Source organism: Panthera pardus, unplaced genomic scaffold (genome assembly GCF_024362965.1).
Source record: "Panthera pardus isolate Hobbes unplaced genomic scaffold, ASM2436296v1 HiC_scaffold_10, whole genome shotgun sequence".
NCBI lineage: Eukaryota > Metazoa > Chordata > Mammalia > Carnivora > Felidae > Panthera > Panthera pardus.
Genome location: NW_026526655.1, coordinates 59,908,889 through 60,485,604, shown reverse-complemented (window position 1 = coordinate 60,485,604; position 576,716 = coordinate 59,908,889). Strand labels below are relative to the sequence as shown.

Sequence of the window (576,716 nt, the reverse complement as noted above, 5' to 3'; positions counted from 1 at the left end):
TGAAAGGCAGTCTTTAAAATTAATCTACGGCATCTCTGAATAAAAAAGAAAGGCACTCATCCAACTCATTTCCTTGGGCCAGAGCAGTGAGCAAGCAGAACAAAAATGCCAAAATTCTGCTGCTCCAAAACCAGAGTTTAACATGGCACCAGCACAGCAGATTAGCAACCAGATTTTCGCTTCTGACCTGTCACTGTTTGGAAATATGAAACAGTGTGTTATTATTCAGGGTTATCACTAAATTCAAAGTCAACGTAAGGCATCTGACTAAACGGTGGCGAACCTGTTACTTTGCTGTTTTATAACAAAATGTTTTGCGAGAGATAGATATTTAAAAGGACATAAGTACTCCTTATGTAAATATTGAAGGACTGTCCAAACCAAGGGAAGCAACAGAAAAACAAATTCTGTTCGTTACTTTGGAATAAATGTACTGGGAATGATCTATCACACATCATCCTTGACAATCAGTTTTATTAATAAAATCGTATCTCCAAATGCATTTCTATCACAAGTACTGTAGTAAGGAATCAAATGCAAATACCGGCAAAGCACGGGATTTAAAGACTGAGTTAGGGACGCCTGGGTGGCTCTGTCGGTTAAGCGTCCGACTTCAGCTCAGGTCATGATCTCACAGTCTGTGGGTTCAAGCCTTGCGTCGGGCTCTGTGCTGACAGCTCAGAGCCTGGAGCCTGCTTCGGATTCTGTGTCCCCCTCTCCCTCTGACCTTTCTCTGCTCATGCTCTCTCTCTCTCTCTCTCTCCCAAAAATAAATAAATATTTTAAAAAAATACTGAGTTAATAACATTAGTTAAAATGGTATCTGCCATGGGGAGCATTCAGGTAAAAAGAATTGAAAGTACTCAGTTCTCAGAAAGAATAAGCATTTAGGGGGATTAGTTACAAGATAATTGTGCAGATCAAGACTGCTCCCCTATTGAGAGCCAAAGCATAAGAGACTCTTAAAAACTGAGAACAAACTGAAGGTTGATGGGGGGTGGGAGGGAGGGGAGGGTGGGTGATGGGTATTGAGGAGGGCACCTTTTGGGATGAGCACTGGGTGTTGTATGGAAACCAATTTGACAATAAATTTCAAATATTGAAAAAAAAAAGACTGCTCCCCTATGCAAGCAATACATAGGAATATAAGAAAAATACAGATCCCGTTCATACTAAGATGTTGATACACACAAAACATCAACAACATAGGAATATACCTATCTGTAGAAAAAAAAACCCCAGTTTCCTTTTGAGACATGTAAGAGGAGGTTTGAATTCTATTTTTCTCCTGGCAAAGACGTAATAATAATATCCATTAGTAAATCAATCCCCTCTAATTAAGCTTTGATTTTTAACAAATTTCTAATGAGAATGCCAATAGGATTTTAGGGAGAACTTGACAAAAATGTTCTAATGTTCGTCTGAAGAAAAAAATCCATGATAAAAGTATCTAGGAAAATCCTGAAAAAGTAGAATAATGATGTAGGATTTGCCCACATTTAAAAATGTATCATAATTATTTTGATCAAAACAATATGGCATTATGGGGCGCCTGGGTGGCTCAGTCAGTTAAGCATCCAACTTCAACTCAGGTCATGATCTCATGGTTTGTGAGTTCGAGTCCCCCATCAGGCTCTGTGCTGATAGCTCAGAGTCTAGAACCTGCTTCGTATTCTGTGTCTCCTCCTCTCTCTGTCCCTCCCATGCTCATGCTCTCTCAATAAATAAACATTAAAAAATTAAAAAAAAAACCAATATGGCATTATCACAGGAATAGGTAAATAGGACAGGAATCAGTAACATATTTGGTCACTCCACCAGTTGTCTGGACATGGTAGTGAACACATATAGTTGGGGTTTCTTTCCCCAAAGAGGCTTCTTACCTCCCAGATAAGTACATTTCTACTGGGCATTCTTTCAATTTATTAACAGTGCCTAGAGGTATTCAATGTTTGATGCATAAGTGACTATATTAATAAATGTGCATTGGAAAGAAAACTTTGAATAATGTTAGGATGGTCCACCAGCTTTAAATCTCCGCTTGAGAGTTGCTGACAAAATTCCTTTTCAACGGCTGGCATTAGAATGAGATTTCCTATTTAACAAACCAAACTGCAGCTAATACCTTAGTTAGGTATTTCTCAAATTAAATTAATTTATAGACTGCTTTTCATGGAAAAAAAGCCCAAGTGATGACTTAATTTTTTTTTTAAAGTAACATTACTTAGAGGCGCCTGGGTGGCTCAGTCAGTCGAACATCTGACTGTTGATTTGGGATCAGGTCATGATCCCAGGGTGGTGGGATCGAGCTACATGTCTGGCTCCACGCTGAGCGTTAAGCCTTCTTAAAATTCTCTCCTCTCCTCTGCCCCTCTCCCCCACTCACACTCTCACTCTAAAATAAAAAAAATAATAATAAAGTAACGGTACTTAAATATAAATATAAGTAAAACTAGGTATATCCTTTCTAGGTTTATGAATATTAGGCAAGCATAATACCAAAATGCATTTATCAGTTAAACATCCATCTTATAAAACCAGTAAAATCCAAATAAGCAATAGATGGTATTTAATGAAAACTAAATTGCTGGTGTTGGGTTTAATAATAGAAAGATGTGTTTAGCTGTTGTACATTTCACTAGTTGACTTGATTCTTTCAATCTTCAATATGAAGGACCATTGTCTGAGGCTTCCTCGGTGTTAACTGCTGTTATTTTTAGTTTCTGCAGTTCTATCCATTGATCCTCTATAGTGGTTGTCCATTGAATTTAGTACATTGCCTAGCATATAATTCGTGTACAATGTTGTGTACAACACTGTAGGTTTGGAATCAGGTCTCATGGAAACACAAATGCATATGCTGAACTCAAGATAGTGTTTGGTCATAAGTGGTCATCCCAATGGTCCAGAACACTCTTGTATTACTTTTCTTAGATTATAATCTAAAAGAAAACTCTGAATTAAAAAATTCTTTCAGAGCTTATAAATCTTAGTTTGAGAAATATTGCCCTAGCCTATTTCAAATAGTAATTGATTTTTTTTTTAAATTCCAGAATAAGAGAGCAAATGGGGCAACATTTTGTGATTGTTGTAAATAGATTTTTGAACGTTGATCTATATTTTCAACACCATCTGTGGCATGAACCAACCAATCCTCCTTTGGAGACAGGCACCACTAACCCTACTTTCCAGAACAAGAAATTGAGGCGGTGAACAGCACTCGGGAGCACAGAGAAAATTGTGGTGAAATTTAGATTAGAGGTCGAAGTCGTTTGTATCTCATTGATAGGGAAAGTGAGTGGTAATCACACAAATTGCTAAGCCTTTGGCTTGCTCTGACAATCATTTAGGCTTTACCTCTTTTCTTCTTCTGGCTAAACAGGACTCCTTGATATCTCAGACCACAAGGTACAGAGCCTTGTTGAGCACTTGTGCTAAATACACACTCCCTGTACCTTACCCCCATGTGTCCTATTCAGCTACAAGGGACTCAATGAAAGCTAATAGCTTGTCTGAGACCATGAGAGCCAGCACTCAGCTTAAAGGTGTTATCCACTTCTAATTACAGACCTGTAAGGGTGAATGCTTACCATGGGGAGCTACTATTCTTTCCCAAGTACAGGTGTCCCTTCTCCTTGAGCAGCCGCCAGGTGCTCAGCAGCTTGGGAGCCCTCACGTAAATAGTACCTCAGGTTACATTGCCTCAACTGCGGCATGTGCAGGCACAGCCCTCAGGTATTTGGGCATGGACCTGCCTTAGTCATAGTAAGACTAGAGAGAATATTCCTTCAAATCAGACGAAGTCATAACCGCTTCCCTAAATATCAGGGGAACATCACCTAGCCATAGTGACTACTATAACCAAAAGAAATCACCAGCAAACATAGAATTCCAAACTGTGCCAAGTCAATTCCTAATTAATGTGAAATAAGATACCATTTATTATTAAATATAACTTTCCTATGTTTGAAACCTTTCTGCAACTCAGCAGAAGAGCACTGAGAAATAATTTCAGTTCCATAATTCTTATTATTAACTCTAGTAAGAGCTGGCATCCTATTTTTAAATTACCAAATTTGACCTATTTGCATGTTTGGAGTAACCTGCCCAAACTAGTAAGCCAGGTTGCCCTGTTCCATACCTATATTATTATCATTTTCAGGGTCCCCAAAGTAGGGCCTAATACACTCTTAAGAGGGAGTTTGACCTATGATCTTTAATAAGGAGCTTCTTAAATCGTGCAAGGTTTGGAAGGCAAATATTTATAAACATGTTCCTACATGCGTAAAAGGGAGGATGTAAACCTCACTGTTAACAATGATTATCTCAGGGGAGTGGCATTAGACAGGGAGGAAAATGTCACTTTCTGTTTTATACACTTCTATTGTCTCAGTTGCTTTAATAGTGAGCATGTGAGTCATATTCTAACTTTTTAAAAACACTGTTTTTATTTAGAATAATTTCATTCCCTTATGTAAAATGAAACTAGATTCACACTCAACCCAGAGCAAGTATGATTTAAGGCACATTAGAATAAGTTCATTTGAATTGATTGACTTCAGGATGAACTTGTGAACATAGACACAATCTGGGGTAGAACCTCTAGAAGAGGGGGAAGGGATGATTTCTCTCCATTTCTGGATTAGAAGTAGTATGAAGTCAGAGAGACTGCAAGCCCTTGTGTGGAACCTGAGTGGCAGTGACTGGCGACCCTATTAAAGCAGACAAGATCCAGCCTCAGTAGAATGTGATGGCAAAACACAGTCATGAAATCACCTCAAACTCTGCCAGGTGTTTGCTCACAACTTTAGCATCTCTGGGCAAATATAACTTCCATGGATATGTTCCAATGCAAAGCCCTAGGAATTCTAGTGTAGGGGGTTGTGCTTGAAAAAAAGAGCATGTCACCTCTGTGTTGATCTGGCCTGCTAGGGAAAATACTTGGTGAGATTAGGGAGACTCATGATCTAATCCTGATTCTGCCTCTAACCCTTTATGGGTTTTGGTTTCCTCAACTCTGTATACCTGAGACGATTGAATTATACATGATCCCTCAAGTTTCTTTTCATACAAAAGCTTTATGACCTCTAAAGCGGTCCATAAAGCAAGAATTTTGAGTAGTGAGTACCATACCGTTTCTTTCTCATTAGTAAGAGCACAACTTAAAAAAAAAGCCCAACTTTAATTAAACACAGCAACTCAGTCACATATGTATACGTCATATGTAACATGATATATCGTCAAAGAAAAGTCAGCCTCCCCTGTAGCCTCCCCTGTATTATAGGAATGGAATTGGAGAACCAAGAGAAGTGGTATGCTTCAGGTTTCTCATAAAATAAGCATGGACTTGGAATTAGGATTTAGTCCTCCATGCTCCAACATGGAGACAAAGCTGCCTTCACATCTCTCTTCATCAGCACAGTACCTTAGGAATAAGGACCGAGTCACCCATTTTCCTTCAAGTGACACCTTTGCCCAGGGGCAGAGCTCTGCATAGAATGGGGACTCCAAGTTGACACCATGATTGATATTGTGGTCAAGGCATTCCCACTCTGGTAGGGTCCACTCTCAGTTGGGTTCCTGAAGGTAGTTGATGAGTCAGTCTTAGACTGACTCTCAGGTGTCTCCCCCAGGAAGGTCTTGTGAAGACCAGGAAGGACGACTACACATGAAGTGCCTGAACTCTTGGCCACTCTATTTGTCATGCTCAACTCGGGTTACTTCTAAACCGGGATGTGATTTGATGACAGCTACCCCGTTGCATAGTATATTGTACAAAATAAGAGAGCAAAGAGTGACCTTTGGACATCATTTGAAAGGTGAAAGCTAACATGACCACTTCCTCTGACACATGTCCCTATCTGTTTATTTCTTCTTCCTCTCTTTTTCTTCTATACTCTATTTATTTATTCCTTCTCATCTGACTCATGGCTCCCCATGGCACTTCTGGATTGGCTTTGGGTGTTTTTGTTGGCAGCCTCAGATCCAAAGATGCTACTGAGTTCTGTTTGTCAACCATGCGAGACTTCCATGTGTTTTCTAAATTTCTTCTTGAACATGTCTCCAGGGCTAGGCAGTCCTTGGCCTTGTGTAACCTGTGAACAGACTCCTCCTCCTATTTGACAGAAGAGATTTGACCAAAGCTCATTCCTACTTCTATGAATACAAGACATAATTGTGATTAAAAACCTTCCATACCTTTGAAGACAATAAAAAGTTACTCAACTTTCTTCTCTCTAGACCAAAGAGCCCCAATTCCTTACAGTTTCACTTATAAGTCATACTTTAATAATTTAAAATTTCTTGAAACACTTGCCAGGAGATCTATATCTTTGTATCTTTTTTTAATTTATTATTATTTTTTTAAGTTTATTTTGGGAGAGACAGAGAGTGCGAGTTGGGGAGGCGCAGAGAGGGAGGCAGAGAATCCCAAGCAGGCTCCGTGCTGCCAGCGCAGAGCCCCATGCTGAGCTTGAACTCATGAAACCATGAGATCATGACCTGAGCCTAAACCGAGAGTTGGATGCTTAACCAAGGCACCATCCAGGCACCCCTATATCTTTTTTATTTTAAAGGATGGCAAAAATGACACTGTGCTAAGTAAGATTTGATTAAAAGAGAGCAGAAAGTTTTTTGAAACCTCTTAAAAAATCATGATTTATATAATACATTCCTTTTCATATAGGTCAGTATTGTATTGTTTCTTTGAAAAATGGTTTCACATAGGTAAAATTATTCTTTAAGTCATTTTTCTTTTTCTCTTCGTGCATCAACATTTCCCTAACCTATTTTGGAGTAGAGAGATTTTGTCCAAAAGTGAATTGCTTTTCGCTCATCTGATTTTCAGGTTAGGTTTTTCTGTTTGCAAGGAACAGAGCCCCTCTTGAGTTCTAATGCCATGGGGCTTGTAAGAGTTCCTGTGGACCACAGTGGAACATGAGCACCGCCAGAATCTGGAGACGCACAAAGCAAGGCCGTGCTCTGATTTCTCATGTTTGTCTCTCTCCCTTTCTCTTTCACTCTGTATCTCTTCTTCATCCTTCTCTCCCAATGGGCCATCTTGCTCTGCTCACTCAAAGCTTCTGCTCCCCCGTAGCTTTGGCTTGCATGTGTACATGGCCACAATGGCCTCTCATTTCCTTTCCTTACATCATAACTTTTCAACCTGAGTTGCTGTAGCCCACTGGGACACTCTGTTTTCTAGAGAATTGCCAAGAGCAAAGATCTGATAGGCCCACTCCAGCCTATGGACAGACTGTGACCCAAGGGCAGTCCAACACCCCTGGGTCAAGTGTTGGTCCACATCCAATCACCTATGCCGGGCACGAGAGCACATGTAGCGTGGAGTGGCTGATTTGGCACTGTATTTAATAAACATCTCTGGCACATCTAAAGTGAATTGAATAATTTTTATAGAATTATTCCCCCCCTTTTCTGAGAGTTAGTTGGAATTTCCATCGTCTTCCAAGATATTAACAATTTCACTTAAGTCATTAGCATACTATTAACAATTTCACTGAAGTCATTAGCATACAGAAATTGAGGAAACACAGTCTCTTTTTATCTACCTAATAAATACTGATGCTGAATGAGATAGATTCTAAGAATGAACCCCGTGGGACTCTCTTCAGAACATCACAGGTGGACACTATCCCTATTGACCACTTTTAACTTGTGATTTAAGTCTAGAAGCCATAACTCCAACTCTTACCAAAATAAAATCAAAAGATAATACTTGTTCTTGATTGATAACTTTAAAAAGTCACATATTCTGGGAATTGGTTGGGGGTTGGAGTCATGTATACAGGCTCTGGAGCTGGCCTACTTAGAATCAAAATCTGGCCTTGACACTTCTGATCTGTGTAACCTGGGGGACTTATGTGACCCTGCTGTTCGTACATATGTAAAATGGGACCACTAAGAATATTTTTTATTAAAAAATTTTTTTAAGTTTATTCATTTATTTTTGAGAGAGAGAGAGAGAGAGAGAGAGAGAGCAAGGGAGAGGCAGACAGAGAGGGAAAGAGAGAAAATCCCAAGCAGCCTCTGCACTGTCCAAGCAGAGCCTGACACAGGGCTCGAACCCACGAACCACGAGATCATGACCTAAGCTGAAACCAAGAATCGATGCTTAATCAACTGAGCCACCCAGGTGCCCCAGAATATATATTTTTTAAATAACTTCTTTTTAAGTTTATTTAATTATCTTGAGGAAGAGAGAGAGAGAGCAGGAAAGGGACAGAGAGAGAGAGAGAATCCCAAGCAGGCTCCATGCTGTCAGGGCAGAGTTCGACTCAGGGCTCGAACTCAGGAACTGTAAGATCATGACCTGAGCCAAAATCAAGAGTCCCACTCTTAACCGACTGAGCCACTCGGGCGCACCCCACCCCCTCCAGAATATTTCTGATACAGGTTCTCGTGAAGATTAAATAAACGAATCAATGTTAAATGTTCGCTGGGAGCTACCTATGACACGGTAAATAAGCCATAATTGTTATTGTTGTGATAAGTAGTGCCACAACTTTTGTTGAATACCGATTGTATAGCTCAAGCTGGTTTGAGGTGGGATTCTGTGATTTTTAAACCATGGTGGTCTTTTTCAAGAAAATGCGGGTGGATCTCTTGTCACTTTCTCCAAATCAATGTGGCCATGATTTTACTATAGAAAGACTGGAGGCTGGTTTGTTTTGCCAAGCCCCTTACAGAATCACATTGGCAATCTCCTGTCATCTTCATATATATTATTTCATTAGTTTCCTGTTATGAATATTTTCATCTGCCTGGGATCAAATTGAGAGCAGTTGCACAGTTTTTGTTGTTTTCCAGAATATTAGATATTTAATTTCATTTATTCCAATTAAAGCGTCCTTCATTTAATATAAAATATTTTTGCAAAGCTGATTCTTTGAATCTTGTAGTGACATTGTTTTTGTTTTGTTTTCCTCTCTATTTCTTCTGGCTATGGTGATTTGAAGCTGTGAGTATGTCGGTGTGGGAGTCTATAGTAAAATAGACACAAGAGACGCTCTTGAATCCAAGTTCACGAAGTGTGAAAAGCCTAATAAAGAAATGTGGTTTTGCTAGTTGTCATCTGAACTAAGCTGCGCAAGTTCTGCTCCAAGGTTCTGTCACACTAAATACACTCATCTTGCTAAGGATACATATCAGGTTCAATGCCTCTAAACAGGCAGCCTCTTCTAACCCAGTGGTAAACATTTTGATTAGTGAGAAGTGTTTCCACATCTGCTTATTTCAAGCTTAAGTGCTTTTCTCCTTCTCACAGAAAAATTGAGATAAGGCAAATATCATCATCTCCATTCACTGCCATTTGCAGTTTCAGCTAGAATGTAAATACAAGGCTCAGAGGACCAGAAAATGCCTTAAATTAACACAGTATTATAACTGCGTTGCCCAATGCTAGGGAGTGATGGGAAATTGGTATTCCTAACGGAGCCGTGGTGAATATTCATTTTTTCCATCTGGAAACTAAACATATGCTATTTAAGAGATTGAAAATTGGTGTGACTTCAGCACTGTAACTATATAAACTTTACAGTCTTGAGGGTGTATTTCACATTAAAAAAATGAACGTGTTGCTGTAAAAGTATACAAATGAGAAATCGAACTGAATTAGCTGCCGGAGCTAATTAAGTCTGTTTTTCAGAGGTGATCTGGGGCACAACCATGTTAAGAAAAAATCATGGGTGGGGACTCAGGACCATACTTTGATCACTATTACGAGGGGCTATAGGAACTTGGAGACGTTCTCTGCCCATTTCTCCACAGGATCTCAGTTTCAATGAGAATTGCCAGAATCTCCCTAGAAATGCAGAATATTGAGGAAATGGAAAGAAACTGAGTAACTCAAAGACACACCTTATACCTTGAATAAAATCCTGGAGTTAGACCTTGGATTGAAAGCCTCCTGGGGATTGACAGCTCGTTCCTCTGTTACAACTGCTCTCTGGAAATTAATGGGCTTGGCTTTGTATCTCCAACTGTTCTGCACAAATGAACCAAACTGGGAATCAGTTGGAGTCAGTGAGGCTTAACACAACTCCAGCTATTGTTTACACGGCTCCCATGAAACCCCTGCGCCAAACTGATTAGATTTACAGTTCATTCGATAAGCTTGTCTGCTCATGGCACATAAGGCAGTGAACCTTCTCACAGAATGAAACTAGAGCTGGAGAGAGGGGGAGAAAGGCCTTTCATGAAGAGGGAGGCTGACAGACATTGGTGGGGGATCTTTTGAGTTTTAGGCAGCCTCCCTTCGGCTGGGATTCTTCCGCTCCGTGTTGGAATGACACTTTGGGATTTGCCTTCCTGCTTACCTGACACTCTGCAGCGCCATTTTCAATTTGTTGTCATAATGGATGTATGTAACACTACTGGCCCTAGGCACTAGAAAAGACTCTTAAAGGTAAAATTGGGTCAGGGAGCACCAAGTGGCTCAGCAGAAGCTCTTACAAACCGCACAACACCAGACAGAGCCGCTTTTTGTTCCTCCCCTATCCCCCATGCTAGAGGCTGGGAGAAACCATACAAAGCCTACCCTATTTGCACATGCTTTGGATCTATTATTGAGTGATTGAAAATTAGTCATGGAGCCATGAAATCATCACCCTCAAAACTCTGCCTAGTCACCTTTAAGCAAGTATAACTGCCCTCATTTCTCGAAGATCATGACCCCAAAATTTTGCCAACCACGGCCTAGCACTGTGGATTTGCTCCCACTGAGAAAGATGTCAGAGGACGGACCAGCTGAATAGAAGGTGATGCTCACCATCAGAAGGGTCCCACGTGAGAACTTTATACCTCATCTGTTATGGTTAGCTGTTGCTGCATCACAAACTACCCTAAAACTTAGTGTCTCAAAACAATAACCGCTGTATGAACATCTTACAATTCTGTGGGTTTGGATTCCAGGCAGGGATTGGCTGAACCCTGCTTTTTCTTCACATGGTCTCCGCTGGGAGTTCTTGGCAGTATTCGGCTGGTGGCTGGGCAGGTTTGTAGGGCCCAAGATAGCTTCACTCCCATAGCTGGCACTTTGCCATGGACAGCTGAAGGCTGGGCTCTGTTGGACCTCTCCCCCTCCATGTGGTCTCGTGGTTCTTGTGCCATAGAAGTTGAACTTCTTGCATAGCTTAGGGCCCAAGAATGAGTGTTCCAAGAGTCCCAGGAATGAGCTGTAAGGCTCCTTACGCTTTAGCCTGGGAAGTCTCAGAACATCACATCTGCTCATTTTTATTAGTCAAGAAAATCTCTAAGGCCAGTTCAGATTTAAGATGAGGGAGTTAGACCCCATCTCTCAATGAGATGAATGTCAAAAAACGTGTGGCCATCTTGAGTCTTCCTCAAACACTTTTTGTGACCTTAGAACTCTAAGAATGAATTCAGTATTACAAGTCATTTCTCAAATCTCTTACCCAATGATGGAAAAAAAAATGGAAGAAAACTCTCAAGAAACCTTTATGCATACACTGAGCATGCACTGAGTGTTTAATAATATTGAGTAAACCTTGGTATGTGCTGAATTCTTAATATTTAGTAACAATTGAGAGATCTATTAAATGGAATATATGATTGAGAGTAATTGCACAGGCTCTAAACAGATAACTCTTGGCTGACAATTTTACTATCAACCTTGAACAAATCCCAGAGAAAATTGATGTTTATATAAAGCAATTTAGTCTGTAAGTATTAAACTCTGGGACTCACACATTGGATGCCTTTTCCCGCTGTTTACCTCATGGTTTGTCATTTATTGCCGTAACCATATGCCCTCACACACACTAACCGTGTCTCCAGAATTCTATGTAAACTATAGTTGTGGCTCTTAACCATAATATATCATCCTTGTAGTGGCAAACAGAAGCCTATTTTCTCAGGTCTTTTGATTTTTTTTGTAATAAAAAGTTACATCTGTAGTATTGCTTCAAGCTTGTGAGCCTCAGCTGGTCTGCCACGTATACTCAATGCATGCTCTCTCCCAGAAATCCTTTTCTGAGAAGGCCTAGCTGGCATTAAGCTTTCTCCCAGTTCGGCAAGGACAGCTGGGATTGGGAGAAGGCCAGGTGCAGAGACTGTCCCAGTCACACACTGTTGGGTGGACTGGGTGGGGGAGACGGGGGAGATTAGGAAGCATGTCACCTGGACCCTTCCTACTTCAGGTCACTACGTCTTCTTTTTATTTGGGGACTAAAGGACGAGGCACACTGACGGTGGCAGCATTGTGAGCACGCTGGGACAGCAGACCAAGGAGTGAAACCATGGATTTTCCAATTTAGGGGATCTAGCCCTCCAAGGACACTGCTACTTTCTTTGTTCAAAAGGCTTCTGGATTTTCAGCTTTCACTCCCCCCTCTTCCATCCAGCCACCTCTTCACTCTCCCTCTAACCTCCCCCAAATCCTTTGCTAAGAATTTCCGCTCCAGATTATGCAGTCCACTTTCACTTTTTCCTAGCTGTCTTTGAATTGTTGGCGGGATTAGCGCTTTGGAGACCTTGAGTCCAGAATGGTGCCTTGTTAATTGGCTGACTGGAGGAAGGCGTTTTGCATTTCCATGAGAATTCCTGATCTTTAGAGGAATCTGGGGAGGGAGGATGTGCCCTTTGAATAAAGTATACTGTTGGGTATGCTCCATTTTCAGCATATAATACAAGGGTGACACATTTTCTTTAAAAAAAAAAAAAATGCTTAGGTACCATAGTCAGTCATTTTTTCTAGCTTCCGTGTTCCAGGACTAGTTATTGGTACCAGGGATACAAAGATGAATAAAGCTTGAATAAAGCGACCTCCACACTGAAGGAATTAAGTTTAGTAGCAGGCAGTTTAAAACCAAATTCATTTTAGGGGCGCCTGGGTGGCTCAGTCGGTTAAGCGTCCGACTTCGGCTTAGGTCACGATCTCGCGGTCGGTGGGTTCAAGCCCCGCACTGGGCCCCATAAACGTATTTTTGAGACAGAGAGAGACAGAGTGTGAACAGGGGAGGGACAGAGAGAGAGGGAGACACAGCATCGGAAGCAGGCTCCAGGCTCAGAGCCGTCAGCATGGAGCCCAGTGCGGGGCTTGAACCCACCGACCGCGAGATCGTGACCTAAGCTGAAGTCAACCAACTGAGCCACCCAGGCACCCCTGTAGCAGACAGTTTTGTAAGCAGATGAAACACAGTATCACAAATATGAAGTGGGAGAGAGATGTATGCATACTGTTGATGGAATCTGAACAGATGGACAGGGTGTCTACTTAATGCTACTCTCTTTTTTGAGTATTTATTGTAAGTGGCTAATGGCTAGCATATATATATAGAATATATATATATATATATATATATATATATATATATATATATATTCTATATACATCTATATCCTTTTAATTAACATTTGAAAAGATTTCAACTAAGGAATATATTTTAAAAATACACATAACACTAAAACTGTTTTTCCTGCATTTGAACTATTTACAAAATACAGCTAGAAATTATTTATAACCACTAAAGACATTGCTAGATGACTGTAGCCAGCACATAAAGAAAGCTCAGAGAAATAAAATATTTTGGTTATTTACAGAGTGTAAATTAGGATATTCTAATAGCCCTTCAAAATCAAAGAGCTGACTGTCTCCCACACCCTCTTACCTTCCTTTCAACCAGTGTGGCATTTACCCAAACTTTTTTGTAACCAATAGCAACTGGGGGTGGATTGGCTACTCTGGGAAAGTAAACTTCTGGAGCAATGGCGTGGAGACTCTATTTACTAGTAGGGTCCAAGGCTGAAAAAAAATTCACCCTGGTTCATGGGACTGGGTAGAGAGTGAATCCCCCTGGTTAGCCTTGCTACACTTTCCACCCTTCTGTAAGCAGGAAGAACGTGCACATGTGTTTATGTCTGAACACCCCAACCTAACTGACACAATGTTGCTGGTGGTGGTTTCCTGCCGGAGAACACCTTGGAGGGAGATTACTCTTTTTTTTTTTTTAAATGTTTATTTATTTTTGACAGAGAGAGAGAGAGACAGAGTATGAGCGGGGAAGGGGCAGCGAGAGGGGGAGACACAGAATCAGAAACAGGCTCCGGGCTCTGAGCTGTTAGCACAGACCAACGCAGGGCTCCAACTCACAGACGGCGAGATCATGACCTGAGCCGAAGTCAGAGGCTCAACCGACTGAGCCCCCCAGGCGCCCCAGGAGATTACTCTTGGTGACCTGCTACAGTTCCTGGTTTGGGAGGCAGGAAATTTGGTCTTTGTCCACCAAAGCTGAAGGAGACTCTAAAGGTGTGGTGTTGGTTACCAAATCAGAAGTCGAGATATCCTGAGTCTTAATTTGTTCAGAGACCCTGGCATTCTCTGTTAGGAAAAGTCCCTGCTTCAATGTCTCCAGATATAAAATTAGGACAGTGGCTTTGCCTTTTGGAAATGCACTTTCTAAAGATTTTTGAAAGATGAAATGTGATATAAGTGCCAGTGAGCCCATTTTTCTCCTTTTTCACCAGGACTGCCCAGAAATACCTTGTATAAAGCAGAATCATTAGGCCCCTCACTTTTCATCATGTGATCTGGGACAGCAAAGCCATTGTTATAGGAACATTCTCAACTATTAGGTGGTCCAAATTTCTGCATTCTTTTCCTTCTTTGTTATTTGTTCTATACAGTGGTACGTTCACAGGGCAGAATTTATTACCTTGACTTCAAACGTCTTGCTAATGTGCTAACAGAAGCGACTTATTGAATAGTGAGTTCTTAATTATTCATGTGCAAATGGATTGCTTTCCAGATTCAACTGTGAAGAAATTTTGACGTTCAGGGTCTGATTTCTCTGTTAAGCAGCAGGTTCTCTTAACTACCTCGCCAATTGATTTTTCAGTAGTATAAGCTGCTTTAACATTAGCAGCAAGATGTATTCAATAAGCTAAAGTTTCAAACAGAGTAGCAGTGATTTGTTAAGTCGGCCACGGTTTTGGAGGATATTTATCACTAACGTTTCCCCTGGTTGGACAGACTGTGAAAGGAAGGAGATAAGAATGTGTTTGGAAATGTCCTTCTACTTTTTCTTTTTTAATTTTTTTAATGTTTTATTTTTAAGAGAGAGAGAGAGACAGAGTGTGAGCAGGGGAGGGGCAGAGAGAGAAAGACACAGAATCTGAAGAGGCTCCAGGCTCTGAGCTGTCAGCGCACAGCCGGATGCGGGGTTCCAGCTCAGGAACCACAAGATCATGACCTGAGCGGAAGTCGGATGCTTAACTGACTGAGCCACCCAGGCGCCCCTGTCCTTCCACTTTCACCTCATTCTCCTGCCCGGCCTCCTCGCCGGCTGGTCCTCTGAGCTGTTTTTCCCTTTCCAGCTTCTGGTGTGGAGTTTGGGGCCCATCGTTGCTTCCGCAAACACTGTAGGAGGTGCAAGTGGCCCAGAGCTAGTGTGAAGCGTGGACGTACTTGCGCCCAAACGCCAGGCACTGAGAAAGTGCAATGACAGGGACTATTGGCCAAGCTCAAAGGGAAGGAACGGTTTATCTGGACCATTTACATGAAGTGAATGTGGGGTGCAGGTGACCTCATGTACATAGCCTCTCCCCTGTGTTTAATACCCATTGCCTGAAGCCTGCTCTTGTTTTATTTTCTAGAATATTTTCTCCTTCATTTTCATAGCTACTATTTTACTCACTGTGTATTTAATAGTAGGCATTGTGCTCCATACCTCACGTCCATAGTTCATTTAATTCATGTAACAACCCAGGGAGACAAGAATGCTGGACATTTTGTGGATTAGAAAACCGAGTCCTTGAGAAGCAGAGGAAATCGTTCCATCCCCTCAGCGGGGAAATAGGTGAGGCTAAGCTGCCACTCTTGAGTGCTTGCCTTGATCTGAACTGACACACTCCAGACATCACTGGTTTAAGTCCTGACTCGGAATCAGCTTGCTGTTGTTTTTCATTGAAGTTCTTTTTGTAGAAAGCAAAATTTTTTTCTTTACTTTTTTTTTAATGTTTATTATTTATTTTTGAGAGAGGGAGAGAGAGAGCACGAGTGGGGGAGGGGTAGAGAGAGAGGGAGACACCGAATCCCAAGCAGGCTCCAGGCTCCACGCTGACAACAGAGAGCTTGATGAGGGCCTTGAACCCAATAACTGTGAAATCATGACCTGGGCCGAAATCAGACGCTTAACCAACTGAGGCACCCAGGCTCCCCTAGAAAGCAAAACAATTTTTTCTTTAAAGAAATCAATTTTAAAAATGTCTCCTCAGGGTGCCTGGGTGGCTCAGTCGGTTAAGCGTCTGACTTTGGCTCAGGTCATGATCTCCTGGTTCACTAGTTCGAGTCCCACGTCGGGCTCTGTGTTGACAGCTCAGAGCCTGGACCCTGATTCAGATTCTGTGTCTCCCTCTCTCTCTGCCCCTCCCCCACTCATGCTCTGTCTCTCTCTCTCTCAAATAATAAACATTAAAAAAAAATTTTTTTTTAAATGTCTCCTCTAAGTTTGGCCTTTCAGTATATAGAAAATCAATATACAGAAATCCATTGCATTTCTATACACTAATGATGAAGTAGCAGAAAGAGAAATTAAGAAAAGAGTCCCTTTTATTTTTATTAAATATTTTTGAAACATTTTTTTTTTGTTTGTTTATTTTTTGAGAGACAGAGAGAGACAGAGCACAGGGGAGGGACAGAGAGGGACACACAAAACCCGAAGCAGGCTCCAGGCTCTGAGCTGTCAACACCAGAGCCCCATGCGGGGCTTGAACCCACCAACTGTGAGATCATGACCTGAGCCGAAGTCATATGCTTAACTGACTAAGCCACCCAGGTGCCCCAAAACAGTCCCATTTATAATTGCACCAAAAATAAGAAAATACCTAGGAATAAACTTAACCAAGGAGGTGAAAAACTGGTACTCTGAAAACTATAACACATTGTTGAAAGAGATTGAAGATGACACATACACATGGAAAGACATTCTATGTTTATGGATTGGGAGAACAAATATCGTTAAAATGTCCATATACACAAAGCAATCTATAGATGCAATATAATCCCGATCAAAATACCAACAGCATTTTTCACAGAACTAGAACAAACACCCCCAAAACTTTGTATGGAACCACAAAAGATCCCAAATAGTCAAAGCAATCTTGAAAAAAGAAGAACAAAACTGGAGACAGCACAATCCCAGATTTCAAGATACACTACAAAGCAGTAGTAATCAAAACGGTATGGTACTGGCACAAAAATCGACACATAGATCAATGGAACAGAGTACAGAGCCCAGAAATAAGCCCACGATTATATGGTCAATTATCTTCAGTAAAGGAGGCAAGCATATGCAGTGGGAAAAAGACAGTCTCTTCCACAAATGGTGTTGGGAAACCTGGACATCTCCATGCAAAAGAATGAAACTGGGCCACTTTCTTACACCACACATAAAAATGAACTCAAATTGGACTGAAGACCTAAATGTGAGACCTGAAACCATATAATTCCCAGAAGAGAGCATAGGCAGTAATCTGTTTGACATCAGCTGTAGAAAAATTTTTCTGGATATGTCTCTTCAGGCAAGGGAAACAAAGGGAAAATTAAATTATTGGGACTAAATCAAAAGAAAAACTTTTACACAGTGAAGGAAACCATCAGCAAAACAAAAAGATAGCCCACCGAATGGAAGAATATATTTGCAAATGATATATCCAATAAGGGGTTAATATCCAAAATAGATAAAGGACTTATACAACTCAACACCAAAAAAATAAATAATCCAGTTAATAGCGGGCAGAAGACATGAACAGACATTTCTCCGAAGAAGACAGACGATGGCCAACACACACATGAAAAGATGTTCAGTGTCACTTACCATTAAGGAAATACAAATCAAAACTACAACGAGATATCACCTCACACCTGTCATAATGGCTAAAATAAAAAACACAAGAAATATTGCCCAAGAGGATGTGGAGAAAAAGGAACCCTTGTGCACTGTGGGTGGGAATGCATATTGGTACAGCCACTGTGGAAAACAGTATAAATGTTCCTTAAAAAGTTAAAAATAGAAATACCATATGATCCAGTAATTTCACTACTGGGTATTCGCCCAAAGAATATGAAAACACTAACACTACATTTCCAAAGATATTTGCACCCCTACATTTATTGCAGCATTATTTACAATAGCCACGTTAAAAGCCAAATGTCCATCAGCAGATGAATGGATAAAGAAGATGTGGTATATTTATACAATGGAATATTACTTAGCCATATAAAAGAATAAAATCTTGCCATTTGCAACAACATAGATAGATCTAGAGGGTATAATCCTAAGTGAAATAAGTCAGAGAAAGACAAATACCATATGATTTCAGTCGTATGTGGAATTTAAGAAAGAAAACAAAAGAACAAAGAAAGGAGACAAACTAAAAACAGACTGTTAAATATAGAAGACAAACCGATGGTTACCAGAGGAGAGATTAGGGGCAGATGGGTGAAATGGGTGAGGGGGGTTACAAGTACACTTATCATGGGGTGCTGGGTGGCTCAGTTTGTTAAGCATCCGACTTCCACTCAGGTCACGATTTTGCAGTTCGTGAGTTCCATCCCTGCATCAGGCCCTGTGCTGACAGCTTAGAGCCTGGAGCCTACTTCAGATTCTATGTCTTCTCTCTCTGCCCCTCCCCTGCTTGTGTTCTGTTTCTCTCTGTGTCTCTAAAAAAATAAATAAACATTAGGAAAGATTAAAAAAAGAGTGATGTATAGAATTGTTGATTCATTATAGTATACACCTGAAACTAATCTAACACTGTATATTAATTACAACTGAATTAAAAGAAAAAAGACTACATTGCATATGGCATGAGCTACACATAACTTCATGTTTGTTTCTGATGATGGTGGGATGGAAAACCAAATTTTCCAAGTGGTGGTTTCGCCTCAGCCTTGGGAGCTCAGTTTTATATTTCACTTGATTCTTTTAAAATTTAGTTTATTTTTGGCTGTCTAGCAAAATGTGGCTTCTTGGCTTAGAAAAATTCCCTCAAAACAAACAGTAAGAAAAGAATCCCACCTAAAGTGACCATTTTAACAAGTTCATTGTAAGTGAATTGAAATACTCAAGTGAAATTTATTTTAAAATAGATCTGGGTGAACAACCTTAATACCCACTGATGGATTAATGGATAAAGAAAACATGGTGTGAGTATGTATATATATATATATATATATATATATATATATATATATATGTATATATATATATATCATATAATATATATATGTATAGCAGAATATCATTCAGCCATAAAAGAAGGAAATCCTGCCATATATGAGAACATGGATGAAACTTGAGGACATTATGCTAAGTAAGATAAATCAGAGAGAGAAGGACAAATACTGTATCATCTCACTTATATGTGAAATCTAAAAAAAAGAAAACAAAAACCCAAACTCATAGAAACAGAACAGATTGGTGGTTAGCACAAGTTGGGGGGGGTGGGGAGTGGTGTTCAAAAGGTACAAATTAACTTCCAGTTAATAATATACATATGTTCTGGGGATTTAATGCACAACATGGTGACTCTAGTTAATAATATTGTATTTTATATTTAAAGGTGACTAAGACAGTAAATCTTAAAAGTTCTCATCACCAGGGGAAAAAAAAATCGAACTGTGAAGTGACAGGTGTTAACTAAACTTATTGTGGTGATTATTTCACTAAAAATGTACATAATCTCTGGAAAAATAAATAAAATAGATCTGGGTTTTAAACTAAGGTATAGCTGGAAATTTGGTTTCTCCTGATTCCAGCCAGAGGTAGGTTTGCCCCTATAAAATGTGCTGTGACTTAGAGCAAATAAAACGTCAAACAAAAAACATTTTTAGTGTGGAAGGAAAATCTCTGACCGCTTACATAAAGAGACAAAAAAGCAACATGGAAAACTCTTTTTCATTTTCTAAAACATCAAATCTGCCATTGAATAGTAGAATCCCTATTTGAAAAGTTTACTGTATGTATCTAGCTCACAAAACTGTATGTGTATCATGGGTCAACGCATAACTTGTAAAGGCCAGATTTTGAAAGCTTGTACACAGGTGAAAGTTTTTATTTTAATACAACATTTTAAGTGCTTCAGATTCCATCAACCTTACTAATCCTTAAGGCAAGGCAACTCTTTGGGAGTAGATGCTATCATTATCTCAGAGCTGGGGAAACTGAGGCATAGAGAGATTAAAAGACATGAGGTCATGTGGCCAGTCTGGACACAGAGGCACAATTTGAAGCACGGGGTCCACAGACCATGTGCTCCAGGAAACATGTAAAACCATTAGTGTAATGCAACTACGAAAGGAGAATAAAGAGATGTTTTCAATAGTTAGTTTCCATGTTGCCTAAAAGCAGCAAACATGATGTTCTCTGCAGTTGGTGACGATGAAGTCAGTACAACTGTGAACCTGATAGCAAAATGATTACAGTATTACAGTAGGTCCTAGGAAATGGAAAATATTTCAGGCATGATGGGAGTTTCTCAGAGTTCTCCACAGGTGAACCACAGTTTAAAATTACTTGAAAGCTCCCCTACCAAAGGTAGGATATAGAACAAATAATTTTCTTTTGAAAAGTGTATTGGTAAAACATAATTCAAAAGCTCTCATCTGAGCAAATGTCTGTTCATAGCTTTCATTGCCTTTTTGTTTAAAATTTCCGGTTTGTAGAAGTATCTTCTATGATCTTATAGTCATATTCTTAGGTATTCCTGTTTTCGAATCAGCCTTTTTTGGAACATGACCCGAGTTTGTCATTACTGGATTTGTCGAGCAATTCTTGCAATATGTGTATGCACACACCTCATGCCCTATACGGTCAGCACATCTTTATCATCGAGCTAACTTCCTCCCTTTGCTTCCAGACAAGTGTCTTCTTGTCCCAGATTTATTTTTTCATTAAAACTATGTACCTCTTTCCCCAGGTCTTTACCTCATAATTTTTAGCTTTCTTGGTTCCTTCATTTCTTTTGGTCCTGAAACTGACAATGTCCTCAGCAGATTGTGAAGGTCGTCTACATCTCCCTTTTGAGACTTCTCTTACATTAGCCTAACTCTATTTATCACGGAAATGACAACTGATTCACACAACTTGTTACAGTTAATCAGGAAAAGCTGACAGCCTTCAAAGAGACTATTGTGAAGAGTCTTTGAGTTTGACTCAACTTCAGGTATGTTTGGCATCCTAGGCAGGAGGTAGGTGGAAGGTAGGAGTGTGGTTCAAAGTTTTCCATCTGTCTTGGGCACTCGGCACACTCCAGAACAAGTCACTTATCCTTGTTTTTCCTTATCCCTTCGTTTTCCCACACATCATTCAATTCCATAGCACTCTATAGGTAGTTGCTATTTTAAGTTTAACATTATTTAAAATGTCAATTTGAGCACAATCAATATTTGGGATCAAGTAGATAACTGGCCATTCAAACATCATCTACTAAAACATATCTTGGGATGGAGGCAGCAAACGGTGCACAGAATTACCCTTGGAAGCAAGGAGTGATATTCCAGTGTGGTGAACAGCTGCTATGACACAGGCACACCCCACCAGATGCCCTTGCAATACAAGGGCTTAAGGGTTTAAACCTTTAGTTGCTGTATTGTGGGGGTGGGTCCTAGGAAAGTGGCCAGGGTAGGGGCAGTTGAACTTGGGGAGCTCAGGGCAGAGTTTTTATCAACCAGTTCAGAAGTATTTCAGCAGGCAAACCATAAGAGATTCTTAAATACAGAGGACAACCTGAGGGTTGATGGGGGTTGAGGTAGTAGGGAAAATGGGTGATGGGCATTGAAGAGGGCACTTGTCGGGATGAGCACTGGGTGATATATGTAAGAGATGAGTCACTGGAATCTACTCCTGAAGCCGAGACTACATGGTATGTTAGCTAACTTGAGAATAAATAAAATAAAAAAAATAAATGAAACAATTTACTATCAGGAAAAAAAAACTTACTTAAATGTTTTTGAGAATGAGTTAGTACATTAAAGAGAATCAGCATTTATTATGCCTCTACTACAAGCCCTGTATTAGTTTAGAAGATTAAAAATTATAATGTGTTTGCCCTTTTCAAGTTCTTGACTTTAATCATTACCCAAGATTTAAAAATGAAACCACTAGAGAATAAAATAATACCACATTTAACCGTGTAAATATTAAATTTCTAAAATAGAAGACAAAGAGGATGGAAATTCAGTGGAGTGGGAGGAAGATACACAAGGCAGAGGTGGGGCCTTAACTGGACCTTGAACACGGTAGTGGAATATGTATTAAAGATGATACAAGGCGGTGGGGAGGACTGCATGAGCAATGGCTTAGAGAAGGAAGGAAGCGTTGTTACGCTGGACAGTGTCAGGTGTCAAATCGAGTCGCATTTCAAAATTAAAAAAACAAAGTGTTACTTAAAAAAAAACAAGGGCAACAGTACAGCTGCATCAGTGGCTCTCCCTGAATACCAGCTTGCAGTGAGGCTCACTATACTCTCACTGTAATAGCTCGGATCTGTTTCTCTGGAATAGTAGGTGTTCAACATGAAGAAGAAAGGCTATCTTGCATGAAACATCATAATACAGATGTTTTCCTTAGCTTTCTCAATTAGTTTCCAACAGTTTCTCAATCTCACCACGGTTATTACGCATTCGTTAAAACAGTGTGATCTTCAGCATTGCCCACTGAATTTGAATTCACTGCACCCCACTTTTTTTTGAGATGCTCAAATCACATGGTTTACTCACTCAATTCAAAACACCATGAAAAGCAACAAGAATTTGATGGGGTAATGAATGCACCTGGGATGTGGTACCTGCCAGATGGAAGGACCATACTTCCAGGATTCTAGAATCCTGGGCTATGTTTTGACCCTCCATCTGCGGCATCATCCTTCCTTGCCAATGACGTGGTTACAAGCACTGGAGTTCAAGTTACACAAGGGGCTCAGTAGACGCAAGGTGCTGTAACCAGCACATGCTTGGATATCTATTGGGAAGATATCTGCCCAGTAGCTTGTTGGTCACGGACTAACCAGCTGAGTGGCTATTTTTGGCAGAATACTGGCCCCCAAAGATGCCCTCGTCTTAGTCCATAGAACTGTGACCATGTAACTTCACATGGCAAAGGGAACTTTGTAGATGTCATAAAGAAGCTTGAGATGGGGAGATTATCTTGCATTATCTGGTGGGCCTGGTGTTAATGACAGGAGGCCTTTTGGGAAAGTGGGAGGCAGGGGAGTCAGAGTTAGAGAAGATGTGATAATGGAAGCAGAGTCAGAGAGATAGACTCTGTTTGAAGGTGCTACACTGCTGGCTCTGAAGGTGGAGGAAGGAGCCATAAGCCAAGGAAAAGCAGGTGACCTCTAGAATTTGGAAAAACCAAGTGTTAATAGACCGAATTGTGTCCCTCCCCTCTGTGGAATTCCTGTTGAAGTCCTCTGCACCCCACTTTTGACAATACTTGACTGGAGTTATTGATTGGAAGAGAAGTAGGACACGCCCCTCTTACCTGAGGGACACACTCTGGCAGTTGTTACCACCCGTGGACCCTTGATGGTGTTCAGGCAGTTTTGTGTGGTGTGGGCTGCTCCCTTGGTACAAATACTCCTTGAGGTGAAGGGGCATCCCTACCCCATCCCCACGTGCACACACAGTGCTCCAGCTCTTCCCTGGGGCTGTGCTCTGCTTCCCTTTCCAATGCAGGGACATCAGATTCCAAGACAGCCTCCCCAAGGCATTCCAAGAGCCTCAGGCTAGCACTTCTGAAACCTTTTCATGCCATGGGACCCCTTTGGCAGGCTGCCAAAGACCACGAATCCCTTTTCAGAACAAGGTTTTTAAATGCATAAAATAAAATACATGGGATTACAAAGGAAACCAATTATATTGAGATACAATTAACAAAATGTTAAGAAACTTACGTTGTAGCAGTACATATACTTAAAAAAATTTTTAATATGAAATTTATTGTCACATTGGTTTCCATACAACACCCAGTGCTCATCCCAACAGGTGCCCTCCTCAATACCCATCACCCACCCTGCCCTCCCTCCCACTCCCCATCAACCCTCAGTTTGTTCTCAGTTTTTAAGAGTCTCTTATGTTTTGGCTCCCTCCCTCTCTAACCTCTTTTTTTTTTTTTTCCTCCTTCCCCTCCCCCATGGTCTTCTGTTAAGTTTCTCAGGATCCACATAAGAGTGAAAACATATGGTATCTGTCTTTCTCTGTATGACTTATTTCACTTAGCATCACACTCTCCAGTTCCATCCACGCTGCTACAAAAGGCCAGATTTCGTTCTTTCTCATTGCCACGTAGTATTCCATTGTGTATATAAACCACAATTTCTTTATCCATTCATCAGTTGATGGACATTTAGGCTCTTTCCACAGTTTGGCTATTGTTGAAAGTGCTGCTATAAACATCGGGGTACAAGTGCCCCTATGCATCAGCACTCCTGTATCCCTTGGGTAAATTCCTAGCAGTGCTATTGCTGGGTCATAGGGTAGATCTTTTTTTAATTTTTTGAGGAACCTCCACACTGTTTTCCAGAGCGGCTGCACCAGTTTGGATTCCCACCAACAGTGCAAGAGGGTTCCCATTTCTCCACATCCTCTCCAGCATCTATAGTCTCCTGATGTGTTCATAAAAAATTTTTAATGTTTATTTATTTTTGAGAGAGAGAGCGTGAGAGCAAGAGTGGGGGAGGGGCAAAGGGAGAGGGAGACATAAAATCTGAAGCCGGCTCCAGGCTCTAGGCTCTGAGCTGTCAGCACAGAGCCAGGCGGGGCTGGAACTCACAAACCATGTGATCATGACCTGAGAGAAGTCAGAAGCTTAACCGACTGAGCCACTCAGGCGCCCCTATATACTTTTTAATTGACCTATTGCACAACAAGATCTAGTGGAGGGTCTATCTAATGACTGTAATTGAAGATATTGTAACTATGATGTGATGTAAAAAAATCTATGGGTTCTACTGGAGACTAAAGCATAAGTACTTATCCTACTGCCCCTGTGGTGCGTTGCCTACCTTCATAAAGGAAGGAAATGCTAAATGCCAATTAGAGGTTAGTGAAAATAAAAATGTAAAAATTTTTTTTGTCATCCAAATTTCACAGTAACTCTGAATTCTCTCTTCCCTGGATAAGAATCCCTGGGGATAAAGTTGCCCCAGAGATCAACACCTCACTCACTGGAGGCCCCACCCATGCTCTGGAGGCAGGAGCCTTAGGCCACCCACACAGAGCTCAGAGCTGACTCTGGGTGGGGACCTAGTCCCGGCAATTTGGGGGGCAGGAGAGAAGGGCTCCTGAGCCCTTGTCGGTACCACCTTAAATACCCATCCTTTACTGTTGAGGGGCTTCTTCTCAGCTTCAGAGCGCCTACAAACCAAGTTTCAAATTGCTGATAACAGTGTGACTTCTCCCAAAAGCTCTTCTTTTCACCTGGTCAGATCCCTCCCTGGGTGCTCTGGGTCCAGGCTGAGCTTGAGTTTTTCTCATCTGCAAAAGAAATACCTATCTCATAGGAGTGTTCGGAGGGTTAAATGAGATAATAGCTGTGAGCTGTAAATTGTATAGCACCATCAAAGTTTGGGCTATGATCATTTTTGACGGTTAGTTCTTTGAGGGCTGAAAACAATCCATGCAGCTCCCTTCCCCGAGTATCTGGCACGCGTTAAGCGCTCCATAAACACTTGTGAACTGAATGAAGTGCGCATTTGCACGTGGGCTTGGGTCGGCGAGAATCCGCTGCTTAAGGCGATCAGTGCCGGCGCAACACCAGCACGTCTCCTTGCTAACAGATAGTAAACGCCTTTCTGGCTCGGCGCCGAATTGCAACCACAATTCCCAGTGCTTCTTTCCCGAAGGACCCCCCAGACGGGGCTGCTGGGCCGAGAGCTCAAGGCCCACCCCCCAACTCCAGTCTCCCACTCCGGCTTCCGGGCCAGGTAGGCGGCTACCGGAGCGGCCAGGGGCCGGGCGGGGAGGGGCAGCGCGGGGACGCAGCGCAGCCGGGCCGGCCGGGAAGGTGCCGGCTGCGGGCCGGGTGGCGGGCGCGCGAGGAGGGGCCAGAGGGGTGGGGAGGGGCGGGGCCGGCGTCCTCGTCACTTGATAAAACGCCTGCGAGTCTCCAGAGAACAACGGGCTCATTCAGCCACCGGGAGCTGCCCGCGAGGGGGAGCGGCCAGGCGGAGTGCGCAGCTCGTCCCGGGGGTGGGGCCGGGCGCGGTGGCCGGAGGAGACTAAGGTGGCCGCGGCGGCGGCGGCGGCAGCAGCAGCAGCAGCAGCAGCAGCGCGGCAGCCTCGAACCCGGCCCCGAGCGCAGGGCGGCCGCCGCGGCTCCGGCTCCTCTCCACTTGCGCCCGCCCATGGCGGCCGCCGGGCAGCTGTGGCTGCTCTACCTGTCCGCGGGTCTCCTGCCCCGGCTCGGCGCCGCCTTCAACTTGGACACCCGCGAGGACAATGTGATCCGGAAAACTGGGGACCCCGGGAGCCTCTTTGGCTTCTCGCTGGCCATGCACTGGCAGCAAAAGCCCGAGGACAGGCGGCTGTAAGTTCCCTGACTTCCCACCCCCGCCAGGGCGCCGGCCTGCGCGCGAGCAGGGGCGAGGGCGCGCCGCGTTCCCGCCAGCCAGCCCTACCCGTGCGTCTGCCCCGCCCGGGATTCTGCCGGCCCCCGGGGGAGCGCGGCCCGCTGCTCGCCGCCCCGCCCGTCGCGGCGCCTCCCCCCATTTGGCCTTGGAAGCTGGAGGACCCGAGGGCCGAGCCCCGCGGACCCCGGCCCCGGTGCCAGGCGGGGCTGTCCTCGGCCCCGGGAGAGTTTACTTTTTTTTTTTTTTTTTTTTTTTCTTTTTAAACAAAAGTGCTTTCCGGAGGTCCTTCCCTCCGGGCATGTTTGCTGGGAACCCGGCAGGTGGCACGCTTTGCTGAGCTTCACGTGTATGTTTGGGGCGAGGGTGACCCGGGGTGTAGGGTCGCTGCATCGCTGCTGTGGGCTTGCTGGGAGCGTTGTTCCGAAAGATCCAGGCCTTTCCCAACCGCACACACTACCTGGTTTCCTTGAAGACTCGCGAGCCCGGCAGAAGTTGGAAAGCCACTTTTTATTCTGTCTTGCGTGGCTTTCTCTGAACGGCGGGCGCTCCTCTGGGAGCTATTCTACACCCCAACTTTTTTTTCCAAAAAAAAAAAAAAGATGAAATTGACCAAGCACCTGTTCTCATGACTAAGATCAGCTGAGAAAACAAGCCCCTATGAGTGGTGTTCCCGGTCCCCCGCCCAGGCCCCCAAGCGCCCGGCGTGGGGGGGTGGGTACCTCAAGACACTTTGGGCCCCTGCACTGGGCAGGCCCAAGCTGAAGAGTTAAAGCAAAATGTCCGATCTGGACTGGGGCTTTGCAAACAAGGTTTGGAAATGACCCCCCTCCCCCACCATAGCATAGCGGTGTTCCTCCCGGGAGAAAGTGGAGACTGGCACTGCTTAGCTTCTCCTTTTCTTTCTTAGACGGTGTTGGTTCCCACATGATCAAACTATTTAGGCTGGAGAGGGTTTGGGAGCTTAGTCCGCCCTAATCGCTGTGGGCCTTCATTCTTGATCTGTACTACCGAAAAATAAACTCACAGAAGGTCCTTCCTCCCTCAAGGCTTTTAGTGGAACCGAGGCCCTTCCAGGACCAACAGACCGGAGAAAGCAAAGTGCAGCCCCAGTAAAGAGAAGACTGTGTTTATGAGAGACGAATGGGATTCTAGAGCTGGAGGAAACCTTTTGATTTCTGAGTTAAGAACTTCAGAATTGGTGAATCTTAAAGTCAGGATTTTCTGATAACACCTGCTAGTGAAGCAAAGAAACTAGTAGGGGGTGGGGAGGCCCAGGGCTGGTGGTCTGAGGGCTGGCCAGCTGCTTATACTCTGCCTTCTTTTAGTAGAAATAATTGTCAAGCTGTAAATCTGAAATGAAAGGTGGTTTCTGTTACCTCAGTTAATGGATGACGTTTAGTGTTTCTGAATACTTAGTGTGTAAATGTGCTTCCACCCATATGGAGAGTTTGAATTGGTTAGTGCAGCAATGATTGTGGGCCAGCGGAGGGAATACATTCTGCTTGGTATTCTCTTGACCTGACGCCTACTGAAGGTGATGGCTTCCTTGGAATACTTGTTCCAGCAAACATTGTGAAGGGGAAGTATTGGGGCAAGGAAATATCTGGGATGGAGACTTGCAAAATGTGACTTTAGCCAGGAATCTCTGTCACTACGCAGCATGCCTGCTAAAACTTGTTACTGCTGTTAGAGTCCCCTCCCCTTCTTTTGGTAAAGTATTCCAGCTTCAGGAGCAGCTTTGGTCCTCCCGGGAAAACTACACACACAGGCCATAATCACATCAGTTGTCACCTTTGACTGTAACAGTTGTGGGTGTAAATAACAGCCAGTGAGATTGAGACCCCACAACTTCTGGTCCAGTGTCCTAAACTCTGCACTCAATAGAAAAGCTCAGTAGGAGTATTTCAGGGAACCGGTGAGAGAGGCCTGAGCCCATATTCCTTCTGGGCCATGTAGCAGCTGTTAATTTATTTTGAACCTTAGTTTCTTTATCTGTAAAATGGAGCTATTACTGCTTAATAAGGTTATTGTAAGGATTAAGAGATAGCACGTACAGTGCTCAATTCCTGCCTGGCATGGATGGGTACTTGCTGACTAAGTGGCTGTTAGTGCTGATAAATTTAGAAGCACTAATTCAGTTCCTACTATGTGCCAGCTATTGGACTGGTGTTAACCATTCTGATTGTGACTGCCAAAGAGCAAAGCCAAAGTTTATTGTACATGGCGTGATGGATATCGTAAACTCTTAAGTTACATTTATGAAACCTGTGTTCAAAGCAGTTTAACTTTAATTGGTCATAATTAGACTGATAACAAAAAGTGGATTTGCTGACCAAGGGACTTCATTGAGGCAGGAGAAGTAAAGATGTGTGGGAATATCAGATGAATGCACTGTTACCGAAACTCATAGATTTTTGTGACTTAAATTTTCTACAGTCCTATTTAAATATTTAACACCAATTTGAACTCAAGTTTAGATTTTATAACAGAATAATGTATCTGAGAGCCTTGGAACATGTTGGGTGTTCCCAGGACTTTGGGGACTATAAAACTGACCTAGAGACTATAAAACTTCAGTCACAGTTTTAGACTGTGCATTAAGGAAGTTTGAGACTCCAAACGATGATGAGATAGTCGTCTGAGTTACCGAGGTCAGGGTCTGCACTCCTTGGGATCTTTCGTTTCTCTTAGATATTTAAGGTTGAGTTACCACCCCTGCCAGGTAGACGGTGCAGGATGACACCTGTGGGTATGTCCGTTCTATGAATCATCACCCTTAGCTCTTCTTGGAAGAGACGGGTCTATGTTTGACTATAAAGCAGAAACTAGAAGGAAGAAATCTGTAAGTGCAATTCTTGTAGAGCAGTTCTGGGTTTTTCCTCGTCCGTTATCTTCTTTTGGGGAACTTTTTGATCCTCGTCATCTTCCAGAGGCTCTCCAGGCCCCTTGTCCCTTCTGACTCTGTGATGTTTGCTTTTGATTTTTCTCAGACTAGTGATGCTCCTGCTTTAAAAATCATTAACTAGAGGTCATCTAGTCCAACTGACTCCCTTTATAGATGAAGAAACTGAAGCTGAAAGTTAAGAAATGTCTGAAGTCTCACAACTGGTTCAGAATCTGAATAGAATCTGGATTTGAACTTGGTGTTTCTGACTTGTGCTCATGCCATCTCCTAAAGGAAAAGTCAGAAATGTCCTTCAGACCTGGAGGAATTGGCCGGCATCTGAGTTTTGGAAATGCACTGTGTTATGTTGATTTATTAAACTGCTTCCCATGTGAATCGGGGCTTATCCCTTATCCCTTATCCCTTATCCTGGATAAGGGACAGGATACTTAAGCTGGGACAGGAATCCTTGAAAATTCAAAAACCAAGAATGAAGGTCTTGGATGCCTATTATGCCTATTATGCTTCCCTTTCCTTGGGGGTAGCAGAGTCCAAGGGCTACTTTGAGCAGGGAATGGCAAGGGGTTAAATAAAGGGATTTCTTTCTCTCTCTACTCTGAGCTGAAAGAGTGGATTTCACAAGTTACATTGACTGTATGATAGGACTACATGGTATTTTCAAGGCATATGCTAGGTGCTATCAGGCAAAGAAATGAACATAAAACCCCTGCCCTCACATTACCTACAATCCAGCTGGGGAGACTGGTTCATCCTTTGAAAATGGTAGATAACAGTTAAACACAAAACCATCAGAACTGTCAGACACATGATACTAAGTGCTACAGATATTCAAAGGAAGAAGAAATTGCTATAGTGTAGGTTGGACTCAAAAGGCTTTCATGGAGAAATTTAAACTGGCTCCTGAGATAGGATTATGTTCTTTCTTACGATGGGCTGCCTGAGAACCAATCAGTGTTCCACATAAAACTGACCTGGTCAGCTAAACATACAATAGTATTTTCTATTATGTCTCCATTATCCCTCTTGAAAGTGCCAAATAATTCACCGGCCAATTCTGTCCACAGTAGTATGTGGAGCCCAGGTCCCAGGGTAACCATGTGCCATAGCTCGAGTTCCATTTGGTTACCAAAGCTTAAACTAAATCTTAATGTTATTGTTATGCTAAAACAGAGTACAATACAACTAAGAACACACAGTAACTGCTTCTTTACAAATGTGGAGAGTCTTACAAGAACATTTAACCTGACTCTTAACAAATTATTCATACCATGGGTACTCTGATCTGTTTTTCAAACCCTAAGTCATTACCTGGTTGGTCTCACACCAACCTGTGTTAAAATTAAACTGGTCTATTTATCTTTCTTGCGGAGTCCTAAGATCTCTAAGTCTCCCTGCCCATTTTGGAGCTTTCTCTAATCTCAGGACTCAAGGTGACCGAGCACAGTCCCTGGATGCTGGCCCTGGGCCACATGGCACTGTGAATGCACTCAAGAAAGCAAGCGCTAAGGCACACATCTTGGATGCAACTCTGATCCCTGGCTGGCTCCAGTCACCCCTCACTGGGCTTTTTTCAGAAGGGGAGGGAATAAGAGGCAAAGAAAGAAGAACCTGGAAGCTGATCCAAGGCCAGCTGGATAAGGGTCAATTAGAAGAGAGTCCAGGCACAGATACTTAAACTGTGGGTATCCCTTATCCTATCCCAGCTAAGGGATTTTCAGGAGTGATTTTAAATTACATTTGATTTTTGCCTTAAAGGTGGCTGACCCACACTGCAGTGGGTTCTTAGGATTTGTTGGTTGTTATAATGAGACTAGATAGAGATGATGGCTGTAGAACAAGATCCTGAAAGCACTTGGCAAGGATGTGCATGGGTCAAATGGGAGTAAGCATGTGAGGGTACTAGTGAATTGATGGCTAAAGCTTTAGTTATTCATGGCTAGTAAGGGAATCTTGGCTGTGTGTAACTCTAGGGGCCGTGGTGGGGAAGCTGTTGGCTTCCTCCAGTGGGAGCTATAGTCTAGATCCCAGTTGTGATTTGGTTGGGACCTTGTGTCAGAAACAGAATTCGGACGGCTTCTTGGGAGGGTGGTCAAGACTCAGCTGCGGTAATGGGCACCAGGGGCAAGGCCAGCCCCCGTTCTTTCTTACCCTTCTGTGTTTGTGTACAACTTGAAAATCAAATAACTTTATATTTGCAAGGAACCTTAGGGATTTTTTTTTAAAGTTTATTTGGGAGAAAGAGTGTGCATGTGTGTGTGCACAAGCAGGGGAAGGGCAGAGAGAGAGCGTCCACGCATGCATGCAGGAAAGAGAATCAATCCTAAGCAGGCTCTACGCTCAGCATGGAGCCTGATGAAGGGCTCAATCTCAAGATCATGCGATCATGACCTGAGCCGAAATCAAGAGTCGGTCACTTAACTGAGCTACCCAGGTGCCCCAGAATATTAGGGATTCTTAAACCTGTTGGCCATCAGGGTAACTTATATAAACATATACTTCTAGGCTCATCCCAGGTCTACTGTATGTGGATGTGATCCAAGAATCTGGTCTTAATGTTTTCTAGGTTTGAGCCAGATGAGCTTTCCTTTTTTTACACAGAAGATAGCATAATATAGTGGGTAAGAACAAATCCTAGAGCTATAGTCTAGTTCCCAGCTGGAGCCTAGAGTCAGCTGGGATGAAATTCTGCTCTGCCATTTATTAGCTATGACATTGTGCAAGACAGCTATAATTCTGCACCCGGTTCCAATGTATGGGCTTTTTTCCCCACACACCACCAGTTGGGTAATCCTACAGTATCCAGTTGTGACACCATCTACCTGGAGATAGCATCAAATCCCACAGATTAAGGACTCAGTCCTATAAGACTGCCTTCTCCCACTTCAGATGCCAGTCCCAAGTCCAGGTTGTCACTTGTGCTTATGATGGATGAGCTGTAGATTGGAGGTTGCTATGACCTCTCTCCTTGGGTTCAATTAATTTGCTGGAATGGCTCACAGAACTCAGAAACATTTTGCTTGCTAGATTACCGGTGTATTATAAAAAAAGTACAGCTCAAGAACAGCCAGATGGAAGGGGTGCGTAGGACAGGGACGAGCTTCCATGCCCTCTCCAGGTGTGCCACCCTCCCTTAAATTTTTACATGTTCACTAAGCAGAGGTTCTCCAAACTCCATCCTTTTGCATTTTTAAGGAGGCTTCATTACATAGGCATGAATGATTAAGTCATTGGCTATTGGTGATTGACCTCAGCCTCCAGCCCCTTTCCTTAACTGGAGGTCAGGAGAGTAGGACTAGGAAGTTCCAACCCTCTAATCAAGCAGTTGGTTCTCATGGCAGTCAGCCCCCATCCTTAAAGTGTGGTCCAAAAGGAACCATGGACAAAGACCAAATATATGTATTTCTTTTTTAAGTGTTTTTTTTTTTTTTTAACGTTTTATTTCTGAGACAGAGACAGAGCATGAATGGGGGAGGGTCAGAGAGAGGGAGACACAGAATCCGAAACAGGCTCCAGGCTCTGAGCTGTCAGCACAGAGCCCGATGCGGGACTTGAACTCACGGACCACGAGATCATGACCTGAGCCGAAGTCGGCCGCCCAACCGACTGAGCCACCCAGGCGCCCCTTAAATGTTTATTTTTGAGAGAGAGCGTGAGTGCCCAGGCAGGGGAGGGGCAGAAAGGGAGGGGGACAGAGGATCTGAAGCCAGCTCCATGCTGACAGCAGCAAGCCCCATGCAGGGCTCGAACTCACGAACTGCAAGATCATGACTTGAGCTGAAGTCAGACGCTCAACCAACTCAGCCACCCAGGCACCCCCAAACATATGTATTTCTTACTTTAAATCACAATATCTAATCTGTCTATGCTCTCCTTACACAATTGTAAAGGAGGATAATTGTACCTTAGACTAGTCCTGGCCCAGAATAAGCACTTGGTGTTTGTTAAATAAATGTGGAAACCAAGGCTGTAAGGAGGTGAAGTGACCATGGCACGTTGTTGGGCAGGTTGGTTCTCAGTCTACATCTTGCATCCTTCTTGGCCTGTGCAGCATGTGGTTTCTCCTTTTGGGTTTGAGTTTGATCATGGTTAAGTGTACATCCTCCCTTTAATTCCATTCTGTAGTTACCGTGTTTGGAAAGTACATCTCCGAGGAGCTGTGCCTCGTAGTCTTTTGGTAGCTGCCAAGCAGTAGATGAATACCAGTGTGGTTTCACTATGTGGAGGAGATCAGGAGGCAGACTGGTGCAGGGACAGTGAGGTGCTGGGCGGGCAGTGACTTTGTGCACAGGATACCCTTGGAGCGTGGATTGTGACGTTGCAGGATGCAGTTAATAAGGAACACCAACTGCTCGGTTTCCAGATCTCCTCAGACCTCTGACTTTGGAAGTACCCCCTCACCCTTATCCTTGGGAGACTGGGTAATTTGCACTTGCCCCAGGGCAGGGTTGATGATGATTTCTTTTCCTGGTCCTTTGGCATTAATGTATGGTAGGAAAGCTGGATCTGTTTGTGCAAAGCTGGGTCTGATTGTTCACAGTGAAGCTGCTGAACAGTTGAAGGTGCACGGACAAAGTGTGGAAGTAATGTTCTAGCAGATTTCTGTTTCTTAAGCTGGCACTTGGAATTGGAAATGAGTGATCCCTTGGAACTAAATTAAGAGACTAATTGTTAATTAGCCCTGAACTAGGACAGGTAGATTGGCTCTTCACAAGTGTCTGTGCCTATTAGCCTAATAACAGGGTGGAATGATCACCATCTAATCTGCTGCTGTCTGGCTTTTCTGGTTACAGGTAAAGAAAGCAAGACAATCCCAAGTCAGTTTACTCCATAGTTGGTGTGCGTGTAGAATGACTTCTTTCACAGGCCACAGGGTAGCCCAGTCAGACCCCAATTTGCTCTCTCGCTGTGTGTCTGTGTCTTTCTCTCTCTCTCTCCCACACACATGCTGGATGCTAGGGTCAGTTACTGTTGTCACTTTGCCTAATCCCAAATTAGGAGAAAGACTTTAGAAAACATTTAAGACTCTGAATCCAATGAAATTGCACAGAAGGCTGTTCTGAATTGGGGGGGTGGGGCGAGCGTTACTGAAGCAAGCGTGGAAGGCGAAAGCAAGTACCATGAAGCCACAGATGTCCGCTCGCATGTTTATTTGCTAACCAGCAACATATATTTTGCGTGTCGTACAATCCGAAGATTACTTTTTTTTGAAGAACCACTTCAGATATAGTATAGGAAAACCTTTTAGCAAAATATGCTTTCTAAGCCTGGAAGCATAGAAATAAAAATAAACTTTGGAATAATGTGAAAGGGGCACGCTGGTTAATGATATGAAGAATAAACGGAGCACAGAGTAATGCCTGTTTACCCGAGGTCTCTGTTTGCTTTGTTTGGTGATATCAATGTCACTGTAGTTTCTTCATTTTGTAAAGGACATCGATTTGTACTGAGGTTATTTTAAGCGTGGGTGTGGGGGAAAGTGTACAAATGATGGTAAACATTTCAGGCCCATAAGGGTAGGATGTCACTGAACTAGAAGTCTCTTGAGCCAAATAGCCTCTTGTCTTCGCAGAATTAGAGCCCTTCTCTTTAGGATATACTGCCATTGATAAAGCAGCATGATCTAAAGTTAGCAAGAGGATCCTCATCAAGGTGAATCACAGCCAGGGGTGTGGGATGGTTATTCCTGGTGTGAATGGACCACTTGATTGATAGCAGTGGGATTTTGAAGTCCTGTTTTTCTTTCTATTTGCTGAGGAGGGTAAGCAGCCCTTCCTGGGTCCCTTTCCCACTGATCCATCTGTCAGATGATGGTCTGAGCCCCCTCCAACTGGCAGTGTAGGACCCTCTCATGAGAACAAGGGTTGTTTTTTTTTTTTAACTTTTTGTTTTTCTTTTTAGTGTTTATTTATTTTCGAGAGAGACAGAGACAGAATGCGAGTGGGTTAGGGGCAGAGAGAGAGGGAGACACAGAATCCGAAGCAGGCTCCAGGCTCCGAGCTGTCAGCACAGAGCCCGACGCGGGGCTCGAACTCACGAGCTGTGAGATCATGACCTGAGCCGCAGTCAGACGCTTAACCGACTGAGCCACCCAGGCGCCCCGAGAACGAGGGTGTTTTGAAGTGAAATGGACATGTTCAGAATTCTGCAAGGCTCTGGTGAGATTGGAGATCAGTAGGAAAAGGTATTTAAAATATGTGGGGTGAAGAGAAGTGTTGAAAACCAATTGACTGGGGCTTAAGGAATCCAGCTTTGCTGTGACACAAATAAACCTAAGAGTTTTCAAACAAGGAGAAGCTTAAAGAGACTCAGATGTGATCACGTGGATACGTAAAGACATAATTCTAGGAAAATGGCACTTGCCCTTGAGGCCTTCTGGCTGCTCGTGGGACCTGGCCTAGGTGCCAACACTTAGGACAATATTCAGAAAAAGTTGAGAGGTGACTTAAAGAGCTGGGTAATGAAGAGGTCTCACGTGACCCCACAAATGCAAGAGGTAGGCCTGGACACTGTTGGGCCTTTTAGAGGCTCAAGGACAGAGGACCTGGAGAAGGAGGGTACTGATTTAGATGATCCAAAGCCCAAGGGAGGGCTTTGGGGGCCAGCTGGAAAAGAGTTTTAATGCTTAGGATATGGTAAAGCCAATTCAGATACCATATCCTATCAGCCAGTTCAGAAAGAAATGTGTCTTCTAAGCCTTATATTTAGAAAGGGCCCAGGGCTGCTATAGAGATTATTAGCTGAGGGTGGAGACGTGGAGACGCCTCCTCACTCAGGATGATCCCAGGAGGTGAGGGCTGCAAGATGAGAATCCCCCAAGTTCGGCAGCACCATGATCCAGAAGCCGTCTGAGAAGGTTTTTCACTGTTGTAGGGTAAGAAATTGATCTTTTGTAAGCTCATTTATTTCTATGTGTGCACATTTATGTATAAATGTATAGTTTATGTTTCAACTTAAAGGGATTTTTTTTTTCTCACTTTACCATGACGAACAAGTAAAAACTTAGAGGGGAACGTGCTCTGGACGTCTAGGAGAAACCATAATCAACTTTTTTGGGGTTTTGCTATAGAAGTTGTAAGTTCAACAGATACTCAGTGAGCGTTTACTATGTATTAGGCACTGTTCTAGTGCAGGAGCTATGGCAGCAAATTAAATAGATAAAATCCCTGCTTAGTTCTGTTGGGGGAGACAGACAAATAGGGGTATTATGTTAGAAGGTAGTAAGCAATACAGAGGAAAAGAAAGTGGAGAAAGGAACTGGGGGGTTGTTTGGCAGTAGGTCAGCCGGGGAGGACTTCACTGAGAAGGCAAAACTGCAAGCCATGACAGTATTGGGGGGAAAGAGTGTTTTGGGCAGCAAGAACACCAAGTGCAAAGGTACTGGGGCAGAAGCATGCCTAGCAAATTAAGAACAGCAAGGAAGCCTGTATTTTCCTTGAAGGCAAATTGTGCAGAACCTCATAGATCATTGAAAGACTTTGGCTTTACTCTTGACTGAGGTGGGAATCCATTGCAGGGTTCTGAGAAGAATATGACATGTTCTGACTTAGATTTTAAATGGTTTTCTCTAGCTGCTGGATTGAGCATAGACTCTATGAGGGCAAGGATAGATGTGATACTAATTAAGAGGCTCCTGTAATAATAGATAAGAGATGATGGTAGTTTGGACCAACGTGGTTGCAAATGATTGGATTCTGGATCTATTTTCAAAATGGAGTCAATAGGATGAAGCAAGAGAGAGAAGAAAACAGTATCTTCAGCGTTTTTGGGCTGAGCACCTGGAAGGATAAAGTTGTCCTATGATGGTTTAGGACAGAGCATAAGAGGAATGGATTTTGGGGGAAGAGCAGGAGTTTGATTTTAGACACGTTAGGTTTGAGAGGTTGAGACACCCCAGTGGAGGTGTTGCGTTGGCTGTTGAAGTTGGGGAGGTTTGGGTGGGAGATACGAACAGTACAGTCCTGGGCCTCCTGGTGGACTGAATGATGAATGAGGTCAAGGGAGTGGGAGTAGAGTCTAAGGGCAGAGCTTTAGGGTACTCCTGTGCAGGGGTTAGGGAGAAGGGGGGCATGGCTAGTAAGCAGGAGTAGATGTGCGCTCCTGGAAGTCACGTGATGAAGGCATGTTGGAGAGGGGATGATCCATCAGTTGTGTCAATGACACTGCGAGCTGATTACTGGGATAGCAATGTGGAGGCCATCTGCAACCTGATCAGAGCACTTGTGGAGGTCTGGGAGCCATGCCTGGCTGGAGTGGGTTAGTGAGAATAGAAGAGGAGTTGGAGACAAAAAGTAGGAAGTCAAAATTTTGTTGAAGAGGGGAACAGAGCAAGAATGGAGGAGAAAATGGGGTCAAGAAGGAATTTTATTATTTTTACTGTGGGAGCAATTGATAGTGAGCTGGGCCATTGATGAGGATGATTGAGTAGAAAAGGCAAAGTGAGCGTAGGAGACGGGAGGGTTGTCAGTGTGCTAGCTGGGACCACAGCACAGGTGGCTCATCACACCACAGAGTAAGGGCGTACAGATGCAGGCCGGTGGGTTCTTGTCCTGGTGGGAGGCGGCGAGAGGTTTTTTTCTGGTCGCTTCTCATTTCTCATCAATAACAGTAGCTCATTAGCCCAACGTTACTCAATACCTGCGTAGAAGTTTGCCTTGCAGGGGTAAGAACTCCATTCTAGAGATAGAGGAATGTGGGATTGGAATCCCCGCTTCTTCACATTCTGTGGATTTGACCTTGGGCGGGTTGCTTGTCCTCCTCAGGAAGGTGGAGGTACTAACGGTACCTACCCCATAGGGTTGTGAAGAGGGAATGCAGTGAGGATAAAGCTCTTGGCATAGTGCCTGGCACATCCAGTCAACATCATCTTTTACTGTTGTGGGCCCCTTAGCAGTAAACGCTGCTGTAGCGATCTTGTCTCGACAGTCTGGCAGGCAGCAGATGCTCCTCTGGGGGGTTAGGTCAAAGGTGAAGTTGCCCCACGGGCAGGGCTGTCACTGGAGTTGGGAGCTGTCCGTAGCCAGACAGGAACTATAGTCTCGCCTTGAGGAGAAGAAAGGGAAACATGGGACTTGGAAGAAGGAAGAGAAAATGGCAACACATCAAAATCCTTTAGCCATCTCTAGTTCCTTGTGCTATATTTGAGCTGCAGAAAACTGCAGCTTTTTATTTTGTTCAATTCTTACAAGGCTCATATTAGGTGTTGAGTGAACATCACCCATACGGGAGTATATGCAGCTCCAGGATCTGGAACGGTCTAGGATGGCGTAGTGCCCATGTGTCCATCATCCTCCTGCCGTAGGCATCAGGGCATCGGCAGGCAGGGATGTGCTGTGCAGGGTGGCAGTGAGCCAGGAACACAGCAGGAGTGCTGTCGCCTTGCTTCCTGCTCCTGGGGCCTGGTTGATTGTCTTTGTAATCCTGGTTAACGTATCTAGTGTACCACGGTGTGTATCCAGTCAGAGTGACTTAGGGCCTCGTTGAATTGTCAAGAAGGTAGAAAACTAGACTAAATAACCCTTTGGGGTCTAAAATACTGCCAATTTTCAGCCTCTTCTCACAAGACAAGTGGTATAGGCTAACTGGGTAGCTTGACGTAAATCTGAATCTAAAAGGATATAATAGACTGTCTCTGAAATTATGCAAGAGGGTGACTCATCAGGACCTTATCCTCTATTGCCCTGGGGTGTGCCACAAATTAATTACAGAACATCTCCCTGAGGCAGCATGGTGGTGAGTTATTAAAAAAAAAAAAAAAAAAAAGTTATCTCTTTCTAGTGCAGAATGAAATATATGTAAGTTTTTAATCTAAAACATGAGGCTTTAAAGACAGTTTAAGCTTTTAGGCATTTTGGGCTATGCCCCTGTGCATGTTCACCTTCTCCCTGGTCATTCACTGCTTTCGTGGAAGTGGTTGAGAAGCACCCACCAGCCTCCTCTCTATAGAGAGACAGCTGAGACCTAGAATAGTGACAGCTAGATAATGGCAGTGAGGGCCTTGGCACACAGCTGCCTGATGCCTAGTCCCTCTAATGCTGTGCCCTACACTTCTACCTTTTGGTAAAGCAGGCTGTTCTTGAAATTAATCATGGGCCACATAATCTTGCCCTTAATAGAGCAGTGTCCTATGTTTTTAAGTGTCTCTCTGGAATAAGGATAGCAAGTATATAGCCACTGTTGCCCTTTTACCCTGCTAATTGTGGGCACTCCAAGTGAGCATGGCACTTCTTTCAGCCGAGTCTTAGAATTCTCCAGGTCAGCATAAGTTAGCCTCCGCTGGTGAATGGTTGTCTGCACATAAGACAACACCTGTCTGCCTACTTGGTCTGGCCAGATCCCCTGCTATGGAAGGCACTCTCTGTATAAATGTCTGCCTGATGGATATTATCCCTACTGGTTTGAGAGCTTCTTAAGAGCAAGGCTGATAGCTTGTCCATTTTTGGCTCAGATTTCATGGAAATGGGTACCCGGTGGTACTGGTTGAGCTCTTGGAGTTGATTTAATTTCCCAAATACATTAAGGACTTCTAGAGAACAGGAAGTGGGATGACCATTTTTTTAAGAATGATTCTTTGGGGCGCCTGGGTGGCTCAGTCGGTTAGGCTGCCGACTTTGGCTCAGGTCACGATCTCGCGGTCTGTGAGTTCGAGCCCCGCGTCAGGCTCTGTGCTGACAGCTCAGAGCCTGGAGCCTGTTTCAGATTCTGTGTCTCCTTCTCTCTGACCCTCCCCTTTCATGCTCTATCTCTCTCTGTCTCAAAAATAAATAAACGTTAAAAAATTTTTTTTAAAAAAAAGAATGATTCTTTCTTCTTGGTACTGTTCTTTTGTTTACCGTCTTAACGATTTTTAGGTGTACATTTCGGCAGTGTTAAATATAGTCACATGGTTGTGAATACTTTGGTACTTCTTTTAAAAAAATTTTTTTTCAATGTTTATTTATTTTTGAGAGACAGAGACAGAGTGCGAGCAAGGGGAGGGGCAGAGAGAGAGGAGGAGACACAGAATCCGAAGCAGGCTCCAGGCTCTGAGCTGTCAGCACAGAGCCCGACACGGGGCTTGAACCCCCAAACCATGAGATTGTGACCTGAGCCGAAGTTGGCTGCCCAACTGACTGAGCCACCCAGATGCCCCTGGTACTTCTTAAACTTGTTTTGGAGCCACCAGAAATCAGCTTGTCCATGTTATGAGGCCAGAAAATATTGACCCGCTAAACTTAAAATAACTAAGTAGAGACTTGTGCTACACCCTGTCATCTGATAGAATATTCTAATGTAGATTAGTGGCAACGGAATTAAAAGTTTAACAAATTTATGGTAGAAGTTAAAAACCCCCTTGCGTAGCTTAGTGTGTGTTTTCCAGTTTCGGAAGGGCTGCTCCGGTTGGACCCACAGCTGTGCTCCCAGCTCCACGTGTGGAATGCCCAGGCTCCTCAACACCTGCCCTTTGAAAAATCAAAGTAATTGGTTTTCAGTTTCTAACTGAGTGAAAGAGAAAATCGCAGCAAATACCAAGCCTGGCCGTATTCGTTTGTTTGTCACTTACGTCTTGCTGCTCTTCCTAACTCAGCAGCTTTAGAATGAAACCTCCATTTCAGTGGCACCCTGAGGTCAGGTCAGAGTTGAGGTTTGGTCTGACAGTGGCACATTTGCCGGTTGAAGTTTGAAAGGAAGTGTGTGTGTGTGTGTGTGTGTGTGTGTGTGTGTGTGTGTGTTCAGGGAACATCAGATTAGACTAACAGCTGTCCCTAGCAGTATGGTCATCATTAGCTTGTCTTGCACATTCTTTCCTTGTTCCTACCTCCCCACCCCCAGCTTCCTTTAGAGCCATGTTCATCTGTTACCTGGGAGCAGCTTTATTTTCTTTCTCTGTTCCTCATCTCTTTGATTTTTCTAGTGACTAATTTCTCTATTCTGTTTAGCTTAATAAACTCTTTTTATTCTTACTGATGTGTGTATCATGGAATTTCTAGTAAGCTATTTGGGAGCCGTCAGAATAGAAACTCACTGATGGTTCTGAATTGTGGGCCCTCAGAAGGCAGAGAATTGCGTCTGATTTACCTGTGCCTTCCTGGGGCTTTAATGTGGAGCCTGGCACACGTCATTCCTCAAAATAAAACAGAAAAGTGCTTTAAAAGAAATCTAGGCCTATGCACAAGCCATAGATGTTTTCATCTGCACACAAAGAGTGGGCGTATTCTAGTAATATCACCCAATAATGCTTTTGTGGATTTCTTTATCACTGGAATTATTTATCACCTGCAGAAGTTGGCAAGGAACCCAATAAATGACCTAGAAAGGTAGACCATCTCCCTTGTTTTATGGATCAAGGAATGGAGGCCTAGAATTTGTTGTAGGTCATGTAGCCAGCCACTGGTGAAGCTGCCCCTGTGTCCCTCCTCCATCCAGAAGTCTTTGTACACTTGAACCCCCGTCCTCTACCTCCACCCCCAAGCAGGGGTCTGTGTAGTCCATGCTTCTGTTTTTATAAGAGAAGCTTAAGCAGATGTGTTCAAGTCCTACCAAGCCTCTCTGAAAATCTTTTCTCATCAAAAAGAGCTGCCATCTTGAGTCCCTGAGCTAAGCGTTTCTTGATGAGGAGCTGGGCCTGGATTTGCCTTTGACCACAAATCCAGAAGCAGTTATATGTTCTCTGTATGGATCCCCACACCCTCTGGTATGTTCCTGGACCAGGAGTCCTGGTCGCCTACACTCCTCTCATTCATGCTGTAGATTAGATGAAAGGTGAGGTGCCTGACTCAGGCCATGACTCATTCCTGCTCCTCCCTTTAGCAGGTGGTTACTGCAGAGAGGGTTGGGTAGTGTCCATAGCATGGAAGACTAAGGCATTTAAACCCAGCAGCTATTTATAAATAGCTCTGTATATTGGGATGCCTCTGAACTCGGTAGATTCATCCCCTTCTAAAGGAGGATATGAGGAGTGAGAATTGTGTCGATGTTCTTCTGTAGCTGACATGTTCCCCTGAATGCTATTAGCAGTGTGGACTTTTATGATGAGTGTGCAGCTTCCTCTCTGGTGTCCATGCATTTTACTCTCTAGCTCACTTGACCATGGTGGGAAGCTTGTCCACCTTCTCAGTTGTTTGGATTTCCTCTCCTCAGTGTCTTTCAACTTCTGCCCTCCATGTGGACTTGATTGTAATGCCCAGATGGCCAGCACAGTACGGGTTATATGCTTCTTTATTGCTGTGTCCTCATGCCTCTGGAATGGGCTGTAAAAATCAGCTTTTGACTTTTGCCTGCCTGCAGCTGCCTACATAAAGATAGCATGTGTGAGCTTGTCTTCTGCAGTTCTGAGCTTTGCTTTCTTCATGACTTCCAGGCACGGATTTTAACCTCCGTGACCATCTCTGTCCTTTACTCTGCAGGATTTTCAGTGACCCAGTGTTCATTGGCTGACATTATTTTTAAAAGCACATTTAAGTTTATTTTTGAATAGGTAATATAGTCACAGGTACAAATACAAAAGCTACAAAAAGATGTGAAGTGAAAATCACCCTCCCACCCTTGGTCTCCAGTTACCCTGTACTTCTCAGAGTCAACCGTTGTTTAACCAGCTTGTTGTGAATCCTTGCACAGGTACTTAAACATTTATAAGCAAATACATGCATTTTGTTTTTACACTTATGGTAACATGCTGTATATATTCTTTTTCACCTTGCTTTTTTTCTCTTGACATGTTTTAGAGCTTGTGTGATGTAAATAAAGAGCTTCTTTGGTATTTAAAAAAAATTTTTTTTTAACGTTTATTTATTATTGAGAGAGAGAGACAGAGCATGAGCATGGGAGGGGCAGAGAGAGAGGGAGACACAGAATCTGAGGCAGGCTCCAGGTTCTGAGCTATCAGCACAGAGCCCGCCGCAGGGCTCGAACTCACAGACCGTGAGATCATGACCTGAGCTAAAGTCGGCCGCTCAACTGACTGAGCCACCCAGGCACCCCTCCTTGATATTTTTAAAGTCTGCATACTGTTCGGTTTTAAGAGGGAGCCATGATTAATTTAACCAGTCTGGATGTTCAAGTAATTTCTAATCTTTTGCTGTTAAAAGCAGTGCTGTAGTGAAGAACTTTATACCCTCCTTTGCTTTACCTTAAGTCAAGGGTCAATTCCCAGCATGGTGGTTTGCCCAGCATTGTTTTAATGAACACAGTTGATTCTTGAGGAGTGACTGGCTGCTCTTCGTGACTGCCTATCACGAATGATGTCCTACCATCTGATACTGTCACAGACTACTACCCTGCCATTGGGGTTACTGGAATCTTCTCAACAACTATAATTAACAGTCTTTTAAAAAAATTGTTTTTAATGTTTATTAATTTTGAGAGAAAGAGAGAGACAGTGACAGAGAGTGAGTGACGGAGGGACAGAGAGAGGAAGACCCTGAATCTGAAGAAGAGCCTGGAGCCTCCAGGCTCTGAGCTGTCAGCACAGACTCCCATGGGGCTCTCAAACCCATGAACCGTGAGATCATGACCTGAGTGAGGGTCCGGTGCCTAACCAACTAAGCCACCCAAGTGCCCCTACAATCGACAGTCTTACATTCAAACTGTTGGATTCCTAATGGCTTCAGCATTTGTGCTCCCCCTGTACTTAGACTTGTTAAAAACTATTTGCAAGTCAGAGTGGCATGTTGGAATGTGTGTTAACTGAATACTGATAAGAGCATCACTGCATCAGAGTTTACAAGGTTATTTGATGTTATTTTGTTTGATCCTTGCAACACCCTATGAGAAAATTTAGAACCATTTCACAGATGATACCCAGCTGTACATACATCCAGGCGGTACAGCCAGGATTTGAACCCATCAGGTCTTCTGGTTAACTCCCTCAGTGTTTCCGATTATGGTTTTTGCCTTGGCAGTCTGCTCTGGGACAGGTTAGAAGGTGTGAGCCGTCCCTAGGCGGTAACTGCTACAAGCATGTGCCCTATTGTTCTGACCGCAGCAGGTCCAAGCAGAACTGTTGCTCAGCCAGGGTATGCCGGTGAAGCAGTACTTGTTGTTCGGCTATTGAAATGCTTCTAGTTGGCAAATAGTTATGTCCCAAACCCCCTGAGTGTCCCTTGACAACTGCGCTGGCCGCTCTGCCCGGATGCTCCCGCCATGTTTCCCCACAATCCAGCCACTAAAGGGGAGGTGTCCTAACACAACAGGGGGCTTCTGGGTGCATCTCCAATACTTTGCCACCATCTGTGCTAATTGGTCACTAAATACTTCTAAATATCTTTAAATGCAGGCGTGGAGTGGTAAACAGCATAAATGTTTAGCAGTGTACCTTCTATAAATCTTGTATACACTTCTGAAATGGTATTTTTTTGTTCACAGTATCCTTATTTCTAAATCTTTTTTTTTTTTTTTTTTTACCTGAAAGACCTCTTTTGGCTTTGCTTTTTTGTGTTGTTTTTGGTGTTGATTGTTCTGCCATAGCGTATAAAAATCAGGGTAGCTGGTTTGAGGTGTCTGGGAACCGGAACTCCTTCTCCCTGCTACTGCACCATGCATAGCCTCAACCTCGTAATCCAGGAGGGCGGCGTCTGAGTTCTAGGGGGACAAACGAGGGGACAAAGAATAGAGCCAAAGGCACACGGGCACCATCTCTTAAAGGAGATTCCTGGAAGCAACAATGTGATACCTTGTCTTGCATCCCCTTTAGCAGGACGGGGTTCTGTGGCACGTCCAGCTGGAAAGGGAGGCTGGCATGAGCTGCCTTTTTTCAGGGTGGCCTGGTGCCTCGGTAATCCTTTCACTGTGGGAAGAGCGGAGAACTGGTCGGTACTGGGCCACAGCCGGCAGCCTCTGGCCCAGCTAAGCCTGTCGTTTCAGTTAGCTCATTTAGAAAATAAACTATGTGATATTAATTTCCTTTTCTAAACATTGAAACATTTGGATTTCCTGAGATATTGGAATAGCAAAATGGATATGGTGACTAACCAGGTGTGTGTTTTTTAAATATACCTTTTGTCTCCCTGGTTTTTATTAATATTTTACTGAAGAATGATGGAAATTGAAAGTCACTTTTTCCTTTGCAAGTAACTATTTGGTACCAGCTTTTAAGAATGACTTTTTTCCCCCCCAAGAGTTAGCACTGATACGATTGATGCATAGTACATTGGGCATATAAAAACCTGCTTGGTAACAACATACTCAAGTCTAGAATTATTACATGTAATAAATTATTTCTAAAATAAACTTCATTCATTTAACTGAGCTTACTGTGTACCTACGGTGTGCCAAGCAGTGTGTGAAGATTGGGGATGGGAGGCTGGGCTCACTGCCCAGCTCGTACAGGTTCTCAGACTTGGATCCTTGAAAGGTCAAGTCACCAGAAGGACACATGTGACTCGATTTGGCAGCCGGGAAGTCAGGTATCTGAAAATTCAGAAGCACAGGAAGTGATCAAATGGCACGTTTGACAAGGTCAGGCAGCTGCTTTGTAAAACTAAAGGAATAGTTTTGCTCGGAGACCTTTCATTTTCCCTTTTCTTACTGCAGTGGATAATAGCGTTTTTATTACAGTTCTTTGAGTGATGACATACCAGTAATGATTTGCTTGATCTGCTGAAAAGCTCTTTTCGCTAATGGTATTATTTTTTAAATGAGCTGGTTATGTATTAATACCTATACTTTCTCAATTTTTGTTGATGTGGAATTCTTGGACATTTTAAATAGAGTCTTTTATGATTTTACCTTATTGGGTGCTAATTATATTTTTCCTTCAGATTATTTAAATCCTTATTCCTGGGAGATTAGAAGCCAGTGTTGCACCAAAGGCACTCCAAAAATTGATGCCAGGGATGGAACCAGAAATCCTTCCCCACCCCGTCTCCCTCTTGCTGATCGGACCACTCTCAGTGGCATTCCATTTAAATCATTGAAATCGGTGCCGTGACTTCCCTCTTATTCCCCCGGTAGATGGTCGAGGTTTCTGAGCTGGAAGATGAGGTGAATGCTGGGGATAATAAAAACCCTTTGTGCTTTGTGTGTTTCTTTATTGCATGAGCTCCTTGTTCTTGGTCAGAGACATACCTATTGGAAAGTGTACCCAGTCAGGTAGGAACTAGAACCTTCAGGTTCCCACATCACGGGAGCTTCGTAGTCGCTGGAAACTGGATTTAGTTCCGGCATGTGTCTCCAAGGAGCCAGGAAAAAAGTCTCTTGTAAGAGTTTTGGATGGCCAGGATGAGATTATTGGTTTTGTGGCCCACAGAAAGGCAACAGGTATTCTTTGGGCCTCTGTGGCATGGCTCTCAAAGCGCTGTTTTATAGACCTTAGTTATATAACTGGCCATCCTTTTAGAATGTACTTTTTTGTAAAGGTAAATAAATGAAAGTGCTTTGGTGATGTTATCCAGTCAAGCAGAAAGGAGATCTAGGGCGTAGTGGTTTAGAGCAAGATTAGGGAGTATGGGGCACAACTCCTGTTTTACCACTTACCAGCTGTGTGACACTGGACAAGTTACTTGCCCTCTCTGAACCTGCATCCACATTTGTAACATGGGTGGTGATAATGGTATCTGCTTCTTCATGAACTCAGAGTGCCTCGTATATAATAAGAGATGATGGCTGCCAGTGTGTTCTTAATAATAGCTTGTTTGCCCTAATTTGCAGGTCAGGTGTGTATTTATGTGATTTCTTGGAAGGTTATTAGAAATCCAGTCTTTTGAAAGTGAGATTGTAGTTCAAAAGGGAGCCTCAGCCTTTTAATCACCTTTCTGTGTAAACGGGAAAACCTGAAGCAAGGAGGTGAGCAGATTTGTTGCACTTTGAATTTTAACTCATACTTGCCCAACTGGATCAGCCAGTTAGTACAGTTAAATAGCGTTTTGGTTTTTCTTAGCCAAACACTCTTGAGGTCACACACACACAAAATGGGACCAAATTCCTGCCCTTGAGGAGTTTATAGCCTGATTAAAGTGAGGTTGGGAGAAAGCTTACTGTGGGGAGGGTGACACGTGAGGGCAGAATCTTGAAGGCACATTTCTATGTACAGCCTGGAGCTGGAGTCTGGAAGTAGTTGGAGTGGGGCAGGATGGCAGGGAAGTCATGAGGGAAGGCACCGAGGCCTTTGTGTGCTCAGAGAGCAGGGGCAACTTGTGCCCAATGGCTAGGGGCTGGCTGGGTGCAGGGGGTGGCTCTCAGCTGTCACAGGCAGGGGAGGCATGGAGGAAGGTATTAATCAGGCAGTGTCCCAGCCTCGGTTTCTTCACCTCTAGGATGCAGATACCTATCTGGAACATTCGAATAAAAGCATATGTGAATAACTTTAATAAATTACAGTGTCCCACACATGCAAGTGGTTTCCCCCTACTCAGGTTTGCTGCCTCCCTTGCTAAGAAAAGCATTGGGATGCATGAACAGTGTCTACATAGGGTTACAGTCAACCCATGTATTGAAGGCCAAGGCTGTGCCAGGTACTGCTCCAGGTTTTGTATTCAGGGAGCAAGAGAAGACCCCCTGCACCTGTGGACTGGTAGCATTCTGGAGAAAAGGTGGGAAGTTGACACATAAAATGAATATAATTTCAAGCACTGGTAAGGACTGTGGAGGTTATTAGGGTGAATGTAGGGAGTGACTGAGGGAGAGCTCTAGCTAGATAATCAAGGTAGGGTCTCTCTGAGGTGGTGACTGGAGCTGAGCTCCGAGAGATGCAAAGATCCAGGGCAAGAATGTTCTGAGCCCAAGGAAGCAACGGCAGAGACCCTGAGATGGAAACGAGGTTGATGTGTTCAAAGGACAGAAGTCAGGCCAGTGTAGGGGTGGGGAGTGAGAAGGGGCAGATGAAGGGCAGTTCTCATAGTACCTTGCAGAGCATGGCGGCATTTGAATTTTATGTGAGTGGCCATGGGGACCGATGGGAGGGTGATAAGTGGAGGACTGATGTGATGTGCCTTAAGATGTAGAAAGAACAGTGGTTGGGGCACCCGGGTGGTTCAGTTGGTTGAGCGTCCGACCTCGGCTCAGGTCATGATCTCACGGTTTCTGAGTTCGAGCCCTGCATTGGGCTTGCTGCTGTCAGTGCAGAGCCTGCTTCGGATCCTCTGTCCCCCCTCTTTCTCTGCCCCTCTGCCACTTGTGCTGTCTCTCTCAAAAGTAAATGTTTAAAAAAAAAAAAAAAGAAGAAGAAAACAGTGGCTGCTCTGTGGAGGATGCACTGGGTGTATAAGAGTAGAAACAGACCAGGTGGAATGATACTGCACTTGTCCAGCTGTGACCAGAGGGTGGCTCCTATAGCAGAGGGGCCCCCGAGAAGTGGGTCAGAGTGAGATGAGGAGGCAGAGCTAAGAGAATGGATGGATGCGTCAGACGTGGGTTTGGAGGGAAAGTGAGCCCTTTCTTCATCCAGGCATGTCCAGTTCCTGCTTGGACAAGATTTGAGGGTCAGACGTGAACTAGACAGGGGAAGTCACAGGCACACTCCTGTCCCTCGCCTCCTAAATAAGGAAAGTGAGCCCACAGTTCAGAGCTCTTGCGGGGCAAGACAGGACTGGTCAGAGTGGACACAGTTCCCAAAGTGAAGAATATATAGGTAACGGACACTTCCCATTAAATTGGGGGGAAAGCGGTTAGAAGGGGCCCTCTCTGCATGGTATCCTCCTAGAATTATTGTTTAAATCTCTAACAATGAAGAGGAGCCCCCTGGTGCTTAATCTCACTAAGATTCTGCAGGAGTTTGACATTCTGGGGCTTCCTCTCAAACGAGGTAAAGAAATGTGGTTTAGAATTGGACTCAGAAAGAGGTAGTCTGTTTCCTTGGCCTGCTACCCTTGACCTTCTAGTTCCTCTCTCCTTGTGGTTAATTGTTTTCACCATTCCGTTCTTGAATGCAGGGCTGTATATAACTGACCATGGCACCTGGGCAGGTCCTCTGTGAACCTTTATCCTTGTTGCCCTAAAATTAGGAAATCAAATGAGATCAAGCTGGGCTTCTTGAGCTCCTCCAGGAAACCAGGGACTGGTGGGGGTTGGTGGGCAGTGGCTATGCCCAGGGGGTACCAGGGCTCAGAGAGAGTATGCATGGCAGCCAGCACTGGAGGAAGCAGAAAGGGCTTTCTTCACTCGTGAGGGGATGCTCAAGTTCAGTGAAGATATAGGGCAGACGTTCTGCGGGAATGGATGGCATTTGCAGAGCGCAGAGGCACCAGCCTGGTGGAAAGAATGCACCCAGAGGGTTTATCTGGTTGGAGTCTAGGTGGGTGTGGTTGGAGTCTAGGTGGGTGTGGAGGGGGAAGTGACGAATGTACAGGACCAGCTCCAGATGGTGACTTCATATACCACAGTGCCGCCTTATTCAAGGGGGATACGTTCCAAGACCCCCAGCGGATGCCTGGAACCACGGATAGTACCAAACCCTATACATACTATGTGTTTTCCTATTCCCACTTACCTATGAAGAATTGTCACTTATAAATTAGGCACAGGAAGAGATTAATAACTGATAAAATAGAACAATTATAGCAATATACTGAGATAAAAGTTATGTGAATGTGGTCTCTCTTAAGATATTGTACTCCCCGCCCCCCCTTTGTGTAATGAGGTGAGCTAACGTGTCTGCGTGATAAGATGAAGTGAGGTGAATGATGTAGGCACTGTGATGCTGTTGAGACTGTGTTAGGCTACTCTTGACCTTCTGATTGTAGTTGGAAGGAGGGTAACCTGCTTGCAGACCGCGATTGACCACAGGTAACTGAGGCTGCAGGAAGAGAAACTGCGGATAAGGGGGACTGTTATATAGGAATAGGTGATTCTCCTGTATTTTCTCATCTGTACAAGCAGCCATGTGGAGAATCCAAAGTGGGTTGAGTTAAAGGCATTCAAAAACATTAGGGCTATGAGTTCTGCATGTTTAAAACCAGAAACAGAGTTCAGATTTCATTTGACAAGTAGAAGTTTCTAAAGCTTTCTCTCAAAACCCATCCAGTGGACTTATTTTGGTGTTTGTCCTTTTGGGTGAGTTGTAGTTGAAGGCATTTATGTTACTTAAAGCTATGTTTTGATACCTTGTAGACCCTCTTTTGACTTTCCAAATGTGTGGGCATTGGGAAAAACGGCTCACTGTGCAAGGTGTTGCTATGGGTCCCGTTTTGAAAGACTCGTTTCCTCTGCAAATGCATTAGTCAGTAGGAATCACTGGACGGGACCACTGACTCCTCTAATAGGTCCAGTTGAGGTGGGGAAGTGGGTCAGTCACCGCGTAGGACAGAGCACTCATTCAGTGAGGAGCTCAGGAAATATTTGCTGAATGAATGAAGGAGCGAACAGAGGATTGAAACTGGCAGCCAGCATTTCCATGTCATTTCACTCAAAGGTTTACAGACAAAACTTTTTTGCTTAAAACAGTGTCCCATTAATACAGTCTAACTTTAACATTAGGAAAAAATTTTTTAATGTTTGTTTATTTTTGAGAGAGAAACAGAGTGCGAGTGGGGGAGGGGCAGAGAGAGAGGGAGACCCGGAATCTGAGCTGTCAGCATAGAGCATGACGCTGGGCCTGAACCCACGAGCTGTGAGATCATGACCTGAGCTGAAGTCATACACTTAACTAACTGACTGAGCCACCCGGGCACCCCTCCCTTTTTTTTTCTTTCTTTTTCTTTTTTTTTTTTTTTTTTTAGTTTTTAATCATATATATATATATATTTTTTTTTTTTTTTAATTTTAAATGTTTATTAGTCTAACTTTTATATTTAAAAATTCACAGTGCAAATGCTTTTTTCAGAAATAAACTAGAGCCCTCAAAGGAGTGTTTGGCTTTCTGGTATTAGGATCTCCCCCATTGTCGGGGTGGCTGGGTGGCTCAGTTGGTCAAGCATCCGACTCTTGGTTTTGGCTCAGGTCATGATCTCATCATGGTTCTTGAGATCGAGCCTTGCATCGGGCTCTGTGCAGACAGTGCAGAGCCTGCTTGGGATTCTCTCTCTTCTCTCTCTCTGCCCCTCCCCTGCTTGTGCTCTCTCTCTCTCTCTCAAAATAAATAAATAAACTTTAAAAAAAAAAAAAAAAAAAGGATCTCCCCATTGTCCCCTGCCTTTAGAAGGCTGCTTGTAGAAATGGTTGAAGGTTGAAGGTTTCTCAGATTTTAGATCTGCTGTGTTGAAATTGTTAACAGTGAACTTTTAATTGTGTAAATTACTGTATGAACATGGCTTATGTACATATGTATGTATGTATGTATTTATTTTGAGATAGAAAGCACGAGTGAGGGAGGGGCAGAGAGAGAGGGAGCAAGAGAGAATCCCAAGCAGGCTCTGCACTGTCAGCCCGCAGCCCGATGCCAGGCTCAAACCTACAAACTGTGAGTTTGTGACCTGAGCCAAAGTCAGATGCTTAACCAACTGAGCCACCCAGGCACCCCTTGTTTATTTATTTTTAAGACTTTTTAAGAAAAATTATTTATTTATTTTTTTGAGGGAGAGAGAATCCCCCGATGTGGGGCTTAAACCTCACAAACTATGAGATCTTGACCTGAGACTAAATCAAGAGTCAGATGCTTACCCACCTGAGCCATCCAGGTGCCCCAAACGTGGCTCATTTATTAAAAATACTTGTTGAGTGTCCTTTAAGGGGTAGGCACTGAGCTGGATGCTGGGGGGTGGATGTAGCAGTGAACAGACAAAATGTGGCCCCTGTCCGCATAGATCTGACCGGGAGGTAAGGGAGGTGAACAGTATGCAAGTGGTCACATTACTAAGCATGGTGATTGCTGTGAAGGAGAGGTAAATGGGAACTTACAAGAGGTGACACCTGGCCTCCTCTGGAAGGTATAGGGAGATTTTTAAGCAGAGACCTCAAGTCTGAGTAGGAGGATTCCAGGGAGAGAGAGGAACATGTGCAAAGGTCCCCAGCCAGGAGACAGCATGTGCTGGAGGGGTTTGAAAGAAGCCCCATCTAGTTAAAGGGTCCAGAGTGAGGGAAGAGTTTAACTCAGACTGTGCTCTTGAGACATACTTAACCTCTGCAAAAATGTTTTGGGTTATCACCAAAATTCAAGTTCTTGGTGAAGATGAATAGGGAAGAGGCTGTTTAGCTTTCTTGCCATGGTAGAGAACATAATGCTTATGAAGAAGTCTGTGTCCTAACCCCTCCACTTCCAAACCTGTGAATGTATTAGGTTAAGTGGCAAAGGGGACTAAAAGTTGCAGATTAAGGTTGCTAATCAAATGACTTTACGATTCAGGAGATGATCCTGGATTATCCAGGTGGGCCCAGTGTAATCAGAGGGCTCCTCTTAATGTGGAAGAGGGAGGCAGAAGAGAGATTGGGAGCTGCACATCTCACTTAACTGCCAGCCTCGCAGAAGGAAGGGACCATGAGTGCAGGAATGCGGGCAGCATAAGATGCTGACTGGAGTGATGAGACAGATTCTCCCCTAGAACCTTCGGAAAGCAACTGCCGACACTTCGATTTTCACCTCTGAACTGTGCAACTGTAAGATGCTACATTTGTGTCGTCTTAAGCCACCAAGTTGGTGGTAATTTGTTACAGCAGCCATAGAAAACTAGTACACCTGCCCAACTCCAGGTCTCATTGCACAGATGGCTGTTGCCACCAAGTCACTTGGTGGTAACGACCTCTGACAATTTGTTTGCTCTTCTCAGAGCAGTGGAGAGTGGCTCTTATGCATCCTGTCTTGCGGCAGTTAGCCATGATGCTTCTTCAATAAATATTGATGGTGCACTGCCATGAGCCAGAGCCTGCCCTAGGAGCTTGGGATGAGTCCGAGGGTTCAGAACAGAAGGATCTGTGCTTTTCTAGAGCTTCAATCCATGTGCCTCACAGCCCGACTTACACAGAGGGCTGGTGGGGCAGAGATTTCTAGCTCATGACTGCTGGATAGAACTTTTTGTGAATGCAGAGTTCTCAGATGTATTTTTAAATCTCCAAATGACCAGTCACCAAAATAAGGAAAATTGCTTAAGGTTTCATAACTTTAATAATACATACATACATTTTGGTTGAAAAGCCTAACAGGAGGTATTAGTCTGGTGATTGATTTTTTTCTAGTTGCAAAGGAGAGAGAAGCAGGCTCTCTCTCCCCTGAAGGAATCTAACTCAGGCAGAGTTGCAGGGTTTAGATAAAAGCTTTAATGCCTTTGCTTCTCTTTACCAGATGGAGAAGAGAGAGGAGGAGGAGGGTCTTTAAAGAGAGGGAAGAACCATTAAAAAAAAATGGGGGGGAAGCACCTGGGTGGCTCAGTTGGTTAAGGGTCTGATATGGTCATGATCTCACAGCTTGTGGATTTGAGCCCCGTGTTGGGATCTGTGGGTAGCTCAGAGCCTAGAGCCTGCTTTGGATTCTGTGTCTCCCTTTCTCTTCTCTGCTCCTCACCCCTCCCCACTCAGAAATAAGCATTAAAAAAAAATTAAAAAAAAAAAAAAAAAAAAGAAGAAGGATGAGACGCCTCAGCAATCTGGGCAGGCTACCTGGGTTGCGAGTGGTGGTGCAGGGGTATGGACGTTCCCTGTTGACCACTAGTCCTTGGAAAGCAAGTACCTACCTCTCCCTCCAGCCAGAGGCAGGACAGTGCTTCTATCAGTGGACACCTGGAGAGTCAACCTGGTCGGGGGAGAGAAGCTCTCCTAAGGCCAGTGGAGCTTTGGGGACCAGACAAGCTGTCCCCAGGTAGCCCAGATATATGGGAATTGAACATAGGGCCTCCCAGGCCAGAACATCTCACCAAGTGCTTGTGAAGCCATGGTCAGATCCAACCACACAGCTGGAGTTTTAAGCACAGCATTTTTAAATTCAAGCTGCTGCATCAGTCCAGTTCTATTGCTAGCACTCTCTCTGAGGCTGGGGTGACTGTATAATTGGTCTACCAAGCTGGGATATTTGTGGGAGTAAGGGGGGGGGGTTCGGGACAACAGGTGTGAATCAGGACTGTCCTGGGAAAACCTGGGGATATGGTCAGCCGAGCTAAGTGCTGAAAGCTTTAACCACACTGTGGATAGTCTGCTGACCAAAAATAACTCCATACAACACGGCTTTTGTGTAGACGGGACTACCCCTTCCAGGAGAGAATGTGTGACCCAGAGGTCTTTCCTGAGATGCCTGTCCACAGCACAGGGAGCTCTCCGTCTGGGGGGGTCTTGAAGATTTGTTTTCTGTGCACCCTTGAATGTAATGAAAGATCTATTTTTTCACCTCCAAATGATTCCACCTTATATGTGAACCCTTATAAAGATGTTCTGTGAGAACTGCCCTCTTGATTACTTTATTTTGAACAACAAAGTTCTGTTTGTTATAAACACATTAGCCTGAAAGGACCTCAATCAGTTATAATTGTGGATGCGGATAGAGGTTAAATTGGTTTTAAAATATTTTAAATAAAATAAATTGCTTTTAAAAAGGAGGCAAAGAAATTTAGCTCCCATTTAGTAATAATTTCTCAGGATTTGACACCATAATTGCAAGTCTTGGATGCTGTTATAAACTTTAAAATGTCCTGGGAATGCTCCTGAAAACTGGGTTAGACCTGGCTTTCAGAAAGTAATGTCAAAGAAGCATAAGGAGTTTGAATAAAATCACTTCATGAAATACAAGTAAAACTATTTTTAGGTGTTTAATGTGTTATTTAAAATGTATAAATGATCAGATGTGGTCAATTGATTATCTTCTATATTCATAAAAGCTTACATATACAAATTGGCTAGAAAACCTGTTTTGGATTTTTTTTTTTTTCCATGCAGGGAGTCTTCTAAGTAGGTATACACAGTATATGAGAGAAGGTAGTAATGATAAAGAGGTGTTATGGGAACAGTTGGGAGAAAGACTTCTGCAGACGGCCAGGAAACAAGGCTGGAATGAAGACCTGATTCCTTCAAGAAACTATTGGATTTTGAGTTAAGGTTGCAGATGGTGGGCTGGGTATACAGGGTTTCCCTCCAGGCTCCTCAAGTCTCCATAATGGGTAAGATTAGGTTACTGAGAGACAGGAAGCAGATGGGCTCTGGCTTATGACTGTGACAAAGGGAGGAACCACAGTCTGGAGCATGTCACGTGGGAACTGGGGGGGTGGGGGGGGTGGTCCACCTGTGACGGACCACCCTTGGAATCCTCAGGTAAGGCGGGGACTGGGGAATGAGGTATATATCTGGAAGGGAAGGTCTGTGTGCAGGACCACAGATGCCAGATAGCATCATCATTCCCCACCTCTGTGCAGAGTATATAGGCTGTTGGCATTTAACACTGTGGCCAGAACCAAAACCAAACCCCATAGCACTCTTTTGGGGGCAGCGGGATGGTCTTAAGAGCTTAACTTGATTGCAACTCAAAAATAAAGAACAGATTCTTGTAGACAAGGAAGCTATGTGTTATTAAAAACCAAAAACAAAAACAACCCAAAGCTAGGTCTTCTGGTGTGAATGCTGGCACCCCAAGAATTCAAGGCTTCCTCCTCTAGCATTTATTTGAAGAGTGGTTTGTAGTCTGACAGCAGCTCCCCACCCACTCAGCCAATAGTGAATCCTGCAGGCCCCACCCGGGACTCCCTTCAGAATTCCTTCTCAGGGTGGGACCAAGCCAAAAATGGACCTTTGAAGACAACACCAACACATGAGAACCAAGAATCATGAGGCATGTGGTGAGAACATAAAAGGGAATGGCTGCAGTAAACCCAGGAAAACACTGGGAAACAGATAATCCAGGAACAGAATGAGACCTGAGGGGGGAAAAACCCAGGTAAAATGCTCAGAGTTTTGAGAACATGCTGATCCACAAGTTAATAATAGAGTGCATTGTTATGTAAAAAGCACGATCAGAACCAAGTAAGAGCTTTTGGAGATTACAAACATAACTGCTGAAATTCAGGGTTTTCAATAGAACTATTGGAAAATCAAGTTGAAAAGCCTTAGAGAAGGAAGAAAATGAGAGAAAAGATAGATTAATCCAGGAGGCCTAACACCTGACTAGTTAGGAAGTTCCAGAAAGAGCACAGAAAATAGAACCTGTAAAGTGATAAATGTACCGTACGAGTTTCTTAGAAATTTTTTTTTTAATGTTTATTTATTTTTGAGACAGAGACAGAGTATGAATAGGGGAGGGGCAAAAAGAGAGGGGGACGCAGAACGTGAAGCAGGCTCCAGGCTCTGAGCTGTCAGCACAGAGCCCGACGCGGGGATCGAACTCACGGACGGTGAGATCATGACCTGAGCTGAAGTCGGACGCTTAACCGACAGAGCCACCCAGGCATCCCACGAGTTTCTTAGAAATTAGTGTTCTAATTCCATTGGTCGAGGCCATGCAGTCAGGGCACAGGAAATGAATAAAGGCTCACGTGCAGATACATGGTGGTGGTTGTGTGTTTTGCTGTTGAGAAGGCCCAGGGTAAGTGAAGAACCTAAAAGTTCAAAGAAGTCAAAACTGGACTTCCCTCAGAATTTTCATTGGGTGCTAGAATAACAGCAGTAACATTGAAGTTCTGAAGAAAATGTTTTTCAGCCTAGAAAAACCAACCAAACTATCAATCAAGGGTAAGAGCAGAATAATGACATTTTTGTATATGGAGGAACTAAGTTTACTTGTCATATACTGTCCTGTAGGATGATTTTTAAGAAAATAATTAGAGGGAAATCTGTTTTCCAAAGCAGATCAGCCCAGGAGGGCAGTCCTAGGGTGACCCAGTACAACAGCCCTGGAATAATCCATGTAGTGATGGGAGGTCTGAGGCCTCTGAGGAGGAAACCTGAGCAGAGAAGCAATCCTGATTTAATACAAGGTATGACTGGGGGCTTAGAAACGATGGAGGCTAGAAAAAAGCAAACAAGGTAAGGAAAAGGGCAATGAGAAATGCCAAGAAAAGCAAAAGTCATGGTTCAAATGTGAAGTACACTAAGCCATTGGTAGAATGTAAGAAGTCTATTTGACCTTGGTGCTGGGGACAGTTTCCTTTGAGGCCAAGGACTCTGACCCAGGTCCCAGATAGAAGAAAGAGGATAATTTCAGTGTGGTTTGATTCAACGCTGAATATTTACCTGGTTATGTAAAAGAACGGGTGACCGAATTATGGTTACACAAGACAAAATGTAAGTGGTAATATAGTCTTATAATAGTGTAAAAGTTTAGCTAATGGGTGGTAGGACTTGGAAGGGAAAGTTTGGGGGAAAGGGTCAGAATGCTGAAGCCTTCGTCTCCCCAATTCGGGAATGGAGACAGATGTTGTTGAAAGTTGGTGAAGGGAAAATAGAGGGTAAGTATATTGTGAAACTGTTAAGGGTAACAAATACAAGAACTAAGGTAATATAGTTACTAAACATAGGAGGGAAAGTGCAGTCGTAGTGTAAGTTCTTCCCTTTTCATGTTGCGGGGTCAACAGTTATTGTCCAAAGCTGATAAATCAAGAGATAAAAATATAGGCAGAAGTAATGGAATTATGGAGAAGTAAATACAGACTTTTTTTTTTTTTAAAGAGGTATACCTAGAGACTGGGGCTTGGGATGAGTTTGGAATCTGTTGCTTTCCATCATAAGTTCTTTCTGTTTGGTTTCTTGTCATTTGTATTTAACGAAAATTAAAAATTGAGTTTGAGGATGGGTTAAATGCAGAGGTGACACAAATCCACGGTAAGGCTGTCTTCTAATTTTCTAATGCTTAATTTGAACAAACTAAGAAGGCTGTGTTTTAAATTAAGCAATAATAGTGTCCTTGTTCTAATGAAGCAATATTTCATGTTTCCTGGGACAGAGTTGCATAGCTAGAGGCAGAATCTTTAATCCTCGAGGAAATGAGTTATTGCCAAAAGCAATGAAGCAAAGCTGCTATTGTGCTTAGAGTTTTAAAAGTGTTCCAGTGTTTAGATCTTTTGGTTGAAGTAGTTATACAAAAGTATACCTGCTCTGTTTGGGGGAGAACTTGCGTATCTGAAATAGGAGTACTTGAAGTTTGAAATAACCTTGTGGTTAATGGCATGACAGTGGGTCCCGAATCTTTGTGCTAAGACTTCTGATCTGGATTCCAAAAGGACCTTGAATTTTAATACCATACCCTCAGTTTTATGTCATACTTGTGTCATTATTAGCCTTTCATATTGTATTTTACTATTTCAGATTTTATTTCTCATCTTTAAAGATAATGATGATGTGGTTTTGCAGGTTGTGAATTTTGTGGGTTTTTAAAAAAGTTTTAGTTATGTAAGTAATCTCTGTACCCAATGTGGGGCTCATACTCATGACCCAGAGATCAAGAGTCCTACGCTCTATTGGCTGAGCCAGCCAAGTGCCCTGAGTAGTGTATTTAAAATTTTTTAAAAATGTTTATTCATTTTTGAGAGGGGGGGAGGGGCAGAGAGAGAGGGAGACACGGAATCTGAAGCAGGCTCCAGACTCTGAGCTGTCATCACAGAACCTGAAGCGGGGCTTGAACCCCTGAACATGAGATCATGACCTGAGCCGAAGTTGGACGACGCTTAACTGACGGAGCCACCCAGGCGCCTCTGAGTTTTATATTTTAAACGTGGCTTTCCAATATGTTGGAATCCCAGGGCAGTTTTTATGTGATTGCAGCTTCAAAATAGTAAAGGTGATGTTTCACTAGCCCTGTGGAAAGCAATCTGGGAAGTATTTTTTTCCTGTTCCTTTTGGCGCCTAAAACAATCTTAGTTTAAAACTTAGATTCTTGCCCTTCCTTGACAGTTTTTCTTTTGACCTGATATGGAAATAAGCTTCTTAGACCCAGTTCTGTTAATTTCCACCACTTCCCTTTGAAGGCCATAACTTCTATCCGCTGGCCCCTGCCACTTTGAATATGAATTGTTGCTGCTGTTTTGAATTCCTCCATACATGTGGCTTAGTAATAACAGCAGCTGCTATCACTGCTTCTTAAGAGGAAATGAACTCAACAGACCAGCAGCTACTACCTGAGTCCTAGGAGTCGCTGTGGGTGTCCTGGCCGTGCCCAGAGAATGTGTGCTGCCTACACCGAAGCAGCCTCTAGGGGCATTGGGGGCAAAGTGAAGAAAACTGGGCTTTGAGCAGAAACTGTGGACTCTGGTGTGACCTCAGGGTTCCTCTACATGAACACTACCCTTTTTGGAGCTGTACCAGTCGACTAGCTCAGGAGGCTGCTTGTATTTGAATGGCTTATAGACCAGTGCCCATCCTACAGGACTTAGACGGGACTTTCACCGGGGATGGTATCGTTTGACTGGACACAGCTCTTTTTGAGTATTTGTTCCTGCCAGACATAGCCTCCACTTAGGGGCTGTGACCTCCTGATAAAGGCTGGTTTCGAGCAGAATTAAGAGTTTGCTTATTTCCTGATCCAGAGAAGACCGCTTTCACCTTGAGGATTGAGACGCCTGCCAGTTGTTGAATTTGGTTGGGGTTAGTTACTGTGTTTTTCCATCAAGGTGCTTCCTTGCATTTTCTGTGCTTCTCATTTTATCCAACTTAATTCCACCTGTCCTTCCCTCCCCCACCCCAGTCATTGTTTTCCCGAATTTCCGATTAAGTGTGGGCCCAGGGAACCAGGTGCAGCCAGAGCAGGGGCACGCTTCCGCCCCAGTACTTGCTTGCTGTCTGCTCTTCCTCTGACTGGCTGGGGCCCGAGGCTGGAGGGGGTCTGCTGGGGGGCCCAGAGCACTCAGCCTCCCTCCATCCAGGGTGGGATGGGTTCTGAAGTGGGCTCACTGTGCCAGCTGTCCGGGGACCTGGGAGGAAGGACTGTGGTGGGAACGCGTGCAGGCAAAGCCCACCAGGGGGCGACGTGACCCTTAACGTTGTTCTCCAGGAGTCCATTTCTCGTGTTTGCCAACTTCTCTTCTGTGTTTCCTGCCCCTCCCCACACCCTCAGACCTTCTTGCTATTTCCATTCTTCTGTATGTCGGCTTTCATCTGCGGCAGTTGCCATGAGCGACATGGGTGGACTCCTCCTGCGAGAGGTTGGTGTCTTTAGCACACATGAAATTTTGCTGTCACAGTTGGCAAACTGGAGTGAAAGCCCTCCCATTTCCCACATGCCTGCTAAAGGCTTGTCTTGGCCACTCTGGATAAGGGGGACAAGTGGAAGGTGGAGGTACTGAGGAGGGAGAGGCCCTACCGTTCTGCCAGGAGAAAGGGGGCTGGGGGAGGTGGCAGGCTTACTCTGGACTGTCCTTGTACGTGGAACAGGAAGTCCGCAAGTGCCTATCCTCTGCAGGGCACGGCAGCCTGGGGCTCTGAGGGGCACCGCGGGTGCGTGTGCCTCTGGCCCTTCACCCCAGAACCCCCAACTCCACTGACCAGCTTGCGCCTCCCCAGCCCCGTCTTGTGGCATCACCGATTCTCACCCCTCCGTTTCCTCTGGCTCCTTCCCCCTGCCCGCGGTCAGCCTCTGCAGGTGACAAGCCCCTCATCTGCACCCCCAGCTCTGCTGTGGTCTGGGTGACCCCCTTCCCCGCAGGCAGGTTTTGCCCCCCCCCCCCCCCAAGACCGTGCGCAGGATTACCGGTCCCACCCTCGCATGGCCTCTGCCTCCCTCTGGTTTAGTACCTGCTTATGAATCTGCCTCCCTCAGGGCCAGAGTTTTTGGGGGGGAGGGTGCGAGGGCAACCCGTACTCATTCTAGAAGGTTTTTAAATGTTTGTGGAATGAATAAGTGAATGAGTGAACATGAAATAACAAGCCCAGCACCTGCCTTAGCCTCGGGTGTGGATGAGGAGGAGAGGAAGTGGTCAGAGAAGACGCTGTAATAACCTTGGAACTCCCCGGCTGCTCTTTATAGCCTTCCCGTTGCAGTTGGTTACCTTTACAGATAACCTCTTCCCAATCTTCACCCCACCCAATTCCAGCAACACTTTCACTCCGCCTTCCTTCAACCTTTCCATGTTTTGCTTACATCTGTCAGTTACCAGAGCAATTCTTGTTTCAGTGTTTCATTTGTGTAGGTTTTGCCCTTTCAGCAAAGTTGTAAATGCCTGAAAATCCTGGGTTTTATTTCCTAGGAAGCATCTAACAGGAATGGGAAAAAACATTGCTTCAAAGTAATTTTTTTGTCCTGTCTATATCTGTGTATCTATATAGATATATGCTTATACCTATATCTAGCTGTGAGATCTTAGGGGCAGACTGCTTAACCTCCTTGCAAAGGCGTCTGTTTTCTGTACTGTAAAATTAGGGAGCTAGATGCTTTCTGGTGCCTCCAGTGCTCACATCCTGTGATTCAGCGCTGTTGACCCCAGCGCCTTGCTAGTCCCACCCAGTCCCTGGGTCAGGGTTCCATCCCCATCCTGCCAGGTAATTGAGCTTGCTCACTAACGGTCGAGGCCAGCTCACCTCTCAGTTATTTGTCAGAGCTCCTGGGATCTGGGACAACATTCATGGAATACATGTGCGTGGCAGTCCCTGTGGCCATTGGTCTTGCCTCGACTCTCTGCCAGAAACTTCCAGGCACTAAGGACCCTGCCTTTGTCCTGCTAAGTCTCATTCCAGTTCTGTGTTTTGGTGTATGCTGTTCATCCCTTCAAATGTAGGACGGGGTTCGAGGTGGAAGCTCACTGTGCCTGCTGTCCAAGGTTCCGGGAGGAAGGACAGCGGTAGGGGCGTGTGTTCCTGCATGAGCCAGCTCTCATTCTGTGACACCTGGCTGCACTCGCCCTCCCTGGACAAAGTCTGGCCCCTCCATTTTTGAGTGCATTTCCTTCTGTTGCACCTGCTGCATTGTATTGGTTTAAATTTTTTGTTGTTGTTTTTGTTAAATCCTTTATTGGGATCATAGAGACAGGTGGTAGAGACTTTTGTTTGTAGGTGGGTTTTTTTTCATTTTTCATTTTTATTTTATTTATTTATTTATTATTATTTTTATTTTGCATCTGAGTTTTGTGGGTTTCTTAAAGGCCAGGAGTGGCCTATTTTCTGCTTGGGGGTTGTTTGTTCACTTTTGTGCGTCTAGCCCTCTCCCCCAGCTCCAGCCTTGCTTCTCTCTGTCCAGTCAGGTGTGTTCCTTCTCTTTGTCTCTTTTCCTAGCTGTTCCATGAGTCAGTCAGACCCAAAGATGGTGAGTAAAGAGCATTAGCAACAGAAACCCTGTAGAAAGACAGTAGGACTCTAGAGATCCCTCCTGGCTGTGACACTGAGACTTTAAGGATTGTGGGTTGGGGATAAGGCCCCTTCTTACAGGAGCTAACAACACTGGGGTGGGAGGGAAGAAGAAGGAACATTAAAATACCTAGTATGTAGGTGGCACTGCCCAGACCCTGCCTGTGGTCTCTGTGCCAGGCTGATAGGATGAATGTGGAGGGCCCTGTCTGATTCAAGAGCGCTAAAAGTAAGAAGTGATGCAGAAAGGCAGAGAAGGGGACAGAGGGAAATAAATTCAGGCCGGTTGTAACTTGGGCGAGCTTAGGATCTAAATCAGTATTGTTCAAAGATAAGCTGAAGCCTATTTTAAAAACTTGGAGTTTATTTGAGCAAAAATCAATGGGAATCTGGCAGCAGCAAGTTGGAAGTGGTTAGGAGTGCTCTGCCAACAGGAACCAGGGGAAAGACCTACTTACAGGGAGTAAAGAATCAAAGAAAAATTATTTAATCAGCTGTAGCTTAAAGCCTGACTGGCTGTTTGTGATCGGTTGTCCTTGGGTTTGATTTTATAACCTTGAGGCATTTATAGGCTTAGATATTTTTTGCTTACATAGGCTGCCACGTCATTAGAGCCACATCAGCCTAATGGCCTCCTTGTTTCATTAATTTAGCCAGTATGTATACTGAAGATTTAGGGTACCGTTAAAATTACCTTTGAAAAATACCTCAGGAAGGCACAGTGTTAGAAATTGACACATTATTGCTTGTTAAGTTTAACGGGACCATTTTCCCCCCCCTCCCGTGTGGGAGCATTTGTCTGTTAAGTTCCATATGTCCTTGGTTTAGGTTTAGGGGTCATGTTCTATCTATGAAAAGTGTGTCTTTTAAAATACCAGAATCCTACTCAGCAGAGAGGTGCTGATACTATGACAAATGGCTGATACTTTTCGCCTTGTTTGAACAACCCCTCTTCTGAGGCTTGACTTGGCTAGCTGTGCATGTGTGTGTTGCATGAGCCGGTCATGGGACTTGACCTTCATTCTCCCCAGCGTCCAAGCCAGCAGGGCATCTGGGAACTCTTGCCAAAGAATGATTTCCCACATCTCTTGGTTCTGACTGATTGAAATGTTAAGTGTGTTTTAAACTCCAATCCCCCAATTCTCTCTTTTGTCAACAGGTTGCTCGTAGGGGCCCCGCGGGCCGTGGCCCTTCCACTGCAGAGGGCCAACAGAACAGGAGGCTTGTACAGCTGCGACATCACCTCCCGGGGGCCTTGCACACGGATTGAATTTGATAATGATGGTGTGTTCTGTACTGTGTCCACTTGGCCAGCTCGCCCGTATCCCACTTGCCCTTTCCATGAGGGGGGAGGGAGGTCCAAGTATTCTCGGAGAGAGGGCCTGTTTTCATTACATGTCTTGAATTGTTTGGTGGGATGCTTGAAATTGCTGCCCTTCCTAATCCTGCTCTCTAAACTGATATGGTGTATTGAGGTCGCCACCTAGTGATGTGTTGAGGTTCTACAGGAGGCTGTTAAAACTGAATTCACAGCGGCAAGAAAATTGGGCATCGCTCGTACTCAGCTGCCAAAAGTTCTCGCTTGCTGTTAAACTATGTGGGAGAAAGTCTGTTTTAAGTATCAGCTCTCTCTGAAATGAAAACTGACCATCGTGGATAATTTTTCCCTGCTGGCTCAGACAGGCTTGTTTTGTGAGGCCTCCATGCTGAGCAGAGCAGGTAGTGTACTAAGAAGGCTCGAGCGAGCTGGATTTGACATACTTGGTCTAAGTTGATTTGCAGATTCACGTTTATGTGCTTCTCTTGATTTTACATATTTTAGAAATAACATTGGTTTTTTTGTTTTTGTTTTTTTGCTGATTAGCAAATAATACATGTTAATTGTGGGAAACTTGTAAAAAAGACACCAGCCTGTATAAAGAATAAACCAAAAACCCATGGGTAATTTAGACTTAATCACCCTTTAACATTTTGGCTTCTGTCTACTTAAAGTTACTTAGTGCTTGCATTTTTGTAATGATTCAAGATTAAAAATCATACCTGCCTCCTCATTGAGGAAGGCAGAAATTTGGAGACAGGGTCACACAGTAGATTTAGATTGATACCGAAGTGAACATACATGATGGTGTTTGTGATATCTCTCTTTCCTCGGGGGAGGGACTAAAAATATATCTATTTTCCTTTTTGACATTGGTAGATAATAAAGTGAATCTGAGGCCTTGCTTCCTATCTCTAATAAAGGAGAGAATGATTCATGCTGTTATGTAACAAATTTGATACTATGTAGAGAACTGCCCATTTTGTGTTAGTTTGGATGATAGCTGGAGTTTGGAAACTGGATTTCTGCATCACTGCTTTTTTAAATATATCTTTGCTTTAAGTGGCATATGGGGGAGGGCTACTTCTTAGCCTTATAATTTTCAAATGCCTTTCTGTACTCAGGACCCTAGGTGTCAGAGAGGATGTAGGGCTACCAAATAGAGCTATATATTTTATTTAAGAATTTTACAGAAGGTTCTTACCAATAACCACTTACCCATTTTCTTAAAATGAGAAATAATTTTTGTGAATTGAGTACATGAATTTACTGAGTAGCAAGACTCAGAATCTGGGCAATTTAGAAACCGTCTTGTATTGTGTTCATCTCTTGTTTATTGGCTGCTCCAGCCACTTTGAAGGTCCTAACTGTGTTATCTCACCTGCTCTGCTTTCCACAGCTGACCCTTCATCAGAAAGCAAGGAAGATCAATGGATGGGGGTCACCGTCCAGAGCCAAGGTCCAGGGGGCAAAGTTGTGGTAAGTGTAGAGAAGCGTGTTCATTCCACAATGTCTGAGTGCCTGTTACGTGCCAGCATGAGACATACAGTAGTGAACAAGACTGGCAGAGCCCCTGCCCACACAGAGTTGTACCTTCTAGAAGATTGACTGCTTTAAAGCAGGCATTGTGTCAAGAAGAAATCAAGGCATTATTTTTCCTGTGATTTCTGATGGTCCTTAAAACGCAAAACTAGACATGGTTTCTGTCTCAGGAACTATGTGTCTTTTTCAGAGGAGTTGTTAAAAATGTGGGAATGGTCATGGAAAGTAAGATCAGATAATTTAAAACTTCCTGGGGCGCCTGGGTGGCGCAGTCGGTTAAGCGTCCGACTTCAGCCAGGTCACGATCTCGCGGTCCGTGAGTTCGAGCCCCGCGTCAGGCTCTGGGCTGATGGCTCGGAGCCTGGAGCCTGTTTCCAATTCTGTGTCTCCCTCTCTCTCTGCCCCTCCCCCGTTCATGCTCTGTCTCTCTCTGTCCCAAAAATAAATAAAAAACGTTGGGAAAAAAAATTAAAAAAAAAAAAAAAAAAAAAAAAAAAAACTTCCTGGTTGTTTATTCTGACAAGTCAAATACAAGTGTAGTGAAGAAAAGAGGTTTGTTAGGTGGCTGTGTGAGATGGCCTTGGTGGTGCCTTCCAGGCTGGCTCATGATCATCCTTGCGTGTCTGTTTCAAAATCTGGTTGCTGTAACAAATTTATACAGGGTTTTGAAAAAAAATGAGAATTTTACTGAACACTAAGTTTTGATATCTAAGGGATCCTTACAGGAAATCAACTTGGGTATTGTAAAGTCTATTCATCCTCTGTTACATGGAGGGTAGCCATGAATATCTTGTAAAATTATAGGGATTATTTCATCTTTTCTGGCAGTATAATTCTCTCTGCCTTTTAAAATAAACTTAATCTCAGAGTTTAGAGTATAAGTTAGGAGTGATTATAAGGAAATAGTGTGGGTAAAAGGGAAATGTTTTTGTCTTAGCTGTCCCCTTAGCTGTGTTTGCCTGATCCCTATGAAAATACGTCTGATTTCTCTCCTCTGGAATGTAATTACATATTTTCACAAACACACTGATGTGAAATTTCATACGGCCATTAAAGCCAATTAAATTAAGAAAATGAAATAAGATATTTCCCATTGTTTATGTGACAGGTAAATTTACAAATAAATTGCCTGTGGATTACAGATTGGCATTCAGTATTTGGACTGGAGCATTATTCTCCAGGTGAGAAGAAGACAGGAGTCCTAGTTCCTATATACTAGATAACGGTCTTCTTAGTGCCACTTGGGGGAACAATTGCTGGTTTAGGATCCAGGCCCAGGATGAGGACATGTTTCACATCCCATTTAGAATTAATCCCTCTTTATTATAAATTGATAAAATTGTCCATAATAAACCTAAGTTTTGTGGAAATGAATGGGCAGCTTCATTCCATCTGTTTGCAGACATGTGCTCACCGATATGAAAAAAGGCAACACGTCAATACAAAGCAGGAATCCCGCGACATCTTTGGAAGGTGTTACGTCCTGAGTCAGAATCTCAGGATTGAGGATGATATGGATGGAGGAGACTGGAGTTTCTGCGATGGCCGATTGAGAGGCCATGAAAAATTTGGTTCTTGCCAGCAAGGAGTTGCAGCTACTTTCACGAAAGACTTTCATTACATTGTGTTTGGAGCCCCAGGCACTTATAACTGGAAAGGTAGGACATGTACTTATAGCAATAGAGATTAGACTGACTACGTAAATTCTCCTATATGCACCATGATTGAGAACATTTTAAATTGAAACCAAATGTGTTACAAGACACTTGTGTATTATAGAAGTAAGGTAGGATCTTATGATCTCTCAATTATATGATTTCAGAAACAGTGGTGGAAATGTTTGAAGATATTTTTTTCCTTCTCTCAGCAATTTATATTAATACAAGTAGTTAGCCTTTTTCTGTAAGAATATAATAACATTAGTGGGTTTTTTTCTGTTTGTGTTTTCCTGTTTCTTGAAGGTGAAAGTTTTATGTTTTAATGTTAGTAAACATTGCATTTTAAGGTTGTGATCTGAAAACAAAATAATTGGTGTCCTATATAAGTAACAGTGTATTAATACAGATATATCTTTCATTATATATTATCTTAAAAGGCTGTGTTTTACTAATAAAGCAGAAGAGTTAGAAGGGTAGATGAACTAGGGGAATTTTGAGATGATAATTTTAGATAATTTACAGGAAAGTTGTTTAGTGGTATCGTTTAATGATGATTGTGATATAGGTAAAAGGAGACGGAGGGAGGGAAGGGAGAACGGTCCTCAGTTTTGACTGGATGAACCTGGTCAGCTCCTATATAAAGTTTAACTTTTCTGAAGAAATTAGGCAGGCATAGAAAACCAGTATGTTATAAAGGACAATTAACTCTAATGCATAATGAAGAAAAATGTATATGATTTAGACATAAGACTTCTTTTTATTAAAATAAATCCTATGTTATAACATTTTCACTAAGTTAGGAAACACTTAGGAGATGCATTTTAAAAACCTCCCAAGTTTGAATTCCTTTTTAAAAAAATTTTTTGGATGTTTTTATTTATTTTTGAGAGAGAGACAATGTGTGAGCTGGGGAGAGGCAGAGAGAGAGGAAGACACAGAATCTGAAGCAGGCTCCAGGCTCTGAGCTGTCAACACAGAACCTGATGCAGGACTCATATCATGAACCTCGAGATCATGACCTGAGCGAAAGTCAGATGCTTAACTGATTGAACCACCCAGATGCCACCCCCCCTCCCCCTGCTCCCTGCTCAAGTTTGAATTCCTATTAGAAATAATCCTCGAGGGCACCTTCCTCTTTATATCATCCATGTTAACCTTTGGGAGTAATCTCCTTTGGCCTCCCCACCCCCAACATGATGGTATTTGTAAGTTTATACTGACCTAATGAAAGTAACACATTGAATTTAGAAATAGTTCTATTGTAGCAAGAAGAGATGCCATACATAGTAAAATAACAAAAACACCCACCAATTATGTATATATATGTATTTATGGGAAACATGTCTTATATGCTTTATAAACCCTGACTTAAAACGTTATTTATTTATTTATTTATTTAATTTTAGAGTACATGCGAGCAGGGGAGGGGCAGAGGGAGAGAGGGAGAATCTCAAGGAGCCTCTACGCTCAGCACAGAGCCTGATGAGGGGCTCGATTCTACGACCCTGGGATCATGACCCGAGCCAAAATCAAGAGTCAGATGCTCAATTGACTGAGCCATCCAGGTGGCCTGAAATGTTACCATTTTTAAAAAGTCATGTAATAGGTTTACTGTATGAAATTTTCTTAATTCTTAATTGTTAATTGTGAAAATTTTAGAAAGATGAAATCCAGTCTCCTCCATCACATTAAAATGATTTGGAGAAAGGATCAAAACATTTCACTTTTACACTATAGTAAAGTAGGTAAATTGGTATAGGATTGCTACATCAGGCTCCTATAGCTTTTAAAAAGTTATTTTCTGTAGGTTTAGTTAAGTAAACATTCCATTTTCCATCTAGTTGGTGGCATTGTAAAGATAATTCCTAAAAATGCATGGTGCATTTTTTTTAATAACTAGAACAAATTTCTTTGTAAAAATTCACATGAACATGATTTTTTAAACTTTAATGACTTCAAAAGCCCCCTTTCCTTTGCCTTTTCTTCCTCTAGACTTTTCTTCCTATACTACAGTGATAACACGAGGCATGTTTATTAGGAACCATCTCTTTGATTTTGTTTTCATCTTCATTGTTTTTTGTTGTTGTTGTTTTTTTTGTTTTTTTTTTTTTGTTTTTGCCATTTCATTCCTGTAGGCATTGTTCGCGTAGAGCAAAAGAATAACACTTTTTTTGACATGAACATCTTTGAAGATGGGCCTTACGAAGTTGGTGGAGAGACTGACCATGACGAAAGTCTAGTTCCTGTTCCTGCTAACAGTTACTTAGGTAGGAACAAGCGTAGCTTGGCGTGCCTGTCTTTTCAGATGCCTCAGTGTGACAGCGCCCTCCCTGGACCTGGACTTGGAGGCTGAGGACGGGCCAGGCGGGACCAGGGGCCTGTGGCTGCTTTGATGGGCAGTCGGGTTTAAGCTTTGGTGATCCTGAGGTAACCTGACTGGTGCCTGGGACCCTTCCCTTCTGACCTGGGCTCCCTCAAGATGGGAAACCTCTTGCATTCAAGCCCATCTCTTGGGCTAGCATCGGCCTCTGTAACCTGAAACAGGCTGTTCATGCAGCGGGGAAAAAAAATGCATGGATGTTATCAGTCAGCTGCGCCATATCCTCTTTCTAGAGATACTCTTGAGAGCTCCGTTTATGAAGTTACTCTGCAGTGGCGGGTCAAAACCTCCGCGTCCTTCCTTTGTGACTGTCGATCTTCCAGGGTTGGCCCGGCTTCTGGATCGGGGCCCCCATGTCACGGGACCCCTGGCGGGTGGCACGGCAGCTTTCCAGCGGAAGCTGGGCAGGACTGCTGGAGGACACCCAGATCGTGTCTAAGTGCCAGTTCCCTAACTCCTCAGGCTTGTCTGCATTACTAATGGGCGTCCTAAATCATTCGTGTGCATTATGGTAATTACACAAAGGCTTTTAAAAGCTTTAATTCTTGGTATGAGTTGACATAAAGAATAATTACTGCACATTTCTTGAAAAAAATGTAAAAAAATCTCCTAAACCTAAATAGTAACCTATTTTTTTTTTAAAGTCCCCCTGTGCTAGAGATGTTACTGGAACAATGGAAGATAAGTAAACACAAAGAATAGTTGTTATCAATGTGTTAGTAAACAGATTCTTAAGATGGCCTAATTATGTACATATACATGAATGATCCTGTTAATTTAGGGGAAAAAAACAACTTTACAGACATTCCTTCCTGCCCCAAAATTAAAAATTTGATGTGAAAGCATACAAGAGAGCAGAGCAAAATTAAATTTACCACTTGTTAAGTGTGGATCGTGTGCTCTAAGTCATGTGCTATATTTACTACCTTACAGGTCTTACGTGACCTTCCCAAAAACATTATAAAATAAGTATGATTATCCCTCTTTTGATGATGAAAAAAGTCTATCTTAGGAAGATTAATTTCTTAGTCTAAGGCCACACAGTTACTGATCCCTCAGCCTAGGAGAGAAAGTTTCATGGGAGTGACAGGGTCAGGGTGGGAAGCGGCTGGATTGCATGAGTGCCACCACGTCCATGGCTTCGCAGGACAGGAAAGGATGCCGGTATATATGTGCTGTCCAATCAAGCGTGTTACTTAGGGGTTATTTGTGACGAGATGTACTTAATTTTAATTTTTTAATGTTTATTTTTGAGAGAGAGAGAAGTATTTAATTGTAAATGAAAATTTGACTTCACGGTCAAGAAACCAGTGGTCTAGTCTTTAAGATAGATGCCCATGGATTTTTGTAAACATAGATGCTATTGGAGCATCTGAAAGGATTCAGCACTTTTTATTAAGCACATTTGCCACTTTGATGAATGGATTTCCTCCAATGTGGGTGTCTCGCGGGGGAAACAGTCAAGTTTGTGTCCTTACATGTTTTGTTGTCCGTGCTGTCTGTGCCTCTGTCATTTCAACGAGTCCGTGGTTTTAAGGAATAAAATGATCAGCTTGGGGTTCGGGAAGCTGGCAAAGAGGGTGTCTTGCTAGATGCGGTGGTGGCCTGGTGGCCTCATCGTCCGGCTGGAGCGGCCGAAGCTCTCGTGCCTCTTACAGAGCGTAATTGCTTTTCCCTTCAATCTCTTCCGTTCCGTGCACGTGTCCAGGCCTGCTGTTTTTGACCAGCGTTTCCTACGCAGATCCTGATCAGTTTGTTTACAAAACACAGCCTCCCAGGGAGCGGTCCAACGTGTCCCCTGATGTGATGATGAATAGCTACCTAGGTTTGTGACCTCTGAGATGACAAATAAATTGTCTTAGTCATGGTCATTTGAGAAATTTTTTTTGGTCCATACAGAGCATCCATCTTTTTATTTTTTATTTCCTTTAAGTGGAGCACACACATGAGATCATGCCACTGTTGAGGCTCTGCTCCTGGATGGTTTTCAGAGCTGGATTCAGTTGCATCACCGTTTTCTAAACTTGGAGCTCATCGTATTTTGCCACTCAAACTTCACAATTTGAGAACTACAACAGTAGTGGTGAAGCTTTTTATAAATCCCACTAAAAAGGGGGAGCTTACACCATTCTGCATCCGCCTCACCTTTACATAGCAAGATTTGCTTAATGCGAGTGATTTTGATGGAGGCGTTTACACTCACTTGCTACCAGATCTCAGTCTGTTATCTGACATCCTACCTGATGCTTTATAATCAGGTGTCTCACACGTTCTGCCCTCCGAACAAGTATGTAATTGTCATCAATGACAGCTTGCTCACCTCTATTGTTTATACTGGGTTCTCAAATACTATATCTCACCAGTCATGGTCTTGTTTGCATGTTTGTGTCCAAGAATCAAGTTGGTTCAAAACACTGAAATGTTGCCTGTGGTATACGAATGATGTTAGCATTTGTTCTTGCCTGATTACCAAGGAGATTACTAATCATTACATTATAGCAGAGCCCTGTAACATGCACTCAGGTATGCTGTGTCTGGTTGTATCTCTGTGTATCCTTTCCCGTGATAATTTAGTATCTAGCTTGACCTCCTTTGGCCCACAGTTCCAGTATTAAAATGGGGTTTGAGCAGCTTCTTCAGATGCATGAATGCTTCATGATTCAAGTTACACAGATGTTAAATAGCATAGGTGGTTTCCTTTAAAAGTCTTAATATATTTCCTGAGAGAGCAATGAAGTAGCCTACTTCTTTGTACTTGAGTCAGACCTCTTACCTCTGTAACTCTTTCGTGTTGTAAATGTGATGAGCTGGTAGAGAGGCTCAGAAGGAGCGGGTTGGAAGCCAGAGGAAAAGGTAGTGATGGAGTTACCAATGGTAGATACCTCCTGAAATACGGGGTGATGTGAACTGTTATTTTGTGTTTCTAGGCTTTTCTCTGGACTCAGGAAAGGGCATTGTTTCTAAAGATGAGCTCACTTTCGTGTCCGGTGCTCCAAGAGCCAACCACAGCGGAGCTGTGGTTTTGCTGAAAAGAGACATGAAGTCTGCACATCTTCTCCCTGAGCACATTTTCGACGGGGAGGGTCTGGCATCTTCATTCGGCTATGACGTGGCAGTGGTGGACCTTAACAAAGATGGGTAAGAGGGTCTTAGGTTATTTTACGCTTGCCAAGAAATCGTTGGTTGTTTGGCTTCTTTAGGTCTTGAGAAGAGCCATCCTTTCAGGTTAGTGGATTCCAAAGAGTGTTTTTGCTACCAGGTTTTTACTATCCTGTCACATCTTCGTCACTTGTATTTTGGCAGCAGACCTTCATTGCCCTCCCCATGGTGTAGGATTACATTTCAGTTTTCAGTTTTCAGATCAAAACTCACGTTTTGGGTCTGTGAGAATTAAAATTTGGGGGGAAAAAAGTTAACTTGAAAAATGACACCTACATCGTTCTTCTGTGATTTCTTCAGGGGCTGTCAGAGCATCTAGGATGTCCTTTTGAAAGTAGGGATTGGATTGGGGACAGAGTAATAGTTATGGCTGGTGGTGCCATTCTGGGTGGTGGGTGGAGGGGAGTCTGTGCACTCTCGTTCTAACTTGGGGACTGTCTTCAGGTTCTTTGATATTTTTCTTTGGGCATTTATTATGGGCTACCATGTAAAATGTTTTACCTAAGCATAAACATTTACATGCCTAAGCAGTATGTTACCTAAACATTACATAAAAATACCTTAAAATGTTTTAATTGATGAGAAATGAATTCCAGATTTGAGACCCTTGCCACATCCTATCTCTGTGTCCCTAATACCTGGGCTGGAGGTATTCTCCGTGAGCTTGCTGGTATTTTAGCTGATGGTTGTTTTATCCCTCGTTGTATTTTTAGGTGGCAAGATATAGTTATTGGAGCCCCACAGTATTTTGATAGAGATGGAGAGGTCGGAGGTGCGGTGTATGTTTACATTAACCAGCAAGGCAGGTGGAATAATGTGAAGCCAATTCGTCTCAATGGAACCAAAGATTCCATGTTTGGTATTGCAGTAAAAAATATTGGTGACATTAATCAAGATGGCTACCAAGGTAGGTAACAGATTGTGAAACAGTTATGCTGCTCCTAGGTAGATTGATTGTCTAAGATGGTGAGTGCTTATGGCATCATATTTTGAAATGTTGTATTGGGACGTTTTTAAAATGTAGCGTTTGTTGAAATGTGATGTCCTCAACAGATATTGCCGTTGGAGCTCCCTATGATGATCTGGGAAAGGTTTTTATCTATCACGGATCCCCAAATGGAATAAACACCAAGCCAACACAGGTAACCAGACAGCCTGGATTTCTACAATAAGGGTCTTAGCTTTTTGCCTTGTAATAGGGCATTTGGGTTTATGTGCATTTTCGTGCTACTCATGTTTTATTTACAAATCTATAATAGTGTGAATTTTGTAGTTAAAAAATGTACCGTTAGAAGATAGCTTGGAAATAGATACAAATGCAATGATGTAGATGTGCTTATTTAAATTGTAAAATTTCTTAGATAAATTACGAGTTGAAGTAATACAAAGGAAAAGATGATTTTGCCGGGACAGCACAAATAGATGGAAATATGATATCTTTCCTTTAGTAGCATACTAAATGGAGGTAAAAATGGGGCAAGTGAAATAGATGATTGTGATTACATGGAGAATTGAGACTCCAAAAATTAAAAATTGCTTTTGAGAAGAATAAGACATTTGGAGAGCAGGCAGAGAGGTTTGTTTGGTATATAGTAAAGAAGCTCATCAAAACTTGTCTCAAAACCTTTGAGATACAATGTAAATCAGATGACTTTTATGAAATAAAATATATAAAGTGTTGGATAACATGTAGACTTAGTTATAACTCATTTATAATTTAGTATCATTTATAAGCGAACTCTTGAACTTCAGTTTAAAAGAAACCATGTGGCTTTTTGAAAGCACAGAGAAGCTCGTTTTGGTGGGCCAGTCGTTCATCCTGATGCCTTGTTCATTTCAGATTCTCGAGGGTAAAACACCTTATTTTGGATATTCAATTGCTGGAAATATGGACCTTGATAGAAATTCCTACCCTGATGTTGCTGTTGGTTCACTCTCAGACTCAGTAACTGTGTTCAGGTATGCGATCTCTGACTTCAGTGAAGCATGTTCAGTAATCTGGTTACACTCAGATTTTGACCCTTTTAATTGAAAATTGTAATACCTGAATTTCAAAGTCAAAAGCTTGTATGAATTTTGAAGATTTTTCTTTTGACAGTGGTATAACAATGTGACAAGACATGTTTTGTAAAATCTTGCTAATTTTGAATTGAGGAAAAAGTCAGAATTGGTGAAAATTCTACTTCATAAATATTTTTAAAACCTTATATTTTGGTAAAAACTGAAACATAAAATTTGACAGGACAAAGCTTATAAGGGAGGAAATAAGCATCCCCTGTATTTAATATCCATTAGTAAGCTCTAAAATCTTGGTTTACATCCTTTTAGTCCTTTGTTTGCTATGAACAGACATGTATATTTTACAAAACCGAGATCATAATGTACATATTGTTTTTAACCTGCTTTTGTCAGTTTGTAATGCATTAGTGGACTTCTTCCATGTAAGCGAGTTTATAATGTACAGGTGTTTTTTCCCCTTTCGTTGAGCACTTTTCTGAAATGAAGTTTATGGCTGCCTATAAGGCATCACATGGCTGGGTCCTAATTTAGTTAAGAACCGCCATACTGTCATTGGATATTTATGTTGCTTTCCAGGTTTGTTTTTGATGATACACAAAGCTGGTAAAATCTTGACTTTTGTTCATGTCCTGCATTATTTCCTTATGATAAATTCCTAAAAGTGAATTTCAAAAGTCAAAGGGCATATGTGTTTTCAGACTTTGGATTCAGATTCACCAAAATGACCTCCAGAAGGGCTACAGTAGTTTGCCCATCACCTTTGCTTGAGTCCCCCTTTTCACTGCTGGGAATCAGCATTAAAAATCATTTATTTCGGGTCACCTGGGTGGCTCGGTTGAGCATCTGACTTTGGCTCAGGTCATGATCTTGCAATCTGTGAGTTCGAGCCTCGGGTCGGGCTCTGGGCTGACAGCTCGGAGCCTGGAGCCTGCTTCCGATTCTGTGTCTCCCTCTCTCTCTGCCCTTCCCCTGCTCATGCTCTTTCTCTCTCTCTCAAAAATAAATAATAAACATTACAAAATAAATAAATAAACTTTAACAAATAAAAATGTTTTAGGCAGAAGGTATGTTAAAATATATCCTTCTGATATTTATGTCACATTAAAGCTTTAATACTATTCTACATGAAATACTCTTGCATCTGTAGCAATTGGTTATAAGATTTTGTGGATTTTTGTCTCTTAAATATGCTCTCAAAACTTTAATTAGAAATATATCTAGAATTTAATTAGAAATATATCTAGCATCTTAGAAACCAGCACTGTCTGAAATAACAATAGAAAGGTAAATAATTGAGATAAAAGGAAATCTACAAATGAGAATGTGGGCAGCATTTGTTCTTTTATATAGGCTTCCACCTTGCCCACGAATGTTCTCATGCCTTTTCTAGCCTACCGATAGATGGAGTCCAGAAGTTCCAGCTACCTGTAAGGGATTTGGAATGCTTATCAAACATCTTACCCAAGACGGCTAGGTTACCAGAAGACTGCTGAAGTCAGTCTAACTGGATCCATGTGGTAATAAAACCATGGAACCCATTCTGAGTTCTGGCTGAGGAGTGATGGAGATGCGAGGAGTCTGTCTCCCCATCCACTTACACTCCCAGCCACCGTCTAGTTGGATTTCTTGTACCTGCGGCAGAGCTCAGGATGTGGGCTGGGGGTGACCCCACTGGCTGTGGGGAGTAGGGGAGAAGATGGAAGGGAGAGCAAGGATGTTCTCATATGGTGAGAAGGACCAAAGGTGTGAGATTACAGCTTCTTGAGCATTTGCGAGGTTGGGGTTAAGGCAGGGCAGAAAAAAGGCAAAGGGCTTGAAGTTTCTGCTTACAGAGATACTGTTGGGGCAGAAAAGTTGTGATCCATTCTGGTGGCAAGAGGACAAAGGCTTGAGTCTGGGGATGGGAGCAAGGAAGGGCAAGTGTTTTACGATGGATATCCGAGAGCTAAGGATTGCCTGTAATAATACAATTCATGTATGTAGAAACCCTGATTGCATCCCAGGGGTTGGGTGTGTATGGGGTTTTAACCTTTTTGAACGTATTTTGGCAAATTTAAAACATGTCCATATTCTTTGACTCAGAAGTTCCACTAGGAGTTTATCCTACAGGTAAATTCAAACATGTGCCGAGAAGCAGGTACAAGGATGTTTGTCAGAGCCGGAAGCCTAAAAACAGCATCAAATGTCTACCCATTAGGGACTGGTTAAATAAATGATGTTGTGTGGGGACAGAGCAACACCACCAGCTGTGAGAAACCGTAAACTAGATCTATGGATAGATAGGAGAAGGCCTCTAAAATGTTAGAAAAAGCAACATTCAGAACAAGAAGCAAGTAAAGCTCCCATTGAAGAAAAGCATATGTATGTTTCTATATTTAACTTTAGGTAATATTTTTAACAGAAACACAAAGACCAAATAGGTTTCTGGAAGGACATACATACCAGGCCACTTGGGGGTTTGGATGGGGACAGAGACCTAACACTTACCTGAAAATTCTAGAACTTTTACATATCACACATATTACTTACCATTTAAAAACTCTGCTAAAACTATAAAACATTTTATAATTATAAAATGTTATGTTTAAAACTTAAAAAAAATTTTGTCATCAGGTTTTCAGTGGTATCTGTTATTTTCTTTGGCAGTGGGGAACATTTTTTTCCCCTTCTGGTTTTTAAGATGTTGTAGGCAGCTGATAGCATGTAAATTCATCTCCCACTCAAGGTAGCAAAAGGCTAAGCCTGTGTTTTTTTATTCCTTTGTTTTCAGGTCCCGGCCTGTGATTAATATTCAGAAAACCCTCACCGTAACACCGAACACGATTGATCTCCGCCAGAAAATGTTCTGTGGGGCACCTAGTGGGATATGGTGAGAGCTTTGGCTTTGTGTATGTAACCTCCTTAGTGTTGTGTTTTTGTTTTTTGTTTTTTTAAGTTTCTTAATTTTAAGAGTGAGCATGAGCAGGGGAGAGGCAGAGAGGGAGAGAAACAATCCCAAGCTGAACCTGATGTGGGGCTTGATCTCACGAACTGTGAGATATGACCTCAGCCAAAATTAAGAGTCGGACGCTTAACCGACTGAGCCACCCAGGTACCCATGACCTCCTCAGTTTCACAGCCCTGCTTTATGATGACCCGACTGCCCTGGGGAGCCATAGGCAAGGGTAGACAGAAATGGGCAAAGGGGACAGGGATTCTCAAGTGAATATATAACATTTTACTCATCAATGGGCAGTGGGGTATTTGAGAGTTGGGGAACATGGGTTTTTTTTCTGCTGTAGTAATGGATCTTTTAAGGAATATGTGTTTGATTTTATACAGCCTCCAGGTGAAGGCCTGTTTTGAATATACTGCCAAACCCACAGGTTACAATCCTTCGATATGTGAGTACCCAGTACATTTAAAAATTCTGTATTTTCTATCTGCCAGGGTGAAAGTTCTGCATAAATAACGGAAAAATAAAAACTGCAGTGGCCAAGCTGGGTTCATAAATTCGTGTTTACGGAGTTCAGTGTATCTGTTGTCTTCTCTTTAATCAGGAGGGAATAACACTCCATTTGGTCCTCATTTGGATTTTCCAGAGCAGATGGTTTAGGACAGGATGCCTTGGGAGAGCAGTCATTTGCTACCACAACTGTTTCCTCCATTTCTGCCTTTGAAGAGCCATGTGGAAAATTGGTTTTGTGGCTGTGAGGTGGTGGGGGGTGGTTAGAGAAGAGTGAGAGCCACAGCCTGAGCATTGCACAGAATTGCCGCCTTAGCTCCTTTTCACTCCCTTGTCCCCTCCCAGAGGCCTCCATGGCCTGGAACACCCACGCTGTGTCCCTGAGTGCAGATTCCTGCAAGGCTGGAAGGCCGGTCTTGAGAATTCAGAGCCCTGGGCTCTGTTCCTGGTTCCAGCTCCAAGGCTGGCCGACCCTGCCGCACAGAGCAAGTCTCTTAACATTTGAGTTTGCATTTTCCTGTCAGTAAGAAAAATGCCTGTAATAGAATTACTACAGAGGATTGTGGTGAGAGCAAAGGAGATGCTGTGGTGAAAGCTGTTTGTCATTTACAAGGTATTATTGTGCTCCCTTTCCCTACAATCCAAACAGGATTTCTGCCCCAGGATTAGACAAGGCTAATGGTACTCTAACAGGAGTTAGAGTTCTGTGCTATGTTTTAGTAACAGCCATGAGTTTTCAGGTGTAAGCCACCTGCTGCAGCTCCAGAGGCAAGACGGGGGCACGGGAATTGAAAGAAAACCATTTCCCAAAGAGCAGGTACAAAGAGTGATGGTGACCTCCATCCTGGGTCAGGCGGTAGTCCCAGAGGCCTGTGGTGAGGGCGTAGTATGCCACCAGGGGCAGCTTTCTGAAGGGACAGGGTGGCGTTCAGTTTTTACTGGAGCTAATGAGCTTTCTTAAGTTTCCTCCTTGTTACCTAAAGTATTACTCCGTTTCTTTATTAACGGTATATCCCTTATGATGTCCCAGGATTTGGCAAACATGTCTGTCTCCACCCAGCTCACAGTGTCATAGGCCCCCTTTTTGTATGTTAAGCCTCCGTCTTTCCATATTTTGAGCCATCCTCAGGCAGTTTCTTTACCTCCCTGATCTCTTTAGGCCCCTCTTCTGGGCTGTCTGCCGCCATAGCCTCTCTCGCTGGGATCTGCAGACCTTGCCTGAAGTGTGCTTGCTGTGGCTGTGCCCTTTGCCTTTTGACGTGGCTGGTATTTTAGTCAGTACTGGAAACGATTCTTTGCGTAGCGCCCACTGAGAAGAAAACATCTTCTATGGTCTCTCACACCCCCTCATCCTTTCAGTATCTTTTGTGTTATTTTTACCCAAATGCAGTACCTCACACTTGTCTGTTTGGATAACGGGCGTTTTACCTCTGGGTTTGGAGTAGACTAGAGAGACCAGGAGAAATTGCAATTCTCTGACTAGAGGAGGAGAGGAAATGGGGAGACATCTTTCTCAGTCAGTCAGTCATTTTCCCATACATCTCTGACCACAGACGTGAAACCTCCTCAAGAACTCCCCGTCTCCTCCCACATCAAACATTTCTATACAGTCACGAACTTCATTCTAGCTCTCGTGCAGCAGTTGATGCCCTGTGTATGCAATTCATATTCAGTAACTACTCCATTAACCAAGTGTTTATGAACAACTCCATTAGCCAGGTGTTTACCGATGGCCTAATATGGATAGAACTTTTTTCTGTGAAGACATTTAGAGGGACCCTGTTTTTCATTTCCTGTACTTCCTGTAATTCTAAATCAAATAGAACTTCCACAAAGCTATAGGAGTTGATATATCTCAGATCTGTTCCCAGTGTCTGAGAATGCGAGCTTATTGTTTGATCAGGCTATTTTAACTCCATAGTCCTCAGATGCGGTGTTCCATACATACAGATATTTATAATTGAGCCTTAATGAGTATTCTACTTGGCTTGCCCCTCAAAAGGGCAGCAAAGGTGGCCTGCAAGGATTTTAAGATGATGTGAACTGTCTGGAGGGTTGGGGAAGGTTAGAGTGGGCCTGGTAGATAAACGGTTTTAATGCACCCACACCCTCCCCTACTTTTGCTGTGAGGGGCACTCAGCATGTGAGCCTTCATCTGGTTCATTGTGAAGTTAACAGGTCATTGATAAATGGATGATGTCAAGGCTACAAGGCTAAAATGGAGGCGCATTCCATTTGGCAGAAATTATTATTGAAAGTGTCAGTGTTTCTAAATTTTGGTCTCACACATCCGACTGGCTATTGTTTCGGCATAAGAATAACGTCACGTTGTTTGTGCACATGCCTGTGTGTGCATCGGTGTGCATGTTGGTGTTGTACCAGTCACTCCCGCTTCCGTTCGTCTGTTCTAAAAATCATACTTACATCAGGTGTTGTCCTGTTGCTGGGGAACACAGTGGCGGGCAGACCGATGTGGTCCCTGTGTACGCTTTTGCCTGGGGAAGACGGTTGGGCGATCACAGCACAGTAGCTAAGTGCACTGGCTGGGGAAATAGAATACTGTCGGATCCCCCTGGAGAGGCCGGGAAAGTCTTCCTGGAGGAACTGATGTCCACGCTGAGATCTGAAGGAGGAGTCGAGTTAGCCAGGCAGTCAGGGGGAAGTGGAGAGGGAAGGGGGCCCAGCTGGCAGAAGAAGAGAGTGACTGAAGCAGAGGCCTAGAGGAAGTGGGAACCTGGACATCTAAGAGGCCTTCATGAAGCAGTTGTCTTGTGTGTTTGTGACAGAGACTTAGAAGCTGGAGCTGCCTCTGTCCCTCACTGTATGATCCTGGGCCAGTCTCCTACCTCTCTGGGTGTCCCATTTCTTCATCTGCAAGAAAAGGGTATTAAAATAGATGCTCTTTGAGGCCTCTTCTGAACTCCAGCATGAATATTAGAACATGGGTGGTTCATTTTCTACATTTTCTGGAGAAGTTTTGTTTTGTTTTGTTTTGTTTTGTTTCTTGAGGCTGCCTTCTGTGGCCCTGTACACACTTTGGTTTTCTTCTCCGCCTGATGGTTAGTGAGTGATTAATGAATGAATGTAAGCTATTTAAATATTGTCCCATAAAGAAACACAGTAGCTACATCAAGCAAACCAGCAGAGAATGCATTCTGAGGTCAAGAAATGAGATTTTGATCGTCCAAATCCTGGCTTGCCCTCTGAGCTCCATTGGTACAGATAATCAGGAACAGAATGTGCCTTCGAGGAGGTTGGAAACTTTGGTTGTGGGAGATACAGTACCTGGGCCCTCTAGCTTCTAAAAGGAATATGTTTTATCTTTTAATTCTTTTAAGTGAAAAGTCTCCTATTAAAAGACTTCTCTAATATCGATTATTCCCATTTGGACAACATTTTATCAGTGCATCTTAAACTTTAACATGTGTAGGAACCACCTGATGGTCCTGTTAAAATGCAGATTCTGGTTAACTAGGTCTGGCTGGGGCTTGAGGTTCTGAATTCCCAACAGACCTGAGGAGACCTGGTTCAGAGACCTTTTGTTAATATGCAGACATGGAACCACATAAGCAACAGACAGCTGAATGGGAATCAGTGTCTGCCTTTAAGGAGTGTTGGATCCCCCATTATATTTAGTTCTCTAGGAGTTGTTGAAATTTAGCCGGAAATCCTTGGATGCTGCTCAGAGGTTTTGACTTATTCTCGAGCTCCCCCAGGTGGCTCAATGGAAATTTAACTTCAAATAAACTGTTAACAGCAGTGGGCAGGAAAGGACAGCTTGATTTGAAACACCATAAATCAGTCAAAATGTACGTTATCAGGAAATATGAGGAGCAACAAGGGCAATGGGAAAAGTATTCTTCTGCAAGGAACTAAACGCAAAAGGGAACTCCCCATACTTCTGGCTGAACTGTACGTGGATGCATTTAAAGTTCATATGATTTTGTTCATTTTATCTAGCCATTTTGGGTACACTTGAGGCGGAAAAGGAGAGAAGAAAATCTGGGCTGTCATCAAGAGTTCAGTTTCGAAACCAAGGCTCTGAGCCCAAGTATACTCAAGAGCTAACTCTGAACAGGCAGAAGCAGAGTGCGTGCATGGAGGAGACCCTCTGGCTGCAGGTGAGGCCCACAGACAGTCACGTCTGCTGTTAGCACAGAAATTGGGTTTTATGGTGGCATATGTAGATTTCTGAAATTTATGCGAGCGGCTTATTATTCAGTACGAAAGAAAGCATTGCGGGTGCTTAGGGCTCAGCTGGTGAAGTGTCCGACTTCAGCTCAGGTAGAGACCTCATGATTCAGGGGTTCGACTCTGCATTGGGCTCTGTGCTGACAGCTCAGAGCCTGGAGCCTGCTTCGGATTCTGTGTCTTCCTCTCTCTCTGCCCCTTCCCCACTTGTGTTCTCTCTGTCTTTAAAAAATAATAACAAAATAAAAAATAATAAAAAAGGAAATCATTGTTTGCCCAGGAACATTGACACCATGCTTAACTCTGCATACTTTTCAGGAAAATATCAGAGATAAACTACGCCCCATTCCCATAACTGCTTCAGTAGAGATCCAGGAGCCAACCACACGGAGGAGAGTGAATTCACTTCCAGAAATTCTTCCGATTCTGAATTCAAACGAACCCAAGACAGTTCATAGAGATGTAAGTCTTCCTGATTTTTGTATGGCCAAAGCTTTTGCCGTGTTATTATGTTACATCACATGTCTTTGAAGGCAGTATGACTAGTGATTTGCTTTAAAATCTATTCCTTTGTATTAAGTAAAGCTTTTTAATATATGCAAAGTTTGGTTGAGATTTGTTTCCAAAATTAATAGTGAGAATAGAAACATATGGAATACAATTTGGAACCAGAGTATTGTTCTGAATAATTTTTGGCCACTGGAACTTACTGAGACTATAACTGGCAGAACTTACTCTCGCTTCAAGTTTCTCTTGTAGCCGTATGTACAAAGAAAAATACATTGCGTTTTACCATTGAGAACATTAAAATGTAGAAAACAAACTTGCTAGTCTGAACATTAAAATCAAGCACCACAGGGGCACCTGGGTGGCTCAGTTGGTTAAGCGTCTCTTGGTTTCCACTCCAGTCATTGATCTCACGGTTCATGGGTTCGAGCCCTGTTGAGCCTGCTTGGGATTCTCCGCCCCTCCCCCTGAGCTTGCTCGCACATGCACGTGCTCTCTCTCTCTCTCTCTCTCAAAAAATAAATACATAAATAAACTCAAAAAAAGTCAAGGCATATAACAATTCAGCAAGGCAGAAAAAGATTAGCCATAAAATAGTCATCTAGTGGCTAATGTAGCCTAGCCTATGTAATCTTGGGAAGAAAAATTAACGTGGCTTGCCATATGCCTCATATGAGGTGGGGTCTATTTGTTAGGGCTTAGAGTGGTGGCCATACAGGGTTAGGCTGGAGAGCTGTGGGATCTTGGTCTGTCATTGTGCACTTGCTGTCGTACTCCAGTTGGTGCTGGAGCATCCACTCTGAGGCTCTTGGTTCTGGTGGCCCACGGGTGAAGCCTTTCAGCAGGGAGACCTGCTTCAGTCTACACGTTGCCAGTCTTCATTGTCACAAAGTGTGGTTCCTTACACTACCGTACACTTTTTCGTAGACTTTGGATGTTATCATCACGTGAATATTTCTTGTGTCTATTCCTAGCTCTGTAGTCCAGTTAAACATAACAGGCAGGGAGACTGTTTTCCTGTTTATCAGTGTGATTCTTGAGCACTCGTTAGCACTGTACATTTGCTTTCCTGATCTTAAACTCTGTTTCCTCATTTGTACAGTGGAGCCCATAACAATATCCTCCTAAGTCTGTTGTGAGGATTGAGTTAAAATATGTAGTCGTGTGTTAGCATCATCATTATCGTTGGTAATTCTTACAGTATCCCTAGCAAGTAGGGTGGTGGTATCCCCATATTACCTAAGGTGAAACTTAGCCTCTGAAAGGTTAAGTGACTTCCCCCAAGCCACATGGCTAAGTGAGTGGCAGAGCCAGGATTGAACATGGACCTGTGTGGCTGCAGGGCTCACGCTCTTTACTACACCTCAATGCCATGGCCAAAGTGTTCTTAAAGCGTGGTTCTGTTAAAGCCCAGAGTGGGCGTTGGATGCATGGCAAAGTACCTTTGAAGCTTGTGCTGTGGTAACTGTCACACAGGGAAAGGACTGTGCGGAAACAGCCAGTCACTGTTGAGGGTCCTAAATGGCATAAATTACAATGGTTTTGTTTTCCTACAGGTGCACTTCTTAAAAGAGGGATGTGGAGCCGACAATGTATGTAACAGCAACCTTAAACTAGAATATAAATTTTGTACCCGGGAAGGAAATCAAGACAAATTTTCTTATTTACCAATGTAAGAATCGCTCTGTCATCCTAGCAAAAATGACTGCTTTGCAGTGGGTTACTGAAAATGTACTGAGGGCTCTGTCATTTTTCTTGTTTTTTGTGTTTGTTTTTTGCATTGTTTTTTTAATAGTCAAAAAGGTGTCCCAGAACTAGTTCTAAAAGACCAGAAGGACATTGCTTTAGAAATCACAGTGACAAACAGCCCTTCCAATCCAAGGAACCCCACAAAAGACGGCGATGACGCTCATGAAGCTAAACTCATTGCAACTTTTCCGGACACTCTGACTTACTCGGCCTACAGAGAATTGAGGGCTTTCCCTGTAAGTGTTTTTGGAGAGCTGTGAGGAGGAAACACCCAGAGCTGTGCGGCAAGTGAATGCATTGTGATCTCGTGTTTTTTTGTTACAGGAGAAACAGTTGAGTTGTGTTGCCAATCAGAACGGCTCACAAGCAGACTGTGAACTTGGAAATCCTTTTAAAAGAAATTCCAGTGTAGGTGATGCCTTTACATACTGTATTGTACTATTTTATGTGCCATTACAGTGTTGACATGCTTGATCTCTGGTAACATGTCTTTCTATTTGTTTAGGTGACTTTTTATTTGATTTTAAGTACAACTGAGGTTACCTTTGACACGACAGATCTGGATATTAATCTGAAGCTGGAAACGTAAGCGTTTCTTCAACCTTTCCATTCAGAATTATTTCATGAAAGCACAGCCAAAGAACCAGCTCTGCTCGAACTCCTAAAAGAAGTGTAATTGTAATGAGAAAACTGACGGTTAAAATGAAACCCTATTGTTTCCTTTTCATTTTCAGAACAAGCAATCAAGATAATTTGGCTTCAATTACAGCTACAGCAAAAGTGGTTATTGAACTGCTTTTATCGGTCTCTGGGTAAGTGTTTGTGTTTAGCATAACAAATCAGTGTTTAAAAGAACCGTTTACAATCCTGCTAAAACTGGTGTTTTTTAATTTAACAGAGTTGCTAAACCTTCCCAGGTGTATTTTGGAGGAACAGTTGTTGGTGAGCAAGCTATGAAATCTGAAGATGAGGTGGGAAGTTTAATAGAGTATGAGTTCAGGGTGAGTTGAAGCAGTTGGTCTTCCGTATTATATATACTAAAAGCTAACATATACTATATATGGTGATATGTGATGTAATTTTAATAAATGTGGATATGGATTTTAGTATGTAATATCAATATTAAGCAATATTAATAAATAAGCATGATAAATGCTCTGTTAAAAGTGAGTTCACCAATTTTTAAGCAACAGACTGGCTTACGGTAAAAGTTTTATCCTCCACAATGAAGAACACAACCGTCTATTCAACATAGGACTTTGAAAATCCAGTTCAGTTTGGCCATTTTCCTATTAGAGAGTTTTAATGTGTAAGTGGTGTAGAGACCAAGGAACGCCTCGCCCCTCCCCAGAGTCTGTCTGTAAAACAAAAATCTCAAAGTACTTCATATCTGGCTTTAGATTGTGTTATGACTCATTTCTTCCTCCACCATAAGGACATCTTTCTTACTGTGTGTGGCTAATGTTCCCTAACATTTCACAAGCCCAGTGCCAGTAAGGAAGACTACTGATTGCTCTGAAGCATTTCAAAATAGGAGTCACACAGTGCCTCTAAGTCTGGTTGGATGAACAGAAACGCGTAGGACAGAGGTGGCTCATACCTCATCCGTGGATTTGGGTCTGAGATGGCAAGAATGTGCCCACCCCTGGCCCCAGCAGGATGAAGGGGTTGAATTCTGTTGTGTGTGTGTGTGTGTCTCAGCATCATAGACACAGCTGCGACAGGTGATGGCGGTGGCCGTGATGATGCCTGCGCAGGGGTGGCTGAGAGCCACGTCTCTGGGCTCCGCAGCTGTCCCCGCGCACAGACAGAGAACTCGTGCCTATTTCGGCTTCTGCTGCGGGAAGTTACTGTGTCCCCAGCTTGGACTCCTGATTCACGGCTGTCATAATGGTTTTTACTCAGACTCTGCATTGTTACCCAAGCCTCCCCTGGGTAGTAGAGGACAGAGGCTGCTTCATGTTTACAGTGGGAGGGGCTTCCCAGAAGCAGGTTATTGGTGACTTCCCCTGAGTGTGTTGAGGGTGTGGCGTATCTGCACCACAGATGCTGTTGTACACGCTAGTTCCTGGGTGGGAATGAGCAATCATTTCTCTTTACCTTTTCTAGGCATCAATCTCTGTTTTGGACCCCATATCGGTAGTCTCAATTTTTGGAGCCTATACTTTCACTGTAGGATTATGCCAGATATTTTGGGGTTTTTTTTTTTCCCCTTGGCAACAGGAGCTGCTACTTAATTTTATGTTGAGAGAATTACACTGAGATATATAATACGTATTATTTTCTAACAGGTTATTAACTTGGGTAAACCTCTTAAAAACCTCGGCACAGCAACCTTGAATATCCAGTGGCCAAAAGAAATTAGCAATGGCAAATGGTTGCTTTATTTGGTGAAAGTAGAATCTAAAGGCTTGGAAAAGATAGCTTGTGAGCCGCAAAGTGAAATAAACTCCCTGAAACTAAAGGTATGTTGATGGATTTATCTCCTGTCTCCATCGCTGTAAATAGGGAAGCTAACCTTTGAGGGGAAAATCATCTTTTTCCTTAGGAAACTGACATAGTGGCATGTTGACTTTTTCTCTGGTGTCAGTTTCTCTGTTACAGTTGAGTATCCAAGTCAGGCTGAGGGTTGCTGCTGATTAGTGATCGTTATGGCAGGGTCATTCAGCACTTGTTGAAGGAAATGATGCTTCCTGGAGTTTTGCAGCCCAGTATGACCTATAAAGAGGACTAGGATATGCTTCTGGGGGTTGGCCAGCCAGTGTTAACTCCCGGGAGAACCAAACTCATTACAAAGGATATTAGCACCTTAGCAAGTGACCTTCAGAGCTTTCATTCTTATTTTTTAAAATAGTAAATACTTAATCGAGTCTTTATTGTGTCTCAGACACTGTGCTAAGCATTTTATTTGCTTTTTCTCATTTCATTCCCTTCCTTTAAGGAATTTTTTTTTATCCCTACCACTTCATAGATGAGGAAACTGAGGTTCAGAGAGATTAACGTTTTAAGAATCAGCTCGGCAGCTAAGAGGCAGATTCTGCATTCAAGCTCAGCTCCGCCTGTTTTCAGAGCCTATGTTCTTAACTGCTCAGTACTGGTGCACATAACGGGTTTATCATCTATGCTCCAGTTGGAGGATCTGCTTTGTTATTGCATGTCTATTTCTTTTAAGTTGTAAAGTGACTCGGGTATGACTAGTGTGAACAGTTGGTGGCTTATAGAAGTATCCTCTGTTCATCAACTTTGAAAAACAAGATGGTCCAGGGGTGCCTGGGTGGTTCAGTTAGTTGAGCGTCTCTTGATTATGGCTCAGGTCATGATCCCAGGGTTGTGAGATCGAGCCTCATGTTGGGCTGTGCGCTGAGAGTGGAGCCTGCTTAAGATTCTGTCTCTCTCCCTCTGTGTCCCTCTCCCCAGATCACTCTCTCTCTAAAATAAAATTAAAAAAAAAAAAAGAAACCCAAGATGGCCCATTACTCTTAATCCTGTCTTAAGGAAAATGCTATTTTGAAACAGAATTCTTACATGGCTTACTTTTCAGTACTCTACTTTGAATAAGTCACTGACTAGTTCTTTTGCTTTTTTCCTTGTTCTTCAGTGTCATTTATTTATTCAAGATGTGCTGATTTTGTACCATACATTAGTTACTGAGCTGGGTGCTAAAGATAAAGCAATGAAATCTGATGCCTGAACTCAGGGTACTCAGTCTGGTGAGGAGACAGAAGAACATAGAAAGCCTCTTTTTCTTTGCCTGAGTTTTGAAGTCAGAGTGGGAATAAATGACCTTAGTCAATAAACTCGCAATGAGATCGGAACATTTGTGGATTTTACACTTAAATTATTTCTGTGCCTTTGATGACAGGAGACGGGCAGATGTTAATTGCTGATTACGTGAATTTGGCGTTATTTGGGAGGGAGGGCTCAAGGGTTTGTATGCTAGGGACAAAGAATTACATTAAGTAGAACTAGTTTGGATATAATTTCTTTTCAGGAGTCTCACAACTCAAGAAGGAAACGGGAAATTGCTGAAAAACAGACAGATGATGGCAGAAAATTTTCTTTATTTGCTGAAAGAAAATATCAGACCCTTGTAAGTATTTTTTCAAGAGCTGGGACTGTTTGACAGATGGTGGCGGGAAGGTCTTCCCTGTACTGTTGGATTTTAACTGCCCCTCTTGTGTCCTGTCCAGAATTGCAGCATGAACGTGAACTGTGTGAACATAAGCTGTCCGCTGCGAGGGCTGGACAGCAAGGCCTCTGTTGTCCTTCGCTCGAGGTTATGGAACAGCACATTTCTAGAGGTTTGGTCCTGCCGTGAGGCTGTCCCCTGCAAGTCATTTGCTGTTTCTTAGGACATCTCTCACTTCCTTAATGCATTTGCTAACTTTGTCTCCAAACAGGAATATTCCAAAATGAACTACCTGGACATTCTCGTCCGGGCTTCCATTGATGTCGCTGCCGCTGCTGAGAATATCAAACTGCCACACGCAGGCACTCAGGTGAGAGGTCCCCCTGTCTTGCCTGAACTCGGAGAAAATCACTCTGTCTCTGCCCTGTGCCCCAGCCTGAGGACATGCTACTGTGGCACTCATTTCGCTTACAGCACCGTGACCCCTCCTTTAGGAGAAGTCAGATGATGCTTTAAGGTGCTGCCACCCCAAGCTGTATTTTAATAGAATCATTGGAAAAAGAAGTACCTCTGGGGTCATCTAGTTCTGCAGTGCACGTGGCAGATTGGAGAGCTATTAGCCCCGTGAAAGAATGGGTGCACCTCCCACCTCTGTAGAAACCCCAAGTCTTAGACCATCCCTGATGCCGTAGTCATCGCTGGGAGTGTCCCTGCTGATGGGTCACCACCACTTTATGGAGCAGCTCATGGCACGTGTGGCCAGCTGCAGTTATTGGAAAAGATCTCTTTACATGTGAATCCAGAGGTGAATCTTATAAAATCGGTCCCTGGTTATGCACCTTGGCACAAGTCCCAAATGAGCCCTCTCTCTTAGCCACGTAGCAGCCTTTGGAATAACTGAAGGAAACGGAGATGCCCCTTGGACATGCCTTTCCTTCCGTTCAGAGCGAAGCATCCACCTCTTCAGTTACCCGTCATGCCAGGCCCTCTCCTCCTGGGCTGGCGCTGGTCCGGCAGTGTGACTCCCACATGGGCAGAGTGTGGACCTGCTGTCTGCCTGGTTCGCCTCACCCTGAGGCCCCGAACTCCAGACACCTCGGCCCCACGCTTCTGTCAGCCTAAAACTTGGTCTTGTGGTGAACATGGGAGACTGTTTGCATTTCTAGTGGCTACGGTTTATGTTCTGCTGAAACTTCCCGGTGTTTTCAAAAGAATGTGCCGTCAAGCTATAGCTCCCATATCCTGTCCTTGAGCAATTTTTAAAAATCTAAATGTATTCCTTTTAATATTTTTTAACGTTTATTTATTTTTGAGAGACAGAGACAGAGTGCAAGTGGGTTAGGGGCAGAGAGAGAGGGAGACACAGAGTCTAAAGCCGGCTGCAGGCTCTGAGCTGTTAGCACAGAGCCTGACGCGGGGCTCAAACCTACCAAGTGCGAGATCGTGACCTGAGCCGAAGTCAGAAGCTTAACTGGCGGAGCCCCCCAGATGCCCCTAAATGCATGCCTTTAAATGTGTCCTTACGTTTTATGTGATTTGCTTGTGGTCTGTCATTTCAGTTCACAGAGTAGTTCTGAGTCTTGATCATTTGCCCTGGTAGTGTTCTATGCCTGCAAGGTTTTATCTTTTTCAAAGCTGAGAGGCATGCCTTCTCTGGCCTCAGGCAATTGAGAAAAATGCTTCACGGGACTGGGAGCAGTGGCTTCAGGGGCACAGTGGAAAGGGTTCCTTGTGGGGGTCTGTAGCCCACAGGGGCTTCTGTCATGCTCTCAAGATACAGTGACTGCATGTCATAGACCAGGATGTTTTACAAGAGACTGAGAAAAAGATTGTGACTTACCATTCTTAAACTGATCTACTGATGTGCCTATAGAAGTGTTTTGGCTTCAGTCCTTTGAGCCAGCAGTGAGCTCTCCTGAGCACTCGTTTCTGAATACATTGATTTTTAGCTGTTAAAACCTATCATCCAAACTAGAACACATTTGTCTTTTTGTCTGGGGCAAATGCTAAACTGGGCAGGATGCTGGGACAAGGGATATAAATTAGGACTGTCCTAGGCTCACCAGGACATACGTCACCCTGGCCTTAGATTATCTTTGCATGTTATTCCAGCCCACCTTTCTACCTCTTATCAATAAGGCATCATAGAGGACGGTCAGTGGAGCCATAACCTTCCTGAGAAGCCCTTCTCTATCCTGACTGGAGGCAGCTGCGATAGCTTGCTAGAACTTTAAATCAGTAAGCCTGAGGGGCACCTCAGGGTGGCTCAGTTGGTAAGCGTCTGCCTTTTGGTTTCGGCTCAGGTCATGAACTGCTGGTTTGGGAGTTCGAGCACTGCAGTGGTCTCTGTGCTGACAGTGCAGAGACTGCTTGGGAATCTCGCTCCTCTCTCTCCCACTCCTGCTTGTGTGCACTCTCTCTCAAAATAAAATAAACACTTAAAAAAAAAACAACCAGTAACCCTGAGAATCACTGAGTTTTCAGAGCTGGAAAAAGAAACAACACTTTAGAGGGGATGGATAAACATCATAAAACATTAATAAAATGTCTACAATTTACTAGACATTTTACCTATGTACAGTCATTTAAACCTCAGAAGAATGACAAGGTAGATTTACCCATTTTACCAAAAAAGGAAGCAGGCACAGTTGGGATCCTGAGTTGAAACCTATAAGTCTCTGGTTTCAGGGCTCCTATTCTCTTTGACTCTGTAACGCCTGCTTCCCAGTAAGTCTCCAGATGTCAGATTCCCATGAGAAAACAATCCAAGGAAGGTTGTCTCTCCCTCAGGTCACAGGACCGCCATGTGACGTGAGACCAGACCTTGGGCTCACAGGCCCCCATCAAGTGCTCTTGTTTTCTGGAAGATGATGGGACTAGGGTGCTGGTACCCAGTCTAGTGGCTGGGTCACAAATGAAAGTGAGGTTCTCTGGGGCATTTCATGTAAGGGCTTGGAGAACTCGTGCATGCTAATGGGAAGTGGAGTCTGCTGTGACCCTCCTTGGTTATTTAATAATGGGTGGATTTGTGAATGTATTACTGTTTTGTATCTAGAGTGCATTTCTTTTGAAAATGAAGACATTTTCTTATCTCTAGTCTTCTGGTACGTCTTCTGTTGACTCTGATTTCTGAGATACAGCAGCTCAGATATCCATCTACATGTTTCTTTAGTATTTTCTTTAGTATTTAGGTGTACTTTTCCTGGGCCTAAAGATGTGAGCTTAATTCAAGTGTCAGGATGCCTTTCTCTTTATTCCCTCACTTATTGTGGGTTTCCGTTTCATCTTTATCTTAGTCCATCTGTCCTTTCTAGCCTGAAGATCATTTTTCTTTGGAGATAGAAGCAAAGGAGGTTGAGTAATTCAGTCTTGTCTTTTGGTCTTCATATTAAAACTTCTCCTTGCTTACACTCTAGTCCTGGCTAGAAGAAAAGAAAAGGAAGAAAAACAAAAGAACAAAAAACACCTTTTAGTTTCCTTATAACCCAACCAATTTTAAGAGTGTTCTGATTGCTTCTTAGTACATTTTAGCACATTGTTATAATAAAGTCAGAGAGCTGGTCACCTAATTGAACCAGATAAAATGGTTACATTTTAGCATCAATTAAATCCATCCAGTTAACAAGTACTTATTGTGCACACACAGTGCCTTCCCTGCACAAATGCTAGAGAAGCAAAGTTGAATAAGATACAGTGTTGACTGTTAAGAATTTCATGGTCTAGGGGAATGTGAACCAGGAGATAATTGTTGAATTAAGTCAAGGAAGGAAGAGATTGTTTATTGGTTGTATTTATATATCCCCCACTTCATTCCTAAGGAAATGGAAAAGAGTATCTGCTTCCTCTTTGCCAAAAATAGGTAAAAGGCATATTCTTCAGGGGAATGTGATTTTCTTCTTTTGGCTTTAAATTCAGAGAATATGAGATCTGGATCCTTTTACAAGATGGGTTTCTGATATGAGGAATGCGCATGAAAGGTGATGATGTCTTTAATAGAGAGTTTTGTGAAAGATACGAAAATCCCTTCATGTGATTTCTTAGATTGATGTTCTAAGAATAGAGAGTACTATGTCAGAGAGTGATTCAGGGGAACCATTCTGGCAGTGAGCAGGCAAATGGGGTCTAAGCACTGCTCACTCATGATGGAATTTAATGCGTCAGCAGAGCTCAAGCCTCATCTTCACATGCATATGTGAAATGTGCAAACGCCTAGATTTTAAAGAACAACCTCCCCCAAATGTTTTTGGAGTTGGAGTAATTTCCACTCCCCTTAACCTGTCACTTTCCATCAATAATAGCTGCTGTGGCAAGATCTGACCAGGCTTTCCAGAGCTCTGGAGGTCACAGCTCACGTCTGGTCTCCCCTTCCCAGTTCTGAGGTCAGCTCCCCCTTGATTCCCAGTCCCAGCTGGAGAATGACTGTCTTAAAAACAAAAGAAAATTTAGGTGAAAGTTTATGGAAAAAACAAAGTCTTGCTGACTCTCCTCTTTCACCTTCCTGGACTGCAATGTGGCCTTACACACAGCCTGGGTTTGCAGAGCACATCTGCCCTTTACAAGTGTAGCCCTGCCCCTGGCTTCAGTCTTCAGTCTTTGACGCTGAGTTGTTTCACAGTTTCTGAAAGGCTCCAAAATCTGGTTTGAATGGTAGTCAGACTCGGGGCTAGACCTCTCAGCAGGATGTACACTCCACCCCCACCAAATCAAAAATTACCTTGTTCAGCTCTTACACTGTTGGATTGCTGCCATTTATAGGAGTGGTTTCCCCTATTATCAGCCATTTAAAAGGCACTCTGATAACACAGTGCGATTGTGGGGCTGGGTCCCCTGCCACGGACCAGTCTCCACTCTCCACTTCCAGATTTATCAGAACTTATTCTTAAAAATGAGGATGGTCCTTCCAGGTTGTCATCTGGCCCCCAAGTAAATGAGATCAGCATAGGCTAATTTTTTTTGTTTGTTTTGGTTTAGAGTAGGCAGGCTTACCAGTCACATCGAGTACGCTATTTCATCACTGGTCTCTCACCATTCTTTCTTCCCACTAAGTGGATATGCCTGTGTTAGACCCAGTAATCAGGGGTGGTTTTAGCTTACAGCTGGGATGTCTTTCCGAAGGGGGATGGAAGGTAGGGAGGATTGAACAAAGGCCCCCCCCCCCCCCCCCCCCCCCCCCCCCGCACAGTTGTCTGGCAGTTTGAGAGAAACCTCACTGAGAGCATAACAGGAAACACAGTAGCTGGGAGAGGTGTCAGAGTTGGTGTAACAGGCTGAAAACAGACTTCTTTCCTCTTAAATGTTCAAAGAAAAGCAATTCTTTTGCTTTAAAGTATATTCTGTAAATGAGGCTGAGAAGCTACTTTCTATTATAAGTAGAAAGAGAAGTATTTTAGTGAAGAGGTTTTCTTTTAAAAAGAGAATCACGTAAGTATGGAAGCACAATGTAGACAGACATAGAAGCACTTTTAGGCAGCATCAGGAATTCGATACTAATACAGAGTACTTGACTGAAAACACTTCTCGGAAGCCAAGTACTCATACTTTTTCTTTACCCCTCACCTTACATTCTTGTAATTCAGAAATATCAGAAACCCAACTGGAAGCTCTCTAATCTGTTTACAAAATCCTGTTTGTAGCTATCACCAGGTCTTTTACGTGCTTGGAAAAATAGTCTCCTGGTTTCACAGAAATCCACCTGAATCCTAAACGCACATAACTGAGTTGTTGCAAATTGCTGTAAGCAACTTCTTAGGTTTCTGAATAGACACTATTTCTGTTTAATCGGTATTTGCCAACTATCAAATGGTTAGAGTTTAGGCTTCTCGCCAGCTGCAGCTTACAGCTCTAAGCCCTCTAAGAACAAATCCAGGGCTTACTTTGTCCAAATATATTATTGTAGAACACACGTACAAGGCCATTGCAGGAAACCTTACTGTGTATTAGGGTCCTTAGTTGGACATCCTAACGAAAAGTTAAAATGGTATCAGCAATGCAGCTCCATCCCTATTTCCATATTTCACATCATCTTTAAAATCTGAGTGAGGAATGGGGTACCTGGATGGCTCAGTCACTTAAGTGTCCAACTCTTGATTTTGGCTCAGGTCATAATCTCAAGGTTCATGAGCTCAAGCCCCGCATCAGGCTCCGTGCTGACGGTGTGGAGCCTGCTTGGGGTTCTCTCTCTTCGTCTCTCTCTGTCCCTCCCCTGCTCATTCTCTCAAAATAAATATATAAACATTTTTTTAATCTGAGGAATATAGGCTAATTATGGCCTATATTAGCCATTTTGGGCCCTTCTATTTCCATTACTGAAAATGAAAAGAGAAGGTGATCATTCTCAAAAAGATACCAGATTATACAGATGAAACAAGATTGGCTGTGTATTGATGAGTGTTGAAACTTGGTGATGAATAAATGGTTTATTATACAATTTTCTCTACTTTAATTCAATATAAAGGTTTTAAAAAGAGGGGTTAACAGAAAAAAAAAAAAAAAACTTTGTCAAAACACAGTCCAGCATTTTCCAGGTTCTGAGACAAGATCTCGTATCAATTAGATCAAAGGCATCTAATTAGGCTGTATTGTTCAAAATGTGTCTGGAACAGAATTAGAACTATGAACCCCACTTACAGTGGTGCTTGCTTTTGTGCCCTGTAGGTTCGTGTGACTGTGTTTCCCTCAAAGACCGTAGCTCAATATTCAGGAGTACCCTGGTGGATCATCCTAGTGGCTATACTTGCTGGGATTTTGATGCTTGCTCTCTTAGTGTTTTTACTCTGGAAGGTAAGTCCTGGCTGGCATTTGAGTTTTAATGTTTTTTGAAAAAAGTGAATTTACACTGATAGTCTGTACATTTCTTTGTAATGCTTCCCCTTCCCCAACATTTTATTATAAAGCTTTGCCAACATAGAGCAAACTTGAGAATTTTACAGTGAAACCTGTATATCTACCAAGCACCTTAGATTTAAAGGTATGTCATTTGTACATTATGAGGAGCTTCCTAAATAAAAAAAATCTTGGTGCTTTTCACATAATTTAGCTGTTCGGAAAGTAACAATTTAAAAATTTTACTACTTCAGCGTTTTCTTCATCTTAAATTAGGAATCTAAGCCAAATTGTTGGATATCCCATTAACCTGAACGTGTATCCTTGTTAATTTCAACTTCTGTGAATAAACGGGGTTTACTTACAGTTGCAGCCAGATTAGAAATAGAAAAGCATGAAATTGGGGTACCTGGGTGGCTCAGTTAGTTAAGCATCCGACACTGGATTTCAGCTCAGGTCATGATCTCGCAGTTCGTGAGACCGAGCCCCGTGTCAGGCTCAGCACTGACAGCACAGAGCCTGCTTGGGATTCTCTCTCTCCCTCTCTCTCTCTCTCAAAATAAATAAATAAACATTAAAAACATGACATTAATAACTCCATTGCAAGGGAGTCCTCATAGCCTCTATCAAACATGAGGAAGATCTGGGTTTAATTTGATGTTCTTCATGAAATATTTGGTCCCGCAAATAAAGTTTAGTATCTTCCCCTTGATTTCTGCCAGTAAATAGTCTACATTACAAAAATATGTGTGTGGGATGGATGCATACTTTTGTTGCCAAAGATTATGACCTATAGATTTTGGACGATTCTAAGTGAGTAAAGGAGGCTCATAGTCCCTTATCGACAATTACAAATTGCAAAAAAACTCTGAAAATTTGTAACGACTTATTTGGGAACAAGACGACACGTGAAGAGAGACAGTATATACCCTTTACCCTTTATTTAGCAGTTCTGTGAAACTAATGTCTAGATTACAGTGGCATTATGTATGCAGCATGTTACTTTTCTAAGATGCCAAAATTTCTGGATTTCCAGAAAAATTCTGGTCCACAGGATTTTGGGCAAATGATTATGAACCTCTACCAACAATCTCCAGGACCAAACCATCTATATCCTTCCCTTGGATCCAAGTATAATTGACAAGGATTCAGGATATTGTCACTTTCAAATATTGGACATTTCTTTTTTGTTTTATTTTTCCAAGTAACTTCCTTTTCCTAGTGTGAGATAACTTTCTGGTGTCCTCCAAATGTGTGATTGAAGCTTCGTAATTGTTCATGCCAAGACTCCTCCTTGAATTGGACATTAGCCAATCCTACCTCTGATGTTCACTTTAGGCAGTAGGTTTCTCTGGTCAGCACAGCCAGCCATAGGAGATGCTCTGGAAGCTATTTTGGTATCAAAAACTGAATTTGAGGTTTGATATCTGAGGATGGCCTTCGTGTACTCTTGGGAGGAGGTCACAAAGACAGTCTTTTTCAGAGCAGGTCTTATTGGCAGTCTTTAATGAGGGTGAGACAAGCAGTGGGTTGAGAGTTAAGAAGCCCAAGCTATATAATTTTAGGCAAATCATTTCATCTCCCCAGGGCACTGGTTTGTTTTAGCTCTTTAGTACGTACATTGGACTGTGTGATCTCATGGGTTGTTTGTAGCTCTAAAGTATCCAGAACTCAAAAGTGCAACTCAGACAACCTCTATGTCCCCTCCATGAAGATCATTTTTATTACTTTACGGATACTCTTCTTTCTGAAAGTGAACTATTTGTTTTTATGTGTTAAAATCCTAGAACTGGAGGGCCAGAGAGGACTGTGGTTCAGTGGCCTTTAAAGTGAGTTTTGCACATCCACATAGGTGCCAAGATGAAGTGAGGCAGGGGAGTTAGTGCAAATATCCCCACTTCAACCAGAGTAGTTCTGATATCTGCTTTAAATTCCAGGGTATTACACAGGGTTTTGTTGGAAGGTAAAGACAAAAAGTCCTTGAGGCTGGTCCAGTCGCTTTAATTGTGCCAACAAAGATGCTCATGCCTGTGGATATTAAGAATGTTGCCAAACTGCAGGCGGGACCAGGACTTTGGGTTCCTGGCTCATTCCTTCTCCCCACCCTGTTGCCTGGCATGTGTGACTGAAAGTTGGCTGGGTGTGTTCACTGTGTATTAAATGGAGAGAGTCACAAGTAAACCCCAGGATAGAGAGTTTAGATCCGATGCTGCCCATAAAACGCCCTGTGATGATGGAAGTGTTCTGCAGCTGCACTATGCAATGTGTAGTCATGAGACACAGGTGACTACTGAGCACTTGGAATGTGGCTGGTGCAACGGAGGTATTTTTCATTTAAATTTGAATACTCTCATGTACTTAGTAGTTAGCACGCTATACAAAACAGACCTAGATTTTTACTTTCATGAGTTGCCAGGCCAGGAAGCACAGTTTTCCAGGAGGGCAGGTTTATTTGACCAAGCTATGTTTCAAAGGGCAGTTCCATAGCCTTATGAACAAGTAGACCAAAAAATTTCTCCATCGTTGAATGAAGGAAATTAGAGTAGAAAGTGGAATTACACTTCTGTGTTCATTTAGAGTGACTTAACCTGAAGAACATAGGTTCCTACCACTTAAGGGTTTCATAGTGGTTCAGAATTTGGGAAAATGACAGCAATCATTCTTTCATGATGGTAAATTCAAATTTATATTGTGATTTACCCACAAATCCAAAGGCCTCAAGTGGATGGCATTTGTTCCATACAAGTTACTGTGAAAGTCAGAAAAATGCAGCATCTTTTTTTATTTGGATTTGTGCTAAATTTTAGAGAACTTCCTTAACCTTTGTCTAAGTAAAACGCAAAAGTCAATCTTTTGCCTGTTTTAGAGTTCATATTCATAATCGTTACAATGATTTTTGTCCTCAGGATTTCTCTTACAAATACAAAAATCAGCTGAGTAATGTCATCTAAGTATTTGACCAGAGACCCATGAGAATTGAGTTGGTTTGGTCGCTGTCCGTGTAACATAGTGCGGTGGCTGTCCAGTTTTGGCTGATCCATCATGGTCTCTTTGTAAATAAACAAGCTATAAATAGAAAACAGGTTAACATCTGAGATTTGCTTTTGTTTGGCTCTTATATACAAAACTGTAAAACTGACTAAATACCTTGCTTCCTTATAGTGTGGTTTCTTCAAGAGAAATAAGAAAGATCATTATGATGCCACATATCACAAGGCTGAGATCCATGCTCAGCCATCTGATAAAGAGAGGCTTACTTCTGATGCATAGTATTGATCTACTTCTGTAATTGGTAATTGATCAATGTTTTTTAATTGCTAGCTGTGGGACGTGCTATGGTTGTGGTGGCTAACTTTAAGAGCAACAGCTTGCTGTGTGTGTCCCATTAACAGATGTTTCCAAATGTCCACACTGGCTTGCCTTGCTTGGATTTATTTTATTTCACTTGAAAGCTCAGGGTCTTTTTATTTTTTAGAAATGCACAAAGAATCTTTTGTTGCAGGTGAGTTATTCTGTGTTGTTGTCAAACATCACCCACAGCAATGAAGAAGATTGTAATCTATGTACACACAAAAGGAGGCATTAGCCCTCCACAGTAGCCCAGTTTGCCATGTGTTGTCAATCTAGTACCTAGCATCCCACTTGGAATTTCAAAGATGAATAAGAAATCGTGACAGGTTTCTTGTCCATTTTGGAATTTCCCACAGATAGAAGCTTGTGTTGACTGCCTAATTAACCTGTTGCATGTTGGAAACATTGTGTTTCTCCTGAAGAGAAGGCTTTCTCACTGTCTTTTTTGATCTTGCTATAAAGTGATGGGGGAAGGCTTGGAATGCTTTTATTGTTGCTCAGAAATTGTTTTATGCTAGCTAAGCATGCAACTTCCTTTTCCTGCTTATTTACTACAGGTCAAAGACCATTACAACAAACTATGACTGTTGTTGACATGGTGGACATGATGGCCAATTTCAGAAGATGGTTCTATACTAAAGTGACCTTCATTATGCAAAATTCTAATATAAAAATGATCTGGACAGTTACTATTTCAATGTTGTTGTAATGGAGTTTGACCTTGTTTCATGTTCCTAGAGATTTTATTCAACTTTGGTTCTTGGTTGATTTTAAGTTCATGTATTTTGCTTCTCTTGTGTGTAGATCCATGGAAACAGGAATTGGTGATAATTCCTTTTTCCATTTCTCTGGGCATGAGAGGATAGAATTACTCCATAATCCCTTTCCATGGCATTGTCATGATGAACCCCAGCATTTCCATTTCAGTTTTACATACCACCCTTGATTTCCTCCTTTGTCTAAATGAAGCAAGAGCCACATTTTGTAATTGATAGGTATTTTGGCTTTTTGCACAGAATTACTATGGAGTCCAATGTAGAAATGGCCTTAGAACAAAATGTCTTGGTCAGTTTTTCCTATTGATTTAGTGATGCCTGGATATAATTTTACTTTGCCCTGTGACACTTTTATAACATCTAAATGTTCCATTCCTGTTACGTGATACAAATTGACCCTTCCAACTGTCTTCATCTTCCCTCTATCTGCATTTTTAAATTGAAAACACATCTGTTTCATTAAACGTTTATTTTATTCATTTTAAAAATTCAGTTTCAGTAAAAAACTTCCTAATATGTTCTCAATAAAAATCTACTTTTGATCAGATTGAATATTTTTTAAAAAATGAATAAAATATATATTCATTAATAATTTAAGTGTAAATTTCTTTTGCCAAAAAAAGAAATCAGTGGTGCTCGAAAATTCAATGTAGTGCTACTGTCCTCAAGTTCTTTGTGGTACACGATTGATTTTATTACAGGACACAGTTACTACATGATTTATTAATGAAACAGCTTAATTTATAAGCACAACAGGAAATCCAGGCAGTGTAAATTGCCTGGTAGCTAATGAGAGATATGTGCTGAGCCTTGGAGGAGAGAAGATTCTTAAAGTGGCCCATTTGAACACTGGCATATTTAAATAGTAATTTGTAAAATATTTGTGATCTGATTCCATTTTGTTAGTGGGAAAGGGGTATGAATAATCTTTGGTTTATGGCCTTTACTAGAATATCATTTTTAAAGACCAATCTTTTAAACCTGAAAATTAGATCTTTAACATATAATATTGTGATTATAAAAAATGGAAGCATTTTTCCATAACTCTTAAGTTAGTAGAGACACAGTGGAAAAACGGACTTTTCTTCCAATGTTACAGCTGTCTTCTCTTCTGTTCATCCCCACTGCTGGTATGTCTTTTGGACCTACTAGTTCCTTCTTAAAAGAAACCATGTTTATTTTTTCCCCCTTCATCCAAAGGTAGGCGTAGCTGAACAGAAAGCTTAGACATTCCCATTTTGTGCATTTGCTTTTCTTGAGATACTTAGTTTGTTTCTGTTTCTCTTTCCCCTTCGTCAGTGCGGATTCTTTAAACGCTCTAGGTACGATGATAGCGTTCCCCGATACCATGCTGTGAGGATCCGGAAGGAAGAGCGGGAGATCAAAGATGAAAAATATAATGATAACCTTGAAAAAAAACAATGGATCACAAGGTGGAATGAAAATGAAAGCTACTCTTAAAGGGGGCCAGAAAAAGCTTCACAGTTCCCAAACTGCATCCTCCCCCTCCCAACTCAAATCAAAACGGACTTAAAAGGCTGCTCCATCCCTGGAATATTAACTTCAGACAGACTACACACAGTACGAACTGAGCAGTTTCAACTGTGGACGTGGTCATGTAGCCTGAGGCTCCGGTTTTGCACAGCCAAATTTAAGACTGTTGGAATGGATTTTTCTTTCACTGCCTTAATTTAACTTTCCGGGTTGCCTTTGTTGTTTTGGTGTGGCTGACTTACACGTGCCGGGAAAGGGACCGCCGGGTGGCGCTCACGTGACATCTTCCCGCTTAGCCTAGCTGAAGAGGGCTCCCGGTCTCTGTGCTAACAGAGTGGCCGTCCTAACCTGGCGCTGCCTCTGCACACGTTGTTCCCGTAGGACTCGAGAACTCGCAAGTTAACTGTCCCTCATCACAAGACTATGCCGTCGGGGGAGTTGTATTTCGATTTAAAGTGCTATTCTTAAATGTGCAATAGGTGATGTTGCCATCCTGCCATCTTTTCCCATTTCCTAGATGTGTGAATACTCACACTAGATAACATACAGGTTTCATGCTTCCTTTTCACTAAAACACACAGGTGCAACAGACTTGAATGCTAGTTATACTTACTTGTATATGGTATTTATTTTTTCTTCTTTATAAACCATTTTGTTATTGACAGGCCAAAGATTCTCTTCCAGTTGGATTAAACCATCAGAATTAGAACCTGGATTGTCACTGGTTTGGATTTACTGCAAAAAAAAAAAAAAAAATTCCTTATAAAGTTCCTACTGCATCTCCCTTCATGACAGCCCTCACGCCTTCCTCCAGACCCAAAATGTTTAAGAAATAGAAATTAACCATAGAGGTTTAATCCTTACCACACAGTGGATATTTCTGAGTTTGGAGCCCTGTGTGATGTGTCCTGCATTTTGTGCTGTAACTTTCAGGAACCCTTGGAAATAATGTGTTCGTTTGCTGAACTTCAGTGCAGTTTAGTCCTTACTGCAAGTATTGTATAATCAGGACTTGAAAGAAATGGTGGGTGCCTCTGGCAGATCCAGACTGATCCAGCGTGAGACTACTGAGTATCTGATACCGGAAGTCAGAACATCATGGCTTTTAAGTTTTTAAATGTTGGAAACAGTGAGTCAATGTTCTGTCTTTAACTTCGTTTCTTCCCCTAATCTGTATTCCCCCAAATTACTTTGGGACTGCACTAACCACAATTTTAAATGGCTTAATTATAAGAATGAAGTGGCATTTTTATACATTCAACAGAGATTGAATAGATAGTAAAGCTGAATTTAAAAAAATTTCAAAATGTCATATGGGGAATAATAGCAAGCAGGTGCTAATTTGTTTGCATATAGTATAAGCAGTGTCTCAATCTTTCAGAAGAACAAAATACAGCTATATGTGCCATTTTTGCTGTGGAGCTTTTTTTTTTTTCTTTTCAGAAATCGTATGCCCTTAAGATACTCTTGTTGTACTTTGGGATTTTCATTCACAAAGACAGTTTTACAAATGATACTTTGTTTACAAAAATTTCTCTAAAATCGGTCATACCAGTGTTTGAAATCTCAATTTCTTCCTTAGGTAACTTGTAACCTAATGCACTGTCTTTCTAGGTTGCTAAGAAGCTGGTATTCTGAGTGTTACAGACCTTTGTTATAAAAAAAAATGAATAAAAGGGAGGGAGGAGGTGGAAGGGCGGTTCAACAACAATGAAACAAGAATGTAGTGGTGTTTATTGTTAAAAATGTCATCTCAAGTCAAGTCACTGGTCTGTTTGCATTTGATACATTTTAATACTAACTAGCACTGTAAAATTATTTCATGATTAGAAAATACCTGTGGATATTTGTATAAAAGTGTGAAATAAATTTTTTATGAAAGTGTTCATTGCTTAGTAACACCACATTATATATGTGAAACAAACTCTAAAATTATAACCTGAATTGTTTTATTCCATGGAGCCAAACTAAAGTATTTGAGGTTTTTATTTTATATGATTGAGGGTTTTCTTTTTTTCCTTTGGGCTCTACTGTTCAGTTGATGTCAAAAGAAAATGATCTTAAAGATGGTTTATTCAAGATGCCTACAAATTGAGAGATGTCGTTTAGCAATGATACCATGGAACAAAGAGTAAAAGTTCTTAGGGCAAAGTTGCTTTCTTCTTAGAAGGTATTTTGGATATGACATGTGTCATTACTGATCACCAAGGACTGATCTGGCAGAATTGACCAGTCTGAAAATATTTTCTTCACCAAAGGATTTTGTTTAGATTTAAGCAATTTTATGAACCTTTTCTAGCTGGTTTATCACAATCTAATAAATAAAAATAAGGCATGTATGTAGTGCTCAGATAACACAGCATGCACTGGCCTGAATAATTTTCCAATGCAAAATATACTGTCTAGTAAATTAATAGTTTTCTATTTGGTATTATATAGTGAATTGTAGTCTTAGTTCTCTGAAGATCAGACAGGTATTACCACCCAAAGAAATGTGATTGGTAGTTTTTAATGACAGACCAGTGGCTGTGAACCTCTTATTCACAGTCCCAAGGATCCGCCCAGATTAATTACTACAGTGTGTAATCACTCAGAGTGTCAGTAGCTGTGGCCTGGCTAGGGTGATGGCATAAGTGACTTGCACTGGACATCATGCCAATGCTTTATAGGACGCCAGGGATTCTACCCCTTTCTCTCCCTCTTACAAAATCGTACAGGAATGCCTAGAAATGACAGTTGTAGAGTAATGGGATCCATTTACAAACACTGACGTTTTGTTGTTGGTTACAGATTACTTGCCACAACCACACCCTGGGTCCTGCCCTTGGGGTTGAGACTATTTTGGAATATGGGGCAGATGTAAGTGGGAATGCTTTAAATTGTCCAGACCAGGGGAGTAAGGATAAGACCAAGCCTTCTACTCTAAATGAAAATATCTTATTGAGAACTGATCTCCAGTACACTAACCTATGAAAGGACAATGTGGGAAGACAGACTGGGATTAACAGATTGTTTTGTTTTGAAGAAAAGAGTGAAATGCTATAGGTGGCTGGGTTCCACATGAATACAACCTGAGGGCTAAGAAAACAGGAACGTATGAAAGTTGTGATCAGGTGGGGTAGCATAAAGTAAATGATTACAGGCAATTCTATAACACCTAAGGGTAGGGTCCAGTCATGGCTCAACCACCAAGGAGAAGGCAAGGTTCAAAGAGATGAAGAAAATGAACTTCAGAATGATTTCAAAACCGTAGCTATCGCAAAAAAAAGCTAGTAGGCCTCTGTTCTTCTAGTAGTTCCTGCTTCTGGTCAAATGGCAAGTGTTTTCTTTCTCTTTCTTTCTCTTAAAAAAAAAAAAAAGGTTTTGCTGACTCTGAAAGGCCCAGCTGTTAGAATGGGGAGCACTGAGTGCTGAGTACCAGGGCTGAGGCCAGGTGTGCAAAGGCGATAACAACAGACCTATCTAGAGGGACAGTTGTGAAAGGATTCATGGTTAAATCCTCCAAGAATAAGTGAATTATAAAACACAAATCAGAGTGAGAAAACTGGTCTAGCACAGTGTGAGGGTGGAGAAGGTGCCACAAAGTATATAACCAGCCAGGGAATGGTTAACGAGGACCCTGGAGTAAAGGAGTCAAGTGCAAATTTTATAAGTCAGTGGAGCTCATGGGCATCAGTCTCTGCCCTTCTGATGCCATCTCTCAGGCTGTCTGTTGCATGGAAATGGGCAGCAACAGACCCATGTTAGCAGAGATCAGATAAAATTTCCTACTATTCATTCTTCTAGAACATTCACAAAAAAGTCTCAAACTATAGGGATGACATTACTTCTTTTGTTATCCAGAGCTTAGCAGATAAGCATTCAATTCACCAATAACCAGTAGATAGATTTAAGTGAATATTCTGCTAACACCCTGTCATTGTGAAATGGAGATAGATGTAGTTTAACTGTTTCTTCCAGTTGGAAGTAAAACTTCTAAGGATGGTAATAGACTCTGGGGATACACATACAAATGAGACCTCTTATAGGAAGCTTACCTAAAACAACAGATGGCAAACCAAAGCAATCTTGAGAAAGAACAGAGCTAAAGGGATGTATCCCAGATATACTACGAATCTATAATAATCATAACACTACGGTACAAGCACAAAAAAAAGACCTATATCTATGAAACAAAAGAGAGAGCCTAGAAATAAATCCAAACTTACCAGTTTATGACAAAGGAAGCAGAAATATACAACAGGGAAAAGACAGTCTTAATAAATGGTGCTGGGAAAACTAGTTTCTTACACCATACACAAAAACTCAAAATGGATTAAAGACCTAAATGGGAGACATGAAATCCTAACTCCTAGAAGAAAACCTACATAGTAATCTCTCTGACATCAGCCTTAGTTAGCAACATTCTTCTGGCCAGGTTTTCTCAGGCAAGGGAAACAAAAGCAAAAATAATCTATTGGGACTATGCCAAGATCAAAAGCATTTGCACAGTGAAGGAACCGACAAAAGGAAAAGGCAACCTGTTGAATGGGAGAAGATATTTGCAAATGAAACATCCAATAAGGGGATTATATACAAAATATATAAAGAATTCTACAACTTGACACCAAAAATAGAAATAATCCAATTAAAAATGAGCAGAGGACCTAAATAGACACTTTTCCAAACAAGACACACGTGGCTAACAGATACATGAAAAGATGCTTAACATCACTAAATATCAGGGAAATCCAAATCAAATCATAATCAGATATCACCTCACACCTATCACACCTGTCAGAATGGCTAGTATCAAAAACACAAGAAACAAGTAAGTGTTGGTAGGGATGTGGAGAAAAGGGAACCCTCATGTGCTATTGGTGGGAATGTGACTTGGTGCAGCCACTGTGGAAAATAGTACGGAGGTTCCTCAAATTAGAAATACCGTATGATTCAGTAATTCCATTACTGGATATTTACTCAAAGAAAAAAATACTAATTTAAAAAGACACAGACACCCCTATGTTTACTTCAGCATTGTTTACAATAGCCAAGATATGGAAGCAACCTCAGTGTCCACTGATAGACGAATGGATAAAGAAGATGCGGTATTTACGTTCTGTGGAATATTAGTCATAAAAAAATGAGATCTTGCCATTTGTGACAACATGGGTGGACCTAGAGCACATTATGCTAAGTGAAGTAAGTCAGAGAAAGACAGATGCCATATAATTTCACTTATATGTGGAATATAAGAAACAAAGCAAAGCAGAGACAGATGACCACAGAGAATTGGTGGTTGCCAGAGGGAAAGGGGGTGTGGGGAGGAAACAAGAAAATGGGTGAAGGGGAGTGGGAGATGGAGGCTTTCAGTTATGGAATGTGTAAGTCACAGGGATGAAAGGTACAGCAGAGGTAATACAGTCATTAATACTGTCATAGCATTTTATGGTGACAGATGGCATCTATACTTGTGATGAGCACAGCATAATGTATAGACTTGTCTACTATGTTGTATACCTGTAACTAACACCATGTGTTAACTATACCTTGATTTAAAAAAAAAATCACACACACACACAAATTCTCTATCATTACCACACTCCTCCCCATACCTTTTATCTGACCTCTAAGAATGGGAGAGGATCTTAACAAAAGTATGATTTATTTTCTTTTATGGTCATTTTTGGGTAGAAGTATGCAATAGTTTGGGTTTCTTCGTTATGTGAAGCTATTGTAATTCACTTATTTTGACATTCAATAGTCATAACCTGTTAAAGTACCTATTACAGGCCAACGTCTATGGAAGGCGATAGAGATACAGAAGTAACACAGACTTGATTCTTGTTCTTGTGGAACTTACCATATGATAACTAATACTTAATCAAAAAAGTGGTTGGATGGCATGATAGCTAATTTATACTTTTAAATACAAAATCCACTGCATTTTGTCTACATAATGATAATACTTACCAGATCTTGTATAGAATGAACCAAAAATCATAATCAGCATTTGTGAAAAAGTTATTCCCAAAGAGTAAAATAATGTAATGGATGCTTTCAGTAGGAATCAATTTGTGTTCTTTCCCTTTCTTTTAACTCTTACCAGTAGTGTAATAAAATACTGCAATACTTAAAAGACTCTAAGAAAGAAAAATGTTTAGATAAAACAACAGATGGTGTTGTCAAACACAGATGAACTCACTTTATAGAAGTAACAGAATTTAAAATCTTGGATTAAGATATCAATGGTTGACGTAAGAGGAGTACCTGATCCTATGTAGGTAGAACTTGCCTTCAGAACCAACCCCGTTCCCGGAAAATTTGGAATAGTCATTCTCAACCTGGGCTGCACATTTGAATTTCTAAGGAACATAAAATTTTAAAAAATCCCAATGCTTAGACACGCCAGATAGACTCTGTTAGAATCTCAGGATGGGACCCATGCATCAGTGCTGTTCAAGGCTCCCCACATGACTCAAAGTGCAGCTGATGTTGACAGCTGCTTTAGAAGTCACTGGGTGGCCTGGATATTTATGGAAAGGGCTCTTCACTCAAGGGAAATGCCTCGTTTCTGCTTATGGTGCTTCCACCGCACCAGCAACAAAAGCTGAGAAGCCAGAGGCATATTTGCCATAGAGAGGAAGCGAGTGGTCAGGGTGTGTAAGAGCAAGGCTCGAGCCACACTGCTGAGTGTGAATTGGCTTCTGCTCCTAGAATATAACCTGGTGAGTGACTGACATGTTTGTGCCCCAGGTTCCTCATCTATAAAACAGGACTGATAGTAGGAACCTCACAGGTTCTTTAAAAAATATATATTTTTAATTATATAGAGAGAGCATGAGCAAGGGGAGAGGGACAGAGGGAGAAAGAATCTGAAGCACGTTCCACGCTGAGCATGGAGCCCAATGCAGGGCTCAATCCCACGACCCTGGGATCATGACCTGAGCCAAAATCAAGAGTCGGACGCTCAACCCACTGAGCCACTCAAATGCCCCTCTCATAGGTTCTGGTAAAGAGTAAATGAGATGATTCGGAAGTGCTTGTTAAATGTTTTTGTAATTACACTTGTTTGTTATGTAGAATCATAACACATTAAATAAAGTAGGAAGGAAGTACAGAAATCTAGTTTTACTTCCTCATTTCACAGATGGGGAGGCATAGTTTCTTTTGATTCTCACTGACCTTCTGTCTCACTCTTCAATGTCTATCATACCCCATGATTTACTAGTGGGTGTTATAGCTACAACCTACAAACTTAAGTACCTTTAACTACAAAGTACTGTGAACTGAAGTCTTGAATTTGAACTGCTTATCAACACAGGTTACTTTGTACAATAAGACTGACCTTATTTCTGTGTCTTACCCCTTAATACAATAACTGTAATGCAGGCTGGGGTTGGGGCATTCACACAAAGTCAGTGTGTAGGCATCTTGAAACTGCTTTGTACTGATTTTGGATTTTTTTTTTCTGAAATGGAAGAATGTAAAAAAAGCAGATTCTTTTTTAAAATGCTTTCTCAGTTCTTTATACACACTATCAATTCTTTGGTTTCCTTTAGTGGGAGGGTGCCCTACCGTTTTGTTGCTTATTACCTTTATTGCTATGCAGAAGAGGAAATGCTCACATTTGTGCTTGACTTACATCATGAACATTAAAGATTAGAGTTTACTATTGGAAGAACAGCTTGAAAACTCCCATTTCTCCCTCTGACATGTCATAATGCACAGACTGAAAGACTTATTAAAGGCAAAAATGAAAAAATGAGCACTTTCCCCTAGGAAGACAGGTTCTGCTTCATCAAATTACTGACAGAACCCAAGTTCTAGGGCACCTGCCTCACAGAGAAAGCTACTCCTGGTTAGGAAGTCTCAATCAGCAGAGTGGCTATGAGCAGACTCCTCATACTTTAACAAGCCAAGAATCACCTGGAGATCTTGTGAAGATGAAGGTTCTGATTCAGGCAGTCTGCAACAGAGCCTAAGAATCAACATTTCTAACAAGCTCCAGGTGCTGCAAACCTGCTGGTCCATGGATTACACTTTGGGTAGCAATGGTTTCAGGGATAAGTCTTTGTCTAAGTTACTTCTCTGCCACTTCCTACTTGTGTGACCTTGGACAAATATGCTAACCCCTGACTTCTGGGGAAGAAGGCAGAGTAGGAGGATCCTAGCCTCATTTTGTTCCATAGATACAACTAGATAACACCCACATCAGTGTAAATAACCCAGAAGAACAAACAAAACCCAAAACCAGGAGAAGAAAACAATAAAGATTAGAGCAGAAATAAATGATATAGAAACTAAAAAAACAATACAGCAGATCAATGATAACAGGAGCTGGTCCTTTGAAAAGGTCAACAAAATTGATAAACCTCTAGCAGATTCGGGGGGAGAGGAGGTAGAGAACTCAAAATCACAAATGAAAGAGTAGAGATAACAACAAACACCAAATAAATACAAAGGATTCTAAGAGAACTATGAAAAACTATATGCCAACAAATTGGACAACCTAGAAGAAATGAATAAATTCCTAGAAACATGTAGCCTACAAAAACTGAAGCAGGAGAAGATAGAAAATTTGAACAGACTGATTACCAACAATGAAATGGAGGCAATAATCAAAAACTCCCAACAAACAAAAGTCCAGAACTAGACAGCTTCACAGGCAAATTCTACATAACATTTAAAGAAGAGCTAATACCTATTATTTTCAAACCATTCCCATAAGGAAAAATTCCAAAATCATTCTATGAAGTCAGCATTTACCCTGATACCAAAACCAAAGACACCACCAAAAAAGGGAACTATAGGCCAGTATCTCTGATGAACATAGATGCAAAAATTCTCAACAATTAGCAACCTGAATCCAACAATACATTTAAAAATCATTCAACATAATCAACTGCAATTTATTCCCAGGATGCAAGGGTGGCTCAATATTTGCAAATCAATCAGTGTGATACATCACATCAATAAGAGAAAGGATAAAAACCATAGGATCATTTCAATAGATGCAGAAAAAGCATTTGACAAAGTACAATATCCATTCATGATAAAAACCCTCAACAAAGTTTTACAGGGAACATAAAATAGGCATTATATGAAAACATAAAAAAAGCGTTATATGAAAAACCACAGTGAACATCACACTCAGTGGGGAAATGCTCTCAGGAGAGGTCAGGAACAAGACAAAGATGTCCACTCTCACCACTTTTATTCAACATAATACTAGAAGTCCTAGCCACAGCAATCCGACAACAAAAAGGAAATAAAAGGCATCCAAATTGGTAAGAAATAAGTAAAACTTTCATTATTTGAAGCTAACATGATACTATATATAGAAAACTAAAAAGACTCCACCAAAAAACTTCTAGAACTGATAAATGAATTCAGTAAAGTCACAGTATATAAAATCGATGTACAGAAACCCATTGCATTTCTATACACTAATAATGAAGCAGAAAGAGAAATTAAGAAAACAATCCCATTTACCAAAAATAATAAAATACTTAGGAATAAACTTAACTAAAGAGGTGAAAGACTTGTACTCTGAAAACTGTAAAATATTGATGAAAGAAATTGAAGATGGCACAAAGAAATGGAAAGACCCTCCATGCTCATAGATTGGAAGAACAAATATTGTTCAAGTGTCTATACTACTCAAAGAAGTCTATGGATTTAATACAATCCATATCAGAATACCAACAGCATTTTTCACAGAACTAAAGCAAACAATCCTAAAGTTTGTATGGAACCACAGAAGACTCCGAACAGCCAAAGCAATTTTTAAAAAGAACAAAACTGGAGGTATCCCAATCCCAGATTTCAAGATATACTACAAAGCTGTAGTAATCCAAACAGTATGGTACTGGCACAAAAACAGACACAGAGATCAAAAGAACAAAGAGCCCATAAATAAACCCATGATTATATGGTCAGTTAATCTTCAACAAAGGAGGCAAGAATATGCAATGGTAAAAAAGACAGTCTTTTCAACAAATGGTGCTGGGAAATCTGGAACAGCTACATGCAAAAAAAATGAAACTGGAACACTTTCTTACACTATACACAAAGATAAAGTAAATGGATTAGGGACCTAAATGTGAGACTTGAAACCATAGAAATCCTAGAAGAGAACACAGGAAGTAATTTTTCTGGTATCAGACATAGCAACATTTTCCTAAATAGGTCTCCTGAAGCAAGAGAACATAAACAAAAATAAACTTTTGGGACTACATCAAAGTAAAAAGCTCCTGCACAAAAAAGGACACCACCAACAAAACTAAAAGACAACCTACTGAATGGGAGAAGATATCTGCAAATGATACACCTGCCTGATAAGGGGTTAATATCCAAAAAATATAAAGATCTTATACAACCCAACACCAAACAAATAATCCAATTAAAAATGGGCAGAAGAGGGGCCTCTGGGTAGCTCAGTTGGTTAAGCGTCTGACTCTTAGTTTTGGTTCAGGTCATGATCTCACAGTTCATGAGATTGAGCCCTGTGTTGGGCTCTATGCTAACAGCACAGAACCTGCTTGGGATCCTCTCTTCCTCTCTCTCTCTGCCCCTCCCTTGCTTGCATGCACTCTCTCTCTCTCAAGATATATAAACTTTAAAAAAATGGGCAGAAGATATGAACAGACATTTCTCCAAAGAAGACATACATGTGGCCAACAGACACATGAAAAGATGCTCAACATCTCCCATCAACAGGGAAATGCAAATCAAAACCACAATGAGATATCACCTCACACCTGTCAGAATGGCTAAAACCAACAATACAAGAAAAAAATAGGTGTTGGCAAGGATGTAGAGAAAAAGGAACCCTCATGCACTGTTGGTGGGAATGCAAACTGGTGCAGCCAACTGGTACAGTATGAAGTTTCCTCAAAAAGTTGAAAATAGAACTACTCTATGATCCAGTAATCACACTACTGGGTGTTTACCCAAAGAATATGAAAACACTAACTCAAGGGGATATAACTATGGAAGCAGCCCAAGTATCCATCAACAGATGAATGGATAAAGAAGACATACTGGAAATTGAAATTAAAAAAAAAAATTGCTAACCCCTAATAACTTAATTTCTTCATCTGTAAAATGGCATATGGAATAACCAGGCCCCTAGGAAACAGACTCTATCCTACTCACCTCTATACAACCTCCAACCCCCTAACATCCTCAAACATGTAGATAAAGAGCATTGGGGGCACATTTTAATCTTTCTTATATCTGAGTGCATAGTATTCACTATATTGACAGAATAATGACATTGGCCTTTGTGGCCCATGCCTTCAGGATACATGCCCTGCTAGAAGCAAAATTCCATTACAATGAACACCATTAGAACTGAATGAGGAACAATATGCCAGTTCTTGTCGATGACCCACAGAAACACTGATATATCGGTCTGGTTATAGTGACTTCTCTAAGTCTGTAAGGAAACAGAAAGATTGAAATAAGGCTCAGGATGACTCCAAGAGTTAAGCTTTTGCAATTCGACATTTCCTTTTTCAAGCAGCAACTGTTCTTCAGTTTTCCTCTGCCTATTCCCACCACAAACAATCCAACTACTCCTGCCAGAAAACATAAAAACAAAGAAAATGCCTCAGCCATTGTGATAATTAACTGTGGATTGGCTTGTTCAACCTCTATTCCACCCTTCTGGTTGGAAAAGCTAAGTAGACATTTCCAGACTCCCTTGTAGCAAGGGTTTTGCATGTGAGTTAGAGACTATGAATGCATACCTTCATTTGAGATCTGAAAGGTAAACTCACAGTGGGTATTTCTACTAATGAGCATGGCTGTGGAGATCAAAATTTCAGTGTTGGGAGCCTTCTAGCTTTCTGAGTATCAGAGCAGGGTTAACTGGTGGTGGTGTCTTCATTCATTTTCCTCGCCTTGGACTGCAGCTACAAGTATATGTCTTCATCTGAACTTCCAGCAACTTCCCCAAAGCTTCTCAGGTAGATCATTATTCTAGAAATTATCCTCAGAGGCCCAGCCTAGAACTCACCTTAGTCTATTTTGTATACATGTAATTTCCTGAATTAAATCCCTTCATGTCAATAATAGTTAGAGTGACTTCTGTTTTATTCACTGAACTCTGACTAATATGGCCACTCACCCAAAGAAAATGCTAAAGAGCTAAGAAACTGAAAGAGAACATAGGTACTAAGGATGTGGCTGCCTTTTTCCAGCTACTTGCCAGATTCAGAATACTTTTGCTGTTTTTAAGATCAACTTGATTTTCTAAGATTTATGTCCAATAAACTCATATTCAGGTGAATCTTATTTCTTTTTTCTAAATCTCCTCTAAGAGAAGGTGGAAATGTATACATGCATTACCTGACTTAGAAAAGAAACATCACCAAATAAGAGGAATAAAAAAGAGAAAAATGTGAATAATCATTATTCTTTAAATTTCAGAATGTCACATTTCATGGACTGGATGTGTTCATTATATCCCAGTAAGGAATTCTAGCAATAATGAAAAAATATTCAGTAAGAAATTTGTAAGTACAAATACACTATAAGAAAACATGTTTCCAGTCTGCAGAACATGGAAACAGATAATCAGTGTGTGTTGTTTTCCCCTGCCCAGCATCCTTTCTTTGAGTGAAAGGATCTGCTGTGTTCTTTGGGGATCCTTCCCGCTCCTAAATCAGTGGGAGAGATTGTGTGTGTGTGTTGGGGGGGGGGGGGGGTGTACATCACCAAACCTATTCCCAATTTCTAGGAGTGGAAACATGCCCCATGCTTGGCCAATCAGAGTCAATCTTGGTGCTTCTCTAGAGCAATTAAGGAGAGAGGTGCTCATTAGGGAGATTTTGCCAATCTAGGACTGCTGTAGGCTGGTGCTACTTTGTCCATCTCTGTCATTACAAGGATACAGTCAGTCTTGTGAAGCCAACACCAAAGAAAACAGAGATGAAATATGGGGAGGAAGACAGGGGAGAAGAAGGAGGGCAGGATACACTCTGACACTCTGGTTCCACCTGACGATTTTTCAGTGACTTGAGACAAAATAGTCTCTTTTTATTTAAGGAAGTTTGAGTTGGCTTTTCCATACCGGACTCTCCAAGAGTCCTGCCTAATACAAAGTAAAACCTGTCAACTCCATGACATCACTGACAGGATTATCTAAAGTAGATAAATATTTGGTTATTCTGAATTTCCTTTCTTTACATGGTTTATACAGTGGGCTTATCCCACCTTTCCCTTTAGCTTCAGCTGTATTCTGTTTCCTGCTTCACACACACAAAAAAGTAAATTATCATAGAAGGATTTTCTCAATTTCCTGCTTAGATTTGGGCGGTGGTCTAAGTTACTTTAACAAACATGTTCTCTCCACTAGGCTATATAGCCTTAGCATTCTCCAATGTAAAAACAAAACAAAACAAAACAAAACAAAACAAAAATCCAACACACACAAAAAACCCACAAAATGATTTCATTAGTTAGTGCCTGTAGCATAAAGAGTGCTCAATAAGAGAAACAGCCATAATCACTTAAGACAATGAGCAGCTCAGCCAAGGTTACAGAGTTAGAAAGTGGAGATGCCTTGATTCCAACCTATGTCTGCCCACATCAATTCCACACATTTCTCAAACACACTGTAATGCATCCCAATCAGAGACAGGTTCCTCAGGCAAACCTCCAGTCCTCTAGGACTCTATTCAGTTACTTAACTTCTCCCTCTTTATATACAGTTTGGCTCACTGGTCCCTCAGCTCCAGCATTTAGACATACTCAAAACCTTCCCTTTGTAAAATACATGAATAAACCAATTCAACTCCATGGTACTTCCCAATGACTGTATTTATTTACAGTTATCTTTACTTCCCCACTCCTATTCTCATAAAACCACTCATTCCAAAGCCATCAACATTTTGGTTAAGTCTAAAGCATACTTCTCAGTTCTCATCTTACCTGACTGCTGAGGAGTATCTAAAGCAGTGTTGAATGCCCCCTCATTTTTGAAAGCACTCTTCCTTCAGTTTCTACTAGTGATCATCACTTAAACGCTGTTGCATTGGAGAATTGTCTCTGGCTTCCTACCTTCCCTAGGTGATCTCAATAATTCCAATTATCATTTTCATTAGAGACAGTGAGTTATCTCTGTAAGGGCCAATGTCAGACCTTCCCAAGATGGACCACTTTGGCATGGACTATCTGGTCAAGGTCCTCTCTATGTCCCATTGTTTCTGAATGGCCCAGAAAACATTTGTTTACCAAACATTTACTCCTTTTCATCCTCCTGTGAATGGTATTCCTTCCCTTTGAAGTCCCAGACCCCTACCATTCTCCTTAGTTCAGGATGAGATATATACCTCATTTTGCCTGACTTTGGAATCTCATGTCTATGTGGATTCTCTGTAGATATAAAATGAAATTTCATTTTCAGCTCTGTCTCACGCCTATTTAATTCTTAGTTCAGTTAGAAGAACCTTGAAGGGCACAGTAAAATTTCTTCCTCCCCAACAGCTAGCAAAGTCAGCAGGATACTTCAACTTTGTGGACAACTTTGTGGAAGCTTGCCCCAGTACTGCTTCAATTGATATTCTTAGGCATTTGACATACATACAGCAGAAGGTAAGTTTTCTTACTGTGTCAGCCTCCCAGAATTTCTGTCTGCAGGGTCCAATGGAACAAGATTTCTCTTTCTAAATTTATTTATTTTTTTTAAATTTTTTTCTTCTTTTAATTTTATTCATTTTTGAGAAAAAGTGAGGGAGAGCAAGCAGGGGAGGGACAGAGAGAGAGAGGGAGACACAGAATGCAAGTAGGCTCCAGGTTGTGAACTGTCAGCACAGAGCCCAATGCAGGGCTCAAACCCACGAACTGTGAGATCATGACCTAAGCCAAAGTTGGGACACTCCACCAACTGAGCCACCTGAGCCACCCAGGCGCCCCTCTTTCTAAATTAGATTAGCAGGAGAAAATATTTGTGAAAACTAGTTCCTTGGACTTAGCAACTCTTGCTAAATTTGGTAGAGTACTCTTGGTTTGATTAATCCATTTCCTCCCAGAGATGGTCTTTGTTCTCATCTTTGTCTGTTATGCTGTTTTTCATTAAAAGGAAAAACCATAGGGCAAGAATGCAGGCATAGGCCCTATTATAAGTCTGCTGTTCAACCTGGCCTCACAGATTGTTGAGTTCATGGTTCTTACCAGACTGGCATCTGTTTAGATAAACTTTGCTGTTAATGTACATACACATGAGGAAAAGGGTGTTGCTAAGGGACATCTTGGAAACCAAAGCCACAAAATAGTTGGGTATGGGTTGCACACTCAAAAGCTGTTAGAGTGCCTGCCACCTAACTCAAAGACTCCTGTGTTAGGATATGTTGGTCATATCGTATCCATCAACTCACAGAATGGGTTAGATGGAGACTAGGTCACCTGTCCACTTCAAGCAAACTTCCATGCAACATGGTACACTGTAAAACACCACACAATCTCTAACTCCATGGCACATCCCTCAATATGTTGGGCTCCAAGAGACCCGTGGCTTAGCTAAAGCTGTTAAATGTGCACATAAGAAAAATTAGATGAGGTTTTCCTTTCATCTTGTATGTCCTGAGAGCTTGGCATAAGCTCTGAAGGATGTATGGACCAGTGTACATCTGGGGGATAGCTGAATAGGCTGTGGACTCAAACTTAGGGAATTAAAAATTTGGGTGAAGTTTTGGCTTGGTAAGTCATCCTATTCTGTTCAAAGTAGGGAAAACACGTGATTCCCTGTGTTTTGACACAGCTGTTTAAAAACAGAGTCCCTCATAGTTCTTATCTGACTGCACCAGCTCTCAGGGAAGTTTGTCATAAAGAGGTCCCGGACTATAAGAAATCTTTGTTGTCTCGACCTTCGTTGCTTGTTAATGCTGCAAAGTCCCTTTCCGGTGGCACCTGCCTGGTGTCACAGATCGGCAAATCTGTGACTGGAGGCATCTCACGTTCTGGGGGAAGACCAGGGACACTGTTTTACTAAACACCATCCTTACTGCCTATACAGTGAAGGCCTTTGTTTTCTTAGGAACTTTTGGATCATGAAGCTGCATCATTCATCTATTCCCTAAGAACGCCCCTTGTATCTTTGGTTAAGCCATTAAAAGGCTTATTGGTTTGAGACACTACTAATAGATCCTACTTGCCAATGGCCAGATGATGGATCCTTTAAGTTGGCTACATTTGAAAGAAAAAAAATCTTTATGGAGAGCTCTCAATTGTCTTATTAGTATAATAGCTAGCATTAGGGGCTCCTTTGACAAGATAAAAGAACAGAAATTACACTTAAGATAAAAATTAATGGCCATGACTATGAATTTTAGTAAAGCACTTTACTAAACTGGATTTGGGAGGCTAGAAGGAGAAGCTGGAAGGGGTAGCAGTACTACTCAATGCCAATTACAGGAAGACTTGTCAATTGCAGATCATGACAGAACCATCAACAGAAAAGAGTCATCCATGACAGATTCCAACAGGGAAAGACATTGCATTTCCTAGAAGAAATCAACTACCTCAGCAGCTCAGCCAATGAGAAACTGTCATCACCCTAAACTCTTGCTTTTCTCCAATGGACTTTCCTTCAGAACAACTCCTCTAAAATTCCTCCCTCTTCTGGATAAAAGAAGATTCTTCTCCTTTGTTTGTTAGACTTCCTTATGGTTCTGCCATAGCTTGTTTGTCCCAAATAGCAATTCTCTGTTATTCTTGAATAAACCCACTTTGCTGGTAAAATAACTGACAGTTTTATTTTGAAGGTTAACATTACTTGGTAATCAGAGGTGGGATCCTCAGAAGACCCCCCAACAACCTTAAGGTTGATGAGCAAACAGGTGCTCATCAGAGCCCACAGAGCCAACTGGACTACTCACTGCTTTTTTGCTGACCTTGGAGTTTGAGGGTAATTTTCTCCCAGATTTCAAGTTCCACTCTTTGTGTTTGAGCTCTCCAAGCTTTATTTGGGTTCTATTAAAGACTTGGTTCTTTCTGAGAGTATTCCTTTGGCCTTCAGTTAACCCCTTTTTGGAAGCAGACTGCTCCTGTTGGAACTGTGCCAGTTTTTGGTCTGGCTTCCATTTTTGTGAGTGGCCTATACTTGTTGGAACTGTGCCTGTTGGGATTGCACTAGCCTTTGATCCAATCCCTTTTTGTAACCAGACTGTCCCTAATGAAAAATGTGCTGACCTTTGTTCCAGCTCCTGATTGGAACCAAACTGTTCCTATTGTAACTGTGCTAGCCTGTGGTCATTTCTTTTTGGAACTGGACTGTTCCTAGTGGAACTGTGCTTGCCTTTGGTCTGACTTCTTTTTGGAACTGGACTGTTCTATTGGAACTGTGCTAGTCTTTGGTCCGATTCCTTCTGGAATGATGCTGTGACTGTTGAAACTGTGCTGTTTAGGAATTTTTCTTCCTACTCTAGAGAAAAACCTCTAAGAAATGGGATCCCAGCTACCAAAATGCTTTGAGGGCATCCTGCCTTACTGGATCCCAATTTTATGTTTAAAGACTATGATCCCTCCTCCTGTGCATTTCTAACTAAATGGATGGACTTAACCAAAAGTAATTTAGAACGTCAATGGCCATTATGGGGAACTTTCAATTTCCCAAACTTGTTTTTCTCCAAATTAAGTTAGAGAGCCACAGCTTCTAAAACAAACTAAACTAAATGGGAATGCATACTTTAATTGGTACCTTAGGCTTCCAAATGTTTTCAGGATTCTCCTTGCAAAATACTATTTCTACAGAAAGAAGTCGAAATGTCTTCCAAGGCCTCTTTTTCACCTCCCTCATCTTCTTTGCAGACCTGTGGCACCCACCTTGTGCTCAAGGCCTGCCTCCAGCACTATTTTCTTTTTGCTGGACTTCCCTTTTCCTCCAAACTTCTCCCCATTTTCTCCTTTCCTGAACCTTTTAAAACCTGTTACTTTAAAGTTAAGTCTTCTGAGGAACTAAGGAAACCCCAAGATTCTTACATTCTCTGGACTAAGCTGAATTGGGAGCCACAGTTAAAGAGTTCTCTAAAGTAACTAAAGGGCCCCCATAAGTTTACTGAAGAATTTAACATAGTTATTCAAACCTACCAACCTGATTTTTCTCAGATTTACGTCAATTAGTCCACATGCTTAGTGAAGTGTAGGCCACACACTGGATGAAAATAGCCCACTGGGAACCTCCTGAAGGGGACCTAGAGATGCAAACCCCTAACTTTTGGTAAGATGCTAGAATACTCACTAGACACATCCACCAAACAAATATAGTAGTTTTTCCTAAGCTGCCGACTGGAACAAAATTCAGGCTTGCACACAAAAATCCTGATGAACCTGTTTGTGACTATTACAATCAACTCCAAATTGTCTTTAAAGAAAATTCTGGTCTTCCTTTAGATACTGAATCCACCTGGGAAGCGTTCAAATCTATGTATACTACTGGGTTGAACTGGGATCTTTCTCTTTCAGTTAAAAGGACCAGGATGGAAGGAGAACCTGCCTACTTCAGATTTAGTTAATATGGCAAACCAGCTCGTTCACCCCCTAGATGAGTCATCTAAAAGAAAGATTGCTTAAAATTCTTACTTTTCAACTCCAGCAATTAAGGCCTGTAAACAAAACCAAAAGCCCCCTAATTTCTGCTATTATTGCAGAGAGCATGGGCACTGGAAAAAAGATTGTTATAAACTTAAGCATTCCAGGCACCTCCAGCTGTCTTATCATTCTTTCCAATGTCCTCCTAATTCCCAATGATGGGGCTCCAAGGAACCACAGAGTCTTCTCTCAGCCCTCCTTCTTACTAGGCTTGGAGAAACCACTCTCCAGATTGGGAATGAATATCTCTCTGTCCATACTGACACACTCTTTGTACACAACCCCACAGCTATAAAGCAGCCCCTGCCTTGGAGTACCAAAACCAGTTCAAATAGCAGTGGTCTCTAATAAACCTCAATAGGTTCTTGCATCTGAACCTATTCTCTTCTAAGGTCCTCTGAGAGATACACATGCTTTTGTCTTTAGTTCTTCTGTCCCTATTTATTTACTGGGCCTGAAATTTCTTAGAAAAGAAGTATCATGCTAGAATTTCTTTCTGCCAAACGGGGGAAATAATTCTAGAAATTGACAGTAGTAATCAAAATAGCCAGTCAGGGGAATTAAATGACCCTTTGACATCTTTTATTTGTTCTGTCTCTGACAGCACTATAGCTGACTCTGGAGACACTGATTATTCTTATTGGATCAGCTACCATCTTCTTTATGGGAAAAATCTTAAACTGATATTGGTAGAATCTATAGTGTACCTCCCACCAAGATTCAAATAGATCCTGGGGGCGCCTGGGTGGCTCAGTCATCTAAGCATCCGCCTCTTGATTTCGGCTCAAGTCATGGTCTCACAGCTCGTGAGCTAGAGCCCCGCATCAGGCTCTGCATTACAGTGCAAAGCCTGTTTGGAAATCTCTCTCTCCCTCTCTCTCTGCCTCTCCCTTGCTTGTGGTCTCTCCCCTAAAATAAATGAATAAACCCTAAAAAATAAAAGATTCAATCCTTCAAATCATTTCCCTGGAATTAATCAATACCCTATTAAAAAAAAAAAAGAGGCCCTTCAAGGCATCAAGCCCATAATAGAAGGTAACAAGGCTCAGTGCCTCATTATTTCCTCTACTAGTCCATGAAATACCCCTACTTTACCTGTGAAAAAATCCAATGGCTAAGGGTGCAGGTTTGTGCAGAACCTCTAAGCAGTAAGTAACACTGTTATCCCTTGGCATGCAGTTGTTCCTACCCCCATATGGTACAGACATCCACTCCCACTGGAAGAAAAATTTTCACTGTAACTGACCTATTCAGTGCATTTTTAGTATTCCAGTTGATAAAGACAGAAAATATCTTTTGCTTTCACTTGGGAAGAATGGAAATATACCTGCACAGTTATATCCCAGGGTTTGATAGAGCGTCCTTACTTTTCACAAATACTAAAAACTGATTTAGATGAGGGGCTCCTGGATGGCTCAGTTGGTAAAGCATGCGACTCTTGATCTTGGGGTCATTCGGGCCCCAAGTTGGGGGTAGTGTTTACTTAAAAATTTTTTATAAAGCTGATTTGGATGATAGAAAGTTTTCTGCAGGCTCTACTTTGTTATACATAGATGATTTGCTTCTCTGTTCCCCTTCTAAAACCTCTTCACAGGAAGATAACACCCACCTATTAAAACTTCCGGCCCTAAAGGAATGTAAAGTCTGAAGAAAACTGAAGTGGCTCAAATTCAGGTTTGACACTTAGGGCACCTCACTCATCTTGGGGAAAGAACTACATTTAGATCCAGGTAGACCTCAAGGAATCCTGAACTTCCCCAAACCTAAAACTAAGCACCAATTATGAGGTTTTCTTGGACTGGTCAGCTACTGTTGAAACTAGATTCCAAGATTCTCTCTTATGGCTCAATCTCTATATGCTTTACTAAAAAATGACTAACCTCATCCCATTATTTGGTAAGATCAGGAAAATATAGCTTTTGAGACTTTAAAGAAAAGCCTAATACAGCCCCTTGCCCTCAGACATCCTAATTATCAACTTCCCTTTTTCCTCTTTATATATGAGAGGGAAGGAAATGCCCTTGGAGTGCTCACCCCAAAACACACACCATTACTGACCACAGAGTAATTATAGCCAGCAGCTTGACCGTGTGGCATGGGGATATCATCCCTCCCTCACAGCCATTCCTGCCACTGCCCTTTTAGTTAAGGTCACTGAAGAAATAATCATGGGATCCTCTTTACCCATCCTTGTACTTTAGCCCAGAGTAAAACTGTAAACATTTATACTGATAGTATGCTATTCAGGTAGCTCTTGAATTTGGAATAGTATGTAAACAATGAGGATTTTGTTTTTTTTACCTCCAATGGGGATAAAGTTAAAAATGGCTCCTACGTTCAAAATGTATTAAATGCCATACTTTTGCTGGCTGCTCTGGCTATTATTAAAGTCTCTGGGCATTCCAGACTACACTCTCTGGAGGCACAGTGAACCACTTCACTGATATCATACCACCAAAAACACTGCTTTCAAGGAAACCAACAGCTAAATCTCTGGCATGGTCAATTTGGATATTCTCCCAAATGATAATTTGGAAAAACTGGCAAGAGATATCCAACAATCGTTCCCAGAGAGGGAAAAACAATATGAAATCTAGTAACAATTGGTTCAAAAATAAAGAACTCTGATTTGCACCAAATAACAATCTGACCCTATCAGAAATTCTAAAATCCCCACTATTTCCTGTATAATTATTTTATATTTTGTATTTTGTTGCCTATACATGCATTAAGCCATTGGTCTACTGATAAAATGATAGCATTCATGAACCAGTATCGGTAGAGAAATATTAATAAGGCTACAAAAACTGTCTATCTCACTTGTCCCACCTGTCCAAAGTATAATCCAGGGAAACCTGTTCACAAAGTGGATTTCACACAGCTTCCCTGTCTCATGGATGTAAACATGTTTTAGTCATGGTGTATGTTTCTCACTGAACTGAAGCTTTCTTATTCACAGGCCAGTGCTGCTTTTGTAGGTAAAATTTGGTTAGAAAAGATTATCCCTACCAGGGGAACCCCTCTTGAACTTCATTATGATGAGGAAGCCCATTTTAGCAGTCAGATACTTCAATAATTCTCTGCTCTTTGGCTGGTTTTACAATACTTTCATTGTGCACACCAGCCTCAATCATCAGGGTTAGTCAAACACACCAATAGCATTAAGACTCAACTGCCAAAATCTGTAGAGACCCTCGAAATACCATAGCCCAAAGCAGTGCCATTTGTCCTTCTAAATCTATCAACTCCCTATGGAACTCGTAGGCTCTCATCCTTTGAGATAGTCGCAGATGTCCAATGTACTTTGGCCCCTGCCTCCTTTGACCCACAGTAGGTAAAGGAGATATACTTTACAATATTGTAAAGGCCTAACTGCTTCTATTAAAATAATCATGCTATGGTAGACCAATCTTTTCACAATCCACTCAGGGAGACAAAGATCTTAAGCATAATACCTTGCAACCTATTGGAAGACACTTCCAGAAAGACTCTCTTCAAACTCACTGGAAGGGCCCTTATCAGGTATTGCTAATCAATGATTGTGCTGTCAAACTCCAAGGAATAGACTCCTAGATTCATGTGACATACCTAACCAACATACCAAACCCTGACTGGACCTGCACACCATCTGGTGACCTGAAAGTAAATATTTCTCAGAATTGAAGCAGAAGACATCTGATGAGACAGCTTCCCCAAGATGTCTGGATCAGACCTATCTATCTTTCTCTCACTGTTTGCTTCTACTATCTCTTTTGTGGAAACAGTGCCAATGTCTGCATTTCCCAAACCCTTGCCAAAGGGACAATACCTCTTCTCTTGACCACAGCCTTTTGGAAATAACCTTGTCATGATCTCATGACAAATATTTTCACTTGCTCCTTCTGAAGGATTAGAAGGTTCAAGATTCACAAAAGTCTTTTTTCATCTAGACTATTAACTGACTCTGGATTCTTATCCATATTCATGGTTTCCAGATTCATAACTTTTCAGACTATATTATTGATAACATTTAGTTCCAAATAATGCTTTTGAAATAACAAACATTTTTGTTTTTTTTAATTTTTTTTAACGTTTATTTATTTTTGAGACAGAGCGAGACAGAGCATGAGTGGGGGAGGGGAAGATAGAGGGAGACACAGAATCTGAAACAGGCTCCAGGCTCTGAGCTGTCAGCACAGAGCCTGACGCGGGGCTTGAACTCACGGACCGCGAGATCATGACCTGAGCCGAAGCCGGCCACTCAGCCGACTGAGCCACCCAGGCGCCCCATTGAAATAACAAACATTTAATACATCCTTGAAGCTTTGCTATTTTCATTGCAAAAAGCTCATTATATTGCTTCATAATTATACCTGCATCGTATTTTCCCAAATGCACTAGGTTAACTCTTTCAGTATGTTCCTGCAGTATTACTATTCTGCTTTCATGGCCCCTTTAAGCAAAGACTTTCAGGAGGCGTACATCATTTGCCTTGATGGGAAAAACCCCTAAGTCTGAATAAATTCCAATAGATGTTTAAATTGGTACTTTCAGACCTAGTGTCCTGGTGTAGAGCTATCATACAATTTGGAATTATTATGTTACTTCTTCTGTTCTATATAATTATTTTATATTTTATATTTTTTTGCCTGTGAAACTTTTACAATAATGATGTACCCAATAAAGAGATGGTTTCCAATGCTTATGATCTTGATACATATGAACTATTGATGATAAGTGCCTGAGAATTCTCTCTCCTAACTTACCCTGTTATTCAAATGTGGCCTTGTTTCCAACTGCTCTGCTCTTTCCCTCTGACACAGGGAAAGGTCTTTCTTGGCACAGAGGGGCAAAACCACTAAATACAAAAAAACAAACAACTGATTTTTGATCAGTCATGCTTTCAGAAAAAAATCTTGATCAAAAGGGGGGACATGTGAAAATTAATAAAGGGAAACCACTAAAATGGACTTGGGATGTTAGAAGGGGAGGCAGAAAGGGGGAGCAGTACCACTCAATGAAAATTTCAGGAAGACTTTTCAGTTACAGACCTCAACAAAAGAACCATCAACAAGAAAGAATCATCCATGACTGATCCTAACAGAGAAAGACATACACCACATTTCCTACAAGAAATTGGCTAGTCCAGCAACTCAGCCAATGAGAAATTGTCATCACTCTGAACTGATTTTCTCCAATCGACTTTCATCCAAAACAACCCCTTCCAATTTCCTCCCTCTTTTCCATAAAATATTCATCTCCTTTGTTTGTTGGACTTCCCTGCAGTTTTGACATATTTGCTTGTCCCGAACTGCAATTCTCTGTTATGCCCAAATAAACTCATTTTGCTGGTAAAAAAACCAACAGTTTTATTTTTAAGGTTAAAACAACAACATAAATCCCCCTTCTTAAAATCCAGCCACATTAGCCTGCTTTAAATTCCCTCTTCCGTACAGGCTTTAGAGAGAGCACTCTGGCTGAATCTCTAGGTCCGAAGGGTACAGGTTACTCATATAAATGCTGAAAGCCAAAAAGTGAATTTAACAAAAGTGCCTAGGACTGGTAGTCTCACTTTGCTTCTACTTTCCAGGGCTCTGTAATCAGGTTCTGCCAGCTTCAGGCATTCCAACGCAATGTCCTTTGCAGGTGTACCCTAGACCTCCCACCACAAAGAATTCATGTTCCCTGGACAGCAACAGATCTTTGAAATGATAAAGCCCTTTACCTCCACTTTCAAAAGATCCTACCAAATTTAGAGAGGAATTAGAAAGGTTGGTGGCCATTCACAAGCGTCCCCTACCCCATCTCACTGGAGGAAACAGATGACTCTTCTACAAATTATCTCCAAAAGGCCAATATTCAGGAGCTAATAGCAGCCAAGGTTGAACTGTGTACTTAGGAAAAAGGCTTTATTAAAATGCTTTATACAGACTTTATAAAGCATAAATCTTTAAGTTCCCATTTTAATTAAAAATCTTCCTGAAATAAAGAAGCAAGTTTAATTAAAAAGGTAGGTCAAGCCCTTAATATTCAGGCTGCAATCCAGTTCTCTGGGGGAATTAAAAACAAATTGCTTTGTTGTAAGAATCTCTACAAAACCAGAAATACAACTGTAAAAACAAGTCAAAGCCCATCTATCTTTACAAATCCCCCAAACCTCACCTATTCCTCTCAAAATGCTTATTGATACAAAAGATCAGGATAGTGGAACAAAACTGTCCTGTACTTAAGAAAGGTAAATTTTAAATGGCAATTACTCGGGAACTCTTAGGAAAAAAGAATTTTTTTTTTGCATTCTTTTTCTATTCCTTAAAATTATAAATCTTGTTATGTCTTTGAACTATAAATATAGCTCATACCACCTAAGATTGATGAACAGAAAGGGGGGAAAGAGGGCTTTTAAAATACAAACTGCTAGGGCACCTCGCTGATTCAGTCAGTAGAGAAGGGTCCTGAGTTCGAGCCTCACGTTGGGGATAGATTTTACAAAAAATAAAAAAGGCAAATTGCTGAAAGTGTTCCAGCATCTCTGATAATAGGCATATATGCCCCAAGTCTTAACCTTGAAAAAAGCTTTGATACTTTCTCTGTGCCTTTGTGATGTCAATTTTCTATCCCTATTTTCCCTAGGACTGAAGAGCCATTTTTTGAAATGTAAACTTTAGGGAGAAATTTTTCATGAGAAATTACAAAAAAAAAGAGAGAAAGAGACAGAAAGACAGAAGATAGATACGTATTTGGAAATTGGGCCTATAATGCCATATCCACGAAAATTAGTAAAAACAAAAGCTATTAGATTTTTGTTTGCATCTGTGTGTTTATATGTGTGTCCATAAATATGGTGCAAACGTCAGATATTTTCTCTACCTCCAAATGGCATTGTGAAAATGAATCTGTAACAGAGCTATGTTTACTTGGTTCTAATGCAAGTGCTTGTAAGGATTGCTCATTCTAAGACTCTCAGAAAGATAGAAACTGACCCAAATGGTTTTAGAGGTCATGTGATCTGGGAACATATCTAGTATTAAAACTAATTTAGAGTTGTTGGTTTAATTAAGATAGAGATGTCTTTAGAGTTATCAGCATTGAATATAAAACTTTGTTGTGCCTGTGTTTCCTGAAAGTTGAATAAGTTTGTTATCTCTGTTGCAAAATTTGTCAGAAAGAAAAAAAACTTAGCACAACTTTGATGCCTCATAAAGCTTTGTGGGTAATCTAAACATAATTGTTAAGAACAAGTAAATTAAATAGGTATAAATAAGATAAGAAAGTTTATAGGTAAACTTTTGAACAGCTTCCAAAATATTTTTGGTAATCTTAAAGTTTTGCTAAGTTAAATGATAAGTTAAATTCACTATCTAGAGCATTTCCAAATAAAGTAAAATAATGAACATTAAGTACAGAACGTAGGTTTATCTATTTTTCTCTTATTACAGAGAAACAAAAGATAAATTTGGGTCTGTTGGTAAACATATTTTGTGCTTAATTAAAAGATTATACTGTGAAGATGCACATGTTTCTAGAAACCATGAAACGAATTCATAAATTTGCCAATATAAAGAATACCGGTGAAACAGTTCACAATTGCTTACTACTTAGATTTCACTAGAAATTAAGGTTTTGTCACCAGTAAGACCAAAAAACCTGACCTTACTGCCCACCTGCATGTATGTACTCACCTTTATCCCACATTTTTCCTTAACTACTTCTTTCCAGCTTATCTTTCTTTTAACTTGGGCAAAAGACCCAATGGGCATAGCATCCTGTGATGGAAACCGAAACTACCCCTCAAGCAATAATGACTGCCCTGATGAAGAGCTCCAGCCAGCCCAGACCACCCTGACCAGTTTGAGCTCATACCCTGACTCATACCTGCGCAAATGGACCACAGAGTGACCAAAAATTACCTTTATTTCATTTTAATGCTAAAATCTCTGCTCTTCTCTGCCTGAGGAACACAAGCCTCATTAACATAACATACAATGCACATATAGGCATGTTTCTGTAAGGTACATGTAGGAACCTTATACCTGACTCTACATAGGATGACAAGGCTTCCCTTTCTAAATATTCATCCTAACCCTAAATAAAGGGAACCCATTCATCCTTGCTCAGGTAGTCATAGTTTCGGAAGTTATTCCTTGTGACCTTGTTTGCTGCAAATAAAGATTCCTTTGCGTGACAACTCTACCTGGTTGGTCCCTACCTGTAACTCAGCAAGAAGCAAATTCATGTTAGTTCAAATATAGTTTCTAAGAGTTAAGAATTCTAGTAAGTGTAATTAAAACTACTGGCAATGTGAGGAGTTAAGATGGTGGAGCAGTAGGGGAGTCTACGCTTGCCTCATCCCTCAAGTACGGCTAGATAAAAATCAAATCATTCTGAACACCCAGGAAATCAATCTGAGAACTGAGAGAACACAGTGCACAACTAGAAGAAGCAAAGAGGCCACATGTCATGGAAGGCAGGAGGTACAGAGACATGATTTGGGGGAGAAAAAAATTATGGTGCTGCTGAGGGAAGGGAACCCTGACCACAGGGAGAGAGAGAGAGAGAGAGTGAGAGCACACAGTGTGCAGGGGACTACAAAAGAAAAATACTTCCCAAAGCCTTTGATGGGGAAAATGAGAGGGCCTGATTATTGCAAGCTTTTATAAGCAGTGGAGCTCAAAGTCTCAAGTTTTGGAAGTCCACACCGTCTCCAGGGTGGAGCCCGGCAGGCGTAGTGGTGCTCCTGTCAAGAAGGAGAGCAGAGGTCCAGGAGCAGACAGCATGCTCTGAGGATCCCCTGGGTGGCACTGGGAGAGACATTTCCTCTTCTTGGAGTGCGTTTGGGAGAGGTGGCACTGTCTCTCAGGGGACAAAAGAGTGGGGAGGCACTATTGCGCTGCCCTGTTCATTAGCATAGGAACAGAGACACCTGCTGAGGGCAGCTAACCTGGACGATGGCTTTCTGCTGCACTTTACCATAAACTTCAAGCCCCTGTGTGTTTGTGCAACTGCCCTTCTGGGACAAACTAGCACCAGGCACAGCACAGTGAGACCCTCCCCCAGAGGATCAGCACAAGACTGTGCTGTGCCTAGTCACTAAAATTTGGAGTTTTGAAACCCAGCCAGTACATCTGAGATTAAACAGGAGCACTACACCACCAGGTGGGCAGATGGCTCGGACACAGAATGAAGACAAGGATCAGAGGGATACCTGGGACACACGAGGGGAGATTGTTTGCCTTTCTGTGAGGGCTTCCTGGAGGTGGGTGTGAACTCGCCTCTCCGGTGATGAGAGAGTGGGCTGATACAATTTTTACCCCCACCAGTCAGCACAGATAGACTTTAGTGACCAGCACAGCCCCCACAATGGAGGCTTGAACCACTGACACGAAGCCTCACCTCCCTGTGCTCTATAGATGTTTTACTTGGGCAAGTGTGCCTAAGAGTCAGAGCAGCAGCAGGCCTCTCCCTCAAAAGACCAGCAGAAACCTCCTACACACACAGGGTCTACTGACCAAAAAGTGCTGTAAATCTTCAGTTCAAGTGGAAATAGGACATAGCCTCTTTTAACAAACAGACCAAAACACACCTCGTTAAAACTTGCCACACACTGGACAAGGTCCAAGCACTCTCCACTACAGGCAAGGAGAAATTCTGCAGAGGACTGACCTGAGGGAAAGAGCAGCCAAAACACAACAGCAGAATCCACATAGCATATACCAGAAACACTTCCTGAAGTGCCAGGCCCTGGAGAGTATATGACCTTTTCTTAATATAGCCATTACTCTCAGGAGCAGGAAACATAACAGACTTTCCTAACACATAGAAGCCAGAGATCTAGATAAAATGCCAAGATGGAGGAATTCATCCCAAAAGAAAGAACAAGAAAAGGTCACAGCCAGGGATCTAATCAAAATGGATATAAGCAATATGCCTGAACCAGAATTTAAAACAAGAATCAGGACACTTGGGTAGCTCAGTCGGTTAAGCATCTGACTCTTGCTTTAAGCTCAGATCACGATCTCATGGTTCATGAGATCCAGCCCATGCTATCAGCACGGAGCCTGCTCAGAATTCTCACTCTCTTCTCTCTCTGCCTCCCCCCTCACTTGTGCTCTCTCTCTCTCTCTTTCTCTCTAAAAATAAATAAATATTTTAAAAAATAAATAAAACAACAATCATGAAGATACTAACTGGGCTTGAGAAAAGCATGGAAAACATCAGGGAGTTCCTTACTGCAGAGATAAAAATCTAAAACCAAGTCAGGACAAAATTAAAAAAAAAAAAAAAACACTATAACCGAGATATGAAACCCACTGGATGCAATGACAAGGATGGAAGAATCAGAGGAACGAATAAGTCATATAGAAGATAAAATTATGGAAAATAATGAAGCTGAAAAGAAGAGGAAAAGAAAAATATTGGATCATGAATGTAGATTTAAGAAACTCAATGACTCCATAAAGCATAATAGCATTCGTATCATAGGAGTCCCAGAAGAAGAAGAGAGGGAAAAGGGGGCAGAAGGTTTATTTGAGCAAATTATACCTGAAAATGTCCTTAATATGAAGAAGGAAACAGATATCCAAATCCAGGATGGCACAGAGAATTTCCATCAAAATCAACAAAAGCAGGACAACACCAAGACATATCCTAGTAAAATTCGCAGAATACAAAGATAAAAAAAATCTTGAAAGCAGCAAGGGAAAAGAAATCCCTAACCTACAAGGGAAGACAAATAAGATTAACATCAGTTCTCTCCACAGAAACTTGGCCAGAAAGGAGATGCATGACACACTCAATGTGCTAAATGGGGAAACTATGCAGCCAAGAATCCTTTATCCAGTAAGGCTGTTATTCAGAATAGAAAGAGGGATAAACAGTTTCCCAGACAAACAAAATGTAAAGGAGGTCATGACCGCTAAACCAGCCCTGCAAAAAATATTAAAGGTGACTCTTTGAGTGGGAAATAAAGACCAAAAGGAACACAGACTAGAAAGGAACAGAGACAATCTCCGGAAACAATGACTTTATGGGTAATACAATGGCACTAAATTCATGTCTGTCAGTAATCACTTTGCATGTAAAAGGATGAAATGTTCTAATCAAAATACACAGGTTATCAGAATGGATAAAAAAAAAAAAGACCCTTCAGTATGCTGCTTACAAGAGACTCATTTTAGACCCAAAGACACCTCCAGACTGAAAGTGAGGGGATGGAGAACCATTTATCATGCTAACAGACACCAAAAGAAACCTAGAGTAGCCATACTTATATCAGACAAACTAGATTTTATAATATTTTTAATGTTTATTTATTTTTGAGACAGAGATAGACAGAGCAAAAACAGGGGAGGGGCAGAGAGAGAGGGAGACACAGAATCCAAAGCAGGCTCCAGGCTCTGCCAACACAGAACCCAATGCAGGGCTCAAACCCACAAACTGCAAGATCCACAACCTGAGCCAAAGTTGGACGCTCAACCGACGAGCCATCCAAGCGCCCAAGACAAACTAGATTTTAAACCAAAGATTGTGGGGCGCCTGGGTGGCTCGGTCGGTTAAGCGTCCGACTTCGGCTCAGGTCATGATCTCACAGTCTGTGGGTTCGAGCCCCGCGTCAGGCTCTGAGCTGACAGCTCAGAGCCTGGAGCCCGTTTCAGATTCTGTGTCTCCCTCTCTCTGTGACCCTCCCCCGTTCATGCTCTGTCTCTCTCTGTCTCAAAAATAAATAAACGTTAAAAAAAAATTATAAAAAAAATTATAAAAAAAAAAATAAACCAAAGATTGTAACATGAAATGAAGGATACTATATCATAATAAAGGGGTCTATCCAACAAGGAGATCTAACAATTTTAAATATTTAAATATCTGTCCACTTACAGCAATGGACAGATCATCTAAGCAGAAGACCAACAAAGAAACAAGGACTTTGAATGAAACACTGGGCCAGATGGATTTAATAGATATATTTAGAGCATTTTATCCTAAAGCTATATTTAGAGCATTTTATCCTAAAGCTGAGCACCATACACATTCAAGTGCACATGGAACATTCTCCACAATAGATCACATACTGTGTCTCAAATCAGGCCTCAACAATACAAAAATCCTGAGATATATCATGCATATTTTCCAACCACAATGCTATGAAACTTGTTGAATTCAACCACAAGAAAAAAATTTGGAAAGACCACAAATACATGGAGGTTAAAGAACATCCTACTAAAGAATGAATGGGTTAACTAGGAGATAAAAGAAAAAATAAAAATACATGGAATAAGTGAAAATTAAAACATGACATGGGCCCCTGGGTGGCTCAGTCTAACCTCAGCTCAGGTCATGGTCTCACAGTTCAGGAGTTCAAGCTCCACATTGGGCTCTCTGCTGTCAGCACAGAGCCTGCTTCTGATCCTCTGTTTCCCTCTCTCTCTGCCTCACCCCTGCTCACACTCTCTCCCAAAAATAAATAAACATTTTTTTAAAAAAGAAAACACAATAGTCCACAACCTTTGAGATGCAGCAAAGGGAGTCATAGAGGGAAGTATATAACTATACAGTCTACCTCAAGAAGCAAGAAAAGTCTCAAGTGTACAACTTAACCTTATGCCTAAAGGAGCTGGAAAAAGGAAAGAAAATAAAGCCTAAACCACCAGAAGAAGGTAAATAATAAAAATTAGAGCAGCAATAAATGATACAGAAATTTTTTTAAAAAAGTAGAAAAACCAATGAAACTAGGAGCTGGTTCTTTGAAAGAATTAACAACATTGATAAACCCCTAGCCAAACTTATCAAAAAGAAAACAGGAAGGACCCAAATAAATAAAATCATTAATGAAAGAGGAGAGATCACAACCAACACTGCAGAAATACAAGCGATTTTAAAAGAACATCATGACCAATTATATACCAACAAATTAGGCAATCTGAGAGAAATGGATAAATTCCTAGTAATATATAAACTATCAAAACTGAAACAGGAAGAAAGAGAAAATCTGAACAGACCCATAACCAGCAAAGGAATATAATCAGTAATCAAAAATCTCCCAATAAACAAGAGTCCAAGGCTGGATGGCTTCCCATGAGAATTCTACCAAACATTTAAAGAGTTAATATCTATTCTTCTCAAACTGTTCCAAAAAATGGAAACAGAAGGAAAACTTCAAAACTCAGTCTATGAGGCCAATTTTACCTTGTTTCCGAAACCAGACAAAGACCCCACTAAAAAGGAACACAGGCCAATATCTCTGATAAACATGGATGCAAAAATTCTCAACAAAATACTAGAAAATGGAATCCAAAAGTACACCATGATCAAGTGGGATTTATTCCTGGACTACAGGGCTGGTTCACTATTCACAAATCAATCAGTGTGATACACCACATTAATAAAAGAAAGGATAAGAACCATATCATCCTGTCAATAGATGGAAAAAAAGCATTTGACAAAGTACAGCATCCATTCTTGATTAAAACCCTCAGCAAAGTAGGGATAGGGAATCCACGTCAACATCATAAAGATCATATATGAAACACTCACAGCTAATATCATCCTCAGTGGGGAAAAACTGAGAGCTTTCCCACTAAGATCAGGAACGTAACAGGGATGTCCACTCTCACCATTGTTATTTAACGTAGTACTGGAAATTCTAGCTTCAGCAATCAGACAACACAAAGAAATAAAAGGCATCCAAATTAGCAAGGAAGAAGTCAAACTTTCACTACTCACAGACAACATAACACTATGTAGAAAACCCGAAAGATTCCACTAAATAATTGGTAGAACTGGTACATGAATTCATCAAAGTCACAGGATACAAAATCAATGCACAGAAATCTCCTGCATTTCTCCACAACAATAATGAAGCAGCAGAAAGAGAAATCAAGGAATTGATCCCATTTACAATTGCACCAAAACCCACAATATACCTAGGAATAAACCTAACCAAAGAGGTTAAAGATCTGTACTCTGAAAACTATGGACTTGTGAAAGAAATTGAAGATAACACAAAGAAATGGAAAAACATTCCATGCTCATAAGAACAAATATTGTAAAATGTGTACTTCCCAAAGAAATAAACACATTTAATGTAATCCATATCAAGATATCATCAGCATTTTTCACAGAGCTAGAACAAACAATCCTAAAATTTGTATGGAACCAGAAAAGACCCCAAATAGCCAAAGCAATCCTGAAAAAGAAACCCAAAGCTGGAGGCATCATAATCCTGGACTTCAAGCTGTATTACAAAGCTGTAATCATCAAGACAGTACGGTACTGCACAGAAACAGACATATAGATCAATGGAACAGAATAGAAAACCCAGAAATGGACCCACAACTATATGGTTAACTAATCTTCAACAAAGCAGGAAAGAATATCCAATGGAAACAAGACAGTCTCTTCAACAAATGGTGTTGGGAAAACTGGACAGCAACATGCAGAAGAATTAAACTGGACCACTTTCTTACACCATACACAAAAATCAATTCAAAATGGATGAAACACCTAAATGGAAGACAGGAAACCATCAAAATCCCAGAAGAGAACACAAAAACCTTTTTGACATTGGCTGCAGCAACTTCTTACTAGTCACGTCTCCAGAGGCAAGGGAAACAAGAGCAAAAATGAACTATTGATACTTCATCAAGATGTAAAGCATCTGCTTAGCAAAGGAAACAATCAACAAAACTAAAAGGCAATCAACAGAATGGGAGAAGATATTTGCAAACAACATCTCATAAAGAGTTAGTATCCAAAATGTAAAAGAACTTAAACTCAACACCCAAAAAACAAATAATGCAGTGAAGAAATGGGCAAAAGGCATGAATGGACAATTTTCCGTAGAAAACATCCAAATGGCTAACAGACCCATGAAAAAATACTGAACATCAATCATCATCAGGGAAATACCAATCAAAACCATAATAAGATACCACATCATACCTTTTGGCTTGTTATTACATAAAACTGAGGATACTGAGTCTAATGGTAAATGTGCTTTATGTTTTATTGCAAGTTGTACTATGAAAAGAAAAAAACATGTTTCTAAAAATTATAAAATGTCCTCATAAATTTTAGATCTAAAGAATTCTGGTTTAACAGTTCACAATTGCTTACTACTTAATTTTCACCGGGGTCTAAGGTTTCTAAGTTTCTAAAAGTTCTATTTACATTCTGCTAAATGTAACTAAGACTGATAGAAATGACAAAGAAAGCATGTAGGAAGGTAGGAGATATGCTAAAAAATATGAAAAAAAATACATTTTTATCAAAGCAAAAGGAAATAATTTTGTTCTAAAATGAGACTGGTTATTCAGAGAAGGCTTAGGACAAAATTTCAATGAAAAACAAAGTTGTAGAAGGTTTGTGAAGGGAAAGCTTTGGAAAAGAATTTTATATGTAGTTAGAACTAAGACTGAAATGAATGAATTAAAAGTACACTGGTAGGGGCACCTGGGTGGCTCAGTCAGTTAAGCATCTGACTTCGCCTCAGGTCATGATCTTGCAGTTCATGAGTTTGAGCCTTGTGTCAGGCTCTGTGCTGACAGCTCAGAGCCTGGAGCCTGCTTCAGATTCTGTGTCTCCCAATCTCTCTCTACCCCTCCCCCACTTGCACTCTCTCTCAAAAATAAATAAACATTAAAAAAATAAATAAATAGAAGTACACTGGTATAAGATTGAAATTCAATTGGTGTGCTCCTGATAGAAATTGTAAACAAAGTTTTTTTCTTTTTCCTTTATCTTCCCAGAAAACCAAAGTGTCTATGTTTTATCTTTACCAGGTCTTTGATTACTTAGGAAAACTGAAACTTCTCAATGTTTAAGGAGCTAAGTTTGACTAGCACTTATATAAACTTCTATAGAATCTCTTATTACCACCTTGGTTAAATAATTAAATATTAAGTTGTGTAATAATCTGTAATCATATTTAGGTATGTGCTTTAAAACTTTCTGAGGTTTTTGACAAAATTCCCAAGATTCAAATTCTAAATGGAAGTCTTTCTTACTTTTATTTAGTCTCATTTGTTTGGTATGTTTAAGTTACATGGGAAGCACCATCAAACAAACAATGAAAAGACCTTTCTAGATTATATTGTATAGGTAAAGGCTAGAACTGTTTTAGAAATTATTTGAAATTCCTAAAGTTTTAATATGTTCTGGTATAAGGTCATCATTTGACATTCTAATTATTGAAATGTTATATATCATAGAAACAACCAGATTTCCTTGTTAACTGTATTATAATGAACTCTCATCAGATTTTTAACCATGGCCACTTTTATTTATAGTTATTGTCCTTATGCTCTTGAGAAATGTGTTTCATGTTCAAGATTCATAAAAAGAATTTTCTAACAAACATAGGTTTTTGATATCTTTAAGATCATAAAACTTAACTGGGTAAGAATCCCTGGAACTGGGGCACCTGGGTGGCTCAGTCGGTTAAGCTGCCGACTTTGGCTCAGGTCATGATCTCACGGTCCGTGAGTTCGAGCCCCGCGTCGGGCTCTGTGCTGACAGCTTGGAGCCTGGCGCCTGCTTTGGATTCTGTGTCTCCCTCTCTCTGACCCTCCCCCGTTCATGCTCTGTCTCTGTCTCAAAAATAAATAAACGTTAAAAAAATAAAAAATAAAAAAAAAAAGAATCCCTGGAACTATTAAGGATACTGCCTTCAAACAATAAAAATTAATAACATTGGACTAAATGAACTGAGGAAGATGACTATAGTTTTTATGACTCTTATTTCAAACATTGCTGGTTCTATTATGTTTGCTCTTCCAGATTTAAGGAAGTTTTCTCTTACCTATGACTTATACAAATATGATAAAGTATTCCTTTGTGTACAAATTGAGACATTTATCTTTTCTCCTTCGAGGATTCAGCAACTCTCTGTGAGTATTCTTTCATGGCAGTTATAATTATTTGCATAAGTTCAGTGAGAATCTGCTCTCCTTGCAACAAGACACCACTGGAAACATTGGTTATATTACCAAGGCCTTGACTGGAATGTCATATTTGACAAAAACATGCATAGACTCATACGACCAGATAGCTTTAAGGACCTAAGGTTGACTTTATGGAGCCAACAGAGTCCCCTTGGAAATGTTAACTGTTCATCACAGGGTTCCCAGCAGCTTTACCAGGTGAGTAAAGAATGTCACTTCCTCACAGGTACAGGAAACCTCAGGATATTTGGGGGACCTCAAGAGGAAGAATTTACCCAAATCTATAGGTATTGCAGGCAAATCTGATGGCAAGTCTTTGGCTTGGCTTCTGGCCTTGAGAGGCTGTTAAAGGCTCAATCTGAAATTCCTTATAAAAGTTCCAGCAAAGCAGATTAAAATAAAACTTATATGGTCAATCATTATTCTTACTGAGTTTATTGAAATAATTAGGCCAAGTTTATTAAAACTGGAGTTATTTCACAAACAAACTAGTCTTGATTTGGCTATCTTTGATGGAAAATAGGGTGGCTTTAGAGAAAAATTATGTTTTAATAACACATCTTTGTCAATGTTAGATTCTAGTTCTGATTGTCCTTTAGTTTTTGCTGTTTGCCTATAAAACTGGGTTAGATTCTAAATTCTGATGTCCTTGAATATCTGGTTATGACTCTCCAAACTAAGATTTCCAATCTTCTCCCATTCTATTGACTTAAAATCATTAAAAACTAAAACTGCTCTTTTTCCTACAGCCCTGCAAACTGAAGCTGGATAACTCGATGAAAACTTCAGAGAAGTTGCCACAAAACACATATAGATAGTCAACAGTGCCTATTGCTCTATGGGCCACTCAAAAGTATCACCAGAAACATTTAAACTATAATCCAAAAGGACCCATCAGACTGCCACTGCCTGCTCCCACTCCATTTCAGGATGCTTAGAGCCTGACATCTAGAAATCTTCTCACTGGCAACACTCAGGACTCAGACACTGGGTTTGTAAGTTGCTCCACTCACTAACCTGTTTTCCTTTTGTTTCCATAGACATGCCTCTTATGTATTACCCGACTGCTTGCTAAATAAGGCAGAGTGTATATGTGATGGCTAACACAGCACCTACCTGTATTAGTCCTGGGCAGTAAGAATCCATATACATAAAATCAGGCAACAAGTCACTTGGCTACGAGATGCCCTTGACTACATTCTTACAAAAATCTGGAAGTCTTCACAATGACTAACACACTGTGCTGTGTATGAATCAATTCATCTGGAGAAGTTAAAGAAGCCTACAGGTCACCAGGGCAGTAGCTAACCAGACCACGATTCTCCATAAATCCACCCCTACCTCCTCCTTCCTGGTGGGATTCCTTATTCTCCTAGTTTCCAGGCCTTTCATGGTTATACCCTCTTCTTGGACCCTTAATAACCACACTTCTTATTCTGATGTATAGACCTTGTATCCTAAATTACTAACAAAATTTATTTCCTCTTGACTCATCCAGGTGAATCTCCAGATGGTGGTCCACAACTACCCTGAAAGGAATCCAGAAACAAATGACTATCAACACCCACTACACCAAGCCACAACTTCCTTCTATTCCCTACTGCCCATCCAGGTTTCCTACAATTTAGATAGCAAGGAATTCTGGAGCCCTCAGGCAGGGTCAACATCCCATACCAGCATGAGGTAGTTACAGAAGATAGACCATCACCCAATTTTCCCTTAAAAGGTATTAGGGCCCAGAGTCCTTGATGGGGGAATGTTAAAGTAGGCAGTTAGGTTCCAACAGGAAAGAAGTCTTGGCCAGCTACTGGGAAATCAGAGGCCCATCCTGGCAGCACTCCACAAGAAGCCAGATCAAACCAGACAGGCCCAAGATGGTAGATGCCATGACAGGAAACCCCTGTCCAAATAAGCAAGAAAAGGCACGAAACCTTGCTTCCAAGAAATCCCTGCCCTTAGTAATGAATATTCCACCCCCTCGTTAACAACTGTCAATAAAAGATAGAAATCCAACCCCCAGGATGTGCAGTTCTCTCTCTCTTAAGCTCACCCACTTTAAAAAACTTGCCCATTTGTGTTGCTCATTTGCTGTCTCATGTTTGTTCTTGAATTTTTTCTTGTGACAAGACCAAGAACCTTTAGCAACATCTCTGGGACAGGCTGAGTTGAGGCCCCAGTTCACCCAGCAACACCATGAAATCAGTGTTCCCCAATCACTGCCCACCTAAGCTCCAGCCATTTTACCAAAGCTCCAGCCATCCCCCCAAAGTGGCCCCGGTGTGATGCACAGAGGGATACCGAGGAACAGTGAGGACTGTAACTCCAGCCATGTCACCAAGGCAACATAGGCAGAAAGCACACCAGGGCACACCAGGGCCACACCTGTTTTAGCCCCTGACAATGTGTGGAACAGCCCCTTGTGTGGAACACCTAGGACCCCCCAGCCTGCACCCACTTTACCTCCAGCTGTCCTGCCATAGACGTCCTGCATGGAGCACCTTGAGACCTCCCAGCCTACAGTGCATCAACTCCAGGTCTGCTGCTAGAGAGAGTGGCCTCCACTCCACACAGGGAGTGGCCCAGGATCACTTGGCCTGCACCTGCTTCAGCTCCTGCTATCTCGTTAGGCAGTCTCCTGCATGCGACACCCTGGGACCCTCCTGGACTGTGCTGACTTCAGCTTCAACTATCCTTCCAGGGTGCCCCTGGCCCACACCTACTTCAGCTCCAACAGAAAACCAAAGCTACCAGGCACATTCTGGTAGGGAAAGTTCCTTTCAAAGCTAAGGGAAGTAGCTATTTGTCTAATTCATTGAAACAAACACAGAAAGTCAAACAAAATAGAGGAATATGTTCCAAATAAAAGAATAAGACAAGACTTCAGAAAAAGAACTAAACAAAACAAAGACATGCAATCTACCTGATAAAGAGTTCAAAATAATGACCATAAAGATGCTTTCTGGAGTGAAGAGTGGATGAACTGTGTTAGAATTTCAACAAAGAGGCAGAAAATATAAAAATGAACCAATCAGAATTGAAGAATACAATAACTGAAGTGAAAAAAAATACCTAGAGGGAATCAACAGCAGGTGAGGGGATGCAGAAGAATGAGTGATCTGAAAAACAGGATAATGGAAAGTACCCAAGCTGAACAGAAAAAAAAAAAAAAAAGAATTAAAAAAATGAGGATAGGTTAAGGAATTTCTGGGATAAATCAGATATACAAACTTTGCATTATAGAGATACCAGAAGAAGAGGTGGGGGTGGGGGTGGCAGAAAACATATTTGAAAAAATAATAGCTGAAAACTTCCCTAACTTGGGGAGGGAAACAGACATCTAGATGGAAGCAGAGACAGCCCCAAACAAGATGAATTCAAGGAGGTTCATACCAAGACAAATAATAATTAAAATGCCAAAGGTTAAAGATATAAGTGAATCTTAAAATAGCAAGAGAAAAACAACAAGTAATGTACAAGGGATCTCCCATATGGCTATCAGCTCATTTTTCAGCAGAAACGTAGACCAGAAAGGTGTGGCATGATATATTCAAAGTGCTAAAAGGGGAAAAAAACCCTACAACCAAGAACACTCTATCAATAAAATTATCACTCAGAATTAAAGGAGAGATAAAGAGTTTCCCAGACAAAAGTTAAAAGGTCATCACTAATAAACTAAACTGGCATTACAAGAAATATAAAAGGGACTTAAGTGGAAAAGAAAAATATGAAAGGAAAAACATGAAAGAAAAAAGCAAACATACAATAAGAGTAAAAGCAAACATACAATAAGAGTAGTAGATCGATCATTAATACAGCTACTGTAAAGGCTGAAAGTAGTAAAATTGATTATATCTAAAAAATGTTACAGGAGTCACACACAAAAAAAAAGATGTACAATATTACATCGTGTACATAAAACATGGAGAAGGTTGGAAAAATGTAACGCTAGAATGTGTTCAAACTTAAGCGACCATCAACTTAATATAGACTGCTATATATTTAGGATGTTATATATGAACATATGGGAACCACAAACCAAAAACCTATCATAGACACACAAAAATTAAAGAGAAAGAACCAAAGCATAAAAATAAATAAAGTCAGACAGCAACATGCAGAAGAATGAAACTAGACCACTTTCTTACACCATTCACAAAAATAAACTCAAAATGGATAAAGGACCTGAATGTGAGACAGGAAACCATCAAAACCCTAGAGGACAAAGCAGGAAAAAACCTCTCTGACCTCAGCCGCAGTAATTTCTTACTTGACACATCTCCAAAGGCAAGGGAATTAAAAGCAAAAATGAACTATTGGGACCTCATGAAGATAAAAAGCTTCTGCAAAGGAAACAATCAACAAAACTAAAAGGCAACAGAGGGAATGGGAAAAGATATTTGCAAATGACATATCAGACAAAGGGCTAGTATCCAAAATCTATAAAGAACTTACCAAACTCCATACCCGAAAAACAAATAATCCAGTGAAGAAATGGGCAGAAGACATGAATAGACACTTCTCTAAAGAAGACATCCAAATGGCCAACAGGCACATGAAAAGATGCTCAACGTTGCTCCTCATCAGGGAAATACAAATCAAAACCACACTGAGATATCACCTCAAGCCAGTCAGAGTGGCCAAAATGAACAAATCAGGAGACTATAGATACTGGAGAGGATGTGGAGAAATGGGAACCCTCTTGCACTGTTGGTGGGAATGCAAACTGGTGCAGCCATTCTGGAAAACAGTGTGGAGGTTCCCCCCAAAATTAAAAAAAGATCTACCCTATGACCCAGCAATAGCACTGCTAGGAATTTACCCAAGGGATACAGGAGTGCTGATGCATAGGGGCACTTGTACCCCAATGTTTATAGCAGCACTCTCAACAATAGCCAAATTATGGAAAGAGCCTAAATGTCCATCAACTGACGAATGGATAAAGAAATTGTGGTTTATATACACAATGGAATACGACTTGGCAATGAAAAGAGAATGAAATATGGCCTTTTGTAGCAACGTGGATGGAACTGGAGAGTGTTATGCCAAGTGAAATAAGTCATACAGAGAAAGACAGATACCATATGTTTTCACTCTTTTGTGGATCCTGAGAAACTTAACAGAAGACCATGGGGGAGGGGAAGGAGGAAAAAAAAAAAGTTAGAGAGGGAGGAAGCCAAACCATAAGAGACTTTTAAAAACTGAGAACTGAGGGTTGATGGGGGGTGGGAGGGAGGAGTGGGTGGGTGATGGGTATTAAGGAGGGCACCTGTTGGAATGAGCACTGGGTGTTGTATGGAAACCAATTTGACAATAAATTTCATATTAAAAATAAATAAATAAATAAATAAATAAATGAAAAAATAAAGTCATCAATCACAAGGGAAGAGAGCCAAGAAGAGAAAAAAATGAAACTCCAAAAACAACCAGAAAGCCATTAACTAAATGGCAATAAGTACATCAAGAATTACTTTATTTATTTATTTATTTATCTATCTATCTATCTATCTATCTTGACAGAGAGACAGAGCACATGAGCAACAGAAGGCCAGAGAGAGAAGGAAAGACAGAATCCCAAGCAGGCTCTGCACTTCCAGCGCAGAGCCCAACCTGGAGCTTGAACCCACAAACTGTGAGATTATGATTTAAGTCAAGAGCCAGATGCTTAACTGACTGAGCCACTCAGGCTCCCCATCATCAATAATTACTTTAAATATAAATTATCTAAATGTTCTAATCAAAAGACATAGATGACTGGATTAAAAAACAAGACCCATCTATTTGCTGCCTAAAAGAGACTCACTTCAGACCTAAAGACATATATACAGACTGAAAATGAAGGGACATAAAAAGATATTTTATTCAAACGTAAGTAAAAAAGAAAGCTGGAGAGCAATACTTATAACAGACAAAATAGACTTTAAAATGAAGACTGTACAGAGAGACAAAGGCATTACATAATGATAAAGGAATCCATCAAGAGAATATAACAATTGTAAATATCTATGTACCCAACACAGAAGCATCTAAATACATGAAGCAATTAACAACTGACATAAAGGGATAATACAATAATAGTAGGAGACTTGAGCATCCCACTTACATCAATGGATAGATCATCCAGCCAAAAAAATCAGTAAGAAAATAGTGGCTTTAAATGACACATTAGACCAAATCGACTTAACAGATAGATACAGAACAATTCATCCCCAAACATCAGAATACACGTTCTTTTCAAGTGCCCAAGGAACATTGTCCAGGAGAGATCACATGTTAGACCATGAAACAAGCCTCAAAACATTTATGAACACCAAAATCAGGCACCTGGTGGCTCAGACAGTGAAGCATCCGACTTCAGCTCAGGTCATGATCTTGCAGTTCATGAGTTTGAGCCCTGCATCAGGCTGTCTGCTGTCAGCACAGAACCCACTTTGGATCATCTGTCTCTCTCTCTCTTTGCCCCTCTCTGCTCACATGCTCTCTCTCTCTCTCAAATATAAAACATTTGGGCGGGGGGGGGGGGGAAGCTTGTCACTTTAAGAACACCAAAATCATATCAAGCATCTTTTCCAACCATGATGGTATGAAACTAGAAATCAATTTAAAAGAAAACTGGAAAGGGGTGCTTGGGTGGCTCAGTCGGTTAAGCCTCTGACTTCAGCTCAGGTCATGATCTCATGGTTCATAGGTTAGAGCTCCGCGTCAGGCTCTGTGCTGACAGCTCAGAGCCTAGAGCCTGCTTCCGATTCTGTGTCTCCCTCTCTGTCCCTCCCCTGCTCATGCTCTGTCTCTCAAAAATAAATAAACATTAAAAAAAATTTTTTTTTAACTGGAAAAAGCACAAACACATGGAGGCTAAACAACATGTTACTAAGTAACCAATGGTTCAATGAAGAAATCAAAGAAGAAATTAAAAAAATGCATGTAGACAAATGAAAATGGAAACACAATGGTCCAAAATCTTAGGGACATAGTAAGAGCAGTTCTAAAAGGGAGGTTTATAACACCACAGGCCTCCCTCAAGAAACCAGAAAAATCTCAAACAATCCAACTTTCCACTTGAAGGAAGTAGAAAAAGAAGAACAAAGCCCAAAGTTAGTAGGAGGAAGAAAATAACAAAGATTAGACCAGAAATGAATGAAATAGAGATTAAAAAACAATAGAAAATATTAATGAAGGGTGTCTGCGTGGCTCAGTCGGTTGAGTGCCTGACTTTGGCTCAGGTCATGATATTATGGTTCGTGAGTTTAAGGCCCACATTGGGCACACGGCTGTCAGTGCAGAGCACACTTTGGATCCTCTGTTTCCCTCTCTCTGCCACACCCCCCTGCCCACTCACACTCTTTCAAAAATAAATAAAATAAAAAAAATTAAAAAAAATCAATGAAACCAAGAACTGGCTCTTTCAAAAGATAACAAAATTGATAAACCTTTAGCCAGCCTCACAAGGAAAAAAAGTAGAGGACCTAAGTAAATTAAATCAGAAACAGAAGAACAGATGGGGCCCCTGGGTGGCTCAGTCGGTTAAGCATCTGACTTTGGCTCAGGTGGTGATCTCATGCGTCATGATTTCAAGCACCACATCAGGCTCTGTACTGACAGCTCAGAGCCTGGAGCCTGCTTCAGATTCTGTGTCTCCCTCTCTCTCAAAGAATGAGTAAACATTAAAAAAAATTTTTTTTAAAAAGAAAAAGAAACAGAAGAACAGAAATAACAACTGACATCACAGGAATACAAAGCATTCTAAGAGACTAGCAAAAAAAAAAATTATATGACAACAAATTGGGCAACTTAGAAGAAATGGATAAATTCCTAGAAACATATAATCTTCCAGGACTGAATCAGGAAAAAGTAGAAAATCTGAACAGACTGATTACTAGTAACAAAGTTGAATCAATAATCAAAAAACTCCCAACAAACAATAGCCCTGGATCAGATGGTTTCACAGGTGAATTTTATCAAATATTTAAAGAAAAATTAATACCAATTCTTCTCAAATTATTTCAAAAAATAGAAGAGGAAGGAAAATTTCCAAATTCATTCCAAGAGGCCGGCATTACTCTGATACAGAACCAAAGACACTAAAAAATAAGAAAACTACAGACCAAGATCTTTGATGAACACAGGTGCAAAAGATCCTCAACAAAATTCTAGCAAACCAAATTCAACAATACATCAAAAGGACCATTCACCAAAATCAGGTGGGATTTATTCCAAGGATGAAAAGATGATTCAATATCCGCAAATCGATCAACATAATATATCACATTCAAAAACGAAGGATAAAAGCCATATGATCACCTCAATAAATGCACCAAAAGCATTTGACAAAATACAACATTCATAAAAAAAGCTCTTAACAAAGTGGACACAGAAAAAACATACCTCAAAATAATAAACACCATATAGGACCAAGCCAATGCTAACATTTTACACAATGGTGAAAATTGAAAGCTTTTCCCCTAATATGAGGAACAAGACAGGATATCCATTTTCACTACTTTTATTCAACATAGTACTGGAAGTTTTAGCCATAGCAATCAAACAAGAAAAAGAAATAAAAGGTATCCAAATTGGTAAGGAAGAAGTGAAACTGTCACTATTTGCAGATGACATGATACTATATATCCCTAAAGACTCCACCAAAAAAATATTAAACTAATAAATTAATTCAATAAAGTTTCAGGATACAAAATTAATATATGGAAATCTGTTGCATTTCTATACAGTAATAATGAAGTAGGAAAAAAAAGAAATTAACAAAACAGTCCCATTTACCATTGTACCAAAAAAATAAAATACCTAGGGATAAATTTAACAAAGGAGATGAACTATCTATACTCTGAAAACTATAAGACACTGATGAAAGAAATTGAAGATAACATAAACAAATGGAAAGATATAACATGCTCATGGACTAGAAGAATTAATATTGTAAAAATGTCCATATATTGAAGCAATCTACAGATTCAGGAGAATTCCTATCAAAATACCAATAATATTTTTCACAAAACTAGAACAAATTTGTATGGAACTTTAAAGATCCCAAATAGCCAAAGCAATCTTGAGAAAGAACAACAGTGGAGGTATCACAATCCCAAATTTCAAGCTATCCTACAAAGCTATAGTAATCAAAACAGTATAGTGCTGGCATAAAAACAGACCCATAGATCAACAGAACAGGATGGGGAGCCCAAATATAAACCCATGCTTATATGGCCAATTAATCTATGACAAAGGTGACAAGAATATACAGTGGGGAAAAGACAGTCTCTTCAATAAAAGGTGTTGGAAGAACTGGACAGGTATGTGCAAAAGAATAAAACTGGACTACTTTCCCAGAACACATAAAAATAAACTCAAAATGAATTAAAGACCTCAATGTGTGACCTGGAACCATAAAGCCCTGAGGACAAAATAGGCAGTAATCTCCCAGACATCAGCCTTAGCAACATATTTATGGCTATGTCTCCTCAGCCAAAAGAAACAAAAAGCAAAATTAAACTACTGGGACTACAACAAAATTAAAAGGTTTTATAAGTAAAAAAAAAAAAAAAAAAAAAATCAACAAAATGAAAGGCAACCTATTGAATGGGATAAGATATCTGCAAATGACATATCTAATAAGGGGTTAATATCCAAAATATATAAAGAACTTACACAATTCAACACCAAAAATACAAATAATCCAATTTAAAACATAGGCAGAAGACCTGAACAGATATTTTTCCAAAGAAAATATACAGATGATCAGTAGACACATAAAAAGATGCTCAATATGACAAATCATCAGGGAAATGCAAATCAAACCACAAGGGATCACCTCAGACCAGTCAGAATAGCTAGTATCAAAAGACAAGCAATAACAAGTCTTGGTGAGGATATGGAATATAGAGAACCCTCACACACTGTTGGTGGGTATATTGGTGCAACTACTGTGGAAACAGAATGGAGATGCCTCAAAAAATTTAAAATATAAATATCATATGATTCAGTAATTTCACTACTGAATATTTACTCAAAGAAAACAAAAACACAAATTCAGAAAGATATATGTATCTCTATGCTTACTGTAACATTATTTACAATAGCCAAGATATGAAAGCAGCTCAAGTGTCCATCAATAGATGATTAGATAAAGAAAATATGGTATACATATATAATGGAATATTATTCAGCCATAAAGAGAATGAGATCTTGCCTTTGTGACATCGATGGACCTAGATGGCATTATGCTAAGTGAAATAGGATAGAGAAAGACAAATACCGTATGATTTCACTTATATGTGGAATATAAAAAAAAAAAAAATAAGCAAACAAAAACAGAATAGAAACTATTCATAAATACAGAGAACAAACTCTTGATTACCATATGGGGGGACGCGGGTTGCAGGATGGACAAAATAGGCAAAGAGGATTGAGAGGTACAAACTTCTGGGTATAAAACAAATAAGTCACTGAGATGAAAGTACAGCATAGGGAATATAGTCGATGATACTGTAATTACATTGTATGGTGACATATTGTAACTACACTCATTGTGGCGAGCATTGCATAAGTATGGAACTGCTGATTTGCTATGTTGCATACCTGAAACTAATATAACATATAACTATACTTCAATAATAGAAAAAAATTTTAATTTTACTCAGTTGAATTTTTCTTCAAATTTTGTTCGAGAAGGCAAATGTATATAAGAAAATATCATGCTCCAGTGGAATATAAAGCATTGCTTAGAGCATAACTTTCTAAAGGGTCTGATTCTGATTCATCATTCTCTTGGAGCTATTTCTAACTCTGCAAATTGTAGATAAGTGATAATGCAAAATTATGCTTGCCTATATCCATGAAAATAAATTGTCAGATGGAGGGTTTCTGATTCCTAAAAGGAAAAAAGCCAATTTTGATGCCCTTTGCAAATTCACTTCTGTTTTCCTTTTTTTTGAGTTCTCCTTTGAACTGGTTGTAACATCTTTTCTGGTTGCCTCATTTAATTAATGTCTTAAATTTTTGGCATGTTCATTTTATTATTATTATTTTTTAGCTTTGCTGAAGTAAAACTGACAAAATTGTAAGATTTAAAGTATACATGGGGTGCCTGGGTGGCTCAGCCGAGCGTCTGACTTCAGCTCAGGTCATGATCTCATGATTCATGGGTTCAGGGCCTGCGTCAGGCTCTGTGCTGACACCTCAGAGCCTGAAGCCTGCTTTGGATTCTGTCTGCCTCTCTCTCTGCCCCTCACCCACTCATGCTCTCTCTCTCTCAAAAATAAATAAACATTAAAAAAATATTTTTTAAGTATACAATGTGATAATGACATGTTCATTTTATAACTACTTTCAAAGCCTTGATTTTACCTTTTTCACCTTTCTGTAAGTAAGTAAGTAAATAAATAAATAAATATTTTTTAAAAAGGTGTCCAATTTGCCTTTGGGCTACACATGCAAATGAAGTTGAAATATTATGAAGTGCAGAGCCTGTGTGCATTTCTTGGAAAAGGAATAAACCATTTCAATCAGTAGCTCAAACCATCTCTCCAGAAATCAGAACAAAGAATTAACCTTGCAAGAGACCCTCTCTTAAAACAAGACGTTCTTGTCTTTACTACCTTACCCTACACAACAACCCAATCTTGCCATAAAGAAAGAAGGCAAGTTTGACTCAGAGGGAAACCAAATTTATTGATTTGTACAGGACCTAAGGCACAGAAACTCTTCTGTAATTCCTTGGCACCCTAGAGTCCCAAATCCAAATTCAGCTATTATTCTTAGCTGGATTCCTGCTGATGCAACCTGGGTTACAGTAACTGACCCTTCCTCAGCTTTCTTTTCAATCCCACCCAGACTCACAATTCCTTTTTGCATTTCCATTTAAAGGGAGACAATTGCCATGGACTCACATACCATAAGGCTACTACGAGTCCTCCTCAATATTTCCCCAAGTCCTTAAAGCCACCCTAGACCCCATAACCTCTACCCAAGCTTCCACACTAGTGCAGTATGTTGATGACCTTTTACTCTGTAATTAAACTAACTCGGGAGCTCTTATAACTTCTTCATTCTCTTAAAGGCAATAGCTGAACAAGGCCATAAAACCTTTAAATCTAAATATCAGTGGGTACATGCAACTGTTATCTCTTCAGTATATGCGATACGTCAGGGCATTCAAAACCTCACTCCATGGGGCATCTGGGTTGCTCAGTAGGTGAAGCGTCTGACTTAGGCTCAGGTCATTATCTCACTGCTTGTGAGTTCAAGCCCTGCATCGGACTCTGTGCAGACGGCTGGGAGCCTGGAGCCTGCTTCAGATTCTGTCTCCTTCTCTCTGCCCCTCCCCTGCTCATGCTTTGTCTCTCTCTCTCTCTCTCTCTCTCTCTCTCTCTCCCTGAAATATAAAATAAAAACATAAAAAATATATATATTCCAAAATGCCTTGAGTCATTTTGCCCAGCCCTCTCCCCAAAACAGTTAAATGAATTTTTAGGGGCAGAGGGCTACTGCCACCAACAGATTCCTAATTTTGCAGTTTTTGTTAAACCTTTGTATGCTCTTGTCTCAGATATCACCCCAGAGCCCATTTTCTGGCTTTCAGAGGCATTAACCTCTTTTGAAGACATAAAATCAGCTCTGTCCACACTTCTGACATACCTAATTTTGACACACCTTTCCATTCATACAGCCATGAAAACAATGGCTTTGCTGCAGGCACTCTTGGACAACCTTTTGCCTCTCCTGAATGGCCAACAGCATATTTCTCACGCCAATTAGACCCTGTGGCATCAGGTATGCCTCCATGCTTACATGCAATGGCTACAGCTTCCACCTTGATGGGCAAACCCCCTACTCTTACATTAGGCTTCCCCATTCACCTATGTGTTCCCCATGCTGTGTTTGCTCTCTTACAAGTTCTTAAGTCACAGCATCTCTCTACCCAATGACAGACCACTTATGAATGATTAAGCTCTCTTGACTAACCCATTAACTTACGTCACTGAAGAACTTTAAATCCAGTTACCTTACTAACCTCTCTGATAATGGAGAGCCCCACTCTATTCCCCACGATTGTCTTACAACTGTAAGTATGATCTCAAAACCACAAGAGTGTCTCTCAAACATCCCTCTAGATAATCCAGACTTACTTCCGTTTTGTGATGGCTCCTGTAAACAAAATTTCCAGGGAAACATAATCATTGGTTGTGCCATAATTTCCCCCCATAAAACACTTGGAGGCATATTTTTTGCTCACAGTAAAATAGCCCAAGTGGCTGAACTCCTAGCTCTTACTAGAGCTTATATACTGGTGGAAGGGGAAAACTGCTACTATTTACACGGATTCTGGAATCTGCCATGCTGTTGGCATAATCTGGAAATTTCATGGATTCTTAACTTTGGTGGATACTCCCATTGTTAATGGGCTCATAACTGCTGACCTATTATGAGCTATACACCTCCCTTCTAAAATTACCATTATTCACTACTGAGTTCATACTAAGGAAACTGATAGTGTATCTTTAGGAAACCACAGAGCTAACAGGGCTGCTAAATATGCAGCCCAAAACATACCACTCCCCCATCCTCAATCCACCCAGTTTTTAACCCTACCTTTATCCCTGACTCATATTATTATCATACAAATGCCCTCCAATTTTAAAAGACAATTACATACAAAAGGGTGGAAATAATTATCAGATGGATTATATATATTGGGTCAAATGGACTCCTTGTAGCCCCTTTTCTTATAACCTTTTGGCTAGCACTTATCTCCCACCAAATGGGACACAAGTGCGTGAAAGTCAATGAAGGGAAACCTCACTAAAAGGAAGTTGGGAGGTTTGGCTGGGGGAGCTCTCACACTCTATCTCTCATTTTCAATTACAGAACCAACAGGAAGTCTGCAACTCAAAGCCACTTTCCTTGGTAGCAGCTCAGCTACCAAGAGACAGTCACAAATCAGCCAATGAAAAGCCACTATATACTTCAAACTCCCAGTTTACTCTAACGGGCTTTTCGCTTATAACAGCCCTCCCAACTTCCCCCCTCCCCTCTATAAAAGAGCACCCCTCTTCTTGTTCTGCAGACTTGCCTATGGTTTTGCCACAAACTGCTTGTCCCAAACTGCAATTCCCTGCTTTTCCCACATAAACCCATTTGCTCTGATAAAACAACTGGCAGCTTATTTTTAAAGTTAACCTGTGCAAACAGATTAATTAAGGAACTAAAAAAAACAATTGGTTCTGCCGTGGCATCCGTAAAATTTCTGACCAAATTATCTCCCAGAGTACTACTCATACATCTTACCAAATCAGCATGCCCCTAAGAAGTCCTCTTAGGCCCACAATGCCCTTTATGGCATTTTAAATGGATTTTATAGACTCACCCCCCACCTTGAGCTATTCTCCCTATTTGGCTATTATCTGCCTATTTAGTGAAGGGTCTGAATGCTACCTGACTGTGTAGACTGTATGCTACACTGATGTGCTCACGCCACAACAGTGGTAAAGAAATTAGTAGCTGAGATTATTCCTCATTTGACATTCCTTTATGGACTGAGTTAGACGAAGGAACTCATTTTATAGCAGAGATAAACCGCCTGCTTGCAAAAACTCTGGGGCACTCATTAAAATTTCACATCCCCTATTAACCTCAATCATCAGAGCAAATGGAACATAAAAATCTAGATCTAAAAAGAACCTTAGAAAAGATGTGTCAAGAAACTGACTTAAATGGCCAGAAGAACCAAACTTGGTCTTTATTAAAATCCAGAATACTCCATATAGGAGACATGGATTGATCTCTTTTAAAACAATGTTTGGGGGGCGCCTGGGTGGCTTGGTCGGTTAGGCGTCCGACTTCGGCTCAGGTCATGATCTCACGGTCCGTGAGTTCGAGCCCCGCGTCGGGCTCTGTGCTGACAGCTCAGAGCCTGGAGCCTGTTTCAGATTCTGTGTCTCCCTCTCTCTCTGCCCCTCCCCTGTTCATGCTCTGTCCCTCTCTGTCTCAAAAATAAATAAATGTTTAAAAAAAAAATAAAATAAAACAGTGTTTGGTCGGGGCGCCTGAGTGGCTCAGTTGGTTAAGCTTTGGACTCCTGATCTTGGCTCAGGTCATGATCTCAGGGTTCATGAGATGGAGCCCTGCATAGGGCTCTGCACTGCCAGTGCAGAGCCTGCTTGGAATTCTCTCTCTCTCCCTCTCTCTCTGCCCCTCCCCTGCTCACATACTCTGTCTCTCTCAAAATAAAACATTAAAAAAAAAAAAAAAAGCCCAAACTGGTCTTTGTTCCTGCTAATGTAAACATCTGATGGACTGAGCAAGGGAGACAGGTAAATAATAAGGTGTGATATCCATGATCAGAAGAAAGTTACTCTGCCTTTTTCCCTGGTGAGTTACATGGGCCGCAGAAAATCTCTACAGAAGCTCAAAGACTATCCCTTGTCAGGGTGAAAACAATAGCTGAAGATTTTTCCTGTTACATTGAAAACAGACCTGCCACTGGACTTCTCCTGGATGACGTACCAAGCTAGTATTACAACCAAACTCTGTGTTTGATGCTGAAAATGGCATTTTCTTTTCTTTTTTTTTTTTTTTTTTTCGAAAATGGCATTTTTAAACTTGGCAAGGAGATTAAAAATAACTCTAGCATAAAAGTTTGCCAAATCACCAAACGGGTTTACATATCAGCTGCCCCTCTTGTTAGACTGCCCAATACCACACACTATATTTGGGTGGATCAGAATTGCAGATTTCTTTGGCTCGATGACAGCAGTAAGCTTTATAGCTGCCAGAACCAAACTATAGACCTCCTACATCACTATTTCACAACCTGTTCTGCTCTCATAGACTGACAGGAAAAATAGAGATGTATGGATATTAACATTATCAATGGCAAAGGTCATGGAATACTCCAGACTTTAAAAATTACAGGTTTCAGGGTGCCTGGGTGGCTCAGTGGGTTGAGCATCCGACTTCAGCTCAGGTCATGATCTCATGGTTCATGGGTTCAAGCCTCGCATCGGGCTCTGCGCTGACAGCTTAGAACCTGGAGCCTGCTTCAGATTCTGTGTCTCCCTCTCTCTCTGCCCCTCCCCCTCTCAAAAATAAATAAACATTAAAAAAAGAAACTACAGGTTTCAAGGGTGCCTGGGTAGGTTGAGTGTCCCACTCTTGATTTGGGCTTAGGTCATGATCCCAGGGTCATGGGATCAAGTTCCGGGTCAGGCTCTGCACTGAGTGTGGAGCCTGCTTAAAATTCTCTCTCCTTCTCCTCCGGCCCCTCTCCCCTGCTTGCACTCGTTAGCTTTCTATTTCAAAAAAAAAAAAAAAAAAAAAAAAAAAATGACAGGTTCCAACCTAACCTTGTCTGTAAATCATACCCCTCTTTTTTATTTTTAAGTTTATTTATTTATTTTGAGAGAGAGAAAGAACATAAGCAGGGAAGGGGCAGAGAGAGAGGGAGAGAGAGAATCCCAAGCAGGCCCCACCCAAACTGTCACCATGGAGCCAGAAGCGGGGCTTAATCCTATAAACCCTGAGTGTTGACCTGAGTGGAAATCAAGAGTCTGATGCTGAACTGACTGAGCCATCCAGGTGCCCCAATCATAACCCCTTTTTATCTTATGTAGCAACAAAGTACATAAAGGGTTCCCACCTAAGTTTTCAGGACAATGTGGGTTCAGAACTGCCTCCTTCTGTCACTAAATACTCCACCTTACATGCCAAATTATAAACTTGGGTTCCTTTGTTCATAAAATTATGTCACACAAACACGCCTCTCAAAAAAATCATAGAAATTCTGCTTGTATATCTCAAGCCCACCTTCTTTTCAGCTTTAAGGGTTTTCATTCCCAAATCTTGGAGATTATGAATTAGAAAAGGCAATCCTAAATCTCTCTCTGTAGTAGAATAGTTCAATACCACTATGCAAACTTTGAAAACTCCAGTCAGAAGTTAACAGCTTAGCCTCTTTGGTACTGCAAAATCGTCATGCCCTACACACACTGGCAGCTCAGCAAGGAGGAGCTCCCTGGTGAAAAATGTTGCATCCGTGTAAACCAAAGGGGACAAATAATACCTAACTTAAATCTGTCATAATAAAGGATTAATATTTGTCATCAGATAAATGAAACAGTAATATTTACTATTTCTGGGGTTGGGAGGCTGGCTTAATGGGATGTGGGGAAATGCGCTCTGATTTGTTCTTCTGTTTGCTTCCTCATTCTAATCTACGTGCTTTTTTTTCCTCTTTGCAGATCTCCTACCGCTCACTAGCTCAGTTTCTCTCTCCACAGTCACCAGCTCAGCTTTTCATATTGAAACTCCCAGGGAAGTTTCAGAGGGAACTGGAGAGGCCCAGGGCAGGCTGCCCCCAAAATGTGCCACATGGCATATTGGTTATTTTGAATTGAAGCTACTTGGAAAAAGCACAAACACATGGAGGCTAAACAACATGTTACTAAGCACAACATGTTACTAAGTAACCAATGGTTACATGAGGCTACTTGGGAAATAGCCAGTGTAAGGACACAGACCTTCCTCTGTCCCCCACCCCCACCACCGCCTAGGCAGAAAATAAACCTTCCTTATGAAAGTTACCTTCCCTGTACTAAGAAGTAAAAAGACAACCTTATCACCAGAGATAGAGATTTTAAAGCTGAGAAAGTTGTAGAAACAAACCTTGTCACTTTTATTTTAAGTTTATTTAGACAGGGTGGAGGGGCAGATAGAGAGGGAGAGAGAAAATCCCAAGCAGGTTCCCCACTGCCAGGGCAGAGCCTAATGTGGGGCTCAAACCCACGAACTGTGAAATTACGACCTGAGCCAATATCAAGAATCAGAAGTTTAACCAACTGAGCCACCCAGGCAAACCTTGTTACTTTTTACTAATCTAAAACCTCAGCCCAAATTCTTAGAATTCTTAATTAAAACTCTCAAACATTTATTTTCTTTATCCTGTTAATTCCTCACAAATTTATTGTCTTTTTGTCTAAAATGTATAAAAACTGCGAGTCTTGGTCATTTCTTTGGATCTTGATTTCATTATTGGGTCTCCATATGCGCCTAATGAATTGGGTTTTTCTCCTGTTAATCTGTCTCATGTCAATTTAATTCCTAAACCAGCTGGAAAAACCTGGCAGGGAAGGACATTTTTTTCCTTCCCTAAAACTGCTTCCCCTAAGATATTTTTACCAATCGTCGGGTTAATAGATCCCTGAAAAACTCTAATGTTCTCTCCAGCTTCTGGACAGTAAGCCTTTGACCAAAAAGTAAAATGTTGATACCATTTTTAATGTGTTTTCATAGAATCACTCTCTGGATATTGAGCAGAAGTTTGGTGGTGAAGATACTTTGGAGAAAAAAAAATATTTTAATAAACAGCTGAGTTAGTTTCTGGGAGAACAAAGTTGCTAAAATAAATCTCAAGATTCTTGCTGGGCCTTTGTACTTCCACACGAGTCAGTGTTCAGCTGAATCCCTCCACCTGCTCAGGTGGAAAGCAGCAGAGTTGCAAACAGTGGTTGAAGGAGCTGAATAATACTATGCATAACCTTTAAGATTTTGGAGCTTCTATCCCAGTGATTGCTGGAGCTATACATGCATTCATATTTTACTGATAAACTACCCAGGAAAAAGTAATTTTGTTTCATCTAAGACATACCTAAGTACTGGGGATGGATAGAGGGGGAAGTCGCAGTGGAGAGGAGGGACAGCAGTGGTGATTTTCAGCACAGATTGCAACTTTTGTAGCTCTAGGGCATTAACCAATGTAAGAAATTGTCTAGTCTTATATTCACTACAGGCAGTTCCTGACTTTCAACAGTTCAACTTATGATTTTTCTACTTTACAATGCAGCAAAAGCGATATCCATTCAGTGGAAATCATACCTTGAATGTTGATGTTTTCCCAAGCAAGACGCAACGTGGTACAATCTTCTTTCGTGATGCTGTGTATCAGCAGCTCCAACTCCAAGTCTGCCACATAATCACCAGGGTAAACAACCGATGTACTTACAACCATCCTGTTTTTCACTTTCAGTACAGTATTCAATAAGGTGCATGTTCTTATAAAATAGGCTTTGTGTTAAGAGGATTTTGCCCGACTGTAGGCTAATGGAAGTGTTCTGAGCACATTCAAGGTCCACTAGGCTAGGTTACGACGCTGGATAAGTTAACCGTATTAAATGCGTTTTCAACTAACCATATCCAGAGGTGCCCCATCGTCTAAGTCGAGGAAGACGGAGCAGAAGAGGAAAGGATGGAGCAGCCAAACTGTGAGGCTGAGAAGACAGTTAAAGTCAGTCAGTCAAGGAGAGGGACCCTTTAAGTACTTTGCTGACCGTGCCCGAAGACTTGTCACCTAAGACTTGAAGTTGGGTTGCCAATCATCTTCTGGGTCTGCAGTCGCTGACAACATTTAGGGCCACATTCCCCCTTGTTCATCCGTATTTTTGTACCACTGCTTGGCAAGGGTCAGATCCTGAAGCTCTCCGGGTCTTGGCTCCTTCACCTGTAAAATGTGGGGTTTGTATCACAGAGGAGAGTTTCTGGAAAGCGCTCGGACAGCCAGCACACAGGTGTGGGAAGCGAAGCGCGGCCCAGTCCTTCAGCCTTTTGGCTGAGGCCGGAGAGGCACAGATAGCAGGAAGGTGGGGTGTGCTCGGAGAGAGCGTGGGAAGGGGGCATACCAGTAAGCGAGGGCGCCTTAGGGGCTCGGGCGCCACGGCCACCTACGGGCTTCCTAGCTGCAGGGCGGGCCGGGGACTGAAGAAGCCTAGGCTCCTCCCGCACCCACGGCTTCCCGCCGGCAGACCTGCGCACGCTCTCCCCGCCCCACTGCTCGCCGGCACCGCCCCGGCGCACGGAGGCTGGACTTTAGCACAGGGGCGGACCCCACTCCCGCTCCCGCCTCTCTCCCCGCCTCCCTCTCTGGGTCCCGCCCCGCGGCGCAGGGGGCCGGGCTCCGGCGAGGGGGGCGGTGGCCGCGGCGGTGACAGCCGCTCCCCGCCCCCGAGGGTCGCCACGTCCCTCACGTACCGCCCGGCCGAGGCGCTGAGCGGCGACCTGGCTACCCCAGCTCCGGCTCCTCCGGCGGGGCTCGGCATGAGGCTGGCGCGGCTGCTTCGCGGAGCCGCCTCGGCCGGCCCGGGCTCCGGGCTGCGCGCGGCCAGCCCCGGCGCCAGCCGCAGCCTCACCTCGGACTCGGCCTCCGGGCCGGCGCCCGAAAGCGGCGTTCCGGGCCAGGTGGACTTCTACGCGCGCTTCTCGCCGTCCCCGCTCTCTATGAAGCAGTTCCTGGACTTCGGTGAGTGCGGCCCGGGCCTAGGGCCTTTGTGCGCGGCCCTGCTCGGGGAAATGCGGCCCCTGACCCGGGACGGGCCCGGCCCTCGCTGGCCCCCTCTCACCTCTGGCGCACCCCTCCTTCTTAACGTCTCCCCCCCCCCCCCCCAACGCTGTAGGTGTTTCCTTCCTCCCTTGCGGACAGATCCCCAAGCTCAGGTGCACGCGCTGGCGGGCGGGATAAATAACCGGGGGCGTGTGCCTTTTTATTGTGTATTGTTGAAAAACAAACCTGGAGGGCCGCGGGCGGAATGACCTCCCGCCTTTCAGCGCACGTGCGGAGCCGCGCTCTCTGCCAGGCGCCTTCCGAAGAGTAGAGCTCCGGCTGGAGGCAAGTGTGCTGCACACTCCCGGGAGTCGTGTTCGGATTCTGCACAGTGATGATAAATGCTCAGTTTTGTAGACGATGATTGCATAAAATTGGCGCGATGATAGGGGAAGCAGGTTATAACTGGCCCAATTGTTTCATAGAATGTTTTCCTTGCCACTTGCTTAATAGTGTTTCCACCAACAGCACATTCATTTCATCATCAGCAAGTAAGTGTTGAGCACACGTAAAGTGCGTGAGCACTAGACGTGGGGATTGCCACATTTCACCCTGTAGAGGCGACTGTCCACTTTCCTCGTCTTCCGGTGGGCCCTTCCTGGTTTTCTCTAGAAAGGATGCAACAGATTGCAGAGAAATTGCAAAGTTAGACTTATAACTTTGACTTCTCATATGGAGGCGTGGGGGGGGGAGGGAAAACTAATAAACTCGAATAAAGTCATAACATTTCAGTAGAAAAAGTTATCTTCTGCATTGTGAGTACTGTTAAGTCAGTAATGGATCTCTGGTGGGCTCAAAAGATATCAGCTTAGCTGGCAGCTTTATCTTAAAATTGTGGTGTACAGAGGCGAACTCTTTTTGGCGCAAAGCCCTCGGTTTTCTTTGTTGTTACTTTAAAATGACTGTAGTGTGATTAAGGGGTGAATTTGGCCTTGTTCACAGTATGCCATTAAACTTTCACAAGAAAGTGTTTTCCTTTAATTCGGTAATTACTGCTAGGAACGATCTAGTTTTGGCTAAGGCTGCCTTTCTAAAACAGCAAGATGACATTCGTGAGTTCAAAATGCATTGCTGAAATAACATGATTTTTTAGTTTAACTTTCAATAGAACTGCTTGTCAAAGGACATTCTACAACTGTTCTGCTTAGTAGCTTGGTACAGGAGTGGAGGAAGAGCAGGATGCTTACCAGGAATCAGACTATTGAATAAGACCTGGGGGTGGGGGTGAGGGGAGGGGGAGCTTGAAGATGGTTGCTGAACAGGTATTGGTATTCTTTGCTTTCTGTTGCCTGAAATCCCTCCTGTACATCAGCTCTTTGCTTATCGTGGTTCCCACGCACATGACCAAATTTCTCTGTTTATATTGGACAGGTATTCATTTCTTACAAACCTGGAGTTAGGAAACAGATTTTCTAAATAATAGCATCCAGTTAATAGGCTTTGGCAGGTCCTCCTGTAAATTAGACTCTGCACCTTGTTCAGACTTGCTCAGGTTACCTTGGTGCTAAGATAATCACAGGAAGGATGCAAGTGATGGAGAGGGGAGAGTATCTTCACTGCTCTACAAAGCGATTGGAATGTCACGACTTAGGTCATTTAGGATGCCTCACAACCCTGCTGACTGGGTTATCTCATCCCTTTCGTCCTCATTCCCTGTCATGAAGGTGATGCTACTACCACTCTGACGTTGCCAAGTAACTCCCTCTGCGTTTCTCCCTGCCTCTTGGCTTCTACTGCCTTATGGGCTCTACTTACTGCTGTTCCCACCTTGTTTCGTTTTAGGATCTATGAATGCTTGTGAAAAGACCTCATTTATGTTTCTGCGGCAAGAGCTGCCTGTTAGATTGGCAAATATAATGAAGGAAATAAGTCTACTCCCAGATAATCTTCTCAGGACTCCATCAGTTCAGTTAGTCCAAAGCTGGTAAGATTCCCATCTTGTGTTTGCAATTTCAATGGACTTACGGACTTTACTCAAGGTGAAAGCAAATACTCTTTTACTCTTCAGTGGATTCTTACGGTAGTAACAGCATTCCTCCACCTCTTTTTGGGTGTGTCTGGGCTTGTCCCCTGAATCCTGGACTCTACCACTCCTTGACTTTGAGAAAACAAACAAACAACCAATCAGAACTGCATAGAAATACACACACTAAATTTAAGATTTCTAATATTAAATCTGTAGGGATGTTATGTTATAATAAAAAATATCTACAAAAAATATATGTCTACCATTTGTTGATGGCTAGGGATTTATAGGCATTACCTTTAATCCCTTTGACAACTCTGCCCATTAGGCATTATTATCATCATTTACAGATGAGGAAATTGAAGCACCTACTGGCCTTTTGCCAAAGGTAGTACCATTCATAGTGGAGGTAGGATTCAAGCCCAGATTTGTTTCTTTCTACTATACCATGCTCTAGTCAGAATGATAAAATGTATTAAAGTGTGTATATATTTTTGAATAAACTGAATTTATTTTACTGTAGTATATCTTTGTCAAACACAAAAGTTAAAATCTTTATTCTCCCATTTTAAAGTAATTAGAAATTAGTGGAATCATATAAGAAACTATGCTGTCTTCCAAAATATGACAGTAGAGGTATTAAGGGTATGAACATATACGTGGCCATTTAAATACAGCCTTTCTTGAAAAATAAGATAAAAACAGAGAGGGAGGCAAACCATAAGAGAGTCTTAAATATGGGGAACAAACTGGGGGTTGCTGTTGGGTGGGGGGGGATGGGCTAAATGGATGAGGGACATTAAGGAGGGCACTTGTTGGGATGAGCACTGGGTGTTATATGTAAGTGATGAATCACTGAATTCTACTCCTGACACCATTATTACACTGTATGTTAACTAACTTGGATTTAAATTAAAAAATAAATAAATACGGCCTTTCTTGTTAATGTTATTAATTTAAAAGTGTAATTCTTTTAAGCACTATACATTTCAAACAAAAGAGTTTGCCAGAGTTCAGTCTTAAATGGAAAATAAAAATTAGCTGCAAGATTTTTCCCAGTTCTGATTCATGGAGATCTTAGCACTTTTTTGTAGCCATTATAGTTTGTAGGAGAAGCTGATCTAACTTCAACTTTAAAAACCAAGCAAAAGAAGTATGACTGCTATAATATGTGATAATGAGATGCTATCTGGTTCAAGTATGGAACAATTATGAGTGTGGTTTAAAGAAGAGGCATTTGTTTTAGGAACTCTGATGGAATCTAAAGGAGAACATATAATTTTCTATGGAAGCTTATTTCTGTTTTTTAAAATTCTTCACTGAAAATAGAATATGCTGCATCTTGAAATCTGTTCTGTGCCTAACATGTTGTCAGTGCTCAACCGTCTCTTGAATTAAGAGCGTAGTTTTTCTTGCCAGGGAAGAGAAAAGTAAGGGGTAAAGCAAACGTCAGAATCACTTGACTTTGGAATGTTTTGGACTGAAGAGAGGCACACACTGCTTGTCAAGAACAGCTTTCCAAATCAACATATGGATTTACAGATCTTACAAACACTTTCATTGCTCCTGGATGCCTACTAAAGACAGTTGTAGATAACAGTGCCCACAGACCAGCCAAAGCAGAGCCTATATAATTGAAAGTCATTGAATAGTAGTGAGGTGTTTTCAGCTCCGGCCCTGTACTGCCATTATGCTTGGCCGCATGACCTTGACAAAGTCATTTGGCTTTCCTCATTTTGTTCCTTCCTTAACGGGTGATTTGCTACCGTGAATTGTTAGATAAATTAAAAACCTACATTTGTATGACTTCTGTTTTTGTTCAGCTCTGTTGAAAAGAACTATGTGGTAAGTTATAGGCTTTTAACAAATACTTGTTGATGGTACACAAACTATTAACCTGGAGAGTGCTTGCTTCTGAAGGACAGACAGCCACCTTCAGCTCCAGCTGGTCATTGCCACTGCGGAAGTACCATCCACATCATCTGGTTTTTGTTTGTTTAAAGAAAAGCCACAAGTCTAGATTTTTAATGTAGAATCTCCCAATTTTGAAAGATTGCAACTAATTAAAAATTTTGTAAAGCACCAAAGCCCTAGAAGGTCTGTAGGGTTTTAAAACACAGGTTTTAAGCTAGACTCATAGACTGAGGTAGGTGTTCCTCCACATTTCGCTGAGACTAAGACAAATTAAGTCATTTCCCTCAGATCACATAGTTACTGGTAACAGACTCGATTCTTATGACAATCAGCATTTCTACTGTATAGTGGTAAATTTAAGAAATTGAAAAGCTATTTTATTTTATTTTTTTATTTATTTATTTTTTTATTTTATTTTATTTTTTTTAATGGTTATTTATTTTTGAGACAGAGAGAGACAGAGCATGAATGGGGGAGGGGCAGAGAGAGAGGGAGACACAGAATCTGAAACAGGCTCCAGGCTCTGAGCTGTCAGCACAGAGCCCGACGCGGGGCTCAAACCCACGGACCGTGAGATCATGACCTGAGCCAAAGTCAGACGCTTAACTGACCAAGCCACCCAGGCACCCCGAAAAGCTATTTTAGAGTATAGAACTTAAGAATAAAAGAAGTAGGAAATCTGAAAACTCTAAAATGTAACCTATGTTCTTAGGAGAAAATGTGCACCTTCTATTACTTTATGCCAGGCACTTTGCTCAAAGGTGGATGGGTATAAAAATCCTACTTCAACCATAATTCATAGCACTATTCTAAATTAAAAATTAAGAGATGGGTAAAAATACCTTTTGAGTATTTTCATAATATTGAAATTTCAAAATGTGAAAAAACAAATTTACCCTACTGATTTGCATTTTAGGTATATTCAGAGTCTTCAGGAGCTTCTTGAATTTAAAGACAAAAGTGCTGAAGATGCTAAAACTATTTATGAGTAAGTACATGATTTTGACCCTATTCGGAACACAATTTTTTTTAAATTTTTTTTTTTAACATTTATTCATTTTTGAGAGTGAGAGAGAGCATGAGCTGGGGAGGGGCAGAGAGAGAGAGAGGGAGACACAGAATCCAAAGCAGGCTCCCGGCTCTGAGCTGTCAGCACAGAGCCCAACCCGGGGCTCAAACTCACGGACAGTGAGATCATGACCTGAGCTGAAGTCGGACGCTCTTAAACATCATGTAAAAAATATAAATGTATTGAACTTAAACTTGCTATTGGGTCACTTTAGGGAAATTAACTTTTAGTTTCTCACCACTTGAGAACATACAGTAGTACATGTGTCTATAGCAGCTCATACAAGTAAGACAAATATTGTAAAACAGTGAATATAAGAAAAGACAGTTCAAGTCTGATGATTAGGGAAAATCCAGAAATGGCCTTGGTGCCATTTGGATGATAGGGGACTGGTGAGAGGACTCTATCTGGAGAGCTCAGGTGAACATTCAGCTGCAGCCAGTCATTACCAATGCAGAGACATTATTCAGATTGTCTGATTTTTTTTGTGTGTTAAAAGCAGTAAGTTTAGATTTTTAATGTAAAATCTCCCCCAGTTTTAAAGATTGCAACTAATTTTAAAAAGTTGTTTTAACACCGAAGGCCTACAACACACCTCTGTGGTCTCACTTTCTGACCTCTGTAAGATGATGAAAATAATATGACAAATGTAATAACCAGTGTACCAGAATTGATAAACCCAGGTAGTCCCCTCAGGCAGTTATCTGCTTATTCTGATGAATGTTGCTCAGAACTTAAAGCCCACCTCTTTTGTTGTCCCCAGAGTCTATTGCACATTTTTTTTTTAACTGTCTTTAAACATGATGGCAACATTTCACCTTTTAAACATAATTGGGTCTGAAAATAACATCAAGGATTCACTCTCTGCCTAGCTTTGAAGCACACTGTATATTTAATCTTTAAAACAGTGCTCTTGAGTTAATGCTATCTGTGCACAAAGAAGTTAAGTAACTTAAGGTAGCATTAAAATCACATAGCCAACTAGTGTGATGGGATCAGGATTTGAACCTAAGCACCTGCACTTAAAAATAAACGTACACTATAGAACCTTCTGAAAATAGCTAGTCAGAGCTGAATCTAAAAAATAAGGTGAGCAATCAAGCAGAATAATCCTGTTTTGGGTTTTAAAAGAGAGAGGTGAAATAAAGGGGTGATTAGGAATGCTGAGTGTTTGTTGTTTTTGAGGAGTTTTGTTGTTTGTATTTTGGATTAACAGTTTGGTTTTGAAGCAGATTACAAACTAGGAATTCCAAAAATATTTTGAGCGATGAGAGCATCACTGGAATAAGTTGATAGTACTCAAGATGATGACTTTGAATGGGAAAGCACTCATTCAGAAGTGTAAATTCTGATGGGTATGTTACAAGATGGATTTTATTTCGTAATTAAGACTTCTTTTCTCTTTTATCTAGATCTTTAAATTAACCATGCAATAAATGTCTTCTAAATGACAGAAGTGGGAAGGCTGGATGACTTGAAAATTTTTCTTTTAACACAACAGTTGACTTTTTCTCTCCCATTTTTAAACTTCTAGGATCAGCGACATTAAAATTCCTTTTACTTTTCTGTTCTCAGTAGTGCTTTCTCTCTTGGAACCATAGGGAATAGTTCCAAAACAGACGGGCTTTATTGGCTTATTCATCTTCATTCCTCACAGAGCTGTGTTCACTAGAAGCAAGCACTCTCTGTCTTCTCTTATGCTGAACGTCCGTGGAATACTGTCCTCGTAGGGAATGCTCAAACGATCTTAGTTGATGATGGTTAAAGCAAACCCTTAACATTTTTAGGATTGTGTTTTGTGGCAGCCTTACTTTTAGGAGTTCCAAGAAAATAATTAAGTTTCAAAAGTTTTATTTTGGAGGTCTTTATATTCTATATTCTATATATTGATGATCTGAAATAAAGTTAAATAAGCAGAAGAAAACATGCACTGATGCGTTTTTACTGAAGTGGGGATTTCTTGCCTAGAAAAGGTTGGTTAAACGTCGATTTTAGTATTAAATTCACTTGTCAAAATATTTGGCTGTTTTGACGGACAGGTTTGTTTAGCTTTACAGATACTGTGATTCGGATCAGGAACCGACACAATGATGTTATTCCTACGATGGCCCAGGGAGTGATTGAATACAAGGAGAGCTTCGGGGTGGATCCCGTCACCAGCCAGAATGTTCAGTACTTTTTGGATCGCTTCTACATGAGTCGCATTTCAATTAGAATGTTACTCAATCAGCACTGTAAGTATCTAGAAGTCAGGAGAAGAAGCAAAATAAAATGAATGTGTTGGTATATTTTAAGTTTATTTAGAAAACTTCCCTTTAATAAACATTTAATTTGGCTTTTTTGTGTGTATTAAGTAAATAGGCTGTCATGCAAAGGAGGTATTCTTATTGAATGTAAAATACTATGTTTAAAAAAAGTGTCTCTTCTACTGTTTGGCACCATTCAGAGACACAGTATTCAAATCAGGAAAAGGGCATTAGAGAGTTTAGCTTATTTTGTTTGTTTGTTTGATAGCTTTATTGTTTGGTGGAAAAAGCAAAGGAAGCCCGTCTCATCGAAAACACATTGGAAGCATAAATCCAAACTGCAATGTAGTTGAAGTTATTAAAGGTAAATGCTTACATTTCTCCTTTCATGAAGGATGCAAAAATCAAAGTTATTGAGTGTTAATTCATGCCAATAAAACAATTACTTATATCTTGAGATAAAACATTAGGAACAAATGCAAGGATTTGAGAATAATTTTATGATGTTAATTGTATATTATGTATAGGATGAATATTATGTTGATCCAATGCTTTGTTAGGCAAAGTATGGTGATACTGTGAGGGCACCTGTTTCACTTCAAAAAGATTCAAGCTCCACCTCCCCCTGCTTTCTAATTCCCTGTACTAGGAGCCATAATCTGTAATAGTTTGGTTTGCATCTTTCCACACTTTTTTCTGTTTATACCACATATACTCATATATGTACATATGTATATATGTAATTGTTGTTCTTACATTGTTTGCTTTGGGAAAATGGATGCTGTATGTATATTTTTCTATAAGCTTAGAGCCATCACACCACGTTCAGTACATATGGAAATACCTTAGGTTTTTGGGTGGCTTAATGGGTATTTCAGAATGTATTAATCCATCCTTCTATTGATGCATATTTAGGTTTTAATTTTTTTTTAACCAGTATTACTGAAGTGAACATCTTTAGACATGTGCTGACTTTACTAGTATTTTAGAAGGCAAGATTCTTAGAATTTAAGACATTTAAAATGCATTTAGGGGCACCTGGGTGGCTCAGTCAGTTAAACGTCTGGCTCTTGATTTTGGCTCAGGTCGTGATCTCACGGTTCATGAGATTGAGCCCCATTTCGGGCTTTGGACTAATGGTGCAGAACCTGCTTGAGATTCTCTCTCCCTCTCTCTGCCCCTCCTCCCCTCCCTCAAAATAAATAAACTTAAAAAAAATTTTTTTAAAGCTAAAATGCATTTAAAATTTTGATACCTCCAAAAAGGTATCAAACAATGAATTCCTAAACTTTTACCAACTCTATATGTTATGTGTATTGTAAATATTTTCTTCACCCTGCTGTTTTTACTTTGTTCACGGTGTCTTTTTCTTTATGAATGTTTTTATTTTCTTAGAATCATATCTGTCATTTTTCCTTTATGGCTGTTAGGTTTTATCATGTCATACCTTCTCCAAACTAAGACTGGTAAATTATATTTTCTTCCATAAATGGTTTTAAAATTTCGTTTATCAATAGTATTGCCATCTTAATGCATGATATAGAAATACATTTATTTTAATGCTTTTTTTTTTTGTTTTGATTTACACTAGATGGCTATGAAAATGCTAGGCGTCTATGTGATTTGTATTATATTAATTCTCCTGAACTAGAACTTGAAGAACTAAATGGTAAGCCTGATGATATCTTTTTCTGAATGATTAGTGTTGTGATTATCTGAGAAGGAATGATAAGAAGAATTTAGATTTGTTTTAATATAAAAGGACTTTTCATAAACTCTTTCACTGAATATGAAAGCTGAGGGAGAACAATCATGTTAAAAATATGTGTGTGTGTGTGTGTGTGTGCGCGCGCGTGTGCATGTGTGCGTGTATGTGTGTAATTAGTTGAATTCTGTCTGAAAAGCATTTTGGCTTCTTCCTCGTTTTGTTTATGTTCAATTGATAATGTTGATTCTTTCCTTATTTTTGTGGGTTTTCTTTTTGGTTAGTTTGGTTAGAAAAAAATGATGCCAAGAAAATTATATTTGACTTTTATATGCACTTCAATAATGTAGAATTGAAGAATTTAAGAATTCCACTTACTGAGTGGTGAATCATTTTTATTATTGAGGAAGTAAAAAGACTGGGGGTGTAAAGAGGAAAGAAAGATGCTGATCTGTTTGAGAATCTGTTAATCTCTGATGGTCTTTTCACCCTGACTAGTAGTGTGCCTTTTGGACAAAACAATTTCAGATATCTTGGAAGGAGATTGATAAGTTTCTCTGTGTTTCTGAGGGGTAGTGTAGTTTTGTAGAGGGAAAAACAGTTACTAAGTGAAGATGACCCTTTAAGAAGAATAAAATTAAGTAGGGTTTTCCTAAACTGTATTCTGGAACATATAGTGGGAGAGCAATAAAGAAGTTACTCAATTTAAAATAGAACTGCTTGGTGTTTTTCTAAAGCCATATTAACTTTTGTTTCATAACAATACCATTCAGTAAATGAGAATCACAATGCAGAGATGATATTTATACCTGAACTGCTGTGAGCATGTTCTAGGTGTCCCATCCATGTTTCCGTGGGGTGGTTTATTCAGAGGAGAGTCCAATTTATTGGGTCAGTTGGAATTCTAAGGTAGGGTGAGGCTTATTGCTTTGCTCTACTTTAAGTTCTGTTTTACATACAACCTGCCCCCCTCACCACATCCCCAACTGGCCTTCTAAATTTAATAAAATGTTTGAATGTAGAATTTGTATCCCTTGATAAATTGATGCTAACTTAATTTTTTTTTTAATTCAAATCTATATACATAGAAATGCCTGAAATAAAACAGAAAACATTCCACATGGGAGAAACATTCAAAAAAATGACTTTAAAAAAAAAAAAGTTTTTTGTTTTTTTTTTATGTTTATGTGAGTTGGACCATGGAACTTATAGACTTTAATACTTGTTTTGGTACTCTGTATTTAAGAGTCTCTTATGGTTTGCCTTCCAATGGGGGCTGGGGGAGAAGGGAAAATGGGTGATGGGAATTGAGGAGGGCACTTGTTAGGATGAGCACTGGGTGTTGTATGTAAGTGATGAACCCCGGGAATCTATCCCCAAAACCAAGAGCACACCTTACACACTGTATGTTAGCCAATTTGACAATAAATTACATTGAAAAAATTCTTGCTTTGGAAAGTAAAATTCTGGCCTAAAGGCTGAGTGTCCTTTAAAAAGACTCACCATCATAGAGGAAATAGGAAGCTGGGTTGGCTAGATTGTCATTCAGGGTCGCAAGAATGACTGCAAACTCATGTTGTCACTGTCATATGTGAATGTGGGGTCAAACACTAATATACTGAAGAACTGGGGTGACAGTTCTCTCCCGAATAATAGTGTCCTCCATAGTAAATGTTTTCTTTTCATCACTACACAATATATACTTTAAAATGCTTGAAGCACATCTCTCTGTACTTTTATATTTTTCTCTTCTGCTCTGTAGCAAAATCACCAGGACAGCCAATACAAGTGGTTTATGTACCATCCCATCTCTATCACATGGTGTTTGAACTTTTCAAGGTTTGTAAAATAGTATTGCATAACCTTTATCAGTCCTTTTCTGAGGTTAGGGATCTGCTCTGAAAATTAAGTACTCTACCAGGTTTTCCTCAGTTTCATTAAAAGATGTCATTTCATGCTCAGTGTCGTGTCACGTTGCTGGAGATCAGCCTTTTGTCAACACTGATGGACATCTCAGTGTAGCAGTCAGCTCATACTGGGAAGTCAGAAAGACCTGGGCTTGAATTCCAGGTCTTGATACATACGTGACCATGGGAAAATCAGTCAACCTTTTTGAGCCTTAGTTTCCTCTTCTGTGAAATGAGGATAATACTATCCAGGTTATGATGATTGGGAATAGCATACTAAATGTCCAGTACAATGACAACTCATTATAGGTGCTCAATAAGCTATATTAATATTTTTTAAAAATGGAATATTTAGAAGAGTAATTTTCAATTTTCCACCCTTAAAAAACCAGAGTCCCACTATTATATTTTTTTTCTTTGAAAAAGTCATTTATATTGACTTATAGGGCTTCTGCTATCATATTTGCTCCTTACAACAAATTTCAAAAGCTAAATAAAATGAGTCTAGTAATGTTGAGAGTACTCTTTTCCCAAATAACGCACCAATGACAACTGGCTAATGGATAGAAAAGTGAGTGAGGAGAAGTGGTACAGGTCCCTGTGGCTAAAAATGACTGCCCTAAATCAAGCTGATAGTCTCTCTGACTTTAGTTAACATGTCTTCAGCCAGCAGCAAACGGCTAGAAGAGGTGGCTTTCAGCCTGACGATGAAAAAGAAAAATACACTGAAACACAGAAAATCTAACAATATCATAGAACAGCAGGAGTGCAAGAATGCTCTTTTGTTCTAGGACATCAAGAACGTATCTAATACCTTACAAAAATCTTTCTCAAAGTGGGAAAATAAATAAGCAATTGGCACTTAAAGGATTAAGATTAATTTTTTTTCTTAAAATTTCAGTTACATAAAGGTCTTATTCCCCATGATGCTTAATAAAATAAATAACCATATTATAAAACAGATTTTATATAATGTCAATAATAATGTCAATAATCTTAAGTAGCCTTTGGTAGAGATTATAGCATCCCCAGGGATACTTAATCCTAATGTGTATGTCAGGGCCACACACTCTGAATTTTTAGGAGTGTTTTTAAAAAATTTAGTTTAAAAAATTTTTTAAATTCGGTCCCATCTTTTGCCTTTTTAACTGTATCTAGTTTTATCAATTTCTCCTCCATTGCTACATGTCATGTTATCTTTTAGCGCTCATAATATATTGGCATTGTGTACTGTGTATCCTTTAGGAACTGATCAAAACTAGGGATATTTACAATGTAAATCAAACTAGTGATGAATTGGATTAGTTTCTACATCATAAAACCATTGCTGTGAATACTACATGAAAAATTTTTTCCTTAATTTATGGCAATTAAAATGATTCCTAAAAATAGAGACAAAACTCTTTTCAAAAAATAAGTTATTATCTACTAAACTATAAAAATATTTGGATAGAATTTTCAGCTTTAATGTAAACTATTTAAGTGTTGAGATGCCTGGTTTTGGAAAATATGCAACCTGGATTTGGTTGAAATCTTTAAGTCAAAGTATTTCACCAGTCGTCCAAAATGGACAATAATTTTTTTAAAGTAATTCTTTAAATATAATTATAAGAATTATACTTTGGCATATTTCCAGCAAATTAAAAATTTTTTAATTTCAAATGGTGCCTATGTGTTTGAAAATCAGAATTAGTTTCTTCTTTTTTAGAGTTGTGTTTTGAACGGAACCCTAATGTATTTCAGAACGCGATGCGAGCGACGATGGAGCACCATGCTGACAAAGGTGTTTACCCTCCTGTTCAAGTCCACGTCACACTGGGTAACGAGGATTTGACTGTGAAGGTAAATGCTCCCCGGCATTGTTTTGTTTGTTTCGTTGATGTACAGGCATGCACATAATTTCTTGAAGACCTAATTTATTCTTAGAAAGAGATCTTATCTCTAATAGCTAATAAGCACGTTGCTTCATTTATCTGGCAGATTATGGAATTATCCCTTGAGTCTCTTTCTATTCTGGTCTGTAATCCAGATGATGCAAGTAAAAATAAATCCTGAAAACACAGTTTAGCAGTCATCATGAATATCTACTTTGATAAAATATATATATATATTTTTAGAATTTAACATTTATTTATTTTTAAGACAGAGAGAGAGAGAGAGAGAGAGAGCATGAACAGGGGAGGGTCAGAAAAAGAGGGAGACACAGAATCTGAAACAGGCTCCAGGCTCTGAGCTGTCAGCACAGAGCCCGACGCGGGGCTCAAACCCACAGACTGCGAGATCATGACCTGAGCTGAAGTCGGACGCTTAACCGACTGAGCCACCCAGGTGCCCCTACTTTGATAAAATATTTGAGTGTTTGCAGTGTTACATAGATAGCGTATAACTTTTCATTTTTAAGTAATGTTTTTCAATCTACTTTTATATCATTTCATTTGATTCTCATAATGGCTCTTTAACAAAGGAGCACAGGTAATTTTATTGTCAATTTTACAGGTGAGGAAACTAAGACACAGTGATGAGCTCATAATTAATTACCCAACTAATAAATGTAACAGGACATGAAGTCAGGCTCTCTGACCCCAGAGAGCCTTCTTTAGATAGTTTAGTTTCTTAGAGTATGAATATGCTCTTTTTTAAATAATCCTTTTAAATTTTGTTTTAAAGTAATAAATGCAAAGAGTATAAAAATCAAATATATTAGTTCCTGGCCATTTGTAGGCCACTACTCAGAGATAATCTTTTAGTTATTTTTTCTGGGATTTATTGATGTATTTTTAGTAGTATTCTGATATCGCTATTTCTGAAATTTGAAAATTTTCAACAGCAAATACTAGCTTTCTGTTATGATAGCTTAGAAATTAGCTCTTGTAGAGCACCTCCCCTCCCCAACACAGCCTTAGTTGCTATTTTCCCAGTTTTAAGTTCATACATGAAATTCTGGATTGAAAATAATCATCTTGATGAATTTTGAAGGCATCTACTGTTACTTTTTTAAAAAGTGTATAATTCAGTGGTTTTTAGAATACAAAGTTGTGCTACCATACCACTAATTTCAGAACATTTTCATCACTCCCAAGAAAAACCTCAATACCCATTAGCAGTCACTCCCCAACTTCTCCTACTCCCCAGTCTTTGGCAGCCACTAATCTACTTTCTGTATATGGATTTCCCCATTTTGGACATTTCATAAAAATGGAATTATACAATATGTGATCTTTAGTGACTGACTTCTGCCACTTACTATAATGTTATAGCATGTATTAGTTCTTCATTCCTTTTTGTGGTTGAATAATACTGTTAGTATTTTGTTTATCCATTCATCAAGTTGATGGACATCTGGGTTTGTGTTGTGAGAAGACTTTGATAACTCGTTCAATCTCTTCATTTATTATCAGTCTATTCAGATTCTGTATTTCTTCCCGAGGTAGTTTCGATACTTTAGGCCTTTCTAAGAATTTGTCCATTTCACCTAGGTTGTTTAATTTGTTGGCATAGAATTATTCATAGTATTTCCTCATAATCCTTTTTATTTTTGTAGGATTGGTAGTAATGTCCCCACTTTCATTCTTGACTTCATCAATTTGAGTTCTCCCTTTTTTCTTGGTCAGTCTTGCTAAAAGCTTGTCAATTTTGTTAATCTTTCCAAAAAAACAAAACTTTTGTTGAGTTTTTGCCATTGTTTTTCTAGTCTTTATTTCATTAATTTCTACTCTCATGTTTGTTCTTTCTTTCTTTTCCTTGCTTTTGAGTTATTTTGCTTTTTTTTAGTTTTTTTTTTTGTTTTGTTTTGTTTTTTTGCTTTTTTTTAATTTCTTAAGGTGGATTTTAGGTTATTGATTTGAGACCTTTTATAGCTATACATTTTCCTCTAAGTACTGCTTTCTTTCTATCCCATAAGTTTTTTGTTTTATTTTATTTTTTTAACATTTATTCATTTTTGAAAGGCAGAGAGAGAGAGCACAAGCAGGGGAGGGGTGCAGAGAGAAAGGGAGACACAGGATCTGAAGCAGGCTCCAGGCTCTGAGCTGTCAGCACAGAGCCTGACATGGGGCTCAAACTTACAAACTGTGAGATCATGACCTGAGCTGAAGTCAGATGGCTTAACCAACTAGCCACCCAGGTGCCCCGTATCCCATAAGTTTTTTTATGGTGTGTTTTCATTTTTATTCATCTCAAAGTATTTTCTAATTTCTCTTGTGATTTCTTCTTTGACCCATTGTTTCTTTAGGAGTATGTTGTTTAATTTATATATATTTGTTAATTCCCACATTTTGTTCTGTTATTGACATCTAATTTCATTCCATTGTGGTTAGAAATACAGTTTGTATGATTTCAGTCCTTTAACATTTATTGAGACTTGTTTTATGGCTAACATATTGTCTATCCTGGGAAGTGTTCATGTGTACTTTTGAGAAAATGTGTATTCTGCTATTGTTGGATAGAGTGTTCTATAGATAGTTGTTGGGCCTAATTGGTTTATAATGTTACTCAAATCTTCTATTTTCTTGTTGATCCGCTATCTAGTTGTCATATCTGTTATTGAAAGTGGGGTATTAAAGTCTCCAACTACTATGGTTGACTTGTCTATTTCTCCTTTCAATTCTGTCAGTTTTTGCTTTATGCATTTTGGAGCTCTGAGGTTAAGTGTATATATGTTTATGATTTTATATCTTCTTGATGTATTCATCTTTTATCATTGTAAAATGTCCATCTTGGTCTCTGATAATAATTTTTGTCTTAAAGTGTATTTTTATCTGATATTAGTATAACCACTCCAGCTTTGTTTTGGTTTCTGTTTCCGTAGCGTATCTTTTTCCAAGATTTTTCTTTTAGCCTATTTGTGTCTTTGAATCTAAAGTGTGTCTCTTCTAGACAACATATGGTTAGATTATGCTTTTTTTTAATCCAGCCAGCCAGTGTCCATCTTTTAATTGGAGTGTTCAAGTCAGTTACATTTAACATAATTATTGTTAATATAGAATTTATGTTTGCCATTTTGTCATTTGTTTTGTATATATTTTATGTCTCTTTGATTTTTTATTTCTGTATTACTGATGCCTTTTTTTGTTCAAATGATACTTTCTGGTGTACCATTTTAATTTCCTCCTTGTTTCTTTTTATATTTCTTTGAGTTATTTTCTTGGTGTTGTCCCAGGATTACAATTAATATAGTGATTTATTTATAACAATTCAGAGTCAATTCAGATTAATACCAACTAAATTTCAATAGTATAGACATACTTTGTTCCTGTATAGGTCCATTCCTTCCCCCTCCCCATCCTCTGTACTGTTATTGTCATAAAACACATTTTTATACACTGTGTGTTCATCTACACAGATTTATAATTATTCCTTTCTGAAATTATCTTTTAAATAAGGTAGGAGAAAACAGTTACACGCAAAAAATACACACATACTATCTTTTATATTTACCTATGTAATTCTTTTTCCTGGTGCTCTTTATTTCTTCATATGGATTTTAGTTATTGTCTAATGTTCTTTCATTTCAGGCTAAAGGAATCTCTTTAGTATTTCTTTATAGAGCAGGTCTACCAGTGATGAACTCTCTCAGTTTTTGCTTACTTGAGAATGTCTTAATTTCTCTTTCATTTTTGAAGAACAGTTTAGCTAAATATAGGATTTTTTGGTTAATACTTTTTTTTCAGCACTTTAAATATGTTAATCCTACTGCCTCTGGTCTCCCCAGTTTCTGATGAGAAATCAGTTGTTAATCTTTTTAGGATCTTTTGTATGTGATGAATCACTTGCTGCTTTTAAGATTCTTCTTGGTTTTTGACAGTTTTATTATGATTTGTCCAGGTATGGATCTATTTGAGTTCATTATACTTGGCATTTGATGAACATCATCTTTTTTTTTTCTTAAGTTTATTTACTTTCACAGAGTGAGAGAGCAAAAGCGTGAGTGGGTAGGGACAGAGAGAGAAGGAGAGAGAGAATCCCAAGCAAGCTCCATGTTGACAGTGCAGAGCCTGGTGTGGGGCTCGATCCCACAAACCATGAGACCATGACCTGAGCCAAAATCAAGAGTTGGACGCTCAACCGACTGAGCCACCCAGGCACCTTGATGAAAATCATCATTTTAATCAAAATTGGGAAGTATTTTGCCTTCATTTCTTAAGATGTTCTTTCTGCCCCCTCTTCCATCTCCTCTTCTGGGATTTCCGGTACATCTTGGTACACTTGATAGGGTCACACAGGTCTCTGGTCTCTGACACATTTTTTTTTTCTTCTTCTTTTTTTTTTTTTTTTTTCATTTTTCTTTATTTTTTTTTTTCTTTCTGTCTCAGACTGGATAATTTCAATTGAGTTATCTTCACTGTCACTGATTCTTTTTTCCACATGTTCAAATCTGCTATTGAGCTCTTGTGAATTTTTCATTTCAGTTATAATATACTTCTCAACTCTTGAATTTCAGTTTGGTTCTCTTATATAATTTATATATATATTTTATTGCTGTTCTCTATTTGGGGAGATATCATCCTCTAACTTCAGTACTTTTAAAATGGTTTCCTTTAGTTCTTTCAAAATATTTAAAATAGCTGACTTAAAGTCATTAGTTTCCTCAGATATAGTGTCTCTTGATTCCATTTTTTCCCCTGTGCATGGGCCATACATTTTTCTTTGCATCTCTTGTAATTTCTATTGAAAATTAGACATTCAAAATAACATAATGTGACAACTCTGAAGATCACATACTTACCCTCTCCCAAAGATTGGTTGTTTTGTTTGTTTAGTGACTGTTTAAACTATTTCTGTAAAGTCTTTATTCTGTAATGTGTATGGCCACATATACTTGGTTAGCTTAGTGATCAACTTATGTTTGGACTGAGAGTTCCTTAAATACCTGCTGTCTTCCAGTCTTTGTAAAGGGGCTCCGTGTATATATTGGGGCACACTTTCAACACTCAACCCAGCAGTTAACAACTTCAAATTAACTTTGAGGTCCTTTACAGAACCTCAAGGTCAGTCAGAAATGAAACCTTTCCTGAACGTGAACATAGCCCTGCACATAAGCATGACCTTCTAGATTCCCAGGATATCCCTGAGCTTTTGTAAGCCCCTAAAGACATCTCATTCCCTCGCTTTTCCTATTAAGGTTTTTAGTTAATTTATTGTTTGCCTTAACTGTTGTACACTGCTTTAGGCAAACTTCAGGTTAATCAATTATCTCTAATTGTTTTTGACATATTTCTGAGGATCAGGGGTGGGTGTATACAAGACATTTTGCACTGGGGAGCTCAAAATCAGGCCAAAGAAAGATAGCCTTCCCAGCGGCTGCCAGGATGCCAGTTTCACTCTGATTGCATGTTATTGATGGGAGTGGAGATGGGGGTGGGAATAAGCCAAGTTAAAACACCACAGAGTCCACTGGTTTTGTTTTGCCTAAGTGTTCCCTAAATTGCTGCAAACCTTTGGTTAATTTTGGAGTTCTGAACAAATTTGATTCTGACAGTATTTGCCTTTTTCTTGGTGCTTTCATGGATGAGAGACTCCTTTTTCTACAATTTTTGCTGATGTCCCTCTTGCTATTCTTTTTGAGAAGACTTTTGCTTATTCCATTTCCTGTTCCTTCATACAGGCCCAGTTTTAGATGTCAGGCTTTAGTGTTTTGTTTGTTTTAACTGAAGCTTTTAAGATCTTTTCTTCAGCTCTGTTCTGAAATTTCATAATGGTGTGACTTGGTGTGGGTTTTTTCTTACTCATTGGTCCAGGCCCTTAGAATTTCCGTTGTGTCCTTGGCACTTTCTTCCCTACTGCTTCACTTTTTGATAGTCTTATTTGGAGGATGCTGGTCTTCATGAATTGATCGCTGATTTTCCTTATCCTTTTCTCCTGCTTTTTATCTCTTTAAACTTTTCATTCTACTCTGTGAGATGTCCTTGACTTTGAATTTCCAACTCTTCTATTGAATTTTCATTTCCATGATCTTATTGTAAATTTCCAGGAACTCTTTGTTTTTTATTATTCCTTTTTTAGAGCATTCTGTTTCAGTTTTATCTTCTATTATCACTCTGAGGGTAGTAATAATAGCTGTATTTTTTTAAAAAATTAGTATGCCGGGCGCCTGGGTGGCTCAGTCGCTTGAGTGTCCAACTTCGGCTCAGGTCATGATCTCGCTATTCATGGGTTTGAGCCCTGCATCAGGCTCTATGCTGACAGCTCAGAGCCTGGAGCCTGATTTGGTGTCTCCCTCTTTCTCTGCTCCTACCCCACTCGTGCTCTGTCTCTGTCTCTCTTTCAAAAATAAATAAACGTTAAAAAAAATTTTTTTGATTAGTATACCTTAACTCTCTACACTTTTCCCTCTGAATTTCTTTTTTCTGTTTAACTCTCTTGGCTGTTCATTTAAAAAGAGTGAGACACAAATAAATATATGGCAGATACCATCTGTGTGCTAAAAATGTAATGGGAATGCATCACTTTTTTTCAGCCCAGATGCTAAAGTATGTCTATTTTTTAGTTGTGTGTCAGCTATTTGCTCATTAAGGTTTACTTGATTCAAAGTAAGTCCCACATGTCTTCTGCTTTGGGGCCTCAGTTGTGCTACAGTAGTGTCTTTCTCATACCTTTTTCTGTTTCTCTTTCATGTGTTTTTACATGTTGGTCTGTAGCTGTTTTCTTTCACTTGTGGTCATCCATCACAGCATAGATCAAGATTCACTGAGGTCTTAGACACTTAGCAGAGATTTGTCCTGTGCTGGTGGACAGGCTCTGTTTGGGGAATCTGTCTCTTTGGTGTAAAGAAAGCTTTATAATGACGTGGCAGTTCCATTCCTAAGTGTATACACCAAAGGACTGAGAACAGATATTCAAGCTAAAACTTATACAAGAAGGTTCATAGCAGCATTATTCATAATAGCCAAAAACTGGAAATGGCCCAGATGTCCATCAACTAAAAAACAGATCAACAAAATGTGATATAGCCACATAATGGAATATTATTGGGCCATAAAAGGAATGAAGTATTGGTATCTGCTACAACGTGGCTGCTACAACACTGGAAAGATGACACTAAGTAAAAGAAACCAATCACAAAAAACACATACAATTCTATATATGTGAAATGTCCAAAGTGGGCAAATGTATAAAGACAAGAAAAGGACTAGTGTTTTCTTAGGAGTGTGATCAGTAAAGAGTCCAGGATTTCTTTTTGAAGTAATGAAAATAATCTAAAATTTGTGGTGATGGTTGTACATATCTGTGACTGTATTAAAAACCATTCAGCTTTTACATTTTACATAGGTGAATTTTATGGCATGTGAATTATTTCAATAAACTTGTTTTTTAAAAAAAGAAAGAAAGGCTCATAAGGGTCTTGAACAGACTGTTCTAGAGGTCTCTAAAAACTCTACCCATATTAGGCATAGTCACTTGACTGCACCTCCTCCTGTTATCTCTACTCCTATTAAATGCTTGCTTTAATTTTCTTCAGTAGAGTTTTCATCCCTATCACTAATACTAGATTTTCAGGCTCAAGGTCTGCTTTTAACATATTTATACAGATATGTAGAGAGAAAAATAATGCTGAATGATATGTATTAAAAAGTCAACAGGATGGCTTAAAGTTGAGTTTTTATGTAGTCTTTTTTTTTTTTTAATGTTTATTTATTTATTTTGAGAGAGAGAGAGAGCAGGGGAGGGGCAGAGAGAGAGAGAGAATCCCAGGCAGGCTCTGCGTTGTCATTGCAGAGGCCAGTGTGTGACTCAGTCTCATGAACTGAGCCAAAATTAAGAGGCGGGTTCCTGAGTGAGCCCCCCAGGTACCCCTATATAGTCTTTATCCCATTCTTTTAGCTTATTCAAATTTTTGACATTTTTCACCTTTTTTCTCCTCTGCTAAGAATCCTGTGAGACAATTGTTTTTTTCCAGCATTCGAATGGAGCTGCTCTTTCAGATTTGATGTATTTACTGTATTCAGTAAATAACATAAATGTTACAGCCACATCTTTTAAATTAAAATGTAAATGTCTTGGTTCATACCCTGTTGGTGATTTTACAAACTTGACATTGATAAACTCTTGAGTAAGAAACCTCAGGAGCTCTGGGTGAGTTTAGGGTTAATAAATCTCTTTCCTTTAGAGCTGTCATCAAGTTAGTAGTGGTTCATTTCCCTTGGACCTGAAATTCACGTGAATTAGCCCAGGGAGGCCAGTGTTATTGGGAACAGGAAGTTAGGGATAGTAACTCTTGGTTAGATGACATTGAGATGTGGTGATTTCACACACTAAAGAGAAAACTTTGAACATAATTGCCAGACTTCTCTTTCTAAGGCTTTTTGTTGACGTTACTCTACACCATGATCTCTTTCATAATCTCTTGATATTTCCTTTATGTAGGTTTGTTCCCGTGATTCTAGATTTTTTTTCTTCAAATTATCTTAATCAGAAAATTTTTAATTTTCACATCTTTCTCAATATATTTGTTGTCAGTCTTCCATTCTTAAATATGTACTGACCAACCGTCTGTCCTTCTCTACTATTAATCCCTCCTTCCCTTTTTCCACAGAACTCAAATACTCTGGTGTAATATCATTTGGTACAATTCTCTTGGAAACTCTTTTGACCACTTTAAAAATCTGCTGGTTCCAGTTTATTATGTTTTTGGCTGCAAAACAAAAAGGGGTTACCTTTCTCAGTTTTCAACTACATTCCTATGGCTTAATTTACCCCCTTCACCTCTAATAAGATGACACTTCTCAAAGTCACCTCTGTCCTTTATGCTCAGCTCTCTGCTTTTCTAATACTGGCTTCTGGCTAGAAATCACTTCTTGTTTCCTACAAGATTGCTATAATCTGTCTGGCCAAAGGTTAAGGAAAACCAGGAAGTACTTATTGAAGTCTACCTTTTAATCGTAATATCTATTCTAATATATTTAGTTAATATTTATGGAACACCCACGCTTCTTATTCATGTTACCAGCAAACGTGCAGCAGAGCATTAAAGAATGAATAATTAACAAATTGATGGATCTCAGAAAATACTCAGCTCTTTATTAATCTTACTAAAATAAATCTCATCACTGGGCTTTGAATTCAAAGCCAAGAACAATTTCAAGCACGTGTACATACAGGTTCTGATTAAAGTCTTTATATATTTTTGCCTTATATTGTAATTTTCTAATTGTAGATATATCAAAGGCAAGCCATCAAATGGTATTTCAAAGCAGATTTTTATTTTAAAAATTAAAATATCTATGTAACTTTTATTATGAAAGTAGTATATATACATACTGTAAAGATATTTAAAGATCATATAAAAACTCAACTATAATCCGTCTAGCCTATTGACTTTTTTTTTTAATAACATGCTTTTAAACTTATTTGTGACCAAGTCTTTACTTTTATTTTTTTTACTTTTTTTAAGTATCTCTGCACCCAGCATGGGGCTCCAACTCACGACCCTGAGATCAAGAGTCAGGATGCTTTACCAACTAAGCCAGCCAGACATCCCTAGCCTAGTGACTTTTTAACCATTCAGCGCTATCTATCTGTCTATCTATTCATTTGTTCATTCATTCATATACACACATATGTTAAAGCAGATTTGTTTATGACAACTGTATAATGTCATAGATAGTAAAATCAATTTAGATTTTGTGACAAAAGAAAATAACTGTAATAGATGAGAATGTAAACTATAAATAGGAAATAAGACCATATTAACTATGAAGGAAACAGAATGAAATAGTCTGTAAATAAATTACTAAATTCCACCTACCGTATGATTTGAGAAATGACATTAGAACAATATAAAGACCAGTGTACTTTAAAAACTCACCAGAAAGCTGTCTGGGGTTCTGTGCAGCTGAACAATGTCTTGTGGACCTCTTTCATGCCAGTATATACAGTTCAACATTATATGTAATGGCTCAATAGTATTCTATTTTAGAATGTGCATTAGTTTACTTAAATAGTCCTCCATTAAGATTGTAATCCACTTAGCGGAGCCTTCGATAGCTCAGTTGGTAGAGCGGAGGACTGTAGATTGTAATCCACTTTTAGCTATTCTACATAGTGCTGTGATGGATATCCTCATACATACTTTGCATACTTCTAGGGAAAGCACTGTTGGGTCAAAGTGTACATGCATTTTGAATCTGATTGTCAAACCACCCACCAGAAAGGATTAACAAATTTATTGTTACATCCAAGATAGACTTAGTTTATGCCCCATTCTGTTCCCACCGTACTATTTGTGTGTGACTTGAGTAAATATACAGAGCCACAGCATTGACTCTGTATTGTGATGCAGTTTGTTATGTGTTAGAATTGTCCATACTGGAGGAGTTGTATGAAGTCTACCAGTGAGGAAACTGCTTACACTCGTAACTTGGATTGCATGGTACTCGTTTTTGAAAAGCAGTATTCTCCAGCCAGCAGTTGTGTGTTGGTGTTTTGCTGTTTATGGGACTTGGTCATAGGGCATGATCCTTTCTCACCGTAGATGAGTGACCGAGGAGGTGGTGTTCCTTTGAGGAAAATTGACAGACTCTTCAACTACATGTACTCAACTGCACCCCGGCCTCGTGTTGAGACATCTCGAGCAGTTCCCCTGGTATGTGATCAAGAAATAGTGAAGTACAAAAAAGAAAAAGAAAAGAAAAGAAAGAATGAAGTGTGTTTTTGTGAATTGCCAAAAAAATAAATAAGTACCAAATAAATTACCAAATAAATCAGGTAAGCACTTGTGTAGGGTACCCCTAAGGAAGAAAGGAAGCTAATAGAAAAACACTTTCCTCTAAATTTAAACAGCCTTTGGCTGGTTTCTTCTTTTGATTGAAAAGAGCACAAGACATGGGGCGCCTGGGTGGTTTGGTCTGTTGAGCGTCTGACTTCGGCTCAGGTCATGATCTCACAGTTCGTGAGTTCGAGCCCAACGTCAGGCTTGTGCTGACAGCTCAGAGCCTGGAGACTGCTTCGGATTCTGTGTCTCCCTCTCTCTGTCTGCCCCTCCCCTGCTCACTCTGTGTCTCTTTCTCTCAAAAGTAAATTTTAAAACATTAAAAATTTTTTTTAATTTTTTATTTATTAAAAAAAATTTTTTTAATGTTTATTTATTATTGAGAGACAGAGAGAGACAGAGCATGAACATGGGAGGGGCAGAGAGAGGAGGAGACAGAATCCAAAGCAGGCTTCAGGCTCTGAGCTGTCAGCACAAGCCCAACATGGGGCTCGAACTCACAAACCGCAAGATCATGACCTGAGCTGATTGGACGCTCAGCCAACTGAGCCACCCAGGCGCCCCCAAAAAAATGTTTTTAAAAGAAAAGAGCACAAGACAAAGTATTGTTTTACAGTTCTCGTTGCCTCACTTGATAGTGATGTGTCAGTAGTGTTCATGTGGTTAACCATGTTTTGATACACCATCTCTAACGTGAAGACTAAATTACCGGTTTTACTAGCATTTGGCCAACACTGATTTAATCTTCAGTGTTGGTTTCTTTTTCCTCAAGTACTGATAATTAGAAAGAACTCATATTCTAGACTCAGAAAAAAGACTAGAGTGCTGATCATCTAATCACCAGCCTGGAAAAGGCTCAAATTATTTTTGTTGTGATGGTGGTTTTTATTGATCTCAGCTACCTATTTTCAGATATAATGTGATCAGCTTTTGAACTGGTTCCATCCTTGTCCTCTAACCCCTAGAAAAGCACTTTGCCAAATCTCTGAACTGTAACTCTGGAAGAGCTGTTCTTCTGGGCTTTAAAACTTCTCTGACATATGCATTGGGGTTATGCAGTAACATGATGACATACAGTACCAGATGGGTCTATTTTAGGTTCTTTCTAAGAAGTTCCTAGAAGGACTTTATTCTAACAGTTTTACTTGTTACACAGCACAGATTCTGTCATTACAACTGTAATATAGTTCATGTTCTTACCATACTTTTAAAATGATTACTCCAGGGATGTGCTTCTCAAATTGAGATACATGTGCATCCATGTGCCAACAGGCAGACATGGTCAAATAATAAACAGGAGCATCTTCTTAGATTCTTAGCTATACCGCTTCATAATAACTATTGTAGAATTTTTATGAAGAGTGGCATAGAATACCAGTCCAGACTCTGGATCAAAACTGTCTGATTCCCTTCCCCACTCCACTCTATCCTGGCTGTATAGCTTTGAGAAAATTATTGAACTTTTAATGCTGTAGTTTTCCTAACTTTAAAAATCAAGTTATTGTGAGGATTGAGTTAATATACGTAGAATTACTTTTTATGGTGCCTGGCACGTAGTAAATGCCGTATAAGTGTTTGTTATTTAGGATGCAACACTTATGTGAATTTTTAAGAAAACAAGAGGTATGGCATGGCACAGGCTTCTCTGTACATTGACACAGACTTACCAAGGCTAAGACCACCATTAGGCTCTTACAGAGGTTCCCTCCTCGTGTCACAGCCACTTTGTAAGTAGACCCAGTAAGCCAGCACTGGGACAGCTGGAGAAGTGCTGCTTGACATCCACGGGTGTGACCATCTCGTCTGCCTGGTTACTGAGTGCTTCCTCCATGTGGACACCTCCTGGTGGGCATCTGCATGGACAGAATATCTTCACAGTGGAAGCCTGTTCAGAGACAACCATCCACATTTCTCTCTTCTAGACCTTCTTCTCATTAGTTACCCAGTTTTGTTCTAAGTCCCTGACCGGCCAGCCAGCTTCCTTGCCACTGCCTGTGAGTCCCTGTAGTTGCAGAACTCCCAGCTCTGCCCGCTGGTAGGATTCACTTCACGCCCACCTTTCAGGCCTGCCTCTGAGAAGGGTCGTAGCAAAAGGGCAGTCCACTTTGGCTGGTGCTGGCAAACATGTAGGTTGTGGGTGCACCAGGCCCATGGTGTTCTCTTTCCCTGTTAACTGTTTATAGGGGAAGCCCTGTGAGTCCCTGTGTGTGGTTGAGGTAGAGGCAGGTGATCAAGTAGATCAGGTACCACGGGATCCTGAGCCACATGGCTTGTGCAGTTTCCTAGAGGCTATTTCTGGGACCATTTAATGCATCAGTCAGGGTCCCAACCAAGGAACGAAATAGCTCATTCAAATTATAATGCAAGGAAGGCATATTGACAAACAAATTACAGAGCTACGGGCATGGGTAGTATAGGGATCCAGGGCTGGCAGCATAGAGCTGTTCCCACCCTGAATCAAAGGGAGAAGGAGAAGTTGGCAGAACCCAGAAGAAGAGATAGTAACAGAGCAGCTGCTTACACTCAGTGGTCCAGCCCCAAGGGAAGCAACTCAGCAGGAAGGAAGCAGAGGAATAAATATCCTGACTTGACTCCCCCTGAACTCCTACAGACTTCCCCATTGGCTGGACCCACTGGAAGCAGAGGGCAGGGGGATCCACTGATATAATCCTCCCGGGGCAAGAAGTAATGTGGAGAATGGGTTGTTGATTTGGAGGGATAAACAGAAACTCTGGTTGGAAAAGTCAAGTAATAAATGGTAGAGGTAGGTAAAGCCAGAGCCTGCATTTGTTAATAGCATTCTGATTCCCGAATCCACATAAACTCTTAACTGAAGTGTTAACATGGAATATCACCGAACATCTGACTTGGTGATAAAAACTGTTTTTACATTTGTCCAAATGTTTTGCTTTGCATTAAAGAATCTGTAGGATTTATTCAGGTAAAGAAGGCCATTCCAGATACTGGGAACAGGATGAACAAAGACACAGAAGTGAAAACTAACATTTGTTTGAGGAACTTAAGAGCAGGAGATTTGGTTCAGCTGGACTGGAAGGTGGGAGGCAGAGACCTGGTCTGATCAGGTCTTGAAAGCTCTTTTTAGAAGCTTGAATTTTATCTCAAGGCAGTGGGTTGGGGATGGCGGGTGGGTAGGGCGTGGTGTTAGCGGTGATGTGCTTTGTAGGTTTTTAAGCAGGGAAGTGACTTGTCAGTGAGTAGGAAAGTGGACCTATTATTGATCTATCCAGGTTCAGAACACAGGCTGGAAATTCATGGTATGAAGTCAAAAGATGTATGTATCTCTGAGGCTGCAACAAAGCTTTTTCTACTCTTGCTCCTAAGAGAAAGAACATGTTTTATGTGATATTGCCCAAAGCAATACTGGGATACTGTAGAGCATGGCAGCGAAGAAAAGCAATGTGCTGTTCTAGATCTACAGGAGTCATTCTACAGAAAAAAGAATGAGTTTTAAATGACCAGCGGGGAGTCATCTAATGTAGTACCCAACTAGGCTTCCGTCTGATCAGTATTAGTAGTTAGGTATTAATGATCTCTTACATGCAGGCTCTGATAGCCATGGGATACTCAGAAGCATTTATTTTAACTAGAAAAGTATTTTACTGTGTGGCTTTCTGAATAGAATTTCATGTTTCTCATCAAACAGGCTGGTTTTGGTTATGGATTGCCCATATCACGTCTTTATGCCCAGTACTTCCAAGGAGACCTAAAGCTATATTCTCTAGAGGGTTATGGGACAGATGCAGTTATCTACATTAAGGTAATAACATAGTCTTTTTGATTTAATAATACTTCTTTTGGTTATGAGAAAAGATGCCAATATGTAGCTTTAATGAAATTTTCTTTTACCTCATTGCTATTAAAATATAAGAATGTGGTTTTTATGTAGGATCTCATCTATATTCACAAATGATCTCTTTGACTATGGGAAAAGACACACTCTAATCTGAAATGATCAGGACTATGGTTGTTAGAAAAAAAGTCAGGTTGAAGTGGGGAATCATATACCACCTCATGCTAGTCAGAGTGGCTAAAATGAACAAATCAGGAGACTATAGATGCTGGAGAGGATGTGGAGAAACAGGAACCCTCTTGCACTGTTGGTGGGAATGCAAACTGATGCAGCCATTCTGGAAAACAGTGTGGAGGTTCCTCAAATAATTAAAAATAGATCTACCCTATGACCCAGCAACAGCACTGCTAGGAATTTACCTAAGGGATACAGGAGTGCTGATGCATAGAGGCACTTGTACCCCAATGTTTATAGCAGCACTTTCAACAATAACCAAATTATGGAAACAGCCTAAATGTCCATCAGCTGATGAACAGATAAAGAAATTGTGGTTTATATACACAATGGAATATGACTTGGCAATGAAAAAAGAATGAAATATGGCCTTTTGTAGCAACGTGGATGGAACTGGAGAGTGTTATGCTAAGTGAAATAAGTCATACAGAGAAAGACAGATACCATATGTTTTCAGTCTTATGTGGATCCTGAGAAACTTAACAGAAGGCCATGGGGGAGGGGAAGGGGAAAAAAAAAAGTTAGAGAGGGAGAGAGCCAAACCATAAGAGACTCTTAAAAACTGAGAATAAACTGAGGGTTGATTGGGGGTGGGAGGGAGGGGAAAGTGGGTAATGGGCATTGAGGAGGGCACCTGTTGGGATGAGCGCTGGGTGTTGTATGGAAATCAATTTGACAATAAATTTCATATTAAAAAAATGAAGTGGGGAATCATAAAAAGTTATATATCATAGAAGTTTAATTTTAATATAAAACACATGAATGGACATTGATCCACCAATCTTTTTTTGATGTACTGCCATGGTCTTTTCTTTGAATAGGAGTCTGCAGATTCAAGTTTCAGTAGTCTTTCTTGCAGAAGCTATACTTATAATGCATTGTTTTGATTTCTTTAAACAAAGAAACAATCAAGTGCATAATCCTTTCTTATTTATATGTAGTCCCTTACAGATGTCTTCTGACTCGGATTTTATGGCAATTTTTATGTGACTTTCTTTCATAAGTCTTTCCAAAGCATTCATCTTAATTTTCAAAGAACCTGCCCCCACCCTTGTTTTTCATTTTGTTTAAGCAGTACTTGTTTAGTACTTGATTACATTATGTAATTACAATGATAGAAGTGCCTAACAGATTTGGGAACAAGACAGGTGATTCTTGGTAAGCATATAGCTCACCTTGTGGGAGCACAAGCAGTTAGCCTACTGGCCTGTGATGTTCCATGTGTTTATGCAAAGATCAGCATATTTTACAGGGTTAGAGAGTACTGAGCCCCATCAGCCCACTGGTACCTCACAGAGTGACTCAAGTTTCTTGGTCTGGCCACTAGATGGCACCTATTTTATAGGAAATGCTGAAGACTGTATATTGGAAAAACTAAATTTATCTGAAAAGGTTAAATTCTTCCAAGATAATAATTTTTTTTTAAACCAGCTCAATTGTGAGTAACTTTAAAAGGGCGACATGAAGGTAACATTTTTATTAGCAAATGTAACATTTTTGATCTAGCCTACAGAAGAATAAGGAGTTCTGGCAGTTCTGGCATATTTAAAGAGAATATATAGGTGAAAGGTTTTTTAATTCCACTTTGGAAAAAAATAGAAGACAGGAATCTTATAAAATCATTAAAATCAGTGTCAAAGACCTTCCTTACCATTATCGGAAAGAGATTTCCTATTTAATATTTGCTGCATCTTAATACCTGTGGCTTAACGTTGAATTCCTGCTAAAATAACTTGAAGAAGATCAGGAAAAACATAGTCTATCTCAGATTCCACTGATTTACAGGAAACTGAAATAGAACAGTGAATTAATGGTGATGGTATGTTGGAAACATGGAATTATGCACAATGCAGAAATCCCATATGCCATAACAAATTGGTGGCTTTAATGGTAGGAGAAGAAACACAGGATCAAACCCAAGGCCAAGAATTTTTCAAGCAAAAGCCAAGATGCCTTAGACATAGTTTTGTATTTATCGAGAATCTTTTTAGGATGGCTGCTGAAAAAAATAGTATTTCTTCTAACAAATAATTGAAATAGAGTTCATTAAATGATTGTATAATTATATGTTAAGGTACATATGTCAATTTTTATGCTTTTACGCTTAACTGATTTTTTCAGTTAACCAAGGTCTCGGTCGTGTTTTTATAAGAGGCATCTCCTTTCCCTGTGTAAAATTTCAATCCAGCAGCTTCCAGGCTGGCTGGACAATTACTGCAAACAAAACAGTAAAGCAATATGCACACCCAGCAGCGCAATAGACTTAGTAAATAACGCGTTTCAAATATGTACACTGTTTCATAATGTACGTACATGCTATTAATGATTAGTAAAATACGAATCCAATAAAGTACTGTTTAATTCGTAATGACCTTTTTGCCATTGTATATTTTCTCAAATAGTGGATTCTAAAAAAAAAGCGCCAGACTTTTAAGTCTTGCTCTTTCTTTCAGGCTCTGTCAACAGACTCGATAGAAAGACTCCCGGTGTATAACAAAGCTGCCTGGAAGCACTACAACACCAACCACGAGGCTGATGACTGGTGTGTCCCTAGCAGAGAACCAAAAGACATGACAACATTTCGCAGTGCCTAGATCCGTTCGGGACACCTGGAAAATCCAAATGTGGCTTCTGTATTAAATTTGGAAGGGATGATGTTCAGAACCACATTATACCAAATACGTCATGTGTTATTTTCAGAATTAACTATTTGGGTAGAATAGATGGAAAGTGAATTCCATTTATGTCCGTCAAGGCTACTAAAGGATGAAATCGTACCTATTTTACACTTATATTTTCACAGTTAATTGAGCATATTTTTAAACACCTGTAGTTTTGGTCAACTTTTCTCTTTATGGTAGACTTCAGAAGCACGGAAGTCTTTGGGTTTCTACGGAAAGCTGTGTGTGTGTGTGTGTGTTTCAAAGAACTTTTCGTTCATGTCTGCTAGAAACATTTTCTTCATAATACTGATTAGCTAGTTAGCCATCCTTCTGTTTTTTGGAGTTGTGCCATCCTTCATTAGTGTGCAATGACAGCTGTAATAAGACAGGCTTCAGATGTACTGACTCTAAGTGAAGCAGAAAACAGTTGCCGTGTTAGTGAAGCAGCAGCCACCTTTCAGCCTCTACCTGCACTGTCTTCACTCTGAAGGTGATTTATCATTTTTTAGTTTCATTGCAAGGGATTGTAATAAGTTCCCTGTGAAGCTAAACCAAGATTGTAGGCAGTCTCCCCTGAATGTGCTTCTTGTGATTAATGCAGGGGGAAATTTTTATACTAAAAACAAACTAGCAGCTGCTGAAATTCTAGAAAAGAAATTGAGGGCAAAGCAGTGAGTCCCCAAAATTGAACTATAGATTATCGAGATTATCTGGGGGAACTTTTGAGACAGAGAGCTTTTCTGGGTTCTACTCCAGACATACAGAATCAGACTGTCTGTGGCTAGAGCCCAGGAATCTCAATCTTTAAAACGCTTCCCAGATGAGTCTGATGCCTCGCCCAGTTAGGAAACCACTCTTTTAAAGTGAGTGACCATACCACATTTCCTAAAGTAACAGAGATCTTTAGGTTTTGATTCTCACTTACTGAAAGGTCAGACTTCTAGACTCCAGGAAAAGACCAGCACTCTCAGGCCTGGTGCAATTAAAAGCATAATTAAAAGCTGGAGACAAATTGACTGTGTGAGAACAGTCAAGTAACCAAAGGATCAGAACCATAAATGGACAAGTATTGACAAAGAACATATATTTTATAAGAAATGTTTAGATTCTGTTGTCAGGAAAACTTCAGCTAGGGCTTAGTAACAATTCTTTGCATTCATATGGTAATTTGCAGTTTACCAGTACTTTGGTATATTATGATAACTCTGTTGGGCCTTAAAACAGTTACAGAGCTGGTGGTATCATCCTTGATTGGAGACTCAGGGTGGTCCAAAGTTGCACAGAATGGGAGGCAGGGCCTGAGCTCTACCCGCTGATCACTGTCAGCCGCCAAGTCTGGGAGACCATGAAGTTAGAGGACCTTGTGAGTCATACCTCATCATTTAAGGTGACAGGGAAATATAGTGAAAATAAATTTAAGGTAAGATTTTAAATGTTTAAAGAACAGCTTTACTACTTAAACGTGGGGAACTTACATTGGGTCAAAACACCTCACTTTCAAAAGGATTAAATTAGTTTAACAATTCTATACACATTTGTAAACTGGAAGGGATGTAATAGGGCAGTTAGTCCGGGATCCTCACTTGAGAGGTGATAGTCCTGAGACTTGGGGTGTGTGGTTTGCCCAGGGGTTCTTAGCTAATTCGACCAAATGTTGGAAAAAGAGATCTTTTACCTAATCTATTGTTCCTTAATTATGGATTTTGTGAAAAGTAATAGGATATGCTAGTGGATGATTTATATTAGTTAACAGTGTTATAACTTTTTAGCTTTAAATTACACCTTTTTTGTAATGATGAAATATTTTAGAATTCTTTGAATCAAAATACTCTTTCCTAAATAAGACATTTGTATAACTGACATAAACTTGATGTTTTACTTACAAAACACTTTCTCTCCCCCCACCCAAAATTAAAGGAAAAGTGAAATGTTTTCCTTTAGCTTCTTTTTAAGGTATAACAACTTTTTTACCTTGTTATGTGGTAATGGACAAAAGATTACATACAAAAATATTTGGGGGGTAGCATTCGCCTCGATGGTTTCAAATCATTGTGCTCCTTGAAAAGTTTTTAGATTCTTAGGCTGTTTCGTCCACCAGCATTTAATGCGATGCCATGTAGCTATAAAAATATACTGAAGGATAAGCAGTGGATACTAAGTGATTTTTATAATCTGGGCATTTAATGAATGTGCCAGCATTTTTTAGGAAGAATCGCAAAAATATCCTCCCTATACTTAAATTACTGGCTGGCTTTAGATGTCTTCATACTTAATAGTGATCACTTCCTTGCACTGAAGTTTTTACATGAAGATGTTTAAGTGGAAGTCTACCATATTATTTTATAAAATGTTTTGTGTGTGACAATAAACTGAAAACATGAATTAACTCTTATTTTGAAAATTAATTGGGTCAATTTAGGTTTTCAAAATATACTTTTTAAATTAGAATCTCTTCCATCATCAGGTGTTGATGTTCTATAAGCGTTCACAACGTGGCTAGGTGGCTTACACCCAAGTCTCACTATCTTCAGTAGAGGAGATTTTTGGAACTTGATCTCCAATGTGTATATTCTAATGGAGAAAGCAAAAGGTGGAATTTGTATGGTTTGAGTTATCCTAGATTTTCACTGTCCAAACATCCACAGAAGACTGACTACATTAGTGAAGATCTTCTGTTGTGTGATTTTTGAAAGGTTATATTAATGTGCCCTTTGAATAAGTTTTCACAATGTAAGTAACTGTAGGAAAGGTCTTAATTTAACCAGTATTACCCTCTGTACCAGTTGAAAATTCAGAACTAAATCTAGTCAAAGACAGATTCCTATCTTATTCCTGAATAATGGGATATGACCACAACTTCCCTTTGTTGTTAAATCCAGCAAATTCTTTTCTTTTTTAATTTGTTTAATGCTTATTTATTTTTGAGACACAGGGCGTGAGCAGGGGAGGGGCAGAGAGAGAGGGAGACACAGAATCCGAAACAGGCTCCAGGCTCTGAGCTGTCAGCACAGAGCCGGACGCAGGGTCGAACTCACGAACCGCGAGATCATGATCTGAGCTGAAGTCGTACGCTCGACTGACTGAGCCACCCAGGTGCCCTAATCCAGCAAGTTCTATAACAAACTCTGCAGGTAAATAACAGGAAACAAACTACTAATTACTGTCCCTTTGTGGCCTGTGAATGGCTAATCAGAGAGGAGGCCAAAAATCAGCCAACCAGTTTCAGTTATGTCTTCAACTGCTGTGTCATAAATGCGAACTTTTAACAGATGGGTAATCAGGGTTGAGTTAGCTCGTTTGCAATCTTGGCTTTTCCTGAGGGAACTTTTCATCATGTGTGATTAACTTCTGGCCCCAGTGGTTAATTTTCTTACAGGCAAGCTCAGTGCTTAAAACAAATTCTATAATGAGGTGTGAAGGATTTTATCTATGTTAAAAAAAACACACCACTGGTTTGCCTAGTTCTGGCATTTTGAAATTACTGCCCTTTTGTTCTGTTTACATTTTTGGAAAGAATTAGACATACTGCACACTTTTTTCTGGAGCCTTCACAGTTCTTTAGCAATTGCTAGCCATAGGATTTTAACAGGAAAAGACAAGATTGTCAGTTTTGTTTTGTTTTGTTTTTAATTTATAACATGAAATTAACTTGTTTACATACATAAGAACAGTGCTTGTCACTTAGTAAACACAGTATAGGTGTATATTATTATCATTAATCTTAATACTCCTTCCTCCCTGGGGCCAATATTTTACATAGTTATACACAGTCCAACTGTAATTTTTAAAAGTTTTTCAGCAGTGAGTTTGCATTTTAGTGGAGCTTGGAATGCGTTTCTAGGTTTCTTTATTCTCGTACAAGATTGCCAGTTTTTCCTGCAAAACGTTAGGCCTTTTTTCTCATCTTGCAAAAGCTGTTATGTTTACTGGGGAATGGTGACAGCTGTCTTTTAATCCATTAGAGATTTTTGAGCAAAAGTATACAATTTTCATTCCAGGAAGATAAACCCAAGAAACTTCCATTTGACTGTTACATTCACTTAGGAAGTCACCTTTTGAAAGTCAAGAAGTGCACTTCCTGCAGTTGTTACATAGGATACTGTCGGAAATTTTGTAGTTTCGAATGGAAATGTGGACATCTGTTTATGATAAATTTAAAAAGGTGAAAATTTCCTCGAAGAAACCATTTATGAGGCCAGGACATTTTAAAGTTGAACTCAAATATAAAGGGCCATAGTATTCTTGCCATAGGTTTATACTTTCATGTTCTCCATTATGGGATTCAAAATAGTTATGGAATTACAGTACTATACAAAAATATCTAATTATTTGTCCAAAAACTTTTAAAAAGCCCATCTGGTTACATAACTGAAATAGAATTAGAGAGAGAAACGGAATGTCATTTATTTTACTATATTACAGTATAAAAATCATCTGATTTGATATGAACTATTTCTTTTCCTTATTTACTCCCAGTATTTCCAATGCTGCCCAGTACATACTAGGTACTTATAACTGTGTATTCTGTAAATGCATAATGAATAACAAATTTAACAGGTGCCCTTTCTCAAAATGATGCCTCACACAGAAATGAGTCTGTACAATAAAACTATAGGTAGTAATCGACACAAGAAATTTGGCAAAAGGAGAAAATACAGAAGAAAAGGAGAAAGTAAAGGAGTAGCAAAACTGCACTACTAAAGTTATGGGTTTAATAGCTTTAGTATAAAGCTAAATATAAAGAAATAAATACACAAACATTGTTCTGGTAGGTGAAGCCTTCCTATTTGTAACAGCAAATAGCTGAAGGCTGTACCTCAAGGGAGCCTCTGTAGGCTGATCAAAAGAGATACGTCCAGAGAAACCACTAGCAAGGACTAAAGAGGGGAAAAAAGGCCCAAATGAATAGTATTTAGATAAAAACAAGAAGACCTAACTACATATAGAGATGAAAAATGATTGTTAAGAATACCATTAACTTTATGACAAAAATTTTGAGTCTAGAAGAAAGATGATCCATCTAAGAGATTTTGGCAATTTAAATCAACCAGTAACTACTAAGGAAATGGAATTAGTAATCCTAACTGCACCTCACCAAAAGACAAGGTTTACAAGGTGAGTTTTATCAAAATATCAAGAACCTGATAATTCCTATCTTAAAGAAACTTTCAGAGAATAGAAAAGAAAGCAAGCCACCTAATCCATTTCATAGAGTTTATAAAATCTCAAAGCTGAACCTGGCCATGCATAGCATGAAAAATTAATGTATACGCTAATCTTACTCATGAACATAGAGGAAAATTTTTTCAGTAAAATATGGGCAAAGTGACACAATAGTGTATACAAAATTATATACCATGAACCAAGTGGGGCACCTCCTAGGAATCCAAAGATGTTTCAACATCTGAAAAACCTGTGTCATTTATACTACAAATTAAAGGATAAAAACCATATGATTACCTCACTGGAGACAGAAAGTTCAATATTATTTTGTTATTTTGAAGTAGAGGTTAGTCGTAGTTAAGATTGCTTCCCTCACCATATAGGTCACTGTTGGATGTTACAATAAACCTTGAATGGTGGTAGCCAGGTGTAAGGCATATCCTGGAATTGTCTGCTGAGTTGAGACCGTGCTAGCCCTGCCATGGAAAATGCAATTGGTACTGTGTCCAGAGGTTCACTATTTGCTCGGTAAAAGCTCTGGCATGGGGATTCCTCCCAACTCTGATCCAATACTTTGAAACATGGAGGAAAAGAAACATCCAACGTCTCTGTGTTTGGACAAACATAAAGTCTATAAAAGGGCCTGGCGTTTTTGACAAGCGTATTTGTTTGCTAAAGCCTAGCCTTTCTCATTGTGGAGTAGCAAATTCACTTCGTTTTGGAGAAAAATCTCCCTTTCATCTCAAAATCAACCTTCAATTACCAACAAAAGCAAGTAATAGGAACAATCACCAATTGGGAATCATCAGGCAATTCTGTGGCAATTTTATTCTGTGGTGCGCAGCTGACCTTGATTTTTGCCGTTGGGTCAGAATGTTTTCACAAAGACTGAGTTAACAAATGGAAAGTATAGATACGTCCTAGGAAGCAATGCTTCTCAAACATTAATGTGCACAAGAGTCACCTGGGATTTTGATAAAACACAGACTGTGATTCAGCAACTTTGAAGTGGGGTTTGAGATTCTTCATTTCTAACAAGTCTCCAGGTGATATTGATGCTGCTGGTCCATGGACCACACTTCAAACAGCAGAGGTTTAGAGACTGTGGGATAAACTGCCATCAGTATCCAAAAAGACTAACTGAAGAGACTAAATGAGTTGCAGTATGAGTGGGGAGCCAGATAGATCTGGTAATCTGATTCTAAGAATATTAAGACAGGCTAGGAGGGATCCATTCCTAATATCCAGAGTACTTGGTGGGTGTACCCATGACCTTGAGATCAAATCTCATTAGTTAACTCCGGTGAAATTTGAGTTTTAAGGATCTTACCCAGCAGAACATATAACTAGTAGAAGTCCTGGTTAACGCAAGGAGGTGATGCCATTTGTAATGTTCATCTTTGTATTCATGCTGCTAGAATACAGACGGTAACTTGTGTGTTGACAGAAACATCTGCAACATGAAGATGATGTTCTGTGACGTTTCCCATATTGCTGGCATGACCTGGGGCATATCTACCTTGCTTTCAGAGAGGGCATCATGGTTGCAAGGTCAATATCCTGAATCAGAAATGACATCAGTCCTGGTGTTGGCATATGTTGCAGTAAATTTGAGTTTCCGGGTTTTAGTGCTCATTGATGGCAGAGATTTTTTTTCTCCCCCCTCCCTTTTTTTTTTTTTTTTTTTTTTTTTTAACTCTTTCTTATAGAGGTGAAATTCACACAACCTAAAACTAACACCTTCAGTGCAGGTCATTGGCACTCAATGCATTCACAAGGCTGTGCAACCACTACCTCTATCTAATTCTAAAACATTCTCATCACCCCAAAAGGAAACCCTGCATCCATTAAGCAGTGGTAGTTTCTTTCTCATGTTAGTTTTATAGCATGGCTTGGAATATTATTCTTGGGAACTTATCTTGGAGTTCTTTTCTACAGTAGTATAATTATGCAAGAGTGAATATATACAAGGGTAAACCTATAGAAACAACTTGTGCCTAAATTAGCTCCTGGACATACTGTCTTCAAAGGAATGTTTCAAAACAGCCAAAGCATCAACATGCTTACATTTGAGTCTATTTTAAATTAAAAAGCCAAAATAGTAAGTGCACTGGCTTTTTATGAGTTTGGAGATAGAATCAAACAATTGTGAAAATATAATTGGGTAAGTTGTGTCTAGAATTCTTTCCAAGCCACTGCAGGTCGTACTTCTCTCTAAGATGCAGACTGAACCGGTCAAGGATTATGACTTCAGCATGCCTCCAGTTGTCTTGCCACCCCGATGCCTGCCTCACATCAAAACGAGATGTGCTGTTGCCCCAGGCCGAGTGAGCTCTCTCTGCCTGGAGGGTACCATCACTGCAGCTGCAGGCTGTCACACAGTGCCAAGCTCCCTGTTCTTTCTGACTATAGGGATGAAGTGAGATGGGAAGGGCTGGCCTGTGATAGGAAACCTAAAATTATGGTACTAGGAATGAGGTTGGCCAAACTCCAAGTAGAGGCCGATCCTAAGTCTGACTATAGCAGGGCCAGTGCTAGGGGAGCAGTTTCGGTGGTAGCCAACCTCAAAGACCAGCAGGCGGCAGGGGAAGGAAGCAGCGGGTACAGGAGGAGCAGTGAGTGAGTGAACTCCCAAGGGGGGAATAATAACTGGTAACTGACTTTTGCAGATTCCAGATTCCCTCATATCCAGTGTATACTTCTCCAACATGTTTCTTGGGCAATTATCTAGAAAAGAGTATTTCTGCCAAGAGCTATGTTCAGTGTTCAACTGTAATTATTTAAGCAGTATCATATGGTTTGCAGTGTTTGTAGTATAAAGCAAAAGTCTGAATTAAGGGTCATTAATAGCCTTCTCAATACTTGACTCAACTGAGGGTGAGGCTCCAGATGCAAAATGGTAAAAAAAAAAAAAAAAAAAAAAGGTAAATTTAAAAGTCCCATCATGCTAGATTGTACAAGTCTTTATGATTTGTTGTGCTTTTGGTCTGTCCATGTGAAACCCAGTCCATAGATTTACCAATGGCTGTTTTAGCACCCCCCAGACTTATTTTTTATTCTAATGAGTTTTATCTCTTCACTTACTCCATTTTCTTTTGTTTGATTGAAATCTCTACTGTTCTCCTCTATTATATATTATTCATTGTTGTTTGAGGCACCTAGACCCTTTTAAAAAAATTAAAGTCTATTTAACTGATGATCGTTTATCTATTGAAATATAACTTTGAGTGCCTACTGTATACCAGGTGTTAAGAAAGGCCCTGGGACTAAAAAGACAAAAGGGTGGATTTCCAGGCCATGGAATTAAATTTCTCTTTCTCCAAATCATTTAACAGCCACTCAGTTGATTGGTTCCATTTTCGGTGAGAAAATTTGGAGGCTCATAGGTACTTGGATATTTTCATAAATAATATTCAATTGCATAATAATTTCTATAATGAAAAATCACATAAGTCCCAAACCATGGAAGGTTATTATGTCTTACTACAGTAGGCAAAACGAAAAATATTCTTGCCTTGGAATCTGTTTTCTACAGGATTGAGTTACTAACGGGTGTTTTTGAGATATAGTAAATGCACTTTTAATTTCCAATCAGCAGATAGCAGCACTTGATTTCAATTCAAGAGAAAGTTACAGTGGTGTTCTGTGTAATGTAAAGTACACTCAGAGCTTCCAGAAGATGATTCTTAAGATGAAAACTGAACACATTCAAATTGAAGATTCTCTCTCTATTTTGTCTTAGAAGGGGGAACACTTGGTAATTTGGTCAAGTACCTTTAATTTAACAAGGTAAAAGACACCTTTTACTACTCTTCAGTGTAAACAACTGCCCTTTTTCCTGTTAAGTAGCATATAAAGCACAATATGAATTTTTTTTTTACTATAATGGGAAGAAAATTTTATATTTTTCCCTGATTAACTTTTCTCAAGAGCATTCTAAGTGACATGAATTTGATTTACTACAATTTGCAATATCACTGCTGCAGGCACTAAATTATCCACTGCATTCTTTAAAATAAAGACCACACAAAGGAGTTGCTTCCAAACAACCCAAAGAAGTAAAAGGACACATTCCTGTGTACTAGGTTTATAAAATGAGCATATGCATTTTCTTAAATGCTCACTGTCATTGGAAGGCATGACTATCCTGCTGTTCATGTTTGTGGTATTGTCCCCAAAGGAAACTGAATTATCCATCCAACAAATGTGGTAGGCCCTGTGCTACATTCATAGCTTCCTGATGTTCAGTACGAGTTGCCATAGTCATTCACTTTCAGTTTCCAGCTGAATGATCTCTTGTCTAACTATACCTTTATTGTGATTTCTGTAAACCTTATTTCAGGCATAGATCCATTAAATAGTGGCTTTTCTTGATTGGTCTTCCCTGAAATGGGTCTACTATGTCACTGATTAGTTGCCCCTCTTGTTCTATAGTTATCACTCGACAGACAAATAGGTGTCCAGTGTGTTTAGGCATCTTGCCCCTCTGAGGCTCCCCTCAGAACCCTGAGCACCAGCTACATGTGCTCCTTCTTGCACCAAGGGTTTCATAGCATCACGTCTTCCCTTTTGTTCTCCAGCCCCAGATGGGACTGAAAAATTCTTGCAGGTATTAATCTTTGGGCTACCTCACAATGGCCTTTTTGTTCTTTTAGTTTTCTGTCATTTGTGCAATCAATTCCTCACATTAAGTCTCTTCGATTTGAAATACTTAAAAAAAATTTTTTTAACGTTTATTTATTTTTGAGAGACAGAGTGTGAGTGGGGGAGGGGCGGAGAGAGAAGGAGACACAGAATCTGAAGCAGCTCCAGGCTCTGAGCTGTCAGCACAGAGCCCAATCGGGGCTCGAACTCATGGAACCATGAGATCATGACCTGAGCTAAAGTCGGACACTTAACCGACTGAGCCACCCAGGCACCCCCTATTTGAAATACTTACTTTCTGTCTTCAAAATGGTATCATTTACTTTCAATAATTTAAAACACGGCCCAGAAAATCAGAGATTTAGGGTGGAAGAAAGAAAAGCAAACAAACAAAGCCCTCAACATTGCACTCAGCACTTGTTTAGATTCACGATTAACAAGTCCATTTAACAGGTTAATTCCTGGGCACCCGGGTGGTTCAGTTGGTTGAGCGTCCAACTCTTGATCTTGGATCAGGTCATGATCTCCCGGTTTGTGAGATCAAGCCCTTCATCAGGCTCTGTGCTGACAGTGTGGAGGCCACTTGGAATTCTCTCTCCCTCTCTCTCTGCCCCTATCCCACTCGTGCTCGCTCTCTCTCTCAAAATAAATGAATAAACTTAAAAAAATTTTAACAAGTTGAATCCTGAGCATCAAATACTTTACATTCTATAAATGTAAATATAAAATCAAATTACTACCCAGATCTTCACATTATATGTGACCCCCTTACTGAGTGTTTTCCTCTCTCCCTTTAAAAAAAAAAAAAACAGGGGCGCCTGGGTGGCTCAGTCGGTTAAGCGTCTGACTTCAGCTCAGGTCATGATCTTGCGGTCCGTGAGTTCGAGCCCCGCGTCGGGCCCTGTGCTGACAGCTCAGAGCCTGGAGCCTGTTTCAGATTCTGTGTCTCCCTCTCTCTGACCCTCCCCCGTTCATGCTCTGCCTCTCTCTGTCTCAAAAATAAGTAAACGTTAAAAAAAAAAAAAAAAAAAAAAAAGAGGGGAGTGGGAGACACAAGTTTCCAGTTTTAGAATGAATAAGTCACGGGGATAAAAGGCACAGCATGAAGAATATAGTCAATGATATTGTAATAGCAATGTAATGGGACAAAAACTTGTGAATACAGCATAATCTACAAACTTGGCAAATCACTAAGTTGTACACCTGAAACATTATGTGTCAACTATACTAAAAAAAAAAAAAAAATAGCTGAAAGGAGAACCATAAAATACCAGAACTCAACCAGGATGAACTAGATAATCTGCATCATCCTTTACCCACTATAGAAATGGAATGTGTAATTTAAAAGTTTACAAAATAGAGGGGCGCCTGGGTGGTTCAGTCAATTAAGCATCCTACTCTTGATTTCTACTTAGGTCATGATCTTGCGGGTTTGTGAGTTTGAGCTCTGCATCCAGCTCTGTGCTGGCAGCGTGGAGCCTGCTTGGGATCCTCTCTCTTTCTCCCTCTCCCTGCCCCTCCCCCACCTGCACTGTCTCTGTCTCTCTCAAAATAAATAAACTTAAAAAAAAAAATCAAAAGAGTTTACAAAAAAGAATCTCCAGGCCCAGATTGTTTCACTGGAGAATTCAACCAAACATTTTTAAAAGGTCAACATCAGTTTTATACAAGCTCTTCAAAAAAATAGAGGAGCAGGGAATACTTCCCAACTCATTTTATAAGGCCAGTATTACTTTGATACCAAAACCAGACAAACAGTACTAAAAAAAAAACAAAAAAAAACAAAAAAAAAAAACAACTACAGACCAATACCTCTCATGAACTTAGATACAAAAGTTCAACATGATATTAACAAATCTAATCCAACAATGTATATAAAGAAGAACATACTATGAAGTATACACCGTATCAAGTGGGATTTATTCTAATATGTGAGGCTGGTTCAACATCAAGCAGGCTAAAGAAGAAAAATCATATGATAGTATCAACTGACACAGAAAAACCATTTGACGAAATCCAAACACATTCAAAATAGTCAGGGTCCCTAGTTGGGATCTGATAGTGTTAACTCCACTCTTAGGCAACTTTACCCAACCTTGATATTCCCCTATGTAAAAACAATGCTTTTATACCTCATTTTGTGAAGTAAGAGGTCAGATTTTAAAAGAAATACATGGGTGGAAATGGTGTAAATCAAACACAAATTTACCGTATCATAATTTTCCAAGCTACAATTTAAAAATGTCTTTAGAAACAGTACTTTTCTAAATAAATAATGTAGTTGAAAAGTTCATAATTACTCCTCTGGTGTACATTTTACTGGATTAAGCTAATAAGTACTTATATAAGTAATAATATTTCTGTTCCCAAGATCCACCATTATACATTAACATTTGAATGAATACATTCATTATATAGCCAGGATAGCAATTTCCAGTTCAAGTGCTAATGTACTTTCTGGCTAAAGCTGAAACTCTTAAGAGCAAATTAACTAACTCATGAATTAATATTGTTTAGACATCAGCCTGTAGAACTAAATGAGATGATGTATGTAAAATGCTTAGCACATTTCCTGCCATATAGTAAGTACTCAACAAATGACAGCCATTAGTTTCAGTACTGTAAACTAATGATGTCATGAGGTTTTCTACATTGAATACTGCCACAGGTAAATTTTTTCTTTAAAAAATATAAACCATGTTCAAGCTATGGATAAGTTTCTCAAATGCAAGGTCCTATGTGCTGGGAATGCTTTTATGCTCTTGTAAATCCAATCAAATCTGTCAATCAAAAGTTTGATTAGAAAGTTTACCTATGGGGCACCTGAGTGGCTCAGTCGGTTAAGCATCCGACTTCAGCTCAGGTAGCAAATTAAAGCCTTTGCTACTGAAAAGTTGTGTCATTTGGGTAATGTGCAACACAGACGCTGAGACAGAGTTAGGATGGCAAAGGTTTAGTGAGGGTTAACTAGAACAAAATTTAGAGATGAATTGGGGAGCAAACAGTATGGATCAGGAAGAGCCCCAGACCGTGATGATGCAGGTCTCACAGTCTTGGCTAAGATAATGAGTTGGCCAGGAGCAAAGACTGACCAGGAGGACACCCACTCAGGGAAGAAATGGCTGGCACCCTCTTCATGCTCATTCACTTGGGGGGCTACCCTGTAAAGGAGGCCTTATAAGTGAAGCAGAGCAGAACTTAAAGAGTGAAGCAGATGGAGCACATTGGCTAATTGTGCCCTTTCCAGCTGACTGGTAAGTCCCTCAGGCAGATCTGAGCAGCACACCTCCATGACTTCCTCAGAAGACATGCTAGAGAAACACATAGAAGTACAATTCCTGTATGACCTTTCTTGCTGCCTTTCTAGCACTCATTAATTTCTGTTTTAAGTCTCCATGTTAGCATGACTTTCACCACTTCCATGCTACTCTCAGGCTCAGGGGAAATCATTCTGCCACTCCCCAAGTTGCACTGGGGAGAGTAGGGATTTGTGAGGTTGTCCTTGGTCACCTGGATATATCATTCAGACACTTCACTCCTTCTTCTCCTTCCAGGCATAAGAAGAGACTCACGCCTGCCTCTTTCCCAGGGGTGCCCACATTCTCCTCTGTTCTTGGATTTCCAAACTTATTTGTGTGTTTCTCCTCTCGCTTTCTCCAGTCTGAACAAAATTATGTAGTTCAATAAATCACAGGTGGAGAGGAAGGGAAGCAGGGGGTGTGTCAGGATTGAGAAAAGCAGACCTTGACTACAGATAACATAATTTTTCCTCACCTAATTTTTATGGCCTGAGTTCCCTCTGGGCCTAGAATTTTTTTTATGTCCAAAGCCACAGCTTTAGAAATTTAAAAAGGCTTTTCTTTGCTTTTCTGCTGTAATAACCTTTCCCTGAGGCAATGAATGCACTGACTAAATGCATAAAGAGCAAAGAGTAAAAGAAACTCAGAAAGGAAAATCTTAGGTAACATCTCAAAATATTATCCTGCCACAATTACATCCAAGGATCCTAACAGAACCTGTGGATGAGATCAATGAAACTTTGTTATAGTCTTTGATGGTTTAGGGAGAAGGGAAAAAGACCAGATGATCAAATGATCAAAGCCAGGAAAAGTCTCAACTTTTTTTTTTAAGTCAGAAGAAAGAGGATGCTGCAAATCATAGATTGGTAACCAAGTGTTCCCATTTGTCTGGGAAAATTCCAGATAAAAATCATCTCATCTTTTTCCTTTTTCCTTTTCTTTTTTTCTTCTTTCTTTCTTTCTTTCTTTCTTTCTTTCTTTCTTTCTTTCTTTCTTTCTTTCTATAGTTTGTCTTAGTCAGGCAAATGCCTTGAAATAAGGTTTCTGGGCTGCAGGAAATAATTTAACAGTCTCTGGTGATACTGCGATGAATAAGTTGTATAAATGAGGACCAGAAAGCAGAGGGGCTAGTAGATTTGTGATATGATGAACAACTACCCCCGGTAACAACTGGAATAGGGCCAAAGTCAAGTGGTCAAGATAGAGGTGGCTATGGAAACTATGCCACATAAAGAAAGTTGGACAGAACTGAGGATATGAAGCCTTAAGAAGCCCCAGGGAACCCACACTAATCTAAAAATGAGGAATTAAGCACCTATCATGTATACACTAGTTCTGTGCAGCTGAAAGGAAAACAAACAAACGAACTAGGAGAAATTTCTGATAATTAGAATTTGTCTCAAAAGCAAACAAAAACAAACAACAAAAATAACCACTAGGATGTTGTGAGGTAATGTGTTTATCAGCAGCATTTCGTTATAGAGTAGATTCCTTCATTCTATTCAATGTACAGATTGCCTACATTCCATTCATAGAAAAACACAGAGTGAAACCAAATGACTTCCAAGAGGTCCCACAATTCTGAGCAGCTATGATTCTATTCTTAAAAAAATGTGAGTGCTAAACCAAAACCAAGAGAATTTCCACATTTTTACCAAAATGTTTTACATGATTTACAGAAAAACTAGTGACTCAGAAAGAGCTTTATAAAAGTCCATGGATACACCCAGAGTTGATTTTATGACTCATGACTGGCAATATTAATGGAAGCACTAATAAAAGTTATGATATATAGTAATAAAACACTGAAGCATGGAGTCATAAATCATATTCCAACAGGATAAGGAAGGTAGTTTTTCCTTTATGATTTAATACAGCTTTCCACAGGAGACCTATAAACCCCCAGGATAGGCTAAAGACTGAGGTTAAACCACTCCATTTCAAAGATAAAATAGCAATGAACATATAGATATGAAAAAAGTGACATTCTAGATTTACAAAGTGGAAATTTTTTAGTCATCCCACTTGATAGCATAAGAACACAGGAGGTTGGTTATTTGGTTCTCCCAACTTAAGATTTAGCAGGTTGATTTTTCCCATTCAACTCTACTAAAATTCTAGACTAATGTTTGAGGAGACATTAAACATACTACCTTTGGTCACAGCTGTTTTTGCAGCTCAACTACTTACCCCTGCCATCTGGTATCACAGCCATTCTATTCTGCTCAGGAACCACTCCTCTGACACCTGATGGGCCTATCATAAGACCTCCCCTCAACTTTCACTGGGGTATGATTCCAGCTGGCCAAGTTTTCCCATCCACTCATGATGGTTAATTTTATGTGCCAATTTGACTGGGCTAAGGGATGCCAGATAATTGATAAAACATTATTTCTGGGTATGTCTGTGAAGATGTCTCTGGACTGGATTAGCATTTAAATTGGAAGATCAAGTAAAGAAGATCATCTTCACCAATTTGGGTGGGCCTCATCCAGTCCATCAAGGGCCCAAATCAAAAAGGCAAGTTCTCTGTTTCTCTCTGCTTAAGCTGAGACATTCATCTTCTCCTGCCCATGGACATCAGAGCTCCAGGTTTTTGGGATTTTGGACTCAGACAGGGACTTATATCATTAGCCCCCCATTTCTCAGGCCTTTGTACTTACACTGAATTACACCATCAGCTTTCCTGGTTCTTCAGTTTGTGGATGGCAATACATGGGACTTCTTGACCTCCATACCTATTGGTTCTGTTTGTCTTGAGAATCCTGACTAAAACACACCAGAAGAGTGATTTGTCCAGTGGTTTCCCCCATCTGACCCAAACAGGTCCAAAATCTTTCTCAGAGATTATTAGGAATGCTAAGAGGAGGCTTAAGGGAAGCTTATCTCCTGATATCACAAGAACTAGAGACTGAGTCTGACGATACTGGGAACTTATCTTTGTCATCACAAGAAAGAAGCCTCCGTGGGAGTAAACCAGTGCAGAGAAAAGAGTGGGAAGAGACAAAGGCCTTATAACATCCTTTGAGTTCCTGAATCCAGCTATTATTGAATCCATATGAAGCCCTGGACTTTTCAGATTCATGAGACAATGAATTCTTGTCTACTTAAACTAGTTTAAGTTCATTTCTGTCACTTGCAACCCAAAGAGTCCTAATTAATTAGCCATAACAGTTACATTTATGTTGTTGGTTTATCTCTGTTTCATTTTCTGGTAATTACCTTCAAAGAGCTAGTAACCTTGAGTAAGAAGAGATCTTTTCATTGAAAACTTAGAGAGAACTGAAGATTTAGTCATTCATTTCATTTACTTATTTTTGAAGAGTGACCCATGCAAGCACACTAGTTAAGAAAGAATGTTGAGCACCAAACCTGTCTGGGGATTTGAGCTTCCTTTCCAAGTTAAAATGAGTCGATCTTTGTGATGCGATAATAAAATGTATTTAGCCTATCTCCCATATTCTTTGAGAGATGTAGCTAACACTCCTCCCCACAAGAGATGGAATCTAGACACTCTTTCCTTGAGTCCAGAAGGGATTGTATAGCCCTGATCAGTGGGGCGTGATGGCAGAGATAACATTTGGCATCTGAAACTGGGCCATAAAAAGGATACAGCTTCTGTCTGGCTCTCTCAGGACACTTGCCCTTGGAACCCAGATTCTCTGCTGTGTAGAAACTGAAACCAGCCCACATGAAGGGGCTCATGAAAGGGGAACTGAGAGTTCCAGCTGACAGTCAACATCAACTTCCAGACATGTGAGCAAACAAGCCTTCAGATTGACTCTACTCCTAAGACTTGTAGTCTTCCAGCTGAGGTCCCATATACAACCATCATGCTTCCCACTGTGCCCCGTCTGAATTCCTGACCCTCTTGAACCATGAGAGACAACAAAAGATTGTTTTTATTTTAAGCCACTAAGTTTTGACGTGATTATTAAATAGTATTAGGTAATAATGTGGTCATCTTAGTTGAGATGATAGATATTTTGCTGAAAGAAAAAACATGGAGTTATATATGTACAGTCAAAATCTATTTTCCCAGAAAATTAAAGTGGTGGCAGAATTATTTGGGGGGTTTAACACTGGTGATTGCATAGCCTTTACAGTGGGACTAGACTTTCTTAGATGTAAGTGAAAACACACAATTGTGTAAACATGGAATCTCCAAATGATTGCTCAACCTTTGGATGTTCTTCAACCTAGAAAAATGGTGAACATAAATGTCTCAGTATTAGATTTGCATCTACCAATATGGAGCTCAGATTCTGGAAATTAAGTCAGTTTTGGTTGGCAACTATAGCACAGATGGCTCAGTGTGTTCCTCAAGCCTGTTTCATTTTACTCATGGGCACATAGCCTATCCTCATTTCCCAACCTCCCCCACAGTTAGATGGGGGTGATTGAGTTCTGTGCAGTGAGCCGTGAGTGGACCCAAAGTGTTCTGTTTGGCCTGAGGCAGGTGAGGGCAAACATGCTTTCTTTGCAATCTGTCATCCCTTGTCTGGACTCGAGAGCAACCAGGAATTGAAGATAGTAGAGCTTCTGTCAGCCTAGATCCCTGAAAGACCGTGTGGAGCAGAACCTGTCAGCTTTGGACTGTGAGATGAGAGAGAAATAAATGCTTATTGTGCTTAGTCACTGAGATTTGGAATTGTAACAGCAACTAGTATCAGTGAATCTGACTAATATAGTAGTCCCTCATAGAACTGCTCACCATGAATAAAATTCAAGTAAGGGGCTGGTGTCCGCTGCTCTCCTCAACCCCCACTCGCATATCTCCCAACAGCTACTCAACCAGCTATCTTGTGAAGTTACCTCTTACATAAATCCTCTTTTTCTATTCTTACTGCATTACTGTAGTTCATCTTTTGTTGGGATACCCGACAGATTTAGTTCTCCATGCTCATTCTGCAGGCAGAATGATGTTTCTGAAATGTTCATCTCATCATATCAAAACTATGTGCTTGAGGACATGAATGAATCAATGACAAAAAAAAGAACTAAACAAAGATATAAAAAAATATATATATATATATATATATACATATATATATATATATATATATATATATATAAACCCCACAAAGATCCTCCTTCCATGCAAGCTGTAGTAACTTATATTTAAACTAAAATTAGCAAGGCTGTAGCAGCAAAAACATTTTTTTAGAAATATTTCAAAGCTCAGTGATATTGGATTCTGTGCAACAATTTGTTTTCTTTCCCTGGCTCGGGAGATGCGAACTAATGTTGACATTTAAGAAACTGTATTTGTTTGGGGCGCCTGGGTGGCTCAGTCGGTTGAGCGTCCAACTTCAGCTCAGGTCATGATCTCATGGTTCGTGAGTTTGAGCCCCGCGTCAGGCTCTGTGCTGACAGCTCAGAGCCTGGAGCGTGCTTCGGATTCTGTGTCCCTCTCTCTCCACCCACCCCTGGTTGTGCTCTGTCTCTCTGTGTCTTTCAAAAATGAATAAACGTTAAATTTAAAAAATTAAAAAAAAAATAAAAAAAAAGAAAATGTATCTGTGTTTTTGTTTTTAATTTTTAAATTGATTAATTGCTGAGGCTCTATCCTTAATAGCCTAAGTCAGATATGTGCTAAATTTCACTGGATTTTTTTGGAAATGGGGTAATAATTGGTATTAATGGGAGTTCGTGAAAATAAATTTGCATACCTAAAACTTCTGCCAACGTATCATTTACCAGTATTCAAGAGGCATACTTATTTTGCAGAAGGGGAAAGTTTTATAAACATTGATGAAGAAACTGCTTTTCTGGCTACAGTTTGGAAATCCATATAAACATTAATTTCCATTATTTTAATGATATACTTTGAAGTTGAAGTGTGACATGTTATTTTGGGGGAGGTCACTAATTTATTTAAGAAATCAGTAAAATAAAAACAAGAAGGTAAACCAATTTACAAAGAGGTCATGATAATGCCCTAGGGAATGTGCAGTAAAACACAATAGCATGCAATTATTTTCTTTTGCAGCTCTGAACACTTTTCAATTTGTGGCAGATTTACAAGATCATCTTCTGCATAAAGAAAAAAAATCCTACAAATCGTTTCCTGAAAAATTCTAAAAGAGAGAGAAAAAGAATGAAAGGAAGGAAGAGAAAGAAAGAAAAAGAAAGACAAGAGAATCTGAAAAAGCTTTGAAGTTGCCATAGGAATCAAATCCCAGGTCCAGCCACATGATTATGTAAATCATTTCAGGTTCAGAGGATTATCTAATACACTCGGCTGAGAACCTTGTCTGAAAGAATAGTATCTAAACCTGCACTTAGAGCAGCCACCGCAAGTGCCTGTGAATTGTCACCTGCTCTGTTCTTCTGGACCCTTTAGCTCTTCAGTTCTTATAGTTTGAATTCAGTATTTACATATTTTCAGCAATAGAGGTTTCACAAAGCATTATGTTCTTTAGGGAAATACTGGAGTGAAACATAAAATATTCTGTTGTACAAAAGCAACAGCAGCTGGTGGAATTCACATAAACCAGTAGAGCCCAATATAATGAATTATAAGCATGCTTGTGTTTAAAGCAAGCACTGACATAAAAGAGGCAATAGAACACAAAGTATGCTTCTATTTAGCTCATAAAATATGCACAGTATGAAGAAAGCCATTGATAATAATTAGATCCAGGAAATTCAGGTACCAGGTTATATTTTGCTCCCCTCTCCTTTGGGTGCAGAGTTAAGTTAATCATATTCTCTCATTTACGGCACACTATTATCAGTCTTTTTTGCAGCAGCCCTCTCTCTTTTTACTCCTTCATTCCTGCTCTCTGCTATCCTTCCACCCTTCCCCTTCATAGCTACCAAGAGTAATATGCGGGGAATGTGTCCTTGGATATCTGAGCATCTTGAAAAATGCAATGCTGCTTCTGTGTCAGGTGATGTTGGAAACATACATTAATAGGATTACACTACACATTTCAATTTGTTGCTTGCCTTTTCCACCAAACACTAGGTTTTTAAGCCCTGTCTGTTGGTGTATGTAGTTCTGGTTCATTATTTCTGACTATAGCAGAGTATTCCATAGTATATCTCCCCTGCATTCTAATTCTTCATTTCCACCATCATGAACTTATACAGCCTCTAAATCTCTACCGCCATAAACAACATCACGATGGATGTCTCTGATCATGCAACTTCTTATGTTTTTTTCTTTTTCCTTTTTTTTTTTTTTATTTGAGAGAGAGAGAGCACCAAGTAGGGGAAAGGGGAAGAGGGATATAGAGAGAGAATCTTAAGCAGGCTCCATGGTCAGCATGGAGCTGGACACAGGGCTCAATCCCATGACCCTGGGATCATGACTTGAGTTGAAATCAAGAGTTGAATGCTTAAACGACTGAATCACCCAGGTGTCCCAATCATGCACCTTCTTGATGACAGTGTGAGCTGTTCTACAGAAAATGAGAAGAATTGATTGGTTATTTGATATATGCATCCTTAATTTCACCAGACTGTTTTCCAAAATGGCCATCAGTCTACCCCCAACATTCAGCAGTAAATGAGGGTTGCTTTTCCCCACATCCTCACCAACCCTTGGTATTCTGTGACTTTCTACCTTTTTAGTAATACTATGTTATGATGTTAGTTTGCATTTTTCCAATTATTTGTGATTTTGGATCTTTTCATGTAATTGCTATCTGTTTGGGCTTCGCATTCTATCAACTTATTTATATTTTCCTATTGGACAATCTTATATTTCTCTTGTTGATTTGCTAGAGTTCTTTGAACATTCTAGGTCTAGCACTGTCCAATTAGGTAGCCACTAGCCACATGTGGCTATTTAAATTTAAATTAATTAAAACTTCAAAATTAAGGGGTGCCTCGGTGGCTTAGTCGGTTAAGTGTCTGACTTCAGCTCAGGTGATCATCTCACAGTTCATGAGTTCGAGCCCCACAACAACAGCTCAGAGTCTGGAGCCTGCTTCAGAGTCTATGTCTCCCTCTTTCTCTCTGCCCCTCCCCTGCTCACTCTCTGTCTCTCTCCCTCTCAAAAAATAAACATTAAAAAAAAATTTTATTTAAAAATTAAAAACTCAGTTCTCAGTTACGTTATCCCCATTTCAAGTGTCCAGTAGCTCAATGTGGGTAGTGTCAACCTTACTGGAGAGCACAGACACTGAACATTTCCTTGATTACAGAAAGTTCTAAGGGACAGCACTGTTAAATATTAATCCCTTGTCACTTTTTAACATTGCAAATATATTCTCCCAAATGATCAACCAACTATAAATCTTACCTATTTTGTCCTTCATTGAATAAAAATCCTTAATATTCACATACCCATATCTATTTTTCGTAGTCTCATGGGATCTTAAGGAGTCCTTCCCCACTTCTACATATTCTTCTATTCACTTTGTAGCTTTACCTTTTACACATAGGTCTTTCATCTATTTGGAAGTCATCTTTGTATATGGGGTGACCTAAAGTTCCAACTTCATTTTTCTCTGTACAGTGAACCAGTTTTCCAAATACCATATATTAAACAATCCATTTTTTTCCTGCTGGTTTGTGGGGCCACCTCTATCAAATAATAAGTCCCCATATATACATGGGTCTATTTTGAGTATTGTATTGTATTGTATTGTATTGTATTGTATTGTATTCTATTCTATTCTATTCTATTCTATTCTATTCTACTCTATTCTATTCTGTTCTATTCCATCCCATCCCATTCCATCTCATACTACCCTTTCTTATCCTGTTCTATCTCATGTGCCAGAAGTACACTGATGGTTTAGTTGTTTGTTTATTACCAGAAGAGCAAGTCATCCGTCAAAGCAGACCCTCCTAATTAGCTATCCAATATCCATTCTGCATTTCCTTTTTACAAACAGAACTCCAATTTTGTTTGGAATAGCAGCATTTCTAGCCAAAAATATTTGTTTTCTCAGCCTTTCTTGCAGCAAGGATTGGGCATGTGGTACAGGTATGAATAATGAGATGGAACAAAATTTCCTAAGGACAGTATCCTTTCCCAAGTAGAAAGGAGTACCATGAGAAAGCCATTCATCTCATTTCCCTCTTTTCTTGCCTAGAATGTAGATATGAGGCCTAGAGGAACAAAGGTCTGAGGTGACAAGTGTGGGGACAAAGGTCTACATATTAAGAATGGCAGGACAGAAAAACTGAAAGAGCCTGGTCCCTTAGCTGTTTAGCTGTCAGTATTAATCCCAGACTCCCTCTGGGCTTGACACATAAGTCAAATCGTTCTGTCTGTGTAATCCCTGATAGTAGAGTTTTCTGATATTTGTGTCTGAATATATCAGGCTTCCTATCCCTTCTTTTCCATATTTGTCTTACTTAGACTTTATTGTTCCATATACATTTTAGAATAAGTTTTTCAAGATCCTTAAAAACCTTCTCTGGAATTTTGATCGTAATTGCATTAAATTTATAGGTTAATATGAGCAGTAGTGGAGTCTTTAAAATATTAAGTCATCCCAATCACAAAAATAGTGTATCTCTCCATTTATTTAGGTCTTCTTTCATTAAAGAGTTTAAACTAGCTTTAATAAATTTTTTCCAGTAAAAACCCCATGCATTCTTTGTTGGGTAATTTGAGATACAAGATCTAGAACACCAGTTTATTGAATTTTACCAATTCTAAGATACACTTTGTTTTTGTTTTATTTTGATTTACATTTGAACATCTTTGGAATCTGGATTCATCTTTGGATTGATGACATCTAACAGCCATATTCACCTCCACCTTGTCCCCTTAGTGGTATATAAAATAATGATACATTGAACCATATATGGTTTCATTTAAAAAAATACAGTATATATTTTTATTTAATATTTTTTACTTGTTGCTTTTATTTGTCTTTGGTTTCTTCTGTTTATTCCCTTGAAACTTCCAGCTGATCAAAATAAAACCTGAACATTGTTTAGGGGCACCTGGGTTGCTCAGTTGGTTAAGCATCTGACTGTTGGTTTTGGCTCAGGTCATGATCTCACCATTCATGGGATTAAGCCCCACAGGGGGCTCTGCACTGACAGCGTGTAGCCTGCTTTTGATTCTTTGTCTCTCTCTCTCTCTCTCTGTCCCTCTCCCAATCGTGTATGCTGTCTCTCAAAATAAATAAATAAACTTTAAAAAAACCCAAAACACTGACCACTGTTTAGAAATACTCAAATTATTACATTCACTATTTGTTCTAATAATTGATAATAGTAAGGGTGCATTTCTACAATTTTTGTAGATAGAGCAAATCTATTTTTTGTTTTGCTTGTAGTTTTTTTCATGAAACGTTTTTGAAAAGTACAATAGATAATATAACAAAGTCTCATAAGCCAACCTCCCAAATGAACAAATACTGGCGTTTTATATTTGCTTCCATTCTATTTCTTTTTTTTTTAATATTAAAAAATCAATAATGAAATTTCAATTTTATCGATTTAATTTATTTAAAAACAAATTATTATTACAGACAAAGTTAAAGTTCCCTGTTTTTCCCTTTCTACCCTCCTTTCTCAAACCTCTCCTGAGGCAACCACTTTCTTGACTTTGGAGCGTCACCAATCCATATTTTGCCTATTTTTATTACATATCACTGAATTCATAACTAACATATAGTATTGTGTTGTCAATTTTAACATTTTACCTGGGGGTGTCTGGGTGGCTCAGTCAGTTAAGCATCTGCCTCTTGATCTCAGCTCACATCTTGATCTCAGGGTCATGAGTTCAAGCCCCGCTTTGGGCTCCATGCTATAAATAAATAAATAAATAAATAAATAACTTTTTACCTATATGACAGTGAGGCCATGAATTTTGAACATACTTCCTTGCTCGTGTTCAGGTATAAAAATTTCTTAACCACCTCTTGTTCTTCAATAAAGGCAATCTTTTTCTTTAGGAGAAAAAAATAGACAAGTTCTCTTATTCTTTTCAAGAAGAAAATATAATTGGTAAAAGCTCTAAGAACGTCTTTTCTCCTCTTTGTGTGAAATAACTACAGTGTGTTAGTGCATTATAATGAGGATGGTCGTTGTAATTACATTCCATGAAAAAGCTCCTATCTGAAATGTCAACTTTATTCAACTGGAAATGATTTTTTAGAAAACTCCCTGTGTCCTTTTTTTCCCCCAAAAGCGAGCACAGCCTTATCATTTTCCTTATGGTTCCTTTGGCAAATATAGATTTGCGTAACCATTTCATCAGAAATATTGAAATTTTGTTATTTGTGCTTAAGTCTACAATATCACTGCATTGTTCAATAGGTAAATCTAGTATGCATCTGAGCATTTATATTACACCCATTTCTACAGCAACGAGGTAGATTTAACAAATTGTGCACATATTACATATTAATATTTAATTGTACAAATTTTGTTACATTTCTATCATCCACAGGAGGTATACTGCAGGGTCCTCCATCCATATTCTTCCTTTTTAAAAATGTGTATTTATTTAGAGAGAGTGAGAGAGAAACAGCAGAAGAAGGCGGCGAGAGACCAAGCAGGCTCTGTGCTCATAGCAGAGCCTGACACAGGGCTTGATCCCACAACCATGAGATCATAAAGAGTCAGCGCTTAACTTACTGAGCCACCCAGGTGCCCCTCTTCCTTTTTTTAAATTTAAAAATAAAAATGTACATAAGATAAAAATCAAAGTATGTCAAAGGGCAAACAGTAAAAAGTAAGTCTCCTTCCTACTCCAGACTTTTAAGTTCCCAGAATCTATCTCAATATATAACATATTAGTTCTTTATATGATAGTTTATGATATTCAATAACAAGATTTAAATAATGGTTATGAGAAAGAACAGTCTAGGAAAGTTGAATGAATCTGAAAATACACCTGACTGTAATGATTTCTATGCAAGGCAACCTTATAGATGACTTCAAGAAATGGTTGGTGTTTCCAAATATTTCTTGGTCCCCACTTGGGCCAATGCCAGAGTAGCTTCTTATCAGCAGTTTGGCACCTGTTTTGGAGCACACTGTGTAACGAAGGGTTCCCCTCCACCATGCTGGAACATACCACACTCTCACCTTAATTTTATATATCTAAGTTCAATCAGTTAATGTAATTTAATTAATTTTAATTAAGTAAATACGTCAGTTGGTATTTTATTTTTTTAAATGTTTATTCATTTTGGGGACAGAGAGGGAGAGGGAGAGACAGAGAGAGAGACAGAGCATGAGTGGGGGGCCGGGGGAGGTGCAGAGAGAGAAAGAGACACAATCTGAAGCAGGATCCAGGATCTGACCTGTCAGCACAGAGCCTGACCTGGGGCTCGAAGCCATGAACTGCAAACTATGAGATTATGACCTGAGCTGAAGTTGGAGGCTCAACCAACTGAGCCACCAGGTGCCCCCATAAGCTAGTATTTTTCATTCTGCTCTGTTCCATTTTCTATTTCTATATCAACAGACTGCATTTATGTTTTTAAAATGTGGTGGGGGAGAAGGCAGATAAAATCAACATTACAGTGAAGATAAGAATTCCATAGTATTGGGTTTATTTTCATAATTGTTAATTGGATAGAAATAGTCATGCAAGGAACTGACTGACAGTCAACCAACATTCCCAAGCATGGTCCCAAAAAAGAAACACTATGGACTTCTGCCATGGTCAGACATGGTATTTGTATTAAGAAATGAATTCACAAAGAAAATAGCATTGCATAATCATGCATAGATTGCCTTGAATGACGTTATCCATTACTGCAAACCAAAAATAAAAATAAACAAATAATAAAACAAAACCAATGCTTAGTTGCCATTTTGCATTTTTGCTCCTACACATTTCTGAAGACAGAACTTCTTGCCTCCTGAAGTCAGTGGGAGGAAAAAACTCTGAAAATTATTAATTGAACCCAGCAGAAATATTAACATGCAGATAATATTATTTCTTTAGTAAAATTAATCATATGGGCAAAATCTATATAGTGGGTTTTATCCATAACAACAACAACAAAAAAAACCCCATGGTATTCTATGTATCATGAAACTAGAAAATACGCACACAAATCTTTTTAATAAATCTTTGAACAACCATTGGATTTTTAGCTGTAATGTGTTTATGAAACTGTATTTCTCTTTTCAATTACCCATTGTCATTTCAGTTTTCTGTAGTCATTCACTTAGGGATGGAAAAGTCATTATCTGAGGACAAAGGAAATAATTTCAGTTTCCTGAACTCAACTCAAGGGCCTTCATTTCTCTCCTCTTCCCCTCCCCACTTCCACCTCTCCTACCCCAACCCCTCTGCCCCATCCAGAAAAGGACTATCTGAGTGTCTCTCTTTCAGTAGTTTAGGTGGCAATGTGGAGAGAATGGGTCAGTTGGCATCAGGAGAAGAAGTTAGAAGAAATACAGAGAAGGAGCCATGAAAGCCTACAAATAAGTTGAAGTTGGAACTATGTGAAAGACACAAATAGAGGGTGAGGTAGTTGGTGGCAGCAACAAGAGAAGTAGGAGCAGACACGGCTAGACCACATGGTGAACAAGAGCCACCATGTTTCCCACTAGTGAGGGGACCAGAGCCAGCTTCATGAATATGAGACCATGAACACAGCCCAGCACCTGATTTAATCTTCTGCTGTCTCTGTCTTGAAATTTTTATTAATTTGAGATAGCCGTAATAGGCATGTCTGCCACTCTTCTGGCCCCATTATATATAATGTTCATAGTGTCCTTGGAGCACAGAATCCTATGGAACTGTGATGTGAGTGAGTGCAGAGACTCAGAGCAAGTAAAAGGGAAGGCAGTGTGTTTAAGGTGAGTAAGCAGGGCACTTATACCCCCAAAGGGCCACACTTTGCATCAGAACCAGAACCTGTTCTGAAAAGGCAAAACATGCAATGTGTTTTAAAAAACACAAGTGACCAGGGAACCCTATCATATTCCTTCTTATTCATATTACTTCCCCGTAGTTGGTCAACCACTTCCACTGAAAATGAAGGTGTGAAAGGAAAGGAAATCTAGGGCAACCCAGTCATTTGTCTTTGATTCCTTCCCTGCTCTTCAGGAAGCTGAAGGTAGAAGGTGTTGGTAGAATGTGCACAAATGAGGAAATAAAATAAAATCAGCTGAGTTAGTTTTGTGCAGCATTTTCATTGTTCTGGTAAGAATGCAATACATATGCCCTTACAATAGGTATTGTACCATTTTGAGGGTTCCACTATGAGTTAAATACTCTTGTTTTTGTAATTAAAACGGACATCACAGCATATAAAGATGAACAGTAAAAACCATGCTGATAATCTAAAATGTTAACTTTACTTAGAATGATGTTAAATAACAATTTTTTTTAAAATCATAACAAGTTGAGAGAGAGACAGCAAAAGACAGTAAAAAGCTTTATATCTTAGGACTTATAATAGCACTTTTTACCTGCTTTCTGATCTAAAGACTCCACATTTTCAGTTTGCTGCTGCAAATTATGTAGCCAGCTGTGGAGAGGGCCACACAATTATATGGATCCAGGAGCCACCTGTATACTAAATGGCCTGCGTGTCCAGTCCCATAAGGGCTGGCTGATATCTTGTTCTTCTGTGTGTTTCCAGAACTTGATTTTTCTGGATCCCCATGTGTCCTACCTGTGTTTCTGAGATACTTGTTTCCTTATTTGGACAAGAAGATTTATAATAGACTTCCCTGATCTGAGACAATAAGAGTTCTCTATTATTTGCAATTAAAAGCACACAAAAAGAATAAAATATGGTATGATTTTTAGTTAGTAAATCATATATATTTTCATTCACAAAGTAAGTGATGCTTAAACATGCTGCATTGGAAAGAAATGGATTTTTGTTAAAAATGATTTAGCTTGAAAACTGTAGGATTAAAACTGTGCACGTGAAATATTTCTGGACCAAAATCTGTGAAAATATCAGCAAAATGAATGAGTCAAATTGGATCAAACTGCATTAACTTTCACATTGGTCTTGTTGACATCAGGGGCTGGTAATACGAATTTAGTTCATAGTGATGGCAATTTCATCAGATTTGTGTCCTGAGGGACTCCAACTTTTATGTGTGTTTTAGGGAAGACCTGTCAGGTGTTATATGATCACTGTGGCTTTGGTCTGTGTAAACAAGGCATGGCCATCAATGCAGGCTGAATCAGTGAGGACATTTGCCTCAGCACAAGCAATAACAGAAGGAGAACAAATGTGCAGGATATGATCAAGGAGGCCTGCAGTGCATTGTGGAAACCAGGGAGCAAACCAGAAAGCTTGAGAAATACTGCAAAATACACAATCTGATAGTGGACAATGGTCCACTACCAGAAAATGTGGTTTATCTTTAAAATTATCCTTTTAGGGGTTTTCCCCCCTTGAAAAGGGGCAGAAAGGTACTTAGTGGAGAATTTAAACATTTTAGTAAAGTTACAGTTGTGGATAGTATCTAACTAGTGTATGGTGTCCAGAAAATGAGTAGCTGGAAAAGATGTCTTAAATTTATTTATAAGTGTCTATTTAGGGTGGATGTGACACTATGTCCCATTTTGGGTCTTGCCTCCCTGTCCTGCAGAGTCATCCCAACCGACTGCCTGAGTAACTCAGCCTGCTCATTGGCAGATGTGGCCAAGAAGGCAAAGAAAGGGCTACAAAGAAGGAATACAGACATAGACTGAAGGGAGAAAAAACCAATACATATGGTTTAAATGATAGACAGTGTTGTTCCAAACCTTAACGATCCTTTAGAAATTAAACAGGTGTCAGGTCTCAGCTTCCCTGTTTGTTGAGGGTGCTTTGCTTAAATGCCATGGGTCTGTGCTTATAGCATGTGGCTTTCTGCTCAAAGCCAATCACATAGGTGCTGGTTTTTTACACGGAGAGGTAACTGTTCTTGTTAGAGATTATAATATGCTGAAAATAGAAGCAGCAAGGGTTTAGGTCACATTACAAGGAACAAATCTGGAAGAAAGTTAGAGGTATTTGGGTTATTTAGGCTAATTACGAAAGTCACTATTTTCGGACATTAGTTCGCATAAACCATCTCCCAGATATGCTGATGTCTAGGAAGAATACAGGGCTGAACAGAGCATCCAAGGTTTTGTCTGGAGCAAAAAAAAAAAAGAAAAAGAAGAAGAAGAAGAAGAAGGAGGAGGAGGAGGAGGAGGAGGAGGAGGAGGAGGAGGAGGAGGATGTTATTATCATTAAGACTTTTGAAATTTACCATTAACTTGAAAAACTCTATGTGATTGCAGCTATTGCTTTTTTTGGTGTGCAAATAGCTTACATAGTTTATTTTAATCTCCTTTATGGTTACTTGGTATGAAGATGGGCTATCGATTATGTAACTAAGTAGGTGGGAGGAGAGGCAGTGATAGACGGAAGTCATGCTATGAATACAGTACATGACTATCTGTAAGAAAACCTTAGAGCAGTGGTTCTCAAAGTGGGGTCCCCAGACAAAGAGCATCAGTGCACCTCTGGAAACTTGTTAGAAATGCAGACTCTATGGGGCGCCTGGGTGGCTCAGTCAGTTGAGCATCCGACTTCGGCTTAGGTCATGATCTCGCAGTCTATGAGTTTGAGCCCCACTTCAAGCTCTGTGCTGACAGCTCAGAGCCTGGAGCCAGCTTTGGATTCTGTGTGTGTGTGTGTGCCTCTCTCTATCCCTCCCTCATTCTCTCTCTCTCTCTCAAAAATAATAAATAAACATAAAAAAAAAAGAAATACAGACTCTAGGGCACCTGGGTGGCTCAGTCGGTTGAGCATCCAACTCCTGATTTCAGCTCAGGTCATGATCTCATGGTTGGAGTATTTTTGCCATGGAGATCAGCAAAGGCTATAAATCAGGCCCTTTTCTTCCCCGAGAGGCATTTTCCGGTATAACACTGATTACATGCAATAAATATTTAAAAGGCTTAGCACTGTACACATCACAAAATAAGATCTAAAATTAAGTTCAATATTTTTAATTGTTTACTGAGTTATTAATGTGTTTTTAAACCTATTTTAGGTTCTGTATAATGTACTACTAGAAGAGGGTGGGCTGTGCACCGAAGGTACGAGAGGGCAGCTTTGACTGTGTCAGAGGACAGAGCAAGGAGAGCATTTGTCATTGTAGTCACCGAGTGGCAGGTACTACAAACTTCTCCATTCTTTCGGACCCTTTCTTCAGCTTTATTTCCCCTGGCTTTTGCACAATACCTGGCAGAATGGATGGATGTTTATTGGCTATGCAATTGAATAAATCAGTTTGGTCATGCAGTAGTAAACTAATGTGTATGATTGTTTCTATAACACATTTAAAAAGTGATTGTTAAGGGGTTTAACGGACCAGTTGATTGAATCAGGCTATTGTGGATAAACTTGGCCAAAATACCCAGTATTATCCTTTCCTTTTTCTCTGCACGTGTATCTATGATAATGAAGCAAATAACACCTAATTTTAAAATACAAAATAAAATAGCATAATTGTACAGTGTATACTGGCTCCACTGGATTATTATAATTTGCTGCAGGGTTTGTCATGGATATGTAATAATGTACACAATTGATAAATTGAGACATACCAGGAAAGACAACTTCTTATATATGTCTGTCAGAGAGTGATTTTCATTGTACAAAAAGAGTTTAAATTATATGACAACTTAATTCCCATACAGACTACATTTTTGTGGGGTTTTTTTTTTTTTTTGGCATTGTTTCTTCTGTGAGAAAGACACTGGAACTCCACAGAAAAAGGAAGTGGTTCTGTGTGTCAGAATGTCTGTATCACTGTTTGCAAACAAGAATCCACTTTTTCCTCTCTAACTTGATAGCTTTATAGAAGCACCTAGGCATATGTTTGGTACAATTTGGATGATACCCAAGAAAAATATAGCACTGGATTATGAGAATCTTTATGTAAACACGTTCCAGGAAGAAACAAACAAACAAACAAACAAATAACAACAACAAAAAAGTCAGTAGTAGTTGCTTCAAGTAGGATTTAGGCTGGAAGGATGAATTTTGTTTGCCTGTCTGTGATTTTTACCAGCTACAACACAGTATATTTGCAGTACTTCTCCCATTTCAGTGTGCATAAGAATTTCCTGAAGAGGTCATTAAAATGCTGATGCCTAGGCCCCACCCCCAGAGATTCTGCTTCTTTAAGCCTGAGAGGAGCCCAAACACTTTCATTTTTAATAGGCTCCCAGGTGATGCCAAAGCTGCTGGTCTGCAGACCACACTTTGAGTAGCACAGCTAGAGACCAATAAGAAATATACTCCCATGGGGCGCCTGGGTGGCTCAGTCGGTTGAGCATCTGACTTCGGCTCAGGTCATGATCTCACAGCTTGTGAGTTCGAGTCCTGCATTGGGCTTTGTGCTGACAGCTCGGAGCCTGGAGCCTGCTTCAGATTCTGTGCCTCCCTCTTTCTCTGCCCCAACCCACTCGCATTCTGTCTCTGTCTCTCTCAAAAATAAATAAACACTAAAAAAATTTTTTTTAAAAAGAGAAAAGAAATATACTCCCATAATCTATGAAACAGTGACTTCCAAACATGGCTACCTTTAGAATTATCAGTTAATGAATGTTTCACAAAATCCAGATAGAATCCCAACATGAGACCTGCTAAATCAGACTCTTAAGAGGTGGGCCCAAACAATATAATGAATCTGAGATAATGTGAAGTTGAGGGGCTCCTGTCTATTTATTCTTGGGAACCCAGTTTGTTCATCAGGACAGATGAGACTTAATGGCTACCACATTTTGAAACACATGCTGAAAAGAGACAAACCATAAAATTTAAGCAAGAAACTGCTCAAGATGGAGGCATGTCAAAAGGACACAGGAGCCAATCAATGACCAAAGGAATACTAATTTGAGCAATAAGATAAATGACAATATTTCATTATAACCCTTAGAAAAAAGTTAAATATCTATGAATCCATACATACACAAATAAATTATTGAATGAATAAATATGAGATAACTTTAGAGAAGAATCCCAATTAATAAACATAAAACAGATGAAGGAAAGAGAAAATCATGTTTTCTATGTTGTAGCGTTATACAAACACTACAGTAATAATTGTTACAAAAATTCCCTGATGGATGTTAAAATTAGTGGATAAAAATTTGATGAGAAACAAGATGTTTGCATAGTCTCAAAGTATTTCTCCACAAGATATGTATTAGTTTCTAAGGAAATACAGTAACTTTATGGTGGACAAACCCAATAGACCCCTCCCTAACCAAGTATCAAGGTGAATATCACCAGTAATAACACATCATCATGTACCTCTTGATATGATGCACTGAAGAGGACACAACACTTCCCTAGTATTTGTGCCAAATCTGCCTACTTCAATCTGATTGTCAGAAAATGTCAGACAATTCCAAAATGCGGTCAGTTATTTTATAATAACTTCAAAAGTGTCGAAACCATGAAAGACAAATAAAGACTTAGGAACTATCACAGACCGGAGAAGACTAAGAAGAAATGAAAACCACACACAATGTAGGATGCTGGATTGGATCCTGGACCAAAAAAAGAACATTTTGAAAACCTGCTAAAATTCAAGTAACAGTCTATAGTTTAGTACTATAACATAGTACTGTAACAATGTTAACCTCCCGGTTTTGATTATCATACCATGGTTACATAAGATGTTAACATTAGGGCAAAGTTGGTTAAGGTATATATGGTAATTCTCTGCACTATTATTATAACTTTTTGTCAGTGTAAAATTATTTTGAAATAGAATTTGAAAATTCCAATGCCTCTACCTTGTAAAAAATCCCCGTTCCCTAAGCAACTTTACTGTTTGCCTCACCAATCTATGGATAAACTATAGAACTAGTTTCACTTGGGAGGTGACCTAATAAGCAGAGAAGGCTTTACAAACAAGAATCCAGTGGCCTTCCAGGGATGAGGGTTTTATCACTGCACTCGGGCAGCCCCTCCCCATGAGTTGCTAAACAAAAGTGGGAGCCCGAGTCTCCTGGCGGATTTCTTGGACTTTGAACCCTATGTGGAACTTCTGTGGCCCCTGACCCGCACTTTGAGACACCATTGCCACTCAGCCTCAGCCCCACCCTGCCATGGTAGCAGAAGCCAGCAGATTTCCACAGCCTGGGGCTCTCTGCTTTCAGGAGATAACCTGTCCCCAGTAGCAGCTTTGATATTCTGTAAAGCTCCTTAGGCAGCCATGTGCACATTTTCCCCATGTCGATATTTTGTCACACATCCAATCATTCAAAGCCAAGCTGATTCACTTCCACTGGTTTCCTTTTGGTTGCTGTTTGCTATTCTTACTAACAGGAAAAGCTCATTTCACTCCATTATATTTCTCATTTGCACAACCACGCTTATATTTTGTTTTACTTAACTTGTGCTTCACACAAGAAGGTGCAAAGATGCTAATCTGTGTTGCCCTGGTCCTTGTGGGAAGTGGCATGATGGAGAAGGTAGCAGAAGTGGTGGAGACGGATTTCTGGCTGTGACATTCACGGTCTGACCTCACACAGGTCTCTTCATGCTTCTGTCTTCAATGACAAAAAAAAAAAAAAAAAGGCAAATAATACGTGTAAACTTTCTGAATTATTATGAGAATTACATGAAATAACGTATGTGTAGAATTGAAAATGTGTCTCTCATTTACTACATATCATAAAAACAATCTATGTTTCTTTTTTGCCCAAACGTAAGGAAGAAGGGAACATCTAAAGATAAGGACTCTTGCAGAGTGAAAGCTGTCTCTGGACCCATTGTATTTTATTTGTACAAACGATCTCTCAGTGGCCTTACTTGAGCCAAAAGGGAAACAAAACCAAAAGCCAGGTTTCAATGAAACTAAATTTAATCATGCCTTGTTTTACATTCCGACTGACCAACTTCCTCTTGTTGTCAGTTTGTTTTACTAAGACTGTCTTTAAATTTCTGTTGGGGAACCTTTAACCTCTAACTTGAGAGAATTGCTGAAAATCATTAAATACATCTTTGGTAGGAAATGGTGGCGCTTCTGGGTTTTATGTCTGATTCTTCCCTTAAGTTGTAAATTCTATCACAAAATTAAAATTAGGGGGTGGCTTTTGTTTGCACTTTTTTGTTTGTTTGTGTTCCTTGGATGTTGAAAAGCTATGAGTGGGAAGAAAAAAGCATTGAATCTGTTTTTCTTCCAGCGGCTATAGTGGTTGGAGTAAAGAATTAATTCTAGCTTGTTTTTGACACAAATTCAGCATGAAGCTTGGTTTCTTTATGATACCCAAACACTTTAAACATGGTGGGTATTCAATAAATGAATAAATATTAGTTTTCCTTCTCTGTACCTTTATAGTTTGTGCCTAAACATCGCCTTGTTTTTATGAGAAACTTTATTGTCCACATTAAATCCACTCCAGATCATTTCTATCCTTCTCTCTTCGGGGCTTGACATTGTCCTTAGGCAGCTTATTTTAGAAAAGGGCTTTCAGAATTTCTAAGTAATTTTTTTAAACTAAACCATTTTATTGAAGCTCCATGTGATAGGGGTAGAACCACACATTAAGAAAATACCTAACAAGCCCTCTTCTAGCCCTGCCTAGATGACGTAAGATGCCTACATAATCAATCTGTTTGGAGTAAGTTATTGAAGGCATTTTGTTAAAGAGCAACTCTTTTTCAGGGAAGGGGGTATTTTCAAGCTATCAGCAACCATAAACACTTCAGTAGAATTAGCCAGTTAGATTATTGGTGAGTCCAATAACTGAGGTTTTCATCCAGCAGGAATGTGGAGGGATGAGACACAGGATGTTGATGTTTTGAAGCTGCATGCAAACTCTGCTTATTATGGATTTGGGTAATCATTCTGGGCAACTAAAGAAAATAATGGAACCTGAAGGCAGAGGTTCCATGGGCTTGAGAGAGGCCAGAATTGCTTAGTAGTGCTTTAACAGATTGATGGGAATTAAGAGAAGTGATCTGTGATTGATGTGTCAATGTCCTCATCTAATTTGGCTCATAACAGTTGAGTAGATGGCCGTACAGGCTGGTAATAGGTTAGGGCCAAAATGAATGGTTGTTTTTCGAGACTAAACTATTAGATCACTAAAGAAAGGTGATGATGATGGGTTGGTGAGAGTGTTGGTTGGTGCAGAAAGAGAATAGGTATACTTTTATTCTGAGTGAAGAATTAATTTCTCAAGTCTGGGTGTAGTTTAAGTAAAAAGAAAAAAAGCTCCAACAAGAAACCCAGTCTTGTGCTTACAAGGTCTAGGTTTGACCCTGGCTCTACTGTTAATTTGTCATGTTTCTAAGGGCAAAGAATATGCTTTACTTTTATATAATTTTCCTCAACTCTAGAATAGAGACTGTAATGCCTGCCCCATTTCTCTCATAGGGCTTCTGTAAGTCACAATGAAATAATTAATGTGAAAATGATTTATAAAATGCCATAAAGTTCCACAGTTCTACAGATTTTTATAAATTCTGCATTTATTCCTAACATGCGTTTTTTTCTTTAAATTTTTTAATGTTTATTTATTTTTGAGAGAGAGAGCACGCACTAGGGGAGAGGGACAGAGAGAGAAAAAGACACAAAATCTGAAGCAGGCTCCAGGTTCTGAGGTGTCAGCACAGAGCCTGAAGTGGGGCTCAAGGCCACAAACCATGAGATCATGACCTAAGCCAAAGTTGGATACTTAACTGACTGAGCCACCCAGGCTCCCCAAGTTTTTTCTTTAAAAGCAAAAGCTAAATAAAAACAACACCCATGCAACATAGAATTATCCGTGCTAGAAAGCTCCTTACTATGATTCTTTATTTAATTTTTGTATAGTTTATTTGAGAGAGGAGAGTGAGGGAGGGGCAGAAAGAAAAGAAGAGAGAGAAGCCCAAGTAGTCTTCTCACTGTCATAAGGGAGCTGGTCGTGTGACTCTACCTCAAAAACCAGGAGATCAGACCTGAACTGAAACCAAGAGTCAGATGCTTAACCAACTGAGCCACCCAGGTGCCCGTCTTCTTAAAAAAAAAAAAAAAAAAAAAAAAAAAAAGATGGGCCATGTACCATTAACACCCATTTTATGCATGTTTTTCTTGATATTATATTTAAAGAAATAAATCCAATAATTTTGATTATTCTAGTTACACATAGTTAAATGGCTCATAAGTGGAATGGTGTTTTATAACTTAAGTAATGGGGAAAGTCTATCTGTATTGAGAAAATGATAAACCAAGAGTTCTGCTATGATTAAAGTAGTGATTTAAAATAAAATCTCTTCATTCTCCTGGAAATACAAATGATATTAGCCTGACTGGTTGCCAGTCAATGAAACAATCTTCGCCAGGGTTGGTTGACATCTGCCTGCAGCCTACACAGCAACCATCCAATGAAGCCACAATTTCCTATGAGATGAGATTAAGATGAGAGACCAACATTTTAGATACACTAATATCCAAGATTTTGTCCGTAGCTAAGCAGCAAGAGTAGGCCACTTGAGTTCAATTAAATTATGAATTCATTAAATTGTGACGTTTATTTAGTTGGAGAAAAATAATAATCGCAGAACTGAATCACAAGGCTGATGACTCACAGATAACTACTGCCTTGTTGTTCTAGGAAGTACAGGTATAAGTGGCATGTTTGGGAACGAATAAGGATACGACCTTGAAGAGTTTTTTAGGTCTCTTAAACTTTACTTATGCCAAGAAGTGGAGAGACCATCAGCTTAGGGTATTGGGATTTTGCTAATTGCTCTAGCAGCAGTTGGCTTGTGGTTATTATTGATGCTTAGAAGACTAACAAGTGTCTAGATTTCAATCAGGCTTGCCATGATTCATCTTTGGGAAGTAATTCAATAGGACATTGCAAGTCCATAAGGCAGAAATGGAGAAAATTCTTCTTGGAATGTCCCTTGATCTTCCCAGAGTCAGTTGTTTTGAATAGGCTCCTGATTTCTGACCACAAGGGAGATGAGTTTTGCCTAAAGTTTACTATTTGTATATTCTCTAGAGCAGCTGCATAGACTTTGGCTCTGATCAAAGCATGACCTTATTGGATAACACAATGCATGAGGAAGCAGGAAGCCTAAGGTCAATTCCTGGTTTCACCACTGGTTCCCTGTGCTGTCATTGGTTGCATTTAATATTTTATTGAAAGTCTGTATAGCATGCATTAAACTTTATTTACTAAGAGCTCACAAGGCAGATAGCTCAACACCAGAAACTGTATTAGTATCTGATGGTGTGTAGATTTTAGTATACATACTTAGTAGAGAGCACTACAGAATATAAAATTACCTTCTGGGATAGCTTATATCTACCAATAATAGGAAATTGAGGTAACTACAAAAATGTAATAATAACCATGTTTTATAGTGTTTGTATTTGCATCTTTACATCTGGGGCCTTGCTGACCCTGAAGGGACTGCCCCTTCCAGGGTTCACTAACTCCTAGAGATAGCAAACAACTCCCCTTTCATAGGCAACCACCCAATGCAGAGCCCTTACCTCCAGTCTTTTTCAGACTCTTACACTCCAGGCCACTATTTCCTTAATCACTGTTGTGCTAATCACTCTAGGGCCAGTTATCAGACAACTTGGGACAGCCCCCTATGCCCCAGAACCTGCTGAAATTATTCAGACTAGCCAATCTTTAATATGCTTACCCTTTCTCTTCCATTACGTCTCATAGAAACCCCAATAAAGGCTCTTGCCTGTATTTTCCCCCTGCTTCCTCTGCCTCCTGACCAACCCTGATACTTCCTCATATGGCCCTGCATGGTGTGCTGTGCCTCCTGTTTTTATGTGGGTACAAAAACATGATAGTCTGTATGTCTTACCATACCTGATTAAGACAAATCCTGGGTATACTTTTATAACAATATATTATTAAAAAATGGAGAAATCAAGCATAAAATATTTAGATAGTTCAAGATTACATAGTCTGTTTGAAAACTATTCTCCACCTCAAAGTTTGATTCAATCCTTCACTCAAAAATCATGATTGAGCACTCCCTATGTGTAAGGAATTCCTTCAAGGAATGTAAAACCACCTGGTCATAACAGAAACAAAAGAGACAAAGCATTATATATCTCAAGCATTTTTCTATTTTATTTTCAATTTCAATTTGACATTTTTTCTGCATTTACCTATCTGGAGCCCTATTTACCTGCTGTAACTTTCTTTCTGCTCTCCTGCCCCCTGTTTTCCCAAATTAGCACTTCTCTGCTTATCTTCCCCCTCCCCCTAGCAGGTGTATATCACACCTTGATGCACCTGCTCCTATACCTGTCATGCTCATGCCACACTCACACACCCCTCATGGGTACATCATAACCCACCTGATACCTGGCTAAGCAAGCTTTGTATTTCACATAATTAACTATGAATAAATAAGTTAATAAGAAACTTGGCTAGTTACTTGTTTTATGGGCATTTAAGCCTTATTTGTAACTGATAGGAGGGATTATTATCAAAGGGAAATACAGAAGAAAAGTTCACAAACTATTGAAGAAAGGTTAACTGTGGGAATGTTTGTTATTTTTCTGCACTCTTCCAGTGGTGTAAATCTTGAGTCACTTAACATATAACTGATGCACAAAGAACAGCATATGCAACAGGTGAGTGTGGTCCTTGACACAATGAGCTAGGAAAGTGATCATTTCTGCAGCCCTCCTAAAAAGGAGGAAATGTCTCAATAAATCCAGGTATTGTTCAAGATATTTAGCTCTGAACAGAGACTTGACAGAATAGTACTTTAACTGAGAAAGGGGCTTAAATTTCTTACATAACCAGAAATCTGGGGATAGGCAATCCAGGACTGATATAGCTCCTCCAATACTCAGGCTTTTTCTATTTTTCTATTCTATCACTCTTAGCTTTTGGCTTTTACCCCTGTGGTCATAAGATATCTGCTACTACTCCAGACATCATGTATGAGTTCCAGGAAGAAAAAAAGAGGAAAGGGAAAAGGGCAAGAAGGCATTTCCAGCTGAGTCTAACCATTTCTATTGAGGCTCAGACTTCCCTGCAAAATCCACCCTTGCATTTTCTGCTTGTATCTCTTTGACTAAATTGTCACTTGGCCATAGGAGCCTAAAAATTGAATAAAACACACAAACACTCAACAACAACATCAACAAAACAACTATGTATTTACTTCCTCCACTGCAAATCAAGTTTTTGTTAGCAGGGAAGAACGAGAGAAAAATGGAAACTGATAGGCAACTCCCAGCGTCTGCCACACTTTTTAACAAAAATGCAATTAATGGACCTCCTGGTAGGTTCAGACAATGGTAGCAGCATCCCACAAGCCTCCTCACATTCCTCCCCAGACAGTACAGATAGCAGAAAGAAAAGGTAAACTTATATGCAAACCACATTTCAGCACAACCTGGAGACAGAAAATGTCCAAATGTCGAAACAACTATGAATTTAAAAAAAATAATCGAATCCCAGAATGCAGCTTCTCACACTCCCACCACAATCTTGTTGCTGTAAGGCTCTTGGGTGAGCAAAAGCAGACCCAGAACTGCAGGGATGGCAAAAGAGGGGAGTAGTAAAGGATCCTAATTTGAAATTATTCTACCACCAGAAAGACTAAGGCCATTCTGAGCCTGGCATCCAGGCATTAGCATAGGTATAAAAAGCTTCATCCTTCATGACAGTCATTTCTGCATCTGTGTGTCTTACCACCATACCTAATTAAAGCAAATCCCTGGTACCTTTCTGTAGCAATACACTATTCAAAAAGGAGAAATCAGGGAAGGAACGTTGGAAGTATGGCGATTTAAAGGGACAGGCAGGATTTAAAATGGCACTCTTTGAAACTCAAAACTCTGGGGAAAAGAATAAATATGAAAAAGGAAGGAAAAAATGCCCTTTGTCAAGTAGAAGAGGGAAGAGGGAAAAAAGAAAAGGAGAAAATAAGAAAAAAGGGAAGTCTTTTGTTCCTACAAGATAAAGGAGAAACATAAAAGCAAAGGACTCAAACCTTTCTTATTCCATAAAAACACCCCGTCCCCAAAATAGCCAAAGTACCTGGACTTTGCTATACCAGTATGAAATGATGCCATTAAATCAAGAATCTCAAAAATACCCCAACTATAATATCAAACGGAAAGTAAAGTCTATACAGAGATACAGTGAAAACAAGGAAATGAAATTTCACACCTATCGACTGTGGCAAATTCTCCTCTGATAAAACAACCAAGAATAAGAAGGAAACTGTAAAGAAGAAAACCGTAAAGAAAACTGTAAGTTCACACATCAAGCAGAATTAAGAATTCTCATACAAGCATTTGAAAATATGAAAACTGTTTTAAATCAGAAATACTAAAAACTAGGGGTGCCTGGGTGGCTCAGTCAGTTTAAGCATCTGACTGTTGATTTCAGCTCCGGTCATGATCTTGAGGTTTGGAAGATAGAGCTCCACATTGAGCTCTGCACCAACAATGTGGGCCTTGCTTGGGATTCTGTCTCTCCTCTCTCTGCCCCTCCCCTGCTGGTGTTCTCTCTCTCTTTTGCAAAAGAAATTTTAAAAAAACCTAAAAATAAAATGGACAAAACAGGAATAAATGAAAAGAGTTGATTGCATACAGAAAAAAAATAAATAAATAAAACGGCATAATTATCTCAAAAATAAAGAATAAACTACAAGCTGCCCAAGTGAGAATAGATTCAAACAAAAATTTAATAAAGGGTAAAGAAAGAGGGTGAGAAAACAATGGGAAGAATGAAAATGGCTTGAATAAAGCAGTTAAAAGGGCCAGAGGGAGAGCAGCAGACATAAAAGACAGGCAAAAAGGGAATAATTTTTGTGTTAACAGATCCCCTGAAGAAGAAAAACAAAACAAAACAATAAAGCAGAGCTAATATTTTAAACTATAATCCAAGGTAAATTTATAGAGTGAAAAAAATACTTACATCTATATGTTCAGAGAGCTCACTGAGTACTAGGAAAAATTAATCCAGAATGACTAAACTCTTAAGACATATGCTAGTAAGACTCATTAGATTTTAAGGACAAATAAAATCCTCAAGGTCTCCAGGCAGAAATATCAAATAACTTACAGAGACAAAAGAATTAGACTAGCATCAGATATTTGAAAACCAACATATAAAACAAGGCAACAGGAGCACCTGAGTGGCTCAGTTGGTTGGGCATTGGACTTTGGCTCAGGCCATGATCTCATGGTCCATGGGTTCCAGCCCCACATCAGGCTCTATGCTGACAGCTCAGAGCCTGGAGGCTGCTTCGGATTCTGTGTCTGCCTCTCTCTCTGCCCCTTCCTCACTCATGTTCTGTCTCTCTCTCTCTCAAAAATAAATAAACATTAAATTTTTTAAAGTATTTCTAAAAAAGTACCTATCTATCTATCATCTATCTATCTATCTATCTATCTATCTATCTATCTATCTATCTATTAAATGTATATGTAAGACTCAAACAACTGTGGGGGTAAGGGTAGAGAACAAACATGCAAATGTTACATGTAGTCAGTCACAAAATAGAAATATTGTTTCAAAATGAAAAAGTTATAAAGTAAAATTCATGACTGCTTTAGATCTGATATTAGTGAAAATGAAATTATTTCTTACAGAAGACAGGCAATAGTAATTTTTCAGAATGTAATGCTGTGGGCTCTGGATATGAAAAACCAGAAACACAGAAGCATAGGCAATATGACCAGAAGAACTGCTCTAAAGATGAATCTGATAACAATGACAGAGTGGAATAGACGCCATAGGAGTTGGCCCTGAATGTAATCTCCTAGAGTGACGCTGGCCACCTAGTGCATGAGTCAGGTTTATCTGCCACATGTTGGTCATTGGAGCCTCATCAGAGCTGGTCCTGGGGCAATGCTGGTCATCCTAAGTACAGTGTATGTCTCAATTTCTCCACCACCTGCTCATGCTCTGTCTCTCTCAAAAATAAATAAACATTAAAAAACAAAAGTTAAACGTTTAAAACAACAACAAAGCTATACTCAATACAGATAAGCTAAGACTAGTATAATCTAGGACTGATCAAAAGGAACATTTGTACAACATGGAATACCCGCAAAAATAATGGCAATTATGATTGAGAATGTAAAACTCCCTGTCACCTCTTCAATGTAAAGGTTCAATGTGGATACATTACTCTCCCTTGGGAAATTGATTTTTAGATGTTCTATGTCATATCTGTACATTTCAGTGATTGAAGTAAGTGCCTTAAGTTTTTTGGCTAGTGAGACACTTATGAGATAGGCAGATGTGGAAATCAGTTTGAGGTCTCTCACTTTGCAACATTTCATCACTGTTAACAACTTCTTTAATGCCCAAAGGACTCCTGTGTGAAGCTCACCATTTGTACTTTGTCTAAAGTCCAATCTATAAACTTTTAGACAATTAATATGGCTCCAAATATTCACACACTAGTAAAACAACTTATAAATTAAAATTTCATATATTTAACAAACTAAATTTCTGTATGTATATATTGATGCTAAATTTAACATTTTTCATTCAAGTCTAATATATTAAATTTTCTTAAATGTTCTAAACATATTGGAAAATAGAAAAACAAGTAATTGTTACAATAATTGCAACACTGACCAGCACACTTTGTTACAAAAGTGTTTGTACAGTGTATTTAGATATATTTCTTAACTGTCGTTATTTAATTCTTATTCTTTTTCAGGTTTACCTCTCAAAATCTCTAATGTTATGGAAAAGGTTAATAATCTATGATTCAGGGCTTGAGATAAAAGACGAGTATGCATGTCAAGGTGACTTACTTGAGTCCATCATCCAATTGGATAAGCTTTTTTTTAAAAAAATAGTTAGACTTTATCCATTGTCTCAGGAACTACAGATTGCTGAAATTATTGACTTTGATCCATCAGATAAGTTTTAAATTTTTTGTGATCTAATCTATCCCCTCAAGTGGCTCATCTTCATAGTACAAATGATAAAAAATATACTTTCCCAATCTGTTTGGGTGTCTTTAAAAAAAAATACAGCTTTATATGCATGTTTTGCAGTTGTTATTCTGAGTATCTTTTCTTTATCATACAGTGTAGGAGAAGTCTATTTTGGGACTACTCATTTCGAATCATCCTGAGCTTCCTTAGGTAAATCATTCGCCTTTGGGTAACTTTGTTTTCTTTCTCACCAACCATTGAGGAACTTAAGATTTTTTTTTCATCTTTATATACAAATATTAGATATAACTATAACAAAATTATGGTTATAAACAGTTGATATTTGAGTTATATGAATATACAGTTGAGAAATAATTGCAATGATAAAGTTCCTGCTCTTTAGGAATTTTCAAACTAAAACAGCTCAAATAGATTGGAATATATCTACGAGACAATTCCTTTGCTTTTTTCAAGCTCACATTTTTAGACCCCCATTGCTTTCCTCAGAGAATTATAATGTTCCACCTATTTGGGGGGACACCATAAAAATAACTTGAATTCATGGCTATAACACCCTTTTTTAGACTACTGTCTACATTATAATATTTGATATAAGGGCTATTCTTGATATAGTGCATACTGATAATGTAATTAAACCAACCAATCTTGACACAAAGGAATAGTAAGGGGGTATTACCTTCCTCTGTGTCTGTATGTCTTTGGTGAAACATGATTGCAGAAGAAAAAGATAAAAGTCAATGTTTCTGTCTTAGAAGAAAATTCTATTATCACCCTCAGGATATCCCCAGAAAGGATACAAAGAAAGTGAAGACAAGTAACACAGTAAAAATTTAGATGCATTTAAGAGGAGGAAAAAAAAGTTAAGTGTAAACTTTGAGAAATATGGATTCTCAGTGGATGATTATTCCATGAATCAACAAATTAGGGTAACAGAAAGTCAGCAACTTTTTTCTTTTAACATTTCTACAGAAAACCTTAGGAATAGGATAACCACAATGAGTTGGTTGAGATGGGCGTATTGATTGAAAAAAAAAAAAAAGCTTACTGGCTTTTGATAGAGATGCAAATTATTCTTGGACTGCAAGTAGGTCTGCAGACAGGAAGACTAATGTGGCTCCTTCCCAGAACTACTGATTTTATATTCTTTATCTCTGAATCAGCTGAGATTTTCATTCCATCTCCCTTTTCAAGCTGCTTAAAGTTTAAAATTAGCATCATTACATCAGAACAAAATCTCTTGCTAAGTCATAGCTCAACTTTATGTGTTCAGTGAATTTTTTTAAATCCATGAATCACCAAACAGTTTTGATAGATAACATACCTTCTTTCCTACACTCCTTGCCAAGTAAATTTCATTTTGGTTTAAATGTTCTTGTTACAGTCTAAATTTCAAACATATTTCCACAACTAATAAGGATTTGGAGTTTTAGATCACGACCAAAAAAGACAGAACTCCCTATATTTTTATTTTTGTTTCATTGTGCTAAATTGTGTCATTTTTGGAGAGCGTAGCAAGTAGCATATATACTTCCGTGGGAAGACACAAATATTTGAGATCTTATTAATTAGGGTACCAATATGCTATGCTTCCTTCCTTCTTCATATATTTTATTTCCTGAGCTCATTCCTCCAGCAGGTTGCAGAGCATATTTGTTGATTCCTTGAATGTATTTATTCTGCCTTTCTCTTTTAGTTGTTTGTCTGGGTTTTGAATTCTAAGGAAAAAAAATACATTTTTTTTTTAGAATTTGAAGAGAAGTCCCAGGACAACAGCTGTTCAACAGGTTCAGAGAGCAAATGGGTCTGGATTGGAGCAGAAAGAGAGCTATCAAGGGAAAAATCATCTGAAGTATTTGAGCATATGGAAAAATTGTTGCCTATGCATTTCACAGCTTTGTTAAAGCATCTGGGGAAAAATAAAGGTGCACAAGAATTAAATTTTAAAAAGAGGCAATTATTAACTCCAGAAAAAACAAACAAACAAAAAGTTATATGACAAGGAAAACATCACAGTGAAGTATTTGGTTTAGCAGTGAATAATACTTAGCCAAAATAGGATAAATATTGATTATAGGATTTGACCCCAAATTATATAGCTCCATTGGGAGAATGAATTCAAGGAAAAGTGGAGGGTATAAGAGGGCTGAACTACCATAATGAAAGTTTATAGATCCTAATCTTGTGTTTTAACAATAAATCATGATGATTCGTGGTAAGTATGGCAGTCATAACTAGTGAAGAAACCAGTAGTAATAATTATGCCAAGACAATAGGTATAAACTGGAACTGATAAACAAACCTTGGTATATGGTCACCCTAATTATAGGCATATTATTTTAAATGTAGAGGTAAATGCCAATGAGACAGCTAATTAAGTTGAAAGTGTCTCTAGGGAGTGTAATTGGTGGGGAGAGAGCAGAACAGGAGACTGCTGATTTTTAACATAAGTCTTTTAATACTATTTGATTTAAAACAATGATTATACATTGTATTGATCAACTTAAAAATAAAAATGTAGAGATTTAGTATTGCCTAATTCTTGCTGGTATGAACCAGAATGTTCTTTACTGTAGCAAGGGGCCATATCTGAGCTCTCCTATAATACTTATTTATACTATTCATTTGATGCTTCTCCCTCAAGGAAGGGTGCAACTGGATAGTAAATACTAGGTTCATTTTGTCTCTGAAATAGGGCCTTGGCACAAAGTAGATGCATATTAAATACTTGTTAATGAATAAAAGAAAGATTTGCTAATATTTTCAAAGGCAGAAGAATCTTCTAGAAGCCAGGTTTATGAGACAATATTTTCAAGTACAGGGGTAATGGCCAGCCAGACTTATCCTGAGTGAGATTCACTAGATGGGGATTCTGTAGGCAACTTGGAAGAGGGAGATCTCTTTACAAAATGTAAACTCTTTAAAAAATTTAACAAAATTTAGAGAGAATTCTGACACTCTTGCGTGGATCCCTTTCGGACAATTGTACCTAAAATGATAATAACTAAACTTTTAGAAATCATAGACTGTAATGCATGCCTTTAGGGATGATGGGTTTTTTGTTTTTGTTTTTGGTATGTTTTTACTGCCAAATTGATGCCTGTTAATTTGTAACCTTCCCAAATTTTCATACTCAAAGAGTCTCTTCTTTCTTGTTATTTGAACAATAAGATTAAATCTTGGAGAAAGAGGGACTGAAAACATTTTCTTTCGGGAAGCATTTTCATAACCTAATGTGCTATACTAGGAGCGCTTGGATAGGTGATGAGCACCAGAGAGCAAACAATCAGTTCAGAGTTATTTGCAGTAGAAATAGGCCCAATAGGTCATGAAATTGCACCTCATTGTTTCTCAGCATATTTGTCCTCTAAATTGAAATTATTATGGAAAAAATGGGGAGAGAAAGAAAAAAATGGGACTGGAAGCAAAACAGAAACAAGAAAGAAATAAGGGCAGTAACACAGATGTATCTACTGCAAATCAAGTTGAACTCAGCATACCTGACCTGATCTTATTAATCTTTTTAAGGAGAACACAAACACAAAAAATAAAATAATAAAATCACTCTTCTTAATCTGAAACCATGCTTTCTCAATGCTTAAGAAAGTATTTATATCAGGTCTATTCTTTGTAGTAGAGTTATTTTGTGACACCTTCCTTGATCCCCAAAGTCTATCTCGTACATAACAAATTCCAGCTAATGTTTCTCTTATGCATAGCACCTTTGGTCACAGCCTTTATCACTCATATGTAATTGTTTTCTTGTCAGTATCTTTCACTAAATTGCAAGCTCTGGGAAGATGCCATTCTATTTTGCTCATCATTGAATGCCCTATGCTCAGTGCTTGGCACATAGTGGGTGCTCAATCAATATTTGCTGAATAAATGAATAAATTAATTATGTTATTCTTTTTTTTTTTTTTTTTACTTTATATCTACAGGAGCCACTGTCTCTGAAAACAACATGTGCTCACTGAAGACTTGATTCAGACAATAAATTTGTGAATTTGGCAACCGTCAAAGCTCTCCAGCCAGACAGAACAAGACAGTGAGTATTGTCACAGCTTGTAGGCATTTCTCCCAGCTTAGGGGAGCTTAGGCAGGTCTCAGGAGCAACTACAGAGGGCCTGGGGCCAATTAGACAAAGAAAAAACCTAGGATTAACTTCAGGCATCAACACTTCACATTCTTTTCAGTGACTGTTAGCTCATTGTCTAAGCTATGAAGCAACTCAGGGGAAATATAAATTACAGCAAGAAAGTGCACTATATCCTTCACCTGGCAACAGGCTTAGTAAATCTGGCTTATTTCTGAGCTGGTATGTGCTGCCTGGATATTGTGATCTCTATTGTTTCAGACTGTAATAACCATGAGGGTTTTTCATTCTCTTTGGTAAGAATTCAGTAGCATCATTTAGGTTAGCCACAGTATTTAATTTATTGAGGGAGGAGGTGGTGGTCACAGGAGATAAGAGTCAAAAGAAGGGTAAGTGATGCTCTGAACCAGGGACAATATCCCTATTTATTACATAATGTGCTCCAATCTCAATGAAGGTGACACTTCTGGTCACTAGTAGCCAGCATGTGCATTATTTAATTTTGATTATTTTTGTTGTTGCAATGGGGATAGAATTGTACCAGTCCTATTAGTGTTTCCTTTCCTGATTCCCTTTGTGAGAGTTGGTACACATCTGAGAAGTAGTAGTTCCTAACCACAGGATGGAATTTGAGTTCTTACCACCCATAAGGATTGGGCCTCACTCTTGGCTTCTGTCATTCAACAAATATTTACTGAACACCTATTATGGGGCCAGGTATTATTCTATGTGCTGGGAGAATAACAGTAAATAAAGGAGAGATTGTATTTATCAAGCAAGATAGACAATAAACATTAAATAAGTAAATTGGGTAGAATATTTGAAGGTCATAAGTGATAGAAAATAAAGATCAGGATAAAGGGTACAGGAGTGTCTGTAGGCAGAGTGGGGAGTCACAATTTTAAATGGGGAAGTCAGTGTAGGTCTTAATGGAAGATGGCATTTGAGATTTGAAGGTGGTGAGGGAGTGAGTTCAGAAGGCATTTGGAAGAAGAGATTCTAGCTACACAGAGTCCCTGCAATGGGCACTTGGCTAGCATGTTTGAGAAACAGCAAGGTGTTGTGCTTCAAGAGGAGAGGGTGAGGGAGGAAGGTAGAACAGATGAGGTATGGAGAGTCCCTAAAAGTCCTCTGTGAGCAGAGCAATGATTTATCTGAGTTTTGTTCAAAAGTCTGGCTGCTTTTTCAAGAATGATGTCTAAGGGGTATGGCAGAGATGACTGGCAGGTGACCCAAATCCATTCTCCTTCTTCCACAGTGTAGAGTTGTCAGTGAAAGCAGCTGGCCAGCCAGGGACCATATTTCTTACCCCTCTTGGCATGCAGGTGTAGACATCTGACTAGGAGAGAACAGAGCCGCCATTGGCCAGAGAACTGAATGACTATTCTTTGCAGACCTGAACCCAGCCCTTGACTATTGCATAAGAAAGAAATCAAGGTGTTGTTCTGTAAGCCACTGAGATTTCAGGGTCCATTTGTTATGGAAACCCAACCTACCCTAACTAAGACAAAAGTCAAGGGCAAAACCAGGAAGACCTATTAGGTTTTATGCAAAGACTAGTCTTTGCACTAGTCTAGGTGAGAGATTATGGTGGCTTGGACCAAGGTGGTAGCAGTAAAGGTAGCACAAAATGAAATCCTACAAATATTTTGAATTTAGAGTCCATAAAATTTATGACAGATTGGATGTGGGGTATAAGAAAAAAAGGGGAGGCAAGTTTGCTGTTATGGCTTTGGGGCTGATACATTGTAAGGTTGGGAAGACAGCAGATGAAACAGACTTGAGGGGGTAAATTGGAGTTGAATTACGGATGTGTACATTTGAGATGATTTTTAGTCTCCAAGTGAAGATGTTGAATAGATATGTAGATGTGTAAGTTTGAAGTTCAGGGGAAATGTCTGGCCAGGGATACTGATTTGGAGTCATCAGTATGTAGATTTGTGAGGTCACTATGGGAGTGAAGACAGTTATAAGAAGTATCAAAGGGCTGAATTTTGGACCCCTTCATATTTACAAGGTTGGGCAAATGGGGAAAAATAAGCAAAAGTGACTGAGTAGGAGAAACAGGAGAGTGTGATATGCTGGAAGACACTGACTTATACATTTAGATGTGTAGAGCTCCATGCTAAAGATCAGGACCCACAAGATGTGTCCTTGCCTCTCGGGAGCACGAGAAAGACATGTCAACCAGTGAGACTGTGGTCCATACGTCATATCAACCAGTGGGCCTGGGGCCCAACAGGAAAGGGCTGAGAGGGCAGAGAATGCCCTGGAGGCAACAGTGGTAGGCTGGGAAATTTTTGGATTCTGTTCCCCCAAAGGGAAGAGGGAGATAAAAATACTTTTTGAGCAACAGTGATAATCAGTTCCATGTTTTAAAGAGAACTGGTGGGACAGAGAAGGGTGTATTTTGGAAAAGATGAAAAATTAGTAGGTGTTTCTGAGACTAATAAACTAAGCTGGAGGTGAGTCAATCATCTTGAGTGGCCTTAAGATGAATACCCCAGTGACTTTAATCAAGCTCGGATTAAGAGGTGAACTAAGTGCAATCATCCCCTCCACATCTAGTCCTTCACCTGTGCCCTTGATCTCAGGCAAGTGGCATCATTATCTACTCAGTTGCTCATGTCAGAAATTGTTAATTATTTTTAATACCCCTATCTCCTTGCCCTGTCTCCAACCAATCACCAATTGCTGAAGATTCTGGTCTTCTAAATACTAAGTATCTCTCAGGTTTGTCTGATCCCCTCCATCCACTATGCCACCCTCTCATCTGAACCACTGAAACCATTCCTGACTGGTCTCTTTAAAACAGATAACTCCCACGCTGCCCACTGTTCCTTCTGTTCACTGACCACACTGGAGGCAGTGGGAGGCTTTTAAAAACAAATATTTTGGGGCACCTGGGTGGTTCAGTTGGTTACGTGTCTGACTCTTGATTTTGGCTCAGGTCATGATCTCATGGTTTGTGAGATCAAGCCCATGTTGGGCTCTGCGTTGATAGCACAGAGTCTGCTTGAGAGTCTCTCTTTCCCTCTCTCTCCACCCCTCCCCCATTCATATGTGCACTCTCTCTCAAAAATAAATAAACATTAAAATAAAATCTTACATCACTTCCCTACTTCTCTTCCTCCTGGGTTAAAATCCTAAGGCTCGACTTGGGCTCTATATGATCTGATTTCTGCCTCCCTCATCAGCTCTGCACACACAAAAAAAACATTTTGCTGAATAAATGAATGAGTAAATAAATGAATGAATGAAGGCTAAGATACAACCTCACTTTGGGTAAGTTATTTACATATTTTAAGTCCCAGCTTCCTCATTTGTAAAATGAGAACCATAATACTTCCCTCACTGGAATGTTGCTAAGTTAAACAGTAAGATACCATTGCATGATACTTTTGATCATTGTAAATGAACCAACTCAGCACTTAGCACAGAACCTGCTGCATACATCCAATACATACTTGTCATTCATGATAAAACAGTAGTTTGGGGATGTAATTATCTTGGGTGACTATTTCTATAAAATTACCTACAAAACCCCATACCACCTCATTTGATGCTGAACAGACAGTTATGCACGGCTACTGATAGCATCACACTACTGCTCAAAAACACTTCATTGTCTCCAAAGACTGAAATCAAGTTCAAATTTTCCAGCCTGGCACTCACATTTCCAGTCTCTTCGGGATATATACTATGCTCCTGAGAAATTAATCTCAAACAAAATTTATTGGATTTCTACAGTATCCCAGATCTGTGTTACATGGTAGATATTTAAATTTAACCATTGAAGCCTTGTATGATGTAGTTTCAGTAGCAAAATCCAAATGGTCAAAATATTATTAAAAAAAAGAATGTAATTCTTTACACAGTCTCTGAAAGGGTGTTAACAAGAATCATGACCCTGGAAATACGTCCCATTGTCTGTGGCAGTCATGGAGGTACACTGTTCTGATCTCCTTTCAAACATGCCGTGGGGAGCACAGTTGACTGGTAGCCTCTAGCTGCCACAGTTTTGATTCTGCACCGTGTTCACACTGAGGCCACACTTTTGCTGGGCTGTACTTGGTCAGTAAATGACCAGGAAGGGGTATGAGAACAGTGCACTGATCTTCCTTCCTTTTTCAGGTGTCGGATCTGCATCATGGTCTAAAGGTGCCCCTCTGCCTCCTTCTGTGCTCTCCTCTTTTATCCTTAACAGGTGTTTTCTGCAATAATTCTTTTACATATCTAATTCCATTTTAGCATCTGCTTCTTAGAGAACCCAAACTAACACAGGTAGTACCAAGAGTGGTCCAAAATAATTGGTCAGATGGGGCTTTTAAATCAGGGACCTGCATACCACTGTGTCCTCAAAGGGATAAAATATGTGTTTCTGGAAACAAAGAGCAAAAGAAAAGTAGCCCCACTTACCATCATTCTTAATGACCCACGGTGAGATTATGTACTTTTCATCCCCACAATTCCAGACTCTGCAGGGTTGGAGGTTCTAATTCCATAGAAAGTGAATGTGCAAGCTATGACTGCTGCCAAGGAACTTTGAACTCTGTTTTCCGGGGGCTGCCTAACCACAATAAAAGCCAAAGCCGGTCTCCCTTTCTTGCTCTCAAGCCATTTTCAGTCTTTCTCGGGAGGCTGTCCTGCTTTCTCTGAAAGGACACGACATGTGAGAAATAAACCTATTCATATCCTCTTGGTGCATGTGCCTCATCACTAGTCCGGACACCTGACCCAGTTTTGAGTGAGGGGTCTGTTCCATCTCTGGGGGTGACCACAGCAGAGAGATATGAAGGCAGGAGACAAGGGAGGGCAGAGGGATCTAGCCAGCTACTCTTGGTCCATCCTTAACTCTCTTTATCCTCAATTATAGGAAGTGAATTTCCCAGTCTCCAGAGTTAAAACCCAGAGTAAAAACCGTTCCTGATTCATAGCAGTGAATTAAGAAAATTATATTCTGTACTACCTTTAAGTAAATATCCTTTGCTAACCTAAGGCAATATTCTCAAAGTTGTAAGACTAGAAGAGACCTCTCAAGAATTTAAGAGTTTAGCATCCTGATTTTGTTTTATGACAGAAGCCATTAGGATCCTGTTCCTTCAAGGTACTTAAAAAAAAAAAAAAAAGGAATGGGAAGATAGGAAATAAAAGAAATACTCTTTTATTCTGTGTGTTGAGGGTCTACTATTTTTCCAAGCCCTGCTTTTGCTCCATTTAAATACACACAACAATTTCTTCAACAAATGGCTTTTTTTTGGAAAATCCAACATCTACGTGCAAAAGAATGAAACTGTACTACTTTCTTACACCATACACAAAATTAAATTCAAAATGGATTAAGGGCCTGAGTGTGAGCCTTGAAACCATAAAAATCCTAGAAGAGAGCATAGGCAGTAATGTCTCTGACATTAGCTGTAACAACATTTTTCTAGATATGTTTCCTGAGGCAAGGGAAACAAAAGCAAAAATAAACTATTGGGACTCCATAAAAATAAAAAGTGCATAGCAAAGGAAACAACCAACAAAAATAAAAGACAACCTACTGAATGGGAGAAGATATTCGCAAATGACACAGGTGATAAAATATATAAATATATAAAGAACTTCTACAACTCGACATCAAAAAACCAAATAATCCAATTAAAAAATGGGCAGAAGACATGAACAGACATTTCTCCAAAGAAGACATACAGATGGCCAACACACACATGAAAAGATGCTCAAAATCACTCATTGTCAGGGAAATGTAAATCAAAACCACAATGAGGGGCACGTGGGTGGCTCAGTTGGTGAAGTGTGCAACTTCAGCTCAGGTTATGATCTCACTGTTCATGAGTTGGAGCCCCACATCAGGCTCTGTGCTGACAGCTCAGAGCCTGGAGCCTGTTTCAAGCCCTGTGTCTCCCTCTCTCTCTTATCTTAGAGTATTATACACCTTCAAACAAATATAATGTATAAAAAAGAAGAAAGTGGTGACATTTGTATCAATCTACCAAATATTCACAAGTTATATATTCGTTTTTTTTTTAAGTGGGCTTCATGTCCAGCCCAGAGCCCAACATGGGGCCTGAACTCATGATCTTGAGGTCAAGACCTGAGCTAAGATTAAGAGTCGGATACTCAATCGACTGAGCCACCCAGGCACCCCTCACAAGTTATATATTCTAACTTATTTCTAGACCTTTACCACAATTAGTATTTTTCTAAGTTTCTTTACTAAATGAATTTGTTTATTAACATAAATCCATTTATTCTATGCTTGAATAATTGGCAAATTATTGTAAAGGATACTTAAGAGATAAATAAAAAGATATTTGCCAATTTGTCCTTGCAATGACATTACCCTGACTAGAGAGGACTTCTTTATATTAATGCTACTCATTTTCTGCCCTAAGGAAATCTAATTCTCTCATTTGTCAACTTTACCTGGGAAAACCCATTGGGCCAAAATCATTTGGCCAACAAATAATTCTGTGGCCAGTTCTCCAAGATCTGTGGTTGGCTCTATCTGTAGAGTGTCAGAGAAAAACCACAGGAAGAAGTAAAGATTAAATACTGCATTTAGTTTTAAATTTGCTGGCAATCTATCCAGGTAGGTTCCTGCCATTATTTTTTCTTATAAAAATTCAGCTTGAACGAGCCTCTGACATTTCAAGAAGAGTATTTCTTCTGTAGATTTTGATTATATGGAGTACAGCACTCATCATATTAATCAGGATGGATTGAGCAACTGTCCTCCTTATCTTTAGAATGTGCTGAGCACTGATGCTTTAGGTTCCAAACTCAACTCCAAATGTCTGCTGTTTAAAATAGTTTTCTGAGATCATGTGAGATGTTAATTACCCACAACAATTAAGTAGATTCTCCCAAGATTGGGAATTTATTTAAAAACAGTAAGTGTCACCTTAATAATTCAATAAATATAGGTAATCCTTGTCTTGAGGCCACATGGTGGAAGAAACCTCCCCATTTCCAAGCTACTGGCTCCACTCACTAGGAGTTGAACTGCCTGCCTATCATTCATACCGCATGTTGCCATAGATATTATTTTAGCAAAAACTGCACAGTGGAGCCTCACCATCTGCTACTTGCTAATAAAGGGAATTTAAAATATTGTCCAAAGGGACTCACCATGCATGCCACAATGGAATGCTGGAAATTCTATAAAATGATCAGAATGTCAGCATTTGCTCATTCTGAAGTATAGTCCAGGTATGAAATGAATGATCCTATTTTGCCACAAGGGACTTCCCGTCTACTGTGTAACTTTTATGATAAAGATAAAAGGATCACGGTGTCATTTAGAGAGGTGGATGAAATTATCTCCTAAAACCAGCCAATTTAATTTTTCATTCTGTTTCTGCGCATCTACACGCAGGTGTGCAGCCTCACTTCTCCCCCACTATGTTCTACATTTAGAGCCCCTGATTTCCACGCTTCCCAGATTTCCAGTATTTTCCTTCTCCTTCCTCTTCTATCCCCAAAGAATCTAGCTCATCTCATACAAAAATATGTAAGATAGGCTTGGGCTAGTTTGTTAGCGTGACTCACTTCACCGAAGTGTGATGAATCCCGGGTAAATTTATTATATAAAAAGAATCGTCATCAGCAAGGCCTGCTCCTGCACCCAGACTATGACAGAGCTTCCTACACCTCAGGAAGACAGCCCATCTGGCTTCATTCTCCCTGATTCCATAACACCATTCGTCTGACAATTCCTGTTTTCATATTCTTTTGGTCTAACGGCTTGAACTTTAGTGAGCATCAGAATCACCTCGAGAGCTAGTTAAAATACAGGTTCCTGGGCTCCTCCCCCAGAATTTGGATTTAGTGGGGTGGGTGGGCCTATGGATTTGCATGGGCAACAAGTTCCTGGGTGATGCTGGTGCTGCTAGTCTGAGGACCACACTTTGAGAAACACTATTTTAGGTAATGGTTCTCAACCCTGACTGCATTTATGGATATCTTAAACATCACACATGACTAAGCTCCTCCTGTGACCTAGGAAATCAGAATTTCTTAGGAGTGGGCCCTAAGGGGCTGGACCCTAGGGACTGCTCTTTGTCTTTTTTTTTTTTTTTTTTTTTTTTTTTTTTTTTTTTTTAGAAGCTCCCAGGAGATTCTAATATGTGACCAAGGTTAAGAACTTCTGCCATAGGAGGAGGAGTTGGTGATTAACAGAGATGTAATTTGGGGTGAGATTTAAAAAGAATGTCTTGACTAAAAACTTTCTTTAGAGATTTCATCTTTTTAGTAAGGAATGCATATCTTAATATTTTAGGGACATTAAAAATATTTCAGAAGCTAGGGGCACCTGGCTAGCTCAGTCAGTGGGGCATGCGACTCTTCATCTCGGGATGGTGAGTTCAAGCCCCATGTTGGCTGTGGAGCTTAATTAAAAAAGAATATTTCAAAAGCTATTATGCATTAGAGTATGTCTCATTTCCCTGGAACTTGTGGTATTCAAGAAACAAAAAATTACAGGAGTCATAATAACAGAAATCTTTCATTTCTGGTTGCTGCAATTGGGTCACTAGAAATTTAATTATGGCAATTTCTGTGGCAAGATGAGTGTACCATTTTCTATGAAAGAATAAAAATTTGCAAGATATGAACACAGCAAGAACTTAATAAATGGCATGGAAAACTTACTATCAAAAGAGTAATTATCAGAAGACCTCAACTGAATAAAACCAGAACTTCTCAGCGAATCTTAACTATAAATAAATGTAGACTTGGGAACAACACTCAATTCCCTCAAACACACCATAGAATCTTTCATATTTTTTCTAAGATACCTGATTTCAAATACAGACCCTGTCTGAATTTTAAAAAATTTTGTTCAATGTTTACTTAATTTTGAGAGTGAAACAGAGCAGGAGCTGGGGAAGGGCAGAGAGAGACGGAGTCAGAATCCGAAGCAGGCTTCAGGCTCTGAGCTGTCAGCACAGAGCCTGACGCGGGGCTCGAACTCACAAACCACGAATCATGACCTGAGCCAAAGTCGGCCGCTTAACCAACTAAGCTACCCAGGCGCCCCATAAATTTTTTAATACTCTAATTGTGAAAGTTAAATGCAGTGTACTGGGTTCTCATTCCACAAGGCCATTCAAGTTCTGTTCGAGGAATTCAGGTGACTGTGACCTGTTTGACCTGTTTGCAGGTCAGGTTTGTTTCCCTGCAGCCTGGCATTACACTGGGCATGTAATAGATGTTCCATAAACATTCACCAAATTTAACTGAATATTGTTGCACTATTTCAGAAGAAATAAATGTGCTTTTAAAGAATTTTCCTTTTTAATTTTTATTTGTAACCATGTAATAGATGCACATGGTGTAAAAAGTCATGGCTTATAACAAAAATAGTCACCTGTTCCATTCGCCCTCACCCTCTAATTTCTCCTTCCCAGATACAAGCATTTTCTGGTTTGCCAGCCATTTCTTCTGATGTTTCTATCCATATTTGTGTGTCAAAGTCCCTGCAAAACATTGTCTTGATAGAAAACTGGTAATATATTTTGAGTAAAAAAATTTTTAAAGCTGTGTTTAATAGAAACTTGTCTGGTAGGTGGCAATTGTCCAAATAAATTTAATCAAATGAGTTCCTTAAGGGCTTGAGTACTTGGGTTGCACAAGGTCAGTTGCAGAGGAGTTAATCAAGGGGTGGTTTAGATAGAGGTTAGCAGGGGGTCTGGGCAGGGATTGGCAGAGATTCGTAAATTCTCCATATCCAGGTCATTGGTTTGGTACCTGAGGCAAGACTAGTTATTGAAACAGTGTGTGATGTATCCTTCCAGAGCACTAGTCCCAAAGAGCTACTGTTAAAGATCTTGAAGATGTTGACATTGAAAGTCTGAAGGATAACATGTTAGAAGCTGACCCAAATTTAGAAATTAGGGAAGGCACAGAAAAGATACTTGTTTCCTAAGTTCAACAACAGTTAGGCAAGCACTCTTCAAAATACTCTTGATAGCAAAGAAATAAAACACTTTAACTCAATGCTCCTAATGTTTTAAATCATAATGTACTAAATAGATACTAATTTTACTATTTCCCCATATATCTATAACTAACAGTAAGAGAGTTTTAATGTCTTGACAAAAAATTTTAAAGATCATAGAACAAGCATAATTTTCCCACCACCTATTAAGTTTGCTTTGCAGTTTCAGCTTGCACGGCCATTTTTATGATGGTGCACTGTGGTGCAAAGCAAGGACTGCCTGTAAATGAAATTGAGAAATCTCTCTTTTCCCTATACCTGCCTGCCCTCTGCTGGAGGTGTCAAAATTAGTGACCTTGTCCAAGGACTCAAACTACACACAGGTGGCTCTCAGTCTTTTATTCAACCCTGCCCTACCCTTCACCCTTGAGGGGTGCAAAGCCTTCCCATTAGAAGCAAGGATGTTCTAATTGTCAGTTGGATTAGCTATTATACCCACATTGTGGTGAAGACTGATGCCATTAAGCAATCACAACCACATAACTAAACTCTTTTAATTTAATTCTGGGCTTGGAGTATAACCTGATACAAGTCTATTGTTGGAAGAGATGTGCAAAGTTATTTGTTCATCTATTTTTACTTTTACTGCATATCTGAAATTTTTTCCTGTGTTGTAAAGGTAAGCTCAGAAATAATCATCTTTTTTAAAAAATTCTTTTAATGTTTTATTTATTTTTGAGAGAGAGAGACAGAGACAGAGAGCATGAACGGGGGAGGGGCAGAGAGAGAGAGAGAGAGAGAGAGAGAGAGAGAGAGAGAGAATCCAAAACAGGCTCCAGGCTCTTAGCTGTCAGCACAGAGCCCGACATGGGGCTCGAACCTGCGTACCACAAGATCGTGACCTGAGCCGAAGGCAAATGCTTAACGGACTGAGCCACCCAGGCACCCCTGGAGATAATCATCTTTAAGCCTAGACTGAATTTTTGACTTATGCCAAATTTCACTTGACATTTTCTTCTCTCCTTCGATTTCTGTAATTGTCCTCATGACAATGTTGAATATTAAAGATACCTTTTGTGACTGAGATTAAGAACTGTATAATCTTTCAGTTTCTTTCCAGACCTTGCAGATCCACTTCCAGACTCTGAGCACCAACATATTGCATTAATCACTTTTATCCCCAATTGTACATACCCCTCCCCTCCAGTTTACACTCCCACATAAGGTAATACCACTTCTCTGCCTAGCAATTTAGCACAGGCTAGGTCCACAGGAAATGCTGACTACTTTTTTGTTGTTGTTAAATGTGTGAATAAAATAATATATTTCATTTCCTTAATGAAGAAACTATAGTTAGTACCACTTGGTGATGAAAATAGGAATTGTGGTCCAGGCAATTTATGTATCTACAAATTTCAAGAAGGCTGTTAAAAACTGTTGGCTCAAAAGGAGGGGCAGAGATTATAGAAGATTTAAAAATATGAAATTTTAAAATTCTTAATCTGCCTTTCTCATATTTTGTTAAAAGAATACATGTGTGTTTATGTAAAATATCATCATAGTAAGATGGTAAAAGGAAAAGGTTTAAACGCTATAGTTAGAAGATCCTGTCTTAAAGCTTTGAGATTCTGAATTATCTCTTTTGTTAAAACCCTTGGACAATGGTCGTTCATCTATTTTCAGATTCTTCTGTAATAAATTCTAGCAAATATAAAAAGAACAAGGTAAGTGAATTTTTTTTAAATTTTTTTTTAACGTTTATTTATTTTTGAGACAGAGAGAGACACAGCATGAACGGGGGAGGGGCAGAGAGAGAGGGAGACACAGAATGGGAAGCAAGCTCCAGGCTCTGAGCCATCAGCCCAGAGCCCGATGCGGGGCTCGAACTCGCGGACCGCGAGATTGTGACCTGAGCTGAAGTCGGACGCTTAACCGACTGATCCACCCAGGAGCCCCAGTAAGTGAATTTTTTTAATTCCAACCTGTCAGTAGTTCACATGTTAACTTAGCATACAATGTGGTTTACTATCCTATAGGTTTTTTTCATATAGGAATTCCACTCATATCTCTTACCACAAGGAAAATTATTATCATGCCTATTTTCTGTTTGGCTAAATGAAGACAAATGGAGAAATGAAAAGAAATGCCTGATTTTACAATAGATCTGGGAACAGAATACTGGAACCACTGATTTAGAACAAAAGAATTTTGTTCTTTATATTAAAAGTTAAAAAAATTAATCATCTCATCATACTTTTCTGCAGTAAAAAATATGTATATGTTGCTATTTAAAATACATGCTTCCTGTATTGATAAAGCTGAGTGTTAAATTTTTCTCCTGGATTTAAGTTATCATCACAGTTATTAGACACAATTAAACATAATAACATAAATGCACTATTAAATTTAATAATTGCTAAGCATAATAAGTAGAGTGTTACTAGAAGTATAACTCTTAATGAGGTGGATCTCTTTTTCCTTTTTAAATTAGTGCATGTATCAACAGATATATATTGCTAGAATGTGACTGGACTCTGTGGAAATTGGTGGCAAAAATAAGTTATTAGGTATTTTTACACACAGTATTTTCAAAAGTTGTATTAATGACTGTTTACAGTAGAATCCACAAAAACATTCTTGTTAAGCTAACATACATCTGATAACCACATCACAGGATAACAATAAACTGGTAGGAAGTTGTTGACCAATAAGAACAAGTAGGAACTGTATCCAAGTAAAAAACAAATATAGATTTTCCTTAATTATCTTCGTGAAATAGTTAATTACAAATTTTCTCTTATGAGTCCTAATGAATATACAAGAAAACATAAAATACTAACCCAGTTGCAATATGTCTGGAATTCTTGAAAATGTAATATTTATCAGCAGCAATACTTGTGGGAATTTTTATTTCCTCTTTCTTGAAATTATCCAGCTGAGACACAAATCACTGCTTTGATCAAAGTAGCTTCCCTGGAGGCCCTTGTACCCTGGGGATTCCGAATGAGTGAGGAGTCTGCCCTTATTTTATGCAGTAGGGTAAAGGTCACCGGGAATGAGAAGCTGGGAAGGAGACTGGCACAGTGCCTTTGATCAAGCACATGTTCTCAGACATATCAGATTTAAGCATGAATAATATAGAATTTGAAGACCCAGAAATTAATCCCCTTTAAACTCACACAGCTCCTATATCAACCACTAATTTGAAGAACACAATGGAGACCTCTCAGACCCACAGTGTATTTTATCTAAACTTTTTAGACAGCCCAGGAACACAAAACCTGGCTGGGCCTTTTTGTGAGAAACCTTCACATAAGCTTGAAGCATTATTTGACAACTGCCTCCCTCACAGAACTAGAACCTTTGTGCCTGGATACTGAATCAGTAGGGTAGGACACAGAGAAAACAAAACATGGTGGAAGATTATTCGGTGCTTTTAATACCTTTCCACCTTTGAGTGAAAGTTTATTTCTATAAGGAAAAAATGAAAGCTGTTTTACGTGAACTGGCTGGCCAAAAAGTAGTATAATAAAAACCAGAATGTAACGGCAACATCCAGACAAAATCATAATCATCTCAAAAATGTATGTTTTAAGAAGCTTTGAAGGGCTGGACTTCAATGGTTAAATACGTATTCTTTGTATAGTGATCTATAGATGAAATAAATAAAACTATCATGCTATTTTTCTAAGGCATTTAATAAATGTGTATATTACAATCTAGAATATCATAATTATGATTAATAATTTTAAGGTGCCAGGAGACATTTCATTATATTTTAATTTTAGCCTTTATTTTAAAGTTGCCACAAATTTATAAAGCATTTATAATTTTAAAAAATTCAATCCAGTAGCAGAAATGAATAAAATTGAAAACCTGCCCTTGAGATTTAGGAAATGCAGATGTGTAGATGGCATGCTCATTAATAAAAAGATGGTGGAACTATGATAAAAATAGGGCTCTGAGGAGCACCTCGGTGGCTCAGTCGGTTAAGCATCCAACATCAGCTCAGGTCATGATCTTGCAGTTAGTGAGTTCAAGGCCGGAGCTGGGCTCTGTGCTGACAGCTCAGAGCCTGGAGCCTCCTTTGGATTCTGTGTCTCCCTCTCTGTCTCTCTGACCCTCACCCACTCACACTCACACTCTATCTCTCTGTCTCTCAAAGATAAATAAACATTTTTAAACAAAATTTTTAAAAAGAAATGGGGCTTTGATTTTTTTAAATGTTTACTTGGCCCACACATTCACCTTCACTTTTCTCAGCCTATACTGTTTCTGCAGGTGTGGCTAAAATAGACACTCATTAGTAAACTATCTGATTAGGTTGGCTTAATCTTCTAACTTAATAAACGATTTTCTTATTACTGGAATTACTATATGTGTGAGCTCAAAAAGTGTGTTTTTCAGATTTACTCATATACCTGTGATAATGTTAAATGGGCCTTTCTTCACATTCAGCAGCTGAATAAATCTAAAATACAGAGATAAAAATAGACATTGAATGAACTGTGATTCCGAGTCTAGATAACTAAACCAATATTTTCATGTTGCTAAGGAGTTTCTCCTTGGTTGGAATAACACTTTATCAATGTTTTCTGTTCCTCTATGTCCTATGAAAGAATCCTTTACAACTCAATAAAATTACAACTTGTATTTATTTATAACTGCAGAGATCCCTACCTATGATAGCCAGCCTCCAAGATGGCATCAATAATCCCTACCTCCTGATATTTACAACCTGTGGAGTTCCCTCCTACCTTATACTGGGGTTGGCCAATAGAATATGGCAAAAATGGTGGTATGTTATTTCTGAGACTATATTATAAAAGATACTGCTTGAGCTCTCTCTCATCACTTGAACTAGGGGAAGCTCTGTTGTGAGGTGCCTGTGTATTGGTGAATTAATGCTGTGCTCCCATGAGTGAGTTTGGAGATGGATCCTCAAGCTCAAGTAGGGTCTTGTGATGGCTGCAGCCTGGCTTGACTGCACCCTTGAGCCAGACACCCCTGGTATTTTTTTCAAGCGAGTATACTAGAGGATTGAAAAAAAAATTGTATGGCAGAGTTCCTGTCTCATTTATTGTATTTTTTAATGCAATTGCTTATTTTTTTAGTGTAACAGTTTGATGTTTTTTAGTGTACATTTCTAGGAATTTGGACAAAAGCATGAAGTTGTACACTACCACTACACCCAAGGTATAGAATGGGTCCATCATCTAGACAGTTTCTTTTGTAGTCAAGACCTCCATGTACCTCCAGCTCTAGCACCCTCTGATTTGTTTCTGGCTTTATACCTTGGCCTTTTCCAGAATGCCCTATAAATGGAATCATACGGTATACAGCTCTTTCAGCTTTTCTCCTTTTACTTAGCATAATGCAGTTGAGATTTATCCAACTTGCTGGGTTGTACCAGTGGTTTTTTCTTTTACTGCAGAGTAGTATTCTATTGTATGGATATGCCACACTTTGTTTACCCACATACCAACTGAAAGATAATGGGCTGTCTCCAGCCTTTGGTAATTATGAATAAAGTCAGTATAAATATTCACATACAGGTTTTTGGGTCAATGTTGCAAGTATATATTTAACTTTATTTTTAAAAATATTACTTAAGTGGCGTGCCTGGGTGGCTCAGTTGGTTATGTGTCCGACTTCAGCTCAGGTCATGATCTCGCGGTTCTTGAGTTCGAGCCTCACATTGGGCTCTGTGCTGACACCTCAGAGCCTGGAGCCTTCTTTTGATTCTGTGTCTCCCTCTTTCTCTGCCCAATGCCCCTCCGCTCCAACCCCCTTCCCCCCACTCATGCTCTATCTCTCTCTCAAAAATAAACGTTAAAAAAATAAATTAAAAAATATTATTATATAAATATATGTAACTTGCTTATCTATATAAATATATGTAAGTAATATACAAAGTATTCTAAAGTAGCTGTATCATTTTGTATCATCAGCAATGTATGAGAGTTCCAGTTGCTTTACATCCTGGCCAGCATATGGTATAGTCAGGTCTTTTTAATTTTAAAAATTCTGATAGGTATGTAGTAGCATCTCAGTGGGTTTTAACTTAGTGTCAGATGTAAGAAATATTTATTTCTGTTTCCAGCTTGTTTTGTTTCCTCAATTCCCTTTAGATGTTTTCTTACTGTTTCCATCTTTCCTCTGAAATTCCATATCAGTTCATACATATTATCTGCCTTTTCCACTAGAACATTCTGCATATTAACAATAGTTTAAATTACCTGTCTGTTAATTCCAACATCTGAGTCATCTCTGGGTCTAGCTCTGTTGATTGCTTTATCTCACGACAGTAGACTGTTTTCCCTCATCTTCTTATTTGTCTCATCATTTTTGATTGAACACCAGACATTGTATGTAGGATACTAGTGACAGAGATAAGTGGATTTTTTTTGCCTGGAAATGGACACCCCTTTTCCTCTGCTAGACTCTGTGTGTGGGGTTGAATTATTAGCAGTTGAACTGGTTTTGTTGCAGTGGTTAGCTTCTGCGGACAACTGGCTTTGAAGTCCTCTAGTAGTAGCTTGTATTTAGGTTAGGGCTTGGGTACCAGAGGACTTTTCTCAATGTTGCTGCTCTACCCTCAGATTTTAGCCTTCCTGTGTACCTGCACCACAAAGGTGACTTTCTCTCCACCATTGCCTATCCCCAAGGAGTAGACTGCCATTGCTTATTACTTAGTGTTGCTGGGTGTTAACTCTGTTCCAACCTCAGTCTTCTTGTATTTCTGAGAAGGGTGGGATTTCTAAGTGATTCTGCCTCTCCTTTCCATGGCAGTCAAACTATCTTTGCAGTGAGTCTTTATTTCTGCCCCTCCCCCAGTGGCTTGAGGCATTTTTTTCCTTAGAAAAGCATCTAAGTGGGGCTTTGTGACTTCCCCACAGCAACTGTACTCCCCTTCTCCAGCCTGTACCAAAGAGAAATACTCATTCTGGTTCCCTGCCCTGACTCCAATCTTTCTCATGAGCACCGATGGAGGTCTGTGGAGAAAAGCTTGTGAGTAAGTGTGAATTCCTCTTCTGTCTCTGTCTCCCAGAGGTTCCATACTGTCCGTTAGACTAAAGTCAGATTTCTGCAATTTGTTAGGAATTTTAGCTTAATTCTTATGTATTTGTCTGACAATCAACATCTCTTCTTCCTATACTCTGCCAAAGGTGAGCCGGAGTTTGTATCCTATATTCTTAGGATTCTAGGCTGTCTGGTTGCCCAATGGCTTCAGCTATCTGATGGGTTCAAGAAAAATGATGATTTTGTATTTTATCTATAGTTTTTGTTATTTCTAGGATGGGAATAATGTTCTTGTTTGTTTTCTATATTGCAGGTAGAAATGGAATTCTTACTCTATGCATCTTAAAGATATCCTAGAAGACTAAAATTCCACAAAACTTTCAGTAATGCAGTGTAGGGTTAATAATTTTCACTATCATCAATTTCTTCACATTTGGCTGAGCCATATGGGCTGGAGACATGAAAAGGCTCAAATATTAAGCTGTGGCATACTGCTAGGCATGCTCCATCCTAGAATCCATGGAGTTTCAAGGAAAAGTTCATCTTTGCAGGCAGAGATGGCTGGCTGACCACCAAACGTTTATGCTCCCTTTTATAATATTGTGCCATTGGGAAGAATTTGCCCTATCACGTGCTATACTTTCCTGCCCGACTTAGTTAAGTACAGCCATGTAACTGTGTCTTAGCCAACAGAATATTGCAGAATTGCTGTGAGCTACTTTCAGGCTGACCATTCAAAGCTCCTCCATGCTCTTTCTCCTAGATCAGTTAGATGTAAATGCCCACAGCGATCTGGTGCTTAAGATGGCAGAAGCTCCATCAGCCTGGATCCCTAATGGTGAATGGAGTGTAGAATGGAGCTCACACACTTCCATCCCCACAATCTGGAATGAATTGAATTATTTAATATCAAGAAATGAACTTCTATTTTGTTTCAGCTATTACATAGATTGAAGTCAATTTACCACAGCAGATAGCTAACCCTAACTCTCTCTTTTCCTTCCCTTGTCCTATTACCTAATTAACATGCTCTGATTATGAGATTGTTTTTTTAAACCAGGTTAACCAGTTGTCCATAGGTCATTCATAAGAAACACTGTCCTAGGCCCTTGTCATTCATGTGCAGGTAAAGGTGAGAAGCTAAAACCTAGAAGAGATTTAGAAAATACTCTTATTTCTATTCAGTGTTATAAGGATCTTGTGTGATGTACTGACTCAAAATTATTATCAGTGGTTGCCTATAGTGCTGTGTTGGAAAATTTTCTGAGGCAGTGTCCAGGCTAATAGAAAAGAACACTGTGATTAATTGGCAATAACTGTCATGGGCAAGTGAGGTAAGAGTGATGGCCCGGGTTCAAAAAACTTCGTCATCCCTGGGGTTAAGCCAATGTCTGTGGGTGCATTTACTAGGCTGTTCCTAGAAATATAACCCAGATTTTTTAAGTCTCAAGTAAGAGACACTTACTATTCAGGCAACATTGTTGTCATAGCTTTCATTTATACAAATTGTGTGATTTATTGGCAGCTTTGACAGGCAAAGATATAAATGTAATTCAGACTTCCCTTTGTCTAGATTCTGCTTGTTTAGTTCAGAAATCAGGTATTTTCAGGGATCAAAAGTTCTAGTAAGACAGTTTTGAAGGCACGCATACTCCCCCCAGCTGAGCAGTGGCTAAGCAAATGGTTTTATTTTCTAGGATTGTGACCACATATCTTTAATTTGATGACCAAGGAACTCCCAGTTTGGTTTTTAGACTGGCCTAAAATACAAGGAAACAAAGAATAGGAAACATTCCCTGGTTAAGCTGTGAGTGGTTAAAAAGCAGACACAACTCTATAATTTCTGCTGTGGAAATTAGAGTTTACTTACAGTGGCTCTCAAGTGCTTGGATTTCTTAAGCTAAGTGTTCTTTTTTTTTTTTTAATTTTTTAATGTTTATCTTATTTTTTGAGAGAGAGAGACAGAGTGTGAGTGAGGGAAGGGCAGAGAGAGAGGGAGACACAGAATCTGAAGCAGGCTCCAGGCTCTGAGCTGTCAGCACAGAGCCCGATGTGAGGCTTGAACCTGCGAAGAATGAGATCATGACCTGAGCTGAAGTCAGTTGCTTACCCGACTGAGCCATCCAGGTGCCCCAAGCTACATGTTCTTGGTTACTATTTTCTAGATGACAAAATGATAAAGTTCAGATGCACATATCTGAGTCCAACTAATAGTGCACCCACCAAAAATATCAGCTTAATCTGTAAAGAAACACGTTAAAGATTTCCTATGTTCATAGGACATGAAAATACTGGCCACCTGGGAAAGAATAATACTTTCAACACAAAATAAGATTGATAAGTTAGCCAAGAAATTCAGGTAGTTTCTAATCACGAGGAAACAGACACATCTAAATTGAAGGATTTTCTCCAAAATAACTGGCCTAGAATCTTCTTAAAATGTCAGTGTCATGAAGGAATTGAAAAAAAAGAAAGAAAAAACACTGGGAAGGGGTTGTTTTAGATCAAAAGAGACTAAAAAGGTATAATACAATGTGTGATCTTTGACTCTTAGATAAAGCTGAACAAAGACATAAAAGAGATTTATTGGAGAAATATGAACATGAACTTTATATTACATAATAGAATTGTATCAATGTTAAGTTTCTTGAGTGTGATAATCATAGAAGGTAGAAGAATGTCCTTTTTCTTAGAAGATACGTGCTGTAGTATTTAAGACCATGGTGTCAAAATGTCTGTCACTTACTCTCAAATGTTCAGAAAACAAAATATGTGTGTGTATTATACATGGAGACATAAAACAGATGTGGTAATAGCCAGTGAATCTAGGTGAAAGATACATAGGCACTTATCATTCTAGTTTTACAACTTTTCTGTAGGTTTGAAAATTTCACATGAAAAGATTGAGGAAAATAAATGAATTGGGAAAAAATTCAGATAATTTATACTTAGCTTTTATCAAATTTAATGTCTGACGGCAATTGGTAACTTTAGACATTTTAACTTATAAAAATATATAGAAAATTTGGGAAGTAGGGAGATAATTTACCTATTACCCTGTCATTTCTAATACAAATATTATACTTTTCTCTTGCTTCTCAATTTTTTTCTATGTGCATTTATAAATAACATCACATTGCTACAATTTTCATCTGTTTTTCCACCAAATATTATGTCCTAAGAATTTTCTTTTTTTTTCTTATTTTAAATTGTATTTATTTATTTTGAGAGAGAGAGAGAGACAGAGTGTGAGCAGGAAAGGGGCAGAGAGCGGGAGACAGAATCCTAAGCAGGCTCCAGGCTCTGAGCTGTCAGCACAGAGCTGGACCTGGGGCTTGAACCCACAAGCCGTGAGTGAGATCATGACGAGTCAAAGTTGGATGCTCAACTGACTGAACCACCCAGGCACCTCCTAAGTATTTTCTATAATATTATATCTTCAGCAGTCACAACAACCACTTTTAATAATTTCTTGGTATTCTTTTGAGGAAATATGTATTTTCTTCAACAATTCCACAATTTAGTTTTCTAATAAGTAATCTTCAATGAATGTTTTCTCATGTGGCTTTTTCCACATAGTGGATTCTAATATTGGCGTAGGTTTCCACAGGTCAGGTTGCTTGATCTAATGACCGTTTATGGAGGACTATAAACACTCTGCCATGATTTATTCTTTTAAACTCTGAGATAGTGGGAGCTTAATGAAAGTGAGCTATTTTAAACAGTTACACTTCTTTGGGTCTGAATATTTTTAGATTTCTAATGCTCCTTCCTTGCCCCGTCCCTGTCAACTGCTTGCAGGACCCTGGGTCTTTCTTTGCCACCATCTATTCCTTTAGATGAATTCTTTCAAACTGAGATCCTGGGCACCAAGAGGTGGGGGTCTTTCATCTTTTCAACATTTCACTGGCCTAACAGAAATCATACGTTTATTTACAATTAAGCACGTGTGAGCGAGCTTAGAAGTGCAGTCTCTGGCCCTAGTTGAGCCTTGCTATGACTGAAACCCTGGCCAATAGCTCACCTGCAACCTGAGTCTCTGAGCCAGAATCCAACCACCCTGCTCTCAGGTTCCTGATCCTCAGAGATCTGTGAGACAATAAAGGTTTGTTGCCTTCAGCTGTCAAGGTATAGAGTAATTTGATACATAGCTACAGATTAACTAATACAGAATTTGGAAATGGGATGTGGTCTAAAAAAAACATAAAATGTGGACAGAAGACTTGAATAAACACTTCATAAAAGAAGATGTCTGAATGATTAACGAGCATATGAAAAGGAGCTCATCATTAGGCATTGGGAAAATGCATATTAAAACCACAATGAAATATCATTTCATACACACCTGAAGGGCTTAAATCAAACAGACTGATAACTTCAAGTGTTGATGAGGATGTAAAGTAATCGGGACTCTCATACATTGCAGGTGGGAGTATAAAACAGTGCAATCACTTTGAAAAACTAATAAAATTAATATAAACCTACCCCTATTGACCCAGAAAGTACAGTCCTGGGTTTATACCAAAATAAATGATTGCATATATCCAAAAAGAAAAGAGTACATAAATGTTCTTAGCAGCTTCCTTCAGTATATGCCTAAGCTGCAAATAACCAGGAGAACAGGAAACAAATTGTGATCCAGGCAGTGGAATACTATGCAGCAATACACATAAGTGAAGCTTCTATGCAGCAACTTGGATGAATCTCAAAAGCACCATTTCGAGCAAAAGCAATATATACCATATGATTCCATTTACGTCATCTTCAAAATCAGGTAAAACCAATCTGTGGTGATAAAAGTGAGAGTAGTGGTTACCCCAGGATTGATAAATTGTATTGACTGGAAGATAGGAGGGAATTCTCGGGCGTGATAGAAGTGTTCCATATTTTGATCTGGATGGTGGTCACACTGGGCTATACATATGTGTCTTAGCCTATTCGGGTCTCTATGACAACATACCAGAGATGGATAGCTTGTAAACAATGGAAATTTATTTCTCACAGTTGTGGAGGCTGGAAGTCTGAGGTCAGGGTACCAGCATGGTGATGGCCTTCTTCCAAATGGCAGACTTCCTGTGTCTTCACATGGCAGAAGGAGGCAAGGGAGCTCTTTTGGGTTTCTTTTACAATATATCTGCCCTCGTGACTTAATCACCTCCCAGAGGCCCAACCTCAATACCATCACCTGGGGGGTTAGGTTTTAACACATGCATTTTGGGGGACATATTCAAACCAGAGCAATATGTAAAAAAATTCACAAAACCATACCCTTAAGATTTGTTCATTTTACTCCTAAGTGCAAATTACATTTCAATAATACATTGTTTAAAAAAATCCAAAGTCCTTTCTATGGTCCATAAGGCCCTAGGGATGGTGTCTTCTTTGGCTCCCTCTTTGACTTCATTTCTTGACATTCTTCCCCTTATTAATTTTCCAAACACACTACCTTTCTTCCTGGTCCTCTAACACATCAAGCATGCTGCCACCTTTGCATTGACTCTTCCCTCTGTCTGTAATCTCTGTCTTCAAATATCACCTTTCATTTTATTCAGGTCTTTGGTTCCAGTTACAGTCACAGCTCTCTGGAGAACAGAGCTCCAGGCACGGACTTAAGCACTGTTAGTGCTCTATTTGGGAGGTAAATCCCACACAGCTGGTCACTCAGTATATTTGTTTCCTAGGGCTGTTGTAACAAAGTACCACAAACAGGGTCACCTAAAACAACAGAAATTTGTTGTCTTGCAGCTCTGGAGGCTAGAAATTCAAAATCAAGATGTTGGTAGGGCCATATGCCCTCTGAAACCTGTAGGGGATCCTTCCTCGTTTCTTCTAGCTTCTGGTGTTTGCTGACAATCCTTGGTGTTCCTTGGCTGGTAGATGCATCATTCCAACCTTGGTCTCTGTCATCACATGGCCGTCTTCTCCCTCTGTGTCTCTGTCTTTTCTTCTTATAAAGACATCAATCATATTGGGTTAGGACCTGCCCTGATGACCTCATCTTAACTCAATTACATCTGCAAAGACCCTCTCTCCAATAAGGTACTGGGTTCAAGACTTCAACATATCTTTTGGGGAACACAATCCAAACTACAGCAGTCAGGAAGTACATAGGCTTGGTCACACAGGTCGACTTCCGACAGGCTGTATGGAGAAATCATATATTGGAACAGTTCATCAGAGGGAAAAAGGGAGAGGATGTTTATCTGCCCAGTATCCTCCAATCTCTTGTCTCCCACTGGTCACAATTCACTCAGGGGGAATTACATCCTCTGCATTTCCGTATTTCATCCTTTAGCCCCATCGGCAGTTGCTCAGGAGACAAAGCCCTGCAGTTTGGCGTTTCAGCTGGGTTTGGAGAGGAATGGGGAGAGGATTCAGACATTCTAGACCTGCGGCTAGTGATCCTCAGGCAGGGAAACCACAGTGGTCTGCACGGAGTCTGCAAGACTTCGCTGTGGCAACCAAAGAGGAGCGAGTGGCTGGGGATGAGACAGGTGGTGTACAGACAGGTCCCACACTCTGCTCAGATGTCACCTTCTCAGGGAGGTCTTTTCTGACTACTTTGTATCAAATAGAAGCCCCTTCTCCATCTCTGTACTACCTTATTTTGCTTAATTGTCCTTCATAGCCTGTCCCCACTAGACATATATTTGTGTTAATTTGCTTATATTTATTTTACCCACTACAATATTCCATGCAAGTAGGACATTTGTCTGTTCTCTTCCCTAAGTGCCTAGAATAGTGCCTGGCACATTTGTAGGAGCTTAGTAAATATTTACTGACTTGAATGACTAGATGAATTAATGGTGTAAAGAAACGAACCTCCTGTTGGGAGGTAACTGAGTGGGTGGCAGTGGGGTTATCTTAGACACGGACACACCTATCATAAACTGGTCAGGGCCTAGCTTCACCTGAGGGGAAGGCTCCATTTCCAGGGTTTAAACTGTGCGGCTCCCAGAGTTGGTGAGGAGCTGCCAGAATCACAGCTGCAAAGCCTCAGGGCCATCAGGAAGAGGAAAGAACTGACAGAATTGGAGTCTCCCTGTTGTGAACTTGGAGAGCTGAAAGTGTGTGGTCCCCCTTGCCCTGCAGAGTCATAGCAGGTAAAGAATCCTGTCTTTGCCTCTTGACTTCTTCTAAGCCTCCTGAGTTATTTTCTGCCTCTGAAACTAAACTAGTACTTCTAATCCAGAAATGCCAGTAAATGTATCTTCTTTAGTAGCACAGCACTACCATATTTTTTTTATGTGAAAATTGGGACACCTAAGCAAAAGAGCTCAACTCGTTACTTCATTGTCCAGTCAAAATTTTATGTGTCACTTTAAATGACAATTCTCTGTTTACTTCCTTCAAGTTCTGCATGCTTTGGGTTTAATATAATCAATATGGTTTTTAGTCATAAACTCATTTCTGTGCTTATTTTCTCTACGGAATCCACTATATAAAGCAATCTATTTTTGAAATATGTTGGAGCCCATATTGGATTACAGATGAAAAGGAGATTGTAACAAATGTTGGGTGGCTGTAATTCACTTGAAATTGTTTTCATGATAATTTTCTCTATTAGTGTGAAAAATGTGTATAATAACAAAGACAGATTTTCTGACTTGAATAATATACTATGCTCCTCTTGCATAATATCAAAAAGCAACAGTAGCTTGTTATTTCACCAAAATAGATATACTCCACTAGAAAATTGGCCTAAGACTAATGCTGTGACATGGTGACATTTTCCTCACCCCAAACTATTTAACCAAGTTCATTACTGCCTCTCTAACCAACTCAACCTGAACAAGTAGCATATAGTACACGTCTACACACAGAGGGACATTTGTTTAGGTAAGGAAGGTTTCGGCTCTGGTGGTGATGAGGGAGCATGGGGCAAGCTGAGGGCAAGGTACAGGCTAACAGCACGCACCCCCGCTGCCCCAGGTGGGATATGTGTGATATTCCTCAGACACTCCTGGATGCCCAAGAACAAGGGAAAGGAAAGAAAGCAAATGGTTGGCTGACAGAGATCACAGTCATGCAGGACAGGAGTCTCCTATCCATAAGTTTATGGATAACTTAGTAAACTGCAAGAAAAAGGCAGTATTATCCATAGCCTGATCTCTGGAAACCTATCGACTCTGTTTCCAGGAGCCCTAATATCACCCTCATCAAGATGGAAAGGGGTTTAAGTGCTTGCCATGGTGGCATGGGAAACTAAGGCAAGTGAAAAATTAAATTCCCTTATTGCCAACAGCCCGTTGATGAGTCCTTGAAACAGGCAGAGAGACCTCCTCTAGGAGTGCAGTTGCCTCGATGGTGACACTTTACTAGGGGCAAAAGGGACTCTTGGCTTAACATTATCCTGGACCCCCACTCCCACCCCAGGATCCTGTAAGTTGACTTTAACATATAAAAATTCCTTTAGAAACTTCCTTTATCTCAACTCCCCCAAGATGTATGCTGGTAATCATACTCTAAGCTTATGGCTCCCTGATGTACATCTGAAGGGGTCTCATGACTGAGGTTTTACTAAATGGTAATAAATGGCATTTTCCTAACAGCAGCTAGCCACTCAAGGTCCTGGAAACCTTGTTTCCAAAGTGCCTTAGAGACTTACTCTATCCCTAACCCCCTCCCAACCTGAAGGTATATAATTAGTTACCTGTCACAACCCCAATGCAGCTCTTTCTTCCCATGAGTCCTGGCCCCATGCTTTAATAAAATCACCTTTTTGCACCAAAGATGTCTTCAAGAATTCTTTCTTGGCTGTCAACCCTGAAACCCCCATCACCCCAAAACCCCATCAGTGGGGTGTTGAACCTGCACCTTATTTAGACCAGAGTGATTTGCCTATCAGTGATTTTCACAGTTCTTGATTACAGAGGAACTGTCCCTTCTGAAAACATGGCCAGGTGGAGCATTCAAACTCTTTCATAACCAATTCCCCTTAGGCAGGGGGTTCATATATGAACTAATGCAAATAACTACCAGTTTTCTTTACAGAGGTCAGTATCTTTCTCTATAATACAATTTTACTTCTGGAGCAAAAGACTTTTCTTCTCTTTTAGGACGTGCTTCCATAACTAAGTCATACATTTTAGCTCTGAGTAATATTTTTTTTGAGAAGGTTCATTTTAACTATGTCTCCTGACTATACAATTTACCTTTCTGCAGAAGACTATTACCACACATAGCCTCTTTTTAGGGACTATAAAAACTGACAACTTAAAATTTTACATTAGTTCATCATGAATCTGGAAATTGGAAGGCAGTCACTAGATAATCCCAAGACTATTTTTCCTTGTTTTTCGTAATATTTCAGTGTTTACTTTAATTCCAGTGCCCCCAAATTGGATATATCTAAAGTGCAATTAAAACTGCATAGCTAATTCTGCTCTAATTGGCTCTTACATGCCATAATGATACAAATACCAAAAACAAACAATTCTACTTTTAAGACTCACAAGAAGCCTAATATGAGGTTCTAAAAATGGGTCATTGTGACTTTGCCTTATCGATAAAATTTTTATATTATCATCACCAAATTGTTAGCCACTTTCCTATCCCTGCCTATTGTTTTAAGATTTTAATCCAAATACACTCCCCCAAATTGACAAATCTTCCAAGTTTTAAATCAAGACCACAACGCTTGTTTATTATAAAGCACAAATTGGGCCTCTCCTGATCAGACAGTTTTAATTATGCTTTTCTTCTTTAGAAAGCTTATGAGACCACGTGAGCTACACTCTCCTAATGAGTGTGGTATTCCTGTGGTAGTCCTTACAACTCCCAGATGAATAGCCTTGCCTGGGAAAGGCAATTGTCTTGGTTGAGTAGGCATTAATGTTGAAGGTATGGAAAAGGAAGTTGGCTTGATTCCGTTTTCACTAGCCTATCACAGATGCTAAATTCAAGTTTCACCTGAGGCACCAAACTAGGATAGATATGAAATCCCAAAGTGAGGTGCCAAGATGCAGGCCTTCAATCAAAATACCAAAGAAGACAAAGATCAGCTCCATGAGTCTAAAACTTCTCATCGCAGGAGGAAATAACAGTGTCCAGGAAGTGGAAACTCAAGGAGGATTTCCTAAGGAGTATTTTCTTGGTGAGAGCTGTGCTATGATTCCTACCACCAAGGGTGGGGGGTAGGGAAGGCTCCACTGGGCCACTCAGAGAACAGTTCCCTAAAGTCAAGAGCAAGGGGAATTCATGTCTGACTCCAACCCTGGAATCTACAGATCAGGGGAGAGGATTTGTGAATTTCTTGGCAATGGGGTAAGTGCTGTTGTTAGGACTAGTCTGTGCCTTCAGAGTTTATCGGGGGTGGGGGGAATAGGCACAAATATTTCTATGGACCAGATGTGAGACACATAGGAGAGAACAATCCCGCAGTCCCTATAAGTCCTGCTCAAGAAGACAGCTGGGTATGGGTGGAGGGTAAATTCAGATGCGTACAGAAGGAGGCAGTTTGGAGGGGACCTCAGGGAAGCCAGGTCCGAAGGGGGAGCAGGTAGCCAAAACAGTGGCACCTGCCTACACTGAAGGTCCAGCAGGAAGGCTGACCAAGAATATGTGAAATACCCACGAGAGAAAGAGCTGACCTGATACCTTTGTCAGGCCTGGAAAATGTGATGCCAACTGTCCCAGCCAAGGGAGAACTTTCCTTCCCTCCTCTCCTTTTCTCTCCTCCCTTCCCTAATTCTTTGATTCTAGAAGGGTAAAAACTAGCAGGCATTAAGTACAGGCAGAAAGAGCAAGGAAAAAAGAAGCTGACCATATCTTCTTTCCTAAAGGCTGGAACCAGCCTGTACCAGCTCTAAATGGGGGAGGAAGAGAGAATTCTCCATGAATAAAGATAGAAGTATTTAGTAATATATTGGTTTGGACACTTTAACAGAAAAACTGTAGTACTTTCTATCATCTATAAGTGACCAAAAAGGGCCTGAGTGGCTCAGTCAGCTAAGCAAAGTTTTCCAAAATGTATTCCAAGGACTACTAATTCCTAAAGATTTTAATAGGGACTCCATAGGGGCACCTGGGTGACTCAGTCACTTAAGCATCAGACTCTTGGTTTTGGCTCAGGTCATGATCTCATGGTTCACGGGTTCGAGCCCGTGTTGGGCTCTGTGCTGACAGTGTGGAGCCTGCCTGGGATTCTCTCTGTCCTCCTTTCTCTGCCCCTTTCCACCTCCCTGACTTGTGCACTCTCACTTGCATGTGCACACAATCTCTCTCTCAAAATAAACTTAAAAAAAAAAATAAGTGACCAAAAAAGCTATATATCCAGTGGCAGAGTAGAATTACCCTACTGAGCAAGTCTAAAGCAGAGAGAAAAAAAACACTAAAATTGCTTTTATTTATTTTTTTAAAGTTGAGGTACATTTGACATATAATATTATATTAGTTTCAAATGTACAACATAATTAGATATTATTATGATCACCATAATAAGTGAAATGATCACCACAATAAGTCTAGTTAACATCTATTACCACATATGGTTACAAAAATTTTTTCTTATAATGAATAAAGTTGCTTTCATAATTTCACCCAGAAGTCCTGCTTCTTCAATAAATTGGTTGTATTACCAGCAAGAGTGATGGATATATTTTTATAACCCACCTTCCAGTTAGGTAGCTAAAACAGGGTGAATCAGATTCTCCCTATACACAAATATGGGGATGTCTAATGAATGTCTAATCTATAATAGAATTCCCAGGACTGGGAAAATGTGAGGCCTTATTGTGCTTCTGTCACTGTGCTATTGATCTCTATATTATAATATGAAGAATGACAGAGCCAGGTAAGCATAGAGTGAATGGAGAAAAGATTGTGAGACCAAGTCTAAAATAGTCTTCAGGAAACTTTAGTGTTTCTCATTGAGGCAGACGCATCCTTTATATCTCACACAGCCAAAATGCATAATTAACAGATGCCAAGGCCCTTTAGTATAACAGATCTCAATTGATTGTCACCAGGTTCCCATGAAATGCAGAGGGCATTTCAGATAATAGCAGATGCTATTTATCTGCATTATACAGAAAGTAATAACTGTAATACAATATAGATAATATTATATAATACAACAATAACAACAACAACAACAACAATAATGGCTAGCGGTTATTGAGGATGCATTATGTACCTGGAACTTATGCTAAATTTCCTATAACCATCATATTCATGTATAATTCCATTAATGTCTCCACTTTACTGATGATGAAACAAGGTCTTAGGCTAAGTAATTCACTTAAGGTCAAACTGTAGAGGATGGAACTGCAACTTAATCTCAACCGTTTCTCAAATTCCTAACCCTGAACCTCTGCTCAGATGAACAAAATGGAACTTGGACATTAAGTAACTCATTCAAAGTTCTACAATTAGTAGTCACTGGCATTAATGAACTTGGGTCTTGTAACCTATCCTTATCTCATTGGAGATCTTCAATGAAGATCTCAGCTCTCTCATAGAGAAAGAATTCACTAACCTATAGGAAGGAGATTAAACAAATATTTTTTGCCAATGAAAAAACAGGCCTCAAAGGAAGATACTTTAGGTAAATTATATCCATACATTAGAATATTTTGTAGCTATTATTTTAATGAGGATTATTTTAAACATGTAAAGCACTCTTCCATTCCAAATAGAAAAAGTAACATAAAATACTAATGCTTTCAAGTTTGTATGAATGCATGTATCTATATACATATGCAGTTAACCCTTGCATACCTTGGGTTTGAACTGCAGGGGGTCCACTTACATGTGGATTTATTTTGATCAATATGGACAGTACAGTAAATGTACTTTCTCTTCCTTATGATCTTCTTAGTAATATTTTATTTCCTGAAGCTTACTTTATTGTAAGAATACAGTGCACAATACATATACATAATGAGGATTAGCTGACTGATGTTGATAAGGCTTCTGGTCAACAGTAGATTATTAGTAGTAAAGTTTTGGGGGAGTCAAAATTATATGCAGATTTGACTGCATGGAGGTGGTAATGGTGGGGAGGCAGTGGTGGGAGGCTGAAGGTGTGTGTGGTGTGTATATCAGCGCCCCTAATCCTGAAGCGATTCAAGGGTCAACTGTACACGTAATTGAATGTAAGTAGCTAGTTATATGCATGTTTTTATGGGTGTATATATGATTGTATCTTTTTCAAATGGGAAATTAAGAATAAAATGCACTAAAGTATTAGAGATAAATTATTATCTCTAGGTGGTGGAATTATGGGTAGCTTTTACTTTTTCTCCTGTACTTTCCTTTATTTTCCTCCAAAAATGTTCTTTTTTATTTCTCCTATCAGATGGGTTTATTATTTGTTATTATTATTATTTGCTTTTCCAGTTTTATCTGAGATATAATTTGCATACCATAAAATTCGCTCATTAAAAATTTTTTTTTTTTTACATTCATTTATTTTTGATAGAGAGAGACAGAGCACAAGCGGGGAAGGTGCAGAGAGAGAAGGAGACACAGAATCCGAAGCAGGCTCCAGGCTCTGAGCTGTCAGCAAAGAGCCTGACCCGGGGCTCAAACTCATAGACTGTGAGATCATGATCTGAGCTGAAGTCGGACGCTTAACTGACTGAGCCACCCAGGTGCCCCAAAATTCGCTCATTTTAAATACACCAATGATATTGTTAAATTTATAGAGTTGTGCATTCATCACAACAAGCCAATTTTAGCACATTTCCAACACTCCAAGATTTCTTGGGCCCATTTGCAGTCACTCCCCATTCCCACTCTCCAGACCTAGGCAATCCCTAATCTACTTTGTTTCTATAGACTTGCCTTTTCTGCACATTTTATCTAAATGGAATCATACCATATGTGGTCTTTTTAGTCTGGCTTGATTTACATTCTTTTAAAGAAAGAAAAAGAATAAATATTCTCTGGTTCTTTGCCTTTCGCATCAAAACCAAAGAAAATCCCTTACTTTCTTCCTCTTCATAATAGCATAATCATGTTACAACATCTTCTTTACCTCCATAGTTCTTGACTCAAATCCCTTTTAGACCATAAGAGTAAGTTGTAGAACAGTGAACTTATTCCAGATATTTCAGGGGTCTCTCCTATCCTTGTTTCTCACAAGTTTCCTTATTTCTTTATATTAAAAAAATATATAACTATTTTATTCTTATCACCTGGGCAGTCATTTTTTACTTGCCTTCTACTCTTGATTCTTTTGACCAAACCAGTGACTCCATCTCTGAAGTGCAAGGGTTTTGGAATCAGACCTGGGTCTGGTTCAGGAACCCCCAGTCCTGAGAGGCCAGTAGCCGGGCTCTCAAGAGCAAGTTATCAATCTTTCCTGAGGCTCAGTGTCCTTGTCCTGGTGAGTACATTAGAGTAACTGGTACCTACGACCACAGCTAAATGGGAACATAAGAGGGCTCTGGGTAAGCCAATGATTGCTGGTACTCCTTTGAAAGAATTTTTTTTTTAAACGTTTATTTATTTTTGAGACAGAGAGAGACAGAGCATGAATGGGGGAGGGTCAGAGAGAGGGAGACACAGAATCTGAAACAGGCTCCAGGCTCTGAGCTGTCAGCACAGAGCCCGACGCGGGGCTCGAACTCACAGACCGCGAGATCATGACCTGAGCCAAAGTCGGCCGCTTAACCGACTGAGCCACCCAGCAGCCCCGAAAGAATATTTTTTAAATAATTCTTCAACTTCTATTTTGAGGAAAGACAGGGTTTCCATAGAGCAAAACAGATGCCTTGCAGTTCATTAGACCTATGCTCCTTAGAATGCACATCTGACTTCTTGGGCTCTTATTGCCATGTCAAGTAGCTCATCAAGGCTCTTTTAACCCAAACAACACTCTCCCTCAAAGGACTGATAAATATAATTTTCTATGTTTCATTTTCCAAGATTTTTGTCCCTTCTTGTGGAGTAGTGGCCTGGGCAGCTTTCCTTCTGACTTGGCTTCATAGAATGTTCTGAAGATTAAATGGGGTAACACTTGTGGAGATCTCTGCATAGCTTGTGACACCAACGGATATTCAATAAATGGTGACTCTTGAGATTCTGGTAATGAAACATCATATGCAGTCATTTTTTCCTCTAGCTCCTTATATTTATTCTTGAGTAAAGGCATTTTGAGAGAGCATTTGGTAACCTTGAAATGTTCTCAAGAGCTCTTCATAAACAAATCTTAATAAATATGAGACCCATTTCCTCCCTCATACCTCTATCAGAAAGAAAAGCAGCAACAGAAATGCTTTTGGTACTCTTTGTATAGCGTAACATTTTAAATAGTACTTACCTAAAACATGACAGAAATGGATGGAGGTCAGCTGGGGACAAGCACCAAGCAGGGAGGTGTTGCTGAGAGAATGGGGTGGCAGGTCTGAAACCAGATCCTGGCTATCGAGCAGAGGGAAAACAGCAAAGTCTTTGGAGGAGTTTTATTAGGATAAAAGCATCCCAGAATGCACCTGCTGTTTCATTCTCCAGTCTCCTTGAACCTCCTCTGAGCAGGGGAGTAAGGGCAGGGCAGGAGAGAAAAACACCGAAGTGAGATTAGCAGTACTATGTCTCTTTTCCCATGATCTATTCCTAAAGGTACAGCATAAATATCAAAACAGGGTTTGGTAGTAGTCCGAAAGATTTAACTTGTCCCCAAATTCCTAAATAACGATTAGAGCTTAGTTTGATTTTTGGCTGAACGTAACCAAACAACTTCTAGGCATAACATTTGTTGTGCACGCCTACCAGGGACAGGATGAAGTGACCACCTACCCATTCCACACTCCAGCCAAGGAAAGGGCCGGCACGTGGGGCCAACCATGCAAGTTTGCCCATGTGCCTTGGGATCTTGGCTCCCAGACCCCAAACCTCAGTTCTGCTTGTGGCTCCACTACTCCCCACTCTTAACTGTGTTTCTTCTCTCCATGCAGGTGATGGAGGCCCAAGCAGGTCCCAGGTTCAAGGCCAGAGACTTTGGCTAGGCATCCCCTCAGTCACCGCTGGTGACCCTTCTGGCCCACTGGTTGCCCCCCGCCCCCCCTCCTGCTTCCAACATGCCTTCACTGCCCCTCCATTCCATCCCAGCTCTTCCTCAGCCTTCAGGACAAACTGTCCCCTGGACTCCACACTTGGTGACTACCGTGGGTGCTCCGGCCCTAAGCCATGATAACCTTCCTCTTCTTCCCTTTTGAAAGGGGAAACGGGAAAGGTGAGCAAGAAACCGCCAGCAAGTTTCGACCACCGCCGAGGAAGACTAATGGGTTTCTAAGGAAACAGGGAGGCAGCAGCCATTTTAGTGGCATTCGCTGTATGAAAAATATATACACTGACATTCACCCCCGCCCCCTCCCCCCTCCCCCCTCCCCCCCCGTGGCGCCTTCGCTCCGTCCGCGCTTCCGAGGCCCAGGTCTCCCCGAGACGTGCGGCCACCTGTCGCAGGTGGCCGGCCACGCTGGGTCGCCCCGAGCCGCCCTCCCCGCAGCGGGCGGGACCGCGGGACTGCCCACCCCCAGCGCCGCAGTGCAGCTGCGGGCGGGCGGCTCGGGCCCTCCCGGTTCCCGCGTCCCGCCCCTCGAGTCCCCTCCCCCGCCGGCCCCCCGCCCCACAGGCCGCGGGAGCCCGCTGGGAGGGCGGGCCCGTCGCCGGCGCGCTGGTCGCGAGACGGGCCGGGAGGAGCGGGTCGGCGCCGCGGGCTGGGCGGAGGCGGAGGCAGAGCGAGCGCGGGAGGTCGCCGCAGCCGGGGACACCGCGCGCCGCTGCCCAACATGGTCGCTGCGCACGCCGCCCATTCTTCCTCCTCAGCCGAGTGGATCGCCTGCCTGGATAAAAGGTAGCTCGGGTCCCCCCACCCCCCCAAACCCGGCTGGGGCTCGGCGGCGCCGCCCCTGCCCCTCACCTGGGCGCAGCGCGGGGGAGGGAGCTGAGAGGGGCCGCGTCCCGGCCGGGGGAGGGGGGCTCACCCAGACCCACCCCCCCGCCTCCCGTGGGCGCGCGCCACCCGCACGAGATTCTTCCACGTGGTGGAGACAAGGCAGCGCAGTGGGGTGCGGGGGCAGCGCCAGCCGCTCCGGGCCCCCCTCGCCCGGCCCTCCTTCACCTTCTCCTCGGCCGCCCCCCACCCCCCCGCGCGCGCCCACCCGCGCCCACCCGCCGGCCCGCCGCTGCAGGCTGCGCTCTTGGGTGGGGGGCGATTTCCCCTCGGCCTCACGGGACGGCAGGATAGCTCCGTACCTTTCTTCTTGCTGTTCAGACCGTAGGGGTACATGTAATTTAAGTTTTAAGGAGGGGTGAGGGGAAGGGCAGGTGCGGAGTAACGTTCCTTTTTTGTCCCCGAAAGCAAAGTGTGAGGGACCCAGCGGAGCTGTCAAGCAAGTGCCTCGCTGAAATTCTCAGCTCCTGCCCCCGCAGTCGCTTGCTCAAGGTCTGTGTTAGGAAGGTCACGCGGGAGACCGCTTTCCCCGGAGTGCCTGCGTCTCGGGGGGGAAAGACCCTGACTCTGAAAAATTAAAAATCACAAAGCATCCTTAACTCCTGACGACAGCTCTACAGAAGGAGGGTGTCCCCGTGTAACAACTGCGGACTGCAATTGTTTCCAGGCTCTGACAGCATAATTCTCTGTTTGTCCAGATTGTGGGTTTAGCAGTAAACAGTACGCAGTATGTTAGCAATTATTCTTTATTACCCTGATTAAAAGGTGATGCCTCTGAACTTTTAAGAACTGAGCAGAGAGATCTTGCAGAGTGAACTGCCTCTGAATTTTCGGGTTTGATGCGGCAGGGCAGTGATTCATGTCTTGCAGCTATCTGCATGACATCTCTATTTGCATTTGTGTGAAATATTTTGGGCTCTGCCATATTGAAATTTTTTACAATTAGCAGATTCCTAACCAGATCAAACTTGAAAATCTTAAATGTGACATGCTCTGAATACTTTACTATTACAGGCCTTTGTTGAAAAAAATTAAGTAATTTGAGAAAAGCTAAATGTGGCTCATTTGAAAAATTAATATATCTGAGAAATAATCTTTACTTTCAATTACCACACAGTAGCAAGATTTTTTGGCAGACAGTGCCCTATTTACTCAAAAATGATATGTACTAATATTAGAAGAATTGCTTGCAATAAATAGTAAGAGAATTGAAGTGATGGTTAAATCATACAGAATTATGTAGAGGAACTGAGAGCATATTTAAGTGAAGAGGCTGCTAATGTGATAAGTAATCTAAATTTAATAGTTTAGGAAAGATGAATTATAAAAGAAGAGAAAATCAAGCTCTTGTACTTGACCTATAAATAGTAGTGCTTCCTCACCAGTGAATTTTTTTAGATAATAGATTACATATTTCTATTTTCAGAAATGCGTGGCATGCCTTTTCTGAACAGTCCGCAATTCACTGGAAATCCTTTAGTCAATAAGTACTTATGGCAGAATCATAGAGCAATACTAACACAAGTGGGGTGTATTTGACTCTGTCTTTTCATAATGTGGATCTGCCCAAATGATTTTGTTTAGAATATATTTTTAGAACATAGAGCCACAATCTAATGCCACCACCATTCACAGTATGGGAAAAAACCTACCAAAGGTGGGGGAAAAAAATAAACCTCCACAAATACTGAGCCTAGCATTCATGGAGTATGGGAGAGTGGATAGATCAATAAATAAGTTAAGGGTTTTAGGCCCAGACTGTCACCAGCTCTGATCTTGGAGATGTCACTTTTACTTCCCTGAGTGTCTGAAAAATGAGGATAGAACTGTCTTACCAGGGATTAGTGGATCAAATAACAATAACAAATGGTGAAAGTAGTACTTTGAAAACTGGGAAGTGCCATGTAAATATTTTATTTTGTGGTGTCAAGATAACCTTGCATTTTTCTGTAGTGTTGATGCTAGAATTCCTTTAAAGAGCAGATAGGAGTGGCAATCTCATTCCAAGAGGGCCTTGGGGTACTTGTTCTGAAGTTGCATTTTTACTTAGATTGTTAATTTTGTGGGGGAGGAGGAAGATTAAGGGTGCTGATGGAAGTTGGGAAACTGCCCTCAGTATTTCTGAGAAATGCAATCATGATACCTTATTCCAGGTACTGTGGGGCTGTGTGGGAGGGTGGTGGGGGCAGGGGGTAAAAAAAAAAAAAAAAAAAAAAAAAAAAAAAGATGAGTTGCCATTGACTTGGGGGATGGGTGGCCAGAATGGGATAGCTACATAAACAACTAACCACAATGCAATGGTAAGTGCTTTAAGGGAGATGTATGAAATGCTTTAGGAATGCCAAGGAGACAGTTATCAGCTCTGCTTGGCAGGGATGCTTCCTACATGTTCTTGCCTGGACCTTGGAGGTTGAGGGAAATTTTATCAGGCAGAGAATTTGGGGAGGGCATGCCAAGTAGAGGGAGCAGTGTGAACAAAGACACACAGGTGTGGCATATAGTTAATTTCTTCCCAGGCACAAATTCCTTTTGGAACCAAATCGAGAGCATAGGAATGTGTGCTCTATTTTTCTAAAACTTGCAATCACAGACATTTTTAAACATAAAACACACACAAAAAAGAAGGAATGGTACAATGAACCCCTATGTACTATTTGGGGATATGATGCTGGGGGACCTTTCCCATAGCTGCAAAATGTAGTTTGGGTACATACATCATGCAAGTGACACCTGTTGTAGACAGCTAGAAAAAGAGGGACCCAGGGGTTGGAAATAAAAAAGAGGAGCTAAAGGAAAAAGTGCCTGAGTAAAGAAGTACACAATACAAGTTGAAACAAACAAAACAAGGAAAATAAAGCCTTAGAAGTGTTTTTAGACACACCTAGAAAGTTGTCATAGGCAGGCAATGCTATAATAACTTGCATGTGGGGAGGGGGTTGAAAAATATATAGATACATGCATTAGATTAAAGAAGAAAATCCAAAGCTTTTAATGTATCAACTGTCCAAGTTCTTGGACTATGGTGGGACCGAGGAGATGGGATTGTACAAATACTAATCTGACAATGAGAAAGACATTTGAACATTTGGATGGATAAGAGCCATTGAAAAAAGTCTCAGCAGACATACCGTTAAGCAAAACAAATTTATTATTTCATTGATCTTACATTATTGATCTTACATTATTTTTCATTGATCTTACATTATTTCATTGATCTTACAATTTTTTTCTAAGCAGGGAAGGTAATTAGAAATGTATTACATAAAAAAACAAAGAAATGTATTACATACTACCCCCTATTTGGGATTTAGGATATGTAAAGTATCTGTGTGTGTTTGTGTGTGTGTGTATGTGTGTGTGCATGCATACATGTGCGTGCTCTGTGTGCTGACCATTGTTTAATTTTACTGAAAATATTTTTCCCATAAGAATCTAAGTTTGCCACCTATGAACTTAAGACCCATTTATAGGTCATAATTCTTATGGTTGGTAAGGCAGTATTTCAAAGATACCACACGTAACTCACAGATATATAGTGAATCACTGCCGGTATTCATTGCTATGGAGCAGGGGACAGATCTACCAGCTGTCAGTGTGTCTCCTGAGCTAAGAATGGGTTTTACATTTCTGAATGGTTGGAAATAAACCAAAAAAAGATTACTGTTTTGTGACCCATTAAATGTATATGAAATTCAAATTTCAATGTCCATGAACAAAGTTTTATTGGAACACAGCCACACTCATTTGGTTAACATGTTGTCCACGGCTGCTTTCACGCTACAGTGGCAGATTTGAGTAGCTGCCGCGGAGACTGTGTGACCACACGCGGAGACTGTGTGACCACAGAGTTTAAAGTATTTACTGTGTGGATCTTTGAAGAAAAAGTTTGCCGTGTCCTGTTACAGATGAAAGAATCTGGCTGATTGACCGAGAAATCACTGGAGATGAGAGAAATTGTCTCCCTCTGGGAAGGAGTTCGTAATATTCTGGTTTCTCATTCTTCAGCTAGAAGTGTAGCTTGGAGGGACATCCTCAGTTGATGGGCTTATTTGAGGACTGCCGGTGATCACAGGCCAAAGTAGGAAATGAAGTCAACATAGTAAAATCATTGATGTTTCATTTTAAAAACTGCTTCCTATACAGTGTCTATTGCATCTGACTTAATCCCCAAATAGATGTTAAGTATTTTGATGTGATTGAATGAAAGGGAAAGAAATCAAGGAACAAATCTGTTAAAAAACCAAAATGCTTTGAGGCCTGCATGGTGAAAGAGGATGACTCAGAATCAAAGAAGCAGCAGACATGGTCCCACCCCTAAGGAATACTGAAGATCAAAGAAGCACACAGAGAAAAAGGCTATCACTGGGGAAGGCTGGTGTCGACCCAGACCCAGGCACACCCTAAAGCAGATGACATTACCCTGATGAATTCTCAGGGATTGGGCTGGTTTTGCAATCTCAGATTCTTAATTTGTCAGCACATCAAAAATTAGTACATTTTGGGGCGCCCTGGGTGGCTCAGTCGGTTAAGCGTCCGACTTCGGCTCAGGTCACGATCTCGCGGTCCGTGAGTTCGAGCCCCGCGTCGGGCTCTGTGCTGACAGCTCAGAGCCTGGAGCCTGTTTCAGATTCTGTGTCTCCCTCTCTCTGACCCTCCCCCGTTCATGCTCTGTCTCTCTCCATCTCAAAAATAAATAAACGTTAAAAAAAAAAAATTAAAAAAAAAAAATTAGTACATTTTTTTCAGGGACATATACAAAGGTACGAAAATCTCAGGTACTGTAAGAATCAGAGAGACAGTTCATTAATTTGAAAATAAGATCAAAGAGGTGGGCACTCACCCCCTGTGGCTGATGTACTCCTTCTGTAGGCAAGCTGTGTGGGAGATCCACTTGTTCCAGAAGCCCATGTTGTACCTTTATAGAGAGAAGCGAAGCTGCCAGGAGATCAGGACACTTACAACTTCTGGCCAGCTCATTCTCTTCCTAGAGTGACAGAGCCTGGGAATTGAATTATAATCAGAAGACAGTTCTGGGAATCCTTCAGGACAGCTTGGCTGTCACCTCTTCCAGTTAGATGACCATTACGTGTGCTCCCATAGCACACTTTGTCCAACACTGTAATATCGTAAGTCAGACTCCATCACAATTTCCTATTTACTTCACTTATGCATCCCTTGATATCAGTTTCTGTATTTCACTCATCGTTTTATCTTCAGTTTCACTGCAACACCGTGACTGTAGAAGGTGCTTATGGGATGAAGGTGAGATTGCTAAATGCATCCTCCTCCTCAGGGATGGAGTAGACTCTGCAACCTTGCAAACAAGTCCTTGCACCAGCTCCCTTTGCCTTAGAAAAGGCTTGGGTGGGCACCATGGGCATCTGTCTCTGCCGTAACTTCTGTGTTTTCTTGGCAGATGTGACTACTTAAAAAAAAAATTGACATTGTGTAGCTCTATTCTGATCTATTATTGGGAAAGGTTATTATGGAAAATTTCAAAATATACAAAAAGAAGAGAGAATAGTATGTTTCTCTTATATAGCCCCTTCCCCCTCTGATAATTATCAACACACAGCCAACCTTGTTTTAGTTATACCCCCATTCATCCCCCAATACCCCCAGAATTATTTTTGTTCAAGTACCAGAACAAGTATTATTTTATCTGTAATTATTTTAGTGTGTATCTAAAAGGTAAGAACTCCTTATGAAGCAAACAATACCATTATCACACATTAAAATATTTGACATTAGTTCCCTAAGATAATCAATATCCAGTCAGTGTTCAAATTTCCCCATTCATCATGTAACTTTTTCTTTCTTGCAATTTGTTTTTATTAGGATCCATGTAGATTCTGTATAGTTGATAATGTCTCTAAGTCTTTTTTATCATTATTGTTATTTTAGAGAAGGAAAGAGAGAGTGAGTGGGGGAGAGGGGCAGAGGGGGAGAGAGAGAGAGAGAGAGAGAGCGCAAATCCTAAGCAGGCTTCTGTGCTTGGCATGGAGCCCCATGTGGGGCTCGATCCCACAACCCTGGGCTCATGACCTGAGTTGAAATCAAGAGCTGGATGCTCAACCGACTGAGCCATCCAGGTGCCTCTCTAAGTCTTTCTTAATCTCTGGATTCTCTATCTTCCTTTTTTTTTTAATGTTTATTTTTGAGAGAGAGAAAGAGACAGGATGTGAGTGGGGGAGGGCAGAGAGAGAGGGAGACACAGAATGAGAAGCAGGCTCCAGGCTCCAAGCTGTCAGCACAGCCTGACGCAGGGCTCCAGCTCCTGGGCCACATGATCATGACCTGAGCCTAAGGCCGATGCTCAACTGACTGATCCACCCAAGGTGCCCCTCTCTCTATCTGCCTTATAATAAGTTTGAAGAAACATTTTTTTTAAGTCTGAATTTTAATTATGCCTTCCATGTTGTCTTCTAATATGTCCCTTTATCCCCTGTATATCCCATAAATTGGTATTTGGATCTAGAACTTGATTGAATTTAGATACGATTCTCTGGCAACGATACTTCACAGAAGTGTTACCTACTTGCAACACGATTGCTTTTCATGATGTTAGTGATATATCATTTTTTAAAGTTTAATGCTTGCTAACTGTCTTATCTGCAACTTCTTGGAGGACATCTCATTGTAGCTCCAAATACATGGGAGCATGTGGCATATACATGTGGAGCAATTAGAGGAAAACACAACCCATTACGTAATGAGGGTTAAATTCCGTGGTGCTGATTCTACCTGCCCTAGGATTTTCAGAAAGGAAAGGGACAGCCAGAGCTTGACTCATATTGGAGGCACATGAATGGATGGTGTGCCCATGGAGCAGTGGGCCTGGAGAAGGGTGCCCAGTCCATCACACTCATGGCCCTGCAGCCTGGTCTCCTGAACATAACCTGGGAACCCAAAAGAGTCTTCAGAGGAGAAGTGATGTTCAGCAACGCAAATTTTGCTTCCTTGTCTTAGTTTGTATTCCCCCAAATAGACTCTGGCTATTCCAATGAGGGCAGGACTGGCAGATTCCTTTTAGTTCAATTTCCTATTAATTTTCTGTGAATTCTTAACATTTAATAGCCCTTACATAGTAGCTGTCAACCCCCCACCCCCGATCCCGTACCACCTTTCCAACCTAAGGCAGCTAGTTTTCCTTTAGTCAGATTTAAATCCCTCTTCATGCATCTTGAACAGTGGCAGTGAAGAGTGAATTTTCCCTCCAGTACCTCCAATTCACAGATGAGGGAAAGAGAGAAGGGAAGAGGAGAGACTGCTTGGGGAGTACTGAGAGACGGGGGAAAGAGAAAGAGGATGGAAGTAACTGGGTGGGGAGGATGACAGAGAAGGACCCAGACAAACATGAAAGCAAACAGTCGGACTGGCTGGAGAGGAGGCACCTGGTTACTGTGTTTACTCAGTTGCTTCCATGCACATCTGCTTCCTTCCCCTGTACAAAAAGAGAAACAAAGTGCTGTTATTACCCTCTTTTCTCTTCATACATACTCTTTCCTGGAGTACCTTTCCATGTCCTGTGCTTTAACTATGTAGATTCCTTAAACCCTCTATCTTTGGTTTATCTTCTAGACCAGATACATTTTTGTCTCTCCATTGGATATTCCCACATTAATACCCCATTTATATTTAGGGGCAGACATTGTTTGTCTTCACCTACCTCTGCTATAGGGGTTGGAAAAACAAACTATGTACTTTCCTAACCACCCTAGAGGCTAGGTGACTATGTGACACAGTTCTGGCCAATGGGACATAGCAGAGTTCTACTAGAGGCTTCTAGGAAAGATTTTGCTTTATTGGTAAAAGACACAGGTGTATTTGATACCCCCATTCTTCTTTTTATCTGGAATTATGACCTAAGGCCTGGGCCTTTGGCAACCATATTGTAATCCCAGAAGGAAGGCCAGGAGAAACACACATTCTAGTTCTGACTTTGTTCAGCTACTAAGTTTAGGTCAATCATTCTGATTTTTTTATTTTGTTAGGAAAAAAAAATCCCTATTTTCATAAACCACTCTTTGTTAGGTTTTCTATTATTTGCTGTCAAAACTATGCCTAACCAAACAAGTTGATACTCAATTTGTCTCAAATGGACTTCATCTTCCTTAGCCTTCTACTCCATTGGTTTCTCCTCCTTACTCCTATTTTATTGACACTACTCTAATTCTCAAAACTTTGACCTTTCCTGTGGCCCTTTTTACCTCCAACCAGACACCACTTCTTCTCTTGGCCTTTATATTCTACTACATTATTTCAGGGCCTCATCATCTGGATCTGGATCTGGATCCTCTCATTGTTTCTCTCTTCCAATTTGGAACATGTGATATATTCAAATCAGCTTTATTTTAGGGTCAGCCAGATCTGTATTCAAATTCTGTCACTCTCATCTTAGCCATGTGATCTTAGTTAAATTATTAATCTTTCTGAACTTCTGTTTCCAAATCATTAAATTAGATTACAAAGACCAGGGGTGCCTGGGTGGCTCAGTCGGTTAAGCGTCCGACTTCAGCTCAGGTCATGATCTCGCGGTCCGCGAGTTCGAGCCTCGCGTCGGGCTCTGGGCTGACGGCTCAGAGCCTGGAGCCTGCTTCCGATTCTGTGTCTCCCTCTCTCTCGGCCCCTCCCCCGTTCATGCTGTGTCTCTCTCTGTCTCAAAAATAAATAAACGTTAAAAAAAAAAAAAAAAAAAAAAAGATTACAAAGACCAAGTATATGGTATGTTGAGATTTGTGGGCTAATTCAAGTAGAGCTCCTGGTCCTAAGTAGAGAGCATAGTGTAGGGGGTAAGAGTTTGGGAACCATTCTAGTTTTGATTTTTTTTAAGTTTATATATTTATTTTGAGAGAGAGAGAGATAGTGCATGGGATGGGACAGAGACAGAGGGAGAGAGAGAATTCCAAGCAGTCTCCATGCAGAACCTGATGCAGGGCTCACACTCACAAGCCATGAGATCATGACCTGAGCCAAAATCAAGAGTTGGATGCTTAACCAACTGGGTGATCCCGGCACCCCTCTAGTTTTGATTTTATTAGTGGTGTAATGTTAGGCAAGTTATTCAATCTAGCAGTTGCTTTATAGATTCCTCAGGATTTTCTATATACACAGTCTTGTTATCTGTGAATACTGGAAGTTTTACTTATTTTTTCTGATCTTTATGTCTTTTATCATTTATTTTCTTGCCTTATTGCATTGGCTAGGATTGCCAGGACAAAGTTGAACAGAGGGTTGCGAATGAACTTCCTTGAATCAGGAAATACTCCTTTTTCTTCTATCTTTTTCTTTCCTCTATTTTAAAAAGAGATTATGCAATGTTGATGTTATTTCTTTTAAAATGTTTTATAGATATCATCTGGCCAAGAGTTCTCCTTGTAAGAAGTTTTTGTTTTTTGTTTTTTTTTAATTTTTATTTTATTTTATTTTATTTTATTTTATTTTATTTTATTTATTTATTTATTTTTCAAACGTTTATTTATTTTTGAGACAGAGAGAGACAGAGCATGAACAGGGGAGGGGCAGAGAGAGAGGGAGACACAGAATCGGAAGCAGGCTCCAGGCTCTGAGCCATCAGCCCAGAGCCCGACGCGGGGCTCGAACTCACGGACCGCGAAGTTGTGACCTGAGCTGAAGTTGGACGCTCAACCGACTGAGCCACCCAGGCGCCCCTAAAATTTTTATTTTAGAGACAGAGAGAGAGTGCAAGTGGGGAAGAGGGACAGAGGGGGAGGGAGAGAGAGAGAATCCCAAGCAGGCTCCACACTTAGTGCCGAGCCGAACATGGGGCTTGATCCCACAACCCTGGGATCATGATGTGAGCCAAAATCAAGAGTCAGATGCTCAACTGACTGAGCCACCCAGAAACTAGCCCTAGAGAGGGCTAGTCAGAGTTTCTATTTCATCTTGTATCAGTTTTGATGAGTTGTTTCAAGGAATTTATATGACAATGTCAGATAGCAATAAGAGAAGCAAAGGAAAACAAAGCAGAGGAAACTTAGGCGTGATGTTATTTTACAGAGGGTGGTGAGGTCTTTCTGAAAAAGCATCTGATTCAAGACCTTGAATGAACTGAGAGGCCACCTAGTATGAATTCAAATCAGTGTAATCCACACTTTACTAAATAGGTGAGTGAGGTATTTTAGTGCCTGTGATAAGGGCACAAGCTGAATAAATATGATACTACTATTTTATTTGGTAACCAGGCCTTATTTTGAGAAAGTGTCTTATATAGTATGTTAGTGTCTATAGTATTATTTTAGTATTATACAGAAGCAATATGTACTACAGATAAAGATAATTTCAGAAAATGGTGAAAGGGATAAATTTTCAAATTTTGGTTTATCCTTTAAATATTATTATTTAAAGCTATTTGAAATACTGTCCACTTTATGTATTTTTTTTAAATAATAATTTTTGAGGAAAAAGAAAACTATCCCAGGAGAACTGATGAATGTAATATGGATCAGGAAAAATATGATTATTTAAATGAGGTTAAAAGGATATTGGGGGTTCCTGGGTGCCTCAGTCGGTTAAGCGTCTGACTCTTGACTTCTGCTCAGGTCATGATCTCATGTTTTGTGGGATTGAGCCCTGCATCGGGCTCTGCACTGACAGCGCGGATCCTGCTTGGGATTCTCTCTCCCTCCCCCTCTGCCTTTCTCTGGCTCGTGCACGCCCTCTCTTTCTATCTTTCTCTCTCTCTCTCTCTCTCTCTCTCTCTCTCTCTCTCTCAAAAATAAAAAAACCAAAAAACAAAAAACCTTAAAAAAAGGATATTGTGTATGTGCTTTTGACTGGATGCTGACATTTGACTAATAGGGTATCAACATCCCCATCCTAGTGATAAGAGTTTTGGGTTTCATAGTTAGCCAGTTTAGTTTTATCAGTGATGAATTTGTGTGGTACCTCTGTGGGGTCCATGCTCTCTAAAACAGGCCTCTCAGATAACTATACCAGAGCAAGAAAATGGTCCTGGGTATTTAGAAATCCCAACAGTTTCTCGTTTTGAGGATTTGTTTGCTATCTTAAACAACTCTTCTGTCATTATTCCACCATCTGCCTTTTGATAATGTTTCTTTATTGAATTCTTATCATATTTTTTTCGTCAACTAATTAAATGATATGGTAATATGTTTGTAAATTTTTTCTTGTCAAAAATTGAAGACAATTTGAAAATAGTCTCTGTGGTGATGCAGTGGACTCATAAATATTCCCTGATGGTATTTAAAGACCTGATTTGTAGAGTTAGAACTATCCAGTCAGTAACCAGGTTTTACATTTTACTTACTGAAAACAATTCAAATACTTAGACCAGGAGTCTCTGTTTAATTATCCAGATCATCAGAGCATAGACAGGAGAGCCCTCTATTGATACAAAAAGGTGCAATTACAGAAAAATAGCAAGGAGATCATATAACAAGGCAGCTATGTGTAGAAGGCAGACTTCTGAAGCATGGCCAGACTTGGATGCCAACTGGTTGAATGGGAGTACAATTTTATCGTGCTTTTTTATATCCTTGTGCTGTAACTGTACATTATCAGCTTGTGAATGCACCTTATCTTTTCCTCAATTGAATTTCACATTATCTCTGTTGCTTTGCTTCCTACCTTTTCAGTACTCCTTTGGATATTTATCTTAACAGCTTTACAGGTTCATTTTAGAACTCAACATTCAACAAATTATGCATCATCACTTTTAGGGAAAGAGTGTAAGTATTAGGGAGAAGGGAGAGTGAGGAGTAATAAAATAAGACAATAGGATGGAATGATTTTTAAAATGCAGGAAAGTATTTTAATAAGTGGAATAGCATTTGAATCTATTTCTTTTGAATTGACACAAGCAACCCAGGCATAAAGTTGATGTGGTGTGCTCAATTGTACTTATTTCTATGATTACATAGATCTCACGTTTGTAAGTTTGAGCCCCGCATTGGGCTCTGTGCTGACAGCATGGAGCCTGCTTTGGAACCTCTGTCCCCCCTCTCTCTGCCCCTCCCCTGTGCTCTGTCTCTCTCAAAAATAAATAAACATTAAAAAAAAAAAAAGAAAATCAATAAAAGCCCACTGACATTTAGATGCTAAAACAGGTTTGTGAGACAGCAGTATAGCTCCTTAGTGTGACATGTGACATGGCTGCTACTGCCCCCATCTCCTTCTCTTTCCTTGGTTTGTGAGAGCTGTTGCTGGCTTGCAGCTGAGAGCTGACAATACACACATCCCCTGCTTCTTTCTGAGAGTGCTCCCAGTTGGCATGTATTAACATGTCTTTCTTCTTCCCAGAAGAAATTGACAGGAGCTCATGAAATGTAATGTACTGTGATTTATACTATATTTTAATTGGGGTCAAGCCAAAGAATTTCTGCCTTATAAATGTTAATTTACTTTTACAAACCCTATCACTGGGAATTAAATGGTCATAACATTTTGGTGTGTTTTCCTACAGTATTTTTTCTGAGTATGTTTTTAACTTGTTTGAGCTCACACTTAAGATTTCAGGCCTCTTAAAATGAACATTACAGGATGGTCATTTTCCTAGGTTACTAAAACTCTTTACAAATATAATTTTTATTGGCTGAAATGATATGGATCATACAGCTTAAGTTTTTCCTTGTTTTTGGGCAAGAAAGACATTTAAAAATTGTTGCTGTTTTCAATACTGCTATAACCTTTTACATTAAGTTTTTCCCATGTTTTAGGTTATTTCCTTAGGTTAGAGATACCCAAAGGACTAAATTAGTTAATGTATGTGAAGAGATTTAAGATTTTTGGTATATATTTTCAAATTGCTTTTCATAAAGACAAGAAGATAGTGGGACACCTGAGTGGCTGAGTTGGTTAAGCGTCCAGCTCTTGGTTTTTGGCTCAGGTCGTGATCATGTGCTTCGTGAGATCGAGCCCTGTGTCGGGCTCTATACTGGCAGTGTGGAGCCTGCTTGGGATTCTGTCTCCCTCTCTCTGCCACCTCCCTATTCTCTTTCTCTCAAAATACACAAATAAACTTTTTTTTTTTTAAAGATAATAAGTACCATTATCCATATTTTACAAATAAGGAAACTGAGTTTGGAAAAATTATATTGTCCAGAGTCACACAGCTGGTAAGTACCAGGGACCAATATGGGATGAAACCCTATTCTCTTTTGACTATAATGGTGTTTAAGTATGTTCTTTGGCATATTAATAGGTAGTGCAATGAAAAGAAGACTCATGATAAAAAATTTTTTATCAAGCTATCAAAATGTTGAGTTAAAAATAATTAAGATCTTTTTAAAGGTCCTCACAGCCCTGGACATCACTGCGATGATGATCTGTGGCTGTAAAACACTGGAGGATTGTGTGCTCCAGTCTCTCTTCCTTAGCCCTTTGCTTCCTCGCTGCACTCTGTCTTGCCTCCCTGTGCCTGCTTTGAGTGCCTCAGTGCCCTGGGGTTGCTGGAATGACAGTCTCCTGTAACTCTTACCGTTAACACTGCTCTTCCCACCCTGAGTGAGCTTCTAGAGACCATGTGAGGAGCCACTGTCCACCCCCTGGATTTGCCCAGGTAATCCCTAGTGGATTGTTTCTTGTCTTCCTCTCTGTCTAGTCTTTTTGAGTTGACATTTTCCCCCTGAGCTCTGTCTTGTACCTCCCTCAAAGGTTAATGTCTCATAATAGGACAAGTAGGATAGATGTGTTGGCCCACACCTGGAGGCAGACACAGAATGAAAGGGTACTGCCCTATATTTCTCTTCCTTTATCTTGTATCTTTTTCTTTAGAGTCTTACAGTCACAAACTCCCTAACAATTGCTAAAGTAATTTGAGCTAATGTGTTCAAGAGTTTAACATTTAAAGGTTACCTAGAGATGTCAAAGCTTTAACCTAAAGGAAATTAAGATGAAACTCACACAATGAGAGTATTTGCCTGGTGGTTCTTTTTGTCACATTGTCCAGATGTGCACCATCTAATGTAGCCCTAATCCTAGCAGGTCTCCCCAGGATGTACCATCTCTTGTGCATTTTGTCTCATTAAAGGTTTTCTGTACATGGTTTCTAAATTACAAGAACCTCAAGTTACTCAGAGTGCTGAAAACCTGATGAAATCTTCAAGTTGATGAGGCTGATCTGTTTTAGAACACAAGATTAATTTTTAGATATACAACAATAAACAAATGGCTGAAAGCCAAACAGTATCATTATCTATAGTGAGTCTTCAGTTATCTAGCATCGTAAATTTTATACAGATTTATTTTTATTAAACCTTCAAACTTGACGTAATTTAATAATTCTGGTAGAAATGGTATTTAATGGTATTCACAAGTGACATTTAATATGATTGCTTTTCTAAAGCATACTGAATATAATTTTTCTTTTACTTGGTGATTGAGGCTCAGTGTACTGAATATAAATTGGTATCCTGTGCTATAATGTGATTTTGAAGTATGTGGATGATTTGTTTCAGCACCAAATACCTCTGTGTTGTTTTCTTCCTTTTTTTTTTTTTTTAAAGCCTGCTTTTGTTTCCTTTGCCTGACTCTTCTTCCCTGATGCCCAGAAGCTGTCACTCCTTGCTTGCTGCCCTGTAGTGTCTGTCCTGTCTCCTTCCCTTGCACAAACATGATATCCTCCTTGTAAGCCTTTGGATTTAGAATCTAGGTTATCAAAGTTTATTGGAGCTGTACGTATAGTACAAGGATACCTACTGTACCCCTGAGGATTTCTCTTCTGAGCAAAGTGTATACATTTCAGAGTTTTAATATTGTAAGGCCTCCATTTTGGTTATATGAAGCCTTTTAAACTTATTTGCTATATGATCTCACTTCTATGATTTTTTTCTTAATAACTGAGATTTCTAGATAAATATCTTTTGAATAGTTGAGGCATTACTGTAAAAAGATTAATTCCTTCATTCAGCAAATATTTATTGAATACTTAGAAAACACCTTCTAGGTGCTTAGGATTCTTTAGGTAAGCAAGAGAAGATCCCTGCTCTCTGAGATCTTACATTTTAACAGAGGAAATAGATGAAAAAATAGTAGATATAATAAATAAGTTACATGTTATGTTTGAAAGTGATATGTGTTATGGAAAAAACACAATGAAAATAAATAAGAGATCAAGAGTACTAGTGGGAGTGGTGAAGATTGTAATAGTAAGTAGGTTGGTCAGAATATGGTGCATTGGGAAATTGTGACTTAAGCGAAGAGGCGAGGGAGTTAATCAAGCATATGTTTCGGATGAGAATATCCTGGCAATAGGAATAGCCAGTGTAAAGACCCTGGGGTTGGTCATGTGTGGATTGCTCAAGGAACAGTAAGGAGGCTATTGTGGCTAGACTGTAGTGACCAAGGGAAAGATTAGGAAAGGAAGTCTATAGAGAATGAGGGCAGATCATATAGGGACTTGAGAGCTATTATAAAAGCCTCAGCCTTTACTTAGAGTGAAATAGGGAGCCACTGAAGGGTTTTGAGCAGAGGAATGATCTAACCTGACTTTCATTTTTACAGAATTACTATGATCACAATGTTAAGAAGATGGTGTGGGGGAGGGGACAATGGTGGTAAAAGGGAGACTATTAGGAAGCTATTGTAATCCAGGAGAGAGGTGATGGTGGTTTGGACCAGAGTGACAGCAGTGAAGATGATGAGAAGAAGTAGGAAGCATTTGGGAAGTAGAACCAGTAGGACAGGAAATGAGTGTGGGAATGTGTGAGAAAGAGTAGTCAAGGATACTTTGAAGGTTTTTGGCCTGGGAAGTTGGAAGGATTGTAGAGCCATCTGTTATGATGGAGAAGGCTAGATTTAGGGTATATTTAAAGGGAATGAGGAGTTCAATTTTCAACAATTTGAGTTTGAGATGTCTATTAGACATTCAGCTGGAGATGTTGACTGGAAATTTGATATGTGACTCTGGAGCTTAGAAGAGCAGTCTGAGCTGGAGATATAAATTTGGGAATCATTAGTTCATAGATGATATTTAAAGCCATGAAATAGAGAAACATCAGGAAGTGAGTGTTAAAAGAGGACCAAGGATTAAGCACTGCCATCTTCTAACAAGAATTCGGGGGGAAAGGGAATGACCAGCAAAAGAAGCTGAATAGGAGTGACCAATGAAGTAGGAGGAAAACAACAAAATGTGGAGTATTGGGGAATCTGGCTGGTTCAGTTGGTAGAGCATGCAACCCTTGATCGCAGGGTCATGAGTTCAAGCCCCAGTTTGGGTGTAGAGCCTACTTAAAAACAAAAACAAAACAAAAAACAAAAAAAAATAAATAAAACACGTAATATGTCTTGAGAGTCGAGTGAAGATGTTTTCAAATATTCAGATAGTTCATGTCATGTTGACAAACATGAGGAAGAAGAAAGACTATAACCTGGGTTTGCATTTGAAGTTTTGTATCTCACAGATGACATAGCCAACAGGTCTACTTTTCTACCCTGGTTGACAGTTGGGAGGGTTGCAGACTCTGTGCCAGGTCTCTTGGAATGTTGTTGTGAGGAAGATAGGAGGACTGAAAACAAAAATAAAATAACTCACCCATAAAGTGCAGGGCAAATGCAAATCCTGTGGCCTAAACTAGAATGAGATCATCTGCCTAAAATGTGGGTAAATGGGAAAGCCCATGTAAAGAAAGATGAAAAATCAAGGTATAGAGGTGCAGAGGACAAGAGGTAGGATAGCTTGAATGTAGTTATGAAAACATAGGGTGTTATTTCTCCCTAACAGATGGAGGAAAGAACAGGGAGTCAACATCACCGTGATAAATACTGAACAGCAAGGAAGCAAACTATCACAGCTGAGGCATGCGGGCTGCTGTGAAACTCAGAAGTGATATTATCAATAAAGCCAGAGTTGGCAAGTATTTAACAAATAAACAACATATGGCTCATTGGTTGCCATGTCCCTGGAAACATCTCCTCTCAGGAGAAAGTGTGCCTCTGTAAATGAGTTTCTAGTTGGTGCACATTGCTTTTGATACATATGGCAGTTGTGAAATTATAACTACCCACTGTACCTAAGCAAAAATGCTGCTAAAAAGACATCTATACAGTTCTGACTCTGGACAAAGGGACTCAGTTCTTCCTATTTCTTCCATTAAGTACAACTATAAACCTAGACATTATATATAAAATAAACAGGAAAAGACTCTGAAAGGTGGAGAGAAGAAGGCATACTGGTTTGGGACTTCTCTTTCTGAAGAAGCCATAATAGTGAGTTCCTTGAGTTTTCTTTTTGTCTCATATATTCCAGGATCCTGGAGTAGATAGCAATCCAGAAATGCCAAAGGACACAGGTCCAAAAAAAAAAAAAAATCTTTGACAAAAGTCTGTTTTTTTGAGGACAAACAAAGGAGTAGCCTAGCAAGATAGAACAAGTTTTAGATAATCTTTGCCCTACTTTAACCAAACACCACAGAAAACACTGCAGTCTCACTTCCACCTTCATGGGTGAAGACTGAGTGTGGAGCCTAAACTTTGACCCTTGCCTAACTGTAATGAAGCAGCCCTTCCCACCTGGATTTAAAGCAGCATAAAAATGCTTCAGTGAGCAATTATGAACATACTTGAAACAAATGAAAAACAATGTGTAAGCAAAAAAGACCTAGCAAATAAATACAAGAAATAAACAAGAACCAAAAGGATATTTTAGAACTGAAAAACACAACAACTGAAATTAAAATTTCAATGGATGGCTCAACAGTAGAATGGATATGACAGAGGGCAGAGTCAGTGAACTTGAATGTACAGTGATAGAAATTATCCAGTTTGAACAACAGAGAGAAAATAGACTGAAGAAAGAAAACACTCAGGGGCCTATGAAACTTTTGTTAGATCTTAACAAAAGATCTAACATTCTTGTCCATTGGTATCTTGGAAGGTGAGGAGAGAGTGGGCTTAAAAAGTACTAGAAGAAACAATTTACCAAAGAAAATTACTAGAAGAAAATTTACCAAATTTTGCAAAAGAAATATGCCTACAGATTCAAGAAGCTGAGTGAATCAGGTAAGATAAACCCAAAGAAACCCATGCTAATGTAATCAAACTCAGAAAATTAAAGACAAATTAAAAATATTTAAAATTCCTGAGAGAATTGATACCTTATTTAGGGGGCAAACCAATGAGAATGGTGATTTCTCATCAGAAATCATGGAACCCAGAATGAAATGGAACAACATTTTCCCAGTGTTTAAAGAAAAAGAACTGTCAATCCAAAATTCTGTACCCAGTGAAAATAGCCTTCAGGAATGAAGGGGAAATCAAGACGTTCTCAGATAAAAGAAAACTGTGAGGATTTGTCATCAACAGATATACTCTCAAAGAATGACTAAAGGAAGCTGAGAAAGGAAGGAATCTTGGCATATTAGGAAGGAAGACAGAACAATGGAAAGAGTAAGAATGTGGAGCATAGGAAAGAAAGGAGATTGAATTAAACCTGTATAGCCTACAAAACAAATGATCTTGGAGATCAGTAGATACTAGGATGATAACTCTTTTTTTTAAGTTATTTATTTATTTTTGAAAGAGAGAGAGAGAGACAGCAGGGGAAGGGTAGAGAGAGAGGGAGAGAGAGAATCCCAAGCGGGCTCTATGCTGACAGCCAACAGCCTGGAGCCTGACATGGGGCTCCATCTCACGGACTGTAAGGTCATGACGTGAGCTGAAATCAAGAATCAGATGCTTAACTGACTGAGCCACCCAGGCACCCCTAGGATGATAAAGCTTAATACAAGTTCCCTCCTATTTCCACTGGCTTTGTAAAACACACTGATTTCTTCTATGTGTCAGAACCCCATCTTTTAAAGAAGCCACCCCAAAATGTTCTTGCATTGCCTACTTGGGGTACAAGAATGACATTAAATGATGTGTGTGTGCAGCCTCTTCTGTTTCCTGTCTTGTATCTAGAAATTCTCCCTCTTTTGTAATCCAGCCACCCCATATGTAAGCTTACCTACTCAGGTATAGACTACCCTCACCATGACTCTGTTGTTTCTCCTGCCAGATTCTGATAAAGGTTGTACTTTCATCACTGAAAACTCTTTATGGAGTCTCAAAAGTGGTTAAAAATAAGTTTTTTGGTCAAGGAGTATCTCTTCCATTCAGCCCCCATTTTCATACTCCCTCTTTAGCTGATAATTATTAATTATTATCAGTTATTAATGATTTGGGATATTATTTATTTATTTTTTTAATGTTTATTTTTGAGAGAGAAAGACAGAACAAACAGGAGAGGGACGGAGAAAGAGGGAGACACAGAATCTGAAGCAGGCTCCAGGCTCAGAGCTGTCAGCACAGAGCCTGATGCAGGGCTCAAACCCATGAACTGCGAGATCATGACCTGAGCTGAAGTGGGATGCATAACTGACTGAGCCACCCAGGTGCCCTGATTTGGGATTTCTAGAACCCCAGAGGCTGAATTTGTCTGTATAGTGAAGGCTTCTGTCTGGGACTAGAGCTCCAGCTGTCCCCCATCAGAGATAGAAGACAGAAGAAGTGATGGCCAGCAATGGACACTCCCAGCTGGTGGATGATAATTACCTTCCCCCCTGGCCTCAGGTTCCCCATATATCTTCTTTGCATTTGGACCCTGCCACTGTCTAACTCAAGATCATGGATAGGAATCACATGGTGTAAATTGGGGAGTGGACATCTTTGCATGTGTCTGTAGTTGATATGCAGATAGAGAAGGGAGGAGTTGACCAATGATGCAACATTGGCTCTAGACCTGGGAGCTTCTGCCATGAGTGACTATGGGTTACACAGTGAGGTAACAACATTTCTGTGGGACCATGGAGGCCAGTGTACTGTTATGAGAGTCGGATGGTAAATTCAGCATTGCCTTAGAGTTATTAAAGAAAACAAGGCTTTAACTTATTTTTTGTTTTTTTTAACCAAGATCTCCAAGATGAGAAGATAGCATGATCATGTAGATGGCAAAGTAAACCTTGTTCTAGCTGGAGGAACAGTTGGATTAAGATTAAGTCCTCAAATCCCAAAACCTCACTAATGCCTAAAGCCTACCTCAATAGTGTATACCTTCTTCTGCACCATAATGTCACCATACAAGCCATTTTCTTTCTCTTCCCTCACACAGAAACAAGGAAATAGTTTTTTAAGGCATCCTTTATAAAACCTTTACGCTATGAATATTAATCCATTAACCTTACATCAAGCAATGTGTTATGTGTGACTCTGGTGCTGAGGCTCATTCCTGAGAAAAGAACGGAGAATACACCATTATGGAAGTTACCTGGAACACAGACACTGAATGAGTAGTCAGAGCAGCATTTACTATAATGTTCCCTTTGCTGTGAAGGACCAGATTAGGCTATGAGAACATACACAGGGTGGTCCTGAGTCTCAGAAATCAGATCAGATTTCCTCGGAGTAGGTGGGGTGAAAGCAGTAAACTCCATTTATGCAGGAATACATAAAATGTGAATTGATTATTTTGACTCAGTGATATATATGGATTAGGAAAAAGAGACCTGCAAATTTCTATGACTAGATAACACAGGCAGATCTTTTGAAATTTGTTATAAAGGAATTTGTTATAAAGAATTAATGTCGGGGCTTGGACTACCTTGGTAGCTCAGTCGGTTGAGTGTCTGACTGCGGCTCAGGTCATGATCTCAGTTTGTGGGTTTGAGCCCTGTGTTGGGCGCTGTGCTGACAGCTCAGAGCCTGGAGCCTACTTCAGATTCTGTGTCTGCCTCTCTCTCTGCTCCTCCTCCGCTCTCACTCTGTCTCTTTCTCTCTCAAAGATAAATAAACATTAAAATTGAAAAAAAGAATCAATGTTTACTTTTATGTTTTTATGTAATGAAAATATTGTCCAATTTGTCCTTTTGTTTAAAAAAGGACATTATATGTTGATGTATGTACTAAAGTTTGAATGTATACATATTCCTATTTCTTTTTTGGTATTTTTTGATCATGCTAATAAATTAGTGGAAATACTACTCCACTTGTAAAAACTAACTTCCATTTCATGACCATTACTACTCAAGACTTCCTTGTTCACCAGTAAACACGCTTTGTCTCCTTACATACTTCCTAAACAAAGTAGATAAAATTTTATTTGATGGTTGAATCAACATGGAACCTGGAGAAGTACTATCCGCCAAATCTGACAACTCTGTGGAGATTGGTGAATTCCTTGCCTTTACTTTGTTTGGCTTTACAACGGAAATTCAGTCAAACAATGGTAGATGAGATGGTGATGAGATAAGATATAGGTGGAAGATCTGATCTCACTTGTCCAATAAAAGGACAGAAGCTAGTCCAGGTCCTGCTAGATACAGCTGGGGTCTTTACATCATATGCCTATGGAGAAGATCTTAATTTAAGATCATCTTAAATTAAGAGCATGGCTGAACTCCAGAAAGTATTGACCTGTCCCTTTCTCAAGGATGCCATTAGGGAGCTGTACTCTATGATGTGTGGATGCAGCATCTGTCTAAGGTATGTTCCTTTTTGGTCATGGAGACTGACAAAAAGCTCAGTCTGTCCAGAGTGCTTTCAGTTTCATGGAAGAAGCAAATCCATGAACACTTTGCACTGGGCGATTTGGTCAGCATTATCAGAGTTGGAGCCAGCAATGAGCAAGGGTCTGAGCATTTGCTCTGGAATGGTGAATTTCTATGTAACCATGTATTCATTTGTATAGCTGCTGCAACAAATTGCCACAAAGTGGGTGGTTTAAAACAACAGTATTGCCTCACAATTTTGAAGTTAATAGTTCAAAATCAAGGAGTCTGCAAGGCTATGCTTCCTCTAAAGGTTCCAGGAGAAGATCCTTTGTTGCTTCTTTCTAGCTTTGGTAGTTGCCAGCAATCCTTGGCATTCCTTGACTTGCACTGCACCCCTCCAGTTTCTGCCTCCATTGTAACACGGCCTTCTTTTCTCTGTGTCTGTTTCTGTGTGCCTTCTCCTTTTCTTATAAGGACATCAGTCATACTGGATTTAGAGTCCACTGTAGTCCAGGCTAACCCTATTCTAACTAATTACATCTGCAAAGACACTATTTCCAAATAGGGTCACATTCTGAGTTCCAGGTGGACTAAATTTTTGAAAGAGAGTATTCAATCTAGTACAGGCAGTGAGAGCAAAACTCAGAAAAGAATTGACCTATTCCATTTGTCCAAACTATTCTGAGGACCTCTGTTTAATATTCTGCAAACCCAACTTGTACTTCACTTGTTCCAGGAGAGAGAGAACCAGGATGGTCTTTTAGTCTCCAGTGCCTTGTCATCTCTTGGATCCAGAGGATACAAATGAACATGGCCCTGGGGAGGCTGGTAGCTGAGATTAAAGTGATTATGCCCATGCTGAGTATGTGCTGCTGGGTGATGAAATCCTACGTGTATGTGAAGTCTTGGTCCAGCCGTGGCAATGACTTCCTCATATTTTGAAATGACACATCTGAGGAGTGTCAGATGTGGGTATGTCTAGCAAAGTCAACCAGAGAACCTGGTGATGTTGATGCCTACTGCTTGTGCACTGGGTTCCCTTGTCTTACATTCTGGCTGCCACTGTAAGCAGGTGGAAGTGGGAAAGATAGCTGAGTGGGCTGTTGATGTTTTGGGGGGAATCTGCATATTGTTAAGAAACTTTCTGTAATCTTCAGACCTTGGTTTCTGGATTATGAGCATCAGGGGAGGACATCAAGTAGTTGTCACTTCTGAACTCTGTGCATAGCCAGACTTGCAGAAGGTCAGGGTTTTCCTGGACTGTGATCTGAAGGCCATTTTGTGTTTCAGTGCTATATGTGGATTATTAGAGTTCTTGTACCTTATCATTTCTAATTTTAAAAAGATTTTTTTGCAGATTTGTTATAGCTTGTATTTTAGTTCAGTTGGGGAAATGAATTCTCCGTTTTATTTATATGTCTATCAAAAACAGCTTTATTGAGGTAGAAGGTCACACAATAAAGTACACACATCTAAATTATGCAATTTGGTAAATTTTTGCTTATGTATCACTTGTGAAACGGTTGCCACAATCAAGATAGTGAACATATGCCTCACTCCTAAATTCTCCAGTGCCTCTTAATATCTGCTTTTGTCACTAGAGATTAGTTTGCATTTTTTAGAGTTTCATACAAGTAGAATCATTTAATAGTAGTCTTTTGTGGATGGCTATTTTCACTCAGCATAATTGTTTTCAGATTTACTAATGTTGTATGTAGCAACAGCTTATATCTTTTTATTTCTGATTAGTATTCCATTGCATGGGATATACAGAACTGGTTTCTTCAAACATTCGTTGATGGACATTGGAATTATTCCCAGTTTGGGGGCTGATACAAATAAAACTGCTGTGAACATTCCTGTGAAAAATGTAATAGACAAGGAGTCCATAAAGAAATGCAAAAATAAAGTGTGTATACCGAAGGACTCATACTATTCTCATTTTTCAACAGAAGTTGCTCTGGCAAAGGTTACCTGTGAGCTAGTTATTGGTAAATCCAGGTAACCTGGGTAGGTCCTTATGTGACATTACCTCTGTGGTCTTCTGCTCCTGCAGACCCCTCCACCCTCAGCTCCCATCGATTTTTCTTCTAGCTCTCCTGTAGCCTATACGAACTCATTCCCTGTCTTCATGCTAGTGCCTATGTGTGGGTTTCCTCATTTTTATTTCAATAAATCCTTTCTTTCATGTTTCAAACTTCTTGTCGCTGATTGCTGGTTTCTTTTTATTTTCCCCTGTTGGTGTTTGATATTCACAGATAGCTGACTTTGAGATAAAATTTTAAAAATTCTCACATCTTCCATGTCTATGGACCCTTACTTCTAAGGTGTTGAAAAAAAAAAATGTTGGCAACATGACCACTGTTATCTTTGTTTTCTGAGAAAGCAGAAAGAAAATAGTGTTCTCTGGGGTTCAATTTTCAGCTTGGTCTTCTTATTAGGTAATTTTCTCTGAACCATTTCGTATTCCTCATGGATTTAACTATGCGTCTGCTGGAACTCCCAGGTTTGAATCTGCAGCCCAGCTCTGCCAACCCTCAGGCTTCCTGATAGTTCTATTGTTATCTGTCCTTAAGATGTATGTTGTTGAAAATTCACAACCAAGTATTGTTTGTTTGTTCATGTGTTTATTTTTAACTCTCAGTTACTCTTCATGTCAATATATGTTTAATCTACACCATTATAACTATTTGGGGGACCTAATTTCTGCTCCTGTTTTCATCCAACTGCTTGATAAAAAATCACATTAACCCCTGTCTGTCAGCCAGTTCAGCCATGCCTTTTGAAGATAGGTCAGTTTGTTGTTTGATGGAATTGTCTGTTGGAGCACCTCTTTTCAGTTTGTCTCTCTTTTTCTGCCAAGAACAGATTTGAACACAGCTATGGGGTAGTGTGTTTTACCCACTTTTTTCTTTTACATGGGTTTTACCTTTCAAGACAATTCTGAAGCCATCCTCGAGGAAAGCTACAAGCAATTTCTGCATTTTCTTGTTTGGTTTTGGTTTGGATTGTTTTGCTTCCAGCCAAGTCTGCTGCCTTTAGCTTCAAAAAATTCTGGCAACTTTCCTTCAAAACATGCATAATTGCATATTGTTATAAGAGTCATATTTTTACATAGTTATAGGATTTTCCCAGGCAAGATATAAAAAGGTTTGGGCTCATGTGTATCTCCCCAAAGACAAAGCGTATCTGAAATAGACATATAAACACATCTTCATGCTTTTTAGATCTACTTTTGTGCATACCCCCAAATAACGTCTGTGGTCTGGGTGTGCCAGCATCTTTACTGTTAGGTTCGTCGTGGAAAAGCTTAAAGGGTAACATGAGGTGCCACAGTCCTCAGTGATTCCTGTTGTTTTGATGCATGAATTTTTTATTGACTGGGACAGAATGTATGCGCTGCTTGTGCACAGATGGGTCTAAATCTCTTCCAGGTGAAATCTTGGGAGCTATTTCAGTCAGGGAGCTCAAGGTCATAGAAAGAATGAATGCACCGCCAGATAGTCATTCATACATGAAATGCATTGCCATTGTAAGATGTAAAGAGGAAAAATACATCCATCATAAAAAGAAACCTCTTAATTTCGATGGGTTTTGTTATAGGGACACTCACTAAAACAGAAAATTGAGCTATTTATAGTCTTCATGTTTGTAAACAAAACATTTGATTTATCACATTTTAAGCAATTCCAGTAGGAAGTTGCACTAGTTTGTGAAAGCCAGTAGATTTTTTGCAGCCAAAAGGGGGAAAATAAAAGCTTCTATGGATTCATCAAGAAATCACACTTCCTGGCACGAACACTCGGGCGGAAGAGTGCCAGCTGTACGCACTGATGACGATAGGATAATCAGTTCTTGCCAAAGACATTGCTCACTGTTTCTGCACTGCAGTGCTGATTCTGGGGATTCCCGTAGAACTCCAAAGTACCAAATGTACAGTGTTTTTACTGCACATAAAAATATTTATGGCCTACTGGTTTTCATGAAGAAACTTGACACTGGCCAAGATGGAAAACCAGAAATCTACTGCCTATTCATGTGTTAAGTTCTTTGAAAAATTCAAAAATCTCAAAAAAAATTTAAATTTTAAATGAATTCTAAAAATCTCAAAAATCTTTCAGTAAAATTGATGCTCCTGATAGAAGTCTCCTCTATCTGGTGGCTGTCCTTGCATTCTCAGGCAATACTGAATACCACAAAGGATGATGAGCATGCTCCCTGAGAAGCACAAACAGCAGTGGAGAACACAGACTTTGGGTCTCCATTTCCATTTCCTGTGTGTGAGACCAAGGCTGTTGTCTTGGGGCACCAATCTATAAGAGGTTCTAAAACATCAACAGAAATAAGAGATGGAGAAAATTGAACTTAACATAGGTTTCCCAGATAAAATGTAAGACACTCAATTAAATTTGAATTTCAGATAAATGACAAATAATTTTAAAATAGAAATGTGTTCTGGTTATTGCAATGGGACATACTTATACTAAAAATTATGCATCCTGTATCTGAAATGAAAATTTAAGTGGATGTCCTGTCTTATATTTGCACAATCTGGCAACTCTAGGTTTGCCATTCTCTTAGAACAAAGAATGTGTATTTAGGGATGGCAGATTCACTTTAATGAGGTGCTGAGAGTGGATTAATAAGGTGCTGATGACTAACCACAGATAGTTTAACTCCTTTCTAAAGAAGATGGCACTAGGTAAATGTAGGCTTAGTTTTTGTTGGCATTGTTGGTGGTGTGTGTATGTACAGCTACTTAGTTGGGACGTTTGTTTGTTCATTGAGTAGGATATGCAGATCTGGGCCATGGCTGAGTTGCTGGAGGGAATACAGGAGTAGCTGAGGGCTGCCATTGGCTGGTCTTCCTCCTTTGTCTTCCACTGCTCTGTGCTCAGCCTTTGTACTAGGGTAAACAGTGAATTAATAACCAGAGAATATTTGAAGTGGCCCCAGTTATCAGCCTGCCTGGGGCAATCACACATCTCTGGTGGATCTGATTAAAAATATGGTGGGTAAGGGGCGCCTGGGTGGCGCAGTCGGTTAAGCGTCCGACTTCAGCCAGGTCACGATCTCGCGGTCCGTGAGTTCGAGCCCCGCGTCGGGCTCTGGGCTGATGGCTCGGAGCCTGGAGCCTGTTTCCGATTCTGTGTCTCCCTCTCTCTCTGCCCCTCCCCGTTCATGCTCTGTCTCTCTCTGTCCCAAAAATAAATAAAAAACGTTGAAAAAAAAAATTAAAAATATGGTGGGTAAGAATGCAGTCAATGGACTGGGTTCCAGTTTTGGCTCCTTCCCCTGAGAGATTGGAGGAAAGTTACTCAATACCTTCAAGCTCAGTTTTTCTATCTGCAGTGTAATAATACCTGCCTTAAAAGGGTGTTGTGAGAATTAAATGACTTAATTTATATAAAGCAAGTACATTGGCTGGCCTCTAATAAGAACACAATATATGACAGGTGCTATTTTTATTGTTATTTCCCAAAACAGTGTATGCCAGGTTGTATTGAATTGTTTACTTGAGGTAACCTATCTTTGAATGGACCCACCTTGAGGAGAATATCATGGTGACAAACTGGAGCCACTGGATGAATGCTAAGGTGAAGAATGTTGCCATCTATTGTAAACTCCCCTGGTTGGTTCCTGAGCAATCACATTAATAGAACCAGTTCTCTAGGCCAGAACTTCCCAACTGAAGTACAGTTGTTAAGCCTGAGGGACTGATTCCCTGAGACTTTGAGGTGAGGGAATCAGGTTCTAAAGCTCAAGTGGCTAGGGAACATGGATCCGTTTATCTCAGCCATTTTCTGTGATTGCCATGACTTTAAAAAATGTTAGAAGGCTATGTTAGGCTGTAATGTAAACCATTCAGTGGTTACAAAATAATACATGTAGTTTAGTATAATTTGTGAAAAATTAAACAGGTTTTAGATTTTAGCTAGCTAGCCTGCTAGATATGTAGTAGATTGAAGTTGTTTGAGGAGGTTATAATTGTGGGTGACTTTTTCCATAATATTTTCCCCAAAAGCTCTTCTGTAATTAAGAGAGGATAAATAAGTGTTACTTTAAAAACTCTTTTCATTTTAGTGTTATTTTTAAAATGTTAATTTAGATGCACCTGCTAGTAAATAAACTCCTAACAGTGAGGTAAAGTAGACACAGTTGTTATATCATGAACAATAGAGCAGCCGTTAGTGAGGGCTGAGTAAAAGTTTACACTTAATCTAGGAAGGAAGCTGTCTGTTTTGCAAGGAAAAATGAAAAAAGTTGTCCATCCAGGAGAAAGTAATGACTGTTGAAATTTAAACAGCAATATAAAGAGAATTTTTGAGTTCAGAGAATAAAAATCATATTTGATTTTTTTAATGTTTTTTTAAACTTTATTTTGAGAGAGAGAGAGAGAGAGTGAGGGAGGGGCAGAGAGAGAGAGAGAGAGAGAGAGAGAGAGAGAGAGAATCCGAAGCAGGCTCAACGCTGTCAGTGCAGAGCCCGACATAGGGCTGGATCTCACAGCTGTGAGATCATAACCTGAGCTGAAATCAAGAGTCAGATACTTAACCAACTGAGCCACCCAGGTGCCCCTCAACATACTTGATTTTCATCAACATAAATAGAGTAAACAATTACTTTAAAATTCATTATAAAATTCATTTAATGAATTAAGGGTTCATTAAATACTGCTATCTTTGTTGAATGAATATGTGAATAACAAAGCACCTACTATGTGCCAGGACTCTGCTCAGCAACCGGAGTGTCAGATGTGTGGTCCATGTGCTAAAATTGCCCATGGTCTGGGAGTAGAGGCAAGTTTATTTTCTTACCAAGACATTTTGTGTTTTTTCCTTATTTGTACCAGTTGTAAACTAGTTGCTTACTTATTTGTACTAGTTATGACAAATTACTAATTTGTCATAAGCACCTGCTTCCTGAATTTGCTCAGTCTTCCAGGAAATGTCAATAACCACTTTTTGATCTGTTTCTTGAATTAAACTCATTTAACTGACTTCCATCTGAATGGCTGGAGTATCCTCCTTCTCATTTAGTAATCTTGTCCCCATGTAGTGCCACTTTTGTGCATTTACATTGCTTTTCAAAGGTCATTTCTATTGGATTTGCATTTTTTTCCCTGTAAAAGTTCATAGGTCTCCGAAAAATTCTTTTATTGTATAAGGTGATGTATTAATGTGAGAAGGGATCAATATTGTAAACAAGTGGTCATGTCACACGGGTAACACACCATGATTATAAACACATATAGAGAGATTACTATCATAATCGAATAAAACTACAATAAAAATGATCTGACACCTTTCATGATTTACATATTTGTCCTTGGACAGCAGTGTAATTAGGGACAAATGGTTCATATGATGTTCAAGTAAATGACTATAATTTAGATTACTTTTATGCAGTTAAGCCACATTTTTAGTTTTCCTCATTCCATGTACCCTTCCATCATCTTCACACACCCATGACACTTGCAGCTGGGAAAAGACAAAGGTCTGGAATCTTACTCATCAACAGCTGGAGGGCTCTGTCCTCCTTCTCTCCCTGCCCTAGCCCGGAGAGTCCCTGTGTCCTCTTGATGTGCCTTCTCTGCCATCCCAGCCCCAGTGCCTTCGCACTCAGAGCTGCATCCTGCTCTGCCTCCACCATCCTGGAGCAGCAGAATGAGGCAGCAGAAGCTCGTAAGCCAGAAGAATGAGGATTACCTAGTGACATGGGGAAGGAGGTAAACTGACCACATAATCATTGTTGTGTGAGTGAGGGAGAGGGCTGAAAATTGTGCAGATTGGCTCTGTATCCCTGATACCTAGGAGAGCACCTACAGAGAGTTGGAATGAGAAAGGTTATCTAAGTAAGGTGTGCATATAATTTATTGTCCAAACTAGGATACTTTTGAGAGTGAATGGGGGAGTATTAATAATTTTGCTGGGACTATAGGTATTGTCTCATGGAAAACTGGATTTAGTGTCACACTATTTCTAAGTGGGCATCGGAGAGAGAAGGAGAAGAGAGTTAAGGTTATTGTCACTTCTGAATGAACATTTACACAAGGAGCCCTAGGACTCTATCCTAATTACTCATTATACTTTTTGTCCCTTCTCTTCCAGTCCATTTCTTGTGAGAAGATGGATTTTCCAAATGATGGCTCTAGTTTTTTCACTGTCCTTAAAATCTCAAGTGGTCCCCCATGGTTAGCAGAATAAAGTCTGTACCCTCACCAGCTGGTATTCCAGCCCTGCCCCCATAGGGTTCCAGTCTTATTTCTCAGTTTTCCTCTTTGAGAAACCATTGGAACTTCAAACCATTGGAACTACTGGCTACTCTTGCCTGTAATTTCTTACCTCCATGTCTTTGCTTATACTGTATCATCTTGTTGCTTAGAAACTTAACTTCTGTTAAGTTTCTGTTTGTGCTTATACAATTTCTGCCCACTTTCCATGACCCAGCTCAAATTTCAGCTAAAATGCTGTGGGAAGCTGAGAATTAGAAGAAAAACATTCTCTGTGAAGTGTTCTCTACTCACTCTTGTCTAGCTCTGAGCCCCCCTGGAGTTTTTAGATAGACATCTGTGTACCTTTATGTGGACCCACAAGACTGCTTTGATCCTTGCATTATCATTTAGATAGAGGTCTTACATCCCCTTATAGATCAGAAGTTGCTTTAGGGCATAATCAACATGCCATTCTTCCTGTAACTCAGAAGCCTTGCACTTGGTCCACACACAGCAGACTTGATCAATGAAAGAGATTAGAGACTGAAATTCAGAATTCTTTATCTCTGCTTGGGTGAAGAAAATCTGTGGGACAAAGGTACTTCCTGTTTTGCTTGCTCAAAGACTTGGGACTGGTGTGGGTGTGAGCATCCACTTTTTGCTGGCCCGGAGGAGGGACTCCCTGTTCCTCACAGGAGGACTAGATGAGATGGACCAGCTTCTGGCATTTAGCAAGGCTGTTATGATCTCTCAAACTAGAGATATATGTTGGGTGTAGACAGAGAGTCACAATATCCTGTTATTAAATGGACTATACATGACTGTAACAGGCCCTTTCTGATATTGGCATCAGCCAGGCACTGGCCGTTTGGGAACCCTGTCTCTGGGCATCTTATTGCCTACGTACTCATAATTGCTGGATGCAATAATTCAAACCTTGGCTGAAATTATATGCAAAGCCAACTTTCTTTTTATTAAACCAGCATTCTAGGCACCAGCCTATCTGGTTTGGACTATTAATTCTGATCACTTTGAAAACCAAAATGACTAACAGTACAAAGAAAGACTGTCAAAGTGAATATTCATCCCTAACTCATCATAATCTCTGCCATATGTCCTTGGCACAAATCGAGTTGCTGCCTGGGGCATTTCATCCTCTGCAGTGAGGCATGCTGGAAATTTGTGTTGGTGAGGGCTGCTTTGGCCATTTTACACTCTGAAGGGGTACCAGGAGCTGTTTCCAAAAAGAACGAAATTCAAGGCATCTATTTTCTTTTGCATTTGTAATGTTGGAACTATGGAAATAGGTGTCTTAGATTTGGTGGATATGACAAAGGTTTTAATCTAACAAAAATTTATCAAAAAATCATATTCAGTATTTTCTCTACTAGCCAACTCTAGATTTATTTAATAGCCTACTCACTATTAAAGCCTGAGCACTGTGAAAGAGAAGAGAATTTGACTATATCTGTAAGAAATGCATCCTACTATGTGTTAAATAACCTTTACTGTAATAAAACTGTAGCTGATAGGACCCTATACTACATATACTAACTTATATGCTGGAGCCAACTATACCAGATAGAAAAAATTATTTCAACCAAATTCCTGAGTGTATTTTGACTTAGCATTAGATCTGGAAGGCCCAGTCCTATTTTGGTCAAGGTATTTAGGTATTCATTTGGTCAAGGCATTTTGAGTCTAAGCTGCAACGTAATTGTAGGGCATAGCATTATTTATTTGTTGGCTCTCTATATAATTTCTCCGGACTTTTCTAAAGATGGACAGAATCAGAGAGGTAATTTAGCCTCATGGCTCCCTTTTGGATATGAGGAAGTCAAAACTAGAGAGGTTAAGCAACTGTTTGAGGTAGTACAGCTTGTTAGTGGTAGTGCTAATGTAACTGACATGGTATCACTTCTACCATGTTCTTTTGGTCACAGAGCCAGCCTAGATTCGTGAGGAGGGGAAATAAGTCCCAATTCTTGATGGAAATAATGTGAAAGCATTTGTGGCCATCTTTAACACACCATACTTATAAAGTAGTAATTTTGCTTCATAAGGTTTTAGAAGTCTTGAGGGTACTTACTGCCTTTTACTTGAAAAAATTTCAGGGGCACCTGGGTGGCTCAGTCGGTTGGGCATCCGACTTTGGGTCAGGTCATGATCTTGCAGTCTGTGAGTTCGAGCCCCACGTCAGACTCTGTGCTGACAGCTCAGAGCCTGGAGCCTGATTCAGATTCTGTCTCCATCTCTCTTTGCCCCTCCCCCACTCTCACTGCCTCTCTCTCTCTCTCTCTCTCTCAAAAATAAAATAAAAACTTAAAAAAAAATTTTTTTTAATTTCAGCCATTCTTCAAATTTTTTTTCTTTTCCATTTTCTCTTTTCTTTCTGAAACTTCAATTGCACATAGATTAAACCCTTGATATTATTCTACAGGTCAGTTAATCTCTGTTTATTGTTTTCTATCCTTTTTTCTCTTCATGCTTCAGTTGGGATAATTTCTACTGCTTGCCTTAAGATTCACTGTTTTGTTTTTCTGCAGTACTCAATCTACTCTTAAACCTGTCTAGTGAATTTTTTCCTCTTTGTATATTTTGTATTTTTCAGTTTCAAAATTTCCATTTGCTTTTTATTTATAGTATCCATTTCTCTACTGGTATTCCCCACCTGTTCATTTATTATGCTAATATTTTCTTACACATCCATAAACATATTTACTATGGCTGTTTTAAAGTCCCTGTTTGGCATTTCACCATATCTGGGTCATTTCTGGTCTGTTTCTCTTGACATTTTTCTGCTTATGAGTCACTTTTTTGTTTCCATGAATATGTAGTAATTTCTGATGGTATGCTAGAGATTATGAGCTCTGATACTGAAACTCTGGGATTTGTTACTTTCCTTAAAGCCGGTCAGCTTCTGTTTTCATGAATAGTTAATGTACTGACCAATCATTTGCTTTTATTGAAGCTGTTTTTGAGTCTTGTTAGGGTGGTTCTAGGTCTTGGGCTAGAATGGGTTTTTGGGGAGTCTCGGTTGAATGGCCAGGTGATCAGTAAGATCCGTCTACTCTAGCTTGTCACAGCTGCCATGTCTCTCAGCACTGTGTGCCCTTCAGAATCTCCATTCAGCTTCTGTTCCTTAGGAACTGTTGTCTACCTGGCCTCTCCATGAGTGTGGTCCTGCACATTTGCAGTTAATGACTCAAGAAGACCCCTATGCTGAATTTTGGAGCTCTTTCTATGAACCTGCTCTTTGGTTCACTTCTCTGCAGATTCCAGACGCTTCAGCATCCCTCAATCCTAACTGCGTGAGGTTTCCATGCTCTTGTTGGGCTATCCTTCTCTGCCTGTGTTCCAGAAAGTGTCCACAGGCAAAACATCAGAGCTGTTGGGTGGATTACCACTTTTATTCCCCTTCTTTCGGGGATCATAGTCATCTGCTACCTGTTAGCCTAATGTCTTTTTTTTTTTTTTTTTTTTTTTTTTTTTAAATATTTACGGGGCACCTGGGTGGCTCAGTTGATTGAGCGTCCGGCTTCGGAACCATGATCTCATGGTTCGTGGGTTAGAGCCCTACGTTGGGCTCTGTGCTGACAGCTCAGAGACTGAGCCTGCTTCGGATTCTGTGTCTCCCTCTCTCTCTCTGCCCTTCCCCCACTTGCACTCTGTGTGTGTGTGTGTGTGTGTGTGTGTGTGTGTGTGTGTGTGTGTATGTGAGTCTCTCTCTCTCTCAAAAATAAATAAACATTAAAAAAAAATTAAGTAATCACTGCACCCAGTGTGGGGCTTGAAGTCATGGCCCTGAGGTCAAGAGTCGCATGCTCCTCCAACTGAGGCAGCTAGGTGCCCCTAGCTCAATGTCTGAAAGCAGTTGCTTCATGTATTTTGTTAAACTTTTACATTGTTTACTGTGGGAGGGTTAGTCTGGCACCAGTTACTCCATTATAGCAGAAATAGAAGTTCTCTTCTTTTTATATTGAAACAATAGATCTTTTTAATAAGTATAAAATTTCTTATATTTAAAAAAAACATAAGTTGCCATTCTACATCATGTTCAATAAACAACCAATGTACCGCATCAAATATAGAGATAATTTTGCTAATGGATTCAGGACACCTATAGGGTTTTCTTTAGCTGTTGGCTTGAAAACTCTTGGTTTTAGGTCAGAATGGTACCTACCTTGACATGCTAAGTTCTTTGTTCTTCCTTTCTTTGGTTCTTTGCTGAAAGTCCTGGAATTCTTTTGTTATCTAGTCTTCCTGAGTTCTAGTTCCTTATGAGAACTGACCATGTAAGCCTCCATAATCTCATCACTGATTTAGAGACCTGTTTTCACCCAGTGTGTCTGCATACCAGTTTTTCTATTCCTATCTGTTATTTATCAATTAAGGTAAAATTTAGGCCCAACTTCCCCTGATTTAAATATACTTATGTCCATTACAAGTATTGTGGGGCAGAAGAGATTAATTATCACAATAGCAGCGTGAGTATCTCCCAGCAGGAATAATAAACTGCCTTGTAGTTGTTGATGCTGTATTATATATTCTAGTTTAGAACCATTTTGAATTTGGGCCTTGTTTAATGAGTTTCTCTGAGTGCATCTCTTTATAAAATGGTATCTGTTCACTTTGTTTCTGGGATATAGCTTTAGAACTACATTACTTCCATTTCCTATATGGTTTTTACCTTCAGAAAGGCTGAGTAATATCACATTTTTATATATTTAGGTTTCCTTGATTGGTTGTGAAAATTAGCCTGGACTCACATGAGGAAAAATATAAATGGATCCTCCAAGAAATCTTGGCGTATACATAAGCTATTACTAAAAAATGATTCTTTGTGCATTCTTTCACTGAGAACACTAGTAGTCTGAGGATTCATTATTACTCTGATTTGGTAAGTAGGGTAGAGAACAGCAAAAATTTTGTTGACAGTTTCATAGCCAAAAAGCAATCTAATTTTCTTTAAAATATTAATAACTTTTTTTGAAATATTAGTAGCGTTTAATAATATACACTCACATGTACAAATACAACAAGCACAAAAGGATATTTCTTCTTCAGCCATGTTCATTGCTAGACACTGTTCAAGGTACTGGAGCTTGTACTCCAAACAGAAAAAAAAAAAATTCCCTGCCTTCCTAGAGCTTACATTCCAGTGGAGGCAATCACCAAAATAAATAAGTAAATTGTTATGATTAGAAATATTATGTTAGTAAGTGCTAAGTGCTAAGTGCTATAGAAAAGAAAAGAATGTTGGGTGAAAATGGGTTAGGTATTGCTGAGAGGACTGAGCAGGACAGGCAGGGCAGGCCCAGTGAGAGGAGAATATGTACTCAGACTTGTGGTAGGTGAGGGATGAGTCATGTCTGGATCTGGGGAAAGAGCAGCCCTGGCAGAAGAAAAGACACCTGTGTGTCTGGAGAAGTGTAAGTAAGAGGGAAGTAGTTGAAGAGGAGGTTCCAAAGGAAATAGGTGACTGGAGTAGGGCACGGGGGCTAGAGTGTCCACCATTATAGTACCAGACCCATTTCTATTTTGTTTTATTTTATTTATTTATTTTATTTTATTTTATTTTATTTATTTTATTTAATTAATTATTTTGTTTTTAATTTTTAGAGAGAGCAGGTTAGAGGGGCAGTGAGAGAATCTTAAGCAGGCTCCACACTCAGCATGGAGCCCGACATGGGGCTTGATCCCATGAACCATGAGATCATGACCTGAGTTCAAATCAAAAGAAGCTCTACCAACTGAACCACCCAAGCACCCCCACCCCCCAACTTCTCTTTTAAAAAGCCAGAGATTTCCAGCCAGCTGATCCAGTGAGGGGAGGTGTTTTCAAAACTCCCTGCTAAAAGTGTGTTCTCCTTCACTGCTTCTCATGGGCGTGATCCTGTGCCTCAGGTGGGTTGGGAAGGGATAAAAGATTGAGAATCACTCTTCTAGGTAAAGTAATGTCCTCCCTGCCTCTCAGTCTCCTGAGTATTCTTCCTTTCTTTTTCCTTCACAAGTCTTCTCTGGTTGCCCAGAAATAGAGCTAAGAAAAGATTATCAGAAGGCTCTGATTGAAGAGATTCCCATTTTCTCTAATCCTCATGACCTAAAGCCCTTAGGGCTCTCCAAATATTTAATGTAGCAGTGGCAGTTTTTTTGAACAGTCATCTCAAATTTGAGTGTAGCACTAGGTACTGTGGAATGATTTTTGAGAGCCCCTGCTTACTTTGGCAAAAATTACATAGAAGAAGAAAAGCTATCAATACAAACTTATCTGGGAAGCATTTTAAAGAAGCATCAGTTATCTGAGTCATGCCAGAAACCATTTTAAAAGTTTAAGGAGCCAAAAGAAATTATTTTTAGCTTAATACTAGTAGAGCAAATTATTACCTGGGGAAAATTATGAAAACTTGAAGTGCTCTTTGGGGTCCAGGAAGCAATTTGGCTGGGATCCTGTACCTCTGGCTGGGGGTGTGTTGTAGAGAGACTTATGCCCAGCATTAAGATCCTGTACTGAGTTTAGATACTCATGTACTATCAGAGAACATTTTTGAAAAGGGCATGTTAAAATTGGGCAAGACTGTACTTTGACTTTATATTTTCATTTTAATTGTAATAAGACAAATTGCAGCACACTGAGCCTGGTCAAAAAGGTTTCTCTCTTCCTCTTCTCACTAACAGCAGGGTTGGCATTATTTAGATATTAGCAGGGCTGTTCCTGCCCTCTGCCTGAATGCAGGCTTTTTCAGCTGTCCAAATAGCCCTGGGGCCCCAGAGCTGGCATCTCTCTCACCGTGGGACAGATGACAGAGTGGTCGTCATTGAAAGGGGGATGGAGGTATTCTGACCCCTCCTGTTGTTCAGCTAGGGCCAAAGTGGTAGTCCAGAGTGACCTGCAGTCAAAACTCTCTTATTTGGGACACTGAGGGGGCAGTTTTCACTTCACTCTTTCATAAAGACATAAAAGCATGCAGGCATGATTTCTAAACAGGGAGGCACGAAGGCCAGGAATTTGCAGACTTCACGTGCTCTGCTCCCTGGTGACAGATGTGCAGGCCATATTTTGGAAGGGTCACACAGGTCTTGGCGTGCCTTGTGACAGTCAGTCTTAGCTGTGAGGATAAAAAGCTGCGGTTGCTCCTGGGTCTCAGGATCCATCAGGGGGATTTTTTTGAGAGTCACCCTGAACACAGGCAGAATTAGGAGCCTGGAGAGAATTTTGGCAATTGAGTTGAGCTATGTGTGAGTGTCTGTGTGTGAGTTTAAAGAAAAGAACTATTCATTCACATTTGTTGAAGATGGTAAGTAGACTTTATATAAGACCATTCCAATAGGTATCAGACCACTCAGGATTTTACAGTTGGCAAGAGATTGGGCTCAACTCTGAGTACAGCTTGGGCAAGTGGGAACTGATAGCCAAGGAGCTGGGTGTCAGTGGGTGGAAAATTACTAAGAGGAAACATCAGGGGTAAGAGGGGGTTCGGCTAAAATGATCTGACAGGATTCTTGCTGAAGACAAGGCTGATTAGGTGTCTCCTGGGGGATGTTGGAAGATGAGGAACCCAATCAGATGTCAGATACTGAGGGTGGAAGTTTCTGGTTACATGGACTTAGCAGGGTTCTTGCTAAAACTGCATTTTGCAAGGAAGTACACAGATGGGCCTAAGGAAAGGTTCAGAAGTCTGAGTAAATTTCGTCAACAGTCTTTGTAAGTGTGTATATGTGTGTTTGTGAATGTGTATTTGTATATTTGTGTGTGTGTGCATTGCTGTATGTACCTGTGTGCCTGTGTGGGTATCTGTGCAAGTGTGTGATTGTGTGTGTGTTGTCTGTGTGTGTGTTAGATTGGTGGGTAAGAAACTCATAGGGAGAAGAGTCATTCAGCAGGTCTCCAAGGGGAGGAGCTGTAGCAATACAGTACATTTTTAGCACTAAAAATGTATGACCAGACAGTGCTGCGTCTGTAGTTATAAAAAGAGAAATTTGAGAAAGAACTGATTTTAGGAAGAATTTACAATAACGCCTTCATGAAGTCTTTGAAGAACTTTCACCCTTCAATGATATCTTCGTAAGTGATGGCTTCCTAATTCCTATTCCTTGTTTTTCTATTTTAATTGTGCTGCTTACCATGTTTCACCTTGGTAATTGCTGTCTGTGTACAAATCTTCCTAACTCAATTTTCACTTCCTTGGTGCAAGAGCCATGCCCTGAGTGCCTTCTGCTCCTCCAGTACAGGTACTCGGTAAATATTTGCAGGTTGAATGAATGCATTTTCAACACCTTCATTCTGAATTTTGTTGACGTTGTTGGTAAAACTTGTAATTAATAACGAGTAAACCTCTCAGTTTTCTAAGTGGTTAATAATCACATAATTAAAATGATAACATGATAAGTGGTAAACATCTTGAGTTTCAAAGACTTTTGGTATATCCATGTCATCATTGGCATTACAAATGCACGTGATTTTAGTATACTAATACTCATCTAACCTCTGTGTCAAATGTTTTTGCTGGTAAAATAGGGTTCAGAATACCTGCTTCATCTAACAGGGCTGTGGTAATCAACATTTTTAAGGCTCTTTGGAAAATTAGTTAGTGTTCAAGTACATAGTGTTTGAGATCTTACTGTTGTAATACTAGAGAGTAAAAGAGAAAAACATACAAGTATACCTATCTATAAAAGCCTCAAAAGGCACATGAGAATAATAGTACATGTTTTTAAGTACTTTATTCCTTGTTTTCATTAAATACTTCTTTTAAAAGATCTTTGTGGCTAATGATGATGATGAAGATGATGGTGCTAGTCATAATAATAGCTTCTGTAGCCTTTTATAATTTATAAAGCTTACATGAATTATCTTGGATTTAACAGTTGATGAAGGGAGGGGACTAGCTCTTATAACCCTAAGTTACTGTTACAACAAAATTAGTCAAAACAAATGCAAATTTGTTTTTGTAAAAAACAAATGTAAATGCATTTTAATGCAAATGTATTTGGTTAACATTACACCCAATGTTCTAAAATACATTCACTGATTTTCAAAAGATACCTGGAAATTAAATATATATATATATATATATATATATATATATATATATATATATATATATACAAGTGAAGTATTTGAGGAAATAAAGCATCTCACAAGATGACAGTACTACTATAGTCTGTTAGTATGCCCAATTCTTGGCTGAGCCTTCTGTTTATGATTGTAGGAAGGCAGCTGGGCAGAGAGCAGTTCTGCCTCCCCCTCCTTCTTTCCCTTCCCTCTTCCCATACTTTGCACCCCCGTCAGTCTGACTGTTGGATATTGGAATTGCTGTCCTGAGAGGTCCCCCAGAGCTTCTGCTGATGTTAGCACTGAGGGGCTTACTCAGCAGATTGATGAGGGGATGGCCTTCCACATGGCAGGGGGTTTGCAAATATTGATTATCATGCAGCCAAACAACAGAAGTCACTTAAGGGTAGATGTTTTTGCTAATTTTGTGGTTATTATACATTTTTCTCACAAATGCCTCTGTGTTAATATTTGTGCTCTGATTAATCCAGAGACTGGTTAATTAGTCCCTAGATAATCCCAAATTGACTGAATTAAGATTCAAGAGCATATTAAACTTTCCCATTGCATAATGCATGCAGGTAGCACTGGGAATTCAGAACCTTTGTAATCCCTTGTACACCTGACTGTGGAAGTTCCCATGTGTGTCTTCTCTGTGCAGTAAAATCAGGTCCAGACCAGAATATTATGGGTACTCTCATTACAGTACTTATCGTACAGCATTCTAATTTGGGGTATATGACTCCCTTCCTCACTGGATTGTGAGCTTCTTGGGGGTAGGGATGTCATCTTGTTCACCTTTGTTCCTCCACAGAAAGGTATCTAGCATACAATAGGAAAGCAATATAATTTATTGGATGGATAAATGAAATGCATGTGCATTCCTGAAAGGATGTGTTTGGTAGAGAGTAATTTAAAATTCCAAATTCCATAGATTTTGGGCTGCCTGGGTGGCTCAGTCGGTTAAGTGTCCAACTTCAGCTCAGGTCATGATCTCGCAGTTCATGAGTTCGAGCTCCACATCAGGCTCTTTGCTGACAGCTCAGAGCCTGGAGCCTGCTTCAGGTTCTGTGTCTCCCTTTCTCTCTGCCCCTCCCCTGCTCGTACTCTCTCTCTCAAAAGTAAATAAAACATTAAAAAAAATTTTTTTAATTCCATAGATTTTTTAAAAATTTTTAATGTTTATTTATTTTTGAGACAGAGATGGAGCACGAGTGGGGGAGGGACAGAGAGAGAGGGAGACACAGAATCCTAAGCAGGCTCCAGGCTCTGAGCTGTCAGCACAGAGCCTGATGCGGGGCTTGAACTCACGAACCGTGAGATCATGACCTGAGCCGAAGTCGGATGCCCAACCGACTGAGCCACCCAGGCGCCCCTAATTCCATAGATTTTGATAATTCATAAGTTAGGTGTGATAAAAAGTTAAGTGTTAAAACCACTCCTCTGAGGATCATAAATACATTATAATAAAATATTTTTTGATGCTGCTAAATAGGCATTATTTACCATTACAATTTATACAGTACTTAAAATAATCATATTTTATCAGAAATATTTTTAGGTTGTGCCTTTTGTACAACTAATTTGGATGGGTTAACGTCTGTCTCATCTTGTTATCTAATTTAGAAAGTTTTTAATGACAGACTGAGATTCATCCTGGAAGAACTGAAGAACTACAGAAGAAAAATACCAAAACCAAGTAGGAAAACAGTGATTCACTGGTTTATAAAAGATGAGATCCAAATGGGATTTACCAAATAAATAAATGAATGGCAGTATCTCCAAGAAGACAAAATTTACATGTTTGAAACATGAAATATTAACATAATCAGATAAGATGGCAAAAAGATACGGAATCAATTGGATTTCATGTGGTTTTTTTTTTTTTTAATGTTTATTTATTTTTGAGAGAGAGAGAGAGTGCATGCACACCTGAGCTGGGGAGGGGCAGAGAGAAAGAGAAGGGTGTGGGATCTGAAGTGGGCTCTGTGCTGATAGCAGCAACCCTAATGTGGGGCTTGAACTCATGAGCCCTGAGATCATGACCTGAGTCGAAGTTGGACTCTTAACCCACTGAGCCACCCAGGTGCCCTGTTATCAATTGGATTTCAGAGAAGAGAGACTTTTTTTTTAATTAGTAATTTTTTTAAATTTTATTTTTTATTTTTTAAAATTTACATCCAAATTCGTTAGCATATAGTGCAACAATGATTTCAGGAGTAGATTCCTTAGTGCCCCTTACCCATTTAGCCCATGCTCCCTCCCACAACCCCTCCAGCAACCCTCAGTTTGTTCTCCATATTTATGAGTCTCTTCTGTTTTGTCCCCCTCCCTTTTTTATATTATTTTTGTTTCCCTTCCCTTATGTTCATCTGTTTTGTCTCTTAAAGTGCTCATATGAGTGAAGTCATATGATTTTTGTCTTTCTCTGACTGACTAAGTTCACTTAGCATAATACCATCCAGTTCCATCCACATAGTTGCAAATGGCAAGATTTCATTGTTTTTGATTGCTGAGTAATACTCCATTGTGTATATATACCACATCTTCTTTATCCGTTCATCCATCGATGGACATTTGGGCTCTTTCCATACTTTGGCTATTGTTGTTAGTGCTGCTATAAACATGGGGGTGCATGTGTCCCTTCGAAACAGCACACCTGTATCCCGTGGATAAATGCCTAGTAGTGCAATTGCTGGGTCGTAGGGTAGTTCTATGTTTAGTTTTTTGAGGAACCTCCATACTGTTTCCCAGAGTGGCTGCACCAGCTTGCATTCCCACCAACAATGCAGAAGAGATCCTCTTTCTCCACATCCTCGCCAACATCTGTTGTTGCCTGAGTTGTTAATGTTAGCCATTCTGACAGGTGTAAGGTGGTATCTCACTGTGGTTTTGATTTGTATTTCCCTGATGATGAGTGATGTTGAGCATTTTTTCATGTGTCGGTTGGCCATCTGGATGTCTTCTTTGGAGAAGTGTCTATTCATGTCTTCTGCCCATTTCTTCACTGGATTATTTGTTTTCTGGGGTGTCGAATTTGATAAGTTCTTTATAGATTTTGGATACTAACCCTTTATCTGATATGTCATTTGCAAATATCTTCTCCCATTCTGTCGGTTGCCTTTTAGTTTTGCTGATTGTTTCCTTCGCTGTGCAGAAGCTTTTTATTTTAATGAGGTCCCAGTAGTTCATTTTTGCTTTTGTTTCCCTTGCTTCTGGAGACATGTTGAGTAAGAAGTTGCTGTGGCCAAGATCAAAGAGGTTTTTGCCTGCTTTCTCCTTGAGGATTTTGATGGCTTCCTGTCTTACATTGAGGTCTGTCATCCATTTTGAGTTTCTTTTTGTGTATGGTATAAGAAAGTGGTCCAGGTTCATTCTTCTGCATGTCGCTGTCCAGTTTTCCCAGCACCACTTGCTGAAGAGGCTGTCTTTATTCCATTGGATATCTTTTCCTGCTTTGTCAAAGATTAGTTGGCCATACGTTTGTGGGTCCATTTCTGGGTTCTCTATTCTGTTCCATTGATCTGAGTGTCTGTTCTTGTGCCAGTACCATACTGCCTTGATGGTTACAGCTTTGTAGTATAGCTTGAAGTCTGGGATTGTGATGCCTCCTGCTTTGGTTTTCTTTTTCAAGATTGCTTTGGCTAGTCAGGGTCTTTTCTGGTTCCATACAAATTTTAGGATTATTTGTTCTAGCTCTGTGAAGAATGCTGGTGTTATTTTGATAGGGATTGCATTGAATATGTAGATTGCTTTGGGTCATATCGACATTTTAACAATATTTGTTCTTCCTATCCAGGAGCATGGAATCTTCTTCCAATTTTTTGTGTCTTCTTCAATTCTTTCACAAGCTTTCTGTAGCTTTCAGCGGATAGATTTTTCACCTCTTTGGTTAGATTTATTCCTAGGTCAGAGAAGAGAGACACTATAAGGAAAAGCTCCATGAAGGAAGTAAACACCAAGCTGGTCATAAGGAAATGAGTCAATGTGAGAAAGTAACTTCCTGTCTGTATTGTTTTTTATTGCTGTGGAACAAATTACCACAAACTTAGTGGCTCAGAACAGCATACATTTATTATCTCGCCATTTCCATGGGGCAAGTTCCTGGACATGCTTGTCTGAATCCTCTGCTCAGGGTCTTAAAGGCTGAAATCAAGGTGCTTACTGGGCTGTGCTCTTTTCTGGGGCTTAGGGACACCTTTTAAGCTCACATAGTTGTTGGTAGAATTAAGTTCCTTGCAGCTGTAGGACTGAGATCCCTGTTTTCTTGCTGGCTGCCAGCCAGGGGTCTCACGTATTCCTCACCATGCCGCTCTCTTGCAACATGGCAGTGTCCTTCTTCAAGGCCAGCAGAAGAATCTCCAACTTCCTCCACTTGATTGGAAGTGGATGATTCACTTGATTATGTCAGGCCCACTAGGGGAAAAAAACCTCCCTTTTGATTAACTTGAAGTCAACTGATTAGGAACCCTAATTATATCTGCAAAATCTCTTTATCTTTGTCATAACATAATCATGGGAGTGATAGCTTTACACTTTTGCCATGCTCCTATGGACCAAAAGCAAATTCCAGCTCCTGCCCACACTCAAAGACATTATACGAGGATGTGGGTCATTGGTGGTTGATCTAAGATCCTGCCTATCACAGTGTCTTCTTTTGTAAATGATTCTTTCTATTGTTTTTGAACATGTTTTAAAAGTGAGGTTTTTTTTTTCCTTTTTAAGCGATTTGAAAAATGGTCCTGGGGTGTCACATGCCAGGCTAAGAAAAATAACTTCCCTGAACTTGGAGCTTTCACTTACTTTTACTTGAGGGAGCAGCTGTACACATTTATGAAGGGAATGGAAAGGATCCTGGAGTGAGTTATAATTAGAGAAGCCCACATCATCATTTTGAAATACTGCAAGAGCTTCTGAACTGGTCTCTTACCTGCTGGTCTTTATTCCCTCACATCTGCCTCTACTTGCCAAGGTGATCTTTCGAAATCCACATCCAACCATGCCGCTACTCTTCTTAAAATACTTGTGCTGGCTGTTAGATGGAACCCAGCTCTCCAGCCTCCTAGGAGGGGACTGCCATGCTGTTCAGCTTCATGTCCCAACACAAGCTTCACGTGCCTTTCATTCACACGGAACTGAGGCAGTGGCAGGAGGAGTTAAGAGGAGGGGGTGGATTTGAAAGACATTGAGTAGGTAGAATTACCTGCATGTGGGGAGGGTGAGGATGAGGCTGCTCCATCCATGGGAATAAGGAGTGCAGGTGCAGTAGCAGATGTAGGAGAGAAGAAGAGTTAGTTTGAGGTTGCTGTAGAGCCCCACCGTCACACACCAAGGACTTGTTGCAAGCTTCGCTATCTACTGGGTGCTGTGGAATCTATAAAAGAAGTGCCAGGCATGAGCTCTACAGAGATGAAAATCCATGTGGCATTAGGAAATTGTGGATTCACAAGAGAAGAGGGGCAAAGAAGGATTATCACCAGCGGTAGATTAGAGAGGTGGGATGGTAAAAATGTTAGTTAATAGCTGAATGCAATTTTCTGCATTCCGTGGAGTACCCAGTAAAAGCAATGACAGATAAAACATTGCTTTTCATTGTTTCTGTGGCTTCAGTGTTTATACATGGGGGAAACATTATTAGGACCTCATCTGGGGATGCCTGAAGAAAATATCAGGAAGAGAGGTTTCAAAGTTGTTCTGGTTATCTCAAATTAGCTTTGTCTTTTCAAGTGTCTTTGGTCACCTGGCCTTATACAATCTTGTTACGAATCTTGAAGTTCTTTTGTGCTTGTTTTGGACTGGATGGAAGTACTTACATTTTTCTTCTGTTTTTTATTTCTTCTGGAGAATGTTGGGCCAAAAATGTTTTTAAGCTGTCTTCCTAATGTGAGACGTGCTCTAGGAAGAATGCACAAAAATGGGATGCTGCTTTCCTTTTTAATGGAAGATGGATTCTAATCCCCACGTATCTTTTTTCCTGTGTAACTAAGTAGAATCCACCATGTCGATGCCCAGTTAATTTCCAGCTCATCTGGTCCTCGTGATTCTTCCCATGGTCGTTGAAATGCTGTCATTGCTTTAGAGCTGCAGGCCAGTGTCAGAATGCTGGGGCAGCAGCCCATGGAGTTCACACGGCTGCTTGCTGTGTCTGGGTGTGACATCCTACTGGTGCCAACACTGCCTCCTGTGAAGTGCGCCCCGCTGGCATGGCTCCTCACCGAGGGGTGCCTCTGCCAGTTGCGGTCGCCCTCAGTGCCTGTGAAACGCGTTCTCACTGAGCACACAAAGACACTTGTTGAAATTCATTTGTACCCCTTGATTAACTGCTCAAGTTCTAGCCCCTGTTTCAAAGCCCCTTCACTTTGGGAACATACCTTCTGGTAGGGAATTGATAAAGCCCTAACAAATGGCCAATAGGTGGAAGGAGGCTCTTGTTCTGATGGGCCGTATCTTCCCTGATAAAGCCTGCAAACCTTCCACCTCTTTCAGGAACTTGGTTATCTCATAAACTGGGCACTAGTGTGTCAGGATTTCCCCTCCTCCTTTCTGGGAAGCAGAGTCCAAGCCCTTTCACTAGAGGTTAGTTGGAAGGCTAGCCAAAGTTGTGGGCACACTTTTTGAGTTTAGTTTTCTTGGGCCTGAAAGTGTGATGGAGGCAGGTGAAGAGCCTCTTAAGTAAGCTTTCATGAGTTTAGGTCTTCCCCTTAGGGACGGCCTTCTGTTCATGTTCTCTAAAAATGGTCATCTCTCATGGTGGGATCTGTCTTCCTCCTACAATGTCCCAAGTTCCTTGGAACTCTGGTGCATCCAGTCCTGACTTCTATGTTGGTCTAGGTGCTAATAAGTGATTCTGTGATAACAGTCCCCCAACCCTACATACATACACACATACACACGTACACACACACCCCAAATCTCAGTAGCTTCACCCAATGGAGGTTTATTTGTCACTTGCACAAAGTCTCCATCTTGTGGCTATAACATCTGAAACACATACTTTCTGTATTAGTTTCCTAGGACTCTCAAACAAAATACCACAAGCTAGGTGGATTTAAAAAATTTTTTGGTGTTTTTGTGTTTGGTGTTTGGTGGTCTCACAGTTTTGGTGACTGGAAGTCCAAAATCAAGTTAGCAGGGCCACGTTCTCCTGATGGCTCTAGAGGAGGACCCTTTCTTGCTTCTTTGTAGTTTCTGGTGGTTGCCAGCAATTCTCGGGGTTCCTTGGCTTGTAGTTGCATTACTTCAATCTCTGCCTCTACCTTCACATGGCCATCTTCCCTGTGTTTCCATGCCTCAATTCCCTTCTTTTTATAAGAACACCAGTCCTTGGATTATGGCCCACCCTAATCAGTATGACTGATTAAGTTGATTACATCTGCAAAGGCCTTATTTCCAAATAAGGCCACACTCACAGATATTGGATGTTAGGACTTCAACATATTTTATGGGAGGGACACAATTCAACTTGTAATGCTGTAGAGTTGTGGCTTAGGAAAAGAGAGATGGAAGACATCCTGTGGCTCTTAACAGTCTCATCGCAGAAGTAATAAAGGACAGTTTGTTCACAGTCCACTAGCCACAACATGACTCCAACATAACTGCAAGGGAAGATGGTAAATTCAGGGAAGCACACGGGTATTCAGTGAGAATTACTGGTCTCAGTCACATCCTTGACCAGCTCATTTCTTCTGGTCCCAGAAGTCTCCAGAGCACATGAGGCTGCATGGTTTCTGTGAAATGTGAAATATCTGTCAAGGAACACCATATGATCCTGCAAAGCATATTGTAAGAATGGACTTGGAAAACTGCTTAAAGGAAAGAAAGGAAACAGTTTTTATAATACGTAAAACTCTCCTATTTTTGTTTGGTTTTTTGGTTCATCTTAATCCAGAGAATACAAGATGGTGGTCAACAAGTTGGATCTAGTCCATAGATGGTGTGTGTGTGTGTGTGTGTGTGTAGTCTACACAATGTTTAAGAAATGCAAACAAAGATCTAGATATCTTTCCTTAAACAGTTGGAAGATATGACAACATCTGGGCCCATGTGTCCACAGAAAACCAGTAATAAGGAAAACAGCTAAGTAAGACCTGTTCCTTTTAGCAGTCCCATCTCTGCAGTTCATTCTGATGCCCACCATTCCCTAGAGTATTGCTAACATTGAGGCTTAGTATCAGCTCTTATTTATCTTTGAGCTTTCACCATTGTTTTCATATAGTAGAGATTTTTTTCCCCTTATATTTGGCTCTTTTTACCTATTTGATTTATCTGATTGGCCACTGCCAATCAGACATTTGTGTTTGTGACTTCCAATTTTAAATAAAACCTGAGTTTTCGTGTATTTTATCACATCCTGGTGATTCTAAAGGATTAAGCAATACCCAGAAGCTTGAACTGTGCTTGAACTCATGACTCAGAGACTGATTCCCACTTTAGCCATCTGTAAAGGAAAAACTCCTCCCGTGTTTCCTTCACTGTCTCCACTACTATGGTAACCCAACACTTCTGACACCAATGTGTGGGTTTTCCACAGCAAAGCAATTCTGTGCTTTGTCTCCTACAGTTCAACTCAATTCAATTCAATTGTGACACTATCTACCTGGAGAGAGCATCAGATCCCCCAGGTTATGGGCTCAGCCCACCAGACTGCCCTGTCAGAAACACTTCAGATGCCAATTAAAAGTCCAGGTTGTCACCTGTGCTGGCCAGTCACTGTAAATCAGAGAGGTTCCTACACCCTCTACCTCAGGTTTGATTAATGTACTACCGTGGCTCACAGAACTCAGGAAAAAGTTTACTTAACTAGTTTGCTGGTTTTTTTGTTTTTTATCTTTTTTTAATAAAAAAAAATATAATTTAGGAACAGCCAGATGGAAGAGATGCATAAGGCAAGCTGTAGGAAGGAGCATGGAGCTTCCATGATCTTTCCCAGCATGTCATTTTCCCCAAATCTTCACATGTTCACCAACGTGGAAGTTCTCCGAGCCCCATAGTTCAGGGATTTTTATGGAGGCTTCATTATGTAGGCATGGCTGATTAAATCATTGGCCTTTGGTGATTGAACTCAATCTGCAGACTTCTCCCCAGATGTTAGGAGGTGGGCCTGCAAGTTTCAGCCCTCTAATCACATGGTTGGTTCCCTTAGCAACCAGCCTCCATCCTTAGGTTACCTAAGGGTTTTCCAAATGTTACCTTAGTAACATAAATGCAGTTGTAAAGAGAGGGTCTTGTTATAAATAATAAGACAGCCATTTTACCTTTATGCCTCTGAAATATCTCAGGAACAAAGGACAAAAGACCAACTAGCATAACAGAAGATGCCCCTATGGCTCTTATGTAGAAAATCACAAGAGTTTTAGGAGCTATGTATAAGGAACAGTGGGTAGAGACCACTATATTCCTTACTATAAATCAAGAGTATTACACCATCTGTAATAGTTGTGATTTAAGGTGAATAGTTAACAAAAGCCTAGCCTAAGCACAGCCTAACCTGTGATGGGGATAAGTGTATAAATGTTTGCAATGAAATACTTGTAATTGGGATGGTTGCATAAACTTGAATATAATTAACATAATGCATATTGATTGAAGTAAATCCTTGTTGATACAGCTTTTTGTGCCTTTTCTCCCCTTTATAGACCGTTGGAACGATCCAGTGAAGATGTGGATATCATCTTTACAAGGCTAAAAGAAGTTAAGGCTTTTGAGAAATTTCATCCAAATCTTCTTCATCAGATTTGTTTATGTGGTTATTATGAGAATCTGGAAAAAGGAATTACATGTAAGAAATGCAACTTCAGTGGAGTATTTTCATGTATGGTTTGTGCTCATTTGCAGTTATCCTATGGGGCTAGATAACACATGGAGTATATATGTGCCAAATATTTGAGCTTCAACCAAAGGTATTAGGCTGACATTTCCCTTTGCTTTGTTTATTCATTTCCCTGTAGGCATTTCCTTCACTTTATTCACAGCATGTAAATGGATCTTCCAGGGTAGCTTGGAAGATAGATCTGGAAGGATGTACTGATTCATATATTCAGCTAAATCCTTAGACACTCAAATATAAAAAGTAAAATGATCAGGTAATAGCTGTATTTAAAAAATATTTTTGGGGTGCTTGGGTAGCTCAGTGGTTGGGCCTCTGACTTTGGCTCAGGTCATGATCTCACGATTTGTGGGTTCGCGCCCCGTGCCAGGCTCTGTGCTGACAGCTAAAAGCCGGGAGCCTGCTTCAGATTCTGTGTCTCCCTCTCTTTCTGCCCCTTCCCAGCTTGTGCTCTCTCTCTCAAAAATAACTATTTAAAAAAAATTTTTTTGAAAAAGTAAAAAAAAAATTTTATCATTAAAAAAGAATGCTTTTCCATCTGTTGGGACACTTTTATGCTGCAGCCACAGAAAACCCCCATCCAACTATCATGAATATCAGTTATTCAAGAGGGAAAATTCAAGGAAGGAAAAATTAATTAGTCATATTCAAGAAGTCTTGAGATAGGAAGGCTTCAGAGTTAATTAAGTGACTCAAAGACATTACTAAGGTCATATGGCTCTCCCATTTTGTTTTTGTTTTTGTGTTTGTTTTTGTTTTGTATATGTTTTGCCATGCATCCTCAGGTGTTGGCTTTTATTCTCAGACTTGACCCAAATGATTGACAGCTATAGCAGTTAGAGATATTACATGTATTGGGAGGGGAAATTCCCCCCTACCCTTCATGATTCTTTTGGCTGGTCCAGTAGATTGACACAAGACAGATTAACAGGAGAAAAAAAAATTAATTTCGTACATGCAGTGGTCTCACAGATATGGGACCTAAGAAGTAACCATAGCAATCTGTTTATATACCTTTTAGATAAAGAAGCACTAAGTTTGTAGAAAACCAATGACAAAGAAACTTAGACTTGGGTACTAATTAGTGAAGAAACTAAGCACGGTTTGTTTATAAAACCTTCTCAGCCCTGAATTCTCTATCTCTGGTGATAAGGATGTCTATCTCCTGGTGCAGGAAGGGTACCTTTCACATGGGAGACTTATTTCCTGCTTTCTGGGGGACACAGTAGAGGGTCAGAATGTCCTTGCACTGACTGTTTCTCAATCAGCTTTAATTCAAAATAATCAATATGCCACTTTGGCCTTGAGCCCCATCATATGCCAATACAAAGATATCCTGTTGTGTCTATTTTCCTCTTGTGTCTATTTTCAGAAGTCCCCAGTAGACTTCCTGTTTGCTGGCCAGAATTGCATCATATGCCCACATCTAAACTGATCACTGTCAGAGATAATTGGATCACTGTGATTGGTTTGGACCAATCATGATTACTCCAGTGGAGCTTGGGAAGAAACCCTATGCTCAGAGCTCATAGTCCTATAGAGGAAGGTGGAAACTTGTATAAAATCTGTGTTAACTTAGATAAGAGGAGGGGAGGTATCATTCTGAGTGGGAGACCAACAGGGTCTGTCAGATATTACTGTAGAAAATTTGGAAGACAAGCAAAATAAAAATCATGTACAATCCCCAAACCCAGAGATTGCTATTAACACTTTATGTGTTTCCTTCAAGATGTCTTCCCACGTGTATCCATGCAAACATAGTCATACTTCTATTTAAAAAGTCATCTATACATATTGTTTTCAAGCCAGTATATCTTTGTCTTATAGATATCGGAAACTTCATTCTTTTGGGGATGAGACTCTATTTTCTGTTTCTTAAAACCATTTTCAGAATGAATCCTCCATGATTCATTTTGTAATGTAAAATTGATTGGCAAGTGAGAATGTCTTTGGGGGTCAAAAAGTTCATGACAGGGAAAACCCTAACTCTCAATAAAGTCACTTACAAAGACTGGGAATAGCAGAGTTATTGGAGAGGCCAGCTATAAACCCCTTAATCTCTCCTCTTAAGCTTATTATTGCACTTGTGTGGGGTGCCATTGTTGTTCTTGTCTTTCTGAAGCATGTCTGGGAGAGTTTCGAGCAGCTTGTCATTATTATAATGGCTTCTAGAAGCTTGCTCTTATGCAGGGAGTGCTAGCCTTGCCAGAACTCAGTTGTCCCACTGAGTTGTCATGTGATTCATTTAGTCACTTGACTTCTGACTCTAATTGCGAAATGAATTTTAAAATATCAGATCATTCAATCTAGTTATTTAGCCAGGATATTTAAAAGGATAGTTGGATTTGTATGAGATTTTTGAACCTGTATTTCAGAATGATTTTCCAAAGTACTGGTCTTAACATGGTATAAGAACTAAAGTTCTATCTAAATATCTAAGTGTTTTCTCTCTAAGATTACGAAAGTAAAATAAAATCGGGTTCAGAAATTTCTGATGAGAGTTATTTCCAAAGAGTAGTTAACTCCTAATGCCTAAAAGCAATGAATTTATAAAGCAAATAAGAAAGTGGACAGTGATGGGGTGCCTGGGTGGCTCAGTAGGTTGAGCATCTGACTTTGGCTCAGGTCATGATCTCACAGCTCGTGAGTTCGAGACCCGCGTTGGGCTCCATGTTGACAGCTCAGAGCCTGAAGCCTCCTTCCGATTCTGTGTCTCCCTCTCTCTCTGTCCTCCCCCTCTCGTGTTCTGTCTCTCTCACTCTCTCAAAAGTAAATAAATGTTAAAAAAAATTTAGAAAGTGGACAGTGACAATACTAGTTAAAAATTTTAAAGTAATTTTATTTTTCTTACTCATTTATTGGTTAGCTTAAAAGGAGACATTCTATTAAAAACTATTTTAATGCAAATAGATTTAGGAAATGGGGGTGATAGGATAGAATTTTGTTGAATCAAATAACCTTGTTAATATGTACCCCATCTAGAGTAATAATTTTCTAAGAATTGCAATACAATGAAATGTATTTAAGATAAATTACATAGAACATTAGTGAATTCTTAAATTCAAAGGATCTTCTAGCATTTAGGGTTATCATCCCTTATTACTTACTCTGTAAATATGAAAGAGTTCCCTTTAATAGAGTTCCACTTCATAGAATAAATAAGATATAGCTTTGTTGATAGATGAGGAAAAGAGAAATACGTCAAGCTTTTCTGAGAACAGATAGAGGAGGGGTGGTAAGCTTTGCTAATCCAAGTCATGCTTATAATGACCAGTGGTCATATGGTAAAATCAGCTTATATTGGTATATTTACCTTACTGTTTCTTTTTCAGTATTTCGCCAGGGTGATATTGGAACAAACTGGTATGCTGTCCTGGCAGGGTCTTTGGATGTGAAAGTATCTGAGACCAGCAGTCACCAGGTAAGATACCTTATCTTTTTTTTTTTTTTTAAGTAGGATTTATTAGTATTATTTTTAAAGACACATTAGGTCTATATATTTTATGCCATCAAAATTACATTTTCAAACTTTCAAAATGGCCTCTCTCCCATAGGAAGGAGTTCAACAAGTGTTTGTTGAATTCTTTTATTAAGTTACTTGAGAAGCATATATATTGCATGTTTTCCGTGGTTTGAGTATGGTGACAGGTATTGGAACACGAAGTGCAAGAACACATTGCCTGCCTTTCAGGAGCTTGCTATCTGGTTGGGAAATGCAAACAATTCAATTGCACAGTGGTGTATTGATGTTGTGTAAGTTGAAATGTGAGCAAAGGGGACAGAGAATCAAGTCTTCCTGGGTGTCTCCTCCTTCCTCCTTCTGGTATCCTAACTTTTCTGTGTCCTAGATGTGATCCCTCATCAGCCCTGTAGGTGCCACAGCGATGCAGGAGCAATGTGCTTGATACAATCTCCCTAAAAATCTTTCACAGTTGCTCTGCCTCATCTTCTCAAATGTGGAAGGGCTAATAATATATACGTATTTTCCTAAAGTGTGCTACTTGCTTACTTGATCTTCATTAGTGACCTTTGAGGAGCTTAGCATCCTAGGAGATAAAATTCATTTTCTCTCTTTTCCTCTCACAATATTTGTGAATATTTAAAATTGAACCCAGACTCTTCTTCAACATCTGCAATGACCCTTGTTCATCCTTATCCTTGGGGCCCAAATGTACAGAACTTTCCTGTTTGGAGTCAGGAACCTTGAATCTCAGAAGTCTAAAGGCCACCTTCAAGCCTCAGTATGAAAACGGCCCAACTTTTCTACCTGCATATTCAGGATTCATATAAAAACTGACGGAAGAGAATTGGCTAATTGTAAAATCGGAAAAAATTATCAAGAAAAATGTATAAATCAGCCAAGGGAATAAATAGCCTACAGCCAAGTATCATGTTTAAGATTCTGTCTCTAAGCCTTTTTCATATGTAACATACTCCAAATGGAGACACATTTATGATGCATTAAATCTGAGATTAAAAATTTTCAGGCATATGTGTGCATATTGGAGTTGGGGGCAGCCAACCATTTAAAAATGGAAAAGTATCCTAAAGATTGTTGATAAGGTGGGCATTTAGAGTTTGGAATAAAGCTGCCAATGTTATTCCCACTGTTATGGATGGGCAGAGTCTCAGGCCAGTGCCCACGTCCTGCTTAACCCATAGATACTTTTTCTGTGCATCACTACATAGAACTTTCCATTACAAACTGCCTGGGACCTGTGCCTGTCAACCTTGTTGGTACTGTCCCTCTCCCCTTCTCTCACAGAGCCAGTTATCTCCTGGAGTTCAGATGCCGAGGTGAGAGGTGAGTTTTTTATTCTTGTAAGCTGCCTCACTTTCTCAATGAACTGAGAGAACAACTACATTTCTTGGATATTTGCCATGTGCAGGGCAGTGTTCTAAGTATACCTGATAGGTATTTATTTACTCCTTTAATCCTCACAACAACCCTACGGGGTAGGTCATATTACTGTTCTCGTTTTACAGATGAGGCAGTTGAGGCCCTGACTGGTTAAATAACTTGCCCCAAGTAACCTATATAGAAATTGGGGGAACCACACTTCAAACCCAAGAAGTCAGCACCTGAACATAGGCTCTTAGACACTGCTCTGTAATTTTGACTCAAAAGAACTGTGATGAGGGTTTCCTGGGTGGCTGAGTCAGTTAAGGGTCCAACTTTTGATCTCAGCTCGGTTGCTGATTTCAGGGTCGTGAGTTCAAGCCCCACTTTGGGCTCTGCTCTAGGTGTAAAGCCTACTGAAAAAAATGTGGTGACTCATGCAAGTTCCCTCTTTCTGGTATGTGTCATCTTTTCAGATTTCCCCATGTCTCTTATCTCTGCACACCTTCCACCTGCAGACTGCTGTCCTGGAGGGTATCCTCGGGCTCCTTGCCCAGGGCTGTTCCTGATGTTTACCTTAACCGGGTCTCACTTGTGTGGAGGTGTGGAGGGGACAGGGCCTGTAGAGAATGGTTCTCCTTGCTCCTCCAGGTGGTTGTGAATGAGTGCTGATGGAGAGAGGGGAAGAACTGGTAAGAGATGGTGAGGAAAGAGAGGAAAGGGGACAAAGATGAGAATTAAGGGGGAGAAAGGTGAGAAGGAAAGGAAAACAGAGAGGAAAGAGAAGAAGGAAAAAGGCAGAGCAGATGTACCTAGGGGATGATAAATAACATCAGCATGAATATACTGATACATCAAATGTTCAAAGCTGACATGAGATTTTGATGGTATTAAGATAGTATGGCCAGAAGCTCCTGGAATCTTGCCCTGGACCAATTTTCTCATCATGGGGTTCTAGCAAGAATAGATGAGTAACACTTTGTTATTAACTGTGGGGTTTTAAAAATCTTAACAGACTTTTAACTTTAGCTGTGGTTTTTATCTCAGACCCAATTCCTAAGCTGGGCTTGGTCTTCTCTTAAGTTGTTAGGAGTTACTAGCTTTATACCAGATCTGGTTTACTGCCTCCTGTGTACTTCACCCCACACTGTCCAACCAGGGTTTTCTGGATTGATTTATATCACTAAGATATACGGAAGAGAAAGCTCATTGATGTCTACATCCTTCACCTCTCCAAAGAGGAGTCTGAGAAACAGAGAGGGCCCAGCCTTCCAGCCAACTCAGACTGCAGGACACCTGCAGTGTCAGGACACCTGTCACCTGCAGGACATGGTTACAGCCACCTGGGAGAAAGAAGCTAAAGAGAATGAGCAAGATGGCTGAACCTCCTCCCATGGCAAGTTGCTTACAGGGAGAAATAAAAAAGCCACTTCCACCTGTGCTAGCCTTGTAATGGGCCCTGAATCTCTGCCCTCCAGCAATATGACCAAATCAGGGTGATTAGTAAGCCGATCAGAGTAGTTCTCTCTATAAGTCAAAGTTCTCCAGAGAAATAGAACAAATAAAAGATAGACAGATAGATAGGAATTTATTTTAAGGAACTGACTTATGTGACTGTGAGGGCTGGTAAGTTTGAAATCCATATGGCAAGCCAGCAGGCTGGCCATCAGGCAAAAGTTGATGCTGCAGTCATCAGTCTGAAAGCTGGAAACCCAGGCAGAATTCCTGTGTGGTAGTCTGGAAACAGAATTCTGTCTTCTTTGCGAGACCTCAAGAGAAACATGTTTGCTCTTAAGTCCTTCAATTGATTGGATGAAACCCACCTGCATTATGGAGGATAATTTGCTTCGTTTAAAGTGTACTGATCATAAATGTTAAAGATGTCTAAAAGATATTTTCACAGCAAAATATAGACTAATGTTTGACTAAACAAACTGGTTGCCATAGTCAAGTCAACACATAAAATTAACTATCAGCTGCCTCAGTTGGGAGTGAAATGGGGTTGGATAATGGGCCATGGGAGGAGAAGCAAGGAAAGACCTACAATTCCTACCCCTTGAGACCAGCAACAACTTTGCTAAGTGCCTTCACTGTGTTATACTTGCTAGGGATTCTGTGTGCATTAACTGACTTCATCTTTTGGCATTCATATTCTGTTTTACAACCGGGCTTGAAAACAAAGCTCAGCAACATCAGGTGTAACTTTCCCTGGGTCATACAAATGTATGTGGCCAAGTGAAGATTTGAATTCAGGTCTGACATATTCCAAATTTCACGTTCTTCCTGCTGCTCACACAGGAAAAAAAGGTGAGCAGGGAAGTAAAAGAAAAAGAAGAAAAGTTAAGAGACTAAGATAGTGAAGGAAAAAGAAAGGAGGTAACAGCACAAAAGAGTGAAATCTTTATAAGTGGGTAGGGCAGTTTCTTGCTAGCCTGACCCTCCATTTTCATTCAAGTCTCTTAGTGGCCTTTCTTCTCATCAGAGGGTCAGAAATCAGAGATGGTGATGATAAATTCCCAAACTTAGAATCTCTAAGTTTCAGACATACCCTCAGTGGGGTGTTAGCTGAGCCAGAATGGCGGGATAAGAGCAGGAATAGATCATGGTAATGGAGCGCCCACTACAGGTAGCTGTGTGAAAAGCACTTTTCAAGCATTTTTTCATTGGCTATTAAGCTACAGCCCCCTTCCCCACCCCTGTTTAGTGCTATTATTAGTGTCACTTTACAGGTAGACGCTAAATAACTCTCCCAAGGTCACTCATCCATTAGGTATCAGAGCCAGTTCTTTGAGATTCTGAGGCTGAAGTTCTTGACCATTATGGCTGTATAGGTGCCAAGCAGAAGTAATAATGAATGTGGGGAGAAGCTTTTCCCCTGCAGCTCCGGCAACCACCCGCTGATTCCAGCTCAGAGCTCCACACCTCTCATCTCCAAGCCCACCTTGCAGGTGTTTGCTCCACCTGAGACATAATATCAGGGAAGACCCACTTCTCACACTCTGCTGGGCTGCCCCTGGGTGTGGGTTCCTCCTTCCACCACCTTTTAGATCAGTTAAATGAGCATGGTCCATCCCTTCAAAAGGTTTCTAGGCTAGAGGGTGGGGTAGATAAGTATGGGTGACAGGGGAGGGAGATTGAGGTACTATGTCCAAGGTGGAGGTGATAGGGTTAGAGTTTGGGTTGATAGGAGGTATGGGGACTGAGAGAAAGTGGGGATCCGGACTTGGTTAAAGAGGTGGATGGTGATGCCAGTAATTGAAATAAGGGCACATAAGAAAGAAAGCCCTTCACAGATTCTGATACAGTGTTTCTATGTCATATATTTATTAGGCATTATTGATCTGATGGAATTTTTTTTTCTGAACAAAATCACCCTTTTATATGGTGATAGGAAGAGATAACTATACATAAATTTGAAGAATACTAACGGCATAAATATTTTATTTGGCTCAGAAATTTATATTACCTTTCTGCCTGTTTTAATATAATGCTACTTTTTCTGCCTTTTCATCATTCCCTTATACTTTTTTGCTCACTGGATTAAAAAATCACAGCTTCTTGCCTTCTGTATTATTGGTTTTGCAGGTTCTTTTTGAATTCTTTGGACTCCAGGTTGAGGGTCACACTTATCTCCCATTAGTGGTATCCTACGAGCATAGTTATAGTAACTCTCATCATTTAGAAACCATTTCACTTCCATTGTTTTGTTTGAGCTGCCCTAGTAGGCAGACCCAACTGTGTTGTAACTTACTCAAGTCCCATGTGAATGAGTGGTCTGTTCAAGATGATACAGTGGTGACCCATAGAGCTGGAAATCCCCATGACTTCCTTACTCAATCCAGTACTCTGCTCTTGTCATCCTTACCTTTGGCCAGCATGTGTGGCCATTTGTGTGGATGTCTGTAAGGGGTCTTCAAAGGGTACTTGCTCCCAAGTGCCTACCGGTGTCCATGGGTGGTGGTAATGTATAGATCCTTCTTTGCCCCCTTGGATCACTGGTGCCCAAGATTCTGAAGAAAGCTGTTGATTCCACATTTTGGAAAAGTATTAAAACCACTCCACTCAGTGGTAATGTAAGCTTCAAGCCCTTTGCTGGGAGGAGGGGATCGAGACAAAGAGCCATTGGACTGTGGGGAACAAGGATGGCTTACCTCCCAGTTTTGCTTGGAGTTGGTCCACCTGGTCAGTTTCAAAACCACAAGTCTGCCAGCTGGGGAGGCATGACTTAGCAGCCAGACTCTTTCTCATCCTGTGGGTCTGCTCCCAACTCAGAGCACATCAGACACTGGTGCACAATCCTACTGAGTGTTGGTTGGAACCAACTTCTCTCCCTCTGACACAGGCCTTTCTGGGAAGAGCCCCAAGCCAACACTGTTCCGCTTCCGTACTTCCATTGCTTTCATTTCTTTTGCTATGGACTTGAAACTGTGTTTGTTCTAAGAATTCAGAGAAATACATAGACTATTCTGTTCTGTTATTTTGATGAACTTGTAGAGACAGCTATCCTTGGAAATACCTTCCTATGCATTATATTGCTTCTACTACTCCATAAACAAAGCTTACTTCCAAAACACTTGTACCCCATGTCCATATGTAATTGTCAAAGGCACACCTACCAGCTTTCTAGGCACTTTTCCTGCCTTGAGCATTCTTTGTGTTACCCCTTGAAACTCAGAGTGCTCAGCAAGGGAACCCACCCACAGACCACGCCACCAACCCACTGTGTCCCAGCTGGCTCACATGTTCACAAAGATTTCTACTTGGCAGCACAGATCCTATCAAGGGTTAATCTTTCCCATTCCTACCAATACCTGTCCCCACCCTCAGTCTCTTACCTAACCCTAACCAGGACACAAACGCCCTCAGACATCCACAGTGGAACTCTTGTGCTCAAGAACTTGCCTGTCTTGAGTGCCTATTTAACTACATGGCCTGAAAGTTAGAGAGTTTATGTTCCCACTAGAATGAAAATGCTATCAGTGTACTCTTTTCTTATTAATACTTGAATAGATTTAGAGTGAAAAGTGGATATTGGAATAAATTATACATAATAAGTAATACACACGAAAACGATAAATAGGCAGCCATACTCAACTCTGTGTGTGTGTTTCAGAAAGCTCGTACGCACGCGATGGGGAGAGAGAGAGACAAGGTCCTGTTTTTCTCTGCAGATTTTATAAGTGAAGGGCCTTTTTGGCATGGTAAATATTTAAACCCTAGAAATATATAAGGTTTAAAAGTTAATCTTTGCACCAAAAAAGTATATTTTTCCTGTCGCATGAAAGAAGAATTTCTTCTGACTGCTAAGTGACTAGAAGTTCATGCTGCAAAATAGAGAGTAAGATGGTGTATTAATTCATTAAAACTTCTACATCTATATAACAGATGCTTATTTAAAGTATTTTTACCTAATGCAACACACAGTGGTTATAATCAGACCTCTTTTGAAATCCTCTCTCTGATACTTCATTGTGTGTGACCTTAGGCAAGTTAGATTACCTATAAGTTGGGGATTTCTACCTTAAATGAGTCAATGTATACAAACCACTTCGTGGGAAGCTTGGCATAGAGCAGGGGTTCTGGTACTTTTTTCTTACTAATTCCAGAAGGAAAGGTTTGTTGCCTAGAGTGGAGTGCAGCCTGTTGCAATGCCTGCAATGCTCTCATTTTATCACAAGAGGGCAGTGCTAGCATAGAGAAAGCAGGAAATGTCCTCGGTATTAGAATGGCAAGCCGTTCACCGATGTTATTCAGCCATTCTCTGGGATCAGAGAACCCTGGCTGCTGTTGGCACTTGCACTTTATTCACCCTCTCATCTGTTTCTGTAACATTCTCTGGCAATTTTTAGTCCAATTTTGGAAAAACGATCTCTCACTGGTACTTCCCCCAAAGTAAAATGTGCTTTTATTTGCCCTCTTTTTGTCTCTACAGCAAAGATGTTTTTAAACGTTGAATTTTTGTTTATGAAATTTGAAGGACAGACTTGTTTCTCTATCATGTGGCTCTCTCTATCATTCTCCGTCTTTCTGTCTTAGCCTGTCTGATTCTCTCATTTACTCTCGTTTCACCCCATTATTTTCAGACAGAGAACATTGCTATCATCAGGGAACATTTGCTGAACACATTTAATGAGCCCATGAAACGTGAAAGGTGCCAAGTCCATAGTGGTGGTTTATGATCTCTTATTACTTGTCTGTTCAGGTCATGTTATTTGTTAGGAACCCATCCGGAGTTTATTTAGCATCCTGCGCGAGGCTTCCACACACTGTGTTTAGTTTTGTTGCCATGTAATTCTTTGTTTGGGTGGATGCAGGACTGAACCACGGTGCAGGACAGATTGGCTTTCTGCTGAAATGAAGCTGGCCTCCCTGATTCAGTTATTGGAATGCTAATGCTAGTCCCTTCTCATGTTCTCATCGAAACTTCCTGCAGCCAGCTTGCCTGATCTCGTTAAGCTGTGTCTAACACTGTGATTCCAGGGAAGTGCTGTAAAAGTAACAAATCTGTCTTTGCTGTCTGTTAGAAAAAAACACATTTGACTTGGAAGTATTTTGCCTTTGTGCTTGGCAATAAATTCTTCAGACAGCACATACAATTTAATGTCTTGACAAATTTTTATTTTTTAAAAAGACTTGCAGGGGCGCCTGGGTGGCGCAGTTGGTTAAGCGTCTGACTTCAGCCAGGTCACGATCTCGCGGTCCGTGAGTTCGAGCCCCGCATCAGGCTCTGGGCTGATGGCTCGGAGCCTGGAGCCTGTTTCCGATTCTGTGTCTCCCTCTCTCTCTGCCCCTCCCCGTTCATGCTCTGTCTCTCTCTGTCCCAAAAATAAAATAAAAAAAAAAAACGTTGAAAAAAAAAATTAAAAAAATAAATAAATAAATAAAAAGACTTGCAGCATTCAATAAATTCCAATACTAAATTCAAGCTCATGAAATAAACCCAGGCACTACCAAACTTAATGGCAAGTATTGGCCATAGTCCTAAAATAAAAATATTGTCAAAATATTTGCTTTGTAAGAATTTACGTTTCAGGGTCTGTGCACTTAAAGGACCAATTTGTTCGCTGATGTTAACCCAACATATATCCAAAACAATAAATATGCCATGAGACAGTTAACTTTTCTTGAGCTATTAATACAGAGTGATTTAGGTATACTTACTAAAAAAATCTGATACCCCTTGAAGTTAAAGGACAGTTTAAGGAAAAAAATCTTGATGTACTGATCAGAGAGAATTCTTATGTCTGTTTGTTGATTGCTAGTTATTTTAAATTTCATCAGGCTGTAACTTGTGTAAGTTGGATTTCTGTGGATGTGTATAGACATTTGCAAAGCACGTGTTTATTACCTCTGATATCAGTGATACACAGCCATTGGCTTTCTTAACACCGTTCCTATTTTCATAGTGTAGCTTTGTTTATAGTGTAACAAACAAATAAAATGCTTCATATGAGAACACCTGCTTTAAGAAAACCTAGCATATCATAATTCAGATGTACAAAGCAGATAAATTAAGGGGTGATTAGTAGCAGCACAAAAGGATTCTTTGATTTTCAGCAGGATTCATCAGAAGGGTTCCTTTGAATGCAAGCTCCCCCAGAGAGCTGAAGTGTTTTGCAGATCATTCAAACCACTTGACATCCAGACTGGGAGACAGAGAAACTTAGAATTTAAGTGTTGAAAAACCATCGTTCATTGAAGATTAACACAAAATGAATGTAGAGGTTCTCTGTTCTTTCAATAATAGAAAAATGTAATTTGCTTTTTAGTAATATGGTTAACCTAAACGTGTATATAAACATGACAAAGTCAGAAATACTATTTTCCATTATTTATGGAGCACCTACTCTGTGCTAGGAACCATCCTTGACTCTGTGTGTTGTTTTATTTATATTTAATCCTGCTTGTGCCCATTTCATAAATGAGGATATTAAGCTTCCTGGGATCATTTTACCCAAAGCTGCAAGACTATGATAATTGGCAGAGAACAGTTTTGAATCTAGGTCTACGAGGGCTATACTTTTGTCACTACACTCCAGGGAAGTTTCCTGCTAAGCATGGAGTGTTCTGACTCTCGGTGCCGACACATGCGTGTCCTTTGCCTAATATTCCCTGCCTTCCATCAGGGTGACTTTACTGACGTGTTTGTTAACCTACCTAACACGAACATTTATGAATGGAGATAACCAGACCCTGCCTATGCCACTGAAATACATACTGTGCCAAGATAATGTTCACGACTTCAGTTGGTGCTTAGCTGGGCAGAGGAGGTGAGACTGAAAACTGGAGGCCGTCTATGGTGGAGGTAGGAGCCGTCTAGAGGGCATGTTCAGGTATACCGGGCAGTACATGGAAAGTGACTGAACACTGGAGCAGCGCGGCCCCCAGGTTAGTAGAGCGCAGGATGGGGTAGGTCTAACTAATGGTAACATGATGGGCTATAACTTGGGGATGAGCAGGGAGTCAGGAAGTGGGCCCAGTGATGGAAGTGGGCGGCAGGTGGGCTGACGAACAGGCCTGGCCACAGAAGGATGTTGGAGAAGGATGTTGCCATACATGTGTGTATGGCAAGGATGCTGGTGAGGGCTGTCAGAACTAGACGGCCATTTTGAAAAGAATTAAGATACCAGATAGGTTATTAAGGCAGAGACACAGAAAGAAAGGCAGTAACTCCGTTCTCCCACTGAGGTAGGAACTCCGTTGTTAGCAACTAGGGCACAGGATCAGAGTAGGAATAACTAATGATTGCTTACATTTCTCCTAATGAGTTAAGAGGTTGGTGCCCTAGTCTGGGATGGATTTGATCCTCTCAGTGAGGGCCAAGTGGACCCCAGTAATGAAAGGAGGGTTAGAGAGGGAGCAGTGCTGTTTTCTATTTTCCTGGAGATTGGGACTTAATATATATAGATAAATGTATGTAAATAAAAATACAGATTGACTGACTGAAGGAAAAAAACCTGTGTGGATTTAATTATTAATTTAATTGATTTTTCTACTGAGCCTTGGCAAGTGGTACTTAACATCTCATATGATCATGGCAGAGGTATATGCAGAGGTGATTAGACTTACTAGTTCGCGTCTGAACTCCTACTCACTAGCCATGCTCCTGGACAAATTCCTGAACATCTCTGGGCCTGATTTTCCTCAGCCTGTGAAATAGCCATGATGTTGCAGAATTGTTCTAATACTGCCATCAGTAAGAATACCCACAATTTATTAAGCATTTCTTTTCAGTCAGGCTCTGTGTGAAGCAGTTTAAATGCATTATCTCATTTAACTGTTGTGAGGAATAAATAAGGCATCACAGTCAAGACACCTGGCTTAGTGCACTCACACACGTGGAGATCCATGTACATGCTGATGCACTGTAGAATGTGTACCATTAAGGATAAGTTGGTTATTAAATGTTTTAGAGGATAAGAGAAGGAGTGACCATGTTGACTGATAGGTGAAAGAGAGTTGCATGAGATTGGAGGAAGAAACCAGATGACATGTCAGTGACATGCCACAGGTCACTCCTTTTTTGAGCGCCCATGACCCCTACTTATATAGTAGAATTGGCGTCAATTCTAATAAAGCCCCAATATGTTTTACCAATAACACGAGGAAGTCTTTCCCTGTGTCACCCAGGGGATCTTGCACTTACTGTGTGTCTGCTGCAAAGCAGTAAGTGATAAGCTCGTCTCTGCCCCTTTTACAGAAGTCCCTTTGGGAATGCCGGTTCAGCCCTGTGCCTCCCCAGAGGTCTCAGTGTAACGTAGGACTCACAGCCATGTTTGGCTAACCCACTTGCTTGTTTTGGGTTTCCCTGGAATTCCACCTAGAGCCTAAGATTGAGCTGCAAGTGGTTATTTTTGAAGATGACCCCAGGAAGCCTTGTAAGGAAGTGGAAAAGTGAGACATGGAAGGAGGGAAAGCCAATAAAAGTGTGTTAAGATTTCAACTGGACTCACTCTTCCAGGCCATCCTCCACGAACCGTGTAGAGTTAGGAAGCTCGGGTATTTATCTTCCTCCTCTCATGCCTCTTTGGTGGAGGTTGCCTCTTGCAGGCATCGAGTGCCCAGCACTCTGCCCTCAGGTGGAGCAATGCAGATGCCTGAGAGAGGAAGCCACACGTGTGTATTGCAACTGTCCCGAAAGCTACAATGACTTTGGGGGTGGGGTGAGGTGAAGAGTAGGGAGGAGTCCGGCAGGACTCCAGTAGCATCTGCTCAATCTACCTTCCTATGTTGAAGACACTCAGAGTTTTAAATCTACATTTCATATTTGGAAATCCTTAAAGTAAATTGCCATCTTATCAAAATAGAACATTTCTTTGCTTCTGTTAATATTTTATATTCCCTGAGCAGGTGCTGACCAGTGTCTTCGTCTCTGTGTCGCTATAAATATTTTCTTTCTGCACATTAATCTGAGAATAAGCAGAAAATAAAATAATCTGAATAGTCTCTATTGAACACGTATGGAGACATGAGCAGATCTTAGAGTATGTGTAAACTTTTTTATTTAAAAAATTTAAATTTATTTTTGAGACGGGGAGGGGCAAAGAGAGAAGGAGACACAGAATCCGAAGCAGACTCCAGGCTCCAAGCTGTCAGTACAGAGCCCAACGCGGGGCTCTCACCCATGAACCTTGAGATCATGACCTGAGCCGAAGTTGGACGCTTAACCAACTGAGCCGAGCCACCCAGCCGCCCCTAGACTATGTGTAAACGTTAAAGAAATAGTAATATTACATTCAGAAATGGATACTTACAGCCCCAGCGAAAGGCATGCATTCAGCCTATCTGCAGGGGTTCAAGGTTGGAATTCTGACCATAGGGATCTGGTTAGATGTTAGTGTGGACCAAAGTCAGAGGGCTCCCACCTCATTGACTTACATTCATTCAACGTTTCAGTGTACATATTCAGCAACCTATCTTGGCTCTGTTAAATGAGAGAACATTAGATTGCAGATTTCTCTTTTGATAATTCTCTTCTAAGCACATTGCAAGGCCCTGTCTGGGATTCAGAAAATAACATTCATGGACTATAAAGATAGTAATTAATCTTTAGAGTGAAAATGTTTTTCTCAGGACCTGCCTCTTCCCAGTGCCCAACCCATACTTCCCAAACCCATTCAGATTTCTAGGTACATTTGTCCTAAAAATAGTGAGTCTGCTGAAAGCTACATTTGAACTTAGAAGTAATTCTCCTTCCAGGCGAGGTTTTCTACTCAACTTTAAGATCCTGCCTTGTGTTTGTGACTCCCTGTCTTTAAACTTAAGAAGACCAAAAGAAGACATCCAGATGGCCAACAGGCACATGAAAAGATGCTCAACATCGCTCCTCATCAGGGAAATACAAATCAAAACCACACTCAGATATTACCTCATGCCAGTCAGAGTGGCCAAAATGAACAAATCAGGAGACTATAGATGCTGGAGAGGATGTGGAGAAATGGGAACCCTCTTGCACTGTTGGTGGTAATGCAAACTGGTACAGCCACTCTGGAAAACAGTGTGGAGGTTCCTCAAAAAGTTAAAAATAGACCTACCCTATGACCCAGCAATAGCACTTCTAGGAATTTACCCAAGGAATACAGGAGTGCTGATGCATAGGGGCACTTGTACCCCAATGTTTATAGCAGCACTCTCAACAATAGCCAAACTGTGGAAAGAGCCTAAATGTCCATCAACTGATGAATGGATAAAGAAATTGTGGTTTATATACACAATGGAGTACTACGTGGCAATGAGAAAGAATGAAATATGGCCTTTTGTAGCAACATGGATGGAACTGGAGAGTGTGATGCTAAGTGAAATAAGCCATACAGAGAAAGACAGATACCATATGTTTTCACTCTTATGTGGATCCTGAGAAACTTAACAGGAACCCATGGGGGAGGGGAAGGAAAAAAAAAAAAAAAGAGGTTAGAGTGGGAGAGAGCCAAAGCATAAGAGACCCTTAAAAACTGAGAACAAACTGAGGGCTTATGGGGGGTGGGAGGGAGGGGAGGATGGGTGGTGGGTATTGAGGAGGGCACCTGTTGGGATGAGCACTGGGTGTTGTATGGAAACCAGTTTGACAATAAATTTCATATATTAAAAAAGAAATAAAGTAAAATAAACTTAAGAAGACCACGTATGAAGGAGGAAATGTGGGAAGGATGGGTTCCATGTTCAGTTCTGGTGGGAGAGTGAGGGACGCTGGAAATGAGCCAAGATGATCAAAGGGCCGAGGCTGGGTGCGCCTCCTTGCAGAGGTCTTGACACGTGAGGTCAAGACATGTGTCTTGACACTTGGCACCCGGCAGTGCACTGGCAGAACTAACAGGACTAATGTGGTGAGATGTATAATGCACGGGTAATTGTTAAACTCTCCAGGGGAGAGCCGAGAATACCTTCAATCCTTTGTCCATCACGAGAGCTGTTCACTAGCGAGAAGCCAGGCTCGTGTGACTTTCATAGCCTACGTCTTTCTTTGTATACCTCTTGGTGACAAACTACATAGCCAGGGATAGGAGGTGAGAGAGGAGAAGACTGTTTATAATCCATAAAAATCTACAACTAGCTCACAAATAACAGATCATCATAGTTCCTTTGCATTATACTTTGTGGATAACCTTCGATATTTAAGCTACGTGAACAGTGGCAGGAGTAATATTAATGGTTCCATACCTGTCAAGCTTTAAAATAGAATTTTACACTGAAGGTACAAATTAGGCAAAAGAAGCCTTTCCAAAGGGTGCAGATGATAAAGTAGGCCAGTAGGATTCTCAAGGGAACCTGATATTCTAGAGAATTTATGGAAGTCTGTGATTCATCATAATCCCTCTTGTGCTTTTACTAGAGTTTGAAAATTACTCAGCGATACCTAACTCGCTGAGTATTGATATTTCGGTTCTGGGGATATTTTTCTGACTGAATTTGTCTGCAACTGCCTCTCTAGAAAATTTATTAGCAAACTATTCATACATTTCCCCCCAATCTTTCATTCTTTTCTGAGATATTATTGATTTTATTTTCCTAAACACAATTTTATATGGTAATATCTGGGCAGAAGCAATTTGCTATGGTTCAAGGATCTGGATTCTTATGGGCATTTGTCTTCGTAATGTGATTACAGAGTCACTAACTTGATCTTAATAACGTTTGCTTATTATCGTGTCTTAAATGCATGAAAGGAAAACTGTTTTCTAACTCAGAGGATTACCCTTGTGTATCTCCGTTAGTTGATAATGCCCTGCAAAATTAATGTCCAGGTGGCTTTGAGTGGCTATTGCATTATTTGAAACTTGTTAGGATTAAATGCAAATATTATCACCAATGTTGCGTGCAGATTGGAAATTACTTTTTTAGTATACCTTAAGAAACTTTTAAATCACTGATTCACAGCAGTTTATAAACCGGCCACGCTGCACTTCATCTGATGCTGTTTTTACTCTATTGTGGCTGCAGGAGGCAGCATGATACAAAAGGCTTGGAATCTATAGTCAGATAACCGTGGTTAGAATCTGACCGCCTTACTTATTTTTTGTGTGAACTAGGGCCGTGTTAATCAACTACCCTGACCCTCAGTTTCCTCATCTCTTCAAGACAGGCTGACATACAAGCACCCCCATTCTAGTTTCCTATTGAAATATTGTAACTGCAACCTTCTCAGTAAAAATCTCTGTTCGTTTTCAAAAGATTCCCTCCTTTTTTTCTTAAAGCAGATAGTAGTCATATAAAAAGATAATACTGTCCACAAAAAGACTTGAAGAAGGTTACTGCTAGAAGCTTTATTCATAATCTGCCCAAACTAGGAACAGTCCAAATGTTCACAAATAGAACAATAGGTAAGCAAATTGTAACATATCCAGGAAATGGAGAATTACTCGTCAGTAAAAGGAAAAAAAATTACTGATCCATGAGACAATGTGGATGAATCTTAGAGACATTATGTGGAGCAAAAGAAGCCAGACACCAAAAAGAGCATATTGTCTGACTCCTTTTACATGAAGTTTTAAAACCAGCAAAACTCCTTTATGGTGATAGAAATCAGAATACTGATTACCTCTGAAGGGAGGGTCTTGATTGGAAAGGGGCATGAGGGGAATTTCGGGGTGATAGGGATGTTCTATGTCTTGATTTTGGTGATGATTACAAGGGGTGTATATATTTGTCAAAACTTGATGAACTGTGCAGTTGAATTGCGTGCTTTATTGTGTATAAGTTAAACTTAAATTCAAAGAAGAGACAACTCACCCATGTCGGCTAACGTTTAGTTTTCTCATGACCGATTTTTGGGATTCTCAGGATGCAGTGACCATCTGTACCCTGGGAATTGGGACAGCCTTTGGAGAGTCCATTCTGGACAACACACCCCGCCATGCGACCATCGTTACCAGGGAGAGCAGTGAACTGCTCCGCATCGAGCAGAAGGACTTCAAGGCTCTATGGGAGGTGAGCCCCAAGGCTTCTCTGTCAATTAACGTAGTTGCGGAAAAGAAAAGGAGCTGCCACGTGGATAATGGCATTACAGTCAAGCCTTAATGTGTTCTGTTCCGAGCTGGTAGATGGAATTTAATTTTCAAAACTTGTTTTTGAAATGAGTGAGTGAAAAAGCCATTTTGACATAAGACATCCCCACCCCCGCCTTTTTTTTTTTTAATTTAGTGCTTGCTCAATTTTCTGTAGTTTGACATACCTTATAATTATTTCTTGAATGACCACAGACTGTTTTATGTATTTCCTCCTTCCTATTCCACAGATGTATTCTTAACCAGGGAACAAAATACTTTGACATTTTCTTTTGCATTTTAAAAATCATCATTGACATGTTTCCTGGTAAAGTGGAATGAATGGGGTTAACATCTGCTTCATTTAAATGCTTTTAAAAATGATGTGCCCTGCAATAAGGTATGGGAAATGAGGGACATAAAGATGTCTGGTTACTTGCCAACTTCAGAATGCATTGGTGGCACAGCGGTGGATGGATGCGACCGGTGCTGGTGGCTTTTGCATTTACCACTGCTTACCAGCGCCCCTTAGGGTATTGCACTCATTTGCAAGAAGTAAGGGGAATAAATCATCTTATATGTAGTAATGGCAAATGGAACACTTAGAAAGGCCCAGCTAAACCTTGCATCTTTTACGCTCATTCCTTTTCAGTTCTGCAAGCTTCTGATTTTAACCTGTGGTTGTTCCTTATCTTTGTCTTTGGCTCAGTATGTCCAAGTGTTAACCCATCGAGCTGGCAGGCTTTGCAACTTGTCCCGGTGTGGCTAAGATTTTAAACTTGATCTTAAAAGAATTTTGTGTAATCAAATAGTTTCCTCCAGAGCCAAACAAATGACAGATGCATTAAGGGAGCAAACCTGCAGGTGAATGAGTGATGCTTTGCCTTAAAAGTCCTGCAAAGCCTTGGAAGGCCTTGGTGGTAAAACCTGTTACTTTTATTCTTGGCAGTAGTGAATAAATTGCGGGGTTGCTTGTTTGAAATGTTCCTCTTAGAAAATATTAAAGAGCTCCAACTGCTCTGTAAAGTTCAGAGACAAAAGCTAGTTTTAGGAAGGCAAAGCTGAAGTAGGTTTGCATGAGGTGTGTGTGGAGAGGTTTTCTGTCAATTAAAAGGGACCAAGCTTGAGGCAAATAAGCCTTTTTTTTTTTTTTTTTTTTTTGGGGGGATCTTTCATTTTTAAAAGGTAAACTGAAAAAGTCTTTTCCAAAAAAGAAAATTTGGAAAACTGGCTTAAGAACAAAAATGATTTCCACCTGTGATGTATGTCATTATAACTGCTTTTGTCTGTTATGACTTTTTCAAGTTGCTCATCAAGGATAGTTTGTGGAAATATTTAAAATTTTATTTTAATTAGGAGCCCTCAGTATTGTGAAGGAAGTTCCTGAGAAGTAGCTACCTGTGAACATTTTTGAAAAACTTATTATTATTAGAAAAATTTTCAAACATACAGAAAATCAGAAAGGATAATACAGTGAACACCCATACACCCCCCACTTAGTTTGGCAGTTGCTGACATATAGCCATATTTGCTCCATCTTTGTCTTTTTTTTTTTTTTTTTTTTTTTGCTGAAGCACTTTAATGTAAATGACAGACATTATGACATTTCATCATAAATATTCAGCATAATCCTAAGAAAAATAGAATATCCTGCCACATACCCATAATACCATTATTTCACTTACAGTACTAAAGATAACATCCTAATATCTAATATCCAGTCCACAGTTCAGATTTCCCCATAAATACCCATAAATAAATATTCAACAAATATCTTTTATATCTGTTATATTTCAAACCAGGTTCAAATAAAGAACCACGTCTTACATTTGATTATTGTATCTGAGTCTCTGTCTCTGTCCCTCTCTCTCTCCCCCCCACTCCTCCTGTCTCTTCCGTTCTCTCCCCCCGCCTCCCTTCCACCCTCCCTCTCTCCCTTCTTTCCTCTCTCTGTCTCTCTCATCCTTTCCATGGCATTGGCTTGTTAAAAAGGCTGGGTTAGTTTCTCCCAAATTCAATATTTGTTTGATTATTTTCTCATGGTATCTTTTTGTACCCCTGTTCCAGGGTTTACTATAAAAGGAAGTTAGAGCTAAAAGCTTGATTAGATCAGATCAAACATTTTTGTCCAGAAAGCTTCAAAGGTGATAATAAGTACATCAGGAAGTTCATCATGTCTGGAGGCTTTACTATCGGTGATGCATTAGTGTTATTAGTTTGAGTGTGTCGGTAGACTTCAGTTGAGTACATCTTAGTACTATTTTCCACAGATATTTCCCTTAAAGGAAAATTATTAAATGGGGGTATTGATATTGAGGGTGGCTTTGGTATCCCCAACCTTGCCACATGATTCTGCAGCTCAGTGGATCCAACCCTTAGAGTGTAACCTCAGTGCAGATTTCTGATGTCCCCTGCCAGTGAGTTAATTGAGCTGAAAAGAATGGACAGAGTTTTTGTCTGACTTCTTATTTTACAGGTGGGGGACTGGAACCTCATAGGGAGTAAGAGATTAGTCGCATACTTCATTTTATTTGCCTGTTCACGTAACTAAGTTCAGAGTGCAAATTACATGCTCAATCAGCATTTTAACAGGCTAAAATGGAAATGCGAGAAACTCCATCATCTACCAATCCATGTTAATCAGAACTTTATTAATGGGCACAATTGTGCATATATATATAGTACATGATAATCCTAAGAAGTTGTAAAATTCTAAATTACTTTCTAAATAAAAAAGACTGACTTGTTTATTCTACCATTTGTTTTTTTAAAATTTTTTCAACACTTATTTATTTTTGAGAGATGGAGAGACAGCGCATGAGTGGGGGAGGGGCAGAGAGAGAGGAAGACACAGAATCTGAAGGCTCCAGGCTCTGAGCTGTCAGCACAGAGCCCGATGCAGGACCTAAACTCACAAACTGTGAGATCATGACCTGAGCTGAAGTGGGACTCTTAACCGACTGAGCCACCCAGGTGCCCCTCTACCAGTCGTTTTTTAACAAATACTCATTGAGTATCTCCTATCAGGTATAGATGCAGCAGCAAACAAGACTGACAGAGCTCCCTCTCTCCAGGAGGACTTCTGTTTTACTTGGAGAACACAGAAAATAAGCTACCAAGTCGTAATAGTATTTCAGAGTATAAAAATCATTATAATTAAATGTTATTTCTATTTAAATTTGAGGGATCCATTGAGGACACATATGGCACTAATCTGCTAGCAAAATATCTGATATTCAGAATACCTATTCCTTGTTTATGTTAGATAACGGAGTTTATAACTCAGCCATCTATTACACTAGTAAATAATACCCATTAGCAAAATTAAAACCCAAACTCATACTGTCAGCTGAAATCTGAGTGAGATCTGCAAGCCAAGCATTAAAAGGAAAGCATTATGTAGGGAAGGATTCAGGTAGGAGCCTCATCGAACTGTAAGGTGGCAGGAAGAAGGCAGCAGAAAGGTAAGCTGGATAATAGTGACTCTCTTGTTGGCAAGGTAAGTAACTCAGTGTTGGGCTACAGGTTAGGGATAGTAAGAACTAGGTAACCTGAATCATGGGTCTAGATTTGCATGTTCATCTCATTTGACTAATTACTTTTGAAGAAAGTCATCCTGGGCCCATTGCATGTCAAGTACCCCCTTGATTAGCTTTGTCTCCTTATCTATGTATGCCCTTGTCACTTAAAGGGGACAAAAGATAAAACCAGGATTCTGAGTTATTTCTTCTCACTCTGAAAGTTACAATCTATAACCACTACCAGGTAGCACAGTCTAAAAGTAGCTCTTTAACAGGCTGAGCAAATAGTCTATTTTAAATCTTACACTTGGGACTTTAATGGCAACACAAAGCTAGGGAATCCTGCTTCCTTTCCTGACCAAAGGCAAGTTTCCTCAGCTCTCTGCAGGAAGAGAACACACTCAGAGACCTACATGTGAGGTTTTGAAATCCTATTCAATTTCATCCCGGATACCTCTTGCTTTATATTGTCTATTATGTTGTAAGTCAAGCTGGTAACACCTAGAGTATTTAAAAAAGTGATTCCCATAAATGTAGCCAGAGCATTATTCAATAACCAATACATCAGAAAAAGTATTCCCCAAGATATAACAGAGGTAGCATCTTGATGCTTTTCTTTGCATCCTGCGTCTTTCCTAATGAAAACTGTTTTCTTCCCTCTTCTCCTTCCATGTTTCAGTTGCTAATTTATGGTCAGATTTGAGAACATTGGGTTGCTCCGTCTTAAAACTAGGTCATGTTTTCTTACGTGAATATGGTAAATTTATTCAGAGTTGGTTGATAATGCATCTCTCCTCTCACGCTTCTGTGATATTAAAACTCAATAAAATATGTGAACCACAGTATAAAACATCTCATTTTTCAGCAGTATATAGGTGATGGAGGGAGAGAAGGAAGAGGAGAGGAGATAGTTCTGTTTTTGAATCTCATTCAGAAGGAAAATAATTGAAAAGTCTTGGAATGTCACGTTCAGTGCTTGAGACAACCATAAATTTAAACTTTGTTCCACTTGTGGCATTGCGTACCCTCCGTGAAGAAGTTAAATGGCAGAGTAGTTAAGTGTAGACTTGGGAGTTTTAAGCCAGTTATTAATATTTGATCCAAGATTGTGTGACTGCTGGTGGCTCTTGGACTAAATGAAGAACTGATTTACTGTCCAATTCCCTGAATTTCTTTGCAGCACATATAGGATAAGAAGGCTTCCAATGGTTACAAATGACTACAAGAGTTTTTGGGGTTTTTTTTGTTTTTTTGTTCGTTTTGTTTTCTTGTTGACTTTCCATCTAATGGTATATCTGTATGAAGATGCTTTCAGCTTTGTAGCATGTATTGACATCTCTACATAGACTATTCCCAATACCTGAAGTTGAATGAGGAGGTGAGTCCGGTGTGTTCAGAGAAATAGATTCTTGATCAGATTCGTAACAGACACTACTGAGAGGTCCTTGAACTTGTGTGCCACCTCCTGTTTAGCTGTGTTTCAGTTGCATGGACATCATCTGGCCAAAAGCTTTCCTTCACTGTGAGCCATGTTTGAAAATGTTCAACATAACAATATGTGTCTATGAATAAGTCATTTGAAATTTAAAGACAGCAATAAAACTACAGAGTCTAAAAATAAAAGCAGTATTTTAAATTTATAGTCTGACCCATGCCACAATAAAATTGATTTCTTGGCTGTAATTGTTACCCAGAAACTTCTTGGCACATTTTGTGAATTTATTCTAACTGAGGGATCCCATGTCACAGAGAACCATTGCTCTGATGTAATGATTGTTATGGGAGAGTTTATTCCCAAATGTTCTGTGGCCTCAGCAAATATTGTTAAGTAACTGAAAATCCATTTCATGCTTTATGAGATACAAAACTGAATGGTAAAACAAAGAAATAGGTGCATGTTTCTATCTTAGGAAAAGAATAGAATTTGTAAACAGGAATATTTCTAAGAGTAATGAATATTGTCGAAGGAATATTTTTACATCTGTCTCTATTCCCTGGTTTTCAGAGTGTATTATTTCTAGATTCTATCAGATACGTTGGCAGTTGTGGGCCTGAAACCTTTTTAGCTATTTCCATTTACTGCCTGTCTTGGACTATGCAGGTAGAAAGAGTCCTTTCCCATTAATAATCTTTCAAGCCACTATGAGAATAGGAATTATTGAAATAACAGCAGCTTAGTCTTTGCTGATGCGCTTTAAAAACCTTATCAGAATAATATACTTCTCAGAGGCATCTGCCCCTGCTTGAATGGACTTGATGTTCCTGTCTGTCTTGGGCTGTCAGAAAAATTAAAGCCAAATACTTAAAACAGAATATCAGAACATAAAAATCTTAGAAGTACTTTGGATGGTTTTATTACTATGTTTAGCATGCAAACAATTTCTTTTTTCTTTTCTTTTCTTTTTTTTTTTTTTAGCATGCAAACAATTTCAAGTTGTTTTGCGTGCACTTTAATGGGAGGCTTTCAACATAGGCCGGTATTTCAGGTAAGTATTTAGTGGCCCTGAGCAGTGAGGCAAGACTGCACAACCCATCCTCAGACAGGGATGCCTATCTGTTAATGCACAGGAACCCACACCCTCATCTGAGGACTAGCTGGAACTGAGAGCCAAGGGGCCTGATTTCTCCCAAGTCGGGAGTCTGTGCTTACTTTTGGCAACTTTGGAGCTTGTACTGTAGTGTTACTTCCCAGGCCAGAAATTTGCATCAAAGGGCTAAGAAAAATACATCCAAAAATAAACATGAAAGTCAGGATTTCATGCCAGGAACTCCAGCCACACACATCCTGTTGGCTGGTTCTCTTGACTCTCCTCACAGTTGTGATTCTTTTAAACCAAGCGGAAGCCTCCAATGACTTGGACCTTATGTCTGCGCCAGGGTCTTACTCCTCTGTCCTCGAGCTTTTCCATGGAGTGTGGAATGATTCAAATCCAGAAAGGAAGGGAGTGAAGTTACTGGGAGGTAACTACAGTTAAATATATACACATATATATGTATACAGGAAGTCTTTTCCTATTGCCTTCGGCTGCTTGAGCTTTTCTGGAGAACGACCAGCGCCGGGTTTCTCTCTGTGGACTGACATCCTCTGAACACTAATACATACAAACAGGGAATTATCGGCCATGAAGGTGTATTTTGTTGTCCAAATAAAGGACAGATATTCACTGGATGTCTGGGAACTTTGAGTGACAGAAAAAGGACATATGCTCTACAAGGTCAGAATGTATCTTTTTTTATTCTTTAGTGGGGAAATATTGTATGTCACAGTTTGCATTTTGGTTTGAAGAATTATACTCTGAAGCATCTCTGGCTTTTCTAATTATGTTCCACCAGACCTAAATATGTACAATAGGACTGACATAATTTGATTTCATCTTTATTTGTGATGTGTGTGTGTGTGTGTGTGTGTGCGTGTGTGTGTGTGGAGGGGGGAGTGACGGTTCATCTTTTTCTGATTGTGAAGGATGTGTTTGTTTAGCCTGAGATCTTAAATATGTTTACAGAAGATAAACAAAGATAGTTGTTCAGAACTAGCCAGTTACATTTATCACATTAATATTAAATGTTGTATGTATTTATCTCGTGACATGCTTGAATGGCATATATTAAAAATAAATTTGGGGCAAGGAAACAGGTTGAGAGTGATGGTATTTCATCCCCTGGACACCCAGTAGGTATCTTGCCTGCCGCTCTCAGACTATATGAAGTCCTTAGTGTTTATGGGAACTCTGTTACATTATTGATGACTTGAAGTCAGACCAGCTCCGCAAGCTATGATTTCACTGTTTCTCAGAAGATGATCAGGGGTTTGGAACAGATAAAGGCTTGGCTGGCAGGTGCCAGGAAAGCCCAGATGCTGCAGGTAGACCTGTTGGCAGGGTGTGCCTGCCGTAAGCAGTGGTCGTCGCTTTACGTCTCTGGGTGTTCATTTCAGGAGTGTGCACAGGATACTGGGATCTTGTACAAGTTGCTATGAGCAGAGGTTTTCAAATGCCTCCCATGGCCGTGCATTTGCCAGCTTGCCTTTGACACCTCCCTGCCTCCCAAGCCCCGCACTTTTGTCTTGCAGTGGCCCTCATTGCTCCCCTGGCTAACCTACCACACTGCATGCCTCTAAGGAGTTTCTCAACTCCATGTTAATTGATGCCACTTTGAAAATTTGATCTGTAAGAAACTCCCATCACATTCAACAAACATATGTACTTGGTTCCCACACTGTGGAGGTGTAAAATGTATCACGTCTGTCTGTCTGGCTTACAGTCTAGTGGAGAAGACAGACAAGCACAAACACAAGCCATCCTGATGTAAGACAAACTGGAAAGTACTATAAGAAAGATACAGCATGCTGGAGGACATACGAGGGAAGGGAGGGAGAGATTCATTTCCATCCAGGATATCATTTCATCCGAAGACAAAGAGATCTGGTTCTGAATTCTTATGTGGCTAACAAGGCTGGGTTTCAGCATCCCCAAAGGCTTGGGGTCAGTTCACCAAATTATAGCATTTAAGGCAGCTTGTTCCCAAGGGTCTGAGCACGCAGGAGAGGCAGGGCTTCCTCACTCCACTGTCTTGTGCTGTGTTCTGCCTTCTCCTTGTGATTGGCCCTGGCAAGCTTGAATAGGGGTCCGCCTGCCCTCTGAGGGTGTCATGTGTTGTATTTCCAAATGCCTGGCTTTGTGTTTTGTTTGTTGTTCACTCATCATCTGGAGAAATCCGCTCTGAGGTTTAATGGGTCCCCCGGGCAAAGACGGTTCTAGTTGGGGAAACTTTAAGAACTTGAGATTCAGAAAGAACTCGTGGTATGGACTGGGGGATATTGTTAAGCTCTTTAAGCGTAGGAAGCCCTGTGGTCATGGGACTTTTCTGTTCTCATTGGGTCAAATTCCACTCCTGTGTAGTTTCCAGGCTGCCGCGGAGAGGGTTAGAGCACAGTCACTGGGACAGGGTGTCTGACACCGAGGAAGGAGCAGCAGGAAATCCTGTCACAACTCAGCCTCTCTGAATTCCTGCAGGCTTGCCGTGGTTGATCTCACTAACCTCAGTGTTTTGAGCTGTCTGGCCCAAACCAATAAATGCAAGACAGACCTCCTAAAGGCTATTGATGTGGTAGAGTGGTCTGGCCTGAAATTCTGATCTATTCCTGGTTTAATCCAGCTCTGCTAGATGACTTTTTGGAAAGCTCTCTAGCTCCTGGGCCACCTAGTTGTATTATAAAGATACCTTGACTTAAATCCTGTCTTGCTGTCAGGAGTGCTCCAAGTTAATCTTGATTGATTGCCTTCTGAATTGGAAAATTTAGTGCCCCCCTCCTCCCTTTTTGGTTTGCAAATTCAAGAAGGCAAAGCCACAAATTGTGTGAATGGAAAATATTAAATTATATCATTTGAAAGGCAAGAACTTTTTGTTATCTTTAATCATTTACAGTTGTAGTTCTTAAAACCTAGGTCCACATTAGAATTACCTGGAAAGCTAGTTAAAACTTCCCATATGTGGGCCCTGTCTAGAACACTGAAACCAGAATCTCTAGAAGAGGGGCCCTGAGTGTCGCTGGCTTCTTCAAGCTCCCCAGATGGGCGTACTGGGCACCCAGGGCTGAGAACCTGTCTTCCAGCAGTGGGCTTTGGTAAGTGGGCACTGTGCCCCTTTGCATCTGGGTCTGCATTTACCTGCCTGGCATTTTTGCTCTGTGCTAAGGCTCTGTGATTGAAAAATATGTTTATTCCTTGTTTGTGTTAAATCTCCTAGTGTAATTTTTCCTTCTCTCATATAGACATTCTACTTCCAAATTGGGGTTTCTGTCAGATTTAAGTAATAATGGCAAACAGTATTTTAGAGATACAGTGAGTGGGATTTTTTATTTAAGGGTTTGTGATTAGAGGTTGCCTGTGTGGTCTGGCTATTGAAAGTGTGAGAATCACATGCAAAATCCACCCCCTTCCTTCAATCCCACCATCCTACAAACACATATTCTCTTATCTGTCAGGGCAGTCTGGTCGTTACACATCATGTAGCTCCTGGAAAATTCCACTGTACCTTTGTAGGAGAATGAGAGTGAAAAAGCCAAGTAATATCATAGCATCATTATGAAGGGAGTTTTGAGCTCATGGGCCCCTTGAGAATGTTGTGATCCCCGACCCAACCCTGGACTATATACTTTGAGAGTCACTTCTTTAAGATAAATCCCCAGAAAAAGAATACTAAGTTGAAAGGTGTGGAAACATTTATGTCTCTTGATAAATATGATCACATTTATTTTCAATAGTTTTTTTTTTTTTTTTTTCTGCCACCAGGACTATTTGAGCCTTGGCCAGCATGACTGTTATATATTTTTCTCCATTATAATAGGCACTGTTATTGTCATTGTGTTTCTTTGATTACTGCTGGGATGGTTGAGATTTTCTTTACATATTTCTTTCCTGATCATATTTACTCACCCATACATTGGCATTTATTTATCAGTTTATGTGAATGCTTTATTTGATCAAGATATTAATCCTTTGTTGTAATTCCTGCAAATATTTTATCTTGGTCTGCTGACTTTTCATTTTTCATGAACTTAAAGTACATACATTCTAAATCCATTAAGTCCCCAACAAAAAGTTTATTTTATTGTTTAAAAACCTTTTTAGGGGCACGTGGGTGGCTTAGTCAGTTAAGTGTCCAACTCTTGGTTTCACCTCAGGTCATGATCTCCCCCACGCTGACAGCTCAGAGCCTGGAGCCTGCTTTGGATTCTGTGTCTCCCTCTCTCTCTCTGCCCTTCCCCTGCTTGTGCTCTCTCTCTAAATAAACATTAAAAAAATTGTTTTTAGTTTGGGGCACCTGGTGGCTCAATCAGTTAAGTGTCCAGCTCTTGGTTTCTTCTCAAGTCATGATCTCATGGTTTGTGATTTCCAACCCTGCATCAGGCTCTGTGCTGGTAGCACAGAGACTGCTTGGGATTCTCTCCCTCCCTCTTTCTCTGCCCCTCCCCCACTCACACTGTGTCTGTCTCTCAAAGAAGTAAACTTAAAAAATTTTTTTAAGTTTGTTTTATAAAGATACCATCTTTCATTTGTAGCTGATTTGAAAAATCACATGATATAAGCAATAATGTGTTTTAGTTCTGTCTGCATGAATTGAATGAGTTTTTAAAACTTTTTTTATTGCTTCTCTCTACTGCTTTAAAGCATTTATAAATGCTCTTACAAATTCATATATTGCCACCATTTGTTTCTTATTACCCCTATGTGGACCTTCTTTTATAGCACTGTAACAAAATTTTCTTAAGATTTCTTTTCTGGGTATTTGTACCATGACCTGTGTCTCTTCCACCACTCTTCTGCTTGCGTTTTTTAAAGATGCCAGTGATTTGATGGTAAAACCCTTTCCCACTTTCCTCCTGTCCCCCCAAACACTGCTCTAAACTTTGGGTCTGAGTGAAAAATGGGTGGGATTGGAATATCTCCTGAAGTCAGTGAAGTGAGTCCTCTTTTTTGAGCATCTGTAACTGTTTTCTCTTCTTCACTGTCCAGAATTGTATCTACCTCTTTAGTAGTTCTGGGGAAAGCACAGCTCTTACCAATAAGTGTTAATGAAAATGGCTTTTCAGTTTTAGGCCTTTCTATTTGTTGTGGGTTTTACTTTGTTTGGAGGGCATTTTTGCCCATGTTTCACTTTGTTTAAAATTCATAGAATTGCCTAGTACAGGGGTGCGTGGGTGGCTCAGTCGGTTAAACATCCAACTTTGGCTCAGATCATGATCTCACGGTTCATGAGTTCAAGCCCCACATCGGGCTCTGTGCTGACAGCTTGGAGCCTGGAGCCCACTTTGGATTCTGTGTCTCCCTCTCTCTCTGCCCTTCCCCTGCTGACCCCCTCCCCTCAAAAATAAAAAAACATTAAAAAAATTAGAAAAATAAATTTCCTCGTACAAATGTACTGAAATGGAGAAAACATCTCTATAATAACTTGTTTCTAATCCCTGTTAAAAAGCACAGCAGAACTTGGAAAGGGGAAATGTAGTAAAATGATCAGATATGGCATTTAATAAGAGATCCACCTACTTAGGAATATATACCACTTTGTGAACAACACTGTAAAAAGGATTTACTTATCGAAAATTATGAAGTTTCTAAATAGATTGAAAAATGTTAGTTCTCTGAAAACTACTGTGGATCACACTGCTTCCATCAACATTTTCTTCCCTTAATTACCAAAGGTTTCATCGTACATAGCAGATGGCATATTTAATGAGATGATAATTAATAAAATAAAATTAATAAATTAGAATCATTACATGACTTCCCAATAGTAATAATTTCAAGCACGTGGGTAACAGTCTAAACTATTATGAGTCCTGACATTGTTAAGAAATTTTTAGAGAAGTTTTAACAGAGTTGGCAATTCATCTTCCTGAAATTCTCTTTCTTGCTTTCTGCCTGTGGCTTTATACTTTCTTCTCCCTCATCTTAGCCTCTTCTTCAGACTTCTCTTATGTCTGAAATGTCAGACTTACCTTTTTTCCCCTCCAACTTTTTATTCAAACTTTTAAACATTCAGAAAAAGTGAAAAAAGACTAGTAGGAAATACCAAGTTTACTTCACTATTTCAGGTTGAGTTCCCCCCTTGGTTCTCCCTGTCCCAGCCAGCCTTCTTTTATAATCAATTGTATGTTTATCTCTTTCTCTTCAATTCCATCCCACCAGCACTGTTACCTCCCTTGTCTCTCCTCAGTCTAGCCAGTGTAAGGGAGGCAGCATGGTTTTCAAAGACCAGGGAGTGGAATCAGCCAGATTCTGATGATAGTCTGGCCCTGCCTGTGAGGAGCTCTGTGTCCTCAGGCAAGTTACTGAATTGCCTAAACCTCTTTCCTCATTTGTAAAAGGTGTTAACAGTAATCCTGTCACTAAAGGTTTCGAGGAAGAAATGATATGAGACCATCAATCCCTTTGCCCCAAGGAAGCACCCGGTAAATGGTGTGGGAGGTAGAGATGGATGGATACAGATGGAGGAGTTCAGATATACAGGTGCCTGCTCAGACCCCTAGTGCTGCGGTCTCTGCTGCCCAGGGACATTGTTTAAACCATCTACGTTGGCACCCAAAATTTTCTAAATGTGGCCGTACATCCTTTTCCAGCCGTATTGCCTCTGTTAATTTATACAGATATTCTTATCAACCTAAGTCTTATCAGCACGCACTAGTTGGGCATCCACGAAGTGCCAGGTGCTGTGCTAGGCACTGGGCACACAGACATAAATAGCATGTGACCCTCAAGGAGCTCACGGTCTAATGAAGATAAATATATGAAAATAAATTTTAAAATCTGATGATATGAGTTATAGCAGAGCGGCATGTAGGGGCTGGAAGTGGGGGAAGAGGAGGGTGGCTGCCAGGGAGAGTCAAAACCATTTTGAGAGAAAGTCTCCTTGTGTGTCTTGTCATCCTAAGGGTGACAGGAAGGTTACTGACAGCAAGGTGCCCCCAGGCACAAGCAGAGGATGTAAGTGCTACTGGGAACATGTCCGCTTCCGTGGAACACGGAGGAGGGGTCACCATAACCCTCCCAGTTCCAGGGTGGGCTTGTCTTATCCTCAGGTTCTTTATGGAGAGACGAGCCTGTCAGAGCCACCTAGCCTTTCCTGAGAACGGCACAGGGTTTTTATCTCCTTCTGTCCCCTCTCCGAGGCCGTCTGCCTGCTCTTCTGGACACCAGCATTGTGCCTGCTTGCTGCCTGGAGCAAAAACACGTGACAAGCCCAGAAGTGTTAACCCAGAGAACTGAAGGGCAGATCGTCAGTGAAACATCCCTGAGCAGACTCCGGCTCACTCCCGCACCTGCATGTGCCTTCCCCATCTCTGCTGTACTTTCCCTTCTTTCTCCACCTGTCCCATGATCCAGCCCAGCTGCTGTCTCCCCTAACCTGCCCCCGTCTCCTCCCGGTCAGGTGAACGACGGCAGGAAGGAATGACAGCAACCCTTTCACGTAGGTGTTACCTCTTGGCAGTTCGTGTTGTAAACCAGGTCTGTCTGTGAATGAAAAGCCAAGAGGAGGCTGTGTTTCCTCTTGAGGGGATGAGGATCCAGATGATGAAAAAGAAAATGACTTAAGAAAGACAGGTTGAGATCAGGTGAGGGGATGGGGATAGGAAGGCTAAACATGGGATTGTTAAGATTCAGGGAAAATGGCGGCCCAGAGCACTGTTGTTCCTCCAAATAGACCAAGAATCCTAGAAGCTGAGAGGTCCTGGGGCTGACAGAGCCCCAAGCGAGAGGCCAAGTGTTGCTTCAAAACTGACTCAGACAGGGGTGCCTGGGTAGTTCAGTCAGTTAGGTGACCGACTCTTGATTTTGGCTCAGGTCATGATCTCACGATTTGTGGAATTGAGCCCGTGTTGGGCTATGTGCTGACAGCGCGGATCCTGCTTGGAATTCTCCTTCTCTCTCTCTGTCCCTCCCCACCTTGTGCTCTCTCTCTCTCTCACTCCAAATAAACAAACAAACAAAATGACAGAGGAAACTAAGGACTGTTAATAGATACACTCTGGGGATACATTTGTTTTCTGCCAGATTTGGAGGCCTACAGATCTTTATCAGTTGGGGTTTTCAGTGGGGGCTCTGCTGATGCTGGTGTAGCCAGGGTTCCTAGTAGCCATTAGGCCTGGGTTCTTGGGTCACAGAAGGCACAGAACATTCCATGTCACTCTTTTTTATCTTGTGTTCCTGTGGGACTTGGCAGAGTCTTCTCTCATCTGATGGAGAAGGAAGGTGAGCCCCTTAGAGCATCCCATTTGTGGTAATCCATGACATGATCTAAGACCAGATCTGATTAAAAATCACTGTGGTCATTTGGATTTTACATTCACATGGTGGGTATTTGTATTTGAGTAATAACTACCAATAAAAGATGAATTTTATCAACCACCAACTAAGTACCAGAAGTCATTCTTATCTTTTCACGTGTGTTAGTTTTGTAGTCATAAGTTATTACCAGCTTAGTCTCAAGAATATAGTTTAAGTATCCAGAAATCAGTTATGGGAGCTTTTGATATAAAAAGAGACTGTTTTCTTTTCTTTTCTTTTTTTTTTTTTTACTTAGGAAGAATTCAGGATTAGACCCAATATTAGCATTTTGCCCTATAGTAATCGGATAACTTACTTAGTTATCCATTTAGTTAACCAATTTATCCATTGGCCAATAGGTTTATATGTAGTGTCAGAAAAGAGGATTGGTCCACAACAGGGGACTCTAATCCAGGTTTCATGAGCTCTGGGTAGTTCACAGATCAGCTATGAGAAACCTGCAAATGTCTGATAATTTTTATTTGTGTGCATTTTCTGAAAAGAGGGTCCAGAGCTTTCATCCTAATCTGAAAGGGCTCTGTTGACCCCCACAAGATTAGGGACCATTTTCTATAGAATTGGGATACAGATCAGACTATATAGCCTATTCTCCCTTTATGTGGGAGAGTAACACTTTATGTGGGAGAACATTTACTCTCGACAAATCTTTACAGAATTTGTGATGTGAGAATGGAGATGATAGAAATAATTTTCATTGTGGCTTTCAGGCTGAGATATTGGTATCCAGAAACTCATCTTGTAGTGAAAAGAAATCATTAGGAAAAATGCCAAGTTCCAGCCTCAAAACAGAAATGCTTTGCAGTAAAGAGGTTCTACCAAAGCCTGTTTTAAAATAAATACTTCTAATTTATGGATCCATCGCTTCTCTAAATAGAGCACATTTGAGTATTTTGTATCCAGTTCCAAAATTATTGAACTTTAATAAGTTTTCATGGAAGTGTGGTTTTGTATTTCTGTTCCATACCTCTCCCCCAAAACCATCCACATGTAATAATGCCTACAATGCTAACTGGATACCTTTAGACAATGGTACTTTTAAAAATTAGCTAGAGCATGGCCCATTATGCAAAGCAATAGCTGTCTTTGTTTTTTATTTAAAGAAATTTAATTTATTGAAACCAGGTAATGCATACACTCGGTAAAAATTCAAAAAGTACAACAGAATATATGTAATGAAAAACATGCCTTTCTCTCACCCCAGCCCTAACCACTAGCTCACTTGCCAGAAGGGAGCTGGCTTCTTCTGTAGAATATTTTGTGCAGAATATTCTCTTTGACTGATTAGTGGGAATGACTTCCAAATCTTACATTTGACTCTTTTTCTCAACCTCTTGAGAAAAAAAAGAAGTCTTAAAATTTCTAAAAGACATTTTGAATCACAATCTTCACACAGCTTGACTCTAACATACCTATCCTTTACTATTTATCTAAATTCCAACAACTTGGATCTCCTGTCAGCATGGTGTGATGTTGTAAATCTGAGAACGTTATTACAAAATGTGGCTATGTTTCAGAGAGAAAATTCTATCCAAGCATGTAGGAGTTTTTGTAATATAATTCATTTTAATTTTTAGTTATTACAAACTAATAAGTTTGTGGAAAATTCAAAGTAATATACATGATTAGTAATATTGAGAGTATAAGAAGTAAATAAAGAAATAACACCTCCTTAAATTTGAATAGAGGTGTTTAATCATCAAAGCTATGGGATATCACATTGATGCCATGCTAATAAATAAAACATGGGAAATTCTTTTGGCATTAATTTTCCAAGAAGTTGTCCCTGTAAATAACTTCCTCATATCTTTTACATTTCCTGAGTTGATGTATATGTACCAATCAAGACAAGCATCCCTTGTGGTGTAGATGACCTTGCATCTATGGCCCTTGAGAGAATAAATATTTAGGTTGATAGTGCAGCTGTCATGAATTGAGTTCATAAAATTGGATTTGTTTTTTTTTTTAATCTGACATATTATTCTTGCTTAATTTCATTGTGCTGACTATGGTTTCAGTGCTATAAATCAGGGAGAATGTTTGCCCACAAAAGAGAGCAGGAATTATAATATGAAATATTGCCTTTGTTTAATAAAAATGTTTCTTTTTTGGGTACCTGTCTTCTTATCAGTTTCCTGGATATTATTTTTTAATAACTTAAAAAAAACCCCAAATCTATGTTGATTTGATGTAATGGGTAGCATAAAGCTCATAAAACTTAAATGTAAAATTAAAGAGGGTATGGGATATGATAAAAAGAAACCTATTTTTTAATGTAAAAAAGCAGGACCTATATATACAAACTCAAACAGTATAGACAAAATTGACAACAAATTGGTGGGGCCTAGCGCAAAATAAAAATGTAACATTCCTTATTTTTCCCACAGGAAGAAAGTGTCACTAGAGGTCTAAAATAGAAAGCATTTTCCTTTTTCCTGCATTTTCTATCTCAACTCCTTATGTTTCTTATTTGCTATTTAATGTTCAAAGTAAAGAAAAAATATTATTAGCACAAATTTTCTGTTTTTCTTTCTATGGTGTAATGCCAGTTTTAAATGCAAATATAAGGATTTTTAACTTGTATGTGGGATTACCAAATAATTTCTATTTCCTGGCTTGTATGTGCATATGTATTATATTCTTACCAGAACAATAGAAACCATGTACAAAACTAATTCAGCTGTTTTTATTTCAGTTCTTGATGCACACACCTTCTACCCACACCCTCTAGCTTCAGCTGACAGATCACTAAGGCAGGACTCAGGAAAAGGAACTATGGGTTGCCCTAGCTTTCCTTTCCCTCTATGTCATTATTTTCAGTGTAAGTGGTTGGCTCATACAGGGAAGTAACATGAATAAGAAAGGATATGATAGAGTTCCTTTGTCAATACCATTGCACTCTTTCTGTGTTCAAAGGAAGATCTGATTAGAGTAGAAAATGAGGCTTCTGGGGCTGTCAGCACCTGGATTTGCTCATTGGAAGATATAACATGTGTACTGTGTACTTGAGTTGTGTTGAACTCCCATGCCTCACGGGTGGACCGGAATTCTGTTCTCATGAGGCAGAGAATTCTCTTGTGAATGCTATGTGAAAGGGATGTCAGTGAACAGTGGACATGCACATTGTACTGTCTCTGCTCACATACATATTCCACTGTCCCATTGTACTTCAGTTATAAAACCCAAGTTCAAAGATAAACACTAAGAATGTCAAGATGGTGATAGCAGAGAATTACACCAAGGGCTTAGAGTCCTTGAGCATTTGCACAGGTCTCATGCCCATGAAGCCAGCCCCGAGGATAGAAATGCATTAACTGAAAATTATTTTCTTACTTTTCCTTTGCTGCTCACATTCCCAACTCCGCTCCTGAGAGGAAATTATTTTAATTGCTTCTTTGGTAACATTTCAGATAGATATAGCTATAGATAGGTAGATATGTACATATATAGAATGGTAGATTAAATATGGCCACAAATTTGGCCAAATTCATTTTTCCAACCAAGAGTTGGAGTCTTCTTTCCTCCTCTTGAATCCAGATTAGCCCCGAGATGTGCTTTCACTGAGGAAATGCTATGGGAAGGTCTGTGTTTGACTTTGACTGTTGGCCCACAGAGACCTTGTGGTTTTATTCTTGCCCATGGGGAGCACTTCCTCCATTATGTGAAGATACTGAGAGGAAGAACCATGTGGTCCATTCCAGTCATTTCAGCCATACCAGTTGAGGGCCCAGAGGAGAGAGTGCCTTCAGTCCCAACCTACTTCCAGCTGGCTGCAGCCATCTGAGTAAGCCCAGGTGATACCAACAGAAGAACTGCTCAGGAAACCCACAGAATCTGAGAAACAATAAATAGTCCTGGTCTTAAACCACTAAGTTTTGGGGTGTTTTGTTATGAACAATAACTATATAATGGTATTTATAGTTAAACATTTAAACTATACACTTCCATAAATGAGATTACATCATTCATATTATCTATATCTTGCTTTTTTCCCACTTAGTGGATCTTAGATACCCTTCTGTCTCAGTGCATTCAGGTTAGCCACATTATGCTACAGAGTTTTTCATTGGCCGGATTACCATAATTTATTTAACCTATTCCCCTGTTCACGGACAGTTATGCTGGTGTTTGTTCTTGTAAAAAGTTTTGTAGTGGACATTCTTGTACATAATCTTGATATACTTTTATGGAGTAAGTCCTTACTAATGGTATTATATGGATGTTATGTGAAATTTACAAGGTGAATATTTTCTATTAAAAAAATTTTTTTAACGTTTATTTTTGAGAGAGACACACACACAGAGTGCGAGCAGGGGAGGGGCAGAGACAGAGGGAGACACAGAATCTGAAACAGGCTCCAAGGCCCGAGCAGTCAGCACAGAGCCTGACATGGGGCTTGAACCCACGAACCGTGAGATCATGACCTGAGCTGAAGTCAGATGGTTAACCGACTGAACCACCTAGGCGCCCCAAGTTGAATATTTTCTAATTACACTTCAGAAAGTCAGCACCAATTTCTACTCCTCCCAACATTGTATATTTTAACGTTGTGTAATTTCAAATTTTGAAAATTTCTCCAGGAAAAAAATTGGTATATTATTATTATTTTGTTTACCTAATCATGAATGAGGTTAATAAGCATCTTTAAAAATATTTCCTGGGGTCGCCTGGGTGGCTCAGTCGGTTGAGCATTCGACTTCAGCTCAGGTCATGATCTCATGGTCTGTGAGTTCGAGCCCTGCATTGGGCTCTGTGCTGACAGCTCGGAGCCTGGAGCCTGCTTCGGATTCTGTGTCCCTCTCTCGCTCTGCTCTTCCCTGGCTCATGCTCTTCTCTCTCTCTCTCTCTCTCTCAAGAATAAATAAAACATTTAAAAAAATATTTCCTGGCAGGTTTTTTTTCCTGTGAGTGGCCACTTTATATCCTTTGTCCAGTAGTCTACTGGGTTGTATCTACAGTTTATAACAATATAAGAGCTCTTTGTAAATTAAAGAAACATGGTCCCTGTTTACCATATGTCTTAAAATGTCTTCCAAGATTTTGCTAAAGGTGCATATTGAGATATCACCTTATGCCAGTCAGAGTGGCTAAAATTAACAACTCAGGAAACAACAGATGCTGGTGAGGAGGTGGAGAAATGGGGACCCTCTTGCATTGTTGGTGGGAATGCAAACTGGTGCAGCTGCTCTGGAAAACAGTATGGAAGTTTCTCAAAAATTAAAAATAGAACTACCCTATGACCCGGCAATAGGACTACTAGGAATTTATCCAAAGGATACAGGAGTGCTGATGCATAGAGGCACAAGTACCCCAATGTTTATAGTAGTGCTTTCAACAATAGCCAAATTATGGAAAGAGCCTAAATGTCCATCAACTGATGAATGGATAAAGAAGATGTGGTTTATATATACAGTGGAATACTATTTGGCAATGAGAAAGAATGAAATCTGGCCATTTTTGCAGCAATGTGGATGGAACCAGAGGGTATTATGCTAAGTGAAATAAGTCAGTCAGGGAAGGACAGATACCATATGTTTTCACTCATATGTGGATCTTGAGAAACTTAACAGAAGACCATGGGGGAAGGGGAGGGGGAAAATAGTTACAAACAGAGAAGGAGGGAGGCAAACCATAAGAGACTCTTAAATACAGAGAACTGAGACTCTTAAATACAGAGAACACCCAACTGAGGGGTGGGGGGGGGGCGGGGGAGAGGTAGGAATGGGTGATGGGCATTGAGGAGCGCACTTGTTGGGATGAGCACTGGGTGTTGTGTGTAACAGGAATCTACCCCCAAAACCAAGAACACACTGTATATACTGTATGTTAACCAACTTTACAATAAATTATATATATTTTTTAAAAATCCTGAATTTTCACTAAAAAAAAAAAAAAGATGTATTTTGTGACCAGGCACTTAGGACTAGAGAGACATTTTCTGACTTGCTTCATGATTTTTTTCCTCAAGACATTTCATTCATTAATTTTTTTCGTCTAATCTCTTTCTCTTGAACTATGCCCCAGTTACACATCCCTAAAACATGTTACCATAAAGCAAAACTTTTTATTTTTTTTTTAAACATTTATTTATTTTTGAGACAGAGAGAGACAGAGCATGAACGGGGGAGGGTCAGAGAGAGGGAGACACAGAATCTGAAGCAGGCTCCAGGCTCTGAGCTGTCAGCACAGAGCCCGACGCGGGGCTCGAACCCACGGACCGTGAGATCATGACCTGAGCCGAAGTCGGCCGCTTAACCGACTGAGCCACCCAGGCGCCCCAAGCAAAACTTTTTAAAAGACATTTTGTTGTCTGTCACTTCTCTTAGAAATTATTTTAATTTATCCACTTAATGTTTTTATCCTTTTCTACAGGGAAGATGCTATTCCAGGAGGTTAATTCTAAATTAGTTAGTTGCTAGGTGTGTATACTACAAAATGCAGTTCCCAGCAATAATTCATCCTTACCTATGTGAGGGAAACTAAAGGGAAGAATGCCTTTTAAAATTATGTCGCATACTTTCTTGGCCAGATCAATGGCTTAGCCATTTTTTTTTTTTTAACATTTTTTATTATTTATTTTTGAGACAGAGAGAGACAGAGCATGAAGGGGGGAGGGGCAGAGAGAGAAGGAGACACAGAATGGGAAGCAGGCTCCAGGCTCTGAGCCATCAGGCCAGAGCCTGACGCGGGGCTCGAACTCACGGACCGCGAGATCGTGACCTGAGCTGAAGTCGGACGCTTAACCGACTGCGCCACCCAGGCGCCCCTGGCTTAGCCATTTTAGTACATGGTCCCTCATTATTTTTACAGATCAGATACTTTTGGTGGGACTGTCTTACAGGGTTGGAGCTAAAGAACCCTGGATGCAGAGATGAAGTAATTCCATCTTCATGCCTGGATCTAATCATTCCCAAGTACCCAATGCATTGCTCGTCAATGGTTCCAAAAAAAATGGGTTATAATCATGAGTGGAAAATGGCAGACACGGCTCCAAAAACTTTGGGGGAGGAGATTGCTAGGAGTGTCTAAGATTGGGTCCATAATATGAAGAAAGAGGAACTGAACTACTCTTAATTAAAAACTTGTAGAGGCAAGCTAAAATGGTGTTTAAAAAGTGCTAGTAAACAACAGAGCAGAGCTAGTGAGCTCCTCTTCCAGAAAAGCTTGGAAACCTCTTTTAAAACAAGCAATCCCCTTGGAAATAAATAAGGTGTTTATTTGTCAAAAACAAATGAGAAGCTTGTCCAAAGATTGGTTTTTAATAAAGGGAAATATTCTTCCTTTAAACATCAAAATATTTTTGGAACAAATTTTTATAAATTACTTCATATTCTACTTCTCCCATTTTGTCTTAGGTAAAATATTACATTTTCTTTTCCTCCTACATAATGACTGTGTCATCTATATAAGTTCATGATCTTATTCTGTACTTCTGTTGGCTTGTAGAAGCCCTCAAGGGTTTCTAAGCTGTGTAGTTTTTGCCCCTCCTCTAGATGGCACCACTGTGTTACAGAATTCTATAGTTTTTCTGTTTTCCCCCTTGCTCCAAATTCCCAGCTTTCACTTTTCATAGCAATCAATATTCTTGTCTATACAAACCCCCCTTTATTGCTTTCCCTGGGTGCTTTTTCTCTATGAAGTGTTGGGAAACGACACAGCCACCCTTTCAGCATGGTGTCTGAAGCAAGAGTAGATAGACCTTGAAGAAGGGAGCTTTCATGCTTGTAGTAGTGTCATGTGTAAAATAAATGTCACCTTTGGTTTGGTGGCTTAGAAGACTTATTTGCAAGTCTTAGTTGTGCAGATTGATTAGGAGATCTGTACAAGGGACCTCTGGATTAGTGATGTGTGGCTGGAGTGATTCAGATCTTTATAAAACATTATTTCTCAATTACTTGTCAAGCTGTAAACATATAGTACAATATGCAAGTTCATTAATATGTAGATGGGGCAGTTTCTAGGGTGGAAAACACATGGCCTGGCTATCATATAGACTTGAGTCAAAATGAGATTTTACTGCTTCCTGTCTGTATGATATTGAGCAGAGGTTTATACCCTAGTTTTCTCATCTATAAAATGAGATGAGATAAAATATAGCTTACATTGTCGTACAGTGTCTGAGTGTCTAGCACACAGGTAAACACTGAGTGAAAGAATTTCATTAAATGATAACCATTATAAAAAAAATATATATATACATATATATATAACTTGATAGTCACTCAAATATGTTTTATAAATGTAAACATTAGAATACATTCTTATTTTTATGATAAACTCATGTGTTACCCTTAGTGATAAATAAATATGGAATTATAAAACACTAAAACAGAACTCCACACAATTGTATGATAATACACTTTCTTAACCGTTATCCATTTCCATTTCAGAAGCCAAATTCTCAGTGGCCCTGAAAGATTAGAGTCATGAAAGAGCTAAGGCTAACCAGTTTTTCATTCCTCTAAAGTATCCATTTCCAGATTGGAATGTGAGTCCAGGGCAAAAAGAAGATGAGATGAAGCATCGCTTTTCCAGACTCTCCCAGACCTTGAATGAAGGTGATATTTCTGGCCACTCCAGATCTTCTGAATAGAAATGGGAGGTGAGGTAACTCCTGACCCATTGTAATGGAAATACACTCTTCATGCAATTAAAGATGTCACATGTCAGTGTAGACACAGGCTTATTTTGAAAAATGTAAATTGATCAATAGCAAACATCTTGGCAACAAAAATTTTCATAGTAGCTTCCTTTGGGTGCCCAAACTTTCTCATGTATAGACATGTAGGCTTGGATAAATATGTGTAAAATGCACCCACTTCTGTCTACCTACATTTAGTTCTGTGCCAGTGAGTATCACTTCCAAGAGATATGCCAGAAGAAGCTGAAGAAGGCTTAGGTCTCTGTACTTTGAGGTGGGAGGTTTGGTGCTTTGGAACCACCAGAGGTCATCTGGGCAAGGGGTCAGTGGAATAGTTTCTTCGTTGTAGCTCTTTGTCACGGGGTATCTCAGATATGAGACACTAGTGTGAACTCACATCCCTTGTCCTCCTTTCTGCTGTTGTGATTAAACATGCTCTGTTTGGGTGTTGCCTGGTAGATGAGAATAATACACTATCTGAGTAAGAACAGTATTGTCCTGAGGTGTGGTGTCCTTTGGCTTCCTCCCCCAAATGGAGCACTTCCTGCTTTCCAGCTGAAGGATGAGTCATGTGAGGAGACTTGAGGATGTGACACAGGAGATGGGTCAGGCCATAATTATTTGAATGGTATGAGTGACAAATCTGCACATATCCCATCCAGGTAAAGCCAGGAAATACAAGAAGGGCTGGAAATAGCTCATGGCTATATGCAGCATCTCCCAAGGCTCTAGTCGTTTAGTGCTTTCAACATCCAAAAGTGCCACATCAAAGTCATAATGTCTACCAGCATTCTTATTGCAAACCTGAACATTCTGATGCTTAGTTCTATTTCTTGTGAATTTTGGCCGCTGGAAGCATTTTTTGAGTTAATTCAGAGTGAAAGATTCATGAAGTGTTGGTATGCCTGAGCTAGACCTATGTATGTGCTCTAACAGTAACATGTGGCCAAGAGAGCCACTCAAGAACACTCCCTGGGGTGTGTAAGGAAGATGGCTCTTACTGTCTATTAGATCATGCTCTTCTAGAACATAAGCGTTAGCATTTGTTAGCTGTCAAGAAGCACTTATATATTGTTTTGTTTTGTCCTAATTGTGACTTGATGAGGTAATAATAATAAACAAAATCAGTGATGCCTAATGCTTACTGTGGGCTTGTCATGATGCTAAGTAGCCATTTGTCTCATCTAATCCACCTAACAACCCTGGCTAGTATAGATTACTATCCCATTTTATAAGTAAGAAAACAGAGATTTAACGAACTTGCCCCAGGTTAGATGGCTAATAAAGTAAAGGAGTTAGGATGACGTAAACTAGTCTCATCTGACTCCAGACACCATGATTTGTATCATGCTGTTTCTCTCTCTTACTGTCCTAAAATCAAGAATATCAAAAACAAACCAGCCAACCAACCAAATTAGCAAGCCAATAACCACATAAACGAGCAAAAAGACCCAGTTTCAACCTCCTTTAATGGAATATATGTGAGAAAAATGCTTATGTTCGTTGGAGAGCAGTAGCCCAAATTAGTATAGGGTACTTACTATTCTCCCTGGCACTGAGAAGAAAAGGAATCTATAACATTGAGTTAAATTCAACAAACATGAAGTGCTTCCTGTGTTGGTCATGCTTCTTATGAGACCCTGAGGTGAAAAATCAAGAGATACATAAGAAAAGAACATCCTCTTATACAAGAAAGCTACTCTTCTTATTATATTCCCTCATGCTATTACATACCATTTCCTACAAGAAATGGCCTGTTGGAAGGTAATCCCTCTAGTTACCTGAGACACGTTTATTATTCTGTATAGATCATGATGTGAAAGGACATCCTCCTAAAAAATGTCTTCTTCATTTCAATCTCAGCCCACTTCACAGGGAGAGTCATGTTAATGATGCATCATGCTAAGATGATCAAATAGTCCAATCTCGAAATGCACTGGGAAGTCTGGGTGAAAGGTAATCCCACCTGTGTTTTCCCTGCAATTTGTTTTTGTTGTGATTGATTTAGAGAAAATGAAGTATGGTATATTATGTGAGTCAGCTTTTGGATGTTTGATTTATGACAAAAACTAAAGAAGAATCCAAAATTAGTTTTGTCTAAGGAACTCTCATGTGTAGTATAAAGTGAATATCTTAAATAAATGTAAGATCTTTCTAAGCATTCTAGTGATGAATGTTTAGTTCTTTTTACCACATAGACGTGGTTTTTTTTTTAATTTTAATTTTTATTATAGGAGTGCTCTTTGTCTGGAGATGAATCCAGAGGACTTTGTATATACATTTTTTATACAACTTGAAGATAATGTGCACATCAAATGCTTTTGCTGCCCTAGGCATTTTGTTTACATATGTGAAAATTTATCTAAAGGATGGAATGGTATGGGATATTCACAATAAAACACCAAACACACAGTCGTGGGAGAGGTCAGGAGGAAGAATTACATGAGCCACATATTTGAAGAAAATCAAACCCAATTTACTTGTACCATATGTTATTCTTTACTAAACTTATTTTTTCTTAAGAACCACAAATTTTGCCAGTTTCCAAATGTAGGCAATACATAAGATTGTCTCCTGACCCTCCCCCTGATCCCCATGTACCAAACAGAGAACAACCCCCTCCTTCTATAGATCTCCATGTCCCCAACTCCAAATTATCAGTGATAAATTGAGGATCTCCATTTATACTTTTACTTTTCATGAAAGAAATATATTGTGGGAATAATTATAGTGAGTTAGAAGAAATTATTCAGTTTCCTTATAAAGTCAGTATTTTCTATCATCTTAAGCTTTAAGGAGAAACTTCCATTTATTCACAGAATATTTACTGAATATTTAGCAGGGGCACATCATCATTCAAATAACATCCAAAAAATATATGTACCTTGGGCCCAAGTATATGTCTAATTGAAGAGATAAGTCACATACATATGAAAGATTGAGGATTAATATAAAAATTAAAAGTACTAACATTAGGGGGGAAATTAATGGTCCACAGAATGATGAAATGATCTATGTCACACCTTCTATCCTGTTAAGTGCTAAATACCTGTTTTCTTTCTCGTACTTTGTCTTGTGTTTCATGTGTAATTCAAAGCTTGTGTAAAATCTTCCTCCATTGAAACCTTTGAGCATGAGGTGACTTATGATCAGATTATCCATGGGTCTGAATTACTTACTGTGTATCTTCCTTTCCATTAAGCATTTGTGTTTACTTGCTTTTTGCTTGTTTATGATTTTATTCCTGAGAGCTCGGTCAGAGATTCTGAGCAGGAATGTAGCTATTTACATGTCTTTACAGAAAGATTTTTCTTTAAGGAAAAAAGCTGTTCTTTTAACTGAGCGTGCAAATCTAAAAGACAAAGGAGTAAATGGACATCCACCTACCAGACAGATTAACCAAATCAACCTGGTATCAGTGGAGTACTATGTTTCTACTTGATTTCCTACACAACAGTTATTCTACCCACTTAGCGATGAAGCATTTGTTCTTTGGTCCTCTATGACTTTCTCTTCATACTTTTACTGTCCACTTTACTTCCTAGCATTATGTGCAGTGTTGGGGTGGACTACTCAGTAATGGTCAAGTCTTAAAGGATTGAGTAGAAAGTCCATAGCCAGTGACTGTCAAATGGTGGGCACTCAATTTATATTTACTGAATAAACAATCGTAAACACTTACATGTTGATTTAACCAAAATTAACATTACAAAGAAATTCCAATGGAAAAACACCAAGTGAAGTAGACCTTTCCTTCCCCGTTCTCAGGGTGTTTCTCAGGGAAACTATCTTGAGATGCCTGGGTATCCCTAGTGCAGCCTCCTGTTTTTATAGTTGAGAGGTCCACAAGCAGCTCTAAAGAGTTTTAAAGGATTTTCCCCAGGCCATCATGCAAGGCAGTTGGCAGAGTCAGACCAGCCTTGGTATTTCCCCATTGCTGGCCCAGTTCTGCCTGTTTAGCAGAAATCTCTGAACAGGAGTTACAAGAACATGTGATAATTGGATTAACTGGGTTTCCAAAACTATTTTGAGGATCTGTTGAGAGTCACGGACCCTCTCCTTCAAAAAACTGCATACATATAAAACTTTGTATGTAATTTCAGGCATGGACTTCATGAATCTCATCCAATGACAACCATCTAGGATTCATGATCCCCATTTCAAGAAGTCCTGGTACAGGTGGCACTTGACAGGAAACATTCTGCCTATTTCTGAGCCCTCCTATACTCTAATTACACTTGAGTAATTACAAGACCATACAATGTGGATAGTTACTACCACTTCTCAAAATGCCCATTTAGAATTTAATTATTAACGAGGGAACAATTCCGAAAACAGACATCCAAATCTACACGTTGGCTGAACACACACCCGCACACCCACACCCACTTCTGAACATAAACTATTAATTTAAAAAACATCTACTTTACTCAATATAAAGGCAGTTTAATGACTTGAAATTTTAGATTTCCTATAACTACCTAATCCTCCATTTAAAATTTTGTGGTGTCCCTCTCTTCCTATCATTTTTTATATTAATCACCTGCCATAGTGTGTGTCATTTATTAAGTGCCTCCTGTATGCATTTTACTCTAGAGGCTAGAAAATTAGTTATGCAGCAAGTATGTATAGACCATCTGCTATGTGTAAGACATTCCGAGAGATGATGGGAATGGGTACCCTAGAAGATACAGCATGGTCTTTTTTCTCATGGTCTTGGGTCTTTATTGAGTGCTACTCAAGCTGTAAGCAAGAGAGACAGAGACAACAATCACTTTTAGATGAGGTTAACAACATGAAGGAGGTGGGGGACTATACTGGGCTTTGGAAGGTAGGTGGGATTTGAGAAGGCCAAAAAGAGGGGGACGGTATTTTAGTCTAGTCCAGTTATCTATTGTTACATAACAAACTATCCTAAAGTTAGTCATTTAAAACGACCACACTCTTTTATTTTGCTCACAAATCTGCAGTTTGGATAGGACATGGCAGGGGGTAGGGGTGAGAGAGAACAGCTTATCTCTGTTCCACTTGGGATCATTTGGGGGCAACTCAGAGGACAGCTAGGGGCTGGAATCAGCTGAAGCCTCCCTGCTGGCATGTCTGTTGGTTGATGCTGGTTGTCAGCTGGTCCCAGCTCAAGCTAGTGACCAGAACACTACATGTGGCCTTTGCACATGGCTGCTTAGCTTCCTCCCAGCAAGGAGGCTAGGTAACAAGAACCAGTGTCCCAAGAGAAACAGGCAGAAGCTCCTTAAATCTGTAAGTCATCCATTGCCACTTTATTTTGATCATAATTACAGATGCGTTCAGACTGAAGGAGAGGGATAGGTCCAACCTTTAACGCATTAAAGTCACATTGTAGAAAGACCATATGGGATAGGAGATAGTGTTATGACCTTTCTGCAAAACACAGTCTGCTACACAGGCCATGGAGTTATAGCAGTGATATTACAGAGGTGGTGAAGTTAAAGGTGCTGGGAAATCAGTTGGAGAATTTGTGGATAGGAGCCTGGGGAAAATGGGTAGGAATCTAAGCCAAAGAATGTGGACTTGGATCTGCTGATATTGGCAAGTCTTTAGAGTTTTCTCTGTAATCATAGTGATAATTAACAAGAACGATCTGGCTGTAGAATGCTCCATAGTATGAGGGGGAGGTTGAAGGTGGCACAGTAGCTGGGCATTTATCACGGTAGTCTAGATATGCTGTGATGAGGCCATGCCTAGGGTGAATACAGGCCAGAAAAAGGAGGTGAGTGTGTGAGATGTTGGTTGGGAATACAGGATCCAAAGTAATTGGATAAGGAGAGTAAAGGAAAAGAATAAGGGGTAATGTCACTCTTTAGAGCTAAGTAGAAATATAGACAGACTCTTATATAGTCTTAAGGACATGAGGTTATTTATAATCTCTATCCCATTTGTGAATATTCATATTCATATATATCATTGCAGCCATTTTGACTTTGACTTTGTGTTTGATTTTGAGATTGTGGGTTTGAATCCCCATTTATAGAAGAGAAAATTAAGTAATTACCCAAGTGTCCCATACTAGAATCTCTTCTCTGTAAAGGCCAATCTGTGAAGGCCTTCTCTGTGACTGCCACTAAATCTTGAAATCTGTGCACATTTAATATTCACAGAAATAGATCTTGCTCTGACACCAGGTGGTTGGTTAGCTTATATCCGAACAGCTGCTAGTACTTTTACCATGAAATTGTTAAGGCTCTTAAGGCAGGGTTCATATAGTATTTGTGTTATTTGCCTTAGATATAGAAGAAGCTTGAGGTGAATAGATGGCTCAGTTGGTTAAATGTCTGATTCTTGGTTTCAGCTCAGGTCGTGATACCATGGTTCATGAGTTTGAGGCCCGTGTTGGGTTCTGTGCTATGAGCGTGGAGCTTGCTTGGGATTCTCTCTCTCCCTTTCTCTCTGCCCTGCCCTTGCTCATACTTTCTCTCTCTCTCAAAATAAAGAAATAAACTTAAAAATATATATAAGATCTCTCCCTCTAAATAAATAAATAAGCTTTAAAAGTATATAAAAAAGAAGCTTAATCTTTGAGGTTAAATGCAATTTATATATATATATATATATATATATATATATATATATATATATATGGCAAAAAACTCTTCTTGTACATACAAGTTAGGCTGTATTTTATGCTTGGTTAGCATACACCACTGAGTAAGTCTGTATGCTCTGTCTTGCCCAGCACCCAGGGAGACTTGGAGCAGGCACAGCCTCCCAAGGGCAGAATGGCTATGACCTCACCCTGTCCTCTCTTGGAAATCTCATCTCAACGACCTAGGTTGGGCTTAGGAGACCTGGGGCAGAAGCCGGGGTTCAGTCTCTAATGCCTGTTGATAGTTTTCAGGTGCCACCTGGGAGAATGGGCCTGGAGAATAAGGACACGCTTCCATCTCAGGTTTTTCTACTGTGAAGGCAGTGTCTGCTTTTCACGGAGTGAAAATTACTTCTGGACTTCTCACCTCCTCTCATTTGCCTCCTTCCTGTCCGACACCCCATGGTGAATCAGCTGTATGCTCTCAAGCATGAGATTCAATTACTTTTATTGTTAGGCTTGGCTATGATTGTCTTTAATAGTCAGAAAATTATCCAGCATCTAAAAAGCACAATTAGAAAATTCAGCCACAGTGTGTCCCTGTGAGTTTTGGCTGGCAGCAAAGAAGTAATTCTTCAGAGGAGTTCTTGTAGACATTTGGCATTTAGTACTAGCTCTCTGAATTTTATTTCACAAATGGAAACCTGAGGGTTTTTTTTTTTTTCACACTCCATTCAGTAGCATATTTTAGCCAATCTCAAAATGAAAGTATCAGTTTAATGTCATCCTTGAGGTAGAAAATATTTTATAGCTGATAATCCTTACTTTCTATGTACAACACCAGTCAAATATATGAATACTAAACATGTTCAGACTGGTTCTAGGCCTAAATATATTGGCATCCTTGGGAAATTTACTCAATTCATAAGCAACTTGTTTTCTTATTGGGAAGAAGCAAAGAAAGATTGTCTGATAGGAATACTAACTAGTACAAATGATAATGGTGAAAAGAAGTACTCTAGGAATTATTGTAGATGATAGCGACCTAGGGCATTTGCAATAAGGATCACGTGGAAGTGATTCTAGGCCAGGCTGGAGAGGTTTTGGATTATATGGGAACAGGGAGTCTTAGAGCTTTCTGGACCTAAAGTATTTTTGACAAACAGCAAGTGTTTCCTAATATGCCATGGCTAAATCTGTGACAGGAGAAGTCATTGCCTCCTACACTTTCGGGGAGCAGGAAGCCATGGCAGCAACACTTAATGAATGGCCTTGACAGTTCAGGGAACGTCCCTGCGTGAGTTGTTTTGAATGATGCCAACCGGTTTCAAGTGGGCAGGATTAAAATGCAAACCAAGCCCGGATTTTTTTTTTTTTTAATTAATATCTGATGTTTGCCAATCAGAGGAAAGGTGATAGAGTACAGCACACAAATTTCTGAGAGCTGTGTTGTCACCTGGACTAAGACATCCTTCCGTGAGATGGCCAGGGACAGCAGCTGGCCCTTCTGTGGCCACCAGGGAATGGATTTGACAGATGAGAGGAATATGTGAAAATATTCCTCAGACGTGGCCACAACTTTTGGTAAAATGCATAAACGTAAAACTTACCATTTTTGTCATTTTAAGTGTACAATTCAGTGGCGTTAAGTGCATTCAAAATGTTTTGCAAACATTACCACCATTTGATTCCAGAACTTTTTCATCACTTCATAAGGAAACCACATACCCATTTAGCAGTCACTCCCCGTTCCCCTCTCCCTCCAGCCCTGGCAACCATTAAGCAGGCTTTTTAGGAAGGGCCCTGAGGTTGGGAATTAGGAGATGGGAGTCTTTTCAAATCTGGGCTTCTGTCTTTGTGTTTTCCAACAACATAGCAGCCTCCTCATAACAGCGTGATGGCAAACCTATAATTTATGACTCCCTTCACAAAACTTTTAAAACAACTTTAGTGAAGTGCATTTATATATCATATAATTCACCCATTTCAAGAGTGTGATTCAATGGGAATCTGTACAAGATGGTGTAACTATCACCACAGTCCAGTATTAGAACCGTGTCATGCTCCTGCTTACGTCCCTCATGCTGTTTATAGTTAAGCCCATCCAACCCCCAGCCCCGGGCAACCACAGGTCTACCTTCTGTCTCTATAAATTTGCCTTTTCTGGACGTTTCATTTCAGTGTGATCATGTGATGTGTGGTCTCCATTTCTGGCTCCTTTCACAGAATATAACATTTCTGGAATTCATCCAGTGTAGTATATGTCAGTAGTTCTTTTTTTCATTGCAGTATTCCATTGATTGGATGTACCGCATTTTACCTATGCACTCACTTGCAAATATTTAAGGGCCCGGCATACTTTCTTTGTGCAATTCCACTACACTGTGCAAACATTTTCGAGGAAGTTTCTTGTCTGCAACTTCTAGAGGGTTATGTTGTTGGATGTCCTCTAATATGCTCACTCACTAAGGTTTGTCCAACATGAGTCCCAGGAGCAGATCCACATTCTTAGATCATTCATTTATTTAGCAAATATTTGTTGAGTGCTCACGGCATACTGTGCTCTCTGCTAGACACAAAGGATATGTTCTAGCACTTTTGGGATTTCTGCTGTAATGCAGAGATTCTTCACACCATGCACAGCTCCCCTTCTGGTGGGTTGAAGGAGCAGGCACATTCTATTGGGACTGATACTCAGTCATAGGCAGCTTTCTCTCTGTTTCCTTCCCTGAACTTCTCACTCTTGAAATACTCAATGCTCCTCTGAGATGCTCCCATTTCATCCTGAGTCTCCAGCAAATTCTGTCTGATGTCTCTTCTACCTCTGGAATGTGATAAAACTTAGGGATGGAATGGTCTCATTGTATGCCTTGAATGTGTAAATGAATGATGAATGAATGACTCCCACTAACGAATGAATAAAGGAATGAATGAGCAAATAGAAAAATTAGGGGCACTGACCTCTTCAGATCTTGACTTCTAGACATACTTGTTCCCTCTCTTGTTAGAGTCAGGGGTTGCATGATTCCCTCTCTAGAATGAAGGCAAAAGTACATAAGAGGAAATACAGTAATCTGATGTTCCCTCTGCTCCTTGGAACAGAGGCTTGACATCAACTTCTTATCACTGTCATTGATATTTTAATGGTATCCCTAGGGTCACTCTCCAGGCAGACTATTTAGGGAAACAATATGAAAATGGTCTTGCATGGCTGGGTGACCTAGCCCAGATGCCAAAGGTAGTGACTTACAATGGCTTCTCCAGGCCCCTCCCTGCTCCATTCTGCCACCACCCGGCTCATGATGCTCTTAGCTTCCTCTTTGACTCCCGTCCTGGGTCATCCTGCCTGACCAGAAAGCCAGAAGCAAAGGGGACAGGACACACACTGTGTATTCCTGTGGGACACTGGGCAGAAGGTGGAAGAGGGAAGACCCAGGAGGCTAAACCAGGCAAGGTGCTTCATGTGGAGAAGAAAACAGGTGGTTCTGTGAGGGCTTTACTGCTTGCATTCTGGTGGCTGGGGTGTAATCAGAGCCCCATTAAAACTACTGGGACAAAACATTAAAAGGGGAAGAGACATGGACATGTCTAGTTCCAGAGATTACTTAAGGTTACTTGAAGCTTTAAAAACAGATAATAATATTTTTAAGATTATGTTATTTTATAGGACTAAATACATATGTGTTATCTACTTTAATGAGACCATGTTTTAGCCTTGTCCATCTATGGATAATTCTGGAGATTTTCCTTTATTTCTATGGTCACTGGTTGGGGCCCATTGGTTTGGTCCATCATACAAATGTACTTCATGGATGGTGGACATCATACTCCTGTTGAGGGTCTACTATGGGTTACTATGTCCGTCCACCCCTTACAGAAGGTCTCTTCATCCTTGGATGAGCCATAGCCTGCTGGGTTCCATTTCTTATTGGCAGAGAAATATTGAGATGCTAGTTGGATAGAAATTACCTTGGGTTTGGGTTGATTCCGTTTTTGCTTAGCATCTTTACCATTTAAAATGTGCTCATTTTGAGGTACCTCAAATACATTTTATCTATTCTAAATTCATATACAGAGAAAACTTCTCTCTGAGCCAGCTCCAACAAAAATACAGTGACACCTGGTACTAATCTTGTGAATCAAAAGTCGAGTGTACATTCTTTTCTTTTTTTTCCTTCTTGACACTTTGCTTTCAATTTATACTAGATCCTTTCTGTTGAGTTAGTAATTTCATTTTAAGTATAGAAATCAAGTTTAATTAAAGCTTTCTTGCCATTTAAAATAATAATTTGTTTATTTAACATTCTTAATTACCTTGGGTAAATTGCCTATAGAGGCTCACCTAATTCATTTGTTTGTTCAAATTATTACTGTCATTTGCATATTTTGAAAGACACCACTTTAATGAAACAGTGAGGTGAAGTCAGGGCAGATGATTCCTCTCTGTGGCAAATGCTAAAGCGATGGTCTTTCTGCTTTAGTCTGTTTGTTCAGCTGGAAGGTGTGCATCATCCTACTGAGTTTTCACAAAAGATCAAAGTTTTAAAAAGCTTCAGTATTGGAAAATCATTAGTAATGAAGTGTCTGGGAGGGGTGGCAATATGATGAATTGAAAAGCATTCAATTCAATTGAACAGTCCAGCCAGGGACTGCCACTTACACAACCTCCTTTAGCTTCTTAGAATGAATGCAAGCATGCCTCTCCTTAACCCCAAGATATGTCTTTGCAGAATTGTGGCTATAGATAACATTTCTAATGCCTTTGAAGAACTTAAAATAATTTGTTGAAAGACTTTCTGTTATTAGTGGGAAAATGTGATGTGGCACAAAGGCAACAATTTTATTCTGAGGGTATTATAACCATTTATCGGTGTTAATAAATAACCACCTGTAAGAGAGGAGTTTAGAGAACTTAAAATGATAAATAAGTGAGAATGATTTCTTATTTGCTTATCAATTATTTTAAGTATGGGTTTTAGCTCATAATCTTTGGGAGTGCTATTTTGACTGTTCTTTGGGAGCTTTTCTTTTTTTTATTATGGAGGAATGAGGGATTTCTTCATAGTTCTTGACAAGTTTGCAGGATAACTTGGTTGAATCTGTTTCTGATTTATTGATTTTAAGTCAATCCCAAGCCTCCTAAACTTTAGAAACTGATTCATAGTTCCCACTATTAAAAAGAAACCCAATTTGATAGAGCATAATAGAACACATTGCATTAAGTATCTCCAGGTTTCCTATTGCCTATAACGAAAATGTGGAAAACATTCTAACAAGAGCCCTTCATTAGTGTTAGTTATATACTAAAAGCATCTCTGAATGATGTGGCCCCAAGGCATATCTCAAATAGGAAACATTCTCCTTTTTATACTAATGGATTATTTGTAGAGAAAGCGTATATGCATCTTATGAAACACTAGTAATGAAAGTAAATGAATGCCAGAGCCAGTTTTTGATGTTTGCACTCCAATTTAAAGTCTATGATAAAGGCAGGAAGTTTGCTCCTTTCTGAGCCTGGTTGAGCCTGGATCCTTCTCTTCTCTCTTTGTTCATGAAGGCACAGCCCCTTGTCCAGCATTAATAGGGCATGCACTTTTAGACCTTCTCTCTGTTGTAGCAGAAAAGATGCTATCCTGACACTCAAGAATCCTGCCGTGATGATGTAGTAACCCTGTGACCTTGGGCAAGTTACTTCCATGGACTCATTTCTTTACCTGGGAAGTGGTTGTCTGTAGATGAATTAGACATTTTAAAAGGTCATTTTAATTAAAGTCTGTGCTTCCAGTGGTAATAGATTGTCTCTGATCTATATTCCTCCCCATGGTCTCCACACATGCAGGGGTGGGAGTTGGGGAAGCTAATTCCTGGAGTCGAGGTACAGTGAGAAGGTATGAATTAGAGAAGAGCAGGCCGGCTCACTGCCTTATCATGCTCTCAGTTCTGATGAGCCTCCTGTGACCATATGCTGAATCTTTGATCTGACCTGGGTTTGTAACTCCCATTCCCCATTAGGGGTAGAGGGAGGTGGGGGCACTGGGAAGGATCTTAGAGATGCAGATATCTGGAATATGCTCTTGATGTCTAAAATAAAAACTCTACCTTTGTTTAAAAAAACACAAAAGAATTCTTTTTCTCTTGTTTGACTTAGAAAATAAAAGGAAGGACTCTAAACATTGTGACTTTCAAATTTTGATTTTTTTTTTGCATTAGTAAGGGATTTTATTTTACCTTTTAAATTATAAAAATATCAATAAATATTAAAAATTCAAACTATAGGGGAGCCTGGATGGCTCAGTCTATTGACTGTGCAACTTCAGCTCAGATCACGATCTTGCAACTCTTGAGTTCGGGCCCCATGTCTGTCGGGCTCTGTGCTGACAGCTCAGAGCCTGGAGCCTGCTTTGGATTCTGTGTCTCCCTCTCTCTCTGTCACTCCCCTACTCACGCTCTGTTTCTCTCCTTCAAAAATAAATAAACATTAAACATTTTTTAAAAAAAATTCAAACTATATGCAAAGGATATTAAGCAAAAAATGAAAGTCCTTTTTTTAATTAAAAAATATTTTTTAAATGTTTATTTTATTTTGAGAGAGAGAGAGAGCAAGTGGGAGGGGCGGGGGGGGGGGGAGGAATAGAATACTAAGCAGGCTCCATGCTATCAACAGAGCCCAATGTGGGGCTCTATCCCATAAACTGTGAGATCAGCCTGAGCTGATATAAAAAGTTGGACGCTTAAATGACTGAGTCACCCAGGCACCCCCAAAATGAAAGTTCTTTCTACTCCCATTATCTAGAGCTATCTGCTATTAACACTTTCATTTGGATATTTCAGACATTTTCCTGTGCACATATCAATGCAATTATCATATATGCATATCTTTTTGCCTTAAAAAATTGAATTGTACTGTAACTACAGTTATACCAACTTCTTTTTTTTTTTTACTTAAATGTCTTTCATAGATATTCTGCTGTGAGAGTACTTACAGATCACAGCAAGATATGTATTCATTAAAAACAACTGGACTTGTTTATGTGACTATGTAGACATAATAAATCATACATAAAAGCAGTAACACTGTAGACAGTGTCAAACTATAACACACTTCATCTTTCTGTTTTTGGAACGTTAGTGAGAATTAGCCATTCTGGTGTTCCTTGCCCTGAACTTTTTCATAATCTGGGCCCCAGAATGAGGGTAACTTTATTCCTTGAAGTAGCTCTCTATTAGCTATTCTGATGAATAAATACTCATCGTCAGTAAGCTAATATGTAACCCTTCCTGATTTTATATTTAGGTATATGTAGTTTAAAATTTTGCTTTAATGCTTACATAGTGTGTGTCAGGCACAGTTCTAAACGCATTTCAAATTGAAACTCACTTGATTCTTTTAACAACTATATGAGGTAGCTACCATTATCCCATTTTCATTTCTTTGTGGTTTTTCTATCTACACAATTACGTTATCTGACAAAAGTGGGCGTCTTATTTTTTTCTTTCTAACCTTTATGCCTTTTATTTATCTTTCCTGCCTTGTACTGTTGAGGACCTCCAGCACAGGGTGAATAGAATTGGTGAGAGTGGACATCCTTTCCTTGTTACTGATCTTGGGGAAAAGCATTCAATATGTCACCACTAAATAAGATAACTACAGATTGAGGAGATCCCCCTTCTGTTTTTAGTTTGCTGAAAGTTTTGATCATGAATTGGTATTGAATTTTGTCAGACTCTTTTCTGAGTATATTAACATTCTATATGGTTTTTCTCTTTTATTCTGGTAATAGTATCAATTATAATAATTGGTTTTTAAATGTTAAAACTGTATTACATTCCTGAGATAAACCCTACTTGGTCATGATGTAAAACAGGATGATTATCTTTATATATTACTCGATTTTATTTGCTAATATTTGCTAAGAATTTTTGTGTCTATATTTGTAGACACTGAGCCATAATTTTCTTTTCTTATAGTATCTTTTTCAGATTTGGTATCAGGATTATGCTGGCCTCATACAATGAGTTGGGCAGGGTTCCATCCTGCTCAGTTTTCTCAAAAAAGTTTGTGTAAGATTAACATTCTCTCTTCCTTGAATATGAAACCATTTGTGCTGGAGTTTTCTTTATGTGAAGGATGTTGGTAGTATATTCAATTACTTTAATAAGGATTGAACTGTTAAGACTTTTAATTTCATTTTGTGTTGCTTTTGGTAAATTCTATTTTTCGAATGTGTCCATTTTATCTAAATTTCCAAGTTCACTGACACAAAGTTGTTTATCATACTTATTATCCCTCAATATAGTTGGGTCTGTAGAGACATCTTTTTCATTCTTGATGCTGGTAGTTTGTATTCCCTCATTTTAGTTTTATTTCAATCTAGCTAGGAATTTGTCAAATTTGTTGATCTTGCAATGAACCAACTTTCAGTTTTCTTGATTTTCTCTATTGCTTTTCTGTTTTTCTATTTCATTGATTTATGCTCTTTTAAAAAACAATTTTCTTTTTTCTATTTCCTTTGGATTTGTTTTTTATTCTACCTTCTCAGAAACTTGGGTCATTGCTTTTATACCTTCATCCTTTTCTTTTTATTTTTTGTGTGTGTGGTTGGTTTTGTTTTGTTTTTTTTTTTTTTTGAGAGAGAGAGTGAGCAGGGGAGGGACAGAGGGAGAGGGAGAGGGAGAGAGAGAATCTTAAGCAGGCTTCCTGCCCAGCACAGAGCCTGACATGGAGCCAGACATGGGGCTGGATTTCATGATGGTGAGATCATGACCTGAGCTGAAATCAAGAGTTGGGTGCTTAATTGACTAAGCCACCCAGGAGCCCCTACCTTTATCCTTTTCTACTATAAGCATTTACAGCTATAAATCTCCCTCTAATTACTGAGCTATGGCACACGAATTTTGATATATTGTGTGCTCATTATTATTTACTTCAAAATATCTTTGCTGCGATTTCTTCTTTATTTTCTTTTTCAAAAAAATTTTTTTACTGTTTGTTTATTTTTGAGAGAGGGAGAGACAGAGTGTGAGCAAGGGAGGGGCAGAGAGAAGGAGACACAGAATCAGAAGCAGGCTGCAGGCTCTGAGCTGTCAGCACAGAGCCTGAAATGGCACTTGAATCCACAAACCACAAGATCGTGACCTGAGCTGAAGTTGGACACTTAAACAGACTGAGCCACCCAAGCGCCCCTGACTTCTTTGAAGTTGTTATCAATTTCTAAATATTTGGGGTTTTCTGGATATCTTATTGTTACTATTTTTAGTTTAATTTAATTATAGTTGGAAAACATATTTGGTAGAATTTCATTCATTTGAAATTTATTGAGACTTGTTTATAGCACACCAAATTGTCTATCTTGGTGAATGTACCATGTACACTTGAAAAGAATGTGTATTCTGCAGTTGTTGGGTGCAGTGTTGTGTAAATGGCAATTAGGTTAGTGTAGTTGATAGTGATATTCAAGTCTTCCCTGTTCTCACTGTTTTTTGTTTTGTTTTGTTTTTGTCTTGTTGTTCTATTAATTACCAAGAAAACAGTCTTAAAATCTCCAACAACGATTTTGGATTTGTCTATTTATTCATTAATTCTGTCAATTTTGTTTCAAAATGCTCTATTTTTAGGCACATATCCACTTACTATTTTCTTCTTTCAGATGCCTTTTTATCATTATCAAGTGTCTCTTTTTTTTTTTATTTTTTTTATTTTTGAGACAGAGAGAGACAGAGCATGAACGGGGGAGGGGCAGAGAGAGAGGGAGACACAGAATTGGAAGCAGGCTCCAGGCTCTGAGCCATCAGCCCAGAGCCCGACGCGGGGCTCGAACTCACCGACCGCGAGATCGTGACCTGAGCCGAAGTCGGACGCTTAACCGACTGAGCCACCCAGGCGCCCCTCAAGTGTCTCTTTTTATGTCCAGTAATACTCTTCACCTTGAAATCTAGTTTATATGATATTAATATAGTCACTCCAGCTTTCTTATGCTTTCTCTTTTTCCATGCATTTATTTTCAGACTATCTGTTCTATGTATTTAAAGGTTACGGAGAACATACTTATGAGTTTTAATTTTTTATGCATTCTATCAATTTCCATTTTTAATTGGAGTGTCTAGTCTATTTACATTTAATATAATTGTTTATATGGTTGGGTTTAGATTTACAGGTTCTCTATTTTTTTCCTCTTTGTCCCATCTACTTTTTTGTTCCTCTCTCTTCCTTTCCTGACTTATTTTGGATTAACTGAATATCTTTTAGAATTCTGCATTAGTTTTGTTTTTCAGAAAGCAGGTGCCAAGGTGAAGTTACAAGTGCTAGAGATTTGCAGGGTGCAATGCCATCAAAAGATAGAGAGGAGAGAGAGCAGGTATCTGACATCTGTGAAAGGAGGGAACAAGAAAGGAGGATAGGGTAGAAAGAACCTTAAACTGCACTGTGATTTTGAGAAAGTTTCTGCCAGCCTGATGGAGGATTTTGATCAAAGATTGCTGATAGATGAATATTGCACTGGGCAGAATCGGCCAAGTGCTCATATCCCTGTCATGTTCAGTTATTGGCTAACTGCAAAGAACATAGCTTTGATTCACTCACAGTGGATCCCTAAGGTGCTGCCATTAGATGCTGTCAGCTAACCACACTCCTCACAGCTGTCAAGTTTCTTCTAGAAGGGAGGTCCAGGTGAGGCAGGTATCTTCATGGCTGCCTCAATTTCCATTTTAATTTTTTTATTGACTTTTTAATTGTATCTCTTTGCATTAGTTTTTAGTGGTTGCTCTAGAGAGTACCATATATATTTTTAGCTTTTCACATTCTGCTTAGAGGTAATATTGTACTGCTTCATGTCAAGCACTGGAACATTGCAACAGCATAGTTTCATTTACTGGCTCCTTCATCTTTTGTGCTATATTGTCATCATGCTTATGTTATAAGCCCCACAATATAGTGTTATAATAACACCATAGTTTTTATAGTTTATAGAAAATAGTTTTATGTCTTTTAAAGAATTTCAAAGGAGTGTGTGTGTTTGTGTGTGTGTGTTTTACACTTACTCACATATTTACCATTTACCATTTTCAGTGGTCTTCATTCCTTTCTCTTTCTGTAGATCCAAATAACCTTTTGTAGAATTTATTTTTATCCTGTAGAACTTTCTTCAACATTGCAAATAGTTTAAATCTGCTGGCTATTAAGTCTTTGAGGTTTTGTTTTTCTGAAAGTGTCTTCACTTAACCTTCATTGTCTAAGAATATTTTTGCCAGATATAGAATTCTAGCTTGACTGTTGCTGCTCCTGTTGGCACTACAAAGATGTCATTCTTTTATCTCTGAGCCTACATTATGTTTGATGAAAAATTAGTGTGGTTTTATCCTGTGTATGATATGCCATTTCCCCTGGTTGCTTTCAAGATTTTCTCTTTATCTTTGAATTTTAGCACTTCCAATATGTGCCCTGGCATGGGTTTATATTTTGTTTTATTTTTATTTATCCTGTTTGGAGTTGGAAGAGAGTTTTGAATTTGTAAATTTATGTCTGTTTTTACAAATTTGCATTATTATTTTTTCAGGATTCTTTTCTTGCCTATTCTTTCTTCACCCTTCCTTCTGGGATTTCAATTACACATGTGTTAGACATGCTATTATATCCCCCTGGACCTTGAGGCTTTGTTCATTCTTAAAGTTCTTTTCTCTATTTCTCAAATTGGATAATTTATATTGTTCTATCTTTAAGTTCACTGGTAACTTTTTATTATTTTTTTCTCTAATCTGTTGTTAGGTCATCCAGTAAATTTTCTTTTCAAATTTTTCTTTGGGTTTAGAATTTCCAATTGGTTCTTTTTATAATTTCTCCTTCTCTGCTGATATTTCTTTTATATCCTTTAGCATAGTTACAGTAACTGCTTTAAAAATCCTTGTCTACTAATTCCAATATCTTCATAATCTGGGAATACGTCTCTGGGGATTATCTTTTCTTTTGATAATGGGTTTTCCTGTTTCTTTGCATATCTAGTAATTTTGGAATGTACCTTAGACATTGTGAGTGACATAGAGATTCTAAATTCTGTCATATACCTTTAAAGAGAATTGATTTTCTATTTTAGCAGGCAGTTAATTTAATGGAAGTCAGATTCCAACTTGGTCTTCCCTGTGATGGACATTAGCAGAAATATGTTTAGTTCTTGTCATCTTTGCTGGGATACTTGAGGTCTGCTCCACATATGTATAGTATTGGGAGTAGTAAGAGATTTTCTCAGATTTTATGTACTGAATTTGAGGCTTCTCCTCTGTGGTTGTCTTCTCTCTGGGATTTCCTCCCACATTTCATAGCTGCTGTCATCTCTGATTTCTTAGCTACAACATGCCAGAGATCTAGCTACTACGTGGAACTGACTAGGTCTCCCATTACATAAAAAGCTATAAAACATGAGTAATTTATCAAGAGCCATTTTTTCAAGTGTTATCCTCCCCTTTCACTCCTGCCTGCTCTTGGTCACTGTCCAGTGCCTTCAGATAGCTGTGTTTTTAAAGTTTTTTTTTTTTTTTAAGTTTATTTATTTTGAGAGAGAAGGGTGGGGGAGGGGGGAGAGAACATGAGTGGGGAGGTGCAGAGAGAGAAGGAGAGAGAGAATACCAAGCAGACTTTGCCCTGTTAGCACAGAGCCCATCATGGGGCTTAATCTTGCAAACTGTGAGACCATGACCTGAGCCAAAATCAAGAGTCAGCTGTTTAGCCAACTGAGCCAGCCAGGTGCCCCTGTTTTTTAATATTTTAATCCAGAGTTCATGATTGTTATCTGTGAAAAGGTTGGTCTGATAGGAGTTATTTTTATGACCAAAAGCAGAAGTCTATTATCCCCCTTTATAGATGAATTTAAAGACACTCACACTACATTAAGCTTATGTACATTACCCAAGGTCATACAATTGGTAAGTGGCAGGGCTGTGATTTGAACACAAGTAGTTTGGTTCTAGAGTCTTAGGATTTGGTCCAAGGGTACACTTCAATGATATGAATTTTTAAGACAATGGCAGGAAGAATAGGAAATATTCTTGGACTCATGGAGCCTTCTGGTGTTAAGTCCTTATGCATTGGACCATTCTCAAGATCTCATTACTCAGTGGATACTTCTCATATCTTTGGGTGTGTACATTATTTCATGTACAAGTTTACACACAAGTTGTATTAAAGGATTATGTTGTTTTTGGTTAATTGGAAAGTAGATCTTTAGTTATGAGAAATTTCATATTTTCAGCATTCTGTGATGTACTCCTTGGGCCGCCTTACTTAGAAACTGGTGTAGTTTATCATGTCGTTCTTTTAGTGATTAAAATAAAGAGAACTTTTGAAGGAAAGTAATATCAACAGTAATATAATGAATGTTTAGAAATTATTTATTGATGAAATTCAAAACCACAGTTATGGGATAGTTGACTTTTAAGAAGTTAAGTTTAAGATAGATTTAGCTGATGTGAACCATAGACCTTGGAAGCATAACAGTAAGACCAAACCTGGGGCACCTGGGTGGCTCAGTCAGTTAAGCGTCCAACTCTTGGTTTCAGCTCAGATCATGATCTCATGGTTTCATGGGTTCAAGTTCTGCATCAGGCTCTGCAGTGGCAGCACAAAGTCTCCTTGGATTCTCTCTCCCTCTCTCTGCCCCTCCCCAACTCATGCTGTCTCTGTCTCTCTCAAAATAAATGAATAAACTTAAAAAAAAAAAACAAAAAACTTGAGCAGTACTATTCCTTCTTGATTGTTTCCCTTTTTCTCCTCTGGACTAAGTAGTTTCAGTTAACATTCATGAAATGATTCGTTTCATCTTATCCCTGTAACCCTTGGTTTTATCTTCACTTTGCATTTTAGAGTCTGGCTGGCTTCATGTTGATTTCACCATAGTTTGTAAGCTGATTTGTAGTGAAATCTTATTCACGTATGTTACTTTCAAACTAAAGGGAAGGGCCTATGTATTTGATTTTGGAATTCTCTCGGCATCCCACACCAGTGCTCGGATACCACAGTCAAGCTGATTGGCCAGTAAAGAGCAGGGGTTCAATACTTGATTGATTGATGGTTCTGAATTGCAGCCACTCAGTTCTGGGAAGGTGGGCTTATCTTCTGAGTTTAATAAAACTGAGTCCTTGAAGGCCGTGATAAAGATTTTGGCTTTCATCCTAAGAGTAACGGGAAGCAATGCAGAGTTTTAAGCAGTTGAGCGACAAGCCCAGATTGGAATTTTTAAAATAATTACTCTGGATGTTTGTGGAGCAGTTTAATATAACCCAGTTCTAGAGTGTAGAAATTAATGTAAATGATTAAATTTTAACCCAGAGATATAATCTAGAAGAACTAAACCCCAGATAGTCTTCAAGCAGAACCCCCAAGTGTTATTTCTCTCAACTGCAATTTTGAAGAATATTGAGAAGCAGAAAGTTTGAGACTGACTTTTTCTTTGGCAGGGGTGTGTGTGGGGGAGAGTCAAGGGCCTAGAATGTATTTTGCATTTCTGAAAAGAGACTTTATTTTTACAATGAAATATTAAAGCAATATGAATATCAAGGAATTAGGGAATTGAATATCAAAAAGCTACTAAAAATGACAAGTCTATATTTTATGCCTTTATGGAAAATATATGTCATAATTTGTTAATTTGAAAAAGCAAAATTAAAAATGTAATATAATTTTGAAAACAATCATGCTTTCTCTTAACAAAAATACACAAAAATAGAGATGAAACTTTTATACTTTGCTATCCACCAAATCCTGTTGCTTAACAGCTGTTAAAAAGTTATGTTGCTTAAAATGAGAAAACAAACCTAATATTTCAGTAATCATTGGAAGTCTGAGTTAAAAGTGTTGAGATGCTGCTAAGAGAGCAAAATTTTCGAGAGATAAAAATGTACTCTGACATGTTTCTTCTTCCCAAACATTTGTGGAGATTGAAAAAATTCCAAATGTGTCTTGAAGAAAGGAATTGACAACTCCTGAATTAAATACAGTGTTTGGCTCCTGCTTCAGACGGTATTTATTGGTAGGTTATAACAAGGTTAATAACAATTTGTTTGCTTGATTCCCCCAAAGTTTTGTAGGATTTTGTGCTGCTTGTATATAACTTGCCAAATCATAGCACTCATATTCCTCATTAAAATTAACATTAAATTATGCATATGTAAAACAAACCTGGGTGGAAAAAGAAAGAGATTTGTCAGTAAAAAAAAGTCAGCAGGTGCCCTAACAGTGGGCAATGAGTGGGGTATCAAGTTACTCTGTTTTTTGTAAACAGTGTCAATTCTGTATTCTGGGCTGAAAAACCTGGCAAATGACAGCTCTCCCTCGTATTTCCTGAGGTCATTTCGTACCATTTTAAAGGATAAATCATAAATAGACCTTTGAACTAAGACAGTCTCGCTGGACCTATCCTTTTGCGACTAACTTCCAGTCTCAATGGGATATTGAAGGGGAGGCTCGATAGAATACACAGTGGAATCCTTGTCCGGGAATGACTGCCTGGCAATTGTTTCATGGAAAACAGGGAGGGGTGGGGGACAACAACCCTGCTCTGTTCACTGGCTCTTTAATTTAGATTACCAATGATAAAGCCGGGGCTACGGCTAAAGAAAGGTAGGATGCATACGCAGAAACATTAGTGCTAATATGCTGCAGAAAGACAAGATAAATCAGCCCAGCTCTCATACATCACTGAGGGAGAAGCTGATTGCAACTTGACCATGTGCCTGAGTAGTCCCATCAGTGAGAAGAGCAGAACATGGATTAAAAAAAACTAGAATGTACCCTTAGGGCTACTGCTGTGCTGGACCTGGGAGAAGTGTCTGGTGTAAGTTTCAGCTTGTTTTATCCACGTATTTACCAGTGTGTTCCCATGCGGGGAGCTTGTTTCTCTTTCTGTGTTTTCATGGAAGCTTCAAGCATGTTTATTTACAGTCGTAGACTTCATTTTCTATGGATATAATATCAACCTAATAAAGTTCTTCATAGAGGACAGTTTAGCCCCGTGTTTATCCAGGAGAGAAATGTGAGAAAGTGATGGTTATCCTTACTGTCCATAGGAAGCCTGTGGGTGAGTTTTGTTTTTTGTTTTGCTTTTTGTTTCGTGGGGAGGTGAGGGTTACAAAGGTGGATTTTAAACTAAAAATTCAGTTCTTTTGCCATTCACTTAAAAAAAAAAATGCAGTGGTAACCCAGCATTTCTTTCCTCCTGTGGTCTTTTGTTTTGAAAAACTGTGTTTGAATATGTAAGCCAGACTGCTTGGAATGCATTATATTTTATGACTGGGATGTTTGTATTGTTTCATATCTGTTATTAGACAAAATAATCATAAAGGGTGTTTTCTATGGACCTTTTTATATTCCAAAATTAAGTACAGATGGCAATTTCCAACAGTTTTAAAAATTTGTCAATTATTTAATTTAGCATCACTTAAGCATCTGCACAGGGAGAAAGCTGAGATGGTACAGAAGCTGAATAAGCATTGATTGCTCGTCTGAATTGCATCTTTAAAGTTTTCGCCTCAAATCTCTGATTTCACAGTTTATTTTTACCAAATTAGATTATCATATTTCATTATCAAGACTGCAAATGGGTGGAACTCTCTCAGATATCCTACATTTCCCGTTAGAACAGCGCGTAAAGCGCCTGCTGATTGTTACTCTGAGGGAAATTCTCATGCCGGCTCCCCGAGAAGATGGCTTAAATAATGCATGGGTAAGAGTGAAGCAAGATGGAATTTATGGCCCAGACACTGAGTTCGGGCTTTTGTTCAGACGAAAGACCACATAAGTGTGAGCGTATTAACATACTCTGAGGCTCCAGGGGAAGGGCGTAACTGAATGAAATTAGTGGCCACATGGTACTGTCCACGTTATTTCAAAACAAGCTTTAAAACAGTCCACCAAGCCTAAAGTGTGGTTTGAGGAGCTGAGGAAGGGGAAACTTGAAGTGTCAGTTGCAAACAGAATTCCCTGACTGAAAATTCCATGGGATAGACATAGGAAGTGAGTGTTCTGTAGGGGGAGGGTGGCCCTAGAGAGAATGGATGAGTGACTGATGAAAAGCAGCATGGTGGTCTTGTTAGGAAGGAATAAACCTTGACCAGACTGCAGCATTCTATATATTATGTCTTCCATCTTGTCCTAATTAGAGGAATATGTCTGCTGAATCCTAATCTCTTTAATTGTTGATAGAGCAGGCATGCGATTTGCTATAAATACACATGAGCATTCATTTCTGAAATAATGGCTGTTGCCAAATATATTAGACCAACAGGAGTGCTGGACTAGGGAAGGCTGTGCTGAATAGTTGAGTTTTGGAGGTAATGGACCAGTTGAGAATCATTGCACAGCTGGGCCAGCAGCTGCACCCAGTGCTCTGTCAAGTTTGGCCTCCAATTTCCTTGAACTTGTCCTTGTTTGCCAAAATGATGAACATAGCAAGAGCTCGTTTCAAATGAGCCTGCTGCAAGCAAAAAAGACCCTTTCCAAGGAGTCTTTGTCAAGGTATGTAGTCAACAGTAGCAGTGGCCAAATGAGGTATTGATTAGGGGATGGGAAGTTTGAATAGTCATAAAAATAAAAACCGAAGGCAAAGTGGTAGAATGAGGTAAGCTGGCAGAAGACCAGAGTACATTAAAAGGCTGTATTGGGTCATCACTGTCCTAACTAAAGGACATATGGAAAAATCCCATAATAATATCCAGCAATAATTATCTTGTAGTTAGGAAAAATAAATAGGCCTGTGGGTTGGAAGGCAGCCCAGTAATCTCAACGCCTTTTTTCCTAACATTGTATTGTTCTGATATTCCTTGGGACTGGGTCAAGAGGAAGTGTCGTAGAGAGCATTTTATATTAAGAAGCAGTGACTAAACAATGCGATTAGTGGCAAGCCAAAATAAGAGTAGCAAGGACTTTCCTTTAATTTCTTGGTCCTGGCTTGAGCAAGTATTTATTTAGCATGTACTAATTACCCAGCATGTTCTAGATACATACTCTAACCAAGTAGATTATAAACTTTTTGAGAGCAGACATGTGGATTTATACTTCTCCTGTATAAATCCCATTTCTTGAAAACCATTGTCTTGTTATGGTAATCATTGCAAGTCTGTCTACTTTCTTGACTTTGAAGAGGTTAAATATCAAATCTTTGCTATGCGAAGGCTTTATTTTCCCCTTCAAAAAAGGTGAGTCTCCTCTCTTAAGATTTGACCACTCACAAGTTAGGTGATTTGCGACAAAATACCCCCCGGGAGAGTCTGTTTCCTCTTGTCTGAAATGAAGAAAGTAACCCTCATCCTGCAGGACTGTGAGAAGGAGGCGTGCCTAGTGCACAGGCAGTGCTTTCCTCCTTCATAGAAGATAAGCAGGATAAGTCACCATACGGACTGAGTGCGTGCTGGCCATGGAGGTGGAGGTAGATGTGGGGAGGGAATGAGGAGGGTAGCGGGAAAGCTGGCTCAGAATCTGGAGCAGAACCTTTGATGAGAATATGACCTGAGGCAGGATGGTGCCAGTGGAAATGCAGAGGAAAGGATGAATCTGAAATATATTTTAAAGGGAAAATTGACAGAATGTGGCAGCTGCTTATATTAAAGTAAAGTGAAGAAAAAGATATAAAGAAGGAACAACCATGAGGGCTGAGAGCCAAGATTATGGGTTTGTGATAATGGCAGGTTCGTGTGTGTGTGTGTGTGTGTGTGTGTGTGTGTGTGTGTGGTTTGTTCTCCAAACCCCCCAAAGCTGAAACAATACAGTTCTTCAGGGACTTATAAACCAAGAAAACATAAGAAGAGAGAAGAGGAAATTGGAGTGCCTAGTTAACTTATGTAAAAGGAAAGGGAAAAAAATCAATAATAAACCAATAATATAGGACTAACACTGACAATAGAGTGAGAATTCAAAGGAATTGCCTAAAATGGCAAATCTATGTTTGGAGTTTTTCCCAGACAAGACCCACAATCTGCAAATAATAAGGCTCTTCTGCAATCTTGGAACTTATTTAAGTTTTCCTGAGTTAAAAAAAAATGCCACTGAAAGGATACAAATAGTGTCAGGATTGGGAAGAAAAAGAGCATGAGGAATGGAAATTCTCAAAATAGCTTGGTTTTGAAGAGGAGATGGAAGCCAAAAGATAGCTGGTTGACCTTTCAGAACTTAACCATTCATTATGACTTGTCAGAAAGTTTGACAACTGTTATTCCTTAAATAATTTATTGTGATTTTTCAGGAAATTGAAGCCAAACCACCAACTGGCAAATAGGTTGTGGTCAAATGCTCATTTGCAAATCCTTTATCAGAATAGTGTTGTAAACATCCTTGGGTTACTTTGCAAAAGTCTACACAACTCATCCTACAGTAGAAATCATGTACATTTGCAATAAAAAATTAATAGCAAAAAGACTTTTATGTTAATAATTAAAACATAAGCAGTAAGAATAAGAATGGAAAATGTTTTGAATGCCGGTACTTGGAGAAGTGCAGCTTAATTACAAGATGGTATGGGATGTGGCTATTTTAAAATTGATGCCCACTTTCACTGACTTTAAGAGACTTTGATTTCTTTAATCTTGAAATGTAGGGATTTCCTTGTCCTCCTTGAACTTTACCTTTTTTAAAAAAAAATTTTTTAACGTTTATTTATTTTTGAGACAGAGAGAGACAGAGCATGAACAGGGTAGGGGCAGAGAGAGAGGAAGACACAGAATCTGAAACAGGCTCCAGGCTCTGAGCTGTCAGCACAGAGCCCGACACGGGGCTCGAACTCACGGACCATGAGATCATGACCTGAGCCGAAGTTGGACGCTTAACCGACCGAGCCACTCAGGCGCCCCTACTGAACTTTACCTTTAATAATACCTGCCATGACCAGGATTGTTTTCACACATTGAAAAAGGAAAGGGAATATGGAAAAGATTAAAAGGGGAAGAAGGAAGGAGGGATACCAAAGGTAACTGGAACAAAAGTTAAAAGAAAGAGGAGAAAGAGCAGGTTTGAAGAATGAGTGAGAAAGATATTGCATGAAGGGAAGTTGACAGAGTTCTGGCATTGAAAAGAGGAGTATGTTGCTCTTAAGGAGTAAGAAATAAGGGAGACCACTGGGCCTAATAGCTTGCTGGATCAGCCACTAGGGGGTGCTTAAGACTCAGACAAGTTGTTTCTTGAGTTGTGATGCCACTCATGTGATGGGTAGACCTGGGGATGGGAACTTTTGGTCCTCTTAAGTTTCCCCTTTTAGCCCCCTCTTGTCATCTCTGCCTTCCCTATTCAGTGTGGATACCGTGGCCTATCATTTCAACCACCCTCTTACCAATATTTTCAGTTCTCTCGTTCATCCATTTAATAAAGATGTGTTGAATAATTCCTGTTTGTCAGGCATTGTAGTATTAGATACTTAGAAATGAATAAAACAGATATATGCCAGCCCTTGGCACCTACCAGGCCAAATAAATACCAACCTTTAATCAAAGCAGTTGTGTTCTTTCTCCAGCCTCCAACCAGATGGCTAAGCACTGCTTGAGGAAATCATGTTACTGTCCAGATTGACGCTGTGATCGCTTTATGACCTCCAATCTCAATTGGACCTCTCACTATAGCCCAGCAGTCCTTATATAGTTTTCTAATATATTCCTGACATTCTCTTCCCAACACCTATTTGAAGACTTTTTAACTTTTCTCCAATCTTTGACCAAATCACATCAGTAGATAGCCTTACCTCTTGGCATTCAGGATTTCAACTTCTTGCCACCAAATCTATTACCTGCATAACCCCAATTAAACCAATTGCCTTGAGTACAGTTCAACATGGTGAAAGTCAAATCTGACTCCCCAAAGCCTTGGAAGGCAATGAAAGTCTTTACTGAAAATTTCTTGAGGAGTCAGCCATGAACAAGAGGGGGAACTAATCCCAGAACACATAGCCAGATTTCCTAAAAATTGTTTATAGATGTCTTTCTCCCCAAAGTCTGGCTTCTCATGGCAGCCATCAATTTACAGATGCTCCTGACTTAGGGTGGTTCACCTTAATGATTTTGTGACTTTACAATCATGTGAAAGCAATATGCATTCAGTAGAAACCAAACGTTGAATTTTGACTTTTGATCGTTTCCCAGGCTAGGGATAGGCAGTACCATATTCTCTTGTGATGCTGGGCTCCCAGTTGCCATGTGATCACAAGGGTAAATAACCAATACACAAGGGTAAATAACCAAAACACATTCTGTGTTTCACTTTCAGTAAAGTAGGCAATAAATTATATGAGATATTCAACACTATATTATAAAACAGGCTTTGTATTAGATGATTTTGCCCAACTGTAAGCTAATGTAAGTGTTCTGAGAACGTTTAAGGTAGGCTAAGCTAAGCTATGCTGCTCAGTAGGTTAGATGTATTAAATGCATTTTCAACTTCCATTGGGTGTATTAACCTGTTGATAACTTACGATAACCCTATCATAAGTTGAGGAAGATATATATACTCTTTTTCTGTCCTCCTTCTCTGCCTCTTCCCCTGCCCCCATGTGAATTCACCTTATCTTACTCCTGTCTGTCTGATCTCATTCCTTCATAGGTAGAACAGACTAGTCCATCTTGATGTCTGTCATTTTCCTCCCACCCCTTACCTCAGTCAGCACAAGTCATAGATAGTTCAGCAGGGAAATCATTCTGAGTGAGAGGAAGGCATTGCAAATATTGGTGACTTAATACATACATATTTTTTAAATTGTCCATTTATGTACATCCCTTCCGCCTTTCCACAGGTTAAAATAGAAGAGCTTTTTCCCTCCCCTGATTTCTCCACCTGTGTTCTACAGCTCATTCACCTCCATCTTTATGGGTTGCTTGCTTTATGCACACTTTATTCTATTTGCTATAACTTTCACCTTTTCATCTCTAGTGGATCCTGCTCATCAGAGTGTACTGGGACTCCACCTGCTCCAATCTTAAAAGAAAAAAAAAAAAGATACAACAAAACCTTTATCTTCCCTACATACTCTTTAATCTCCCTAACTTTTTCTCCCCTTTCATAGCTAAACTTCCCAAAGCGATAGCCTACACATCTTGGGTCCTTCCTTCCCCAAACACTCCTCAACCACTATGGTTTAAATTCTACCTCAGCCACTTCATGAAAGCCCCTCTAGCTAAAGTTGTCCACTGTCTACTTGTTCTGAATGTGAAGGGGATTCTGAGTCCTTAATCTTTCTACAGCATTTGACACCGTAGAACACCATCTTCTTTGAAATATAGTCTTCTTGTAGCTTCTTGGTGCTCTCCTACATTGTGGTCTCTGTGAGTTTATCTTTCTTTTTACTTTTATTAAAATACAGGTGATATTCAGGGGCACTGTTCTTTTCTGACTTTGGGAGGAATAGGGTGGGAGTTCCATCCATTCCTGAGCCTTCTGTTAATATTTATATGCTATTGACTTCCACGCTTGGGTCACACCAGCCCTCACCTAAGGAAGTAAGATAGGGATTTCTGCTTGGAAATCTCCTCCAAATTCAAGTGGGACTTGACCCCAGAATGGGGCATTCAGGAGAGAGGCCTCTTTCTCTGACCCACCGCATTAATTTGCTAATAAATTACTCTCTCTCCCAAGCACTTCCCTCAAAGACACCTCACCATCATTATCTATTCTGTTATATTGATCTGCTTTGGGGCTGAAACACTAACTCTGAAACTTTCTTACATTCTTTCTTACTCTATTATTTATAGATAAACTTGATGGAAATTATCCCTCTAATTAAACCAAAGATTTGGAACTCAAAAGACTTTTTTGTCCCATAACTGGTTATTAAAATAAAAAGTGCTTTGCCTTTCTGTGTTTTGAATTAAAAAAAAAAAAGTCTACTTAGCCACTCAGTTGGCTTCTTTGTTTCCTCCAGGTCTTTTTGTGTCCTTGAGGTAATCGAGTGATCCTGGAGCAGTGCAGGGGGTCAGCAGGGCTAGTGGGGCAAGGAGACACAGAGCCTTTAATATTTTAACCTACACTGGAAAGCAAAAGGTAAATGAGTCTGTTTTACTTGTGGTCTGAGGAGTCATCCAAGAGAAAAGACTTTTAAGCCTAAACACGAACGTTCACAGAAGTACCCCTTTGCTTATAAAAACAGATTCCTCATCATCTGAAACTGTACCTATGTCACTTTAAAACCAGAAATGATGGGAAGAGTCTAATTTTTTTTTAGCACTGTGGGAGTAAAATAGATTTGCAACTGAGGACATGGCCATGTGCAAGTTGTGGTCAAAAAGAGAACTAAATCTGCTAGCCTTGTTCAGTTTTACCCTGATCAAATGGGCACAGACTAATGTTCATCCAGGCCAGCCTATAAAGGCAAAGGGGTAAATATTTAAGAAATTATTTTGAACCTTTGAATTCTAACTATATTTTGGAAAGGTTTCATGTGACATGGAAGAAGTCTAGTGGCTTAGGACAGAAAAATAAATATTTACATTGCTTATTTAACATATTTAAAGCTATTTTGTTGAAGAATATAGGATATATGTTAACTATAATGAGAAAAAGAAAGCGGAACACTTTTCATAAATTCACATCGGGTCGTACCTAAGTTAATCCGAATTTTAACTGTTAATCGATGACCGAGAAACTGGAGAAGGTGGGGCATGCTTCAGTTGTTGGGCTCTTATCATCCAGGCATGCAATTGCATTTTGAACAGATTGGAATCAAATGAACAGATTATTGGGCCACCTAACAAAACGGGCATCCCAGTAATCAATATCTGAAATAATAAAAACATGAATTAAATGTTTTTTGATCAATATTATTCACACAACTCATATCCTTAATGATAATGCTTAACTGAAAGACAGACCTTTGCTTCAAGGTTCACTTGCAATCCTCAGAGAACTCTAAATTTGTTTTGACATCCCAGTGCTTCTGGAAAATATGAGTCCTGTATTTCATTTTGTGGAATTAGAGTGGACTGCATAATAACGTGCTCTTACATAACACAGACCATCTCTACTTTTTCATTCTAAGTTTTAAAAAGAGAAATGTGGAGGGGCACGCAGAGTGGGAGGAGCCTTGGAGCGGGGTGAGGAGCTAAGTGTATAATTCTGTCCTGTCAATGGTGTCGTAATTCTTTTACATAGATATGTGTATTTATTTTGAGGGAGAGAAAGAGTGAGCATGAGTGGGAGAGGGGCAGAGAGGGAGACAGAGAATCAAAAGCAGGCTCTGCACTGTAAGCGCAGAGCCCGACTCGGGACTCGATCCCACAAACCATGAGATTATGACTTTAGCCAAAATCAATAGTCTGACCCTTAACCGGCTGAACCACTCAGGTGTCCCGTGCTCATACCTTGCTTAAAGCATTAATTTGTGCAGAGATCTGAACACGGCAGGCAGCTATTTGTCTGAAGCTGACATTTCTGTTCATTTAGAGGACAGAATTATGGTCCAGCTTCATCATAACTAAGTGGAGTCCTATAGTTTTTCCTAATCTAAAAGAGGAGAATGTAGGAAGGGCTTCAAACTCTTAAAACAAACAACTAAATTCTAAAATTCGGTGTTGGAACAAATATAAGCTTATATTAAGTCACATTTGGAGCACCGCAGAAGGAAAGACCTGTGGATGTGGTCTTCCCAAAATACTAGCATCAGGGCAAGTCTGTCAGCGTCCTCAGCTCATTCTGCAGCGGAGAGGCATGTGGAGCTACACAGACGGACGACTCGTCTCTCCCTCGCAAAATGAGTCCTACGTTTTTCAGGCCATTCTAGGCCTCTGGGGAGGACGGCAGTTCATCCAGAGACCTAGACAACGCTGCAATCATCCACATATGTCATTTTGCCTTAGAACTAATGGTGATCTTCCACAGGAGCTCCTGATGTTTGTTCAGAAATCAGAGTGTAGGTGGCTGGAGAACCATTTTGACTACAACAGTTGAGAGCTGGTCCAAAGTTGGAATAAGACAGAGGCTACCTTATACTGCCCCTGACCAACTACCATTCACAGCATAAAATCAAGATTTTATTTTACTGTGTCATTTTTGAGACATAACAAACACTGCATTCCCCAGCTAATAGTATTAGCCAACTAATTTCTTTCAGGAGTGAGAAGAGGTTCTATAATATTTGTTCTTTGAGATGTTCCTCAGTCTTGGAGGGGCTGGCATTTTACCCCGTGTCCCTTTAAGCTATCTGTGTGCTTGTTTCCATTCATTCATTGACTCTTATTGTGTACCAGGCATTATTCTAGGGATGATCTGTAGAGCAGTGAGCAAGACAGATTTATGAGAATGGTAAAGTGTTCACCCAAGAAAGCCTCTTCAAAAGGCACTTTTATTAGCACAAGAGCTTAGTATCATCACTTTATATTGTCCATAGCTCATGTGGAAAAGGAAAATTTACTTTGTCTAAATCATAGGAGGTTTTGAGTCCTTTTTTTTTAGTCCCAGGAACACTTCTTCAACTTGAGACTACCCAAGGCCATCTAAGTGACACAACCTAGGTCTCATCTTTGTTACTTATTCTTTAATGTGAATGGCACTTGAAAGGGCTTAAAGTAGCCTACGTGAAGAAGAAGGGCTCTTCAGATAATTTTTTTCTAAAAGCAGAGATATCTACTCTTGACCCAGATGAATGTCCTGACTTCTAAGTTTTTGCACACTTCAGAAAGGCTTGACTTCCTGCTAAATAAAGTGTTTGTCAAAAAATGAAAAATAACACAAGGAAAAACAGCCAGTCAAGGGCCTGGCATCTGGTAGGTGCTTAGTAAGTGTTTATGGTACCAAATCTGAAGCCAACCAAAAACTTATCCGGAAGCCAAAGGTTAAGTTAAAAAACAAAACTGGCTTTCTTCTCCTCTATGAGAATCTCTAGAATGATTCATTTCCTTTTCTGTAAAGTGTGAATACTAATCCTTAGCTCATGGATTTTTAGGGAGCCTAAGTGAGATAAAACGGGAAAGCTCTTCATAAACAATTAAATTCTTTTCAAATAGAAAGTTTATTATGAGAAAAAAAAAAACAAGCCTGAAGCCTTGATAAATTCATTTATGTATTGTGTTCTCGTGAATAGCAACAAGTTAAAAAACAAACAACTAATATGCGCTATTTTGACCCTCCCCAATGAAAATATTAGAAATCTTTTTGTTGGAGCACCTGGGTGGCTCATTCGATTCAGCATCCGACTTCACCTCGGGTCATGATCTCACGGTTCGGTTTGTGAGTTTGAGCCCACATCAGGCTCTCTGCTGTCAACGTGGAGCCCACTTCAGATCCTTTGTCCCCCTCCCTCTGCCCCAACCCCTATGGAAATCATAGGAAATCAACCCCGCTCATGCGCGTTCTCTCTCTCTCTCCCTCAAAAATAAACATTTAAAAAATATATATATTTTAAAAGTTCTTTCCCTATGGGTAATTTTATACCTGTATATTTTGAGGAAAATAGTAGAAAGCAAAGGAAGGCCAACATCTTGAAAAGAGTTAATGCTAGATTTTGTGTATTGAAAATAACAAAAAATTGGTCTCTGGTATTTAGATATCTTCACCCATGTCACTGTGTGGGGTATATAGGACTAGGGAGTGTGTTCAGAACAACTCGACTCAATCTTCAAGTTGTAAGCCCAGTCACTAAGCCATTTGATCCCTCACTGCATCTGGTGACTTTTACTAAGTTGAGCCATACAAAATTGCTAATATTCAACCACTTTGGGCCTACAAAAGTGGCAATTGCATATATTCAGCCTAATGTCATTCTATTTCTGTTCTTGCATGGGGATCCTTTTGTTTATCTGTTCAGTCTGATATAAACAGCTAGAGGGTAGGGATTATGTCCAATATCTAAATTGAAGCCTGGAAGTCTGAGCTCACACAATATAAAATATGAAAAGAATCCATAAAATATCTTTTCACCTGAGCTGTAGATACTATTTCTGACACCCTTCATGGAGACAATGCAGTGGAAATCATAGGTGTTTAATAGCTGGGGACGCCCTAAAGGTGAACTCCTCACTCCCAGGGAATGATCAGCTCAAACTAGGAGCCATCCTGGAAACTCTGGTACCCCGGGGGTACTGCACTCCCCTGGAATCACCTCCTCATCTCTTATTCCCACTTCTTTCCCACCTAGCCTCCCTATGCTGTCACGGCTGCTTTTGCCTGAGCTTACCAATTAGAGGGATTGAGGGTATCTGCTGCCCTGCTTTTTAAGCCTTTTCTATGGTATCCCCTAGAATGGCAGCCCAAAGTAGGAATGCATTTTACATCAGGACCCTGTACACTATGCTGTATTACATATGTATGTGGCTGGTGTATTTATATCTATATCTTGTATATATATTACCAAGCCAGTTCCCAATTTTGAGAAGCTGTCCAGAATATCTTTTTTGAAATTAGGGTCCAATTAAACTTGTGGAGACTTTAAAGCTTCATGGGAGAGGGAAAAAAATGCCAGCTCAGTCTTTAAGCTTTTTATCCCCCTTAAGCAGCTGTGGCCTGTATCGGTTTATGTCAGGATTTGTTTTCCTATTCCTGTTTTTGAGCAGCCACAACCTTGAAGACGAGCTCTAAGATGGGGCTATGGCTTCAGTTACAAAGTTCTGAAACCCATATAATTAATTCTAGATGGTAATGGCTCATTTCAGTTGCTGTGGAATGTCTTAGAGTGACCAGGAATATCACCAGCATTCTGCTTTTATACGCATGGATATAGCCGGTGAGGTTATTTATCTTTTGCCTGTTTCTTATTCCTAAAATGATTTTATGATTTTATCCTATCTATAAGTTGATATTTAAGTCCATAAAAATCCTGTGTAAAGCCATCAAACTGAATGCATATTAAGGATTATGCTATTTGGATGAGCAGCTTGGGAATATTTAGGTTTTGATCAAAACCTTTGAAATGTTTTCAAAAGAGCTGTAGCACCTTTTGCTCAATTTAAAAATTTGGTATAAAACGTGTATATTTATTTCTATTAGAATAAGAAAAATAAACGCCACTTGCCAGCCTTGGGATTCAGATAACTTACCTAAATGTGGCTTGGCCAGTGGCCCACTGCTTTTAATTCACAAAAAGCCACATATATTTTCTTTTAAAAATTTTTTTTAATGTGTATTTATTTTAGAGAGAGAGCACGAGTGGGGGAGGGACAGAGAGAGAGAGAGAGCGCGCGAGACAGAATCAGAAGCAGGCTCCAAGCTCTGAGCTGTCAGCACAGAGTCTGACACAGGGCTCGAACTCACAAGCGGTGAGATCATGACCTGAGCTGAAGTCTGACACTTAACCGACTGAGCCACCCAGGCGCCCCTCACATATATCTTCTAAGGCGAAAAAAAGAGACAGTTACTTCTCCCTATAAGGTTCCATCATTATCAAACCAGACTGTATCATATCTGAAATCCTGCTAATTTGCAGGAATTAGAGACATCAATAAGACTTTTCTTATTCGAGTTTCAGAATGTTGCTCAAAAGGGAAACTTGTGAATTCACTCGCCTTCCATTTTTCCTGATTTTTGAGGTGTGGAGGCTCTCAGCAGAGTGTTTTGATGGGTATTGGCACGTTGTCTGCCGGAGAGAGAGCTGACTCAAGTGAAATGTGGCAATCACAGGACATCGCTTTTCAAGAACTTGGAGAAATGCCTCCCAGAGTCCAGGGTTAGATGGAGTGTTGTGGAGGGTGAGGCACAAAATCTAGATGATTTATCTCAGCTTCTGACCCATTTTATATCCTTGAGTAAATCACTTAACCCTTCTGTGCCTAGGCTTTCAGTTGTAAAATGGAAATAAGGTCCCCATTTCCTAGACCTCATTTGAAGGGATATTATACATTCTGACAAAAAGAGGAAACAAATTGCTCTTGGCACTGAAGGAAATTCCACAGGGGAGTTGCAACGGTTTTTTTGAGATGGTAGCATTATGGAGATAAGCAAATGATCATCCAAGGCAAATATATATTAAAACGAGGGTAAGTCCTTCGGATCCAAAAAAACATTTCTTGTGAAGGTAGTATATTCCAGGCACTTTCCCATTTACTCTTCCATGGTTCTTTAATCCTCCCAGTCAGGAGGGCCGGGCGGCAGTTGGTTAGGGTCCTATTACTGGTTTTACAAATAAAGAAACTGAAGCTTAGAGAAGTTAATCAGCCTGTTTGAGCCATACAACAGGAGAGAAGCAGAGCCCAGGAGCAAGTCTTCTGGTGCTGGGTCCCATATCCTTCTCATTACACACCACCTACCTTTGAGGTGACATGAAAAGATGTGAGAACTAAAATCACATAAATCTAAAATCCAATTTCTGAGACACCTGGGTAATTCAAATACCTGTATTTAGTTTCTAAATTGTAACTTAGTTTCTACAGTCCTTCTCTCCTGGAATCAACTATACCTCTCTAGTGTATAGATTATCACCTTGTTTCAGCTTTATTGTTTCTACCAAATATATGTTAACTGTTAAATGGTTTTTACTGGTACTTTTAGTCCCTGTTAACACAACTCTTCAGAGGCATATATGTGCAAAGCTAGGATTCTTTTTGAAAATATATGACTGACTGGCTTCTGGTGAGCAATCGTAGCAGCATTGTTATGCCTGTCTTTACAATTTACAACTTTTAGGTTAAGGAACTTTTTAAGCCATCTGGATGGTCTGCTAGTTGCCAAGCCCTGGTTGTGTATTTCTTATAGTGTAGGATTTAATACTCATGGGGGTTCTGTTGCAGTCATACTGTCCTGCACAAAAAAGTAAAAGCTGTTGTGTCACCAAACATGCCCTCTCTTTGCCATGAGTTAGAGATTATGTTTTTGAAATCTTGTCCGAGAGGCTGAACAGCTGAGGAAATTCTTGCTTTTCTTTCCAGCTTCCCAAGCAGCAGCGGTGTTGCCAACCCCACCTCACTTAGGCTCTCGTTGTCTATGAACAGTTCAGACTGACTGGAACACGTTTATTGAATGCCCATTCCTTGGGTGCATTAGTCAAATGCCATTGATTGTTATAATACACCACCAGCTCAGGGAAGGTAATGGGGCTCTTTAATTGGAGATGCTACTTTAGAGGACAGAGTGTAAATCATTGAATACAAAGTTCAATGATTTTTTCCACAGTGACTACAATGTGTCTATGATTGCACCCTCAATATAGTCAGACAAAAGAGGAATGGCTGATACTCAAGACTAGGCATTGGGAGACCCCTAAGAACTCTAAGATTCGTCCTATTTTCATCTTGTCTTGAAATATTCTCACATGTCCTACTGAAACCTTGGTTCAGAGGGATGCTACTGTGTGTGTGCATACATGTACATTTAAGATGACAATTAAAATTTAAAAGAATTTGTTAGAGAATACTCTGGAAGCCAAGACATCTCAACTGTCTTCCATTCATTACAAATACGGTCCTGGGACTGTATTTTTTAGAAAATATCAGAGCGGCTCCAGGTCTTTCCTCCTTAGCCCTTCAGCTGCTACCTTTTCTTTCCTAATTCAACAGTCACACAGCTGAAGATATGTACAAGTGCGATGATATAAATCTTTATTTATAAAGATTTCCTTGCTGTCATTGAGTTTAAAGAGAAGAGTTTAAAGTCCAGTCCAAGACCCAGATGACAAGCCACTCCCTACTCCAGACAAACCTTCCTCTTCCAGGCTTTCTTTATACCTTGTCGGGCTATGACACCAATTAGACCCAGCCCTCTTGCACACTTCGGTGTGCCTCTCAGAGTAAAGACCTCTCCCTCTGCCCTTGCTGCCTGCATCCTGGAATACACCTAGCCAAGGGCTGGTCTGAATCTCTTTCTTTGTGACTGTTCTTAAGACCCTGGGGAGCATTAGGTATGAAGGACCTTCTGTCTTGGGAGAGCAGTGACTCTACTAACTGTTGTGAAGATAGTGCTGTTTAATTCCAAACATATTAAAAACCTGCAGTGTGAATAGATCCTCATTATTTTTTGTTCTCTTTTTGTTTTTGCTCTAAGATGATCCCTAAGAATAGAGGCAAATAGACTGAGAAATCTTGTCTGTGACCCCTCCGTGACTCAGCCAGCATTGCAAATTGGCTGTGGGAGTTGGGCTTTGGATTTGTTAAAACAAATTACTGAAGTTGGTGCTCTTTGCATTAGAATCTGCACTTGGCAATGAATTAATTCCACACCCACCTTGTGTGAAAAAACAAAGCATAAGGTTAGAGAGGCAGGGACACATAACTAGAGATGGAGAGGTGACGCTTGGGCTCTGATCCCACAATCATTTTTGTCTAGGTTCTTCCCTCCCAGTTTCCCTCAGTCATTTTCTTTTCTCTTTGTCCTGCTTGTGCCCAAAGTGAGGATGAATGGTTGCTGATGGGCCCATTCACATTCTCATCTTTTCCTTATATCAAGACATTCTAGTGTCCATATGAGGTTGGATCCAGAAGGATTCTGTGTGTGGCAGCTGCAGGACACCTATTTCTACTTCGTCCATTTCCAAGAAGGACCAAAACCACAGCTGGGGCACATAGCGACTTTCCATCTTTTAACTTTTTTTTTACAATGAGAATGTATTATTTGTGAAGTTCATTAAATATATATATAAATATAGGAAAGTTGCAGCTAAGTTTTCTGGGAAGAGCACACTGAATTGCTTCCCAAAGAGAGTGTTCAGGAAACCAAAGGTGGGCGTAATGGAAGTTTTTCTTTTTTTGTTTTGGTAGTGGTTGGTCTATTTTTATGACGGATCAGGAGAGAGGTTTTTTTCCATACTTTTCGGGAAACATAACCTGCTCAGCCTGCAGATGAGCCAGGCATTGTACATAGCTGGCCAGGGCGGCCCCCTACCTGCAGATTGAATAGAGTGGGGGAATCTCATGCCCATTTGCTGACTGGAACCAGAGAGTCCATCATTAAAGATGGGTGAACATAACATGTTACTCAGGTGCTACTGTCCACACCCCTTCCCTGCTGCCTCCAGAGCTTTGGTGAACTTAGAGCTCAGGGTAGCTTAGGGAGGTGCAGAGGTCAGGGCTATTTTTAGTTTTCATGAGAGCCTGTGCATTATAAAAAGTGCTTCTCTAGGCTACCAGCCACCAGACATGGCACCGCATCTTCCTTGACCTGAGAGTGACCGCCCATAAATGCACGTTGTATGGTAGTTAATTGTTTCTATGTCCGTCTTCCTTTTATCCTGTTAGTTCATTCGGGGCGGGAGTCGTGTTTTGTCCATCTCTATTTCTAGTACCCAATACAGCGCCTGACAGCTGATGCTCAAGAAATGACTGTTGTATGAATGATGTAAGGTCTGAACTTCAAACAACTGATTTATAAATGCGCTATTGAGAACTGGGGTTTTCCTATGGTTGGATATTAGGGAAAGGCCTAGAAACACAACCGTTAAAAACTGGTATGGCTAAATCCAGTGTTTTTGCTTTGGAACAAACAGCCTATGTTCAAATCCTGGCACCTCTACTCACTAGCTGATGACTTGAGTAAGTTCCTTAACCTCCCTCTTCCTCAGTTTCCTCATCTGTAACCTACAGATACCAAAATTATCTACCTCCTGGTCTGGTGGTTAGGATTCAGTGAGACAATTAATGCAAAGCTTTAACAGCAGGACACACAGACAAGTTCATTTCATTGTTCATTCTTAGCCATTGTTATTATTCAGAACCTTTAACATGGGAATCATTCTAGTTGGTCAAGTTTTCTGAAAACCCGTTGTATACCATAGTGTTTCTTATTTAACTAATTTAGAGATACAGCTTTTAAAACAGTATAATGAACTACTCCCAAAACAGTATAATGAACATCCTAATCTTTAACTCCGGAACGTTATCATAAGCAATCATTATTATCCCGTGCCTAACACAGGAATAAGTACCCCAGCTTGTAGGTACGTGTATGGTTGACAGGCTTTTCTGCTCTGCTTTTTGAGTTCTTCTGTCTGACCTTCCTCGATGGTCAGCTCTCAACGGCCTACTTTTAGTACCTTCTCTCACCGTTAGAATTTTCTTTTCTAATATGCTGTACTCTGGGGAATCAAAGCATATTTTAATTATATATAAATAAGAGTGACTTGATGGGGCTCTTAATGAGCTTTCTCATGACAAAAGTGAGTGATTTTTGCAGTTTCCAAATTGGTTATCTCCTATTTGTCATCAATATTCCGTATATTTATGACAGATGAAGTCTTGCCAGACACGAAAAAGTTACTGTTCTATTTTCTGTCCTACAGTTTTAACTGGAATTCAACATAATGCCCTTGGGCTGGGGCTCTTAGCACTTCCTCTAAACAGAAGGAAGCAGCCTGTGCTCCCGGGTGCAAGTCCTAGATCAGCACTTGATTTCTTTTCTAACAAGGACAATAAGACAGAATCTCACTTGTCAGTAGGGCTTAAATGAGATAGTACTTTCTCTTATGTTAACATATACTTGGTTACTGCAAAGTGCGAAAATTGTATTATTAGCATTAGTGGTACTCCAACATGTTTGCAGGGTTTTTTATGTATTTCCGTGGATCTGCATGGAGAGAGAATACTATGCATGCCTTATCGGAGAAATTCATCAGTGGCCTTTAAATGAAGTACCTTCGTTTAAAACATTTTATGAAACCATTGTGAAGCTCCTGTCTGGTGGATGATGGAGGAAGGTGGGGGAATGGGTAATGAAAATGCCACCCTGTGGTGTTCAGTAAGCTGAGACGAGGGGGAGAAATCCCTTTTTCTCATGGATTTGGCCCGTAAGCTCTTTTGTACATACAGATGGGAAAGTGTTAAAATACGTATGTGGTGTGTTCATAGATTTTAATAAGGAGCCGTTGATAAGTAGATCTGGTAATTTTTTGTAAATTTATATTAAATTTCTCAAATTAAATTTATTAAGTTTATTTCTGGGCTAATCTTCTGTCCTGGTGTGCACAGTATGAAATGCTTTGAGATTATTTAACTAATGTTCTTTTTCTCAATTTTGAATTTATTTTGCTATCTCTCTCTGTCTCATATTCATTTCCTAATCTCTTTAAACCTCTGTGGGTATCCACCTGGAATGAATTCCTCTTTGGAGTCCCATGTTCTCTGTGGGTAGCTAACCCCATGGTTGCCTTCAGAATGGGCCCAGTTTTGCCTTTATTATTCAGTTAATGGGCCCCACTTAGGGCATGTTTTACTCTGTTGCTTAACAGAGTGCAGGAACTTTAGAGAGATGACTAGGACAAAAATTCATGTTATCTGAAAGACAAGGAGACCTAATTTAAGCCACAAAGAATTTCAAAAAGTACCTTGTGAAGCTACTGGAGGAGGAGAAGGGTGGAGGCCATGTGCTATGAGAGAAGCATATGGAATTCAGAATCTCAAGACCTGCATTTATACGTTGGTCCTGCAGTTCATAACTGTGTGAGTCACTTCATCTCAGAGACTCTGTTTCTCCATCGACAAATGTGAGGATAGGATAATATCTGTTATATCTATATTCTAAAGCTGAATAAAGTTTAAGTGAGAGGCAACACCACTGTTAGGAAGCCAGACGCTAGATCCAGGAATTCTGAAGTGCTGTCTTCTTGGAGCATTAGGGCCATTTTCCTACATTCAGTTGCTTCAGGTCAAATTATTGTGCTTCCTCATGTTGCATCATTAAATTTTAAACTTGCCTTTTGATTGTCCACTGATTTGGAAGGATGGAGAGGGGCAGGGAAGCAGATGACCCAGTACATGGGGAGACATCAGGACTAGGTTTGTTTTAAAGCAGTGAGTTTTATCTGTAAAAAGAAGCTACCCCAACCTCAAGGACCCTGAGGCCACACCTGTTCTTCTAAAAGGTAAAAAACATTCAAATCAGAGATGGAGGAAGACTGTGAAAAGAAAGATCAGCTCCTTGGTCAGACATACGTCAGAAGAAGGAAAATAGGGCCTGTCATTAAGAAGAAGTCTGCTGGGTAAATACCTGGTGAAGTTTTTACCCAGATGTTTTCACTCTCCTAGAAGATGTCTTTAGAAAAGGTGGGTTTGGTTAGAAGCCTACTGCAGTTAGCGGTATCTAAGGGAGGACTTCAGCCACAGAATCAATGCTCACATGGTTGTTAGGACCACAGAAAGCCCAACCCAAATCTAACTTCAGGCAGCGTGAAAATGAGATGCAAAATATGGTATGGAAGAAGGCCAGAGTGTCCAGTCCTTCCTTAACTTGTATTTAGGTTAGTGAAAAGAATGAGCCATGTGTAAGAGTCAGTTTGGAGTAGAGGAGGGGAGTGATATATACAGTCAGCAAAATAATTGGACGCGTGGTGTTGGGACAACAGCTGGTACCAGACCAATTTTTGTCTTCATCGATCAGGCTTCTTCTAGTAACTAAACTGCCACCACAGCAATTTTGTTACAACAGTGACCTGTGATCACAGTGTTTAAATTCTACTCTACCCATGTAACTCCACCCCAGGACCAGGGAGCCAGCAGTGAGCTGTTAAAATGTATAAAGCCGTTCCTTGCTGGGAGGCCACTACGATAACAGTGTCTCCAAGTTGGAAGCCACGAAAACGGTTTGAAATATTTTACCTTCAGATACAAGACCTTAATCTCACGTTGACCTTGGACTGTAATTTGGATAACTAGCACTTTTATTCCCCATTTGCAGCAGGGAGGCAGATTGGTTAGAAAACCTGTGTTTGCAGTCAGTAGATAGTGTTCATGCATTGGAATTCCTGTCTTGGATTCATGTTTGTAATGTCAATGCTGAGTTTGCCCAGAAGACAGGCTTTTCCTTGAAGGAACTCATCCAAGATCCCTCTGGCTTCCTCATGCCACTGGGTCAGGCCGCACTTTCTTTTTCAAGCTTTACGTAGCTGCAGATCCAAAATCAATTCCCTCTTACATAAAAACTCTACATTTGCAACTGAGCCTTCCCTGTTCCATTCCTACCTTACTCTGGGAGCATTTTTAGAAAATATGGCAGCAGTGGTGTTCAGTGGGTCCACACCTAAAGGCCCCGAAAGAATTTGCAAGGGATCACGGCCCATTCGGAATGGTCACTGCCTTTGCTGTTCCATTTGTTAAATATTTTGAATATGGTCCCCATGATATGCCATCAGTTTTATCCGATAAAATACACATGCAACATACATCAGCTTAGCAGGCTTCAGTTTTTGATAAAAAGTGAGAAATTTATTTAGGAAATGTTGATGGAATTTGAAAATCATTTGCATTTTTCTTGCTTTACCTACTTTCTAGTGAAACTGAGCAGTAATTTGTAGCAAACCCTGTTGTTCCCCAATTCCATATACTTTGGCCTATTTCTGAATTCATCTGCAGCGGCAGTGGACATCTGCCCTTGGGCGTCTTCCTACCTCGAGCATCTGTGTCTCTCTGCTTTTGTCTGTTGAAGGATCATCACAGCCAACAAACTAACCAAAAATTGTCAAGGATTTGATGCCTCTGGGGTAGCATTCAACAGATAAGGGGTGAGGGTTGGTGGATAAATGCCCCACCTTCCTCATCCCTCCCCAAGACCTTGTTGAGGTTTGTTCTACTCACTTCTTCAGTGGGTCCCCAGTGAGACGGAACCCCAGTTCCCCACAGCAGTAATCCACTCATTAATATGCCCATTATCCCCATTATTGGCTTTTCTCTCTTCCCTGCCTCACTTTCCCCACTTTCTTACATGTGCTTCCTGAGATCACCCCCCGAATATACTCTCTGAACCCAAGACCTTGTCTCAGGGTCTGTCTCAGTGGAAGCCAACGTAAGATACAATTTTTTCGTGGCATACCAGTCCTGGTTTCCAGCCTCTTGCCACCAGCACCTCTAAATCTGCTAGAAATGCAAATCGATCAAGTTCTGCCTGAGTTCCAAACCTTAAATGGTTTTCTCTTGCCTCAGAATAGAATCTAAGATAGCTGTTGCAGCTTAGCGCCCTTGAGTGGCCTGGCTGCTTCTTCACTCCAGCTGCATCTGAGATGTATGATGTGAAGTGTTTTCCAGATGCTTCTACGGGGGGCTACTCTTCGTTTCTCATCTCTACCTCTGTCCCCCCAACCCCGACCTTATCTCTGCTTCCCTGCACTGCTGTTCCTCTGTCTGGGCTGTTCTTTCCCACTGTCTTATTTACCCACTCCTTCACATCCTCAGCTTCACAGGAACCTTCTTGGACCTTTCCAGCCTAGTCCAGTCTGTCCAACATGTGTTCTAGACTGTGCTTCTCCTTCAAGAGCTTTGCATATTTGCAATGATGTGACTTATTTTCAATGATGTATTTAATGTCTTTCTTTCTCTAGGCTAGGGATCTGCAAACAATTAACAGGTTTATTGGAACACAGCCACACCCATTTGTTTTCCTGTTACGTATGGGTGCTTTGGGGCTACAATCAGAAAGTTGAACATTTGCAGCAGAGACCCTACTGATCAGCAACATTCTCAAATATTTGCTATGTAGACCTTTACAAAAATGTTTACCAATGCCTCCTCTAGGCTATGAACTCTGAGAGTGAAGTCTCTTGCTCACTTTTGTGACCTGGCACTCGACACAGTCCCTGACATGAACCAGCCATAAATAATTTTTTTTTTTTTTTTTTTTTTTTTACTATGTGACTTGAAATAAAGTTTCTATGAATGTTGCCTTTTTTCCTTCCTTACTATTTCCCCCTTCTTTTGTTAATTCTGCTTGTGCATGCGGCAATGCTACTCATAGCAGGTGAAACATTTCCAGACCTACAGATGATTATGTAGTACCACCTTGTAGCCCTTTATCAGACAGAAGTCAGATTCCTGTCAACATTGTGATGTCTACTAGTTTTATAGGCAATGCTTTTACTAAAGAGGTAAAGATTTTATTATCCCTTTTCTTTCTTTCTTTCTTTCTTTCTTTCTTTCTTTCTTTCTTTCTTTCTTTCTTCTTTCTTTTTTGCCAGGTGTTTCAGACCAAGTGGGGCATGATGTATACTATATAAAGTGTTTTCCAGATGCTTACTTGGTTGAAAGAATCCCACTCCTAAGTTTTCTTGGGAAAGCATGCCCTAGCTAGATTTAATTTTAGAATATCAGTGTATAATGAAGTAAAGAAATACCACAGCTTTTATTTTAATGATACTGGGTGCAAAAACGTGCATGTCCCATGCTGCTGTTACCATTTTTCACATACAAATTTTATCATCTCACCCTTTTCTTAAAAAAATAAAAGGTAGTATTTCCCCAAGCATCTCTGTGATGCCTAGAGAGACTTCTTGAATCTGGTTTATGAACTTTCCTTTATAATCTTATCTCCTGATGTTCTAGGATAGAGGATGTAAAACCAAGGCCTGTAGGCTACATTGAGACTGCTGCTTGTTTTTGTAAATAAAGTTCTGTTGGAACACATCTGCACTCATTTACTCACATATTATCTATGGCTGCTTTTAGGTATAATGGCAGAAGTGAGTGGTTGTGACTGAGACTGTATGGCTTGTAAAGCCTCCTATATTTACTTGCTGCCCCTTCACAGAAGAAAATTTGCTGTTCCTTGCTTTAGGAAACTCCTTATATTGACCATGACCATCTGCTCTCACCATTTCCTGTGCTTGTCAAACTTTGTTGTGTCTCTGAGCCTTTGCACATACTGTGCCCTCTGTCTGGAAAAGCAGCCTCCGTTTTCCTGCTTAGAAAACTCATGCAAGCTATCAATTCCCTGCTTGGTTTTCATCTCCTTCGTAAAACTTCTGTATTCCCCCAAATGCATTTTTTTCTTTTCTGAGTTCCCATAGCACTTTGTACAGATGTGTATCAGGAGTACTTATCATTGCCATTTGTATCATAATTTCTAGTTTTTTCTTTATCTCCTACTAGAGTATAAGCTGTAGAGGATCGGGTTCTATATCTTTATTCAGTGTATCCCCAGGTGCTTAGCAACAAATAGATACTGAGAAGTGGCTGATTAATATCAGAAGGTTGCCTGCTATTAACCAGTGCACAGGAAAGGTATGGTGTTAATCAGAGATACACAGAACAGTCGGAGGAATTAAAGAATTTTTACCTTTAAGGTGTTTAAGAATTGGTTTTGGGAGTGCCTTAGTTGGTTAAATGTCCGACTTTGGCTCAGGTCATGATCTCATAGTCCATGGGTTTTATCCCTGAACTGACAGCTCAGAGTCTGGAGCCTGCTTCAAATTCTGTGTCTCCCTCTCTTGCTCTCTGCCCCTCCCCCACTCATTCTTTTTCTCTCTCTCTCTCTCTCTCTCAAAAATAAATATTAAAAAAAAAAAAAAAAGAATTGTTTTTGTTCTACTTTTCCCCTTCCTGCCCTTAGAGATGGAAAAAAAAAAGGAAGGGACTTGCCCAAGCTGACTGAGCAGCACCACCTCACAGAGACCCTATGGTGGGGGTTGACTAGACAGTGTGTTAATTGAGAGTTAACTGCTTAGTGACATCGTTAGTACTTATTTCCATGGTGAAGGAAGCAGGGAATTTGTTGGTGGGCAGAAAGTAGATCGGAGACTTTTAGTATTAGCTCCGTCTTTCATTTGCAGACAAATAAGTTGATTTTCTACCTCCCTCAGTTTTTACCTTTGGTAAATAAGGGTGATTCTGATTCCCTGATATTGTTTCTACCTTTATATGTCAGTGTTGAAAACTTGCTTTGAACCCACCATGGCCTCTGCAATAGCAGCTTTATGACCTGGCTTGCTATGACCAACTTAATATTTTTCTTCTCTTCTATGAAAAGTCAAATTCAAAATGGAGAGCAGCCTTTTTAAAGAGTTTCCCTCATGTGTCTGAGTAATGGTGATTTCATGTTGCTAGAGCCAGTTAACTGCTGGATGCTTCACACTCTCCAAGTGCCTAATGGGGGGAATTTGATCTGGCGAAGAGCCCAGTCGTCCATCTTCCTGAGGCTGGAAACCACTTATGGGGTGATAAGGATGAACTTTAATCGACTTCCTAGGCACCCCTTCCTTGAGGGAAAGAAGAGGAGAAAAGGAAAGGAAAGAGTGCATGCTGACAAACAATTTCTGAGATTGATAGTTTGGACCTAATTTTAAATACCAATAAAATCATATTTGTCATGTCAAAGATCTATTTGAATGAAAACTCACAAACTAAAATCTGTTTTTTAATATTTATAAAGTTATAAGAGTTGTGGCACTGATTTTTTTTTCCTTGAAGAGATCACATGACACTGTCCACTTTTAAGTTAATGGGCTTTTAACATCTTTGGGGGCATGTTTCATAACGAAAGAAATCCATTTTTTGCTGGATTTCCATTGTTAAGGTTTTGGCAATAGTACTTATGCATGGTAATAATGTCAGTAAAGAGGTCTTGTTTGCTTACAAACAGATTTCAATTGTTGAGAGACCAAATTATATCCTGTTGCTATAAACATGGGCAGTATTTGGTCTCTATTCATCAAGCTACTTTGTAATTAGGATTGCATCCAAATAACAAGTGCCTCTTCTCCCATGGAGGTCATTTCAACTTGCAATTTTCACTGATGGAACAAGGTTTCCTAAGAGGACATGTCTATGCACAAGCATGAGCTTTAATCAAATCTGTATGTATACATATATTCAGGCTAACCAGTGCATCTATGATTATGTCTAGCTTATTACTTTTTAGTGTCAGTCAGCAATAAAAATTTTTAAATATGGATCGACATTTTGTAAAATTCAGGTCAAAGCCAATATTTAAACTTCTAGATAATAAATGGATTCTCTTAGCAGATTTTGTGAAGGAAAACCTACTATAGCTTGCAAAACTGTTTAAGGTTGTTTGTATATATCTGGAGCTCTATCCACCAGGTTTTTGGAGAATGACCCAGGGAACATTGAGTATTTTTCTGTAGCCCTAAAAGAAAGAAGAAGGTATGCATGAATATTTTACAGCTGTCAAGCTAAAAAGCCACTAGGGCCAGCTCCTGCAGGATCGAGAGCAAGGCTTGAGCAACCATCACAGCGGTAAACAGTGAACAGAGGTCATGGAAGGAAGGAACTGAAAGTAATTTAGAGGGTTTTTATTTTGGCAGCTGAGGTTCTGACGCCAAATCCCTGATTTTGTCCTAGGAAAGCTGGTGGTGACATTTGTAGTGGCTCTATTTAAGGAGAGGAAGTTTGATGACTGATACGAGCCAAGGCTCAGAGTCAAGAATTGGATGACTGGCGACAGCCATTTCCACAGTTGTCCTTGGGGACCACTGGGAGACCTTTTGTTGCTTCTTCTGCCCTCTCTTAGGAAAGTCGATTTCTAGTTAGGCTGCACTATGGGAGACTCTCCACGCATTTTCTTCATAGTGAAGTTAGGCTTTGTATAAGTGAATCTTACTTTGAAGCGTGGTCAGTGGTTATTTTTTGAGGTATGATTTCCTCACTTCTGCGAATAAGGAAACCAGGGAGGGGGTTTAGAATATATTTAGGACTTCGTCCATGAGACTTCCTATTTTCAGGGCTAATCTACCCCACCTGTCAGTTCACTGGATGCATGTGTCAAGGCACATGGAAATCTGAAATTCCGAGCGTCTTCAAACCAAAAGAGACCACTTCACATGAATTAGTGAGAAGCACGGAGTGAGTGCTTTGGGAATACCTCTGCAAATACTTTTCTTGTTTGGCTTTAGCCTGCAAGGGAACAATCTTATTTCACATTTCCTATTCTTTTACTCAGGACCGGATACATAATTTGTCTGGCGTGAAATGAAAATATGGGGCCTTTGTTTAAAACTTATGAAGAGTTCCAAGATGATAGCAGAGCATTAAACTAAGCACAGGGCTCTTCTGGGGCTCAGGGTGGCTGTGTGGGTCACACATCCCTGAAGCCAGACTAGATTTATATCTTTTCTTATCTTTCTTATTTGAGATCTTACCTGCACTTTCAAAACATTGCCCTATGACATCTGATAGATACTGTATTTCAGGCACATGTCTCTTGATGTTTTCTGATTTCACTCAGTCTCTTGATGTATATTTTGTGTCCCTTTCCTTCCTATTCGTTCTCCTCCTCTTTTTCCCTCTATTTATTAATTTTTAAAAATTGACTTTATTTTTTAGGGCAGTTTTTGCTTCACAGAAAAATTGAGGGGAAAGTTCAGAGATGTCTCATATGCCCTCTGCCCCAACACATGCACAGCATTCCCCTTCCCCACCCCCCCCCACCCCTCCGTGGTGGTAACATTTGTTGCCACTGATGAACCCCCACTGACCCATCATCCCCCAGAGTCCCTAGTTTATATCAGAGTTCACTCTTTCTGTTGTGCGTCCCATGAACTTGGACAAATGTATTCACCATTATGGTGTCATACAGAATATTTTCACAGCCCTAAACATCCTCTGTGCTCCTCCATAAAAGACCTTTCTTTAGAAGCTAGCCTTGATTTCTGATTTTATGTCCCTTTTCCTCATCTCACTGCCATGACATCTGTGTATCTCAAAATTCCGGGCCAGTATGAAGCTAAAAGGCGCATGTTGGAAAAGTGAGACTGATTGCAAGAAACAAAGGGCCAAATTTATTGACAGTTGTTCTGAGTGGTGGGAGCAGAGCAGATGGGGTGCATCCATGGAGGGTGCACGTGCACAGAGGAGGGGTGGGGCGGGTGCCTGACGTCATCTCTACCGAGTAAAGAACAGTGTAGTACAGAAGTTCAGGTAAAAAATAACAAAAACTCTGCAGTTGGTCTCTCCTTTTTCCCATCGGCATAGAAAATTCCAGTGATAATGAATACAAGAAGCTTTACCAAATATACTTGGAGAAAGCTAAGTAGTAGAAGTTTGCTGTCATTTGTAGTAGACTCCCCCACCATGGAAGGTGGATAGGAATTCCTCCTAATCAATTATCAGAGCCCCAGAGAGGAGAGGGGAAGAAGCTATCTGTAAATGCTTGAACTTATTCAGATCGGCAAGTCCCTTTTCTCCTCTTTGCTGCTGCCTTCACTTGTTTTTATAAAATGACCACCAAGACCAATTTACATGGTGAAAAGAAATCATAGCACGTGAGAAAACATGTATGGCAATTCTCAGCCTTTTGTTTGTCCTGTGAATGGTGGGGGATGGAAGGGAAGGTAAAGGGTGGGAGTCAGGGCTGGTTGGGGGCCTGAATGAGATGTATAAATCTCAGATATTACCAAGTATAAGCTAGCAATGCCACCTGGTCCCCTGGGAACTCTATCCCCAAGGTCTAGCTAGGACATCCACATCATCCCATGAAGCACTTTCTTTTTATGGATTAATGGATTGTGTTTTGGAATCAAGTTATTTATTTAGCTGCATAGTCCTGGAAAAGATGATGCAAGACCTTATTTCGTTCCTTTATAGTTAAATGTGTGCCTGGCCTACCTTCCATTTCAGCTGCAGCTGGGATGGATAGCTCCTGCGCAGTCAACACCCCACCTAAACTGTTCCCTGCCTTGGCGCCTCAGGACTTTCCCCTAAACCACAAGAGCTTGCACAACCTAAACTCAGGATAGCTGGAAAGTTTGGAGGGGGGTAGTTAGTGCTTGGGAGGTACTCCTCAAATAATGGGGAATGAGAGTCTGTAGATAAATCCCCAGACTCCTGTGCTTTGGAGACAGAAATCTGGGATGCGTTCTACAAGGGTCCCCAGTAAGAAAACCAGCTCAGTAACACAGCCTTTCTGGTCTTAACCTTCCTTCCTTGCCTTGGTTTTCCTGCCCTTTACTCCTGCTTCCTGGATTCACCTCCCAAATAAGCTACATACAAGTCCCAGTTTCAAGTTCTCTTTAGAGGAATGCAAATTAAAAGATGCCCATAAAACGAATAGGACACAGTGTTGGCCAGGCTAGCATGCATTCATGCCAGCCTTCTGTGTGTTGTGGTTCAGCTGTGGCATTCTTGCATGTACAGGTCTTCAAACTTTGAACCTATAAATGAAAGAGAAAAACAGAAAATTAAAAATACCTTTATATTGAAAAATGCCCCATATATTGATAGCAACTCATTACATATTCATCTGTGCAGTCAACTTTATCAAGGTCCTACTCTTGGTCAGGCACCATGGGACAGGCTGGGGCTAGAAAGAGAAGTAAGGTGTGGTTCCTGCCAAATAGGAGTGTATGGTCTACCAGAGAGAGATGATGCTAGAAATCTGCACAGGATATTATGAGAGCATGATGGCAGCAGTCAGTTGTTCATCCATGGTTAGGAGTTGTGAAGAATGAGCATGACCAGACAGGGGGAAGCTGAGCAAGACACACTTGCCTAGAGGTGCAAGTCTCTCAGTCCTGGGGGGAGAACTGCAGGGGTTAGGGCACAGTCTGAGGTTCATTTAGAACCAAGAGATGAAAGCATCCACCTGATGTCCTGTGGGAAAGACAACGGAAGTTGGGGAGGGCTCAGGAGCATTCCTGAGCCATCATGAAACAGTAGTACTTTGCAAAGCACCTCCACAGATTGCTTGCTGCTTCTAACCATGGCAGTGGAGCACAAGGCTTTGTGACTCAGGATTCCAAGCTCTTTTTCTTTCTTCTTAATGTAATGACAACTTTATTTCTATTTTTTCAAAATGAGTTTCTTGATTTAGTTAGGTCCTCAGGGGCACAGGGTATTAGCCACTGTCCTGTTCTATATGATGCAGTTGGTCAGGGCAACCTTAACTTTCTTTGTCTTCTTCGGAAGAAAGGGCTCCAGGATTGCCTGAAAGGCTTGAAGCAATGTGAAGCCAAAGCACCTTTACTGAGACTGGAGTCCTTTCAGACATGATTGCTAAATCCTGTCAGCGTGCTTTTCACTTCCAAATGCACCTCCAGTGTCAGCCCCCACTCACTGAAACATTGATGTTTACAATGCTACAGTCTGGTCTTTCAGGTCCAAGCCAACAGGAGATTCCACCCAGATCCTTGGTAAAGATGCTATTTGAGAGTCCCTGCTTTACTTCATTATTATAAATACCTCTTTCACATTCTTGAATTCAAAGACACGAGAAATCAGAGAAAATGTCTCTGCACCCAAAGATGCATGGTGGGCTGGACCTGTCACAGTTGTCAGTTCTACGTAATTTCCAGGGTAATCAATCCATAGCCTCACCCATACACAGCTGCGCCACCTTTTTTTTTTTTTTTTTTCTTTTCACTTTGTCCTATGTTTCCAGGAATCTGCTCACTGTGTATTTGGTGTGGAGTAGTCTGTAGAGAACATTAGATTCTGACGGGTTCCTATACAGATTTGTATAAAGACCTAAGTTCATTTACAACTTTATCCTGGATGGTTTCATGTAAAAATAGTCCCCTCACAGTGGTACCTGTCTAGCCCGCGATTCCGGGTTCTTCGCACTTTGCAATATTGCTTTCTTGTAATGACTTCCAAATTTTAAGCTCCCTTTTATTGCAAGGCTTACAGTACACTATCAGAGCTAAGCCTTATAAAAGTTCCAATTCTAGTTCTTACACTTTTCCTTCTTTCTCTTTTTATTCCAGGGAAAAGGGTTTAGTGGGAGAGAGTAAAAAAGTTACTTCATTAAAAAAAAAAAAAAAAAAAAGTTTATTTTGGAAGCACATATAAGTGACTCTGTCCGGACAAATAGGAAAAACATGATACATTCATTTCAATCTGAATAGGAATTTAGTCTTCCACGAGCTGTTAGACTGGCTGCAAGAATGAGGATTTAATGAGAAGAGAAAACTCATCTGTGACTTTGTGATGAGCAGGTGCTGAAATCTGTCATTGCTTTGAGGGGGCATTTCAGAGAAATCCAGAATAATGGTATCAGTGTCTTGCCATCTGTTTTCTTATTCCACTTTGTACCAAACTTTTAAAACACATTCACTCTTGGGGCGCCTGGATGGATCAGTCAGTTCGAGCTCTTGATTTCGGCTCAGGTCGTGATCTCATGGTTGTGAGATCAAGCCCTATGTCGGACTCCATGCTCAGCATGGAGCCTGCTTGGGATTCTCTCTCTCCCTCTCCCTCTGCCCTTCTTCCCCGCTTTCACTCTCATTCTGTCTCTCTCAATTACAAAAAAAAATTTTTTAAACACTCATTCTTACACAGGCGTCTGCACACACTATTTTGGCCTTTGAAGTGGGCAATGAATATTGCATAACAATTATCATAATATTGGACTTGAACTTTCTGCGTGTTCTTTGGCTGATTGGTGCTTCGTACATTGAGTAGTCTTCAAAGAATACCAAACAGAAGAACTGTGTTTTGAATTTTCTCTAAAGAGCTCCCTATAGCTTCTGGTATGTGAGGGAAGGTGGGAGAGAAGAATGATTTGTTGCTACTTTCTGGGTCTGTTTTAAATGCTCTCTGGTAGCATCCCTGCAGCCCTTTGTGTTCATGTTTTCTATTCTTTGTTTTTAATCTTTCTGAGACAATAGCTGGATTCTGCTTTTAGTGATTATTCTTGATTCCCGTCCTGGTATGAGCCATTCTGGTGGTGTGTGGTGTTTGGGGTCGTTGTTCTTTTTTTGTTGGTTTTTGTTGTTGTTGTTGTTGTTGTTGTTGTTGTTGTTGTTGTTGTTGTTGTTGTTTTAGGCATGTGGCATGCTACTTTTCCATAGCATTTAATTAAAAGTTTGGCTTTTTGGAACTTGCCATTGGCAAACTGCTAGACAACTGAGCCAGTGGGTATTTGCAAGGAGTCTAAGATCCTGTGTGATCCTTGCAGTATCCCTATCCAAGGAGTGCTTTCCACCAACTCTGCTTTTGGGGAGAGTTCACGGTGCACCCTTCCCTTGAGATAAACTGCATGTGTTGATTTGTAACTTATATGAACAAGCCAAAAAAGACATATTTCCTGAGTTTTTGTTCACAATTTTATGTGCTTTTAATTATTACTAAAATGGTTTAATTTTAAACACAGCAGATCTACTTCTAACTTGGTTCTCTGAGATTGCCAGTTTTGAATTTTATGCTGACATAATTTGTCCCAGAATTTATATGCTTGGGTCACCGAGGGCATTCAGAGATGATTATCTTATTTTTGTATATGGAAGGAAATGGTTGGGGAGAGGAGGAATAAAAATAACACTCCCTCCCCTCCACAAAAAAGGAAAAAAAACAAAAACCCAACAAGAATTTGCCTTAAAGTCATTCAGAATGATTGGCTTGTCCAGATAATGAATTTATATGATATGCTATATATTTATGACAGTTTAAAAAAATTAATCCACTTTGGTCAAATTTCTCACATTTCCCATTGCCATGGTATTCTCTTCTATCAGATTTATTTTAGAAAATTATAGTGAAAATAGAGCCTTTTCTGGGAAATAACTCAGCACTGAGAAATAGACACCATTAAGACATTTTCTGAGAAATCAAAGTTTTAAACTTCTTTTTTAAATCCTCCATTTTTATGCCAGATTATGTGAACTGCTGAACTTCATACAGAACTTAACGAACAGTAAGTAAGAGAACAGAATCTAAGGAAGCTGTCAAGATTTATTAACCTTCTTCTTGAGGTCTTTGATTCAAAATGTCCTCATTGAGATAGCACAGAATGAAATTACCCAGTGAATGAAGCATTTTAGGATTTGTGAGAAAAGTTATCTTAATCAGTTTTTAATTTTTTTTTAAGATAACGTATTTTCAGGATAAATCATTATGGAACACTGAATTATAATCTACAAATTAGAATATAATTGTGCAATTTGTGTTTAATTCTCTTGTTCACATTTTATATTAGGCTTATTTCTTTGCAGTCTTACAGTATTGTGAGTTTTTTGTAAACAGCTATTTAAAGGCATTCACATAATCAAAATAATATTTATAGATATTCAAAAAATGATTAATCTTAGGATTGTGGCAAAGCAGAAAACCTTACCACATGGGTTTGCCACCCTCCCCCAACAAAAAATTCAAGTTCTGGTTAAGTTCCCTGAATGCGCATAGTGAAAATTAGTTTCCTTTGGAAAGATCATACAATTGAAAGACTAATTTAAATTAGGAGGGCACACCGGGCTTGGCAGAGGGCATTGTGAGAAAGCAAAGCGTAATTTTCTCCCAAACAAAGACAAGCTTGTTGGAGAGCATGCTTTATTGCCTGGAAATTCTATATATATGCAAAGTTGCTCATCAATTCACTGTTGGGTTTTATGTGCTTGGTTTCTCCTTTTGTTTGGAAAAATCAAATGCTGAAGAAAGTAGGCGTAGCTCTGCATGCTATAGGCACAGAGAAGCCTACGCACACCAGTTCTCCTGGTGTGCCGTGCTCCTGTGTGGGGAGCTGCCTGCGGGAGGGATGGTCAGACTTGGCTTCGTGCAGGTAAAATCAGGGTGTATGCTTCAGCAGAGCCTACCCAGAAGTTCCAGAAAATGACTCTTCTGCATCTTTTTTCTGATCCCTCCTTCTGGCAGCCAGGTGGATATATTCAGTAGGTTAGGTGCACATCCTGAAGTCCACATGGTGTTTTCTCTTTTTTAAACAGCTTTATTGAGACATAATTCACATACCATACAATTTGCCCACTTAAGGTATACAATTCAATAGCTTTTAGCAGGTTGTGTAACCACCACCACAATCAATTTTAGAACATTTTTATCACCCCAAAAAGACAAACCACACCCCGGTTAGTGGTCTCTTGAGAACCAGACTGGGATAAATTAATTCAGCAAAACAAAGGTGAACACTCATTTCAATGGGAGGCTTTTAAATGAGAGTTATCTTTGGAATTTCCTTCTTCGCTGCATGTCTTAGCTTCCTGGCGTAGCAACGACATTCAATACTTAGAAATAGCATGTGTACAGAACTTCGCAGTGTGCCAAGGGTTGTGTGTCATACTTCAGGTGAGAGGCTTGACTGGCAGCATGACAAGACTGAGGGTGAGAGGCCCCCAGGTGGCTGACCTCGGGGAGAGGAGCTGTGTTATTTGGCAACATTAGAGGGCCAGGCCTACAGGCTGGAACCAGGGCATCTGAGCAACCTGCACATAAGCGTGTCGGGTCTGGTCTGGGAAAGTAGATGCAAGCTGAGAAGAGGGGTGTGGGTACCAGGAGGATTCCCATCCAGGAGTTGCGGGTTTGAGGGCCAAGCATCAAGGTGGAAGATCCTCAAAGCAGGAGGCAAAGAACTGAAAGGGAGGTGGAGATCATGGTAAACATCAAGATGGGGATTAGGTCCGCTCCGGAGGAAGGAGGAGCTGGCATGGACACAGGAGAGCCAGGAAGAAGTGTCATGGAGCTGCCGAATCCTGCACCCTGTGAACACATCCTGCTGGCCAGCACTGGTATCACCCAGACCAGCACCCCTTTGCTCTATTGGAATAGCGCTGGTTCTTCCTTTCTTCTCTGCAACATCTCTCCCACCCCCTTCCCTTCCTCGGGCCTGCCTCACTCTGTGGGCCCATTTAGACAGTCTCTGGTCAACATACTCTCTTAGACTCAAATCCTTCCCTTTGGCCAGCTCCTTCCTTACACCCACAGATGAGATGAAGAGTCACTTGGCCAGACATTTCAGTTTCCTGGGATGCAGACAGGCTGGAGCAGCCCACTTCTGCTTGAAGGAGAGAGCAGGGGACAAGCCAGAATGTCATCACTTGGAGGGGTTGGGGGTGGGTGGAGAAGGGTTAGACAAGATCCGCCTGGGAGCTGGGGTCCAGACTTAGAGTCACTCACCTGGCTGCTTCCCTCCTGGGCTGTCCCCATGTCTGTCCTTAATGGTGTCGTTTTCAGCTTGACACTTTCACTGAAGGAAGGAGAATCCTTTTTGTCTGGATTAGCTGCATACCGTCCAGGAAAGCAGTTGGCAATATTTCCTTTCCCTGTGAGGCTGCTAAAAAAATTTTTAATAAGGTACTCCTCTACTCCCTAAAGTTTTCTCTTCTCAACATTGTTCCACCTCTCTGATGCAATATGCTATACTTTCCCCCCAAAGTTTAAACACAAAGTTTAAACACTATATTCAATAGATGTGATACTTAAGCTATAGATGTATTGATTTGGAGAAAAAGGTAATATTATTTTTAAAACATCAGGAATTTTATTTAAACCTGCAATAAAATCAAGACTATCGCTGTGTGTTACAAATATTGGAAAGCACACATTCGTGTTTTATGGTTTGGGTTTTCATAATCATTGTACACTTGTATCATCTTGTTTAGATTTTTGTGTTGACTGATAGAAAGGTTGTTTCTTTCCTTCTAGCACCATAGAGATCATTTATAGGAAAGTCCAATGTAGGCATATTCTGACTGCAGAATTGACATTTGAAGTTGAGTTTCTAGATTGCAGAAAAATCTGTTTGGGTGTGTGATCAAAGGTTAATCTGAATGGAGCAGTTAGACTGTTCAGCTCTGTTAACATTGGAGATGGGACATCCAGTGTCCTTGGTCCTCATGGAAGCCAGAATGCACTTCCCAGAAAACCTGGTTACAAAAGCTGTAAGGGCAGTGGCCAACAATCAGAATGACTACTAAAAGGGCTTAGAAAATTCCAATTTGATAGAGGATGGCATTGAGACCCAAGGGATCCTCTGGTCTGGTGAGTGGGGCCTGGGGAAAGTTTTGCCAACAGTGAGAGTGAAAAATATTTGTCACAGCAGGCAGTATTTCAGGCCAGAACTAGCAGTGGAAGGGACAAGAGGTAGCCCTTAGGGAGGAGAGGCAGACAAGGGCAAGGCAGGCTGTGGACTGCATTGAGGGCCAGCAAAATACAAACAAACAAACATATACTCATTGAGGAGTAAAGGCCAAAGCCCAGGTATGGGGGCCATGTGAGGTGGGATTAGGGGAAGGCTGTGGCTTTGTAGCTCTGGGGTGCTGTCCTTCCACCCTCTTGCACCCCTCTCCCCACATGCCAGGTACGTGGACACATGACACCCAGGGGCAGCGCTGGCCCTTCCCAGCCAGTGGGGACAGAGTTTCCGCTCTGATAAGGACTAGCTGCAGAAGCAGAGGTTGTTGGACCTATGAAATGCAGGCAGAGCCTGTGAGTCGGGGAAGGCAGACGTTGACAGGATAAATGCATTAAGAGTAATCCTTTTGGGGCATCTGGGTGGCTCAGTCAGTTAAGCATCTGACTTCAGCTCAGGTCATGATCTCGCGGTTCGTGAGTTCAAACCCTGCGTCGGGCTCTGTGCTGACAGCTCAGAGCCTGGAGCCTGCTTGGGATTCTGTGTTTCTGTCTCTCTCTGCCCCTCCCCCCCTGCCAAAAGTAAATAAACACTAAAAAAAGAGAGTAATCCTTTCAAGTTTCAACTCCCAACTCCTTTTCATTTTTTGGTAACTTATAATTTTGATGTAATTTAAAGTATACCCAGAAAAGTTGGAAGGGTAATATAAAGAACTCCCCTAGACTCGACTGCACTTCTGCCTCTTGTTTTGGCATGCTCCCTCTTTCTCCCTCTCTATTTTTTTTTTTTTTGAATCATTTGTAAGTTGAGAAGTTGTACTCCTTTACCCCTAAATACTAAATATTTCAGGGCATGTTTCATTAGAACAAGAACAATTTCTTCTATAACCACAACACAATTATCAAAAGCTGTAAATCTGTTTCCTTTTAACAGTAATACTCAAACACCATCTTAATATTTTACAATTCCTGTTCTATTCTTCTTAAGCTGACAGAGACTGAAATTAAATTTCTTTTTTCTTCTGACAGCGTTAGGGGCGAGAACACACACATTTTTTTCTTCAGCTGTATCACATGGGAAGCCTTTGCCAAGGTTACAGATACATAGTTGGCACTCAGTGGAGTTACAACATAATGACACCAATTAGATAAAGCCATCGGAGAGATCAAAGAAATTTTCTGAGTGATATGCTTGCATATTTGTTTGCTTGGAATTAAATTTTTACAGTGCTCTCTCATTTTCATGAATATAGCTGAAATCTCCACTTGATAACACCCTTATATATGATCTTTATCTTTTTGCTTTACATTCAGGGAAGGTATTTTGATTCAATAAATTTTCCAGATTTCCCCCAGTTGGGTTAAATGGAGAAGTGGGCAAAAAAAATGAGGTGTCTAACAAAAAAGCAATGGGGAAGTGTGTTCTGATAGCAAAAGCCACCCAAAATACATTAATAGAGAAAGAGAGAAAGAAAAAGGATAAAACATCACGTACCATATGATCTCATTTGTTTATCAAACCAATTGATAAGAAGATAGATAGATACATGTATTGATAGATATTGGTGTGTGTGGAAACATTCTGGAAGTTACAGAAGAAGTGAGTGTCAGCAGTGATTAGCTTGACAGTGGGACTGGGTAAGTCATTAGTAGGTGGAGGGTAAGGAAGGGAGAGGATTATTTTTTTCATTTTGTACACCTTGTAGTTCAGTTTTTTATCATGTATTCTTACTTATTTTATAGAAGTAAAATTTATTTTTGTGAATTTGTATAAAGGGAAGGAGGGTAGGATGTAAGGAGAGACAGGAAGGGAAAAAGAGAGAGAGAAGAGTAGTTAGAACAAAGCCAAAAGGCAAACTTATTAAAAAATGATAGGCCTTAGAAGTAACGGCAATAGGCGGAATTACGAAAAAAAATGTTGGATATGTAAAATGAATCATTTTCTACCTTCAGCTATTTATATATAGCTGCCAGTTTTTCCAGCAAGATTTATGCATGGGTCTCTTAAAACTACATTTTCACTAATGAGTGTGTTTTGGCACTAATTCTGGTGGAGCAGACGGGTCACTCTGTCCCCCTGTACTTCCTTTTAACTTACAAAATTGATCAGTGTCATAGATTTTGATGAGTTAAGTTTAGGTTTTGTTTTTATCAGCATCAACATGCTCCCACTGTCCCTTCTCTGAAAGCAAGAAGCTGATTCATAAAGAGCAAACAAACATCACAGAGATATTTGACCACGTACGTCATACAATTCTAAGTGGCTTCTTTCATCATATCTTCCAGTCATTAGATTTGTTTTTGTAGATCTCCATGCATTAGACAGTTTTTTCCTCCAAGCCTTAGTTTTTTTAAATGGAAATGCACCCCTTCCTTAAGCAGAATCAGTGTGAGAAAAAATCATGATGTAGAGGGAATAGGAACCAATATTTATTGTTTGCCCGGGCTGTCAGAGCTTCACACGGGTTGTCTCATTCAGTCCTTCCATCAACCGTGAGGGGTATATGGTAATATGTCTGGTTTATTATTGAGGAACCAAACCTCAGAGTGGAAATTCTGTCAGTAATTCATTCACTCAACAAATATTCGCTGAAAGCCTGCTATGTCGCAGGCCCTGTGCTCAGTTCTAAGTATGCAATGAGAGAGAACATAGATGTGGTCCCTGCCCTCTTGGTCTGTAGTGGAACAGAGGAGAATGGCATTAAGGCAGCACACATACAGTACATAACCTCAGATTACTTGGGAACACTGGTAAAAGACATGATGGCAAAGACATGATACCAGGAGAGGAGTCACAAGAGACTAACATAAACTGGGGGCTCAGGGAAGGCCATTCTGAAGAGACCATGGGTCAGCACAGGTGAGCAGATGTTGGCAGGGTCAATGGTGGGAAGCAGGAGATATAGGAGGCCTGAGGGGAAAGCTCAGTGTGCTAGAGCATCTGAAAGGAGCCAGTATGGCTGGGGAAGAGTGTGGGAGCTGAGACTGGAGGGGAGGCGGGGGCTGGCTTGTGTCAGCTCACAAGTCTGTTAGCATCAGCGGAGGTTTGCAGAACTGGGACGAAGCCCCACATTTGCCTGAATCTTAAAGCTTGTGTCCCCCCACCTCTTTCAGCCCTGCCCACTCCCATACCCCCTCAGACATATGGCATTATACTGTTCTCTTTCACCCTATTTTCCAGAATGGCTAAAGCACTGCCTCCATTATTGACACCTCCTAGTATTCCTACGAGGAGATGTGGGGCCTCATCTGTTAGGTGAGGATAGAGAGGGGACTATAGAAAGTGTGGGGCCTGGGTGAGGCCCCCGAGTTCACACTCTGTAGGAGAAACAGAGTTCAGATTATGTAAAGTAGAGAATTGATAGAAACCAGGAATCACTCAAAGGATTCAAGGCATATAATATTGCATGATGATTAGAAGCTTCCACAACCACACACCTATATGACCGTGATTCCCAGATGTGTTCAGTAGGGATATATTGGATTTGGATTGATAAGGATGCTGTAAGGTTGTTTATGGCAGCTTGAAGCAGAAATAATAGAAATGATGATAATGAAGGGGGATGAAGAAAGTAAGTGCAAACAATGTGCATGGGCGGAAATGCTGCAGGAGTTGGGTCTGAATCAATGCAGACAGTCTCCAAAAGTCGAGAGTGGTTGAAGCTGAGAAGTACCCAACTCCAGGCTATTGAGTTCCATCAGGGTACAAAACAGATAAAAGTCACTGTCCTTGTATAGTTTCCCTTCTAGTGATCAATGTGCCTGCATATGGCAAAAGCTGGTACTAAACGCCCACTAGAGGTTATAGGGTAGGACTGAAGTTGAGGAGATAGGATAGGTGAGTTATGTATGGATGCTTCTAGAAAAACTTGCTCAGAATAGAACCAAAGAAATTCTTAGTTCATAGGCTCCAGTGGTTTCAGATTTTGAGAGATGAAGACAGAAACTTAAACGTCTCTAACGTGGGAAGTTCAGATATCTACTTGGGGCAGAAAGTCTTCCTGCCTCCTCTTCTTAGTCCATTTGGGCTGCTATTACAAAACCGGTGTGGCTTGTAAACAACAGAAATTTATTTCTCACAGTCCTGGAAGCTGGAAGTCTGAGGTCAAAGTGCCACGTGGTACTTCTCATTGTGACCTCCATTGGCAGCAGGGATGGGGGAGTCTGTGGGGCCTCAGAAGAGCATTGACCCCATTTGTGAGGGCTCCACCCTTATGACTTAAGAGCCCCCACAAAGTCCCCCCACCATCACGTTAGGTGTTAGGATTTCAACTTAGGAATTTGGGTGGTGGGGGGATACATCCAGACCACAGCACCCATTGAATTACTATTTACTATCTCCCTCTTGCTCTGTCTACTCCCCTATGTGTGGTATATTGTAGACCCAGAAAGCAAAAGCAAAATGTTGGTAGTTTGCTCTAATGGGATGACAGTCATAGGCTGTTACTGTGAAATGATCCTTTATTTTAGGTTTTTAAATGATCAGTGCATCCTAATGCTGTATGATCAACATTTAAGCACTTTCTTGGAATTTGCATGTTTCCATGATATATGTATTACTGATAGTCTTGTTAGTTTCGTCAGTGCTGGGCTTGATTGTTCTAATTCAGAGTAACTATATTAATATCCACCACCCTTAAAGAGTCATATGCTTAAATAAAATGTCAACCAACTGTTTTTTCTATAAACAAGGAGGCAGAGGCTATTTTTTCAACATGCATAGTCACACTTATACATTAGATGGAGTAGGTACAGCCTCAGTGAAAAGAGAGCTATGAGAATGGACTATGCAATAATAGCTCCACAGCAGAGTATTTTATGATTCATTTAAGTAGCACTGACCTACTGTGTGTGTGTCTTGCTTTCAATTTGTGTTTCCCTAAGAGAAACTCACGGCTAATTTAATTACTCAAATATGCAGAGCATGCACTAACTTAAATTATAATCATTCCAGTGAGCCCCCAGAAATCCCCAAACTTTTTAGTCATATTAAAAGTATAGATGTGTTGAGACACCTGAGTGACTCAGTTGGTTAAGCATCTGGCTTTGGCTTAGGTCATGATCTCATGGTTCATGGGTTCGAGTCCCACATCAGGTTCTGTGCTGACAGCCCAGAGCCTAGAGCCTGCTTCGGATTCTGTGTCTCCCTCTCTCTCTGCCCCTCCCCTGCTCTCACTCTGCTCTCTCTCATAAATAAACATTAAAAAAAAGATTTGGAGAGACGCCTGGGTGGCTCAGTCGGTTAAGCGTCCAGCTTCGGCTCAGGTCATGAACCACAGCTCATGGGTTTGAGCCCCGCATTGGGCTCTGTGCTGACAGCTCAGAGCCTGAAGCCTGCTTCATATTCTGTCTCTGTCTCTCTCTCTGCCCCTCCCCTGCTTGTGCACTCCCTCTCTCTCTCTCTCAAATATAAATAAACATTTTTAAAAAATTGAAAAAAATATTTGGAAAAAACAAAGTATAGAAGTGTTGAATGTGCTTGAACAAGAAATCTGAGCCTTTAAGGTCATTGACCATAGGTAGTTGGAGATTGCCTCACCCCTAGGAATGAAGTACCTTTACCCCCTACTTCACATCTCCTTCTCTTGCCTCTCCTCCAAGTTCACTTTCAGGTCTGTCTCTCCCTTAAGGGCCCAATGCCTTCCTTGTTTTCCCATGAAAAACATTCTCCAGGCATAAGCCAAAATGATCTTTTAGAGACACCTATCTGTTCTTGTCATTTCTCTACTTAAACTACTCTATGTGGTATGAGGGTGCTGTTCAGAATCCTCACTGTGACCTGAAAGGCCTTACCTGTTCAGTCCCTGCACTGCTCAGCCTCACCGCCTTCCCCTCTCCCCAGCCCCCTGTCCTGACTCTCTGTCCCACCTGGCCTGGTCTCTTAATATCACACCTGTTCCCCCTCTACCTGGAGGGCTGTTGTTCTCCATGCCCCCTGCGCCTTAACCCCCAAGCCTCCTCAGCCTCAGATTCTGTGTCTGTGTCCTGACTCTGTAATCTGAATTTGCCCCACCCTTTACCATCCACCAGTGGGAGAGAGAATTTCAAACAGGTGCGTTTTTTTTAAAGTTTATTTATTTTTGACAGAGAGAGAGAGAGAGATAGAGCATGAGTGGGGGAGGGGCAGAGAGAGAGGGAGACACAGAATCGGAAAGCACAGAATCGGAGAGCCCGACGCAGGGCTCGAACCCACAGACCGCAAGATCATGACCTGGGCCAAAGTCGGACGCTCAACCGACTGAGCCATCCAGGTGCCCCCAAACAGGTGCGTTTTGAGTGAGACTTTATTTGCTTGCCTGCAGGGTCATCTTGCTTGGGCTTTAGCCTAGCACTCTAAATGACTCAGGGTTGGAAATTTTCTCTATTAGGACTATCGTTGTGATTATCACATTCCAAACTACTGCTCTTGGCAAGTTAGTCGTGAATTAAAAATGGCCAGGAGTTGGCAAGCAGAATTTTGCTTCCATTTAGAAATATCTATCTTAGGACCAAAGGATATAATTAAATATCATTGAAGACATGGTGATGGAAGTTCTTTGAGTCCTATTATGCGAATGCTATAGAAATCGAGAAACAGGGAAACAAAATAACTTGGCATAAGAGGTAAACTCAGTCCAGCCAGTGATCTGCTGTGGGAGAAGCAATAACAGCTTTAAAAGGGTAAACAGAAAAATTCTGCTTGAAGGTTTCCATTTACAACTGCTTTGCTTTTCCCCTTCTTTCCTGTTCTTCCTATGTTTGAGAATTCTCTAGCTCTCTGAGATTTTAGAGCAATGTGCCATGGCCAATTTCACATCACATATTGCACACAATACAGAAGTCATGAAAAATTCTTACCAAGAAACCGAAAACAGGGGGCCTAAACGTTAGATCCCTATTGTAAGCTCCTTTCCCAAATACTCCTAATGCTTTCAGAGAAAGTACAGGTAATTTGTTTGTCATTACATTTTACAAACTCGGCTTTACTAGGTTGTCAGAACCCAGTGCAGATGTAATGAGTGGGATGTTATGACAGGATATATAGCCTCAGACCCCCAGAGTGGCCCTCTTCTATTCTGCCCCAATCCTGGCCCCATCCACACACACCTCTACCATGAGCTCCTATTAGTGCTTTCCTGTTCAGAACACATCCCCCTCCCCCGGGTGTTCACAGCAATGCCTATCAGTCATCCTTATGACTTCCTGTTTTTAATGCTTTTCTAGCACTGATATCCCAGCCTAAGGATGCTACTTGTGCTCTCCCTGCAACCTGATGATCTCCTAGGCAGAGGGGCGGGGGGACAGAGGGACTGTTGCTGGGAAAGGATGTGCCCAGCATCTCGGCCTAGCTGCTTCTGGCCAGGCAGGAGTGTAGTGACAGTCCTGTACCGCCCTGGCCCCCCCGTGGGGGCTCCTGCTAGCAGCCTGGGTAGGTCGCGGCAGCAGGCAGCAGCTGGCAGACCCTCAGACAAGGCCTCACAGTGTGTCAGGAAGACCTTCACCTCCAGGGTTGGGAATCATACTCCACTAGGACCCCATTTTCTCTTGTCTAGGACCCTAGTGGGTCCAGCTAGGGTTCAAGCTGCCAGACTTTCTTTATTCTCTGTTAGTCCTGCTTTGTAAACTGAGACATGGCTCTGTTATGCCTCCTCCCCCAGCAGATGCCACTCCACTTTTGTATTCTGGCTCCTGGACTACAGCTGGCTCATACAGAGCCTTTGTGCAAACTAGAAAAAGAAGTTGCCCTAGCTCTGGATGGGAGCAGCACCGGCCTGGGACTCAAGGCTTACAGAGCAGAGCTGGGTTTACTCCCTGACCCCCTTCCACCGGGTGGTTCTACCTGCTTTCCAGTCAGCTTTCTTCAGTGAGGGGGCCATGAGTTGGCTGAGAGACAAACCAGAGTTTAACCTGAGACTGTCATCTTTTGTGTCTTCTTCAAAATATTAGTATAGCTTGGTGCGCCTGGGTGGCTCAGTTGGTTGAGCATCTGACTCTTGATTTTAGCTTAGGTCCTGATCCCAGTGTTGTGGGATCTAGCCCCACGTTGGGCTCCGCACTGAACGTGGAGCCTGCTTGGGATTCTCTCTGTCTCCCTCTGCCCCTCTTCCCGCCTCGTGCTTTCTCTCTCTTTCAAATAAAAAATTTTAAAAATATATATTCATGTAGGCTTTAGCACATCTCCACCTGGATTTAGAGACAGGCATCTGACCTCACAAGCCCCAGGATGCCATACCCCTCACACTGCCTTCCCTCTTCCCTCTGTTCTCAGCCACAGAAACTGATGTGACTTCATAAACTGGCCAGTTGTAAGTTACAGATTAATTTTTTAAAAATATACTCAGAACAAACTGAGGGTTGATGGGGGTGGGGGAGAGGGGAAAATGGGTGATGGGCATTGAGGAGGGCACCTGTTGGGATGAACACTGGGTGTTGTATGGAAACCAATTTGACAATAAATTATATTTATATAAAAAAATAAAACACAAAAATAAAAAATACTCTTTGACTATAAAACAGTTCTGATGGCTAAAAGGCTTTACTTATTTTTGTGAAATTATTTTTGGGCTTACTGTCTTGTGCCCTTTCTTTCTTCTTGGACAGTTTTACCATGTGGGTATAAAAATAGGCAGTATACTATAAAATTATTTAAGAAAGTCTATTATTTAAATTCCTATTTCTCCACAGCCCTATTTAGCAGACCGGTCAATAGATGTATTATAGGTCTTTACATTATGTATATCCACATCCTCAGTAATGTGAAATTGTCATGAAGAGAATGTTCTTTGCTAAAGCTGAACGGTATCTGCTTGGGAAGCATATCAAATATAGTGTGATTATCTTGATTAATCCTTGGTTGCATTGTTGTTGTCGTTGTTGTTGTCGTTGTTGTTGTTGTTGCTGTTAGCAGCAGCAGCAAGTATTTATTAAGTGCCTAATATGCGCTGGGCACTTTTATAGATTTTATTTCATATCCTCCCAATGGTCCTGAAAGATGAGACTCTTCACCCAGGCAACTGAAGTAACCAACTTCCTCAAGTTTACACAGGTAGCATGTGGTAGGATCAGAATTAAGACCTGGTTCTTGTATGATTCCGATGTCTGCGTGCTTTTCATAACATCAGAGGTTCTTGGTTTTTTCCACTGAAGTTCTCCAAATGCAGAGGAAATCAATACATACTGCCTGGGGTCTAGACCCTTTGTAGCTAGAAGTAGCCAGCAGCAAGCTCAAAATTTCTTTGATGTCTCATGCTTTAATCTTTAAAATTTATGCAAATTTAGCTTTCTACTCCATAATATAAAAGTATAAAAGTAATCCTTTAAACTACTTGACATAGAATAAAATGTAAGCTCCAGGAAGAGCTTCTGTTAACCCCTCTCGCACCCCCTTTTGCCCTGCTGTGTTCCATTCCAGGGCTCTGTACACCTTTTGAGATGGTCCACAATGCACTGTGGTGCATCTCTGTTAAATTCTCAGTACCAATTTTGTTGATAAACCTTTCAGGTACAGAGCAACCTGTCACTCGGCCAATTCTCAACCATAGGAGTCTTTCTAACAGAGGGTAGAATCCTTAATACCTCGTAGACAAATCCTAAATTGGTCTTTGTTGATTCTTTACAGAGATCTTTGAGTGACATCTCTGGCTGAAAGTTCAGGGATTAGTCTTGTGATTTGTAAACTTTTATTTTTTAGAAGCGAAAGTCATCTTTCAGATGAAATTGCTTTTAGAACTCTAATTTATAAAACAGTTACAAGGGAAGACACTCTAGTTGCCATAGGGGCTGAGGTTTTGTTTGCATGGTACGCTTGCCTGAGGGTCCTCCAACCCACCAGAGTTCTTCCCAAGGAACCCTTGATCTAATTTAGAGCACCCACTTTATGGAGGATATTGAAGTCAGAGAGCTCAGAAGACTTGTCAGATTGACCCAGATGACTAGTGACAAAGCCAGGAGCAGATCCTAAGAACGAGTCCTACCGAATTCTTCTAAGACCCTGGAAGACCCTTGTGGTTCTCTTGTCATGTGAATAACTGATTTCCTAACTGCCCTCAGAGTTCATGCAGGGCTAGGGAGTGGGAACTGTTGAACAATCCTCCAGCTAGGGCCCTTACACAGTGAGGATCTGTGTCTGTGGCAGTTAAAGGTATAGCTCTTTCCCAGGTGCATGTGGTGATTTTAAAATGATTGAGTGATGGTGGAAGCCTAAAAAAATAAAATAAAATAAAATAAAATAAAATAAAATAAAATAAAATAAAATAAAATAAAATAAAATAAAATAAAATAATAAAATAAAATAAAATGATTGAGTGAGGGCATTTCAATTATTGATGTGTTAGAATGTGTTGGGGTCCAGGGAAAGGTTTTGCAGGGAGAGGTCAACCGGGGCCCCAGGAGGACATTGTCAAGGGACTGAACTGGGCTACTGCACACCCCCAGCAGCCAGGGTGTGGGAGGCATGTGCGAGTGACGTTGAGTAAACACCATAAACACCATGTTCCAGAGGTGCTGGGTCACCTCTGGAGAGCTGCTGACTCAGGTTAAAGCTGACCTTGTGCTGACTTTCATATGGGAGTCTTGGTGAATTCCCTTCAGTTTCAGTCTGTTACTCAGAAAGCATGGCATGGCTTTAAACGTCTATGAAGAGACCAACCACCCCACAATCTAGGTTTACTAATCCATTCATCTCTCGTTTTTCAATTCATCACTTGAGCACCAATAAGCGCGATAAAAGGTAGCCCATTCCCGCACCCTGGGGAATCCTTCATTTCCCCACTCTGAAAGATTTTATAGTCAAAGCGAATTATTCCCAACTCCACATGTTTAAGAGAGAAGGGCTGTCTGCTCATTCCACTGCCGTCGTTATCCCTTTCTGTATGCCACTGCAAGCCAGTGCCGCCAGTCTGGCCCCAGGCAGACAGCCACAGTGGGTGATGAACAGGGAAAACTAAGTCCCTCTCCCATGTGACCTTCAGCTACCTAGATCTCTTTCCCAGAGGCAGTCGTTCATACTACTTTCTTGTGCATGTGTCCAGAGATAGGCTATGCATTTACAAATCCTTATAAATATTCACATATGCACATGTATTCTTTTATCATCACAAAATGGTAGCATACAGTGCTGTGTTTCACCTTTTTTAAATTTCACAATATATTGTGGAGATCATTCTTTTTTTTTTTTTTAATGTTTATTTTTTGAGAGGGAGAGAGACAGAGCATGAGCAAGGGAAGGGCAGCAAGAGAGGGAGACACAGAATCCAAAGCAGGATCCAGGCTCCGAGCTGTCGGCACAGAGCCCGACGCGGGGCCCGAACTCACAAACTGTGAAATCATGACCTGAGCTGAAGTCAGACGCTTAACCGACTGAGCCCCCCGTGCACCCCTGGAGACTATTCTATATCAGCAGGTAGTGCTGCTTCGTTCATGGCTACATAATATTCCAACATCATCTATTCATCAGGAAATAACCCATCTTTACTTATCAGGAAGTAGCCCAGGTGCCATCTACTTGTGGACATCTGAGTTATTTTCTGTTTGAGGCTGTTATTTTGTCTGTTATTACCAACAGATATGCCTGTCTGCCTATGTATTCAGGTATTTCAGGAGGTCCTATTTCTGCCCTCTAAGGGAGGGTCTTTCCTCAAAGGAAATACAGATTTTTAAATGTGATGGATGCTTCTAAACTGCCTTCCTCGGAGGTTGCATCATTTTACATTCCCGTAAGCAATGTCTGAGATCACCAATTGTACGTTAGTAAATTTTTTGAAGCTTTGCCAAGTCTGACAAGTAAAAAAGGACATGGCACTCTGTAGTTTTAATGTGCCTTTCTGTCGTGAATGAGGTTCAGCATCTTTTCAGACGACAGGTTCTTTTGTAGACTGTTTTTTAAGTGGTGCTTGGAAGATGACATGCTGCCCGAAGACCAAGCTATATGCAGATTATATGCAAATCATTTAGGAGTCCCAATTTTCTGGCACAGGTTTTATTTCCGTGAGCTGTTTTTATCCTGATTGGTATAGAGTGCTCTGCACTATGCTACACAAGAAATCAATTTCCCTGATTATGCAGATGTTTTCTAAAAAGTGTCCCATCAATTTTGAAAGGCTGGCTTCTTATGTGTAGGTATTAATATTTCAACCCTGTTTTTGCAATCTTCACTATGCCAAAAGTTGTTCTACTAAGACCGATGTTGTCTTATTAAAGTACTTTATAAATTCAATTCAGCAATGACATTTATGAAACATAAATTTGAACATCAAATGGATATTATGGAAATGTTACATTTCTTAGTTGTGATAGTGACATTGTAGTTTTGTTTGATGTATCTGAAATATTTATGGATCAAATGATATGATATCTGGGATTTGCTTCAAAATAATTCTGGAAAGGGCGGGTGGATAGGAGTGTAGAGGAAACAACATTGGTCATGAGTTAATAATTATTGAGGCTAGATGTTAGGTATGTGTTATTCTGTTTTTATATATGTTTGAAATTCTCCATAAAATTTCTAAAATTCGACAGATAAGTGTTTAGTTCATATTAGGCGTAAGCCATGGTGCTCTATGTTGCAGGAGATTCATATTAGGCATAAGCCATGGTGCTCTATGTTGCAGGAGATAGACACTTCATAAGTGCAAAGGGCCCATCTACTTATTTTCTGCAGGAAGCCCAGTGCCTGGGACATTGTCTGCACATAGTAGGTGTTTAATGCATGCATGTCCTGAAAACTAGCCCACCTTCTGCTCTCCAGAGGGTTGTTCTATTTTCTGTTACCAGGAGCAACAGCCATAATGATGTGCTCCATGAATGAACAAGCAACAGACCAAGTGCTATGGAGCTGAAAGAAGGCAAAGGCCTGTTCACTTAGGGGTCAGGGGGTGCTTCCGTGGAGCTCATGGGAACTGGCATAGAGGTGCCTGAGACAAAGAACATCCGCTGCATCCGAAACAACATTTATAAGCAAAGCAGATTGCTCCTTTAACTTAACATGGATTATTTCTTTTAAGAGCCTGGTAAGGAGTTGCTAACAATAAGAAGAACTCAAAAGGCTGTGGGGGGGGGGGGGTCACAAAACCTTCTTAGAACACATACCAGTCCCCATCTGCTCTCTGTGAGCCTGTTTTGTTCGGAGTCCAGCATAATATCATGCCCAGAAATGTGTTTAATCAGTGCTCTCTCATGAGGAAGAAGAGTGGATGGTGTCATAAGAAAGAAGAGAATCAGAACTGAGAAGCTATCAAAGGAAATGTCAGGAATTCAGGGTGATAGATTAGTCCTGTGGGTATGTTTGAGTGATTAGTTAACTCAGAGGCAGGGAAAATCGTGATTTTTAATGTTTGCATGCAGGTGTTAGTATAGTTGCTTTAGAGTGAGAAGAAAAAAGGATTAAAAAAAAGAAAAAAAGCTAGTCACATCTTGACTAGAAGAAGGCTCTTTTGAGAAATCATCAATGTTACATTACAAACACCATTCACATCTACCAAATGGGCCAGATGGTTGCTCAAACACTGCATGTCGCCAGCTGCCCATTGCTACAGATGAAGGCTTTTCTGCTGACGTCTGTGTAACCCACAAACACATTATAGAGTGTTGATTCTTTTGATGCCATTTAACACTTATGTGTCATCATAATTATAAACCATAAATATACATGACACCATGCAATAAATAAAATTGCCTGGCTTTCATTCTGAGAGGGGAGGAGGCTGTATTTATTACCTGAGAAGACAGGATGTCTAATGTCTATTTTCCATTCTTTGTAAATGTCATCCCTCTCTCAGTGGATGGTCTAAAAGGCTTTCTGCTCACCAAGCCTTATTCCTTCAAAACAGCACAGACTCTGGGGGCTCATCGATGTCACTGAGCCCCAGGTTTTAAGGCATGCCTGGACCAAAAGCCAGGGGATTCAATTCAGAGGAATCCAAATAGTCCTAAATGAAGTCAAACCATTCTATTTGACAACATACCGAAAGTTCTGTAGGGGTCACATAACGGGCAGGTGTACAGAGTAAAAGAAGCAGGTAAATGGAAGCGAATCAGCTTCTTTCAAAACTGACGTTTTCCAGAGATGCGTTTCTTTTTACTTTGAAAGAAAGCTGATTCAGTACCATTCACCTATTAAGAAGGCAGCACAATTATTTGTATCTGCATCTATAAAAACCAAGTGTCTGTGCCTTCCACAAAAACCCAAGCATGTGTTTGCTGGAGTGAGAAGCAGGGCAAGAGGTGGAGGGAGGGTAGAAGCCCATGCAGTTGGGTTAGTCAGTAACGAGTACTTAAATGAACTGGCTGGGATGGTACCCCTGCCTGGGCCGGGGGCAGGGGGCACTTTCTGTCTCATCCAGGAAGACCTCTTATAACACAGCATCTTTATTTTAGACCACGGATCCCAGACAGCACGTTTCATGGCTCTATAAATACTCGAGTCAGATGCTTCCTGACACCCAACATTTCTGCTTTTTATTGTGTAAATAAATGAATGCCCCACGTGAGTCAATATCTGTGCATTGAGTTGACAATTTTGTCTTTCAGAAATATCGACAGTACATGGCAGGACTGCTGGCTCCTCCTTATGGTGTTATGGAAACGGGCTCTAACAATGACAGTAAGTGAAAAATGTGAACATTTTGCCTCTAAAAGTCCGTTGTGCGTTATGCGTTTTTATGTGACAAAAAATATGTCCTACACCAGCGTGACAGAGTAAGTCATCAGACTCTCGTGTGGCTAAACAGACTTGCCAGCCTACACTTGAGTCATTTTAAAAAACTGTTAATACGATATTATTTTGTGGTCTGACCTGCTAGAAGGAGGTGTGCTTTGGTACCAGATGGAACTTCATACTTCAAACGCTTTCCCAAAATCTCTTCATTTTATGGTGAATTCTAGTGTTTCTGTGCTCTTTGTAAAACGGGATTTATGAATTGTGTTTGTCTCAGCCACATCTAGACACCTGAGAGCCCCACCTCTTTTTGTTTTGATGCTCTTGGTCAAGGAGAGAAGCAGCGTGAGTCATTATTTATTCTTTGTAAATCACGGCCTCTTTAAATTCCAGGCCTTTGATGCGACCAGTCTCTGGCTGATCACAAAAAACGGGAAGTTTTTCTCTGTGGTACTTTCTTCTCATGAGTGTCCACTAGACTCAAAGAAGTCCTGAGTCTGTCTGTTCCCGCGTGTTGGGAGCACATCTTGAGCGCTTGTCACTGGCCCTGGGAGTTGCTCGTTGCCGAGTCCCCTTATTCGAACAGCCCTTGAGCCTATACGGGTGGCAAGGTGCCCAGGGCTGAGGTTTTTGGAGCTGTGGTACTTCAACAGCTAGACAGCGAGATGAACCAGGCAGAGCCTCCACGCCGCGGTCTTCTTTGTTGTTGTTGTTGTTGTTGTCGTTGTTGTTGTTGAAGTAGGCTTCACACACCCAGTGCAGAGCCCAACGTGGGGCTTGAACTTAAGACCCTGAAATCAAGACCTGAGCTGGGATCAAAAGCCGGACACTTAACTGACTGAGCGGCCCAGGCGCCCCCCACACCAGGGTCTTCTGAGCGACAGTCACCCTTCAAATCCTCTCTGTAGCTCCTCCAGTCCCCACTGACTGCCAGCCTTGTCACTCTCAGGTGATCCCCCTCCCCGCTTGACCAAGATCGTAAGGGGACTTCCTCACACTCCTTGCCCTCCATATCACAGTTCCTGTGTAGCCTCTGCCCTGTCTCTGTTTCTCTTTTGTCCTTGGGGTGGGGAGCGAGCAGGAAGACAAGGGCTCTCTTTCCTTTCCTTTCCTCCCCTGTGCTTGATTTTTCTTTCCTGGCTGAGGTAAGGATGACTGGCTCATGAGGAGTCCTCCAGTTGAAATCCTAGCTGTGCTGTCTCCTATCTGTGTGACCTCAGGCAAGGCACTTAACCTCTCTGTGCCTCAGTTTCCTCACAAGATTGCTGGGAGGATTAAAGGAAGCAAAAGACATCAGGTGTTTAGCGGGTGCCAGGCATAGAGTAAGCACCCAAGTGATGTGAGCTATTGTTTCCTCACCCCCAGTCACTCTTCAGCCCCTAGATTCTGGCTTCTGCCCCACACCTCTGGACTCAAACCATCTAAAATCTCCAGCGACCAGCCAACACCAGACTCCGTCGATAACATTCCCCATCGCTCTGACTTTGAGTAAGACTTTCCCTGTTCAGATTCCATTCTCCCTCGGTCCCCAGGCTCCACCACATCATCCTGGTTTTCTGGTATCTTGCTGGCCACTTGGCATCTTGTCTCTTTCACAGGTACTTCTTCCTCTCAGCTAGAAGTTTGGGTCCCACCCAAGAGTCCACCCTTGACTGTTTTTCTCTTTTGTTCTCTATACTTTCCCCCTGACCATCCTTTCTTACAGTGGATACAGACTTCCCGAGCCAATACCTCTGCTTGATTGTTTCTGTGGTGGCCTTGCTTTCCAACGACTGCTGGTTCCCTTTCCACCTGGATGTTCTGCTGGCCTCTTAATGTCACAGTGTCAGTAACAGAACACATCCCGATTCCCACAAAACCCATCCCTTGTCCTGAAAGCCACATTTCCATTCCCATCTGCACTGTTCTCCTCCCATTCCAGGCTCTGAACCTCAACCATTTTGGAGTCCTCCCTTCTGTCACCTGTATGCACTGAGGTTAATCCCCCATCCTGTCCTTTGCTCCTTCCTTTGCAGGGTTCATGTTTTTTCCTTTCTGTTCCCTCTGCAGCCACCTGGCCAAGGGCCTCATCATTTTTGACCTGAGGGCAAGAATGACTCAACTGACTCTGAAGCTTCAGTATCTCGCCTTTGGTCTACCCTTCACCTGACTTATACCTGACTTCCACAGAACTTTTTAAATTTACTTTTTCTTGTGAAAAATTTCAAACATTTGGAATGATGTAGTTAATATCCATATCTTCATCACTTTAATATTTTAATACTTAAATATGGGTTTATTAATTGCTATATACACTTTAATATTTTAATATTAATATTTGCCTTATTTCCTTCTAATCACATACACACATTTCACCCCAAATTCTTTGGCAGGTATTTTTGAAAATAAAGACTTCTCCATGCACAACTACGACACCATTATCACACCTAATAACTGGTATGACTTTCCTTAATAACATCATCTGCTGAGTTCATATTCAGATTTTTCCCACTGAATGTCTTTATAGTTCTTTGCTCAAATTGGACTTCAAGGACCACGCTCTTGCATCTGATTTTTATGTTGTAAGTGTCTTTTCAGTTTGAACAGACCCTTCCCTCCTTTTTCCTCTGTTCAAAACACTTTTTTAATGTTTGAGAGAGAAAGAGCATAAGTTGGGGAGGAGCAGAGAGGGAGAGAGGGAGACTCAGAATCCTTAGCAGGCTCCAGGCTCTGAGCTGTTAGCGCAGAGCCCGACATGGGCCTCAAACCCACGAACCGTGAGATCATGACCTGAGCTGAAGTCGGATGCTTAACCGACTGAGCCACCCAGGAGCCCCTTGAAACATTTTAATGATTGCCCACCGCTTGCCGCAGAAGGTCAAATTCCAAGATTCCTCATGTCTTAGCCCGACTTTCAAGTTCCTGCATGGCCCCAAATCATCTTTTCAGTATTATATCTCTACAGATACCCTAATTTCTAGTCACTCAGATAGTGTGATTTGTGCAACTGTGTATCTTATTGAAACTCCTAGAAGAAGTTTCTGTTATACCTCTGTATCTCCTCATACAATCAACTCCAGTCTTTTCAAAGGGTTGTTGAACACATGGATGGAATAATGAATGGATGGCTAGGATTCAAAGTTTCAAAGTGCTGAGATTAGGCCACCCTTACTCCTTCTGACAGACTTGGGAACTGATGGCAAACATGCCCCTTAATACTCTCTCTGTCCCCCTGCTCCTGCCTGGGCTTTGATGTCCTGGTACTATCTCAGTTTGGGGGCTCAAAGTTTAGTTAGGGAGCGTTTCCAGAATGTCTCTTCCACCCTTACCCATTCTGTGTACTTTACTGCTGCCTATTAAATTTTTTTAATTTTTAGAGAGAGAGAGAGTACACGTGCGAGCAGGGGAGAGGGACAGAGGGGGGAGAGAGAGGGAGAGAGAGAAAGAGGGAGAGAGGGAGGGAGAGAATCCTAAGCAGGCTCCATGGTCACTGTGAAGCCCAATATGGGGCTCGATCCCATGACTCTGGGATCATGACCTGAGCTGAAAGCAAGAGTCAGGTGCTCAACTGACTGAGCCACCCAGGCACTCCTGCTGCTGCCTATTAAAGTGGGCACTCAGTTCTTTTAAAGCCAATTGTGTAAACCCTGTGCACTCCTTTATTAAACATAGAATGTGCTGTTTACTCAGAATTTGGATGTACTGTATTTTTACATCGCAGACCACCTCAGACTGGCCCAGGGGTAAGCCACACATACAAACCACCTGTGGTTCCATCTCCCAATATAAAGCCACTTGGAAGCATTAAGCTCTGCTGGGGCTGTGGACCTTCCAGTCTGGCTACCCTTATCATATGAGCCAGTGTTAACAGCCCCAAAGGAAGTGCAAAGGACCAGGGCCTGCCTGTGGCTCATGAAATGCTTGTAAATGAATGAACAAATGTGTAAATGGATGGATGATTAACTTTTTCACTGAGAAAACTGGGATACCCCTGGAAACAGACACTGCCATGCTCAGACCTGACTTGGAGGCAGCAGGAATTTGCTTTGCCCCAAATGGAATTTGTGTTCTGTGGTTTTTATGTAGGACTTGAAGCTAGGTTGAAATCCTTGGAGCATTGTGAGATAGTTTGAAAAGTAAAAATACAGTATGTGCAACCTTGAGAGTTGACATGTCTGTCCCAGATTCCGAGTGTTCTGGTACCTAACACAGAGGAATTAGTTGTTTGTATAGTATAAATGAATCAGAGATGGATTTTTACCTGTGATTTTTACGAGATTTTGTTGTTTGGCACACAGCCCCGCTCCTGATTCATTGATTTATGTATGTTACAGATTTTGGTGGGTGCTGCTATTTTTCTAAGCAGCACAATGTAAGTTTTGATGGAAACACAAATTGGAACCACCAAAATTTTACTTGGTTTGATTCAGCAAAGAATTTCAGTTCCATTTTACAGATTCGTCTTACAATTCATGCTCTCTCTCTTTCTCTCTCTCTTTCTCTCTCTTTCTTCTAGGGATTCCTGACAAGGAGAACGTGAGTAGCACCCTCTCTGCCTAGCTTCTAAACACTATCATAAGGTAAAAAAATAATTATAGTAACCCTACCAACAAAGAGAACTCTTCCATCCACATTCAACAGAGTGATAAATATTTTTCTAATCTTACTCTGGCATCTTTGGTGAGTCACTTTGAAATATGGGGGAGGAGAAGGTCGATTGCTCTGACATGGTCATCACATGTCCTTGATATTAACTGGTCTGAAGAAAGGTTATTCTAGGGACAAACAGTACAATTGCTGAGTGTTTTTCCTTTTCCCACGATGTATCCATGGCAGTAGACCAAATCATTACTTGAACAACATACAGAAAATTAGTTGTTTTTCCTTAGTAGTAATACAAAATATGAAATTCAGTGTCAGTTTGATTTTTTTAATTGTATTCAAGTACACGAATTCCAATCCTTCTCTTCGGAAGCTGCAAATAAGTAAGTGCTCTAATTGTTTAAGATAGACAGGTAAGAGAATAAGTTTAGGACAATCTCTTCACCAAGAACCAGTACCAGGTGCACATTTCAAGGATGGTACTGGTGCAATGGCATTGGCTTTGCATGCAAATAATAATAGTATTAATTATATATTAAGTAGAATCTAAATTTATTCAGCAACATGGAAGGGTTAGTGATGGAAGTGTGTAGTGATTAACTTGAAGCCATGCTTGGTGGTTCTCTTAGATGTATCATTGTGTTCCTTGATTGCTCTACCCAAGTGGCAACATTACGGAATCATTACAGAACCTTTTCCTTTCCTTTCCCTGCTTTTGCTCCTGTGTCTGTGGACAAAGATATCATCTTAACTCAATTCAAATTATTTGTATCCCTTTTCCGAGATCTTACTCTAGCTTTCCTTAGGTCTTCTTTTCATAATGTTAGTTTCAAGGGCTGGTTGGGAATTGTGGCCCACTGTTGTACCACCACAGATTTGGGTTCCAGACCCAGGAACGTCACTTAAAATGTCACACCAAAATTTCACTTGGTGTGGTTCAGCAGAGAATTTCAATTCCTAACTGTGGGCCTTACACAAGCTACTTGACTTCTCTAAACATCTTTGCTTCATCTTTATTTATTTTTTTAAGTTTATTATTTATCTTGAGAGAGAGAGAGAGTGGGAGAGGGGCAGAAAGAGAGGGAGAGAGAACATCCCAAGGAGGCTCCATGCTGTCAGCACAGAGCCCAATGCAGGGCTCAAACTCACAAACCATGAGATCACAACCTAAGCCAAAATCAAGAGTTGGGCACTTACCTGACTGAGCCGACCAGGCACCCCTCTTCACCTCATCCTTAAATGTGGATGTTAGTTGTGACCACCTTAAATCCATTATGAATATTGAATGGGATAATCTGTGGAGAGCATAGAGACGAGTCCAATAGAGCTCAGTAAATGTTAAGACTATTACTGTCATTATTATTTTCTCGAGACTTGTATCATTTTCTCAAGATCTTTCTCCACTGAAAAATATCCTATTCTATATGAAGTAACTGTTCTTTTGCCTTTTATGGTTCTCCTTAAAATTCCTTCTGCAATGAGTCTTTCTGTTGATCTTTTGCTATTAAAATATATACATATATTCAAAAATATATATATAACATATATATTATATATAACATATGTATCTTTGTAGGTTGAGCAAAGCTCTAGATAATCAGGTTCATGGAAAGCCAAAGCACGAGCCTTTAGAGTCTAAACTAACAAACTCATCCTGCCACAATTTTGGATACGGATGTCCCAAAGCACTCCAAAACAAGTAATACACAGATCACTAGCCAAGTAAAGAAGATGAAAGAGTCTGGTGCTTCCTCATCAAGGAACCATCAGTGATGTGGAGGCCAGAGACAGAATGGCCAAGCCATAGGAGGTCTAAGATGTTCTAAGCTTCAAAAGGAAGCTCTGTCTCTCTTAGGCCCCTCGTGACCTTTAGGTTGGACCTCCCTGCAGTGGGACAACAGGCACAATGTTCTAAGCAGAGGCGTACCAGCTGTCATCATGTAGCTCACTTCGTGACAAAATAGGAATTTGAAGTTTATAGGAAGTCGGACACATTGAATTGTTACCAGTATATTGCCCTTGAAGATTTAGGGGCTAGGCTGTCTCCCCAATATCAGTTGTAGTGGATGTTTATTTGTATTTACGTGGGTAATTCATTCTATGTCAAATTCTCTAACAAACAGAAAAGCACCCTTTTTCTCCATCAGCAAATTGAGTGGATGTAATGTCACCATATGCTTTTAAGAAAGCTCTTCAATGCCATCAGTCAAAGTAAGGCAAATGAGATGAAAGACATTCATGAATAGAGTCAAAGCTCTAGAAAGATAAAAAGAAGCTTAAGAGCCTTAAAGTGGTGTTAATTGAAATTTTTCCTTTATAAGAGACAAGTTGTGTTATGATGATTTCTTTTATCCTTTACCTCTGTTAACTACACGTGGGGTGATCGTATATTCCCTTTATGTTTCTAAATAGCAATAACATGCCTGTGGACCGAAATAAAAGCACTTAGACTATTATTGTTTCGGTGTCCAGCAGCTTCTTTGTGGAGAGAATATAGTCTCCTTTTCAGTTCCTACTCTTGATTTCATTAATCATCATGTTTAACTTTAACCAAATACTTAGGCGTCAGTAAGTGGTGTTTTAGCTGCCTCTCAGCTCTATTTTATTTCCAGACACAGTCTCACCTTGCATAAAAAGAACTTTCTTTTCATCAATTGCACTTTCATAGAAACAAATGGGCTGGCAGTTAACTTGCTGGATTATTTTGTTTACTGCTTGCTGTAATTGATAGGGACATCATTTAACTTTAGATGACACAGGGTACTGGAACCTATAAAATAATTAATAAAATATTAGAAAAATGAGGGGCACCTGGGTGGCTCAGTTGATTAAGTGTCTGACTTCAGCTCAGGTCATGATCTCGTGGTTCATGCGTTCAGGCCCTGTGTCCTGCTCTGTGTTGACAGCTCAGAGCCTGGAGCCTGCTTTAGATTCTGTGTCTCCCTCTTTCTCTCTGCCCCCTCCTGCTCATGCTCTGTCTCTCTCTCTCAAAAATAAATAAACATTTAAAAAAGATTAAAAAGAAAAAGAAAAATGACCATTTGGCCAATAAAGTAGACTATTTTGATAGGGTTATGATTGTTTGGGGCTGTTGGTTTTATAAATAAATTCCCTTTGATCTGTTTAAGTTGTAATTTTTCCGTCTTCTGTATGTGCCCTGTTGAATGACCATGTTTAACACAGAAGCTAAAACTCACAACTACGAGAAAGCTTTATAGTTGAAAGTTACAGTTGCCCTTTGGAGGAATGTACTTGTCTAAAATTTTCTGCTACTTATGTAGATTTTGTTCCTTATTGTACTCCATCCTTTTGACAGGCGATTGCTATGGAGTTATGTAATTTTAGAAGTTTATCCTTTTCTTCCTCAAAGTAGAAGGAGCCAGAAAATAGACTCAGGAAGATATCACAAAGTAATCCCATTTCCTTATTTATAAACATCTAGTTTCCAAAAGGATCATCTGAGGTCCCATTTTTTTTTTAAGGCAGTTACAGTGTTGACAGTGTGATTAGTGAGGTTCCTACTAAATATGGAAGAGTACTTTCCCAATATAAAACACTAATCAGTTCAATAATTCAGTCAGTTATGGAAACAGCCCAAGTGCCCATCGACTGATGAATGCAAAAAGAAGATGTGGTGTTATATATATACACACTGGAATATTACTCAGCCATTAAATGGAATCTTGCCATTTGCAATATAGATGAATCTAAGAGTATAATGCTAAGCGAAATATGTCTGTCAGAAAAAGACAAATACCATACAATTTCACTCATATGTGTACTTTAAGAAACAAAACAAACAACAAAGGGGTAAAACGAGAGACAGAGAGACAGAAACCAAGATACAGACTCTTAACTATAGTGAGCAAATTGACAGTTAGCAGAGGGGAGGTGGGTAGGGGGATGGGTGAAATAGGTGATGGGGATTAAGGGGCGCACTTGCTGTGATGACCACGGGGGGTTGTATGGAAGTGTTGAATCACTATAGTGTACACCTGAAACTAATATTACACTGTATGCTAACTGGAATTTAAATAAAATATTAAAAAAAAACATGAATCAACTTAGAGCTCAATGGTTTCCTCAGCACTAGATGAACTGGATGCTACCAATTAGTAACGAGCAAGCTTGGGGGTCTTGTAAAACTATTTGGTAGGTCTTATTTTAAGAAGATGACTGAAATCAGGAGTTTGTCAAACTTTAAAAAATCATGGGTGGGTCATTTATATAAAGAATAATTTTTGGCATCTATTATAAAGACATAGGTTTTAAGTGGCAAATAGGGAAGATATAATTTACACAGCTTGAAAATTCTCATTAAGGTGACAACAATAAGAAGAAAATAGCTATTAGGGTCAAAAGGATAGGAATTTCAGGCATTTTTTGGGAATATAATAACATTTATTGATGCTCTTTTTTAAGGTTAAAGAAAACCAAAATATTTCCCACTTATTAAATAACAACATCTTATTTTACCATTATAGGTGGGCTATGATTCTGGGCCAGATGAAGAAAAGGGAAACTGTGTATCCTCATACAAACTTAAAATATAAAAAAAACAACAACAACTTAGATAACCCCCTAAAAACCCTGTAAAACCTTTCAACTCCAGCTTTAGAACACCTGCTGAATTCAAACCAACATTTTCTGTGAAACCATTTTTAAAGTCCTGCTTTAAAACGTGACTGATACACGTCCAGAGCTTATCAAGACATCTTGGCCAGAGTTCACAGGTTTACTGCCAGCAGCCAGTTCTCTCTGTTCTGGGGTGAGGATGGCTAGCTAGTGCTGTCACCGCCATGCAATGACACATCCTTTAACTGGCCAAAGGCGCGAGGCTCTGCAAAGGAGGGCACACCAACCACACGCAAGGGACAGAAAACCCTAAGCCTGCTCATTTTGATTTGAAAGGACAAACCACTTATCACTCAAGTGAAGATTAGATGTGACAGTGTTGCTGGCTCCATCCCTCCTGTTGAGCGTAAATATTCATTTCTGTAGCTGGCCTATTGGAACACATAGCTCAGGGAGCCAACACTTACTTTGCCCCGCCTCCTGCAAAAACACCAGTGACTTAATGTCCAAGGTGCCAAGGACAGCATCAGCTCTCGGTCTCTGAAGAAATGTTTGTGTTTGTGTTTGTGAGTTATGCATTTTATGGGGCAGAATGCCCTCGCTGAATCTCTTCCTGCTTTTGTCTCATCTGGTCCTCTGCCCTGTTATAAAAGCTGACGGTGCCTTCTCTGTCTCTAGCTCCTGCAGAGGTATATTGATTGAATTTTTAAGATGATGTATAATTGCCCTTTATCCAGATAGTGAACGGTAAATGTGGGTAACACTCTAAAAACCTGATCCCCCTCTTGCCAGTTAAGCTATGGGTTTGTGACCTCTGAATGTTCTCAGCAATGTTCACAAGACCGGCTTACCGTGAGTTTCCTGGACGAAAGGGCACTTATTGGGGTGCATTGGGGTGGTGGTTCATTCATATAGTTTAGAGTTATTTTTATAATATTATGAACTTGGTGGATATTTCGGTGCTCTCATTTTGGTTTCTCTATGGTGCTTAGATTTCTTTAATGGAATAGAACTTTTTAATGTTACTGCGATGCTTGTGGTTTCCTAGGGTTGCCACTGAGCTTTACCACATTTCACCCTGCTTGGAGTACATCCCCTCAGGCTTTTGTGTAATCAGAATTTGACTTGGGCAAGATATCACAGAGAACATCCAAGTGTTTAACTGTTTAAAATAGTGATAATACAAGAAACGAGATTCCCCAGTCTCTGAAGCCAACAGTGTCTTCCCTGCTCTCACGTTAAAAAATGGCATGGCCTTGAGGTGAGGCCCATATTGGCCGTGGTGCTGAGAATCAGTTCCATTAGCAGCAGGGGCAGGGAACACAATGTCATGTTGATAGTAATATACTATACTGCTGATTTCAAAGTCACGGGAGAGTATATTGCTGTCTCCAGAAATATTTTATCCTGTGCTACAGGCAATTATGTTCATCACCAGTAACTTTGGGCTGCTAGCACGTTATCTCAATTGATGGTGAGAATAAATTAGATGGTATCATTTTTGTTTGATGTATCTGAATTTTTATTGTTCTTGTTTTGAGAAATTGAAACCAAATTATTTGCTAAATATGTCTTATGTTTAGGAGAGAGAAGTCTGTAGTGTTCTCAGATTGGGTAAATTAATATAGTGATTACATGTCATTTAGGATTTGGATCCTTTTCTAATAACAATTCTGTGTCAAATAGATATTAAAATATTCTGTAGTCATTCTCTTTACCTTTAAGTAAAATTACGTGGAAGGTAGATGATTGATAGATGCACATATACACATACGTACATATATAAATACATACATATGTATGTATGCGTTAGCTATTTTCATTCTTTAAAATTTCCAGAAAATGAAATTGTAAAACTACCTTTTCTAATATGATGTCATTGTTCATAATTCTAGTTGCCAGTTTTTATAAATGTTTAAATTCTGTTCACTTCAACTTAGTTTTATTTTTTTATTTTCCCTCAAAGAATGACTCAGAAATACCCACAGAATGTGCCATCTGTTTTCTTGAAAATCTTTAACAAGCATGTAGTGATCAATCCCAAGCCCCATGTGGGGCTATGAAAATAAATAAAGCATGGTCCCCTCCTTCAGGGAGTTAGAGCCAGTGTGAACACATAAGTACATAAGTACAAGTCATGGGACCTGTGGTCGGGAGAGCGTGGCATGAGGACGTGAGCTTAGGAGCTCTTCAGGCTTGAGTTACGGTCACAACTCTGCCACATACTAACCGTGTGAAGGTGCACAGGTCAGTTACTTCTCTGTTTCCATCTACAGGGGAAATAATAGCAGTGTCTTACCCCAGGGGGCTTCCAGAAGGATTAATGAAATGATTTATTCCAAGTGGTTAGCCAGTGCTGGCGCCCGGTATGCACTTTCAGGAGACTCATGGGAGACACATTCTGTGCAGTTCTTGGGGAGAGGGGGAGGGGTTCAGAGCAGGCTTCACAGAAGAAGAAATGCCTGTGTCCACTCTTGATGGAAAGTAGATGTTACTCAGGTGGAAGGGAAAGAATATTCCAGGCCAAGAGCATTGCATAAATAAAGGAACAGAGATCCAGAATTTTCTCTTTCGAGGCTAATGTCATCAGATCTAAAATAAAAGCTTTCCATTATTTTAAACACTATACTTTGTAGTATCCCTTTCAAAGTCATCAAGACCTGGTTTCCAAGCTCCAGGTATTTCAGGGTCCCAAGCAAATATACTTTTATCCCTAAAACTTGGTCTATTTTAAAAGTGTGAATGGGATTCACTTTGAATTTCCCCCTAGTTGTACTTCCCAATAAAAATGACAGATCTAGATTGCTAATATCTTTGGAACCTATTGTTCACTCTAATCTCCAACTCCTTTTCTTCTGTAATTGCCCAGGCAGTGCTCCCTTATTTCTGTGGTTCTCCTTTGCTTCTCCCCAAGCCCCCACCCCTGCCCTCCACACACCCTTCTTTGGAATGAATCACTCTGCAATGTTGCCTATTGAATTTTGTCCTTTAACTTTTTAATTTGTCAAGGTCACTTTAAATTTTATTCCACTTCTCCTAAGGGCCAGCCACCCCCACCCAATTGGGTATCATTGTCAAATTTAGTAAGAATGCTTTTGAGCATTAATAAGCATGTTAAATCCAGCAGCATTCAGCAAAGGATCTAATCTTGTGGAATTTAATTTGTTTGTGCTAATTTATTTGCATATGTGATAAAATTATCCCATCCAGACATGAAAAAACTACTTAGGAAAACATACCATGGAAATACTGGGTAAAACAAGTGCGAAGTCACTAAATTCATGTCTGTGATGCTTTTCAGTCACTTGTAACATGAGGGAAAAGGAGGGTGATAATTTTCTATCCCAGAAGACATGAATATGACTGAATTAATACCTGTTCATTGTTATAGTCTGTGTCCCCAGAAATGCATCAGTTTCTGTCCTTGACGCTTAACAGGGGCGACACTAAACAAGTAAGTTACTCACTTCCCTGAGCTACAGTTTTTTCATCAACAAAATGGCGATCCCTTACCTATCACAGTAAAAGGATTATTGGGAGATCAAATAAGATAAGGCATGGGAAAATTCCAAAACTCTGTACCGCTCAAATTTAGAACTTATTAAACCTCCCTGGTGCTTAATTCTAAACAAGATCACACCCCTGTCTGTAGCCTCAGCCCCAGGCCATCTCTCCAACCTGGATAGGGGAATCACTGAGGTTGACCAGTGGGTTCGATTTAAGTGGAGATTGGTTCTGGGGAAGCCATATAGAGGTTCTCTTGAATCCTGTTAGGACTTGGTCCAGTTCTCTGTTCTAGGAAGACTGCAGGATGCCAAATGGAAAGTCGTTCATCTTAATGTCCAGTAATTTGGCTCAGCCAGGAAAATGAAAAATTCCCATGTCATACCAAGTGCTCACTCAGTGCTGTAATTTGATAGTCCAGTTCCAAACAAAGTGAGGAAACCACACCCAGAGTTGACTACAAAGATGGACCAGGATAGAATAAGAACCGGAACATGAAGATAAGCTGGAGAAGGGGCCTGGCTTGTTTGGGGGCACAGCAGAACATTATGGATGTTTTCACGGCAGTCTACCCTGGACCTTCTAGTTTTAGGGTATGTGAGATTTTTAAATATATGTTTAACCAATTCTCCTAAAAGTGTCAAAGCATTGCAATGTACAACCGCCTACTAAAAGAATTTGTAACATAAATGCAAAAATAGCTATGTCATTCAACAAGAAATTCTTTTAAGTGACTGAAACAGGTAATAGTGGGCCTTCCCGCCCCACTCCTTCCTTTATGGTTTCTATTTTCTTTTCTCTCTTTGATGTGTGGTTTATTCAGAAAAACACTTGGGCTCCCTCTGGTGGCCATCCCCGTGTTTCTGCATGTCTAATCTTAAAGCTGAAGTTTCAGTTACATGGCACGAAATGCTTGCATGAAAGTGGAAGTGGAAATATTAATAGTAAATGTTATTTTCTTTTGTAAAATACCTACTACTTGGAAACTTTCAAATTAATCAGAATATCCATCTCATTCATTCCTCTATTTATGTCTTCTAATCTAATATGTTGATATTTGACTTTCCTGAAAGAAGGGGTATCTGGTTTGCAAGTCCATAGAAAGATACTGAGTTCCAATCTTGTAAATCAAACAGATTTTCCCAAGAAGTGATTCTATGAATCAGCAAATTTTTATAGAATGTTTACTGTGTATTATACCAGAGTTAGGCATTACGAGAAACAATTTGCTAGTCACCATTTTTAAAAACTGTAAACACACTCTTCTTTAATGATTAGCAATATTATGTTATTTCTTTTCCTCCTTTAAATCATGTTCCTGCTCTATTTCCCCCACAGAATTTTATTGTAATGTATTTTTTCCAGAACAAATCACCTTTTAATGGTGTCAATGCGTTAGTTAACATACAGAGTCAACAGCAAAAACAAAGGCTCAAACATAACAGTGTCTTAAAATAGAAGATAATTTTTCTTCATGTTAACTGTTCAAATGTAACCTGTCCAGGGTTAAATGGCACCTCCATGTTGTGATGCATTTTTGATTGAAAGTTTCTTCTTGATTACCCTTTTATACTTTCATGTATCAAAAAGAAGTATGTAAATTTTAAATCTTTCTTATGACTATAGCTGTCTGTGAAAATTTTTCTTCTGGCCTGAGTTATGACAGTAGTAGTACACAACTGTCAAAGTAAAATAAATATTTTATAGATTTTTATAAACAATTAGTAAATATTAAAGTAAATTATTATTGGAAATGCTTCATTGAATGCCTTGGATGCTTTCTAAAAATGAATTTGTTATATATCTGCAATGGGTTTAACATCACTTCTGTTCTTCTTCTTAGATATTATATGGGTAAGTGCTGGGAAATCTCATTCACACAAACCAGCAGATGAGAAGGAAATAGTTTTAAATAGCAAGGTCACTGAATTCTTTGACTCCTAGGCAGCTAGTGTGGTACCTCCTGGAGAGAGAGTGACGATGGTGTGCTTGCAGGAGAGGTGTGGGAAGTGTTGCATTCTGGATGGATTTGAAAATAAGAGTGATGGATTAAATGTGAGGTGAGAGAGTAGAAGAGGAGTTAAAGACGACTTCAGGGTTTGGGCCCTGACCACATGGAAGTATGCAGTTGCCAACAACTATAAAAGGGAAAGCTGAGGACTAGGGGAGTTTGGAGACCTGGTTTGAAGGTCACTGTACTAGAAAGCATCCAGAAATATAATTAGGCTTTTGTACTCTCCCTCTGTCCAGCCAATAGTTAATGATAATAAACATCAGAGAGTGAAAATGAGATTAAATGTTGGGTATTTATACTAAGTAGCATATGCCTGGGGCATGAATAAAATTAGAATGTGTCTGAAAAAAATAAAAATAATGAGACAAAAATCAGCAAGGATTTTATTAAGTTCATCCCCCCCCCCACATTACATTTTGTAGATTTTAAGATAATTTATGTTTGTAAGTAAACTCTGTATACAACTGCAGATATCACCTTTCAAATTAATAAAAGGTTGATTTATGGAATATATCAAGTACAAATAGTAAATGAATCAAGCTAACAAAGCGTTGCTCAATAGACATCCTCAGGGACCTAATTTAATGAATAGGTAGAGGGATGGTTTTTGTAACTGAGCCCACAAATTATTTCTATATGAATCAGTGATTTTAAATGGCTATGGCCTGCTTGAAACAATTTGCTTTCTTAATTAGCTTATAATCATTCTCTTTTATAGTTTCTTATACTACTAAATGGGCTAACCCCCTTTTTTAAAATAAATTAATTTTTCCAGCCTAGCCACAAACTTCCAATTAATAAAGTTTGAAGGAAAGAAATAATTCCACAATAGGATGAAAAGTGATCACATTTTATGTAATCCTTTTAAAATCAACTAACATTTATTAAGTGCCTACTATGTGCCATGCAGGCACATGCTCTGGCTCTAGAGATGTCAAGTCCAATAAAACTAATTCTTGACTTCAAAGAGCAAACAGCCTAACAGCCTAAACAGCTTAGGAGGGAAGTAGGTAAACAGATAATTATATCAGAATGCTACTGACAGAGATTGGAGTTAAGTGCTAACGTCATCTGTGCATTGTAAGAGCCATGTCACTTGAACGCAAAGGATTTCCAAGAAAATGTTTTATTATTCACCCCCTGACATTCTCCCTCTTCATAAGAATGCAGTTACTAAGTTACTGTATAACTCCAGACTACATAAATTACAGGTGACAGAAATCCATATCAGGCCTCCTCAAAAGCAAACAAGAGGGGAAGTTGAAGACTCACATCCCCAGTCCACAGGAAGAGCAGGTGTGGAGCTGGCCCTCTGCTAACAGAAGCCAAAGCCTCTACTTCTTCCTACTTCTCTGCAAGCCTGTAAACATGGCCACCACCAGTCCCTGGTTCTTCCCCAGCAACTACAGTTAGAAAACCTTGGGGAAAGACACTGACTGAGATCCAGTGTGCATAGGGTGGCCCCTTCATTCCAACTCTAAGCCAGTGTGGGTGAGATACCACTGTGGGCTCAGGTCTGAAGATGGGGAGAAAGTCTGTGCCCTAATGAAGGGGGAACAGGAAATAGTACCTGTTCACTCCTTCTCCTCAGGGAGGCACATTTAGCTGACTGCTAAAAAAATCAGTCCCCTTCCTTTGGTGTACTCAGATAACATCATAATGCAATCAATATCTCATTTAGGGTTAGTCTTCATCTCTTGTTTATGAAGAAATAGGACAGAAGACTTATGAGAATAATGTTGACATCACATTTTGCAATAGCTTTGATTGCAATACGCATTGTGCTTTAGAAATTCCATGCATTCCATTCAGTAGGAATCATAATCTCTTTTTCACTGTCTTAACATGTATGATGTGGAAATTAACAAGATTTGATCTTGTTAAATCTTTTGAGCTACTTAGATGTGGGTTCTGAACCAGTAGATGACATAAGCAATCCTATTTGTCCTAGAATATTATAGGAATTCTTCTTTTTTACCTATTTGATTTTAAGTCTTTAAACCCAATGAGCTAAATTTACATTCAGATGAATCATTGAAGCTTATATTGTGTGCCCAAAAGGAAATGTTTATGCGAAGAGTCTCAAATGAAGTCTAGTGAGACAGTGAATTTTTTAAATAATGGTTATCTCTTACGGATCATAAATGTAATAATGCTTATGGTGAATATTTGGAAACATAAAAGTATTTTTAAAAATCTCTCATAGATGCCACCATCCAGAGTTCTGTGTGTTTCTGTTTTTAACATATAGAAACAAATACACATATAGAAACAAAATTTAGTTCATACTGCATGTATAGTTTAATATTCCACTTTTTTCAATCAAGTTTTTTAAAATACTTTTTTATTATTTAATATTATCTCAGCCATATCTTGTCAAGGCTAGGTTTTTCACACAGTCCCCTTCCTGTTTCTGGGATTATTTTTGGTCACCTCGCTGTTGTTCTTCCTTCATTTTTGATGTTCTAAGATACCCTGTGGTATTATTTCCCTTCTGTCTGAAGAACTTCCTTTAGAAATTCTTGTAGAACAAGTCTGCTGGATATGAATTCTACTGAATTTTCCTTCATCTGAAAATGTCTCTATTTTACCTTAATTCCTAAAGGATATTTTCACTGGACAGAGAATTATGGGTTGGAAGTTTTTCATGTTTCAGCGTTGTTTTTATGAACCAATTTGCTACATTATCATTAGCTGAAGACCATTGTTTACAGATCTCCTTTGTTTTTATGTGGTATCCTTTTTCTGTTCCACTATCCCATCCACAGATATTGATACTTTACATTTAGTGATCACGTCTCCTTAGGCTCTTTTTTGGCTACTACAGTTTCGCAGACTTTCCTTGCTTTGATGACTTTGACAGACTTGAGGATAGTGATCAGGCATTTTAGAGAATGTTCCTCATTTGTGATTTGTCTGATATTTTTTTTCAAGATTAGACTCAGATTATGGGTTTTGGGGGAAAGACCACAAAGTTAGAGTCCACTTTCATCACATCATATTAAGAATACATACTATCAATATGATTTACCATTGACTATGATTACCTAGCTAAGGTAGTATTTTGAAACTTTCTCAACTGTAAAGTCACTCTTCCCTCACCCCTCTTTCCATACTGAACTCTTTGGAAGGTGGTCACTATGCATAGCTCACACTGGAGTATAAGGAGTCAACATTGACATTATGTCAACAATTCAAGCATGCTATGCCAGCCTCTGCTCTCAGCACTGGGGAATAAAACAGAGATGACCTTACCTCTGGTAAAAAGAAAAAAAAAAAATCAGAAAGTAAAGAAGTTATTACAACTAAAAGGAAGTACAAGATGCCCTAAAGAAGCACGGTCTGATAAAAAATATAATGCTGGTCACGCGTGTAATTTAAAATGTTTTAGCAGCCACATTTTCAAAAGTAAAAACAGGTGAAATTAGTTTTAATGATATATTTTGTTTAGCCCAAGGTACTTGAAAGATTCCCTTTTCAACATGTAACCAATGTAAAACATTATTACCAAAATATTTTACACTCCTTTTCTTGTATCTACTCTTCAAACTTAAGCAAGTACTGCACACTCACACCTGAATCCAGACTGGTCACATTTCAAGGGCTCAGTGGTCACAGGGAGGAGCAGCTAGAAGCTCTGGAAGCAGCTAATAGAGGGCCTGGCACATCTTCCTGAGATTGAAGGTGAGGAAGTCAGGAAAAGGGAAGAGAATGCAGGTTAAAGGCAGAGGGAACAGATTGCACAAAACCTCCAGAATGGAAGAGTTTGGTGTTTTTGAGGGACTGGAAAACATTCTGAGCCATTGGAGCAAGGGGGAGAATGGTGGAAATGAGGCTGGAGAGGTAGGCAAGGGGTGAAATTAGGAAGAGGCTTTTAGACAGCGTTGGGAAGTCTGGATTTGTTTCAAGAAGAAAGGGGAACCGTTGAAGGGTTTTAAATAGAAAAGGACGTGATCAAGATTGGCTCTTTTTAAAAATCGCCGTTACATGGGGCGCCTGGGTGGTGCAGTCGGTTAAGCGTCCGACTTCAGCCAGGTCACGATCTCGCGCTCTGTGAGTTCGAGCCCCGCGTCAGGCTCTGGGCTGATGGTTCGGAGCCTGGAGCCTGTTTCCGATTCTGTGTCTCCCTCTCTCTCTGCCCCTCCCCCGTTCATGCTATGTCTCTCTCTGTCCCAAAAATAAATAAAAAACGTTGAAAAAAAAATTAAAAAATCGCCGTTACTTCACAAGGAAGGTGGCCAAGGGCATTTTCTGCAGCAGGCAGTATAGGGTAGTGGCTAACCAGAGGGTTCATGTGCCAGAGTTGCCACCTGCCAGCCATATGACCCTGAGTCTCAGTTTCATTATCTGTGAAATGGGAATGATAAGAGTACCTTCTTTAAGGATCGTTGTGAGTATTCAGTAAGATAATTCACATGACTGACTTATTTCACCCATAATACTCTCTAGCTCCATCCATGTGTTGCAATAAGCAAGATTTCCTAAGTCAGTCAGAGAAAGACAAATGCCATATGATTTCACTCATATGTGGGATTTAACAAACTAAACAAATGAGCAAAGGGGGAAAAAGAGAGAGAGAGACCAAGAAACAGACTCTTAACTATAGAGAAAAAACTGAGGGGTACCAGGGGGGACGTGGATAGGGGGATTGGTAAAAACTTAAAAAACTTACTATTATAGGGGCGCCTGGGTGGCTCAGTCGGTTAGGCGGCCGACTTCGGCTCAGGTCATGATCTTGCGGTCCGCGAGTTCAAGCCCCACGTTGGGCTCTGTGCTGACAGCTCAGAGCCTGGAGCCTGTTTCAGATTCTGTGTCTCCCTCTCTCTGACCCTCCCCCATTCGTGCTTGTCTCTCTCTGTCTCAAAAATAAATAAACGTTAAAAAAAAAAGAAAAGAGAAAAAACCTTACTATTATATATTATATGACCTCCCCACCACCACCAAAAAGATAATTCATGTGAAACACTTAGCACATAGCACTCAATAAATATTTGTTCTTATTCTCCCCTTAGATTGGAATAGTCTCTTACAGGATGAATCCACAAACCTTCCTTCTTCCTCTTCTTTTCTGTATTCCTATTCTGGAAGGCCCTAAGCAGTTGAGATGAGAAAAGAATGGAACCCTATCCCACAACCCCAAATCAGATAAGAAAACCACTTTCATGATCTTCCCTTCACCCCGGTTTATGATTACATTTATATCCTGAGACCAGTTTTCATATGAATTATATAGTCTCAGAGTTTGCTCTGTGTCTTTCTAAAGATTCCCATGGGCTCCTTATTTTTTTTTTTTAATTTTAATGTTTATTTATTTATTCTTGAGAGAGAGAGAGAGAGAATGAGATCAGGGGAGGAGTGGAAAGAGAAGGAGACAGAATCCCAAGCAGGCTCCACAATGTTGGCACAGAGCCAAATATAGGGCTTGAACCCACGACCTATGAGATCATGACCTGATCTGAAACCGAGCTGGACACTTAACCGACTGAGCCACCCAGGTACCCCTCATGGGCTTCTTCTTTAAAAATATTCTAAGATCACTGAGGTTTAAACTCCTAATGATAGAAGTAGTTTTCAAACTGGCTATCTAAGTAAGAAAAAGCAATGATATTACCAACTAATAACTAACAGATAAATAATTTATGGCGTTTTCAGGCATACTGAACCACCCAGGGCATTTTACTTACAAAGTTTTGAAATAAGATAATTTAGTACAAAATTAAATCACATGGAGATTGTTTCCCTCACTTCTAGCTAAGACATGTGAACAGCTGAGGCTGTCCCCTCTCTCCGTCCCTCCCTCCTTCCTTCCCTCCTTCCCTCCCTCCTTTCTTCCTTCCCTCCCTCCTTCCTTCCCTCCTTCCCTCCCTCCCTCCCTCTTTTCTTCCTTCCCTCCCTCCTTCCATCCCTCCTTCCCTCCCTCCCTCCCTCCTTTCTTCCTTCCCTCCCTCCTTCCCTCCCTCCTTCCTTCCTTCCCTCCTTACCTCCCTCCCTCCTTTCTTCCTTCCCTCCCTCCCTCCTTCCCTCCTTCCTTCCTTCCTTCCTTCCCTCCTTCTCTCCCTCCTTCCCTTCCTTCCTTCCTTCCTTCCTTCCTTCCCTCCTTCCCTTTCTTCCTTCCTTCCTTCCCTCCCTCCTTCCTGCCTTCCTTCCTTCCCTCCTTCCTTCCATCCCTCCCTCCCTCCCTCCTTCCTTTCTTCCTTCCCTCCCTCCTTCCTTCCCTCCTTCCCTCCTCCCTCCTTTCTTCCTTCCCTCCCTCCTTCCCTCCCTCCTCCCTCCCTCCTTCCTTTTTTCCTTCCCTCCCTCCTTTCTTCCTTCCCTCCCTCCCTGCTTCCTTCCTTCCTTCCTTCCTTCCTTCCTTCCTTCCTTCCTTCCTCCCTTCCTCCCTTCCAGTAATGGAGTCCTCTCTTACTGTCTTGGGTGGGTGCCCAGAGCATGTCTGTGTTCCCCTTACAGCCAGTCATGACTACCTTCCCACATTAGACGGTTCTGTTTCATAGCTGCAAAATAACCCTTCCAGAATCTGGAGCCTCATGTACTGGCGGCAGATGGGAATGAGACACTTGGTGTTTTCTCTAGAAACAGCCTGTAAATCAGCAAATCTTTTAATCATTAACCCCAGTCTGGCTGAAAGCTTTAATCAAGGGGCTTCAATAGCTTTGCTATAAATGCACCGGAACATTTCACCTTCCAAGAGACCCTGTGAAAATAAGTCCACAGAGGGAGCTGTAATCCTCATCTTACTTAAAAAGAAAAAAAAAATCATGTCCACAGTTTAAGTTTCTAGTCAATAAAAGAACAATAACATTTGATTCCTTCTCATTGTACTCGCAGATGTTTCAAGTATTTCTAAAGCCTTTCAAATTACTTTGAATAAAAAGCTGCCGACCCTGAGGTAGAAATGCCAGGTTTCTAAAGTATGATTAAGGCTCCATAAGCTTATTATTTCTCCAGTAATAGTAAGGCTTTAAAATTTGGGTTTCTTCTTCTTCTATATACTCCAGAAAATTAGAAAAATACAGAAAGGGAGAGGAAGAAAACTATGAGTGTAATCAAATTTTATTTCATAGATCACGTTTCATATATCACTCGACTTATTTCTTTGGCCTTTTAAGGTACACAGTTTGCGTATCTCATTGACACCATCATCTGCACTAGTGCAACTTGATGATTAAAAGAGACAAAGAAAGAAGACTGTGTTTAGGGGCCCTGGTGTAGAAGCCAGCTGTGAAATGAACTGGTATCTTAAGGTAACATATATGCTTTCCTGCCTTGTTTTCATACTTTGTATGATACGCTCTCTCGGACTTTGATATTTTTTGTTTCGATGAGCTTTGTAAAGGCTCAAAAGGTTTCTTGAAAACATTAACAGGTTTTTGCTATTCCAGGAATTTTATATAACGTAAATCAAATGCTACTATCAGGTTCCGGAGCCCGTACAGGTTATCGAAATCATTTGTGTGTTCCTGTCCTGTATGGATACTAAAATTGTGCTTATTATTATAGCTTTAACCTACTGGGTGGCCTGAGACAGAAAACGAAGTCTTTTAAAATTTCCAATCAATATAGACAAATACACCTACATGCAGAAGATTGTATAAAAGTCCATTTAGTGGATGGTTTTCAATTCATGGACAAAGAAGTCTGTTTTTTCATGGTAATTATTTTACCTTTCCCAATTGGGAGTTACTATGCTATTAAAATAATGGCTTCGGGCATTTTGCAAAGCATGCATTTGAAAGCTAGGAAAACGTATTTGTGTTTTCCTGTTGGAAAGTTTTATCTTAATTAATTTGTTCCACATTAATATTTATTAGTTTTAATACAGAAACCAATGGCTATATTCACTTCTCTAGGACAATCTGCTTTCTAGAACTTCCTTGATCTAAAGGAAATACAAGGTCAACTTGAAATTAATGTTTCTCTCTTCCAACCTGAAACACCTTACTTTAGATTTGAACTGAGGAGAAATGTTACTCCCAGGAAGGAAGAAGCAAAAAGAAAATAGTCCATAAATTGATTGCTAACAGCCAATAAACTTAATCTTTCCATATCCAACCCTGAAGAGCAAAACTGGAACTTGAGAAATGAAAAGAGGAAAAATTCTTTCCATTCTTTTCATACCACTGCCAGGGGAAAGCTCCAGAGATTTCTCCATGTATTAAATAAATATTTAATGAATAATCTCTATGAACAAAGCACCACAGGGATTCCAAGATAACAAGGACACATTTTTTTTGTTATTTACTTATTTATTAACATTTTTTTAGAGAGAGAGGACATGCAGGCACACAAGTGCTAAGGGGAGGGACAGAGAGAGACAGAATCCCAAGCAGCCTCTGTGTCCAGCACAGAGCCCGAGCCCAGCGCAGGGCTCGATCTCAAGACCCTGAGACCATGACCTGAGCTGAAATCAAGAGTTAGAGGCTTAACCAACTGAGCCATGCAGGCACACCACAATTTTTTAGTTTAAGGAGCTCGTGCTGTACTTGGAGAAATAGGTATGTGCATAACCGTGGCACGAGCCATGAGATATTTGTAGTCATGGAGACTGAAGAAATGCAGAAGGGCCCAAAGGTCAACTCGGACACAATTGATGTCTATAGAAAATATATTCCATAGATTCCCTAAAAATCAAGAAATTTAGGAATACTTACACCTGATCCCTAATCTCCCCAGATGGCCATTTAAACTGTTTCATCTAACAGCATTGATTATGAAACTTCAAAGCACAGAGAATGAGAAAAATCACCTGTAGTGGGCTGATATTTTTTAAGTGGTTTCTGTGCCGTGCCCAATTGTGTCAGAGTGTGTCTCTAATTAGGCTGATCTCATTTTTAAACATTTTGTAATCCAAATCTAGCATTATAACCAAACAGCATAATTTACCAGAATAATCCCCTTTGGATTCCTATGAGTCACATTAGCATAGTACAGAGGACATTCTCAAATATCCATTGAATAAGTTGATATTTTCACAGTTTTACTCAAAATAGAATTATAGAACATGGTGGTTCGTTATGTTATATGTTATTATATGTGTGTCAACTATGTTACATAATTTTAAGGGTTAATTTATACTAAATGGGTTTGTAAGAATTTTTGTTTGAAAATACTTCCAAATTTTTAAGAGATAGGAAGTTTGGCTTTTTTTCAGGATAGGTAAGATAGATGCAATTTTGATTATATATCATATAAATAGTTTTTACAAGTTTGGCACCACAGTTAAAACACAACTGTATGACCCAAACTCTGCCAGTCTTTGCAGAATCCATTTCTTTGGGTGAGGGTAGCAGGGAGAAAGGCTGGGTTTTAGGGTGAGCAGTGACAGAGTTTCTGGGATCCATCCTGTACACTTGGTGAGTCTCAGTGATGCCCCCTGGCAGAGGCCATGAGGCTGGGCCAAGGGAAACTGCAGTGTGGTTTGGGCCTTGGTCCTGGCTGGGTCATCACTCAGCCTGTCTCTGTAGCTTTTCCAGAGAGTCTCTGAATGTTTTACTGTCCATTAATACATTCCTTCTCTGTCTCATCCACCTACAATAAGGACAGAGACTGAGATACATAGCAAATTCTGAAACTACTTTATGCCATTGATATTTAGATTCATATTGTGAACACTCCTTCATTTTCGAATACTAATTACATACATATTGAATGCGATTACTTTTCCCCTTAATCCCTGAGGAGGAGAGTATAAGAATTATGCTGGGTTACACCTATGCTTGGAAACCTTATTAAGTGTTTATGTAATGAATTTGGTTGAGATGAATTATTTGTAATTTAGAAGTTTTAAAGTGTGTTATTTGTGAATGTTAAGTATATTATTAGTCAAATACTCCTAAAGGCCAAATACATTTCCTTTAATAAATTGTAAGCATTTAATTTTCCTGTAAGGTCCTTGAGTATTTAAAAAAATAAATAAAAATGGTTTGGAAATTATTCCTTTAACTAGAAAACATACTGATTTATTTGGGTCATATAAATGTTGTTAGGGTGATGACCTTATAGTTGCATCAACTAAACCCAATGTTTAGGAAACACTCACACTTTAGTAAGGGATTATGACATTATGGATTCAAAGGGTGCTGCTGGTAGTCCTCTAATTCCTGGATGCTCCAAGTGTGGATCACAGAGCAGGGATCCACAAAATGAAGATCATTTTGCAGAAATGGACAATTTCAGGTCTCGCCCCAGACCAGTAGAATTAAAATCTATATTTTAGTGAGACCCTCATGTGATTCATACAGATATTAAAATTTGAGCAGCACTGATTTTTTTCCTCATGTTATCAGACACAAAACCCAGCCCATTAAAAAGCCAAAAGCTGGGGGGAAACGGCATAACTTAATAGTCCTCTCTATCAGGAAGTTTCTACTCATTGCAAGTCATTGAACCCGCTTCTTTACAGCACAGTGGCAAAGGAAACAGTGAGTTTCTTCTCACCGCTCCGTCGTATACCTGAACACATAAGGTCCCCTTTACCAACTCCTCGCAAACCCCTCAACTGAACATAAACTGCCCATTGCCAACTCTCACAGAGTTTCCTCTTCACTCACCTACAAACAAAACCTGCTAAAAAGAATGAATCAATGAAGAAATTCTTCCATTCATTCAGTAAATATTTGTTGAGTAGCTGCCAAGAGCCGGGGGTAGAACAGTGAGTAAAACCAAGTTCTTGTCCTTATGGAGCTAACATTTCCATGGAGAATTCAGTTCAGAAACAAGTCTATAAAATGCCAAGTACAATAAGCACTATAGGAAGAGGGACAGAGAGTGCCAGATGTGGGGCAGGGATGCTTGTGTACTGCTGTAGGATGGGCAGAGTATGACAAGATGGCCCAGGCTCATCTTAGACATTCCTTGCCCCTGGAATCAGCCATTTCTCCCAAGAAGCCTTGATTTCAAAACTCAAGATGTTCATTGCTATTGGTTTGGTCATTGATTTGAAGCCTAACATCGATCTCTCTTCCGCAGTGAGAATTCTGGGTTTTCAAGGACACAGGGATGACAGATTTAGATATCTCATAATTTCTTGTGTGCTTTATCCTTCATCACGCATACAGTAAATTCGGGGTTAACAATGCTACATATCTGTCAATAAATGATTGTTAAATAAGTTATCTATCATATTTGTACAATGGCATTCCCAAAAGTGCATGTGGAAACACCAGAAAAAGGATGAGGTAGCACTTTATGTTCTGATTTGAAATGATCTCTAAGATACATTAAAAAAGCAAGGTTAGGTCAACGTATATTCCTCTTGTGTGGGAGACGAGTAGGGGACAGAATATATATTTATATTGGCTTGTATATGTCAATTCATTTAGCATCTTCAGCACAAGATACTCTTCCAAAATGTGTGATGAACACTATTCTCTTGCCTTTGGATTGTACCCAGCAAGAGCCTGACCCCCTGGCTTCAGGGAAAGTAGAACTTCAAACATAGCGTTTCTATATTCATTCTATTTTCAACTATTAAATAAATGTTAACTTCCAGTATGTACCATGCCCAGATTTAAATTTGAAGTTATAAAAGGAAATGTGAGGGTGTTCTAGTTCTTTGATTAAGAAGCACTAATCCTACAAAAGTTTTGAAAATTGAACACTGTCTCTAAGTCTTACATTCACTTTCTATTTCCCAAAAGTGCTCAACAAACTATTCCCAAATTTGGAATAGGCAGATTCGCAGTGCTTAATTCTGGCTCTGTGGACAGAATTCTTGTAATGGAAGAGAGGGCAAATGATGAATATGAGGCTGAAATTTGTAGAAAGAGAAAGAAAAGGATATTTAATAATCCATAAGTTTATATTTGCATGAAACTCATCGTTGTGAGGGTTGAACATGTCACAATAGACAGTGACTGCTGTGGAATATTACAGTTGGCTTATTTTGCATCTCTTAGCTCCTATTCCTGAAATAAAGATTTACTAGTAATATGTTGCTATTATCATTATATGAATATCTGAGCCTAATCAGGCCAATTCATAAGGGAAAAAAAAGGAACGAGTTTCTGTCTGACCTCAAATAGAACAATTCCAACTGATAAAAATGGGTGCCTCTCCAGAAAGTTAGCATCTTATTTTTGCGTCTAAATATCTGGCTTAGGGGTATCTAATAGACATTTAGACACACCTCCTGGAAAGCAAACACTCAAAAGATCCTATATGTGAAAAGAAAGATTAGTAGCTAATTGAGGTTCTCTCCCACAACTAGAAGAAATCAGAAGCAATCTTTATTGTAGATTAGGGCTTGACAGAATCTTTCTAAAAACATGTCATCTTGCTGCATTGCATTAGAATATGCTGGAGAGAAGTTTGAACCATTTGCTAGCACCTGCTAGAGAAGCAGCATTCCCACACCAGAAGCTTCTGGGCAACCTTTTCCTGTAGGCACTTCTTTGTTCCAGTTTCACGGACTCACCAAGCAGCCTTCAGTACACTTTAAGTCTCTTCTGATCTATAAGCCTGACCAAACAGACTACAACCTACGGCTAAAAACTACAGACTTCAGTTCCCACAACTTAAAAGCCACTTTCTAAAAATATGAACTTGTATATTGATTTGGTTGGATTGAGGAGTCTCAACTCAGTGACATGAAATAATCCCCTCTCTCCAATAATCACTCTTAACCACATTGAGTTGAATACTTTCTTTCTCACTGATACATGGCAACCATAAAAATACCTCAGTCTTAATCCATAAATGTTTTTGTTTCTTTGGTCCCTAAAGATATCATTTCAGTTATTATGGATTAGTCATGTCCATTTTTTTATATTAAGACCTTATATTTTAGGGCAGTTTAAGGTTCACGGAAAAATTGAGGGGAAGGCACAGAGATATCCTATATACCCTTTGCTTCCCCCAAAATCAACATAAAATCCTATAAAAGTAGGATAGCCTCCCCCAAAATCAACATCCCCCCTCAGAGGGGTGCATTTGTTACATTGGATGAACCTGCGTTGATACATCATAATCACCCAAAGTCCCTAGCATATATTATGGTTCCTTCTTGATATTGTACATTCTGTGGGTTTGAACCCATAGCTATGTATATATGTATAATGACATATACTCATCGTTATGGTATCATACAAAGTATTTTCACTGATCCTTTTTTTTTTTTTTGTAAGTAATCTCTGTGCCCAGTGCGGGGCTTGTACTCCCAACCTCAAGTTTAAGAGTTGTATGCTCTACAGCCAAGCACCCCTGATCTTTTTAACATGGCCTCCATAATTTTGCCTTTCCAGAATGTCATATAGTTGGAATTATATATCATACAACTTTTTCTTAGTTCACTTTCTGTGTATGTGGACATAAGCTTTCAATTTCTTTGGGTAATCACCAAGGAGCATGATTGCTAGATCACATGGTAAGACTATGTTTAGTTTTGTAAGAAAATGCCAAACTTTCAAAGTGGCTTTCAGAGTCTTTCAAAGTGGCTACACCATTTTGCATTCCCACCAGCAGTGAATGAGAGTTCCTGTTGCTCCACGTCCTTGCTGGCATTTGGTGTTGTCAGTGTTTTGGATTTTGTCCATTCTAATAGGTATATAGTGGTATCTCTGTTGTTTTTATTTGCATTTCCCTGATGACGTAAGATTAGGGAACATCTTTTCTTATGCCTGTTTGCTATCTGTATATCTTCTTTAGTGAGGCTTCTGTTAAAGTCTTTGGTACATTTTTAAATCAGGTTGTGTACTTTCTTATGGCTCAGTTTTAAGAGTTCTTTGTCCATTTTGGATAATAGTCCTTTATCAGACATGTCTTTTGCAAATATTTTCTCCCAGTCTGTGGCTTGTTTTCTCGTTCTTAACATTGTCAGAAGTCTTTAATTTTAATGAAATCCAGCTTATTAATTATTTCTTTCATTGATTGTGCCTTTGGTGTTGTGTTCTAAAAAGTCATCACTGTACCCAAGGTCACCTAGGTTTTCTCCGGGGTTGTCTTCTGCGAGGTTTACAGTTTTGCACTTTACATTTAGAGTGGGTGATCCATTTCGAGTTAATTTTTGTGTAGGGTTAAAGGTCTGTATCCACATTTTTTTTTTTTTTTTTTTTTTTGCATGTGGTTGTCCAGTTGTTCCAGCACGGTTTGTGGAAAAGACTGTCTTTGCTCCTTTGTATTGCCTTTACTCCTTTGTCAAAGATCAATTGAGTATATTTATTTGGATCTATTTCTGAGCTAACTATTCTGTTCCGTTGACCTATTTGTCTATTGCTTACCAATACCACACTGTATTGATTACTGAAGCTTCATCGTAAGTCTTGTGAAATCAGACAGTGTGAGTCCTCCAGCTTTGTTCCTCTTCTTCAATATTGTGTTGGCTATGCTGAGTCTTCTGCCTTCCCACATAAACTTTCAGATCAGTTTGTCAATATATTCCACAAAATAACTTACTGGATTCATTTCTAAAACCTCCAGCTTTTGCTGATGTCTAGTGTCTGAAGAAACATGGCTGGTGGGTTGAGAGGTATGATCTGCCTTCTCCCACATCCACCCCTTTCTGCTCTACCTTCTCTGTTGCTGGTCAGTGGAGGAAAAAGGAAGGAAGACGTTCCTTTCTTGAGTTTCTATCTCTCTGTTTATATTACCCAATCCACTATTTCATATTATCTGCTTTCTTATTAGTATTATTAATGGAATACAATTCCATTGTTAATGTATTAATCATAGTTAATTTAAATTTTCTGCTTGACAATTCTGAAACCTGTGTCATACTTGAGTTTGATTCTGATGCTTACTTTGTCTCTTCAGACTGTTTTTTCCTTGCTTTTAGTATGCCTTTTAATTTTTGGTTGAAAGCCAGATATGATATACTGAGTAATAGGAGCTAAGATAAATAGGTCGTTAGTGTGACTTTTGTGTTAATCAGCCTGGGAGTTGGGCATTGTTTAATGTTTGTCGTAGCTATAGATGCCAAAGTCTTCAAATTCCTCTAGTGCCCTGTTTTTGTCTCTGTTGTGTTTGGGCTTCCCTAAGAAGTCCTCCTTAGATAGAGTCTGCATGTTGCAACTCTTTTGGCTGGGATCCACTGCTTTTATACTGGTATGGTAGGGGCATATAGGGGAAGGGGAATGTCCTGTAATCTTATCATTAAGGCTCAGGCATTTAGTGGGTCTGTGTCCCTGCATTGTGACCTTCCCAGCAGTTTCTTAGCTTCGTTTTCCTCCTTGGGTGAAAGAGAAAAACTAGAGGGGGCTACAATTAGAGAAATGCCCTTCCCCCATGTAAGATAAGGTTCTAGTAAAGTCTTCTCCCTGGACAGTAGGCCTTTGGTATGGAGAATGCTCTGGGTGTATTTCACAGTACACTCTCTTCCCTTCTCCTGCCAGAGCCACTAGGAGATCTTTTTCGGCTCCTCACCAAGAAGACCTGGTCGGGTTCCAGGAGGTAAAACCCACAAAAGTGTAGGGGCCCACCTAAGACTGCCCCCGCCCCCAGGAGTTTCTCACTCTCAAGTCACTTCAGCAATTCATCAGAATTACCACTGTTAAAACATACACTGAGGAATATGAAAAGGTTTTTTTGACCAAAAATTGATTTGAATCTGGCAGCCCCAAACTGGAAGTGGTCAGGAGCACTCCACTGACAGGATTTCAGGGAGATACTTTTATACTCAAAAGATGGAAGCCAAGGGGCGCCTGGGTGGCTCAGTCGGTTAAGCGTCCAACTTCGGCTCAGGTCACGATCTCGCGGTCCATGAGTTCGAGCCCCGCGTTGGGCTCTGGGCTGATGGCTCGGAGCCTGGAGCCTGCTTTGGATTCTGTATCTCCCTCTCTCTCTGCCCCTCCCCCATTCATGCTCTGTCTCTCTCTGTCTCAAAAATAAATTTAAAAAACGTTAAAAAAAAAAAAAAAAAGATGGAAGCCAAGTAAAGAAATTGCTGATTTGCTATGGCTTCAAACCTAGTTGGCCATTTGTGATTGTACAGGCTTAGATTTTAGTTTCCTTAATTAAGCAGGCTGCCATGATGTTAGAGACACAACAGTCTAAAGCTTTCTCATTTAATTAACTGCACACCATTTAAGGGCACCTACCAGTCTGTGGCCTCTGTTCCAGGTGGGCAGATCCCAGGTGTGACCCCAGATTCCCTTGTCTCTCCCAATTCTGGGGTAGTGGTTTGCCCTGTAATCTCAGTCCTCTGATGGGCCCCAGAAAAGCCATTATTTTCACTTTGTTTGGCTCTTTATTGTTGTATGGACAACAGTAACTTTTAATCTTTCTACATGTGGAAGCTGAAACTTGGAATCTATAACCCAATTTTGAACTAAGAACTTTAAGAAAGAAAAAAAAAGGCCTACCCAAGAAACCAAAAAGGTCTATAGATGATTTATTTTTCCATTATTTAACAAGTGGAAAACTTAGGTAGTCATTTCAGAGTGGTGAAATCTGTTTATAAGTCTGACTTAGGCCTTTAATTTCATACCGTTAACCAAAGAGTGCTGACACAAATGACAATTCTCATGAGACATATATTTCTAAGGCCTTAGTTGTATTATTTCAAAATGCCAAGGAATGTAACTCCTAAAAGTATAGCATTTCCACTAAAAAATAGAATATGATTCTCCCCGCTTTCTAGCGATTTCCTCACTTCAAATTGGAAAGGGGAAATTTGAAATCTAGAATGTCGTCGCTTTTGTTTGTTGACTCCTGTTGTCTCCCTAATTGTTTAACCCCCAGAAGTTTTGCCTTCCCATCAGGATCAAGAGCTCATGCAGACCGGGTACTTTATCAGGCTTCTGCTTTAGCTTAGCACGTTGTTCTGCACACAACACCCCTTTAGTAAATACTTGCATTACACTGGATGTAGACTTACAAGACTTTTTCTTGCACTGAGTTGCCAGAGTTCTGCCATGAGCTTTGGGTCCCAGTCTAGCTTGTTATTCTTATCTCTTGGCTTAAAATATTGTGCCTTGCAAAAGGCTTCTGTGAGCAAACACTCGAGTCAAATGAATTACCCCCTTTCAAAAGGGCCTGAATATGGTTTTTCATAAGACCTATTACCGTGCCTTATACCTCATTATAACCTACTGGGGAGTTATTGTGCATTTTGTAATAGAGGCTAAATTCCTATTTTTCATCACCTGATTAGTATTTCTGAATTGGCTCCGGTGCCAAAAGGAATATTTTCCCTCACTGTTTCTCCTTTTCAGTAGTAATATAAATATAATAAAAAGCAGTAGAATGCATCCCTTCTCCAGAAACAAACAAAAACCAATTACGGTCAATCCTGAGGGAAGTCTTTGGTGGAGAAAGCCAAGAAAAGCCGAGAGAAAGCTGAATGCATACCTCTGCCTTTATCTGTTCTCTCTGCCTAGCTTTTTAGGATCATATTTTCACAGACCAATTTGGATTCTTTCATGCCCAGGTGGGGAAGAAGAATTTTTATCCTCAGCACATGATTGATGTGCTGAAATGTATGCAGTTTAATCAGGGAGGGGTCTGTTCCTTTTCAGGCTTATTTGTGATGTGTGTTTTCTGGCTATAGGACAAAACATTGGGCAGCCCTAGGAAACACACCAAAGAGGCATTAATGAAGCCTCACCCTGCTAGCTCACTGTCCACCTTCCTTGCCCATGGTGCAACAGGAAGAATGCCCGGGAGGACGTGGAATCGTGAAAGGGTGACAGGACTGGCATGCGGCAGCCTTGTCCCCACTCTGTGGCCACTGCCACCACCCTGCTGTGCAGGTCCTGGGTCTGCTCGTCCTTAAAGTAGTTCTTGCCCTTCCTGCACTCAGCTGTGTATCGCAAGGAGGCCAACTTCTGCAGAGAGTATTTCCCAGGCTCCTCTGGCCACAGCTCTGCTTTTAGGACTGGTTTTCTTACTTGGATCATCTCACTAATACCACCATACTACCTCTTTCTCTCTTCTGTGTAACCTAATCATTTATAAGTGAAATTCTTTTCCTTACTTCTCTGGCCCCTGGTTGGAGGGAGATTGAAAGCAAGAGGGTTCTTGCCTCCCTCTTGGCCCGGGAGGGTGGGCAGCATCTCTAGCAGCACCCCTACAGCTAGGACCTGGGCCCCCCCCCGGGGTTCCAGCTTCTGCCAGGATGCCCAATTCAGTCTCCCGTCCCTCTGTCCCCCACTGGAGGGCTTCCTGCTCTGCTGACATCTGGATTTGGCATCTCTGTTACCCATTTGCCTTTGCAGGTCCTCCACCATCCATAAAGCCAGTTCCCAGCATTAAATGACCCCTGCGAGAAGTATTGAGTGGCTTCATTATCCTGCTTACCCTTTGACTGCTACCCATGTCCTTGGTATATTTGTCTTAGCCCTGGTGGGACAGCTCCTCCTCAATACCAAATGTTCTATCATAACAAACACGCTTTTTAAAAAGTTAATTCAGACCAAGCATGATGCATCAGTGCTAATGTGTCATCTCAGTGGGTCACAGTGAATACTTATTGCTAAAGATTCTTAAGGTCAACTCTGATACCTGAGAACTTAGAAGGGCTTAGATGCACTTTTCTCAATGGACTTGAAGTAAAGCAGAACATTAACTCATCCATAGGGTGAGCAAAAATGTCTCTCAAAGAAAAATGCAGGTGGTATGGGGTTGTTGTATCTGCAGCATAGATACTGGAGTGGGATAGACCCGGATTCAACCCCCAGCTCCAGGTATTAGCTGAATGAACTCAGTCCCTATATTTCTCTGGCTCTAGTTCTCGATAAAAAATGAGATAACAGATATAAAGGTGCATGTGTAGACAGCGTGTATAAAAAGCCTCACACAGGAAATGCTTAGTCTTGCCCTTAGGGCTGCTTTTCTTGTTTTAATTCTCACCAATATTATTATCCTGCTTTTTTCCCTCCCCCATTTAATCTAATCATTTGTGAAATGACATTCCTTTCCTCATTTCTCTAAGGCACAGCTAAGGTGAAATTCCTAAAAGGAGCTTTACTTTGAAAGCTAAGGGAACCCAAAAAGGAGATAAGCAGATACAAAAGCAATAAAGCCACACTCATAATGGAGGGGTCTCTGAGCAGGCATTGGACAATGATTTTGTTTCTCAGGGACCCGGTCTGCCTGTCACAGATGGCCTCTGTCTCACCACCTATGGCTGCTAGACACCACTATAGTTCTTACAACATGGATTCTTGCCTAACTGGATATAGTTTCCCTTTCAAAGGCAAATTTTTATTCCCCCAAAATAAAACTTTCCCTGCTTTCACCCTGCATGTGTTCCTTGGAGGTTTTATTTAAATAAAAAGACTGTCCCCTTCTCAAAGCATCCATTCATTGCATTACCCCTAAACCTAAAATCTTTGAGCCAAGGAAGGTTCTGAGAACGCTGCCTTTCAACAGATTAAATAGCCTCTTGGTCCTGGAACTGGTACCAGGATTATGAGGCTGAATGGCAACGTTGCCTACATTTTACCTCTTCAGAAGTTACAAATCAAAGGGACAATTCTGGTTGAAGCCTGATGGTTCCTTTGCTTTCGTAATACTTTCAAAGGAATCAAAAAGTGAACTATCCAGATTAACTGACCTAGGGACCATTTTTAGCATTTTGTTCAAATATAGCCATCTCTGTAGAAACAAATGAAAAGATTCACTCTTCAAATAATGTTTCATTGCACCATCAAAGAATAAATACTCATCAGTAGTCCTCAAGCATGGGCATCTTCTTGACCTCTAGCCCAGCCAGCCTCTCAAATACTACTGCAAAGGAAAGTCAAGTTTTTCCTAGGGAAGAAAAGATCGCCTCAGAAGCTAATCTCACATCCATCTACTCTAGACCACGTATACCTGTACCTCTTCTAAGACAGGAAGAAGAAATGGGTTTCTATTATCTTCAAGAATAACCAGAAGCTTCTACAATTTACATATACAACCAGGCATAGTCCTGGACATATCAACCAACCCATGCAATGTAAAGAGGTGGGACGCATGACTGCTGGGAACTCACAACTCGGAAATAATCAGCATGTTTTAACTGCACACATTTCCAGAGCCCTGATGCATGCTGGTCTGGTGCTTTTGAACATTTTTTCAGGTGACTTGGGATCACACAGCTCTGTCTTCTTTGAGGAAGTAGTACAAACACAGGGCACGGTAGCTCTCCCATCTAGAGGTCTGCCCTAAGGGAATGTGGGCTATTTCCGGGCAAAGTCAGTCTCTGTTTAAAGCTCCTGTTGAATTGGACCACACTGACGTTCCTTGGTCTAGATTCTTTGCTGATTGTAAACATTATGCTGCTTAAATACTATAATATTGCTTGATACCTGTGCTCTAGTGATTCAAGAGGAACAAAAAAGTCTCCTTGATGCCAGGGAGGTGATGAAAATGTTTAAGTAAGTCAGTGAGATTTCATTCATTCTAAGTAAATCTGCATCTCACCTATGCTTTTCTTAAAACTTTCCATTCTGTCCCTCGTTTCCTTAATTCTATTATAATATCCAAAGCAGCAACTCATCTGAAATTTATTGTTGATAAAAAGGAAGGTATATGTTTATACATGCATATTTGTATTTAGGTACATAAAGTATTTTAAATTAATATTGACTTATTTCCTCCATTGGTTGTATTTTTTAAATTAGGACTAGAGGGAAAATCTACCGATTCATTTTCAGTGTAATGGCTTCAGTTTCCAAAAAGTAGAGTTTTCATTATAAAGTATAATAATGTCCGTATTAGTTTTTTGCTTTTTGTTTTTTTACTGCTATAACAAATTACCACAGGGTTAGTGGCTTAAAACAACACAAATTAATAATTTTACAATGCTGTAGGTTAGAAGTCTGAAATGGGTCTCACTGGGCTAACAATGAAGGTGTTGGCAGCCAAGTCCTTCTGGAGGTTCTAGGAGAAAAGCCATATATTGCTTCGCCTTTTCCATCTTCTAGAAGCTGCCTTCCATCCTTGGCTCTTGGTCTCTTCCATCAGCAGAGTCAGCAAAATCAGGCCAAGTCCAACTCACACTGCTGTCTCTCTAGTTCTAATTCTTTCCCCTCCCTCTTCCATCTTTTAAGAGCTCATAGGATCACACTGGGCCCACCAGGAAACACCAGGATAATCTCCCTATTTTGAGCCTTAACTTAACCACATCTACAGAATCCCTTTTGTCATGTAATCTAATATAGTCACAGGTTCTGGAGATAAGGATATGGACATCTTTGGGGGGGGGGGAGGCATTATTTCTGCCTATCACAATCTCATAACTAAACCTATCATCATTTGAAACCTTCTGGAAGTGACATAAATAGCATTGTGTTAATGGTCCTACCACCATCTTTAACTGCACATATCTTTCTCTTCCATTTGGAAATGCCATTGCCAGACATCACAGAGAACTAGAGGGAAGGGTTTGGCAGGACTAAGGGACCTACCTGTGTAGCTGTGTAGCAAGTCATTTTCCTGGGATCGCAATTCAGCACCTTCATCTGAAGAATGTGGATAATAGTGGCAGCTTAATCTGTATCCTAGAGCTGTTCTTTCAGTCACGGAATCCTGAAAACTGTATACCACTTTGCAAATGACAGAGATGGTGCCCTAGCTGCCCCAGTGGGTCCTCGGAACTTGAGTACATAAAACCACCAAGAAGTATCATTTAGAAATTAAAACTTTTTTTCCAAAAATACAAATTGAGGGAAAAGAATCTTAACTACATGACAGAGGATGAAATTGCTCATTTCCATTCTAATTCAGTACTTTATCCCTATCTCCCGAGATAGGTCATTTTAATCTCCATACATGTTTATCTTGTTTTGCTTTTTCTTCTGCTCTGATGTTTGTTATGCTTTGAGTAGATATTGATTCCCTTCTCATTAAGCCTGCAAACATCTAATCATTCCTATCTGTTTGGTTTTTTTCATTTTTAATAATTTATATTTAAATTTTGGCAAATTGAAGGTCTAATTTTGCCCTTTGAATGCATCTGCATTCAAGTTATTCAGGCAGATTTTATCTCTTGTTTTTTTTTAAATTCTATTTTGAGTTTTATAAAAATGGATGTTTCTTATTATCCCCCAGCCCATAATTTTCTTTAGTGTACTTTTTGTTTAATTTTCTTTTGCCTTAACATTTTATTTTTCAGACACCTCTCATTGAACCTCACGTTCCTCTTCGTCCTGCTAACACCATTACCAAGGTAATGGGATGTAGGTGGGTTGATGAACCTTCAGAGCCAACTTCTTAGGTAACCACTGGAGGCGGCCAGTATGTCAGAGCATCACATCAGGAGACCTCGGGTGCATTTTCTAGACATAACGACTATTCAGTGTGTATCAGTTCTCCAATAAAAGGGACATGTCATACAAGTGAACAATGTAAATATGTGAATGAGTTGTATTTTTCAAGCCAGAGTCAGAAAGTGATTTAAGTATTCATCTGGTTTGTTTTCCTTCTATAAATTCTCCCTCTTCCTCTTTCCCTCCTTTCACCTGATTAAAATGCAGGTTCCTTCAGAGAAGATCCTCAGGGCTGGAAAAATTTTACGAAATGCCATTCTCTCTCGAGCACCTCACATGATAAGAGATAGAAAATACCACCTAAAGACATACAGGTATGTGCAATAATTCTAAAGGCTGTGGCCTCCCTCAGATTCATGTTTAGTGACATTGGAACAAACTTGTGTTTTCTTGTTTTCCATCTATGGGTAGCATGTTTTATAATCCTCCAGGTTTTGGAAGATCTGAGTTTGTCTTAGATCCCTGCTTAGCTTTAATTATCCTTAATATTCCCAGCAGTTACTCCTAAACTAATTTGCTTGGACATTGGTTTAATTGTGATAAACAAAGAGAAGAAAACTTTTCCATTTCTGTTCACTAGTGTTTTTTTAGGGGAACTATTAGATTTAGATGAGATTAAACTAACATTTACTTAGCATTTGTTTCTGCTTGAAGCCCTCCGCCAGGCCATTTTCCCTATGTTATCCTATTTCATCCTACCACAGCCCTGCTAGGTAGGTGTTAGGCCATGTTTCAGATGATAAAAGTGAGGCTCAGAGAGAGTAAATAGTTTTCCTTGTCCAAGTCACAAGTCTAGTGAGTGGCAGAGCCAGGGCTAAGCCAACCAGCCTCGGTTGATTTCCAAGTTCAGTGATCTTTTCATTCATTCTACCATTCATTCATTCCACAAATGTATTAAATACCTACTGGGCACTGGATGCTATTGTGTTCTAAGCCCCAAGGATACAGGAGTGAATAAAATATATAATGTTCTTTACGGAGTTTACTTTCTACTGTAGGATTTCATTCTAGTGTGTATATAGTGAGTATACAACTCTATCACGTCTATAATTATTTAGAATAGGGAGTCACTATAGCTGTCACTGGAGTTAAGGAATTATGTAGTTGAATCTTCTGGGATGACTGAACACTGGTGGGTCAACTGAGGATTCATGTCTGATCTTTTAGCTTTTGATTTTTTTCACTTCACCATGGGTTTAGGAACTGGAATGGCCTATGCATGGCACACAAGCTTTCACTTTCTCCTTGCACCCGCAGTTTACCCTCATAGCCCTTTTTTAGCAGTCACTCAACTCTCCCATTTAGTCTAGACATGACCTCAGAACCCATCAGACTTGGTGTGAGTCAAAACCCATTTGATTCACATGAACCAAATTCATAAGACACAGTGAAAGCTAGGATACAAATTTTAAAGTTACCATGAAGGATAAATATATTTCTATGACTGTCAACTATGATAGAACCTGTGAAATTAGACCTCATTCACCCTATAGGAAACCTTTGAGTACATGTGCCTCAAGATCCAGTCTGTTTCCCAAGGACACAGATGGCAAAACAGGCAAATTCTTCCTCTTTGGATCACTTTTTCTGCACTCCTTGAAAACAAACACTCTTCCACTTGTGCTTGTCATGAACATGTTTATACGACTAAAACTGACAGGATATTTGTTACATTAATTGACCTCGTCTTGAAGAGAATTTTGGAAATGAGACGGGATTTGAGAAACACTTTAGTCTTATCAAGAAGACACATTCCATTTCTTAAGACAGACTATTCATCCAGCCCTTTTTTAAAGTTTACTTATTTATTTTGAGAAAGAGAGAGCATGCATGCCCACAAGTAGGGGAGGGGCAAAGAGAGAGAGAATATCCCAAGCAGGCTCTGTGCTGACAGCACAATATTCTCTCTCTGTCTCTCTCTCTTCCTCAAAATAAATAAATAAACTTTATTTTTTTTTAATGTTTATTTATTTTTGAGAGAGAAAGACAGAACGCGAGTGGGGGAGGGGCAGAGAGAGAGGGAGACACAGAATCAGAAGCAGGCCCCAGGCTCTGAGCTGTCAGCACAGAGCCCAACGCGGGGCTCGAACTCACGGACCGTGAGATCATGACCTGAGCCCAAGTCGGATGCTTAGCTGACTGAGCCACCCAGGTACCCCCAAACTTTAAAAAAAATAACAAAAATCATGTGTTACATATTCCCAGAGAGAGTTAAAGCACTTTAACTCCTCGAGTGAATCTCAAAATCTCATATGGCTAAAGGACCTTTTTCTTTTTAAGTCTTTGTTATTTTTTCCCCTGATTTAAGATGTGACTATGCTTTTCCAAGTGTGGACTTGCATTAGGGAAATTCCATTAAAATATGTCATCTTTATGACAAAATGGAAACTAGAAGTCAGAAGCCGTAAACTCTTTCTTGCTCCATCATACTAACATTTTCAATCCCTGAAATACAGGTGTCGTGTGTATTCCACACCCTATGACACAAATTAATGATCTGTTGGTAATAACCCATGGACTCATCTGGAAGCCAAAGGCATGATTTCTCTTTTCTGCACCCCAGTTTAAGTTCCTTGCCCCACATCTTGTACTTTCTAGTTCCATCTCTCTCCTCCTCCCCACCTGCTTATATCATGGCTGCAGTCTCCCCAGACACGGTATCCCCCCAAGTCATCACCATGCTAAGGTCTGCTGTCGATTCTAAAGTGGCTGGAGATCTTTAATGGAGAGGAAACTCAGTGATTCTATCAGCTGCAAGTGGCACAGCTGTGGATCTTTGTTCTGTGTGCTGACTGCAGGATTCTCATACCCTGAGCAAGGACCCAGGTGCTCTGAGATCATCTCAGAGTTCCTCTTAGCAAAGAGAATCGTTGAATTAAAAGCCACATGGAATTGATTAGTTTATACTTTTATGAAACTTCTCCCGTTAATAAATTCTGAAATTAGAAGAGCCATGTTTTGACAGTTCCTGTGTTCAGAATGAATAGTTACTAGGTGCCCCCTTTGCTCATTGAAGCTCTTTTTGTGGGTGTAGACTGTTTTCAGAGTAACCCTGGAAATCTGACGGCCTTCTCAGTACATCTTGCTTGCGAAATGTTCTAGGATTGGACCTGAATCAGGGCATCCCAGGAGCTTAGACAGATTTCAGAGTTCCTAGAACATTAGGGGCCATCTTTTCGTCCTCGTTTTTTTATAGATGAGAAAACTGAAAACCAGCGAGTTTAAACGACATGGCCAGACTCACACAGCTAATGTCTAGCAGACACAGTGCTGTATCTAATGACTCCTCCCAGGCTAAGCCTCTTCCTAAAGTGGCACAGCACCAGGAAACCCCCAGTTTAAACTAGAGAGGAGCTCCTGAGCTCCCCACCCAGAGATGGTGCCATCCTTAGCCCGGGATGGGAGGCCACCAGTAGCAAAGACCCCAGCTGCTCTGTGACTTCCTGTGTTGGCCCTTGGGATTCATTCCTAGGGCTTCAAGATTCCATTTCCTCCTCTGAACCATCATGCCACAAACACCTGCCCTTCTCCCTCACCCCACTGAAGGTCTCAGTATTTCCTAATTATATGTTTCCTGACTAATACACGCAGTTCACCCATCCTGACGAACTTACCACAGAGGGGCAACTTAGGGGTGAATGTGTGACTATGCAGAAAGCATGTGGAGCTCCTCAGATGACAAGCTCTGCAGAAGTGCTGATGCTCATTACATAGGACTTTTTTCAGAGAGATTTGCATCGCTAATTGCTTGTTTCTCCCAACACCCCTCTGGGGAAGATCAGTAGTATTACTTGAAAATATAAAGTGCTATATAATTTTGCACTTATACACCGCCTTTCGTGGAGCACCTCCAAGTGCCTCACAAACATTAACTCATTCCTCACAGGCTCGGGTGAAGGAAGTCAGATGTCACTTTGCCCTCGTTTTACACTGAGATTTTCCGGGACCAGCAAGACAAGAGAGTTCCTGGCCCTGGGCTTAGCTTGCTAGATAACACTCCCCATCTAGTGGCCCTTCGGTACCCCCTGGTGCTGCAGTGTGTAATGCTCTTTCATTGCTTGGAAGGTTCCCTCATGAGCTGAGTGGTTTTGTTGGTTTGTACAAAAGTTTGAGAACCTGAGGCCATGCCATGCCATGCTTTGTTTGCAGTGAGACCTCTTATGGTGGAGGAGCACAAGCGTTTCGGGAAGGTCTTTCAGAAGCCATCTCCCAGCCTTCCTCCACGAGGGCGTGCCTTCCCATCCTTTGTGTTCCCCTCTCCTTAGGCAATGCTGTGTGGGAACCGAGCTGGTGGACTGGATGCTGCAGCAGACTCCCTGTGTCCACTCCCGAACTCAGGCTGTTGGCATGTGGCAAGTGCTGGTAGAAGACGGCGTTCTCAACCACGGTAAGATGAGCCCCAGGCCCTGGAAAACCCTTTCCCTGGGTAAGTTGTTGCTGCACTCCCAAATGGGCCAAAAAGGAATTATGGTCCCTTTAGGGGCCTGCAGAGCCGGCATCTTCATTTAGCAATACGAGTGCGGCGAGCGGATGCTATTGATTGCTATGTTCCGCCATCGTGCCCCCCTAACATGGGAGAATGTATGAAGGGAAAATGAAATTGGGACCCGAGTGCATCAGTTCCAATTATGTTTATTAGTTTGCATTCACGGTTCATTGGTAGTGTGATTATACTCTGAGCATAGCAATCCTGATGCAGGGGCAGAATGAAGAGCAATGCGATGTGCGGCGGGGCTGGTGGCAGGGAAAGGAAGTAATGAATTCAGAAGCTGCCTTTTAACAATGGCGTTATCTGGGAGAGCCAATTTGTATCCACACGGGATGACCATATTTAAAATTAGGAATGTGCTCGACTGTCGCAGCCCCTGACACCCGCAGGGGCTATCGTGGGGCAGGGTAGCTGTTCAGGACTGGAGTGTGACCGTGGTTGATCTGCTCATGCCATTTGCTTTAACGACCACTTTTCCAAACTGACAAACCATTAAAATCGTTCATTTAATTTACCAAGGCCTGAGAATCTAATGATGGCTTCACCCGTGTTTCTCAGACTTTAATGTGCATTCAAGCCATCTGGGACTCTTGTTAAAATGCAGATTCTGACTCAGCAGGTTTGGGATGGGTCCTGAGGGTCTGGGTCTCTAAGACATAGAAATGAGAGATCCTGAGCCAAGTTCACTGACTGTCCTACCAAGATCTAAGTCTTTTTCTTTAAAAGGAACAAGGGAAAAACAAAACTTTTAAAATCAGAACTGGATGGAAATTACCTTAAGTTACTTCTAGGGTTATATGACCTAGAAGCTCGGTCTCGTCAGTTTTGTTCAAACAATTAATTTTATTCTAAACTTTTTTTTAAAGTGCAGACATGTTAACAAACAGTACATATGGAAAGAAAAATACGAATCCTGATCCCTGTAGAGTAAGATTGTTTTAAGTCTGTGCCCGAAAACCATTATAGAGCATGATCTGGCAGTTGGTTATTTTCCTGTTTGGGACACATGTCCCACATGCCAGAAGATGTCACCAAGGCAATTTTTGCTGGTCAGAGTGCTCATCTCAGAAAAGCTGGCAGGTTCTCATAAGAACGTGGTGGGGCCAGCCGGTGGCGGGCGGGTCAGAGAGAGCCTCGAGGTGCATGACCACAGTTGGGAAGTCATGTATTCCAGCTGCACGACCCTGGGCGAGGCGGGATCAGAGGGCTGAGGAGTCTCACCGCTTTGCTGCCACTTGGCTCTCTTCCCCGACACCAGCCGTTTGCTTCTGGTAAACGGGGCTGTGAGGCAGAGGGACAACAGCTGATCCTTGCCTTCATGTTTCACGTAGTGGACCAGGAACACCATTTCCAAGACAAATATTTATTTTATCGATTTCTGGATGACGAACACGAGGATGCCCCTTTGCCTACTGAGGAGGAGAAGAAGGAGTGTGATGAGGAGCTTCAGGACACCATGTTGCTGCTGTCGCAGATGGGCCCGGACGCCCACATGAGGATGACCCTCCGCAAACCGTGAGTAAGAGCGCAGTGCGCACCCTGTGCCAGTCCCCTGGGGCCATGGGCATGTGGAAGCACGACGCTCACCTGGGCCACAGGGAAGCAGGCTGATTTCCCAGGTCCTGGCCTGCACTCAGGGCCAAAGGGGAGGCTCTGGAGGTGGGACACAGCAGTGTTTGTCTCTTTTCTATTTTACTTTTGAGCCAGATAAATCCATTTCCCTTTTGCATGAGTTAAAACTGTACAGAATTTTAGTGGTTGGTTCGGGATGTCAAAACTAAGTCCACATATTAAAAAACCTTTAGGGGGCTCCTGGGTGGCTCAGTTGGTTAAGTGTCCGACTTCAGCTCAGGTCGTGATCCCGCAGTTTATGGGTGCGAGCCCCGTGTCGGGCTCTGTGCTGACAGCTCAGAGCCTGGAGTCTGTTCTGGATTCTGTCTCCCTCTCTCTCTGCCCCTCCCCCTCTCACACTTTGTCTCTGTCTCTCTCAAAAATAAATAAACATTAAAAGAAAACCTTTGGGCAATGACGAACAGAAACGGCTCTGTTTCCATGCCAGAATGTGACAGCCCCTGTCTTTCTAATGGAATAGGGCGGAGGTCATCAGAACCATAGACATCATGCCCGTGCCTTTGTTCGTTCGTTCATTCAACACGTCCTTTCACACCATTTTGAACCTTCTGCTCGTTAGCTTAAAGACACGTTCCTAAGAGAATACCACTGCTGCATTAGTGCTTCAAGACCTCCTCCCACTAGTAAGATGCTCTCTCCCTTCCATCTCAACTGAAACCCACCTCACCTTCAGTAACAACCTATCAGCTAAACTGGAGGATTCTGAAGTGTTTAATCAGATGGATTCAGAAAGAATGTACTGAGCCCCTATTGTACTTAGAGAACTCTCCCAGTTGCTGTGAGACATATAAAGAAGCATATGCCACAGTCCCAATCTTGGGGAAACCTTTTTAATAAGGCATGACTTGGCACTTGGTGTTGAGGCCACCATGCACAGGCTTATGATTTTCTTCTGGGAATGAAACGGCCCTCCACCCTGTGGCCAGTGCCAGCAGCTGTGGATGTTGATTCTGAGTCACAGGCATGGCCAACCTCCATTTATTCGTGGGTCTCAACAAGTGCATTAAACTTCACATGTCTTGTATGTCCACGGGGCACTTTCCAAAAGTGCTGTGCCCCTTAGGCCAACTTCCTCAATGTCTGCCCCTCATGCCAACTTATAGTACTTCTTAGTGCTTCTCTGTTTCCTTTCTTCAACATATTTCACTTGTTGTCATGCGATGTCTCCTTTGTCAGGACTTTCTCTTGGGTCTTAATGTCCACCTCCATGTGTTTCATAGGCCTGCCCTTATCCTAGTCAGCACCACCATGTTTGACTCTAGAACACTGGTTAGGTTCTGGTCCTTTATCCTCAAAACCCCTTTCTTCAAACAAAAATTGTATGGGAAAATCCAAACTATCAAACAGAAAAGCCAGAACTTCACTGACCTAATTATGGGTAGTATCCAAGAACCTTGCCCAGCTGATTTATGCTCTGTCTGTCCTGAAACATCACAGGGGTGGGTGGCTAAGGGGGCACAAGGGAATCATCAGGGCATGGAGAACTCAAATGAACACCATTCCAAACTGTGCTTTCTTTCATGTGAGTCCACTTCCTCTCTCCCTTCCCCACACACCTATGTCCCATTGTCCATCATTTTTACTTTCTCATCATTTCCTAGATCCATCCCCTTCTTGCTCTTCTTGCCTCTTTCATTCAAGTCAAAGCCATACAGTGGTTCTGAATCAGAAGTGGGACAGAATCAGAATCAGAAGTAGTTCTGAATCAGTGGGGCATCAGTGTGGGAGGATGTTTTGGTTGCCTCAGTACATGTGGGGGCACACTTCTGCCATTCACTGGGCAGTGGTTAGGACCAAGGGTTGCCAAATACACCCAACAATACCTAGGACCCTACAAAATAAGGGGCTGTCCTGAAAATAATGCTCCTATTGAGAAACATTGCTTTAAACTGAGTTTCTGAAAGGCAAAGACATATCCCATTTCTTTTTTCATTTATTTGTTCACTTCACCAATATTTGATAAACACCTATTTTGTTCTAGATACTATGTTAGTTGCTAAGGCTAAAACATCGAACAAGAGGGTTGCACCTCCTTCCTGGAGCTTTCTGCGTAGTCCAAGAGACAGACCTTAAATAGTTAGGCAAGGAATCATTTTGTCATAGCTGCAGTACATGCTACAAAGGAAAATGTAGTGTACATTAATAGAGTATAATATGGAGAGGGGGGATTTAATCTGGCATAGAAGTTGGAAAAGGCCATATTCCTAGCTCTGTGCATTCCACTAAATAGACCACCAATAAACTTTTGCTGAGTGAACGAATGAACAAATGAATGTCTGTTGGCAGCTAATGTTCCTGCAGCTCTTAGTTGCTTCGAGGGAAGCAGAAATGCCATTTGATTCACAAAGATTTTTGAGAAAAAAACCAAGAGGTTTTCTTTAAAAAATAATAATAATAAAATGGTTCCTGCCTTTGGAGAATTTATAATCCAGGAGGTGAGGCCCTCCCAAATTAGGATCTGGTGCAACAAACACACTTATTGAGTGCCTATTGTGTGCTAGAAACATTCATGCTATTGTCTTGATTCACCCTCACAAGACCCTGAGAGCTGGTTTCTTGAGTCACCCTTAGAAAGAGAGCCTGTGCTTGTGCTTTTTTTCTTCCATACAGCATTGAATTGCATGATCCTTGGCAGCCCAAAGATTCTTCAGAGAAAACTATATTCCAAAGGTTGGATTTTTCCAGTCTATCACTAGAACATACAGGTTTTACTAGTATTCCAAGACATATCATTTTGAGTTCCCTTGGGATTTTCTTACCTTTCCAGGTTTTATCAAACTACAAAATTGGAATCGAACTGGTAGTTCTTCTGACTCAATACTCTTAGATTTTCTTTCTATTGGAATGACAGCTCCCAAGAGATGAGAAAGTGAAAAAGAAGGAATCTAATTTTTTTGAGACAGACTTTCAAACCTATGCACATGCACACACACACACACACACACACACACACACACACACACACTCACACACACATACACACACATACACCTTTTTTGGGGTGAAGGGAGTCTGATAATAACCTTTGTAACGTCTAATTTATTTAAGTGGAAAGAAAATATGCTTAGGTGATCAAGAATTTCCAGTATCACTGCTGTCCTTAAAGAGACCCCTTGAGCACTTTGCTCCTAGAAACCTGAGGGCATGTGTAAAGGTCCTGGAAATGTTGACGCTTTACTGCCCAGACAGCCAAGTCATTAGGAAATGTGGAGGCATGAGATGCATTGGCTCCATGTCGACCAGGGCAGGACCCCCCAATTTTTAAACTCAGCACAGCTGCATTTTATAATAGTCACCACTGCCAGAGAGGCTGCAGAACTCTGATAATTACTGGGAAAGAAATAACACAATATTCTTTGATGAGAAGATTACTTTGAGAATTTGATTGTATAATGAAGATGTTGCTTTGAAAGGTACTTCCCATTGTTCTGAATCTGAGACTCGCTAGCAAAAAAAAAAAAAGTGTCACTTGTTTTGACAGGCTACTTAGAAAAATTCTCTGTTTATTACATTAACTGCAGCATTTTAACTGTCAAACTATGAAAGAATGTTCTGTAGTTTAAAAAACAGAATAGAGCTTCAGGGGAAATTTTTTGGCATACTCTTGTTGCTATTGGTATTGAAAAAAAAACATACATCCCGAATGTGAAATTAGCTTTTTATGTGGTGGCAGGCAGAGTGACTCACAATGCCCATCCTGGTTTCACAGGTGCAGACCTGGATGGCACTGGGGGGCAAGTGCTATAGAACAATGACAGTTGATGGTGCTGTTGTTGGGGCTCACAGAGCCATCAAACCTAAAATGAGCTCTTGGAGCTAATTGTTTTGATTTTGCTTTGTTTATAAGTCTAAAAGCAAGAGGTTACCCAACAGCGAGTAGATACAGTGGAGATCCTTGCCAATAGAAATGTTCCTTCTGCTTACCTTTGAGCAGATATTTTGGATAGGGGGCCATGGGCAAAAAGATGTGGAGTGACCAGATAAGCAGAATGTTATAAACTTGCAGCTAGCTGGGTAAAAAGAGACAACGAAGGTTCTTGCTGTACATGCCTCTCAACCTCTTCTTCCAAGAAAAGTGAGACATGATGTCCCGCTGTTTAGCATGGTCCATCAGAAACCAGCTTAGAAGTGGGAGGGAAATGAAGTAGATGCCATTTGCCAAATCTAGTTCTAGGTAGATCTGCAATTCGGGAATTCCCTTAAAGCCTAGAAGCTTAAGTAGTTCAGAAAGAGATAGGTTAGTTGGCTTGACCAGAAGGAAAAAAATATATATATACTTACATATATATATTTACATATATATAATATATAAATACATATACATAAATATATATATATATATATATATATAAAACAAAGAAATAATATATAAACATGTAAAATATATATAGCTAAGGGAAAGAGAATCAACAAAAAGAATTCTTGGCAGATTCTGGAATCTTCCCAATAAGCCAGAAACTTGAGTTCATTTATTTCATATGATAAACTAATATTTTCTAACATATGCTATGGGGCATAAGTTTAAAAGGAAACAATTCAGATGATCAAATGATAGGGGAAAATACCAGGTGGGAGTGGGGGTGTTAGTTGGCTGCATTAAGATAGCTCCCACCTGCTGTTCCACACATTTGCTCTAGAGGGCATATGAGAGGCTATGTATTTCTTTCTAAATTAGTAGAGCCTCTTTTAATAGGGTCTTATTCTGTCCAAGCTGTTTTTGAGGGTGTGAAATTTGAAATCCTGATAATTATAGGGAAAGTTGCTTCCTCAGGGGAACCCAGATTAGCAAGCCTAAAGTCAGTGGTTCCTAGGGTTTTGATTTCTGTTGGGATGTGCTAAGAAATGTTCAAAGTTATGAAATTCATCCTCAAATGCAAATCAGATGAAAAGAGAAATATGGAAAAAAAAAAAAGAGAGAGAAACATGACTTAAAGATCCTAATCTCTATGAAATAAGAAATTCACTGTGAATCTTTTCTTTCACTGCATGACAAAATTTTGCCTTTTTTGTTTTGTTTTGTTTTTGTTTTTTTTTGTTTTTGGTTTGTTGTTGTTGTTTTTGTTTGTTTTTTTCTGGAAAGATTGCTGTGCCCTAAATGAAAGCTTATAGAACTTACCAGAAGAAATGATTGCATTAAGAGGTCCATTTCTTAGGTTTGGGTTTATTGCCTCTCCTCTCTAAAGACAATTTACTACTTATCCCTCATGCTTACATGAAGCCAGCCATTGGATCACTGCCACTGAGATTCAGATTTGGGAGAGAAGAAGATGGATACAGCTGCCCATTTACAGTGTAGGGTTCATTATAATATTTTACTGACTTTTTATTGTTAAAGTCAATATGTTCATTGTAGAAAATTTGGAAACTACTGAAAAGAGTTAAAGAAAAATAAATACCACCTGCAATTACATCTCCCAGAGATAATTGTTAACATTTTGGTGCCTGTCCTTCTTATTATTTTTAAACTCCTAACTTTTTACACTTAGTAATATATTGTGGGGTTTTTTTCAATATATGAAATTTATTGTCAAATTGGTTTCCATACAACACCCAGTGCTCATCCCAAAAGGTGCCCTCCTCAATACCCATCACCCACCCTCCCCTCCCTCTCACCCCCCATCAACCCTCAGTTTGTTCTCAGTTTTTAAGAGTCTCTTTTGCTTTGGCTCTCTCTCCCACTCTAACCTCTTTTTTTTTTTTTCTTCCCCTCCCCCATGGGTTTCTGTTAAGTTTCTCAGGATCCACATAAGAGTGAAACCATATGGTATCTGTCTTTCTCTGTATGGCTTATTTCACTTAGCATCACACTCTCCAGTTCCATCCACGTTGCTACAAAGGGCCATATATTGTGGGTTTTTTCTCTTAACCTTAAATGTTCTTCAAGGATGGGATTTTTAAGAGGTGTATAGTAGGCTATCCTCTGAATGTCTCTAATACATTCAGTTAGTCCTTGTTGGATGTTTAAATTCATTCTCAAGCCCTTTCATAACAGCAGCAAAAATAATATTTTAGTGTTCTTCTTGCCAGAACAAAGAAAGAAAACAGCCTGACAGGAGTACAGAGGTGGGATTGGGGCCAGAAAGATGTCAGGAAAGTTCCAGCAAGGAACAATAAGCTATTTCAGAGTGAATGAATGCCCAGACCAAGAGTGCTAGTAAATGTGGCTGGGGAGGTAGGCCCAGGTCTAATTGAGGGGGGTCAGCTATGCACTCTGTATGCACTGGCTATTATTTTATAGACATTTAGGGCACCATTGAAGAACATTAAAGAGAGGTGTGGATGGTCCGCTTTGCAATCGGCAGGTTTCTCTGCTGTCTATAGAGAATGCTGAGACTAAAGACACAATGCAAGATATTGAGTTCCGTGAGGTTAAAATTAATTATTTTTTGAGAATTTAATGACAGCATTTGAGATACATGCATTTGACCCAAGAAACTGCCAAATAAAGTGAAAGCAAGACTGGGCTCCAGAGCCTTGGATTCTCATCTTACCAAATCACTAATAAGAACCCAACATCTTCAGATGACAAATCTCTTAAACTATAAAGTGAGTTTAGTAATACCGGCTTGCCCTCTCCCATCTTCACAAGGAGATTGTAAAGGGAAAAACAAATACGATTATATTTAATCACAGCCAACATTTATTGAGCTTACCTATGCTAGGCACTATGCTCAACAATTATCTCATTCAGTTCTTGCAACAGAACTGTGAGGTAGTTATTAATACCATCCCCATCTTATGGATTAGGAAACAGGCATAGGTTAAATCACCTGCCTGTGTTTATCCCAAAAGTGTTGGACTCGGGATATGGTGCAGGTCTGTCTGACTCTGGAGTCTGTATTCTTTACTGTGGCCTACCACCTTTCCCAAGCCAAACAGGATTCAAAATGGCCTGCTGGGTTTATTCTTAGAGCATTGGTGAGGAAAGACGTCGTGGGTATTTGATTTAAAAATAATAATTACAGGGGCGCCTGGGTGGCTCAGTCGGTTAAGCATCCGACTCTTGATATTGGCTCAGTCATGATGTCACAGTTTGTGAGTTCGAGCCCCACATCGGGCTCTGCGCTGACCGCGCAGAGACTGCTTCCGATTCTATCTCTCCTTCTCTCTGCCCGTCCCCTGCTTGTGCGTGCTCTCTCTCTCTGTCTCTCTCTGTCAAAATAAATAAATAATCTTAAAAATATATAATAATTATGACAGACTAATCTCATCTTACTCAATTACGACCTCATGGACCTGAGTGGAGTACAAGCATTGTCATCTACTTAGAAAAATACTCACATCAACCCACTGGCCAGAATTACAAACAAAACTTAATAATTAATGTATGAATCACACTGTATAGTTTACATAGTGACCTTATATACATCATGTCCTTGAACCTCAAAACCACTCTATGCAATGAGTAGGACTTATGTTATTATCCACGATTTACATTTGAAGAAATTGAGTTTAGTAGATGTCAAGTGCTTTCCTTGACATCACATGGAAGTATATGTGGCTGAGCCAGGATCCGAGTCCATGTCTGCTTACTCCAAAGCCAATTTCATTCCATTTTTTTTTTTCATGGAGAATATTCAATCTTCTCTATTAGGTTGCAACTTCACCCTCTCTAGTGTGTTTATTAAATAAGAAGTGAAATCCAAAGAAATATAGGTAGTCCATCTGTCCCTGATTAAGAATTAATTTTTGCAAAAAGAAAAAAAAGTAAGAATGAATTTTTGCAAGGAAAAAGTAATAATGCGTATACATAGCACCTCCTCAAAAACTGTTTGCATTTTCTATCTGATTGTATATATGCATCATACACGAAGGCAGGTAGCTATACTCTCTGATGCCATCTAAATTTGTTGTTTTCTCAACTTGCTTAGATGTTTTGCAGGAAAATATTTGTACTTGCACCTTTTAAAAGGTTTAATATTAAACTTCTGGTGTGTCCCCATAGTAACCACTTTTGCTGGAAGTATGTTGGGCATATTCAATTTCTAAACATGAAAAACCTTAAATTACTTTCTCCTAAAAACAGTTAGCACTCGGGGGCCTTAATTATGGCTCCTTACCCATGTCCTGATGAGGGTGACTTCATTTCTCACAAATATTCATAAAGCATCTGCCCTTTACTGCAATGGTGGACAATGTTCATTTCTAACCTCACAAATAAAGGAAAGAATGTACATAGGGATGTACAGGCTTTGCTATCAGAACTAAAAAATGCCTAATTGCATCTGATAAACCTAAAGTGTTCTTTTCTGGGTTAAAGATAAGGCGAAGGGGTGGTGGTGTGGCAGAGAAGTGAGCAGAGAGATCTGGACAGGACACTGCAAATGTCCAGTCACCAGGTTCCTGGAATGTCTCTAACATGGAAGATGTAACTCTTAAGAAGCAAGGATCCTGGGAGGTAAAGAAAAGAAACACGTTTTGTTGGTTTATTACACAAGAGGGTGGGAAATAAAACCAAACTTCCTTTAAGGGAAGCGGAAAGAGGTGAGCTCTCACAATCTTAAGGGTGTTGGAAAATGACCACGTTTGAGAAATGACTTATAAGCAGGACAGTGAGGTGGGATGAGGTGGAGTGTTGCAAGAAAAATAAAGCATTCCCACCCCCACCCCTCAGAAAAAAAATAATAAAGCATTTCCTTTATTTTGAAGCATGACCATGGCTTACTAGAGATTTATAACATTGACTTTTCTGGGTATTTTTCCCATGCACCAGAGAATAGGTCTACTAGACGACAGGTCTAGAAGAATGGCTTATTTATTCTCTCACCTGCATATTTTACCACTGGCCATGCCCACGTGCTGCTTGGTGTCTGGACGAATCCCTCATTTTATCCACGTTCCAATAACTGAGGAGCTCAGTCTCTGACCTTGATAAATTCCTTGATAAAACTGTATTTACCAGCAGCTTCCAATATCACCTGAGCCCTCCCATCCTTTAATGTATAAACTGCTTCTCCATCCATCCCCGTTTATTATCTTGTCTGTAACTAGACATTGCTGCCAGAATGCATCCCCTGCAGAAACTAGGCCTTTCCACAGCAGGATCCGACAAATCCACATCAATGTGGCACCACGCAGATTTGTAAAGAAGCAGGGATGCCTAATATCTCTCCCTGTGACATCTGGAGAAGGACAAGTAAAGACCAGGTACATTCACCGGCTGCCACTCAGAGCAGCCAGAGAGTCAATTCACTTCCCCAGCCTCATAGGTTACTCTGTGAAGGTGCATGGGGTTCCCTCCTCCCGCTTGGGGCACAGTGTTCCCTTGACTCTTGAAAGCCAAATTGCCTTCAGTCCTTGGGACCCTTTCATTACCGTTTGAACAGGCTGGGGTCTGATTTGCAGGACCTCTTCTCCATTTTTTCCCTGTCACCCCCGTAAAGACCAAAGCGTGAGAGGTGCTTAATGCCACTGTTTGCCATGAGAAACCCGCTTTTAAAATGTGACTTTGTTCAGTGATTGTGGTGGGGAAGGCTCACTTTTAGTTGTTATCAGGTGCCCTTTGGCGGGGGGGTTGGGGAAAGCTGCAGATCAAGATTGAGTAGAGAGGGGAATCTTCTCTGAGACACTAGATGGCACAGCAGCTCCGAGCTGGCGGCCTTGGGAGAGGCTGGGCTGCCTTTCCGTCATCGCTGCCACAATCCGGAAGATCCACCTGGGATAGGAGAGGGGCTAGGATTGTGATCCACCTTCGTGGGCATAGGCTGGCCGCCCGTGCTCCACCTGATCTCCTCCCTGGGACTTCCCTCAACTTTCAGTCCTAGCGACAAGTCAAGGCCCCCTGAAACATCAGTGAGTTTGCTTGTGGCAAACCTCTCACAAATGCTTTTATTGCTTTGTTGACTGTGAATATACTCATTTTTTAGAGTAAGTCCCCTCACACCTTGCAGTCCTAGCTTCTCTCACCTCATTAAAACATTGGCTGTAAACAGAACCAAAAAGTTCACTGCTACCTGGGTGGCTTGCCAAATAACTGTGGCCTGCCCCGTGATTACATTGACCGCTTTAGACCACAGGATTGTAGCTTTCTTTTCTTTTTTTTTCCTTTCATTTTGAATGTTATTTAGGACTCGGAGACTAAACTGTTTTTAAGCTTTGTTCCATCCTGTTTCAAACAGCTGCCATGGGTTTCTCCACAGCACCCAGCAAGTCCCCAGGGAAGTGTTTACTTCTCCGGAGTGGCTATTGCTGAATGGGGGACCAGGGGGTAGAATAAGCCGCCACATGGGTTTCTGTGTAGGTGTGGTCTGCATCCCCATCAGAGCTGCCCCTGAAGGCAGCGGAGGCCATGTTTCCTGGCAGGCTTTGCTTTGTGAGAGGCACGTGGGGGAGCAGGCAAGCTGAAGCCACCCCTCTTCCTCCCACTAGTTGCCAAACTAAGGAGGATTTCCCAGGAATGGGGCCTTTCTGGGTATTTTGCTCCTGGGAGAGCTGCTACTCCTTTTCCTCCTCTGTGTCCGGCAGGAGGGCCCAGGGCTTCTCTCTCAGGCTTCTCCCCGGGCATGTTTTAGAGAGCAGGTCTCAAGGTTTCACCTGGCAGTAAACTCTGCCACTGCCCACTGCTCACGGTGGGGCCTGGGAAAAGAGGCCACTGACCTGAAAGAAGCAGTCTTCTGATGAACCACTCTGACCCTGTCCTGCCCTTATCTCATCTGCTGTCTTCCTCCTGTGGTGGTTTTCTGTGAATATTGAGCTGTGGCCACTTCCAGTCATTTCTCACAGGTTTTATCCCTATCTGTTCTCTGTCACCCAAGAATTCCTAAAACTCTGTCTGCCCATAGTACTATTATGTGGTTTGTGGTGATGGTGATGCTTGTTTGTTTTCAGTGCTGTTTTGGATTTTAAAATACCTTTCCAGGGGTGCCTGGTGGCTCAGTCGGTTGAGCGTCTGACTTTGGCTCAGGTCATGATCTCACAGTTTGTGGGTTCAAGACCTGCATCAGGCTTTGCGCTGCTGGTGCGGAGCCTGCTTGGGATTCTGTCTCCCTCTCTTTTTACCCCCCTCCTGCCCATGCTCTCTCTCATTCTCTCTCAAAAATGAACAAACATTTAAAAATTTTATAAAATACCTTTCCAATCAGATCGTTAGCATGGTAGATAAAAATAAGTCCATAAAAGGGTTGAGCCCCACAGGTGCTACTTGGTCTTGGGTGGTCACCTCTGTCCAAGCTGCCACTGATCTTGATTTAGTTCTACTGAGTGACTTCAGCTGGTCTAACATGGTAATTTCTTCCTCACAGCTGGATGAATAAAATCTATAATCCTATAGAAAATATGTCTTTTCTATCATTTTATGGGATTTGGAGTAAGAGATGAGGTTCAATATTTTCACCCTATGTCCTTCCTTCATTATTAATGAACTATTTGCCATGACACAAACGTGTGCCATATCAAAAGTGAGTTGTGTCATGGGCACGTCATCTTACTTGACCTTTGATAGGAAGGATGGCAGAGCATAAGCCCCCATTTCCCTTGGGCACAGAACAAGAACTGGTTCATAATACTGCTGCCTTCTCCCTTGGGTAGACCCTCAGTTCAGCATGAATTGTAGGAATGTGTGTCTTCATTCATATTGAACATCCACCCTGGTGATAATGCCATCCTGCACTTGTGCTCTATTTCCAATATATCAATACTTTGCGTATATTAACTCCTGTGATCTTTATGACAATCATATTAATTATTCCCATTTTACAGATGCAGAAACAAGGCATTACACCAATCACATACCTAGGAAGTTCCTGATTTAGATCTCCAGTCCAGTTTCTGCTTCCAATCCAGTGCCCTTTGCACTACCAGATGCTGCTTCTCTTGAGAAGAGCAGACTAGAGTTATGGATATTTAAACAAAGAGCATTCTTCACAGTATGTTGTAATCACCACAGCAGCAGGACCATGTGCCATGGAAAAATAAGGGTTGAACAACCAATTTTAGCTGGGAGAGATGACATCTGAGTTGGGCTTGCAGCAGAAAAAGATATAGCAAAGAAAAGAGCATGTGGAAAGTCTTGGAGGCACGAGAAAGCCTAGCATTTTGGAGGGATACAGAGATGTCTGGTATGGCTGGAGCAGAGAGCAGAGCCATGAGGTAAGGTGTGAAGAGAGGGGAGATGAATGTGTCTGGAAGATGTGGGAGATTGAGATCTGGCTTCACAGATCCTTGTGTGATGATGAGGGAGCACTTGTAGTGCCTGTGGCTTATCTAGGAGGAGATGGAGGTGGCCAGAAAACTCTGGGAGCTCAGGAACGAAGTCTGTTTGGAGATAAAGATTTAGGTGTCAGCATTACATAGATGAAAGGTGGGTTTTTTTTGTCTTTTTCCCCAGGGAGAGAAGGTAGAACACACTGAGCACCGAGCTAATGGCAGTAAACAAAAGAATAACAGACCAGAGAAGACACTGGGAAATAACTTGGGGTGGGGGGGGGGGGGGGGGGGGAGGCAGGGGTGGTAAGTGGCGGGGAGGGGAAGGGGTAAGTGGAGCTCCAGGCAGTGCTCAGTTGTGTGGGGCAGCAGGGCGGTGAAGAGATTTCAGAAATTCTTCAGAGTCACTGTCTTCACTTCTCCTCTCCCACACTCTGATGCAGGTCCTAAGACGACCTAGCGTGGCTCACAGGACAACCTTGAACCACTGCGTCAAATTTGCAATATGCTACATTGAGGACTGGACAGCATTCTTCATTATACGTTTTAACTCTTGGCTGAAATATAACCATTTTCTTTTTTTTTTTTTTTTCATCTTAGAGAACATGAACGGGGGAGAGGGGTGGAGGGAGAGAAAGAATCCCAAGACATAGGGCTCGATCCCACAACCCTGGGATCATGACGTGACCCAAAGTCAAGAGTCAGACGCTCAAACGACTGAGCCCAGGAGCCCCTTCATTTTCTTTTTTATCAAAGTATAGTTGGCATACACAATCAGTTTTAATATAATAGGATTTATAGATTCTAATGCCATAAGAGTTGATCAGAATGGATTTCACATTGATTTGGATTTCCACAATGAATGGATTTCCAACTTCGAATCTGTCAAGATTTTAGAGATAAATTCTAACCTTTTCTTTTCCCAGCTGAGTTTTCTTCCTCCCCATGGAGGTGAGAATGAGACTTGGCAACTGTTTTCCCTTTTAGCCAAGCTTCTAGGAGGGTCCATGCTATTTGCAGCTGATGTCAAGTAGCAGGAACAGCAGGGCCGCTCCTCATGCTGAAGAGCCATAATCCTATTATGCCTACCTGAGACTTTCACATTAGCTGCCTCTATCATGGTAGATCAGCTGGGGTGATTCAATTGACTTTTAAATCCCCAAGGGTCCCAGTTTCAAAATCCCCATGTCTAAGTCAAGTAGTAGATTAGGCCCCTTACTAAGAAGGGCTGGCTCCTTTAGAGCCCCCACGGCCATAGTTTTTTCTTCGGTCCTTTGGGTCCCATACTGTCTGAGATCTGCCCTGAAGCACTGGATTGGTGCACAGCTGTGTCCTTCAGTGGTGATCCTTCACAGGAGGTAAAGCTGGCTGGCATCCCCCTGGGTCACGGATTTTAGTACGTGTCCCTTTGAATAGTCAGGATTAGGAAACATCCTCTGCTGATGCTACAAGAGAAAGATACCATATTCTTTTGTTCGCATCAAAGTTGCCCTTGAGAAGGTAATGTGCAAGGTATGCATAGAGCTTTCTTCCTCCAGTTAGTCCCACTCGATCAACTCCCTACATGATATATAATATGGCGGCAAAATGATTTAACCCAATCAACTATTTCAGGATATTCACAATTCAGTTTTGATTGCTCAAACTGCTTATCCAATGACTAAGTTTTAGATGTAATTTGCTGACCCACATGTTATACTTTATCTGTGAAAGTATATATACTTTATCTGTTTGTTTACCTTATTTTTTTTAAATTTTTTTTAATGGTCATTTTTGAGAGAGAGAGAGACAGAGCGTGAGTGGGGGAGGGATAGAGAGAGAAGGAGACACAGAATCCAAAGCAGACTCCAGGCTCTGAGCTGTCAGCTGAGAGCCCAATGCAGGGCTCGAACCCACCAACCGTGAGATCATGACTTGAGCTGAAGTCAGACACTTAACTGACTGAGCCACCCAGGTGCCCCTGTTTAAAACTTCTTAAACAAGGGTTTGAGCTTTGAAAATCACTTTGCTGGTTTTTTTCCCACTTAAATACGCAAACACCTTCACATTCGCTACTTCCTTTGCTCTCGCGTCTCTCTCAGGAAGGTATTGTCCCCAGTTTGCAGATGAGACTGGGACTGATGCCACATAGCTGCTGAGTGGTTGCACTAAGATTAAAACTTGATCTGCATACTCAAAATCCAGTGCTGTGTTCAGTACTCCAACACACCCAAATTTATCCGACCAAGGAACACTTTTTAAAATGTAATGCAATTAAGGATGAAATACCATCAGTAGCTCATTAATATTTAAATGTTTAACATACAGTAACATTGAGTAATATCATAAATTGTTGGAATTTCAGGACAAAATACAGAAAACAGACTGATGGTTACAGAATAGGTAACATACATGATTGCAACAATTAGCGGAAAGTAAATGCTGCCTGTCCTTCCACATCGCTCTTTGAGATTTGATCACCCCTTTGTTTGTTTTGAAGTTTCAAAAACACATTAGCCAGGGTTCCTTATATTGCAGGGAGCAATAGAACACCCAAATTATTGATCAATCGTATTGATTATCATTGGTGTGTAATTGAACACTACTAGTGATTCCAGAATAGTCACACACATTAAAGATGGTTAGGAATCCACTCAGTCCTCCCATGCCAAAACGTCCATAACACTTCCATATTCTATCCTCAAAGGCAGGCTGTTGGATACTAGTTTAAAACAATTTATATAAAAAAAATAATTTATAAAAAAAAAACCATACACTGACATCTCACGAAAGAGCTGTCATCCATGGAACAGATTTGGGGAAATGAGAGTGTGTACCTTCCTTCTTTCCCTTTAGTATTAATCCTAGACACTGCTGTTTGCTTTCTGCTCATCTCATGCCCTCACTTCTTCAGGGATAAGTAAGAAAATGTTGAGTCTACATTAATCCTCTATTTGAGTCCTGTCTAGAAACATATTACATCATCTGAAACAATAGTAACAGCAGCATTATTCTGTTAGGCTAAGACATCACACAGGATCCCAAGGAATTTGGATCAGTCATCCAGCTAATGAAATCAATTGTTCGTAGTTGCGTTAAAAGACAAGTTTTGCAGTTACTGATTCTGATGGTAATGACAAGCAATTTTTTAGAGCAATCATCTACAGAGTGAGAGATAAGTTAGCCAACTACAATGTGAGTGGAGATGTTCCTCCCTCAGATTGGAAGGGAAGAGGACTATGCACATTCTTCCATCAAGGAACACATTTGATTCAAAAATCCCTTTAGGGGTTCTAATGGCAGGATCTTTTCTTCTGTCAAAGTCTTTTCATAGAGATTTCTTGTAGGAAATCCCTAAACACATTACTGAATCCATTTCTATATCTCAAGCTTTTGTGATGACTTTTTTCTCTTTGTTTTCTTCTTACTTTTTTCTTTGTAGACCTGGCCAGAGGACCGTGGATGACCTAGAGATTATCTATGAAGAGCTCATTCACATTAAGGCCTTATCCCATCTTTCTACAACAGTAGGTCGTCTCCTTGTTGAGCATGCTTGGGAAGGGGAGGTGTTGAATGCACTGTTAGCAATGAAGGAGTGTATTTTGGCATGGGGGTGGTGGTGAAGGAATGCCTGAATTCTTCATAAATCATGCCTACTCTCTCTCATGAGACATAAAGGAAGTTACACTCAAGAATAGTCCCCAAATGGGATCAAGTGTTACCATGTTGTTAGTAGTTGTTCATGTACCCTAAACCCTGAAGCAGTGTGAGTGAGTGGGTAAGACTGGAAAATGTACTTCATTCTTCAAAACCTGAATCTTGGAATCTGTGCACTTTGACAAAAGATCCAGACCTTAAGGGGAACTCTGAGACCCTTCCATGAAATATAGAGGAAGGAGAAAAATCAAGATGGCCTGTCTTGGCCCACAGGGCCGGCTTTGCCCAGGTGTGCTGCCCTATGGAGAAGGAAGCAGAAGGTTCAAGGAAACATTGCCTCAGATATGTTAGGACACGGTAGCAGGGCCCATTAGTGAAAAATGGCCCAATGGCTATGTCTGACTCTGAACTTTTACATGATGAGGTTATTTAGGAAGCCAGTGGACAGAAATTTGGCTCTGAATAGGGACAGAAATACATCCTCCTATAGAAGAAATATAGGAATGTGTTTTCCAGGTACCACAAGTCTCCTATATGTTAATAATTCAATAATAATAGTAAATAGAAGTTGTTTCAATATTCACAGATCATATTCTGAGGCCCCTCAGCAATGTCTACATACCTGCTTTGCCTCTCATTCCCAGCTTACTTGCTGGCATTATGCTACCACATGCATGGTAGCAATGTCTGTGGTCCTTTCTCTGGGGGCAGAGGTCAGGTCTCTGCCGAGAGCAATGAGGCACTTGCCACAGCTCCAAGCAGAAGGGTTCCAAACCCCTCCCCCTTCAACTCAGATGGAGCTGCCTTCCCATCCTTCTCCTGCTGCACTACTGTGGGTCCAGAAGCTTGCTCACCTACCTACATAGGGCATTCAGGGGTGTAGTCTAGCCCAGCCACCCTTCCCACATACCACTGCCCTTGTCATCCTCACTCTGTCCGTGGGAGGTGGGGATAGGTCTAGTGCCTGGGTGCCTCAGCTGGGGTGCCCCTGCACTTTGTAGGTATCATGAGCTCATGCTGTAGACAGAAGTGAGGGGAGACTCCTTTTCCCTGCCTGCACTCCAGGTCCCCAGCACGCCCCTGCTGTGACTTGCTCAGCGTGGTGGAATTGAAAGGACTATGGGGAGTCTCCTCTTCTAGCTCAAACCCCAGGTACCCAGGCACTGGGGGAAATTCTGAGGTCACTTTGTTCTTAGGGAATTAGAGCCAAGATTTGCAACCATAATTTAGGATTTTAAAACAATTAGCTATGTAGGAATATAAATCTGCCCGCACATTGAAGTTTCATTTGAATTTTCCAGTGTGTGTGTGGTGATGTAGTATGTGTGATGCAAGGACCCTCTCATAGCAGCAGGGTCCAATGATATTCCCACCCAAGATGGAAGACTGGCAGAGATATTAGCTAGTTCATACATGTGAAGCCACGTTTTAAATGGTTTCTGGGGAGACTGTTTTGAATGAATTAGCTTATAAGATAGCTTTTGTCAGAGCCTTACGAATCTAGTGGTAGGGGCACCTGGGTGGCTCAGTCAGTTGAGCGTCCGACTTCAGCTTAGGTCATGATCTCACGGTTGATGAGTTTGAGCATCAAGCTGTCAGCCTATCAGTGCAGAGCCTGCTTTGGATCCTCTGTCCCCCTCTCTCTGCCCCTCCCCTGCTTATGCTCTCCCAAAAATAAGTGAATCTAGTGGCAAATTTGGTGAAAGTGGTTCTAGACGAGACTAGCAGCTAGCGAAGTGGGAAATGGCTGTGTGAACAGAAGGGTACATTCAGCACTGCTCAGGAGAACAAGTCCCACCCCACCCCCCAATCTGGCCTTTCCCAATTCTTTCTCTTTTTCTTCTAGGTGAAACGAGAGTTAGCAGGTGTTCTCATTTTTGAGTCTCATGCCAAAGGAGGAACCGTGTGTAAGTAAACGTAATGGGACGTTGTGCCTGGCGAGCTTCTCAAGAGCATATGCCATGGGAACCTGACTGCAAATGCTTTCCTTCTTGGGGGGCCAAGTCAGACCTGGAAGGACATGATGTGGCAGTTCGGTTTCTCGAGCCTCGCGACTATTCCCAGCATGTGCCTGTTATTATGCTGCCCTAGGGTTTTCTGGACCCAGGTTGGTAGCAGTTGCCAGACTGAGTCTCCACTGGCTCCCTGCTGACTCAAGGCAGTATTTAAAGAGGGTGCGGTGAAGTCACTGCTCTTCAGGAAGGACCCTACAAGGACCTTTTCACGCAGCTTCACTTGAATTTGATTTTCAGAGAACAAGTCTGTCTCTCCAGATCCCTAGTTAGAGTGACAAATCGCCCTGCTTGGTTTTTCTTCTCTCACTTGCTCTACCGGTTCTGAGCCTGAGAGAAACTCTTTGCCCCAAATACCAATGCAGTGCTAATATATTCTTATCTCTTCAGAACCCAACTTGTTTAGTTCTGTGAGGGCATTTGGAAGCAAGACGTTCCAATTTGATATTAGTGAATGTGAACAGAATCGTTTAAGCCATCCTTTTCCTCAAGTTCTACAAAATCCTTCTTGGTAAACGTGGCTCCTGGTCTACTCAAGGCAGGAAAGGCCGCTTTCTCTAATCTCCCTTGGAGAGTCAGAAGACACCTGAGCATACTAAGGTTCTCAAAGTTCTGCAATAAAGAAAAACATTGTTCCATTTAAACTGACACTTTTTAAATCGAGTGAAACATAAGACGCTTTTTTAAATGGACACCTGTTAACTTTTCAAGAGAGGTTCTTTGGAAAATCTTGTTCTTTCTTCAGACTGTGTTAGTCGAAGAAGCAGGAACATGAATCGTAAAAGCAAAAAGTGTTATAAAGATTACATTTCAAAATGTTTTACTTCCAGTCATCAATAGTGGTATTTCTAACATGGATATTAATTTTAGGAAGAATGTTTTCTCTTTACATTTTAATGGTTCACTTTAAGATTTTTTATTTTTATCATCACTGATGACTTAACTTCTCATTTATTTTTTTTCATTCAGACTTACTGATTGTTTTCATTTTATTAGAAATATTTAAGTATTTCCAACAAAAAAAATAGAGATTATTACCAGCACCTTTTTTTATCTTCATCAAACACGGACATGATACTATCTTTTCATATTTTCTAAAGAATGAAATTATAGATACAAATGAAGCCCTTTTGTTCCTTCCTTTATCTCATTGTTTTCTTTCCCTCCCCAAGGTAATTCCTACCCTATGTGCAGTGAGTGTTATCACAACTCATTTTTTAGTAACATATAGACACATATCCATAAACAATATGTAGTGCTGATTTGCACGTTTTCAAACTTCACACACTAGCGTGAAGATTACTTTTAAAAACTATTTTCGATAGCGTAATAAGTTTTGATGGACTGTGGGGGAAAGTGTATTTATCGCTTTAAGAAATGGATTCCTGGCACATGGCTCAATAGTAAATCCATACCTTTTAGAGCCTAGCAAGTAGCGTGGTATCTATGTTTCTTTCGTGTTCTATAGAAAAGGAAATACCATTCCACCTGAATAAGTTAGTATTTGCCAGTGACTTTTTTTTTTCCTTCTGGAGTAAATGTATAATTCTGGGGACTTAAAAATGATGATTTGATAAGCTATAATTTATATTGATGTGCTTCTATTCTTGTCATAAGTCTTTTCATCTTTTTGTGTCTAGTGTTTAACCAGGGGGAAGAAGGCACCTCCTGGTACATTATTCTAAAAGGATCAGTGAATGTAGTCATTTATGGCAAGGTATATATATCTTTTTCTTTGTGAAACTTTATTATGCTCCATTTACTAGTGTGGCTCTAAGTATTGAAGTGCTACAACTAAACCTGCAACAACATTGTTACTCGGTGTAGAAAAGACATTACTGCATCTCCAGTCACAGATTATCTAAATTATTATACTCATTTGAGTTGAACTTTCTGGGGCTCATCTCTTTATAGATGTTGTATCAATTTAAAATAAATACATTAAATGTGTACATTTTAGTTAGGCCATAGCCCATATTACTAAATGAAAGAAAAATAAAACATTATAATCTAATTCTGTAACTCTCCTTTGGCATCCCTGGCGCAGTCCATTTATATATACAGTGTTTTGGGTAAAGGGGGTCTTGTGGCATGAGGTGAATGGCTGTCTGCTCAGATTCAGGGATCCTGTTCATCTGAATGTTCTGCTCCCTCCAGGGTGTGGTCTGTACCCTGCATGAGGGGGATGACTTTGGCAAGTTAGCACTAGTGAACGATGCCCCAAGAGCTGCTTCTATCGTCTTGCGAGAAGATAATTGCCATTTCTTAAGAGTGGACAAGGAGGATTTCAACCGGATCCTGAGGGTGAGTCCAAGGCAGTGTGGCTGAGAAGTATCCCATTTTTCCTTTTGCCAGACCAGCAAAGATCAGAGTGTGGTATTAACTGAGCGGTACTGTGACTACTGAATGCTCTAGGAACAAAGAGCCTTGGTTCTAAACCTGGTATGTTCAATGTGCTGGTGTGCGTTCTGGGATCCAAGGGTGATATTCCAGTAAAGCTGCCAATATGGCACGTGTGCCACACCAAATAATTGGACGCACCCATACTGGCCCATGAGAATTAAAAAAAAAAAAAAAATCTAGGGACTGCCTTGGCCAAATGCCAAAGTCTGCGCCATTTCTCTTTGGAAATTCTAGGCTTGCCCTTTTGTGTCCTTTCCTACCTCACTCCCCAGGTCTTTCTCCATCCTAGACTTTCTTAGTCTCCACCTCCTATGTCTTCCCAAATCTGAAGCTTTCCTGTATCATCACATCCTCTCCTCACTTATTGAGTGATTACATTTTAGTGGGAATTAACGTCACCCATGGTTACTCCAATCAAGCATTTTCAAGTGCTTCATGTCAATTTGATTCATACTAAAGGAATTTCAGACTTTAGCGGGTAGACGAAGAATAACTGGGGTGACAGAGACGTGAAATTGCACTTAAAGTTGGCTCTGCAGATGGGTCTACTCAAAGCTTGTTCAATAAAGTATTTGTGAGAGTGGGTGAGGTTGAGAAGAGATGGTCCCTGGTCTTCCCACACACACAACCCCTAGAAAGACTGTCTGTGGACTACTGGGGAAGATGACAGTGTCCCGTCAGCCCTGACCTCTCAGGTGGCCTGCAGTCCAGCCTGCCCCAGCTTGAGTTCACTCTGGGAGACTGTTTCCTCTAGGGTCATTTTGCTCTTTTCCTACACAGAGCACACTCTCTTCTCTGTCCCTCCCAGCCTTAGCATCTTTCTCTATCCTACCCTGAAGTTCTAAATGCAGTTACTTAATGATGCTTCACAATGTCATTCTCCGTTCCTTATGTATGAACACCTATTCTCACACGGCCTTAAGCCTTTGCCTTTGGGGACAAGACTCTGACAACAAAGTTTGTCTTAGAAATGTGTTCCCTTAATGCAAAAAAGTTAAATTTAAAATTATACCATTGAATAATACAGGAAAAAAATGCCTCACGGAATTTGACTTGTTATCTCTTTTAAAATGGGGACCAAATGATGAAAAAAAGTCTGTCAAGATTTTTAATTTAATTGTTCAAGTGACATTGAAATTTAGAGGTAAACTTTAGTAACTCTTTGAAGTTTACCACATGGAGTTTACACTTAGCCAAAAAAAATTCTTGAAAAGAATCAGGTTAGGATCATTATCATTGATACGGTTTATAAAATTATTCAAAATAACTGAAAAATGTTTTTAACACATTTCAAACTGATTTTTTTAATGTTTATTTATTTTTGAGAGAGACAGAGACAGAGCATGAGTGGGGAAGGGGCAGAGAGAGAGGGAGACACAGAATCCGAAGCAGGCTCCAGGCTCTGAGCTGTCAGCACAGAGCCCAATGTGGGGCTCGAACTCATGAACCGTGAGACGAGGACCTGAGCCAAAGTCAGACGCTTAACCAACTGAACCACCCAGGTGCCCCTCGAGCTGATTTTTTAAAAAAATAAACAGAATCTTTCGATGAGAGAGAAAAGGTGCATGCCTATGAAAATGACACGCCCTCAGAAGAAAGCCACATATTTTTCTAAGGATAAGTGTACTTGCTCCCCTCTCTTCCCGTTATGCCACCCTCTCTGAAAGGTTTCTCACAGTACAACCACACTCCTCTCTACCCGGTTGTTTTTCTGAATCTGGGGTAAAAGCAGAGTTTTAAAACCATATGCCTCAAACCTCATCTGGTCCTATCTCTGACCATTCCAGCCCTGACTTTGAAAATGACTTAATTTGTAGATGCAACAATTAGCATCACAAGCACCAAATGAGTTTCTGAAGCGTTTGAAATTTTTTTCATTGTCTGAGAAAACAGCAGCATCTGTATGTGGTGTAATTTGTATTTGCAGGACGTTGAGGCGAATACAGTCAGACTTAAAGAACATGACCAAGATGTCTTGGTGCTGGAGAAGGTCCCAGCAGGGAACAGGGCTTCTAATCAAGGAAACTCACAGCCTCAGCAAAAGTAGGTTTGCATCCAACACTGCAATTGCCAGACTATGATTAACCTTTTCACATGGTATCATCATTTCTACAATAGCATGCTCTCCTTTTTTGTGGAAGACGGCAGTGTGTGTGACTTTTTTTCTCTCTATTGACTAATCACACATCTTGTGGAGTATAATGTATCCATTTCTGGCACTGCATTGAGCTTGGTGCTGCCTGGAGTAATTCAGAGGATACTCTTCCCCTACGCTAAGGACACTCTGCATACAGTGTTCAACCGTGATAGCTTTGGAACAGAATGCGGCGAGAACAATGGAAACAGGAGTGCCAGGCCACACAGAGGATAGGTAGGCCCCGAGGTGATAAGAACCTTTGGTATTTGAATTTCATATGTAGGATTTCTTGAGAAGTGTTTTCATCTTGTTATCAGAATGAGCATCTTTGGCAGGAACCCAGACTTCAAATATAAGACCGTCTGTGGATTGCAGTCTAGAAGCATCCATCTGGCCTCATCTGTACTCAATACTGCTAACATCAAAAGGGTGTTCGCTTCTCACTTCTTAGGCTCCCAGGGTGTTTTGTTTTGTTTGTTTGTTTTGAGAGAGTGAGAGAGCAGGGAGGGGGAGAAGGAGAGGGAGAAAGAGAATCGTAAGCAGCCTCCATGCCCAACACAGAGCCCAGAGCCCAACGCGAGGCTCGATCTCACGACTGTGAGATCACGATCTGAGCCACAATCAAGAGTCAAATGCTTAACTAACTGAGCCACCCAGGTGCCCTTTGGTTCTCTATTTAACTTGAGCCTCTTTCAGTATGCCTATATCCCGTTCCATCTTTTGTTGCAACTTCTTTTTTTTTGTTGTTTATTTTTTTTTTTTTTGATGTTTATTCATCAAAGAGATGGAGCACGAATAAGGGAGGGGCAGAGAGAGAGGGAGACACAGAATCCGAAGCAGACTCCAGGCTCTGAGCTGTCAGCACAGAGCCCGACATGGGGCTTGAACCCATGAACTTCGAGATTATGACCTGAGCTGAAGTCAGACACTTAACCGCCTAAGCCACCCAGGCGTCCCTTTTGTTGCAACTTCTTACATGAGGCTTTTTTCCATCAAATGTACCAACACTTGAATAGTAAGACAGGAGAACAAGGAAATGTAGCTTTAAGAAATTGTGAAAGATTGCAGAATCCTGTTTTTAAAATAAAGATTAATTTTCAATCTTAGAATAACAAAAACACCAATCCTGTAGCCAAAGAAGTGTCACCAAATAATCTGTTGATAAAGAATGCATCCCAAGTAATTTTCCTTTGTTTGCAACACAAATGGGGTATTCCCTTTAATCAGGCCACTCACGGTAACTGATGAATTTTTATTGTTTAGACTCAAAGCCCAAAGCTCAGACATTTTCATCTGGATGAATCAACGTATTTTCAAAGAAGGTGGGAAGAAATAGAATATTATTGAGTAGCCATAATATAGTTTGCGTGTTATATCTAATCCTGACTACACACTCCTTTTTACCGATGGAAAAAGCAGGCTCAGAGAAGCCAGCTACTTGCCCAGGATTACAAAGGTTGTAATGGTAAAGCTGGCAGCAATTCCAGCTGACAATTTCAATGCTTTTCTTCCTTCAGCCATGAAGCTTACTATGGCAATATACAGTACGTAAATACTGTATCCTCAACACTATCATGTAAACACTGCAAACCAATATATTTCAAAAGGGCTGACATGAAACAGACCGTATAAAAAACTGTTCTTTCACTTCCAAATCTGTAAACTGCCATCCAGAATTCTTCATGGTTTTTTTTTTTTTTCCACTGCTACCCATTCTTGAAAATGTTCTCTCATGAATGTTTTCAACAGTTATCCGCTCAGCCCATGGAAGACGAGAATGAAGATATTTTTAATGCGAAGGTTAGGTCCCTCCCCACTGATTTTCTTTAGTGTGCTTAAATATATCTGGAGCATTTTACAGTGTAGATCTGCATTCTTTAATAATGCCTCAGATGTCTCAGGAAAATTTTGCCACCTGAAAAAGTAAGCCTTGAAAATTCTCCTTAACCTTGAAACATTTGACCAAGAAGTCCCCCGGAGGCCCCGCTTCTTTCACCTCTTCATACCATGGGGGAATGATCAAAAGCATTTGCTTGTTACAACATAGTCCATTCAGAGCGCCTTCCAAATATAGATTTTCTTATGAAATCAAACTAAAGGGAACAGAAGAGGAGAAGCCCATGTATTCAGTTTATTTTAGGCCTGGATCTGATTTCCGTTACATCTCCTTTTCTGTGTTCTGTAGACCGATCCAGATTTCTTATATAATTCAAAAACGTGTGCATGTTCACAGCGCACCCTTTAAGAAATATCCGTCAGCACAAAATAATGCGCTGGGCAAGATCAGCTCCCTGAAGAGGAAAAAGTCATTCTCTCAAGGGGTCTCTTTCCATGTCGGGCTTTCTCTTGCCAGACCAGAGTTAAAGGGGGCATGGCACCATGTAAGTGAATTTTGGCCTGATGTTCTGGATAACTTTGACAATATGCCAACAACGATGTCTGTGGGTAGACTTAAAATTCAGGAACAGGGGCGCCTGGGTGGCTCAGTCGGTTAAGCGTCCGACTTCAACTCAGGTCGCGATCTCGCGGTCCGTGAGTTCGAGCCCCGCGTCGGGCTCTGGGCTGATGGCTCAGAGCCTGGAGCCTGCTTCCGATTCTGTGTCTCCCTCTCTCTCTGCCCCTCCCCCATTCGTGCTCTGTCTCTCTCTGTCTCAAAAATAAATAAACGTTAAAAAAAATTAAAAAAAAATTCAGGAACATATAGGGCCTCCATCTTTTCAGAAATCATCCCTTTTGAACTCAAAGAGGGTCATCACATTGGTGCCAATTGTAATGTTATTTTTCTTTTCTTTTTTTTTTTTAAGTGTTTATTTATTTTTGAGAGAGAGAGGGAGACAGAGGCTCCAAAACGGGCTCTGCGCTGACAGCAGTGAGCCTGATGCAGGGATTGAACTCACAAACTGTGAGATCATGACCTGAGCCAAAGTTGGACGCTCAACCAACTGAGCCACCCAGTGCCCCATAATGTTATTTTTCTGATTAACTTTTCCCCTGAGAAATCCAGAACAGTTTTTCATGTATACATTTTAAATTTTCAAAGCTGCCTGACTGCCCAAGCCACTCAACTCTGAGTGTGATATTAAAACATCAATATCAAGACAGTGTTTCTCATGCTGAATAAACTATCTCAGGCTCTCAAACATTTACCATTTTGGTTATCTTCTGCTGTGTGGTTATGTGATTCTAATAGGAAAGAGAGAATTTAAAGGGACTGCTCCTGCTTTAGTTACTGTGTTGCTTTTTCCTTAGACTGTCAACCACCCAATTGCTCAGGTCCATCCTGTTTGCAGAAAGATAGTCTCTTTTAGGTTCTCCTCCCCTCCATCCTTTGTCGTTGTTGCTCTAGGTGCAGATAGAAGTGTCCTCATTTCCAGACTTGGCATTGGGAACAGATTTTTCTGTCACAGGCTTAAAAGCCCACAGCTTGGATAATGTAATCAATTTGGGCTTCTTTTTAACTTGGACTAGAATAGCTCCTTCATGAAATAAACTGAAAAAAGCCGTGCTGTCTGGGATTCAAGTCCCTCAGTTAAACAGAGGTCAAGCAGAGGGTGTCTGGCAGTGTCCAGCCTGAAACAAAGCAATAATATGGTGTTTCAGCCAAGCCCAGGGCTACAAATTCACAGATGGCTACATCTGGCCAGAAGCTCCCTGGCCCTTTCTCTTCAGAGTTCCGTGACCTAAGAATATCAACACCTGCACTGCCCTCTGTGGAGCTGAGGAGGGAGAGGATGGGCTAAGGCAGCCACAGCAGCTGTACCACTAGAGGGAGCCCTTGGTAGCAAAAGCAAGATCTCCTGGTGTCTGAGACTGACGAGGTGGGCAGAGATGTCGCTTCTCTCTAAGGAGGTGATAGGAAATCTGGTTTGCCCCCTCGGTCTTCATTCTTTGTGGCCAGACATAAATACTCTAGCTAAGGGATGTCCGAACCAAGAACCCAGAATGTTAAGCCAACCTGGCAGAGTTAAACTTCTGAGGAGGGAACACATTTCAAACTGAAATAAATACCCATCATGTAACCAGCCAGAAAGCTTACAGCCTGCTAGCAACGACTGCCCAGTGCCATGCCAAATACAAGTCACTGGTGTTCTGTGTAATGTATTTATCATCTTATTTAAATAAAACTTGTTTTCAGACACAAACAAGTTCCTTTTCAGAATGAGCTCCAGGTACCTAGACATACCCTCTGCCCCAAGCGTCTTGGGGCACAGACAGAGCCGGGCCACAAGACACACGCTTGTGCTCCGAAGCCAGACGAGGCTCACAGCAGAGATCTGGCACTTACTAACTCTGTGACCATAGGCCTGCTGCCTCCCCTTGCCCAGCAGATTCTCCATCTGCAGAATGAAGATAATATTTAACTAGCAGGAATAAGCAATGACGACATTGTTCAGTGCCCACCTAGCTGTTTGGGGCGTAGGAAATACTCAACAGATGCTGATGCCCTCTCCAGCCCGATTCCTTATTAATGTGGTCAATGCCACCCATCTTCCAGCTTGCCTAGTGAGTACTATCCAAGGATCAGGTATTTCAGGAATTATTGAATGAACTCAGCGGTTTTTTCCATTTAAGTGTTCAAGGCCATTATCGATACACCCTCTCCTTTCCTCAAATAGCCATTGCCTATGAGAGGTAAAACCCTTGTCTTTTGCCTTATTTATTTTGAGAAAGGAGTGATATTTGTGAGGTTAAAATAGATCTTTTTTTTTCCTATTCCCCCTTTCTTCCTCTAGGCTCCAAAGTCAGGTTTCCTCAAAGATTTAACTCTTCAGCTTCTTTTTGGTCCTGAGTGAACACACACACTAGCATGCACACATAGAATAGTCTTAACTAATGGTCACCTTACCATCCGGGTAGAGTGCATTTTCTACTCATTCAATACCAGAGTTGTTTCACTCAGTCTCTGTTCTCACATGCATGGGGCTATATGTTGGATTGCTTCTTCTTTACTCCCTCAGGCAGGAGGTTAAGACCTTGAGGATTAATACATTAGAGATGTTCTTGGAATCTAAGCACACTTCCTCCAAGGTCTCAAACAGGCAAGGAAAGAGTGTTGGTGAGGAGACAAAGAAATCTGAGTCCTCCTGGAGCCGAATCATACCACTGCTTTCTGAACATTTGTTTTCATTGTTGTTTTTCTTCCCATCATTTTGCTTTATGTGAAATTCCAAGCAGAAAAGCAAAGTCTGAGTTTTAGCATAGGAGTGCCCAGATCACCTTAATGTATTTTGCCTGTGGTTTCATTCACTGCTTTGTTACCATCTTCGATATGACTTTGAAATAGCCCACATTCAGTTTAAAAAATAAATCCTGTCCTGTTGGTTGATGAAACCCACGGATGGATCTTCTGAAATAATGACTAGCACACCCTACCCCCAAATAATATACATTTTACGTTGAAATAAATCTATGGATTTTCTAGTGTTGATTTATTTCCTATCCAGATGCTACTGGAGTTTGTTTGCTCAGTGGCGTTTGGGGTTTTGTTTTCCTTTCTCTTGTTTTATTCTTAGCTGTGTTTCCAAAGCACACACCAGTGTACAGTTGGGAGAGACAGAGCATTCCAGAAATAGGCAGGGGAATCCAATGTGGGACCGAGATTGTGCTACAAATAACCCATATATGGGTAACCTAGTTTACTGTCACTTGCCCTCGCCAGCTCCCCCTGCCTGACCCGAACTGCCCTGTGATTTACATGTTCCTTTCCATTCCCCTTGGAGCAAGGCTGAAGCTTCTCAGTTCCCAGCCTGCTAGAGCCGCTCTCCAAGTTTACTTCAGTTCCATGTAGGGAAAAAAGAATAACGTTTTAGTAACTACTTCAATTTGTGAAGGGTTTTTTCATCGTCTTCCTGTGTGGCTTTGGCAAGGTACATGGTCTCTCTTACCATAAGGAGAATGTGAGCCATAAGTTAAGTCACAATGGTTCTCTGGGACTCAAACAAGGAATAAGTAAACGAAAACAAAACAGAAGACACACAAAAAACTTAGATATGTGAAAAGTCATTCATTAATGATTTGCCCACTTTTGAAAAACTGATGATGTTTTTATTTCTTATCCAGGTATACTGTGATGTCAGGAACACCTGAAAAAATTTTAGAGCATTTTCTAGAAACAATACGCCTTGAGCCAGCTTTAAATGAAGCAACAGGTAAACACCAAGAACAGTTTTGTGTGTCCATTAAATCCATGCAGAGCACTGTAAAAACAAACAAACAAAAAAGATAACAACAACAACAAAAATCCTGAATTCATTCGCAGTATGTGTATCCAAACAGTTTTAGAGGGGAGTTATGTGTATTAACATTAGAAGAGCATTCCTGCGTGGCTGAGTCAGGGAACAATCTTTCGGACCCTCCTCTGCCTGCTCAAATTCTGTCTGTCCTTTGTAGATGGCTCAGTCTTATACATATTAAGAATAGACTTTCATAGACATCCATTAGTTAATAACTCAAATCCTATCTATTTCCATAAGGAATTTGAAGCTGTCTACCTAAAAGGCACAACCTTGTTCCAGCTGAGAGTTAAATGATTCTGTCTGTGGTTGTAGATTCTTAGGCTTGGACCCTGGGCTGCCCCCTGTTAGTCTCCCAGCACCTGTTAGTCTCCCAGGGCTGTCATAACAAAGTACCACAAACTAGATGGCTTAAACAATAGAAATTTATTGTCTGACAGTGCTGGAGACTACAAGTCCAAGATCAAGGTGACAGCACATTGGCTCCTTCTGAGAGCTGTGAGGGAGAGTCTGTTCCATGCCACTCTCCTAGCTTCTGGTGGTTTGCCAGCAATCCTTGGCATTCCTTGTTTCATAGATGCATATTGAATTAGGGCCCACACTAATGACCTCTTCTTAACTACATCTGCAAAGACCCTATTTCCAAATAAGGTCACATTCTTAGGTATTGAGGGTTAGGACTTCAACCTGCCTTTTTGGGGGGACAAAATTCAACTCATAATACCACCTTACAGTGAAACAATCCTGTTGACTAAGACACAGAGATTCGAAGATGAATGAGATGAATCTCACCACTGAACGTGAGTGTTCAGAGTTATGATATCGTTCTCCATTTTGGTTACCATCTTGTACATGACTTTGGAACAACCCATATTCAAGTTTAAAAAAAAAATCCTGTCTTACTGGCCTGTCTCAGAATAATAGGTTAATATTTTAAGCATATTAAGCCCAAAGAAGAACATTTATCACTAAAAGAAACTCAAAGATTTATCTCAAATATTTAGTAATAATTCAAAGCCCAGTTCCATCACTTTTGCAATATACTCAAGGTAAAGTCATCATTATTTTTTTTTTTAAATTTTTTTTTTCAACGTTTTTTATTTATTTTTGGGACAGAGAGAGACAGAGCATGAACGGGGGAGGGGCAGAGAGAGAGGGAGACACAGAATCGGAAACAGGCTCCAGGCTCCGAGCCATCAGCCCAGAGCCTGACGCGGGGCTCGAACTCACGGACCGCGAGATCGTGACCTGGCTGAAGTCGGACGCTTAACCGACTGCGCCACCCAGGCGCCCCTCATCATTATTATTATATATCTCCTAAAAGTATTTTGCCACTGATTTACTTCTTATTTTATCTCTTCATTCCAGCTTCTAATTTTATAAATAGATTATCTGAGATTTGCTTTCTCATGTAGCAAATTAATTGGGGAGTAGTGGATATAAAAGCCAGGATCTCTGACTCTAGGGCACTCATTTTCGGTTCAATATCTGTTGAGTGTCTTGTTGGGCAGAGACAAGGCTGGATGCTTTGAACTGGGCAAGGTGAAGAAAAAAGTCACCCTCCTGTCCTCAGGAAGTTTATAACCTGCTAGAGGACATAAAGGAATCTGCAAATAACTTGAACATAAGACAGAATGTGGCTAGTGCTTCAGGAGGGGACTAGCTGAGGGTACCTGAGGCAAAGTGTCATGGAGAATATATAGCCTTGAAGTGGCCCTGCAGGAAGGCTGGAAGTTAGTGACTAGAGACTGGGAACAAAGCCTTCCGTACCGAAGAACATTAGTGCTGACCTAGAAATGGGCAAGGAGCATCAAGCGGTCTGGTTCTGCCAGACTATCATATACATAAGTAGGAGGAAGAGGGCAAGGTCTAAGAATAAGGTCTAAGATCTTACAAGGTCTTAAATACAAAGATAAGCATTGGGGAATGGTCGAAGATGTCTGAGCAAGAGTGTGATAAAACCTTTTTTTTTTTTTTTTTTTTTTTATTGAGAAAGGAAACCCTCAATGGACCCATTAGATGGGGAATCCTTGCTTCTAGGGGGCATATCTAACCCCAAATAAACCACATTTCTAGAACCTGAGGTCAGGAAAAATATAACAGATCCCCCCCCTACCCCCGATTAAGTATTTGCCCAGAATGTGTGATTACCTGGTACAAGAAACAGCATATTCTATAAAGTAAATATTGACTGAAAAGGAGGATTCTGGTACATTAGAGACTATGGCATCTAAGGAAAGATCTGTAAGATCTTTACTACCCATGAAGAACAAATATATCCTTTCTTTTAAAGTCACCTCTAAGAGGGGTGGGGACTAGAGTACTGCTTTCTAAAAATTGAAGCCTAGAAATCAGTGCATTTTGTGGCTGGCATGTAGAATGTGATTCCTGACCCTTTCATTTTTGTTGTTAGAACTAGGTTAACATCAAAATTTAATATCAAACTTCATTCTCTGCTGGCTTTTTGGATTCTTTCTCACAAGTATAATGTTCATGGCTTGGAGATAAAGAATAAATCAGTGTCTTTCTCATAATCAAAAATATGAATGTGCCATAGTCATCCTAAAAGTAATGCTAGTAGGCCCTTGAAACACAGATAAAGTAGAGGGAAAGACCTTGGCATTTATGGGTTTATAATACAGTGAGAAATGTCAGAGTTGACAGCAAAACTGGTTTTCACCATAGAAATAAACACTCCTGGGTCTGACAATACATTCTCTCAATTTACCGAAACATCTATTTTCTACCTAAGACCTATTAGTTTCCTAAACTTTTTATTTCTGTGACCAGCATTAGTCATTGAGTGACTTGAGAAATTATTTTCTAGCAGGAAATGATTTTTTAAAATCAGTCGTCAAGAGTTCATGCCTATGAGTAGAGAACAAGAAAGCCACAGTAAAATGTGGGTGCTGGGTTGTTACCTTGCTAGGTGACCAGCTCACCAACCTTGGAGTCCCCAACTCAAATCTCTGCTTTAGCAAAATTTAAACTCCCGTGCAGCCTAGTCCTTCTGAGAGCCTTATAAACAAGCATTACTCCCCTGTCCTCAGAGAATATCTAAAATGTCTAAAGGCGAGCCTAGACGTGAAACTTAGACAAGCCAGATTCCTTTTGTACTTAAGGGGAGAAGTCCCATGCAGCTAGTCTGGTGTCTGCTCTGCTTCCTCTCTGGGACTGAATAATAGGACTGAAATAGCTGGCAATGCCAACTGACAACCGCGGAGGATTACACTCATCACTTATATGTAAATGAGTATAATGGCATTATGTGACCTGATAGAAGTGTTAGCTGACGCTACAGTGGTGATCCTATTGTCATATGTAAATGTATCAAATCAACACGTCATATACCTTAAACTTACACAGCGTTACCTATCAATTATATCTCTTTTGTTAAAATATTATTTAAAACATAGACATTGGAAATCTAATGTATTCAGTTAAAATTTTCACATCTCTTACCATTTTCTATATGAAGAGTCTCACCAACCCCAGCCAGTATAGTTCGTTTCTTAATCAGAATCCACATAGCATCTCAGATAGCAAGTTTCAGCAAGCGTACTTCTAAACACCTGCCTTCCCCTGCTCTCCCAACAACGCTGGCTGGATGCTGCTGTCTTTGCAATGAGGAACCAGCACTGAATTCAAAATGAAGCTTCTCTTTGGGACTTACCTATTTCCCTACCCATCCCCCTGCTCACCTACTGACAAAATAGCTTCAAATATAGGACAGCCACCATCTAACTGTACTAGAGAGCTTTCATTTTGCTTCAGTTACTGCTTAGAGCGTTTATCTTGTCCTTTCTTTTCTTCTTTTGTTTCTCTCACCAACTTTCTGTTCTGATCACCTCCTTCTAGAAATCCGTTGCCTCCGATCTTTCATTGCTCCCTCTGGAAACTGGGTGATAAAGATACAAAGGAAAACGGATGTTGACAAAAGACATATGGTGTCACGTAGACAAAGAAATGACCGTGTCTTAATCCTGCATGCATGGATGCCCATGGGTGGTTCTTTAATTACATGTATTTTTTTATATATACATTGTGGCTAAGGTGACCAGTGCTGTTTGTAAAGGCAGTCTCTTTTAAAAAATTCTATACTTTTTGTTCACTCTCCTAAGAAATTGAGTTTTGACCTCAAGCCTGTCAACATTATTATTTTTTTTAAATAATTTTCTTAATGTTTATTTATTTTTGATAGACAGAGAGAGACAGAGCACAAATGGGGGAGGGGCAGAGAGAGAGGGAGACACAGAATCTGAAGCAGACTCCAGGCTCTGAGCTGTCAGCACAGTGCCCGACGCGGGGGCTCAAACTCACAGACTGTGAGATCATGACTGAGCCAAAGTCGGACGCTTAACCGACTGAGCCACCCAGGTGCCCCAACATTATTATCTTTTATATGCAGCATCTCTATGTACAGTAAAACCACAATCCCCCAAGCCAATGTATAAGAACCATTGACATTGACCAAGAACAGATAAACAGACACTCTTGCTTTCCTAAGGATTTCTGCAAAAACCTAATTTCTTTTTCTGCTTTCCTTTTTTCCCCCTGCAGATTCCATTTTAAATGACTTTGTTATGATGCACTGTGTTTTCATGCCAAATACCCAGCTTTGCCCAGCCCTGGTGGCCCAATATCCTTTTGTTGTGAAAAACCTCTGTTCGCTTGAAGACACTGCACGTGTATATGGTCATTATCTCATTTCATTCTCTGAAGGTAAGTCATGACCCAGGCAGGGTCATGTGTCCACCTTTGTCAAACTCTGAAATGCCCGCAGTTTTCCCCTGCCGTAGGCTCCAGCCCTCTCTAGCATGGTTTTGTTGTGCCGTGTTTCAGGATTTCCTCCCCATTACCTGTGTAGGGGAATGTGAGCCGAGTTACCTCAGGAAGGTGATACATACCCGGGAGGTAACCTAAAGAAAGTTATGGAGAAGAGTGTTATTAGAGAGTATTAGTAGGGACAGTGCCTTAACCTTGGAGGCAGACTTTGTGCCTCTGCAGGATACCTGGCAGCATGGCCCGGGGCCTGCCTGTGTTCTTCCTCTAAGCGCCAGTATTAATCCTTTTGCACATAAATACAGGTTATCATCATGGGGTAGCTTTTCCTTCACATCTGTCCTAGTCCATGTTCTCCTCTAGATACAAAATGTATTCCTTCACTGTATTGTTATTACTACCACATTGCCTTAAGTCACACAAACCTTGGCATTCTGATGGCAGTTCCCCTAGGCAGCTTGAGCACTGAGTTTGTTTGGGGGCAGCTTTTTAATAGTCTGCTGAATTGACCATTTGGTACACGGTTTCTGGCACAGAGACAGCATTCAGAAAATTAAGTCGAACTTAAATAAAAATGGTGAATGCTATGGAGTTATACTCTCAACTTTGGGGGTCATGTGAAAGTATATTTTCCAACTCTACTTTCTTTTCAAAGGAACAAAAATTTAGACCCCAAAACACTTTGGCTTATTGAGTAGTTAAATATATTGAAGGAGGAATGGCTTTCTTTTTTCCGAGCAATCCAATCAATGTTGCATGTTTTTCTTTTTCAGAATTATAATTGCCCTACCTGATTCTCATTTCCTTGTTCACTCATAATTCTCTTTGAAGTCAACAGAATGTGTGAGGATGGGAGATTTGAGTTGAATGTGTTATTCAGAAGAAGCTGCAAGAGTGAGATTTGGGTGTTTATTTGCCTGGAAACTATCTTTCCAAGTAATGACAGCTTAATGAGACTTACATACATTATATATTCTTTCTGGCTTATATTTGGTTTTTCTCAAGTTAACACATTCAGGATCTGTCTGTGCTCTTTTAACAACATACATAATAATTGTTATGAGACCTTTGAGACTTTTTGGAAGAAAAAATAAAAACCACCATTGAATTCAGACTTATTTTTTCCCAAGAGTTAGCATGTTGATAAGATTAAGGCAAACAAAATGCAAAGAAGAGCGAGACAGTATATGGGCCATGTCATATTATCTTCACAACTCAAAACCCCAAACACCAGGCTTCTATTTTTTTTTGCAAATTCTTATTTCTTCATTTTTTAGCTTGTTCCCCTTTAGAGTTGATTGAGAACATTCATAGCACTGATCTCTGTTTTTAAAACAGAAGCTCCCAGAGTGAAAGTCCATACTATGTCCAGGTAGGGAGGTGTGTGGAAAAGGGTACTGGGTGGAGGAGAGGAAGTCACAGAAGTGAACAGTAGAATCAGGGGAGGCCTGTGATATCCAATCCTGATTCTTTTCTCTGTAGACGGAGGGAATCCAGGATGGCTGGGTGTCACCTAAACTACCTAGTGCCCTCAGATCACCTCTTTCACTCTTGGTCCTATGAGAACTTAGATTCTCTTCATTGTTCTATTTTGAATCAACTCTCTGTCAGGCTAATAGCATTGATCCATATTATACTACTTTGTCCTTATAGGAGTCGGTTGGGTTAATATTAGCTTTATTTTACAAATGAGAATTCCAGGACTCAAAAACAGTAGAGTGACATGCCCAAGGCAAGTGGCAGAGCCATGATTCATCGAGGCCTTAGGATTTCAAGCCTGAAGCGTGTCACTGTTTTTCTTCACAGATTATTTATTTAAGAGTTTATCCTTCAGGGGCACCTGGGTGGCTCAGTCAGTTAAGCATCCAACTCTTGATTTCCACTCAGGTTATGATCTCATGGTTCGTGGGATGGAGCCCCCATTGGGCTTTGTGCTGACAGCATGGAGCCTCCTTGAGATTCTCTCTCCCTCTCTCTCTGCCCCTCCCCTGCTCATGCACAGATATGCATGCACTCTCTCTCTCTATCTCAAAATAAGTAAATAAACTTTTTTAAAAAGTTTATCCTATGGAGTTTAACAACATTTCTTTACAATGTATTGCATGATACATGTTTATCTGTTTCAGGTGGCTCAAAGCAACGTAGATATAATTTGGGGAAGCCAAATAAATCAAGCATTCAATAGAACTTTTTGCAATCATGGAAGTTTCCTATTTCTGGGCTAGACCAGTATCTACTAGCCTTGAAATTAGCGACTATTACTGAGGAACTGAATTTATAATTTTACCTAATTTTCATTCATTTAAATTTAAATAGCTATATGTGGCTTATGGCTACCGTGTTGGACAGCATAAGTCTCGTCCTTAGATCTTGGGGACGAGAGCCTCAAATAAGAATTGCTGTTCTGTAACACCTAGGGAGGGCATCCTGGGGACACCAGGGGCTCACCCTGCTGCAGGCAAGCAAACAGAAAAGGCTTACTCCCTGAAGATCATGCAAGTGTTTCTATATTATGCTGAGGACTCGATTTTTAGTGCCCTTTTCCTCTGGGGACATGTTATATGGGCTTCTTATATAACCTATATTTTTTGGTCATTAGTAACATAAACCAATGGTGACTATCTTTTTTTTTTTTTTTTTAATGTTTATTTTTGAGAGACAGAGAGAGTGTGAGCAGGGGAGGAGCAGAAAGAGAGGGAGAACCAGGATCCAGAGTAGGCTCCAGGCTCCAAGCTGTCAGCACAGAGCCCAATACAGGGCTTGGACCCACAAACTGCGAGATCATGACCTGAGGTGAAGCAGACCCTTAACCAACCAACCCACCCAGGTATCCCCCAATGGTGACTATCTTAAGGAATATAGGAATTCATCAGAGGAATATGGCGTAACTCAGAAAATAGAAGGAATCCTTGAGGAGCACCAGCTTTCAAAAGGGGCCTCAGAAGCAACAAGTAAAGACCCTGCTATTGGGGCAAATCTGCTGCAAGCATCCTAGGCCCTCACCTCATTCCCACATCCCAAGGAAGGAGGGTCTGGTGGCCTAGCTTGGGTAGCTGCTGACATATTGGCCAAAGGAAGGCAAAGCACTTTATAGGCAGTTCCCCAGAGATGGCCTGTAAAGAAAAACAGAGAGAGTGGAGAAATACGTGGCAAAACAGAGAAAACAACAAATACACATAAACTGCTTACTGCCTTGTGCACAAGTGACAGGAGAAATAATGTAAAACTGAGCAAGTGGGTTAACGCCCATATTGTTGACATGAGATAAGGGATAGTGAAATCCTTAACCCCGTTCCATTAAAGCACTCACATTCAAGTGAGTTGCTTTGGCTCAGTGTTTTCAAAGTACTTAATATCTGTGACTGTGCCTAGCAGCCCTGTGAAGAAGTCAGTATTTTCACTGCGCTTTTTCCAAATCAATAAACTAGGATAATGAAAAATTATGATTTGCTCAGAGAAAAGTAATTACTAGTACAGAAAAGATTTGAGCCCTGAGCCACTGACACCTATTTCTGTCCTTAATCCACATTGTATGTCACCTCCAATTTTGCTTTTAGCACAAAGGAAGATGGTAGAACTCTGTTTAACATTAATATTTCAGGCCTTTTATGTGCTAATGAGAGAAAATCTCTATTCATTAGCTATGCTTGGAACACGATTTCACCGGATGAATACAAGTGCTTTCTAATGAGTTTTTAAAATTATATTTGTTCAGTTTCTGTACTTTTCATCTTTAGTTTCTTTAATCTTTTTAAAATTTGCACTTAAAATTCAGTTCAATTTTCCACTGGTCTTTCAAAAGAAAAGTCAAGCCACCTATAACCCTATCAGGTATTCCTATTGTTAATATTTTGGTATGTATCCTTCCAGTCTTTTTTCTTTACATGTAGATACATATTTTTGAATATAACAATAGGATCTGACTGTAAGTAATTTTGTCTGCTTTGTCACTAGAAAATATTTTATGAATATCTTTCTCTGCCATCAACTACTTTTCCACACTATTTTCTAAATATAGATGTCTTATATAAGTGAGATCATGTTGTATATGCTTTTTTGTAATATGTTCTTTCTCATATATATACATATATATATACGTATGTATATACATATATATGTAAGCATATATGTATATATGCTTTTTTGTAATATGTTCTTTCTCATATATATACATATATATACGTATATACGTGTGTGTATATATATATATATATATATATATATATGAAACTATACCTTTTTTCAGTTAATTCCATAGATACTTATTAAACACAATATGTCATATAGTGCTGGGCAACAGAGTGACACAGATACATGAGAAAAACATGATATCATTTTTATTGATTCACAATATTAAATGATAGATATATCATAATTTATTTTATTAGTTTCCTCCTATTGTATATTTAGATTTTTTCCACATTTTTTGCCTATAACAAACACAAAAGGATGAATCAACATCCTCACAGCTAAATCTTTGCCCACTTATACAATCATTTACTTTAAAAGGCAAAGGCAAGGAATATGTAATATTTTAATGCTTTTGATATTTATTACTGCACTGTTCCCCTGTTGTCTTAATTTTGTGTTTTATGATTAAACTATCATATTTTTATTTGCACAAATGCATGCAGGCCTTCAGTTCAGTAAGTGATCACAACTAAGTTAATATTATTTTGAATTTTAATAACTACATCCTTGATTCGGAGCATTTTTTTAAATTTTTTATTTTTTTTTTAATGTTTACTTATTTTAGAGAGAGAGAGAGAGAGACAGAACACAAGTGCAGGAGGGGCAGAGACAGGGAGACACAGAATCCGAAGCAGACTCCAGGCTCTGAGCTGTCAGCACAGACCCCGACACGGGGCTCAAACTCACAAACCATGAGATCATGACCTGAGCCGAAGTTGGACGCTTAACCAATTGAGTCACCCAGGCGCCCCCTGATTTGGAGCATTTTTACATCATTTACTTTATCTTCCCAAAACCCAGCCCCCACTTGTGAGGCTTCAAAAGGACTGGTATGATACTTACTTCCTTTTACATGTAGGAGAAATCAAGGCACATGGAGTCAAGTGAGCCAGAATTCCACGTATACTGGCAAATATTTGGAGAAACTCTATGTGCCACTAATATAATTCTAGTTGCACTAGACATTGTAGTTGCCATCAGGGTCGTCTCAATGGGTTGACTGGCTTTGGCCGTGATTGGCTCTCCGATTGCATGTCCAAAGTAGACTGAGCCAATGAGAGTCAAAGAGAGGCTTCCTGAGGCTTCTCAGGAAAAAGTTTTCTCAGTATTTAAGAAAGAGAGCAGGAAGCCTGTAGCTCCAATTACCAGTGACCACCTTGCCTTCGTACAATGACGAGGGGGAAGAGTCCTATGACAAAGCTGACATGCATGGAGACTCAGGAAGAAAATGGGTCTGCGATGGCACCTTTGCACTGGTACCAATCCTGGAGCTAACCTACTGAAGATTCTTTATGTCAGCAAATACAGGTCTTTGTCATTCAGAACAGATTGTTACTACAGCTGAAAGAATCTTAAGTGATCAATGGCTTATATTTAAATTTATAAGAATGTAAATACAGCAATAATTTTGGTCAAATTTTTTTTCTTAGTATCCTAATTTCTTTTCGCTTAGTATTCAACACAAATTCTGTGCTTTGGGCATGGAAATAATTCATTTCATTTCTTGAGTTAAAGAGAAAAAATAGAATGCGGATTTGCCGCTAAGTTTCAGCTAAAACTACCTTCATATACCTCTGTGTATCTCTTACACAGAGACAAAGCAAACACAACACCTTCCTTTACTGAAAGGAAGGGCCTCCATCATTTATTTCTCCGTAAAACTGTCCTAGGATGTTCTCTTTATAAGTTCACTTGTATTCCCTAGGAGGAACTTTTATCAAAAATTGCTTTTCTTATTTTTTTAATGTTTATTTATTTTGAGACAGAGCATGAGTGGGAGAAGGGCAGAGAGAGAGGAAGACACAGATTCTGAGGCAGGCTCCAGGCTTTGAACTGTCAGCACAGACCCCAACTTGGGGCTCGAACTCATGAACTGTGAGATCATAACCTGAACCGAGGTTGGACACTCAACTGACTGAGCCACCCAGACGCCCCAAATTTGGGGTTTTTTTGTTGGCTATTTACAAAACAGTGTTGGGTTTTTATTATCTAGATTAAGCCAAGTTTTTAGGAATATTATTTAGATGTCTAAGGGAAGTTGTGAGCTTAAATTTTGTTGAAGCCAAGTTTTCCCATTGTAGTCCCCCAATTGGTTATGTGGGTGTTTAATCCATATGTTGCTACGAGAGCAATTTACTTCTGTAGGTATTCAACTTGAGACTTTTATTTTCAATAAAGTAGACTTGGTTTGATGATAATATGATGTGATCATGGTGCCCTCTTTCTGAGAAAAGGACCATATTATCAGATATTCTACAAAGTACTATATATGCATTTTCCTAGCCTCATATCAACACCATGGGATGGGTACCCTTTTTACACTAAGGAAGTGAGGATGAGCAGACATGTAATTTTCCCCCAAGCTACATAGCTAGTCAGTGTTAGGACAGTATTTGACCCAGCAGTGGGGTGTTACTCTACGTCCTAGTTCTCTACTCTGAATACTAGCCCCTGAGCTAAGACTAAAAAGAATAGCCAAGAACTAGAGGCTTCCAAAAATGCAGAGAATTCTGAAAATCAGTGAGAAAATAAAATTCTGAGCAAGAAAATGGGAGGCACTTAAAGAAAATGACAGCACAGAAAGCAGTCCTACAAGCCCAAGTTCATAGGCTGACACAAACACAGGAGCAGCTGTGTGATGGGAATAGCTTCACAGAGTTAAACCCAGAAACGCTGGGTCCTATGAAAAATCCCCAAAAGAATCACCCATCCAAAAGATGCAACATTATTTCCAGAGGTGGATCAATAATAATGATGGTGGCTAACTCTTGCTGAGCACTTAATATGTCTCAGATACTATTCTACATGGTTTACCAGTATTGTCTCATCTCATCCTTAACAGCAGTCCTATGATGTTTACTGATGAAGAGACTGAGGCCCTAAGTGGTCAATTAACCGACCAAGGGTCTCATGGTTTGTAAGTGGGGAAGCTGGCCTGTGAACCCAGGCTGTCTAATTCCAGAACTTGCATTCCACACACGTGCCGCGTGAAGGAAGGGATAGATTCAGTGCTCAGGATATTGAGGTGCTCCACAAAGGCAAGCAGGTAGTAAAGAGGCCCCATAACACAGTGGGAAAAGCAAAAGCTCTGAAGTCAGAAGACTCTGTTTAATGCCTGCGTCTTACAAACTATATTACTCAGCAATTATCCTTAACCTTTCTGAACCCCGTCTATATGAAAGGGTAATTATACCTGTCCTGCCCAGCTCATCAGGTTGTTGTAAAGATCAAGTGAGGCTCTGTGTGTGAAAGTACATTATAAACCTTAAAGCCCCACATAAATATTGCCCCACAGAAATAAATTATGGTGCCATTATGAAAGGAATATAGCATAATGTAAAGAATATACTTAAGCTTTGTCTAGTCAGTGGGCAGATGACCCCCAAAGTTTGTTTTCAGCTGCAAGCAGAGATCTTGTATGCAAAGCAGGGCTTAAAAAACAACAACATTGAAGAGTATCAGTTTGAATGTTGATAAGTGTTTTATAAATAGCTGCATAATTAGCATGTACTTACTGCAAAAAGTATACATAATATTTTATTCCCTGTTGTAGGCTGTAATGAATCTGCTGCCTCTACGTCCTAGGTGGTTTTCACTTACTTTCCCCTTGATAATTTTAATACGTGGAACCATTATTAGCTGAATTAAGAATAAGTAAATGAGCAGTAAAAAAAATACAGAAAAATTACAGGTGCCTGTGGTGAGTAAGATAATAACTAGGTAAAAATATATGAAATAATTACAGTGTTTGAACGGCAGAGCCGGCATGAGGAAAATGACTCAATGGAATATTAAGGCTGCTGTTGGCAGGGTAGAAAGACCGTAGCCTACACTGTGGCCTTCACCTCTTCAGATTCTCGGCTCTAATCCTCCCTGAGAACAGATCCAATTTGTCCTCAGCCACGTTTGTGGTGCCAAAGGAGCTGGTCCAATTCGACAAAGGTTTAGTCATTCTGAAAGTCTGTGCTCCTATAGATGAAATACCCAGTATTTCTGTTTCAAAGATGCGTCCGATGTTTGGTACTTAGTGGACTTAGTCCACCTGGTGATATCGAATACGAACTTATTTAGGATGTATCTATCATCTGTGTTTGACATCTTGACAAAATGGAATTTCAGATAATGTAGATCAAGGAGCTGTGATTTGTTTGTTTGTTTGTTTTAGAAAACTGGGTTATATATAACATTCCAAACAGTGTGATTGAATTAAGGTAACCAGTCAATCAACAAACATTTGGGACTTTCTATGTTTCCAGATCCTGCTGCTAAGGATTCTGATTTAATGCTCCCAGATGGTGAAAAATCTTATTACCATAAGAAGAGAAACCTCAAGTTAGGATTTGAATCCTCACAAATGTTTGGTTAATAGCAATGAGCCACTGCTTTTTATTTTTTTATTTTTTTTAAGCAAGCTCTGCACCCAATACAGGGCTTGAACTCAGGACCCTGAGATCAAGAGTCGCATGCTCCACTGCGGGGTGCCTGGGTGGTAGGTTAAGTGTCAGACTCTTGGTTTCAGCTCAGGTCATGATCTCACAGTTCGTGAGTGCAAGCACCACATCAGGCTCTGCGCTGACAGCATGGAGCCTGCTTGGGGTTCTCTCTCTGTTCTCTTTCTGCCCCTACTCGACCCGTGTGCGCTCTCTCTCTCTCTCTCTCTTAAATATATAAACAAAAAATTTTTTTTTAATAATTAAATAAAAGAGTCACATTCTCCACCGACTGAGCCAGCCAGGTACCCCCAAGCCACTGCTTTTTAAATCAGCAGGTTCTGGACAAGAGCACGGGTTGAAGCTACAGCAGAGAGGAACAGTGGAAACCCTCTGCTTCCCTGACTGTCAGATTGTCAGGGAGTTGCAACAATTAACACTCGATTTTCTGTATGTGCTTTGTCTTCTTTGAGGATTTAGGGGGATCAGTTTCTGCATCTGAGACAAATTTCTCCATTATCTAATAAATCTCTAAATCACCTAATTCTGCTGCATACATAATATATGTTAGCATTAAGAGATATTAATATCAGACAAAATGTGACAACATAGGTAAACAGAGTAGTGGGGACAGGGATAAGAGAACTGAGTTCTAATCCCAAGAATTCCATTGATAGATTTGGAAAAAATCATTTTAAACTCATTCTACCTCAGTTTCCTTACCTCTGAAGTGGTGGAGTTGGAGGTAAAATCAAAGGGCTTTTGCAACTCACAGATTCTATGATTCTGTGAACCATCTGAAACCAACTCTGTGTCCGTGATGACTTTGGCCATTTTGACCATTAAGGCCTTTTCTTAATTGTGTTTAAAATAAAAATTCAGGGACACTGGGGTGGCTCAGTTGGTTGAGCATCCGACTTCAGCTCAGGTCATGATCTCACGGTTCATGGGTTTGAGCCCTGCATCAGGTTCTGTGCTGACAGCTCAGAGCCTGGAGCCTGCTTTGGATTCTGTGTCTCCCTCTCTCTCTGACCCTCCCCTATTCGCGCACGTGCACGTGCTCTATCTCTCTCTCTCTCTCTCTCTCTCTGTCTTTCTCTCTCAAAAATAAACATTGAGGATAAAGAAATTGTGGTTTATATACACAATGGAATACTACGTGGCAATGAGAAAAAATGAAATATGGCCTTTTGTAGCAACATGGATGGAACTGGAGAGTGTGATGCTAAGTGAAATAAGCCATACAGAGAAAGACAGATACCATATGGTTTCACTCTTATGTGGATCCTGAGAAACATAACAGAAACCCATGGGGGAGGGGAAGGAAAAAAAAAAAAAAAAAAAAAAGAGGTTAGAGTGGGAGAGAGCCAAAGCATTAGAGACTGTTAAAAACTGAGAACAAACTGAGGGTTGATGGGGGGTGGGAGGGAGGGCAGGGTGGGAGGGAGGGCAGGGTGGGTGATGGGTATTGAGGAGGGCACCTTTTGGGATGAGCACTGGGTGTTGTATGGAAACCAATTTGACAGTAAATTTCATATATTAAAAAATAAAAATAAAAATAAATAAAAAATAAAAAAAAATAAAAAACAAATAAAAAAAAAATAAACATTGAAAAAAAAATTTTTGAATAAAATAAAATAAAAGTTCAGTAAGGGACACCTGGGTGGCTCAGTTGGTTAAACATCTGACTCTTGATTTCAGCTCAGATCATGATCTCATGGTTCCTGAGATGGAGCCCACACTGGGCTCCACACTGGTAGCATGGAGCCTGCTTGGGATTGTTTCTCTCTCTCCCTCTCTCTCTCTGCCCCTCCCCTGCTTGTGCGTTCTCTGTCTCTTAAAATAAATAAATAAACATTTAAAAATAATAATAAAAAATAAAAGTAAAAATTCTGTGAATAAGTCTAGATTCTCTTACGGACTTTTAACTGGCACTTTATGTGACACCATGTTATCTTTCTGTGTCTTTTTCTCCATGAATTCAAGCAGCCATATTGCTTCTTCTTTTTTTTTTTAATGTTTTATTCATTTTTGACAGAGCATATTTGGGGGAGGGCCAGAGAGAGAGGGAAACAGAGGATCTGAAATGGGCTCTGCGCTGACAGCAGCAAGCCCAACGTGGGGATTGAACTCATGAGCCGTGAGACCATGACCTGAGCTGAAGTTGGATGCTCAACCGACTGAGCCACCCAGGCACCCCCGCCATATTGCTTCTTACCTGAACTTAACTGTCATGATCTCAGGAGTCATGGCCTTACTTAATCCAAGTATTTCCTGATCATTTTTATTTTCTCTGCTAACCTGAACATAACATAGACATTAGCCACGCATATATTTCCGATAGTGCTCTTCAGATGTTAAAAGTAACTTATGTGGAAAAAAAAAAGTTTATATGTGTGGTATCTGTTGATAATCCTTTTTAAATTGTTACTTGTCCTAGAGAAGAGCTAGATTTTTATGCCGTATATGTAGAACTTTATCCATCAAGTGGTTAATGCATTATTCTGGTTTTAGCCAAAAAAGGTAATGGTTTCTGCAACCTTCCTGATGTGTTTGAATGTATAAACAAACTATATTTGAAACGTTACTCTTTTTAGGTTCCATTGTTTTACATCGCATTAAGACAAGGGACCTGGTAGGATTTCTTTCCCCTTTTGGCTGCTATATGAAGGGAATATAGTTTTTTCCCCTCTCTCCACCTTTTTTGTAAAAGTTAAATAAAATATCAAAATAAATCTCCTAAAAGCCTGGTGAAAGTGTTATGGGAATCAACAGAAGCCCCGATACTGCATCAATAAGCATTTCAGGTATAATCAATTACATAAAGTGTTCTCTGTGCCCCTTGAGAATCTGGCTCAACAGACTGTTCAGGAATAGAACAATATGTTGCCTGTGGAGGGGCAGAGTCCTTCAGCATCTTTCTGGATTCCGCTTATAAAAGTACTATTACCCCCACCTCCAGTAACATCTGTAAGGGGAAAGGGAGACTTTGTGAAATAAATCAGTGCTTCCTTTTATTTTCCCAGAGGCAAAAATACTTAACTTTCATGAGAAAAGAAAGCAAGCCTCATTCTCGTCCCTCTGGATTTGGTCATTGCTGGCTCCCAGGAGGCTGTGGAACCACTCATTAAGAGCAGAGGACACTCAGAGCTGGTTTAGAAAGTACTTGTCGGCTCTGGGAAACTTAGAACTTAGGCAAAAAAAGAAGGAGGAAGGAAGGAAGGCAGAAAGAAAGACAGAAATATTTTTCTCATTAGGATTTTTGCTTCCCAGATGCAATCATTCTCAATAATTTCATGAACCCAAGCACTAATGTCCAGTCACTATAGCCACTGTTTAGGACTGGGGGCGGGGTGGTGGTGATGACAATGGAAAGAGCCCTGTCTGGATTTATAAACCCTGCCATTTATCCACTGAACAGCCTCAGGCAGATCTCTTCTCTCTGTTTCATCTGTAAATATTTATAGAGAGCGTTATACAATCATGTGAGCGCATTGGGCATATTTATTACAAACTATAAAGCTCCATACACATTTATAGGTTTATCATGTTAATTCTCCCAATCCTGTGTTCTGTCTCATTGCAGACAAAATAAAGATTTCCCCCATAGGAAAGAAGCCACGAAAAATCTTTGTCCTGACCCACAGAGATGATGTAAATTTAGTATCCTATCCTAAGGCCTTATAGATTAGCCACAGGTATGCTGCTGATAGCACTGTATCCAACTCACAAGCGTTTGCATTACTTCCTGAGTCCCAAGTCAAAATAATCTGGAAAGTTAGCATTATATCCACTTGATATCAACCTTAATACTCCAAATCATTGCAGTCTTGTGCAAGTAAGAAGAACAATCTCTTTCTCTCTCCCTCTCTCTTACTGACTCTTGGGTGGAACACTGCGTATTTTCCAATCAGTCAAGAATAACTCATTTGGTGCCCACTGTGTGCCAGACTGTGTTGCTAAGATACCATAAAAAAAATAGTGATAAAATGTAGTGCCCAGCACTGCAGTTCTTGGGAAAGAAAAACTGAGTTGTGTGTATATACAAGCAAGAGACCTAAGGGTTAATCAGAAAAGAAATAATTTTTGCATAAAGTGATCTTTCTTCCCTTTTTTTTATTGTAAGCTCAGAAAGAATTGTAGCAATACAGGTTGAGCAATTTTCTTTTTTATGAATCCTGTGCTCAATTTATGAAAGTCATTTTGCAACCCATTTACATGCAGTAAACTTTGCTTTAAGGTTCTGTCATTTACCTTGATCATGATTATTTATAGTCCCTTTAGAAAAGGCCCTTTACTGGCTTAGGTCTCAAGCACAGCACTGCCATAAGGCAGTTTTCTACTGAGCCTTTTAAGTCATGGTCGTAAGCTAAGGCATAGCCAGTCTTATAGCCAACAATGAGGCACAACGGTGTTGTGTAATGGGGAAGAGAAGTAGTTGGAATTAAGAGTCTTGGTCAAAATCAACTCTATACTCTCACCATGTAATCCTGGCTATTTTTGCTCCTTTACAGTCAGTTTGCTCACTTGTAGAAAGGGAAGCATGCTTAACTGAAGTACTCTAGTGCAAGATACAGGGTAAATTATAAAGAGGAAATTGTTCCATGAACTAATTGTCTAATTGCGGTAGGAACTACTATAAATCACTGAAAAAGGAATGGTATGTCTAATCTAAAATCTTTCTTGATCACATACTATATTCTCTCTACTGTAATACACACATGAATGTAAACTGAGAGCAGAAGCCCTTACCTTACACATAGTGGGCACTCAATTATGTATTTATTGTATTGATGGATAAATACAGTTGCTAGCTGAAAGTCACTGTGCTAAGCATGGTACAGAATACAAGGTATTTAATGTATCTTCCTAGGCCTGCAGGAGCTTCTAGTTTAGTTAAGATGACTAGCCATAAATGCACAAAAAGCCAATATGAGTTATGTTGTGGTTCTAGACAGGAGAAGTTATGATGTAAAGAGTGTGTCTGAGTCCCTTACCAGACCTATATGGTAGGAACCCTTCCTCTTCCTGACAATGGGAGAGCCTGTCTTCTTCCAGCCTCACTTTCCCCCATGCACTCCTGGTATGAATTACAGCTCCAGCAGAACTTAGATGCTCACTCAGAAGGGTTTAGCTGAAATGTATACAATGAAGTGGCTTAATAGAGATATATGCAGAATTCTGGAAAGCAAAAAGAGATGGCAAGGGACAAGCTAGAGAGACAAGCAACAGTAAGTAGGAAGCATTCCCTACCCTAGAGGTGAAGGGCCAGGTGAAGGTCAGGCAGGGAGTGTGGTGGTGGCCAGAGCTAGGCACAGAAAGAACCCCTGTCAACACACAAGTCCAGGTGGAGTCATGCAAGTCTCATCCCTTGGACAACTGTCATGTCAAAGTCCGCAGACATTAGCAAAGGTTTGTATGCATTTGCTCCAGAATCTTTACATGGGCGGGGCTTCTCTTGTGGGCCTGAGGAAGGAATGCCATCAGTCCAGAAGGCTGGCTTTCTGAAACCGGGACCTGTCACTCTCTACCTTTGTGAAATGAGTGTGAAATGGCTAGATGTCTTCCTTGACTCCGAGGCACTTACCACGCACAGCCTTCACAAGGCACGGAGCAGGAGAAAACAGACTACACCCTCAACAATAAGAGGCGAGTCATCCGCCTGGTGCTGCAGTGGGCCGCCGTGCACGGGGACGTGCTACAAGAGGATGATGTGGCCGTGGCTTTCCTCGAGGTACGTGGGGTCATCCCTTCCCAGAGTACGTCTTTGTCTTACGATCCAGGACTCTCCATAAGCATGGTAGCTTCCCTGGAGAGACTGTGATTGCAAATTCTCTTCTCTGTTAACATGTTCATCAGAAGGGTACTCTGAGAGGAATAGAGAACAACTTCAGCCATTATCCGGCCACTCATTCAATAACAGCTAGCATTTTAATGTATTTTCATTTGGTCTCTTTTTCTTTGTGTATTTTCTATGGTTATAATCACATAGTACCCATCATTTTGTAGGCTGCTTTTTCCACTTTATATAAGGAATTTTTCTATGTCAATACAGTCTTTCTAATAAAAATTTCAAATGACCTTTGAGTAGCTCTGCCACAGATATACTTCTTTTCCTCATATTGTTGAATATTTAAATCATTTACAGTTTTCACATTCCTCAAATAATAGTACAGTGAACCTTTTTCAGCAAGTAGATCTGTCCTTGGTTACATTCCTAGAAATAGGATTACTAGATCAAATGGTACCTATTTTTGAGTGGAGTGAAACAGATCATTTTATTGAGGACTTTCTAGGATCATGAAGTGGTTTCCAAAGGGACACGATTTATTTTGTAAGCACTGCTTTGAGCTGAACTTCCCTTTTCCTTCCCATGGTCCCAGCCCCACATTGCAACATTGACCCTGGCACTGAGTCCTTGATGACTCACTCTGTCCTCCAAAACTTAGATGAGGATCTTCTATGCAGGCAAAAGGCAATGTGGCTTCTATTTCAAACTTTATCAGTCTGTATGTTCAAGAATGAATTATCCAAAAGGAATATACCCCTTCTCTCCTGTGTAATCATGTAATTTGGCAGGCAGATTGGTGGGGAAGGGAGGAAGAGGAACTATGAGTGTCCCCAAAAGCTGTGGAAAGAAGTATTTTGAAAATATAAAGGAAAAATAGTAGCCTGGCTCATACATTGACTCCTGGCCTCTACAGGTTGAACAAAGGACTGTTTTGCAGATGGACCACAGTGGTGGTTAAGAAGGCATTGCCACAGTTGTCATCTTCTGCTCCTCAACAAAGCAGGGCCCAGCTGCTGCTGCCGGGCCATCAGGATAGTTCCCAGGACGTCCATAAAGAGTCCTGAGTTGGTACAAACTCAGCATAACTTCAGTACGGTACTGAAGACTATGCCGGCATTTTACTACCAAAAATCGACCACCATCAGTGGGCAATATTAAATAAACAACAAATGCTATAATAATATTTAAAATAAATGTTAAAATTTCCCTGAAGAAATAGAGGTGAAAAAGTGCTCTTAAAGCGTAGGTTATAAAGTGACCCATTCTGAAACATTGCATTACGTTGCCTTTCCGATAAATATCACATGAACAATTCATTTGCAATTAAAAAAAAATTCGAGTTCTTTTATTGTGGTAAAATATATCAAACATAAAATTTGTCATTTTAACCATTCTCAAGGACACAGTTCAGTGGCATTATTTAATTCACAATGTTATGCAACCCTCACCACTACCTATTTCTAAATCCTTTTCCCACTTGCAATTTTGAATTTAGACATATTGTAATGTTTTCTTTTTCTTTTTTGTCTCCAGTCTATGAAACCATAGTGTGGAGATGGCTAGCAAAGCAGATAACATAAGGACACATCTTTATTGATCTTTACAGAATTGTGCACCTTTGCAATTCTTATTAAAAGCCTGTGACTTTTGCCAATTACAGGAGTTTTATGTGTCTGTATCGGATGATGCCCGGATGATTGCTGCCCTCAAGGAGCAACTGCCCGAGTTAGAGAAGATTGTCAAACAAATGTAAGGAAGGGCTTGGCTTTGGGTGTGTTTTCATGAAGTAAGTGGCTGCCTCTCAGGCCAAACATCTTACAAAAAGCCCTTTGCCCCCAAAAGGTGAAAGCCGGTTTTCGGCAGGCACACAGTGTTCTGGTTTGAGTGGACAGGGCCTCGGGCGTAGGTGTGATGAGGCCAGATAAAGAGGGGGGAAGTTCTGCTCAGCTGTCTTCTGTTGCTGGACATCTGCCAAGAGAAAGCCTGGGACAAGGCAAAGATCCTCTTATGGGGCATCTAACTCAGTAAACTTGGGTCCTTTTTGTTCGAGGCAGTGAATCCAGTAATAGTCAGTGGCATTTAAAGAAAGTTTAGGAGGAATTACTTTATGGAAAATTCACTTTCTGCTGCCAAAGCTGGTGCTGGTGAATGTTTGTGTCCTCTTAGTGAAAACATGGAAGGTTTCACACACTGTACTTTGAGCCATACAGTAAATACTGGAAAGAGCGTCTGCTGCTAGAAAGACCTGAAAGCTAGAAAATGGTTTTCAACGTCAGTTCTGCCAGGAATCTTCCTGTGATGAGAGCTGATCTCTTTGTGTCTCCTCTGTGCTTGGTCTCCTGGTATTAAAATAAAGAGGTTTGGGGTGGCTGGGTGGCTCAGTCGGTTAAGCGTCTGACTTCAGCTCAGGTCATGATCTCATGGTTCGTGGGTTCGAGCCCATGTCGGGCTCTGTGCTGACAGCTCAGAGCCTGGAGCCTGCTTTGGATTCTGTGTCTCCCTCTCTCTCTCTGCCCTTCCCCTGCTCCTGCTCTCTCTCTCACTCTCTCTCTCTCTCTCTCAAAAATAAACATTAAAAAAAAATGAAGAGGCTCATATTGCTCCCGAAGGATTGCTGTCATTTCATTTTTGTGATGTAAGATTAAAGTTATACACAAATGAAGTAATTCAAAATAATGGTACCAATGCTATTAAATAATGTGCTTTCTCTCTTTCTCGTAGTTCAGAAGATGCAAAGGCTCCACAAAAGAAGGTAAGTGACAATGGATTAGGATCCTCTAATTGTGCCCTGTTGCATAACAATTCTCCAGTAATATTATAGTGCAATATAGAAAAGTGATGTGTATGTAAAAAGAAAATATGTTTTCCCCACTTCTTGACTCTGGCTGTTTCTCAGGTGTGTTTCCTCAGTGTTGCAAATATACATTGGTCATTAAAAGCTGTTATTACTCTTACAGCACAAAGTTCTTTTGCAACAGTTCAACACAGGCGATGAGAGAGCCCAGAAGCGCCAGCCTGTCCGCGGCTCTGATGAAGGTGAGACGTGTCTTCCAACTCATGGTTGTACAGATTACTCAAAGTCAGAATAAAATCTCCCCCCGGGAACCCTCAGCCCCACAGAATAGCTTTTCTTGGACTATGTCTTGGCACTCCAAATAGTTTGCTTGAAGGTGCCCTTTTGCATTCCAATTATTTATCTTCTTGAACTCTAGGCCTTGAGTGGAAGTGCTGGTCCACACTTCCCTGATTCAGCCTCTCCCTCACTACCACCTTTTCCTGAAGGAAGGAAAGATTATGTCAGGAACTAGTTGTCAAGGTTGCCCCTCTGGGAAAAGCTGGCAGGAAGGCAGCTGGCACTTTGCAATGTCACACAGAGAAGGGCCAGGGTCATCTGCAGAACAGGACTCCTGCCCAGGGGGAAGCACTCTGATCCTGAGCACGGCCTTGTTAGCAGCCATCAGGGAGGTGCAGATGCTGACGATTACCGTTTGGTCACTTAAAGATTTGTCTAGAGAATCACAACCAAAATAAAATTAATAATAATGGTAACATTTTCATTTGAAGACACAAATGAGTCTTGTAATTTAGGAGTGCCTCTAAACCCAAGACTTACAGTAGCTGCAATTGCTTCTAAGATTTGTGTTCAGAGGTGAGCGTGTAGGTGTCATATATGGGTTTGCTGAGCTCAGTACCCCACGTGCTGTGGCCCAGCCCCAGAGTACACAAAGCAGTGAACAAGTGAGCAGGAATGTCAGCGTGTTCACGTCGTAGGCAGAAGCACTCCTGTTGCAGAGGTGTTCGTGTTGACTCCGCACCACCACACCAGGCAGCAGTGACCCAGCAATCCCGCCTACAGCACAACACTTCCTGTGTTATGAAAAAGAAACCCTCACAGACAAGGGCACATCCAGAAAACAGGCCTACACATACTTCATTTTTTCCCATCACTTCTATATGGATTTTTCACAAAAATCTGCTATCGTTTTTTTTTTTTTTATTTTTTGTAATGTTTATTTATTTTTGCGAGAGAGACAGAGTGCACGTGGGATAGGGGCAGAGAGACATGGAGACACAGAATCTGAAGCAGGCTCCAGGCTCTGAGCTGTCAGCACAGAGCCCGACGTGGGGCTCGAACTCACAGACTGTGAGATCATGACCTGAGCCGAAGTCGGACACTTAACCGACTGAGCCGCCCAGGCACCCCTGCTATCGTTTTTTGAGTTGGAGATGGAAGCCACGTGTGTACCTATTCTCAGACCAATGCTGAGGTCAGGAGTTTGGGAAGCGGGCAGGCATAGGCATAGGTGACTGCGAATAGATACAATAGTAAGAGTGACAAGACGATGCCAATTTGGGAGGATATCTAAACATTTCCTGTTGCTGATGGTTTTCTTAAGAATTCCCAAGACCAATTTGCCATATTGTTACTGCCTTCCCAATAGTTCTGTTTAAAGTCTATTGCATGGACCACACCTACACAACCATTCGGGTGCCGGTGGCCGCCTCGGTGAAGGAAGTCATCAGCGCAGTTGCTGACAAACTAGGCTCTGGGGAAGGCCTGATCATCGTCAAGATGAGCTCTGGAGGAGGTAACAGCCTTAATTAGCACTTTGGGCTTCTGCAAAATGGAATATCCAGTCCAATGAGAAACCCTGCCAGGAGTTAGCGTGGCCCATCCAAGCGGATCCAGAGGGACAAATTGGTGCTTGTGTGTGCTCCCACAAATAACAAAATAATACGGTTAGAAGTGGGCTGGATAAGTGTCTAATATGCCCCATTTTGTAGGTACCCACTATAAAGCAGAAAAAGGAGAAGTGATCTGAGGCCAGCTGGAGCTGAGGACTCTGGTGTGGATGCCAGCCAGGAGTTCCTTCTGTGTAAACCCTAAACAAAAAAGCTTAAGGCCTTCGAGCTCTGAGAAATGTGGACCCTAAGAGGGCCTCTGGCGTGAAGCTACAGGCCATAGGTTTCCAGAAGTCTGAAGTTGGAGGTGGTCATGGTCTAGTTGTTCCCATCTGTTGATGGTTCCCCTCCTTACCCTTAGAGAGGGCAGGAGCTCAACTCATCGGATAAAATAAGCATATTTTCCCCATGGGATTACATGATTACCTTATGCGTTATTGAAATGTCATATATTCATTCACCATATATATCCACTGGCCACTGACTATGACTGGGACCGGAGGGATGTGCTGTGGCGGGCGGGAGGTAGCTAGTAACGAGTTACAATCCATACTGGCAAGAGTTTTGGAACTGTCAGCACACGTTGCAGTAAGTCCAGAGGAAGGAGCAGTAAGTCCATCTGGTCTGGCAATGATTTCATAGCCACTGGGGACCCTCCAGGATCGGGTAAGCCATTTTTGCCATGTCTGAAGGCAAATGATTCTACTGCTGCAGGATTTTTAGATGCATCATGGATTCCCTAGATATCCTCTTCCATTTCTGCCCCAGTCACACGGGACCCAGGATGTCCCTTTTCGCCCATCCCGCTGGCACACTTCCCAAGCTATCCTGGGTCCTTCCTCACCTTCCTTCAGTTTTTTACCCAGATGTCAGTGTCTAACCGAGGCCCCCTCCTTACTTTCTTTGGTTCTCTTTCTAAAATTGTATCCTCTCCTGCTTATACAGACTTCCTTGCTTCCTTCCCTATTGTTTTTTTCTCCTCGTGGCCGCTCGCTCTCTGATAAGTTTGTCTTTCTCACTGTGCGCATCCCTAACTGCAGTGCAGGCTCTTTTTGGACTGGGATTTTTTTTTTGTTTGTTTGCTCCCTTCTGTATCCTCAATACCAGGAGCAGTGTCCAGCAAATAGTAAATGCTAAATAAATATCTGTTGAATGAATTAATTTTTACAGTATAGGAGGCTTAATCCAGGTAACGCAATTGCCCTCCAAATGAGGGACTAAGTGAAAAAATAATAGTGAATTTTACATCTAAAATCTATTTGAGATCTCAGAAACCCCCTAAGTTTTCTACAAGTGATCTTTCCATCTCCAAAGTGCTGGGCATTATTACCATCTGGAAACATAATTTGTTATATAAATAGCAAATGTGGTTTTTATATATAATTACAGTTGCAGCGCAGAACTGGGGGAATTGACCCTCGGGTATTTCCATTCCTGTTTTGTGGTCATTTCTGATGGCATTCTGAGTGTCATGTGCCTGCATGAATGCTGTGTCTTTTTTATTCAGTGGGTCCCTTCAGGACTGTATTTTATGCAGTCGCTCTGCGTGTTCCGGTAATTCACCGAGCCGGCAATTTGTTGGTGTGATTAGGGCAGTGCAGCAAATCTCAGATGCATTTAATAGGCAATCTCATGCTTTTTATGTTCACAGAAAAGGTGGTGCTCAAACCTAATGATGTTTCAGTATTTACGACGCTCACCATTAATGGACGCCTATTTGCTTGCCCGCGAGAGCAATTCGATTCACTGGTAGGTGTGGATGGCCTCCTCAGAGTAGTGTCTGCAATCAGAAAAACTTGTCTGGAGCTTAATTTTGCAGTTACGTTGAACCTAGTTGCCAAAAACTCTTGAATGTTACTTGGCTTTTTCTTTTTCTGTGCTCTATTAGGTAAGCCTCAGGTGTTCATTTGATACACTCTGAGCTTTAGATTTTCTTTCGTGAAAATTAGCCAAGTAGCACCATGACTGGGGCCTAATTCAGCTTTTAGAACTGTTTGTAGTAAATCACCTCCTTGAAATCCCTCCAATTTAAATATTAATGTTAAAAATCTGAATACTTAGACCAGGATAGAAAAAAAAATTTTTAAGACCAGATATTGCAATGTATCATACTCCTTAGGGAGATGTAGAAAAGGTATTATGGCAAAGCCACTCTCCGGTCTAAGAAAAATTCTGTTTCCTGGAAGTGGTCTAACTTGTGTAGGAAATACCAGAGGCCAGCCCTTTCTTCCCTAAGTTTCTAAAACATTTGTTCCAAGCCCACACAGAGCTGTCTGCAAATTAAAAGGATTAATGGGCTCATGTTAGCAGCGGAGTAACCTACTCTCTTTTATGCAGGTAGGGTTTATGGTAGGGTTCATTTCTATTTACCCTATAAAAATTAGACATGTTGGTGCATAGCTCTCAACGTATCTTGGAAAACCTATGGGGCCAGTTCAGAGGATAGAGAACTAGTTTTTTCCATCTTTGGACACACAGGGCTGCTTTTACTAAGAAAAGTGCAACACAGGAGCGAGAGGTAACCAGCCTCACATTTCAGAGAATTTAACCACATGAGTGTTGCATAAATACATTCAAATGTCATCAAAACAGACATTAGAAGGAAATCAACATTCCTCTCCTCTCAGGAACATTTTAGAGCTTGCTTTGGCCTCATGGTAGTTCTGTGTTCTAGTCTGGGGGGAGCCATTTTGTGCACTGCAATGCAACTGTTGTATCTTAAATCCACCTGGAGGGGAACTTAGCAGACATGGCATTCGTTCTCTGACTGTCCCGCATCCATCACTGCCCATGAGCATCCTTGCTTGCCTCAACCACTGGTGCTGGAAGATCTGTCTACACACAGCCCTCTTCATTTAGAATTTTAGTCATCTACATTCATTGCTTTCTAAAAGATATTTCCCAACACTGAGAGATTGGGGGGCGGGGGGGGGGGGGAAGACTGTCATAAATGAGTCGTGCTGCCTTCTCCTGGAAATGAACACCATCATAAGCCAGGTCAGCTGTAGCCCTATTTACAGGTGCTGCGTGATGTGTTGGCCACACAGCGTTCAGCCTGTCTTGCCAACTGGTTCTTGGCCATACTATCCAAAGACATGGTGTCTGGATGGACAGTATGGACTTTTTCCAGCTCCCTGTAGGGCAAGATACTGACTTTTTAAGCCTCTGTTTATCTGCACATCATCCTGCAACCTTATGAATTCTTGGTCCTTGCTAGTCTTCCATTCTAAGGCCTGAGTAATTGAAAGGCATTTACTTGGCAACAAGTACTGGGGAAATGAACTTGTTAGCTTCCTCCATGTCTGTGCTCTGCCATCCACTGGGGCACAGTTTTATGTCATCATACTAAGAAATGGTTGAACCTTACCTGCCTCACAACACCAGAGACATGGGGCCTTGTCCAGGTTTCTAAAGATTTCTCTGAGGACAGTCTTTCTAGGAAGAACGTATGCAAGATGACTCTGCAGTACAGAATGTTGGCCAAACTCTTTGATCTATCAACACATACTTAGGAAGTGTCTGCTTTGTACTTGGTGCTACACTGGCTTCTGTGTGACACTAGAACTAGACCAGTCAGCCCAGAGACTCCATTCTTATGACAATTATGGTCATGTTAGGGAGATGAGACTAACACAAACAGCCTGGAGCAGAACAAATCGTAGGGCTAAATTGTGTTGTCTAGAAATAGCAGATTGCCAGCAATATATCCTAGTTGGTTAAAGGCTTGGAACCTACAGCTTTACTCTCTTGACACTTTATTTGAGCATAAATGTGAGTACAGACAAATTATAATAAAATCCCATTATACTGTAATCTGGTTCTACTCTTACCAATTCACTAGTTCCTTAGACTTCTATTTAGGGCCTATTATATCATTCCAGGCATCATGGATGGTTCTGCCTCTGGGATGGTCTTGAAGACGAATCCTTCATGGTTTTTGTGCCTCAAGGAGCTCAGAGTGTAGTGAGGGACTCCAGAGTGTAAGGAGAATCCAATGTGACAAATGCCATTGCAGAGCCAGGCACAGAGGGAGAAAGAGGGATGCTGGGGTGGCAGCTTACTTTAGCCATCTCTTTGTCACTGACAATCAGCATATCCTTTTTATATCTTAGGTTCTTCAACTGGATATTGGGGAGTGGGGGGCAGGGGGGACGGGTAACAATGCTGTTCTCCCAGGGGGAGAGTATAGGGGAGTTCTGTGCCTCAGGATAGGCAGTATTCAGACCTGCCTGTGTAGTGTAGACCCCACAGAATCTCTGCTGTGCTTCATCTGGTAGGAAACTTCCACAGGACCATCTATGAGGAAGTGGAGCAAGGAAGTGATCTGTTGGGCCCCCAGGATCAGCATGTAAATTCCCCACTTCACTTAGAAGAGCCACTTTGGCCGCTTAGACTGCCTCTTCTGTGTTTCATGGAGGGAAGGGATCAGCCTGCCCTTTGTCAAGGAGGGAGAAGGCTTGGTAAGCCCTGCCCACTCGAAAAAACGAAATTCTGTTACTCTCTCAAAGGGGATGCAGCAGTGATAGACCAGCATCCATGACTTAAAGAATTTGATCTTTTTTTTTTTTAATTTTTTTTTTTAACGTTTTATTTATTTTTGAGACAGGGAGAGACAGAGCATGAACAAGGGAGGGTCAGAGAGAGGGAGACACAGAATCTGAAACAGGCTCCAGGCTCTGAGCTGTCAGCACAGAGCCCGACGCGGGGCTCGAACTCACGGACCGCGAGATCATGACCTGAGCCGAAGTCGGCCTCTTAACCGACTGAGCCACCCAGGCGCCCCTGATCTATTTTTTTTAATATTGGCATCGTCCCTACAGTTGTTGGGTTGGTTTCTCCCCTCTATGAGAAGCATGAGGCCCCAGGGAAAAGAGAGCTGGGCAGGCTGCAGAGGGAGAGAGCAGGAGGGCAGTTCCACAGAACTGCTGTTCACAGCAGCAGCTTCAAGAGGAAAGGGAAAACGTGGAGAGCCTGTCTGAGCCTGACAAGGAGTCCTCAGACCCAGTATTTAAAAGTGTCCCCAACTTTCTACCTGAGACCTGGCCTGCTTAAAACCGTTCTCCTTACTTGCTTCCACAAGCTACTTACCCATAGATTCAGGTCAGTTCCCTAAGTTTCAAAACTTTGGAATGAATGTTTTTCTTCCTTGCCGTCCATGCCCTGCATAGCGTGAATCCGGAACAACAGTGCTTAGCTCTTACATCCAAGCATTGTACAGATCCTGCTTCCCCGGACATTTGTATTGCTGCAGTACGTGCGGGGAGACGATAATTTGGAAGGGGCTGCGAATGGGGACCTCCTCTGTGCCAGGCGCTGTGCTTACGGGATACACTCAAATTATTCCCGTTCAATCCTCTTAAAAAGCCTGTGTACCCGGTACTGTGACACTGAGTTCCCAGTGCCAGAAACAGACATTCAGGAGATAAGGGAATTTGTGGAGTTAGAGTGAGGTTTGCATTTAGAGTCTGTTGCTCTCTGAAGCCAGTCTATGCAAAACCCCAGCCCCTTGTCTGGTACTCCCAGACTTTGTAAAGCTGTTCGGTTCCCCTAGGCTCTTTGTTTCCGATAAACACGTCTCATGACAGCTTCCCAACCTTCCTGCCTCCCTTGCTATCCTTCAGCAGACCAACTTGAGTGCTCTGGGGAAACCTTGCTGTTCTAACCCACCCAGGTTTGCCTGTTTAATCTTTTACAGCCCGGCTTCTTGGTCTCCAAGAACCTCTTCAGCCGCAAAATTCATTCGAAATGCCCACTAACTCTCAAAAAGCCCATTCATGTTCTCCCACGTGTCTGTCTGTATCTGGGTGTCAGGTGTGTGTTGATTCTGTCTGTCCTTTATACCCACAAATGAATGGCAGCAGCTGTTTATTGAGTGCAGAGCGGTACTCTCTGGTCAGGGCTCACTCCTCCCTTAGACTAATATTGCAGGGACCACTTACATCCTGAATGTGTCATTTCTTCAGTGTCCAGAATGCAGTGAGCACTTGAGGAATATAGTGGTTATGCATGATGATGATGATAACGAGGATGATAGAATTTGCACAATATTCGGGTTTCCAACCTAAGTATTGAATATCCCAATATGGCTAGCGTGATATTAGGGAAATTCTCTTTTTTTTTTTAATTTAAATTTTAGTTAACATACAGTGCAGTATTGGTTTCAGGAAAACCCAGCGATTCATCACTTACATACAACACCCAGTGCTCATCACAAGTGCCCTCCTTAATACCCATCACCCATCTAGCCCTTCCCCCACCCACCTCCCTCCCTCAGCTCTCAGTTTGTTCTCTATTATTGAGTCTCTTGTGGTTTATGGAAAATTCCCCTTCCATTCATGTGTCTTTGTAACTTTGGACATATATTACAGAGCCATAAATATTCACATATTATACATAAGTTTCCAATGTATGCAAATCATTCGTTTTACTGAGGAGAAACACTCTAGGTCATTTATCAAAAAATACAAGTGAGATGAGTCAGTGGGATTGAAAGTTTTGAATGAGGGTGTTCCAGAAAGTAGCAGCGTTTGGTTTTCTGATGCCCTAGCCCAAAACACCATGACCATGTGGATATCGTTTCTGGCTCAGCATGTCTCAGAGAGTGGAGATGTAATCTCAGTGCACAGAGCCCTCTGTCACCTAGTAAGCCAAGGCAGTGTGTTGTAAGAGCTGGATGGACAGCGCCACAGTCTCTGGCTCCTGCTGCAGTAGGGAGTGCTGTGGCTAAATGTCCACAACTGCCATGCCAGCACCTGCTCCAGAACAGCTTCAGTGGAACACAGAAGGAAAACCTCCCCAAGAAATTCTTATATCTTCACCAGACAAGAGGCGTTGTTTCCAGGGATCTCCCAGGCCCCAGCACAGGTCACTCCTTCCCAAATCTTAATTACCATGGTCCACGTTTTTCAGTCCCTGGAATTGATGACAGTGAGATGGCACTGAAGCTAGTGGGCATTAAGAGCAGAGGCATCTTTCTCCTCTGTGCAAAATCAAAGTTTCAAGACCCTCCTGAAAACATCTCCAGAATCCTTTCCCCTCGGGACCTCCATAAAGCATTCAGCATTAAAAGTATTTATCTGGGGCCCCCGGGTGGCTCAGTCTGTTAAGCGTCTCACTTTGGCTCAGGTCATGATCTTACGATTCATGAGTTTGAGCCCCTCATCCGGTGAGGTCAAGCCCCTTCCGGGCTCTGCACTCTTTCTCTCCCCTCTCTCTGCCCCTCACTCGCTCTGTCACTCTCTCTCTCTCAAAAATAAATAAATAAATCCAATTTAAAAAATGTTTAAAGTACTTCTCTGCTCTGAGATTCTGATGTATTTTTGCATTATTATTCATAGACTCCCTTGCCAGAGCAGGAAGGCCCAACTGTTGGAACAATGGGAACTTTTGAACTGATGAGCTCCAAAGATTTAGCATACCAGATGACAATTTATGATTGGGAACTCTTCAACTGTGTGCATGAGGTAAGGTGCTCGATTGAGAGCATTACTAGGCACCATTGCAATCCTGGATGAAGTCTACTGGCATTACTCCAATGCCAATGTCGGTTATGTGCTGCAATGTGGAAACCACATGATCCTTTTTGTAAATATTGAGTTGATTAATAAAGCCTATTGTAAAGTCTTTGAGTATTAAAGAAAAATCTTAATGGTTTACAGCAAGCTATGTCTTCCTGAGTATATTAAGCCAACGGCACCTGGTGTATAGTTATATATTTAACAAGCCTCCCTGAAGCCCTCTAGCTCTGTAGTACGAGTTGAATCCTGGCCAGTGATTGTATTCACATGTGCTGACCCATGTCAATTTGTCTTGACAAATAGAGAAGGCTCATTGGTGTTTTGATTGAAAAACAAAGAAATGAAATTGTTTTCCTTTCTTTTCTAGCTGGAGCTAATCTATCACACATTTGGAAGGCATAATTTTAAAAAGACCACAGCAAACTTGGATTTGTTCCTGAGGAGATTTAATGAAATTCAGTTTTGGGTTGTCACTGAGATTTGCCTTTGTTCTCAGCCCAGCAAGCGTGTTCAGCTCCTAAAAAAATTTATTAAGATAGCAGCCCAGTAAGTATCATTAGCTTAAGAAGAGAAAAACATTTGAGCTGCATTTTCATTTTGTTCCCTTAGGCTGCACCTTAAAAAAAAAAAAGCAAGATATAGGATCTTCTTATGCACAAGGAACAATCACAGGAGCTTCAGAATAACTGAACTCTTGTAAAAGATTCATTTCATATGGCTTTTGGAATACTGGACATCAATATATAATAAATTACCATCTTATAGCACTGCTGCTGAAGTCAAAATTGTGACCTCTTTTTGCTCTGAACTACCGTGGCTTTGTGCCTCCTCCAGTTTATTGAGTCCTTCAGCAAACAAAGTTCTAGAAAAGTTGTATTTAGAAGGCCGTTCAAGTCAATGTCCAACATGACACCATCTCGCCAGTAGAGGGCAGTAGAAACATGCATGTACACCAGTACGGCCCAACTTAGCCAGAATAAAATCAGTAAAATGCATAAAGCTGAGCTAACCTAGTACATGAAAATCATCTCCATCAACATCAGAAAAAGCAAGCAACTTATAAATATTCTATTTAATAGCACTTCATGGGAAACAATTTATTTACTGCAGGGGCCAGTTAGATTTCTCCCTGACATGAATTTAATCTTCTCCTGCTATTTAGATATGCCTGACAACCTCCTGTTTACTTCCATGTTTTTGGTATCACCACAGTGCTAAAAATAAAATGCTAAATGTGGCCCATGGCTGGGAGACTTCTTTCTAAATTCAGGGAGCTCTAGCACAGGAAGGTGGGGAGCACAAGTGACCCCAGCTAGCAATTTTCTTGAGCCAAATAGTTTAGATCCCATACAGAGTCTGATTTCCAGAGCTAAACAAAGAAGTAAATGCTGCTTGACATTTTATACACGCCAGTTTGCCAAATGCTCCGAATTATTTTGCCAAAAATTTGAGGGTTCAACAGCCTATCCAAACCCTCAGATTCAAATGCTGTTATCTCTTAATTTGGAAAAGCTGCCTTTTTGAAGAAAGATTTGGTAAAAATGTTACTTATGAATTTATGGTTCACAGGATAGCCATTTTTTCTAGGAGACTGAACAGCCTTGTTGCAAGGGACAGGTGCCTTTGCATATTTGGAAGGAGAGGATCACCGAAACTCTGAACATATGTGCTTTCCCGTGGTAAAGAGCACATCCGGTCTTCACCTTTGCCTAGCAGTGCTGGCTGGAGCAGGGGGAAGAGAACAGCAATCTGCACACCTGTGTGGGAGATCAGACAACCTTTGGGCTTTCCCAGTCCCAGTTATTTATGGTGGAAACATAAGAGAGCCTTTCAAAAACTCAGGAATTTTTTTTAATGTTTTTGTCTTTTTTACCTTTCTTCCTTCTGATTATGGAAATTAGTAGGTGGCTTTGGCCCTTGGTATAAATTGCTTTATATTATTTAACCTTTACTAAGCTGTGCTGCCCTACAGTGGAACTGTTTACACAGCCTGGCTGGAAAAGATTATGAACTCTCATAAACCAAGATCTACAAGAATGTGATCTAAATCTGGGGGCAGTAGTATGTTTTACGTGGTATTTTTAGAGAACTTCGACAAATTCTATTTAAGCTCTTCAACTTGCCCAGAACTTTATAAAGTTGGGGGTTCCAGTGTTATCATCCCCTTTTACAGATGAGGAGACTGAGGCATGGGGATATTTCGTGACTTTCCTGATAAAGTCAGTTGGTAACACTGACCAGAGCAGTGATCAGAAAGGCAGGTCTGTGTGCCTGCGTGTTCTTTCAAGATCACATGGAAAGGACAAAGACAAACACATATTCGTGATGTTATACCCCTTCCACCCCAGGGGGTCTCTGAAACTCCTTTCAGCCCCTGACCTGAGAGCCACTGCTCCAACACAGCAAAGTCCTTGCTTACCTTTTCACCAGTGAGATAAGACATGTGATAGCTTCTCTGAAATCTGTTTTCCTCTTTCCACAGAGATCATTTAAGAATCACTCATTGCTTCTTCTGTAAGGAGAACACAGGCAGCAAAAGCAATGATTTAATTAGCCTTTTGCAAGAATGTTCATCTGAACAGGATTTAATTATGATGCAGTCGACTTAGTCGACCATATTGATTTGGGTAAAGGATTTGCACTTGTTGAAAAATTAATTCTTTCCCTTTTCAAGGAGCTGGTATGAGGAAGTTAGGGATTCCTTTTTTTTTTCTTTAAGTTAAATCAAGTACCTAGGCTAAATATTGCCATTCTAATAAGAGTCCTTGATATTGTTCCACAGTATTCTTATTCCCAAATATATACTCATAAAGGCTAATAGTTGCATAAGTACAGATTCAAATTGATCTCACTGACCTCACTGACATCAGTTAAATGCAAAGAAAATAAGGTTATTTTTAGGTCAATTGTTTAGGTTATTTCTCAGCTTCATAGGGATTGTAAATTGATATTTCTCAACAAATTAGAAGCATTCACATGGCAGGTAGAAGTTATGGCGGCTGTAGCAATATGACCTCCTAGTTCCTCTCTCAGGCTGCCAGAGGAGGCGTCCAACTTCAGGCTAAAAGTCTGAATGTCTTTGAGGACGTTTTGCCTACTTCTCTTCTTATCCCATGAGATGTTTCCTTCCATGTCCAACGAGGCTTTTAGGAAGCTTTGGGATCGTAGTAACGATCCCCAGGGTAGGGGTCTTTCAATTCCTTCTCAGAACCTGAACCTAGATGGCCAGAACCATTACAGTGGGAAGTCAAATAGCCTAACATGGTCATCCAAGTGGAACTTCTACGGTGCATTAAATCTATCATTGCCTGTTCTCATAAAGAGTCCTGACGAATATTAATGACTATCAGAAAATAGAACTCTAAGTTTTTTAAATCTCACTCAAAAGTGGCATTTTACTCAAACACGTGCCTCTTGTGTTTCAGCTGTAAGGAGTACAAAAATCTGAATTCCTTTTTTGCCATCGTCATGGGGCTAAGTAATGTTGCTGTAAGCCGCTTGGCACTCACGTGGGAGGTAAGCTTCAGCTGAGATCCAGCTGTGACTTTTGCCTTAAGAATAAAAACACAGGCTCACCAGTGAGCTTTTTGAATAGAAATATCACTCACACTGGTATAACAATGGAAAAGGTGGGACACTTTGAGGGAAGTGACCTGTCTTCCTTTTTCCAGTTGCCTGAGAGTGTGAATTTAAAAAGGTATTGTCCTTTTGTGTAGGGGGGCGATGAGGGGGTCTTAGCTTCTTGGTCTCTACAATGTAAATAATAATACATCTGGTTCCTACGTACAACATGAATCAACATCGTTGCTTGGATGATGTCAAAGGTTTTTTTGTTCATAGATTCTGTTGTTCTCTGGAATGTCTGCTTATTGCTTTTGCAATAAGCCTTATCTGTAATTAAGAGAGGACAGAAGATCCATTTTTAACCAAGTAGTCATTTTGCTGCAAGGAAAATTAGCCAGAAGGCCAACTGTTTGGCCCAGTTGAGTACTAAGTATCTCTTAACCGCCTGGCCGTCGGCTCTGTGTATGGAAGAACAACAGTTGGCCGATATTCAAGTTGGAGCAAAAGTTATGCAGGTGTGCTGTGAATTTCTATAGCAAATATGATTAATGGTTTGTTGACAGTTGGTTAATTTGTGGTACACATCTCCAATTTTCATCAGCTAAGTACTCAAAATGTGCCTGACCCCTACATGTGGTATATAGTTAAAGAAATACTAATCTCTAATAGAACATACACACAAAAATAGACTCTTACTAAAAATAAAAAAGTATGTGTAAGTGGGACGCAAAAAGAGGTCAAGGAGTAGTTAACAGAGACTTAATCTGCAAGGGTGCTTTTAAAAGGCACCAAAGGCAGCTGTTTGCATCTCTAAATATTTTCCTTAAAACATTTCCTTCCCCACTTCCCTCTTGAAACTGTTTTCTTTCTCGGTCTCTCCTAAATGTTTCCATTGTTTATAGGACAGGTCCTCACAAGTTCTTCTGTCTTGGGTTTCTCTTAAAATTCCAGGCAGATGCAGCACACAGCAGCTCATCCCCTGAATATAGGAATGAGGGAATTGGTGAGGCCTGCGTGCCACGCAGCTGTATCATCTTCCAGCTGGTAAAAGGACGGAGTTAGGGCTGCCACTGAATTGAAGCAATGAAGCCGTTATGCAGGCTCCCCTGTCGTGCAGCCCAAGGCTCCTGGAATCTGTGGAAACCTAGGGTTCCCTCTCAGACAGTGTGCTTTCCCCAGCCAGTTTCCAGCGTCTGATGCCCACACGGAGTCTAGATGGTTTGGCTGGGAAAATCAAGGAAGGTATAAAGCCTTACAGGGGTTCCGGAAGGCAGGTGTATCACATAACAGCAGCCAGACGTCAAGGCCATAGCACAGTGGAAACACGACCAGAGTCTCCTTTCTTGTCTAAAGAGAAAAATAGGAGGCTATTTGGGTCGAGCAGGACGGTGCAGTCAGCAAAAGGAGAAAGTTAACGGGGAATATGAAGAAATCCATCAGTCTGTGAGCTTTTGGCCTGTTGCTGAAAGAGAAAACCCCTCCTCATTCGTAAGATTTTATTTTATAAGGTGAAATATAATTATATCATTCTGTAGGAAGACCTTTCATTCGTAAGCATCCTTGATTCGGGTTGATCTACCCAAATCCATGCGCTTCCCATAAGGGCCCCAGCAAAGAGCATGATGCCTCCCTCCCACAGGGGCAGTGTGAGAGACGGCGCCTGACCGCCCTCCCCTCCCCCACCCGGAACTACAGAGCACACGTGAAACCGTCAGTGAACAAAACGGGAGAAGGAGTTAAACCTCATGGCAAAGGGAATGGTCCCACTTGGAGGGGAAAGACCACTCTGAGATCAAGCAAATGGGAGTTAAATCCTGGAGCGCTTTCTGGGCCTTGGCAGCATTGACACCGTGGGCCAGATGACTCTTCATTGCGGGCTGTCCCGTGTGATGTCGGATGCTTAGCAGCATCCCTGGCTTCGGCCTGCTACCTACCAGTAGCACCTGTCACTCCACCCCACCCCAGGTGTGACAACAGAAAATGTGTGCAGACATCACTAAATGGCCCCCAGTGGATGTGGGGGGAGGGGTGCAAACCTGAGCCCGGTTGAGAATCGTTGCTCTGGAGGCACAGGGTGTGCATAGATAATAGTATTAAGACCCACAAAAATATGTGTTGCCCTATGCCCTTTGACCCAAACGCCAGTTAAGTAAAGAAAGAGAGGTAGAAAGACCAATCTAACCAAAAATGTAATTCACTTCAAATTTTTAAAGTAGTCTGTGTTAGTAGAAAGTTATCGGCTAACGTGGTGATTTGGATACTACACGTGGAATGAGATCCTTGCATCCTTTGATGCCTCTCCCAGCTCTCCTCCCTTTGGACATTCCCTCAGAGCAAGGATATCCGGTTCCCCAGAGACCTAACTTGAAAAGAGGTACTAGGAAAATGAGCTTGGAGGACATGTGGGAGACTAGTAAGATTTTTGCACAGATGTTTAAATGGGAAGATGACAAACTAATTCAGCTATGAGAGAGAAAGAAGAGAGAGGAGCTCTCCTGTGATTGCAGAAGCCGAACTGGTGAATCCGTTGTTGCCAGTAGACTTCCCGTGGGAAGAACAGCTGAACTCCGGATCTCTAGGGCTGAGGACCGTGCTTCCACAGACTCGAGAGAGGATGCACGCCACGCTGCTCTGCCTTGGCGTGGCCCTGTCAGAAGAGAAAAGTCAGGGTTCCTAAGATCTCAGGACCCAAGCAAAGTGAGAGCCAGTAAATTCAAAGGTGACTCGATAATGGCCTCCTTGTGTCAATCGATATATGGGTATAGCCCACGGTGCTACCTCAGGTACTAAATTGGTAGAATCATCAGTTTTTGTATAACAGCAGGGCAGAGAAATCAGGGGGGAGAAATGCTTGTGTGGAAAAGCACAAGTATGTAAGAGAAGCCCTAGAAAGGGGCAGGTGATGTGAATTACAGAGGCTCTGGCCATCAGTAGCTGTGCCACGTTGGGCATGTCATTTAAACTGTGAGACCTCATGTGTCTGGGTGGCTCAATCGGCTAAGCATCCAATTTTGGCTCAGGGCATGACCTCACAGTTCATGGGTTCAAGCCCTGAGTCGGGTTCTTGCTGATAGCTCAGAGCCTGGAGCCTGCTGTGGATTCTATGTCTCCCTCTCTCTCTGCCCCTCCCCTGCTCACACTCTGTCTCTCTCTCTCTCAAAAATAAATAAACATTAAAAAAAATAGTAATAAAAAAAAACTGTGAGACTTAATTTCTTCCCTATAGTAAGCAAAGGTTTAATCTATTCAAATAAATGTTGATTAAGCAGTAACTATGTACCTGACACTTGTTTAGGCACTGAAGAGATAGCAATCAACAAAACTGATAAGTTTCTGTCCTCATGGAGTTTACATTGTAAGGGAGGAGGAGGATTGAAATAGGTGGTTTCTAAAACTTTTAATCCTAATATTCTTTGGTCTAAATTCCTAACTGTGGGAATTGGAGAATTTAAGGTGTGGGAGGAGGTGATTCCAAACCACTTATGCTCTGAGAGTGCAGTCCTCCTGATGAATAATTAGAAAACATTATAAAAACAGTAAGACCAAAGCATCCATAGTTACTTTTGTTTCAACGAGGTTAAGAGTTTTAAAAGGTAAGTTCTCTATATTCCAGAATACGCTCAAATGACAAGACAGATAACAGTCTGGTCTGCTTTAGACATGTTTGATTAAGAGCCAAAGAAATACATTTCCCCTAGAAATGGTAACACGTGATACAGATCTAGATATTGAATCCGACACATGAGTGTGGTATTTTCATTTCATTAACAGAAACTGCCAAGCAAGTTCAAGAAGTTCTATGCGGAGTTTGAAAGTTTAATGGTAAGTGACAGTGGCTCCTTTATTCTGTTCACTGTCTGCATTAATCCAGTTTCTGATTAGCTGAATTGAAGTTCTCATTTCAGAAATTTTACCTGTCCTTGTATGACTTTAAGAAGTTTATGATCCCGTTTTAGTGCTGCTAAAACAAGCATGTCTGACGAATGAATGGCACCCTCAGGAACCAACTTAAAGAGGACTTATGTCCCACATAAGGTCAATTTGTGTAACTAAGAAAAGCAGTGTAATAGGATCCTTTCCGCCTAGCATAGGTTGGCTATGGGTTGGAAGCTGCATTTTCCTTGGCTTGCCAAAATTATTGTTCCCCATTGGCTGGGAGGTGTTAACACCAGAAAAGGAGTGAGTAGGTCTTGGTAGGAGTGATGGAATGGTCTCAGAGAGGGCACATGGGGCTGGCTGTGCAAGGCAGAGAGGAGGGGAGTCAGAACTCCCAGGGAGGAGGGGGCGCTTTGGGAGAGGGGGATCGCATGGGTGGGGTTTGTTTTACACATTTTGTATTTGCTCTCAAAGGGCGTCTCTCCCCTCAGTCCCTGCAGGCAAATCTCACTCTCAAGCAAAAAACGAAACAAAAAGCAAGTTATTTTCATGTCAGCCGGGAAATTGTCTTAAAACAAAACTCAGGGGTGCCTGAGTGGCTCAGTTGGTTGAGCATCTGATTCTTTATTTCAGCTCAGGTCATGATCCCAGGGTCATGGGATCGAGCCCAGCATCAGGCTCTGTGCTGAGCATGGAGTCTGCTTTGGGATTCTCTCTCTTTCCCTCTCTGCCCCTCCCCACTGGCTCATGCTCTCTCTTTTTGTCTCTCTCTAAAATAAAAATGTTTTAAAATAATAAATAAATAAAGCAAAAATCAATTTAAGTCTACCTTTCTTTTTTTTTTTTTAATAATAACAACCAATCTTTATTGAACTCTGTGTATTCCAGGATTGAGCAAAGTAATTTGTAACCATTAATTTATTTAATCACCAAACAATCCTTTGAGGTAGCTCTCATTATTATCAGCTCCATTTTTACACGTGAGAAATTGAAGAACAGAGATTAAGAATCTTTTTTTGTGCTATGAACCAGCAAGTGTTTTTTTTTCCAGGTTATTAATTCTTTCTTTTTGTTTTATTTTTTATTTTTTTTAAATTTACATCCAAATTAGTTAGCATATAGTGAAACAATGATTTCAGGAGTAGATTCCTTAATGCGCCTTACCCATTTAGTCCATCCCTCCTCTCACAGTCCCTCCAGTAACCCTCTGTTTATTCTCCATATTTAAGAGTCTCTTCTGTTTTGTCCCCTTCCCTGTTTTTATATTATTTTTGTTTCCTTTCCCTTATGTTCACCTGTTTTGTCTCTTAAAGTCCTCATATGAGTGAAGTCATATGATTTTTGTCTTTCTCTAATTTCACTTAGCATAACACCCTCCAGTTCCATCCACGTAGTTGCAAATGGCAAGATTTCATTCTTTTTGATTGCCGAGTAATACCCCATTGTATATATAGACCACATCTTCTTTTTTTTTTTTTAGAAGTAGTTTTTATTTTATTTTTTTTTTCTGTTCATTTCATAGTTTTTTTATTGTGAACTTTATTGTCAAATTGGTTTCCATACAACACCCAGTGAGACCACATCTTCTTTATCCATTCATCCGTCGATGGACATTTGGGCTCTTTCCATACTTTGGCTATCGTTGATAGTGCTGCTAAAAACATGCAGGTGCATGTGTCCCTTCGAAACAGCACACCTGTATCCCTTGGATAAATGCCTAGTAGTGCAATTGCTGGGTCGTAGGATAGTTCTATTTTTACTTTTTTGAGGAACTTCCATACTGTTTTCCAGAGTGGCTGCACCAGCTTGCGTTCCCAAGTCTACCTTTCTTTTATAGCTACACTTGGTTGAAAACTATCTGATTGTGGGATAACAAACCTAGGTGTGTTAGGAGGCAGAGGGGGTGGTATGTGTGTCATTTAGTCATTAACCAGCATCTCTTTGTTTCTCTAAAGGATCCTTCTAGAAACCACAGGGCCTACAGGCTGACAGTAGCTAAGCTGGAGCCTCCTCTCATCCCCTTCATGCCTTTGCTCATTAAAGGTAATTCTGAGGGAACCCACAGGTCAAGCCAGTGATGAGTGTGTGGGGAAGAAAACGAACAAGAGCCTCAACAGACTGATTTCTTTGGGAAGAACAGTCCTGTCCCTTCCACCTTCTTCATCACCTCCTCTCCCCCTTGACTTTTCTGAAAGTGTTAGGAAGATTACGGGAGCAGCAGGGATCCATGATTTGGAAGACTTGCTAGGGAAACAGTTAGTTTGGAAATTTTACTAATCTCAGGTAAAGTGCTTTCAAAAGTTAAACACCTAACATAAAAGGAACTATTATCAGCTTTCTTCAACTGCAGTGTTATGCAAATCCTCCAGCATAATCTAATGGTGCTATTGTGGTTTCTTAGTATGACATATTTCTGTTAGTGATTAGAATGTGACTTTTATTTCTTTGCAGATATGACATTTACTCATGAGGGGAACAAGACGTTCATTGACAATCTAGTAAACTTTGAAAAAATGGTACGTACGGTATTGTAACCTTAACCACAATGTTTCTTTAAAATAAAATTTGCATTTGTACTAATAAAGGAAATAATTTCCATATATGCTGCCATGTTAAAAAGGTAGTTACACATAAAGGAGTTTTGAAATATTCGGCTCAAATTGGCTACCTATTTTAGCCTGTCAGTTCTCTTTTGTGCAACTGAATGGCATTTGTGCTGCAGTTCACAGCAGCAGCTAGCTTTTATGCCGTGTGCTTCGTCCTTGGCTGCCTGTTGCTAAAATGCGTGAATGTTCCAGAGTGACTTCTATGTTGTTGTTTTGTTGTCAGGTTTGTAGAGCTAGACTTCCCTAGGATGCCTTTGAATTGTTTATCTGTTGAGCCTGACTTTAGTGCACGTAGGTAAAAGGCAACTCCATGGCAGATCTTTCTTGCGGAGTATTCACCTAAATGTATAAATAAATAAAGTTCACCCAAGTTCAGAGAGGGAACTTGAAAATCTTCACAACCAAAAACAATTTTTTAAAGAAATAACAGAAGTGAAACTGGCACGTATTCAGTATTCTGCAGCTCCCTTCATCAAGGAAAAGCTGTTATCTGGCATTGGTTGTTACTTTGCAGTTTATTTTCTTATCTTCCGTGAAGCAATAAAGCAGGTCATGCCAAAACCTATCTTTAGCTACAAAGTGCATGTTAATGGAATGCTCCATTGTCTTCTAAATCCTTTGGCTGCAGCCTGGATGGATGGGGTGTTACAGCCTTATCTCTGTGTGGGTAAGCATCTGCCTGGGGTTATGGTTTGCAGTGGTGAATGTGGCACTGCAGGAAAAGCTCAGGACTTGGGAGTTCAGGAGACAGAAGGTTCAATTCTCAGCTTCGTCCCCCATAGCGGCCCCATAAGTTCTCTGTGCGTCCGTTTCCCCAACAGGAAGTAGCGATCATGCCTACTCTCTCCATGTCTGGAGATTGTCAATGGGTCCAGGGCATGTAAGCATTCCTGTATGCCATAGAGTGCTATAGAATTCTTCTCAGAAAACTGTTCTTCTCATCATTCCTTGATATCCAGCTGGTATGTATGACTCCAGGGCAACTGGAAACATCACGCAGTGATCCTGTAAGGATTGGACCATCCAGCTTTGGGAATGAGCAAGCCCAGCCTGGTGAAGAGGTCGAGCAATTGCTGGGCAACAGGTTTCCATGTCTTCGGCATGAGTTCACACCTCCTCAAAAGGACTCCATACTAGATGGCAAATATTTCCTCAGCGGTCTTCCCCTCCAAAGGCAGAGTACAAACATCTCTAATACTGTGTCAGTTTAGTAATTCTTTGGTCAAAGGAAAAAACATTCTTTTGTCTTGCTCACTTATTAGTATGGAGAATTAAACATATTTCCCTGATTTCTCAAAACTTGTTTTCCAGAAATGAAAGATTTAGCAAATAGGTAAAGAACCTTCCAGATCACTTATGCAGAAATGCAAACTGAGGGGTAGCTGAGCCAACTATTTGACTATAAAATATACATGTGCACAGAGGCGTAGAAGTCAGAGTTTCCTAAAGAGGTGACTGAGCTTTAAAACTTTTGATCATTAAAGTTAACTGAACAGAACAAACAAGGATAGCAAAACTATCTGTCAAGGAGAATGAAAGTTGTTTCATCTGGGCTTTTAGATCTTGGTGTTGCCTCCGTAACCTTCAAAGGAAGAGTCGTATTCATTGGATATTAAGAGAATTCCCCTTCTCCACTTCTCCACTTCTCCACTTCTCCACTTCTCTACTTCATGCCCACAGCCATGGGTTCTTAAATGCCTACCTGTGAGAGGAGACCCTTCATACCCTGCTCCTCACATCCCGTTCTCAGAGACATTCCACTTTAACTTAAAAGCAACTGAATGGCCGGGAGAGCAGTTCAGCTGTGATAACAGAAACCTAAATTGACAATGGCTTAAGCAAGCTAAGTTGTTGTTTTTTTTTCTTAATGTGAATGTCTAAGCGAATGTGATAGCTTATGAAGCAGTCAAGGTTCCCGGCTTCTCCTCCCTTGCCATATCACCATGGTCCAAAATGGCAGACCAGCACCACCCCATTGCAGGTACAGGGAAGGGGAAAGGGAGAAGGTGAAGAGAGTGAAGGGAGTACTGAAAGAGAACTGTTTAGTTCTCTACTATAGCAACTATAAATTGTATTTCATTTAATAAATCACACCACGAGAAAGTTTAATTTTACAATTACCTTTCTGTGAGTTTAGTGTTACTGGTAAAAGAAATGGAATTTCAAAACAAGATTTGATTATGTTTTTTAAACCTGACCTTGACCAACCTGGCACTTGTTGTTAGCTTTCCCACCTTCTATCCCCATAAACAAGCCCACCCCTGTTCCCATAGCATCACCCCTGCCACATACAACTCCCACTAGTGGCCCTCCACTGACGCTGTGTGTCTTGGGAAGGATACAACTCTCTTTTCAAGTTGACGTCCACACCACTTCCCAGTCATTCATCAGCCAGGCCAAGGTGGTGAGCAGAACTGGCAGACTTTGTGGGGCTGGTAGGCGGTGTCCCCAGAGGGAACCCCTGCCAGGGGCAGAAGTCACCAGGGAAGCCAGGAACACAGATGCCTTTTCTTGGTGGCAGCATTGCCCAGTCACAGCAAACTACTGTGCCAGCCCTAAGTATTTTTATTTTGAACCTTTTTACCCTTGAGGTATGAAATGAGGATTAGAGAATTTGTTGCATATTGGTTTTCAGGATTTATGAGTATGAACAAAAGAGAATTCACACTCTGATCCTTATGCAAAAAAAAAAAAAAAGGCAGACATTCTTTCATTTGGGGGGAACATAAAGGAGTATTCAAAAAAATGTTTGAATAAAGCCCTTTGTATCTTTCTATGGCATACATGAATATTTATAACATTTAGGAGGTAGACTAGCAATGGATTAGAGGATAATATGCTGGCTGGCTGCCACTATCCCAGGCTGCATAAAGCATGCTGATAGCCACGGATGCTACTGTATTAGGAGGTTGGTTCTATTTCAGACATACCCATATTTAGGTGTATTTATTTATGAACATTATTTTAAGATAGTCATTTTATTTGGAATGAGAGGCATGGAGCAAGCTTCTACACTTCTGGAAACATTAACAGAAGCTAACTCATTGAGGAAAGAGAAATGCTTTGAATCCTTTTATTTCTGTATCAGTAATTACAGCATTACATAACTAGCAATGATATGTTTTCTATCACCAATCTATCACCAATAATATTACTACAAGATCCATGGAGAAAGCATCGGATTTATATCAAGCTATGGAGAAAAGAACCTCCAAGTAAAAATCAAAATGTTCAAATACATGCAGTTCTCAGAACTTTCCAACACAATAAAAACCTACAAGAGGACCTTGCAAGTTTATCTCTTTATATAGAACTCACAAACTGGGCTAAAAGCAGATTTTCCAAAAAATATGTTTCAAAGCAATGCAGTATGTGTTGACTGTTCTGGCAAAGGGTTTTGCTAGGAAATGCAAAGAAATCCCATCATCTTTGACCATTAGGAAATTATTTATAGTGAAGAAGGTAAAACATAAACATGTGAAATATTAAAAGCAAAAAAAGATATAGAAACTAGTTTACAATAATAATAAAAGAGATGTCCAAAGGCACAAAGAGAGGTAACTTGAGCTATATCAAGAGGAAAACAAAACCATGTTAAATACAACAACATAATGTAATCAAATCCAGACTTGTTACCCTGAGCACCATCCAGCCTCACCTCACACTTCATCTTCTCTGTATTCAATCCAAGTTGGCAAAACCAACCTTTTTTCTTTTTTTTTTTTTTTTTTTTCCCCTGCCTTGGGGCCTTTGCATTTAGTTGCTACCTTTGCCTGAAACTGTCTCTCTGCTAGTCTTCACCTATCTGGGCTTTCTCATCATTCGGGTCTCAGCTCATGTGTCCCCTCCTCCAAGTGGTCTTTCCTGACCACCCTCAAACATTCTTCTTTACTTGTCTGTCTTCCCCACTAGAATATAAGTGTCCTAGACCAGGTATTTAATCAGTTTTGTTCACTGATACTTCTCTAGCACCCAATAAAAGAATAACCCAGTTATATTCCAGTTTGGGATTTAATCCAAAAGTGTTTTCTATTTTATTAGAACACTTGATTAAGCGGAATTTCCCAAGCACTTTGCATTACTGATAGTTTATGCAAGATGATTCCCTCAGCCTTCTTTCTGTTCCTAACTGGACATCATCCTACCTCCCCTCCTACCTGTGGTGCTGCGTCTGCCTCTCATTGTCCTTTCCTGAATGCAGAGAAGCACAATAGTCTGCATTTGCCTGGACAGGCACCTGAGCTACCATGTCCCATGGCCATGATATGTACAATGTACTGTGAGCATCTTGCACGTTAACATGTGCATATCTGTATGTCACACACCTCTTGGATATTAAAGATCCATAGCCAGGGGACAGGGCTCAGGGTTCTTCCTCAAAAATGCATATAGTGGAGCCTGGCTGAGCTCCCGGGCCTTTTTGTCTTTTATCTCTGTTCCTTACCATGCAGTTAATTCTACTTGGTTGCTATCATGGGCACCATCCTTGTAGGTGAGAGACTATATTTCTAGATCTTGTGGGGAAAAAAGTCCTGTCCTAAATATATGAGGATCTGATAAAATAATCAGGTGATATAGATGTGGTTTTACACATGCTCAGCAAGGAATTATTGACAGAGTTTTTTTTTATTTGATAGGCATTCAGATGGACGCAGAGTCAAATCAGTAGGGGCAGAAATAAGAAAAGGTAACGTGGGAAACATTAAGAACAAGGTTGGCAAAGATCTCAAGTGGCAAGAGAAGGAAAGGCCAAACTGTTCAGGGTAGGCATTTAAAAGAGGGCTGAAGTCCAGGAGCGGCTCCTCAAAGGACTCCGAGCTGAGAGGCCACATAGCCTGTGAAGAGGGAGGCTGTCCTGGCAGCTGTCTGTCTGTGGGAGGGAGGTCAAGAGAGTGTAACAGTGCAAGGTGGCATTGCCTGGAGGGCCTGCTGGTCTGAACTTGAAAAATAGACAGAAAAGCCTGTTCCTCTTCAAGGATGGGAGAGCTAAGGGAAAGCTGGGCCCGGGGGACCAAAGTCAATATAGAGGTGGCCAGAAAAGCTGGAGACAGCCTGCTAGGTTATCAACCTGTCTGGATAGGCACAAAGGCAGAAGTTGGCCAGCCCACTCCTGAGGGCACGGTACCACAGAAAGGTAAACAGGGAGGTCCAGGCCAAGGGCCCAGTCTGAGAAGCGCCTCCGACCCTTCACAGGATTCAAGGGGAATTACCTGCATCAGAGCTGGAGGGAAATGTGTTTGGAACTGCAGCCTCAGGGCCACTTGCCCGTGCCGGGTTGGAGTGTAGACAGCCACTCGCCCCTTCCTATGGACAGCACCTTTGTACTGGGGATCTTGTAAGGCAGGCCCTGGGAAAGACTTCTGCTTCTGAATCACTCTGTTTTCAGCTAAAGAAATAAGAACTTGAGGGTAGTTACAGAGTCCTTGGCTTGCTACCTCCTTTTTTCTTCCTGAGCTTCCCTCCATGAGTTCATGTCCTGAGGTAAATTCATCAGCCTTCCTATGGGCCCATCTCCTAGCCTCCCGGGTGAGGAACCGCACGAACATATTAATTTGTGCAAATAAACGCTGAAGACCTGGACCTAGAATTAGTCTCTGGAAAAAGGGGGGGTGGCTGTGTGCGATCTGAAACGTGGAACCCCAAGGTTCTAACTTCTAACTGTGGACTGCTTTCTTGGCGAGGGCCCTTGCAACTCTGAGGTGGAGATTCCCAGTGGGGGTGGTGGGGACACATCAAAATCAGTTCAGGTGTGGAGCGGGGGGGTCACACCGTCCACCTATACTGATGGTGAGAGCGCCTTCGAAAGGAGCATATTCTCCTCACTTCACCCCCCACGTACAAACTGCTATTTTAATAAGCCAGTTGCGAAAGGGAGTGTGTCATAAACCTCAGGGTTGCTGAGATGGGGGAAAAAGATGGGAAGCTCTGCCTTGGAGTAAGCAAGTATTTCCCCACCGCCTGGCATTATAGGAAAGCTGCCTGGCCTGCTCCAGGCGGGCCAGCCTGCTCCGGCAGGATCAGCGAGCCTAGGGTATAATCTTTGGCTTCATCCCTGCTGTGGTAGTTGGATAACAAAGCCTGTGTTTCTCTTTAACCTTAGTTTCTGCCAACCTTAACTGAGAACACCAGTGAATGAATGGCTGTTTGCCGTCAAAAACAACATGTAAGGCTTAAGTCTGCAGAAGGATAGAAAGACTCTAAGCAGATAAATGCAAAATCCTCCACTTTGGGCCAAGAAATCAACTGCACATCTACAGAGAATGAAGCTGTGTCCAAACAGCAGCTCAATGAAATGGGTTCAGAGGTTTTATCCGCTAGTAGTTCAACAGATGTCAGTAAGGTGACTTTTCTTTAAATTGTGGACTCAGATATGTAGCATCATCTAGATCAAGGAAGGAAAATAATTCTTCTTCTGCACTCTGTGATTTGCTTAATCCAGGGCACCGTGCTAGAGACTGCCTTAAAGAGACCCGAACCGGTCTTATGGAAAATTGTTAAAGCAATTGGCAATACTTCACAATTTTTATTTTATTTTGAAGTTTATTTATTTATTTTGGGGGAGAGAGAGAGAGCAGGGGAGGGGCAGAGACAGACACAGAGAGAGAGAGAGAGAGAGAGAGAGAGAGAGAGAGGCAGAGAATCCCAAGCAGACTCCACACTGTCAGCATGGAGCCCGAGGCAGGGCTCAAATTCACAAACCGTGAGAGATCATGACCTGAGCCGAAATCAAGAGTCAGGTGCTGGGGCGCCTTGGTGGCTCAGTCGGTTAAGCGGCCGACTTCGGCTCAGGTCATGATCTCGAGGTCCGTGAGTTCGAGCCCCGAGTCGGGCTCTGGGCTGATGGCTCAGAGCCTGGAGCCTGCTTCCGATTCTGTGTCTCCCTCTCTCTCTGCCCCTCCCCCGTTCATGCTCTGTCTCTCTCTGTCTCAAAAATAAATAAAATAAACGTTACAAAAAAATAAAATTAAATTAAAAAAGAGTCAGGTGCTTAACTGACTGAGCCACCCAGGCGCCCCAGAATTGGCAATATATAGATTGAACCAGAAAAGACTTGGGAGGTGGGGAGACATCCACAATGGTTGTCTTCTCGTGTTTGAAGAACTGTCCTGATAAGAAGGAACTAAATGTATATGCTGTGGCTCCAGAGCTCACAACGAGGATCGGTGGGTGAAAAGCAGAGGGAAAATGACTTTGACTGAGAATGATAAAGAAATGTCTAATAGTTAGAAATGTCTAAAAATGGAAGGGGCTGGCCTTGGCGAGAACGAGTAGCTCTCGCTGGATGCATCCGAACAGTGGGAAGCTGCTGTTGACAGGCAGGCTATAAAAGGCATTATGCACCTTGCAAACACTTGAAGAAGGGGACTTCTGAAGCCTCTTTTGGCAACCCAGGAGAGAGCCTGGTAGCTGGGTGCAGCTGTTAACAGCATAGTGCAGGTGTCCATGGGTGCAAAAGAGGGTGGAGTCAAAATATCAAGTTAACCCTTCTTTGGCCTTGTGAAAGCATTCCGTAACTATGCATCGCCTGGCAGTGCTGGTGGGGTTCACAGGCGGTTACCGAGGGTTTACATTTTGCAGCATTTCCCTGCGGACCTCACGGAGGAAAACAATGGGCCTTGTTGCAAAGCCAGGTTTGGATTTCAAAGTTAAACTGAAGTTACCTCTGAGTACAATTAAAAAGGATACGTCAAAATTAAAACCATTGTTAGAATTAATCAAAGATTTAGAAAGGTAGAATGAACTCCAGAGCTGGAAATTACTGATTTAAACAATTGTTCTCACATTTTAAACCACATAATGAGCTAAAAATTATGAAGCCTCAGAGTATAGCTGTAAAGAGTAGTCTAAAACCGAAGTCAGAATGAAATGTTTTAGCTTTCAAAACTAAAAAGCAGAACAATTACTCCCTACAAAATGGTATAGGAAGAGGTTTCTGACCCCTGCTAATTGTTTTATTATTCTTCAGAGGGGCACTCTGGCAGCATTTCCCTAGGTTTTCAGTAATTACACTCCATTCAGTATCTGAAGAATTACAATAATTCCACACAGAATATACTCGTGCCCTTCCGATGCAAAGCCTTTACAGAAGTGAAAAAACAACTTACAGTAAATTAGCAGGAAAATTATCATAGTTACTGTTTATTTCAGGGCTCCATATATCAGAGGCTAATTCTACATTGTATGTTACGTTTTCTTGGAGGTATTTGTAGTATATTTCACATGCTGACCAACAGACATGCTGGTTTTTAGGATCTTTTATGAAAATGACGTTCAAACTTTTCCGATTGCCTCTCTGTGTATGAGAAATTACCCAGTGCAGACGCATGTCACTTAATGCTTGACAGAGTCCGCAAAGCCTCAGTATTCAGCAGGCTGCGATCAGTGTTCACATACGCTTGTAAAGCTTTGACTCTTCTGTGAGTTTTTTTTTTTCCCTGCCAAATAAGTTGGGGTTTTGTTTGTCTGTTTTAACACTACAGAAGATTTCTCAGTCATTTTGTATACTTTGGCAAGCCGAGGGTCCATGAGAGAAGAAAGCAAGGACTAGAATTACATGGCCACTCAGAGATAAGAAAATCTCTTTCCCTGGCTGGAGCCTGATCAATTTTCTGCTCGTGTTAGAATTAATCCACCATCTCCGCGGGACCCCCTTTAGAGTCTGAGCAGCAAAGGTGTCCTGAGACAATATACAGAGTCTAAGGGTCCCAGCTGCTGTTCAAATACCATCAGCAAGAAATGTGCATACATTCTGGCTGAGAAATGGTCTCATGGATGTTTTTCCTCATGTTTCTGCCCTTCATATTTTTCCTCCTTTCTTCTTTGTCTTAAACTAAGTTGAGTGCAGTATAAAAAATTCACTTATAAGTCTTTATGGCAACCAAAACATTGCAAAGAAACTGAGAGGATCACTTAATGACAAAATTAACAAAGGTTAAATAAGTTACCATCCATCCATAAAGTTGAATACCTACTCGTTTTTTAAAAATGCTTTAAAATGCAAGTGGCATGGAAAACAGTCACAATGCCACGTGAAAAAACGTATATCACAACAGAAATACATATGTAAAATATGACTTCAATTGTTTGAAAAATTTTTACTTACTTATTTTTAAAGCATTAGAAGGAATTGTACTAAAATATTAATGAAGTGACTCTGGGAGGTGTATTCTAAGTGACTTCTACTTTGCTCTTAACTTTTATTCATTTTCTCAAATGTGCACGCATTAGTGTTATGATCAGAAAGGAAGAAGAAGGAAGGAGAGAGGAAATCAGATAATTGAGATTAACATTAAAACACACACTTTGGCTGGAAGATTAGAAGGGTCAGTAATGCACAGAGTTGAGAAAAATGTATAGGTAGAATATTTTGATTATATTCAGTCTAATCGAATGCCTCATTACTGAGTCCTGTTTCTTATGAGGCACTTGATAAGCTAACCCTTCTCCAAATCTCGGATAGTCACAAATTTGCTTACAAGTTCACAGTGACCTCTGGGAAGGGATGGTGAAAACGAGTCCTGAGGAGTAAGACACAGTCTGAGAAACAACAGACTGATTTTTATGTCAGGGGCACAAACAACTCAACTAGAATTATGCCATTAGTACTCCTCATCTGAGAAGTGCCTTGTATGTGTGACTATAGATGCCTCTTTCAAGTAATGAAACCTGTTCTGCATCAACCAGCTGCCTCCAGATAGTCAATGTCTCAGAACAGAATGTTTTTCACGGGCTCAAGTGTTACTGAAATAAATCATGGTTTGGTTTCCTTTATGGACTATACACTAAGCTTACTTGCATTTCATTCTTCCTTTTTTTCTCTATTCTTTTTAGCGCATGATTGCGAATACTGCCAGAACAGTGAGATACTGCAGGAGCCAGCCCTTCAGTAAGTTAAATGCTACCGTGTGCTGCAATCTAGATCTGGGTGATTAAGTCCTTTTTAATGAGGCTACTGAGACATTCTAGAAGTCTGGGTAGTATTTGATTGTGTCAGGGGCACTTTGGACCATGAATTCTCATGGGATAGAGGCCTTGAGTTGAAGGATTTTCTAGCTGTAGAACTAGAAACTAACCATAGAAATACTATTTTATGAATGAACTTAAAGAGAATAAATTTGCTCTTTCTAGTGTGACTAGAGACGACTAAGGCATGATCACCAACGAATCCTGCCTCAAAGCAACTCTTTATGACTCACTGCTTGATGTTGAGAAACTCACATCAATTCCTGATGACTCAGTTTTGTCGTTTATAAACTGGGAAAGATAATATTTATTGTCTCTTGGGGTGTTGCAAGAATGCATTAATGGGTATAACACATTTGTAAAAGGTCCCATAACAGGAATTCATATTCTATTTCTAGTATTCTCAGGTGAATTTAAGATGTTCTTCCTAAATCTGAACATATAGCAAAATAACTGCTGCCATACAATGCTTTAATATAAAACCATTACCAATAATAAATAGCAACCTTAAACCGATGGGGATTAGGTTGCATCACAGAACCAGATCAGCTCGCCAGACCAGTGCTGCTGTCTCCTGGGCTGGGACTTTGGGTGGGGGTGGAGCTTTGGCTCCCTGGAGCTGGGCTGGGAGTCAGAAGGTGGCCCCTATAAAAGTTCTTTGCTAAATTCATTGTATGAGTCACTTAAAGTCATTTGGCTCATTAAGCCAACATGATCATTTGAGATGGACGTGACTTTGAGGCTACCAGTACTGTCCCTTCCAATAAACCTTGTGCTAAAAGAGGCTAAAAGTTTCTCAATTTACTAACCAGAGCTGTCTTTACCCTCCCTAGCCCAGGACTGGCTCAAAGTGAGGGTTTGCTAATGCAGGATGCCAGAACTGAAAACTGCTCACTTTTTAATGTACAGAGGGGGAAAAAAATCTATGAAAAGTAATCTTTCCTTAGGGAGCAAGTAGCCCTTTAAAAATTTTACTCAAATGACTGTGCCTCCTCTTCCTTCCAAAATGGGAATAGTCTTGCATGTCGTCAACCGTTCCTGCGTGGATTCTGCAAGGATTAAAATGTCTCACATCTCTTCATCTAGTAATTTACTGTATGTATAAAGACATGGTCTTAAAGCAGCCATACAAGTGAAATAGGAGAATATATAAGTGATGTCAGTCTACAACAAGGCCCATGAACCCATGGCCCTTTGGGGCTCTAGAAAATTCCTGAAATGAAACACAAAATTTCTGTGCCTGAGAGGGTTTGTAGCCTTGGGAAGGTTCTCAGTGAGATCAAAGAACTGTGATAGAATATGTTTTGTTCCATAAGCTTCTTTGGAAGTAAATCCTACATTCTCCTACATCTTCTCCTAGAAAAGTGGGGGTGGGCTGGGGGGATTTTATATATATGTGTGTATGTGTGTGTGTGTGTGTGTGTGTGTGTGTGTGTGTGTGTGTGTGTATATATATATATATATATATATATATACACACACAATATCCACTGCATATGTTGAAGTTATCAGTAACTGCTGGTAAACAACAGCTGCTCAGCTCTGAAGTCAACAGTCTATAGATAAAGCTATAGGAATAGATTTGTAAACATTGTGGGAATATGTACAATGTAATTACAGTATATTGTACATATAGAGTACACTGCCAGGGAAAAAGCGAGGAATTAAACACTGTGGTATTATTTATATGTGATAATTATACTGATGAGTTTCTTCCTAGAGCAAGTAGGGGCCTTTGTATTTTCTCTCTGCTATTCTGTGTTCAGACCTGCAACACTACCCTCCACCCCATATGCAGATGGCATTCTAACTGTCTTTGGGAGTGATGTCAGTGCCCTGCTTAGAAAAGAGCCCCCTACTGGTGATCCATGGGGCAGAGGTAGCCCATGGACCACAGCAGAAGTGTTGGGTCTACACAGAACATGTTTCCCCTTTTATTTGGAAATAGTGTTGCCATTAAAAAATTCCAGGAAAGAAATCCAGACTTTTCATTTCTCTAGAAAAATAGGAAGATCTGGCAACTCAGAATGCAGATTCCCAGACAGCAGCATCATGCGGGAGCTGAATAGTCACTTTCAAAGGGACCTGGGTTTCCAGTTCACCACTGTCAGATTTGGCCTTCCTCACCCATATATATTCTCTGCAGAGGGCTCTGGACACTTATTTGATTCTTTTTTCAGCCTGGTTTTGGAGAAATCTGTGAACTTCAGATGACTCCATTGCTTACATGCTTGGGGAAGTAGGTGAGAATAGAATAGTAATTGGGATTTCCGAACAAGTAGCATCAGGGAATTGAAGGTCTAGCAGAAGTTATGACTTCAGCGCATGAGCTGAGCTTTTCCCTACCCGTGAACAGTCTCAAAGAGCACACATCTATGCAGTGATACTGTATACTCTTTGCAAGTAACAAGGAGAGTCAGATTTATTAATCTCACTGGCTTGCTTCAGTTCAGCCCAGGTGTTAAGCACTTTTGTTAGGAGCTACTGAAAACTATGTCTTGGGGCGCCTGGGTGGCTCAGTCAGTTAAGCGTCTTACTCTTGGATTCCGCTCGGGTCATGATCTCATGGTTTGTGAGTTCGAGCCCCACATCGGGCTCTGTCCTATCAGCTTGAGATTCTCTTTCTTCCTCTCTCCTCCCTTCCCACTCTCTCTCTGTGTCAAAAATAAATAAATAAAACTTTAAAAAAAAAAAAAAACTACGTCTTTTGCCATTAGTCCTTGTCTGTATCAAAGGGAGAAGAGAGCTGAGTGTGAGACACAGGTGGGATGGAAAGAGGAAGCAATTTTTAATGTATAACCAGGGGCTATCAGGTGATGCTTTCACTTTGGTGCCATTTTTTTACAACAAAGGAAAATGATCAAAATAGGTGATTTCAGAGAAGAAAAGGGTAGGAGAGAGGAGATGGAATATCCCAGTGGAAACATTTCAATGAATATGGTATGTTGAAAGGTTTCAATGGAAACTTGGAATCCATGGTAAATGTAACAAATAATTGGGGAAAATAAAGCTGTATCTTATATGCATATATTACACAATGCCAATTTGCTCTCTTCTCTTTCAACAGATCCTGATGCAGCTCAAGCTAATAAGAACCATCAGGATGTCCGGAGTTATGTCCGGCAATTAAATGTGATTGACAACCAGAGAACTTTATCACAGATGTCACACAGATTAGAGCCTCGTCGACCGTAGACATTTAAAGTGCCCAGAGCAATGGTTTGCCTCCAGTCCACAGTCTTTCAAAAATGCCATTTATGCTACTACTGACTGTATTGTCACTAGAAAATTCTACAAAACAAGCAGAAACGCGCCCTGAGACATGTCAGGGCTGCAGCGTACCAGCGTCATAGTAAGAGAAGAAATTCTTTGACTTGCATAAAGCTTTCACACTCTAGCATAGGAATCTCCAATTTGTAGTCACACTATTTTATTTCCAATTGTGCCATCCTCTTTGCTGAAACATAAATTAAGTCCCGATGATAATGGTAGAAACACCATTGTCAAGAGACATATCAAGCCCCTGACAGTTTTTCTCAGAGAGTTGGCCGAGTGAGATGTGCTACAAATGCTGTGGTGGTATAGTTTCACAATTTTATCTCAACCTTGATTTTGGAGCATGGGGGTTTTGGAAGGTGTTGAGGAATCACATAAATCCAAACCATAACTTGTATTCTAGCATCTTCATAGTCTTACCTCTGAAGGAATTGAACCCAACCACATTACTATAAAACATTATGGCTATTGATGTAATTTAGGGAGGACTGGTCCATAATTTCTGGATGATATATAGAATAATATTTATGTTTACAATGTAACTTTTTTAAACTCACAAATCAGGATTACATACATAAGAATTCCACTAAGAAACTCCAAGGTTCTAAAAATTGCCAGCGTTAAGATAAGAAAAGAACATTTCAAAAGAGCACAATATGCACAAAACATTTTTCAAAATTAAAATATTTTCCTGGGCATTAAAAATCTTTACTATTGGCTAATTATTGTTACTGACTAAAAAAACACATATTTTCTGGACTTAAATGTTATTACAGATATCTTAATTTTCAGCAATTGTTTTGCACTTTCAAATAGATTGTAAATAGTTCATTCAATCAATGGTATAGAGTTATTTATTTGCTATATAATAGATATTGTGCCAAATGATTACTTTTTATTTATTTTATTTAGTATGTAATTTTGGAGTACATTTTTTCCTCTTTTCACAATTAGGCTACATTTAATGTGTAGGAATTGTATGTATGTATATCTTCTGTAAATAACAGTATCTTCATTAAATATAATTGTTGACAAGAAAAGGTGGTGCTGTCCTCAGTTCCTATAATATGGGAGGGGTAACCACTCGGTATGGTGGGGACTCAGATTTTTTTTAATTGAAATAAAATTCACATACTATAAAAATCACCCTCTTAAAAGTGTAAAATTCAGTGGCTTTTAGTATATTCACAAGGTAGTTCAACCATCGTCACTAATTCCAGAACATTCCCCTCATTCCTAAGAGAGAGCGCATGTTCATTAGCAGACACACCTCATCCCCTCTCTCCCAGTCTCTGGAAACCACTATCTGCTTTCTGTCTCTGGATTTACCTATTGTGCACATTTTGTGTAACTGGAATTATATGATATGTAGACTTCTATATCTGGTTTCTTTCACCTGGCATACCATTTTCAAGGTTCATCCATGCCATAGCATGTATCCGCACTTCATTTCTTTCTGTGGCTGAATACTATTCACTTATATGAATATACCACTTGTCAGTTGATGGACACTTGAGTCATTCCGCTTTTTGGCTATTATCCGCTACGAAAAGGCTCTGGATTTTAGAGCTGCCTGAGATGGGGCCTCATACCGTTTCTCAGTGATTCAAGCACTTAGTAAATATTTGATGAAGAGATTTCTAAAATTCTTTCAAGCTCAAATATGTCTCTATTTTTCATGTTAGCATTTTCCAGCGTGTGTTTCAGGCCAGACTGGTCTCACAAGTTCACAAACTGTTCCTCCAAAAACAGACCCACGACTGCAAAGCAAAAGCACAAAACCAAGATGGTATCTTCAAATAAATTTAGGAACCACTGCATAATTACCCCATTCTTAGAAATGATTCCCAATGTTCATTAACATATTAAAGAGTCTGAGAAGTCCTGCTGTAATCCCTCCTAACATCTCACAGTGGACGTTCACTTTGAGAAATGCTAAAGCAGGCAAATGCCTTTCTGTGTTCATTTATATCATAGTTCAAGGTCCCCAGGGGAGTTGTTTTATGCAGTGTTCTCCCTCCTGCCTAGTGGAGCATAGTGTCTGGAATTTACTAGAGAATGTTTTTAAAAAGCCACTGAATTTTCTTGATGTCTTTGTTGCTCAGCATTTCACTATCTCGTAGACCTCAATATTGGCTACAAATTTTCACCATTATATAGTTTTCCCTTTCTAGATAATTTTGAAAGCTGAGAGATGAAGCTGATAGCTGGTCCCTTGGGCATTTTTGCTCACTTACTCTTCTTTATTCCTACCTCACTTAAAAGCTGGTATCCTGGGGCGCCTGGGTGGCTTAGTCAGTTAAGCATTGGACTCTTGATTTCAACTCAAGTCATGATCTCACAGTTCGTGAGTTCGAGCCCCATGTTGGGCTCTGTGTTGACAGTGTGGAGCCTGCTGAGGATTCTGTCTCCTCTCTCTGCCTCTCCCCTGCTTGCTCTCTGTAACTTTCTCAAAATAAATAAAAATAAATTTAAAAAAAAAGCTGGAATCCTATGTCTGACAGCCTCCTTCCCTCAATTTCATGATGACTGACACCTTTTGACATTTGAATTTAGTTTCAACATGATTCAAAATTGATACATATCCCCCAATGTATATTCCTCTTAGTCTTCCAAATGAGAATAACTACTGCTGTACTTAATAAAGATAAGAGATTTTTAATTATGTCTGGGTTCTTTGAAAATGCATTAAATGCTGTTATTTGAAGTAGCAATGGCAAAGTAAAAGAATTAACACTCTAAAAATGGACAGTAGCCAGGCAACCTTTCCTGAAGCAGGAGATGCAGTTAATATTTCAAAACTTGCAAACAAGCCAAAAGAAAATGAGAGGCCTACAGGGTCACAAGAAGGATAATGAGATTTGCTGTAGGACATGAAAAAGAAAAAAGAATGTTTTTACCAAAAACACCTGTAGAAAATGATACATTTGAGTGTTTAACATACCTGCTTAACAAGGTCACTAGACTGTACAGGAGCTAAGCTTTTCCAGCAACTTTTGAATACTTTGCAGGTTAAATAGATTTCTCCTGAGTTCAGTGGCTTTTCTTCTTAAATTTTTTTTTCATTCATTTATTTTTGGGAGACAGAGACAGACAGAGCTTGAGCAGGGGAGGGGCAGAGAGAGAAAGACACAGAATCAGAAGCAGGCTCCAGGCTCTGAGCTGTCATCACAGAGCCCGACGCGGGGCCGGAACCCACGAACTGTGAAATCATGACCTGAGCCAAAGTCGGATGCTTAACCAACTGAGCCACCCAGGCGCCCCCATTTCTTCTTAAATATGAATGCAGATCAATGACCACCAGTGTGAGAAAATCAAACGTATTCTGGTTTCAAAATGTGCTTATAATTTTTTTTAAAAAATCAGCATAGATATGCAATGTGGTAAAAATGAACCCCTACTGTCAATAGGTTTCCTTTTACTGTCAATCTAAAATGTATTACATTTCTTGCTTTGGAATGATCTTAGTTTTCTCTATTTGTTTTAGGTTAGGGAGGAAGAATTTCCTCTGCCCTTCAAGATTCTTCTAGCTGGACTAAATCAAATTGACACGAGACAGATTAACAGGAGAAAATCAAATTCAATAGCATACTCATGGGAAATCCCCACACAGACATGGAAATTTTAAAGATGGGCAAAATGAGGTATATATATCATCTTGAACTAAGGAGAAGGGAATAGGGGGCCAAGTCTTCAAAGGGAAGAAATGCAATCTTCAGAAAGAATGAAAAGAAGTCAATGTTTGGTAAACAAATGTTTGCTGGGCCACTCAGAAACAATGGGACAAAGAGAGGACTTTGATCAAACAGGTCTTGCTAGGTTCCTCCTTCTCTACAGTACCTAGTTCATATTATACTGTAGTTACGTACGGTGATAGCTCTCTTCCTGGAGCAGGTCGTCTATCTAAATTCTTTTATGCAATTGAGAGAGGAAGTAAAGAGCTTTTCCTGATTCTGCTGGGGTTTGATTGCTTTTTAACTCAAATAATCTTCATGCCAAAGTGGCCCATCTTGGGCAGCCTACCCTTGAGCCCTACACCTGCATCCAGAACAGCATGGTGTTGGATGGGCAAGTCACTTCTAAACTGACTTATAAACATGTAACTTAATTTGAAGAGACCTTAACTTAATTAGACTCCGTTAGTTATCTTTCTGTTCACTCGCTCATTAGCAAATAATGGTCAAGGGGCTGGCCTGCGTGCCAGGCCCTCTATGAGCTCAGGATTGAATGGTGAGAAAAACTAGAGGGTTCCTGTTCTCCTGGAGCTTATCACCTAGCAGGGAAGACAGAAGATTAATCAAATAATCGAACAAATAATATAAGCACGCTTCCAGGGAAGGATATGGTGTTGCAAGGACCTGTCATAGGGGATCTAACCTGACCTGAGGTGAGGAAATGTTTCCTGTGGAAGACACAGTAGGCGCATACTCTGAAGAATGGAGATGCTAACTAAGCAGAGAGAGAAGAACATGTTCAAGCAGGAATAATCTCGGCAGTGTGAAGGGCGGAAAGGTCACGGTGGCAGAGCTGAGGGAGCGCTGGTGAGCATTCCCAGATGTGGCTCAGAGCTGCAAAGCCTCCAGGCCTTTTCAAGGAGCTTCTGTCTTTTACCAAGAGCGGTGAGAAGCCATTGAAGTAATTGAGGCAGGGGTTGGCGTTCCTAATGGTAGCCCTTGGAGGGCAGGGTCATGGCTTCATGGCACCACATTGCAGAGACAACGTGGTGTTATCCTTGATTCCTTAATGACTATTTTATGCAGGCCGAAAGGTAAGGCAGGAGGAACCGTGGATAATGGCAAATATCAAAAGTAGTCACGGACCTGGACACTCACACAGAGTCACGCCATCCTTCCTCCTGACTTAGTGCGCACTGAACCGCTTTTTAATTCTTTTGCTGCAAAATAGACACACTATAAAATTTACCATGTTAACCCTCTACAAGTGTACAATTCAATGGTATAAGGTCATTCACATTGTTGTGCCACTGTCACCAGTATCCTTCTCCAAACCTTTCTCATCAACCGAAACTGAAACTACCCATTGCACGGTCATTTCATACTCTCCTCCCCCAGCCCCCGGTAAGCACAAGCCCACGTTCTGTCTCCATGGATTTAGAGGTTGCCTCACATAAGGGGAACCACACAATGTTTGTCCTTTTGTGTCTGGCTTGTTTCACTTAGCATTATGTTCTCGAGGTTTATCCGTGTGGTAGCATGTGTCAGAACCTTTTTCCTTCTTAAGGCTGAAAAAGATTGCATTTCATGCATATGCCACATTTTGCTTATCTATTCATCCGTCATTTGGTTTGGATGAATCTTTTTTGGCATTGTGAATAATGCTGCTGTGAACATGGGCATACAAATATCTGTTCGAATCCCAGCTCTCAACTCTTTGGATATGTACCTAGAAGTGGAATTGATGAAGTGTATGGGAATTCGTGTCTAATTTTTTGAGGAATTGTCGTGCGGTGTTCCACAATCGCTGCGCCATTTTATAGGCTACATCTGACATAGCCCATGCCTACCTATGTCACTTCCTTGGAGACCAAGGCTGCCGATGTATGGCATGAATTCTGGGAAGAGCAGTGGCCAGGGCACCCAGGACTCAGTACGTGGATATCCAAGCATTGATCAGGAAGCTTCCATTTGTCACGATGCCCTCCTTTAAGCCCCCTCCTTTAAGCCCCATCATAGGCCATGAGGCAGTGACAGACCCAGAACTGTGGACTGTGCCTGCTTCTTTCTTGGTAATCATGGCAGATTACCATTGCCTATTGCTCGACGCTGAAGGACTAGAGGAAATGTTATTAACCCCAAGAGAATAAGGGCATGGGAATGGGAAAAGTGTCTGCCTTGCTTCAGCTCCTTTGCACGTGCTTATCCAGCAGCTAGGGAAGGTCAAGGAGGATGCTACAGAAAGCCAGCATTTTTGTTCTTAGGGCAATTTAAATCTGGAAAGACTGGGACCAAAGGCCTGCTATAAAGGGAAGTGAGCACAAGGCACTGCGACCTCAGGGGCACTGGTGTGGGAGGCCCTCCAGACCTGGGGAAGAGAGAGAGGCTGGGGCCAGGGCATGGGAGAGCTGTTTGATTCTGCAATAGTCCCCTCTCTTCAACCAGCAGGGAGGGTTCAGATTCTTCCCTGGCAGGGTGAATCAGAAAGAGTGGAAATTCTACAGTAGGAGGACCAACACAAGAGAATAATCGGAACAAAAGTTGGCATAAAAGTCTTTGGAATGGGTTTTTGCAGCACCTGAGACTAGAAGAGGATTGGAGGACCCTCATGAAGTCTCCATCCATCCATCCATTTATTATTTATTTATTTATAATGTTTATTTATTTTGAGAGAGAGAGAGAGAGAGTGGGAGGGGCAGAGAGAGAGGAAGAGAGAGATCCCAAGCAGGCTTTGTGCTCTTAGCACAGAGTGTGACACAGGGCTCAAATTCATGAATGGTTAGATCATGACCTGAGCCGAAATCAAGAGTTGGACACTTAACCGACTGAGCCACCCAGGCACCCTAGTCTCCATCCATTTAATTGAAGGCAGGTGGCAAGAGTCTCTAGCATGATAACAACAGACACCTGGCAGGAACGGAGTACAATTGATGGTTCCAGTAAGAGTCCTGACATTTCAGGGCAGAGAGACAGAGTCGAATGGTTCAGTCTCCCCAGTGAGGAGAGGGGCTCAAGGTGAGGAGACACAGCAGCTCTGTGGTAGAAAGATTCTGCACCAGCCAAGATGAAGCAGCTTTAGAAGGATGGGGAATGAGGTGGTTCATTCCCGTTGTGGAAAGATAAACCATACCGGCAAGTATATCGGTTGTTGTGTGTATATCAGACAGGGTTCTCCAGAGAAACAGCACTAGTGAAATGTATGTATGTGTGGAAGGAGATTTATTTTGAGGAGTTGGCTCACACAACTGTGGAGACTGGAGACTCCAAAATCTGCAGTGTGGGCCAGCAGGTTGGAGACACAGGAGAACCGATGGTGCAGACAAAGTCCAACCAGTGTGCTGGAAAATTTCCTCCTGCTTGAGGAGGCCAGGCTTCTTGCTCCGTTCAGGTCTTCAACTGATCGGATGAGGCCCACTTAATGATTAAGGGCTTTCTCCTTCCTCAAAGTTCACCAATTTAAATGTTTATCTCATCCAAAAACATCTTCTAAGTTCACACAGAAAATAAACCGTTGCCCTGTGTAACAAATCTCCCCCAAATTAGTGCCTTAAAACAACGACAACGATTCTATGGTGGAACTGGGTAGTTCCACCAATCTGGGCCGGGCCTGGTGGATCAGGATGTGGCTCAGTCACACACCTGCAGGGGGCTTGTATAGGCCGGCCTCAGATGGAATGGGTTCATCTCTGCTCCACACGGCCTCGCATCCTCCAGCAGCCTAGCCTCCGCTCACTTGTCAGTGGGGAAGGGTTCCCAGGGAGCAAGCAGGTAAGCAAGAGCTCTCGCGTCCCAGGCTCAGAACGGGCTCGCCATCGCCAACACTCGGCTGGCCACAGTGGGTCAGGAGGACAGCCAAGATTCAAAGGGCAGAGAAATAACTCTGTCTCTAGATGTGCCAGAGATACATCTAGAGACAGATGTCTCTAGAGACATCTAGATGTCTCTAGACAGATGTCATCTAGAGACGTCTTCCAAGTCCCATCACAAAGACTGGATACAGGGAAAGGAAAACTTGTGCCCTTGTCACCAATGGTCTACTAGAGTGAGGCTAGCACAAGTCGCGACTGTCTGGAAGGTACATTTCTCTTGTTCGTGGAGAGTTTTTCGGGACCTGGTGCCGCCAGGTGTTTTTTGGTTTTTTGGGGTTTTTTTGGTCTTGTTTTGTTTTTATTTCTTTAAAGTTTTATTTATTTGTTTTGAGAGAGAGAATGAACAGAGGAAGGGTAGAGAGAGGGGGGAGGGAGAATCCCAAGGAGGCCCTGTGCTGTCAGCACAGAATCCGATGCGGGGCTCAAACTCACGAACTGTGAGATCATGACCTGAACCAAAATCAAAAGTCAGCTGCTTAACCGACCGAGCCACCCAGGTGCCCCTGGGGCTGCCAGGTGTTTAAAGTGCTTCCCTAGGGTGAATCTAACTCTTGGGGAAGGAACATGGAATATCAAAAAGATAATAGGCTTTAAAATCAGATGGATCTGGATTTGCCTCAGCACCTTCACGTGTGTTAGGAAAAGAGGCAACCCTTGCCTCCGGCTGCCACCGCCCCACTGGAGACTTCCTCTCCCACCACGCTTCCTTGTGTGTGCCACAGCTTGCACCAGTATCCGCGGTCGGTCTCAGCTGTGAACATGGGCCGATGTATTTAACCTCTGAGCTCCAACTTCCACATCTGCTAAGGGGAGTCATAATACCTTCCTCACAAAGGCTGTGTGAGGGTTCAGTGAGTTAAGGTATATAAAGCACCTAGCATACTGAGTGCTTGGTGCTCGAGAAGTATCAGTGCCTTTCCTGCCTCTCTGCTATACTGACAGGCAATAGTGAAGAGAACTTCAGAACATTCAAGGACACCTGAGAGTCTTCAGCCAAAACAATCACGAAAGGATGGAAAGGTGAAGAAACTTACATGGCAGCATTGAGCCATTGAAACTGACTTGAGGGGCACCTGGGTGGCTCAGTCGGTTAAGTGGCCTACTCTTGATTTCGGCTCAGGTCTTGATCTCATGGTTCATGAGTTTGAGCCCCACATCAGGCCCTGCATTCACTGCATGGAGCCTGCTTTGGATCCTCTCTTCCCTTCTTTCTGCCCTCCCCCCCACCTCTCTCTCTCTCTCTCTCTCAAAAGTAAATAACGTTAAAAAGTTTTTTGTTTTTTTTTTTTTTTAAGAAAAGAAATTGACTTGAGGGAAGGGGCAATTTGAGAGGCATGGCCTTTACCCTCAACCTTTGTCCTTTACCCCAACTTATACCATTTTCAAAATGTTCTTGCTGCAATAATTGAAACAGGATACCACTATCTTGAATGGACCCATCTTAAACGTTATTTGCAATGGACTAGAAAACATTCCAAATTACCGAGTGAAAGAAGGGAGAGGTGAAAAGACTCGGGCTTTTTACCAATGGATAAAATGTTCATGCGTGAAAGAGTAGATCAGAAGCTCCGCCAAGTGTGACACAAGCCATACACAGATCACACTAGGAGTTAGATTTTAACCTAACTTGGGTGTTCATTTACATGTTCAGTCCACATCACCTCAAAACGATTATATGCTGTTATGAGGTTCCTCCTAAGAAAGGAGTTCTTCATTGGTAGTTCTAATCTTCCGTCACTTGATGCTCACAGGTCGTTATAAACTTTATTTGTATTTGTGGCTTAAATTGAAGGTATGAGCCAAAGGGTACGCTAAATTAGGGATTATTGCTTATGGCACTCTATGTGAGCCAGGTGATGCTAGGTCCTTTTAATTAAGACTGTGTTTTCAATAACAACACAAGCAAATGAATAACATTAAGTCAACATTGAAAGGCTTGCATGGGAGAGGACTGTGGGATAACTGAGATACACAGTTGTATTACAAGCCTCATGTACAGAGTTCACTTACACATTAGAAAAAAAAAATCTTTGGGGCAACTAAATAAAGTCTGTAACACAGGGCAGGGAAATCTTTTGAGCACCAAGAGAAAATGATGGCTGGAGGGGGGAAGAGGAAATTCTATACTTCCATTTAAAATGAGAATAAAACCCAGATCAGTAAGGAAGATAGAGTTGTAAATACAAAGTTCTCTGAATTCTGACTTCAGAAGAGACTTTTCTGGGATATATTGGTTCAGTAATCAATGCTTTTCACCTGTCACTTCACCTGCCATTTTTTTTTAAATTTTTTTTAACGTTTATTTATTTTTGAGACAGAGAGAGACAGAGCATGAACGGGGGAGGGTCAGAGAGAGAGGGAGATACAGAATCTGAAACAGGCTCCAGGCTCTGAGCAGTCAGCACAGAGCCCGACGCGGGGCTCGAACTCACACACCGCGAGATCGTGACCTGAGCCAAAGTCGGACGCCCAACCGACTGAGCCACCCAGGCGTCCCAACCTGCCATTTTTTGAATACCTACTATATGCCAAATACATGCACACAGCATTTTCTTCTAAATACCTATGAGATGAATAGTCTTACTGTTTATGCATGGGGGAAACACTGAGAGAAATTATCTTGCTCAAGGTCACATGCTTAAATTACAGCAGAGTTGGGGTTTGAAACCAAGTATAATCTGCTCCCAAAGCATATGTTGTTAACTATGAGGCCACACTGTCTGCCTCTTTTTTCGTCCCCATGAGAACTGATTATTGAGGCTTTTGAGGCCACAAACTAAAAAATAACATTAAAGTGTTTAGGAACGAAAGCATGAGATTTATTTTGCCAAAATATTGTAAGTGGAGTTTAGACAAGAGATTTGGGTGTATTTTTCTCTAAAGTTTGTCTTCAAAACAGAACTCTGTGTGTGTGTGGCCCTCACACTTCATATATCTTCCATGGGAAATCTTTAATTTCACAGGATATTATAACATTTCTCTGTATTTGCCATAAAGAATCCACTCATATTCAGGAAAGGGCTTCTGTTGTATTTGAAACACTTTATCTCTTAAGCTGAGTGGTTGTTTTCATTCATGTTTTCATATTATTCTCTATGTCTTATTTCATTAAAATCAAGTCCTGAAATTTGAGGGATGTAGATTTACTTGAATATTTTGTAGAAAAGATGGAGAAGGGGGTTTTATTACAGAGTCGCATAGTATTGGGTTTAAAAATATCTCCACAGGACATATCTTGTCTTCCAAATCTTTCTTCTTTGCTGCCAGTCATATGGTCTCCTCTGTCCACTCCTGGTTCCCCACCCCTCTAGTTTGCAGATCCTCCTTGGGGACCCAAAGTCATATTTTCTTTTGTATGCACATCAGCTTAATTTTCTCATAGCCCTAGTTCCAAACATGAAAATCTCCACTCCGACTGAGGACGAAGATATTGTTTGTCCTCAGCAAACAGAAGACCCTCCTGTTATAGGGTCATTCTCTTTATTTTTTATTTTTTTAATGTTTATTAATTTTTGAGAGAGAGAGAGAGAGACCGAGTGGAAGTGAGAGAGGGGCAGAGAGAGCAGGAGACACAGAATCCGAAACAGGCTCCAGGCTCTGAGCCGTCAGCACAGAGCCCGACAGGGGGCTGGAACCCACGAACCGTGAGATCATGACCTGAGCCGAAGTCGGACGCTCAGCCGACTGAGCCACCCAGGCCCAGGGTCATTCTCTTTAGAGGGGTAGTATAAAAGACAAAACAAACAAACAAAAACACCTTTTGTAAAATTGTTATAATAGAGAAAATAGTCTTATTTAAAACCAAAACTAGCTAAGCTCCTTCTGCCTCCTAAAGGTGAATGTCATAATTCATACTGGGAAAAATAAATCTCTCCCCTCTCACTTTCTATTTCAGAAACCAGTGGGAAAAGAAAGAAGGAGCGACTGAAACATCAGTCTTCCGCAATTCTGCTGTGCCCTAGCACACATTCAACATGGACATACATTCACAGCAATAGAAGCCTTACCAAATCATTACCTTTCCATGCGGATAAATTTCCAGAATGCACATTGGTGTCACTTTTCCTTTCTCTTAAAATCCCCTAAGTCCTAATAAGCTTAGGGAATAGTTTTTCCCTGCTGGTCTTGACAAGTCCTCAGAGGCTGCAATGATATTTTCAATGCCCTTCAAAATATCAAAGGACTTCTACCAATTCCGAATTTTTTCCTGACCTTTACCATCTTGATAACTGGATGCTCAAGTTGTAGCAAACATTTCATTTAACTCTTCATTGGGGTTACTCTTCCTGGGTATTCTTCCTGGCTATGCGTCCAGCACTATCTCTCATATTTTTTCACTAGCTATCATGAGTTATAACTTCACAAAACGAGAAAGAACAAGTCCAAGGCATGATAGGATTAATTCTAGTGTACTGGCTGAGTCAACTATGAAAATACCCTGAAGCAAGCCTGCCAGTCAACGTGTCCCTCTGTGTACTTGAGATTCCCATGGAATCTTCCTATTCAGGGAAGTGTCCTATAGGAGAAAAATCTACTTCACAATAGCAGGGAAAATCCATGCCAGCTACTTAATAGTCAACAAAATTTTTCTTTCTTAAATATAACTAGAGATATCCAAGAAAACTAGTACCATAAGAGAGAAAAATAACGGGAAATAAAGAGAAAAAACTGACTCCAGAGGAAACAGAAATAATTCAGTAACTGAATAATAATAATAATAGTAGTAATGATAGCAAATATTTAGAATGTGAAACATGACTAATAGTAATAAGAATAATACATAGTTTTACTGAACACTAATTCTGAACCAGGTCCTGGTTTAAACACTATATATATATTTACTTATTTAATCCAAACATACACACACACACACACACACACACACACACAAACCCTATTATGGTCCCAGTTTTACAGATGAAGAAACCAAGGCTCAGAGAGGCTGAATAAAATACCCAAGGTCACACAGGTCATAAGCAGCATACCTCAGCCCCGGTCTATTTAATTCCCAAGCCCATGTTCTTTGTCTCTATGCTATATTGCATTGAGAAGCTTCATCATTGAGTTTTAGATACTTTGAAATCGTCACTAACATCTGTCTCAAAGGATCCATCAAGTTATCAAGTTCTCATATACTAAGACCACTCAAGTTCCAACCTGACTTGCCTAAGAGTCTGGGAAAGGGTGAGAGCTTGAATTTGATCCCCATCTACATACACATTAGAGATAAGACTACTGAAGTAAAACCTATGACTTTGAGAATACCTATAAGCTTCATTCATAGGATGTTAACACTAAATCTTGTTGTATCTAGATCCTTTGGGACCACTAATAATCTGAATCATCTGGAGATACAGCTGATGCAACTTCCCTCAGACTGTGGGGATGTTTGTTATAGATAACAAGCTGTATAATCTAACACACTGAAACTTGTTAGAGGGGTTTATGCAACTAAAAATGGAAAGTGGAAAAATGATGCAGATAAACTGGTTGTATAGACAAGCCAAGGTTGGTTAAGGGAGACTGAAGTTTGATTACTCAAAGGAAATAATTCAGTAGGATTTTGCAAACCTGACATGATTATTTTGAAATGTTTGCCTTAACAGTTTGGTAAGGTTTACTTTGTATTAGTAAAGTAAAACACTAAGACAATGATCCAGGTATTTCAACTCTTTTACTTTTGCCTGATATCCGGGGTAAGGAGAATTGTGATATGTAGGAACATGAAGATTAATCTCATGCATAATGATTTAAAATTGCAATATGTGAACGTAAGTACTGAAATAAGTGGCATGTAGGAGGCCTCAGCTCATTGAAAATGAACACTGGTGCGATGGAAGGCCTAATAAGTAAGATGATGTGTGACATAAAAGGAAGCAAAGACTTAATGAACCTCATTCTCTGACTTGAAGGTAACATGTCTAAGCCTATTATAAAAAACAAAGTCACCCCAGATTCTCTAGGAGTCAGGGAGTCAGTGAGTAGATTTGTAAGAAAAGAAAATATGTACACACACTGACTCTAATATATATATTATCTTATCCTATATATATATTTAATACGTGAATGCAATATATATATATATATATATATATATATATATATAGGCATTCTCTTACTCAAAAAAAGATCTAGAATCTGTCTCTTTAGAACACTGATACTACACATAGGAAAATATAATATTACTGTTTTAATTTTTTCATGTAGAATATTTCTTGTATCAGTGGAAGAATATCCACTGAGAAAAAAGGCTTAATTTCCTTTTATAAATAGCTGTGGATTAGAGTACATCAATAGTTCTCTGCTGTTGCTGTGCGTTTAAAGCCAAGATGATGACTGTATTGAAAAAGAGGGAAGAGAAAATCAATAGATTATTGCTTCAATGGAGCTCACAACAGTGCTGATTAGAGAACACAAATGGATTGCATAATAGTAAAATAACTATAAATTGGGGATGGATTTAAGCCTATGTTAAGACCATTCTTAACTGCATTGTATCTTTAGAAAACATGCATTGAAATTACAACAGCAAATTAAATCTATTCGACCGCAAAATTTAATACATAAGAAATAGCATTTATTAATGATCTGGAAGAGGGAGTAAATAGCATGTTAATGAAATTTGCAGATGATACTAAATTGGAAGGTGTTACAAACAACAATGTGGACAGGAGTTTAATACAAATGGACCTTTAAAAGTTAGGGAAAGCCAATGGGAGCAAAAAAAAAAAAAAAGGGCATACAGAACTTAGAAAAATATTCACTGAAAAAATTTCAACTTGAGAAACAATACTATAAAAGAAGTGTGGATGGAAAAGTGACTTTGAAATTTGATCAGGATTTCTGATTTTAATAAACTAGTTAATCTACTCTTGAGAGGTCCTAGACCAACTACTAGGAAAGAATCATTCCTTTACCCCTCCATCCCCTCTATAGGCAGACCAGAAGAACTATATTGCTCACTTGCAGGCCTTTGGGAGGTAAACAAAATGAAGAAAAAAGAGACCAGGTAAAATAGTTTTTAAAAATTGCATATTGAAGACAAAGGAATAAGTAGTAAATAGGGAAGATACATGATTACATATTGGTATCATCATCTAATAGTGTTTACAATGAAGAGGGGCCATGAAAAATCTACAGATGCTTGAAAATTTTATATAAAAGCTGGTTGATGTCACTTGATTGTTTAAGAGCATTTATTCATTCCATGTGAAATATAAGTCTTGCTTTTCCAGATATCAACAAATAAAAGTTTTCCTTCTCAATCACAGGTGCCCAAACCCAACAAATTTGTGATATGCTGAATGTCTTATGGGAAAATATCATTGGTCTTCCTAGAATGTCTGGAAATTTAATTTTCAATTTGCTTTATCTAGAAAAATGGCAAGATGGGTTACCTGGAAGCTCTGGAGACACTAAGAAACTGAGTAATGTGTCTCTAATGTCCTACCAGCTCACCCGGGGCTAACCTATAGGTATCTGGGGATGAAAGCTTGGGTCTGCTTATTGAATCTGTTAAAGCAGAACCCTCATTTTCAGAAACATGACTATTTTCATAACACTTTCTGTTTCCCTTAAGATTTCATCTTCTCCTTGAGTGGAATCTACCGCTGCCACATGTGTGATGGAGGGAGGAGAGAGTATTCCTGGTGGCCAGGCGTGATGCCAAGAGTGAGAAGTGATGGAGGAAAACCCAGGGTAGGAGGTGGAGGTGCTGGGAGAGGGGCAGCGCCAGGCCCATGAAGATGGGGATAACGTTGGTGAGGAAAATCTGGATTAGGTCATGTGCCCTAAGGATCTTGGACTTGATTTAGCAGTCAGTGAGGTGTCAGCAAAAGTGGCTGAGTAAAGGTTTTTGAGTTTTGATATGATTCTTCTATATACTGTATTAGATATTCCTTCCAAATACATGTTATTCCCTAATAGGCACGCCTCCGGGATCTTCATCCAAAGTACAGAGAAGTTGGACAGGGCAGGATAGAGAACAAAAGGCCAGCAATATACCATTAGAAAGCCTTTGTAAGGGAACACTGTACCCTAAGTGACACCATTATTTCTGGAGTATACCTTTGAAGCTGTTGTCAATCTGACAGCAATTTACTGTATTATGTTGTCATCAAAATCCCCTTCTGATTTTGTCATGTTTCACTGAAGAAGTCCTCATTGTCCTCCGTGATTCCAGCAGAGAAGACTAGGTTTGTCTGGTACGTCTTGATTTCAATGAATCCATGCCGGTTCTTGGTGTTCACATTCAAAGCAATTACCAGCTCTTCATCGAATCCTGGCATTTAATAATAACTCTAGGATCTTGCCAGAAAATCATATCAACTGTTACATATTTGGGGAAGAAGCATATGAGTTTCTTGCAGTAAAGTAGGGCTAAGGGCCAACAGGAGAGATGGCGAGGCCCAATGCTGAAAGGGTATAACAAGCTCAGTTATCATTCAGTCACATTTTAGATCTTGGATATTGAAGAAGAATAGCACAGCAAAGAATAGTAAAGAGTAAGCCGTGCATACAACTCAAGACCCGGGTATGTAGGCTTTTATCATCTCGCATGACCATCAAGGCAGTATGGTCCCAAGCAAGTGACAGCTGCCTAGGGATAGCCTGGTACCATGTCCCAGATTTCTGACGTCTAGCAAAATGCTCTCCTTCCTGTTCCGGGCAGCTGACCGGTGATGCTGCGTCTTGAGGCACGCAGGACACAAAGGGGTGGATTCCCTCCAGCTCAAGGAGCACCTCAGACTCTCTAAAATAGCAGTTCTCAACGTGTACTTCTGGGAACCTCTTTAGTGAACCTGTAAAGTCAAATCTCATCTCCTAAAGATGCTAAGATGTTATTTTCACTGTGCTCTCTTACGAGTATACGGTCCAGTGGACTCTCCCAAAGGGTACGTGTGGTGTGATACCGGAATACAGGAAAAGCAGATGCAGATATGAGAATCCAACTTTCTTCTTTTAGGCCAGACATTAGAGAGGTTTGCAAAAGTATAAAACAGTGACACTCTTCTCACTACTTTTTTTTTTTTTTTTTGGACAATATTTGTTTTTCATTAAAATGTGTTATTTAAGCAAGCATAAGTGAATTTTAAATACAGAGATTTCTGTTTTGATTTCTAATGTGATAAATATTGATAGAATTTACATAAACAAAAACTGTTTGGCACCCTCAAGCACTCGTTTAGAGTGTGAAGGAGTCCTGAGACCAAAATGTTGGAGAATTGCTTAATCTAAAAGAACAAGCTCTGAAGTCCACCTCTTGCTCCCTGAGGGAAGACAAGTTGCTAAAGCTTTCCAAGGCTTTTTCCTGCCCTACCGTGCAGGATGATGATTCGAACTGCCTGATAGGATGGTTGTGATGGAGAGTGTGTGGAAAACTCTTAGCTCAGTGCACAGCACATGAGCTCTCAGTAAATACTAGCCATCACTGTTGTTATTATCATGATTATTATTCTTGTTGCTACGGCTGCCACTGTTTCTACCGTCATGAGAACTATTACTCCCTCCTGGCCATGGCTTTACTCAGATATCTGTAGGATTTACTCCTTGAACTTGCTAAATGTTCTTGGGCCTTTGTACTTACTGTTCCCTTTGCCTGTGATACTTTTCCCATCTTTTTGTCCAGTAAATTCACTTCATTCTTCTCCTATGGACGTAGGGTTTCTTTGACCTCTTAGAATTGTGTTAGGTGCCCTGCTGTAATCCCACATCTTTGCCCTCTTAAGAGCACACCACAATATAATCACTTGTGTCTTTTCTGGCTTTTCCGCTGCGCTCAGCAAACTCCGTGAGAACAGAGACCACGTCTTGGTCACTGTTATGATCAGCGGCTCAGCACAGTGCCTGCCGTTCAGTAAATGCCAGTGGAACACATTTTGCAAAAGTCTCCTATTTCTCTTCTTTCCCTTCTGCTTGCTCCTTTCATGCCCTGGAACACCTAAGCAGGTTTGGTACCTGGAATATTCCTGTGAACTCGTAAGTCCTTACGTTAGATGTGAAAGCTAAGTTCCAACAGTGACCTGGGCTTCATTTGTGATTTGAAGGTAATGGTCGCTTATCTCAAAGGATGTGTGACCATGTGCCTTCATTTCCCAGAGTGGTGCAGGAGGTAGAACACCAATCATCGTGTAAAAGCTGGTCATTCTTAGCTATGATGAGACTACTCACAGTCTGCAATGGGGGACTGAGATGGCTAAAGAAAATGCTCCTGGGTACCAGCGTGCCTCAGAGCTCTGGTTGCTACAAACAGAGGGAAGGATAATCAGAATGCTTTCTTCCTTATAAATTGCCTTTCCTTCTATCCTTAATAGAATTTATGTCTGCACTTCTCTGATCTACTGATAGCTGGTGGCAGTCCCAGAATTTCTTTTTTTTTTCTTTTTTTTTTTTTTAATTTTTTTTTTCAACGTTTTTTATTTATTTTTGGGACAGAGAGAGACAGAGCATGAACGGGGGAGGGGCAGAGAGAGAGGGAGACACAGAATCTGAAACAGGCTCCAGGCTCCGAGCCATCAGCCCAGAGCCTGACGCGGGGCTCGAACTCACGGACCGCGAGATCGTGACCTGGCTGAAGTCGGACGCTTAACCGACTGCGCCACCCAGGCGCCCCCAGAATTTCTATTCAAGGGGAGCGTAGGGACAACGATCTGAATGGGGGGACCAGAAGACTTTTTTCTGTAAGCTCTATTTGCATAGTAAAAATACTGTTTTTTACTGACATTGCATATTTATTTTGGAGGGTGTTCTTGGATATAAGAGGGTGTTAAGGACTCCCAATCCACCCCACTGCTGAGAGTACATCTATTTTTAGTGTGGAGACATTTGAAGTAAAGGAATAGGAAGACTTGATAAGAGAGGTTTGACTAGGTCTCTTTTCTATTGCTATTTATATGTGTAAAGCTATGCAGGTGAGAATTAACCAATATATTCTCACAAAAAAAAAAAAAATTGAAAGTTTGAAAAAGCAGAGTCAGTCAGGCATGGGAATAAGCACTAGACTTTATTTATTAGGTCTGGGGCCCAAAGAGATCAATATAGTCTTAAGGAAAAGGGCAGCTTGACCAAAGAAGAGTCAGACTTGAGGCAACCAGTTTATCACACAACTATGTATTTATTTCAGCTACGGACAGAACATAAGATATGACCTCAAGGAACTTGCAACCTAATTGGGAAGACGAGAGAATGCCTACCAGATGATCATTTAAGCAGACTTGTGAAACTACTCTTGAGTGTTCACTGTTCCTGCTGGTTAGTCTCTTCACCTAATTAAGTAAGGAAAACAGAGTGAAGGAAAAATGGATGGGTAGGAAAGGGGATGTGGTGAAAATATGAAGACTCTTTTAAGGCACGTGCTCCAAATTTAAAGTAATACATTCAGTTTTAAAGCTGGAGCCTGCGGCTAACATCTAACTGGGCCCTCTTATTTTGCAGAGGAGAAAACTGCAGCCTGTCTAGCAAAGTACCCCAACTGATAAGTGGCAGGACTAAACAGGAGCCAGGTCTCTGATTCCCAGTGTCCTTTCCGTCACAGTGCAGTGCCTTCGAAGGTGAGGTAGAGTGACTGGAGTCATGTTATGCCTGGGTCCATCCTGAAGTCTTACTTTCCTCTTTAATGTTCAGATGACTTTTAGAATTATGTGATCACCTACAACAGTAATTTTGTTAGCATGACAGTGTTCATCAATCGCAATTTCTCAGTTACCAAAATAGACTCCATCAGTGCTGAAATTCTGAGTTCTCACCACAGGGAAAATTCAATAACTTAAACAACAGGCTAGAGAGTTGTGTGTTTAGCTTATATTCCCCCATCCCTCCGCTTTCATATCTTCAACTGGCTGATGACTTACAATTGTATTTCTCTCATGACCTCTTTTCCGAATCTCTGTTTCATATTTCAACTGCTGCATCTCTACCTGTTTTTCCTCCCATGACCTGGAACTCAACAGGAAGCCACCTTCTCCCCCACGCATCCCTATTTCTGTCAGTGACACCATCCTTCTTCCAGTCATCCAGGTCTGACACTTTGGCATCATCTCTGACTCTTTCCTTCTTCTCTTCTACCTCCCCAGTTTCTGTGGCCTCTTCCTGAAACATGGCTCTCAATTCCATTCCTCCTTTTCGGGTTCCATTTTGTACACTCTTGCTCAGGTCCTCAGAATCCTATTACCACGTTGTGACAATATTGACCTCTCATGCTGCCTCCCAGTTTTGCTCTAGCAACACATCCTACAACCATGTGGGCTTCTCTCTCTCTCTCTCTCTCTCTCTCTCTCTCTAAATCACTGTTCAGACACAAGCACCTGTTTTAATGATTCTAGTTCTCCACAGTTCCCCAGTGCCCATGGATAATAAACCCCAAACTCAAACCCCTGGATAATGCTGCCAGTACCTTTTCGACCTCGGCTCACTTTTCCTCCAATCATCCTTCCCAATCAACAATCACTTTTCTTCCCAATACCTTTTACCACCTGTTG

The 576,716-nt window shown here is 40.5% G+C and overlaps 3 protein-coding genes and 2 long non-coding RNA genes across 21 annotated transcripts; 3 read left to right on the top strand and 2 right to left on the bottom strand.

Moving 5' to 3' along the window:
- The first annotated feature begins 26,152 nt into the window (after window positions 1–26,152).
- ITGA6 (integrin subunit alpha 6) lies at window positions 26,153–102,961 on the top strand. 2 transcript variants are annotated; one of them, XM_019459680.2, is made up of 26 exons: window positions 26,153–26,564; window positions 63,693–63,817; window positions 65,251–65,330; window positions 66,796–67,051; window positions 69,187–69,318; window positions 72,359–72,569; window positions 73,304–73,497; window positions 73,644–73,732; window positions 74,431–74,549; window positions 77,380–77,478; window positions 77,931–77,992; window positions 82,015–82,175; window positions 82,564–82,707; window positions 84,309–84,424; window positions 84,548–84,737; window positions 84,826–84,909; window positions 85,007–85,086; window positions 85,236–85,313; window positions 85,400–85,502; window positions 86,793–86,966; window positions 88,493–88,591; window positions 88,692–88,802; window positions 88,902–89,000; window positions 95,285–95,410; window positions 98,615–98,744; window positions 100,879–100,991. In XM_019459680.2, exons 1-25 carry the CDS (start codon window positions 26,383–26,385, stop codon window positions 98,720–98,722), a joined length of 3,222 nt encoding a protein of 1,073 aa, XP_019315225.1. In that variant the 5' UTR covers window positions 26,153–26,382; the 3' UTR covers window positions 98,723–98,744; window positions 100,879–100,991. The 2 variants fall into 2 exon arrangements, with proteins under 2 accessions (XP_019315225.1, XP_019315217.1); XM_019459672.2 differs by lacking the exon at window positions 98,615–98,744 and having other exon boundaries at window positions 26,154–26,564; window positions 100,879–102,961.
- On the bottom strand, window positions 100,283–157,488 carry LOC128778391 (uncharacterized). 4 transcript variants are annotated; one of them, XR_008423983.1, is made up of 3 exons: window positions 157,126–157,488; window positions 155,755–156,063; window positions 100,283–101,808 (listed from the first exon to the last, which is right to left on the bottom strand). It is a non-coding gene; the product is annotated as an uncharacterized LOC128778391 (long non-coding RNA). The 4 variants fall into 4 exon arrangements; XR_008423982.1 differs by lacking the exon at window positions 157,126–157,488 and adding an exon at window positions 156,591–156,701; XR_008423984.1 differs by lacking the exon at window positions 157,126–157,488 and adding an exon at window positions 155,442–155,528 and having other exon boundaries at window positions 155,755–156,398.
- Window positions 156,657–189,546, top strand: PDK1 (pyruvate dehydrogenase kinase 1). Of its 2 annotated transcripts, XM_019459683.2 has the most exons (11): window positions 156,657–156,858; window positions 158,722–158,863; window positions 161,736–161,807; window positions 163,938–164,122; window positions 164,403–164,498; window positions 165,726–165,803; window positions 167,602–167,678; window positions 169,490–169,588; window positions 180,216–180,326; window positions 184,117–184,230; window positions 186,951–189,546. In XM_019459683.2, the coding sequence occupies exons 1-11, from the start codon at window positions 156,657–156,659 to the stop codon at window positions 187,089–187,091; spliced, it is 1,317 nt and encodes a 438-aa protein (XP_019315228.1). In that variant the 3' UTR covers window positions 187,092–189,546. The 2 variants fall into 2 exon arrangements, with proteins under 2 accessions (XP_019315228.1, XP_019315231.1); XM_019459686.2 differs by lacking the exon at window positions 180,216–180,326.
- Window positions 189,547–256,112: 66,566 nt separating this feature from the next.
- Window positions 256,113–268,567, bottom strand: LOC109273092 (uncharacterized). 3 transcript variants are annotated; one of them, XR_002082751.2, is made up of 3 exons: window positions 268,345–268,567; window positions 266,411–266,615; window positions 256,113–257,283 (listed from the first exon to the last, which is right to left on the bottom strand). It is a non-coding gene; the product is annotated as an uncharacterized LOC109273092 (long non-coding RNA). The 3 variants fall into 3 exon arrangements; XR_002082755.2 differs by lacking the exon at window positions 268,345–268,567 and adding an exon at window positions 268,010–268,191; XR_008423979.1 differs by lacking the exon at window positions 268,345–268,567 and adding an exon at window positions 266,887–267,141.
- On the top strand, window positions 267,659–557,737 carry RAPGEF4 (Rap guanine nucleotide exchange factor 4). 10 transcript variants are annotated; one of them, XM_053907652.1, is made up of 31 exons: window positions 267,659–267,943; window positions 316,394–316,536; window positions 319,917–320,005; window positions 335,702–335,848; window positions 430,348–430,420; window positions 434,970–434,989; window positions 467,182–467,235; window positions 467,543–467,649; window positions 471,601–471,722; window positions 473,156–473,339; window positions 489,019–489,103; window positions 491,080–491,140; window positions 492,886–492,962; window positions 493,403–493,549; window positions 495,576–495,691; window positions 501,846–501,934; window positions 506,579–506,657; window positions 521,005–521,155; window positions 522,873–522,961; window positions 523,934–523,964; window positions 524,170–524,248; window positions 525,655–525,801; window positions 527,547–527,644; window positions 533,233–533,358; window positions 533,780–533,958; window positions 536,838–536,928; window positions 540,748–540,798; window positions 542,808–542,895; window positions 543,304–543,368; window positions 553,290–553,344; window positions 556,489–557,737. In XM_053907652.1, the coding sequence occupies exons 1-31, from the start codon at window positions 267,879–267,881 to the stop codon at window positions 556,614–556,616; spliced, it is 3,036 nt and encodes a 1,011-aa protein (XP_053763627.1). In that variant the 5' UTR covers window positions 267,659–267,878; the 3' UTR covers window positions 556,617–557,737. The 10 variants fall into 10 exon arrangements, with proteins under 10 accessions (XP_053763627.1, XP_053763628.1, XP_053763644.1 ...); XM_053907653.1 differs by lacking the exon at window positions 467,182–467,235; XM_053907656.1 differs by lacking the exons at window positions 267,659–267,943; window positions 316,394–316,536; window positions 434,970–434,989.
- Window positions 557,738–576,716: the final 18,979 nt, after the last annotated feature.

Coding starts and splice junctions, on each gene's coding strand:
- ITGA6 (XM_019459672.2), top strand. CDS start 26,383: ATGGCGGCCGCCGGGCAGCTGTGGCTGCTCTACCTGTCCGCGGGTCTC. Junction 63,818..65,250: donor GATTGAATTTGATAATGATG/GTGTGTTCTGTA, acceptor TGCTTTCCACAG/CTGACCCTTCATCAGAAAGC. Junction 85,087..85,235: donor ATTAATCTGAAGCTGGAAAC/GTAAGCGTTTCT, acceptor TTTCATTTTCAG/AACAAGCAATCAAGATAATT.
- PDK1 (XM_019459683.2), top strand. CDS start 156,657: ATGAGGCTGGCGCGGCTGCTTCGCGGAGCCGCCTCGGCCGGCCCGGGC. Junction 158,864..161,735: donor GTTCAGTTAGTCCAAAGCTG/GTAAGATTCCCA, acceptor TTTGCATTTTAG/GTATATTCAGAGTCTTCAGG. Junction 165,804..167,601: donor AGAACTTGAAGAACTAAATG/GTAAGCCTGATG, acceptor TCTGCTCTGTAG/CAAAATCACCAGGACAGCCA.
- RAPGEF4 (XM_053907652.1), top strand. CDS start 267,879: ATGGTCGCTGCGCACGCCGCCCATTCTTCCTCCTCAGCCGAGTGGATC. Junction 491,141..492,885: donor TGCCAAAGGAGGAACCGTGT/GTAAGTAAACGT, acceptor TTTTGTGTCTAG/TGTTTAACCAGGGGGAAGAA. Junction 533,359..533,779: donor TCTTCAACTGTGTGCATGAG/GTAAGGTGCTCG, acceptor TTTCTTTTCTAG/CTGGAGCTAATCTATCACAC.